Source organism: Chiloscyllium punctatum, chromosome 13 (assembly GCF_047496795.1).
Source record: "Chiloscyllium punctatum isolate Juve2018m chromosome 13, sChiPun1.3, whole genome shotgun sequence".
In the NCBI taxonomy this organism is placed as follows: domain Eukaryota; kingdom Metazoa; phylum Chordata; class Chondrichthyes; order Orectolobiformes; family Hemiscylliidae; genus Chiloscyllium; species Chiloscyllium punctatum.
In genome coordinates this window covers 102,916,468-103,489,313 of record NC_092751.1, presented here as the reverse complement: position 1 = coordinate 103,489,313, position 572,846 = coordinate 102,916,468, and the positions used below count along the sequence as shown (strand labels likewise).

Genomic DNA, 572,846 nt, shown 5'->3' with positions numbered 1-572,846 from the left:
CTGCTGTCTTTGTCCTTCTAGATGGTAGTGATCATTTGTGTGGAACCCATGTTTGGAAGGTGTTTTCCATAATGACTTGGTGGATTTCTGCAGAGCATCTTGTAGGTGGTACATACTGCTGTTACTAAAATTGGCCATGCAGACAGGGCATGTTTATGGATGTGGTGCCAATCAAGTAGGATGTATTCCATCACACTCATGACTTGTGCCTTGTAGATGTTGGGATTCAGGAAGTGAGTTACTTTCTGCAGGATTCCTTACCTCTGACCTGTTCTAGCAGTCCGAGTATTTATAGATATTTTCCGAATCAGTCGGTCAACAGATGTTATTACACACCTCTAGAGGAGGTGGGACTTGAACCCAGACCTCAGAGGTGGGGACAGTACCACTGTACTGCGTGAGCCCTGCCACAATATTTATCTGGTTGATCTAGCCTGGTCAGTGGGAATGCCCAAGATGTTGGTAGTTTGGGGGGATTCAGTGATGATCATGCAATTGAAATAGTTAGACTCTCTGAAACAAAAGCAGAAAGTGCTGTTGAAACTCAGCAGATCTGGCAACATCTGTGGAGAGAGAAACAAAGTTAACGTTTCGAGTCCTGTGACTTTTCACCAGATGAAAGGCTAACTCTGACCTGCTGAGTTACTGCAGCAATTTCTGGTTTTGTTTCAGATTTCCAGCATCTACAGTTCTTTAATTTTAGTGTGTTTATTTTAGTTAGATACTCCCTTGTTGGAGGTGTTCATTCCTGGTTGAAATGTTGGAGACTCTGTGTCTCAGGTGAAACCGATGCCTTGTATGATCCTCTCGTGGTCACAGAAGAGCCCATAACCAAAGAATAAGAAGTTCCCCACTGCACTGACCAACATTAAATCTCTCAATCATCATCACTAAAAATAATGATTTGATAATGTACTTGAATGTTGACTCTGCTTTCCACTCCACAGATGCTGCCAGACCTGCTGAGTTTCGCCAGCAATTTCTGTTTGTTTCAGATTTCCAGCATCCATAATTCTTTGCTTTTATGATCCAATTATTATTATATTGCTGTTTGCTGGTATTTACTGTGTGCAAATTGACTGTTGCATTTCCCTCACGAGTGCTTACATTTCAAAACTATGTAACTGCTTGTAAAGGGCTTGGGATGTCTTGTGATTGTGAAAGAAGTGATAGAAATGTGAGCCTTTCATTTTATATAGTCTTCCAGAGATATCCACACTATGAAGTGAAACAGACTGCCACAGATTTCGGCTGTAAGCTTATTTTGCAAGAACGCATAAGTAGAAATAGACAAAGGACACATTGACATGCTGCTACAGCTCCTTTGTAAAGCACTAAGCCATTCCATTAACTATTTCACAATGATTACCTCCACCACTCCACATGCAATCTTCTCATCATGTTATTCATTCCATTCACCTGGGCTCGCTGAAATCTTAAGACCATAAGATACAGGAGCAGAATTAGGCTACTCAGCCCATCAATTCTTCTCTGCCATTCTATCATGGCTGATAAGTTTCTCAAAGGGTGACGTTGGAAAAACACAGCCAGTCAGGCAGCGTCCAAGGAATGGAGAATCGACATTTCAAGTATAAGCTCTTCATCAGGAACTTCTCGACCCTATTCTCTTGCCTTCTCCCCATAACCCTTGATTCCCTTACTAATCAAGAACCCATCTCTGTCTTAAAGGCACTCAATGACTTGGCTTCCACATCCCTCTGTGGCAATAGGTTTCACAGACCCACCACCTTCTGGCTGAAGAAATTCATCCTCATCTCAGTTCTGAAAGTAGTCCCTGAATTCTGAGGCTGTGTCCTTCGGTCCTAGTCTCTCCTATTAGTGGAAACATCTCTATGCCCACTCTCTGCAGGCCTCCTGGTCATCTATAAGTTTCATTGATCACCCCCTCATCCTTCCGAACTCCATCGAGTATAGACCCAGAGTCCTCACCTGCTTCTCATAAGACAAACCCTTCATCCCTGGCTTCATTCTTGTAAATACCCTCCGGACACCCTCCATTGTTCCTCAGATACAGGTCTAAAACTGCTCACAATATTCCAAATGCGATCTGCCCAGGGAGTTACACAGCAGTACATCCCTGCTTTTGTATTCTAGCCCTCTTGAAATGAATGCTAACATTCCATTTGCCTTCCTAACTGTAAACTGAACCTGTATGTCAACTTGAAGAGAATCCTATAGATCTGTCTGATAGTTGTGTTTTGAAACCAAAGTCATTCATTCTAGAATCGAAACCATGGACTGGTCCTCTGCGACTGTAACACATTATCGCCCTTTTGACTTTTCTGTCACATTAAGGACAGCTGATGAAGTCATTCTGCTCCAGTGCCTCTTGGTTGTTATCCAGCCTTATTGGACTGCCCTTGTGTGGTTGCATTCCAACCTTTTTCAATGAATCAGTACATCTCCACCTGGGAAGTCTTCCAAGAGCTATTATTTGTCTGTTCTTTTCTTGATATATATATAGTTCCTTGGCAAAACCATCCATCTGTAGACATAGTGATGGATTCAATCTGAATGCCAGTGACAAATAGTTCAACCTCTCCATCACTTTTCTTGACTTGCCAACTGCCTCTACACTCGTCTGTCTGACACTTCGCCTTGGATAAGTCATAATTTTCTCCAACTCAGTCCATAATCCTCAAAATGAACACCATTTCCTTCACCAGGAATTCTCTCTCAAACTATAGCACACTGTTTACATTGCTGGGATCCTCTTTAACTGTTAATATCCATCACTTGGATCACTTAAGTTTCACTTTCATTGTCTTGCCTGTCCCCACCCTTACCTTGGCTCCTTCATTGCTTACACCCTCATACACTAGTTACTTGCTCCTTCCTGACTTAACATCTTTTTCTTTCTGTAAGCTGCAATATGTTCAAAACACCACTGCTTCAAGTTGAACAAACTCTGGTTTTCCTGATCATTTGCTGACCTTCACCCAATGCATTAAAGTTCTGTCCTTCTTTAAATGTACTCCATGGCCTCCCGATCTATGCGGTCTCCTTCAGTCTGATAATTGCCTTCAGATGTTCCTCTGACTCCAGACTTGAACATTCCTCTTTCTTTTCCCATCAGCCAGTTGTGGAAAGGTTTTGAGCTGCCTCAGTTCTGTTGTGTCTGTATTCCTTCTTTAAAAAGTTCCATCTCAAAATTTGCCTCTTCCAATCTGCAGTCATAGAGGCATAGAGTAATACAGCACCCTTCAGCCCAACTCCTCCATGCCGACCAGGTTTCCTTAACTCAAATAGTCTGATTTTCCTGCATTTGGCCCATATCCCTCTATACCATTCCTATCCATGTCCTATCCAAATTTCTTTTAAATGTTTGCCCTGCCTAATTTCTCCACATTTGCCTTAGCATCTATCCCTTACTCCTCATGCTGTTCCACAATGTTGGAAACACAATACGAATTCAGTTGTCATCATGATTTAATCTGAAGGATTGCTTTGAATTTTGTCTTTCTGCAGGGCTGAGTGTCACATATGCATCTAGGATTCTTGGTCAGCACCTTCCTCCAAGACAGACAAGAGCAACAGATGCATGTGAGATCCCCTCCAAGCCACTTGCCCAACCACGATTAGGACTCTATTGGCCATTCCTTCACTGTTGTGGGGAGAAAACGCTGGAACTCACTCCCAGCACCACTGTGTACCAGATAGACTGCAGTGGTTTAAGAAGTTAGCTTGCTACGACCTTCTCAAGAGCAATTAGAAATGGGGAACAAATGCCAGCCCAGCCATTCATTTATGTATCTCACAACTTTCATATTTGATAAAAGTATAACATGTAGAGCCAGAAATGCTTGCATTTCTTGAATGCAACAACAAATTGCCAAATTTCCCGGGTGAACGCCCAAGTTCCTCCTCATCTTTGAGTCTTGCAAGCATCAGTCTTGTGTGTCAGTCCCAGGATTTGAATACTTCTCGCATGTATCAACGACCAAAACCAGGTGCAACATTCAAGGTCATAAAAAGTTCTGGAGAAACTCAGCATGTCTGGCATAACTGAAGAGTCATACTGGTTTTGAAATGTTTACCTTTGTTTCTCCCTTCACAGATGCTGCCAGGTCTGCTGAGTTTCTCCAGTGTGTTGCTTTTATTTACAATATTGAAGGATCTGCTCAATCTTTGCCCCTGTGTAATTTTAACTTGGCACCCTCTGAGAAAGCTGGAATAAATCAGCAGCAAGCTGTCTTTGTGCCACTTCTGATCATAATGGCAAGAAATTACTCAAGTAAAGCAAAAGTAAAGGCAATTTCTGATTAAAACAAGATTCGGAAGTTAAGTAAAAAGACAAACATCTTTCTTAAAGAGTGGCAAAACCAAGGATGAGATTTGATCATTACACAAATTAATATTGTGCTGTTGAATCCTGGTGATCACACAAGCCATTTGCCAAGAAGTGCAATGTGCTCTTGGCACTGAAAGACTGTTGGATCTGAATTTCTATAAACTTCAGCTAAAATTGGTCAATTAGCAAATCTTTGCACCACAATTCATTTAGCATCCATTTAGAAATCCATTCTGTACGTAAACAACAGATAGCATTGAACAGAAACATATAGTTTGCACAGAAGGGATTAGAATACTAATGTGCAATTGTTTCTGAGAGAAATTTGGCAGCAGAATTGGCTGCGTTAAGAATATTAAAGGAGAATGGTTCCAAAGGATGTAAAGGGCTGACATATTCTTCTATGTATCCTACAACTTCCACATTTGACAAAACCATGCCATGGGAGAATAATCTTTATCTGAAACTCTCCTCTGCAAAAACTAGGAGACAAACACTGTGTATCCCACATTAGGCAGAGGCATTCCATCAATGTCAGTGACATGCTGTGAGATTCATGTAGAGCAAAACTATTACAGTTGGCTGCCATAAAGTCAACCCTTTAACAGAATGGAGGTTGCAATTAGTCCTCCGACAAAGAGCAGTTGAAAATCGTAAATGGAAAAGCCCACTAGGTTCATCAGCAATGCAGTGTATGCAATTGCAATTGTCAAAATCTAGTAACCATTTGAACTAGTTGTTTACTGCAGTGCCCAGAAATCCAAAGGCAGAAATCGATCATGGACCAGTATGAGACCCACACAAAACCAGTACAAAACCAGATCAAGATTCGCTGGTGTATACTGGTTTTTATCTGGATTGGTACTGGGACAACATCTAAAATCTGGTTCCCTGTAGTTTTCATGAGTTCTCTTTATGGACACCATACTGTATCCCTGCATCATCCATATGAGCACCATGTTCATCATCTCATTTGTTTTTGTTAGTTTTTATAAAGCTCATGACCACTCTGATTCCCCACTCCACAATAATCTTCCCATTCTCCACCCTCACAGCTCCTGCCCACCTTGACACCCCACCCAATTCCTGTCTCCACCACTCTCCACCCTCACAGCTCCCAATCGTCACTTCCCACTCACACATTCCCTGTCCCCACCACTCTCCACCTTCACAGCTCCCAATTGCCATTCTCCACCCACACATTCCCTGTCGCCACCACTCTCCCAGTTCCCAATCGCCACTCCCCACCCACACATTCCTTGTCCCCACCATTCTCCACCCTCACAGCTCCCAATTGCCATTCCCCACCCACACATTCCCTGTCCCTACCACTCTACACCCCCACAGCCACTGGCACTTCCTTGAATCCCCACTCTCAAAGGCCAACCGCTCCAAATGTCAAGCTCACAATCCCTGTGCTCCCCAAATCCCTCACTGCTCCCAACCCTAACTTTCACAGATTCCACCCACAATCAGACTGTGTTATTGTCTTCATTAAGCATGAACGAGCTGTGGTTCAGGAAGTAGCACTCTTGCCTCTGAGTCACAGGTTAATGAGTTCAGATTCCCTGATCAGAGTCTCGTGTTTATCATCAGGCCTAATGAGTGCAGTGCTCAGGGTGTACTTCACTGCTGTGGGTGCCATTTCTCAGGTAAGACAATAACCAAGAATCTCTTTACTCCATCAGATGGATGTGGTTGTCCTTTGATGTCCTAGCTAATATTTATCCATAAAAGAACCGTAGATAACCTGGTGATTATCTCATTGTTGTCAGTGGGAGCTTGCTGGGTACAACGTTCTTGCAGCAAGTCTATTATTACAACTCATATTACACTTCAAGAAATGTGTCATTGATTGTAGGTCACTTTGGATTACACTGTCTGTGCAAGATGCTTTATAAATGCAAAGGATTCATGATATATATTAGCAATACTAATGGGGTTCTCCAAGAATGTCCAAATGTAGCTCCCTGCCAATCCAATCCTCAAAGCCTCAATTTGAACATTCAAGTCACAACAGGTCCCTTAAATTTGCTCATTGGATGGGTCAGCATTTATTGCCCATCTTTAATTGCCCTGGAAAAGGTGGTGATCAGCTACCACCTTGACCATGGCAGTCCTTGGAGTATAGTTACATGCACTGTTGTTAGGGAGGGAGTGTCAAGATTTTGACTCTGAAGGAGCTGTGATATATTTCCAAGTCAGGACGGTGAGTGGCTCAGAGGGGAACCTGTAGGTAGTGCTGTTCTTTTATATCTGCTGCTCTTGTCCTTCGAGGTGGAAGCGGTCAATGCAGGTGCTAAGGAGCCTTGGTGAATGCTGCAGTGCATCTGGAAGAGTGTACACACTGCTCTTACTAAGCATCAGTGGTGGAGTGAATGTTGTCAGGTTATCAAATTGGCTGCTTTGCCTTGGGTTATGTGAAACTTCTTCAGTGCTGCTGGAGGTGTATTTATCTGGCTAAGAGGAGAGTCTTCCATCACACTCCTGACCTGTGCGTCTAGATGTGGAAAGGCTTTGAGAGACAAAAAGTGAGTTAATCACCATGGAATTCCTAGCCTGTGACCTGCTCTTTTAACTACAGTTCTATTTCTGGTCAATACCAACTCCCATGATTAGTGAGTTTTGAGAAGATTTGTAGCTGGATGTAGGTTTGCTTGCTGAGCTGAAAGGTTCGTTTCCAGATGTTTCGTCACCATACTCTTCAATGAGACTCCAGCCAAAGCGTTGCTGATAATTCCTGCTTTCTATTTATACGTTTGGGTTTCTTTGGGCTGATGTCATTTCCTGTGATTATGAAATTTCCAGTTCTTTTTCTCATGGGGTGATAGATGGGGTCCAAATCGACGTAAACACATTGAGTTAGACCCCCCTGAGAAAAAAAAACTGGAAATGACCTCACCAACCCAAAGAAATCCAAACATATAAAAAGAATGCAGGAATTATCAGCAGTGCTTTGCCTGGAGGCCCACTGAAGATGTTACCTAATATGGTGACAAAAAGTCAGCGAGCAAACCTATATCCACTCCCGGGATGTTGATAATAGGGGGTTCAGTGATGGCACTGCTATTGAGTCTCAGGGGCTGATGTTTAGATCTTCTCTTATTGGAGTTGGTCATGGTCCGTCACTGTGTGGCACTAATGTTACCTGCCACTTATCAGGCCAAGATTTGATCTTGTCCAGACCTCGCTGTAAAAGGAAATAGACTGCTTCAGTATCTGGAGTCATGAATGGCACTGAACATTGTACAATGAGTATCTTTACTTCTGACTTTATGATGCAGGGAAGTGACGGTCATTGATGAAGCAGCTGAAGATGATCGAGACCCAGCTCTATATGAACCAGCATTTCAATGACCAGCTTAGCTGTAAGGTAACAGTAGTTACAAACAGAAATTGCTGGAAAAACTCACAGGTCTGGCAGCATCTGTGGAGAGAAAACAGAGTTAATGTTTCAGGCCCAATGACCCTTCCTCAGATCTGACAGTGGTTATGTTGCTTGACTAATAAGTGAGACACCTGGACTAATAATCCAGAGACCAGGAATTCAAATCCCACGATAGCATCTAGTATCAGTAAATTCAGCTAATGATTATATCTGGGATGGTGATTTGTTTAACCACTGGATTATCATAAAGACCCACCCTGTTCTCTGAAGTCCTTCAGGGAAGGAATTCAGTTGGCATTACACTCTTGCATCTCTGTCTGGATCTAAGTTGGTTTGTGAGAGGTGTTGGCTTGGAAAGAGAACTCCCTTGCTTTTCTTCAAGTAGTGCCATGAGATCTTTAAATTGAACGGGGATGAGAAATCTGGAGCTTTTTCCTGCAGCAATTTCTCAATTTTACTCCAAAATTACAGCGCCTTTGGTTCTCGTTGATCTTATCTCTGGAATTTCTTCCAGTAACTCCTTCAAGATGCCCCTAACATTATCTATTTGGTTAAGCCCTAATATCTCATAGGGCTTGGTGTCAAAGTTAGCCTGACAATATTTCTGCAAACTGTTCTGGGTAGCTTTACTGCATTAAAGGCTCTATATAAATGCAAGTTATTGTTAACATTGGGCAAACATGATTTCAAGACTGTGACCAATAAGATTTCTATTAGGTAAGGGTATGAAGACAGGGTTATGCAGTTCAGCCGTTGTTCAATGATGTGAGTGGGGGAGAGCAGACATTGTGAGGGGATATCCTCTTAATGCGTGACCCTAAAGGATAGTCTGTACAGTAACACCACACTCCATTAGTGATGCACTGGAGTTTTCTTTCAGATTTATTCATGGAATATAGGCAGCACTGGCTAGGCCAACTTTTGTCACACATTACTGACTGCCCTGAAAAAGGTGGTGGAGAGTCACCTCCTTGACCCACTACAGTTTTTGGGATGTTGGGACACCCATGGTGCTGTGAGGAAGAAAGTTCTAGGATTTTAACTCAGCAACACTGAGGGAATGTTGATCTCAAGTATGGGCTGAAAAGGAACTCTTTCTTGATCTGGTGACAGAGGTGCCGTCAGTTGAGGTAAACAGACACAATATTATCTCGACAGAAAGATATCCACATTTCAGTATGTGTAGATGTATTTTCTGTGCAGCGAAAAGAATATTTCAGATATCTTCAGGCAGAACATCTTAACGTTTCTTCCTTCCTGCCAATTTTCTCTGGCAATTTAAATATCTTAATAATTGATTCCAGTAAACATCAATCTGCAAACACTAATGGAGCTCCAGGAATTACATTGGCTCAAGAATTACTGTGGATCTGAAGACAGCTGAAGGCAGAGTCAGACAGATATGTTAGACAGAGCTTATTGCATTGAAATGGTGGAAATTGCTCAGAATTAATTAATGTTGACACCAAAATGTAAGGAAGACAGTGATTTTTGCAGATGCTGCGGGAATACCCTAGGGCTTTTGGACTTTGGAGACAGACTATGACCTTCATTCACTGAATAAGCACGACAGACACACAGTAATATAAATTTAATATTATGATCCTTATCTCAGAGTATGGTAGAGCAGTCGTTATAATACTGGGCTAGCAATTCAAACTGGGAGCTCAGAGGGCATTGTCGCAAGTTATAATTCAATATATGTGAAAACCGACTCCAGCTAATATTGAAAACTGCTAGGCTGCGATAAAACCCAAACTGCTTTATCAGACTCACTTCAGAGAGCAGAACTTGCACCCCAGTCCAACCTGGCGTAAGCACGACTTCAGTCCCGAGTGGCACGCTTGACTGAATGCTCCATGAGATGGACTAGCAAGGTAATCAATCGCCCTTTGGCCCATGAGCGTGGAACAAATAAATCAAACAGTAACATCCATCATCCGGCAAACAGACAACACTTACAATTTGATCAAGGTGCATTCAAAAGTTGGAAGTCCACAGCAATATGTTTCTAAAAAGAAAAATGTTCAGGAGGCTGTTGTTACTGACCACTTACCATCCATTCTTAGTACTAGCCCTTCAGAAGTTGCTGAGTTTTCCTGAATCGCTACAGTGTGTGTGGTAAAATCACTCTCGCAAAAGGTTGACCAACTATGCGAGTGCCCATGTTTTGCAATTCTCTTTGGAGGATGGGATTTTGAGATTCATTCTCATCAGAGTCTTAATCTCTCATTCCTCAGTGCTGGGATTAAAAAGATAAAAGTCACCATTATCCTACTGGACCCCTGGATTGCTCTCTCACTGGAGAATGACAACTGGTGGTGGTTTAACGCTAGAGTCAGCATGCCTCAGATGAGGGAAGAAGTTGAGAAGGAGAATCCTTCACAGCAACCTCAGCGTGTGTGGGAATTGTACTCTCACTCACCCCCCTCCATCACAAACCAGTAATTAGATTAGATTAGGTTAGATTCCCTACAGTGTGGAAACAGGCCCTTCGGCCCAACCAGTCTGCACCGACCCTCCGAAGAGTAACCCACCCAGACCCATTTCCCCCTGACCAATGTACCTAACACTATGGACAATTTAGCATGGCCAATTCACCTGACCTGCACATCTTTGGACTGTGGGAGGAAACCGGAGCACCCGGAGGAAACCCACGCAGACACAGGGAGAATATGCAAACTCCACACAGTCACCCGAGGCTGGAATTGAACCCAAGTCCCTGGTGCTGTGAGGCAGCAGTGCTAACCACTGAGCCACCGTGCAGCCAACTAAGCTAACTGACTCCTTGCTGGGATTAGGAGTGAGTGAAGGTCCATAATGGCAGGAGCAGAGTCGTTCAAAAAGGGGCGGCACTATTGTTTTCCAAAACGTCAAGAAATTGGACCTCTTCTTTCTTACTAGGCATTGTACAGTCAACCAACAATAACATTGGAGGTAAACCTTGTTTCAACCTTAACCGTTGCTCCCACTCTTTCTCAGACAGTGGTTCACCAGCTCCACTGGAATTGAGGTGGGTGCCACTCAGTCTGGGAAGCCCCTTCCATTCGTACAATTGCTGCAACAGCTAGACTTCTGGGTTCCTCCCCAACTTTCTGCCACCACATACCCTTCTCTGAAGACAATTTTTAACATTTTCTCCACCCTCTACTATTCTCCTACAACTGTTCATACCTTCTCTCCTTCCTTCTTTAATTTGCCTTGTATTACTTTTCCTTTCTGTTATTTAAACCCCCTTTAGCCTGTCCCTGCACTTGTTCAAATGCTCTTCCGGTTCTGATGAAAAGTCATTAGCCTGAAATGTCAACACTCTTTTACTCTCAACGGCTGCTGCCGAACACGCTGAGTGCTTTCCAGTGTTTTGTTTTTCATTTCCTGCCTCCGCGTTATTTTGCTTTCGATTCCACCACTTTTCCCCTGGCTGCTGACAGAGCGACAGTGATGACAATAATTATCTTCAATTCATATGAACTTATCGAACTGCTGAGGGAGGCAATGTGGCAGCTAGGAACAGCAGCAGCGGCAGAAAGCTCATTTGTTTTAAATGCTGCAGCAGATGGTGGTTTGGCTGCAGATTGGATCTAATGATGCAATGAAAATGTAGAATTGCATCGAGAGTTGGTTCTGCAATGGTGCCTTGGGTCCCCGACGTGGTGGAAATCATCCCTGTTGATATCTCAAGGTGGGTTTGATGACAGCTCAAATGACAGATACACTTGTGATTCAGAATATGGCCGCTCACCACCTCCAGCACTCCGAGAGAGGCAGAGGGGTTTAAGGAGAGTTTGCCAGAGGTTAGGTCCCAGGCAGCTGGAGAACAGAGCAACCAAAGGTGGTGTAGTTAAAACAGTGCATGTACAAATGGCCCCACAATGGATATACTGCACACAGAGATCTCACTTTGTTACAGGGCTGCAGGATGGAGGAATGGTCAGAGAGAGAAACTTAAAAACAGTGATGAGAAAGTGAAGCATTGCTGGAATAGGAGCAAAGGCTACATTTCAAAGATATGTAAGGAACAACAAGCCACTTTGTGGCATCCATGACCATCTGCCCCAGTGGTGCTGCATCGCTCTCTCTATCTTTACAGGCACATTTGGAATAAATTTGCAATAAATTGGAAGAAAAAAACCAAGCTGATTTCAGTCCAGTCCCCCTTTGATGTTCACACATCTGACCATTAGGAAGGCAGTGAGAGGACCTTGCCCCAAAAGGGTGATGTTCAAACTGCAGCCAGTGCCCCAAAGGAAGAGTCTTTCTATTCTACATTATAAAGGTCAGGCACGGGCATTCCAACAGTATCAAATTTCATACTTGTTTTGTCCAGTTTAAATTTGTCAGCTTGTATTTTCAGGAAAGGGATTGTTTTTTGGCACATCCATTTATTGGTGAATAAATCCTCAATCAACGCACTAGGATCAGCTAGTGCCTGCAGTGAGAATTTGGAATTTTTAATGCGATACTTAACATGTGACACACAAAACTGCAGTGTACATCTACGTGTCCACACAGTTGTTTATAATTCCAGATTTTATTGCAGGAATTAGACAAAGGGAACCCTTTAAAGGCTTTAGTCACAGGGTGTGAATGTGTGAGAGTGTGAGAGAGTGAGAGAATGAGTGTGTGTGAGTGAGTGAGAGAATGTGCGCGAGAGAGAGTAGTACATATGTATAGCTAGTTGCAGTGATCTGCACATGGTCAATAATATGCACCATTTAATTCTTTCCTTTTCCCTCCAGGGAACGTACAGTGTACGGTTCAGTTCATATTTCCAAATGGTTACCTTGCACCTCGCCCTGGATTTTCACAATTATGCCTGCTGTAGGACAAGAAAAGACAAAATCCCAAAAGAGACTAAATTCTGCAGGGAATTAGGTTAGGCTTTGCTTGTCTGCAATGATTTATTTGCTACACGATATCCACATCTGCCAGGCTCCACTATTACCTTATCACAACACAATGCGACAAAGTACCTGCTACAACTATTCCACAGATAGAGAGACAGACGCTTATAGCAATCAGGGGATCCGGTTAAACAGGAACACCACTCTGGTCTCTGCATTTTGGTTCTGAGCGCAGTGTGGATGGACAATGACCTTAAAAACAGCTTCCCTGGGCTGCTGGCCCCAAAGGGGCATCCACAAAATACATGCGGCCAATCTCAATTCAGTCCAAATTGAAAATTAAAAGGCAATCTGACTCAGGGAGCATAGAATGACTAAGGCAGGGTATGGAAAATAAAATGTCAAATTGATGCAGCACGAAGGTATTCTCTTGAGGTGCAGTACTCTAAATGGGCCTTTACTTTTGACCACATTATACTTGAACTACAAGTTGATTTGAGCAAACTGGAAAATGGACCATTTTTAACATGGACACATCACCCCGAACCAATAAGCATTCAGCAGGAACTTATCCTGCAAATATTTTACTGTAAAAGTCTGGGATGACTTTTTAAAAAATGCAAGGGGCTTATGATGTGAAAACAGGTCTTCACCTCCAGGCACAAATATGTCATCACCAGGGTTCCAGTAGCATGCTCTTGCGAGGACACACCTTAACTCCAGAAAAAGTAACCCTGATGAGAACGAGATGGGCCAACAGTGACTGAGCCAGTGAGTTTGTCTGTTCAAGTTGTGTAGCAAGACTCATCTGGCGGGGGGACATTATGCTGGAGACCTGTCATCCAACACTTCCAATTCCTTAGGAGAAGTCAATGGCACCAGAAGAAGCATAGAATCCTGAACTCTCAGTGGAGAACCTCTGGGAGACGTGCACAGCATTCAACTCCACTTCACCAAAATGGTAATTTTCAAACTTCTGCAACAGAAAATAAATAATTACTATCTGGTACTACAAAACGGAGTAATTTGCCTCTGTAAAAATAATCTGTTTGGTGTAATACAGTGTGGAAAAAGAAAAATTGTCCCACTCCAAACAAGAATCATGTACAACTTACCCAAGTTACATGATCAACATTCAACGGGTTAGCTTGACATTCAAATGCAATACTGAGGGAGTGCTGCAATACCAAGGGAGTGCTGCAATACCGAGGGAGTGCTGCAATACCAGAGATGCCGTTCTTTCTAATGAGACATTAAACTAAGGCCCTGTCTGCAATCTTAGTTAGACATAAAACTTTCCATTGAAAAGAACAATAGGAGTTATTCAGAGTTTGCCTTGCCACTTTTTATTCCTCAATTAACATCACTAAAAACAGATTGACAGGTCATTAGGGATGGCTAATAAATTCTGGCTTGACCAGTGGTATTCTATGAACTAATAAAAAAAATTAAATAAAACTCTGATATTTTGGAAAGACTTTGCATGCAAATTGGCTGCTGCATTACAATAGCAACTGATTTGAGGAGAATTGGCTGCAAACTATTTTGGGTTATTGATGTAGTGAAAGATACTATGTATTCTTATTTTCTATAAATCCTTACAATGCTGAACAAATAGAAAGTCATCGAGGTTAGATACTGGGAATATAGCTTTCACCCACAGACTTTCAAACAGACCTCCACAGGATAATCCTTAGAGGGTCATTTCCTGCTCCGATTTCTATGTCTGATGCCTGACAAACAGCAGTGTCCGCAGAATTTAGTATTTTGCTTGTATCTGTTGAATTGTTCCTCTTGCGCTTTACTAATAACATCGATTTTCACAAAGACAGCAGTTTTCTCTTGGGCTGCTGCTTCTTTTGGAAGAGAGGTCAGAGGGTCTCCAAGAATACATCAATATACTCAGAAGATCCTTTACCATACAATAAAAGCCATGACTTTAACTATTACACTGTGCAACACCCAAAATCCTCATTCAGTTATACTTGAACTCCTGCAATTCAAAAGTTTGATCCTTCTCCTACTAAACTGAAACCGCTTTACATGACAGACTGGCTGAATGGCTTGTCATTATGCATTGCTCATGCTATTTTAAGTTGGTGCATTAGTCTTCACTCTAAAGAAATTGGAACTTAACACAACACATGGAACAAGAAATCCTGTGTGCACGGTGCGGTTCTGGTTTCCTTAAATAAAAGCGGGTTGGGTAAGTTGGACCCTTTTCCATTAGAGTTTGGCAAAATAAGAGGTGATTTTGTTGAAACCAACAATATTCTGTGGTGAATTGGCAAGATGGATGTTGACAGAATGTCTCCCCTGGGAGAGGCTAGTTCTAGTTGAAAGAGCGAGGGCTTCCATTTAAGATAGAGATGGAGTGGAATTTCATCTTTCAGAGGTTGAGGATCTTTGGAACTGCTTTCCATAGAGTGGTGGAGATGGAGTTCTTGAATATTTTAGGATAAAGATAGAGAGAGTTTTGACTAACAAGGAAGGCAGTGGGTGGTAATGTGAAGTTGAGGTCCCAATCAGATTGGACTAGTCTTCCTGAATAGCAGAGCGTTAGCTAGGTGCTAGTCGGTGATGCAGCATGATGCCAATATGGTTTCATCTCTCACACTGGCTGAGGTTACCATAAAGGATTCTCCTTCTCATCCTCTCCCCCTGCCTGAAGTGCAGTAACACTCAGGTAAAACCACCATCAGCTGTCTTTCTCCAGAATCACAGAATCCCTACAGTGCGGAAGCAGGCCCTTCGGCCCATTAAGTCCACACCAACCCTCCAAACCACATCCCATCTCGCCCAACATATCCCTGCAACTCCCATGGCTAACCCATTTGGCCTGCTGTTCCCTGGACGCTATAGACAATTTCAGCATAGCCAATGCACCTAAACCGCACATCTTTGGGCTGTGGGAGGAAACCAGAGCACCCACAGGAAACCCATGGGGAGAATACGTAAACTCCACACAGTCAGCTGCCCAAGTTGGAATCGAACCTGGGTCTCTGGTGCTGTGAGGCAACAGTGCTAATAACTGAACCACTGTGCTAAATGAGAGAGCAGCGCTATGTGCTGCTAGGAGTATGGAGACTTTACCATTACTGAGTGCAAGAACAGGCTACAGGTGCAAGTGGTTTACTTCTGCTTCTAATACATGTGTTCATATGTGCAATGAGCTTGGTTTAAAAAAAATTACTCAATTATATTTTAACAAATTATTTTAGTTTTGCTCCATCAACTTAAAAAATTAAAGTTACTCCATTGGAAATAACATGTGAAACAAATTTCTTTTAGATACAACTTCCTTCTTATTTTGGGCACAATGTTTTGGTAAAACCATTTTAGGGCCCTGAGATTAACAAATTGGGACTAAATCAGATTAGCTGGTTCATTTTCAGCAGAACACAAATTCTTTCGGGCAGAGTCTCTCACATTACACCAACTTGCCTAAAATGTTATAACAAGCATTTCGATAGTCAGAAATCATGGCTTGGTAGTGGTATCATAGAAAATCTGAACATCTTACAATGTGGGGGAGTTGTGACAGCCTCTAGTACAAAAGCTGCTAATTATACTGAAAGCAGTTAGACAAGATTTGCAATGAATTCTCAGAAATCAAAAGAGGTTGACATTAGAGGTTTATAAAATCATGAGGGGCACAGACAGGGTGAATAGCCAAGGTTATTTTCCCTGGGGTGGGGGGGCAAAACTAGAGGGCATAGGTTTAAGGTGAGGGGGGAAAGATTTAAAAGGGGCAACGTTTTCATATGGAGGATGGTGTGTTTGGAATGAGCTGCCAGAGGAAGTGGTGGAGGCTAGTACAATTGCAACATGTAAAAGGCATCTGGATGAGTTCACGAATAGGAAGGGTTTAGGTAGATATGGGCCAAATGGGACTAGGTTTTTTTATAGGATGTCTGGTTGGCATGGATGGGTTTGACTGAAGGCTCTGTTTCCATGCTGTACATCTCTAAGACTCTACTGGGCAGCTGCTTCTAACTAAACTGGCCGGCCATCGAAACTTTTTTTTAAATCCCTGAGATCATTCAACATTTAATACTCATCTTTACTTTCAGGTTGGTCATCCAAGTTCAGTCAAGGTTGGACTTTTGTAACAAAATAATACTATTCTGTCACTAGGGCAAGGCAGGGAGAAATCGGGGACTGCAGATGCTGGAGATCAGAATCGAGAATGTGGTGCTGGAGAAGCACAGCAGGTCAGGCAGCATCCAAGGAGGAGGAGAATCGATGTTTTGGGCAAAGACCTTTCATCAGGATTTTCCTGCTCCCGATGTTGCCTGACCCGCTGTGCTTTTCCAGCACCACACTATCGACCAGGTCAAGACACCTCACTAAATTAATTACGTTACTGAGTACAGAACCTATTGTCCTGGCTAACGTGGCAAGTCTTTCTAGTCCAAATAATTGATGGTATCTCCAGAAAAGGGAAAATACAATCAAGACTAATTTGCTCATGGTGCTGAGGAACTCAAACTCCAAAGCACACAAGTTAAAATTAGAGTTTAGGGTTTTGTTCTTGAGTCATAGTTGACATGAAACATTTACTTAGTTTTTCTCTCACCACAGGCATAGACAGATGTGCTGAGTCTTTCCAACATTTGCACTTTTTAAGACAGGACTACTAATGGGCGTTGGAACTTGTTCACCTCAAGGGCTTCAGTATTAATTATTAAAGGAAGGATATGGAATCTCATGAGATAAATGAATGAGATTTTGGAGACTTAGGGACATAGCGGCCAAAGGGAAGAACTCACTGGATTCAATGAGCTTCTGCTGTTCTGAAATCTCACTCTATATTTACACTGCCCACTTCTGATGACACTTGTCTGCACAAGGAATACAAACGGCTCAATTTAATTCAGTACTTTCCTTCCCCACTGGTTTAATGAGATTGACAGAGGATATATTTTTAAAATAGAAAATGCAGGTTAATAAGATTCACCCACGGCAGCAGCTGAAAGAAATGAACTCCTTGACTCAGCTGCTATTTCAACACAGAATTGTTTAAACTCAATGGCACTTCCTGCCAAGGGCTGAGACGCCTGAGAAAATTCAAAGCTGATCGTTCCAGGTCTGTTGTCGTCAATGTTGGGCCACCCATAGGGGACAGCAAATATCACACCAGAGGGAGCCTCATCACCAGGCCTTCCTCACAGAGCTCAAATAGGTACACTTGTTTTTTTTTACTGCCTGCAATTGCTTTGATGGAATACGCACTTTCCTCATTGAATGCAAAAGAATTGCTCTCCTGCTGTTCTAATGCCACGGTAGTGAATACATGTCATACAAAATAAAATCTGTTTATCGATTTATAGAATCTGGCGCCTTATGGGCATTTGTCACATTTCAAAGTGCCATGCTTGCAAACTGGCTGCCTCAAATCTCAATCATACAGCCATAACCAAACAAGTATGGAGCAAAATAAAACAGACAAGTAGCATCTTAAATCACATCAGTAAGATGCAAATTGCTCCCCACATATGCTTACAGGAAATTCAACTTGATGGCTTTATAGATCAGACTGATCATATTATGATACACTGTACATTATATGGTATATAATTTTGGTCCCTTCTAGCACAGTCTCACATGGATGAGAGGGAGCAGTTTTTAAAAATAAAAAAGCTTTCATAGGACACGGGGACTGTGTGCAGGACCTGTATTTGTTACCAATCCCTCACCACTGTTGATAAGATGGTGGTAAGCTGATGTTTTGAACTGCTGTGGTCCATCTGGTGTAGGTAACCCACTGTGCTGTTGGGGAAAGGGATCCAGCATGGTGAACCAGGGACAGTGAAGGAACAGCAATGTATTTGCAAGTTAAGATGAAGTGTGACTTTGAGGAGATTTTGCAGATAGTGGTGTTTCCATTCATCCCCGGTCTAGGTGGTACAGTCTGTGGTTTGGAAGGTGATGTTGAAGGCATCTTGGTGAGTTCCTGTAGTGTGTCTTGTAAATTGACACACATTGCAGTCAGAGTGTTGAACGGTGAAGTAAATGGATACGATGTCAGTTAAGTATGCTGCTTTGTTTTAGATGGTGTCAATCTTGCGGCTTGTTGAAAACAGGTTATCAGGAGGGGACTTACTGCAGAGTCTTAGAACACCAGAGATGCAAAATTTAAACAATATTGTACTCACTGAATCATCACTATAGAGAGAGAAAAAAATTACTAAATCAACAAAGTAAGAAAGATAAATTCAACAATGCACAATACAGTGGTGGGGTGAGAAAGATTCAGAATGACTGAATGCAAGAAATGACTTTTGTGGTTGCACATTGATTCTATAACTTGGAAAACTTTTCTGGTGACAAGTCAAAAGCTGCGAGTGTAGGGTACAGATAGGGAAAGTATATTTAGCACAGGAGCTGTGTAAAGCCATTGCTGTTCCACTGGATTCAGTGAGCAAACCAAATCAGGTTATCTGTTAGCAACAAGCTCCAAAAATGTCACGCTGCATTCTGATGCATGGTAAATCTCTCACAGATGGTGAACTTATCAAGAGTGTTACGCAGAATAGTGCTGAAACATTGTTCGGTGACTTTCCCCGACAAGGACAAAATTGTGCAGTGCAGTGGGGAGCAGCAATGCCTTTTGGTCAAAATACTATGAAGGACAAGGTCCAGTGCAAATCTAAAAATACCAGTGAACAATTCAAGATTAGTTCGCAAAAGGTTGCTGTTTGCTCACTGTGCTTTGATGGAACTAACGACGTGACTAACCAAGACAGAGACTGGAAGTGAATGTCAATTTGCAGCTGGTACAAAAACACTTGCAGAATAAATAAAGCAGTTCAGCCCACTGGGAAAAAAATACTAGGATCACAAATTGTTTCTGGGATATATTTATCAGTGAAAGGATCAGCTTCCTGATTTTGACAAGTTAGGAAGTGAGGTGTTCTGTTGACCCTCGCCAGTGCTTGCAATTGTCAGACAATGGTGAAGAATCTGAAGACAGTAATTAACAATCACAAATCATGGTGTGATTCTTGCTCTGAATTACTGTCACAGCACAAAAATTTGGTGATTCTCATATCGCCTCAGTTGGGTTGATCGGGGCAAATGGTTTGTGGTATCAACTTGCTTGGCACAGTGGATTTGGAGAGCAAGAGATGCAAATCATCACAGTTGACTTTCCACAGATTAGCAAATGTCATAAGATACTGCAGTAAACTGAAAAAAAAATGCAAGACTGGGAAAGCAACTAAGAATGAAGACAGATTTTGCAGAAAAATATGGACATAAAATCTGTGAAAACATGATTAGAAATCAGGTTGTGCAAACAAAAGTGCACACAGATGAAAAATAATTAACATTATAGATAGTAATAAACTGAAGATAAATTTTATTCAATTTAGCGATAAACAGGTCATCATCAAGTAACCTTGAACACTGTGAAAACATCTGAAGCCTTACATTCACAGATAACTCACTCTCAAAACCTCTTCTATGTGGAAAATGCCTCATTTACTTAAGTATTAAGGCAAAAGTGTAACAGCTTTCCTGCAAATCCAATAGATATACGCAAGGGGTAGATAACATGGATATCCCCCAGGAGAGTTTGTCATATTTCAGTGCTCATTGCCTGATCTTGCAGCTGCTCTCCGCATTATTCCTTAGAGTAATTTCTACATCTCTTACACTCACCAAGACTCTCAAATAGAATTGCACAGCCGAGTGCACAGAATAGTCGATTACACATCGGTGTTAAGGTCAGGCTTTTAAAGGTAACTTTTAACTCCACTGCTCTCTCAAAACGAAATCTCCCGAAGATGCTCGCCCCCTCATCAAGCAGAGGTCACTACACTGGCTCAGATACATTTGCAGATGGATGATGTACACACACACACACAATGATTTTTTACATGATGAGGTAGCCAAAGACAAATGATCAGGTGAACACTCAAAGCTCTGCTTGCCAGCATGACATGAAAGTCCTACACAACCATTTTCACAGATATGAATTATTAGCCAATAATGGGCAACACGGTGGCTCAGTGGTTGGCACTGCTGCTTCAGCGCCAGGGACACAGGTCCAATTGCAGCTTCGGGTGACTGTCTGTGTGGAGTTTACACATTCTCCCCGTGTCTGCGTGGGTTTCCTGCAGGTGCTCAGGTTTCCTCCACACAATCCAGAGATGTGCAAGTTAGGTGGACTGGCCACACCAAACTGCCCATAGTGTAGGCTAGGTGGGATAGCCATGGGAAACGTAGGTTTCCGGAGATTGGGCTGGGACTGCGTGGGATGCTCTCGGAGGGTTGGTGCGGACTTGATGAGCCGAAAAGCTTGCTTCCGCTCTGTAGGGATTCTGTGATTACTAAAGGGAAATGGGCAGTGTGTCTGGTTCAGTATGCATCATCATCATCATCATCATCATCGTGATGATTACAGCAGTTTGTCAACAGGCACCAATGCCAAAAACAACCCACCACATGTGGTAACCACTTCACAGGCAGCATCTGAGACCAATCTGCCTGGTTTCTTCAGCAATCAGTAAAAATGCACCATCTGAAGCTGCCCCACCCACGGGCTTTAGTTTGCTGTATGCCCATCACGGAGATCATCATTTCTGAAGGGCAAGGGAACAGCCAGCAATCGTTGGACACATCAGTACCAGCAACTTGGGTGAAAGAAACTAAATGAGGTACCACAGCAGGAATTTAGAGAATTAGGTAGTAGATTAAAGAGGAAGACTACTAAAGATGTAATCTCCAGATTACTTCCAGTGTCACTGAGAATAAGGAACAAAAGGTTGGTCAGATGACTGTGTTGCCAACGGGTTGCTGTAGGAGGGGAGAGAGGGCTTTAGATTATTTGAATCGTTGGCACAGCTTTGGAGGCAGGTGGGATCTGCACAAACTGGACGGGTTGTGCCTACACTGGAATGGGTCCAATATATTGATAAGGAGGTGTGCTCATGCAGTTGGGGAGGATTTTAAACTGATTTGGTTGGGGGTGGGGTGGGGTGGGGTGGGGTGGGGGCACGGCATTGATATAAAGTCAGGAGCAAGGACTAAGCAGATATAGAATAAATGCTAAGACAGTACAGAAGGCAGAGAAGACATGGGCAGGATTAGGGACATGGGAGGTCTAGAAAGCTAAACTATATCTATTTTAGAAGTTTCAGGAACAATGGAGGTGGTGAGAGGGAAAGATGTAAGAGAGGTGGGGCCTCACATTATTAACAAAGGAAACCATCAGTGCAGTAATGAGGAAGTGAGTCCTAGAAGAGTCTTCAGATGAGGCATTTAGGTAGAGTTTAGATACTAAAAAAAAGGGTGAGATTACCCATACGGTAGGCCTCCCAACAGTCAGAGGGAGATAGAGGAGTAGGTGTGTAGACAAATCATGGAAAGGTGCGAGAGAAGCAGGGTTATTGCTGGAGGGGAACATTGTAATATTAATTGGGATGACCTTAGTGTGAGAGGGTTAAAGGGGTTGGAAGTTTTAAAGCACATTCAGTAGAACTTTTAGTGCCAGTATGTAGACAGTCCTACTAGAGATGGGGCAGTGAGAAACCTAATCCGAGGGAATGAAGCTGGTCAAGTGGTTCAGGTTTCAGTGGGCAAGCATTTTGGGAATAGTAATCTAAGTTTCAACATGTTCTGGAAAGGGACAAGGATAGTGCAGAAGTGGCTAAATTTGGGGAAGGCTGCTTTCAATATCATTGGACAGTCTCAGTTATGATGAGAGACCGAGGCATTTTATCTGGGACCTATCTGTTTAGAGCTCACCACAATGTCAGAGCATCAAGTCACCTGGCCAACTAGTAGCTGCTCAGAATATTTTTCAAGTTGCAGTTAATGGTGTACAGTTATATTTATTTTCCTAATCGATGTTTGCTTCTAAGTAACCAACCTTCAACATGTTTCTTGCATCAAAGGACTCCCTTTCACGCATATTCTGCTTCCCCAGAGCACCACTGGTTCGACCTTCCACTGAAAAGAGACAAAAATGTTTATCATTCGGGGATCAGGCTAGTCATTAGACTGCAACCACAAATACAAAGTTTATGGATGCACCTCTGAAACATCCCTGACTCGCATGTATTGGTACTCTGTCTGCAAAACTCCGATGGCTTGGAATCAGTTTTAGAAGAGTTGTTTGGGAGATGAAGGCCTAATGGTATTATCACTGGACAGTTAGTCCAGATACCCTGGTAATGTTCTGAGGACCCAGGCTCGAATCCCACCATGGTAAGTAGTGGAATTCAAATTCAATAAAAAACAATCAGGAATTAAGTAACCATTAAACCATTGTTAATTGTCAGAAAAATCCAATGTCCTTTAGGGAAGGAAGCTATCATTCTAACGTGGTCTGGCCTACATGTGACTCCAGTCCCACAGCAATGTAGTCTATTCTTAACTGCCCTCTGGACAATTAGCAATGGGCAATAAATGCTGGCCTAGTCAGGATAGCTATCGTTTTCCACACCAAAACTATGCTTTATACATTTCCATCTATAAAGATAGATCTCAATTCAAATCTCAGATTACAACAAGTGCAACGCAGTTCAAATTCCTTCAAACTGAACAGACCCGATGGGCTAAATGACCTACTTCTGCGCTTATGTCTCATGGATCACAGTATATGGCATCCTGTCATGGTAGTGAGGCACTGCAATGATAGCTTCAATTCAATTCACAATGTACAGTTTATTTCAATAATTCATTCAAGGGAATTTGGGTGTTTGGCCACAGGCCAGCTTTCATTGCCCGTTCCTAATTTTCCTGGAGAAGGTGTTGGCAAGCTGCCAAATATCCAGGCCGAAGGGTTTGTGATTCTAGTTCTGGGCTCTCAGTAAACAATGACAAGAGGGCATCAGATTGTGGCTTTTTCCCATTGAGTCTCTGCAGCAGATGCTCCAAACACGAAGTCCTGAGTGTTGGATAGTTCTTTGCACTGGAGCACACTGGCATTGATATCCCTCTCCTCCACCACCTCCTATCGACATGGTTAGCCCTTGAGAGATGTGTGGGCATGAGCGCGTCTGTCCCTGAAGGGGCTGTTCAGCGTCCAGCTGCTTCACCATAATGACTATTTTTCACCTGTGAGTTACATCAATGTAGGCTTATCATGACTCTGAAACCATCCCAAGCACCCTCAGGGAGAGTGCATTAATCTTATCAAAAGCCTAGCTAAAAACAAGTGTCAAACCAGATTAAAAAAGGATAACATTGCATCAGTTTCTTGGAGGTTGAAAACAAATAGGTAGTTCAATACTGAAAACAGTATCCTGCAGAACTCTAAACACCCCCAGCCCAGACTTCCTCTCTCCAGCAAACCAGAGTAAGATTACGCATCTTATTTACATCACACTGGAGGAGCCACTGATGAGACACACTTTGAGGTGAACCACATCAAACCATAAATATACTTCTTCATTACACATACTACTTGAACTAATCTATGCGTCTGACCAAGGGCTGAGGTGAATCCAGAAATAAACAGTGGAACTTCAGCCAATCTCAGCATCAGCTATGTGCACAAAGACAACAGAGGAGTTGCATGAGCTTGTGCAACAATCCGTAGCAATAATGAGATGGTTCTCTTTGTCTAATACTTCTAATGAAATCCTAAACACTCCTCAAAGTCTTTCTACACCTGTCAAGACATTGCTACACAAGGCATTATGGAGGTGAAACAACATTTCAGAACTAACCGGTGATTAGCATATGATAGGAAAATGAGAAAAAAAATGTTAAGGTTAGGAGAACGAGTTGGAGTGGGATTAATTGATACTAATTTTGAAAGACTTGGCACAAACCTGATGAGCTGAATGGGTTACTTGAAGTGAGTGGGCAAAGGTCTGGCAGATGTTAAAGGTGAAGTCATCCATTTTGGTAGGAGTAACAGTAAAAAGGACTATTACATGAGTGGTAAGAAGTTGTAGCGTGCTGCTATGAGGGATCTGGGTGTCCTTGTGCATGAATTACAAAAGGTTGGTTTGCAGGTACAACAGGAAATTAGGAAGGCAAATGAAATTGTGTCCTTCATTCCCAAAGGGATTCCGTTTAAAAGCAGGGAGGTTGTGCTGCAGCTGTATAGGGTGTTGGTGAGGCCACATCTAGAGTACTGCATGCAGTTTTGGTCTCCTTACTTGAAAAAGGATGTCCTGGCACTGGAGGGGGGAGCAGAGGAGGTTCACTAGGTTGATTCCAGAGTTGAGGGGGTTGGCTTATGAGGAGAGGCTGAGTAGACTGGGATTATATTCATTGGAATTTAAAAGAATGCGGGGGATCTTATTGTTATGACACGGGGCAAACCCTCCTGCTTAATTTAAAACCAGCAACAAAGATTTATCCTGCACAGTAATCTGTAAAAATTCGAGTGGCCAAAAACTATTGAGTAAAAATTAACAACTTTATTTATGAAAGTATAACAGAGAATAATTAACTAACAACTATTTATAATTCCTTACTCTAACCTATCTGTTACCTTGCCTTCTATAATACTAGTCCAATAAAACTCCCAATTAAGATTAACAAAACAAGACTTCTTAGCACAAACCAGGCAGCTTTCGGTTCTTCTATTTGGATCTTCCTGTGCCTTCTTTTCTTCTTCTGAGGGATTCTGCTTCACAGGTTACTGATTGAATAAGGTACTTTTAAGTGAGCTATTTTTCAGGCAGTCTTTTACATGCTGGAGCTTGGCTGTTCTCCCCTCAACCATTCAATTTTCCCCAGTCTTATACCCTAGAGCATCGATTGAGTCATTGGTTTTTAAGATTTTCAATATACTAAATTCAAACTTGATTGAAAATTGTTTTTTTTTTCAGGGAATAATTTAAAAACCGTTTGGCCTAATTCGAATCTATTGTTTATCGTTTTCGGGCAACGAGCTATTCCAGTAGCTGGAGCACATTACATTGCGTCTTCCTGAGAACACTTGGTTTGGCAACCGCTACCTTTCAACTGTCTTAAAAAGGTACAGTTCACCCATATCTTCATAACATTATAGAAACATAAAATTATTAAGAGAATAAATAAGATAAATGCAGAGATGATGTTTTCACTGGAAGGTGAAACCAGGACAAGAGGGCAACATTAGAGGGAGCAGATCTAGGACTGAGTTGAGAAGGAACTTCTTCACCCAGGGGTTGTGAATCTGTGGAATTCTCTGCCCAGTGAAGTAGTCATAGGGTCATAGAGATGTACAGCATGGAAACATACCTTTTGGTCCAACTCGTCCATGCCAGCCAGATATCCCAACCTAATCTAGTCCCACTTGCAAGCACTGGGCCCTTATCCCTCCGAATCCTTTCTATTCATATACCCATCCAGGTGCCTTTTAAATGTTGCAATTGTACCAGCCCCCAACACTTCCTCTGGCAGCTCATTCCATACACATACCACCCTCTGTGTGAAAAGATTGTCCCTTCAGGTCCCTTTTATATCTTTCCCCTCTCACCCTAAACTTTTGCCCTCTAGTTCTGGACCTCCACCCCCCCCACCTCAGGGAAAAGACTTGTCTATTTAACCTATCCATGCCCCTCATGATTTTATAAACCTCCATAAGGTCACCCCTCAGCCTTCGACACTCCAGGGAAAACAGCCCCAACCTATTCAGTCTCTCCCTATAGTTCAAATCTTTGTAAATCATTTCTGAACCCTTTTAAGTTTCACTACATCCTACCGATAAGGAGGAGACCAGAATTGCACACAATATTTCAAAAGTGGCCTAACCAATGTCCTGTACAGCCGCAACATGACCTCCTAACTCCTATACTCAATGCTCTGACCAAGAAAGGAAAGCATACTAAACGTCTTCGTCACTATCCTATCTACCTGCAAATCTACTTTCAAGGAGCTATGAACCTGGACTCTAAGGTCTCTTTCTTCAGCAACACTCCCTAGGACCTTACCATTAAGTCCTGCTAAGCTTCACTTTCACAAAATGCAGCATCTCGGATTTATCTAAATTAAACTCCATCTGCCACTCCTCAGCCCATTAGCCCATCTGATCAACATCCTGTTGTAATCTGAGGTGACCTCCAATTTTGGTGTCATCTGCAAACTTACTAACTATACCTCCTATGTTCATATCCAAATCATTTATATAAATGACAAAAGGTAGTGGATCCTGCATCAATTTTTGTGGCACTCTACTGGTCACAGGCCTCCAATCTGAAAAACCTTCCACCACCATCCTCTGCTTTCTACCTTTGAGGCTAGTTCAGTATCCAAATAGCTAGTTCTCCCTGTATTCCACGAGATATAACCTTGATAACCAGTCACCCATGCGGAACCTTGGCGAACACCTTACAGAAGTCCATATAGACCACATCCACTGCTCTGCCTTCATCAATCCTCTTTGCTCCTTTTACAAAAACTCAATCAAGTTTGTGAGACATGATTTTCCACACACAAAGCCATGTTGACTATCCCTAATCAGTCCTCGCTTTTCCAAATACATGCAAGTCCTGTCCCTCAGGATTCCCTCCAACAACTTACGTCAGGCTCACCGGTCAATAGTTCCCTGCCTTGTCCTTACTATCTTTCTTAAAATAATGGTACCACATTAGCCAACCTCCAGTCTTCTGACGCCTCACCTGTGACTATTGATGATACAAATATCTCAGCAAGAGGCCCCGCAATCACTTCCCTAGCTTCTCACAGAGTTCTAGGGTACACCTGATCAGGCCCTGAGGATTTATCCACCTTTATGCATTTCAAGGCATCCAGCACTTCCTCCTCTGTAATATGGACATTTTTCAATATGTCACCATCTTTTCCCCACATTCTACCATATCCTTCTCCACAGTAAACACTGATGCTAAATACTCCCCCATCTCCTGTGGCTCCACATAAAGGCTGCCTTGATGATCTTTGAGGGGCCCTATTTGCTCCCTAGTTACACTTTTGTCCTTAATTTATTTGTAAAAACCCTTTGGGTTCTCCTTAACCCTATTTGCCAAAGCTATCTCATGTCCCCTTTTTTGCCCTCCTGATTTCCCTCTAAGTATACTCCTCCTGCCTTCATATTCTTCTCAGGATTCACTCAATCTCTCCTGTCTATACCTGAGATATGCTTCCTTCGTTTTCTTAATCAAGTCCTCAATTTCTCTAGTCAACCAGCATTCCCTATACCTATCAGCCTTTCCTTTCACCCTAACAGGAATATACTGTCGCTGAACTCTCGTTATCTCTTTTCTGAAGGCATCCCATTTTCCAGCCGTCCCTTTACCTGTGAACATCTGCACCCAATCAGCTTTTGAAAGTTCGTGCTTACTACCGTCAAAATTAGCCTTCCTCCAATTTAGAACTTTAACTTTTAGATCTAGTCTATCCTTTTCTATCACTATTTTAAAACTAATAAAATGATGGCCGCTGGCCCCAAAGTGCTCCCCCACTGACACCTCAGTCACCTGCCCTGCCTTATTCCCAAAGTGTAGGTCAAGTTTTGCACCTTCTCTAGGAGGTACATCCACATACTGACTCAGAAAATCCTGGTATACACACTGAACAAATTCCTCTCCACCTAAATCCTTAACACTATGGCAGTCCCAGTCTATGTTTGGACAGTTAAAATCCCCTACCATAACCACGCTATTATCCTTACAGATAACTGAGATCTCCTTACAAATTTGTTTCTCATTTTCCTGCTGACCAATAGGGGGGGGGGGGGATCTACAATTATCATGGTCTACCAAGCACGTTGGTCACTGCATGTTAAGATACATCGGGTGAATAGACAGGTAGTCGGTTAGCTCAGTTGGCTGGACAGCTGGGTTATGATGCAGAGTGACGCCAACAACATGGGTTTAGCTCCCACACTGTCTAAGGTTGCCATGAAGGACACTCCTTCTCAATCTCTCTCCTCACCCTCAGTTTAAACCACCACCAGTTGTGTGTCTGTCTGTCTGCCTCTCTCTATTAAGAGAGTAGCCCTATGATCCACGAGGACGATGGCGAATCTACCTTAATGGGCCACACATAGCACAGGTCACACACAGTGATGCTGCATAGCGTAAGGCTAGTGAAATGGGTTGAGCATTTAACACTTACCTGTTGGGTCCCTTCTGAAAAGAGTGTTCATCAAAGTAGCATGAAGCTTGACCCTGTCCCATTCCTTCTCCATCAGTCCAGACGAAACGAATCGCTCCATCAGTCCATCTGCAATCAGCTGCAATCTATTCACAAAGGAATAACTGGTCACAGAAACACGAGGAGCGGGCACCAAAACCAGATTTTTACTGAAAATGAGAAATGCTGGAGATCCCAGTGGGTCAGACAGCATCCATCGAGAGAAAGCAAGCTAACATTGAGTCTAGACGACTCTTCATCAGAGTTGAAGTGAAGTGTGGAGGGGTAGCATTTATGCTATAGTTGGAGGTGGGGGAATGGGTGGAGTAGAGGGCCGGGGGAAGAAGGATTTTGATAGTTCTGATTAAGTGATCGGAATGTCAGAATAATAAAACAATGTCTAACCGTCAGGCTGGAAAGAACAGACAGTTCACAGGGTGGGGGTGGGGCGAGAGGGGACATGGTGACAGAGAATGTAACAGGTAAAGCTAAAAGAAAGGGAAGACACAGGAGGTGGTTCACAATTTGTTTAACTCAATATTAAGTCCAGTAGGCTGTAAAGTTTGCACTGTGATTCACTGGAGCAAGTGTAATTCACAGACATGTGGACATGTGAGCAGGGTGCTACGTTAAAACGACCGCTTTTGGGAAGGTCAGGTCTTGCTTGTGCACAGTTTGAAGGTGTTTTGCAAAGTGGTCACCCAGTCTGCGTTTGGTTTCTCCAATGTACAGTAGGCCACATTGGGTGCAGCGAATACAATATAAAAGATCGGAAAGAGAAAACCAGACTTGTTTGTCAGCTTGTGTCTCAAAGTGGGTTTACCTTCCTGCTCCAGAGGGGTCTGGGAAGAGAATAGGAACATAAGGAACTAACCGGTGTCCCTCTCATCCCAGGTCTGAGAGCTTTCCATCATTAGCAAGCACAGAAAACTCTCTAATTAACCACCATTTGTTGAGTCAGAGGAATGGGAATTGTCTGTTGAGCCACAATTCCTTGTAATTGTGATGAATGTAATATGGCTAACTATTTGATCCACAACATGTCACTCTTTTCTCCGTGATCCCCAAACATCATCAGTTCCCCAGGTATCTTTCTTTCAAATACTTTAATCTGATGTATCTAAAATCCCCTCAATTTGTTTGTAGCCAGTTCAGTTTGCATTCTAAGATAGTGACCATCTCCTTCTAGTTTTCCCTGTTTATTTCGTTTTCAAAAACCATCAGTAACCCATCAATGAATCCCGAGTGCTTTTTCTCCAATGGGTTTAAAATGGCTCAGGCCAACCTCTCTCAGCGAAAATCCATCTGCAATAAGAGCGATTGAAGAAGGGACTTATTACAGCTTGGATCAGCTACTGCAGAGGTTCAATGGGAAAAGGCCACTATGTAATGCACTCTTGCCCATCTTCACCGATTTTATTCATTCATAACCCTGAGCACTCAGGTCCCTAAACACCACCCACAAATGTGGCAACAGTGAGACTGCAGATGTTGGAAATCAGAGTCTAGATTACAGTGGTGCTGGAAAAGCACAGCAGGTCAGCCAGCATCCGAGGAGCAGGAAAATCGACGTTTCGGGCAAAACGCCTTTCATCAGGAATGAAGGCAGGGAGCCTCCGGGTGGAGAGATAAATGGTGGGGGGTGGGGGAGGTGGGGGGGGCGCGGGCTGGGGAGAAGGTAGCAAAGAGTACAACAGGTGGATGGGGGGTGGGGATGAAGGTGATAGATCAGAGAGACCCACAAATGTGACAGCTCTGGAGCTGCAGAGAGTGATGATGGAGATGCAATGTTTCTTTCCATATGCAGCTGACCAGGAATCTCTCCGACTCTTATCACTCGTTAATGGAGTGTGCTGGAATAATTTACAAGTTGATTCTCAAGCTGTTGGCTGCACTATGTCCTTAGGATCAAGTCTTGACTTTTCTATCTCCGTCAATACCAGCTCGAAACATCATCCTGTATTATTTGCTTAGGAGTGGGACATGAACCCATGATCTTTTGACACAAGGGAAAATAGAGAACTTCACTTTAATAACAGAAAATGCTGGAGAAACTCATCTGGCTACATTTGGGGAGAAAGAAACAGAGTTAAATGTTTCGAGTCCAACATGACTCTCCTTTGGAATGCTTCTTCACTGTTATGGCAAAATGTCCTGAAACTCCCATCTTGATAACTCCCAGCTTGTGGATAGACACACACCATAAAGCCCGCAGCAGTTGAAGAAGTCAGCTCAGATCACTATTACCTTCAAGGACAATTAGGAATGGGAAACACATGTGAGTGATGCATGCATTCCACAAATGAATAAAACAAAACTCAAACACAAACTGGACTTGACAAATACAAATTATTCCAAACAATTCCAACCTCAGGGGGCATTCAAAAGGACATGACTAAAACAGTTTATAAAACCACTTGTGGACTGCAAGAACTTTCCTTTGCCACACTAGGAATACACAGCATACAAGTGATGTCAGTCACTTGACCCTTTGGGTGGTTGAAAGAAAGTACAAAGTATTGTTACATTGTCCCAGGTAGGGGCCTTGCCCTAAACTACTACATCTCCCAAACCCTAATCCAACAATCTCTTCTGGTTTAAAAATTAAATATTTGGAGAAACTCAGCACGTCTGGCCAAGCCTGTGGAGAAAAAAAAAGGTTCTTCTTCAACAGTTATACTAAAAGCAAAATATTTACTCTGTTTCTCATTGAATCCGTACAGCGTGGAAACAGATCCTTCGGCCCAACAAGTCCACAACGACCCTCCAAAGCATAACTCACCCAGATCCATTCCCCTACCCCATTACTGCACATTTATCCTGACTAATACACCTAACCCACACATCCCTGAACACTATGGGCAATTTAGTGTGGCCAATTCACCTGACCTGCACATGTTTGAGAGAGGAAACCGGTGGAAACCCATACAGACATGGGGAGAATGTGCAAACTCCGCACAGACAGTTGCTCGAGAATGGAATCGAACCTGGGTCCCTGGTACCGTGAGGCAGCAGTGCTAACCACTGAGCCACCGTGCCACCCTTCTTTTTTTTGAGGTCAGAGAGCATCCGTTAACAGATGCTGCCAGATCTGTTGGGTTTCTCCAGCATTCACAGTATTTTATCTTGCTTTATCTATTCTATCATTCAACTTGTAAGGATGGGCTAGTAGTGATACTAACAAGTACTGGGTTACAGTGCCACCTGGGTTAGTGTCACAATGTGAAATCCCTAGAGTAGAGAGAGAGATTCCAATCAGTAAACCTGTCGAGTAGGTCCCCTGCGCAGGTGAGAATGACTTCCATTTTCCATGTAAATAAGCAACTATAAACAGGATGCCTTTAATATCACCTGACCCAGCATCCTGACACTGGAGGGCACCTGCTGAAACAGATTTATGCACTGGTCAGTGCTACAGTGTCAGAGCACTGAACGGTTGTAAGAGATTGAATGCCCTTTGAGTCTGAGGTCTGAGAGTACCACAAGAAACTGAAGGTCCGTGAACACAGCCCAGTCCATCACACGAACCAGCCCTTCATCTATTGACTAAATCTATATTTCCTGCTTTCTCAGGAAAGCAACTAACACAAAGACCCTTCCCATCCCCAGTTATTCTGGCTTCCACTCTCTTCTGTCTGGCAGGAGATTTCAAAGTTTGAATCCACTTACAAATAGATTCAAGAACAGCTTCTTCCCCGCTGTTGTTAGACTTCTGAACGGATCTCTCAAGTTTTAAATTTAATGTTGACTCTCTTTTTGTGCATGTTCCCTGCAGCCGTAACATTGGATTCCTCTCTCTGTTCTCCTACCCTGATGCATTTTGTATGGTATGATCTTCCTGTATTGCACACAAAACAAAACGTTTCACGGTACCCAAGTACATGCGGCAATAATAAATCAAATCAAATTGAATCATCTAGACCCCAACCATCAGTAAGTCACAGGTGTAAAGTAGTCCTCAGCTCTGGTCATCACATTTTGACCAGTGGAAACTGGAGGAAATCTGGTGGCACCCAACAATCGCACCAAACCTCAAGAGCTCCTCCCACCCTTTCTGTCAGCACAGTCCAGGTTGTATGTATTTGGTGTATAGCCAAATGACAAAGTTTCCCAAATAGCTACAAATATGCTTAGCCAGTTAACCTGGTTTTTTGAGACACTGATCCCTGCAGAGATGGTTGGGTAGGAATTTTTAAAAGAAATTCATTCATAGGATGACAGTGTCACTGGTTTGGCCAGCATTTATTGTCCATCCCTATTTCCCCGGACCCATTGCAGAGTCTGGAGTCACATGCAGGCCAGAGCAGGTAAGACCAGACAGTTTCCTTCCCTGAAGGACATTAGTGAAAGTGAACAACAGTCAAAAATGGATTTGTGGTCATCATTAGATTCCTAATTCCAGATTTTTAAAATTGAATTCAAATTCCATCATCTGCTATGGTGGGATTTGAACCCGGGTCCCCTGAACATTATTGACGTCTCTGGGCCCATTAAGAGCCACGTGATTGTTAAAAAGAAGAGGGGAGGGTATATTTATTTTCGCATTCATGATCTGGTAGAACTGGTCTTCTCCAGAAACCACACAGGGTGTGACTGATTTGTCAAGTTCTTCCTCACTTACACGTCTGTTCCATTCTTCATTTGAATCTTTCCATAAAGTACATCTACCATACTTGGGTCATCATTCATGTATTCGATCCCTTCCATTCTCACCAGGAGTGGCTTTCCACCAGTAAGGTTGCTGGAACAGAAGCATAGCGCAAGTCAGTCACAGGATGAGCAAGCACTCAACACAAGTACAACCACAGCAACTATTCAAAGACTGGGGTCTACAATTTAAATGAGTGGGTTGTAACGCATCAGAAATAGAAGATAAAACTACAAAGGTGAGCCATGAACTGTTTAATTCCTCTCATAACAGTTACATATTCTTACAGATCACACACTTCGCCCAATTTTCTCAGTTAGTTACTGTGTACAAATATTAGACAAAAATCACCAAGATGGCTCCCCACTGCGGCTTTTGCCCGAAATGTTTATTTTCCTGCTCCTCGGATGCTGCCTGAACTGCTGTGCTCTTCCAGCACCACTAATCCAGAATCCCCACTGCAACAGTTTGAGGATTAGATTTCAACAAGAACCTAAGGGATCCCTCCTGCCCTCATTCAATGTTAAAATAGCTCCACTTCCCCTTTATGTAACTATAATCTTTGATCCTGATAGAGTGAAATGCTGCATAAAATCACGACAGCAAATACAGCCACTGAAACTCATAATAAAAAGATCCAAAATGACTTCGCCAGTGGATCAATCAAATTACTACACACAAGTGGAGAATCATGCATGACACAGAGTGAAAGCAGATTGTTTACAAAGCTTCTCTTTTATGTATATAGATGTAATATGTACATAGAATATAAACCACCTCAATGTGATGTGCCACTGAAGATCTTGCGGACTCACTTTTCAAAGTTACTTTATGCAGTTCACATTATTGAATGTCAGATTCAAGTCAGGTTCTTTGTATCACCTCACTGTATAAACATAACTCTGCAAACTACTCTGCAAAGAGTTTAACACTCAGACATAGCAAAACACACAAAGCCATAACCCAATAACATCGCGACTGTCAAAAGGAGCTCAAATTACCCAATTTTCTTCCATCACAGTCCACTTTCACAACATCCTATCTGCTGCCAACACAGATCAAGTTTACCTCTGGTCGACTTCAAAACCAAATTGCAAGGAAGGTCTTGTGATAGACTGAAATCTGCATTATAAACAATGTGGAGGATTACAACTGTGGCTACCCTTCAAAAAATAAGTCGTTTGCATAAGGTACTTCAAGAATCCTGAAGTTAAGAAAGGTGCTATTGAAATGCAGTTCGTCTCTTGTTTAAAGATGCTGCTTCCACATTCCTTGCATGAAGAACTCAATCACAGATTATTCTCCATTCTCATTCGTGTTCCTACCTCCTGAATTTCTAGATCTCTTCCTCACTTGAAACAAACAGCAGCTGGCATGAGCTGTGTGCTCCAGCCAGGGGTGTACAATGACTTCATCAAGCCCAGCCAGATCTAGGATGCGATCGGGACAGCCTGCCCACATGGGTTTATCATTCCATTGCCAGCCATCTGTTACTTTCTCTCTGAAGCTCCCCTGTGCAGCAATGTTTCCTTCTCCTCCACCAGCATGATAATGCTGGGAACTACAGACTAGTCAGTCTTACATCTGTGGTGGGCAAATTATTGGAGGAGATTTTGCGAGATAGGATTTATGATTACTTGGAAAACCATAGCTTGATTAGAGACAGTCAGAGTGGCTTTGAGAGGGGCAGGAGATGCCTACAAATCTTACTGAACTCTTTGAGGATGTGACAGAACACACTGATGAAGGTAGATTTAGCAAGCCGTTTGATAAGGTTCTCCATAGTAGGCTCATTCATAAATTAAGGAGGCATGGGATAGAGGAAAACCTGTCTGTCTTGATACAGAATTGGCTGGGCCATAGAAGACAGAGGGTGGTGTTAGATGGAAAGTATTCAGCGTGGAGCTAATGACCAATGGTATTCCGTTGGGATCTGTTCTGGGACCGCTACTCTTGATGAAATGGAATGACTTGGATGAGGAAGTGCAAGGGTGGGTTAGTAAGTTTGCCAATGGCACAAAAGTTGGTTGGTGGAGTGATGCATAGTGTGGAGGGCTGTTGTAGGTTGCAATGGGGTGTTGGTAGGATGCAGAACTGGGCTGATAAGTGGCAGACGGAAAAGTGGGAGGTGATTCATTTTGGAAGGCTGAATTTGAATGTAGATTACAGGGTTAAAGGCAGGATACTTGGCAGTGTGGAGGAACAGAGGGATCTTGGGGTTGATGTCCATAGATCCCTCAATGTAGATAGAGTTGTCAAAAAGGTGTATGGTGTTTTGGCTTTCATTTGAGTTTAAGAGTCGCGAGGTTATGCTGCAGCTCTATAGAGCCCTGGTTAGACCATACCTGGAATATTATGTTTAGTTCTGGTTGCACCATTATAGGAAGGCTGTGGAAGCTTTTCAGATGATGCAAACGAGATTTACCAGGATGCTGCCTGGACTGGAGGGCATGCCTTGTGAAACAAGGTTGAGGGAGCTAGGCCTTTTCTCATTGGAGCGACCGAAGGTAAGACATGACATGATAGAGGTGTACAAGATGATAAGAGGCATAGATAGAGTGGAGAGACAGAGACTTTTTACCAGGGTGGAAATGGCTATCACAAGGGGTCATAATTTTAAGGTGATTGGAGGAAGGTTTAGGAAAGGTGTTAGAGGTAGGTTCTTTACACAGAGGGTGGTGGTGCGTGGAAAGTGCTACCAGTGGTGGTAGTAGAGTCAGATACGTTAAGGACATTTAAGTGACTCTTGCACAGGCACATGGAAGATAGTTCAATCAAGGGTTTGCAGGTTAGTTTGATCCTGGAGTAGGATAAAAGGTCAGCACAACATGAGGGCCAAAGAACCTGTATTGTTCTATGTTCTAAAACATTTCCATTATTCTGACTGCAAACAAAATCGCAGGACAAAACTAAGGATAGAGTTCACTCACAAAGGGTCAGATGAATGCCTGTTCAGTGGCAGAAGCCACAAGTAACTTAGGAAAAACATTGTGATCCCAGCTGATGTTATTCCTGGACAAGTCAGATTCCAGGTGGAAACCTGGCTTGATGGAACTTTTTTTTTTGTTTCAGTTTTAATGAGATGGTCTTTCACAGACACAAAATATACAAATAAAAGATAACAATCGCTACACAGAAGAAATGAAAATAAAATAGAATAAATCTTACAACTTACATATAACACCAATTTAAAGATTTGGAAACACTTTGTAAAATACATCCTAATAATCTCAACAGCATGTCTTTAATGTACTCACACCAGAGAGAATCTCCTTCTCTTTTACATGGTTTACTGGGCTTAATTTGACTATACGTTCAATTTTCTGTCTTAAGAATCTGACAGCCTCTTCCTCAACTCTTCCCACGACTGACCCTCTACTTCTCAGCTTCAAACAACCCCATCACAGTTTCAGCCAAACACGTCTGGTCTGGGAACTTCAAACAAAACTCCTTACAATAAGGCAAGCTATTTCTGAACAGTTCTGAACCATCTCCTTTTGTCAGGAGCAATTGTTTGACGTATCCAGTTTCAGAGTTGAGTGCATGATGCTGGAAAAGCACAGCAGGTCAGGTAGCATCCGATGAGCAGGAGAATTGATGTTTCGAATGATGACGGGCTTATGCTCGAAACGTTGATTCTCCTGCTCCTTGGATGCTGCCTGAAATGCTGTGCTTTTCCAGCGCCACACTCTTGACTATGATTTCCAGCATCTGCAGTCCTCTCTTTCTGCATATCCAACATAAGCCAAGATTTCTGCAAACTGTTAAGCTCAATCATAAAAGACTTTTTTTTAAAGCAGTGGGTGTGTTCCCTAATCAAAAAGAAAAAATTTCTGATCTTCTAAACTGAAAACCTAAAGCACCAACTGTTACTTTGTATGCTCATATACTCTTGCAATGGAAATCCTGCTACACACGAGGAACTCCCTCTTATAACAAAAAATCACCATGGCTACAAAAAAAACGAACAAGTCACTAAACCATTTCAGGCATATAGACACCTATATGCCATACTGAAAATTCAGAGTAAAGTATCCAGAATAAAGGAGATTAAAGTATATATAAATCCCACAATCTACATCCCGTATCATTATTCAGAGTATTTAACTGAGTCTTACACATGGTAAAGAGGTAGAAATATAAGCAGATTCTTTCGAGTTTCTCTTGCAATATTGCTGTATTTTTGGGAAAACAAACTGTGCAAATTACCAAGATAGAGCAGAAGCAGCTCCAATTAAATTGAGTCCAAATGCCCAGGATTCAGTTACTTTGGCTTTTAAAAAAAAAATTACAAGGTGTGGAAATCACTGAGAAGGCTTGCATTTATTGCCTACACCCCATCGCTTCAGTGGCTGTCTAGATCATTTCAGGGGGCAGTTAAGAGTCAGCTGTGGGTTTGGAGTCACATATAGGCCAGACCAGGAAGGGACAGTGGAATTGTTTCCCTGAAGGAGTTAGCAAACCAGACGGGATTATTACAATAATTGGCCATTTTGCAGTTATCTTAACTGAGATTCTTGTTTGATTAATTTAAACTCCATTTGCTGCCATGGTGGGATTTGCACTTGAGTCCCCTTATAGTGTTAATCCAGGCCTCTTAGATTATTAGAGCAGTGATTTTACCACCGTCTATGCAACAGTCTCCCCGTAGGTGCTGTATAAATACCAGTCTTTATTTTTGTCTTGAATAAATCTGCAGTAGAACTTCAGCTTACAATTAATAGTTGCTCATTCAATGCCACTAACTGGGACAGCAACAGCACAGCAGGAGAAACAGGATTTGAAGGCTTTTGCAGCACTTTCCGGTAGACATTTTGATGCAGAAAATGGTGGGAAATGCCTGCAATTGCTGCAGGTCAGAGAATGGGCTGCATTACTCAGCTACATTACCATTTACAAAAACAAGCAAAAGTCATGCAAAACTAAAAGTTGCCGCAAAGGAACGTAAAAGTTGTAACCCTGAGATGGATGAAATTCATAAATAGCTGTACGGTACAGTTTGGATTGCAAACATTACAGAGTTTGAAAGGAACTTGTTCTAAACCTGCTGCCTTAAACATTACTGGGGATAAGCTAATGGTCCTACTTAGCATATCTGAATCCTCTGCTTGCCAATACACAGGTAAAATATTTTTGCTTTAATACAGATTTTCTCAGTTGGAGAGAAGATCCTTCGAAAATTCTGGGCCAGATCATTACTTCCAACTTCACCCTTGCTTGAAACCCTCCAATTATCAAGGACATCTTGTGTTACTGCAGTCACTGTGCACCCCTCCATTACTCTTCTGCTGCCTTCACAGTCCATTAATGAGGCATTGTTGGAGACTACTTTGCTTCAGTAGATTCTTTTCCTACTGAGCATGTTTTAAACTGCATCTGAAACACTGCACTCAAGTGTTAGCCTGGATTAGGTACTCCAATTCGGGAGTAGGGTTGAAGCCATAACCTTCAGTTCTACAAGCGAAAGTGCTGCTGATTAAACAGAAGCATCAGTTAGAACTAATAACAGCAGCACGAAGCAAAAAAGTTATAATATAGGGTGGTACGTGTATGGAATGAGCTGTCAGAGGAAGTGGTGGAGGCTGGTACAATTGCAACATTTAAAAGGCATCTGGATGGGTATATGAATAGGAAGGGTTTGGAGGGATATAGGCCAGGTGCTGGCAGGTGGGACTAGATTGGGTTGGGATATCTGGTTGGCATGGACCGAAGGGTCTGTTTCAGTGCTGTACATCTCTATGACTCTATATGAAAATATTAAAGGAACAATAGAAAAAGTTTGCAGAAACAAAAAAAAGTAGTTACTGGAAAAGCTCAACAGGTCTAGCAGCATCTGTGAAAAGAAATCCGATTTAATGTTTTAGGTTCGGTGATCATCCTGAAATGCTGACTCTGATTTCTCTTCACACACGTTACCAAGCCTCCTGAGCTTTTCCAGCAACTTGTTTTTGTTTCTGTTTTAGAGCATTTGCAGTTCTTTTGGTTTTGAAGAGATTTGCAGGTTAGGTTTAAATCAGATTTTTTTTAAATTTGCCCTAAATATTGTGAAGCATTTCCTTAATTCCATTGTGGCAAACAGATAAGAAGCAGTTGAATTGTACTTAACCTACTGCACAATTAACATTAATTACTTCACTTCTCGTTAGTACTCATCATGTAAACCACATGATGCATGCCTAACAAACATCAATCTATGAATGCGTCATAATCTCCTGAGGGATACTGTTCCAATCTTTCACTGGCCTTGGAAAGAGACTATTTAAAACTGTTTACTCAAGCAGGAGGTTGAACACATCGGCATTCATTTATATTCACGCCCTCTAATGACTCTCAGCAGGCTTTGTTGTTTCGTTACTGTTCGCACAACAGAGAGTAGTGAATATGCAACAGCAACACCAGGATGGATGCAAGACATGCTCCACCATGACACTTCAACAACTAAATAAACTAAGATTTGGAAATGTTTACACGTCTTCATCTGGATGTGCTAGAGCTTGATTCTTTCTACCCCCCTCAAGCAAAATACAAAAGGACCCAACCATTGCCATCCTGAATAAAGAAGGATTTACCAATGATCTGCCAACACCACAACTGGATGTAGAACTCAAACCTCAACACCTCACTGCTCCCTCTACCACTGCTTCTATTCACATCGTCCTCAGCAAGACCGATTTTTCTCCAGCCTCACGAGGAGCTTTCTGCACATGAAACTATCACTTTGCTGCCAACAGCAAAACAAGAGGTCTGGTTCTTCCACTACCCTCTGCCTGCAAGCTACAAGGACAGATTTTAATCACTGTCTCATCGTAAGTCACAGAACTTTCAGTAGTGCAAGTCCCTTCACGTCCTCTCACCTTGAAGCATCAGGACTGGCTGTAGGGTCTGCTTCCTGTACTGCCTCCACCCACTGTCTCAACATGTCCTATACAGCACCATCAGAGAGTTGGACAGGTTTACAGTTGGCCTTAATATAGCAAAACACAGAAAAATTGAGGCACAAAAATCAGAAACCAGGTCACAAAGGGAGATACTAGCAACTTGGTCAAAGAGGTAGCTGTTAAGGATTGTTCTGGATGTAGGCTTGCTCACTGAGTTGGAAGGTTCATTTTCAGACGTTTCATCACCATACTAGGTAACATAATCAGTGAGCCTCCGAAAGCACTGGTGGCATGACCCTGCTTTCTATTTGTGTTTAGGTTTCCTTGGGTTGGCGATGTCATTTCCTGTTCTTGTTCTCAGGGAGTGGTAAATGGGATCCTAGTCAACGTACTTGTTGATAACGTTCCATTTGGAATGCCATGCTCCTAGGAATTCTCATGCATGTCTCTGACTGGATTGTCCTAGGATGGATGTGTTGTCCCAGTCGAAGTGGTGTCCTTCCTCATCTGTATGCGAGGATACTAATTAAGAATGGATCATGTCTTTTTGTGGCTAGTTGATGTTCATGTATCCTAGTGTGTAGTAACTGCTAAGGAGTGTCTAAAGGAGGAGAAAGACAGGTGGAGAGGTTGAGGGGGGGGATGGGGGGGGGGGGGGAATTCCAGAGTTTAGGATTGAAGCAGCCGAAGATGCAGCTGCCAAAGGTGAACATGGGGATGTGCAGGGTCAGAAATGAAGGAATAGAGGCCTCGGAGACTTGTAGGGTTGACAGAGGTTAAAGGGGACAGGACAGTAATTGGTTCAAAAGCCTCGTTTAATGCAGGGTTGTCAAGGAGAAGGAGATGGTGGAGGAGCAGAGGATCTTAGCGGTAGAATTCAGACCATGCGTGTTAATGGTGGAGGATTTGACCACTGAGACTGGGATGAAAGCAGCAGAGGGTTTTGCACATAAGGTCAGAATCAGAGTCAATGGGTTGGTGATGGCTTAGTGGCATTATCACCGGACCATTAATCGAGACACCCAGGTAATGTTCTGGGGACCCTGGTTCAAATCCTGCCATGACAGATGGTGGAATTTAAATTCAACTTAAAAAAAATCTGGAGTTGTGTGTCTAATGATGACCATGTATCCAGTTGTCAGGAAAAGCCTATCGGGTTCACTAACATCCTTTAGGGAAGGAAACTGCCTTCCTTACCAGGTCTGACTTATTGGCAACTGGCAATTTGGGAAAGGAATTAAATACTGGCCTCGCTCATCCCATGAACAAATAATAAGAAAAATACACAAAGTTTGGAATACAGTAGTGGTTAGAGGTTACAGAGGGAGGAGAGGCCTTCAAACAGGCATTTAAATTTTGATTTTAAGTTGAAAGATGCTTGGGGTAGGACACTTTTAAAGCAATCAGTGAAGTTCTAAATTGAAAATATAAACAAATATGCTCAGACCCATTAGCAGTGCAGAGAAAAGACAGATTAAAGTTTTCGGTTTTCAGATGCTGTCTGACCTCCCTATTTCTATTACATCCCATTATGTCAGCAATTAACTAAAACAGAGCTTAAAAATGTGTTGCTGGAAAAGCGCAGCAGGCCAGGCAGCATCAAAGGAGCAGGAGGATCGACATTTCAGCCATAAGCCCTTCTTCAGGCTTATGCCCAAAACATCGATTCACCTGTTCCTTTGATGCTGCCTGGCCTGCTGCGCTTTTCCAGCCACACATTTTTAAGCTCTGATCTCCAGCATCTACAGTCCTCACTTTCTCCTAATTAACTAAAACAGTCAAAATATGTATTTTTTACAGAAACCATTTCCCCTAAGTTACACTAATATTTTCTTCTGTGTTACCTTCGTGTCAAGGCATCTGGAAGTTCTCCAGCATGGAGGATAATGGAGGTATGTTGACCGAGATTCTTGAAAACATTGCTGTAAGATGTATCACGAGTGTGACCAGCTAGCAGCTCATCATACTGTACGAACAAATCGTCTTTGTTGAATAATCAGCCTTTCTTTCTAAAACAAAGCCCCAAATTGTTCTTGGCTTAAATCAGGCCTGATGTAACCATTCTACTTTAAAGGGGAATCAATCTGAGAGAGTGCAGTTGTTCTAAGCATTGCACCAGTGTGTGCCAATACACTGATGTGCCAAGGTCCCTACGAATATCTTGATACTTATATAAGGACATTAGAAACAAGAGTAGGCTGTTCGGCCCTTTAGACCTGGTCCACCACTCAACAAGATCTTGCCTGATCTGTCTCGGGTCTCTACTCCTCTTTCATGCTAACTCAACACAGCCCTCGACTCCCTGGTATTTCAAAACTCTAACTCACTCCTCTTTAGACACTTTTAATAATGTAAACTCCACAACTCTCTTGGGTAGAAACTTCCAGACACACACTACTTTCTGGAAGATGAAACTCTATCACATCTCGATTTTAATTGTGGATCCTCGCATTCTGTGACCATGTCCCATTAATGGAAACATCTCCTCACTTTATTTTTTGATGTTATTTATTGAATGCAAATCGCAAAGTCATGCAATAACCTGCACACTTGCTGAAATCGAGGTGATCAACCAGGAGAGGGGAAACTCCTCAGTAATGTGCTGCATTGTTTGTGTCTTGCCAGAAGTACATGAGGAATTTGTACTGAGGTCCCAGAAGTGGAGGTTGGTTGGGCAGAGGCCCTGGCTCGTCCTGAACCTGTTTAGCAGTGGGCCAGATAGGGCTCCTCACAAGAAACGTATTACTGATATCCAGTGTTGCCCATTCCTTGATCCAAAGGATGTTTATATTGAGTACCTGAGATATTTTCAGGTAGTTCCACAAATAGAAGAGTCAGAGAACAGTTGATACAAGGCAACTATTCTCATGCTGCCTGCTATATGTCTATGATGGCAGCCAGAACTTCCCAATGGTATTAATGGTGGATTACACAGAATTTTTTAATATTATTGTCATTTTCAAGGGAAATTGCACATTTACGCCTTACTGGACGTCTTAGTCACCACAGTCAGAAAGAGAAAGGGAATCTCTGAAGTTTCAGTACAGTTGTGCAGAGCAACATCAAGTGTGTAATGACATCTAGTGGTGACTAGATCAGATCAATTGTGACAGGCAGACATCAAAGGGACCCTGGTTTTAAATATCAGTGACTCCAGAATACCATTGTGAAATATAGCCATTCCGTGCAAAGGGATTTTGAGTTGATGTATGTCAAAACTAGACTGGCAATGGTGAAGATCCTTTAATTAATTTGTTGAAGGGGTGAGATGCAGTGAAGCAAAGTTCAGAAACTTGCACTTCTGCTTTGGATTATTTGCTTAAACCTTCATTGTTTTGGCATTTGGAGCAGAGGAGGAGAGAGAACAGTTAAAAGGCTGTGTAAGGCTTTTCAAGCAGACCAAGTGAATGAGTTCTCAGTCTCTACACACAGGTGGCAGCATGGTGGCTCAGTGGTTAGCACTGCTGCCTCACAATACCAGGGACCCGGGTTCAAATACAGCCTCGGGTGACTGTCTGTGTGGAATTTACACATTCTCCACGTGTCTGTGTGGATTTCCTCCTAAATTTCCCATAAGGTTAGTGTGCATTAGTCAGGGGTAAATATAGGGTAGGGTAGTTACTGTACAGAGGGGCGGTGGGGACTTGTTGGGCTGAAGGACCTGTTTCCACACTGTAGGGGATCGAATCTCCAGGTTCCACACTGTCGGGGATCGAATCTCCAGGTTCCATACTGTCGGGGATCGAATCTCCAGGTGCAAACTGGAGTGTTTGAAGAAGCGGAGTATGTTTTGCTCTCAAACCATTCTCACTGTATACTGTGTCGCTGCAATCCACACACAGTCTTGTGGAGTCACAAATATTTAAAACCAGGACCCTTTCAATGCCCACCTATCACAAGTATTTTGATCTATAGTCACTACTGGATGACACTAGTCTCTGCAGGACAGCCCAGTGACTTCAGAGATTTGGATTAGGTTAACTTGGAACTCCAGTCGCAATCATATTCTGATCACTAGGACTAAGCCACATGATAACAAGTGTACAACTTCCCTTGAAAATGACAGATTATGATGAAACAATTCACGGTAATGGTGATCCACAGGTAATACCTTTGTGGAATTCTGGCTGCGATCATAAAGCTTTTGAAAAGGGCATGCAAATAGTTGGCTTTGTATCAACAACAGAAGTCAAATACATCTATTTGAAAAACCATCGGTAAACACTGACTTGGTCCGAGGTACCATATATTGCTCTTACAAACCAATCCTAGTGGCATGTCTCTGCTGGAACATGACAGCAAGCCGAGGAGTGGAACAGCCGATTGCTGAAAACTGACCAGGGCTTTACTCACTTGATGAAGTCTTCCTTGCATTTCTGCAGCAATTCAGCAGCTTTGGTGACCTCGTGCTCATTAAGTAGGATGAGTGTTCCGATCGTCAGGTGGAGCTTTGCTGGGTTCTGGAAAATACTGCTGTCAATCCCACGACCCTAGAAGAGAAGGGGAACAACTGAATCTTCATATTGTTCTATCCATCCAGGTAAACTAGCAAGGAGAAAGAGCTCAGGATCACAGCTTGGAGAACAGTAAGTATCAAAGACCCAACACCAGAGATTGCCAGAAAAACTCAGCAGGTCTTGCAGCATCTGTGGAGAGAAGTCAGAGTTGATGTTTCATGTCGAATTACCCCTCCTCAGAACTTCTGATGTATAGTACCCGCAGTTCTTTCAGTTTTTATTAACTATCAAAGAATGACTGCAAAGCACAAAGCTACTCAAGGTTTCACATGATTCTACAAAGATTAAGAGTCAAGCTAGTCTGTATTTATGTCTGAAATGTCTGCTACAATGACTCACCTCTCCCACGTACAACAATGACTACTCTTCACAAGTAATTCAGTGGCTGTAAAACACTTTTTTGGAGTGTGGGAGAATGTACAAACTCCACAATGTCCAGATTAGGTGGATTGGCCATGTTAAATTACCCCACAGTGTCCAGGAATGTGTAGGTTAGGTGGGTTAGCTGTGGTAAATGTAGGGTTACGGGGATGGGGTGTGTCTGGGTTGGGATGCTCTTCAGAAAGTTGGTGCGACTCAATGGGCCAAATGCTTCTGCACTCTAGGGATTCTATTATCTGCCTGCACTACAGCAGTATTCACACTGGTAGTAAATTGGTTTTGTGGTGGTGAATTGCTGAAACGAATTACCTATGAAAAGTTATAATCAATTATCTGGAGATGATTGCATCACAAAATTTCAGAAACATTTTAATCATTCTACATACCCACCCAGTGTTCCATAAAAGCAATGAAAGACCTGGAGCATGGGCTGGAAGGCTTCTGTGGCAACAACACCAATTGAACAGAACATACTGAAGCAACTCTCCTAGTGGAGATTTTGCCACTGTTGTTTTCCCATGAACGGCACGGTGGCTCAGTGGTTAGCACTGCTGCCTCATAGCACCAGGGTCCCAAGTTCAATTCTAGTCTTGTGTGGAGTTTGCACATTCTCCCCATGTCTGCGTGGGTTTCCTCCGGGTGCTCCGGTTTCTTCCCACAGTCTAAAGATGTGCAGGTCAGGTGAACTGGCCATCCTGAATTGCCCATAGTGTTAGCTGCATTAGCCAGAGGGAAATGGGTCTATGTGGGTTGCTCTTCGGAGGGTCGGTGAGGACTTGTTGGGCCGAAGGGCCTGTTTCCACACTGTAGGGAATCTAATCTAATCAGTAACAGGGAATATTTATTTGGTCTTCAAGCCCACAGTCATTTGCCTTTTTTCCGGGTCTAGCTGTCCAAGGCCACAATGTGATATTGTTTCCTGCTTTGATTGCACTTAATATGTTACTACTTATTGTAAAGACAAAAAGAGGGGCGAAAGTGAGAGAGGTGGGGGAGGTGCAGGAGGAACAGATGATCAGGAGCCATTAACAGAAAGAAAAAACTGCAAGTGTAAGTCTGTTTGACCATGCATAAGGGGTGCAAAATTAAAAAAAGAGAGCTCATTCCCAAAGCAGTGATATTTCTGAAGCTACATCTCCTGTGAATTTTTTACAATTATTTTGTCACCTGATCCCAATGACCTGTTTCGATCAATGATTCTCAATGTTTCTACAAAAGGGCGTCTTTGAAACACTGATGCATCACTGTCATGATTTCTGAAAGATGTTTTGAGCTGACCAGATTAAAAGCTACGTTCGTACTGCAGAAGTGTATTAATTGAACAGAAACTATGTCAAATAACTCAAAGGGTGCAAATCTAGCACTCCAGACCTTTCAGGGATCCTCATACACACCTGCCAGCTTGCCTTAGAGGCTGCTCATATCCCCAAAGTACCCCGAATTTTCTTCATATGCCTAATTACAACACAGACATAGGAAACACTAATAGGAAATGGTACCTCGAGGTACCTAATTGGGATCAGTTCAGTCTGCACAACATCAGCTCCAGGCCTCCTGTCATTTTGGCTTGCATGACATTAATGGAATGGCCTCAGGGAAGATTTGGATCAATTTTACATGCTGTAGCTGAGTTTGAAGTGCCTATTTCATAAAAGGTTACATTCCTTCAAAGGAATCAAAGGATCGAATTGGTTCAGTGCCTTGGCATAATTAACAACATTGCTCTTTTGATCAAATAAAACCTTTGATCAGTTTAATTTCCATATTCGATGAACACTTTACACATCTGCATATCTTTCTCAATATTTTTTTAACATAATTATGCAATAGCCTATTGTTAATTGGCATTAGTTGTAGATCACAACTGGTCTGGAAAATAGCTTTGACATATAATTATCCATCTTCGTCATCCCTAAAGGCCAATACTCGAGTACACTCTGTGTATGAATTTAATAATGCAAGTTTACAAACTACTTGGGTGAGAGGGCAATTGATACCAAGTTGTATGTTTCACGCTCTGGGTGAATGGCTGACTATCCATCGAATCACAAGAATTATTTAAAACTGAAAGCAAGTTTTCAGAGAGGACCAAATTAGATTGATCTCTCAAATCAACACTGCTGTTTTGGGGAGCATCCTGTGTGTAAGTTGCAATGAAGGAAATATAGCAGCCCAACAACAACTACACTTCAAAACTAAAGTGCACACAATGGAACGTTCTGATGAAAGGTCCGTGCACAGTAACCCTGAGTTTGACAAAGGGTCAGTTAGACTCAAAACGTCATCTCTTTTCTCTCCTTACAGACGCTGCCAGACCTGCTGAGATTTTCCAGCATTTTCTCTTTTGGTAACCCTGAGTTTGTTGGGTTAACCAAAATGAGAGAGAAAAAGAATACAAAGACTGTTCTATTGAAAGGTCAACTGCTCAGATGGTGATCGACTCATTAAGAAATGACCCTGTGAGTTTCTAATGTTTTGTGAAGAAATGTGGGTGTTTGAATTATATGTTGTAACTCAGCAGGGTGATAGTGTGTCTGGCTGATATTCTGATTTATGACAAATGCAGTGCAGGAGATATGATGTACCATTTGTCAGTAAGACAAGGTGTGGTTGACCATAGGGTCATGCTGTGTGAGTATCAAATGCTTGATTAGACATCAAAAACTGCAGCAGCCATGAGAAAGCTAGCCAAAGGACAAGGTTTGTTAAAATGGAGAAACAAGCCTCTTTCCAAAGAAAACAAGCAAATAGCCAAATTGAATCAAAGAATCTCTACAATGCAGATAAACACCCTTCAGCCAAGCATGCCTGTGCTGACCCTTCAAACAGCATCCCGCTGTGCTGACCCTTCAAACAGCATCCCGTCTGATCTCCATAACCTCACATTTACCATGATGAATCTGGACTGCGGATCCCTGGTCACAAAGCACAATTTAGCATGGCCAATTCACCTAACCTCCACATCTTGGACTGTCGGAGGAAGCCAAAGCACCTGGATGAAACTCCTGCAGACACAGGGAGAATGTGCAAACTCACATAAGGGTGGAACTGAACCCAGGACCCTGGTGCAGTGGAGCAGCAGTGCTAACCACTGAGCCACCGTGCCACCATGAGAAGGCCATCCAATTATAGAAGAGAGCACCATTTGTGACGTTTGCCAGTTGTCAAACTGATTGACCGCTAAAGATTGGACCAAAATTTGATTATACATACTGCTTATATGGAAAGGAAAAAAGATACACTACAAAGATATAGCAAAAATAGTCATACATCACAAGCTTATCTGTACAATACATAACAGCTGCAAGAGACCCCAATTTAAAAAAAATAATTCAAGGGATGTGGGTATCACCATCCAGGCCAGTTTGTATGGAATAAGGAAGGGTGCCCCAGAATGATAGTTAGCTCAGAGTCAAGGGATTAGCAACTGGAGGCCAGACTGGAGCAGACTAATCCACTCACTTTGGTCTGATCCTTGGACAAGACTATGTAAACTGATGGCCTAGTGGTATTATTGCCTGACTATTAATTCAGAGATCCAGGTAATAATTTGGAGACTCTATCAAGGTTCAAGTCCACCATGGCAGATGGTGAAATTTGAATTCAGTAACAATCTAGAATTAAGAATCTAATGATGATTGTTGATTATTTGAAAAACTCCAAACTGGTACACTAATGCCCTTTAGGGAATGAAACTGCTGTCCTTACCTGGTCCAGCTTCCCCGAGACTCCAAATCCCACAGCAACGTGGCTGATTCTTAACTGGCCTGTGGGCAATTAGGGATGAGCAATAAATACTGATTCAGGCAGGAATGAATAAAAGAAAACTAGGCCACTTATGGTTGAAGTAATGTACAGATAAGCTTGTGATGTGTAACTATTTTTCAGTGTACCTTGCATAAATAAAGAGCAATTATGTATACTGATAGACTAGGGAAGGGAATATTAACTCCTACAGGTCCCAAGCCTGAAACATAAACTCTGTTTTTCTCTCTCCATAGATGGTGCCTGATCTAAGTATTTGCAGCATTTTCTATCCATCTTTATTTCAGATTTTATTAGATTTTATTTTTGCTTCAAAAGTAACTATTGGCTGCAAGTCCCTGAAATCACGAAATCGATATCAATGTAAATTCTTTTTAAAGTACTTTCACCCTTCAAAAATATCAGTCATGGAACCTGCCAGGATCACCCTTTCTCTTGAAGATATCCTTTAGCTTCAAGCCCACATCCTTTCCTATCCCCACTTGCCTACGTATCCTGTATCGGAGCTAATGCTTGTTGTCAGCTGTGGTAACGTACCTGGGAGCACTCATCCAACACACGCTCTCTAAATTTCAAAAACTGTTCCTGAATGTTGGGTTGATTAATGGCAAAAGACAGGAAATGAGTGAAGGGTTGCTTTCTGCGGAAGCTCTCCAACATCACTTCAATTCGGGTCTGTGCTGATGCAACACCCGCTCGCTGCTGTCCGGTGATGACTAGAAACAAGACGACATCAGACTTGAAATAAAACAAAGAACTGTAGAAGGTGGAGATCTGAAACAACGAAACAAATTGCTGGGCAAACTCAGCGGGCCTGGCATCATCTGTGGGCAGTAAGCAGAGTTAACGTTTCTAGTTTGGTGACTCGTCATCATTGTAAACTAATGCAGATTCAGAACAGACACTGGACTTGAAACATTAACGTTTCCCCGCAGATGATGCCAGACTTGTCTGAGTTTCTCCAGCAATTTCTGTTTCTGTTTCATACGTTAGATTTAAGTTTATTTTTCTCATACCACAGAGTATTCTCTGCTCGGCTGTGGCGCAGAGTTCACTGCTTTACGGCATGTATCACAATCATAACCTCAAGTGCAGTGGCTGCATAAGTGAGGGCTGCCCATTTTCCTGCACAATGCTAAACTTTGCCCAAAGTGAGATTTTCCTTACAGGTTTTTAATGTGAATGCTACTGGGGCAACGTAACAAATGACCAGGTGGATTTTATTTGGTACTGTTTGAGTGACAAACAGAGATTAGCACCAAAAGTAATTAAATAATGCCGCAGGATCTTCACCATGGCCTCAAATCGTCAGACCAAGTCAACAAGGCCTTGATTTACCATCCCAACTGAAGGATAAAGTTTTCATTGGCTATGGATTAACACTATGGTGGTGAACCAGTTTTAGACATCGAGTTACTTGCACAATAATACTAACACACATACCTCACAATAGATATTAAGTTACGAGATAGATCAAAATGGAAGCAGTAGCAAATATTTAAGGGGATATTTCAGGATAAATACAACACTATCATTAAAGAAAAATTCCAAGAGGAGAACCCAAAATTCATGATTAACTAAAGAACTTAAGAGAAGTATCAAATTTAAGGAAACAGGGAGGTAGTGGTAATGTCACTGGACGAGCAATCCAGAATCTTAAACTAATATTCAAAGATTGTGAAATGTGAATTCAATTAAAATCTGGATTTTAAAAAAGCTTGTCTAATGGAGATCATATAATCACTGTCGACTGTTAGAATAAAACATCTGGTTCATTAATGTTTTTTAGGGAAGAAAATTTGCCATCTGGAATACATGCGACTCCAGATCCACAGAAATGTGGATGGCTCAATTGCCATCTGGGAAATTACAGATGGGTGCTCAAGGCTTGATTAGCCAGTGACACCCACATCCCATGAACAAATTGGGGAGAAAATGCTAGATTTTATTACAGTAAGAATATAAAAGTAAGAATGCTATGTTTCAACTTTACATTGGTGAGACATGGTCTTCAATTCAGTATAAAGTTTTGGTTGCTAATTAAAGAAGAATGTAAATACATTGGAAGTGACTCAGAGAAAGTTTATTGGATTCATATATGGAAGGAGTAGTTTGTCTTACAAGACTAGATAGGCTCAGCTTGGTTGCGCACAAGTGCGGAACAGCAAGAGATGGTTCGAATGAAGTTTAAAATATCCTGAACGGTCTTGTCATAGTGGATGTGGAAAAGATTCTTGTGGGTGAATGCAGAAAAGATACCCTTTTAGGAAGGGGAGGGGAGGAGAACTTTCTTCCAGTGGGTTGTGCCACTTTGGAACACTCCACCACAAAGGCAGCCCATGGTGCTGGAGTTGGTGGAGGGATCATTTAATATTTTTGAGGTGAGGTTAGATAGATCCTTAGGAGGTAACAAAGTAAGATGTTATCAGGAACAGATGGGAATGAGAAATATATGACACAAACAGGTCAGCCATGTTCTTACTGAATGGCAGAGCAGATTTGAAGAGCTGAATGGCTTACATCTGCTATTATTACATATTTTCAGTGTTAAGTAGGAAGTTCTTCACTTGCTGTAGAACTCGCAGCCTCTGATCTCCTCTGTATCCCCAATATGTATGGAGTTGGCTCAAATAATTTCTGGTCGCTGGTGACAAACCCACCCAGGATGTCAATGGTAAGGAATTTGTGAATAGCAATGAAGGGAAAGTGATCATTTCCTGAAATGGTGAGTTTTGAGAAGATTTGTAGCTTGGGTTGAGGTTCTGGATGTAGGTTTGTTTGCTGAGCTGGAAGGTTCATTTTCAGATGTTTCGTCACCATATTAGGTAACATCATCAGTGAACCTCTGGATGAAGCACTGGTGGCATGGCCTGCTTTCTACTTGTGTTTAGGTTTCCTTGGTTGGTGATGTCGTTTCCTGTGATGTAATTTCCTGTTCTTTTTCTCAGGGGGGTGGTAAATGGGATCCAAATCAATGTGTTTGTTGATAGAGTCCCAGTTGGAATGCCATGCTTCTAGGAATTCTCACGTGTCTCTGTTCGGCTCATCCTAGGATGGATGTACTGTACCAGTCGAAGTGGTGTCCTTCCTCATCCGTATGGGAGGATACTAGTGAGAGAGAGTAATGTCTTTTTATGGATAGTTGATGTTCATGTATGCTGATGGCTAGTTTTCTGCCGAGGAAAATTATATCACCACAGGAAATGACATCAACCACCTAAGGAAACCTAAACACATAAATAGAAAGCGGGCCATGCCACCAGTGCTTCATCAGGAGCCTGACTGATGATGTTACCTAGTATGGTGACGAAATGTACGTAAACGAACCTTCCAGCTCAGCTAGCAAACTCACATCCATTTCCTGAGGTGTTTGTGACATGAACAGTATTTGTCACTTATCAGTCCAGGCCTGAATGTTGTCCATATCTTGTTGCATGCTGGATCAGAATTCTTGATAAACAGTGCTTAAAAAGATGTGTGCTTCCCTTTTACAGCTTAATTTCATATGTTAATAAAACTTTGCCTTTGAATTCCTACTGAATCTCACCAATCTCTCCCTCTATTCCAGGTTTAGGAATAGTTATGGAAGTTCGTGTTTCATTCTCCAATCTTCGCTTGGTATCCCCTTTCTTCCCAATTATGTATCTGTGGAAAAAGTAAAATGATGATTTTAAAATCACAAAAAAATGACTGCTCTGACTTCTGGCAAGAATGAATTTTCCATAACGTTTTGCCAGATCTAATATTGAAGCATCAATCCCCAGAAAGGTCAAATATCTATATTTCACTATTCAGGGAGTGACATGTGTTGTCATATCTCACTGGGGTATCAAGTCCTGTTATTCGTGGAGCCATCACAAAAGTTAAAGATTTTATAAAGGTATGCAAAATTCCACAATTTACTTGTCCATTTAGATCCAGGTTGACAGAAAATGCAGTCCAGATATTTGTAACTAGATTGCTGCTTGTTACAAATAAATAGATTCTAGCTACAAGTTAATATTTATGAACTGTCAACATATAACTCCACTTGTCAAAACCCTTATAAACTTTCTGTTGCACACATACAGACAGACTAAAAAAGTCATGCATGCTACAACTGAGAGAAAAACTGGGTAGGCAGTTCAATGGTCCCTGTCCACAAGATTTCTTGAAAGATAATCCTTTTGCTGATCAGAATGCTATTTCTTGATATTCCTTCTCCAGGTCCTTTCACTTGTTTGCAGTAGCACAGGTAACCAGTTCTCACTTATGAAGGCCTCAAACCTATTAAAGCCACAGCTTATAGTAAGTGATATGGGGAATTAAGCCAGCTATCTTCAGGCTTGAGATAATATTCAAATTATTTCCAGAGATCTGATAGCTTCTTCCTTAAACTTTCACACCAACAGCTGCCTGGGAGCCAATCACATGATGGTCTTTGTCATCGATAACTAGTTATGAGTCCACAGCCTAATCAGCTACTTGCCGCTGGCCATAGCTCCATTTGTACACAGTCCTTGTCTTGCCTGTAACCAGACTTCACTACTGCTTACAACACGTCAGGTAAACTGCTTTTAAAAAGTGCAGTTGAGAGTGTGGTGCTGATGAAGGGTTTATGCCCAAAACATTGATCCCCCTGCTCCTCGGATGCTGCCTGACTTGCTGTGCTTTTCCAGCACCACACCCTCAACTCTGATCTCCAGGATCTGCAGTCCTCACTTTCTCCTAGTCTTTCCCTTTTGAAAACTGCAGTCAGACTTCAACCCCCTCTAATTCTAATTCTTGGGTTTTTGAAGATGTTTTCCCTTTTTAATCCACAATCAAACTGACAGAAAAATAAAAAGATACCATCTTTACAATGTGAACCATTTACAATGGATTTTTATCAGGCAAAAATACCTCACTTTAAAACCTTACAAGAATTATAAGTTCAGTGAAGGGGAAATTGTCCCCATCAATAAAACTTCATCAGTTCTATTGAAGGGAAGTGACACAAACTTGCCCCTGGTTACCTACTGATGAAATGCAAACACAACCCTGGTCATTTCATTATTTATTTTGCAAGATGTGGGCATCACTGACTAGACCAGAATTTATTGTCCGATTCCTAACTGTCCTCAAATGTGCGGTGAATCTCCTTCTTGAACTGATACAGTGCATGCAAAGTGAGGCATCTACACATAACTTCTCCAATCCAAGCTGCATTTTTTTAAATTAAAAACAATTCAACATTAAGTATAAACTGAGAAAGAATCAAGGTCCAGTATCTGGTACACACCTATAGATCACTCAGCGTGTGTAAGGGCTTGTTGGACTAAATGGTCTTTAAAAAATGCTTTTTGTCTTTATGTCTGTTTATTGACAAGATCCCCTCGAACCAGACATGAGTCCCCATTTTCTATCTCTTGTCATTAATTGCCAAATAGGGCCCAACAATCCCCCACCCAAATCCTGACAGGACTATTGTTAATCATTAATTCCTCGTACTGCTGGAATTTTCTCCCTGTACCCTGCTGCCTTGCTATGATACATGCTGTCCCCTCCTAGGAGTCACAGAAACTTGCAGTACAAAAGAAAGCCATTTGGTCTGTCATTAAAGAGGCACAGGGTGATTGGTTCACTCAGAAAATCTCCATGTCTTATCAGTTAAAAGTCACAGCTTACAGTAACTGTTCAAGGAACTGTGAGCTCTTAGAAGGAGCAGATGTGCTTAGACCAGTTTTTTTTAAATGGGGTAACATTGAAAACTTCCTCACGCTCAGGTAACTGCCCAATCCTTTCTTTTAAACAAAATTATTGAAGCAATAAGCTCCTATTACCTTTTCTGGGGAAAGTGATCCAACTCCCAACAACTCAGGGTGGAAAAACAAATTCTCAAACTCCTCCAGATTTTTGCACTAAATTATTTTGCATTTACATATTTTGGTTATTGCCCGACATAAGACCATAAGACATAGGAGTGGAAGTAACGCCATTCGGCCCATCGAGTCCACTCTGCCATTTAATCATGGCTGATGGGCATTTCACCTCCATTGACCCGCACTCTTCCCATGACCCTTAATTCCTTGCGAGATCAAGAATTTATCAATTTCTGTTTTGAAGACATTTAACATCCCAGCCTCCACTGCACTCCGTGGCAATGAATTCCACAGGCCCACCACTCTTTGGCTGAAGAAATGTCTCCTCATTTCCGTTCTAAATTGACCCCCTCTAATTCTAAGGCTGTGCCCATGGGTCCTAGTCTCACCGCCTAACGGAAACAACTTCCAAGCGTCCACTCTTTCAAAGCTATACATTATCTTGTAAGTTTCTATTAGATCTCCACTCAACATTCTAAACTCTAATGAATATAATACCAGGATCCTCTGCCGTTCATCGTATGTTAGGCCTACCATTCCAGGGATCATCCATGTGAATCTCCGCTGGACACGGTCCAGTGTCAGTACGTCCTTCCTGAGGTGTGGGGTCCAAAATTGGACACAGTATCCTAAATGGGGCCTAACTAGAGCTTTATAAAGTCTCAGAAGCACGTTGCTGCTTTTACTTTCCAACCCTCTTGAGGTAAATGACAATATTATATTTGCCTTCTCATCACGGACTCAACCTGCAAGTTAACCTTTAGAGAATCCTGGACTAGCACTCCCAGATCCCTTTGTACTTTGGCTTTATGAATTTTCTCACTGTTTAGAAAATAGTTCATGCCTGTATTCTTTTTCTAAAGTTCAAGTCCTCACATTTGCTCACGTTGAATTTCATCAGTCATTTCCTGGATAATTCTCCAAAACTATCTAAACCTTTCTGCAGCCTCCCCACCTCCTCAGTACTACCTGCTTGTCCACCTAACTTTGTATCATTGGCAAACTTCACCAGAATGACCCCAGCCCCTTCATCCTGATCATTAATATATAAAGTGAACAGCTGAACCCTACGGGACACCACTTGTTACCGGCTACCATTCTAAAAAAGAACCTTTTATCCCAACTCTCGGCCTTCTCTCGGACAGCCAATCCTCAATCCATGCCAGTAGCTCACCTCGAACACCATGGGCCCTCACCTTACTCAGCAGCCTCCTGTGAGGCACCTTATCAAAGACTTTTGGAAGTCTAGATAGATAACATCTACTGGGTTTCCTGGTCTAACCTACTTGTTATCTCTTCAAAGAATTCTAACAGGTTTGTCAGGCATGACCTCTCATACTAAATCCATGCTGACTTGTTCTGATTTGACCCTGCAGTTTCAAGAATTTAGAAATCTCATCCTTAACGACGGATTCTAGAATTTTACCAACAGCTGAGGTTAGGCCAATCGGCCTATAATTTTCCATCTTTTGTCTTGATTCTTTCTTGAACCAGAAGGTTACAACAGTGATTTTCCAATCATCTGGGACTTTCCCTGACTCCAGTGATTTTTTTGAAAGATCACAGTCAGTGCCTCCGCTATTTCCTCAGCCACCTCCCTCAGAACTCTAGGATGTAGCCCATTAGGGCCAGGAGGTTTATCGATTTTTAGACCTTTTAGCTTTTCTAGCACTTTCTCTTTTGTAATGGCTAACATACTCAACTCTGCCCCCTGATTATCCTTAATTGTTGGGATATTACTCCTGTCTTCCACTCTGAAGACTGATACAAAGTACTTACTAAATTCTTCAGCTATTTACTTATCTCCTTCCTAGCCTTCCCGCATCAATTTGGAGCGGCCCAATGTCTACTTTTGCCTCTTGTTTGTTTCTTATGTATTGAAAGGAACTTTTACTATCATTTCTAAATTTATGGGTTAGCCTACTTTCATATTTGATCCTCTCCTTCCTTATTTCTCTCTTTGTTATCCTCTGTTTGTTTTTGTAGTCTTCCCAATCTTCTGATATCCCAGTGCGCTTGGCCACTTTATAGGCTCTCTCTTTATCTTTGATACATTTCCTGACTTCCTTTGTCAGCCATGACTGTCTAATCCATCTCCCGGATAACATTTCTTTTCCTTGGGATGAACCTCTGTACTGTGTCCTCAATTACACCCAGTAACTCCTGCCATTGTTGCTCTACTGTCTTCCCCTCTATGCCCTGCTTCCAGTCAATTTTTGTCAGTTCCTCTCTCATGCCCCTGTAATTACCTTTATTTAACTGTAAGACCATTACATCCGAATTTGCTTTCTCTCTTTCAAACTACAGATTGAACTCTACCATATTATGATCACTTAAGTGTTCCCTTACTTTAAGATCTTTTATAAAGTCTGGCTCATTACACAGCACTAAGTCCAGAATAGCCTGCTCCCTTGTGGGCTCCATCACAAGCTGTTCCAAAATGCTATCCTGTAAATATTCCATGAATTCCCTTTCAATGGATTCACCTACAACATTATTCACCTTAGTCCAAATGCATATTGAAGTCCCCCATGATCACCGTGACCGTGCCCTCTTGACATGTCCTATCTACTTCCTGGTACACCTTGGTACCCTGGTCCTGACCACTGCTGGGAGGTCTGTACATAACTCCTTTTTTTTTTGCCTTTGTGGTTCCGCAACTCCATCCACACAGACTCCACATCATCTGACCCAATGTCATTCAGTGCCATAGATTTAGTTTCATTCTTAACTAACAAGACAACCCTGTCCCCCCGTGCCCACCTCCTTGTCTTTTTGATGAGTTGTAAAGCCTTGGATGTTTAACTGTCAGTCCTGAAGCCCCAGTAACCATGTCTCTGTGATGCCTACCATATCATAATCAGCACATTTGTGCTGTTGATTCATCTATTTTATTACAAATATCACAAGCATTCAGTCAAGCACCTTAATGCTAATTTTCTTATCATGATTTCCAGCATCTCAAGTAATAGATCCTAAGTTACCTTCCTTTTTGCTTCATTCCTCATCTGCCTTGAACTTAAACCTTGCACACATGCTAACCTGCTGCTTATCTTTCTACATGATTCCATACTCCCTGTCGTTTTCCCTTCCCTCCAACTCCCAAGTTTAAAGTCCTAGTGACCGCCCTATTTATCGTTTTTGCTAGAACACTGGTTCCAGATTGGTTCAGGTGGAGACCGTCCCATTGGTACAGATCCCCCGGTTACAAAACTGATGTCAGTGCCCTATGACATGAAGCCGCTCAACTCAAAAACCTTGAACAAGTCACCTCGCCAACTCTCTCTATTCAAAAGGATGCAGTGCTAATATCCAGCTAGATTTCCTCTGTTCCCTTTCCAAAGATCTTTACACCTTGCCTGATGGGTGGTGCCCAGAATTGTACACAATATTTCACCAGTGGCTGAACCAGTGAAACATATGATTTCTAGCACAATAGCTTTATAATCAATAACTTCATCCTTCTTCTTAACTCCTCTTCTGTTCCAATGCTATCACCACCACCCACCCCGCCAAGTTCCATTCAGCCCATGAAAACTCTTGGGGGATTTGATACATTGAAAAGGGTTTATAAAGTGAAGGTAGGAGCTGTATGTTGCATTATACACAGCCACCTAGTGGCAACACAGAAAAACAAAACCAAACTGACTACTCCTTGCTGCCAAGGATAGTTTCACTGCTCATACACAGGATTAGCGCCAGCATCTTTTCCAGTTCAGTTAAAAGTTAATTACCAACATTCACAAATTTAGAATAGAATCCAGTATTGGCCAATCAGGTTCCTGAGAAGAGTAAACAATATTTGGCTTATACTTGGGCATGGGCTTGCAGTATTACATTATCCCCAGGTGAGATAGAGAACAAGGAAAATTTTGCAATCGCATAGCGCCTTCTCACACCATGAGTATCAAAGTGTCATTGTCAGCTGTCCCTCAGTTTTGAGGAGGATAAGATCCTGACTCCCTGAGTCTTCGTGTGACTGAAGAGGCCAGTCCTTGACCGACAGCTCTTTGGGGGCATAGGGTAAGACTTCTTACAGGCTGGTGGAATCCACAGTGCGGGACTCGCTTCCTCTTATTTACTTCTCTGCCTCGTCATTATAGATTTTGGACTCAAAGCATGATGCAGCTTGATGGCCAGCTTGAAGTATTGGTCATGAACTCCTCCCGTTGCTTAATGGCAATGCTCCTGCATCTAAGCTACAGGGAGAGGCTGAACAGGCTGGGGCTGTTTTCCCTGGAGCGTCGGAGGTTGAGGGGTGACCTTATAGAGGTTTACAAAACTATGAGGGGCATGGATAGGATAAATAGACAAAGTCTTTTCCCTGGGGTCAGGGAGTCCAGAACTAGAGGGCATAGGTTTAGGGTGAGAGGGGAAAGATATAAAAGAGACCTAAGGGGCAACTTTTTCACGCAGAAGGTGGTACGTGTATGGAATGAGCTGCCAGAGGAAGTGGTGGAGGCTGGTACAATTGCAACATTTAAGAGGCATTTGGATGGGTAAATGAATAGGAAGGGTTTGGAGGGATATGGGCCAGGTGCTGGCAGGTGGGACTAGATTGGGTTGGGATATCTGGTCTACATGGATGGGTTGGACCGAAGGGTCTGTTTTCATGCTGTACATCTCTATGACTCTATTTCATGGAGAGCTTCTGTGCCTCTCTGAAAACACTACAAATAGAAAATTGAGAAAACAGGTCCTGACCAGTGAACTGTTTTCCAACATCCCCACTAAAGCAACATGGCTGATTTTGCAGGAGGTTTGTTTCAAAGATAATATCAAAACAGACTACATAAAAATGAATTTCTTGGAAGGTTATTGGCACATTGCGCAGCTAAATACACCAGTTATTTTGCATGGAACATGAACAACTAATTAACCTGCTTTTGGTGCTGTTTGACTCAGGAATGTTGGTGGGGATACTGGATCTTTCCGGTCCCTCTGTGATCAGGTCAAACGGAAAAGGGCCAGTGTTCAGTTTCAAACAAACAAACGCACCTGCAAATCTCAAATAGTGTCAACTCACTTGTATAGAGCACTAGGCACAGCCATGGAGCATCGATAGCCCCGATCTGTCTGCTCTATAAGTACAGAATCACAAGGCTCATCCATACAGTCTATAACTCCTGCAAAACAAAAACCAGGAAAATCACTTACAACATTTCAGAGCTCCAATCTATGTTGAAGCACTGACATAAATATTATGTAAGAAATGGTGAGACATTGATATTCCATCTCTGCTACAACAGGAAATTCTAGCGCTTACTTCAGTCTGAGAGAACATGAGCAGTCTAAAAACTATAGGGTCTCTTCAAGCAAAATTTACCAGTAAGCAGGAATGTGAGCAACTATATCAGCTTGATCTTGTTGAACTGCAGAGTGGGCTAAAGGGGCTTCTATTTCATATGTTCCTCAGAGGTCACTGGAGGAACGTTTGTTAAATACTTTTAAAGCAGTAGCAGATAGATTCTTGACTAATAAGGGAGTCAATGATCAGCAGGAGTAAAGGTAAAAACAATGACTGCAGATGGTGAAAACCAAATACTGGATTAGTGGTGCTGGAAGAGCACAGCAGTTCAGGCTGCATCCAACGAGCAGCGAAATCGACGTTTCGGGCAAAAGCCCTTCATCATTCCTGATGAAGGGCTTTTGCCCGAAATGTCGATTTCGCTCCTTGGTCAGCAGGAGTAGTTGGGAAGTGGATTTGAGGCTACAATCTTACTGTTTGGCAGGAGGAATTGAATGACCTACTCCCACTCCAAATTCTTGTATTTGTATTCAGCAGTCAGGCAAGAATTGAAAAGTGGTACAGAACACTGCAGGTAAAATGCATAAAAATGGAATTGATTTTACCTCATCAAACTGTTGTTCCATTTAAGAGCTTGATTGTGAAATGTAATGAGAGATGAAAATAATTTTCCTATTACTGTCACAGCCAGGTCTGTATTTTCCTGGCGAGGAATTACTGGAAATTTTTTTGTTTTGCTTGGCTCCACTAGTTTTCAGCTTGTTGAAGTCACTGGCAAAGAAGAAACTTTAATTTTTTTTTCGTCTTAGGTTTTAATTACTGCAGTTGAGTTTCTAACATGGTGCAAACCTTTGCATTGAAGCGCCTTAGGTAACATTGTGCAATGAACTAATTTTGAATGTCATTCTGGGGACTACTGAACGCCTACGCAGGAGGCAGCATTTTCACAGCAGGCTGAGAGTCTGTGCTCAGCTGCCATCTCTAGGCTGGCCGGCCAAATTAGTGAGATTGCAGTTTTATGGATGTGATGCAGGAGATGACAGAACAGTCCAAACAGCTCTGTGGAAGTGTAAAACATCACACATGCAGCTCCTGACACTGCATAAAAAAGGTTTCAATCTGGGCTCTGCAAGAGGATCACAGCCACCAGGAGGTCATCAGAATTCTATTTGACTGTAGGAAGGCATAATGTCATTGGAATTGGCTCAAGAATTCGCTAGTGTTTTTTGTACTTGCAGGTTTTCCAGCATATTAAATCAAGACAGTGCTGAATTGGTCATGACACTGGACTATATATCCAGAACTCAAGGTTAATGTTCTGAGGACATAGCAGACAATAGAAGATGAATTTAGTTAAATCTGGAATTAAAAGCCAGTCAAATGGTGACCACGTAACCACTATTCATTGTTGTTACATCCCATTTGGTTCACTCATGTCCTTAGGGAAGGAAACCGGTCATCTAAAGATGTGCAGGTCAGGTAAATTGTCCACAGTGTTAGGTGCATTAGTCAGAGGGAAATGGGTCTGGGTGGGTTACTCTTTGGAGGGTCAGTGTGGACTGGTTGGACCAAAAGGGCCTGTTTCCACACTGTAGGGAATCTAATCTAATCCTCATCAGGTCTACATGTGACTCCAGATGATGACTTTCTAGAATTCCCTGCCTAAGAGCATTGTGGATCTACCTACTGCACATGGACTGCAGCGGGTCAAGAAGGCAACTCACCCCCACCTTCTCAAGGGGCAACAAATGCTGGCCAGTCAGCGATGCCCGTGTACTATGAATGAATTTATTAAAGGTCTGACTGACTCTTAACTGTCAACTGGACAATTAGGAATGGGTAATAATTGCTGGCCTAGCCAGCAATGCTCATGTACCATGAATATCATTTGAAAATTAATTGCCTTTCAAAGGTTAGGACACTGGGTCCTCAGGAGTGCACCATTTGAAAGCATCCCTGGAGTACGCCAGCATTTACAGGGAGTCCAAGGGACATGTCAGTATTTGTTAGGTGTTTGCAGGAAAATGCAGCTATTTACAGGGAGTCCCCAGGAGTGCACCAGTACAATATTTGCAATTGGCACTCAACACCGAAATATGCAAACTCCTAATGTAAATAAGGGAACAGGTAGCGGTGAATCACAGAAACGGAAATCATCATATTAATACTGAGTCTCAGCCTTTCAATGGTGGAGAAGCTTCCTGAAACAATTATTCAGGATAAAATAAATATTCACATGAAAAAATTCAGGAGCTTCAGAGAAAAGTTTGAAAGGAAAATCAGGTCTGACTGATTGGCTGAAGGTTTTCAAGACACAGCAGAGAGACAAGGCTGTTGTCATGGGGTACATGGACTTCCAAAAGACTTCTAACACAGTACCACATAAAGACTTGTACACAAAACAATAGGGAATGGATTAAATAGCCATGTGGACACACAACTAGCTGAGTGATAGCAAACAGAGAGCAATGGTTAACAGATCTTTTTGCAGGCTGAAAGGAGGTTTAATATGGAGTTCACCCAGGGTTGGAAGTGGGACTCTTGCTTTTCTCAGTGCACATAAATGATCTGGATTTGGATATAGTAGGAAGTTTGCATATGACACAAAAACAATGGGAAGGTAATATACTGGCAGGGAAATTTGCTGGAGCTGCTCAGGAAGATTTAAACTAGTGGGGGGGGGAGGGCAGGGAGATAGTGAGGGAAGAGATCAATCTGAGACTGGTACAGTTGAGAACAAAAAAGTCAGGGCAGGCAGGGACAAGGTAGGACTAATAAACAGCATTAAATTTCGATGCAAGGGGCCTAACGGGGAAGGCAGATGAATTTAAGGCATGGTTAGGAACATGGGACTGGGACATCATAGCTATTACAGAAACATGGCTCAGGGATGGGCAGGACTGGCAGCTTAATGTTCCAGGATACAAATGCTACAGGAAGGATAGAAAGGGAGGCAAGAGAGGAGGGGGAGTAGCATTTTTGATAAGGGATAGCATTACAGCTGTGCTGAGAGAGGATATTCCTGGAAATACATCCAGGGAAGTTATTTGGGTGGAACTGAGAAATAAGAAAGGGATGATCACCTTATTGGTATTGTATTATAGACCCCCCAATAGTCAGAGGGAAATTGAGAAACAAACTTGTAAGGAGATCTCAGCTATCTGTAAGAATAATAGGGTAGTTATGGTAGGGGATTTTAACTTTCCAAACATCGACTGGGACTGCCATAGCGTTAAGAGTTTAGGTGGAGAGGAATTGCTTAAGTTTGTACAAGACAATTTTCTGATTCAGTATGTCGATGTACCTACTAGAGAAGGTGCAAAACTTGATCTACTCTTGGGAAATAAGGCAGGGCAGGTGACTGAGGTGTCAGTGGGGGAGCACTTTGGGGCCAGCGACCATAATTCTATTCGTTTTAAAATAGTGATGGAAAAGGATAGACCAGATCTAAAAGTTGAAGTTCTAAATTGGAAGACGACGAAGCATGACACTTATAGAGTCATAGAGATGTACAGCACGGAACTAGACCCTTCGGCCCTCTCGTCCATGCCGACCAGGTATCCCAACCCAATCTAGTCCCATCTGCCAGCATCTGGCCTATATCCCTCCAAACACTTCCTATTCATATACCCATCCAAATGCCTCTTAAATGTTGCAATTGTACCAGCCTCCACCACATCCTCTGGCAGCTCATTCCATACACGTACCACCCTCTGTGTGTAAAAACTGCCCCTTAGGTCTTTTTTATATCTTTCCCCTCTCACCCTAAGCCTATGCCCTCCAGTTCTGGACTCCCTGACCACAGGGAAAAGATTTTGTCTCTTTATCCTATCCATGCCCCTCATAATTTTGTAAACCTCTATAAGGTATTAGGGAAGAACTTTCAAAAGCTGATTGGAGGCAGATGTTCGCAGGTAAAGGGACGGCTGGAAAATGGGAAGCCTTCAGAAATGAGATAGCAAGAGTCCAGAGACAGTATATTCTGTTAGGGTGAACGGAAAGGCTGGAAGATGTAGGGAATGCTGGATGACTAGACAAATTGAGGGTTTGGTTAAGAGAAAGAAGGAAGCATATGTCAAGTATAGACAGGATAGATCGAGTGAATCCTTAGAAGAGTATAAAGAAAGTAGGAGTATACTTGAGGAGGAGATCAGGAGGGCAAAACGGGGATATGAGATAGCTTTGGAAATAGGGCTAAGGAGAATCCAAAGAGTTTTTACAAATACATTAAGAACAAAAGGGTAACTAGGGAGCGAATAGGGCTCCTCAAAGATCAGCAAAGTGGCCTTTGTGTAGAACCGCAGGAGATGGGGAGATACTAAAGGAGTATTTTGCATCAGTATTTACTATGGAGAGGGACATGGAAGATATAGAATGTAGGGAAATGGATGGTGACATCTTGAAAAATGTCCATATTACAGAGGAGGAAATGCTGAATGTCTTGAAATGCATAAAGGTGGATAAATCCCCAAGACCTGATCAGATATACCCTAGAACTCTGTGGGAAGCTAGGGAAGTGATTGCTGAGCACCTTGCTGAGCTACTTGCATCATCGATAGTCACAAGTGAGGTGCCAGAAGACTGGAGGTTGGCTAACGTGGTACCATTATTTAAGAAAGATAGTAAGGACCAGCCATAGATTGGTGAGTCTGACGCAAGTTGTTGGAGGGAATCCTGAGGGACAGGATGTACATGTGTTTGGAAAGGCAAGGACTGATTAGGGATAGTCAACATGGCTTTGTGCATGGGAAATCATGTCTCACAAACTTGATTGAGTTTTTTGAAGAAGTAACAAAGAGGATGGTAGAGGATAGAGCAGTAGATGTGATCTATATGGACTTCAGTAAGGTGTTCGACAAGGTTCCCCATGGGAGACTGATTAGCAAGGTTAGATCTCATAGAATACAGGGAGAACTAGCCATTTGGATACAGAACTGGCTCAAAGGTAGAAGACAGAGGGTGGTGGTGGAGGGATGTTTTTCAAACTGGAGGCCTATGACCAGTGGAGTGCCACAAGGATCAGTGCTGGATTCTCTACTTTTTGTCATTTACATAAATGATTTGGATGCGAGCAAAGAGGCACAGTTAGTAAGTTTGCAGATGACACCAAAATTGGAGGTGAAGTGGACAGCGAAGAGGGTTACCTCAGATTACAACAGGATCTGGACCACATGGGCCAATGGGCTGAGAAGTGGCAGATGGAGTTTAATTCAGATAAATGTGAGGTGCTGCATTTTGGGAAAGCAAATCTTAGCTGGACTTATACACTTAATAGTAAGGTCCTAGGGAGTGTTGCTGAACAAAGAGACCTTGGAGTGCAGGTTCATAGCTCCTTGAAAGTGGAGTCGCAGGTAGATAGGATAGTGAAGGCGGCATCTGGTCAGAGTATTGAGTACAGGAATTGGGAGGTCATGTTGCGGCTGTACAGGACATTGGTTAGGCCACTGTTGGAATACTGCGTGCAATTCCGGTCTCCTTCCTATCGGAAAGATGTTGTGAAACTTGAAAGGGTTCAGAAAAGATTTACAAGGATGTTGCCAGGGTTGGAGGATTTGAGCTATAGGGAGAGGCTGAACAGGCTGGGGCTGTTTTCCCTGGACCGTCAGAGGCTGAGGGGTGACCTTATAGAGATTTACAAAATTATGAGGGGCATGGACAGGGTAAATAGGCAAAGTCTTTTCTCTGGGGTCAGGGCAGGTCAGGCAACATCCAAGGAGCAGGAGAATCAACGTTTCGGGCATGAGCCCTTCTGCCCATAAACTCTGCCAATATAACAAATTCCCATACTTTCCAAAACTACCTTTTTAAAACTATTTTTAAAAGAAATCAAAATGAGAACTGAAAGACCTATGGATGCTGTAAATCAGAAACAAAAACAGAAATTGCTGGAAAACCTCAGCAGGTCTGGCAGCATCGGAATCAGAGTTAACGTTTCAGGTCGAGTGAGGAACTCTGAGGGAAGGTCACTCAACCTGAAATGTTAACTGTTTTTTTTCCCCACACACAGATAATGCCAGATGTGCTGAGCTTTTCTGGCAATTTCTAGCAATCCCTTAAAACACAATTTTATGTGCTATAATTCAAATTTTAAAATCTAAACTTGAAATAAACTGTATTAAAATACAAATAAGTCACACACCCTATGTTACAGTATAAACTAACATATCATGGCACTTTTCCATTGAAGTTGCTCAATGTAAGGCAATAGAAAATAAAACAACAAAGTAGCAGTGCCAGATTATTTGCCAATCAAGATCAAACTAAATCTTCAGATCACACTGCCTCACAAGCTCTGAAACACTCAGATAAGGTTGGATTCTTGACCCTGGAAGAAGCTGTCTCAAAAAGGACAAGACACATTCAATATACTGAGAGGGACTGGATTTGTCTCAGACTGCGACAAAGCTATTAAGTGCAACAACAAAATGATGAGGTAAAATCAACTGAAGTTTTACACGTATGGAGTGATCTAAGTCTTTGTTCCCTTCTCACTAGATTATCGCAACATGAGTCATCACTCAAAAGATTCAAAGTCTGCTCGTCTTTTCTCCCATTTTGTTTCCTAGAATTGGGCCATAGACTTCTGGATGGTCCAAGCTTATGGTGCAACGTATTGCAGTGTATGCCATTGTCTTCTGCAGGATGAACAACCAGACGACCATCAATGTTCTTACTGAATGCCATCGAGCATACTGGAAGGATTTACGTGTTGATAATCAGCCTGGTTGACCATGTTACAAACCTTTGTTGGTCAATATGTCCTGGCAAGGGCTTTGAACTACAGCTCATAGCCAGACGTAGGGACTTTATCACTGCACCACAAACCTCCTCAGATTCGGAGTATGGGTCAGGTAGGGTTAAGGTTTAATAGAAACCTGAGGAATTATTTCTTTTCACAGCTGGCAATCAAGAGCAGAAACAGTTGGCCAAGCAAAGTAGCTAAGTTCACAATATTAGTCTCACGTAAAATAACAAATATTATTTTAAAAAACAAACAAACATTGCAATTGAAGGTAGGAAATGAACTTTAACAAAAATATAAAGTGATTTCCAGGCATCATTTGTCTCAATCAATATATAAACAAGACTATAGCAGGGCTTGATATTAGTTTAACTTTTTAGAAGTAAAAATACTAGTTCGGTTTTCAGATAGTGCTTACAGATGGAGCTGTTACACATACCGGAATAAGTAAAGTCATCCTCTTCCTCATTCTGGTACACCTGCTCTTTGACATGGTTTTTGCGGTAAATTCGTCCGTCAATATTGATCAGTGTTGGCCGAAGAACTTCCATTTCATCCAGTCTTCACCATAAAGGTCACCCAACAATGGATAAAACACAAGATGAGCTTTGCTGATCAATAAAATGAAGCTCAATGCATTGTAGATTCATGAAAAGCTATGAAACCCTCAAATGTGCTGCCAACCATCAGTAATAAGCAACATAATCAATTGATAAGAATTTTACAGAATTGATGAAAGCTGTTTAACCCATTACTCTTGTGCTAGCTCTCTGAAAGAGATGGCCAATTAGATATTTTCTTGTCTTTCCTTGATACACTAATTTGATTTTTGTAGTAAGCCACAAAAGTTGTTGTGGATTCTGATTCCAACATGGTTGTTGGTAGGGAACTTAAAGTCCTGATGCAAAATGCAAAAATATCTTCTAACCTCCTCATTTGATATTCGAGTTCTCACTAATTGTTTTCTCATCATTCGGAGAAGATTAGATTAGATTCCCTAGTGTGGAAACTGGCCCTTTGGCTCAACAAGTGAACACCGAACCTCCGAAGACCTATTTTCCTCTGACTAATGCACCTAACCCTGAGGGTAATTTCGCATGGCCTGCACATCTTTGGACTGTGGAAGGAAACTGGAGCACCCAGAGGAAATCCATGCAGACACGGGGATAATGTGCAAACTCCACACACACAGTCACCAAAGGCTAGAATTGAACCTGGTGCTATGAGCCAGCAGTGCTAACCACTGAGCCACCGTGCCGCCCTGAAAAAGTGAGGACTTTTTAGAGGATGCAGAGAAAGTGAGGACTCTGACTGGTGACCAGAATCAAAAAGTGAGGCACTGGAAAAAGCACAGCAGGTCAGGCAGCATCCAAGGAGCAGGAGAGTCTATAATTCAGGCATATGAAGGGTTTACACCCACATTTTTCGACTCTCATCATTCAGAGTAAAAACTGTCAAATACATGCATCAGAACATTTTGCAAAGGTCACCCATGATTTAATTAACTCTAGACTTGACTATCCCAAAACATTTCTGGCTCACCTCCAAAAAACACAAGGCCACTTAAAACTCTACTGCACTCCCTAACTTGAACCCAAGATCCAGTCACCACAATCGCTGAAACTGTTTTGGTACAAGGTCTTGCAAGTTCATGCGCCTTTATAACATCCCTCAGTAGAATCACTCCACCACAGCTTCATGCTGCTTTGGCCCTGAACCCCCCAAACTTGAGTCAAAGCCGAATTTTGGTTAAATACGTCCCACGGCGGCTCGCTCGGTATCTAACTTTGCTGGATGGGATTCCAGCCAAGAGCTTTGGGGGAAACATCTCAACTCGACAGAGGCGTTATACAAAAGGACTGCAGATGCTGGTGACCGCTGTCAAAACGTGTGGAAAAGCAGAGCAGGCAGCATCCGAGGAGCAGGAGAAGGGACTTTTGGGGCAAAAGCCCTTCGTCTGGGCTGATTTGTATAACAGAGGCGTTATACAAACCCCAGTTGTTGTTGTTGTTGTTGTTAAAGGTTACCACATCAAATAAAATTGTTTTTTTTTTATTTCCCCCTCCCCTGGCGGAGGAAGTGAAGAAAGTTGGTTAATGCTTTAACTAAAAGGTATTACACACACCGAGAGCACTCAGAGTGAAGTGAGAAACTGATCGACCCGGTCCGACACGTTAATCCGTCGTTTCCGGTGACTCAGCCAATCACTTCCGGTGTCCGTCTCCAATTGTTCCCCCTTCACGATGGGAAGGGAGGGACAAACCACTCCGATTTTTAATTTAAATTACACATGGAGTAGATTTGATTCGCCTTTTCAAGGCCCAAAGTGTTAAATACCATAGATAATGGGGGTGCTCTGCTTCTGTTATCAAATACACACATATACAAATAAAAATTGGCGCTGCGCTCCTTGTTTTTACAACTGGCACTAATCATTTTTATTGTATTATTTGGGGACATGTTTAATTTAAAAAAATGGGTATCCTGACAAAAATAATGAAAAAATACATGACACCCCCCCCCTCCAATAATAATGAGTTCACCCAACACGTAACCAGGAAACGAATATCGTGAAGTGCGGTAAAATGTGACCTCCTGCCGTAAACTGTGCCGGGGGGGGGAATCGAGGCCGTATCGGTTTACGGCAGTGTGTCTGTCATGGCCACCTCAGCGGCATCGTCTTCCTCGTCCTCAGCGGCGGGGGGTTTTGGGGGAGTCTCTGAGCTGACTCCTCCGCGGAAAGTGCTTTTCACTTCGCCCAAAGGGGCCGGAGAGCTGCTGGAAGGTGAGGGGCCCCGGCGGCGGGCGGGGCTCGGGGCTCCCCCGGACACATTCCCGGGAAGGTGAATCTGGAAAAGGCTAAGGCTGAGGGGGAGGAGAAGGAGAAGGAGGGCCGGACTTGCTCCCCCCCTCTCTCCCCCCCCCCTCGCCTTCCCCCCCCCCCTCGCCTTCCCCCCCCCCTCGCCTTCACCCCCCCCTCGCCTTCCCCCCCCCTCGCCTTCCCCCCCCTTGTTCTTCCCCCCCGCCTCGTTCTTCCCCCCCCGCCTCGTTCTTCCCCCCCCGCCTCGGTCTTCCCCCCCCGCCTCGGTCTTCCCCCCCCGCCTCGTTCTTCCCCCCCGCCTCGTTCTTCCCCCCCCGCCTCGTTCTTCCCCCCCCGCCTCGTTCTTCCCCCCCCCCTCGCCTTCCCCCCCCCCTCGCCTTCCCCCCCCCCTCGCCTTCCCCCCCCCCTCGCCTTCCCCCCCCCTCGCCTTCCCCCCCCCCCCCTCGCCTTCCCCCCCCCCCCTCGCCTTCCCCCCCCCCCTCGCCTTCCCCCCCCCCCTCGCCTTCCCCCCCCCCTCGCCTTCCCCCCCCCCTCGCCTTCCCCCCCCCCCTCGCCTTCCCCCCCCCCCTCGCCTTCCCCCCCCCCCTTGTTCTTCCCCCCCCCCCTTGTTCTTCCCCCCCCCCCCTTGTTCTTCCCCCCCCCCCTTGTTCTTCCCCCCCCCCCTCGCCTTCCCCCCCCCCCTTGTTCTTCCCCCCCCCCTTGTTCTTCCCCCCCCGCCTCGTTCTTCCCCCCCCGCCTCGTTCTTCCCCCCCCGCCTCGTTCTTCCCCCCCCGCCTCGTTCTTCCCCCCCCGCCTCGTTCTTCCCCCCCCTCCTCGTCCTTCCCCCCCCCCCCTCCTCGTCCTTCCCCCCCCCCCCTCCTCGTCCTTCCCCCCCCCCCCTCCTCGTCCTTCCCCCCCCCCCCCCTCCTCGTCCTTCCCCCCCCCCCCCTCCTCGTCCTTCCCCCCCCCCCCTCCTCGTCCTTCCCCCCCCCCCTCCTCGTCCTTCCCCCCCCCCCTCCTCGTCCTTCCCCCCCCCCCCTCCTCGTCCTTCCCCCCCCCCCCCTCCTCGTCCTTCCCCCCCCCCCCTCCTCGTCCTTCCCCCCCCCCTCCTCGTCCTTCCCCCCCCCCCTCCTCGTCCTTCCCCCCCCCCCCCTCCTCGTCCTTCCCCCCCCCTCCTCGTCCTTCCCCCCCCCCCTCCTCGTCCTTCCCCCCCCCCCCCTCCTCGTCCTTCCCCCCCCCCCTCCTCGTCCTTCCCCCCCCCCCCCTCGTCCTTCCCCCCCCCCCTCCTCGTCCTTCCCCCCCCCCTCCTCGTCCTTCCCCCCCCCCCTCCTCGTCCTTCCCCCCCCCCCTCCTCGTCCTTCCCCCCCCCCCTCCTCGTCCTTCCCCCTCCCCCTCCTCGTCCTTCCCCCCCCCCCCCCCCCCCTCCCCCTCCTCGTCCTTCCCCCCCCTCCCCCTCCCCCCCCTCCCCCTCCCCCCCCTCCCCCTCCTCGTCCTTCCCCCCCCTCCCCCCCTCCCCCCTCCTCGTCCTTCCCCCCCCCCTCCCCGTCCTTCCCCCACCCTCCTCGTCCTTCCCCCCCACTCCCCCTCCTCGTCCTTCCCCCCCCTCCCCCTCCTCGTCCTCCCCCCCCCCCCCTCCCCCTCCTCGTCCTTCCCCACCCCCCCTCGTCCTTCTCTCTCCCCCCCCCCTTCCTCGTCCTTCCCTTCTCTTCCCCCCCCCTCATCCTTCTCTTCCCCCCCCCCTCATCCTTCTCTTCCCCCCCCCCCTCATCCTTCTCTTCCCCCCCCCCCTCATCCTTCTCTTCCCCCCCCCTCATCCTTCTCTTCCCCCCCCCTCATCCTTCTCTTCCCCCCCCCTCATCCTTCTCTTCCCCCCCCTCATCCTTCTCTTCCCCCCCCCTCATCCTTCTCTTCCCCCCCCCTCATCCTTCTCGTCCTTCAGACAGAGGGTGGTGGTGGAGGGTTGTTTTTCAGACTGGAGGCCTGTGACCTGTGAATTGCCACAAGGATTGATGCTGGGCCCTCTACTTTTCATCATTTATATAAATGATTTGGATATGAACATAGGAAGTATAGTTAGTAAGTTTGCAGATGACACCAAAATTGGAGATGTCGTGGACAGTGAAGAAGATTACCTCAGATTACAATGGGATCTTGAACAGATGGGCCAATGGGCTGAGGAGTGGCAGATGGAGTTTAATTCAGATAAATGTGAGGTGCTGCATTTTGGGAAAGCAAATCAGAGCAGGACTTATACACTTAATGGAAAGGTCCTAGGGAGTGTGGCTGAACAAGGAGACCTTGGAGTGCAGGTTTATTGCTCCTTGAAAGTGGAGTCGCAGGTAGATAGGATAGTGAAGAAAGAGTTTGGTATGCGTTCCTTTGTTGGTCAGAATATTGAGTACAGGAGTTGGAAGGTCATGTTCTATTGCATGGATGTAGTGAAACTTGAAAGAGTTCAGAAAAGAATCACAAGGATGTTGCCAGGGTTGCAGGATTTCAGCTTTGGGAGAGGCTGAATAGGCTGGGGCTGTTTTCCCTGGAGCATTGAAGGCTGAGGGGTGACCTCAGAGTTTTACTAAAACATGAGGGGCATGGATAGGATAAATAGACAAGGTCTTTACTTTTGGTTGGCAAAGTCCAAAATTAGAGGGCATAGGTTTAGGGTGAGAGGGGAAAGATATAAAAGGGACTAAGGGGCAACCATTCTACTCAGAGGGTGGTGAGTGTATGGAATAAGCTGCCAGAAGAAGTGGTGGAGGCTGGTACAATTGCAACATTTAAAAGGCATCTGGATGGGTATATGAATGTGGAGGGTTTAGAGGGATATGGGCCAAGTGCTGACAAATGGGACTAGATTAGGCTCAGATATCTGGGCCAGCCTAGACTATTTGGACCGAAGTGTCTTATTCCGTGCTGTACATCTCTATGACTCTATATCATCCTGGATATCCCAGACCACAGCAGAATTCTGTGACCCCAAGATCCTCAAGTTGAAGGACTTGACAAAGTGTGTTCGCCCCTCTGCTGTCTGGAATACTCAAACAGAATACAAACCCAATTTACTTGGCCTCTTACTGTAGTACAGTTTCTTCATGTCATCAATCTATTGTATACTCACACAGCTACCTCCAGTGCATGTGTACTTTTCTGCAAACTCCACCCCTTCAGGAAACATAAGCTCATCCACAACTCTGCAGCTCATAGCTCAAAATAACCAGAAATGATGGAGGTCGGTACAATTACAACATTTTAAAGGGCATCTGGATGGGTACATGTAATGACGAAAGATTCAGAGGGATATGGGCCAAATGCTGGCAAATGGAACTGGATTAATTTAGGACATTGGTCAGCATGGACAAGTTGGTCATGCTGTATGTCTCTATGATTGTGAATTCCTGTTGATCCATCACCTTTGTTCCTAGATGACTGTAATGCATTGTCTTCCAGATACCTCTATCAAACATCTTGCGTCCCTGTGTATAATGTCCTCCAGCTCCTTCTACCCTTTTAAGATTTGTGTTCAGTTGATTTTAACGACATGAGCATGTCTGAGTTTTGATCCACCATTAGAAGCTATGCCTCCCGTTTCTACAAGCATAATCTCCCGAACCCCGCTACTGGTCATCTGTGAACTCGTTCTTTAAAATCTCATCCTTTGTCCAAACTTTTGCTGACACATGCTAACGGTTTGCACACATTGCATTATCCATAAAGCTTCACTGTTGTAAACTGCATTTATTAAAGGACAGGGGAAAGAAAAATGTATCTGTACAGATTAAATATTTTGTGGGAGAATTTGCTAGCACGCACTTGTCAATAATGAAGTGGACTGTATTTCAAAGCTTCTTTCTCGTTTACAGATGCAACGGAAAGATTCTTGTGTGAAGCAGTTTTCAGCTATCAGGTGGCTCACACATTGAGACAGGTCAAACGAGGTAAAATCATGTCCCATGATGAGGTGGTGACGACTTGGTTGTAAAGTCAATAGGTTCATAATATAGAACCTCAGGCTAATGTTCTGGGAATGGAGGTTCATATCCCGTTAAGGGATGGTGAAATTTGTTGCAATAACCATCTGGCTCACCAATGAGGGAAGGAAATCTTTCCTTACCCAGTGCCCTGGCCTAGGTGTAACTTGAGACCCATAGCAATGTGGTTGACTGTTGGAATTCGGGATGGGAAATAAATCCTGCCCCAGACAGTCAAGCCCACATTCCATTAACTTTTTGTAAAAACTGAAGTGATACTTACAGTCATTCCTCTGTATCCAAGAATGTTCCATTCCTGAGAACCTCCACAAGTAACAGCATTCACAAGTGTGGAGTTAGTTTAAAAGTAGGATAAAAACAGGTTAAAATTGCAGAAACCTGTGTATTGCCTGTAGGTGTTGAATTTTATTTTTTTGGCGCGGATGTGAATTTATGATTTCACAAATACAGAGGATTTACTATAATCTCAATTCAGAATGGTCTCACCAGCAGTTGAAAGAATGAAAGAAAATACAAATTTATCCAGCAAAAACTATCTGGTATGCCTTTGTCTTTCTTTGAGAACATCTGGACAAGGAGCAGGAGTAGGCCATTTGGCCCTTTGAGCCTGCTATGCCATTTAATATAATTTTGTATCTTTTTTTTAAATAGCTGGTCATTTATTTTTAAACAGTGACTGTCTTGTTTATTGAATTTTATTCCTGATGGAAATGCAAACTTTCAGTATTACTTTACCCATTCTGTCAAATGCCACCAAGTGATTCGTGTGATTGATTAATTTGACACCAGTAAGTCATTTTCAAATGCAGCGTGTGCTTTGCCTTAACCAGTATTGAGACAAATGAGTAAGTAACCAGTTTCTCATTGAATAGTAACATTGGACATAATTGTTTGATTTCAAAGAAATTGATGTACTGCAATCATATAGTTCATATTCCATTGAAAAGCATAACTTGTGTGCAAAGTTTTTTTCAGAGCCATAGATGGCTATAGCATGGAAACAGGCCCGACTTTTCCATGCCATCCTGTTTTCACCATTTAAGCTAGACCCATTCGCCTGCGTTTAACCCATATTCCTCCATACCTGTCCCATCCCACGTACCTATCTAAATGTCTCTTCAATGATAAAATTGTACTCGCTTCCACGACTAGCACTGAAAGTCTGTTCCAGACACTGACCACCCTCTGTATGAAAAATTATCATTCTGGACCCTTTTGTATTTCTCTCCTCTTCCCTTAAACTATGCCCTCGAGACTCCCCTACCACTGGAAAAAGCTGTTGGCTTATCCATACCTCACATGATTTTCTAGACCTCTGTATGGTTACCCCATAGTCTCCTACACTTTATATAACACTCACCCTCCAGCCCAGGTAGAATCCTAATAAACCTATTCTGCAATCTTTATAGCTTATTAATATCCTTTCTATAGCAGGATGAAATTGGAAATTTTAAAGTTATAAGTATTCAAAGTCTCCAAGCACCAAACTGTCACTTGAGACAAACTAGGCAGAGGAGCACATCTGGTCTCCTGAAACTAAAGTTAAGCTGAGCCGACCTTTCAGATGATATCTATTTGGGAACCTAAACAAAATAAAGTGAACTAGCAATCAAAGTATTTCTGCCGATCAGAATTACATTCATTCACTCTCTCCACTTAGAGCAACAGTGTTCCCGAATGGAAAAACTAGCCAGTTTGGTCGAGGAGTTAGAGGCGGACGAATGGCGCTACAAACCAATCGAACAGCTACTAGGTTTCACTCCTTCCTCTGGATGAGATGAGAGAGATTGGATTTATTCCACTAACTTGCCAGATTGTAACTGGGAGATTAAATACAATTATTTTTCTGTGTAAAAATGTGCATGTTTAAATACTGTTTTAAATGTACATAACAGACAAGGGGGTTGTGTGTTCAGGGTACTGCTTTGTTATTAAGGCTTTTTAAAATGATGTTTGGATCTATGAGCTGAACTGTTAATAAATCAACTTTTATAAATTTTTTGGGTTGGCTGCTAAATTCAAACATTAAGCGTTTAGATTGCAAGATGATCTGGTGGTTTAAAGAGCTGGAAAACCGATAGCTCGACTAAATTATTAATGTGTGTTTGGGAGGCTACATGCAGCAGGTAATTCTCTAGCAATGTACTGATCAATGATTTTTGAGAAGATTTGCAGCTCAGGTTGATCAGTATGTATGTTAGCTCACTGACTGGAAGATTTGTTTTCAGATTTTTCATCATCATGACTAGGTAACATCATAGGTGACAGTCTCTGGTGAAGTCCTGGTGGTATGACCAGCCTCTCTCTCTTTATAGGTCTTGGTTTCTTAACGTGGGTGATGTCATTTTTGGTTCTTTTTTTTAAGGGAAGATAGATGGGATCTAAATCAATGTGTTTATTGGAGTTCTGGTTAGCATGCCATGCCTAAGAATTCCCGGGTGTGTCTTTGTTTCGCCTGTCCTAGGCTGTGTGTGTTGTCCTTCTTTGTTTCTATAGAAACTAGTGAGAGTGGGTCACGTATCCTGGTGACAAGTTTCCTGCTTGTTTGTCTGATGTAGTATTTTTGCATGGCATCTTATAAATTATTAGTTTTGCTGGTGGTATCTAGTGGATCCTGGTTAAGTTGCTGGTTAAGTGTGTTGCCAGGTTTGTGGGCTACCATGATGCCAAGGGGTCTGAGTTGTCTGGAAGTCCTTTCTGATACGTCTTTGATGTAAGGTAATGTGGCTATAGTTCTTGGTTGCGTTGTCTGCTTTTTTGGGTTTGTTTGAGGAATCGGCAGATTGTGTTTATTGGGTACCTGTTTTTCTTGAACCTTTTGTATAGATTTTTTTGCTTTTTGTAGTTCTTTGGTGCTGCAGGGTGATGTAGCTAATTGCTTCTGAAGTCAAGATATTTCAATCATCCCAACACCCATGAACGTAGCCGCATTAAGTATTTGGTCCGTTTTTCTGTAGATGCTGGTTTGAAGCTCTCCGTTAACTGTATGTTCAACTGTCACATCTAGGAATGGGAGTCTGTGAAGTTCACCTGTTTTTGTGAATTTTATGCCTGGGGCCCACAAACCTACCAACACACTTAAACAGTGACCAATGAAACTAAAGGATCCATTAGATTCTACCAGCAAATCTAATCTTATTTACAAGATAACATGCAAGAACTGTTTTTTAAAAAAAAACATTACATTGGACAAACAAGCAGGAAACTTGCCACCAGGATACATGAACACCAGCTAGCCTCCAAAAGACAAGGTAAAAACAAGGGCTGCAGATGCTGGAAACCAGATTCTACATTAGAATGGTGCTGGAAAAATACAGCAGTTCAGGCAGCATCTGGGGAGCAGGCAAATCAACGTTTCGGGCAAAAGCTCTTCATCTCTATTCCTGATGAAGGGCTTTTGCTTGAAACGTTGTTTTTCCTGCTCCTCGGACGCTGTCTGAACTGCTGTGCTTTTCCAGCACCATTATAATCTAGACTCCAAAAGATACAACCCACTATCACTAGTTTCCATATATAAAGACAAAGAAGGACACCACTTTGACTGGGACAACATACACATCCTAGGACAGGTGAAACAAAGCCACGCATGACAATTCTTAGAGGCATGGCATTCTAACCAGAACTCCATCAATAAACACCATAGATTTAGATCCTACCTATCTATCTTTCCTTGGAAAAAAGGGAACCGGAAATGACATCACCCACCTTAAGAAACCAAGACCTATAAATAGAGAGGTGGGACATACCACCAGCACTTCACCGGTGTCTCTCACTGATATTACCTAGTCATGGTGACAAAATGTCTGAAAACAAACCTTCCAGCTCAGTGAGCTAACTTACATCCTGATCGAATGGAGATCTCAAATTGAGACTGAGGGGAAAATGTGTTTGGGCAGTGGGGAGATGGATTAATGACATAAGCTGTAGGGATACTTTAGTTGCTGGAGTGAGATTTTACAGTTGAAAGTGTTTCTCTTTCAGAGATCTAGGGTTTACTAGCAGTGCAGAAGCATATCATTAAATAATCCTTTCATTGTCAAATGCCCTCCAGCTTCAACAGTCTGCAGCAAGTTTAATTTGTTGTGAATGCAGCATTTTGAAACTTGCATGGAGTTGTTGCTGAGCTCTGGTTTGACTGGGTTTTTGCAGAGCATCACATCATTCAGCAACTAGTGGAGATTCATAATATTGTCTCTTCCAAAGTACAAATTGTTGGAATCATTTTACATAGATAAGCTTGTGAATTTGATGGTAATTAACAATCAGCCATTTCAATTCCATTCCAGTTGGCTTGGTGGATAGTACTCTTGCCTCTAAGTAAGAAGTTATGAGTTCAAATCTCACTCTGGTCCTGTCTTTTTTTGAAGTGCATACTAAAAGATCACATGGCACTATCCCACAAAACAGAAGCCCCTCTGTCTAAGCCAATTGCTAAATCAGGGCATGGTCACTTGCGGTTTGTGGGAACCTATGTACACCTATTATCTATTAGACTTTGAGCAAAAGACTTAGCCTGGAATGGTCCACAGCTCTTCCTTTGTAAATTATACCTAGCCAGAAAACATAATGCTCCAAGAAATTATTTCTAAATGGATAAGTGATATGGACAATTAAACAGAGACATTGGTATTTTCACAATACAGATTTATTTCTATTGAAGAGCAAAATAAGTTACAACTGATTTCAGCCCCTGGATAAAGTACAATGTATATACAACTATAAATAATTTCCAAATCATTAATTCAACATATGTTGATTTGCTCCATTAGAAGTGACTAGTGCACATGTACAAACTTGGTTCATGTGTAGTCATGTCTCTCCTGTTTTGCACTATGTCGGTCTCCTCCCCAATTGAGTGTTCACAGTCTACACGGCAGGGTGCTGCTCGGGAGACGTTGGCTCTCTTTGCTTCAGTTCATCAAAAAAGTCCAGTGGTGGGGGTTTGCTCATAGGCTAGTGAGTATTTTCAGAAATGCTGCTGGCTAATCAAAATCCAGTCTTAAGACAATTTCAAGGGTCTTGTTTTATTTTGAAGTAGTCATTGTCTCCCATCGCTATACCATGTGTGAAGAAACAAATAATTTCAAAGAGTAACAAGTTGACAAAAACAGGCCACATATCTATCTATTGAATTAAACAAGGAACATTTCATCCCCCAAAATCTCTCTGTTGAAGGCAGTTCTCTATTAAATCTTCCCATATCCTACTCCAGAACCTGAGTATAGAAATCAAGGTGGACATTTCAATGCAATAATGTGTTGAGGGAGGTCTGCAACGTCAGAGGTGAAAACTTTCAGATGTCTGCTGTCTCAGGTATGAAAGATCTCCTGGCACTGCTTGAAGAGGAGCAGGAAAACTATCCCTGGTGTCTTGGTTAATATTTAAAATGTAATCTGCTATCGGTGTAGATTACCTGATCATTATCCCATTGTTTGGACTTTGATGTGTAAATTGGCTATCACATTTCCTAAAATACAACATCAACTCCACTTTAGCCTCCTTAGTCCTCTTCAAACCATACCTAAATTCTCTTGATTTAGCTATGTGGCATATTTCTCCAAAGAAACAGAAAGAGCTTGATTCATGGTGCTCATGAATTACTGTATCAAAAGGCAAATGAAGGTTGCTATCTATAGGATGTACCTGGTTTCTGGTTATTGGTGTGGCAGACTCCATTCTAACCATGCAGGGAAGCCTGCACTTCTGATAACCTGGTACAGCTTGGTGTGCTCATTTTCTGGGCCCTCTGGTAGAGATCTACATCTCCAAAATAGCGGGCACGATATAACAAACCCTCTTCTGTAGAGACAAAATAAAAATGTTAATGAGATTGGCTAGATTTATATCAGAATTCACATTGATTTTGCATTATTGGCAGTACAGAATCATCTCAACATCACTTTTGCAGAACAGAAAAATACTTTTTTTTAAGCCACTAGGCTTCTCAACATCTGAAGGTGTGATGCTAAAACATTTTAATGTACAGTGACTTAAGACAGGAAAAACAGCCACTTTAGACGCAGTTACAACCAACAAATATTAAAGAAATAAACGATAATTTATCTGTTTCTGGTGATGTTGAGGAGGATTGAAGATTGGTCAAATAGTTCTGTGCTCTTCAAATAAAACGATCCCTTGGAATCACACGACAGCAAGATATAATCTCCACTTACATTCACTGACGTATGGAACACACTGCAATTCTGCAGTCCTCAGCAATGGGAGTGTGCTTGACATGACTGGAACATCATCAATGACCAAGTTCCTGTCCAAATCACAAGCTACAGTTCCTTCATCACTTTTGAGTGAAAGTCTGGAACTCCCCACTTCTCAATAAGTGGCAGTTCCTCTATTACATAATTAGCAACAGCTGAAGCAGTTGGGTCGCTGCCATCCTTTCAAGGGAAAACAGGGAGGGGAAGTAAATGCTGGTTGCCACATCTCAAGAGTGAATGAAGAAAGCATGTAATATTAAAATAGAGTTACAAGGGAACACAATGCTTTCATTTTGTTGATGCAGGCCTGCATTTTATAGACCACATATTGCTTTAACTCTGCCTTGGCCAGTTTATTCCACGTAAATTACTATTTCCACTCCCCATGCATCACTCACTCTGTTGTTTCTCCTTCCAGCAGTTATTCCGCAAGTTTGCGATGAAATCTTCTTCCACATTCTGTTCCACCAACTTCAGGTTATGTCCTGTATACTCTGCCGCAAATTTATCTGCCACAAAATAATGCACCTTCAGTACCTCGGTCGTCCGTCTGTGAATGTGACCGGTAGACCTGCAAACAAATGGCAGCTCAGATTAGGAAACACTCACTATTGGTATTGTTTCTACCAAAACACAATAGCTTGAAAACCTGCTATAAAATGATGGAAACTCAGCTGGTCAGGGAGCATCTGTGGAGAGAGAAATGGTTAATATTTCGGGCGGAGGACTGCATATCAGTGTTATATAAAACACACATGTATTCTATTTTACACTGCAAATTAAGTCAATACATCTTTTCCTCACCTCTTCCAGTTTGTTGTTTAAAAATAACCTTTAGATACTTGAGGTGATGACTCTCCTGAGATAAAGGCTGGTACATAAAAACACTACCCAATTAATGGTCCCTTCTCACTGCTGAAAAATAACATCTGTGCGGTCAATTGCAAGCACAAACTCACATATTACACATGAGTTTTTAGAACAATATCCTGCCGATACTTTAAAAATTCATAATGAAATTAGATATTTAAATTAATATTTGATGGCTGAAAGTTGCAAGGAGGCAGGAAATGTCTTATTGCCAGTGACTGTGATGGGTGTTATTGCCACTCACATCTGCCGTTCTCCAATCTTCTGCTTCCTCCCTTCTTAAAAAGCGGGGTTATATTTGCTACCTTCTGGTCAATAGGTACCTTTCCAGAATCTACAGATTTACCAAAGATAACTCCCAATGTACCCACTATCTCTGTTGCTACTTCCTTCCAGAGAGATTTACAAAACTCTCAGTCCAGCTAATGGGTCAAATATGACCGAGTAATGAATACAAATTGCTTTTAGTCACATATAAGTGGAGGGACAGGGAGAATTGCAGAAGGACCTGGACAGGCTAAAAGAATGAGCAAAGAACTAACACATTACTGTATGCACATTGGCTGCAATGTTTCCTGCATTACAGCAAGACAGTCATAGAATCCTACAGCATGGAAACAGACCCTTCGGTTCAACCAGTCCATACTGACCATGTTTCCAAACTAAACCAGTCCACCTGCCTGAACTTGGCCCAGACCCTCCAAACATATTTTATCCATGTACTTATCTAAATGTCTGTTAAATGTTGTAACTGCACTCGCATCCACCACTTCCTCTGGAAGTTCATTCCATTCACTAACCATTGTGTTAAAAAAAAATTGCCCCCATGCCTTTTTAAAATATTTTCCTCTCTCACCCTAAAAATAAGCCCCTTCGTCTTGAAATCCCACAATTTGTGGGAAAAGACACCTGCCACTCACCTTATCTATACCCTTCATTATTTTATAATGCCGTTTAAGGTCACCTCTCAACCACCCACTCTCCAGTGAAAAAGTCTCAGCTTATCAAGCCTCGCCTTACAACTCAAACCCTCCATTCCCAGCAATATCCTGGTAAACCTCTTCCTTACCCTCTCAAGCTTAATGATATCCTTCCTAAAACAGGGAGACCAAAATCGGACATGAACTTTTGACGCTTCTACCCTGTTTGGTCCTGCCATCCACAAATACTGCACTTGTAGTCTTAAGCCACACTTGCAAAGCTCTCCAGAGTCTCTAACTTAAACTGGCAGCTACCTTAGCTTGTTCCCAAAATATCTCCACAGCTCTGTCACTCCACCTGTCAAAACATCCCTCAAAATCACATCTTTTCACTTTAAGTGATGGTTTCTCCCTTCCTGGATCAGTAAGTATTTTGTTGGCCTATAAAGCACCTTAAGACTTTGTTTATGTTAATGGTGCCATATGAATGCAGATTATTTACTAAACTCATTGAAGACACTTTGCAGGAGGAGAAATAACTTTAGGGTAAGGGATGCCCCTAAATGTTCTTCACTTCACACAACTAACTGGAATCAATGCTCATTAAAACCCTCAGTGCCTGCAAGGACTGTACAATAAAGGGTCCATGAAGACACTGCCACCTGTTTAACGTTTAGTGATTAAACCATCCTGAAAAAATTTCTGTCAAACCAAATTACTTCAATCTTCTTTCCAGTTTAACCAACATTCATGTTTGTTAGGTTGTTTAAGCTAAAGAACGGACTTGAGGTCCTCATGAAGCGGAACAAATGATCAGATTTTATCTAGCAGTGAAGGCTTTACTTACGGCCTGTAGCTCAGACTGTATGGAGGGCTCGACACCATCATTTGACTGATCACAGAGACGAGAATCAGAATCAAAATTGGCATCAGCTGTACAAAGAGTGCCAATCCACCCTGCTAAAGAAACAAGAAGCTAATTTAGATAACACAGAGACCAGTAATATTTAATTGGTACAAATGTCGTAAATACACAAACATAAGCATAGCAACATTTTCTGACTTAGTCTTGTCCATAAACACAAAAATATTCCCTAATTTCTAATAATCCTGAACCAGTCGTTGGCAACATATTTTTATAAAATTTATTCACAGGATCTGGATGTTGCTGGCTAGGCCAGCATTTATTGCTCATTCTTTTGAGAGGTAGTGATGAGCTGCCTTTGTGAATCACTGCATTGAAAGGGGGGTACACTGCTGTTAGGGAGGACATTTCAGGAATTTGTCTCAGCATCAGTGAAGGAGCAGCAATACCTTTCCAAGTCAGGATGGCATGGGGACTGTAGGTATGATGCTCCTATACACTTCGTTATATGTCATAGAGGTCACTGGTTTGAGATTTTGACAACCTGTCCAGTTCCTTCAAGAAACCCAGTGTCTTGCTTTTATCAAATTGTTTCATGAAAATCCTTTCAGAGTTAAGAAATGATTTCACCCAGAGGATAGTGGAAGTTTCGAATTCACTTCCTGAAAAGATGGTAGAGACAGAACACAACATTGCATGTAAACAAATACATGGATATCTGAAGCATCATAATCCACAGGGCTATGAATCAAGAGATGGAAAGTGAATTAAAGCTGGATAGCTTTTTTTTCATCTGGTGCAGATATGATCAGGTAAACAGCTTTATTTCATGTCATAAACTTTCTATGATTCTGTGGAACTCTGTGATGTAGTCTTCACAAGCAATACAGATATTTATCACACACTCCTGGTTGCCATGGATAGATTTGACAAGATGGAGTGGCTTGCTCAGTTGATTTAACCACATTGGTGTGGCACTGGAGTCACATTTAGATCAGGTAAGGATGACAGATTTTATTTTTCACATGGACGTGGATGAACAGTTAGATTTTTGTGAGAACTTTAAAGCATAACAGTGACTTTTACTCAGGTCTTTTAAAATTGAATTCCAATTCTCAAATTATTAGGGTGACCTGTGAACTCAAGTTCTCTGGATTTACAGAGTCTTGGTCAGTTCCCAACTGCAGCATGTGCGTTTGGTTTTGGGAACCACATCCAGGAAGAATACATTCGCCTGTAGGAAAGGAGAGGGGCGGGGGGGGGGGGGGGGGGGGGGGGGGGGGAGGGGCGGGGGGTGGGGGTAGAATCAGCACAGATTCACAAGAATGATACAGAGTTTAAATGTTACTTCCTGAGGAAGATACAGGAAAACATAGGTTTGATATTCAGGAATCCATTGATTTATATAAAGATCACAGTTAAAACTGCAAATAAAGTAACACTTGGAAAACAATTGGGAATGAAAGAGGGAAACCGCCCTCTTTAACTGTCCTTCCCGCCTATCCACTCCATCCTCCTCTCCGAGGGTAGCACTGTCACCCGCAACTTCATCTACCTATCGCATACCCAGCTACCTTCCCTCCACCCCCACACCTCTCCCCCATTTATCTCTCAGCCCCAGTGGCCACCCCTCATTCCTGATAAAGAGCTTATTCACGAAACGTCAATTCTTCTGCTCCTCGGATACTGCCTGACCAGCTGTGCTTTTCTAGCACCACACTCTTTGACTTCGAAATAATTCTAAAACCAACGTGTAAGCGAGTAGAAGTTGAAAAAAAAATGATAAATGCATTTCTACTCCTGTAAGAGATGCTCAGCTTCCTATATACTTCAGTGCTGATTTGAAAGGTTGCACAGCCTACATAGAGACACTAAGAACTCTGCAAAGAGCTCAAGTAATTAACTTTATTTCAGAAAAAAAAAGTAACTGAAGCCACCTTATGGAATCTTAAACCCTGGATGCTTGGTACAGCAATCAGAGCACAGCAAAGCTTAAAACATGCATGATTTCCCTTAAACAAAATGGCCCATAGCTTCCCAAATTAAAGGATGCTTGCATTTATGTAGAAACCGCCTAGAAAACTCCACACTTTTTCTTTGCAACATTTAATTATATCTTAAATGATTCCAACCATTTCATTCCACTATTATTAGAGTTTAAATTATTACATTAATATAGACTGGATAAACTTTATATCTATAAAAAGGAGCTTTCTTCAAAGTTGAGGGGCGATTTAACTGAAGTATTTGAAATTTTAGAAAGATTTGTAGGGTAGATGAATACAAAGATGCCGTTCACTCTAATGGGAGAGATCCAGAACAATTCTCCATGACCTGAAGCAGTCCAAATCCATGACAGCTTTTAGACAGAGATGGGATTAAAAATGTGATTTAAGCATCAAGTTTGAATGTTGTGAGAGGAAATGGGGAATGGGGGTTGAGCGTACAGTTCCTTCAAATAGTTGGCATAGCCAAGATGCATGTCTTTCTTCAGTGCTGCAAGATTTGTGTACTTACATCACCCTGCTGATCCCGTCGCTCAGGTCTATGGTAAGTGTAACGCATTCTCCCATTACTATATACATGGACATTGCCTGAGGAGGAGAGACGGTGCGTGGAAGAGAAGAAATAATAGGATGAAGAGGACATTCAACACGCTGATGAATTAGGTTAGAGTTGCTACGTCATTATCTTTATAAATGAAACTTAGAAAGCAATATTACATAGATTTGACAGTACAGAAACAGGCTATTCAGCTCAGCACATAGATGTGAGTGTTTCTGCTGAGCCTCATATAAACACTGAGCATCTAACCTCGTCAACATTGCCTTCTGTTGCCTTCCCCTTCAAACGCTTATCTGGCTTCTTAAATATATAATTTCTAGTCATCTGTGCTAGTAAGCTACATGATTGCACTGCTCCTGTATTTCTTTTACAATTTATTTGTGAGCATTTTATAATAACGTCCCTAGTTCTAGAGGCAGCAGTGCATAGCTATTGAACTTATACATACTGAAATGTAGCTGTTGTGCATCTTTAACATAAATCTGGATACTAAACGTGGGAACATTTCTGCATTGGCCCTATTTTAATGGAGTTTGGCACTTAATTGAATAACCATCTTTCTCAAATAATTTTCAACAATGTATTATCAAATCTTCACGTGTCCAGGAAAGAACCCATAAGTAAAATGACCAATATACATCTTTCATTTTTCCACCCACTATATGGATCTTTTATCCTTTGAAGCAAATGATTTAAACCTGTTTTCCTGATTTGAACTGATATTTCCAGCATCAATTTGAATTTGACTCAGAAATTTCCATTAACCAATGACAGCCAGATATTGGCAAGTTCAGCACAACATTTGCAAAGGTAATTGATTGACTAAAATATTAAAGATAAGTTAGGCAAGGGAACATTGTTCCCACTAGCTGAGGAGACACCCCATTTAAGATCTTTGGACGAGAAATACAGGAAGGATGTGAGACAAATGTTTTTAGCCAGCAAACAGTAACAGAAGGGCATTGATGATTTCAAAAGGAAATTGGATTGATTCTTGAAGGAAATAGAGGTTATTGGGGATAAAACAGAGAAATGGGATTAACTCAATGGGCAAAATAGCCTCCTTCTGCACAGTAAATACTCTAAATGGTACAGGAGAAGAGCAGGATGACAGGCTTTATAGAGCTTCAGCATGGAGTCAGTACTAATATAAACACAATAGATCAAATGCTGCCTCCTGGTTTCAAAAAAGGTTTAATATCAATTTCTATGTGGAGACAATAAGGTTTATCAGCTGGTTAAAGTTTATACCTAGCTTAAAGACCAATCTCTGTGAATAACTTTAACAGGAAAATAACTAATCAATAATGGTAATTCCTCAATGAATGTGACTATCAAACTTGTCTAACAGATAGTGACTCACTTCTATTTCTAGATAACACATTTGATGCACAGATTGACCTCAGGGATATTGTAACTAACTAAAACCAAAATTCCAACAATATTAGCAATAGCTTTTACCTCTAAGTTAACAGGTACTTTTGTAGTTAACAGGTATATATTGCAGTTAACAGATACTTCCTCAATTGCAACCAAAACGTACCAGAGGGAAATCCGCCACCGAAGAACATGTTGAAGAGGTCTTCAGGTGAGATGTCTGCCTCGAAACCTCGATGGTAGTCAGAGGCACCATGACTGTGTCTGTTAGCAGCCTGTTTCTCATCACCGTATAAGTCATACTGCTTCCGTTTCTCTGGGTTGCTTAGCACAGCGTATGCATTCCCAATAGCTAAAGGAAAGGAGCATTGGATCAGAGTTGTAAAGAGTCAGAGGAAACAAAGGATCTCTAAACCAAAGACCCCTCCCTCTAGGTGCCTGAAATAGCTATTCAGCATTCAAACCCAAACTATTAAATGATAATGTAACCCAAATTTCCAAGCACAGTGGTTCAATCGGGCAGCAAAAACATCTTTTTCAGAATTTTATTAGTTTTTTTTGCCTTACGGGGGGGCAGTAGATGTTCAGTCATTGAGTACAGTCAAGTCCCAATGATGGCCTAACATTTACAAATTTGCTTTTCCATGCAAAATGTACAGTACACCTTTTTGTGCACTCTATGTCCAATCTTAGTTTATATGCAGTTTTAAAGAAAAGAATTTTTAAAAAATTACTTCCTAGAATGGAATGCAACTCATATAGTTCATGTACAGTCTGCCACGTTTGGGCTTTACTTCAATCAAGTAAACGGTGATTTGCACAATGTAAGTCCACAAATGGTGGGGTTTGTGTACTAAAGGAATCAAGGTCTAGATTGGGAAGATGGGACTTAATGGAGGAATCAGCAGTGATCTTGCTTCCTGGTGAAGCAAGCTAAAGAAGCCAAACGGTCTTCTCCTGCTCTTATTTCTGATGAGGTCAAAAAGATTTACTTTGACCAACAGAAGAAATATGGAACAAAGTCCCAAATCCCTCCCTTCTTGTAACCTCCTCCTCCAACAATTTTACATGATCTGAGAATTTCAAAACCTTTTTCACACCATGTTTGAAACAGCACAAAACAGATATGACTGTTAAAGGAGTTTTCAGCCCATCTGGGCTCACTCAAGCAGAAAGAAGCCGCAAACTCTGGCACAGCATCCAGCTTTAATAGGCACCTTCTTGACTTTGCTCCATAGGAGTCTTCTAGAAAGGATGCAGGTCCCAAGTCCACCTCAGCCTGACTGAACTCCATGCTATTGGCTCTAGTCTCTTCTACACTGGCCACCCAACCAATGGAGTTAACCAGCATCCTCCCCCACAAAGTGTCCAAGTTAGTGTGCCAACATGTATTTTAACATGCACGTTGTGGACCAGAGCTATGAATAGTGACGGTGGAGACTCCAACTTTCAATCCATTACAAGGCTGACCCAGGAAACTTCCTTGCTCTTACCACCTGAGATTAGCACAAGTTTACAGGTTGAATACTCAACCTGTTTTGGCTGTTTTACAGATAGATTTGTTCTTGGCTGGCAATGAAATTTGGAGCTTCTGGCACAGAGGTAGGAGCCACAGCAGTTACTGGACAGGGAACTTCAGCTGTTTCCTCTGCCACAGATGCTGCCTACAGTTGGAAGTTTTCAAAGACCTCCTTTTTTATTTTAGTCACGAGCATCTTCAATATCTTGCTTTAGTTTTAGGTCAGAAGGAGAGTTTATTTTGGGGATGAATAAGAATACTTGTGTGAATTTGAGGTGTAGAACCCGACTGTCTGTCCTGTATTCTCAGGCTCTGTGTCTCCTGGCTTCTTTTCCTTGGACTTTGACTGAGCCTGTAATAACTGGAAGTACGTGGAAAGGCCACTGCTCAGTCAATCTAATTTTCAACACTTTGAGCAACTTCTGGAATTGATGTCCAAAATCACAATCATAGGTTTTTGTTTTTTTTGGCTTATCTTTCAGGCTTTTAACTGGCCTGTAAGACTAGTTCTATGGATTCGTTTGTTTGATAACATGCACATATCTGAATCAGAAGGTAGTTGTTTTGAGTCTCACTCCAGGAAACATTAAGCAAAGGATCTGCCTGTTTTTCCTGATGAAGATCTGGATTCAACAACATGACGAGGAGCAGATCCTGTCTTGATCAGGAACCTTCCTTCCAGCAAACATCAAAAAATATATTATTTAAAGTGTTCAATTATCTTATTGGTGTTTGTGGGATCTTTGGAATTATTGCCAAGGTTGGTTCCCTTTCATCAATAAGTTCTTCCTTTCAGTGATGACATCCAATGGAATTATAAACATTCTTTTGCTAAAGTGATTTACACTGGAAGTCTGACACCAGCTGGATGTCCACTCACCTTTGAATGCCTCTGTAGCTCCTGGTGCCTGGTTCTTGTCAGGGTGAAACTTTAGAGCCAGTTTTCTGTAGGCTTTCTTCAGGTCCTCTTCTGTTGCATCTTTACTTAACCCTAGGATTTCGTAGTAATCCTTACACTTTTTTATTCTGTACAGCAAGCAGGAAACACAGCAATATTTCAGTATCCCATGAATAAACATAGTCAGATCAACATGAGGAATTAAACTATTCTGATGGAGATAGTGCACTTCTGGCACAAAGAATGAGGAGATGCAAAATAAACAAAGTGGTACAAATGTAAAGGGAGAGCAAGCATCGAGAGGCCTAGGGATAAACATACAGAGGTTCCTATAAGTGACAGGACAAGTTGGGAAGGCCATTTAAACTAAACATAAAATGGTTCTTCACTAAACAGGAGAAAAAGGAAAGTAAGTTATGTTTAACTGTGTCTGATCTAGGCAAACCATTCTAGGAAGGACATCAAAACAATAACAAGAGTGCAGAGGGTATTTATTAGAATGTTCTCGTGGATGATTAAAAGGATTGCTTTTCTTGGAGTAGATAAGGTCAAGGAGACATTCTGTGGAGGTGTTCAACACCTGGAAAGAATTTAAAAGAGTAAACAGAAAGAAAATGTTTCCTGTGGCTGAAGGATTTATGGACAGAAAACAGAGATTGGGAGTGAGTTATGATGATCTGGAGTACTTTGCCTAAAAGGGCAATGGAAACTCCCAGGAGGACCAGTTCCACCACAGAACACACCAGATGGCCTCCTTCTTTAGAGACCGCAATTTCCCTTCCCACCAGGTTAAAGATGCCCTCCAACCCATCTCATCCACATCCCGCACCTCTGCTCTCAGACCCCACCCCTCCAACCGTAACAAGAACAGAACGGCCCTGGTGCTCACCTTCCACCCTACCAACCTTCGCATAAACCAAATCATTCGCCGACATTTCCGTCACCTCCAAACGGACCCCACCACAGGGATATATTTCCCTCCCCACCCCATTCCGCCTTCCACAAAGACCGTTCCCTCCGTGACTACCTGGTCAGGTCCATGCCCCCCTACAGCCCATCCTCCCACCTGGCACCTTCCCCTGCCACCGCTGGAACTGCAAAACCTGCGCCCACACCTCGTCCCTCACCTCCATCCAAGGCCCTAAAGGAGCCTTCCACATCCATCAGAGTTTTACTTGCACATCCACTAATAAAATCCAATGGAATATTGTAGCCGTTGCTCCCAATGCGGTCTCCTCTACATTAGGGAGACTGGACGCCTCCTAGCAGAGTGCTTAATGGAACATCTCCGGGACACCCGCACCAATCGACCACACCGCCCTGTGGCCCAACATTTCAACTCCCCCTCCCACTGTGCCGAGGACATGGAGGTCCTGGGCCTCCTTCACCGCCGCTCCCTCACCACCAGACACCTAGAGGAAGAACGCCTCATCTTCCTCCTCAGAACACTTCAACCCCAGGGCATCAATGTGGACTTCAACAGTTTCCTCATTTCCCCTTCCCCCACCTCACCCTAGTTCCAAACTTCCAGCTCAGCACTGTCCCCATGACTTATCCTACCTGCCTATCTTCTTTTCCACCTATCCACTCCACCTTCATCCCCTCCCCGACCTATCACCTTCATCCGCTCCCCCGCTCACCTATTGTACTCCATGCTACTTTCTCCCCACCCCCACCCTCCTCTAGCTTATCTCTCCACGCTTCAGGCCTTTATTCCTGATGAAGGGCTTTTGCCCGAAACGTCAATTTTGCTGCTCCTCGGATGCTGCCTGAACTGCTGTGCTCTTCCAGCACCACTAATCCAAAAAAAAAAGAAACCAAGTCAACAGTAACTTGCAAAAGAAAATTTTGTACTTGAGGGAGGGGAGGGGTTTGCAGAGTTAAAGGGCAAGTGCAAGGCAATGGGATGAATTAGTTAGTGCTTTAAAAAAATGTCGGCAGAGACACATTGCGTCAAATGGTGAGCTGATTTCACACTACAGCTTTTACATGAGTATTCTGAATGGTTTAGATCAATCATCAGAATGCAGCTGAATTGACAGCGTTGCCTTGGAATCACTTGCATTTATCATCGTCCAACTTGTCTGTCGTCTCTATGGGAATTGTGTCTACCTGTGTTTCCCATCAGTCTTGCCACTGGCATTGTAATAGAGGCGGCAAAGTTCTGAAATGCCTCAAAATTTGGTCAAATAATTATGTTTAACAAATGGACTTTATCCCATTGTTGATGACTGGTGGCAACAGAACCCCACATGTGTACACTTTAGATATAAGCGTCAAGTTCTTCCGCATGGGTGAAACGTTCAGGAGAAGTAGCTGATCATTTTAAGTCAGGGAGAGGGATCCCAACAATCCTGTGATGTGAAGGTGGCAGTGTTGGATTGGGGTGGACAAGTCACATGACACCAGATTATAGTCCAAAATAACAAGATTTCGGAGGGCTGCTCCTTCACCTGGCAAAGGAGTAGGGCTCTGAAAGCTTGTGATTTCAAATAAACCTGTTGGACTATAATCTGGCGTTGTGTGACTTCTGACCTTGCCCAACAATCCTAAGGAGAAAGTGAGGACTGCAGATGCTGGAGATCAGAGCTGTAAATGTGTTGCTGGATTTCTGAAGAAGGGCTCATGCCCGAAACGTCAATTCTCCTGTTCCTTGGATGCTGCCTGACCTGCTGCGCTTTTCCAGCAACACATTTTCAGCAACAATCCTAATCAAAGCTTTTGAAAGTACAGCATGAATTGCAGAGAGCTAGCCAGTAGGTTCTGATGAAGCATCCCAGGCTCATCTCCCCTCAACCTTACGAGAAAAGAACATATGGCACAGTGATCTTTTCCTGCTCCCTGGTCACTCTTGCATCTCTACCTCTTCACGGCCTCAAACTGATCTGGAGTGTAATTTTTTGCCGTCTCTCCTGTTGCCTCCCCGGATCCAGAGCTGGAACATGTGGTTCTTTTCCTTTGGTGACACTCCGATGAATCTGTGGTGTCTGACGGGGTGAAGTTACCAGACGGATGGCCGTTTTGCGTCATGGATTCTATCAAGTCTGGAAAGAAGAGAAAGAAAAAGGTGTTACTCTGAAGGCAAGGTCCAGAAGCATTACACCTGCAGAGAGACTTGTGACAGACTTTTGGATGAGCGTTTCACTAAATCTGAATATAATAATTTACTTACATTAACTCAAAACAGAAATAGAAAAAGATTCTCCCAACTATTTTTTCCCATTTATTTATGCAACTCCACTATACATCAGTATTAAAAAAAAGGTTCTCTTATGGATCAAACAGAACAGCTGTTTGACCCTTGTTTGAGCGCCTTTAAGAGCTACATTCATGTAAAAGAAAAACTGTGATGTTCCTTCACCAACTTAATTTATTTTACTCCTCTCCATTGTTTCCTGCCCTTTTTGTTTTGATGTCTGCTACTGCTACATTGTCCCTGACGGAAATGATCGCAGTTTGGGTGATTGGTAATTGCTGAATTGGTGTTTAGATTAGATTAGATTACATTACATTACATTACAGCGTGGAAACAGGCCCCTCAGCCCAACAAGTCCACACTGACCCGCTGAAGCGCAACCCACCCATACCCCTACATTTACCCCTTACCTAACACTACAGGCAATTTAGCATGGCCAATTCACCTGACCTGCACATCTTTAGACTGTGGGAGGAAACCGGAGCACCCGGAGGAAACCCACGCAGACACGGGGAGAACGTGCAAACTCCACACAGTCAGTCACCTGAGGCGGGAAATGAACCCGGGTCTCAGGCACTGTGAGGCAGCAGTGCTAACCACTGTGCCACCGTGCTGCCCATAAAATAAGACTTAAAAAAGAGCTGTGTTGTTCCCCCAGTGAGGAACTGGCTTCCGGACAGAGAAAGGTGCTAATCTGTACGTTTACAATAAGACACTTGTAAATATCAAAGCCTTTTGCTGTCTAATACAATATATTTCGAACTGAGATGAGGAGGAATTTCTTCAGAGGATGGTGAAACTGTGAAACTCACTGCCACAGAAGGCTACGGAAGCCAAGTCATTGAGTATATTTAAGGCAGAGATAAATGGGTTTTTGATGAGTAAGGGGATTAAAGATTATGAGGAGAAGGGGCTTGAGAAACTTATCAGCCATTATTGAACGGCTGAGCATAAATTAATGGGCTGAATGGCCTAATTCTGCTCCTATTTGTTTTGGCCTACTGTTTAAAAAAAATCTTGGTTTGTTAAACACTCATTCTCATTCCTGAACACAAAAGCTGGTATCCCTGAACACAACATTCAGAATTTGTTTCCATATTTCTGGTGAGGATGTTTTGGAATGCATGAAAATCAACTTGATGTTCAGATCATTATTCTGCAATTTGAGAGACTCTCTTGTATGTAAGCAGTGGGAGCCTGAGATGTTTCATTTGTGACCGTACAGATTGAAAATAAAAGGTTAAGTCACCAAAGCTGATTGGTGGGGAGGTTAACCTGAGGGAACCATGCCTCACACAAGGTGTGAGGTTGAGAAACTGGGACCTTCATGGTAACCTCAGCACATGCAAGAATTGAACCCATGCTGTTGACATCACACTGCATCATAAACCAGCTGTCCAGCCAACTGAGCTAACAAACAGAAGATATAATACATCTACTCAGTGAGCCTCTGATGTCTCTTCAGGCACAGTATCCTTGTGCAGGGAGCTCTCAGCTCCTGCCAAATTCAAATCAATTATATATCAGAAATTTGGGTCACTGTGATATCTGTAAAATTGATTCCAAAAGAAATTAAGAAAGCTGCAATACGCACTCACTCTCAACCTTTCTAGTTAAGTGTTGCTCCAGTTCAGTTAGAATCGAAGAAAATTATTTTCAGTTTTCCTCTGAGAGAAATGCTATAATACTACAGAATGCATGTCACAGCAGATCATTATTTGCGTATTAACTGAATGATAGAAATAAATTCCTCTTAATATGATCTAATGCAGGTTGCTTTTGTGAATATTTTATCCAGGAACAGTATGTGCTCATGAAGTCATACATTGAAGCAACAAGTCTCTGGTTTATTGATAGCATTCCTACATCCAGCACTGAAGGCAATAGGATCAGCCCCACTTCAGATGGTCTGGAAAGTAGAGATTAAAATATGTATTCTAAATATTGGATTGACATCAAACAGGAGACTCACACCTGGATAGAAGATTGACTGGCTTAGGAGAAATGTTTTTCATCAAGCAATTCAGGAAAGTTGGAGGTGAGTCCCATTTCAGACACTTCAGCTAAGCATAAAGCGAGACCCTCAGTTCTGAATATTGGGTTGATGTCCATTATTTTGATGGCTGCAGATAAGCCTCCCCATCTATCATCAAGTACAAGTGAGGTTTTTTAGACTTGGTTGAAGCTCACTTAAGAGAAGACACTCTGAAAATAGAAATTGCAAAGGTGGAAACAAACTGAGCTATCTGCCCCTTGAAAGACTTGTATCATAACATCCCTACAGTGCAGAGAGGACATTCGGCCCATCAAGTCTACACCAACCCTCCAAAGCCCCTCCTCCGTCCTATCCCTGCATTTACCATGGGTAATCCATTTAGCCTGCACACCCCTGAACACTATGGACAATTTAGCATGGCTAATCCACTGTGCCACATCTTTGTTGACCCTGGGAGGAAACTGGAGCACCTGGAGGAAACGCTGGAGACATAGGGAGAATGTGCAAACTCCACACAAACAAAGTCACCTAAGGCTGGAATCAAATCCGGATTCTGGGTGTTGTGAGGCAGTAGTGCCAATCACTGAGCCACCACGCTGCTGGACTTGCTTTCAGAAAGAATATAACCAATGCACAAACACAGAAGTGATGCTCAGGGGTGCATACACACAATTAAAATCAAAAGTGAAGGAACAACTGTCAACAATTCTAAAAGCAGCCTTTATGCAAATAAACATTGAATTAAATATATTTATGCCTACTCCCTGCACCTCCAAAAGATGTCCGGCCGCTTGTATGCCTCAGTGCTGATTCCGTAAATTGCACAGCCTACATAACAGCACAGCCTTACAATGAGCTCATGTAAATGCCATTATTTCAGATTACTTCTAAGTAATTTCAAATCCTGTTATTAGTCTAGAACTTTGGTTAAGCAAACAGAACCAAATATATTTTAATGTCTCTACAACAAAACAACCTGAAACTTACCAAAAATGAAAGGATGGTTGTGTTTATGCAGAATCCATCTGGTAAGACATCAGCACTGAAGGTATGCTGAGCCAAAAAGATGTGTGTTCAACTCCCACTCAACAGACATTCTGGTGCAGTACTAAGGGAATGGTAAACTGTCAGAGGCGCCTATTTTTTGGAAGAGTTGTTTAACTGACGTCATGTCTAGCCTTTCAGGTGTATGCGAAAGATTCCATGCCACTGATTGAAGAAGTGCAGGAGAAATTTCTCCAGTGCGCTGGGCAATATTTATCCCTTAATCAGCATCACAAAGACAGATGATCTGGTCATTATTACATTGCTGTTTGTGAGAGCTTGCTGTCTGCAAATTGACTGTCATTTTTCCTACAATATAACATGACATGGTGCATTGTCGGCTTTGATTCACTTGGGAAGGACGGAGGAGATAAAAGGTGCCAAATAAATACAGATCATTAAATATGCCAAAGCTTTTTGTCCTGCTACAGTCAAGGTCTAAAGAGTAGAATTGAAGTAAGTTGTACAAACTATACTTGTATTCACCTGAATTTCAAAACAATGATCTAATCAAGGTATTTAAAATAATGAAGGGGTTTCGGTTGAGTACATACAGAGCTAACCATGTCCTCTGATAGAGTAACCAAAATAAAAAGGGAAGCTATCTTAAAATTAGAGCTAGATTGTTTGGGCCTGAAGTCAGAAAGCCCTTTCTCACACAAGGGTAGTGAAAATCTAGGTTCGGGAATGAAAGAGAGGGGTAGGGTGAAAAGTGAAGTTGAACTGCAGACCTAACCAAATGGTGGAACTGGCTCAAGGGGCTGAATGGCCTCCTGCTGTTCCATTGTTTTCACCATTACTACAGACAGAGAAACACAGAAAAAGATTTCAGCCTGCTTCCCCATTCAATGTGATTACGACTGATCATATAATTCTGTACCCACTTTAGCCCTAAAAACGTTATCTATCTCCTTGGTGAAAACATTCAATGTTTTGGTGTCAACCACTTTTTGTGGCAGAGAATTTCAGAGACTCAGCACTCTCTGGGTGAAGAAATTTCTCCTCATCTCAGTCCTCATGGCCTACCCCATATCCTTCGACTGTGACCCCTTGTTCTGGAATCCCTGGTCATCGTGAACATTCTTCCTGCATTCACGCTGTCTAGTCCTGTTAGAACTTTATAGTAAACAGGCCAAAGTGTTGATTATGTTTTGTATGAACGGTTTTCTGAAATTAGTGCTAAATTTATCTTAGTTTGAGCATGTGCCCACTTGACTCCCTCATTACTGTATTTACTTGGAAGCAATATGCTGCACTAGCTTTTCCAAACCTTTAATTATTCTGTAAACTCAGTCATCTTTAAAATACCTCTTTACACTTTTGAAAAGACCAAATTCTTCTGGGCTTTCTCAATTTCTCAGATCTGTCATATCAGTTGGCTATGTACTCAACCGAATCCCTTCATTATTTTAAATAACTTGATTAGATCATCGTTTTGAAATTCAGATGAATACAAGCATAGTTTGTACAACTTACTTCAATTCTACTCTTTAGACCTTGACTGTAGCAGGACAAAAAGCTTTGGCATATTTAATGATCTGTATTTATTTGGCACCTTTTATCTCCTCCGTCCTTCCCAAGTATATCAAAGCCAACAATGCACCATGTCATGTTATATAAACCGCTTATCCCGTTGGCTGAAGGAGAGTTGGCCAGGACAAAGAGAGAGATGTCCACTCTGTTCAACTACTGCCAAGGAACCAGGGACTTAGGTTTCAACAAGCAAGTGGAGGACTCAACAATACGTGGAACTAGACTCAAGTTGGTCAGGCCAGTGTAGGTATTAATTTCCCTTTCCAGACAACAGTGAATTAGTTTGGGTTTCCATACCTTTCTCATTACTTTCTCACACTAGCCAAAGATTTTGAAAAATCTGCTTCACAACTTGCAACAGTGAGATTGAAACTCAAGACCTGAGATACCAGATCAGTACCATCATCATGAGGCTGCTGGACCCATGCTCAAATGGACTTGGCCCTTGCCCGTTAAGCACTGGAGAAGGCTCTCACTGGGCTAGTAATCCAGAACCTCAGCCTAATGTCCTCGGGACTTTGTTTGAATTCCATTATGGCAAGATGACAAAATTTGAATTCAATAAAAATCTGTAAGTTAGCCTGTTGACAACCAAGCAACCACAGTCAACTGCTGTGGAAAACAGTCTGGTTTACTAATGCCCCTCAGGAAAGGAAATCTGGCATTCGTACAGAGTCTGGCCTCAACATGATTCCAGACTCACAGCAAGGACAGCGATTCTTAATAGTCTCCTTTTGTTAGAAATGGGGTAAAGTGTTGTTTTTGCAGATATAGAAAAAGCATACAGAAAAGGGGTACAGCAAGAGAACTATTAACTCTGCAGGTATTTAGGGAAGAGTATCTCTACTTTTCAATGTATAATTGTGGTTAATTAAATACTAACTTTGGTGTGTAATTATTATCGCAAATAAGTTATTTTCGAAAATTCTTTTCAGCAAAAAGCTGAGATAACCGAAATGCTTGGGCTATACAAAATGATACAAGTTAATGAAATGTCCGAGGATGGAATGTACCAGCAGAATTGATACAAAATGTTAAAACAGATCTTGATGTACTGTCGACAAAATAATGTGTGTGTCAGCACTTACAGAGAGGAAGGTTGCCAACCTGGGGAAGGGAGCAATGGACGTGGAGCATAGATGGGCAGAGGCAAAATACTAAGAGAGATTGGGTAATGCAAGAGTCGGGAGAGGTGACCTCAACCAGCTCAAAAGTATAACTGTATAGTAGTTTGAATAATCATGACTTCAATTGCTTTCTGTAATTGGGGTCCTTTCTTGCAAGATCGTAGAATAAATTGTCTTGTTTCCAGCTTTGGTGGTCTCGTATAATTTTATTAAGTTTGTTTCTTACAGATTTGGGGGCTCGTCCGTGATCCCAAGCTCTGGTCACTCGGCAATTTCGGAAAAAATTGGAGAATGTGCACCCCGCTGATTTCGGCGGTCTCTACTTTCCCCTATTGCCGCGGTGGCTCAGGCAAGTGAGATCTGGACTGAGAGACCCTGGAAACAAGACATGTAGATGTGACGCGGCGGGTTCGGTCGGGTAACTCTTGTGCACAAGACCCGGGTAAGAAAAAGGTCTTAAATAAGTATTATCCGGGCGACCAGGGTAGGCAGCGGGTTTTGTTTTGTTGTCAGTCTTTGCCACGAGCGAGGCGCACTAAGACATGGTGGGTTGGTCAGGTAACTCTTATGGACTTAAGACCCGCATTCGGGGGCAGCCAGGATTTGCAGCAGCACTTGCTGTTTTGCTGTGGTTCTAGTTGCGCTGAGACGTGGTATTTTGTCAGGTAACTCTTATGTACACAAGACCGATCTAGATTTGCAGCGACATTTGTTGTTGGTCTTTGCCATGGACAAGGTGAACTAAGATGTGGCGGGTTGCCATGGGCGAGGCGCATGGAGACACGGGGGTTTGGTCGGGTAACTCTTATGAACTTAAGACCTGCATTCGGGCAGCCGGGATTTGCAGCATTACTTGCTGTTTCGCCGCGGTGCAAAGGACACCAAGACGTGGTGGTTCGGTCGGGTTACTCTTATGTACATAAGACCCAGGTAAAGGTAAATTTCGGGCGACCTAGATTGACAACAGTTTTTGCTGTCTGGAATTGCCATGGGGCAGGGCGTGCTGATGTGACCAGGTAACTCTTGTGCACAGACCAAGGTATGAAAATTGACCTCTAAGTATTACCTTGGTGGTCGGTTCCGTACGAGAAGTATGGGGGAATTGGCAACTTAAAAAAATAGAGAATAATTGGCTAGATTAATCTAATGAGTAAGGTGTCTACCTGATTCGATCACCCAGCCTTAGACTGGTTGTTAAGAGGGGAAATCCCCCACGTGAAGGTCAGGACCCTGAAGTGGATGCTGAAGAAGGTGACACCGAACCTCAGTAAGGTTAATTAAATTACATAAAGAAACGGCCGAGTATTGAAATAGGAAATAATATTAGTGATTTGAGTGTATAAGGAGAAACTAAAGGGATGTCTGAGGACCGCATTCCAACGGACAGCCCTTTAGGAAAAATGTTACGAGATTGGAAATATAATCCTCGGACGCGAGGAAAGGATAAAAAACAAATTATAAAATGCCAATAGAAAACAGCCTTACAGTCAGGAGGAATCAGATTATGCTTCGTGTCAGGAGGGCTAGTAGCTGAAGGGCTATTGAGGGTACACTTCGTAACTAACTTGTAGCCAGACATCCAGAAAAATATTCAAAACCAAGAGGAGTCATTGCAGGAAGCTCAAAGTGTCTGTGAATTACAGTGGCTCTGTGTGTGTGTGTGTGTGTGTGTGTGTGTGTGTGTGTGTGTGTGTGTGTGTGTGTGTGAGAGAGTGAGAGAAAAGAGCTGTACAGCTAGTAGAAAGTTTAACCCTTGGTGATTCAGTCTGAATGCACATTTGTTTGTTGGTGATTGAATGTTCCCTGGAGCTTGAGATCCGGGATTGTTTTGAATCTGATTTCTATTATGGAAATTTTAACATGATTTCTTTTAAGGTTAAGGATTTTGCAAGCTTATGAAATAAAATGTTAACTCCTGCCTGCTCTTTTTACAGGTCATGGCTACCTTACTATTAGTTTCTAACTAATCTCTTTTATCCTTACATAAAAGCGATTTGCGGAGGACAGTTGAAGTCTCAGCTCAACATTAGATTGAAATAAATCAAAAAAAAGAAAATCCTATGGTTAAAATCGGTGACCTTGGATTCGGCCATTATTCATGCATTAGAAGTTTTTTTTTAAACGACCTATAGCATTGTAATTGAGCAATGACTGGTCAGGACTACTTAAGAAAACTAATTTTGGATCAAGGGACTAAATTATAGTAATTATAGTGGATTTCAAAGTTGGGAACTGTATGCATTTTACATTTTAAATATTAAACACTGAATAATTGAATTTATAATACATACACAAGTAAGATTCCTAAATGTATATTTAGGAACAGGCTTTGAAGTTAGACAAGCATAAATTGATATTTGAGATTACAGGGAGCAAGAAATATTGCAATATTTCTTTTTTAAAAAATCAAGGTCTAAACAAAACATTGGGTGATAAGGAATGACCATGAGGTTGCCCTAAAGCTGTTCAATTGGTTAAATCAGCTCAGCAATTGATCTGGCAACGTAACATGAGAAGCAGAAAGAAAAGGACAAAAACTAAAACGAGAAGGAAACCGGAATGGTGGCGGGCAGCATGTTGAAAATAAAGGGAAGAGAAGAGATTGGGGAGGAGATGTTAAGGGGTCTGGTAGACAGGAACAAGGATCAAAGTGGAAATCCCCACAGGTGGGATGTTATTACTGTGGAAAGACAGGTCACTTTATGAGAGAGTGTCCAGATCTGAAAAAGGAAGTAAAGGCAGTGTCGTTTATGAACCTTGATGAAAATTAGGGGTGTCAGGAGGTCCTGCCTCCGGGGACCCACCAGGAACTCTTGATAAATTTAAAAGTGGGACCTTACAAAGAGGACGTAGTTTTCCGAGTCGATACGGGGCAGCAAGGTCATCCTTAAAATTTAAGCCCAAGGGAGTGGGAATGAAAATGTTAATTGGATTATGGCGACAGTTTTGTGATGAGAGGCATGAAGAGTCAGTTTTGCGCTCATGATGAGATATTGCCACCAAATTGGGGATTGAATTAACCACAAATGGTGCGATGGAATCTGTTGAGGTTCTTAAAAATGAATGTGCTCGAGCAAAAAACAATTACAGGAACAGAATGAGAAGTTGCTAGTGACTGGTAAACAAACAGAACTGCGCGATTACAGTTGTTAAAATGTCTTAGTCACTTGTTGCATTTCCACCCTGAATTATATAGTATATATAATTAATATTTATAATAAATCGATTGTGATAGCCTGAATCAATATTAATTGGCAGGATTCCTTCATACATTCTCAGTGACCTGTCATATTGATTCATGGTTAATTTAAAACATGAACTGCATTAATTCATTGTTAATTAAAGAATGGAAAGCTACATTACTGGCCAGAGTGTGTGCAGGCAGTGGCAGCAACAGCCTTATTGGTAGAGGAGAGTCGGAAACTTACTTTTAGGGGAGCCTTAGCAGTCAGCAGCCCACATCAGGTACGGTCAGGAGAAGAAAGGAGCATGATTAGAAGAGCTGCTCTGAGGGAATGGAAAAGAGAGACATCCGGTGGGTGAGGGAGTGATACCAGCCAAAAACAAATTCCCCAATGCGGACCCACGTTGGAAGGGTACGGATGAACACGATAGAGGAAATGAGGGACTTTCGAGAAATGGTCATTTTGGGTATTAAAGAGGCAGCACCTAGATCTCAGAATTTTGTGAAAGCCTTTGAAATGAGACAGGCAGTTTTGTTGATGACTTTTGATGAAGGATAGGGGAATCAGGGGTTCCTTCTTCCTGAGACCCACCGGGAACCCTTGATAAATCTAAAAATGGGATCTGAAGGAGAGGAAACAGTGTTTTTAGTGGATACAGGAGCAGCACGATCATCCCTTAGCTTTAGACCTAGCGGTGTTAAATTAACTAACAAAGGTCTCAAGGTTTCTGGAGTCAAAGGCAAAGAATTCTTAAATCAGAATGCAGGACAATGGCTCACAGATTCTTGGATCTTGAAATATGAGACAATCTTAATAGAACAGGATGATCTTGTGTTAGTCACAGACAGTTGCTTGAATCCAGCAGTATTTAGATATACAGATTTTAAAATGTCACAAAGAAGCACTTCCGACTCAGCCTAAATTCATTATTTAACTTCTGGAGTACAGCTTAAAGACCATAATATCCTATCTGATTGCTTTCAACTGATTGACACTGATACAAGGAAAGGCTGCTCCTATTTTCAAAATGATATTAAATGAAAGACAATGCTCAAACATCAATATGAGCAAAGAATTGTAAATGTGAACATCCCTGCTCAGTCACATGATACATTACCAACTTCCTCAATGACAGATCAACATATCAAATGAGAAGCCCCATGCAGTAAAAGACTATCTTAGTATTGCTTTTCCATGAAGACCGAAGCTCTCAATGGAACTTCCTTCAATGAGATCAGACCAAATTAAAAAGGCATTTGATTACCATCTTATGACATCCTCCAGAATGGAAGATAACTTCTGATGCCTATTCTGCTAATACCTTAGATGATAACTAAACTTGCCTCAACTCCATTTATCTACCTTTCCTCCAAATTCCTTCATTATTTCAGCTAACACAAATCTATCACACTCAGTCCCAAAAATTTCAAAATTTCAGTCCCAAACCATCCTTAGGATTTTGCAAAGGCACTTTCAGATTTCCACACATCTTTAGGTGAAAAAGTCCCTGTAGATTTCAATCTTAACAAGTTAGCTCTAGTTTTACTATCATACCCCCACATTTTGGATTCTCCCAACAAAAGGGTGGTTTCTTGATATTAATCCTATTGAATCTCTACTCACAGCTCTTGATTTTCCTGGCAACTCATTATCACAGCTAATTGCACTACAAATAAGGAAATTCCTTGTGGCCTTTTGCTAAATATGTCCTTCACAACTTGAGCTCTAGAAGGAACTGCAATAACCTTTCAGAGTTTTGTGCTTTAAAAGTTTAGTTTGGACTGTAAATAGTAACAATATATGGATGATGACTAATCTAGCTGCTTCTCAAAGCTAGCTTGAGTGACATGAGTCAGGAAGCTGAATGACGCTGCATAGATAAATGATGGTCCATCTGCTGCTAACAATCCCATTAAATGCAAGGAGATTTTTTTTTACCCAATTGCGTGAACTGTCTCCTCACCAGCAAGGAAATCACTTCTATCAAATCTTTCATCGTTATTATTTCAAGACTTCATAACACTGGCAAATGTTTACATCCCTTTTCCCCAGGAGGATTTTGTTTTCATAGAATTAAACTCCTTACAGTGCAGACAGAGGCCATTCAGTCCATTGAGTCTGTACTAACCTTCTTCAGAGCACTCCACTCCAATCCTGTAATTATGCATTTACCACAGCTAACCCCCACACCTCGCCTGCACATGCACGGACACAACGGGGCAATTTTTAGCATGGCCAATCCAACTAACCTGCACATCTTTGGACTATGGGAGGAAACCGGAGCACCTGGAATAAACACACGCAGACACAGGGAGAACATGCAAATTCAACACAGTCGCCTGATGTTGGAATCGAACCCGGGTCCCTGGCGATGTGAGGCAGTAGTGCTAACTGCTGAGCCACCTGCCACACTATTTTTCCAATTCGCAAAGGTTTTCTTTGTAGGGGATTATTTTTCACTAGCATGGAATCTCACATCACACAAATATAGTTTCTGGATCTGTGTTGTTAGTTGTCAAACATAAGTTTGATAACACCCTGAATCGGGCATCTCTGGGATAATTAGTCAATTACATTGGCGGGCTTGCTAAGGTAGATGTACAGAACTTGTTCCCCTTAGGAGACAGTCTATGAGCAGTGGGCAAATTCACTACTGTCTAAGAAATTCTTTTCCCTCTCAGTCTTAAATGGACAACTCCTTACTTTGAGATTAAACTCTCTGGTCCTAGTCTCTCCTAAGAGTGGGAACAATCTCTCTTCATTAATCCTGTCAAGCCCACTAATAACCTTCTTTTTTTCAATAAGGTTGCCTCTCATTCTTCTGAACTCCAATGAGTACTGGGCCAACATACCCAACCTCTCATCATAAGGAAATCTGCCAATGACTGGATCAACCCTATGCAGCCTTAAATAATATTCAGTTCCTGTAATCTTCTTTCCAAAGTGCATAACTTTGCACTTTTCCCACATTATTCCCAAACTGACAAGTTTTGTTCACTCACTTCACCCATTTACATCCCTCTGCAGCACCTGCCTTCCCACCTATTTTTGTGTCATCCGTAAACCTGCCATTAGTACATTCACTTCCCTTATCTAAGTCATTAATATGTATTGTAAATATTTATGACCACAGCACTCATCCTTGTGGCACTCTACTTGTTACAGGCTGCTATTCTGAAAATGCCCCCTTTATCCCAACTCTCCATCTTCTATTAGTTAGTCAGTCCTTTATTCATGCGAACACTGCCTCCAAAACCATAGGCTCTTGTCTCATTAAATCAAAAGCCATGCAGGAGTTCACGATGTGAAGGGACTGGGGTGGACAAAGTCAAAACTATACAACACCAAGTTATAGTCCAGAAGGTTTATTTGGAAGCACTAGCTAAAGGAGCAGGATCCTGTCCCACAACCACCTGATGAAGGAGCAGCGCTCCAAAAGCTAGTGCTACCAAATAAACCTGTTGGACTACAACCTGGTGTTGTGTGATTTTTAACTTAGACGGAGTTCAACACCATCCAGAACAAAGCATCTCGCTTCATCGCCAAACCATCCACCTCCTTAAATGTTCTCTCCTTCTACCAGATAGACACAATGGAAACAATGTATGCCATCTATAAGATACACTACAGCAACTAAAGCCCCTTTGGCAGCACCTTCCAAACGTGTTACATTCATCATCTGGAAAGGAGGAGGCAACTGATGCATGGGAACACCATGACCTAGGAGTTCCCCTCCAAGGTACTAACTTACCATTCTGATTTAGAAATACATAAATGTCCCTTCAATGTTGTTCGGTCAAAATCCTGGAACTCCAGGACTGTATGTACCTACATCCTAAGCATTGCTATGGCTCCAAAGGGAGCTCGCCACCACCTTCTCAAGCATGATTACTACTGTCCTTGCCAGCATCCTCACATCCTATGACCAAATAACAAAAAAAACTATGTTCTCGCAGTATTGTTTTTATTCTCTTAATGTTTAAAAATCTGTTAAACTCTTGTCTTGAATATCTGCAAGACTGAACAGCTATAGTTCTCGGAGGTACAGAATTTCAAAGATTCACAAATTGTTGAGTGAAGAAATTTTTCCTTCTGCATCATTAATGCCTGACCCTTCATTCCGAGACTGTGACCTGAGTTTTGGACTCTCAGCCAGGAGTAAAGTGCTCCTATAATCTACCTCGGTCAAGTCCTGTAAAAAAAAGTCTTTACATTTCAATTACCTCACCGCTCTATTCTATGATTTAAGCTTCCACTATTCAACCTGGCAGCATGGGGGCTCAGTAGTTAGCACTGCTGCCTCACAGCGCCAGGGACTCAGGTTCAATTTCTGCCTCGGGCGACTTTCTGTGTGGAGTTTGCACATTCTGCCTGTGTCTGCATGGCTTTCCTCCCACAATCCAAAGATAAATTGGCCGTGCTAAATTGCCCATGCTAAATTGCCCATAGTATTAAGGTACATTAGTCGGGGGTAGGGGAATGGGTCTGGGTGGGTTACTCTTTGGAAGGTTTGTGTGGACTTGTTGGGCCCAGGGACCATTCTAATTAATCCTTGCTGCAAGAACCCACCTTAGACCATAAGGCATAGGAACAGAAATCAGGCCATTCAGCCCATCAAATCTGCTGTCATTCAATCATGGCTGATAAGTTTCCCAATGCCATTCTCCCCGTAACCCTTGATACTCAAGAACCTATCTATCTTAGTCTTAAATATACTCAATGGCCTGGCCTCCATAGCCTTCTCTAGCAATGAATTTCATAGATTCACCAATCTGGCTGAAGTTTCTCCTTATCTCTGTTCTAAGGCAGTGCCCTCAGGTCCTGGTCTCTCCTACCAATGGAAACATCTTCCCTACATTGGGCAAGAGGTAATCCAGACGAGTCGAAAAGGGCAGTGCTGGAAAAGCACAGCCGGTCAGGAGCATCCGAGGAGTAGGAGAGTTGACGTCTTGAGCATTAGCTCTTCATCAGGAATGGTCAGCTCATGCTCGAAACGACCAGCTGTGCTTTTCCAGCGCCACACGTTTCGACTCTGATCTCCAGCTTCTGCAGTCCTCGCTTTCTCCTAGTAATACAGACAAGAGAAACTTTGGAATTTCATTCTGTTATTTGGACATTACGCCACAATGATGAAGAGGTAATGTCACATCATCAGTAATCCAGAACCTCATGCAAATATCCTTAGAGCAGAGAAAGCAGATCTGAGAGTGGAACCTGATAAGGGTGTCCAAACATATCACATCCAGAGACATAGATGGGGAGAAACCTTTCCCTTAAATAAAGGCATCAATAATCAGTTTTAATGTAAGAATCAGGAAGTTTACAAGAGATTTGAAATAAAATGTTTCACCACTCAGCACTGGGTATTTGGAATTCACTGCCTAAAATAATAGAGGCAGGAATCATCAAGATATTTAAGAAGTATGAGGTGAATATGTGAAACAGCACAGCATACAAGGACACGGGTCAAGTGCTGAAAAATGGAATTAGTATAATTGATTAATGATAAAACACACACTAATAACAGAGTGCTGTAAAAATCCCATGAAATTATTACTGGTGAGGAGTCTCTGAAAGGCCCATGTGTATTCTCTGTACCCCCATGTCGATGTTAAAACCTAACGTGTTAATCTTAAGAGATCTGAGAAGATTGACCATTATTAGGCCAGACCAACAAAACAGGGGAAATTTTAGGCTTGTTTTTGAATGTGACAGGTAGGCTTTCAATCTGAAATTGATGATCGACTCAGTGACACTTGTCAAAGCTGGAGTTTGTCAGGGGCTCCTTTGTTTCTACGTCTTTACAAAGTACATTCATTCCTCTGCCTCTTCGGCCTAAATTTATCACAAGCCTTTCCCAGTGACTACACTGAGGAGATGGCCTTGTGCTGGGGAGAAGGGCGGGGGGGGGGGGTAAGCTTAGGGGAGCCGAGCCGATTGGCACCACGGGGGTTGTAGTTCCAACAGGTGGCCTCAGAAAGGTGCTCTACGGTTCAGTGAACTACAACTCCCAGTGCCCCTTTCGAAGACTCGCACATGCGTAGTACGTCACCCCATCCTTCAGCCAGGCCGCAGTTTAACCCGAACTCAACACAGCGGCAACGCCGCCGTACTCACTTTTCACTGTCTCCGACGGGTACAACTTCTGAGCCTTCCGTAAGAACTTGAGCGCCTCTTCCCTGTTGCCATGTTTGAGCGCGTTCAAACCGATTTCCGTACAGCGTTCCGCCTCGTCTCTGTTTCCTTCCATTTCGGGGCTTTGGGGTTGAACGGCCACTGCCGGTGTTCTCTTGGTGTCGTCACATTGGGGGTCGGAAACAGCCGAGGGCGATCGGGTGAGCCGCGGTACGTCATAATCTGTGACGGAAACACCCGAGTGCCGTGGGCGGTCCGGTTTCGGGAACGTCATCATCTGTGACGAAAGCAGCCGAACGCGTTGCGAAACGATTCGGCGGTTGTATAGGCGACGCATACTCAGTTGTGATTGTGACGCTTTGCGACGCCATTTTACCGTAGGTTGACGCATGTCTACTTGCGACAGAAGATTCGCCACAACTTACCACGAGATAGCGCAAACTCACTTCCCAGACCCATTAGTGTCGCCATCTTACTGTAGGGTAAAGAAGCATGCTCATTTGTAACAGTGAAGGCTTTCCGAGGCCATTTTTCTATAGGAAGGAATAGCAACTTCCAAGAAATGTTGCATTCAATTCTGGCATCCCCACTGGGGTGGAATCATCTGAGCTATAGGCAGAAGCTGAATAGACTAGGGCTGTTTCCACTGGAGTATCAGAGGCTGAGGGTGACCTTATAGAGGTTTATAAAATCATGAGGGACACAGATAGGATAAATAGGTCTTTTTCTCAAGGTTGGGAAGTTCACAACTCGAGGGCATTGGTTTAAGGTGAGAGGGAAAAATGGGACTTAAGGCGCAACTTTCTCACAGCGGGTGGTGCGTGTATGGAATGAGCTGCTAGAGATTGGAGGCTCATACAATTACAACATTTAAAAGGCATCTGGATGGGTATATAAATAGGAAAGCTTTAAGGATTATGAGCTAAATGGTGCCAAATGGGACTAGATTAATTTAGGATATCTGGTGCGGCATAGTGGCTCAGTGTTGAGCACTGTTGCCTCACAGTGCCAGGGACCGGTGTTCGATTGTACTGTTGTGTGACTGTGTGAAGTTTGCACTTTCTCCCTGTGTCTGCGTGGGTTTCTGCTGGATGGTCCAGTTTCCTCCCACAGTCCAAATGTGTGCATGTTAGGTAGATTGGCCATACTAAATTGCCTATAGTGTTACAGGGAAGTGTAGGTGTGTTAGCCAAGGGATATGGGAATATGGTATGGGGATGAGCCTGAATGGGATGTCTGTTGGACTCGTTGGGCTAAATGGCCGCCTTCTACACTGTAGGGATTCTCTATTATAAAGATGATTTGGACTGAAGGATCTGTTTCTGTGCTGTACATCTCTCTGACTCTAAAGTAAAGTCATACATATTTGTAATACTTGTCATGATATCTATGTGTTCCAAAGCCCCTCACAACCAATATTTTCAAAGTATAGTATTGGAGGAAACCCAATTCATGCACATCAAAGTCCCATCAAGACTCAATGATGAAATTTTGTTTGTGTTGTTGACTGAGGGATAACTGCAATTTGGTACACCAGGGATGTCTCTTCAACAAACATACAAAATAGAAACTTAAGTAGATTATTCCGTCCCTTGAGCTTGCTCTGCCATTCAATAAAATCACGGCTGATCTGATTGTGTTTTGATTTCCACATTCTCTTCCCAATAGCTCTTGATTCTCCTGAATAACTTGAATCTGCACCTCTGCTTTAAAAACATTCAATGTCACAGCCTCAACCTCCTTCTGAGGCAGAGACTTCAACGTGCACAGCCCTCTGAGGGGAAAATTCATCTCTGTCTTCTCCAGAAAAGACAACCACACAATCTCAGCTTAATAGCAAGGGCTGCTCCCTCCAAAACAGAAGACCTCCGTCATTAACAAGCTGAAGTATTAGCTTTGATTTTTTTCATACCAAAGTCCCAGTGAATTGCTTGAACCTGCAAATTTCTGTCTTAGAACATTGCTATTCACTGAGCTATTGCTGATACAAGGAATTTATTGTTATTTGTGGGACCTTGCTGTTGGCAGATTAATTATCACATGATACAGAAACAGAACACACCTCTAGAAATATATCCTTGGCTATGATGTGGTTAGTGTTATTGTGAAGATGTAAAAGGTAACATCTTAGTACAGTTGCTTTGTTTGCACTTTGGTAAGATGTGATTTGATTGAATAAGTGTTGCACACCTGTTGCTAATTAAATAATAGCCATGGGAATCATAAATTTGCTGACATCCTGATTTCCCATATTATCCTGTGTAATTTCAAACCCAGTGTCTTATTAACTCTTTAAATCCAATCTCATTAATGTGTAAATCTACCAAAGGCAGCAGGAATAAATATGAGTCATATACTTGAAACTTTATAGCTGTTTGCACCAAAGGGGAAAAACATTTGCGTAGCTTTAGGGATAGGAGAGAATTGCAACTGATTTCAAAGAATCAGCATTGGGACAAATAGCCATTTTTTTCAGCCGTATCAATTATTCAATTCTAAGATTCTGTCATATAATTACCATTTGATGATCATATTTGGTTACAAGGTAGCAGAATGGCAGTCTAATTATTATACAGAACTAATTGAGGCTGCGTTAATGGCATAATTTGCAATCATAGCTCCTCATTTTTTTCATAGAACTTAATTAATTACACCGCTAATATGCTCCTTATTTTGTTTTAATGTTTTGCTGACATTCAATGCAATACTTTCCATTAAATGCATGGGAAAGCATAGAGCAAAATATGAAGCAAAAATGTAAAATTTTAATTATGGAGCAACTTTTAAAGCTGCTCACTTACACTGGATTAGTATGAAGTGTGCCGATTCATTACACCTCACTGGGGACCTATTAGTGGAAATCAAGCTTCTGTAGTTCCCAAAGTTATCACAAATGTTCGAGCTTTTAAATAGTATGCAGAATTCTCCAAGATTTTCAGCAGCTGTAGTGTTTTGCCTTTACGTCCACACAGACAGGAGTTGTGTAACACATGGTTTGTGGAGCAGTATCTCTGACAGTTCAACACTCACTCCCTCAACACTGCGCCAGTCTAGGACTCAAATCCCACAATTCATTTTTCTCGGGAGCATCCAGCACAAACCAACGAACAACAGAATAAAAGCCCAACAAGGAAATAAAACCACAAAAATTTAAAATTGCAGAGACAAATACAGAGTGAGGAAGATGCAACAGGTATTGTGGGCAGTTTTGGGCCCTGTACCTATGTAAGGCTTTGGAGGGGATCCGTAGGACATTTACAAGAATGATCCTGGGAATGGGGGGGGGCTTGTCATATGAGGAGTGATTGAGGACTCTGGGTCTGACCTCAATGGTGTTTAGAAGGATGAGGGGAGGATCTGATTGAAACTTACAGAATACTGAGAGGCCTGGATAGGGTGGACGTGGAGAAGATGTTTCCACTAATAGGAGAGACTAGGACCTGAGGACACGGCCTTAGAGTGAAGGGAAGAGCCTTTTAGAGCTGAGATGAGGAGAAATTTCTTCAGCCGGAGGGTGATGCATCTGCGGAATTAATTCCACAGAAGACTGTGGAGCCCAAGTCATTGTGAGTCTTTAAGACAGAGATAGATTCTTGACTGGTAAGAGGATCGAGGTTTATGAGAAGAAGGCAGGAAAATGGGGCTGAGAAACATATCAGCCACAATCAAAAGTAGAGCAGACTCGATAGGCCGACTGGCCTAATTCCACTCTTGTATTTTATGGTCTTATAGATTGAAGGAGAACTTGAGCCTGTTAAAAGATGGACCCCATCAGAATCGGCAAATGTTCTGGATCGAGAATGTGGCTAGTGGAGATGAGAATAGTTGGAATGCAAAAGGAAAGATATCATAAACTTTGTAAGTGAGACAGGCAAATGCTCAGGGATGTTAAAGAATGTAATGAGAGAGCGCAAATTAAAGATGTTTCTATTTGATGTTACAGTGTTACCGCAGTTTTGTTCATCTTGCCCTTGGGCACTGTAGATATTTTGCTGTGCAGGGAAGTGGGTCACTTCCAAGTCTGTAAGTCAAATCCAAATGTACTTACACCATTCAGGTGTTATCACATTCTCTGAGTGACAGGATTTAACAGGCATGCCACAGGCGGCATGGTGGCACAGTGGTTAGCATTGCTGTCTCACAGCACCAGAGACCCGGGTTCAATTCCCGCCTCAGGTGACTGACCGTGTGGAGTTTGTACATTCTCCCCGTGTCTGCGTGGGTTTCCTCCGGGTGCTCCGGTTTCCTCCCACAGTCCAAAAAAAAATGGGCAGGTCAGGTGAATTGGCCACGCTAAATTGCCTGTAGTGTTAGGTGAAGGGGTAAATGTAGGGGAATGGGTCTGGGTGGGTTGTGCTTCGGCAGGTCGGTGTGGACTTGTTGGGCCGAAGGGCCTGTTTCCACACTGTAAGTAATCTAATCTAAAGCAAAATTAATGAGAGTGGACACACTGAGACATAGAAAATAGGGCAGAAATAAGCCATTCAGTCTATCAAGTCTGGTCCACCATTCAATATGCTCATGGCCAATCCTGTGTAGAACATTACAGTGCAGTACAGGCCCTTCGGCCCTCGATGTTGAGCCAATCTGTGGAACCAATCTGAAGCTCATCTAACCTACACGATTCCATTATCATCCATGTGTTTATCCAATTACCTTTTAAATGCCCATAAAGTTGGCGAGTTTACTACTGTTGCAGGCAGTGTTCCACTCCCCTATTACTCACTGACTAAAGAAATTACCTTTGACATCTGTCCTATTTCTATCATCTCTCAATTTAAAGCTCGTGCTAGCCATCACCATCCGAGGAAAAAGGCTCTCACTGTCCACCCTATCTAACCCTTAATTAAGGCACCTCTCAATCTTCTCTCTAACAAAAACATCCTCATGTCCCTCAGCCTATCCTCATAATACCTTCCCTCCATACCAGGTAGCATCCTGGTAAACCTCCTCTCAATCCTGTCTAAAGCTTTCACATCCTTCCTATAATGCAGTGACCAGACCTATATGCAATACGCTATGTGCCGCTGCACCAGAGTTTTGTGCAGCTGCAGCATGACCTAGTGGCTCCGAAACCCAATCCCTCTACCAGTAAAAGCTAACACACCATATGCCTTCTTAAAAGCCCTATCAACCTGGGTGGCAACTTTCAGGGATCTATATACATGGACACCGAGATCTCTCTGCTCATCTACACTGCCTTAGCATTAGCCCAATACTCTGCATTCCTGTTACTCCTTTCAAAGTGAATCACCTCACATTTTTCAACATTAAATTCCATTTGCCTCCTCTCAGCCCGCTCTGGTATCCCTCATCAAATTATTCTTTTTTAGATAATTATAAATCTTATCTCTTATAACCTTTTCCAACACATTACCCACAACCGAAGTAAGGCTCACTGGTCGATAATTATCAGGGTTGTCTCTCCTCCCCTTCTTGAAAAAGGGGACAACATTTGCTATCCTCTAGTCATCTGGCACTATTCCTGTAGACAATGATGACATAAAGGTCAAAGCCAAAGGCTCGGCAATCTCCTCCCTGGCTTCCCAGAGAATCCTAGGATAAATCCCATCAGACCCAGGGGATTTACCTATTTTCTCACTTCCAGAATTGCTAACACCTCCTCCTTGTGGACTTCAATCCCATTTAGTCTAGCAGCCTGTATCTCACTATTCTCCTCAATAACATTGTCTTTTTCCAGTGTGAATGTTGACGAAAAATATTCATTTAGTGCTTCCCCTATCTCCTCGGACTCCACGCACGACTTCCCACTACTGTCCTTGATTGGCTCTACTCTTACTCTAGTCATTTTTTAATTCCTGGTATACTAATAGTAAGCTGGAGGGTTTTCCTTGATCCGATCTGCCAATGACTTCCCATGTACCCTCCTGGCTCTTCTTAACTCTCTCTCTTAAGGTCTTTCCTGGCTAACTTGTAACTCTCAATCGCCTTCACGTCTCATCCTAATATAAGCCTTCTTTTTTCTCTTGACAAGAGATCCAATTTCTTTAGTAAACCACAGTCCCCTTGCTCGACAACTTTCTCCTTTGTCTGATAGTAATACTAATCAAGTACGCGCAGTAGCTGTTCCTTGAATAAGCTCCATATTTCAATTGTGCCCATCCCCTGCAGTTTCTTTCCCCATCCTATGCAACCTAAATCTTGCTTAATCACATCATAATTGCCTTTCGTCCAGCAATAACTCTTGCCCTGCAGTATACACCTATCCCTTTCCATCGCTAAAGTAAACATAACCCAATTGTGGTCTCTATCACCAAAGTGCTCGCCAACCCCCAAATCTAACACCTGGCCTGGTTCATTACCCAGTACCAAATCTGATATGTCCTCGTCCCTTGTTGGCTTGTCTCCATACTATGTCAGGAAACCCTCCTGCACACATTGGACAAAAAATTGACCCAACTAAAGTATCCGAAATATAGCATTTCCAGTCAATATTTGGAAAGTTCAAGTCCCCCAAAACAACTACCCTGTCACTCTCGCTCCTATCCAGACTTATCTTTGCTATCATTTTCTCTCCATCTCTGGAACTGTTCGGAGGCCTATAGAAGGAGCTTAAAAATGTGTTGCTGGAAAAGCGCAGCAGGTCAGGCAGCATCCAAGGAGAAGGAGAATCGACGTTTTGGGCATAAGCCCTTCTTCAGGAATGAGGAGCGTGTGCCAAGCAGGCTAAGATAAAAGGTGGGGAGGGGCGTTGGGAATGCGATAGGTGAAAGGAGGTCAAGGTGAGGGTGATAGGCCGGAGAGGGGGTGGGGGCGGAGAGGTCGGGAAGAAGATTGCAGGTCAAGAAGGCGGTGCTGAGTCTGAGGGTTGGGACTGAGACAAGGTGGGGGGAGGGGAAATGAGGAAGCTGGAGAAATCTGCATTCATCCCCTGTGCCTGGAGGGTTCCTAGGCGGAAGGTGAGGCACTCTTCCTCCATGGCATCGTGCTGCCGTGGTCTGGCGATGGAGGAGGCCAAGGACCTGCATGTCCTTGGTGGAGTGGGAGGGGGAGTTAAAGTGTTCAGCGGTTAGGTTGGTTGGTGCGGGTGTCCCAGAGGTGTTCTCTGAAACGTTCCGCAAGGAGTCGGCCTGTCTCCCCAATGAAAAGGAGGCCACATCGGGTGCAGCAGATGTAGTAAATGATGTGTGTGGAGGTGGCCTATAGAAGACTCCCAACAGGGTGACCTCTCCTTTTCTGTTTCTAACCTCAGCCCATACTACCTCAGTAGACGAGTCCTCAAACGTCCTTTCTGCCACCATAATACTGTGCTTGACTAACAATGCCACATCTCCCCCTTGTTTACCATCTTTTCTGTTCTTACTGAAACATCTAAATCCCGGAACCTGCAACAGCCATTCCTGTCCCTGCTCTATCCATGTCTCTGAAATGGCTACAACATTGAAATCCCAGGTACCAACCCGTGCTGCAAGTTGCAACCTTTATGCAAAAAAATGGTTAGGACAAAAATTGGGCCCTTGAAGACAGAAGCAGGGGAATATATTACTGGGAACGAAGAAATGGCAGAGGAATTAAATGGGTACTTCAGATCTGTGTTCACTGGGGAAGACACAAGCAATCTCCCTGAGGTAACAGTGGCTGAAGGACCTGAACTTAAGGGAATTTCTATTTGCCAGGATTTGGTGTTGGAGAGACTGTTAGGTCTGAAGGTTGATAAGTCTCCGGGACCTGATGGCCTGCATCCCAGGGTACTGAAGGAGGTGGCTCGGGAAATCGTGGATGCGCTGGTGATTATTTTCCAGAGTTCAATAGAATCGGGGTCGGTTCCTGAGGATTGGAGGGCGGCTAATGTTGTGCCACTTTTTAAGAAGGGTGGGCGGGAGAAAGCAGGAAATTATAGACCAGTTAGTCTGACCTCAGTGGTGGGAAAGATGCTGGAGTCTATTATAAAGGATGAAATTACGGCACATCTGGATAATAGTAACAGGATAGGACAGAGTCAGCATGGATTTATGAAGGGGAAATCATGCTTGACTAATCTTCTTGAATTTTTTGAGGATGTAACTCGGAAGATGGACGAGGGAGATCCAGTGGATGTAGTGTACCTGGACTTTCAGAAAGCTTTTGATAAAGTCCCACACAAGAGGTTAGTGAGTAAAATTAGGGCGCACGGGATTGGGGGCAAAGTACTAGATTGGATAGAGAATTGGTTGGCTAATAGGAAACAAAGGGTAGTGATTAACGGCTCCATTTCGGAATGGCAGGCAATGACCAGTGGGGTACCGCAGGGATCCGTGCTGGGACCGCAGCTTTTTACAATATATGTAAATGATATAGAAGATGATATCAGCAATAACATTAGCAAATTTGCTGATGACACAAAGCTAGGTGGTAGGGTGAAATGTGATGAGGATGTTAGGGGATTACAGGGTGACCTGGACAAGTTAGGTGAGTAGGCAGATGCATGGCAGATGCAGTTTAATGTGGATAAATGTCTGGTTATCCACTTTGGTGGCAAGAACAGGAAGGCAGATTACTACCTCAATGGTATCAAATTAGGTAAAGGGGCTGTTCAGAGAGATCTGGGTGTTCTTGTCCACCAGTCAATGAAGGCAAGCATGCAGGTACAGCAGGTCGTGAAGAAGGCTAATAGCATGCTGGCCTTCATAACAAGAGGGATTGAGTATAGAAGCAAAGAGGTGCTTCTGCAGCTGTACAGGGCCCTGGTGAGACCACACCTGGAGTACTGTGTACAGTTCTGGTCTCCAAATTTGAGGAAAGACATTCTGGCTATTGAGGGAGTGCAGCGTAGGTTCACGAGGTCAATTCCTGGAATGGCAGGATTGCCTTACACAGAAAGACTGAAGCGACTGGGCTTGTATACCCTTGAGTTTAGAAGACTGAGAGGGGATCTGATTGAAACGTATAGGATTATGAAAGGACTGGACACTCTGGCAGGAGGGAACATATTTCCGTTGATGGGGGAATGCCGAACCAGAGGACACAACTTAAAAATATGGGGTAGACCATTTAGGACAGAGATGAGGAGAAACTACTTCACCCAGAGAGTGGTGACTATGTGGAATGCTCTGCCCCAGAGGGCAGTGGAGGCCCAGTCTCTGGATTCATTTAAGAAAGAATTGGATAGAGCTCTTAAAGATAGTGGAGTCAAGGGGTATGGAGATAAGGCTGGAACAGGATACTGATTAGGAATGATCAGCCATGATCATATTGAATGGCGGTGCAGGCTCGAAGGGCAGAATGGCCTACTCCTGCATCTATTGTCTATTGTCTATTGTCTATTCACCCACCATATTCCGGATGCTCCTGGTGTTAAAGTAGACACACTTCAAACCACCTTCCTGCTTGCCGGTGCACTCTTGCGACCTTGAAACCTCATTTCTGAGCTCACTATTCTCAACCTTCTGGACACTGGAGCTACAATTTAGATTCCCATCCCCCTGCTGAATTAGTTTGAACCCTTCCAAAGAGCATTAGCAAATTTCCTCCCCAGAATATTGGTACCCCTCTGGTTCAGGTGTAGACCATCCTGTTTATAGAGATCCCACCTAACCCAGAATGAGCCCCAATTATCCAGGTATCTGAAACCCTTCCTCCTGCACTGTTCCTGTAGCCACATATTCAACTCCCCTCTCTCCCTATTCCTCGCCTTGCTAGCACATGGCACGGGCAACAAACCAGAGATAACAACTCTGTTTGTTCTAGCTCAAAGCTTTCACCCTAGCTCCATGAATTTCTGCCTTTAATCCCCATCCCTTTTCCTACTGATGTCTTTAGTACTTACGTGGACCATGATGTGGGGCTGCTCCCCTTCCCCCTCAAGGATCCCGAAAACACGATTCGAGACACGATCTCAATGTCATTTCTCCCCATACCCTTGGAGCCTTTAGTGTCCAGAAGTCTATTTCTTTCTCAAATGTATTCAGTGACTTTGCCGCCACAGCCTTTGTGGAAGAGAATTCCACAGGTTCACCAGCCTCTGAGTGAGGAAATGTCTCCTCATCCCAGTCTGACATAGCTTACCGCATATCCCGAATCCATGACCCCTTCTTCTAAACCTCATCAGCCAGGAAAAGCATCCAGCCCTGTCAGAATTTTATTTGTTTCAATAAAATCCCTTCTCACTCTTCAACACTTTCAGTGAAAACTGACCCAATATCTCCTCGAACGTCAAACCCAGTGTTTTGGTGAACCCTTCACTGCACTCCCTCTAGGACCGGTATAACCTCATTTGGATAAGGAGGGCAAAACTGCACTGTCACCAAGGAAGAAAATAACAAACTGAGCTTGGGTCTCCAGGTTGGAAGGGGTTACAACGTCAGACTAAGGAAAGACTTGCATTTCCTCAGCAGCTTCCTCAACGTGAAGAGGTCTTTGCAGCCAACATTGTCCTTATTAAGTGCAGAGTCACTCTGGTGATATCAGGTCCCACAGGGCAGTCAATTTATGCAAAGCAAGATCCCACAGACAGCAAAGCAATACCTGACCAGACAATCTGTTTTTAATTTTTGTGGTTTAAGTCTTTTTAATATAAATATTTATTCTCTCGTGGGACATGGGTATTGCTGGCTGGACCAGCCTGTCCCTAGTTGCTCTTGGGAAGGTGGGGTGAGTTTCCTTAAACCACTGCTATAGGCTGACCCACAATGCCGTTAGGGAGGGAGTTCCAGGATTTTGATCCGGTGACCCTGAAGGAACGGTGATATATTTCCAAGTCAGGTGAGTGGCTTGGAGAGGAACTTGCAAGGGATGGTGATCCCACGTATCTGCTGCCCTTGTCCTTCTGCATGGAAGCGGTTGTGGTTTGGAAGGTGCAGTCTGAGGATCTTTGGGAAATTTCTGCAGAGCATCCTGTGGATGGTATGCACTGCTCCTACTGAGCTGGCCGGAGTGGGTGTTTCTGGATGTGGTGCCAATCAAGCAGGCTGCTTTATCCTGAGTGGTGCTAACTATTGGCCGGGAAATCTGAAAGAACGGCAGGATCATATCCTTATGGCTGTTGTTCACAACAAGCAAGGGCACCGTGGTATTGCCACTGGATTAATAATTCAGAGACCCAGGTAATACTCTGGGGACCTGGTTTGAATCTTACCATGGTGGAATTTGAATTCAATTTTAAAAATTTTGGAATTAAAAGTCTAATAATGACTGTGAGCCCATTTTCAAATGTAAAAACTCATGCTCTTAAGGAAAGGGAATTGAAATGAATTGAATTTATTGTCACGTGTACCGAGGCAGAGTGAAAAGCTTTGTCTTGTGAGCAATACAGGCAGATCACAGAGTTAAATAGCATAGATCAGTAAATAATAGGTAAACAGCAGCAAAAACAAAAACACAGGTACAGGCGAATGTTAAGTTTGTGAGTCCATTCAGTATTCTAACAACAGCAGGGTAGAAACTGTCTCAAAACCAGCTGATGTATGTGTTCAGGCTTCTGTACCTTCTCCCCGATGGTAGAGGTTGTAGAAAAACATTGTCAGGATGGGATGGATCTTTGAGAATGCTGGCGGCCTTTCCTGGACAGCGGGCCTGGTAGATGGATTCTATAGATGGGAGGTTGGCCTTTGTGATCATCCGAGCCGAGTTCACCACTCTCTGTAACCATCTCCAATCTTGAATGGTACAGTTGCCGTAGTGATGCAAACAGACAGAATGCTCTCGATGGCGCACCTATAAAAGTTGGCAAGGGTATTCACCGTCATGCCAAATTTCCTCAGCTGCCTGAGGAAGAAGAGACGTTGTTGGGCCTTTGTAACCAGTGCATCCACATGAAGAGTCCAAGAAAGCTTCTTGTGGATGACCACTCTCAGGAGCTTGACACTCTCCACTCGTTCCACCTCTGTACTGTTAATGTGTGGGGGGGGCATGAATAACATCCTGCCAAAAGTCAATAATGAGTTCATTGGTTTTGCCAGCATTGAGAGCTAGGTTGTTCTCAGTACACCATTTTTCCAAGTCTTCCACCTCCTGTCTGTAGTCTGTCGCCATCTGAGATTCGACCGACTATGGTGGTGTCATCAGTGAACTTGGAAGTGGCATTAGCCTGGTATATGGTGACACAGTCATGGGTATACGCTGAGTACAGTAGGGGGCTGAGTACGCATCCCTGGGGGGGGGGCTCCAGTGTTGAGTGTTAGTGAGAATGAAATATTGTCCCCAATCTTCACTGAATGTGGCCTGTGGGTCAGGAAACTGAGGATCTAGTTGCAGAGAGTGGGGCTTAGTCCGAGATCACTAAGTTTAGTAATCAGTCTTGAGGGGATAATAGTGTTGAAGGCTGAACTGTAGTTAATGAATAAGATTCTTATGTAGCTGTTCTTGGTGTCAAGATGTTCTAGGGAGGAGTGAAGGGCAAGTGATATGGTATCTGACGTAGGTCTGTTTGTCCAATAAGCAAATTGGAGTGGGTCAAGAGTAATGGGGAAGCTGGAGTTGATTAATACCATGACCAGCCTTTCAAAGCACTTCATGACCACCAAAGTTAGGGCCACTGGATGGTAGTCATTGAGACATGATGCATGAACCTTCTTAGGCACAGGGATGATGTTGGCCCCTTGAAACAGGCAGGGACAGCAGCCTGCTGCAGGGAGAGGTTGACGATGTCTGAGAAGACCTCTGCCAGTTGATCTGCGCGTGCTCTGAGTGCACAGCCTGGTACTCCGTCTGGTCCCATCGCTTTCCTTGGATTCACACAAAAGAAAACTGATCTGACCTCTGATGCAGTGACTGTTGGTATAGGCTCCTCAGGACTTATTGGAATAGGTGTTATCTCACCTGGTTTTGCCTACATATGACTCCAGACACAAAGCAATGCAGTTGACTCCTAACTGCTCGCTGAAATGGAAGAGAGAAGCAGCTCACAAAACAGGAATCAAACTGGATGGATCACCCAGTATCAACTTGGGCACCGCAATGGCAATGATAACCTCAGGCCGATTGAACCCACAAAGTCCTTCTTTTTAACAGTGGGCAGTTGGTGTGAAACGTCAGAGCCCGCGAAGTCTCATGGCATCAGGTCAAACAAGAGCGAGGAAGGCTCCTGCCAACCACTCAGCTGATGAATCAGGGCTGTCATGTTGAACACCACTGGGAGGAAGCACTGAGGGTGGCAACATGAAGGAAAGATGTACTTGTGTTGGAACTGCCTCCCTAACAGCATCATGTGGCAATCTACAGCGAATGAACTGAAACAGTTTAAGCTATCAGCATTGTACATAAATAACACAGTCTGGGTGGAGATAGAGCATTCTGGAAGACACAAAAACATGAGGAAAATTCTTTGGAGCTTAGTGATGTAACTAAAAGATCATAGCCTGGTAAATCTATGGTGTAGCAGTATTTAGTATTAATGTACAATAATGGTATTACTTTGAGATCTCAGATTGAAGATAATCCTTGAGTTTGCCTTCTCTTCAATCAGTGTGTCTTAAACCTAAATTCAAACTGTATGAGTAAAGTGCACACTACTCCTATCTTCAAATAAACGATACTCGGTCGACAAAAAAGGCGTTCAGACAAATGAAGTTACAGATTGCTGAGCAGTAATAGTACCAGGGACCCCAGTTCGATTCCAGCCTTGGACGCCAGTTTGTGTGGAGTTTGCACATTCTCCTCAGTCTACACGGGTTTCCACTGGATGCTCTGGTTACCTCCCACAGTACCAAGATGTTCAGGTTAGTTGGATTGGCTGTGCTAAATTGCAAGGTAAAAACAATGATTGCAGATGCTGAAAACCAAATACTGGATTAGTGGTGCTCCTTGAAGAAGTTTTCCTCCTCTCTCTACAAGAATCTCAGGGAGTCCCTCTCCCACTGCAACTCCCAGGTCATTTCCTCATCTCCTCCCCCACTCACCCATTGTACTCTATGCTACTCTCTCCCCACCCCCACCCTCCTCTAGCTTATCTCTCCATGCTTCAGGCTCACTGCCTTTATTCCTGATGAAGGGCTTTTGCCCGAAACGTTGATTTCGCTGCTCGTTGGATGCTGCCTGAACTGCTGTGCTCTTCCAGCACCACTAATCCAGTAAGTGCTAAATTGCTAATATAGTGTCCAGAGATGTGTGGGTTAGCCATGGGAATGCAGGGTTACAGGGATAAGGTGGGGGGGGAGGTGAGGGGGGGGTGGGTCAGGGTATGATTTTTTTGGGGGGTATGGTGTGAATTCAATGGGCTGAATGACCTGCTCCCACACTGTAGGGATTCAATGAAAACCTGTATCACATTTGTGAAGGGTTTAAAAATACCTGGATGTGGATGAATTGAAGTTAACTGGGTGCACTGCTCAATTATTGCGTAAGTTCACTATTGGTTGGTGTAAGTGATTACAACTACAAACCCTGCAGGTGCTGGCACCAATTGAGCTGGCTTTCCAATAAAACATCCCAAAACCGGGAAAGGGAAGTGGATTTGAGTGAACACAAACCCAGTGGGAAGATCTACATTTTTACTCCTGTGGTAATGAACACAGTGGTACCTTACAATCTCACTCTTGCTGCGGAATGCGTAGGCTCTCACTCTGCAGTAGTTAATGAAGCAGGACGTTATTGGGACTGAGCAAAGGGAGAATTCTAATTCAGAAAGATATTTGCCACAAGTTTGTAATTCATGAAACATCACACCAGAGGGAGCACTGACATAAAGTACGAAGAAGGAACCTGTTATCACAGGATCCCTACAGCCTGGAAACAGGTCATATTGCCCAACCAGTCCACACCGACCCTGTGAAGAGTAACCCACCCAGACCCATTCCCCTGACTAATGCACCTAGCCCATGAATCCTGGAACACTATGGGGCAACTTAGCATGGCCAAATCTCCGAACCTGCACATCTTTGGAAACCGGAGCACCCAGAGGAAACCCACGAAGACACTGGCAGAATATGCAAACTCCACACAGACATTTGCCTGAGGCTAGAATTGAACCCGGGTTCCTGGCGCTGTGAGGGAGCAGTGCTAACCACTGATCCACTGTGCTGCCCCGATATCAAAATGATTAATAAAAAGCCTGCATTTATATAGTACCTTTCATGACCATCTAGCATTGCAAGACATTTTACAACTGATGAAGTGCTTTTGCAGGCATTGTTGTAATCCAGGAGATGCAAGCAGACAATTTGTGCACAGCAAGATCCCATAAACAGCAACATGATTATGGGCAGGTAAACTTTCATATGTACTGTTGGTTGAGAGATAAATACTGACTCAAGTTGGATCTTGAAAGAAGGATCAGGGTTCCTGGGTAAGGATCTAGAAGCATTGCTGAATCCGGATTGTTGGAACTCTTGTTGCTTTGCAGAAAATATTCCAAATCTGGCATAAACCCAGTTTGATTTTTTATTCAATCTGTTGAGACAAACATGGGGTATGTTCACAATGCGACAATGCTATCAAAACAAACCAGCATTTTCTTCACCCCTACATGAGTTACGGTTTGAATACACATTTAATCATATGAGCAACTAATATATACACACAGGCAAACATGTTGAGTACCAACATGTGTTCACCATACACCAGTAACAGACAGTGAAACTGGGAGAGATACCTCGTTGGCCAAGGATGAAAGTTGGTACTTCTATCAGCACATTCCAGAGCTCTGGGCTGCATCATGTTTGTAAAATTATATGTTACCACAATCACATGGGCTGCTGGTTTTCTCTATTGGTTAGACAGCTGGTCAGCCTTGCCTGGAGGACCATCACCTCGGCGAAAGACGCTCTTTGGTCTGCCCAAAACTTGTTGGTCTTCCAGGGCAAGGGGTTGACACTGACCAAGTGTCACAGACTGGCACATTCCAAGGTCCAGGACTACGTGGTGAGGGATGCACTAAAGCTTGGAGCAGCTGCTGCCAAGGCACAGGGGGGAAAGACCATTACTTGAGGGCTTCCTGCTGAAGTTAGATAGGGGTCTGTTTAGTTATTGGACCCTTCTAGTGCCTCAAATACATGTAAATATAGTCTGGTTCAAGTAAAAGGTGGAGTCAAACTCCAATGTTTGTTTGTTTCCTTGATATGCTACTGTACTGAGTTTGTGAGTACGTGTACATATAAATATATTTTTTATGAATAAAGTATATTTTGAAATAAAAAAACTCTCAGCACCAATAGCACACAGTTTGGTCCCCGTTCAACCTGTGCTGCATTCAGGATCTATCTTGTTTGTCCACCCTCTAGTGGAGGTCACAGCACTGTGGGTCAGACCTGCCTTCAAACCCAGAACAGATTACTTATCCTCACACAAAATATGATCCCACAAATCTCCATCTCCACTAAATTAACACAAATATCAGTCAGAGTTGTGCTTTGAAGGGCAGAGGAGCAACACAGTTACAATTTCTTACCAGTTCCTGTCCTTTTGTCTTTTCCGTGTCTTTATGGGCAATGTGGTGTGATGTTTATCTACATTAGAGGTTTTGTATAAATATGAGTTAATGATGAAAAGGAGGTAAGCAATGGTAATACCATGGTAAGTGTAAAAGGGTTTTATTCTGCAGAATGATTGATGGAAGGAATAGATTTGTATCACAAACAAAACACTGCTGAAAATTTGATACATATTATTTAAAATCAGAGTTTGTTATTTAAAATCAGAGTTCTTCAAGAAGGTGCATAAGGGTTGTCTAAATATACTATCTTGGTTCCAATGTCTCACTGTTATTCTCCAAACGTCACCTATCATCAATAACAGAAAGAAGCTAGTGATCTCTCACTAGCTTTAGCACTTTACAGGAATATTTCTTCTCCAGTCTCTCTATCCTCTTTCTCTGGCTGTCACTTTGCTAACCTTCCCTTCATCGCATGATTGGCTGTCAGCTTGACCTCCATTTACGGCACAGTTATGGGATTGTGTTTATATTTTGCTTTATCAGCTTCCTGCAGGATGTAGGGAAAAGGCAGGAAAGCTGTGATCACATTGGATGGTGGTGCAGACGTTATGGTCCACTTCACCTCCAATGTTTTATACGCTCCGTGTTAAGAAAATAAAAAATCAAACATTTTACTTCCATCATCCTTTAAGGAAGAGAATGCCAAAGACTCAATCATTTGAAAGAACAGATTTCTCCTTATCTCGTTCTTAAATGGGCAACACCGTATTTTTAGCAGCTGTAATGTGAACTTACTCTTAAGTTGAGTCTGATCTTTCTTGAGAGACTGTTGTGTATCCCAGATGTAATGTCAAAGCTGTTAAGTAAAACCTAACAAACCTGTGTCTTGTTGATCAAGATTGAGTCTCTTTTTTGCTTAAGATCTGGTGTAGGCATCTATCTATTATGGGTGGCACGGTGGCTCAGTGGTTAGCACTGCTGCCTCACAGCGCCAGAGACCTGGGTTCAATTCCCGCCTCAGGCGACTGACTGTGTGGAGTTTGCACATTCTCCCCGTGTCTGCGTGGGTTTCCTCCGGGTGCTCCGGTTTCCTCCCACAATCCAAAAATGTGCAGGTCAGGTGAATTGGCCATGCTAAATTGCCCGTAGTGTTAGGTAAGGGGTAAATGTAGGGGTATGGGTGGGTTGCACTTCGGTGGGGCGGTGTGGACTTGTTGGGCTGAAGGGCCTGTTTCCACACTGTAAGTAATCTAATCTCTACATTGGTAATCAGCAACCTAGACCAATGCCAGCAAGGATTGGTGGCAGGAGATCTTCCCAACAGGAATAATGTGGAAGGTGTTGTGTAGGTTTCTCTCTTGTGTCCTGTTTGATGTTTGAATTCAAATTCCATGTGGGCCTGGATTCTGGTCATTGATTCAAGGTACGATGAAGTCAGCCGTTTCTTCCCCAGTAATTCTCTTTCAGAGCTGATCTTTTAAAGTCGATGCCTCAGCAGTTCTTCTCCAAGCCAATATATTCAATCTGAGTCAGGAAGCAAACCTCTACGTGTTTAGCAGCAACTCCCACTTGAAAGACGTCTTCTCTCATATAATTGAATCTCAGCTGCAGTTATTCTCTGAGTCACAACACTCCTTTTCTTACAGTAATATATTCAGGCACAACCAAGCAAGTTAGAGATTTGATTAAAAACAATGAATTGTTTCAATCACTTGTTGAGTAGGGGCAGACAGGTTCGACAGGGTGTTTTAATCTGTGGTGAAGGAAGAAGCTGAACACGCAGAAGATACACTGTACATTGTCAGGCAGTCAGGGTAAAGAGAGAGTGGTATCAGGACTAGATACCCCATAAACCAATTCTGGTTTTCAGCTTCTTACAGACGCTCTGTCAAGGAGCCCCTACTGACATGCTCTGGGACCCCTGCAAAGCATTAAACATTTCAGGATGTAGGTTTGCTCACTGAGCTGGAAGGTTAATTTCCAGACGTTTCGTCACCCTGGAAACGTCTGGAAATGAACCTTCCAGCTCACCGAGCAAACCTACATCCAGAACCTCAACCTGAGCTACAAATCTTCTCAAAACTTTTTATTCTGCACTCTGCCACCTTTGGTTACAAAGAGGCCATTCAGCCCATCATGCCTGCATCTGTTGCATGCAAGACATTGGGAGAGAAACAGGCAGAGCTTTTTGTTTCCTCAGTTTACTGTCTGGTATTTGCACATCACTGGCCAGGCTAGCAAGAGGGCAGTTAAGAGTCAATCATGTTGCTGTGCGTCTAGTATCGAGTTAGAGTAGACACAGCAGATTTCCTTCCCTAACGGGCATTGTAGAGTCAAAGAGTGTGGTGCTGGTAAAGCGCAGCTGGTCAGACAGCATCCAAGGAGCGGGAGAATCAACATTTCGAGCATAAGCTCTTCCTCAGAAATGAACGGGTGGCCCAAGGAGGCTGAGAGATAAATGGGGGTGGGGCAGGGGCAGGGAGGCTGAGCTGGGGAAGGTAGCTGAGAGTGCAATAGGTAGATGAAGGTCAAAGGTCAGAGGGGAGGGTGGAGTGGATAGGTGGGAAGGAAGATGGACAGATAGGACAGGTCAAGAGGGTGGTGCCAAGTTGGAAAGTTGGATCAGGGATAAGGTGGGAGGAGGGGAAATGAGGAAACTGGTGAAATCCACATAGATCCGTGTGGTTGCAGGGTCCCAAGGTGGAAGATGAGGCATTCTTCCTCTAGGCATCGGGTGATTAGGGTTTAGTAGTGGAGGAGGCCCAGCACTTGCATGTCTTTGGTGGAGTGGGAGGGGAATTAGAGTGTTCAGCCACTGGGCGATGGGGTTGTTTAGTGTGTGTCCCAGAGATGTTCTCTGAAACGTCCCACAAAGTGTATGTGGATTTCACCAGTTTCCTCATCTCCCCACTTATCACAGATCCAACTCTCCAACTCAACACTACCCTCTTGAACATACCTACCTGTCCCTGGTCTTTCCAGTCTATCCACTCCAACCTTCACCTCCACTTTCATCTACCTATCACATTCCCAGCTACCTTCCCCCCCCCCCCCCCCTCCAGCCCCACCCCCTCCCACTTATCTCTCAGCCCCCTTGGGCCACCCCCTCATTCCTGATGAAGAACTTACACTTGAAACGTTGACTCTCCAGCTCCTCGGATGCTGCCTGACCTGCTGTGCTTTTCAAGCCCCACGCTCTTCGACTGATCTCCAGTGTCTGCAGTCCTCACTTTCTCCCAATTATCAAGTTAGGAGTCATAGAACCATAGCACAGAAACAAACCCTTCAGTCCAATTCATCCATACAGACCAGGTTTCACAAACTAAACCAGTCCCATTTGCCTGCATTTGGCCCATAGCCCTCTAAACCTTTCCAATCCATGTACCTGTCCAGGTGTCTTTTAACTGTGCCTGCATCTATTGCTTCCTTTGGCAGTTCATTCCATGATACACACCACCCTCTGTCTGCAAAAGCTGGCCCTCAGGTCCCTTTTTAATCTTCTGAGGAAGGATCACCGAAAGGTTAACTCTGATTTTTCTCCACAGATGCGGCCAGATCTGTTGAGCTTTTCCATCAATTTCTGTTTTTGTTTACAGTTTCCACAGTTCTTTTGGGTTTTTTTTCCTTTTAAATCTTTCTCTAGCTTTGAGCTCCCCCACTCTAGGGAAAAGATCTTTGCTGTTCACCTTATCTATGCCCCTGATGATTTTATGAACCTCAGTAAGGTTACTCCTCGACTTTCTGTGCTTCAGACGAAAAAAGGTGCCAGGCTATCCAGCCTCTTGTAACTCAAACTGTCCAGTCCTGGTAACATCCTTTTAAATCATTTCTGTACCCTTTCCAGTTTAATAATATCCTTCCTATAGCAGGGTCACCAGAACTGTACACAGTATTCCAAAAGAGGCCTCACCAACATCCTGTACAGCAGCAACATGACATCCCAATTCCTGTGCCCAATAGTCTAACCAATGAAGGCAAATGTGCCTTTTTCACCACTCTGTCTCCATGACACCACTTTCATGGAGTGATGCTCCTAAACCCCTCGATCTTTCTATTTGACAAAATTCCCCAGGGCTCTACCTTTAACTGTTTAAGTCAAGCCCTTGTTAGTTTTACCGAAATGCAGCACCTCACATTTATCTTAAATTACTTTATCTGCCAGTCCTCAGCCGCTGGCCTGGCTGATCAAGAGCCCCTTGTATCCTAAGATAATCTTTCTCACTGGCGGTGGGATTTGATCTTCAGCCCAGGTCAGCTGGACCCGGCTGTGGAGTCACACTCACCCGTCTCCTGCCAGGCACAAGAGCCAACCCAACAGAGGTTCTCACATCAGGCCCACACTCCCACGCCACCCTCACCCCCTCCACACCAACCCATCAATCTTCAGAGGCTGTTTACTTTTGCCATTTTGACGTGTTGGATTTCCAGTGTTGGTTGCAAAATGTAGAATTCTCAGCATCTCCAAAGAGAATGAAAGAGAAGGGACAATCGGACTTCCTTCACGACTGTATGAGGGGATCTAGTTCAGGCACATGGCAGTTTTGAACATACGCCATTGAATGCTGCTGGTGCTAAGGGAATGTGTAACCACAGATATCATGAATATTCTGTGATCATCAGCTTGCATGAAGGCTCTCATTAAAAAATGTAAATGCTATTTATCCCTTGATGAGTTCAAAAATATCAGGGATCTGTTCTCTCTAGGAGAAATTAGCATCTGGTTCTTAATTAGTAAGCAGCTGCCAGTACCACCAAATTCTGACTGAAAGGAGAATTTCTGCACATTATCAAGAACATCTCATTAAAACATCAAATACACTTGTATTTGTGCATTGTCAAGATGTACTCACTGAGATAACTGACTGAGCAGCTTTTAAACCTGGAGTCTGTAACACTTTGAAGGACATGGGCAGCAGATACATGGGAATACCACCCCCTGCAAGTTCCCTTCCAAGCTTCCCACCATCCTGACTTGGAAATATATCACTGTTCCTTCACTGTCATTAGGTCAAAATCCTGGAATTTCCTCCCTAAGGGCATTGTGCATGTAGATTGCAGCGGTTCAAGAAGGCAGCTCACCACCCCCTCAAAGGATGACAATAAATACTAGCCATCTGCATCCATGATAGAATTTTTAAAAATGTTCCATCTCCAATTCCTCTGCTGAGTTTTGGGCATCAATTTGTCCCTGTCTCTTAAAGTCACTTTCCATTCTGTGCAGCTCATTGTTCTGCTGATGGGCAGCCTCTCCTCTTAATCCAATAGGTTAACGTAGTGTGTAAGGGTGAGAATACTGTGGCACAGTGAGGAGCACCTGTACCCCTGGGCCAGAGCTCCAGGTCTAAATCACCCTCAGTGAACATAGTCACGTTTAATGAAGCCAAACAGGTTGATAACCTGCACATCATTCCAGGCTGTAGAAGTGGGAAAGTATCCTTGCTTAGCATCATGTGACAGAACTACACTCCTGAAGCCACAGTATCTGGTAACAGGATAAAGACCTGCCTCGGGAAATCACTTTCCGTTCTGGTCTGGATGATGCTGAGGTTTTGGGTGGTACTAGCCTTCTTTAATACTGCTCCTTTGTATCCCTGCACTGGGTGTGTACTCAAACTGCTCCCTGAGTTTACTATTGACCACTCTTCTTGGTCTATATATCCTCGAGTAAGGTTGCTTATTGAGACCCTGAACTAGTGTAGACGTAGAGATCACTGATAATCTGATCCGGCAGAAATAGGTGTTTGAGGAATAGTGTGTGTTGCATAGACAAGATATTACAACTAAATTGGTTTAGAGCTCATAATCGATGTTTATATTGTTGATTGGGAAGCAAATGGAAGGGAGAACAGTGGCCATCTTATACAGGGATCCTTGTCTTTATGAGTATATATGGTACCTACTAGAGGCCGCTTTTGACAAAATGGTAGTGTCTCTATCTCGGGGTCAGAAGGCTCGGGTTCAAGTCCCATTTGCTCCAGAGGTGTGTTACAATATCTCTGAATAGGTTGATTAAAAATATCAATATGGAATGTACTTAGAAATGGGTTAAAGTAACTTATTGACTGCAAAAGCGTATTCTGTGAGATAATTTACTTCAGGCAGTGCTGTCAGAACATTTATCAAAATTAATATGTTTTGCCAAGATTTGTACTTGTATGATTTGGAGCAGGGCACACGAAAATGCAAAGGGTCTGAATCAGTTAAAATGAAGATGGCATTCGAAACTCTTTATGCATTACCACTCTTGGCCATCATTCTACAAACATCCTTTTCAAATTAGCACTGGCTGGATCCCAGACGATCCTACCTAGTCACTAGCTGTCACTGCCTTGAATCTGTGACAAGCTAATCAGTCAATGACTGGCAATTTTCCCCTTGCTCTTCTGTGTTTTATCTTCTACAGCCTCCAAATTAGCCTGGGCCTCACTGTCACATTTACCTCCGGGAATGTGAATGCCAAATCAAGGCTGATGCTGCAAATTGAGGGGTGGGTTTGCTGCACAGTCAGCAAATTTGTGGACTTAGAGTCAGAGAGATGCACAGCCTGAAAACAGACCCATCAGTCCAACTCATCCATGTCAACCAGATATCCTAAATTCATCTAGTCCTATTTGCCAGCATTTGGCCCACATCCCTCTAAACCCTTTTATTCATATACCATTCCAGATGGCTTTTAAATGTTGTAATTGTACTAGCCTCCGCCACTTCCTCTGGCAGCTTATTCCATACACGCACCACTCTCTGCTCGAAAAAGTTGCCCCTTACGTCCCTTGTAAGTCTTTACCCTCTCATCTTAAACCTGTGCCCTATAGTTCTGGACTCCCCCCATCCTGGGGAAAGGACTTTGCCTATTTACCCTATCCATGCCCCTCATGATTTTATAAACCTCTATAAGGTCACTCCTCAGCCTCTGATGCTCCAAGAAAACAGCCCCAGCCTGTTCAGCCTCTCCCTATAGCTCAAACCCTCCAACTCTGGCAACATCCTTGTAAGTCTTTTCTGAATCCTTTAAAGTTTAATTACATCTTTCCTGTAGGAGGGAGACCAATACTGGATCCAGTATTCCAAATGAGGCCTAACTAATGTCCTGTTCAGCCACAACATGACCTCCCAGTTCACTCAACTCACTGACCAGTAAAGTCAAGTGTACCAAACAGCTTCTTCACTATCCTAGTAGAAAGTGAGGACTGCAGATGCTGGAGATAAGAGATAAAAAATGTGGCACTGGAAAAGCACAGCTGGTCAGGCAGCATCCGAGGAACAGGAGAATCGATATTTCGGGCAAAAGCTCTTCATCAGGAATCTGTCACATTCCTGATAAAGGGCTTATGCTCATAATGTCGATTCTCCTGTTCCTTGGATGCTGCCTGACCTGTTGCGCTTTTCCAGCAACACATTTTCAGCCCTTTTGAATAGTGTCTTGATGCAACTTCTTTTGTGTGTGTTGGGGTGGTTGCTTTTGTATTCAACCACAGATTCAATAAATAAGCACATCGACCTGGACCCAATATATCGACCACTGCAACGGACAGCTGGAACTGATAACCGGAAGCGGCAGAGACAGGCCACTATAAATGCCAGAGGAAACAGCACAGAAGCGCTTCACAGGAGGCTCCCAAGCACTGAGGATGTCACCTAGACAGGGGACGAAACGTTTGCAACACAAACTCCCAGCTCGGCGAACAGAACCACAACAACGAGCATTCAAGCTACAAATCTTCTCACAAACTTTGAATTCACAGAATGTGTCTGTCGCTGGGAAGGTTGCCGTGTATTTCCAAGCCCTCATTACCCTTCAGAAGGGTAATGATTCCTGAAGAAGGGCTTATGCCCGAAACGTCGATTCTCCTGCTCCTTGGATACTGCCTGACCTGCTGCGCTTTTCCAGCAACACATTTTCAGCTCTGATCTCCAGCATCTGCAGTCCTCACTTTCTCCTCGACTATTCAAAAGGGCCACAACTCACTGCAGTACACCAGAACTGCAAAAAGAGGAAGAAGAACACCTCTACAATGTATTCGACAAAAACGGATACCCCCACAATTTCATCAACAGATGCCTAAGGGAAAGACAACGGAACGAGGGCATGCCGCAACCCAAAGGACTAGCCACACTATCATACATCAAGAGCATTTCCGAACTGACAGCCAAACTACTGCGACCACTAGGACTCATAACAGCACACAAACCAACAGCCACTCTCAGACAACAACTCACCAGGACGAAGGACCCAATACCCAGCATGAGCAAAACCAATGTAGTGTACAAAATCCCATGCAAGGACTGCACAAAACACTACATAGGACAAACAGGAAGACAGCTAACGATCCGCATCCATGAACACCAACTAGCCACGAAACGACACGACCAGCTATCCTTAGTAGCCACACACGCAGATGACAAGCAATGTGAGTTCGACTGGGACAACACTACTATTATAGGACAAGCCAAACAGAGAACAGCCAGGGAATTCCTAGAGGCATGGCACTCATCCACAGATTCAATCAATAAGCACATCGACCTGGACCCAATATACCGGCCACTGCAGCGGACAGCTGGAACTGACAACTAGAAGCAGCAGATTCAAACCACTATAAATGCCGGAGGAAAGATCACAGAAGCGCTTCACAGGAGGCTCCCAAGCACTGAGGATGTCACCTAGACAGGGGACGAAACATCTGCAACACAAATTCCCAGCTCGGCGACTTTCTATGAATGAATAAAGGAAAAGAGATTGGGTCACCATGGGATCTTGTTGTTCTAAAGTTGACGGCTCTAACCATCAGCTTACAATCACGACAACTGGCTTTATAGAACCTGGGGATGCCTTGCAATTGTTTTATTTTACAGTCAATTGTTTTAGTGTGGCACCATTCATTTACTCTCCTTGTCTCTTTTTTTGCTTTATTCTTATATTTGCAACCAATGATGTTTTGACCTTATTGTCAGCTCTCTAAGGATTGCCGCAGGGCAGAAGGATAGCTATGCAGGCTTGCATTTCGACCGTTTCCCTGTTGCCTTCCTGGAGGTGGGGGTTTGAATTTGGCAATCTCATAGCCAGCTCCTCATTTGGGAAATTACAACTTGTCAAGCCATCTTTAATGTGAGAGATTTTTGTGTAACTCATGAGGTGAGGGGTGAGGGGTGAGGGGTGAGGGGACAACTTTCTGAAGATTTTATGTAGTCTGTTAGAAAATATTGATCAGAAAATAGATTGGATAGAATTCCTCTGGCAAAGTTTGAACACCAGTTAGGCTTCACTTCAAAGTTGAACAACACCACAAATAACCACTGCATAAACTCTCTGATGATTGCTCCTTGCTCAAATTCTGTTGTGTGTCTAACATGGAACTGACAAGATTCCTCGCAGATAGAAGTCACAAGAAGCAAAGTCAGTCTATTCTCACCCGCTCCTAATTCTGGAAGGAAACAGTGACGAGATACTGGTGGGATGGACGGAAAATGCTATAAATACACAACAGATCAAGTAGTGTTTACAGAGAGAAAAGACAAGCTAAGTACAAGTTATTATCCAAACTTAGCTTCATTTTGTTCTGCACACCATCTTTCTCTTGTTCTCCTCCTCCTCCCATTGCAGGGAGCTGAATTTGCAGTATCTCTGCAGACAAGCACAATGAAATGCTAACCTCAGCAATGACAAATCATTCTGAGAGTTTCATTGCTGCTGAGACAGTAGGTGGCAGATTCCTACTGCAGAAAACGCAGTGCCTGGGGTTCATGTCCATCAGCAGGTATCTAATACTATCATTTAATTCCCTCTCGCTGTTTAGTTAAGCTCTCCTAGGGAGATGAAAAAGAGCTAATTTCAAAACCCTTTGGACAATGATGACTGATATTCCACAAAGCACACAAAGCACAGGCAGTTCACATCTGCACTGAATTGTCTCCCTCTGGATTTTCTGTCACCTATTTTTATTTCTTCCTCCTTGTACCTGGTAGGTAACAGAACTGAGAGCTGCTGCCCTGCTAACCCCAGCATACCATCATTCATAAACCAGCAATGGAACGTCAGAGATGTGTTGTACAAGGCTGCGAGGGTCTGAAAGGGTTAATACTGATCACATCACATCATTATGATGCTGTGACTTCGATTTGGTGATAGAACAGCCGAGAATCTCAAAGGTGTGAGACCCAACAGGAGGTAATGGCCTGGTGATATCATCGCTAGACTATTAACCCAGTGAGAAAGTGAGGACCGCAGATGCTGGAGATCAGAGTCGAAGAGTGTGGTGCTGGAAAAGCACAGCAGGTCAGGCAGCATCCGAGAAGCAGGAGAGTTGACATTTCTGGCATAAGCCCTTCATCAGGAATGAGGTCTAATTCCTGATGAAGGGCTTCTGCCTGAAAAGTCAATTCTCCTGCTCCTCAGATGCTGCCTGACTGGCTGTGCTTTTCCAGCACCACACTCTTCGACTATTAATCCAGAGACCCAGGTAATGTTCTCGGGTTCTGGATTCAAGTCCCACCATGGCAGATAGTGGAATTTGGATTCAATAAAAGAAAATGTCTAATGTTGACCATGAAACTGCTGTTGAATGTCAGGAAAGACCCATCTGATTTGCTAACATTCTTGAGGGAAGGAAATGACCATCCTTACCCGGTCTGGCCTACGTATCTCCCCAGAGCCAGAGGCACAGCGCAATGTGGCTGCAATTGCCCTCTGGGCAATTAGGGATGGGTAATAAAATAATGGCCCGTGACACCCATATCCCATGAATAAACAAAAAAAGGCAAATCATATTCCCCTTATAGTTTCTGTAACAATGTCCATAATATCAATGTTATTTGTTAACAGTTGCTAAAATGCAATAAACTGCATCTGTTCTCATTAAATAAGCAAGTGGTTTACCTTTATCAGAGCAGGCCAAGTGGCTCTGTAGATTCCCGACCCTGGGAGAGAATGGTGTCAGCAAACCCATCCCATGGTGGGCAGTAATGTAGATGACCTTGTACATGTTGGTCAGTGATGAGGGGTGCTCAAACTGCAGTCTGGGGAAGGCCACTTAGATGGGTATGACAGAGTGTGAGCACTCTGTGTAAAGCCAAATCCTTATCCCCATCAATACCCACATAGCTCAAGCTGCTGAATGCAATAGATCTCAGTGCTCAAGGCTAATGTTCAGACACCAACACAACAGCCCTCCAAGCTCACATAATCCCACCAGGGTCCATGCAGCGAATGACAAACAGGATGGGAAATGTAGGGGTCAACAATACACAGAAAGGGGAGTGGGGCAAATGGGGGATTGAGGTAAATCAGATTCATAGGATATGAGTGTCACTGGTCGGGTCAGCATCTATTACCCATCCCTTTCAGAGATGGTTGGAGTTGCTGTCTTGAATGGTCGTTGTTCACCTGGTGTGGGCACACTAACAGTGCCGTTAGGGAGGCAGTTCCAGGATTTTTGAATCCACGACACTGTGAAGGATGTGGCTTCAGGTCAGGATAGTGTGCGGCTTGGAGGGGAACTTGCAGGGAGTGGCGTTCCCATGCACCTCGGTTGGGTTACCCTCCTTTTCTCAGCCTTGTGTTCCTTCCCAGTGAGGTGCACTAAAATGAGGACTTACCACCCAGAGAAATGGTAGAGCTTGTCGAATAACAATTAAAAAAGGGAGCTGAACTCCATGCTGTATGAACAGGGTCTCTAGAAACTAGAATTGTCATCAGCTGCAGAATATTGAGATTACAGTTTGGTTACATTAGAAATAGGTGCGAGAGTGGGCCATTGAGCTCTTGGAATTGGCTTCATTATTCAATGAGAACATGGCTGGTAATGCACATTATCCCAAAGTTATCCTCATATCCTTTGATATTTTTCACATCTAGAGATCTGGCAATCTCTGGCCTGAATATACTCATATCTGAGCCTCCACAGCCCTCTGCAGTAGAGAATGTCCAATATTCAGCATGCTCAGAGTGAAGCTGTTTCATCCTCATCTCAGTCCTAAATATCCTCCCCTTATTCAGAGACAGTAATTAGATAACGAAAGAAATGACCTCCAAATCAGATATCTTTCCAATTGGCTGACGTGAAAAACTCGTATTTTCTGCCAATCTACTTATCTTTTAGCTTCTGGGTCCTTGTAACTAATACCTCCCCCCATACACTGTACACTTCATTTCTCCATTAAAATATTTTTTAATACAGTTTTGATCTCTGATTTCTAACCATGGACATTTACAAGGGAACTTGTAAAGTTATTACAACACTGTAAATAATTTGTCCAGCTATCACTGGTCTTTACCCTCCTAAAAGTCAGCTATTTTACGCTGACAGTCAGATGTGATTAACACGTCAGTACCAATGGGAACAGGGAAGTTAGTCAAATAGCTTTAACACAAAATTCTGGCTTGAAAGGGTTCCCTTGCTAGTCTTTGCAAACACTCAGGAATGTTCAGGAGCAGAATACTGAAATTAAGGAAACAATGCAGATAGTTGCTTGTGGTTAATTTACACCAACAATATCTGACTCCCAACAATTTCCTCAATAACTTACTCAGATTAAGATGTGAATCATGATCACGTTTGGGAAGGGTCTGTCACATTCCTGGGCGAGATATAAATAAAGCCAGTCATCCCTGTACATCCTGTCAGCCCCTCCATCATAAGCTTTTCCGCATAATTTAATATCCACAACAGTCAATGCTGCTCCAAACTTCCCTCTCATTCTCCTGAGCTCATTTTATTTACAGTTCATTAATTACTCCCACTCCACACATCTTCAGTGCTTTGAAATAAAGCACTTATGTAATCTACCTCAATTCATTATTTTCTAGCAGTGATCTCCTCACCTCCCATTTCTCACAGACGTTTAAACTCTGAGTTTAATTCCTTCCCATCAGTACATGATGGGCTTCATTCAGCAAATTACTTAGATAATCACGAGCCAGAATATCATTAGCTATGAAGGACTCTGTTTAACACCGATAATTACAGAATGACATCTGTAGCTGCAATTCATGTCAGCAATAAATGTTCCACTGGGTCGTGTTTTGTGACAGAGTCACCAGAAACCAAACATGTTCATGGGCATTCGCACCTTCTCTGCTTATAGAACATAGAACAATACAGAGCAGAACAGGCCCTTTAGCCCGACATGTAAACTAATCTAAGCTCATCCCCTTACACTATCCCATCATCATCCATGTGCTTATCCAAGGACTGTTTAAATTGCCCTAATGTGGCTGAGTTAACTACACTGGCAGGCAGGGCATTCTATGCCCTTACCACTCTCTGAGTAAAGAACCTGCCTCTGACGTCTGTCTTAAATCTATCACCCCTCAATTTGTAGTTATGCCCCCTTGTACAAGCCGACGTTATCATCCTAAGAAAAAGACTTCCATGGTCTACCCTATCTAATCCTCTGATCATCTTGTATGTCTTTCTCAAATCCCCCCTTAGCCTTCTTCTTTCCAGTGAGAACAGAGCCAAGTCCCTGAGCCTTTCCTCATAAGACCTTCCCTCCAGACCAGGCAACATCCTGGTAAATCTCCTCTGCACCTTTTCCAATGCTTCCACATCCTTCCTGTAACGGGGCGACCAGAACTGTACACAATATTCCAAGTGAGGCTGCATTAGAGTTCTGTACAGTTACAGCATGACATTATGGCTCCAGAATTCAATCCCTCTACCAATAAAATCTAACACACCGTATGCCTTCATAACAGCACTATTGACCTGGGTGACAACTTTCAGGGATCTGTGTACATGGACTCCAAGATCCCTCTGCACATCCATGCTACCAAGAATCTTTCTATTGACCCAGTACTCTGCCTTCCTGCCTTCCCAAAGTGAATCACCTCACATTTAGCTGCATTGAATTCCATTTGCCACCTCTCAGTCCAATTCTGCAGTTTATCCAAGTCCCCCTGCAACCTGCAACATTCTTCCACACTGTCCACTACTCCACCGACTTTAGTGTCATCTACAAACTTTCTAAACCATCCACCTATGCCTGCATCTAAGTCATTTATAAAAATGACAGACAGCAGTGGTCCCAAAACAGATCCTTGTGGCACACCATTAGAACCGGACTCCAGGCTGAATATTTTCCATCAACCACCACTCGCTGCCTTCATTCAGAAAGCCAGTTTCTAATCCAAACTGTTAAATCACCCTCAATTCCATGCCTCTGCATTTTCTCCAACAGCCTACCATGTGGAACTTTACCAAAGGCTTTACTGAAGTCCATGTATACCACGTCACCTGCCCTACCCTCATCTACATGCTTGGTCATCTCAAAAAACTCAATGAGGTTTGAGAGACATGACCTGCCCTTGACGAAACCATGTTGACTATTTGAAATCAAATTGTTGCTTGCTAGATGATTATAAATCCGATCTCTTATAATCCTTTCCAAAACCTTTCTTACAACAGAAGTAAGGCTCACAGGTCTATAATTACCTGGGTCATCTCTACTGCTTTTCTTGAACAAGGCCACAACACTTACAATCCTCCAGTCCTCTGGTACTAAATCTGTAGACAATGATGACTCAAAGATCAAAGCCAAAGACTCTGCCATCTCCTCCCTAGCTTCCCAGAGAATCCTCGGATAAATCCCATTCGGCCCAGGGGACTTGTCTACTTTCACTCCTTCTAGAATTGATAACACCTGTTCCTGACTAACCTCGATCCTTTCTAGTCTAATATCTCGTATCTCATTCTTCTCCTCTACAATATTCTCCTTTTCCTGAGTGAAACCAATGACAAATATACATTTAGCACCTCTCTGATCTCCACAGGGTCCCACTTCCCACTTCTGTCTTTGACTGGCCCTATTCCTACCCTAGTCATCCTTTTATTCCTCACATACCTATAGAAAGCTTTAGGTTTCTCCTTTATTCTACCAGCTAAACACTGCTTGTGCCCTCTCTTTGCTCTTTGTAACTCTTTCTTTAAATCCTTCCTAGCTAATCTGTAACTCTCTATCGCTTCAACTGAACCATCTCATCTCATCAAGAAGCCTCCTTCTTCCGCTTGTGATTTTTAGAAGAATATTTATCATTTCTACAGCTTTGGTTGACAAGTCTCACAAATGTCTTTCTGCCCCCCACTTGAATGCTACCCTGAAAGTCAGATGTACAATGAACTTCATGAAAGAAGTACAGAAAATTAACAGTTTAAAGTTCAGGCTGAAACCCTAACAAGATTGGGGGTAAAAGTGGTTTTCAATACCTAGTCAGGACTGTTTGTGACAACACTGACATTTCTAATTAGAGGCTCAACTATCAGTTTCAGCAAGGAGATAAAGGGCTGAGTGCTCTCCATTATGAGTCTATGACTCTGGCTAATGTGGAATGTGGTATTGCAATTCTCCTATCAACCAGAACACAGAGGCAGTCCACAATGGAGGGACAAAATCTCTCCTGGACAGGGAATAAGAGAGACAGCGATGCAATAATGAGCACATAACCTTCAACTTTGGCACTTCGAGGGGAGAAAGTGTTTTCCATATATGACTTAGAGTAGCTATATATACACATACATATATACACACACACACACACACACACACACACACACACACACACACACGCTGTTTGAGCTGACAGCAAGAGAGCTCAGCAGAGAGACAGCTCATGCAAGGACTGCTACAGTGCTTCTAATAATTAACTGTTAGGTAGCACTAGGAAAATAGTACAGATATTAGAACAGTTGCAAGGCAAGTACTAGAAATATCGTCCTATGATATATAAATATCCTCCTTTATCAACTGTCACTGCTCTTTTAACTCCCGCTGACTGAACAATTGCAGTGGAATGGATAGAATAGAGAAGCTGGGGTTATAGTAGAACAAAGGCAACTAACAGGAGACTTGCCTGGTGCTTAAAACCATCAAGAGTTTAGGTAGAGTCAATAAAAAGAAACTTTTATCCAATCACGATGGAGAACCATGGGGACAACATTTACGGTTGGCAAAAGAATGAGTGGTGACATGAGGAAACATTTTATTAATATGAATGGTCAGAATCTGCACTTAATTAGATGAGAGAAATCACTTCAAAATTATAGATTCCAAACACAAAGTAGAGAGGTACTTGGGAAAATTTTCAAGGATGAGGGGGAAACAGCTGGATTGTCTTTGATAGAGTTGATGTAGACTCAATGAGTTGGTTGGGCTATGTCTGTGCTGTACCATTCCATGGGTTTTGCAGTGGAGCAGAAATTACTGTAATGGATATATACACCTATAGTAGTGCCTTGTTAAAAAAAAATTGTCTAAATGATTTTTTAAATTACCGCATCCACTTATACAAGAAGTAGCTTTACAGTATAAGCTGCAACGCAGGTTGCAATCATTGCTTTGTGGGCTTCCTACACAGATCTCCTGATTGGATCTGAGTAACACATCGCGGAGAAGGTAACAAACACAGAGAATGTCAGAAAACCTTAGCAGGTTTGGTAGCACCTGTGAAGGGACATACAGAATTAATGTTGAGTCCTATATGGCTCTTCAGTTCTGAAGAAAAGTCACAGAGAGCTTGAAACTTTAACCCTGCTTGTTTCACCATAGATGCTGCCAAATGTGCTGAATTTCTCCAGCATTCTCTGCCTTTGTTTCTGATCTCCAGCATCCACAGTATTTTGCCTTCATAACTTGAAGATAAATGTGTGGCTGCGTGGCTTTCCCTATTAATCACTGGTCTTTACATGTAACACACCTGTTTAAGAAAGGAAGGAGACAGATGACAGGAAATTATAGAGCAGTTAACCTGACCTGACCTCAGTTATTGGTAAGATTTTTGAGTCATTTATTCAGGATGAGATTGCAGACTACTTGGAAGTGCATGATAAAATGGAACTAAATCAGCACAGCTTCATCAAGGGGAGGTCTGTTAGAGATCAATCCAAAGATTGGATTAGATTCCCTACATTATGGAAACAGGCCCTTCGGCCCAACAAGTCCACACAGTAGAAACAGGCCCTTCGGCCCAACAAGTCCACACCAACCCTCTGAAGAGTAACCCATGCAGACCTATTCCTCTACCCTATATTTACCCCTGACTAATGCACCTAACACTGTGGGAAATTTAGCATTGCCAATTCCACCTAGAATGCACATCTTTGGATCGTGGGAGGAAACCAGAGCACCTGGAGGAAATCCACACAGACACAGGGAAGGACATGCAAACTCCACACAGTTGCCAAGGCGGAAATTGAACCTGGGCCCCTAGTGCTGGGAGGCAGCAGTGCTGACCACTGAGCCACCATACAGCCCAAGATGTGCAGATTAAATGAATTGGCCGTGCTAAACTGCCCACAATGTAAGTTAGGCGCATTAATCAGGGGTACATGTAGAGTAATAGGGTAGGGGAATGGGTCTAGGTGGGTGACTCTTTGAAGGTCGGTTTGGACTTGTTGGGCTGAGGGCCTGTTTCTACACTGTATGGATTTTAAAATTCTTCTAGAACCAGTGGAGGTGATCTACGTGGATTTCTAGAAGGCCTCGGAGGTGCCACACAGGGGGCTGCTGAATAGAACAAAGCTTTAGGGGCAAGCTGTGGCTTAGATAGGGGATTGGCTGACTGGCAGAAGACAGAGTGGGGATAAAGAGACCTTTTCTCAGGATGACAGTCAGGAACTAGTTGAGGTTCAGCAGAGGTCAGCGTTGGGATCGCAACAATTCACATTATACATTAATGATCTGGATGAAGGATCTGATGTGCATTGTTACTCAGTTGCAGATGACATACAGATAGGGACAGGTAATGTTGGGAAACGTGAATGCTGCAGAAGGACTTGGTCAGGCTGGAAGAGTAGGCAAACAAGTGGCAGGTGGAATATAATGTGGGAAACTTTAGTAGGAAAGTAGAGGTATAGATGATTTTCTAAATGGGTAAAGGCTTTGGAAATCTGAAGCACAAAGGGACTTGGGATTCTCTTGAGAATCATTCAGGATTCTCAAGGTTAACATGCAGGTTCAATTGGCAATTAGGAAGACAAATGCAATATAAGCATTCATTTCATGAAGGCTAGAATACAAGAGTAGGGATGTGCTGCTGAGGCTAAATAAGGCTCTGGTCAGACTTCAACTGAAATATTGTATGCAGTTTTGAGCCCCGTAACTAAGAATGTGCTGGCATGGAGGGCATCCAGAGGAGGTTTACATGATCCTGGAGATGAAGGGCTTGTCATAAGAAGAGTGATTGATGACTCTGGACCTTAGAAGGAGTGGGGGCGCGTGGGGTGGGGCGGATTTCATTGAAACTAAGAATACTGAGAGGCATGGATAGAGTGGAGATGGAGAAGATTGTTTCACCAATTGAAGAGATTAGGACCAGATGGCACGGCTGCAAGGTTTGTAGTTCAGGTTGAGGTTTAGGGTGTAGGTTTGCTCGCTGAGCTGTAGGTTTGATATCCAGATGTTTCATTACCTGGCTAGGTAACATCATCAGTGGCGACCTCCAAGTGAAGCAAAGCTATTGTCTCCTGCTTTCTATTTATATGTTTGTCCTGGATGGTGTTCCTGGGGTTGGTGGTGATGTCATTTTCTGTTCGTTTTCTGAGGGGTTGATAGATGGTATCCAGATCTATGTGTTTGTTTGTGGCATTGTGGTTGAAGTGCCAGGCCTCTAGGAATTCTCTGGCATGTCTTTGCTAAGCCTGTCCCAGGATAGATGTGTTGTCCCAGTCGAATTGGTGGTTTTTTCCTTCCGTGTGTAGGGCTACAGGGGAGAGAGGGTACGGTTTCAGAGTGAAGGGATGACCTTTAAATGACGAAGAGGAATTTCTTAAGCTAGAGGGTGGGGAATCTGTGGAACTCATTATTGTAGAGGGCTGTGGAGACCAGGACATTGGGAGTCTTTTATAAAGACAGTGATAGATAGGTTCGTGATTAGTAAGGGGATCAAGTGTTACAGGGAGAAGGCAGGAGAATGATGTTGAGAAACATACCAGCCATGATCAAATGGCAGGGCAGATTCACTGGGCCAAATGGCCTAATTCTGGGTCAAACTGATGAAAGACATTTCCATTGGTGGTACACAGACCTCCTCAGTGTGACGTAAGATTGCTCAGGTTGAACTCAAATTCTGATAGATGTGAACTCACTGCACAAGACTGAACCTTATTCACTGTCACGTGGTAACCTCAGTCAAGGGGGTAACACTGGAGGGCAAGTGTGGAAGACAGTAGTTCTTATTTATTCCTTATTTAATCCACAGCACATACAACTGTGTCTATCTCAAGTGTTTGATTGATCAGAATGGAGAGAATCTACCAGACCAAGCATACCAAAAGAACATTTATTTCCCCCGAAATGGGATGGACATTACTTGCTAAATGACTTGCCTACACCAGTTTCTGAGGATGATAACTTGACTGGTCTCAAACCGGGTCTAGAAACTGGACATAATTGGGAGATTATGAGGAGGAAGATTAATTTGTCATGACTTATGCTCAGTGACCTGGTTAAGGAATCGGACTAAAACTGTTCCAGCTTGAAGCATAGCAAGTATGGCCAATGGCAGGAAATAATTCCAAAAGCAAAAAGACCTCCATTTCTCAGAGGCTGACTGAAGCTTGGGTTGTGTGAATGAGGGATTTGTGTTGACAGCACTACAATAATCGGGAGCACCTCGAGATGCATAAGCAACCGAATATTTATTAGGGGTTTTGCACTGTTGACTTGAATGAGATTTCACTTGAAATTTCACATTTTGCAACTAGTACTGTAAAAGCTTCTACAAGGTACAATACATCAATACAGAATCTTCTGAGTACAGGTTTATAAATATACCACAACATTGCTTGGAGGTGGTAAAAGTTATCAAGTCTGTAAATTATCAATTCTCTTAAATGCACAAAATTAAACACACCTTAAAACAAAGAGATGCATCATCTCTAGAGAAATATTTATTTCAGATTTTTTACATTCATTTTTACTAAATAACCATTCTGAAAAGAACTCACGCCTAGCGCAAGAGCAAATCTAAACTATACCGAATATTGGTGCTGAACACTTTCTTTGCTCACTCAGTGAAACAGCAGAGGAGAACCATGAAATTGCATTAAAGGTTTGCCCACTGATATGTGATGTATGCACATTTAAATAAGAGGAGCAGTGGGAAGTTTAAAGACAGTGCTTGAACAGTAATGGGAAATACTCAAATCCATAACAAGCATCAAATCAGAATTAGAATTTGAATTTCCAGCCTGTTTTCCAGGATCTGAAGGAAGAGATGATGATTATGGCCTTAAACAATACCAAATACAAATCAACACAAATGGAAAAGGTCATTTCCAATCTTATCTGTACAATAACATACTTGAAACATTAGTATCTCAAAGGGGAGGCTGTCCCAGAAGAGAGCAAGTCTTATTGAAATGCAGGCCACTTGGTGGGGGGGGGGGGGGGGGAAGAATAGGGGAAAATGGTTTAGAGAGGAAGCTGTTGTAATCGCAAGAGCAAGTTTGTCTATTCTAACATGATATTTGACACCACAAACTATACTCAACAGGATTCAAGTGACTGGATGTGATGTACAATTAGCAGAATTTTAGTGAGCACTGGTTTGGGTGAAACCCTGTCACACTGTACATGACATTCCAGTATCGACACACAAAATGATATGCAATAAAAGGCCCACAGCTTCTCACAGTTGTCAGTTTGCTTCAGGTTGAGAACTGATTTCAAGCCACTGACAATTCAATGCTGTGACCCAGTGTTGCTCTATTACTGGAGGTGTTGTCCTAATGCATTGCAACTAGCTGCACTGCAGAAACTCACTCTTTTGATCGCAAATCCTTCCTTTCTGTTTTGTGGTCAATTGTGTTGGATGTGTTTTAATACATTAAATTACAGCTGATATCAGAAGCTGGGGAGGGAGATTGATGAACACCCTCCCCTCCTTATAAATACCCCCAGTTAGGGACCAAAGCATCACAGGGTCACCAAGTCAGATTAGTAGAGCTCCTTCAGGAGAATTCACTATCAGTTTCTTCCCCACGTTGTGAAAGTGAAGCAACCTGGACTGTGTTCAGCAACACCTTGAACCTGACCAGTACTGTTGCTCAGGGTAGTTGTTGGGAACACAGAGTGCAAATTAGGCTCACACTGAAACATAACTTACAAGAGTCACTGTGGCCACTGTACAGGTAGTCAGTGGGTCTGTATCTGAGTCCACTCAGTAACTCCAAAGCATCGGAGAAATCCTTCCAAGACACTTGCAATTTCTATGGTGTTCAAGCATAAATGAACAATGGCGTTAACTGTTTCCAGTACTGGTCTCTCTCAGATAGAAACAAGCTGACCAGATTAATAAGAAGCCTCTTCAATCTACTGATGCGTCAGAACAGATTTCTCCATTGAAACCTGCCATTGGATCTGACATGCAAACTGTCTCATATTTAAAAATAAATCATAACATAACTGGAAATAAAATCTGTATCTTTATATCCCATGAGTTAAGGCATTCTAGTTCAGTCCTCTTGACAATTCTTCGAGCAATCTGTGCTACAGCTGCTTCTGAGTAGCTGAGCTATTCCTGTTTCTCACTACTTGGATAGATAAGGCAAGTCCCAGGCAGTTTCCTGTGCACACTTCCACATTGCACGCATAAGCCGTGTGAAGCCGGTATCCTTTGGTTTCTCCAGTCCACGCATCAGTCGCTGTTTCATAATGGAAATGAACTCCCTGTTGCTCAGCTCCCCGTTTCCTGCAAGACATTTGAAGATCTTGATCAGTAACCTACTTGGCTCTGCTATAGGAAATCATAGTGGTGGCACAGTTGCATTGGATTGAATTCACTCAGTTATACTTTGAGCAGTTCTGGAATGTCATTAAGCTGATTCCAAGGGACCTAGTGATCAAAAAGATTCAAGCAATTGGACAATCTGAGACGTAAGCCAAGATTTACTAAGCAGTAAAGACTGTTGCAGTTTACACAACTTACCAGTATCAGAAAACAAGCAGGAAGTATGCATTACAAGGTATTTGGTTCCTGTCAAGAGTCATTCACTTCAGTTTGAAGTGCTGCCAATTCTGATTTCACCAAGTCTTCTCCTTACTTTGAGGCTCTATGCAATGTGGCCAGTAGAGCTGTAGGATGCTGTCATGATCACAAGATTACAGCTGTGAGGGTGTTGGGAAGAGTTAGGGATGATGGGCAAATCCCACACTACCCTTCTCTGTTGAAACCTACCATTGGATCTGACATGCAAGAAGTCCCACACTTAAAAAAACCATAACATGTGGCATTCAGAGAACTGATGGCACATGCATCATTAGTCTCTCAGGGTAAAGTAAAAATGATTAAACTAGTCCTTTGCTCCCAAACCCAAGAGATTCCAACACCATATTCAACTAGGGGAATACCGCCAGCTGCAAGTTTCCCTCCAAGTCACACACTATCCTGACTCAGAAATATTCTTTCAGTGTCACTGGTTAAAATTTTGGATCTCCCTCCCTAGTGACATTTTAAGTGTACCTACACCAAATAGATTGCAGCAGTTCGAAAAGCAGCTCATCACCACTTTCTCAAGGGCAACTAGGTACGGTGAAACATGTTGGCCCAGCCAGCAAAGGCCACAGCTACTGAATTAATAAAAAGTATCCTGGAATTTATTTACATGGTCTGCTTCAGTTAAATCTATACCTCGAATTAAACATACTTTGAAGTAATTGCAGCCAACTTCCTCAGTTGTAACTTACTGCCTTTGGTCTCTATCCTTGTTAAGGTGAATAAAGGTTGCCATTGTATATTTTGTCATTCTCTAAGCAGACTGTCCAAAGAATGTAAACTAGATAACAAATAAACAGCAGTATTGTTGTATTGGTCCCATTGACCCAGGCCACTGTAACTCAAGAGTAATGCGGGTTTAAGGGCAGAGCCAGTGAACATAAGGGGCACACATTACTACTATACACCTTGATTTTCCAGGTTTAAGAATTAAAAATTCTCATGGCAGAAGGAGATATTTTTCCATTGCTAAACAAAAGTACTTTAGGCTCTCCTAACATTCAGTTTGCTCAGCTGCTTTCTGAGTTGATTTCTGCAGAGAATTTCTCCCTGTTCATTAATCTTTTCAGTCGTGAGATGTACTGCTCAGATCCTGTTTTGCAGCTAAAGGAACTGGGACTTCTCTTTCTAGACCTGCAAACATTTCATTTGTTAAAATAGGTCATTGTGACAACTAGTGGTTCTGATGGGAGGCAATGTACCTAAATCAGGATTTCACAGTCAACGTATCTTTTCTGCCGAGTTGTAAATTACGTGACATCAGGGATCGTTATTCACTTGTTCCTGTGAAGAAACAAACTGACTTGGCCAAACAGACGACTTTATTAATGGGGCAATGGAAAGAATGGAATGGGGTGAAATCATCCTAAAGACCTGTGCTCGGTGGTCAAGAATTTCACAGAATCAGATGTCAGGAAAATAAGCAGGGGTTTACTGGCCCCAAAACGCTATAGCAAATTCTCTACAGAGGGCAAATTCACAAATATGGATGGTTAACTAGCTCATGGAGGAATGAGATTATTGTAAAAGCAACACCCAATGATCTATCTTGGGATGCTCTGCTTCTGGTGTAGAGGGAGAGACAGCCAGACAATGATTGCCTGACCCTATTTTAAAAAACTCTATAGATGGAGGTGGGACAACCAAAGATGATGCTGAAGTTTTTTTGGGAATTTCTGAAACAAGTAGTTCTGAATGGTACAAACAAGGGACCAATCAGGACTAAAACACTGCAGCTGGAGCATTAGGAACAGACTGACCAGCCAAGCTCTTCAGCTTCCAAACGACATGCCAGATATGCTGGCAGTTTAGATAAAGTAAGCCTCGAGCAATAATCTCAGATATGTCTGGCAGACAGGACGGTCAGGGCAGCAGGATGAGAGGGTACTGCATTAATACTAAATTTGAAACAGATTTGAGAAATGTTTCTGTCAACACAGAAGGTGGTTAACAGTTGCAAATATCAGACAGGAAGCCTGGGTGAAGGAACTGGAGTCAAATGGAGTCCTAAGATAAATTCCAGAATTGCAGCAGCAACTGGACCATTTTGTTTTAATATAACAAATGCTTCGTATATCATCAGCGCTTGTACAACTCTGTCGTATGTCTAGGCCAAATGCTGTAGCAAGTCTGTTCTCTAAACAGGAATGTGCGCTAAATGTTCTGAAAACAGTCTCTCCATAGAATTAAATATTTAAAAATATTGCATGAAAGTGATAAATTTCTTGTTTTGTTGAAAAATAAATTGTTCACAACCATAGCTGCTGCATAGCCCTTGTTGACTCAATTCAGTGAATTATGCCAAGTAGGCAAACTGTGTGAACTTACCTTATGAAGGAACGAGGTTCAAAATATGTGCAAATAATACAAGAAAATTCAATTAAAACTTACTTCTCAGCAACACTTACAGCATATGAACCTCATTCATGACAATTCCTCATTGGGGATGTGGGCTCAAATCCCACTATTGCAGCTGATGAAATTTAAATTCAATTTAATAAATCTGGAATTGAAAGGTGGTCTCAGTAATAACAACCATAACTGACTGTTGTAAAACTATCTGGTTCACAAATGCCCTTTCAGGAAGAAAAATTGTCATCTTTACCTGGTCTGGCCTCCATGTGACTCCGCACCCACAGCAATGGGCTCTTAACTGCCCTCTGTTCAAGGACAACTTGGAACAACAAACACTGACCTAGCCAGTAATGCCCTCATCCTATAAAATAATGACCTCCAGGAACATTTGTACTACATTGGCACTATTTTATTCAGCCTTACTTCTGCTACCTATCTAATTAACATCAAGAACAGCCCATTTGATCAGAGAAGAGGTAAATTTCTAGGCTGTGAATTACAGGAAAGCAAGGTGACTAACTCAACCACTGCAATCTATCCTAAAGCCTTAGAGTTTATAGCTCAGTTTCAGGCTTTAACATTTTGCAAGGTCCTTCACGCAAAACTTTGCAGAGCTGTTCGCACCTCTGTCTGCTAGGGTGGGTGGAGTTGCAAAAAAGGCAGGTTTTTTTCCTCCAGACAACTACCTCATACTGCAGTAAGTATGCTGGGAAGTGTAAACACATAATGGACCTTGAACAATGAAACTCAAATGTCCCCCTTAGTAAGCAATGTTGAGAGTGTGTTGCTGGAAAAGCACAGCAGGTCAGGCAGCATCAGATGAGCGGGAAAATTGACATTTCAGGCAAGAGCCCTTCCTGATGAAGGGCTTTTGCCCGAAATGTCGATTTTCCTGCTCCTCAGATGCTGCCTGACCTGCTGTGCTTTTCCAGCAACACACTGTCAACTCTGATCTCCAGCATCTGCAGTCCTCAGTGGTGCCTTAGTAACCACACTGCTTCATTAAAAGTATCTGTTGCTGTACTCTGCAATGACAAAAGAATATATGGTCTTTGTCTGATTTCACATTTACAATTTCAATAATGTTGGGAGGGGACTTTCAAAGAAAATGAGAGAGTTTGAATATGGTGGCTTTACTGAAACAAGGGATACTTCAAGGGACTCACCCTGTTATCATCTATATGGAGATCCCCGACTCAAGATGGTTATTCAAATGGCTTCAGATGAGAACAAAGCCAAGCAAATTTAACATGATAAATAGGCATTATTTTTAAATGATTCAACGCTAACCTTTAAAATCCCCAGATATGGACTTTGACTATCTCTATCTTCCTGTCCTGAAAGACAATGAAATAAGAGGAGGGAATTAAACAAATTGCCTCTTAGACCATCGGGTTAGTTGCTGTGATGGGTCTTCAAGATTAACTTTAAAAAAGGGTTATCCCAACAATCCTCACTTGAGATGGGGACAGAGGCAAGGAACCTTTCAAGATTTCTATTCTTTTATTCCAGAAAAATTGCTATACATATCCAGTGTTCAGAAATAACACAACTTGATGCAATATGTCAAATATGCGTTAAAACAGGCAGTTCCAGTGAAACCTTAATTAATTCATACAGATAGTGACAATTCTGATAGGGCTCATAACCAGGATCTACTATATTGGAAACAGTCAGTGTTTACAGATTGCAAGGGCAAACCTGTTAAATGCAAGTCTTACTGGGAATCATTTCTTAGCTCGTGGATACAAAGCCAAAACCGTCAGATTACTAATATGAAGAACCACATCACCGGGGAAGTACACTAAGAAAGCGACAGTCATACTTGGACCTCTGAGGTGTATGTGTGGTAGTGACTTCCAAAGCCGAAAGTCAATGCACTGGCATGCTGAGATCATAACTGATGTGCATGGAACCTCAGAGGGTTCACACTGGTGATAATGTCATTGGACAAATGCCCGGCTAATGTTTTGGGAAAAGGAGTTCAAATCCCGCCTTGGTGGGTGATGAAATTTGAAGTCTGGGGGGAGGAAAATGAGTGCCATATAATCACTGTCAATTGTTGTAAAAACATATCTGGTAAATAATAAGGAGCAATGATAGGTCATTCAGCCCAACACATCTACTCCGACATTCAATGAAATCATGGCTGATCTGATAATCCTCAGCTTTCCACTTTCATGCCTTTCCCCCATAATATTCAATCCCCTTACTGTTTACAAATCTATTGCAGTGCTGTATATGACCCAGCCTTGACAGCTGTCTGCAGTAAAAATTCTACAGATGGACTACCCTCAGAGAAGAAATCCTGCTAGGAAATCCTTTCCTGGTCTCACCTACCTGTGTCTTTAGAACTAATGTAATATGGTTGACTCTTAATTGTCCTCTGGGAATAAATAATGGTCCAGCCAACGAGGCCCATATCACACAAATGAATATTAAAAACATCTCTGATTTTGAAAAGTGATTAATAAAAACTAACCCTTACAACAGCAAGAATCGGCTGAGTAAAATGATAAGCTCACACCAATTATATCTATCATTATATCACAGCATGAATTAATACCTGGTGGGCCATAGTTAATGGTGCATATATCCAAACCCATGAGAGCAATGCACTCTTTAGTGTCAATATGACAATCTTGAGAAAGCAATACTCTGACAGATCAGAATGAAATATCTATTCTAACCGAGTTTCCAATTATTTTTGGCATAATTCCATCTCTGCAACCTCAACCATTTATGTTCTTGTATGGTTTGGTTCATCAACCAACGCAAGTTAAGCTGACTATCCCAATATTGGCTAAAACTCTTGAAAACTAAATCAGTTCAAAAGGAAAATGAATCAGTTCAGGACTCGATTCAATGTCTTCGAAACCTTAACAAAGAGAACCTAGCTTTTCAGATATCAGCAAGTGATCCTGAGGAGAAAACAAGATGTAAACAATGCTTTGAACAGGTATAAGATTGTTACTGCATTACCTGGGTATATGCAGAAAAGCTACCCTCATGCTGATATGAGTGGCAAAGATTGCTGACTAAATTACAAAACCCTGCTCACCCTAAATCTACAGCATTTTTTTTGAACTCAGACACATTCTCATAAGATCATGATGGTGAACCATCAAAAAAATAAAGTGTTTTCAGATCCAACTTGCCTGTTAGACAATATGTCTCTCTAGTTCAAACTGATTGTTTTGATTCTGACAGAGGAACAAACTAGTCCTTTTACTCTCTGTTAATGAAGGATTTTCTTAAAATTCAATAATAATTTGTTCTTCAAAATTCTGCGCTGATCTCTTTAGAAACACAAAGTTATGACAGGATGCAGGAGATAGATCAGAGGTTCCTGAATTACTGTAAGACACACAATTCTGAATCATCGCATGATATAGATCACCTAGATGGACCTTGCCAAATCAGACACTGGAATTGAAAAAGGTCCTTGTTAAGAATTTTCCAGATGCAGACCTTACTTGTGATATGCCAGAAATGTCTTATTTTACTCAGATACCTCATACCATGCAAATTAATGCTGAAGTGCTGTTCTAGCTTTAAAATGATTGAAATCTCAGTGGGAGGTAACAAGTGTGATCGATCTATTCACTACAACCTAGGATAGTTAAGATGGCACAAAGGTAAACGTGCTTAGAGACAAAAAAGCTGCAGTGCTGGAATCCAAGGTGGTCAAGCAGGAGGCTGGAATAACAACAAGAAGCCAAGCGGCATGAGGAGGTGGAGAAGTCAATGTTTTGGATGGAACCCTTCTTCAGGTCTAGGGGTGGGTGTAAAAGGAGCTACAGATAAATGGGGGGGGGGTGGAGGGAGGGTGATGTGGATTTAGGTGAGCACAGGTAGAGGGAATGACCTGGTTGGTCGGTAGGAGGAATGAATGGGAAGGAAGGATTGATCAGAGGAATGGAAGGGAGGGGGAGGCGCTGGGAAGGGAGGTTATTTGAAACTGTAGAACTCAAAGGTCCATTGTTGTGTTCTCCCAGCCTCCTGCTTGTCTACCTAAAGGTAAACGTGGAGCACCCTTCTTTGTATTGCACAAGTCTCTTCTGCTATTGTAAGGATAATCAAGTTGCCAATGAAAATTTCACCCAGGCTACTTTGAATTCTCTAGCATCAGAGTTCATCCATTTTACTCCTCATGTAAGGGTGTCAGCTGGGGCACACTTTAAAAATTTGTTTATACCAACAGAACCATACCATCTTAGGATTGAGCAGAAATTGTCAGATCTTATGTCTCTAACTAATCATCATTGTATGGTGGAACAGTTAACAACACTTCTCTCCTGATATATTAATCCAATTTTGAGAAAGCAAAGATATTTCAAAATCAGTTCTTTAAAGATCATGTCAATTTTAATAATTTCACTAAAGATCTCCCTTAAAGAATATTTGCTCACTCCAGCAACCTTCTATGCTGCTGGCAGTATCTGTCCTTACAGTGAATCAGTGGAGCAATGATCATGAGTACTGCCACATAAAACTTACTGATTTCATTAAATTCCAGAAGAATTTACAGTCACTGGTCTTCAAACTATCCACCAAGAACTCCCCTCCACCAGGGGAAGACTATTCCAAATGTCCCCTTATAAAACTCCAGTCCAATCTCCTGGAGTGATACAGTGCAGAAGGTAGCCTTTGTGTCTGCATTGACTCCCTGAGCATGTTGACCTATTGCCAATCTCCTGCCTTTTTCCCCTCCCCATAAGACTGCACATTTTTTCCATTGGAATAATCATTGTGTGCCCTTTTGAATGCTTCTAGTTAAGCCCCTTGGATAAAGAAGAGTGATTATTTTCTAGGTGATGTTTGGCATACGACAAGAGAAAAAGCCATTGACAAAAACACACCTCAAGCTAGGCATCACATTGGAGCCTGGATCTCGTGCTTACAGTCTCACTGACAAGGTGAACAGAAATCTATTACAAGCAGTGGAAAATTCTCAAGCTTGACCTCATTTAGACCTGAGGGTTCTTATAATGTTTAGATTAGATTAGATTACTTACAGTGTGGAAACAGGCCCTTCGGCCCAACAAGTCCACAGTGCCCTGCCGAAGCGCAACCCACCCATACCCCTACATCTACCCCTTACCGAACACTAGGGGGCAATTTAGCATGGCCAATTCACCTGACCTGCACATCTTTGGACTGTGGGAGGAAACCCACGCAGACACAGGGAGAACGTGCAAACTCCACACAGTTAGTCGCCTGAGGCGGGAATTGAACCCGGATCTCTGGCGCTGTGAGGCAGCAGTGCTAACCACTGTGCCACCGTGCCGCCTGAATATCCTCATGATCGGATGGTCCATCCACGCTTGGAGCCTAATTCCACTTTTACCTCTGGATTATACGATTTCCTTTGCGAACACCAGTGCTTTAGATGGTAAGCTTTTAAGAAATATTCTTTCATGAAATGAGTGTGTGGCTGGTAAGGCCAGCATTTGTTTCCCATTGCTAAGTGCCCTTGAACGGAGTAGTTTTATAGCTCAGAGGTAAGACTTAACCACATGTTGGTCAGACCATGTTAAGACAGCAGACTTTCTGCCCTAAACATCGGTTCTTATTAGCATCACCTTCTGAATTATTAGTTCTCCCCTCACTTCCCTCCTTGCATGGAGAGGTGTGCCATAGAGTCAAAATCCAAAATCAGACAGCAACAGATTTATATTCCTTATACAGACTAAACTGGCCTCGGATTTGCAACAAAGCTGTGATAGCCGTGCTTGGATTGCTGGAATTTGGACAGATCATACTGGTTAAACACAAGGCTTAAAAACAACAAATTAATGGGCACTAGTGCCACCTCATGTGATTGAGCTCAGACCACAAGCTGCCACATTGCACCAACATGGATTGACTCCGATACAATCAGAAGAGGGTATTGACTGAGGGAAGAGATGACCCTGTAATTGAATGTACAATTGCTTAGTTCAAAAGGGAGAGAAAAAAAAAAAATCGAAGCAGGGTAACAACGTGACAGGCCTGAAGGACAAGTAGCGGCAGACTTGAAGTTTTGAAGTGGCTTTTGAAAGTGAAGAAAAGAGGCAGAGAAGAGGAAAGGCTTTTGCACCAGAATTTCTAAATGAGGGGCTGGAGGTTTTGCACCTGAACCAGTATTGGAAGATTGGAGACTGAAAGGGGGATGGATAGGGTGGAGTTCTTTGGTTTCACTCACCGTCACTATCAAACAAAGCAAAAACAACATCACAAACGTGATCGGAAAGTTCCACGTGTGCCACCGTCCTGGCAACCTGCTTCATGGTTGCTGTGAAGAGAGAGACATTCAGTAACTATTTTCAACAAAGGATTCTGCGCTTACAACTGTAGGCCTAGTAGCCACATTTCCCACATCATTCAGACAGTGTAAATATACATTGTCGAACAGAAACTGTTCCGAACCTAATTAAAGTTGCTCAAGCAAAACGATGTACAGACTTGAAGATGCTGCATGAGTTCAGTTACTTTAGGAGCTGAATCACAATTGGCAAAGTCAGAACCAATCTAGACTTTTTAATTATAAAATGGACCTGCAAAGTTTCAATTCAAACTCTGGTGAACTTTAATTCATACCCTGCTCAACTCAAAAAATTATTTGGCTGTCCAATGCATGTAGTGATCATTTCCCAACACCAATCTTGCTGGTTTGAATTCACTGGCCACCACAATTTAAAATGTTTTTCTGAATTTAGTTTTCCATGCTGGTTACCATCTTACACATGGCTGCTCTGAGTTGCACTTTCTAAACCTTAGAATCTCAAGTTCTTTCTCACAACTCAAACCTCTGACATGAGGAATCAGACTTATGGATTCCTTCCCCACCATGTCTAGCCAAGAAGAACTATGTTTCAGCGATTTGCACCATAGAATCTGACTGTTACTCAGGCCTTTTATTTGGGCGGTTGTGTGGTGATGGGAGTCAAAAACCAGGAGACAGAGTCTTAGGATAAGGAACGACCATTTAAGACTGAAATGCAGAGGGATTTCTTTACTCAGAGGATGGCGAAATTTTGGAATTCCCTGGTGTTCAGGACAGCAGAGGTTCAGCTCAAACATTGAGCATGTTTGTGGATGAGATTTCTACAAACATACTAAAAATATCCAGCAAAACTTCGATAGTGCAGGAAAAAAAAAAGTGTTGAGGTAGATCAGCTATGATTTCACTGAATGTCACAGCAGGCTCAAAGGGCTGAATGGTCCACTTCTGGTACTATATCTTGAGACCTTATTTCAAAATTCTGCTGGCTTATTAATGCTCTCCATTGCTGAGATTCAGAGCTTTTACTATGATCTTTACAAACTAATGAATGGAGGTGGTGGTAATATGACAGCCAGAGCTATACTGCATTCAGTGACTCCATGGTAAAAAGAAGACAAGGGAGAAATTTAGACAAGGCTGGCATCAATAAGGGCATGGCCTTGAAGATATGCTTTGCAAAACCTATGATGTGGAGGTGCCAATGTTGAACTGGGTTCGACAAAGTTAAAAATCACACAACACCAGGTTATAGTCCAACAGGTTCATTTGGAAGTACTTGTTCCTTCACGAAGGAGCGGCGCTCCAAAAGCTAGTGCTTCCAAATAAACCTATTGGACCATAACCTGGTGTTGTGTGATTTTTAACTTTGTAAAACTTGGTAAATGAGTTTGACAAAATAGCGACATAATATGATGATGTTAAGCACATGTATGTTAACTTCAAAGAAAGAGAGAAAATGGCTGCAAGTATACCAAGGACCCTGGTTTGATTCCAGTCTCGGGGGATGGTCTGTGTGGAGTTTTCACATTCTCCCCACGTCTGCGTGCATTTCTGTCGGGTGCTCCAGTTTCCTCCCATGGTCCAAAGATGGGCAGATTGATTGGCCATGCTAAATTGCCCTGTAGCATCCAGGAATGTGCAGATCAGGTAGATTAGCCATGGGAAATGTTGGGTAACAGGGATGGAGGTGTGAGGTGTCTGCATGGTGCAGACTCAATAGGCTGAAAGGCCTCTATGATTCTATCTGATAGAATATATTCTAAGTGATGGTTTCCACTTTTCCACAAACTGGACTAGGAGAGCTCAAATGTGTTAAAAAATGTACTATTAGCTGATTATACCTTTATCAATCGAGGCCCCAGCCATGTGGTAGAAGCTCAGTGCAGTGTCCACATCATTAATATTCTTCAGAAAAGTGAAGAAGTTTTCTACCTCCTCAAAGGTGATGCCCTGCAAAAGGAAACAAATGACATGAAATGAGATCCTATGTGGGAAAACACCATTTAAGCAAACACAACACCCAGAGTCCACTTTGTGATATGCGGGGACAATGACCTTTAGGCATCTGGCAACTGTGTGCAGATACACCCCTGGCCCCATTCTCCAATACTACAGCCCTTGGCAAATGGACTCTGATAGGAGTCGGTGCATGACTTTGCTTAACTTGGGGATTTTGGAGTTTTGTAATTGTCTAATCACGATTGGTGAGGTGGTCAGGTTTTGGCGATGTCTTGAGCCATGAGAACTGAGACCATCCCAAATGCAATTCAATAAAACAGGTGGAAATAAGCAGCACTAAAGTGTCTCTTCATAACTTGACTATAGCATAGAACAGACAGTAAAATGCCTCAACTTGTATTTAAGTAGTGCCTTTAATTGTAAAGCTTTTCAAGGTCTTTCACAGGACTGTTTACAAAACCATGGTGAAAGCGATGATTCCCTTTGCTATTACATGAAAACTCTAAACACTGGTTTAATACTCTTACAGATCAAAATGACACACAGACACAAAATTCCGCACATAAAAGCAAACTAGCATGGGCTGCCATTATTTACAAAGTTAACATTTCACAAAGTGTCAGGAACCATGCTGGCCAGTTTCTTACACTGTTAAAATTGGAAGCGAACTAAACGTTTGCTATAAAAAGGGTGCAAATAAGTCCACAATGATTTCTAGTTTGCCATAGTCCATTCCTGCAGAAACAAATGGGGACAGAATTGATCTTAAATCATGTTTGGACGATGTGCATCATGCACGTTTGCATATGGAGCCAAATGCAATGTGAACTTAATCAAAGAAGGACTACATAGACATTGTTGTACTTTCCAGTCATAATGCAATTCAAACTTTGTTATGTTCTTAACGTCCGAAGTATGTTAACTTGTGGTTCAGCCCTACATGTATACTATTGTTGCTAAATGGGAACCAATAACAGTGTGACATGGGACTCATACCTCAGCTATTTCTTTGCTCAATCCAGGAGTGCAGTGAGAAGGGCTCATTCTTCAGGCAACCCAAAATTCCTCTTCCCATACACTCAGATGGGAATGTTCAACTTAAAAATCAAAACGTTTGCAGCTTGCGTGTATTTCATTCCAAAGATAAATAAACAGAAAACAGCTTTCACCTGCGTTGACTGATTTGCTGTGATAAATTTTTCATCTTTCTTTATTTACTGTGTAAAGACTGCTGCCAGATTACAATAAAAAAACCCAGTGGCACTGAAAATGTTATTCACGAGTGACAGATCACTTCCCTTACTTCGGAATACTGGTTATCACCTGATAAATGCTTCAGTGATGACAAATTAATAAGGTGAAGTTCCATTTTTATGTTTATCCTGCAATTATACTGACTTCTGGAGATCTTGTCGATTGTTAGGTAAAACTGTCAAAAACGATAGATTAAGAAGCCTTTTGAAAAACATTTGCTGCATGAATAGGGAACAGCAATTCATATTGAATAATAAAAATTTAAATGGAATAGAAGATTAGGCAAGGTCTGATGTGGAGATGAGACATTCATAAGAACTGTACTTCTGTTGAATATAAGCTGCGTGATTTATACAAATTTTAATATCATTTATTTTACAGTTTAAATTTTGAACTAGTGGATTTGGTGTGGCTTATGAAAGGCTTTAATGATTAAATCGTAAGTATTTCTGTAAGTATGGAAATATTTTAATACAGTATGAGGAAACATCCTGGAGAATAATGGATTTTGTTTTCACTGGGACAGTTTTGCAAACAGAATTAACAGTGATGTGCATTAGCGTTCAGTTAGAAGATTCTGGAATCTTGAGAAGAAAAACCCAGAGCCTGAAGAAAGCCCTTTTGATTTCTGTTTGTATAGGTCTTGGCTGAAGCTGGATGTCTAAAGTCAGTTGCTCCTGATAACAAAGGAAATTATTTAGAACTGTTAAAGAATATAATGTAAGGAATGATATTGTGGCTACGAGACCAGAAGTGGTTGGTTAAAACCCTGAAGAGGTTACTTGAAGTCAACGGAGTCTATGTTCAGTTGTATGAAGACTCAAGGAAGAGGCCATCAAAATTCTCAAGACTAGGAATTGAAGCAATTGATAAATTAAACTCTCTAGATATGAAATGGAAGGAAATTCTTTCCGGTGTGAGTAATGCAAAGGGGTGCCATTGAGACTAACGGGAATGTATTTTACAAAGTCTTTCTAAACTTTTAAACTTGCGTTATTTTGCTTAATAAAATGTTCTGTGTTACTGTTAAATCTAAATCTGCAGTAATGCTGCTCATGTTTTAATGAAAGACCACCTCTTTAAAATGAGAAGAAAAAGTAAAGCATGATTTATCATGTCAGATTTAAGGGGCGTCCTGTGAAACAGTGGTAGTACCTGGACATCTGAGCTCAGAGCCCTGAGTTTAAGTATCACATACTCCAGAGGTTTGTAAAAATGTCTGACCACACTAATTAGATAATTTAAGTGTCAGTTAAGCCTCATCCACTAATCAAATGAAATACTAGCAATTACTGTAGTCTGTTCTGCACAATAATTGATCACAATGTTCAGCAATCTTTCAAGTTTAAACCTGCATTATAACTCAACTGCTGTTATGTGAACACTGAACCTTTATTGTGGCACAAAGAATGATTTACCAAGAGTGCTCAAGACTTCCTGAGAAGCCTTGTTTTTGCAGCTATTATCCATACTGACAGTATCTATTATCGCATTAATTGAAACAGAGAAGATTGAAACAGAAGCAGACTCTTTAATCTTTCGAGCCTGCTCTGCCATTCAATATGATCATGGCCGATCATTCGACTCAGTACCCTGATCGCCATATCCTTTGATCCCTTTAGTCCTAAAAAAAAAGTGTAAACAAACATTCTTAAGTCTTCAATTTTGGCTTCAACTATTTCCAAGAAAACTGCACAGGCTCACCACGTTCTGGCGAAGAAATTTCTCTCAATTTCTGACCTAAAAGGCATAGGAGAACTGGAGATCAGAGTCAGAGTGTGTGGAGCTGGAAAAGCACAGCAGGTCAGGCAGTATTCGAGGAGCAGGAGAATCAACGTTTCGGGCATAAGCCCTTCATCAGGTTTCCTGAAGGGCTTATGCCTGAAATGTTGATTCTCCTGCTCCTTGGATGATGCCTGACTTGGTGTGCTTGACCTAGGAAGGCCTACCACATATCCTTAGACTATGAGCCCTGGTTTTGGACTCCCCAGTCATTGAGAGCATCCTTCCCTGTATCTATAAAACAAAGAACTGCGGACGCTGGAGATATGAAACAAAAACAGAAATTGCTTGAGAAACTCAGCAGGTTGCGCAGCATTGCTGGGAAGAAAGCAGAGTTAACATTTTGAGTCCAGTGACTCTTCATTGGAACTGCATATGAATCTACTTGCATGTATCCTATCTAAACCTGTTAAGAATTTATAAGTTTCTACGGATTCAATGCTGACTCTCTCCGATTCTGTCACTAATCTTCCAAGGCTGTACTACTGCACTTTTATAATGGATGAATATCCACATTTCTCTCGGGCTGTACATCAATTAATAGAACTGCACTTAAGTGTTATTTAAGTGGGAAGCAATCTAAAGTTTAAGAATTAAATGGTACAATTATAGCAGTGCCACCATCTTGAGCAGAAATCTCGAAAACAAAAGAACATTTGTTTTGATAAAACAATCTTCTGTACTGTACTGAAATTAGCTGACCCAGAGAATAGCGAAAACCACCATGCTCTGGTTCTGAAATAGAACATAATCCCAGAATATTCTGACCCAGAAGGTAGACTGCCAACAACTGGGACATGGTGACTTATGTAAAAGTCTCAACAAAGCCCACAGCAGCTTGTGATCCTTTACCTTTTCGGAATGGTGAGTGTACTGAGACACCTAGAGTATTAAGAATAAAGGCAAACGGTATGCTCTGTTGCATCGCATACAGACTTTACCTGCCACGTTCTTACCTCTGCATTTTTGAATTGCTTTTTGATACTTTTCAACATTGCTGTGAGTTTCTTAGACTGAACGCCACTGTATGCCAACAACATGCTGCCAAACTGACGCTCTGAGATTCGTCCATTTATGGGGTCATGTCTATCAAACTGGGGGCAAAAAGAAAAGACACGAGATGAGAGAACAACTTCTGACATCTTAGTAAAGCAGCTCATTTACCTGATGTGGGACAAACATGTCTTCTGGCATAATTTTCAAGCTTTGCTTTTAATTAGCATGCCCTGGGAAGCTGGAAACAGCACAGGAGGAAGAAATGCTTCTTTTTCTCACCATTTAAAATTAAACTGAAATTACTTAATTTCATCACATTATCGTTCCTTATTTCTAAACCACTAAACTAATATAAAAAGTCTCAAACGTTATTTCCTTGTAAATTTGATTTACTACTGGATGTCTCAGTAGATTTGCTTCTGGATAGTCTGGAATCTTGAGCTCAGTTGTCAAAATGGAGTTGGCCCCTTTAAAGCCACAAGGTGAGAGAGTGTGTGTTGTAAATAAGACAGGTGTCTGTTTCTTGAGAATTCACGGTTTTTCCCTTGGCCATGCAGGGTATAGGAGTAGATCGAAAGAAGCCAAATTATCATGCTCATCAAAAAAGAAGAGCAAAAGATTATGGGTTTTCTTATTAACTTTAATTTGTTCTTATGTGAATGAGATATGAGAGTCAATAAGTTTCATGGATTCTTCCAATAAGCACTGACGGATGCATTACGTTCAAGACCTTTTATATATCACAAGGTAGCTTCAGAGCCAAAAATACTCCCTTTCAGTTCATCCTTCCAGAAGGACCCTCCAAGTCTCTTGATCTCGAGATCAAACTATTTCTTCAATGGTTTTCAACTTTCAATGCCAAACCTAATCCAAGTTTGATCAATTTTATAGAGAACTATTTTATGACAAAGACACCTATTTTGTCTCTTCCTAAATTGAAGCCATATTTATGCAATGCTTTTAAGCTCCTTTTTCTCTCTTCCAACTGCAACAAAAAGAAAGACGAAGGACATAGGATTTTTAAAGGCATTGAATAACGTGTAGAACTAGAAAGGACAACTGCACTCAAACTGACAGGTTTTAGGAAAGGTACATAAGGCTAAATGATGCAGAATTCATTTGTTTTCACTGCAGATTTAGAACATGCAGTATAACGTCTGGCTTCAGGGATGTGACCCTAAGTCACAATAAATTAAACATCAAATCAATGGAGCTGAAGTCATATTAGAAAAACCATGCACCTTCTCAAAATGCTTTGGAAAGCATTCAGGGAGAATTACTAACAGTGCTTTTGTGAGTTAAACCTTGAACTTATGAAAAATCTTTCGAGTCTCAATGCTGGAAATTTAACAATTAAATAAAGCCTTGAACAGCTCAAAGAATGATGTAGATGCAAGTCAACATTATTTGACTCAGACTGAACAGGACAAAAACACAAAATTCAAAAGCCTCATGCAAGATAATACACTAAAAAGAAATTCTTTCATTTCATATTGGACATATGGAAGCATCCTAGTAAAATATGTGCTGATTGACATAAGGATAATTAGTTAATCAATTTGCCTGAAAATACAAGATCAATTAAATATAAGCTCAAGCATTAAACTGAACATTCTGACAGCAACATATCGTGAAAAACAGATTCATTATGTTTCAGCATAAACACATGAGAATATTGATATATTTTCCACATTCCTCACTTCTAGTTTTATTGTAAAAATGAAGCCAGGCAGCACAAAAGGACAGGTTACACTAAGACACATTGTCGGTTTTTCTCAGAATTTCAACTTCACTCATAAGCATATCACACAAGGATAAGCTTAGGCTATGAAACGAGTGATCTTCTTTGAAATGAATTTAGAACCAAAGCAACTGTATAAACCAGATGACAAGAGTACAACAGGAGTGCCAGGGGCAGAAGGAGTCACCTTTGGTTTAAAGCTGCTACTGAAGTACTTCAAATGCTTATCATCACGAAACTCTCACAAAACAGGGAAATCTCTTAAGAAAGATGTCTTCTACTTAAAATCACACACACAACTGAAGTGCTCCAAGGATAAGGAACTTTAGACAGTAATACGGAAGCACAAACTGTTGATACCGGGATTATTTCCCCTGAGACATCAAAGAATCCCTAGTGTGGAAACAGGCCATTTGGCCCAACAGGTCCATACTGACCCTCCGAACAGTAAATCACCCAAACCCACACCCCTACTATTTTACATTTACCCTGCCTAATGCACCTAACCTACACATCCCTGAAAACTATGGGCAATTCACCTAACCTGCACATCTCTGGACTGTGGGAGGAAACCCACACAGACACAGGGAAAACGTGCAAACTCCACACAGACAGTCATCCAAGGCTGGAATCGAAATCAGGTCCCTGGTGCGGTGAGGCAGCGATGCTAACCACTGGGTCACGGTGCTGCCTTTAGAACTAGTTTGACTGAAGTATTTTTTCCTTAAAATCTGTGGAAATTACATTAAAAAAAAATTGAATTTTTTGCTACTTCCCCATCAATGGAATTAGTTAATCAGAGGTAAGCACGTAAATGCAATTTTTCTATCTCTGATTAACTACAGTGACGGCACAGTGGCTCAGTGGTTAGTACTGCTACCTCACAGCGCTAAGGAACTGGGTTCGATTCCTGCCTCGGGCAACTGTGTGGTGTTTGCACATTCTCTATGTCTGTTTGGGTTCTTTCTGGGTGCTCCAGTTTCCTCTCTCAGTTCAAAGCCAATGCAAAAAAAGTGTCTTATTAACCTTGTAAAGCCTTCTTGAGAAGCTAAGAGGATTGTCCAAGATTGCATCAATAACAAAAGCTCAAATTACATGCAAAGTGAGCATGCAGGGAGTGCCAATAAGCAATATTCTGAATTCCTCTTACCTCCAATCTGAGAACATCCTGTTGCAGTTTACGCTGGAACTCCAAGAAATGTTTAATTGTTAGTTTTCCCTTTAAATCTGCACCAAAGAAGTAAGTGGTGAGTGCTGAGCTAACTCCCGATTTCAGCGTATTCCCTGTTGTTGAGCGATCTCGATGACGCATGCCTATACTAGTCTGTGATCGAATAATACTTTGAACCTGCAAAGTGTGAGCAGAAATAAGTGAAGTTTTAAAGATTTCTCATGTAGTGAAAAGACAAAGCGTGCGTTCTGACCATGAATTATTGGCCATAGGCAAAACACAATAGTCAATGCTACACAAGAGCATTTCAGTGAAGGAGGCTCATTAACCTGTTTCATCTCAGTCTTCCAGAATAGGATATTACAGCATTTAATTATTTGCAAAATAAAAATGATCTTGATTTTAGCCATCTAAAAATGAAAATACTGCAGATGCTGGAAATCTAAAATAAAAACAGAAGATGTTGAAGAAACTCAGCAGGTCTGGCAGCACATGTGGAGAGAGAAACAGAGTTACCATTTCAAATCTGATACATAATAGTCACATATTGAATTTGCCTCAGATTGTTAACTTGTTTCTTTCTCCACAGATGATGATAAACCTGTTGAATTTGCCCAGCTTTTTCTGATTTGACTTCAGCATTTTTCATTCTGCTTCAATCACTTTAAGATGGCCACATTGGCACATATGACTGGTATTCAAATTGATTTTTTATAATACCAAACTTAAGTGTTAATAGTTGATCAACATTAATTCTCCAAGGTAAGGCCTATATTACAATTCATTTCTCAACCAATCAGCACTCTTCTCTCATGAGATGGAAATATTGGCTTTCTCCTTTCATTGGTATTCTTGAAACTTGCCCTGATGAGTGCAAGACAAAAATCTTGAATAAAATGTGACGGACAGAGACTAATGCTAATACATTGAACATTAGACATGTATCATGAAGGAAGGTTGAAGAATTTAGGATCCTTATTCTGGAGAAGATTAGGGTTAAAGATACAATTCAAATATTCAAGTTCATTCAGGAACAAACTAAACCTTGATCAGATAAAGGGATGGCTGGAAAATGGCAAACCTTCAGGAATGCGATAACAAGAATCCAGAGAAAGTATATTTCTGTTAGGGTGAAAGGGAAGGCTGGATGACTAAAGAAATTGAGGGTTTGGTTAAGAAAAAGAAAGCATATGTAAGGTATAGACAGGATAGATCGAGTGAATCCTTAGAAGAGTATAAAGGAAGTAGGAATATACTTAAGAGGGAAATCAGGAGGGCAAAAAGGGGACATGAGATAGCTTTGGCAAATAGAATTAAGGAGAATCCAAAGGGTTTTTACAAATATATTAAGGACAAAAGGGTAACTAGAGACAGAATAGGGTGCCTCAAAGACCAGCAAGGCGGCCTTTGTGTGGAGTCGCAGAAAATGGGGGAGATACTAAACGATTATTTTGCATCTGTATTTACTGTGGAAAAGGATATGGAAGTTACAGGGAAATAGATGGTGACATCTTGCAAAATGTCCATATTCCAAGGAGGAAGTGCTGGATGTGTGGAAAAGCATAAAGGTGGATAAATCCCCAGGAACTGATCAGGTGTACCCGAGAACTCTGTGAGAAGCTAGAGAAGTGATTGCTGGGCCTCTTGCTGAGCTATTCGCATCATTGATAGTCACAGGTGAGGTGCCAGAAGACTGGAGGTTGGCAAACGTGGTGCCACTGTTTAAGAAATGTGGTAAGGACAAGCCAGGGAATTATAGACCGGTGAGCCTGATGTCGGTGGTGGGCAGGTTGTTGGAGGGAATCCTGAGGGACAGGATGTACACGTATTTGGAAAGGCAAAGACTGATTAGGGATACTCAACATGGCTTTGTGCGTGGGAAATCATGTCTCACAAACACAACTGAGTTTTTTGAAGAAGTAGCAAAGGGGATTGATGAGCACAGAGCGGTAGATGTGATCTATATGGACTTCAGTAAGGCATTCAACAAGGTTCCCCATGGGAGACTGGTTAGCAAGGTTAGATCTCATGGAATACAGGGAGAACTAGCCATTTGGATACAGAACTGGCTCAAAAGGTAGAAGACAGAGGGTGGTGGTGGAGGGCTGTTTTTCAGACTGGAGGCCTGTGACCAGTGGAGTGCCACAAGGATCGGTGCTGGGTCCTCTACTTTTTGTCATTTACATAAATGATTTGGATGCGAGCATAAGAAATACAGTTACTAATTTTGCAGATGACACCAAAATTGGTGGTGTACTGGACAGAGAAGAGGGTTACCTCAGATTACAACAGGATCTTGACCAGATGGGCCAATGGGCTGAGAAGTGGCAGATGGAGTTTAATTCAGATAAATGCAAGATGCTACATTTTGGGAAAGCAAATCTTAGCAGGACTTATACACTTAATGGTAAGGTCCTAGGGAGTGTTGCTGAACAAAGAGACCTTGGAGTGCAGCTTCATAGCTCCTTGAAAGTGGAGTCGCAGGTAGATAGGATAGTGAAGGCAGCATTTGGTATGCTTTCTTTTATTGGTCAGAGTATGGAGTACAGGGGTTGGGAGGTCAGGACATTGGTTAGCCCACTGTTGGAATTTTGTATGCAATTCTGATCTCCTTCCTAACGGAAAGATATTGTGAAACTTGAAAGGGTTCAGAAAAGATTTACAAGGATGTTGACAGGGTTGGAGGATTTGAGCTGTAGGGAGAGGCTGAATAGGCTAGGGCTGTTTTCCCTGCAGTGTCGGAGGCAGAGGGGTGACCTTATAGAGGTTTACAAAATTATGAAGGGCATGGATAGGATAAATAGACAAAGTCTTTTCCCTGGGGTCAGGGAGTCAAGAACCAAACCAAAGGTTTAGAGTGAGAAGGGAAAGATATAAAAGGCAACTTTTTCACACAGAGGGTGGTACGTGTATGGAATGAGCTGCTAGAGGAAGTGGTGGAGGCTGGTACAATTGCAACATTTAAGCAGCATTTGGATGGGTATATGAATAGGAAGGGTTTGGACGGACGTGGGCTGGGTGCTGGCAGGTGAGAGTAGATTGGGTTGGGATATCTGGTCGGCATGGACAGGTTGGACTGAAGGGTCTGTTTCTATGCAGTACATCTCTATGACTCTCGGACTCTATCAGGGAAAAGATGTATATATCCATGTATCTTGAGGTGTGAGGTTGCTTTTGATGTTTGTTACTGTCGTAAGATGGAAAACACTGCAGCCAATTTGTACACAGCAAGCTCTTTAAAAAGAAAGCACCGTGATAATGATTAGGTGATCTGACTTACTGTTGTTGAACGAAGGATAAATATCTAGAATATTGGGAATAGCTCCATGTTCCTTGAAATATGGGATGGTTGGAATCTATCCCAGAGTGCAAATGAAGTCTTACTTGAATGTCTTATCTGAAAGACAGCAGTGTCCAAATGTGCAGCACTCCCTCAGTACTGCATTGTTTTCAAGACTTATGTGGTCAGTCTTTTTGGAGTGACACTTGAACTGACTAAGTTTCAATTCGGAGACAAAAATATTATCCTACTGCAGATGACAGACATAATAAGATTGTCACAAATTCAATACAGATGACACATCTGAAGCTGAGGGTGCAAGTACACCAAAAACACATTTAATATTTTATGCAGAGGACAGTGACCAAGTCGAACAGACTGCCCTCAAGGGTGTAAAACTCAAGCCATATAGTTTAGGGAATGAGGTATTCAAAGTTACTACTTCCCTCATGACCAAATGGACTGCATTGTTGTTTTTAGGAGAAAGTGAGGATCGCAGATGCTGGAGATCAGAGTCCAAAGTGTGGTGCTGGAAAAGCACAGCAAGTCAGGCAGCATCTGAGGCGCAGTAGAATCGCGTTTTGGGCATCCTGTTTAAGGGCTTATGCCTGAAACATTGATTCCTCTGCTCTTCGGATGCTGCCTAACCTGCTGTGCTTTTCCAGCACCACACTCTGGACTCTGCATTGTTTTTCTCATTACTCTATATTCCTAATTTCTTTTTGCAATAAACTGTAATCTTAGCTGATATTACCACATTGCTTCAGAGTCCACATCTGGTGTCTAATTAAACCATTACATTGATCATGCAGTAATTCTAAAGGGACAGAACTTCCACAAGGCTTTTCTCATGTATTCTGATGTTAGTCAGATGGAAGTCCAGACAGATAGCCATCTATACGGTTTCTTCCAGATTTCCACCATTTTTGTCTCAATTTACCATGTTAACTCCTACAGCACTTCTACCTCTAATTCTATCACTGCAGCTGGCAAAGCCATTCAATGTATGAATACTTCATTAATCATTACCTGTTCAAACTCCTCCAGATCAACCTCACCATCACCATTCAGGTCAAACATTTTAAAGGCAATTTCAAAATTCCTGTGTGGAGCTAATTAGGAAAGAAATTATTACTTCCATAATCCCCCATGCAAATGCACAGAACATTTCAACATTGCAGTTTTGGGTACACTACAGTATAAATTGTTTATAGCTTCTATACCAACTGAAAAACAATGTACATTTATGAAATAAAAAACAAAACATAATGTATTTTTATAGCTCCCACTGATGATAAAAATGTTTTTAAACTCATGAACATTAAGAAAATCTTCATTTCTCCCAAATGGCAAAGGCTATTTATCTCAGAGTGCTTAATTTAAATCACAATTATATTTTCAGAAATTTCATTCCAACAGTGAAAGCAAAGACTTGGCAATTCAGTTGATTGCAGAAACATTCCAATGCTCTTTAACATACACTGAATAATTTAAGCTTTGGTGGGGTGTTATGTAAGCAAATACATTATTTCATCAGATAATCCACAAACAAGCAATCTGATTTTGGCGAAACTGGCTAGAAAACGGAAAGTGCTGTATCATCATAAACAACCATCTGAACTGATAGATGGACAGCAATTAAAACACCACAATTGAAGGACAGTACTTCCCGCAACGTAGCACACTCTCAACAATATTAGAATACCACTAATAATCTTCAGACTCAGGTCCAACAGTAATAATTGCAGGAAGCACCGTCTTTCAGCTGTCATACATTAAGCCACCAAAGAACTGCACTTGTATCCAAAGTTTGCTACTGACTACATACCAGAAGAGGATTCTAGAATACTTTCTGGAATAATTGAACAGACACAGTTTTGGCAAGATTACTCCAAACAAAGTTATTAATTGGCCAAAAATCAATGTTTCAATTATGTTGCTGCACAATTAAATGCAAGAATTTATAAGGAGGGGTTCATGTGGTGCAGTGGTAGTGCCCCTACTCCCCAAGTCCCATCTGCTCCAGGGGCATGTAGAACATCATTGAACAGCTTGCTTTGAAAACATGTACTAGTATACAAGCAATGTCCCAGAGGGAGCAGTAAGTGGAAGGGGGTGGAACTCAAGAAAATTATTCGGGAAGTGGTACTGAGCAAACTGTTGGAGCTGAGTGGACAATTCCCTGGGACCTTAAAAGATGTAGCTGATGTCTTGGTTGACCTGTTGGTAATAATTTTCTCAATTTCCTAGATTCTGGGAAGACTTCTTTCCAGGCAGTTGGTTTAATATCAGCTATAGGGAAGCCAAGACCCAGAGCAAGGTACTTCGGGAAAAAAAAAATCAAGATACAGTAATCAGGCAGATGGTTTTGTGAAAGGGAATCCTGTTTAACCCACTTAAAGTAGTAACATGGGGCCCTCTTGTCACACAGTTGTAGTGTCACTACCCCGGATCAGGTGGCCTGGGTTCAAGTCACATTTGCTCCAAAGGTGTGTAATAACATTTCTGAACAAGTTGATTAGAGGAATAGATTTAAATTTCTTTTTCAAAAGAAGTAATGTGCTGTAAATTTAATGGAACAATTGGATGCACTGTATTAAAATTTCCAGAAAGTATTTGATAACATTTACTGGGGAAAACAAAAACTTTACGATAGAGTGTGATGTACTGAATGAATAGAAAATTAGCAAGCTAACAGGAAACAGAGAGTAAGCATAAGACCATAAGACATAGGAGCAGAAATTTGGCCATTCAGCCCATTGAGTCTGCTCCACCATTCAATCATGGCTGATAAATTTCTCAACCCCATTCTCCTGCTTTCTCCAGTAACCCTTGATTCTCAAGAATCTATCTACCTCAGTCTTAAATATACTCAATGACCTGGCCTCCACAGCCTTCTGTGGCAATGAATTCCACAGATTCACCACTTGGTGGCTGAAGAGGTTTCTTATCTGAGTTCTAAAAGGTCTTCCTTTCACTCTAAAGGCTGTGCCCTTGGGTTCTAGACTCTCCGATCAATGGAAACATCTTCCCAGCATCCACTTTGTCCAGGCCATTCAATATTCTGGTTTCAATGATTCAATTAGATGCCTCCTCATCCTTCTAAACTCCATCGAGTATAGACCTAGAGTCCTCAAATATTCCTCATATGTGAAACTTTTAATTTCCAGGATCATTCTCGTGAACCTCCTCTGAACTCGTCTCAGGGCCCGTACATCCTTCTTGACATGTGGGGCCCAAAATTGTGCATAATGCTCCAAATATGGTCTGACCAGAGCCTTTTTAAGAGCCTCAGAATTACATCCCTGATTTTATATCCAAGTCCTCTCAAAATAAATGCCAACATTGCATTTGCCTTCCTAACTACTATCTCAAACTGCAAGTTTACCTTGACAGAATACTGGATTAGAACTCCCAAGTCTCTTTGCACTTCAGACTTTAGAATTTTCTCCCCATTTCAAAAATAGTCCATTCCTCTATTCTTCCTACCAAAATTGCATGACCTCACACTTTCCCACAGTGTAATTATCTGCCACTTCTTTGCCCATTCTCCTAACCTGCCCAAATCCTTCTGCAGCCCTCCCTGCCTCCTCAATACTACCTGTCCCTCTACCCATCTTTGTACCATCTGCAAACTTAGCCAGAATGCCCTCAGTTCCTTAAATTGTTAAATGCACAGTGAAAAGTTGTGGTCTCAACACTGTCTTGTGGAACACCACTTGTCACCAACTGCCATCCCGAGAAGGACCGTTTTATCCCCACTCTGTTTCCTGCCAGACAGCCAAGCTTCTATCCATGCACCTTGCCTCTGACACCTTATCTTACTCCTCCTGTGCAGCACATGGTCAAAGATCTTCTTGAAGTCCAGGGAGATAACATCCCTTGGCTCTCCTTGGTCTAATCTGCTCATTACTTCCTCAAAGAATTCTAGCAGATTTGTCAGGCATGACCTTCCCTTGATGAAACCATGGTGACTTTGTCCTATTTACCATACGCTTCCAAGTACAGTATTCAGAAATCTCATCTTTCACAATGGATTCCAGATCTTACCCATAAATCAGTCATTTTCTGGCTGACAATATTTAATGAGTGGAGTGCTATATGGATCAGTGTTCGAGTCTGAACTCTTTATATAATTTATATAAATAACTTGGATGAAAGGACGAAAGATATTATTGCTAAATTTACTGATGAGGCAAACATAGGCATGAAGTTATGAACAGGACATAAAGGCACTTCAAAAGAATACAGATAGGTTAAGTGAGGGGCAGAAATCTAGCAAATGCAGTATTATGTGTCATTTTCCATTTTGACAAGACGACTAAAAAGGGAGCAGATTATCTCAATCTTGAGCAATTGCGAAGATGATCACTCCCACCCTGGTTATACACTTTCTTCTACCCTCTTCTGGTGGAAAGAGAGTCTTTGAATATCTTTAAGGAAGAAGTGGATAGATTCTTGATAGGCAAATATGTCAGAGTAGGTGGGAATGTGGAGTAAACAGGCCAGTCACAATTTTATTGAATGGTGGAGTGGGCTCAAAGGAGTCCTACGTACGCACGCACGCAGTTTCAGCTCCTGATGGAATACAGGACACAAGTTACCTTATATAATGAAGAGTTAAAGCACTTGCACCATCTTACATCTCTAAGGAAGATTATTTGTCACAGGGCAGAAGTTCAGTTCTTCTCCTAACAACACTATGCGTTCAAGGCGGCAGCTCACCACTACCTTCTAAAGGGCAAATAGGGATGGATAAAACAATGCTAGCCATGAAAGAATAAGTAAAGTGACAGAGATTATGCAGGATGGAAATGGCAAAAATGTCTCCATAGTGATAACTGTTCTTTTCAGTGCTATGCTCCAACTGGTTTGACTAATATGTGAGTGATTCAGACTCATTGAATCGCCCATTAACCCACCAATTGTACTGTTCATTTTTATTATGAATATACAGCTCATAAAAAAGTATCAACAATTGCTTTCAGCAGAGCTGAATGCATTTGAATTCAATCTTGTAAAGTTGACAATGTTACTTAATTGCATGCAAACAAAATTCCATACAACATGGAATGTTTTGTTCTTCTGAGAGTAAGGTGTATTTTTCTTGGGCTCTATGCACATATCCACCAGCAGAGTACAGTGAAGTAATTTGTCATTGATATCTACGAACCAATCAGCTCACCATACCTTCTCAAGGGCAATAAACGCCGACCCTGCCAGCAATGCCACATCCCATGAATGAATTAAAAAGCTCATGCCTGGGAAATGGCTGGCGTGAAGCTCCTCGCACTTTCTCCTCCCTCTTTGCTTGAAGATACTGAGTACCTCACAGCCCAGAGCACAGCTAAGATTGGGAACTCATTTTACAAGTGATTGTGGGTGTAAACCAATATTCCGCTGTTGAAGTGAAAAATCTTTTGTGTTGCACAGTTTAGAAGTGCATTTTCCCTGCACCACAATGTGGGAAATATCATAAAAGCCAGATAGTGTTATGACAAAAAAAAATTACTAACATAGCTGTTGAATGATGAGTACATCTTTCAGCATCGACAACGTTATCAAGTCCTACATCCACTTCACAGACAAGTCATTTCCAGTCTGCTATCTTGAACATATCTGGCTACAAGTTTCTGTTAAATCTTCAAAAGTGAGTTTTTTGCAACAATGTAACATGGAAGCTTGACCACAAATGACTGAGAAAGTGAAATTAGGACTGAGCTTCTATGAGTCAATGTGTTTGCGTCCAATCATAAACTGACCACTCTGCAGTGCAAGAATACATTTGTACAAATTTCAAATGCCAACCCAAGCAGATGGAATCCTTCCAGCTGTTGGAATAGAACTGGCAGAGTTAGACTGTGAGGCACCCTCACAGGACTGATGACCCATAGTTCCTCAAATTACAGCAATTTACGCTGGCAAGGAAACTGAAGCATGGACATCAATTTGGCTTACAAGGTGTTGAAACAAGGCGCTGAAACAAGGCGCTGGGAAAATCTAGGCAAGCAGGATTTCACACGCTCCTTTCTGAGGTACATACCTGATTCACCTAAGTCCAGAGAGCATGGACCAGTTGGCAGAGTCAATTTGTATGCTGCCATAAGTACAAAATTATACAAACATACCAACTGGGGCAGACCATTCAGCTTCTCAAGCATGCTTCCACAATCTAGATCATGGCCAAGAATCTATCTCAATGCCATTTTTCCATGCTTTCCCACAAGCCTTGATGTCATTACTTTGTAGAAATCAGTCAATCTCTATCTTGAGCATGCTCATTGACTGTATATAGTTACTGCTGCAGTGAAGACAGTTTAAAATGTCCATATTTTCAGCACTAGTAATACTTGACATGACAACCCAAAAGGCCAAATTAAAAGCTATTGACAGTTTGAGGAACCTTACTGATACTTGAACTCACTAGAATTTCATACTTTTGTGAAAGCACAGAGCAGTAGGATTAAATCCTAGGAAACAATCTGGCTCCAGTAAATCATAGGTCACCCAAGTAGGTATCTCTAAACTTCTGCAGGTGTCAGGTTTAACAATTCTCTTAACCTGAGAAATATCTTATGAATTAGATGTTTCTTCCACTGCTTTCCTTTGGATAACTGACATTATTTGTTGGAAGTTAAAACAGGGAATCTTCAGGGAGAGAATGTATGACCACACAAATCACTTCCATTAATTGCAGAACCTAGGAAGGGGTTGCATAACCCTAGTCATATTGGTAATGAGCCAATATTTGAAAAGATGTGACAACCAAAATAAATTTATAAGTGGAGACCTAATTAGACTTTCTTTAAAAGGGGTAAAAATAACAAAAAATTATGGTAATACCAGTAATATATTTGGAATATGACTGTCTTATTGATTTTTTTCTCGTACTCTGAGTGCCATAAATACTATATGGTGAATCAGCCTATAAATTAGTTTCAATAAATAATTACCAAAATTCTAGTAATCAGTTAATGGAAAATAAGATTTTCTTTTACAGTTCAGGAACTCAGTATTCCACTTCTAACTATTAATTTCTAATTTAGTAATTTAGCAACTTGCTGTGAAACTAGCTGGAAATAATGTGCTGAATATATATGCTGAATGAATAAGTTGAGTGTTTAGTAATATTGTGTAAATTAGGAACAGACTCTAAACACAACATTACATAAAATTAAGCACTGTTTTTGTACTCAATACTCCAGGTTACATTTAATATTGTAGCATAATCATTAAAAAATGACGCATCCTTAACATCCAACCCCAAACTCAGCTTCGTGTATCTGAAGTAGTTCAAAAGCAGCTAACCATTGCAGGGAATGATTGAGACCACCCTGCAGTAACACAGTTTGCAGATTAGTGAGGGAAAGAATGTAAGTAAAGCATATGTATCTAACAGAAAAAAAATTGAAAAAATAGAATCTCTGGAGCTGAGTTATGACATGTTCTAATGGACATTACCATGCCTTGATGATAAGTGTTAAATGGAAGATGCAAAGACAGTGATGGGGCGCTAGTCAGCTCATCCTTCCACAGCAGCATAAATACTTGCAAGATAGTACCTATCTACGCCTTGAAAAATTCTACAATTTTCGCTTTGACTACCTTACAGAGGCAACATCATCATCGCTTTGTGACATATGTTCTGAGTTTGCCTTGCTTTACAATTGTGTCTTAACCTAACATTAGTCAGTATTAGGATTAATGTTTTTGATTCCACTTGGTGCCTCCACAAGATTCAGTCTGGAAGACATTGTGGTCCTTTACACAGTATGTGATAGCTATGACTTGCAATGCCAAAGCCAATTTTCACCCACAGCTCCTCTTCTTTTGCATTCCCAAATAAACAGAAGTAAAATTAAACATTACAGACTGATAATTCACAAGTTAAGCAAAGTATTTCAGCTTGTGTATGGAAATCTTAGAAAAAAAACTAATCAGGTTAATTGAATATTTCATTAAGAGAAAGACAGCCTTAAGAGTTATGTTCTATTTTGATTCTTTGGATGTGAAATACATTTTATTGATCCATTTCTTTAGTTTATAGATTCTTCCTGAGAGAGTTGTGTGTCACAATTCATCAATAAATACTCACTGGACAGAACAGTGGTGAGAAAAATGTAATCGGAGAAGGAAATCAGTCCGCACTCGCCCAGTGTGTAAAATATGCTGTCCTCATCAGCAAACTTCTCTCGTCCATGGGCAAGTTTCTACAAAGTAAAATAGAACAATAGTCAGAATGGTGACATGAACTGCAAAATTGTTGGGATGTCAAATACAGGCCTGGTATCAAACTGCAGGAGATGCAGAGCATAAGCAAAGGTAAGAAGAAATGGCAATTGAGTAGTTTGCAAAATTGACCATGTTTCAATATACAATAATGCACAAGCTGAGGCTGAAGGATTGGGTTGAGGGAACATACATGCAACAGCCACTCTATTTGACACACAATAAATACTGCAATGTTGAAAACAGGAAAGACTGATGCAGACAGATTCACATACCATATGCTGCAAAATATGACACCAGAGTCCAATGATCACTGCTTTGGTGACATCAGTTACCGCTGCCTATCAAAGAATCTCAACACTGATGAGGGAGGAAGAAAGGGGAAATTCCATTGTAAATTGAGAATTAAAACACTGCATTTATTGTAAAGAGAGCAGGCCATTCAACTCCTTGAGATTTTGTGCCATTCTATCAGATTATGGCTAATTCTGCATCAAAAGTCTATGTAATCACCTTTGTTAGAGATTCCTTGATATGTTCAACTAAAAAAAAATCAAATTTCAACTGATCCATCATCCAAACTAGGTAGAAAAACCTAATTTCAACTGTGCATAGGAAAAAGGTACTCTGATTTTGCTTCCAAAATGACCTGATGCTAAATTTTGAGATTATGCTTCCTCAATTGTGCCGGATCACCCCCTCGGACAAAAGTTTATAGTTCCGAAGAGCCGTCATACTGGACTTGAAACATGAACTCTGTTTGTCCCTACACAGATGCTGCCAGGCCTTCTAAGTTTCTCCAGCACTTACTTTAGAGTCACATAGTATGGAAACAGACCCTTCGGTCCAACTCATCTGCGCCACCCAGACATGCTAATCTGACCTAGTCCCAATTTGCCAGCTTTTTCTTTTAAGATTTCTATCATCCATAGTATTTTGCTTTAAACGGTTTCTTAATCTAACCTATTGAAATTATTTTAAACTTCTCAAATAAATTATCCCTTGACGTCCCAAACTCGAGGGAATACAAGCCAGGTTGATGTAGCTTGTCCCAAATCAGACGATAAAATGACCATAGGAAATAGGAATGTGAGGCATTTCTCCCTCTCTCACCTGCTCCACCATTCAATAAGGTCATCGCTGACCCACTTTCACCCACCTTCCTACATGTCCCTATAATCTTAATTCCCCTACTGATCAAGAATCTACCTCAGCTTTAAAACATACACAACTCTTCACCTATGGCTCTCTGTGGAAAGGAGTTCCAAAAACTCTCAACTCTCAGAGAAGAGGTTCCTCCTCAGCTCAGTCTCCAACTGGCCCTTTTTATTCGGAGACTCTCCCATGAGGGGAAACATCCTCTCAGTATTTACACTGTCAAGCCCCCTATGAATCTTGTATGTTTCAATGAGATGACCTCATCTTTCTAAGCTCAAGAGTAGAATCCCAAACTATTAAGTGTTTGCTCATAAGACAGTCCCTCTATACCAGGGATCATCCTAGGGAACATTTTCTGAACTGTCTCCAATGAACCAATATCTTTCCTTAAATGATGGGACCAAACCGGTTCACAGTACTTCAAATGTGTTCTCACCAGCACCTTGTACAGTTGCAGCAAGATTTCTCCACTCTTCTACTCCAAAACCCTTGAAATAAGGATCAATACTCCATTACTCTCTCTGATTATCTGCTGTTCCTATGTGTTAGCTTTCTGTGCTTCATGCACAAGTCCACCAAGTCCCTTTGCATTGCAGCTTTCTGCAATTTTTTTCAATTTAAATAATACTGATCCTTTGTCCTCCCTTCCAAAATGAACAGGTTCACATTTTCCCACAATATACTCCAGTTGCCAACTTCTTGCCCACTTACTTATCAATATCTCTCTGTAAACTGTTTGTATTTCTCTCACAACTTGCCTCATTATCTGATCCTTTTGACTGGGATATAATTCTGATGACTTTGCGCTTCACCTTCTGCAAGATAAATATATTCGTCCTGAGATTCAGTGCTCAACAATGAACGCAGTAGTCCACTGATCAAGGCTCTGTACAACTGCAGCAAAAGAGCATCTTCTTCATATTGCAACCTTCTTTAAAAACAAAACATTCCATTAGCCTTTCTGAGGATCTTTTGTGTTAAAAAGCTTGATCACAGCTTCGGTAAGTGAACTCACATTTCTTTAAACTTGCAAACCTGCATCTTTTATTTTCTGTCTTTTCAAAGATATAATTGAAGTTTACCAGATATTCTTTGAAATCAAGTGCTCAAACTTTTGTCAGAATAAAACAACAAATGCTGAACAAATACCAGATTTGTCCAAGTGTAAACCAGTGTATTCAAACTTAAACAGAACACACATTAGCAAAAAAATACTTAACTATATTACCAACTTAAAGCAATATTTCAAAATACATAGACTACAAGGTATCTATGATGACAAGTTGCTCTCAAGTCCTTTTAATAATTTCTTGACATGACTCAGTATCTTGAAACACCACCCTATTATGCAGTAAAAATTATATCCATATCAGAATCATAGAACATATGAACATAGTACAGGCCCTTAGGCCTTTGATGTTGTGCAGGCCTTTTATCTTACTCTAAGATCAGACTTACCTACATACTTTCATTGTACCATCTTCCATATGCCCATTCAAGAGTCGCTTAAATATCCCTAATGTATCTGATTCTACCACCACTGCTGGCAGTGCATTCCATGCACCCATCACTCTCTGTGTAAAGAACCTAACTCTGCCATCTCCCCTAAACCTTTCTCTAATTACCTTAAAATTATACTCACTTGTGATTGACATTCCCAGAATGGGAAAAAGTCTCTAGCTATCCACTCTATCTATGCCACTCATCATCTTGTACACCTCAATCAAGTCACTTCTCAGCCTTCTTCACTCCAATGAAGAGAGCTCTAGCCCCCTCAACCTTTCTTCATAAGACATGCACTCCAGTCCAGGCAGCATCCACTCTCCTCTACACCCTCTCTAAAGCTTCTGCATCTTTCCTATAATGAACGGAGCATAATATTCCAAGTGCAGTTTAACAAAGGCTGTATAGGGCTGAAGCACAACCTTTCAGCTCTTGAACTCAGTCGACCTGCTAATGAAAACCAAACACACCATACACCTTAACAACTCCACCAACTTAGGTGGCAACTTTGAAGGATCTATGGACAAAGACCCCAAAGTTGCCTCTGTTCCTCCACACAACTAAAGAATCTTACCTTTAATTCTGTATTCTGCATTCAAGTTCGATCTTCCAAAGTGAATCGTTCCAGGTTGAACTCCATCTGCCACTTATCAGCCCATTTCTACATCCTGTCAGTGTCCCATTGCAACCTCCAACATTATCCACAACTCTACAACTGTCGAATCATTGGCAAACTTACTAATCCACATTTCCACTTCCCCATCCACGTCATTTATAAAAATCACAAAGATCAGAGGTCCCAGAACAGATCCCTGCAGAATACCACTGGCCACTGAGCTCCAGGCCAAATGCTTTCTATCTATCACCACCGTCCGTCTATGGGTCAGCCAATTCTGTATCCAGACGGTCAGATTTCCCTGTATCCCATGCCTTCTTACTTTCTGAATGAACCTACCATGGGCAATCTTCCTAAAATCCATGTACACCACATCCATTGCTCTTCTTTCAACAATATGTTTTGTCACATCCTCAAAAGAATTCAATAAGGTTTGTGAGGCATGACCTACCCCTCACAAAGCCATGCTGACTATTTCTAATCAAACTATGATTTTCCAAGCAATCATAAATTCTGTCTTTCAGAATCCTCTCCAGTACTTTGCCTACCACTGATGCAAGACTGACTGGTCTGTAATTCCCAGGATTATTCCTATTCCCTTTCTTGAACAAGGGAATAACATTTGCCACCCTCCAATCATCTGGCACTACTCCAGTGGATAGTGAGGATGCAAAGATTGCCAAAGGTGCAGTAATCTCTTCCCTCGCTTCCTGTAGTAACCTTCTGACCTAGGGGATTTATCTATCCTTATATTTTTCAGAACTTTCAAAACATCCTCCTTTCTAGCATCAGCCTACTCTCCTGTTCCTTGGATGCTGCCTGACCTGCTGCGCTTTTCCAGCAACACATTTTCTGCTCTAGCATATCAGTCTGTTTCATGGTGTCCTCAGAAACATCAAGTTGCCTCTCAGTATGAATACTGAAGCAAAGCATTCATTAAGGACCTCCCCTACTTCCTCTGACTCCAGGCTCAAGTTCCTTCCACTATCCCTGATCAGCCCTACCCTCACTCTGGCCGTCCTCTTGCGTCCACATAGGTGTAGAACACCCTAGGGTTTGCCTTAAAGCTAAAGATTTTTCATGTCTCCTTCTAGCTCTAAGACCATCCTTCAGTTCCTTCCTGGCTAAGTTGTAATCCTCTAAAGCCATGTCCGCTCCTTGCTTCCTCAGCCTTAAGTACGCTTCCTTCTTCCTCTTGACTAGATGTTCCACATTCCTTGTCACCCAATGTTCCTTCAACCTGCCATCCCTTCCTAGCCTCAGTGGGACAAACCCATCTAGCACTATCAGCAAGTGCTTCCTAAACCACCTCCACATTTCTGTCATGCATTTCCCTGAGAGCATCTGTTCCCAATTTAGATGCCGCAGTTCCTGCCTAATAGCATTGTAATTCCCCCTCCCCCAATTAAATACTTTCCCATACCATCTGCTCCTATCCCTCTCCATGAGTATAGTAAACATTAGGAGTTGTGATCAGTCACCAAAATGTTCTCCCGCCAAGCACCAAATCCAAAATGGCCTCCTCTCTAGTTGGCCTGGATATACCTGACAAAAACTGCTCTATCCAAACTATTTGAACTAAGGAGGTTCCAATCAATATTAAGAAAGTTAAATTCACCCATGACAAGAACCCTGTTACTTCTACACCTTTCCAACATCTGCCACCCAATCTGCTCCTCTGTATCTCTGCTACTGCTGGGAGGTCTGTAGGAAACACCAAATAAAGTGACTGCTCCTTTTCTGTTTCTGACTTCCAACCGTACGGACGCTGTAGACAAACTCTCCTTGACAATCTCTCTTTCGGCAGCTGTGATATTATCCCTGATTAGCAATGCCACTTCTCGTCCTCTTTACCTCCACACCTTGCCCCACCCCCCACTCCTTTTAAAACATCTAAACCCTGTAACATTTCACAACTATTCCTGTCTCTGTGATATCCAAGTCTCTGTAATGGTTACAACATTATAGTTCCAAGTACTGATCCATGCTCCTAGTTTATCACCCTTACGCTGGACACTTCTTGCATTAAAATAGACACACTTTAACCCATCACACTGATTGCACTTTTGTCCTATCGAGTGCCTATCCCTCCTTTCAGACTCTCTGCACACTATATCTGGCTGTTCATACTCCAGGTTCCCACCCCCTGCCAATCTACTTTAAATCCTCCAGAAGAGCTCTAGCAAATTTCCTGCTCAGGATATTGGTGCCCCTCCAGTTCAGGTACAACCTGTCCTTCTTGTACAGGTCCTACCTTCCCTAGAAAGTATCCCAATGATCCACATATCTGAAGCCTTCCCTCCTACACCAGCCCTGCACCAATTGTTCATCTGCACTCTCTCTCTATTCCAAGCCTCACTAGCCCATGGCACTGGTGGCAATCCGGAGACTACTGTTTTGCCTTCTAGCTTCCAACATAACTCCCTATATTCTATTTTCAGGTCCTCCTCTCTTTCCCTACCTGTGTCATCAGTACCGATGCGTTCTCAAATAAGTAAAACACATGAAACACATAAATCAAATAAATAAAACCATCTTCGGAAATACAGTAACATGAGGAGGAAACTCCAAACTATGAACAACATTATCTACTTTCAGGTGAAATCACACTAATCCTACAGCAATAATACCCAGGAATAAAATAAACAAAGGTATTTTTCTGTGATAGTAGACTACGCTTTCATATGCAACTGCCTACCATATTAACATATAGTATGTGATATTGGATATCACATCCTCCCCTGATATCAAGCCATAAATAAACTTAATGACAAACAATAACCAGGAATCAAATTACTGCAGATGCTGACTTGAAACGCTAGCTTGCTCTCTATCTCTCTCTCCATGGATACTACCTGACACGCTGTGATCTCCAGCAATTTTCGAGTGCAAACAATAAGCAATTGATGGCTTAATGTTACAAGCAAGAGCTTCACACCTTACACTGAATCCGATCGTTGACTGGAAATAGACAACCTCATGAATCAACATTTCATTTACCATTTAACTATGCTTTAAGGGATACTCTCAAAAAACAAGCAAAGTGATACAACTCTCCTAAAAAGAAAAGTAAATCCATTCAATCTCTTCGAAGAAAACAATGCTATTCTATCCATTTCCTAAATGGATCATGTAAAATAACTCAATTCCTGAGACTAAGAAATCATTAATGGATAACTGGTGGTTCTGTTGAAAGGTTACTGATCCAAATGGTTAACTTGGTTTTTCTCTCTCCACAGATGCTTCCAGAACTGTCGACTAATTTTCTGCTTCAAATATTCACAAGTATTTTATGAACAGAGAGACTCAATATGTGTAAAGCTGTGAAAACATAATTTCTATTTTACAACAATGTACAATAAAGCTGGGTGGTTCTGTTGCACAGTGAATTGCATCCATGCCTCTGAACCAGAAAGCGCAGGTTAGAGACTTAGTCTCTAATTAAGGTGCATATTGATATTAATTTGCAAATCCTTCCAACACACACCACTTACAGGTGGTGACAGTGGTAAAGATTCCTCATCAGGTATGTGATAGAAAGAACAGACTTTACTATTACTGTCCGTAGTTCCAGACTTGAACATGCAGATGTCTATGTTGTCACAGCAACTCTGATGCTATAATCCTACCACAGTCGAGAAGACTTAGCCCAACAAAGAGAAATTTAGACTGTTAGTACTGGAACACAAGATGCTGAAACACGAAGATTGACAGGGTATGCATTCACAGTAATGAACTCTGCTCTTGGTCATGAAATTGCAAAGAAACGGCAAGCACTGAGAAAATAAATCTCAGTCACTCGGCAGGCTTCTGGAAAGAAAGTTCTTGTAGATGGATAAGGCGAAGGAAATTGAACTGAAGGAGATAAAACAGAATGGAAGGAGGAGAGGGAAAAAAAAAAAAGAGGTAAAGGAAGAAAACTGTGGTGTAGCAGAAAATGTTCCTACTCATGCAGATGGTAAAATGTTTGCAGTGTTGATAGATGGCTATCGCAGATGGATAACAGGAATCAGAAGGAATGACAGAGTTAAGTGGTACCTGTAGGTGAACCATCAAGAAACCGTTCTGACTTCATGACAAGAAATATCGCTTCAGAATCTATTGGATCTGCTGTTCATTAAAAGGCACTTTTCTCTTCGTCTATAGTTAAAAAGATTCCTTTTACTGCAAATTGCTTGGAGTACAAGCTGATAGTTACTGCCGTATCAGGGACTTAGGTGTACAATTTCTTAGTTATATAAAATGAGCTTTCTCATTAACAAACAACATCTAAAGGATTGAAAAAGAAATAGAAGACCAATGGAGAAGGAAATAGGATGAATAAGAATTAAATCAGTTAAGAAGGAAAGAGGGAAAAAATGGCACTTAAAGATACAGAATGGAAAAGCAATCTTCTGTAACGATTTATGACCTGCAGGAAAGAGCATCAATTGTCCCCTTTTGGGGCCAAAAAATTGCATCACATTTCAGGATTATAAATCTTGTCTTTAAAAAGGCTCTTGTGTTATCAATTTCAATGGTGGATATAATTGGCAAGCAATGTGCAAATGGAGAATTAATTGATTTTCACAGAATTTTCTCAAAGTTATTTTGCACAAACCAAACGCGATACCGTAGAACAAACAAAATGCTGTAAGATGATTTGGTATCTTTGTAGCAAATGATGCGAATGTTTTAGAATTCATTCATAGTATGAGAGAGTCATTAGATGGGCCAGCAGTTGTTGCCCATCCATAAACGTTCAGAGGTTAGTTCAGAGCCAACCACATAACTCCAGACCTGTGGTTGGAGCAAACTGTTGGCCGACTAGAAAGGTTGGCAGATTTCTTTTACCTTACCAGATGAGATTTTACAATAATCAGCAGTGATGACATGGTTGCCATTAAGCTAGACTTTGATTCCAGATGTTTATTTTTATTGAAATCAAATTTCAACATCTGTCATTTGGGATTAAAACCTATATCTTCAGAACAATGGGGCAGCATGGTGACTCAGTGGTTAGCACTGCCGCCTCAGCGCTAGGGACCCGAATTCAATTCCAGCCTTGGGTGACTGTCTGTGTGGAGTTTGCACATTCTCCCAGTGTCTGCTTGGGCTTCCTCCGGGTGCTCCAGTTTCCTCCCAGAGTCCAAAAATGTGCAGATCAGGTGAATTGGCCATGCTAAATTGCTCATAGTGTTAGGTGCATTAGTCAGAGGAAATGGGTGGGTTACTCTTCAGAGGGTCGGTGTGGACTTGTTGGGCCGAAGGGTCTGTTTCCACAATGTAGGAAATCTAAATCTAAATCTAAAATTGCCTGGGTCTCTGGATAGTTAGCCTAGTGACATTATCATTACAGCATCACCTCCCTCAAGAAGCACCTTTATACCACATACAGATTTATTCTGAGCTGTTAACCTATATTTTCTAATGATAATTTAACCAAGTAAATCATTAAAATGTATTTTTTTTCCTAAACTCATTATCAATGCTTTGAATGCTCTGATTTCCAAAACCACAAAAATGTCTTCCAGTTTCCTAAACAAAAGCTCAAAAATAATTGCAGCTCTCAAGCATTTTGCAAGAAAACTTAAAGTACGAGTTCGGTGAACTCCATCCTACTAAACCTACTATTCAAACCTTGAATTCATGGTAGGCATACAAAACACCAGGTCAAAAGTTAACAATTCGACATATCTTCAAAATCAACGTAACATTGAAATTCAAAGAACTGTGGATGCTGTAAATTAGAAACAAAAAGCAAAAATGCTGGAAAAGCTCAGCAGGTCTGGCAATATCTGTGAAAATAAATCACAGTGAACTTTTCGGGTCTGGTGACCCTTCCTCAGTACGGAGGAACTCTGATTTCTCTTCACAAGTGCTGCAGAGCTTTTCCAGCAACTCCTGCTTTTGTTTGTAATGTTGAAAGTGTTCACTTACAAATGCTCATAAGGGATGCAATGGAGCAATATTTTATGGTGATTAACTTTCTTGGTACTGCAGCCAAAGAAGGTGTTTGCATCACATTCGAGTTTAAAACTGGGTCATGAATTGTGGACACAATGGAATGTTACGGTTGTGGGTCTGATGGTTTGAAAGTGACAAGCAGGGGTTCGTCTCCAATGGACTGCAAGTTGAAATGGTTTTGATTCATTCAAACTGTGATATAGGTAAGTGTGCAACTTAGAGCTAACCATGGACATCTTTAATACAGATATAAACATATACATAGTTGACATTACTCAAACAGAAACTCAACAGTGCTCATTATTGTATGAAAAGGAACAAAGTGAAATTACTGCACAACTTTCCATCCTGTGCTATTAATTGTTCCCACTTGATTAAAAATATCCTGTCTTGCCACTCCTGCTGATTCCTTCAAAGAACTTTCAAATTTTAAATTGCCACCCTTGCAGTTATCCAGGGCATCTTTATTCTATTTTATGAGCTCTTATCTTTCAGAGTTTTCTATTGCTAAATTGCAGATGCCACATACATAAAAGTTTCCTTCAGTTACTAAAGATTTATTTACTGCTGGTAATTGTAACATTGCAAATAATAGAGGATCAGAACAGCTTTAATTAAATCTTGAGGTCTCCTGAAAAAGTGCTTGAGTTTTACACCTGCAGTGCATGTTTTTATAGCAACCTTTCACTGATTCAAGGGATGCTGGCAGGGAATTTATAGGTTAACCTTTATTTCAAAGACCTCACTGACATCCTTGTGCAGCTTGTCTGTTAAATCTTGGATCTGTCATAAAACATCGATTATGAGAAGGAAATAAAGACTTGGAAGAAAAGCCATTTCTGCCCCTCTGGGGCAAGATCTATTAACACAGCAGATTTGTACTACTTGAGTTTGCTCAAGCCCAGAATGCATAAACCTTTCACTGTTCATGTCCAATGTACCCTAATTTACTTCTATTAATGTATTTAAAACCAAAGGAAAATCTGTATATACTAAAATGTACATCAGGTCAATTATTTCCACAAGCAGATCTCTCCTCTTCCTCAGTTACAATTTCAAGGACACAAGAACAAGGAACAGAAGTAAGCCTTTGGTGTCCTTGAGCATGCTCCACCATTCAATAAGATAACAGCTGTTCTGTTTGTGTGGGGATTGCACAAAGCGACCCCAACCTTATCAAGATCATTAGCAATCTGAAATATTTCAATTATGTCACCTCTTGTTTTTCTAAACTCCAGTGGCAACAAGCACACCCAACCTTTCAGTGCAAGTATATCTAGGAAACATTTGGCAATCTTAATCCATGCTAACATTGTTATAAACTCTTAATCTGATTTTTTGAAGTGTTGGTTGATCTTTCTGCATAAAACATAAATCCAGAGCAACTTTCATCCTGTCTAGATCTGTTTGTGAAATTCTTCAATAAATCTAAAAGGATTGAGCAGAAGAGGTGAATGGGGACAGCTCAAAAAATTCAAAACAGACACAGCTACTCACATGAACCAATGTAGCAATAATATCTAATACTGGAAAAATGGTTTTGCCACAGTACTATTTTCTTTCACAAGAGCAACTATCGAAAAACTGATATCTTGTTTTTAGATTAGATTAGATTACTTACAGTGTGGAAACAGGTCCTTCACCCCAACAAGTCCACACCGACCTGCAACCCACCCAGACCCATTCCCCTACATTTACCCCTTCACCTAACACTACGGGCAATTCAGCATGGTCAATTTACCTAACCTGCACATTTTTGGACTGTGGGAGGAAACTGGAGCACCCGGAGGAAACCCACGCAGACACGGGGAGAATGACAGTGGAGTTTGCACAGACGCCTGAGGCGGGAATTGAACCCGGGTCTCTGGCACTGTGAGGCAGCAGTGCTAACCACTATGCCATTGTTCTCAAGATGCATTTACTGCAACTGCTTCAAATAAATTACATCCACAAAACCACTAAATCACAAGAAGTGGTTTTTGCCCTCCCTGCTTTGGCTCTACCTACATGAGACCTAAAGTAGCAGAAAGTTCACTCAGTTACCCAGTGAACAATTCTCTCTCAATCAGCCAAATAGATGAACTGATAATGCAATTTTAATTCAGTGTCTCACCCTCAATGTGTCCCCAAACTCCTCCACTATTCCAATGAGACAATCTCTTGATTGGGCCGACAGCACCACTGCAATTCTGCTGTCATTTACAGCTCCTCTGGATCCATCTTCAGTTCTGTTACTTGTCCCATTATCTTCTACTTCTGAAATGCTTCATCATCCTTTTTCGACTCAAAAAGTTACTCTATTCTTCTCTCCACAGATGCTGCCAGACCCAATGAGTTTCTCCAGCAATTTCTGTTTTTATTTCTGGTTTTTCAGGCTGTTCCTTCTTCCTTTCCTTAATTTTTTCCAATTCTTGCTGCTTCTGTAACACTTTCCAATTCTGATGAAGGTTCACAGCCCTGAAATGCAAACTCTGTTTCTATATCCACATATGCTGTCTCATTTGAGTATTTCCAGCATTTCCTGGTATATTTCTCAATGAATTACCATACTGCTGTCTGTGTAGGGCTTAGAGCATATAAATGACTGTGATTACATGCACATCAAAGGGAATGACATAAACTAAGTTACTCCTTGGGAGGTTTCCAAGCAATGTGATGAACCGCTATGTGATTTCAAGTTATTGCTCATTTTCATAACATATGCCATATGCAATATGCATTCTATCCTATCTCAAATTTTTCATTAAAAAGATTTGCCAGAGTGCAGTTAACCTTTAGAAACATCAAACTATGGTGCTGAGCACAGTGATAATTAGAATTCCCGCAATATACATTCATAATGAAAATTAGTATAAAAGTCAAATTAATTTCAATTCAAACGATCAGTCTTTCCTGGTATCTCAGGCACTTGCAACACAGCATGCTGGGATACTCCTGTCAGGGATATGGGGAAGCGGAGGTCCTGCAGAGGAGAGCATGGTAAACACTGAAGTGCATACTGAGTTATGCACATGCTCACACACCTCATACCTGCCAGAAATCCTGACGAGTGGGAGTGTGGTTCAGAATGTGGTGAGAAGGGAAGAAAATGGCGGTCTGATTACATCACAAAATACAGTATGCTACATCAAATGATTATAAGCAACACAGCAGACAGACAAGAAGAAAAAGTTAATGGCTACATCAACATTTAAAGGCAACAACAGCTTGGTTGGGATAATTAGGCTTCTGTTCTGGTAAGCTGACAATGTTAAAACTTTGGCAGACCAAACGCACAGAGACTCACAGAATGTTAAAAAAAAATCACAATAGAGTCAAAACATGTTAGTATTGGAGTGCAGACAATAGGCAAGGTGCTGTTTGGTTAAAATGCATGACCCACAACTTCTCTATCCAGAAAACATTTCAGAATTAGAATTTTACACCTGCAGAAATGACCCAAGGACATGCACAAGTGTGCTTTATTGCAGATCTATTGTTATTTTACAGTTCTCTATCAAGTGTTATACAGTCTAATAGACTGCATTACACCCATAGAAAAACAGCAACAAGACTGCAGTATACCTTTAGAGAAACAACAGCCATACGAAGACTGCAACACATCTGTAGAAGAAACAAAACAGCCATAGTGAAACTACAATACACCTGTAGGGTTAAAGTTAAACTGCAATTAAATTGCAATCCACCTGTAGGTGAAAAAAAAAGACTGCTAGATTATAGCCCAAAGAATAAGTAAAAAGGTTGAGATTGCAATACAAGTGTACTGAGAGGAAACAGTTATCAGACTATACCACAACAAAGAATGTTTGCAATACTCAAATTATAACTGCAAACATTTGCAAAATTACAGCACCCCATATTCATATTTTTTTAAACAACCCAAAGAGCTAGGGAAAATAGTAAAATGAAGATGAGATAGACCAGGAAACAGGACTGTGGGAGTGTGGCTAGGACAAGGGTGAACACATTTCTTCAGCAATGATAGCAGTATTCAAGTCTGAATTTGACTTGGGTTTTCCAGGTGATTGAACTTAAAGGAGGTAGAACAGAGAAAAATTCTGAAAGATTTGTTTGAAGTCAGACTGGATAGTGATACAAAAAGAACCTAGAGATGAACTCAAGGTGCAGACAAAACTGTTGAGAGTCACTTTTAGACCAGGGCTAGGTCGTAGTGGCAGTATATTGCTTTTCCTAAAGAACATTCCTGAATCTAATGGGCTGTTGGGGCAATCAAACATGTTTTTATGAGTTGTGTCCTTCATGAATGCAGCTAGTGAGGGCAAATCAAAATGAAAGTTATTATCTATTCATGTTTATCCTTAGTTGAAATGCTGGCTTCACAATAAAACTGGTTTCCCATTTTATACTTGCACTTTTTATCTTGTTTAACATTATTTTGTCATCATATTGTAGCTTTAATCCTTTACTATGGTGTCCTTCAATAGTTAGCTCACCAAGAAATGCAATAAGTTTTATTTCTACAAAGGTTAAAAAAAAAGCCCTGCACAATGAGAGACATTAAATTTTGCTAATTCTCCAATAGATCAATCATTCAGCATAGAACTCTTGGAGGAAATTGCAAAGTCAGCACTTATCAAAATAAATTTTGAAAACTTAGGAAGAGCATAAACGTGCTGAGTTACTGGGATTTTCCTGCACAAAGAATAAACACAGCATTATGTCAATACAGAAGTTCCTGTGACATTGTACATTGATAAGGCAAAGAACAAAAAAAGTCTTCAATGCTACGAAAAAAAAGAGCAGTCCAACTGCTTCCTAGGGAAAAAAAAATAGGCAGATAGAATACATCCATCAAGTTGTGCGATTACGACAATGCTGGGCATAACAAATACATGAAAGCACTGGTGGGGAAAATTAATTTGTGATGTACACATTAACAATATACATAGATAAAGTATTCTACCCACAGGAAAAAACCCCAAGGGGGATCTATATCTTTACTGCTGTTGTACCTGTAAAAACATCAACTTAAAACAAATGTGTTAAATATTTAAGAAAGGAATTCAGTGCCAGCATAAGCAAATAGTGCCAGTCAGAAAATAAAAATCAATTTGTCAAGTCTGCATATTGCAATGAAAGTCAACTTGTTTTTTAAAAAAAAGTGTTAATAAGGTCCGGTGGCTGCATATTACTGTTGCATAACAGAGGTGCAAATAATTATTTTAAAAATAAATTCTCCATTTTCAATTGGTTGTCACAGATTAACTATTACATGGGAAGGAAAGGTAATTCATAGGTACTTTGATGGCTCAGTATTTATAGTTGACTGTAGAGACCAGGAATGTTCTAAGTTGCATCCTCAGTCTGTTTTGAGTTGGCCGATTTCATCTGCATAGATAATTTGGATGTCAGGGCTGGACTTGGTTCACAGGGGTTACAGAATGCAAAGTTCCTGCTGCACAGTGACCTTTGGAAGTGTGAACGTTGATGTGAGGACAATGATTGTTTCTCGACTTTATTTTGCATGGTTAAACTGTTTAGCCACATGTAAAAGTTGTTGGGGGTGACATATATTTAAAAGTCAGAAACAGGGACTATTACTGTACAAGTTTCTATTCCCTAATATTGACTATTTAATGGGCACCCAGTAAACAGAAAATTCAAGTTCAGATTGAGCTCTCCAAACATCAAGAAATGAGGCAGATGTTTTCAGTGCGACTGACTGCCTGCCCCCATCAATTAGAAAAAGTTCACCGGATCAAGATTCAATCAGGTAAAAGCTGACCTGTCAGCTTCTTAGCAAATCACGGGACTCGATGTTGAAGTCCCCCTTGTCAGAAGCAGCATCTAAGACGTAGAGATCATTGTTGGAGGGGTTCCAACAGCGAGAAGGCAGGGCATTTATTCATGGAGAAGGGGTTTTAGGCAAGTGCAGAGGATGCCTTTCAGCAGTTAATTCTTTGTCTCAATCCCTGCCCCTGGCTGGCCCCAGGCTGGGTCAAATTGAGGACATCAATCCCCTCAACTTAGCAGGTGGGTCACTGTGGTTTCCCAATTGTGGAACCAGCCACTTTTCTTGCCTGCTGTGAAGTCAGGTATTTGGGCCAAAAGCAAGTTGAAACCCTTTTGTGGTAGTTAATTGACCATTTAATTAGTGGCAAGTGAAAGTGATCACCAAGGGTTTCTTCTTGCCCAGCACTTAATTTCTAAGACAGGATAGGGTTAATTTCGCTCAAGAGTCTTTCACCCAATTAATTGCTCTTCTCACCACTTTCAGGAAAGGGATAAGTGCTCTCTTACTTCCAAGAGAAAGGATGTGGAAAATTAAAAGTATTTTCTATCAACTTATCCAAATTCTAAAATTAAAATGCCTTGGAGTCAATGTTTGAGACTGAAGAAAGTCTGCAATCTCAAGGATTTCAGGTAGGTGAGGATATTTCAATAATTTGCTGACTTTGTTTCAGCATTGAAAATGGCTCCATCAATTCATCTCCTGTCCTTATCCAACTTCTGCAGTGTTTTAGTTGTTTGTTTAAAGACCTTATTGAATCTTGCATCATCAGGAAATGAAAAAAAAAGTACAATTTTTGAGAACATCTACTTGATATTTATTGGAGAAACAAAATGGTTATGTTGTAATTCAATGCAACACATTATCAATCCTAAATTTCACTTCTCAATACTCTCAGTCATGCCCTTGAATTTAACATGGTAACATAGGGTGGACAACTTGCATTCAGGTTGCTCCTAGTGTATGCTCAGATATGTTTTAGTGCATAACAGCTGAGATCATGTTTGCAAAAGAAGGGAACTTAAATTGTTACTGTGCTGCTTGACCCAGAATTTGAAAGGTGATATAGTCTGCACTAGTTGATAGGAATTTCGCCTATTGGAGAAACAATGTTAGTTATATCAAATAAAAAGGTTAGAAGCACAACTGGTTTATCCAGAAATGAATATTTAGTTGATCACTGTGAGCCTTCATTTACTATGTATTGCACAGAGATCTTGCACAAGATACTGTAAGAAAATCTCAAGATAATTCACCATCAATCATGTGCTCCTACACAAAATAAAATGCACATCAGGTCAGTGTCACGTCCTGGCTTTTCTTTAATCTAAGAAGTTAGAGTCAACCATGCGTGCAACTATATAACATTCAAGATGTGGTGCTACTAACCTTTCCATCATATCGTTTCACTATAAATTGGTCCAAACCCTGATCTGAATTAAAAAAAAGAAACAGAAACATTGGGTTATGATTGAACATCACTGCACAATTCTCAAACAGCTTGGTGTTGATTTATTAATTCAGATGCTTAGTTAATCAGTGTCATGGAGACATAATTCAGATTTAAAACTCATTTCAAAACATTTAATTTTCCAACGAATAATTTTGAAAAGTACAAATGCAACTGTAGGTCTAACTTGACACACTATAATACTTTGATCTAGTAACATGTGTTACTAGAAGATCTCACGAGAAGCGTTGCTTAGAGTATATTAAATGATGCACTGTTTTGAAGATAGCAAGGTGATGTCATGCAATGCACAATGCTTTCTGGCAATGAAGTGGGTCTGTGTCTTAAAATTACAATGCCTAAATGTTGTTAAGCAAATAAAGGCTGAGTTTCAGCTTTCAGCAATGACGAACAACGACCCAGAATACTAAGAGGGCATGTGTAAAGTGAGAGACAAGGTTGCAATTGCCTGCAGATATAAAGTGAAGCAAACTTTCAATAAGACTGCCAAGCGCAGTAATGTCAGTGGGGTCAGAAACCAGGTACGGGACAGGATGTGCGCAGTTAAGTCCTGAATGAGTTGCAGAAAAAAAACCCAACCACAAAAACGACTGGTGTAAACAAAGCTCCACCTTAGCACAATCAAAATGGTGTTCCAGGCCCTGAGCAAGCCATTGACAATACAGTAGGACATTTAGTGAATTAACTACAACTGCTTACCTGATATCTAACAATGACAGCAAGCCAAATTTACACGAAAAGATGGCAATAAGCCAGGATTTCTCAACATTCCTCAGTAAATAACGGAAAAGCTGGCAAAGTTCCAAGATTTGTTGATGAACAGAACCCTTCTGATTATTACTCTTACAAATAAAATTTATTTCACCTCAATATTCATTAGTCTGAAGGCATATGAATTTATTTGAATATTTTGTATTCTTCTGCCAGAATAAAAAGCAGTTCTGCAGAAAGTATAAAATAACATTTACCTGCTACTAACTCCCTAGGCTATAGCAGGAGAGTAACTGAGCACATCTCCATACTAAATTGGATTTTGATTGCTAGGCAAAAGTATTAAGATGCAATTTTCCATTTCAGTATACTTGACTGAAGAATTTGAATCTTATTCTCTCGTGACCAAAGACAGAGGTTTAAAGGCATTTACTTGTTGTTGCAAAGATAGGACGTTGTTGCAATTTAAAGCAACTCATTACTCTGTAGATGGGAGGTACCTATATGCCACTTGCACAGTCTTTGATGTCCAAGAGTATAGAGATCACGCAGCCTAACTTGCTATATGATAACTGAATGACAGACGAAGACTTATGTTTAAATGGCGAGTAAGAATAAATGGATTATTTCAGATCGGCGAGATGTAACTAGTGGGAATGCTAGAGGGATCACTGCTAGGGGCTCAATGAGATGGCAGCAAAATGGGATGCTTCTGTCAGAGCTCGTCTGCTCCATCTGTTCGTATTTTTTTTCTTTTTTTAATCCTTTTGTCCTTTTCCTCCTCCCCTTGCCCTCGGAACACCCAGCCTCTGACCTTGTGACCTCAGAACTCTCAGCCTTGGAATTCCTTGCTTCAGGACAAATACGATGAGTGGCATCCTCTCAGCACAGCGTGGCAATCACCCTGTGGCCAAGTATGGTGTTCTTCAGGCAGTACATGGAGGTCTCTCAGCCTCACATGGTCTTGGTGTGGATTTCCTGACTTGAGAGGCTGGATGTCAACATGGGCTGAGTCGGAAGACTACTTCTCTGCACTTTTCTCTTCATTGTATAATTTATTCCTAAATCTGCAATGTGGACATTTCTTGTACTTCTCTAATTTTTCATGAACTGTAACTGAAAAAGCTGCACCGAGGGACTTTTGTACCAAAGATGGCACCATAAACAGTGACTTGCACACTTGTCACTGTATTCATTTGAATATAGAGTCATAGAGATTTACAGCATGGAAACAGACCCTTCAGTTCAACTCGTCCATGCCAACCATATATCCCAACCCAATCTAGTCCCACCTGCCAGCACCCAACCCATATCCCTCCAAACCCTTCCTATTCATATACACATCCAGATGCCTTTTAAATGTAATTGTACCAGCCTCCACCACTTCCTCTGGTAGTTCATTCCATACACGCACCACTGCATGAAAAAGTTGCCCCATAGGTCTCTTTTATATCTTTCCCCTCTCACCCTAAACCTATGCCCTCTAGTTCTGGACTCCCCCACCCCAGGGAAAAGACTTTGTCTATTTATCCTATCCATGCCCCTCGTGATTTTATAAACCTCTATAAGGTCACCCCTGAGCCTCCAATGCTCCAAGGAAAACAGTCCTAGCCTATTTAACCTCTCCCTACAGCTCAAGTTTATAATCCTGGCAACATCCTTGTAAATCTTTTCTAAACCTTTCAAGCTTCACAACATTTTTCCAATAGGAAGGAGACCAGAATTGTACGCAATAGTCCAACAGTGGCCTAACCAATGCCCTGTACACTTGCAACATGACCTCCCAACTCCGATACTCAATACTCTGACCAATAAAGGAAAGCACACCAAATGCCGTCTTCACTATCCTATCTACCTGCAACTCCACTTATCAAGGAGCTACAAACCTGCACTCCAAGGTCTCTTTGCTCAGCAACACTCCCTAGGACCTTACCATTAAGTCCTGCTAAGATTTGCTTTCCCAAAATACAGCACCTCACATTTATCTAAATTAAACTCCATCTGCCACTTCTCAGCCCATTGGCCCATTTGATCAAGATCCCGTTCATGGCTCCTTGAAAGTGGAGTCGCAGGTAGAAAGTGGTATGCTTTCTTTTATTGGTCAGAGTATTGAGTACAGGAGTTGGGAGGTCATGTTGCGGCTGTAGAGGACATTGGTTAGGCCACTGTTGGAATATTGCATGCAATTCTGGTCTCCTTCCTCTCGGAAAGATATTGTGAAACTTGAAAGGGTTCAGAAAAGGTTTACAAGGATGTTGCCAGGGTTGGAGGATTTGAGCTATGGGGGAGCCCTGGAGTGTCGGAGGCTGAGGGGTGACTTTATAGAGGTTTACAAAATTATGAGGGGCATGGATAGGGTAAATAGTCAAAGTCTTTTCCCTGGGGTCAGGGAGTCCAGAACTAGAGGGCATAGGTTTAGGGTGAGAGGGGGAAGATATAAAAGAGATCTACAGGGCAATGTTTTCACACAGAGGGTGGTACGTATTGAATGAGCTGCCAGAGGAAGTGGTGGAGGCTGGTGCACTTGCAACATTTAAAAGGTATTTGGATGGGTATATGAATAGGAAGGGTTTGGAGGGATATGGGCTGGGTGCTGGCAGGTGGGACTAGATTGGGTTGGGATATCTGGTCAGCATGGACAGGTTGGACCAAAGGGTCTGTTTCCATGCTGTACATCTCTAGGACTCTATGACCTCCAATTTTGGTATCATCAGCAAACTTAATAACTATAGCTCTTATGCTCACATCCAAGTCATTTATATAAAATGATGAAAAGTAGTGGACCCAGCACCGATCCTTACGGCACTCCACTGGTCACAGGCCTCCAGTCTGAAATACAACCCTCCACCAGAATCTCAACCTTTTCCCTTGCTAGGTCGTTGGTTCCAATGTGTACAATAACCTCCTGCTGGTCCCTCTCCCCCTTGAGAACATTCTGCTCCCTCTCTGAGAAATTCTTGATCCTGGCACCAGGGAAGCAACAAACCATTGTAATTTTTTGCTGCTGGCCACAGAAACATCTGTCTTACCTCAGACTAGAGAGAGTTCCCTAACACAATCGATCGCTTGGAACCCGACATACCACTCATTATATTAGAGCGAGTCCCAATATCAGAAACTTGGCTATTCGTGCTACGTATCCTTGAGTGTCCATCACCCCTACATTTCCCAAAACAGCATACTTGTTTGAAATGGGGATAGCCACAGAAGATTCCTGCACTACCTGCCTACGTCTCTTACCTTTCCTGGAGTTAACCCATCTATGTGACTGTATCTGAGACTTTCCCCCTTCCTATAACTGCCATCCATCACATCCCCTTGCTCTTGTAAATTCCTTATTGCCTCTAACTGGCTCGCCACATGTGACAATAATGCTAATTCTAATTCACCAGCTCTATCAATGACTTAGATGGAAGCACCAAATGTATGATTGCTAAATTTGCTGATGAGACAAAGATAGGTAGGAGAGAAAGTTGTAAAGAGAAAATAAGGAGTCTGTGAAGGGGTATAAATAATTTTTGCCCGCAGGCTTAACCTAACAGATAAAGATGGAGAAATGTAAACTTGTTCAATTTGGCAAAAAAAACCATATGATTTATTTGGACACAAACTGCAGAACTCCATGCTACTGAGGGATCTGGGTGTCCTTGTACATGATTACAAAAAGCCAGCATGCAGGTACAACAACTGAATGGGCAAGTGGTACAACGGTAATGCACCAGCCTACGGAACAGGAGGTTGCAAGTTCAAATCACGTTACGTTATCGGGGTCTTACTGCAGCTCATTGCCCCATATATGTTTGATGGTCACGTGAATCTCAGTTGGCTGGACCGTCTGTTTCTGATGCAGACTGAGCCAGTTCAATTACTTGATCGGCGGAGGTCACAAAGAATACCCTTCCTTAAACTCAGCCCTCACTTGAGGGATGTTGGTGACCAGTAGCTGTGTCTGTCCAGTGGTCCTCTGGAACTATAATGACTTCTGCATTTCACTTCACTCAGAAGGCAAATGGAAGAGTGGGATTCATTACAAATGAATATGGGAAATAGGGGCAGGAGAAGCCACTCGGTCCCTCGAGTCTGCTCTGCCATCCAACAAGATTGTGGCTGATCTTTTATCTCAACATCATTTTTCTTAGGAAACCCCACATTCCTTAATGTTTTTAATACTGAAAAATCTATTGCTTTCTGTTTTGAGTAAACTCAAGAACTGAGCCTTGACGGTTTTTTTTTGGGTAGAGAATTTCAAAGACTCACCACCATCTCCTCTTCATCTCGGTCATAAGTGGCCGGTCTCTTACGGAGTCATGCAGTCACACAGTATGGAAACAGAACCTTTGGCCTAACTAGTCCACGCCAACCTGTTCCCAAACTAACTTAGTCCCATCTGTCTGCATTGAGCCGATTTCCCTCCAAACCTTTTCATTCATTAACTTATCCAAATGTTTTTTTTAAAATGCTGTAACTGTACCTGCATCCACCACTTTCTCTGGTGGTTCAATCCACAGACTAACCACTCTGTGTAAAAAAAGTTGTTCCTCAAATCCTTTTCAAATCTTTCTCCTCTAGTATGCCTTCTAGTTTTGAACTCCCCACGTCAGAAAAGGAACGTTTGCTATTCACCTTATCTATGCCCCTCATGATTTTACATACATCCAGAGACAGTATATTCCAATTAAGCTGAAAGGAAAGGCTGGTAGGTGGAGGGAAGGCTGGATGACTAGAGAAATTGAGGTTTTGGTTAAGAAGAAGGAGGAAGCATGTGTCAGATATAGACAGGAGAGATCGAGTGAATCCTGAGAAGAGTATAAAAGCAGTGCGAGTTTACTTAAGAGGGAAATCAGGAGGGCAAAAAGGGGACATGAGATAGCTTTGGCAAAGAGGGTTAAGGAAAATCCAAACGGTTTTATGAATACATTAAGGACAAATGGGTAACTAGGGAGAGAATAGGGCCCCTCAAAGATCAATAAGGAAGTCTATGTATGGAGCCACAGGAGACGGGGGAGATACTTAACGAGTACTTTGCATCAGTGTTTACTGTGGAGAAGGTTATGGAAGATGTAGAATGTAGGGAAACAGATGGTGAAATGTTGAAAAATATCCAATTACAGAGGAGGAAGTGCTGGATGTCTTGAAATGCATAAAAATGGATAAATCCCTAGGCCCTAATCAGGCATGCCTAGCTTCCCACAGAGTTCAAGGGTAAGTGATTACAGAGATATTTGTATCATCAATAGTCACAGGTGAGGTGCCAGAAGACTGGAGGTTGGCTATTTAAGAAAGGTGGTAAGGGAAAGCCAGGGAACTATAGACTGGTGAGCCTGACATTAGTGGTGGGCAAGTTGGTAGAGGGAATCCTGAGAGACAGGATTTACATGTATTTGGAAAGTCAAGGACTGAATAGGGATAGTCAACATTGCTTTGTGCATGGGAAATCATGTCTCATGAATTTGATTGTTACTTTTTCAAAAAAAACTCAAAGAGGATTCATGAGGGCAGAGTGGTGGACACGATCTACATGGACTTCAGTAAGGTGATCGACAAAGTTCCTTTGGTTAGCAATATTAGATCTCATGGAATACGGGATGAACTAGCCATTTGGATACAGAACTGGCTCAAAGGTAGAAGACAGAGGGTGGTGGTGGAGGGTTGGTTTTCAGACTGGAAGCCGCTGAGACCACTACTTTTCATCATTTACATCAATAATTTGGATGTGAATAGAGGAGGTACAGTTAGTAAGCTTACAGATGACACCAAAATTGGAGGTGTAGTGGACAGCGAAAAAGGTTACCGCAGAGTTCAACGGGATCTTGATCAGATGGGCTAATGGGCTGAGGAGTGGCAGATAGGAATTTAATTTAGATAAATGGGAGGTGCTGCATTTTGGAAAAGCAAATCTTAACAGAACTTGTATACTTAGTGGTAAGGTCCTAGAGTGTGTTGCTGAACAAAGACCTTGGAGTGCAGATTCATAGCTCCTTGAAAGTAGAATCGCAGGTAGATAGGATAGTGAAGGTGGCATTTAGTATGCTTTGCTTTATTGGTCAGAGTATTGAGTATAGGAGTCGGGAGGTCATGTTGTGGAGAGGGCATTGGTTAGACCACTTTTGGAATAGTGTGTGCAATTCTGGTCTCCTTTCTATCAGAAGGATGCTGTGAAACTTGAAAGGGTTCAAAAAAGATTTACAAGGGTGTTGCCAGGATTGGAGGATTTGAGCTATAGGGAGAGGCCGAATAGGCTAGGGCTGTTTTTCCTGGAGCATCGGAGGCTGAGGGGGTGACCTTATAGAGGTTTATAAAGTCAAAGGGGCATGGATAGGATAAATAGTCAAGGTCTGTTCCCTGGGGTGGGGGAGTCCAGACCTAGACAGCATAGGTTTAGGGTGAGAGAGAAAAGATATAAAAGGAACCTAAGGGGTAACTTTTTCACGCAGAGGGTGGTATGTGTATGGAATGAACTGCCAGAGGAAGTGGTGGAGACTGGTACAATTACAACATTTAAAAGACATCTGGATGGGTATATCAATAGGAAGGGTTTGAAGGGAAATGGGCCAGGTGCTGGCAAGTGGGACTAGATTAGGTTGGGATATCTGGTTGGCGTGGATGAGTTGGACCAAAGTGTCTGTTTCCGTGCTGTACATCTCTATGATTCTATTTCCACTCTATTTTCTGTCCTGCAACCAATTGTTAATCTGTATTGGTGTATTATCTTCAATCTTATGTGATCCTATTTGTTTACTAACTTATGTTAGATCTTATCAAAACCCTTCTGAAATGCACCCCATCCATTAGTTTTCCTTATCTATTTTATTACTTTCATCTTCAACAGGAATGAATATAAGAATAGGGAAGTTTCAGTAGAGGTATACAAGGCATTGGTGAAGCCACGTGTCCTTATTTCTCTCCTTATTTAAGAAAGGGCAGCATGGTAGCTCACTGGTTAGCACTGCTGCCTCACAGCACTAGGGACCCGGGTTCTATTCCAGCCTCGAGGGACTCTGTGTGGAGTTTGCACATTCTCCCCATGTCTACGTGAGTTTCCTCTGGGTGCTCCAGTTTCCTCCCACAGTCCAAGTATGTGCAGGTCAGCTCAATTGGCCATGCTAAATTGCCCATAGTGTTAGGTACATTAGTCTGAGGTAAATATAGGATAGGGAAATGGGTCTGGGTGGATTACTCTTTGGAGGGTCAGTGTGGACTAGTTGGGCCAAAGGGCCTGTTTCCATACTGTAGGGAATCTAACCTAATCTAAAAACAGGATAGGATTGCATTTGAATCACTTCACAGAAGGTTTACTCAACTGATTTATGGAGAGTAAAACATTAACTTTTCAGGAAACAACGGGCCTCTACTGGATTTAGAAGAGTCACTGGCGATGTTGTTCTATTTAATTTAGATAAATATGAGGTGCTGCATTTTGGAAAAACAAATCAGGACAGGATTATACAATTATTGGTCAGGTTATGGGGAGTTGCTGAACAAATAGACCTTGGCGTGCAGGTTCACATTTCCTTTAAGTGGAGTCACACATAAATCAGATAGTGAAGGAGGTATTTGGTACGCTTTCCTTTATTGAGTAAAAGTATGTAGGTGGCAGACAGGAAGGAGAGTTGATACACAGGGAGAACATTTACATACAAAGCTAATTGACTAACTTAAATACTAATTGCATAGCAATTTTTCACTCACTCTCTGGTTGCTTTTCATTTGGCGTGATTGATCGCACAAAATCTTGGGGTGTCATGAATACTTCGGAATCTCCATTCTCATTGATGATCTTCAATGTGGCAAAATATCGGAAGATTTTGTCTGGAGTGGAGTAAGCACGAATTCGGTTCTCATATTCCATGACCTGAAAATAAAGACAAGAAAAATTATTCTTGAGAGTCCCTCTCATCTGGGAGAACAGTAGGGTGCTGTGGTAGATATCTAAGTGAGGTCTGCAGATACTGGAGATCAGAGTCCGAATGCGTGGTGCTGGAAAAGCACAGCCAGTCAGGCAGTAGGAGAGCTCTTCATCAGGAATCCTTTTACAAGGATCTCAACAACTGGATCCTCCCTGACGGAGAATTTAGCCCAATTAATTAGAGATCACAAATACACAGATCGGAGTGAGAACTGACAAGGATTTATTTAACAAACAGCGATGTCGAGGAAGAGACTTGACGGAAGAAATAGTCACTGACAGGCTGTTCAGAAGGAACCACAGCTTCTTCCCCGAAGAGAGGATACAGTGAAGTTTTATAACCTTACAACAACGAAATGTGAGTTATGAGACAATGGTGTGAGTTGTACGACAAAGAGAAATAAAGTTCATTCATTGAAAAGATTCAAGTGTTCAGTGTCTGACAATGAGTTTCTTAACTGACTCAGGAGATTCCAATCCTTGGCTGGTTGTAGGTGTTAGTGGGTTTCATCTGGGTATCAATGTGTTCGTGTTGTTGAGGAGGCAAGTGAAGTACCTTTGGTACCTCCTTGTCTGGGTACCCTTTGTGAAGGCTTGACACCTAGTTGGAGCAGCTGTGCCCTAAGGACATTAGAGGTGTTGGGCTATTGTAGAGTGGGAGCTTTATTATCAGTTAATCTGAAGAAGTATATTCTCTTGGTCTGGGGCTGGAAGACTCATGTCCTGAGGTACATACAATGTCTGGGGCGGCTGGTTTGGCCAATTTGAAGCATTGTGGGTAGACTTAGTGGCTGAGTGCAGACATTTTGCATTGCCTGTTTTGTGGCGATGTCATGGGGAGGCCAGGACCCATACTTTCTCCCACACCCAATGCAAGCTCCTGATCAGCTCAAAGAAGGGTTACAGGAGATTTGAAATGAGCAAGCTAGATAGGTAGGGAGAGGCTATTCCTGCTCAAAAATGAAAAAAGAATGAAAGGGCATAGATTTCACGTTTAATGCAAGAAAAGCAAGACTGATGTGAGAAAAACATTTTCACACAATTAGGGTTTGTGAAGCAATGCCTTGATATGTGGTGGAGGCAGGTTCAATTGAGGCACTCAAGAGGAACACTGGATGGTTACTTGGATAAAAATGGTCTAAGGGATATCGAGATAAGGTAAAAGATCAGAACTAGGTAACAGAACCAGTGTAGGCACAATAGGCTGAATCGCCTCCTTCTACACTGAAACTATTCTGTGACTCTGTGTCCTGAATAGTATCACTACGGAGGCAACACAACCCCCGAACTCTCACTCTTTGCTGCAGAAAAATTTGTCAATCCCCCTCACCACACCATCATCTACTATTACATCCTTTGTTACTCTTCTTGCCACTTGTATCATGGCTCCATGGTCCGTCTATTCATTCAACTCCACCTCCTCTCTCCTGTCATCCAAACAGGCTGAGAGAACTCAAACCTACAGGAAAACTGCAGGTTTGCCCGTTGGGTCTGGGTCCACCTACCTGCTTCACCCACAGTCACCCCCTCCTGTCCCCAACCACTGACCATATCGGTGGACCCTGGCCTAAGTAGTGTGACTGTCTCCTAGCACAATGAGTCCAATTAACTGTCCTCTTCCCTGATATGTCACAATGTCGTAGTTCAGCCTTGAGCTCAAACTTGAAGCCAAAGCTGCATAAACTTCAAACATATGAACTTTAGTAAAGCGTTCGACAAGGTTCCCATGGGAGACTGGTTAGCAACGTTAGATCTCACAGAATACAGGGAGAAATAGCCATTTGGATACAGAACTGGCTCAAAGGTCGAAGACAGAGGCTGGTGGTGGAGGGTTGTTTTTCAGACTGGAGACCTGTGACCAGTGGAGTGTCAGAAGAATCAGTGCTGGGGCCTCTACTTTTCATCATTTACAGAAATGATTTGGATGCGAGCATAAGAAGTACAGTTAGTAAGTTTGCAGATGAAACCAAAATTGGAGGTATAGTGGACAGCAAAGAAGGTTACCTCAGATTACAACAGGATCTTGATCAGATGGGCCAATGGGCTGAGAAGTGGCAGATGGAGTTTAATTTAGATAAATGCGAGGTGCTGCATTTTGGGAAGGCAAATCTTAGAAGGACTTATACGCTTGATGGTAAGGTCCTAGGGAGTGTTGCTGAACAAAGAGACCTTGGAGTGCAGGTTCATAGCTCCTTGAAAGTGGAGTCACAGGTCGATAGGATAGTGAAGGCGGCATTTGGTATGCTTCCGTTTATTGGTTAGCGTATTGAGTACAGGAGTTGGGAGATCATGTTGTGGCTGTACAGGTCATTGGTTAGCCCACTGTTGGAATATTGCGTGCAATACTGGTCTCCTTCCTATTGGAAAAGGTATTGTAAAACTTGAAAGGGTTCAGAAAAGATTTACAAGGATGTTGCAAGGATTGGAGGATTTGAGCTATAAGGATAGGCTGAACAGGCTGGGGTTGTCTTCCCTGGTGCATCGGAGGCTGAGAGGTGACCTTACAGAGGTTTCGAAAATTATGAAGAGCATGGATAGGGTAAATAGACAAAGTCTTTTCCCTGGGTCGGGGCGTCCAGAACTAGAGGGCATAGGTTTAGGGTGAGAGGGGGAAGATATAAAAGAGACCTACGGGGCAACTTTTTCACGCAGAGGGTGGTACGTGTATGGAATGAGCTGCCAGAGGAAATGGTGGAGGCTGGTACAATTGCAACATTTAAGCAGCATTTGGATGGGTATATGAATAAAGGAGGGTTTGGAGGGATATGGGTTGGGTGCTGGCAGGTGGGACTAGATTGGGTTGGGATATCTGGTCAGCATGGACCAGTTGGACCGAAGGGTCTGTTTCTGTGCTGTACAGCTCTATGATTTGCTGCAAACAGCCCTGGATCACAATGTTATGCACGAGCTCCCACATACTGCAACCTTGATACATCAATTAAATGGTCATCCTGAATGAATTATAATTTCTTATATTATTCACTGCTTACATCGCCTTTTATATGTTTCATTAATTTTACCATAAATTTGAATTCTGTGTTAAGAGTTTAAGAGTAGAAAACAATTGGAAAAACATCAATCAGTGACTCATTAAACAGCAACAGCCTTTCTCTGTAGCTCAGCAAATACTAGTTCCAAATCAGCTCCAATGAACTGAGCTCTGTCTCTGATTGCCTGTCATCAGGTCCTTCTGTTCACTGCCCATCTAGGTCCTCAGCTCACTTTCTCCTCCTGTCAGTGATGCCTTCTGCCTGTCTCTTGCTCCTCATTTCACCTGTTGCTCCACGTAACTCCCTGTCTAAGCTCCTCCGGTCACCCACTGCTCCAGGTCCTGCTGACTCCCTGTCTCACCTCCTCCGGCCACCCACTGTTCCAGGTCCTGCTGGCTCCCTGTCTCAGGGTCATCAGCTTGCCTGCTCTTTTAGCTGATACTGACTCTCTGCCTCAGGGCTCATTTCATGCCCACTCTTCTCACCTTATTGAATGGAACAGGCTCAAGTGGCAGAAGACTTACACCATTCCTAATTCATATGCTGGTCCATGCAGAAACAAATATTCTTCATCAATATGACAGAAAACCTCACTGCGATTTTATGCTGATAGTGTAACTTTCTGAGTTAGTACTGTACAAATACTTGTAATCTAATAAACTAACCAACAACAACACAAATATCAAATCAATAGAGTGAATACCTTCACTAACTTAGTATATTTGTTGCAGTAAATTTAATATATATATGCTTAAGGATTCATACAGAATGGTACTAATTTTAACATCTTACACCTATGGATTCATCACACTTCAAAATGTCAAGTTGTAAAATAAAACTCTGAACATTTTATACAGCTTTCATGCTGCCTGGAGCCACCAATTTACCAACACCCATCAATGCACAAAGTTTGATCAGCAACAGCAATTAATCTGTCAGCGCCCTTGAATCATTAAAAACAAATAGTCTTTGTGATCGAGTCTGCTTACATTGAACATAGCACCACATGAGCAGCAGAATAAAACATTGCACACTGCACAGTATTGGACTCCTGTCACTGCAAAGCAACACACACTCTGACTTATCAGCAGTTTGCTATTATAATGTGATCCTGTCGTGAGGCAATTCTTGAAGCATTCTGCAGATTACACTGGAGTTTCAATGATGTTTCTCATTACAGAGATGTGGACTGAATGCAGATTTTTAAAATACATATTTAAAATACATATTTTACCTCTTCATACTTAAATCCAAGATAATATCCTATATGCACATACCCTCGTGGTTGGCAGTCCTTTTTCTTTGTCACTGCAATAGATGTTGGGACGATTAAATCATTGCTATTTGTGGTTTTATGAAATCTTGCTGTTTGGTTAATGATTGCTGTGTTCCCAATGTTAAAATAGTGACACCACTTTGAAGATAGGTTCTTCGTTTTACATAAGGTATTTTGAGACATCCTAAGTTTGTGAAAGGTATAATGGATTTTGAACTTTCGTCTGTCTATCCTATTAACTTTGTAGATATCAACGATGCAAGAGGCACTGCAGAAATAAATCAAGGCTCCTTAGACAGCACCATCCAAATACACTACTACTTTCATCTCAAAAGCAGAACACCACCAACTGTAAATTCCCTTTCATGCCACTCACCATCCTGACTTGGAAATTCATCGCTGTTCCCTTCATTATGTCAGAATTTTGCAACTTCCGCCCTAATAGCATTGTGGATCTATTTACAGCATGTGGACTATAACTGTTCAAAAAGGCATCTCATCACCACCATGTCAAATGCAACGAGGGATGGGTAATAAATGTTGGCCAGACAGTGATGCGCACCTCCCCTTAGAAAATGCAGAAATGTCCATCTTAAAACTATACAACAAAGAGCTAAGATAAAATGATCAGTTTTCTTCATGCAGTATATTAATGGAGCATGAGGAAGCATTGTTACGGGAATGGCTGAGTCAGAGACCATTTGTCTCTTAAGGAAAAAAAAGGATAAATATTCAATGCAAGTGATTCAAAGGTAGAGGCAGAAAGTAGGTCTGTGGGATTAGTTTTGAATGCAATGCAAAGAAAAAGCATGAACAGAGTGGAGCACATGGCTGAATTCTACAAACTATTCTCTATTTCTGCTGTAAGCTATGCTTTAAAGTGGATGCAAGTCAGCTTGTTTATATAGATGCAACAAACATCTGTACTCATTTAAGTTGTTATGGAAAACAGAAGGAAAATTGGGAAAAACCATTTTTGCTAAGTTGGGGAGTCTAAGATTAAGGACATTATCTGAAAAATAGGAGCAAAACCTTTCAGGAATGAAATTACCAAACCCTCTGTACACACAAAAACTTGGAACTCTTCCATAACTGACAATTGATACTTAATCAATTAATAATTTTAAAATAAATGTTGAGGTCTACAGAAATAGGGCTGGAGAATGGGACAAACTTGGTAGCTCTTGGTTGAATGGCCACCTTAGGTACTACAGAAATCTATGATTCTGTATAGAGACTTTATTCTCTATACTTTTTAGATGTATCTGTTAAAAAAAAAGGTACATGTGCAAGGAGAAAAAGGTAACTATACGATTTCTGTCATGACAGTTATATTATAACAACTCTGACATTGTTATAATGTTAGAAATAATTACATCACATTGTTTAAACACTTAATTGGTTTTAACAGAGGTAATGTGTTCAATTTTGGGCATTACGTTTCAGGAAGCATGTCAAGGCCATGGAGAGAGTGACAAAAGATTTTCTGAAATGGCATTGCTAATGTGGAGAGACTGGAGAAGTTGGGGCTGTTATCCTTTGAGAAGGTAAAAAGCCGATTTTATAAAATCACGAATGGTTTCAATGTAGTAAATAAGCACAAACTGTTTTCAGTCAGCAGGGGACACAATTTAACAGAATTCATAAAGGAACCAGAGGCAATGAGAGAAAAATGAGTTCTCGTGATGTGTAGGTTTGAAAGAGATTGCTATATTTGCAGCAATTTAAACTGCGTAATAGTGATACCACAATGCAATCTCGGATCACAATAAATTAACCAATACTATCATCATTGATGGCACTTGCTACAATTCACTTCCACAACAGAGCAACTGGTGTTTGAACACAAGCAGATTCATGGGTATGGCTTTCTTGGAGTGTTGCAACATTGTCATTCAAGTCATTAACAAACATAGATCCTCTTCCTTCTCAACTGTGTTTTCAGGTGTATGGGATGGCACGGTGGCTGATTGGCTAACACTGCTACCTCAGTGCCAGGGACCCGGGTTCGATTCTCGCCTCGGGAAACTGTCGGTATGGAGTTTGCATTTTCTCCCGGTGTCTGCGTGGGTTTCCTCCAGGTGCTCCGGTTTCCTCCCACAATCCAAAGATGTGTGGGTCAGGTGAATTGGCCATGTGTTAGGTGGCTTAGCCAGGGTTAAATGCATGGGACCGGGTTTGGGTGGGTTACTCTTCGGAGGGTCAGTGCGGACTTGTTGGGCCGAAGGGCCTGTTTCCATACTGCAGGGAATCTAATCTAATCTAATCTTTGATGGCATCATTGAGAAAACAATGAGACAGTTGAACCTGACTTTTAACTGAAGGTACATTTTTAGGAAAAAGACTGGATAGTGACAAAGATTTGAACAAGATGATAACATCAAACCCCTGATTTAAAAGGTAGGGGAAAATAAATTAACTAGTATTTATTTTCCTGATCACACCCAGAAACCTATACTGCAAAGTATGAGTTTTGATTTATTGGGAGACCAATATATCAGGCTTAGTTTTGATAATCAATAGCTAACTCATATTGACTGAAGATCCCTCTGTGTATCAGTGGTCCTAAGGGTCCTGCCATTTACTCTATACTTTCCTCTTGCATTCAACTTCCCAAATGCATCATCTCATACTTGTCTGGATTAAACTCTGCCATTCCTCTACCCAATTTTCCAACTTACCTATATCCCGTATTGTTTGATAACCTTCACCATTATCCATAACTCCACCACAATTTTCATGTATTCTGCAGATGCATGCATCAGGAACAGCTACATTCAAACAAATCATTGTACATTACAAACAATAGAGGTCCTAGCACTAACCCTTCTGGTTCATCACTAGAATTACACACAGATTAACTCAAAAGACATTAGTGGGTCCTACTCTTTCTATAGTTATGCTCTTGCACTGTATATGCATTGAATAACCCTTTGGGATTCCCTTTATTCTAGTGCTCTCCCATGAGGGACAGGATACAGATGTATTTGGAAAGGTAAAGGATGATTAGGGATAGTCAGCATGGCTTTGTGCATGGGAAATCATGCCTCACAAACCTGATTGAGTTATTTGAACAAGTAACAAAGAGGATTTATGAGGGCAGAGCAGTAGATGTGATCGATATGGACTTCAGTAAGCGTTCGACAAGGTATCACATTAGTTCGCAATTAGATCTCTTGGAATACAGGGAGTACAACCATTTGGATACAGAACTGGCTCAAAAAGTAGAAGACAGAGTGGGGTGGTGGAGGATTGCTTTTCAGATTGGAGGCTTCTGACCAGTGGAGTGCTACAAGGATCGGGGCTGGATCCACTACTTTTCGTCATTCACGTAAATACTTTGGATGTGAACATAGGAGGTACAGTTAGTAAGTTTGCAGATGACACCAAAATTGGAGGTGTAGTGGACAGCGAAGAAGGTTACCTCAGATTACAATGGGATCTTGATCAAATAGACCAGTAGGCTAAGGAGTAGTAGATGGTGTTTAATTTAGCTAATGTGAGGTGCTGCATTTTGGAAAAACAAATCAGACCAAGACTTATACCCTTAATGGTAAGGTCCTGGGGAATACTGCTGAAGAAAGAGACCTTGAAGTGCAAGTTCATAGTTCCTTGAAAATAGAGTTGCAGGTAGATAGAATAGCAAAGGCAGCATTTGATATGTTTTCCAATACTGGTCAGAGCACTGAGTATAGGAGTTGGGAGGTTATGTTGTGGCTGTACATGGTTAGGCCATGTTTGGAATATTGTGGGTAATTCTGAGCTCCTTGCTATCAGAAGGAGGTTGTGAAATATGAAAGGGTTCAGACAAGATTTACAAGGATGTTGCCAGGATTGGAGGGTTTGAGCTATCGGGAGAGGCTGAACAGGCTGGGGCTGTTTTCCCTGGAGCGTCAGAGGCTGAGGGGTAATCTTATAGAGGTTTCTAAAATCATGAGTGACATAGATAGGATAAGTAGATAAAATCTTTTCCCCGGGGTGGGGGAGGCAGAACTGGAGGGCATAGGTTTAGGGCAAGAGAGGAAGGATATGCAAGGGACCTATGGGACAACTTTTTCACGCAGAGTGTGATGCATGTATGGAATGAGCTGCCAGAGGAAGTAGCGGAGGCTGGTACAATTACAACATTTAAAAGGCATTTGGATTGGTGTATGAATAGGAAGGGTTTAGAGGGATATGGACCAAGTGCTGGAAAACGGGACTAGATTAGGTTAGGATATCTGGTTGGCATGGACAAGTTAGACTGAAGAGTCGGTTTCCGTGCCGTATATCTCTATGAATCTATCTCCTTGACTCTTAGCTTTCCAAATTTCTAAGATCCTCCTGCTCTTTCCATACTTTTCATTTTAGAGACTCTGCTGTATTGACCCAACATATCTGTCACAAGTTTCTCCTTCTCTCTTAATCCTATGCTTTACATCCCTTGATATCCAGAGTCCTCCAGTCTTGATTCCACCTTCATTCTTTGCAGGATCATATTTGCTCTGTTCTCTCAGTTTCTTTTTTTTGAATGTCTCCCATTATTCTGACACGGTTTTACAGCTGTATCTGTAAAAGCTACTCCCAGTCCACTTGGGCCAAATTATACCTTATTGTGCAAAATTAACCTTTCCCCAGTTTAGAGTTTTTATTCCTGGCTTATCCTTTAGTTTTTCCACAACTTTCCTAAATCTAACTCTGTTATGGTCACTGTCACCAAAATGCACATCTCACATGTACCTTCCACGCATCCAGGCTCATTTCCAAATATTAGGTCCAGATATGCCCTTTCCCTTGTTGGGCTTGCTGCATGTTGACTAAAAAAAAAGTATTCCTTGTGGTATTTTAACCCAGGTCCCCAGAACTTTAACCTCAGATTCTGGATTATAAGGCTAGTGCATGACCACTATTTGTCACTATCCAACATTCCCACTATGCTATGCGGCGTCTGCGTACCTACCAGGGCACTGACTTCTGGTTTTGGAAGTTGATACTGAACATGAGCTCCTGAAGGTATGCCTGAGCAAATACTATAGGGAACACTGATCACTGCCTTTGCCAGTCTGGTTTAAAATTGACCAGAGGAAACCAGGATTTTGATCTGGCTCCTGTTCAGGAGGTAACCTATGCAACTTATACAGGTCTCACCTTCTCTAGAAACGGTACCAATGTTTGTGGAATCTAAAAACTCCCTCCTCCACCATCTCCACAGCCAACCATTTATCTGATCTATCCTTCTACTCTTATATAACTAATGCGTGGCACCAGGAGTAATCCAGGGATTATCATCTTTGAAGTCTTGCTTTCTAATTTCCTAATTCCATCAAGTCAATTTGCAGGACCTCAATTCTCTTTCTTCCAATGTCATTTGTCTCAATGTGAACCATAAACTTCAGCTGATCACTCCTCCCCTTCCAAATGCCCTGCCATCCTGGAGTAAAGTCTGTGCCCGCAGATGTGCCTACCTACTTTCTTAATTAATTGATTCTGTAAAATTGTCATTCGACAATCTCTCTCTGAAACCAATGCCCCATGCAGCTGGACCAGAGTGCCATGCTGAGAGAGGAGGCCCCCTCCAGCCACAACAGCAGCAGCAACATTGGGATGAACCAGTTGGGTCTTCCCCAGCCTGGGCTAATTCCCCTGGCCCAGACTCTCAGACTAGGCTGATGTTCCTGGTTCACAGCTGGGCCTGTGCACCTGAAGGAGGAGTGGTGTTGGTCTTGGTACTGTGTGGTATTCTCCATGTGTGGCAGTTTTATTCCGTTAGGACTGTCTTGTCTCAGCATGGCTCTCTCTTACCCACGTGGAGATCTTCTTCATCTTCAGTTTTCCAGCAACCTGGCAGGATGTCTCATCCAAGAGTGGTGATTCCATCCTGGAATAGGAGTCTTGTTCCCACTACTTCATCAGGATATTCCATTGGCTTCCCCCAAGTCCAGGAGCTGTTAACTGAACTGTGATGAACATCTCTTAATTTTACTTTTTTCTTAATTATTATGCATGACTTCTGTCATTTATGTAGGTGCCTCGATGAGGTTACCTAGAAAACTTTTCGCTGCATTTGGCGTGTAAAAGTACACGTGACAATAAATTTCTATTCCGTGGGCCTGGTTCTAGCTGGTCTCCACAGAAGATTAGTTTTCCAAGGCTGAAAAATAGTTTGTGAGCAAGGTACATTTGGGGAATCCCTCAATACCTGCCTGGTCCCCTTCATCTGTCTAACAGTTAACATTCCCCTCTCTACCTGCACTCCTTAAGCTGTGGGGTGACCATGCCCTGAAACCTGCCATCCTTGAACTTCTCAATCTCATGAATGCACTGTTGCGCCCTCCAGTCCACTCAATCCCCAAAACCTACAGTTTAAGCTCCTCTTTTCAGAGGCACTTCTTGGAGGCACATAGTCATTGAGACTGTCACTAGCATCTAGATTTACCCTCATGGTGCAGAATGTCTTAATAACAGACCTGAACTCACCAGACAAAACTTAACTAAATAGAATATGGTCCCTTGCTTATATTTTACGCTTAAACTTACTTAAATGTAGACAAGAAAAATATTATTCTTGTATATTGCGAACAAACTAAAAATAACCTTCACTCTGTGAAGTGAAGAAATTTAGTTCAGAACCAGTATTTATATATCTGTACCACAAACTAAAACTTGCAGGGGATGGAATTTGCATTAATGTTAATTCATACATTCCAAAGTTACTGCGTTGTTCCATACCTTTCGATCTCTAAAGCCCCTCCGCTTCTTCTTCTTTTCAGCCTGTCCCTCCTCTTCCTGTGACTTCACAGCTTTCTCATCACCTTGATCCTCCTTAACTCCTAAACAGTCATCTCTGGGTGTGCGTTTCACTGAGTTAGCTCCCTCTGCATGTACTCTAACAAGGAAATGCAAAAAGTAAAAGGCTTAAGCATTTTTGTACAATCCACAGTTATAATTCCAACATCTTTTCAATAGACACTGGGGAAATACAGCAAACAAATGTTTCTTCACATTTAAACTTCCCTGCAGACACTTTCAGAGCTGAACCATTACAACAATCCCATCACCAACGTTGGGAATGTGCCCATCTGTTCATTCTCCTGATATATAAAAAACCTCTCTCATTCCCACAACACAACAACCCTGCAAGACCCTTTGAATACTTTACTGTTTTAACAGGTGTTCAGTTTTTCTTGTGGATGAGTGAGGTTTTTAAACTGGCATTGAGATCGGTTTTGGCAAAGTTGTTTAAATTCAAAGCCGTTCTCAGAGTCCAGCCTTCTTTCCACTACAACCTTTGCTTGGTCTTACACATCCTTCCATACCTTGACCCCTTGATTTTGTGATCAACCTGCTCTCCTTTGCTTCGCCAGCTCTGGCAAGTACAACTTCAGGTCCACTTTCACAAACCTGGTCATTTTTTTCCTCTGTCTCCAGCTAACTTTTTTTCAAGCACTTATTTCCAACCCAAGGAATAGTCATCCACCTTAACCATTCTTCATTAGATCATTAACTTTATTTTGTTGGTGCACAGAATTCTGAAAAACCACAAATTGAGTAACACAGTGCATTTTACATTGCATGTTGTGTCCATCATGACTAGCTTTACCTTCAAGCTGTGTTTCCTGCAAACAATAATGGAATTGGTGAATTTGCCTTCATGATTCATGTCCCCTGACAACCAATCATGCAGATTTCAATCAGATTTAACTGTCAAATCTATCTGTCCCTGATTGAATGATGATGAAATAATTATACTGTCCTGTACATTTTTTTCTTCATGGGATGTGGGTATGCCTGACAAGGCCAGCATTTAATCCCCATCTCTCATTCACCAGGGCGCAGTCAAGTGTCTGGAGTCACGTGTCAGCTAGACCCTAAAGGACATTAGTGAACCAGATAGGAGTCTCATGATGAACATGAAACCATTGTCGATTGTCAGGAAACCTAAATCCAGATATTTATATTGAATTCAAATTCTATCGTCTGTCGTAGCAGGAATCAAACATGGTCCCTACGACATCACCTGGGTATCTGGATTAATAAGCTTCACAATGGCTCAGTGGTTAGCACTACTGCCTCACAGTGTCAGGGGCTTGGGCTCGATTCCAGCCTTGGGCGACTATCTGTGTGAAGTTTGCATGTTCTCCCCGCATCTGCATGGGTTTCCTCCATACTGTAGGTATGTTAATTATATGAATAGTCTTGTGATAATACAAATACGTCATCACCTCCTCTTACGTTCACCTCATCTTCAAATAGGACAGCAAACAAAATGCTGAGGCCCTCACAATACACACAAAGCATTTACAGACACAAACTCTCTTAGCGAAAACTGGTCTCTGCAACAGAGGTCTTCTTAGCAGATTCAATAAAATCATTCAGAGCTTTGTTAAGATAAATAAAACAAAGGAAATTTCCTTTTACAACTAAGTTAGTAAATAAAAAGCATAGACTTTCCACAAGAAAAAAAGGCTGGATTAAGAGAATTTTATTTTAAACAGAAGGCTGTTAGAACATAAATAAAAGTATAGAGAAGCCAATAACAGCTTTGAGAAAATGAATGTATCTCTGCTCAGTATGGGGATGGGACAGAGAGATAGGACCAAGTAGACTGCCCTATCAGTGAGCCATGACAGGCTCAACTGGGGACACTCCTTCCTATGTGCTGGGAAATTTGATACCAAGTAATCAGACAAACCAAAGTGAAGGCAGGCAATGACGACAGTGGCTACAGCATGCTGCCTTTGTATTCTACTTGCAGCAGTTCAGCAATTGCTGAAGTCACCCAGAATGAAACGTTCACTGCTACTTGGAGAATGTGGCAAGTAGTGCCTCTATTGTGGAGTGTGCTTTGCTTTAAAACTGTGCATGCTCCTGAGAAATCTAGTTACTTGCTTCACATGTGGTTCAGCAATTGTACTGTAAGCGCAACCTCAAACCCAGTGTGCTGTATTAAGCAGCAAATACTAACTAACAGATCAAATAATGAGAATTAGCAGCATAAGAAAGGCGACAACAAAGAAAGCTGTTTCGAAACTCATTGCTTCTCAGCTTTCAGTGGCCTACACAGGGTAATAAAAATTACTGTATTCACAAATATTAAACATAAAACCTTTTCATGAGTCAAGCAACAAATTTCTTTTTAACAGCTGTGACTCAAAACAAAGTACATGTAGTTTTTTCCCCAACAACTCTACAAATTATTAGTTCCTTCAAAAGTGCATGGAATGAGCTGCCAGAGAAAGTAGTAGAAACTGGTACAAATACAACATTTAAAAGGAATCTGGATGGGTACATGAACAGGAAGGGTTTAAAAGGATATGGGCCAAGTCCATGGCAAATGAGATAGATTAATTTAGGATATCTGGTTGGCATGGGTGGGTTGTACCGAAGGATCTGTTTCAGTGCTGTACAACTCTATAAGGACATGAGCCAAAGGATTATCAGGCTTTATTGGTCAGAGTATTGAGTACAGGAGTTGGGAGGTCATGTTGCGGCTGTAGAGGACATTGGTTAGGCCACTGTTGGAATATTGCGTGCAATTCTGGTCTCCTTCCTATTGGAAAGATGTTGTGAAACTTGAAAGGGTTCAGAAAAGATTTACAAGGATGTTGCCAGGGTTGGCGGATTTGAGCTATAGAGAGAGGCTGAACAGGCTGGGGCTGTTTTCCCCTGGTGTGTCGGAGGCTGAGGGGTGACATTATAGAGGTTTATAAAATTATGAGGGGCATGGATAGGATAAATAGGCAAAGTCTTTTCCGTGGGGTGGGGCAAGTCCAGAACTAGAGGGCATAGGTTTAGGGAGAGAGGGGAAAGATATAAAAGAGATCTACAGGGCAACTTTTTTTACACAGAGGATGGTATGTGTATGGAATGAGCTGTCAGAGGATGTGATGGGAGGCTGGTACAATTGCAACATTTAAAAGGCATTTGGATGGGTATATGAATAGGAAGGGTTTGGAGGGATATGGGCCGGGTGCTGGCAGGTGGCACTAGATTGGATTGGGATATCTGGTCGGCATAGATGGGTTGGACTGAAGGGTCTGTTTCCATGCTGTATATCTCTATAACTCTACGACATCTATTTCACTCTAATTAAAATAGTCAAATCGTAATGCTATTTTTCATTTATTCAATGATTACTCTTTACAATTCTGTGTTTTGTTACAAAATCTGAGCATCTAAGGAATACAATGTTGCTTTTTTAACGATAATTGAACAAAAGTCCCTGAGGACTTAAGCATAAAATAAAGAGGCAACTTTACAATTGAAATGCAATAACACTATGAGAAATACATGGGTATTATTTATTAAATACTTATTTCAAAACTGCACAGGCCCTGAAGGAGACCACTGTGATCCATCTCAAGATGGCAGAGTACCTAAAACATAAAACCTACATCTGAACATAAGGAAGGATGAAGAGAAATTGGCTGAAATTAAGGAGAAAACATTGCAGAGTGATCAGATTCTCTGCATTTGGCAGCCAAAGTGATACTTGGGTACTTCTTGGTAATCAGGTTTCACAGATGTGGTTTGCTGTTGGAATACATAATCAGCATTAAGAAGCCATGTCGTCCTAGAGATTACTTTGGGCAGCTGATAGAAGGGGAAACAAAATGTTGCAAGATGCGGGATTAGGCCTACTGCTCATTTGGAGGATAATATCAACCATTTATCATTAGTGTTGATGCATCATTGTGAGAATTACATGTCATGAGCCAAAGGCATCAGCATGGTATTAGAGAGATACAAACACAGCCATAAAATCTAAGTTGAACAGAGCGGATTTATCAAAGCTGCTTGTAGAAACAACTCACATTTAGACTTGCTTCATATCCTGCAAATTGCATCAATGTGGTAATCGTTCCTGTCAAATTGACATTCAATGCTTTGTTGTGTAATTGTATTTTCTTTGCATGACATCTGCAACAAGAATTCCATGCTGTGCAAGGCAGGTGAAAGAATTTAAATCTTTTTTGTTATAGCACATAATGTCAGCTTGATTTCTATGTTCCCTCTGCACTACACTGGGCAAAAATCTCTCTTCCCCAAGGTGAACCAACACCATAATATTGTTCAAAGCTTGTGAGAAGATTTGTAGCTCGGGTGCTCGTTGTTGTGGTTCTGTTCGCCGAGCTGGGAATTTGTGTTGCAAACATTTCATCCCCTGTCTAGGTGACATCCTCAGTGCTTGGGAGCCTCCAGTGAAGCGCTTCTGTGATATTTCCTCCGGCATTTATAGTGGTTTGTCTCTGCCGCTTGCTCTGTCAGTTCCAGCTGTCCGCTGCGGTGGTCGGTATATTGGGTCCAGGTCGATGTGCTTATTGATTGAATCTGTGGATGAGTGCCATGCCTCTAGGAATTCCCTGGCTGTTCTCTGTTTGGCTTGCCCTATAATGGTAGTGTTATCCCAGTCGAATTCATGTTGCTTGTCATCTGCGTGTGTGGCTACTAACGATAGCTGGTCGCGTTGTTTCATGGCTAGTTGGTGTTCATGGATGTGGATCGTTAGCGGTCTTCCTGTTTGTCCGATGTAGTGTTTTGTGCAGTCCTTGCATGGGATTTTGTACACTACATTGGTTTTGCTCATGCTGGGTATCGGGTCCTTCATTCTGGTGAGTTGTTGTCTGAGAGTGGCTGTTGGTTTGTGTGCTGTTAGGAGTCCTAGTGGTTGCAGTACTCTGGCAGTCAGTTCAGAAATGCTCTTGATGTATGGTAGTGTGGCTAGTCCTTTGGGTTGCGGCATGTCCTCGTTCCGTTGTCTTTCAGGAAAGCCACACACACAGACCAAGTCCTGAACTACGAAAGCAACCACCCCAACACACACAAAAGTTGCATCAAGACACTGTTCAAAAGTACACCAGAACTGCAAAAAGAGGAAGAAGAACACTTATACAATGTATTTACCAAAAACGGATACCCCCGCAATTTCATCAACAGATGCCTAAGGGAAAGACAACGGAACGAGGACATGCCGCAACCCAAAAGGACTAGCCACACTACCATACATCAAGAGCATTTCCGAACTGACAGCCAGACTGCTGCGACCACTAGGACTCATAACAGCACACAAACCAACAGCTCACCAGGACGAAGGACCCGATACCCAGCATGAGCAAAACCAATGTAGTGTACAAAATCCCATGCAAGGACTGCACAAAACACTACATAGGACAAACAGGAAGACAGCTAACGATCCGCCTCAATGAACACCAACTAGCCACGAAACGACATGACCAGCTATCCTTAGTAGCCACACATGCAGATTACAAGCAACATGAGTTCGACTGGGACAACACTACTATTATAGGGCAAGCCAAACAGAGAACAGCCAGGGAATTCCTAGAGGCATGGCACTCATCCACAGATTCAATCAATAAGCACATCGACCTGGACCCAATATACCGACTACTGCAACGGACAGCTGGAACGAACAACCGGAAGCGGCAGAGACAAATCCATATAAATGCCGGAGGAAATATCACAGAAGCGCTTCACAGGAGGCTCCCAAGCACTGAGGATGTCACCTAGGCAGGGGACGAAACGATTGCAACACAAATTCCCAGCTCGGCGTACAGAACAACAACCATAATATTATAACATCTTTGTTCGGGGTTTGGGTTTTCACCAGAGACTCTTCACAATCCAATCTCAACCATACTTGGTACCATTCCTCACTTTTGAGCTACAGTCATTATTTTCTCTACTATAATTTGCTATAAAAATTACAAGATAGCAGTCAGAATAAACTCAATCATGCAAATTATACGGAGTCACAATTCCCAACAGTCCAGACTAATGTTTATCCTCCAAATGAGTCGTGTGCCTTATCCCGCATCTCATAACATTTGTTTACCTTTCTATTCACTACCCAAAGTAATCTGTAAGGTGACATATTCTTTTAGTTAATGCTAAGTTTCTACAGGCTCATAACCCTCTGTCCTAAATCTTATATTTATTTTACATTTAATTTTCAATCTTCTCATCGAAGACCACATGATCACTGGGAAGAGTCCATTCCTATCCACTATGTCGAACCTTTGCATTATTTTAGACATTACTGCCAAATTACTCCATAAAAAGCTGCAATCATGGGAATGGGAAATGTGGAATTCACTGCCATAAGCCATTGTTGGAACCCCAATCAATAAACTGAATTGAAAAGAAGTTCATTTGACAATTTCAAATAGTGGATTTGTAAATATTAGCTTTAGATGTCACTCTCTCGGTCCCAAAAGATGGCTTCACTGCCATTGAAACACAAAATTTTGGAAAACACTCCACAGGGTGGGCAACATTTGTGGAAAAAGAAACAGGACTCTATCAATAAACACATCGATTTAGACCCTATCTACCTTCCCTTGAAAAAAAAACGGAAATGACATCACCCACCTTAAGAAACCAAGACCTATAAATAGAGAGGCTGGACACGCTCACTGATGATGTTACCTAGTATGGTGACGAAATGTCTGAAAACAAACCTTCAAGCTCAGCAAGCTAAGTTACATACTTACATTTCCATTCTGACTATCCTCACTATTTCTTTAATATATAAACATGTATACAAAAATAGGTACATAAAAACACAGTTTTTTCCATCCCCCCCTATCTGGAGTACTCATTATATAATTCACATCATGGAGTTTTTTTTGATTTGGTAAGATCCAGTGAACCTTGTTATAATTGATTCCCCAAAAACAGATAACCGTACTAACACTTGGTCTCAAGAAACAACATGTTGAGCTTTAGCCTTTTTATCTGTTCTAATATTCATTACCTGTAGACACTTTTCAAAAGCTTTCTGGCCAAATCACATACTTTGATCAATTTCACCCTGAAACTTAATAGTTAAAGTTGGAAATATTTTGGTTTGTAAATTTCTCTACAATTTGCTGGTTCATTTCTCAGTCTACTATCTGACCAGAGTCAACCTCCCTGGTTTAAAGTTTAAACAAAGTTTGCCAGTTTACTGACAATCAACATTTGTTGGTGCATTTGCTATGGCAAAAGCATTACGAGAGTCCATTTGCCAACAAATCATTGACCATGAACTTGTTGGATTGTCGACAAAATCCAACAAGTCCTTCAGATTACGAATCTTAATTGATCTGGTCTATATGAGATTCCAGCCCACATATGGGCGGCACGGTGGCACAGTGGTTAGCACTGCTGCCTCACAGCGCCAGAGACCCGGGTTCAATTCCTGCCTCAGGCGACTGACTGTGTGGAGTTTGCACATTCTCCCCATGTCTGCGTGGGTTTGCTCTGGGTGCTCTGGTTTCCTCCCACAGTCTAAAGATGTGCATGTTAGGTGAATTGGCCATGCTAAATTGCCCGTAGTGTTAGGTAAGGGGTAGATGTAGGGGTATGGATGGGTTGCGCTTCGGCAGGGCAGTGTGGACTTGTTGGGCCGAAGGGCCTGTTTCCACACTGTAAGTAATCTAATCTAATCTAATCTAATCTAATCCACAACAATATAATGGATTCTGAATTGCCATGGAGGTCCCTGATCAAATATCCATTTGATATGGACAAGTAAAATTATATAAATTTATTTCAGGGTAACCAGGGACAGACTATAAATACAGTCTTACCAACAATATTCACATGCTGAGAATGAATAATTTAAAAATAGCTTATTTACACATACTTTATTTCAACTGTTCTATAAACACAATAGCACCTTCCAAGTCAATGACCTTTATCACTGAGAAGGACATAGGAAAATCGTGCTCTGTGTCTATATCCACATCATAACTTAACAAGTTCCAGCAAGAGACCTTGCGGTCTCTTTCTGGAACTTGCCATTCAACATCATCATAAAGGATCATGATTACAGGCTATTACAGTTTTCTTAAGGACAATAAATGGCACCTTTATCGATCATGACCACATACAAAGGATTAAAACAAAAAACACTGGTGCTTCCTTTTCAAACAGTGTGTTCATTTTCTGAAATTAGAACAGGGTCTTAAGAAATCACAGAGTCAAGATTAGAGTGGTGCTGGAAAAGCACAGCAGGTCAGGCAGCATCCAAGAAGCAGGAAAATCCTCTTGCAAGGATGTCTACCTTGAAGAAGTTCTCCTCCTCTCTCTACAAAGATCTCAGTGAGTCTCTCTCTCTCACACACACTGCAACCCCCAGGTCATCTCCTCTACCCTGAAGCTACTCTTAGCTACCTTCTCCCCAGCCCCACCCCCTTCCATTTATCTCTCCACTCCGGAGGCTCCCTGCCTCATTCCTGATGAAAGGTTTTTGCCTGAAATATTGATTTTCCTGCTCCTCGGATGCTGCCTGACCTGCTGTGCTTTTCCAGTACTCTAATCTTAACTCTGATCTCCAGCATCTGCAGTCCTCACTTGCGCCTCTTAAGAAGTCACAGTCAAGAGGCTAAAATCACTTACAAAAAGAACATTAAGAGTAGTTTTTCGAACATTATTTATACAGACAGTTTTCACACAGTGAAACTGCTCCCATCACAAAAACTGCTAACCTTCAACAAGGTTGATGAAACAGTTTTTGAAGAAATGAAGTGCTAATTCATTAAAACGTTTGAAAATATTTGTCAGCATTGACAATAACGTAATGTTCCAAACACCATCAAGTTGTAAAATACTGAAAGGACGTCATTGAAATTTAAGTATTTTGAACAGAATGATCAGTGAATGAATCGGAATTCTAATCGAGAGTGAGACAATCAATGTGCTTTCATTGCAATTGATTGTTAAGCATCAATTGGGTCTATAGTTATTATGAAAGATAATGACACTATATGATGTCACCAGGTCACTTCAAAAGTAACCAGCACATGCTTTAGACATACCATAGCAATCAAATCCTTCAGAGCTGAAATTGGTAATGAAATTCTGCTGAGCGACATCTGGGCAACATTTCAAATCCCAATTCCCTCATTATTATTAAAACCCATTGAAGGACACATCAGTATCCTAGTTGTTCATATGCATCATAAAGGACATTACATTGAGTTTCTCTTCAGCAGGACCTTTGCAGCTTTCGGTACTTGGATGTAGCTGCTATGATGCCTGGTGAGACTGCGGATTAGGAAATTGGCTTTTTGCCTCTGTTCACAACAAGACCAGATTAATGGCATGAGTTTCCTCTGTCTGCCTGCTCTGAAAGTCATGTTGGCCTATCTTGGTGCATTGATGAGAAACTTAGTACAAAACAGAACGTGAGAAAGTAAGGCAAACGTACACGTAAATAGAGACAGGCACATCCACACAAACCAAGTGCAAAATGTTTCTGTCAGCTAATCCTCAGCACTCTTTCCTGGAAAGGCAAGAGAGGTCAATTTTGCCTGATAAAACACATAACAGATGTGGAAAAAAGTTTTGAAAACTACTGAATTAAATGCTTTGGTTGCTCAAGTGCACAAGATTGAAACTGGGTTTAAAATAACAACAAATTTGCTCAAGAGGTTCAAAAATTGCTTCAGTGTGCTACTCTTTATATGTAGTTGTAGCTCAGTATGGTACAAAAACCAGAACTTCACTAATGGATATAGTATGAATGAATTGGAGAAAGTGACCATAATCATAATTCAAACTCCTGTGAAAACTGAAGTGGGAAATGCATGCATAAGCATAAGATTCTATAATTATGTGATTAGATACAATCTAGATAAAAGGCCAATGGACAGGTATAAAGGAACTTTATGTTTTCTCATTTCGGCTTCATTTTAGTCTCTTGTCCCATATCAATTCGGAATGAATGTCGGATGCATGCATTTCAGAGATATTGAAATCAGACATTTCTACAATTGATATTGCCGAACAGTCAAACCATTTTCAGCCCTCTCAATGTAGTAAGTGCCTTGAAATAGTAAACCAACAAGTTAAACTGCTGTGCCTCAAATAACTCAGCTGCTATTCCATGCGGTATACCAAAGAAACATCATATTTTTGATGAACAATTGCTTTTCTCACTTGTGGGTCCGTGATTTGATTGAAATATACAACTATAAATGGTATGTTGATCTCTGGCATCCATTGAAAACTTACTTCTATAAATTCTTAAATAATACCTTTCCTTTTCAACCAGATACTGGTTTAAGAATGGTTTAAAGCCAGTATTGGCCAAATATGAAAACTTTAACATTCATGCAGTTTTTCTAAATGATGTCACAAATCAATCCCTAATAGAAACAAAATCACATGATACAAACTACAAAACAAACAAAAATAAATCAAGGTAGAAGCAAACGTTACGCAAGTTTCTAAGCTGGAAATGCTACAAGTGAAGTCATACTAACATAGTTCAATTTACTAAAGAATCCTAAGGATGCTACAAGCTCACTAGATTTGTCTGTGTTATGGGCCAGAGGTATGATAGACCAAAGCAAAACAGTACTGAATGAAAGTCACAACTCAAGTGAAACACTAAAATATGGCCCTAAAAATCAATGTATAAGTTGCAATATAACAAACTTGAAAGTGATTGCAAGAAAAAACCTTATGTACCATGTGGTAATGACCTGGAGTCCTACTGCCAATGAGTGTGGTGGAATTGGAGATCAATAATTTCGAAAGGAAATTTGCTAGACTCTTGAAGAAAGTAAGCTTGCAGACTAAAATGGAAGAATGGCTGGGCTGAATGCAATTACAAGTATAATTCTAGGGAGATCTCTTTATGCCTCGCCAAAAGTCAATTCTCAAAAAATCAGCTAAGTAAAATGGACTGCTCGTTCAGCTCATTTACTACCTATGGGTTATGCTTAAATTAGATATTTCCGTACCTGTATAAACAGAGTGATTGCATTTGAACAATGTTATTTCGAACAGAAAGCACTTTGCACCGTATTTAAGAAAATTCTGAACAGTTAATGGATCTTAAGCTAAATGCATTATCACAAACAATAACCTATTGCCTTCACATTCCAAATACTACATATTTTCACAAATTATATCCACCTTTTACAGACAAGTGTGACCAACCATGCTTATGCAATTCCACAGGCCTGGCTAATATCTCCAACTACTTTGAAGCTGCTTTTCAAGCTGATTTAATAGAGGATGAAACAAAACCCTTCAAAAACATTTATTGATGAGAACCCATGAAACAGAAGTGCGATCCTATTGCGTGATGTCGCATTTATTGGTAACCGGAATGAATGTCAGACAGCAGGATAATCACAGACTCTGCTCCTTTCTTCCCCAGTACGTCTATAAACATGAACAATTACATAGTAAAATATATGAAGTTCACATATGTCATGAGTACAAATTGATGAAAAACAATGGTTTAAAAATAATAAATGAGTCTACGAAGACATGAGATTGAAACAAACATTATGACAAAATTACTAACTATGTTTGTTATACATCAGTGAATTAACATTTTGTAAACTTCCAGCAGTACAACATCTGCTTTCCTGACAAAGAAGTCACAAAAGAATCATTCCTCTTTGGGTCATTAACGGGAGAATGGAGGAGCAGGGCAGGGGAAGATCAGGCAGAGAACATTTTAAACAAAATCCCAGTTCAATTAATTGTATGGTGTTAACTAAAGTAATGTGCGTCGAGCCATCGACTGACACCACTCAATCTGGTCTTGCAAAGTGAAGACTGGTGCAAATTACATTGCACTTTCTCTTGATCATTCTAACAAGCACTTAGATTTGTTCTCATCTTAAATTTTCCAATAAGACAGGGAATTAATGTTGTTATGAAAGGTTACATTCCTTTTACTCTAATTCAGGACAGTATGATCATAAGAACAATAATACAAATGTCCTTTACCTTTTCCATAACAAACTTGCTGTCACCGAAACAGTTGAGACTCCGGTAAATGTTATCATCATCAGTTTGCGCCGATGCTTGTTTGGTGCCACTACCCTATAGTAATGTCTGGAGAAGTTGCCAAGAACTGCCATGGCAGGCAGTATTCTGAAGTGAAACATCCTGTAATTGGAACCAAAAGCATGGATTTAATGCCAAAAATTGTACAGTCGTCCTTTCCCAGTGCTGCTTATGTACATGTTTTCACTTGACAGTTTGGCTACCTTGCTTGCATTCTAGCCTCTGAATCAGGTTAGGGAGTTCAAACCCCATTACAGAATGCAACTGCACTTCAGTGGGGTTGTAACAGTGCTGTTGGAGGTACCATCTTTTAAATGAGACACTAACCAGAGACTGCATGTATCTATTCATACTGATGCAAGAAAGCCTAGCACACCAGTTGAGGAGGAGTGAGAAGTTTACCCATTGTCACGCTACATTCCCATGCTCATGAATACCAACAAAAATTGATTAACTGGTCATGCATTGTAGTTACTGCGTGCAGAACACCATTACATGCAGATTAGCTTCTACGTCTGCCTTCATAACAATAGTCGAGTGGATGAACTTCGAAAGAAACTAATTGATTACACAAAAATCCAAAGACTTCATTAAGAGAAGCAGATGTTCATTTTCTCAGCTGCCATAAACAAGCAGGTTCAAATATATTGGAAGGTAAAACGAAGTACATCTCACAACTAGCTTTCAGCAAGTGTAATTCTCAGATTTTCTAACAGGTTTTGCTAAAGTGCTGCTCATGCCTACCTCTTTTTTGAAAGCACAGGACAATTTCCTGTGCATAACCAATGTCTATTTCACATTTGACTGGCCAGTTGTAAACATTTCTCCAAATGAATAAAGCAAATCAAACCTTTGCACTTATGTGCGAGAAATTCATTAATTAAATCAATACTTCATCCCAAAATGGCTTAACAAATGTTTTTTAGAGGAAGTCTGCATACTCAAGTAAAATAAGGTCATTGTTTTTTCACACTTACTGTCAGGTAATCTCACTGGAGCACTTGAAATAGACAAAAGCGCTCTCTTTACTGAAGCAAGTCAAGATATTTGACAGTCAGAATAAATTTAAAACCCTGAAGATACAGTTAAATTGTAGTGATCAATTTACCCAGTGACACACAGCAGCTGTTCATGTTTCTCCACTTTCACGAACAAAATTAACTTGCCAAATATGTTTCGATAAATTACTAAGGAACACCATACATTTTCCACAATCTTCAGGCAAGTTCACGTTTCGCCAGAAACTGCATAGAAATCATCTGTTGGGTTGTAGCAGCATGATAACGGCTTTGCTGCCCTGCAAAAGTGGTTTTAAGAGGTGCTTTCAGACAGGATTGGTACATAATTATCTTTTTACCTAGACCTTGAATGAATCCCCACTCTCCTGCTATTCATAATTCGGCAATGAGGTATCCTCATGTATACAATAACATTTTTGTCCACTAACTTGCCTTTGCCACCACCACATGGTTCAGTTGGTAGAGTGCGCATCACCCTCAAATCTTCCCAGGCCCTCCCCCCTCCCTTCCTTCTCTGATCGACCCTTCCTTCCAGCTACCAACTGGATTCTTTCCTCCCATCTACTAACCAAGTCGTGCCCTCAACCTGCATTCACCTACCCCAACCTCACCACCCCCCTTTATCTATAGCTCCCCTTACATCCACCCCACTGTACTGAAGAAGAATTGCATCTGAAACGTTGACTTCTCCATCTCCTGATGCTGTCTGGCTGGCTGTGTTCTTCCAGCCTCCTGCTTGTCGATCCCTGAGACAAAAGGCTTTCAGTTCAATCCTATGATTAGGAGTTTGATAATAAAACCTTCACTGTTGGGAAGGTGCTTTATCCAAATGGAATTTTAACCTAAGTCTCTATGCTTTCAGCTAAGTATAAAGATGACAACTCACTGTCCTGACAGATGCACCTGGTCTGCAACTCACTGATCAGGAAACCATCTAACAGTTCACCCACACCTTCTCAAGAGCAGTTCGGAATGGCCATTCAATGCTAGTCGAGCCAGTAGTGCCCACATTGCTCGAATGAACTCTGGATCCGTTTCCATCACCTACTTTCTCCAACTTCAAAAACCTTCTTTCAACTTATCTCTGGTTTTGTCACCAATTAAATTGGTGGTGACAAAACAGCAATGTCATGTGTCACAAAACTGGTCCCTTTTTTCTAAAAGCTGTTCCTTTTCTCAAGGATACTGTATCCTTTATTTTTTTTCAGAGGGGTCAAAAAACCCTCTTGGCTCCGAGGTGACTAGTTTGGTACAGAAATGAAAAAGGCTGCTGAGAGGCCTTTTGTTTATATGTAAACAGATGAGACTTCAGGCTAAAAAGTGGTCATGTATAATGAAAGGGGAGTGGTCAGCTCTCTAGCCAAGCAGTTCAACCCAGAACTAGTTAGGAGTTCAGCTGGGTGGAAACAGGCTGCTAAACATTCTCTCTTTCTCCTTCTGCCCTTCTAACTTCAACCTGTAAGGATTTCTTCCATTTTTACTGTTTTTAAGGGGGTTTGCTTATTGGGACTGTTGTGTATATTCGGAACAGCATAATTAAGTCTAGTTTGGATAGACTGAGTTCTGTTGGGGTTCTTTATTCTGTTCTTTGTGTTTCAAAGTGTAATTTTGTGAATAAAAGTTTTGTCTGTTTTAAAAACTGGTAATCAACCTAGTTAGCTTACTCTGGGTAATTTTCACTGTACACTTACCAAAACAAATTGTAAAGTTATGGTCTGGGTTGCCTGCTTAAGAATGTTTTGAGTGGTCTGACCTAGAACCAGCAATCCAGAACCTCATGTTCTAAAGACTCAGGTTTGAATGTTACCATGATAGATGGTGCTTTTTGAATCCAATAAAAACACCTGGAATTTTAAAAGCAAGCCGAATGGAGTCTCTATAAACACCAATTGTTGTTAAAACGCATCTGGTTCACTCATGTTCTCATGGAGGGCATCGGTCATCGTTACTGAGCTGAAAAATGTGTTGCTGGAAAAGCACAGCAGGTCAGGCAGCATCCAAGGAACAGGAGAATCAACATTTAAGGTATAAGCCCTCCTGAAGAAGGGCTTATGCCCGAAATGTCGATTCTCCTGCTCCTTGGATGCTGCCTGACCTGCTGTGCTTTTCCAGCAACACATTTTTCAGATCTGATCTCCAGCATCTGCAGTCCTCACTTTCTCCTATCTGTCATTGTTAGCCAGACTAGCCATCACGTGATGGTAGAAGAACAGCGTTGTTGACTCTTAACTGCCCTCTGGGATTTAGAAATGGGTGACAAATGGTAGCCCTACCAGTGATGCCCACTTTCTGAGAAATAAATATAAAAATAATCTTGCTGAAGCGCTTCAAGAAAAAAGTCTTCAGTAGCATTTTCCAATTGTACAATCACAACCATCTAGAAAGAACAGAGCAATGGGAGCACCATCAGCTCTAAGTTCCCATCCCAAGCCACACAACATCTTGACTTGGAACAATGTCACCATTCCTTTATCATTGATCGATCAAAAACCTGGAACTCTCTTGCTAAAGACACTGTAGGACTATCCACTGTACATGTACTGGAGTGGTTGAAGAGGACTGCTTACGACACTTTCTCAGGGGCAATTAGGGATGAGCAATAATATTGGCCATATCAGTGATACTCACGTTAAGAATGAATAAAAATATCGGAAGCCCAAACACCTTAAATAAAAGCAAAATAGTGATGTTGGTAATGTGAAGAAAAATCAGAAAGCACTAGAAATACTCAGATGTGGCAGCCTCTGTATAAACAAATAGCGTTAATGTTCCAAATTAAATATGAATATTTATGTGGAACAAGATCAAGTTAAATAAAAAAGCGTTAAGTGGCACCTGATCATACTAACAAAATTGAGATCACAAAGCAAGCAGGCCCTAAATTGTTAACTAAATTTTGCATTTTATGAAGATTAACTAACCTCTATCTCGATCAGCTGATTATGATTGGATTTACAAAGGTTATTTAAGGATTATTTGTAGGTGCAGCTGGAGGATAAGCTTCATTTTAAAAAAAAATAAAGTCAGAGAGTTGTACAGCACGGAAACAGGCCCTTCAGTTCAACATGTCCATGCCAATCAGATATTCTAATTTAATCTAGGCCCATTTGCCAGTATTACGTGCACATCCCTCTAAATCCTTCCTATTTGTATACCCATCCAGATGCCTTTTAAATATTGTAATTATACCAGCCTCCACCACTTCATCTGGCAGCTCATTCCACACACGCACCACCCTCTGCATGGAAAAAGTTGTTGCTTAGGTCTCTATTGCATCTTTCCCCTCTCACCTTAAACCTATGTTCTCTGGTGTTGGACTCCCCTACCCTGGGGAAAACACCTTGACTATTCACGGTATCCATGGTTTTATAGACATCTGTAAGGTCACCCATCAGCTTTTGCCCCTCTAGGGAAAATAGCTCCAGCCTATTCAGCCTCTCCTTGTAGCTCAAAACCTCTAACCCTGGCAACATCCTTGTAAATCTTTTAGAACACAGAACATAGAACAGTACAACACAGAACAGTACAGCACAGAACAGGCCCTTCAGCCCACGATGTTGTGCCGACCATTGATCCTCAAGTATGCACCCTCAAATTTCTGTGACCATATGCATACACAGCAGTCTCTTAAATGTCCCCAATGACCTTCCTTCCACAACTGCTGCTGGCAAAGCATTCCATGCTCTCACAACTCTGTGTAAAGAACCCACCTCTGACATCCCCTCAAATCCTTTCAAGTTTCACAACATCTTTCTTATAGCAGAGAGACCAGAACTGAACACAGTATTCCAAAAGTGGTCTAACCAATGTCCTGTAGAGCAGCAACATGACCTCACAAATAGAAACGCTCACAATCTAAGCTAACTTTCTTTTAGAAGGAATGTACGATGTTTAAGTGTGCATGTACTCTGGGTGGATGACCATTCCAAAATTAATGCAAATTCAGAAATCCTCTCTGAATTTTGCTATTCTTGAAGTTTATTTAGTAAAAAGTTACATTAAAGGTTGCCACATTGTGTTGGCATTGTGGAGTGAGCAGAGACTGATGTAGTGTAATGTTTTGGCTATAACCCTCAAAAGACTGGAATGCCAAACTTCATTCAAGCTGCATTTGAAAGCTGTTATCATAGTTTGGTAGATTTCTATGGAGGAAGAAAGATAAACTTTACAAACAAATGAAGGAAACCTCAACCTCACAATGATCCTGTCAATGTGTAGTATCAATGAAGGAAGTTGCAAACAGAAAAATTGTAATCCAGAAAGTTTTCAAGAGAGATGGTGACAAACAATTATGTTTTGTGTGTGGTTGACCTGTCACATCTGCTCATTTGGCTGTAGCTGTCTGGAGTTCTTCACTCAGTGTTTTACACAGGTTTTCATAACACTTTCAAACATCCTATCAAAGATATGTGGTTGTGGTGCACTCCAATATCACTAATTTGTGGAAATTAATATTTGAGTGTTGATATAAAAAAAGTCAACTTATTTTTACCTTGTTGTTAACCTATCACAAATCTACTGCAGGTTGCCCGATTTACAAATAAAAACCAAAATAAGAGAAGAATACCATTCAGCCCCTCAGGCCTGCTCTTCCATTCAATAAGATTATGGGCAACCTGTTTGTGTTTCAACCCTCAATAACCATTACCTGCCTAACAAGAATCTATTCACATCTGTCTTAAAAATATTTAATGACCCTCACCACCACCATCTTTTGGGACATGAGTTACCAAATAACCCTCAGAGAAAAAAATATCGTCTACATTTCTGTCCTGAAAGAGTGAACAAAGCTACTAGATCAGCCATAGGAGGAAACATCTTTTCCATGACCACCTTGCCAAGACCTTTCAGAAGCCTATACATTTCAAATAAGTGACCCTTTATTCTTCTAAACTCCACTGTAAACAAGCCCAGCACATCCAACCTATCCTCATAATACAACATGTTCATTCCAGGTATCAGGAGGGATGAGGACTGCAGATGCTGGAGATCAGAGTCGAGAGTGTGGTGCTGGAAAAGCACAGCAGGTCAGGCAGCAGCCAAGGAGCAGGAGAATCAATGTTTCGGACAAGAGCCCTTCATCAGGCCTCGATTCTCCTGCTCCTCAGATGCTGCCTGACCTGTTGTGGGTTTCCAGCACCACACTCAACTCACTCCAGGTATCAACCGAGTAAACCACCTCTGAACATTCTTAAATAAGGAGACCAAAACTACACAGTGTTCAAGATATGGTCTCACCAATGACCCATGAGTATTACATCCTTACCTTTACGTTTAATTCATCTCATAATAAAAGATAGCTCCCTATTTGCCTTCTTTATTACATGTTGTACCTGTATATTAACTTCTGTAACATGTGGACCATGACATCTAAATCTCTTTCTACCTAGTAACTGTGTAGTTGTTCTCCATTTAAATTAAACTCTCCTTTTCCTATTCTTCCTGCTGGACTGAATAATTTCATATTTTCCCACTTTATACACCATCTGCCAGATTTCACCCTTTACACTATATCCATTTCCAACTTCCTTATGACTTCTTTACAACAATAATTCCCTACCCATCTTTAGCTCGCGTGTCTTTGCTCCCCTCACTGAAATCATTAATGTAAATTATGCACAGACCCTTGTGGAACTCCACTTATCACATCTAGCTAGTTAGATAAAGACCCATTTATGCAAATTCTGTTTTCTGCCAGTCAATCTTCTATTTGTGCTAATTATATTAAGACCTACATCATGAATTTTTATCTTCAGCACAAATCTTTGGTGCGGGACGTTTGCAAATGCCTTATAGAAATCCAAGTAGAGTGCACCTAAGGGCTTTCCCTTTATCCAAGGCATGGGTGTTCGTCCTTCAAAAGAATGCCAATAACTTGTTTAAATGTGATTTCCCTTTGACAAAATCAAACCTTTCCTGGTGACCTTCAGCAGCTTTACTGAATGCACAGTTTTAGTCTCTTTAAAGATCAATTCTAACAACCTTCTCATGACAGACGTCAAGCTAACTGGCCTATAGTTTCCTGCTTTCTGTCTCCCTCCCTTCTTGAATACAGAAGTTCTATTTATTGTTTTCCAGTCCAATGGAACCTTTTGGAGTCTAAGGACTTCAGAAAAATGTACCTACTACCTCATTAGCAACTTCTTTTAAGACCCTAGGCTGACGTTCATTAGGCCTAAAGACTTATTAGTCTGCAGCTCCATAAGTTTACTTAGTAAACACCCCTCATAATTGTGATTTTACCAAATTCTTCTCTTATCCACCTCCTAATTTGTACTCTCTATACTGTAGACAAAGCAAAATCTCTGTTCATTTAATTCATCATTTCCCTATTATCTACTATTAACTCCCCATCCTCACTCTCTCAAGGACCAACACTCCCTTTACTTACTCTTTTCCTTTTTAGCATCTTTAATAATTGCTTTTGCATTCCAATATAGCTTCCTGTTCAAGTAATTTCTTCCGCCCGATTTATCTTTTAGTCATTCTCTATCATTCTTCATATTCCACCCAATTGTCTGAGCTGCCATTCATTTTTGTACACTAAATTTTTCCCCTTAAGGTTGATGCCTTCCCCAAGTTCTTTTGTTAACCATGGATGATGTGCTGGTTCTTCCTACTTTAGAATTTTATTTATAGTAGGAATATTTTTTTTCTGAATATTCTGAAATAGCTATTTAAAGGCTGCCATTGTGTCTCTATTGACCTAGTCCCTAAACTATCATGTCAGGTCTCTTCACCTGGTCAGCTTTCATGCCCTCACAATTGCCCTTCCTTGGCTTTATAAAACTAGTCTCAGCTTTAGTTGTCCAACTTGCAAGCCATGTAAAATTCAATCACGTTCTGGTTGCTGCGATCAAGCAGTGCCTCAATTTTGAGTCATTATTAATTATTTCACACTATACAACACCACTTTCAATGTATCTGGTTCCAAAATGTGCTGTGCTAAGAAACTACCTCTAAAACATTCTATGAACGCTGTATCCAGGCTACTACTGCTAATCTGTTCTAATTTATTTGTAGAATAAAGTCACTTATCTTTTATCTCAAGCGCCAATATTACTACCTCTGTATCTTGTCCCACATTATGGATACTGTCAGGTGGTCTGTAGACCAAGCCCACTGATGACTTTGTTCTACTACTATTCCTCAACTCCACCCAAACCAGTTCTTTATTATGATCTCCTGAACAAAATGTCATATCTAATTTTTGGCATTTTTGATTAACAGTGCTTCCCCTTCAACTTTATATGGTTTTCTGTTTTTCTTGAATACCATATAGCCCTCAATTATTAGAACCAAATCCTTGTCAATCTGAAACCATTTCTCCCTAAAGTCTATCAGATCGTGTTCATTGATAGCACATATTTAAACAATGTGTTATGAATGCTACAGGCATTTAGACACAGAGCCTTTACTTTTGATTTTTTTGTAATCTTGGCAAACATCTAGTCTTGAATATTTTTTCCCGTCTGTCCCTTCCTGCTATTCTCAGACTCTCATTTTCCATAAAATACTACGTTCCTCTCTTACCTTGTGCCCACACTTTGTTTCACATTTGACAGTTTGCTTCCACTATTTAGCTTAAAACTCTCTAGACTTCCCTAATTATGTGGTTCTCAAGAATACTGGGCACAGCACAGTACAGATTTGAACATATAAATTGTCCCAACAATACAGTCTCCATTTTCCCAAGTACTGGTGGCTGTGGCCCACAAACTGGAACTTACTTCTCCCACATGAGGCTGAGTTAGATTATATATATTTGTAGATTAGGTTCCACAGTGTGGAAACAGGCCCTTCGGCCCAACAAGTCCACACCGACCCTCCGAAGAGTGACCCACCCAGACCCATTTCCCTCTGACTAATGCACCTAACTTATGGGCAATTTAGCGTGGCCAACTCACCTGACCTGTACATCTTTGGATTGTGGGAGAAAACTGGAGCACCTGGAGGAAAACCATGCAGACACGGGGAGAATGTGCAAACACCATACATACACCAGAGGTTGGAATCGAACCTGGGACTCTAGTGCAGTGAAGCAGCAGTGCTAACCACTGAGCCATTGTGCCACCCCATATTCATTATATGAGTTACATATTCATTTTTCAAATTAACATGCAGCTTGTGTCAGAGATTATAACCCTTGAAGTCTTACGTTTTACTTCCATGCTAGGTCCTCATACTCCCCATGCAGAACCTCTTTCCTAGTTCTATGTTGAGACTACAGAGACTAACTCTTCATCTCACTTACATAACAGTCTATTTCCTGACACAGCTAGGAACATCAATGAATTGAATAATGCTGAACACTGGAAGTTAAAAGCTGGTTAAACAATCTTTCACTCTCATGTCTATGTCATTTGAATCAAACAGAAAATACCATTAGATACACAACTGCAAATATTTTTATATCAACCTGTTCAGACTTGTGAAGACACAAGACACTCTTTGGAGGAGGAGGAACCTGGGTCTTCTGACCAAGTGGGAGGGACACTACTAGCACATCACAAGAACCACTCCAGTATAAAAATCTTGGCTCATCGTTGCTCTCTCCTAACTATCTTGTAACCAGTTTGATATCTATCCTGCCAATATCTTTGAATCCCATGGTTTTTAATTTTGCTAATTAGCAAATATATTCACACAAAGTTAAAAATGTTTTAGAAATCTGAAATAGAATTTATGAACCAAAGCACTGGTAATCAAGTGGAGAAGGATGATATACACATGGTAAAAGCATTTTTGATTGCTAACAGTGCACTGAACAACGAGGTCACGTCAGTGCTGCTATGTTGCAAAGCTATTTTGTAAAATTAAACAATTCTTTCTTTGGTGACAGCAATCAAAAGGAGATGAGTTTGGGAGACACTATTTCTTCAATGTCCATATTATCAAAATGTCTCAACACCACTCTCCCATTCATCCTAAATGATGTGATATGTTTTTCACAAACACAATGGAGGAACAAAGTAGGACGTGACAAGCACATGGAAATTTTAGAGCATTTAGATCACATTTAACAAAAGTAATTTGATAGCTTTATCCTATGATTACACAACATTTTAAAAATTGCGACATACCTAGAAACAATCTAAATTTTCAAACACATACTTTGCTTAGTTAAAAAAAATTCACACAATATCAGGTTTTTAAACTTTGTACATCCCAGTCCAACACTGGCACCTGCAAATCAGACTTTATGCGTTGATAAGTTGCATAAATTTTACACCTTGTAAGCAACTTTAATTGATCATCAAGTAGCATGCTTAAAGGTTCCTTGCGATGAACTATTTGTCTAATCATGTTTTATCAAGAGCATTCTGAATCATCATCTCAGTGTATTAATTTCACTATCTATCATGTAGTACTAGTAATAAGACTCATTGTAACACTGTATGAGTTCAATGCACAGTAGTAGTACATGGTGGATGTTCAATGCACTTCAACTCAGCAGGCTCCCAGGACAGACCTGTTGTGCAAAAATATCAGCATGAAATAAAATAGTCCAAAAGGATTGAACACTGCATATCTTTCACCACAGTTGACAAAGTCTGTAGAGCTTCCAATAATTTCAACTAAGATGAAGAGTAAAAGGCTCAGAGTCCTGATGAATGAGATTGGACAGACAAAAAAAGTATGTTGCAAATCAGGAAGTAATGGTAATTTGCCATAAAATGTACATTCTAAAATTGCTGGAAGAATATGGGAGATTGGAGTCTGTAGTTTTTAATGCCTTAGAAAGAATTAAGTCAGAGTAGTTGACTATGTCAAATTCATACCAATTTAGGTAAATGTATGAGAACCCAATGGAGCTTAGAAGGAACGGGATGAAAATTTACAGGATCACTGGCAACTGGAATATCAATAAAATAGTAAGAAATACATGAATTTTGCAATACAGTGACAAATGGCGACAAATTGAGAAAAAGGGAGATGCAGTGAAATCCGGGTGTCCTTGAACACTAGTTGCAAGTGCAGCAGGCAGTGATGAAAGGAAATGGTACGTTTGGCTTCACAGCAAGTGAATTCAAGTACAGGAGCAGGATATCTTGCTGCAATTGTATTGGGCCTTGATGAGACTACACCTGGAATACTTTGTTCAGCTTTGGTCTCATTATCTGATGAAGGATGTTCTTGCTATGAAGGGAACAAAGGGGTACCAGCTTGATCCCAGGGTTGGCAGAACTGTCACATGAAGATAGTCTTTATCGATTCACTCTATCTTCACTGGATTGTCTAATTGTTTTCCACAGAAAGCAGTTGAGGCAAAAACATTGAATGTTGTCAAGAAGATTAATAACAGAATGATTGCATCAAGAAAAGGAGTACATTTGTTACCAATTACTGGGAGGACAGAGTCCTGAATGAGTCAAGGTGCTCCCATCTAAGAATACTTACTGTATTCTGTTACAAACAGTAAGCAAGTGTCAAAGCATTAATATCCATATTCCTGGTTAGGTTAGAGCAAAGCTTGGTTTAGTGAATTTATATACGGTCCCTTTTAAGTTAATTAAATCAATTAACATGCCACTGGATATGTTCAACAATTATGAACAAAGAGACAGTTGGTTAATTTGGCCAATCCCAAAAATGAAAAATGGTTAAATTTTACTAAATATCGTATTCACTTCAACCACTCCTTTTTTACTAAAACTATTTACCATTTCATTTCTGAATTTCTGTTTGTTTTACAAGACCCACCTACATTGCATGGCATAATAGAAGTTCATGCTTGCATTGACACAAGTTGACTCAACACACCATAAAATGCATGCCACATACCTCACTTGACTTATGATTCCCAATGGAGTTCAAGCTTTTGGCAGTTGGCACCTTTCAGGTCACAAACTGTAAACAAAAAAAAAGTCTGAATTTTAACAATAAAAATACTAGTCTAGAAATATAAATGGGCCAGACAATGTATCTGGAGAGAAGTCAGCATTTTCAGCAAGGATTTTTTTCAAAATTTAATAATTGCTTTCATGGCAAAACAAGATGATTTTTTTAAAAAAAATGTTGGGGCTATTAGAAGGACTGACAGTGGAAAACCACACTAACTGCAAAAAAGGAGAATGAAACACTTTATTGGTCTTCCTAACTGTGCTTGGGGTTTCACTGCTGCCAGCTCCGATGCAGAGATGGTCTTTGAAAACCCTAAATTCTTTATGAACAACAGGTTTTTCCACTAACAATTATCTGATTTTATTGAAAAGCATGATGACTATTTTTGAGTTAAAGAAGTGTGGTAATCATTTATTGGAGCCAGTTTAGTTATTGTAAAGCAGATCAAAAATTGTTCAAACTGTTGAAAAGATGGTAACGAGTTAAAGTGAAAAATGTTAGATGTGTGACAGGCTCTTGTGGCACAGTGTATTATCTGAACCTCTGAGCCAGGAGACTTGGGTTCAAGTCTCACCTGCTTTGGAGGTAGGCAAGAACATCTATGAACAGGGTGATAAGAAAATATCAACACAAGACAATATCTCCTTTTTGGAAAGCATGCAATAACAGTTCTTCTTAACTCAAAGACTTAATCATCATGCTGCATGCTATCAAACTTTATTGATAAAGTTTAAAAACTAAGTTTGGTGCCAAAGAAATCCTTTCCTTGACTAAGAGGTCATCTTGGCAAATATAATACTCAAATTTATATTTGCGCTTTCATGCATATTGTTCTATTTTCTCAAATTTAGGAATACCAGATATTGTCTCCATTTTAAGACATGCAGAGATTTCCTCATCTTCATTCTCAATGGAACTGTGAAATTATACTACTCTAAAATGATGTGAAGAGCCCTGTTAAACCTGCCAGTGAATTAAAACAAAACAGAAAATTTCAAGTAAAACAGGAAGTACTGTTTTAGGGAATACATAGCAAATCCACCAGACTTTGAGTAGTTCTCAAAACAAACAAAACTCTAAGTGCCGGACAGTTAACATTCTGAAGAGGAGTCATAGGACTCAAAATGTTAACTCCGATTTCTCTCCACAGATGCTGCCAGATCTGCTGAGTTTCTCCAGCACGTTGTTTTTGTTTGTTTCAGACTTCTAGTATCTGCAGCTCTTTGTTTTATTTCCATAAAGAGTTCTGACAGGTTAATGTTTCAGGTGTGAATAATGAATGCGAACCAGTCCTTTCTTTTCATAGGTCCTAGCAGAATTATGACTTCCCCCTACCCCAGAATGCTGTTTCAATCCTCTGACCAGGAGACCTGCAAGAAGACTAGCTCATCAATAAGCCATCTCTCTCTCTCACTTTATGGCAACCAAATAAATCATAATTTCACTTCAGATTTTCTTTGGTCTCCAACATCATTTTATTCCCCAAAGTTTTGTTTTATTATTGTAATGGAACGACTTAACAGCCACACGCTTACTCCTCTCCTTTTAAAACTACAGGATCAGCAGTCATTGATGTGGAAATATGACTGTTTAACTGCAAAAACTCAGTCAACGGGTAAGACAAAGGGTGGAGGGGTTTGCTTTTTAATCAACAACTTGTGGTGCATGGACATTGCAACCCTGGACAGCCATTCCTCCCCAAACCTTGAATTCCTCACCATCAAATGCCATACCTTCTATCTATAATGGGAATTTACCACTGCTACACTAACTGTTGTGTACATACCGCCACAAGCAAAGGTTGAGGAAGCTCTGGATGTACTGTACTCCACCACTAGCACCCTGGAGACAGGACACCCTGAGGCCCTGTTTATTGTGACAGGCAACTTCAATCAAGCCAATCTAAGGAAGGTGCTGCCCAAGTACCACCAGAACATTACTTGCCCCACTAGTGGCCCAAACATTTTAGACCATTGCTCCATCCCCCACCCTCATTTCAGGAACTCTGATCACAATACTGTGTTTCTTCTCCCTGCTTACAGGCAAAAAGCTCAAGCAGGAGACCCCCTAGTGGATATAGATCCAGTGCTGGTCGGAGGCAGCAGAGGATCAACTCCGGTGCTGTCTGGAATCAGCTGATTGGGCCACGTTCAAACAGTCCGCAGGTATCTTGGACGAGTACGCCACCACTGTCACAGACTTTATCAGCAAGTGTGTGGAGGACTGCATACTGAGGAAGTCAATCCAGGTGTTCCCCAACAAGAAACGCTGGATGAATCAGGACATACAGAACCTGCTAAAAGCCAGGTGAGAGGCCTTCAGATCAGGAGACCCACACAAATATAAAGAATCCAAGTATGACCAAGTAAGAGTCATTAAAACAGCCAAGGACCAGTACCGATCCAAACTAGAGACCCAGACAGACACCCAGCAATTTTGGCAAGGGCTGAATGACATCATAGGTTCTAAAAATAGACTGTGCAAGATAGCAGATGATGACACATCCCTCCTAGATCATCACAATGCCTCTATGCTCGCTTTGAGCAGAATTTCAGCTGAGGGGTAACACCTATTCCAATAAGTCCTGAGGAGCCTATACCAACAGTCACTGCATCAGAGGTCAGATCAGTTTTCTTTTGTGTGGATCTAAGGAAAACGATGGGACCAGACGGAGTACCAGGCCGTGCACTCAGAGCATGCACAGATCAACTGGCAGAGGTCTTCTCAGACATCTTCAACCTCTCCCTGCCTGTTTCAAGGGGCCAACATCATCCCTGTGCCTAAGAAGGTTCGTGCATCATGTCTCAATGACTACCATCCAGTGGCCCTAACTTTGGTGGTCATGAAGTGCTTTGAAATGCTGGTCATGGGATTAATCAACTCCAGTCTCCCCACTACTCTTGACCCACTCCAATTTGCCTATCGGACGAACAGATCTATGTCAGATGCCATATCACTTGCCCTTCACTCCTCCCTAGAACACCGTGACACCAAGAACAGCTACGTAAGAATGCTACTCATTGACTATAATTCAGCCTTCAACACTATTATCCCCTCAAGACTGATTACTGAACTTAGTCATTTTGGACTAAGCCCCACTCTCTGCAACTAGATCCTCAGTTTCCTGACCCACAGGCCACATTCAGTGAAGATTGGGGACAATATTTCATTCTCACTAACACTCAACACTGGAGCCCCGCCCCCAGGGTGTTTACTCAGCCCCCTACTGTACTCAGTGTATACCCAAGACTGTGTCACCATATACCAGGCTAATGCCATTTACAAGTTCGCTGACGACACCACCATAGTTGGTCGAATCTCAGATGGCGATGAAACAGACAACAGACAGGAGGTGGAAGACTTGAAAAAACAGTGCACTGAGAACAACCTAACTCTCAACACTGTCAAAACCAAGGGACTCGTTATTGACTTTTGGCAGGATGCCACTCATGCCCCCCTGTGCATTAACAGCACAGAGGTGGAACGAGTGGAGAGTGTCAAGCTCCTGGGAGTGGTCATCAACAACAAGCTTTCTAGGAATCTTCATGCAGATGCAGTGGTTACAAAGGCCCAACAACATCCCTTTTTCCTCAGGCAGCTGAGAAGATTTGGCATGATAGCGAATGCCCTTCCCATCGAGAGCATTCTGTCTGGATGTATCACTACCTGGTACGGCAACTGTACCATTCAAGATTGGAGACGGTTACAGAGAGTGGTGAACTTGGCCCGGACAATCACAAAGACTAACCTCCCATCAAAGAATCCATCTACCAGGCCCGCTGTCAAGGAAAGGCTGCTATCATTCTCAAAGATCCATCCCACCCTGGCAATACTTTTCTACAACCTTTACCATCAGGGAGAAGGTTCAGAAGCCTGAACACACACACCAGCTAGTTTCAAAACAGTTTCAACCCTATTGTTGTTAGAGTACTGAATGGACTCACAAACTCTTAGCATTCGCCTGTAACTGTGTTTTTGTTTTACCACTGTTTATCTATATTTACTTACCTATGCTATTGAACTATGTGATCTGCCTGCATGGCTTGCAAGACAAAGGTTTTCACTGTGCCTCTGTACACGTAACAATAAATTCAATTCAATTTATCTCAAGCAGAATTCCACCAAAAGTCCCAAGAAATACATCTTGAAATGTCCAGTATTGTCTGGAAAACCATGACAAATCCATACCATCTCCTCTTTGTTCTTCTGCAAGTAATTTGATGATTGGCTAGGGTCAACATCATGTTAAAGAAATACCCACAAACATTTCAGATAAATAGCATGACAAACATGAAGCAGGTAGAATTGATCTGAGGAAAAGATGTGATAGATGACAGCATGCAAGTTTAAATTATATTTTATTATAGTATTCCAGTATTGTTTAAAATTGGGTTACAAATCTGCAGTGTTTAAAACTGCCATAGAGATTGTGAAATAGGGTTGCATGCTTTTGGCTTCCCTCATGTTGCCTCACTAATACTTGAATAAGATACTCAAACATCATAATCAGCTCTTCAAATCACTTTCATCTAATAAAATGTGTGCTCTTTGTTTGCTCTTTCATTTGTTTATGTATGACTTAATAAGAAACATGATTTATAGCTTTTAAAATGTGAAACATAACATTCGATCTACCTATTGGGAGTAATTGGGAATTAGTACGTGGTTTTATCAGCAGCATAAGGTATTTATTCCTCACCCAAGGCACAATATCTTGAATATTACTTTTTGTGTTTTGTTTCATTTGAACCAAAGGAGCTGTTTATTCTAAAATTAGAGAGAGTGTACATGGAGAGTGATCAAATCCTATCTAATTGCATTAGCTCATGCCAATTAGAAATTTGGAAAGGGATCTACAGATCACAAAACAATTCAAACAAAACTGATACAATGCAAGTTTCAGCAGCAACAGTTTAAAAAACTTTTGTTATAAAAGTAAATGATGAAATAGAATTGAAAGATTTACTTTTCACTTAAAACATTTTCCTCTTTGGATGTTCAGTAAAGTGAAAAATGTCCACATCTGTTTTCGGAGTATAAATTAACAACAGTCAACAGATTTGGATACACTTCAACACAAGGTAAATATGGACACGCCCAGATTTTTGATTGTTTGCAGCTAGCAATAGACATCTGAGAAAGCTTATTTTCTGGCCTCGAAAGGCGGCAACTTAAAGAGATACACTACTGAAAATATTAATAGGTCCATATTAAGTTCAGGAAATGATTTCACAATTCACATTCTCAGCAACCTTACAAGCCCTGCAGTGTTGCCTGGTATTAGTATAGAATTAGTATCACTAGTTTATACCAAACCTCCATTGACCTGGAATTACAGTTTAACAAAACAATTAAGTAGATTAGAAAGTGTAAATCTGAATACCTTGTGTATCTGTTACGTTCTGTCTTAAAGTCACTTCCTTGCAAAGGAATGAAGGACCATATATATCCGAGATTCAGCAATCAATCCATCAGATTTCTGTCATCCAATGAGTGAGAGTTAATCAGTGCAAAAACAATTTAGTCAAAACAATTGGGGCAGCATGGTGGCTCAGTGGTTAGCACTGCTGCCTCACAGCGCGAGGGACCCGGGTTCGATTCCTGTCTTGGGCGAGTGTCTGTGTGGAGTTTGCACATTCTCCCCATGTGTCTGAATGGGTTTCCTCCCACAATCCAAAGATGTGCAGGTTAGGTGAATTGGCCATGCTAAATTGCCCATAGTGTTAGGTTCATTAGTTAGGGGTAAATATAGGATAGTGGAATGGGTCTGGGTGTGTTACTCATCAGAGGGTCAGTGTGGACTTGTTGGGCTGAAGGGCCTGTTTCCATACTGTAGGGAATCTAACTCTTTCATGTCATAGACCATGCAATGGCATAAGATGTGGGCCATCTAGTTCCAGTGTGTCAAAATTGCAGGACTCTTTAGCGCTTTGCACAAATTGTCTGACTTTAAAAGCTTTCATCCTTTTTCATTAGTACCTATTAAAACACTAATTATCAAAAACTGACCTTTATTAAAAGATGAGACAACACTGATTCAAACTAGATTGAAGTACATAGTGAGGACATGCATAATCACTAAGTATTTTCATGATTCATCTTTCATTCGATTATCCAAAGTGATCAGCCGACTAGATAATCCATAGTCATAGAAATGTACAGCAAGGAAACAGATCCTTCGGTCCAACCTGTCCATTCCGACTGGATATCCCAACCTAATCTAATCTAGTCCCACTTGCCAGCAACTGGCCCATATCCCTCAAAACCCTACCTATTCATATACCCATCCAAATGCCTCTTAAATGTTACAATTGTACTCGCCACCACTGCTTCCTCTGACAGCTCATTCCATACACGCACCACTCAGTGTGAAAAATTTGCCCCTTGGGTCTCTTTTATATCTTTCACCTCTCACCCTAAACCTATGCCCTCTGGATCTGGACTCCCCCACCCCAGGGAAAAAACCTTGTCGATGTACCCTATACACGTCGCTAAGGTCACCCCTTAGCCTCTGACAGTCCAGGGAAAACAGCCCTACCCTATTCAGCCTCTCCCTACAGCTCAAATCCTCCAACCCTGACAACTTCCTTGTAAATCTTTTCTGAACCCTCTCACATTTCACAACATCCTCCCTATACGAAGGAGACTAGAATTGAATGCAATATTCCAAAAATGGCCTAGCCGATGTCCTGTACAGCCACAACATGTATTCCCAACTGCTATACTCAATGCTCTGACCAAGAAAGGAAAGCATACCAAATGCCTTTTTCACCATCCTATCTACCTGCAACTCTACTTTCAAGGAGCTATGCACCTGCACTTCAAGGTCTCTTTGTTCAGCAACACTCCCGAGGACCTTACCATTAAGCGTATAAGTCTCGCTAAGATTTGCTTTCCCAAAATACAGCACCTCACATTTATCTAAATTCAACTACATCTGCCACTTCTCAGCCCACTGGCCCATCTGATCAAGATTCCATTGTAATCTGAGGTAACCTTCTTCATTGCACACTCCAATTTTGGCGTCATCTGCAAACTTACTAACTACACCTTTTCTGCTCACATCCAAATCATTTATATAAATGACAAAAAGTAGTGGACTCAGCATCAATCCTTGTGGCACTCCACTGGTCACAGGCCTCCAGTCTGAAAAACAACCCTCCACCACCACCCTCTGTCTTCCACCTTTCAGCTAGTTCTGTATCCAAATGGCTAGTTCTCCCTGTATTCCATGAGATCTAATCTTGTTAACCAGCCTCCCATGGGGAACCTTGTCAAACGCCTTACTGAAGTCCATGTAGATCACACCTACTGCTCTGCCCTCATCAATCCTCTTTGTTACTTTCCACAAAACTCAATCAAATTTGTGTGATTATGATTTCCCACGCACAAAGTCATGTTGATTATCCCGAACCAGTCCTTGCCTGTCCAAATACATCTTACGTCTTATCCCTCCAACAACTTGCCCACCACTGACGTCAGGCTCACTGGTCTATGGTTCCCTGGCTTGTCCTTACCATCTTTCTTAATTAGTTGCAACACGTTATCCTACCTCCACTCTTCTGGCACCTCATCTATGTCTATTGATGATACAAATATCTCAGCAAGGAGCCAAGCAATCACTTCCCTAGATTACCAGAGAGTTCGAAGTACATCTGATCATGTCCTGGGGAATTATCCACTTTTATGCATTTTAATACATTCAGCACTTCCTCCTCTATAATATGAACATTTTTCAAGATGTCACCCTCGATTTCCCTACTTTCTATATCTTCCATATCTTTTTCCACAGTAAACACTGATGCAAAATACTCCTTTATTATCTCCTCCATCTCCTGCAACTCCACACAAATGCCACCTTGCTAATCTTTGAGGGACCCTATTCTCTCACTAAGTACCCTTTCGTCTTTAATATATTTGAAAAAACCCTTTGAATTCTCCTTAACCCTATTTGCCCAAGCTATCTCATATCCCTTTTTGCCATCCTGATTTCTCTCAAGTATACTCTTACTGCCTTTATTACTCTTCTAAGGATTCACTCGATCTATGCTCTCTACAACTGACATATGCTTCTTTCTTAAACAAACCTTCAATTTCTCTAGGAATCTTGCATTCTCTACAACTACCAGCCTTTCCTTTCACCCTAACAGGAATATACTAGAAACTCAAAATCCATACAAATAAAATGACCGTCCAGAACATACTCCACTTGATACTTATTGCATCCTCAACGTAACTGTAGAGGTTTGCTTGATTTGTTGCAGGAAGCAAGATCATGCAAAATTGTTTTCCCTAATTGTCATAAGAAATTATGGCGGCGTTTCGTACATCCAATCAGATTCTAACAATGTTCTTGCTTTGGTTCAATTCCCGCCTCAGGCAACTATCTGTGTGGAGTTTGCACATTCTCCCAGTGTCTGCGTGGGTTTCCTCCAGGTGCTCCGGTTTCCCCCCACAGTCCAAAAATGTGCAGGTCAGGTGAATTGGCCATGCTAAATTGCCTGTAGCGTTAGGTGAAGGGATAAATGTAGGTGAAGGGATAAATGTAAGGGAATGGGTCTGGGTAGGTTGCTCTTCGGAGAGTTGGTGTGGACTTGTTGGGCCGAAGGGCCTGTTTCCACACACTAAGTAATCTAGTCTAATCATCTAAAATTCTTTCATAGAATTTCTGTTTAACTGATTCCATATCACCTTCCTAAACTGCCTGCCTGGAAATTAATTTTAAATATTCATTACTCTTCTTGTGAAGGACAGTTCCTTCATATCTTTCTTAAAAATTGCCTTGAGTTTGATCTTAGATATACGAGTTTTACTCCCACAGTCAGATTGAAATTAATGGTCTATGAAAACATTTCAACCCCCGTCATCTTGCACACCGCAAATTGATCACCTCCCATGCAGCTCATTCCCTTGCTGAAGAGTTCAGGTTTTCCTGGGCACTTCTCATTGATCAAACCCTTAGCAATAGAGATTAGCCTGTGGGTGTTTTGTCCCCCTCACTTTATTGCCTCAAACATTTCAGTGCCTCTTGTTTCAGAGTGAGCATGTTGAATGGGACATTCATAATGCAATGCTGCTACAAAATGGTAAGATTTGATCTTTACTACTTCTAACTTGAACTTGCGCTCATTTGTAAACACGCTCACCATTCTATGGCTTTGTTTTTTGCTGCCACGCATTGATAGTTGCGGCTGTACAGGACATGGTTAAGCCACTGTTGGAATATTGCATGCAATTCTGGTCTCCTTCCTATTGGAAGGATGTTGTGAAACTTGAAAGGGTTCAGAAAAGATTTACAAGGATATTGCCAGGGTTGGAGGATTTGAGCTATAGGGAGAGGCTGAACAGGCTGGGGCTGTTTTCTCTGGAGCGTCGGAGGCTGAGGGGTGACCTTGCAGAGGTTTACAAAATTATGAGGAGCATGGATAGGATAAATACAGTCATTTCCCTGGGATTGGGGAGTCCTAGAGGGCATAGGTTTAGGGTGAGAATGGAAAGATATAAAAGAGACCTAAGGGGCAACTTTTTCACGCAGAGGATGGAATGTGTATGGAATGAGCTGCCAGAGGATGTGGTGGAGGCTGGTACAATTGCAACATTTAAGAGGCATTTAGATGAGTATATGAATAGGAAGGGTTCGAAGGATATGGGCCGGATGCTGGCAGGTGGAACTGGATTGTTTGGGATATCTGGCTGGCATGGACAGGTTGGACCGAGGGGTCTGTTTCTATGCTGAATATCTCTATGACTATGATAGTTGGACTAAAACTCATGGGTCACTTCTGGCTTCATCCTTGCCTACTTCAATACCACTCCATCAAGCATGAATGTCATCTACTTGCCTTGCCATGTGTAGCATTAAACACTCGTTTGCAAAAATCTTTGTTCTGCTATTTACATATCTTTGCCAAATCATCCTGCAGTATGAGCTACCATCTCCAATTGCAATCCCTCTTGTTGTTTGGTTTCATCTGCAAATTCAACCACCTTGTAGTGAGCTTCTCAACCTGTACTGTATTGAGTCCAAAAACATTCCACTCAGTTCCTCACCCCAATCTGACCCAATTCCTGTAAAGCACAATTCCTATTTTCAAATCATTTTCTCAATGAAGATAAAATATTCACATTTCTTCTCACTGACTAGTTTTCCCAATCATTAAACTTACACAAACAGGAATATTCCCTGGCACTCAACACTCCAATGTTTTACTAATATACAAGGAGATGCCAACCAACATTTAATACATTAAGGTGAGGTTATTCCAGTGACTTACAATATCTTAAGCTCCAATTAGTAGATCAAATCATTTTCTGTAAATTATCTTCAGCTTATGATTTATAAACACAGACACGTGATCTGGCTCTTGTGGCATAATGGATAATGTCCTTGACTCTGAGTCCAGAAGCTCTGGGTTCAAGATAAACTCCAGGACTTGATGGCCAAGGAAGATGCTTAGCTGACAATGCTACAAAATAGCAATAAGAGCTGCTTTAAATATATATGAACGAGAGGTCAGAGGACCCCGAGAAAATGAATCTGGGTAGACAGTAATGGGGAACAAGGAAATGGTTGCATGTTAAAAGATATGTTGCATCGGTATTTATGGTGGAAGGTACTTTAAACATCCTGTGACTACTAAAGAATATGGGAGGAGGAACTAAGCACCATCATGGTCAATAAAGAAGTGTTAGACAACATTTAAAAGGGCTAAAGGTAGATGGCTTACATCTTAAAATCCTAAAGGAGGTAGTTAAGAGGTATTTTTCCACAATTTATACACAAACAGCTGTCCTCTGCAGGCAAAAATAACATGCTATAATCGTACAGCATGGGATGCCCAGTCAATGTGCATTTTTGAACAGAACAAAGGCATGAAGGACAATAGATTCCTAGCCATCTGCCCCAGACAGACTATGGTCCACTTCCGCCATGAAAGACAGTGGCCACTCCATGACCACTCTACCAGAAGCATGCCCTCCTGAATCCTTCATATAGTGCCCCTCAAGCAGTTAGAGGGGCCCTCCCCTCCCCTCCCCTCCGGGACACCCTTCACCCTGGCAGTGCCGCTCCCCTCCCGGACACCTCTCCCCTCCCCGTCGCCCCTCACCCTGTCAGTGCCACTCCCCTCCCCATCGTGCCACTCCCAACCCAGACACCCTGCCCCTCCCCTCCCCATCGTGCCACTCCCAACCCAGACACCAGCCCTCCCTGTCGCCCCTCACCCTTTCAGTGCCCCGCCCAGTCACCCCGTCCCACATCACCCCTCGTCAGCCTGCCTTGTTGCCCCACCCTCTCCTGTCACTCCTCCCCAACACCACGACCCACCTGTTGCCCCGCCCTGTCACCCCGTTGCCCCGCCCAGTCACTCCACCTCGTCACTCTGCCACTCCCGTCGCCCCCTCCCATCACCTTGCCCCTCCATGTCGCCCCGTCAGTCCCCGTAGCCCCGCCCCCATCAGCACCCCTCCCCGTCGCCCCTCACCCCCCAGTCACCCCTCCCCGACGCCCCTCACCCTCGCAATCACCCCTCCCCGTCGCCCCTCACCTCCCCAGGCGCCCTGCACTCTCCCCAGCACTCCTCGCCCCGTCGGTGCCCCTCGCCCTCCCCAGCATCCCTCGCACCACCCCCCACCCCTTCCACCCCCCCCCCCCCCCCGGCGCCCCGCACCCTGTCAGTGCTCCTCTGCCTCCCCGGCAGCCCGCGCCCTCCCCGTTGCCATTGCCCCGCGCACCATACCCTCCCCGGCCCCTCTCTGCCGCCAATTGCCCCTCGCCACCGTCAGTGCCCCTCCCCGCCGCCCCTCGACCCGTCAGTACCCATCCCCGCCGTCCCTCGCCACGCCCCCGTCAGTGTCCATCCCCGCCGTCCCTCGTCCCGCCCCCGTCAGTGCCCCTCCCCGCCACCCCTCGTCCCGCCCCCGTCAGTGCCCCTCCCCGCCGCCCCTCGCCCCCCCATCAGTGCCCCTCCCCGCCGCCCCTCGACCCGTCAGTGCCCATCCCCGCCATCCCTCGCCACGCCCCCGTCAGTGCCCATCCCCGCCGTCCCTCGTCCCGCCCCCGTCAGTGCCCCTCCCCGCCGCCCCTCGCCCCCCCATCAGTGCCCATCCCCGCCGTCCCTCGTCCCGCCCCGCCGCCCCTCGCCCCATCAGTGCCCCTCCCCGCCGCCCCCACCGTCAGTGCCCCTCCCCGCCGCCCTGCCAGTGCCCCTCCGCCCTGCCAGAGCCCCTCCCCGCCGCCCCTCGTCCCCCCTGTCAGTGCCCCTCCCCTCCGCCCTGCCAGTGCCCCTCCCCTCCGCCCTGCCAGTGCCCTTCGCCGCCGCCCCTCACCCCCCCGTCAGTGCCCCTCCCCGCTGCCCCTCGTCTCCCCCCGTCAGTGCCCCTCGCCCCCCCGTCAGTGCCCCTCCCCGCCGCACCTCGCCCCCCCCGTCAGTGCCCCTCCCCGCCGCCCCTCGCCCCCCCCGTCAGTGCCCCTCCCCGCCGCCCCTCGCCCCCCCCGTCAGTGCCCCTCCCCGCCGCCCCTCGCCCCCCCCGTCAGTGCCCCTCCCCGCCGCCCCTCGCCCCCCCCCGTCAGTGCCCCTCCCCGCCGCCCCTCGCCCCCCCGTCAGTGCCCCTCCCCGCCGCCCCTCGCCCCCCCGTCAGTGACCCTCCCCGCCGCCCCTCGCCCCCCCCGTCAGTGAACCTCCCCGCCGCCCCTCGCCCCCCCCGTCAGTGACCCTCCCCGCCGCCCCTCGCCCCCCCCGTCAGTGCCCCTACCCACCGCCCCTCGCCCCCCCCGTCAGTGCCCCTACCCACCGCCCCTCGCCCCCCCGTCAGTGCCCCTCCCCGTCGCCCCTCGCCCCCCCGTCAGTGCCCCTCCCCATCACCCCTCGCCCCCCCGTCAGTGCCCCTACCCGTCGCCCTGCCAGTGCCCCTCCGCCCTGCCAGAGCCCCTCCCCGCCGCCCCTTGCCCCCCATCAGTGCCCCACCCTGCCACGCCACCCCTCGCCCACCCATCAGTGCCCCTCCCCGCCGCCCCACGCCCCCCCGTCATTGCCCCTCCCTACCGCCCCTCACCCCCCCGTCAGTGCCCCTTCCCGCCACCCCACGCCCCCCCGTCAGTGCCCATCCCCGCCGCCCCTCACCCCCATCAGTGCCCATCCCCTCCCTGTCACCCCGCCAGTGCCCTTCCCCTCCCAGTGCCTAGTCACCCCTCACCCTGTCAGTGCCCAGTCGCCCGTCACCCTCCCAGCCGCCCCTCGCCCCGTCAATGCCCCTCACCTCCCCGTCACCCATCACCCGTCAATACCCCTCCCCTCCCTGTCAGTGCCCCACACCCTCTCAGTCGCCCCTCACCCTCCCAGTGCCTCACCCCTCCCCATCGCCACTCACCCTGTCAGTGCCCATCACCCTCCCAGTCACCCCTCACCCTGTCAGTGCCCTCACCCTCCCCATCACCCCTCACCCTGTCAGTGCCCTCACCCTCCCCATCACCCCTCACCCTGACACTCGCCCCTCACCCGCCCAGTCACCCCTCACCCTGTCAGTGCCCTCACCCTCCCCATCGCCCCTCACCTTGACACTCGCCCCTCACCCTCCCCATCGCCCCTCACCCTGACACTCGCCCCTCACCCTCCCCATCGCCCCTCACCCTGACACTCGCCCCTCACCCTCCCTATCGCCCCTCACCCTGACACTCGCCCCTCACCCGCCCAGTCACCTCTCACCCTGTCAGTGCCCCTCCCCTCACCCTCACCCTCACCCTCACCCTCCCAGACTGCGCCCACACATCTGACTCCTCCCCTCTACCTAAACTACCCCATTGCCCTGACGACCGGCCCCGCCCATCAATCCCCTCCTCCCCCCCTCTCTCCTCCTCACACCCCCGTTCCCTCCGGGAGTTGAGTCGTACGGACTCCGTCCACAACCGACTGGCGGATCCGGACGGAGAGAGCAGCCCAACAACAGGTGACATAAAGCAAGCAGGCGGGCGGGCGGGCGGGCGGCCGCCCGGCCCTACCTTACCTCTCCTCTCCCACAGTTTCCGTGATGTGGGGAGGGCGGACGGACGGACGGCCTCCGTCTCTACTTTTCCCCCCCTCACCAACCGTCACCGCGTCGGCCACGCCCTCTCCGCGTCATTACGTAAGGACGTACTCAAACCCCGCCCACTGATACAAGGAAGCCAAAGTTGAATTGGCTTGCTCCAGTTGATGTATCCCTGCAGGGCTCCAAGCGAGCCTGAGTGCAAGCTCATGGGCAGACCAGCAACAGATGTGATCTCGCTCACTTTTATTATGCTAATGACAGATCATGGGTCTGAAAACTTAATTCTGTTTCTCTTCCCAAAGATTGTTTGAAAACATACTGACTATCTTCAGCATTTTCTGTTTTTATTTCAAATTTCTAGCACCCGTAGATTTCTGCTTTATAAAAACCTTAATTCTGTCCCTGTTCCCCCAGATGCCGTCCGACCTGCCAAGTACTTCAGACATTTGACTTCAGCATCTGCTTTATTTCAGCTGTGGGTTAAAATGCATTCAAATATTCAGTTTCTAAACGATTCAAGTGTTATAAAATATAGAATTGTTGTTCATTGTTCATTATTCTTCCTGGTTTCAATGAGACTGAGAAACGAACGTAACTTTAGGGCAAAATACTGCAATGCAAGAAAATCACAAAATGTTAGTTAATCTTTGAAAGTTAGCTATTATTTCTGGTGTAGACCCTTAACATTTTCTCTCTTCGTAAATATCTTGTCTAAAGTGCTTCATAGACAATAATTTATGAGGTGCAGTCACAATTATTTCTTGCCACCTTGCTACAAACATTCAATCAAGATCACGCTGTGTTTCGGGCTGGGATGGTTTTAAAGGAGCGCCACCAATATTTACGAAAGTGGCGAACTAGGTGATAATGACCAATCTATTTCCGTGATGTTGACTGAATAAGAGACATCTTCAAAACAAACAAGAAGGGTCTGACAATTAGAGGAAGTTAAAAATTGCACAACATCAAGTTATAGTCCATCAGGTTTATTTGGAAGTACAAGCTTTCGGAGCGCTGCTCCCTCGCCAGGTACTTTATTTGAGGAAGAGCCACCTCGAAAAAGGAATTGGGTGAATTTGTAAAAACTCATTAAAATTAGAAGAAAAAAGTAAGATTTAACACTAATAGAAGGATACTGAAAATTTTGAATAATAGGAAATGTATATAATGTTGAAATAAATGGGCCGATTTCCACCACAGCTGTCCCTGCCATGCCGGACGACATATACAAGCAGATGTGGTAAGAGAAAATGTTGGCAAACTCAGCAGATCTGATAACCTGCGCAGTCAAGAAGAACAGATCGGATATTATTTGCTATTTCGCCACCATTACTTCGAACTCATCGTATGGGTGAACGATCTGAAAGATGAAACACCCATGACCCTATCGCTAAAAAAAGTTCCTCACTGGAGAAACTCTGCAGGTCTTACAGCAACTGTAGAGAGAAAGCAGAGTTAATGTTTCGATTCTAGTATCCTTGTGCTTTCAAACTACAGATCTTGCCGGATCTGCTGAGTTTCTCCAGCAATTTTCATTTCAGATCTTCAGCGTCCACAGTTTGTTTTATTTCACTGACATTTGTTGTTGGTTACCAAGGTTTGTAAACGCTCGGCGTTTCTCTGCACATGGGAAGCAGTTTGTCTACTTGTAATTGAAGAGGTGGTTGACGGAGTTAAGTAGTTTGTATGGGAAGTAGACTATATGATTTTTGTTGTGCTTTTGAATTTTACAAAAGGAACAAACTCATTAAACACAGTAACAGAACGGAGAGATGGGGGGAAAAGTGAATCAACCTTCAGCAGTTCTAGACTGTCGCCACTTGGGGCTGGATCTGATTGGCGAATGGTTGGATACATTAAGCCAATCGGCACTGGGCACTAGATGATTGGCAGTAGCCACTGGCACCTTATCCCACTTCTGATTGGTGGGCTCGATTGAGTGACAGCTGGAATGCTCGCCCCCGCATTCTGATTGGCCGTTGCCCCTTGGTTCCCGCCCTCCAGGTCCTTCCACAGCCGCGTCCGTCGCTGCGGAACGAGAGGGACACGGAGTAATCCCCCACCTCCTGCCACCCCTTTCCCCTTTCAGTACCCCCCCCCCCCTCCCCATTCTTTTCCCCTCCCCTATTCCCCTTTCTCCCCGGGCGCTGGTTACGGCTCCACATTGTCGGCGATGGCGACTGCGGCAAGGGCGCTGCTCTCCGCCGCCCTGGGCAGCACCCGGACGGCGGCGGCGGCCGCTAGCAGCTTCAGCGGGCTGGGCGTCAGCAGGCAGCAGCAGCAGCGGACGGTGAGTGAGCTTCCTGGAGTGGGATCTGTCTCCCACCCACCGAGCATCCCGGGTCTCCCCGCCCCGCTTGGTTGAGGTGGAAGAGTACTCTCTTTACCCACTTTGGGAGGGTGGGGTGGTGTGATCCTCCTTCCAAGATGTCCCAGCACCTCTTGAAGGATTTCCCATCCTGTGCCCACCCCAAACTTCAGGGGGCTTGGTGTTCGTTTTCCTCCTCCACTACTGTTTGGGGGGGGGGGAGGCGGAGTTAGTTTTCCACCTGGAGCATTGCAGCATCTTTAGAGAGATTTCCTATTCCCTCCCTCGTCTTTCGGGTATTCTCCCACCTTGTGTCCTATTTCTCTTTCTCTCCCTACCCCCTCCCACAATGCACCCCAAAAGAGTGTCCCCATCTTTCCCCTTCCACTCCTGGGCTTCCCTTCTCCCGCCCTGGGGCTACCTGCTGTCAAAAAAGCTGCTGCAGTCATCCCTTGGGTCAGGAGGGGATGGGACTGCACTGGGACTTGTACTCTTCAAGAATATGATGAGGAAGAGATATGGTGGGTGACTGTCAATTTACACCCCTTCCCCCAAGGAGGCAGCTCCTCCCTGCGGCTCACTCTGGATGGAAACTCTCCAGAAAGCACCTGATCTTTGCTACAGTGCCCCAGGATGTGGCAAGTCCTGGGTGAATGGTGATGAAAAGTTTTGATGCTTATTTTTAAGAGCAATAAGGAGCCTTTGAATAAAGAGAGGGAGGAAGGGAGTGATTTCACTTTATTGGGCTGGGAGCTGGAGAGGGTGAAGCATGCGATAAGCAGAAAGGAGACAGGAGAACTGCTGCAGGGCTATCTAACAGTTCACTTGAAAGATGCATGGCTGTTACGCTGCAAGAAATATCAAAGGGAATAGCATTGAAATTACTTGACATCAGAGTTTGCAAGCTGGTTCCCTCTTGCTAATGATGTGCATTGCAAATACCTGCTGCACTGTCCAGATGATTCAAGGTGTCCCTGCTTGTGAAACTATACCCTTAAACAAAAGCAACATCTTGGGAGAAGGGAGAGCAATCTGTGTTTTTTTTCTCATGTAGGTAGTATCAAAATGTTGGATGCTGTTGCTGCAACTGGAACAGTTGGGAGTGTCTTTATGGTTGGCAGATTTTTTTGCCCAGTCCAAGGATTCCTGAACAAAGTTGTGAATGAGTTATACTTGGTCGCCTGTCATTGCTGCTTAGCCCGCATCTGTTCGTGTCACATGTTGGGATGATTAATTTAGACATTGCATGTGTTTAGATGTTAATTAAAAACTGACTGCTCCAATCATTCCCACTGTTCTCCAAACTGAGATTCCCATGGAATCCCTTGTTCCAATTACCTCATGGCAAAAGAGTCGTAAATATCATCCTTGGAGTCTTGTTTCCAGTATGGCTATTACCAGAGCATGGAAACTGTATTACCACAATGTTTTAACAATTTGTACGTGTTTTCTGCCGCCTCTGCTAAACATCTCAAGAGCCAATGCAGGGCTGTTTGGAGGCTGCTTTGCTTTTGGTTGAAATAAACATTGTGAGCATGTGAAAATAATGGTAGTATATTTGATCTTGGAAATTTGGTGAAGTAATAAGACCATTATGTTTATATTTGAGGCAGGCAGTGGCATAGTGGTATTATCATTGGATGAGTAATGTTTACACGAATGGTCCCAGGGATGACAAACTTCAGTCATGATGATTGCTGGTGAGGTTGGGACTGTTTCTCTTGGAGACTATACAGCAGAGAGGAGATCTGTTGGAAGGTTCCCAAAATCATGGGGGAACTAGGTAGAGTAGAAAGGGAGAAGCTATTCCCGCTTGTAAAAGGATCAAGAACCAGTGGGCAAAGATGGAAAGTAATTTGCAGAAGAAGCAAACGTGAGGTCTGACAAAAAAACTTTTCACACAAAAGGTGGTTCGGGCTTGGCCAGTCACTACCTGAGTGTGCTTTGGATACAGGTTCAATTGACGACATTGTTTCTACTGAAGTAATTTAGAAGTCATTGCACAGAGTTTAGGGGTGCAAGGGAAAAAAGGCAGGAGAATATTGGCACTGATTCCTGAAGAAGGGCTGATGCCCGAAACGTCGATTCTCCTGCTCCTTGGATGCTGCCTGACCTGCTGCGCTTTTCCAGCAACACATTTTCAGCTCTGATCTCCAGCATCTGCAGTCCTCACTTTCTCCTCGCTGGTTTCTAATGCTCAGTTGAGCATCTTTCTGCATTGTAACAAGTCTATGATTTACTCCTATTCAGTTGCAGCACCTACCATGCTTTAGGAATCATTCTAAATCAGAAAAATAGATAAGGTAGTCGTCATTTTGTAGTTTTCTTATAAGACGACTTGGGTGTACTGCCATGTTCTCATTGCCTTCCAGCAGGGCATCTTTCAAGCTATTTCTGTTATGTAGTGGAAAATAAGACAGTAACTGACAGCTTCAACTAATGCACATTCAGTTAAATATTAATAAAGCATTGTAAAATGAATGTGTAGGACAGGCAAACTGTCATGAGGCAACATTACAAACATGTAATGATATTGCTTAAAATATTTATAGGGATAATGAGCAAGATTTCACGTCCTGAGAGAAGATGGAGAGAGCAGCTGTTTAAAACGCTTTAGAAATTGTGCAAATTGGGAGCAGGAATAGTTCATTTGGCTTCTTGAGTCAGCTGTGCCATTCACTGAGAGCCTGACTCCATATTCCTGTAGATTCCTGATGTATAGTTGACTATAAATAATCCATTTACTGATTTTGGAAATGCCTCCTGCCTCTGATGGAATGCAAAGTTGAGTTCTGCTAACTTGTATTAAAAAGTATTGTCCATTGTGACTTATAGAAGGTCCCATTTGCATGCCACTTATTGTTAAGTGGATGTTGATTTACATAGGATATCTTGTACTGTGAAGGAACATGTTCTGCTTGTTAATATTAGGGAAATAGTTAAGAACTTATTAAAAGAATAGAATGCCAACCCTCCATCTCATTTTATCTTCCTTGGCTCCTGTTTGAGGATTTGTTTTGAAGAGGGTTGAGTCCTGAATAAAATTTCTAGAAAGTACTGAGCAAGTGGTTTATGTGGACAGAAAAACAAGAGTTAATGTTTCAGCTTGATATTTTGATGGGAGCTTATTGTCTCTTAATTTTTAAGATTGTCGTCCAATACTGTTTGCTTTCTAACTTGACCCTGATTGCTTCACCACTTGCCAATGACTGAGGGCATTGAGTGATTACAGTATTTAGATAGGAATGGTGTGTCGGGATATGGGGAAAAGGCACGAGGTTGACTTTAGATAAGAGTAAGGAACAATAGGCCGAATGGCCTCAATGTGCATTGAGACAATGCTGCTTAGATTGCAGCTTCCTTGAAGGATAGGATGATCCAAGAGCAAAGCAGGTTGTGTGCTGACTCCGACAAGCTGCTGCATTGAATGAGATGTTAACTGAGGGCTCCCCTAATGTTTGTCTGAATCAGGGCCACATCCTTCCAAACTTATCTGCACTTGAACACATTCCAAATGCTGAGGTGACCATCAGGGCTTTTCAAACCCATCAGTGTAACCAATCTCACACAGGTATTCATAGGTTCCTGGCAGGACCCTATTCCCCCAGGTCCTAAACCCCTCCTGAAGAATGACAGTCTAGTCATTAAAGAAGATATTTTTACATTTGCTGCCAAAGGACATAGAATCACTGGAGAAGATACAACAGGATAATTATACAGGACAGAACTGAGAGGTGACATACCTGTCCAAACAGATTGAACAGTCTAGGCTCTTTTCTCAATGTATCAGAGGTTTTGAAAATGCTTAGTAAGATTAATGTAAAGGAGATGTGAGAAATATTAGGATTTTTAGATTAGTTCATGGAAGGTGGGCATCACTGGCTAGGCCAGCATTTATTGCCTATTTCAAGAGTTAACCACATTGACCAAGTCAGGATAGCAGGTGTCCTTGCAAAATACTAATGATCCAAATGTCTGTATAACAATTGATAGTGTATACAGGGTCACCATTAGACCTTTTTTTCTATTTCAGAATTTTACTGTAAAAAAATGTTACATTTCATTTGCCTGTAAGTTTGACACACCACTGTATTCTCACACAAATCTCTGTCTCAGGCCTGCTGCAGTGCTCCAGTGAGGCTCAGTGAAACTTGATCAACAGCATCTCATTTTCTGCTTGGGGTCCCCGCAGCCTAGGACTCCGCATAGAGTTCAATAATGCAAGAATCTGATTATATCCTTCCATGGTTTTTTTTTACCCATACCCTGGTTATGTCATTGACATGGGTTGCTTTCAGCACAGACTATCCATTCTCTCCATGCTGTCATTATCACTTATTCATCTGTCTCTCTCACTCTGTCTCTCACACTCTGTCGTCTCCTCTCCTAACCACTGACTTTAGCATCAGTACCACTTTTTCTTACCTGCTATCAGCTCTGATGAAGTCACCAGACTCGAACCATTAACTCTGTTTTACTCTACACAGATGCTGCCAGACCTGCTGAGCAATTTGTGTTTTTGTTTCACATTTCACTGCACTTTCTGGGTGGGATTTGAACCCATATCCCCACAACCTTAGCCTGGGTCCCTAGATTTGAATTCAGTAAAAAATCTGGAATTAAAAGCCATTCTGACGGTGACCATGAAAGCACTACTGAATGTTGTAAAAACATCTGGTTCATTAATATCCTTTTATGGAAGAAAATTGGCTGTGCTTACCTGGTCTGGTCTGGCCTACACGTGACTCCAGAGCTGCTGTGATGTTACTCAGGAAACAGCAAGACATGTCGGTCGAGCCATCAATGTGACATCCCCATAAGCTAAGTAGAAAAATAGGTATTCAGCAGGTGGTTGGAGAAATAAAAAGATGCCAGGAGTTCACTGAGGCGAGAACAGGAGGAGACACTCAAACTGCATATTCCAGGCGCTATGCTGAATCTACTTGGAGCAATGTGAGAATGGAATATAGACAAGATTATTAAAAATGCAACTTTGCACTGACGATGATCGTTACCATTACTAAGAAAGTACAACAGAGGAACAGGCTGTTCAGTCTGTGCAAGTTTGTTGCCCATCCTACTTATTCAAACCCCATTAACAGATCCTTCCGTGTTCTTCTGTTCTATAAAACACTGCCCTTCAGGCAGCTGGAAGAAGGCTTCTGACCTTAAAGAAGATTCGCGAATTGTTGTGTTGGGGAATTCTTTGCAGACAATACACATCATGCACATTAATAATCTCCTTCCTATGAAACTGAGATCGCCCTTCAAGGTGAGTGGAATATACTTGGGGCATCAAATGTGCCACTGATTTGACTGAGTCTGTTAGTTTGTTTCTCAAATACTGCAGCTCAAGTTAAACACCAATATGTTGAAGGATCTGAAGGGCTATTCTTGTGCTTTTTCTTAAGTGGGAGGTTGGGCGAATAACTGGTTTAAAGAAACAAATTGGCTGGAGAAAGTTGCAGAGATGAGTAATGAGCACTAAACCCATGGGGTAATGATCCTAATAGCGCATCCATCATAATGTAGCCATACCGTGCTTGGCTGATCTTTAACTGTTAACATTTCTTTCAAATGTTTCATATCCAATAGTTTTGTGCCACAATTGCTGTTTGTGTATGTATTTCTGAAGAGTTGTACTTGAACTTTGAACATGTATAGTTGTTTTTGGAGAATAGGAAGAGAAGTAGGCTGTTCAGCCCTTCGATACTGACCTGCTGTTCAAGACCATGTTGGTAGTCTCCTCAAAACCATCTTACCATGCTTTCCCAGGTATTAGCCATTAGTCTGCAGAAATCTATTAATCTCTGTATTGCACCTATTTGATGACTGAGTTTCTGCAATCCTTTGAGATAGATAGAGAATTCCAAAGAGTTGGAGGGAAATAATTAAACTAAAAGGCAGTTTTGTTGTTTGAATCTTTCAAAAGGAAAGACTGCTGCGTGCAGTAGGTGGAATGCAAACTGATCATGAATTCCATGCGAGGTCATTCAGTCCCCTGAATCTGTCCCGTGATTCAATAAGATCAAGGTTGAACAGCGTGTGACCTTAACATCCCTTTCATGTCTGCATTCAGCCTCCCACCACCAGTTCTCAACCCCCTGCAAAAAACAAATCTTTGACTATCTTGCTGATCAAAACTCAGCCTTGAACATATTCACTAACTTGCCTCCGCTGCCTTCTGGGGAAGAGATTTCCAAAGTCTGTTGACCCTCAGAGAGGAAAAGAATGTGCCTTTATTTCCTTCATCTTCATAGAAGACTCTTTAGTTTAATAAAGTGGCACGGTGGCTCCGTGATTAGCACTGCAGCTTCACAGCACCAGGGACCCAGGTTCGATTCCAGCCTCGGGCGACTGTCTGTGTGAAGTTTGCACATTCTCCCCATGTCTGCGTGGGTTTCCTCTGGATGCTCCAGTTTCCTCCCACAATCCAAAGGTGTGCAGGTTAGATGGATTGGCCATACTAAATTGACCATAGTGTTAAGTACATTAGTTAGAGGGAGATGTGTCTGGGTGGGTTGCTGTTCGGAGGGTTGATGTGGACTTGTTGGGTCAAATGGCCTGTTTCCACACTGTAGGGAATCTTAAAAATCTTAAACTCTGCCACTTTGTTCTTGTCCGGGTGCTTTATACGATCCTCCCAATGATATTCTGAATAAAGAGGATAGGTCTGCAAGATCCTCCATTTTGAGAGGTGAGGTGTTCTATTTTAATCGCCCAATTATGAATTTTGAGCACAAATGTGCTGCTTCATGAACTGAGGGTGGAGGTCCCTGGTGATACCGATGTAAAACGGTGGATAATTGGTTCATGGAAAGTCACATGGCAACAGACGCTTTGTGATGATACAAATAAAACAAGTATTCATAATTAATAACACAGCTATAAATAATCATTTAAATAATTGTGCCAAACCGTTTATGATTTCATCCTTCATGAACATTTCAATATGCAAGCAATTATACTGTATTGCGAAATGCAGGACTGCTTAATTCGTGGAAATGAAAGGTCTATTGCGATCTGCACTTTGCTTTAAAGCTGATGGGTCATTGTCAGGTTGGGGTTAAGCTTTTAATTGCATATTATTTGAATTTAATAAATTTGGGCATTGGGCTGTCTGAGTCTTTCTTCGACATCTTATTTGTGGAATGGTGCTTTTTCCCTTTGATTCCATTCTGTCGCGCATTTACTTTTGGAGCAAGAGTTTGAGGTTGGAGAAATGGTATTTGAGATTTCTAGCAAAGTCTGTTATGAGAAACAGAATGGTTGGGTATATTTATGTAAACAATATACAACAGTGTACTTCTATGAGCTAAAGTGTCCTTACGCAATAACCTACAAATGTGTTGAGGTCAACAAAGAAAATTGCAACTGAAGGTTCATTTTTGGTGTAGTGATCTTAAGAATGCCTCTTAGTAGCATTTTACTTTTTGAAACTGGATAGTGAAGTGCTTTGTTACGTTTTGCATGAAACTGGTTTCCCGAAACTGACCTAAAATGCCCCTGGTATACCCTTTTGTTCCTCTCAGGAAAGGGGATTTGTCATGTCTATCAGCACCTCTGGTGTTTGGGCCATAAGGTGATCAGAACCATTGCCCCACTCTCATTGGAGTCAAGTAAGGACTGGGCAGCGATCTCTCCAATACAATAAGGGAGACTTGGTGAAGCAGCTTGATTGGAGGATTTTGTAAAGCTGGCATTGAGTACATTGAGGTGTCTTTTCAGGACTTGTTCAGATTTCAGTATTAATCCATTGACAGAAAAACTAAGCATGGTTTTAAGCATAAGGTTTTGTGACTTACTGGAGAAAAGTAGTAAAAGGAATGAAGACTTTTTTTTAATATTGCCATTTTCACAACCATGTGATCTTGCAAAGTTCCTTGCAGCCACTGAAGTATCTCTTGAAATCTATTCATTGTAATGTGATTTTGCAAATCGTTGCACTGCAGGGACCAGTATCCTTTAAACCAGGGTCACGTGTGGGAGGAATGGTTGTCATGGAGGTTTGATTCTGGTTGCCTGTGCCTCCAACCCCAGTCCAGCACTGACATCATGCTCTGTTTGCATTTCTTGGGAAGTGGCAATTTTCGAGCCTCAGAACGGGGTTACAGTGGGAGCAACTTTTGGAAGTGCTGTTGTATCCAGAGGATTGACGTTGTCCAGATACTTGCTGGGCTAGTTTGAATTGGCACTTGCCATTTGATGTCAACAATAAACCTGATCGCTAATACACATGAGGAGTAGCATTATAGCAGAAGGATGATGTATATTTTTAATATCCTATTTCAGACAGATTTTGTACTTTGAGCTGCCCATTACTCAACTTAGTTTGCTTTTAAAAGGAAGCTCAGTTTCAGGCCGTGGTGTATCCATTCCAGCCATTTCATCCACGGTTCCTCAGGTTACTAACTTCCCACTTGTGGATGGTACCCCAGGCCATCAAAGCAGTTGTACCTTCATGACGTAGTGAAAGTCCAAAGGAACTTGACAGAGGATTGGCAGCCAACAGGATTCGAGCCAGGAGTCATGACTCCAGGAGAGGCCTGATTAAAGGTTTTCACAGATAAGGAGAGCATTCTCATGCAATGTTGGCAGAGCCGAGGTATCTCCACGTATTGGAGGGCAGCTGGGATTGGGAAGAAGTGTAGACAAATGACTAGAATTGTAAAGTTGAAGAGCATGTGCTGAAGCTGAAGGGTGAAAATGAAGCATGACCAGAACATGAGATTGTTGTAAACCAACTTGCAAAGATCGAGAAATATGAATTTGGGGCATTGGATGAATGCCAGGTTTGCCTCCAAAAGATTGAGTTGAGGGATGGCGTTGGCCTAACGCATATGGGTGGCTTAGTGATTAGCACTGCTACCTGACAGCACCAGGATCCCAGGTTCGATTCCAGCCTCAGGTGACTGTCTGTGTGGAGTTTGCACATTCTCCCTGTGTCTGCGTGGGTTTCCTCCGGGTGCTCCTGTTTCCTCCCACATTCCAAAGATGTGCAGGTCAGGTGAATTGGCCACGCTAAATTGCCCCTAGTGTTAGGTGCATTAGCCAAATGGAAATGGGTCTGGGTGGGTTACTCTTCAGAGGGTCATTGTGGACTGGTTGGGCCGAAGGGCCTGTTTCCACACTGTAGGGAATCTCACCTAATCTAATATCCTCAAGGCATCTTTTCTGGTTAAGAAAATATGTGGGATAACTGCTTTTATTAGTCAAGAATAGGAAGGTTATGATGGAGCTGTATATACTGTTAGTGAGGCCACAGCTGATGTACTGTGTACAAATCTGGTCACCCCATTATAGATGGGATGTGATTGCTGCAGAGAGTGCACAGAGGAGATTCACCAAGATGGTGTTTGGGCTGGAGTGATTAAGCTATGAAGAGAGCCTCATTAGGGGTGCTCTCCTTGGAGCAGAGAAGGCTGGGGTGGGGGGCGGGGATGGGTACGGTGCTCCCTGTTGAGGCATACAAAGTTAGGAGTGGCATAGATCAAGAGAATCTTCTCCCCTTAGTAGAAATGTCCTTAACCAAGGGGCATAGTTTAAAGATAAGGAGCTGAAGGTTTTGACATGATTTGAGGCAAAGTTTCTTCACCCAGAATGTGGGTCTCCAGAACACACTAACTAAAAGAGTAGTGGAGGCAGAAACCATCAAGGTACTTAAGGTATGCACTGAGAACACTATAGCCACCGTCCAAGTGCTGGAAAATGGGATTTGAACAGGTAGATGCTTGATGACTGGCACAGATGCAAAGGGCCGAAGGGCCTTTTCCGTGCTATAAAAAACTTGATGACACACTGTTTTGAAGGTAACTGCTAATCATCTGTTTTGCCTGTTCTTCAGGAGCTGTATGTTCTAGACAATTTAATTCAATGTAATTTCCTTCCCTCTTCTGATTTCTCTGGTCTCTGGCTATCTCTGGTTGTCAAGGTCTGGCAACTTACTGTCAGACTCTGCTCTGAGCTAATCCGAACTGATTCTGATGACATGAGAGCGATGTGGGGCTCCATCAGTCCTTCCCATTGCACCACTCCCAACCATTGGTTGCTGTGATTTAATGCAGGACTAATGGTTTAGATTCTGTTTTGTCATTTGACACTGATTAAACTGCTGAAGCCCACATTGCCTTGCAAACCCTCCTTCTCAATGAATCTCAGTGATTTATTTCACCTCTCTGATCTGGGGGAGTGCCTTGGTGCTTATTCAAGTTGACCTTGATAGTTTTCACCTTGGTTGCCCAGTAAGATGTGTTTGAGATTGCTGGGGTGTGGTTTCATGAAGACTAGTCCTGGCAACACAAAAACAGGTTATTTCTCATTATTATGGTGGAGAATGTATTCCTTTTGAGTAACTGTCGGTTGTGAGTGTACTCCATTAAAGGAGATTAGAATTTTATGGGAATCATTTGTATAAATTGACTTTCTTTTGATATGTGTGCTTTGATATCCTGTTCAGTATAAAGCTTTAATTAAATGTGCATAAACATTCCAATTACATTGTCTAAACAACTGTTGAAATAAGTATTGAGCTTTCCTGCAGAGCAGTGACTTGAACGGGTTATTTTATCAACGCGCTTGGAGTGACAACAGGATTGTGTTGGAGGAATGGAGACCTGGTATTGTTGGCCATCTCACACATGGACTTGTGCTTGTCTTCTCAATCAAGGGGAAGAAGGCGGAGTAATTGCAACGTCTTGTAATCAAGAGGTTGTAGTACTTGCGGGGACCGAGGTTCAAATCCCACTGTTGAGTTTTAACTTCAATTCATAACATCTGGTATTGAAAGCCCATCCCAGTAATGGTGACCATGAAACTATATCAACAAATGGTAGTTTAAAATAAGATTGTCTTCCTTAAAAAAAATTTGTGAGCTGCAATCTGCCATGCTTACCCTATCTGGCCTACATGCAACTCCAAACTCAAAAGTTGACTTTTCCTTGACCTCAATCATCGAACAAACCCCTTAGTTCAGGGTAACTAGGGATTGCCAATCAATGCTGACATCCCATGTACAATCTTCAAGGAGAAAGTGAGGACTGCAGATGCTGGAGATCAGAGCTGAAAATGAAGAAGGGATGAAGAAGGGCTCATGCCCGAAACGTCGATTCTCCTGCTCCTTGGATTCTGCCTGACGTGCTGCGCTTTTCCAGCAACACATTTTCAGATCCCATGTACAATTGCAACATTAAAAAGGCATTTGGATGGGTATATGAATAGAAAGGGTTTGGAGGGATATGGGCCGGGTGCTGATAGGTGGGACTAGATTAGGTTGGGATATCTGGTCGGCATGGACGAGTCGGACCGTGGGTCTGCTTCTATGCTGTGCATCTCTATGACTCTAATACAGAAAAAACAATGGAACAAGAACAAAAGAGGCCAGCTCTAAGTGACTGGATGGACATCATCTCTGAACAAAGCACAGCAGATCGCAATAAAAATTTTCATTTTTATTAGAGTGGATTCCTTAGTGTGGAAACAGGCCCTTCGGCCCAACAAGTCCACACTGACCCTCCAAAGAGTAACCCACCCAGACCCATCTCCCTCTGACTAATGAACCTAACACTATTGGCAATTTAGCATGGCCAATTCACCTGACCTGCATATCTTTGTGACTGTGGGAGGAAACTGGAGCGCCCGGAGGAAACCCACGCAGACGCTGGGAGAATGTGCAAATTCCACACAGACAGTTACCCGAGGCTGGGATCGAACCTGGGACCCTGGTGCTGGGAGGTAGCAGTGCTAACCACTGAGCCACCATGGTGGTTGCAATTTGATTGAGAATTTGACTTTGTTTTTATATAATCAACTCCTCGCTCCAAATATTTCATCTGCAGAGTACAGGGAACAGGTGGGCCATCTATTTGAGGGCCACTCCCAAGGGTGTTGTCAGGTAAATATACTAATTCCTTTTACTCTGTGTTGACTCATCCAGCCAATCTTCAGAATGATATGAAGCAGCTTTCCCACTGGACAGGTTCCAATCAACATTCACACCTCGAGACTCTGCTATGTGGCACAGCCCACTGCTCAGTCATTGAGTGGTTCAATACACTGTGTGTCTCAGAAATTCATCTTACGTACTTACAACCTTCACTTTGACAGTACAATCTATCTTCAAACTCAGGACACCACACTGTCCATGACAAGCCTGTGATTATTGTCTCCTCTGATTTTCATCTCTTTACCATTGCCTCTGATCCCAAGCCCTAAACTCTGTAATTCCTTGCATAAGCCACTCCACATTTGAGATACTCCTTAAAACACGCCACTTGTGATGCAGAAGTGGTGTCCCTACCTCTGGGCCAGCAAGTCTGGGTTCAAATTCCATCTACTCCAGACATGTCATAACATGCTTAAACAGCTTTATTAAAACTATCTATAGAAAGCCAGGGATCCCCAATAAATCTTGCCACTTATAAGAACCCTAGTCTGAATATATCTCCTCATGTTACCCTGTCTGAATATATCTCGTTTGGCTGTGAGATTTTGTTTACTCACGTTCACATGTAACATTGTGGAACTTTTTGCTACATCAAAGAGAATCAAAGTTGTTGTTGACAGGCCACTAACCTCTTTTGAGGTGTTTCTACCTGTTCTCCCTCTGTGGCAATAAACTCAAGATTGGCAGTAAAGTATGGTCAAGGTCATGTTGATGTGATGCTGAAGTCAGAAAAGCAGTTTGTAGCTTGGGTACTGGGTTTGTTTTGGCTGTCCTGGTGAACTTTCACTGGACTCCATTGAGCTACGGTTAAACTGCACTGATGGACCCTTTAAACAGTCGTCAGTTGGCCAATTTCTCCATCCCCTCACTCAGTCTCCCTCATTCAGTCAAATGTCATAGAGTCATAGAGATGTACAGCACAGATGCAGACGCTTCGGTCCAACTTGTCCATGCCGACCAGATATCCCAACCCAGTCTAGTCCCTCCTGCCAGCACCCGGCCCATATCCCTCCAAACCCTTCTTATTCATATACCCATCCAAATGCCTTTTAAATGTTGCAATTGTACCAGCAGCCTCCACCACTTCTTCTGGCAGCTCATTCCATACCCGTACTACCCTCTGTATGGAAACGTTGCCCCTTAGGTCTCTTTTATATCTTTCCCTTCTCACCCTAAACCTGTGCCCTCCCCCACCCCAGAGAAAAGACATTGCCTATTTACCCTATCCATGTCCCTCATGATTTTATAAACCTCTATAAGGTCACCCCTCAGCCTCAGACACTCCAAGGAAAACAGCCCCAGTCTATTCAACCTCTTCCTAGAGCTCCAACCCTGGCAACATCCTTGTAATTCTTTTCTGAACCCTTTCAAGTTTCACAGCATCTTTCCGATAGGAAGGAAACCAGAATTGCACGCAATATTACAACAGTGGCCTAACCGATGCCCTGTACAGCCACAACATGACCTCTCAACTCCTGTACTCGATACTCTGACCAATAAAAGAAAACATACCAAATGCCGCTATCCTATTTAGCTGCGACTCTACTTTCAAGGAGCTATGAATCTGCACTCCAAGGTCTCTTTGTTCAGCAACATAGGAAGTGTATAAGCGTTTGTAATAGTAACTCTGGACAGGTTGATGAAAATACTTTTCTATTTTCATTGCATCAGAGAAGTAATTTGAGAATACTATATTATTGGGCGTGCTATCTTTCCAATCAGATAGTTTTGATTATTTTCTCATCACCCTGTTCAGGGATGATTTGGAGATGCCAGTGTTGGACTGGGGTGGACAAAGTTAAAAATCGCACACCACCAGGTTATAGTCCAACAGGTTTATTTGGAAGCACTAGCTTTTGGAGCACTGTTCCTTCATCAGGTGGTGGTTCATCATCTGATGAAGGACCAGCACTCTGAAAGCTTTGGGCGGCATGGTGGCTCAGTGGTTAGCACTGCTGCCTCACAGCACTAGGGTCCCAGGTTCGATTCCAGCCTCGGGCGATTGTCTGTGTGGAGTTTGCACATTCTCCCGTGTCTGTGTGGGTTTCCTCCGGGTGCTCCTGTTTCCTCCCAAAGTCCAAAGATGTGCAGATCAGGTGAATTGGCCACGCTAAATTGCCCATAGTGTTAGGTGCATTAGTTTTCCTTGGGTCTGGGTGGGTTACTCTTCGGAGTGTCGGTGTGGACTGATTGGGCCGAAGGGCCTGTTTCCACATTGTAGGGAATCTAATCTAATCTAGTCCTTCCAAATAAATCTGTTGCACTATAACCTGATGTGATTTTTAACTCTGTTCAGGGATGTTATTTCACCTTCTGGAGGGTTCACCTTCTTGAACCCTCGACTCCTAGGTCAGAGGTGGGACCTCTGTCACTGCACTACAAGAGACCCCAGTCAAACCTTTTGATTTAGTCAATGCCCAGTGCTGACCTGCACATCTGTTGAAATTGGTCAATAATATAACGCTGGCAAATGTTACCAAAGACACCATGAGAACTGGGTTCCATTCAACAGAAGCTGCTTCTCCGTGAGTTATAGAGTCATATAATGTTGACTGGTTTTGGAAGTCTCGACAAAATTGAGGAGCGGCCAGTTGTGATAAAACTGAAGGCAAAGACCGACTTAAAGCCAAGTCCTGTTCCTCCCAAGCTAGTTTCCAGTTGTCCACATCCACCACCTGCTGTGTCATGGTCATTAATGCCGAGTGGGTTGGGCTGCGGCTCCTATTTACTGACCGCATTCTCAATACCTAACCACTGAGACCCTCCAGGGACAGCAAGTGGATCAGGCCCCTTTGGCCCATCACATCGGAGGCTGGGGTACCTTTTATAGATGTTTATAAAATCGTGAGGAGCGTGGATACAGTAAACAGACAAGGCCCTTTCCCTTGGATGGTAAAGTCCCGAACTAGAGATCATAGTTTTAGGGTGAATGGGGAAAGACTTGAAAGGGACCAAATGGGCAACTTTTTCACAGAGGTGCTGCACATATGGAATGAGCTGTCAGAGGAAGTGATGGAGGCTGGTACAACTACAACATTTAAAAGGTATCTGGATGGGTATATGAATAGGAAGGGTTTAGAGGGATATGGGCCAAGTGCTGGCAATTGGGACTAGATTTATTTAGGATATCTGGTCAGCATAAACGAGTTGGACCGACAGGTCTGTTTCGTGCTGTATCTCTCTATGAATCTGTCTATGCCGACCAACAAACACCAAATCGCGCTAGTCTCATTTCATTGTACTTGGTCCAATGGAGTCAAATGGAGTTCTCTTAATGCATGCTGCGCCCAGGCTGCAGAATAATCTGAGCAAATAAAACAACTGAGTATGCCAGTCACCAAATAAATATTTGATGCATTAGTGATTTTAAAAATAAGTTTGTTTCAAATTGTCTCATCAAAATTATTCAAAAATACCTTTGCCTTGTGTGATGTTTCAGTTGCAAGAGTTTGATCTGTAACTTGGAGCCTTTTTTATACACGTCTGACATTGTGTGTATTCAGGTTTATCCATAACTGTCATCCTTTCCCTCGATTCAAGTTATGTAGATGTCATAGACGGTTTTTTTGTTGACTTACATGAGGGGATAGTGAGCTGGTTGTTCTGCTCCTGCCACTCAAATTTGAACTTAACGTCCAATGAAGATGAAATGACAGGATGCAAGCTTCAAGATTGGAATTCAAGTTATGATTTGGGAGCTAAAGGAGCACTGGGAGATTGTCACTGACACTGGAAATTGAAACCATCACGTTAGAATTCTCTTTCAAGCCTGAGCTTATTAGTGTGCTGGCACTGTAAATTGTGATGGAAATGAAACCTCAGAGACATCAATTTCCTGCAAGGAAAAAAACCCAATGAAAGTTTAAAAACAAATTTTTTTTTATTGAAGATTATAATTTGAAAGCAAAAACACTAGATTAAAATTAAGACGAAACTGCTTGTAAAATTTGGAATAAAGCTACACTTCGCTTGAATCCTGGGTCTGAGAAGAAACTGAAGGTTATTTCTAGAATTAAAGGTCTGGTTTGTCTCAGCTGATTGTTTTTATGTCTTTTGTATGGATGTTGAAATGTGGATTTCAACCTTCAAAGTTATTCTCCTGTCAAAGACTGATAGTGGTTACATTGTATGCTTTGAGAGGCTGAAGTGTTTGTCTACAAATTTCAAACAATGTTACAAGCAATTAATTGATGCATATAAACACCATCTCTTTACATGTCACCACTTTGATCAGAGTACCATGTCTGAGAACAGTCAAGAGCTTTGTTTTTAGCAGTGCAGGCTGAGACTGAGGTGATTACAAGGGTGAGCTTGCAATAGGCGTGTCTTTGAGCTTTACTCGCGGGATTTCTTGGCATCTGCTGAATCCTCTTGCTTCCATTTGTCTGCCAGCCTCAGTTGCAATTTTATTTTTTAAAAAGTGCTTTACTGTATTTTCAAATGAGAAAAATGTCAAAGGTGCACAATTTTTAACAAACTTGCATATCTGGTGGCACGGTGGCTCAATGGTTAGCACTGCTACCTCAGTGCCAGGGACCTGGGTTTGTTTCCAGCCCTGGGTGACCATCTGTATGGAGTTTGCACATTCTCCCCGTGTCTGCATGGGTTTCCTTTGGGTGCTCCGATTTCCTCCCACAATCCAAAGATGTGCAGGTTAGGTGGATTGGCTATGCTAAATTGTGCATGGTGTTCAGGGATGTGTAGCTTAGGTGCATTAGTCAGGGGTAAATGTGTGGAGTAATAGAGGAATGGTTCTGGGTGAGTTACTCTTTTGAGGGTCGCTGTGGACTTGCTGGGCCGAAGGGCCTGTTTCCACACTGGGATTCTATAATTCAAAATAAAATTAAAATATCAACTTTGTACATTAAAATAAAAATATAACTTTCATGAGCCACTCCTCGTTCATTTGTGTGATAATAAGCACCTTTGAGATCGCCCAGAGAATTGAATTGCAGCAGGACAGGCTTGGTTGGGATGATAAGATTTTAATGTGAGTGACTGCAACAGTGGGTTTAAATTACACAAGCTTTTAGGGTAACTTGATATCTTCATGAGTTGAAATGCATCAAAGGAAAATTCATGGCTTAAATATCCAGCTTAAATGCTTTGTGGCTGTGGTTAAAATAATTGCTTCATCAGGCTGTGAAAGTGGACAGTTATTCTATGCTCCATAGACACTGATTAGACTGTTTGCACAGTGAAATGTTAATGATGGAATTCTTGTTAAATCCAAGATGGAGCAATGATTGTGTTCTTCCTTTTTTAAGACAACTTTGACCTGTCTGTTAACAAGGTGAAATATGCATACTTGATTAGTAATTCCAATGCAATCTTGCTTTGTGATTTCCAATCTCATTCATTTTAATGTCAATCTTTGCTAGAAGTAATCTTAATAGTTTCTCCAGTCTTTGGCTTTCGGATTTTTACTCATGGTGACTGCAGCTGACAAGGTGGTATTGTCCATCCCTATTTGCTCCTGAGATGGTGGTAAATTTACGCAGCAGAATCCCCAGGCAGACATTCGCAGCATCAATTCATTCAAAAGCATGTCTATTCCTTTCAGAAGTTAATATTTGGAGAATAATACAAGAGTGACTGGAGGCAATGTGAGACCTGCCCAAGTGTCATAGATATTTTTAGCGTAGATATTTTTGACCAACCCGTTTGGACATGTTATGACGTAGCTCTGGAACAGGTGGGATATGAACCCTGGCTTCCTGGGGCAGAGATAGAGACATTATCACTGCACCACAGTAGTCCCTCTCCAGTGTCATATGCAGACCAGAGACTAGTGACATGAACTTTTTTGTTCCCAAAACTTTCCCTACTGAGGAATTTCCTCCCGTTATGTGGGGTCTGTGCACTGTTGATGTCCCATTATTGTCATCCTGCACTGGTCAAGATATTAAAAGATATACTAGGCTGACCTTGCTCATCTTTCATCCAGCAGTCCTTATGCCTGGAGGCTTGAGCCAAACTTTGAAAAGCATCGTGACAGATGCATGCAAACCCTGCCAGAATTCTAGGAATTTGTTTTGAAAAGAAGATTCAAAACCTCAAGATGTTCTAAATGGTGGTGATTCTTGCTTGGATAAGGAATCATGAGGACCAGTTGTCTGGCGCTGTGTCGTGTGTGTGTTGCAAGAACGCTGCATTCAAGTGGAAACAAGACTGACAATGTGCTGCGTGCCAAGATGATTTGCCATCCTTTTTAATCAAGTTTAGTTGAAATGAGCCCATCTGTGTTTCTGTAAATCAATGGTGGATAATGTACTCACAAGTGGAAGAGATGAATGGCCTGCTGGAAGTCTGAAACAAGAAGTAGCTGCTGTGTCTTTCTTACACTGGCTATCTTATTTTCACACTGTCACAATGCTCTCTGAAGTCAGATATTGCCAATGTTCCACTGCAGCCATGAGATTAGATTAGAATCCCTACGGTAAAAACAAGGACTGCAAATGCTGTAAACCAGATTCTAGATTAGAGTGGTGCTGGAAAAGCACAGCAGTTCAGGCAGCATCCTCGGATTCCCTACGGTGTGGAAACAGGCCCAACAAGTCCAGACCGACCCTCTGAAGAGTAACCCATCCAGACCCATTTCCCTCTGACTAATGCACCTAACACTATGGGCAATTTAGCATGGCCAATTCACCTGACCTGCACATCTTTAGACTGTGGGAGGAAGCCCACACAGACACTGGGAGAATGTGCAAACTCCAAGCAGACAGCCGCCCGAGGCTGGAATTGAACCTGGGTCCCTGGCGCTCTGAGGCAACAGTGCTAACCACTGAGCCACTGTGCCGCCTGATTTTCCTCATTTATAATACAGGAAGGCATATGAAGCATCACAGATGAAAGAGCAACTTGGGGCTGGCGTAGACACAATTGTGAGACAGCAGAGCAGGTGGGGAAGAACCAATGAGTAAATGGTCTAGATGCTTTTCATGCTTCATGTACAGCAGCTAAATGGTCTGTCGAACACTGAGACAAGGACTTTGCATTGGGCAATTGGGTTTGCAAAAATAAAAACTAATAGGATGACAGGAACTGTAAAGGTCTTTTGGATAGAATGACTTTAATTCCTTGGCCTTGAATGGCATGTTCTTTAAGAACCAATTTTAAAAAAAAACATTTTTACAGGATTTGGGTGTGTCTGACTGGGCAGCATTTGAGGTCCATCCCTAATTGCCCTTAAGCTGCCTTTTTGAACCACATTTGTCCGTAGGAGGGTGAGGTGGGCTAAGTGCTCTTAGAGTGGTGATAGGAAGGCAGATCTAGGTTTTTATGATTATTATCAATGAGGTGGTAGAGATTATAGTTGCCACGGTCAGTGTCTGGGTTGTCCATCTGATGTCATTCTTATGACTTTCAACTCCCCTAGCTTTCTTAACCTGCTGCAGTGGTGTCTCAGAGGGCAGTAAAGCATCAGCCACATTCCTATATGTCTTTAGTGACATAAAAACATAGAAAATAGGAATGGGCCATGTGACCCTTCAAGCCTGCTTCTCCCATTCGTTATGATCACGGCTGAGACTTTGTTCCTGCTATCTCCCCATAACCTTCAATCCTTTTAGCTCTAATAACCATAACCTCTAACTCCTTGTAAATATTCATTGTCGTAAATTAGATTAGTATTCCTACAGTATGGAAACCTTCAGCCCAACAAGCCCACGCCGACCCTCAGAAGAGTAACCCACCCAGACCCATTTCCCTCTGACTAATGCGCCTAACACTATGGGCAATTCACCTGATCTGCACATCTTTGGACTGTGGGAGGAGACCGGAGCACCCGGAGGAAACCCACGCAGACATGAGGAGAATGTGCAAATTCCACACAGTCACCCAAGGCTGGGATCGAACCTGGGACCCTGGTGCTGTGAGGCTGCAGTGCTAACCACTGAGCCACTGTGCCGTCCTGGTTGTGAGTATGTTCGCTGAACTGAGAAGTTGATTTGCAGATGTTTTCTTCCCTGTCTAGGTGACATCTTCAGTGCTTTGGAGCCTCCTGTGAAGCGCTGCTGTACTGGGGTCTTCTGGAATTTATTTGGTCTCGTTCGTGCTGCTTCCAGTTGCTTGTTCTGTTTGGTTGTTGTAGCGGCCGGTATTTTGGGTTCAGATAAATGTGCTTGTTGATGGAGTCTGCAGCTGAGTGCCATGCTTCTAGAAATTCTCTGGCTATCCTATGTTTAGCTTGTTTTTCGATCGTTGTATTGTTCCAGCCGAACCCATGAACACCAACTAGCTGCTAAACACCATGACTAGCTGTCCCTAGTAGCCATACACACAGATGACAAGGACTGTAAATTCGACAGCCAGACAATTCTTAGAAGCATAGCACTCAGCCGTGGACTCCATCAACAAGCACGTTGACTGGACCCAGTATACCAGCCACTACTGTGAGCAACCGGAAGCAGCAGGAACAGAACTAAATAAATTCCAGAAGACCCCAGTATAGCAGCACTTCACGGTAGGCTCCAAAGCAAGAAAGATGTCACCTAGACAGGGAAATAAAATGTCTGCAAATCAACTTCCCAGATCAGCGACCATACCCACAACTACAACAACTGGCATCTGACCTACAAATCTTTACACAAACCCTGAGCATTCAGTATTTTTGGCCATAACTACTTTCTGTGCTAGAGAACTCCACAGGATCTCCAGTCTCTCGGTGAAAAGATTTCTTCTCATCTCAGTCATACATGACCTTCCCTGTATTCTTGAACTCTGACCCCTGCTTCTGGACTCCCATGTCATTGGGGACAGCCTTCCTGAGTTTGCGCTGTCTGACCCTCTTGGAATTTTGTCAATCAGTCAGACTGGGTGAGATTAGATTAATATATAACAAAGAACTGCGGAGATCTGAAACAAAATCACAAATTGCTGGAGAAACTCAGCAGGTCAGGTAGCATCTATGAGGAGAAAGCCGAGCCCACATTTCAGAGAATGTTTTGAAGAAGTCACCAGAGTTGAAATGTTGACTCTGCCTTCTTCCCGCGGTTGCTGCCAGTCGTGCTGAAGATCAGATTTTCTTCCCCAGTGGACGTTAACATACCAGATGGATTTTTATAGCCATTGATTGTGGTTCCGTGGTCTCAATTGGATTAGCTTTTCCAAAATATCCCAGATTTACTTTGGTGATTAGTGGTGAATTTGAATTCCACCAACTGTCATTGTTTTTTCACTATGATATTGCAGTTGAGTGGTTCCACAGTTGGTGTTGAAATCTATTAAGTGGGAATAGGGAGCAGTGGCATATTGTAACAAAAAAAAACAAGTGTACTTTTATTCATGTTCACCAATGGACTTTGTAACAGGAAAGAGTAGTTTCAGTTCTTTGGAGGTCCAGACAAAACCCTTACTGTACAAATTGAGGCCATTCAGCTCATTGAGTCTGTACCAACACTCCAAACAGCATCCCACCTAAACCCATCACCTCACATTTCCCACAGCTAATCCACTCAACCTGCACATCCTGATGCACTACAGGGTAAACTAGCATGGCCAATTCATCTAACTTGCACATCTTTGGGCTGTGGGACGAAACTCATGCAGATACTGAGAGAATGTACAAACTCAGCACAAAGTTACTCGAGGCTGGAATCGAGCCAGGGTCTCTGGTGCTGTGAGACAGCAATGCTGACCACAGTGCCACCATGTTGATTGAAATTGGCGATCCTGAGCGTTAGGAACAGTGTCAATTCCTTTGCACCTCATGGCTCACCTGTTCTTTTCTCCCCATGTTCTTGACTCGGGATGATAATCAATCTTTGGAGATGAAGCAATTATATTGTATAAAGTAGGGCAGTTGCTAAAACTGTTTTGTGTAAACGTACCGGTTGTTAGGTTACAAAGAAAATTTACCACTCTTCAACCTTCTCAGATCAATTGGAGTACTTTATCGAGTAACAATATCAATTACTTAATTTCAGAGCGTGAAACATTGTATCTTAAGCAGAAGGAGAGATTTCTTGATGCATGATAAATAAACATTGAGTCTACATTGTGACCTCCAGGATCCAGGCTTTATTTCACGATACTGGAGGTCCATATCATGCTTATTGTAGCTCAGTGTTCATTTACTTATGTTGATATGGTGTAGCCCTGAATTGGCTTGTCTTGAGATGTTTGTGATTACTCAGTGTAGTACTGAGCAGAGCTGTGTTGAGGAATGCTTCATTTGTGCAATATCCTAGTGTATGTACATGTCTTGTGCCCACATTCTTGCCTGATCTTGTACTCTCCCTGTGATGGCCAACTGATTTGAGCTGTGGCTTTAGTTGGTAGTATGGTAGCCTTTGAATTCAAAAAGCCTCCTTTAAAATGTATGAAAACCACAGCTGACACTTCAGTGCCATACTGAGGGGACACTGTATTGTTAATAGTGTTGTCCTTTGGGTGAGATGTTAATCTGAGGCCCCACCAGGCTGCTCAGATGGCAGTGAACGATTCCATTGCACTATAATTAGAGCAGGGGAGCTGTTCTCAGTGATCTGAGTTGGTTTAGCTCAGTTGGTTGGATGGTTGGTTTGCAAAGCAGTGTGATGACAACAGTGGGGTTCAGTTTCTACCACTGGCTGAGTTTACTATGAAGGGTTCTCCTTTTTTCAGTCTATCGGAAGGATGTTGAGAAACTTGAAAGGGTTCAGAAAAGGCTTGCAAGGATGTTTCTAAGGTTGGAGGGTTTGAGCTACAGGGAGAGGTTGAACAGGCTGGGCTGTTTTCCCTGGAGCGTTGGAGGCTGAGGGGTGACCTTATAGAGGTTTATAAAATCATGAGGTGCATGAATAGAATAAATGCACAAAATCTTTTCTCTGGGGTGAGGGAGCCCAGAACTAGAGGGCATAGATTTAGGGTGAGTGGGGAAAGATAAAAAAGAGACCTAAGGGGCAACATTTTCACGCAGAGGGCGATGGGTGTATGGAACGAGCTGCCAGAGGAAGTGGTGGAGGCTGGTACAATTACAACATTTAAAAAGCATCTGGATAGGTATATGAATAGGAAGGGTTGTGAGGGATGTGGGCCAAGTGCTAGCAGATGGGAGATTAACTTGATTTAGGATATCTGGTCGGAATGGGCAAGTTAAACTGAAGGGTCTGATTCCGCGCTGTACATCTCTATGACTCTTCCCCTCACCTGAGGCGTGGTAGCCATCCGGTTAAATCACCACCAGTTGTCTCTGTATTGACAGAGCAGCCCTATGGTCTGGCAAGACTACGGTGATTTGATCTATTCCTCAGTCAATATTGCACTAACGGATCATCTGGTAATTATCACATTGTTAACCACATTTTTCATACAGTGTATTGTTTCAGAAAGTTGGCAAAATACAACTGTTAGTCTATGATTTCCCTTCCAAAATACAACTTAGCCATTTTATTGCAAAATCGTTTCAACTTGAATCTTACAAATTTGCAATAATATTCAATTTGTCCTCATATGACATGTTCCATTTATTATACTTGCATTTCACAAATATTAACTCGATTGCATTCCTTGTCAGGTATGTAGTCTGAAGTTGAGAAAGGAAGTGAGGCTGTGATGCTGACATAAACAAACAGAAATACTGACCAAGGGCTCAAATTTTGCTTTTGATTGTCTGTCTGTTATCTGGACAAATTCACTGTCAGAGGGGGGGTCCTTGAACTGGAAGTGAATTTCTGTTGTGTTCTATGATTAATGTTGTATTGTGTATCTATTGTGTTTTCGCACCTTCCGGCTGCTGGTGTGACTTGAGGAACGCTGAGCTGAGCTAGACAACACAGTACAGCTGTAGTGAGTCTAGCTCATTGTACACCAGACCTGTTCTGGTCTCCAAATTGTTTTCAGCTTTCCAGCGTTCCATCAGAAAGTAACTTAAACTTTTGAAAGTGAAAACTCATATCGGTTTGCAAAGTTTGTGGTGAGGTTGCTCCTTTGTTGAACAGGAACTGAGTCAAAGCAACGTTAACTCGGAAAATCCTGAAGTATTACTTTGCAAAGTGTTTCTGATTTTTACAGCTCGACTTCCTCCCCTTGGTTGGGTGACCACATATGGCAGTTTATGGTGCTGCACATTAGTTTTACAAAGATGTACCATTTAAGAAAGAGGTACTTACCACAAAATCTCAAGTATTTAAATATTTCTCCCAGGATTGACAGCACTGAAAGGCCTGAGGAGGTCTTACAGCACAGGCAAAGTTGAATCATGAGATACAGGACGGAAATAGGCTATCTTTGCTTCACTGCATCTGTATTAGCCCTTGAATTAAATCCTCCACCCCTGCTCTTTCTCTCAAGCTGTGTGAGTATTTTTCCATGTATTTATCCAGTTCAATTTGAACATTACGATTAAATCTGCTTTCAGGCAGTGCATTCCAGACCACAATAGATCCATAAAGTACTCGTGGGCTGCAGATGCTGGAGATCTGAACTAAAAACGGATTGGCAGCATCTGTCAAGAGAGACAAAGTTAGCTCTGTTTTGGGATTCATCTTTTGGAACAGTGTTCCCGGTAAAGAGTCATACTGGACTTAACTCTTTGCAGCCAGATCTGCTGAGTTTCTCCAGCTCTTTCTGGTTCTATTTGGTAGCAACCTCCAGTTTATTATTTCTCTTCAAAACAGATGTTTCCTCCTGTTCCTCTGGTTGTATTGTCAATTGCCTTTGAGTCTGCTTCCTGTGGTGGGCCCTTGCTTTGATGGGAAATGGTTTCTCCTTGTTTGTTTTTTTTAAAAACAATGAGGCCCTTTCTGAAATATCTCCCTTGTGCAAATCCACTATAATGTCCCAGACTTGGCGTGACCCAGCATGAAAATGTAGATGGTATAACAATTGTTGAATGGGAGCAATGCTGGTCTGGTCTTTAGGTGTTTGTGTGGTTTGGTGGGCTGTAAGGATCAGTGTGCTGTGAAGTATTTCAGCAGCAGGGTTTTTAACATCCGTCTTGATCTTTTTTGCAGTAGCACTAGCAGCAACAGTCAGTCCTGAAAGGTCTGTCCTTTAGGCCATGCTCTCCATTAGAGAATCATAAAATGCCTACAGTGTGAAAGCAGGCCCTTCGGCCCAACATTCCACACCGACCCTCCAAAGAGTAACTCGCCCAGACCCATTCCCCAACCCTATTCCTCTACATTTACCCCTGACTAATGCACCTACCCTACACATCCCTGAATTCTATGGACAACCTAACATGATCAATTCACCCTATGCTGCACATCTTTGGACTGTGGGCGGAGCACACCGAGGAAACCCACACAGACACTGGGAGAATATGCAAACTCCACACAGACAGTCACCCAGGGTTTGAATCGAAGCTAGGTCCCTGGCGCTGTGAGGCAGCAGTGCTAACCACTGAGCCACTGTGCTGTCCTTAAGAGGAAAAGATGGTCCTCTGCTGTTTGTAATTTTTATTAATGACTTAGATGAGGGAGTCGAAGGGTGGGTCAGTAAATTTGCAGATGATACAAAGATAGGTGGAGTTGTGGACAGTGAGGAGGGCTGTTGTCGGCTGCAGAGGGGCTTAGATATGATGCAGAGCTGGGCTGAGGAGTGGCAGATGGAGTTCAACCCTGCCAAGTGTGAGGTTGTCCATTTTGGAAGAACAAATAAGAATGCGGAATACAGGGTTAATGGTAGGGTTCTTGGTCAGGTGGAGGAACAGAGGGATCTTGGGGTCTATGTACATAGATCTTTGAAGGTTGCCACTCAGGTGGATAGAGTTTGTAAGAAGGCCTATGGAGTATTATCGTTCATTAGCAGAGGGATTGAATTCAAGAGTCGTGAAGTGATGTTGCAGCTGTACAGGACTTTGGTTAGGCCACATTTGGAGTACTGTGTGCAGTTCTGGTCGCCTCACTTCAGGAAAGATGTGGAAGCTTTGGAGAGGGTGCAGAGAAGATTTACCAGGATGTTGCCTGGAATGGAGAGTAGGTCGTACGAGGATAGGTTGAGAGTTCTCGGCCTTTTCTCGTTGGAACGGCGAAGAATGAGGGGTGACTTGATAGAGGTTTATAAGATGATCAGAGGAATAGATAGAGTAGACAGTCAGAAACTTTTTCCCCGGGTACAACAGAGTGTTACAAGGGGACATAAATTTAAGGTGAAGGGTGGAAGGTATAAGGGAGATGTCAGGGGTGGGTTCTTTACCCAGAGAGTGGTGGGGGCATGGAATGCGCTGCCCGTGGGAGTGGTAGTGTCAGATTCATTGGCGACCTTTAAGCGGCATTTGGATAGGTACATGGATGGGTGCTTAATCTAGGATAGAAGTTCGGCACAACATCGTGGGCCGAAGGGCCTGTTCTGTGCTGTATTGTTCTATGTTCTATGTTCTATGTTTTAAAGGACCTTGTTACTGCTGCTGCCCCTCCATCTAAACTCTCCAAAGCAACGATTTCTTTCTTGAAGTGCGAGACTCCCAGATCTTTAAAACCCCTCTCCACCCTCAAATTGGAGAGGAACAGCTCACATTTTTGGGAAAGACCTGCATTAACTATGAGAAGTCACAGAGGAATCTACAAACCTCAGGAGACTGTGAAGGAACCATTAGAGTAGAGGCAGGGTATGTGCATTTACAGATGACCAAGCCAGAATGAATCTCTGGGCTTGGCTAGGTTTGCAAATTGTAACCAGCTTTTGTTGCACTGAGTGTAAAAATACATTTTGGTTGAGTGATATTGCATAATCTTGTCTTTGGTATGACCTGTTCTGGAAAAATTGGCATTCCAATTTAAAATAATTTGTCAGTGAATCTTACGTGGGCGGTGTGACTTCAACATTCTTTTTTAAAAGACTGAACAAAACCTAATGAAGAGAAGATTACATCGTCAAAGCATGTATTATCCTGTTTGGTGCTGCGTTGTCCTCTCGCACTGGGGCAAGTGCAGACTGTCTAAAGTCCGGGTTTTCTTTTTGATCGTGTTACTCTTTTTCTTGGCCCGTTGACATCACCATTTGCTGGTGGTTTGGTGAACACTTGTGTCACTTATGTATCTCTCTGTCTCCGGCAAAATATTTGCAATTGTAAATACATTTTGTGATGTAAGTTGGAGTCCTACTGCATACAGTCAAACCCGAAACTAATTTGTGGTTTGGATATGGAGGGAGTGAGGGAGATATCAAAGGTGAAAATGCAAAAGAGGAGGCTGAAGCATTTGCAACTATCTTCAGCCAGAAGATCTGTCCCCAGCGACAGATGCCAGTCCTCGGCCAATTTAATTCATGCCACATGGTATTCTGGAACAACTGAAGGCACTAGATACTGCAATAAGTACGGGCCCGGACAACATTCCGGCAATCGTACTGAAGCCTTGGTGCTCTGGAACTTGCAGCTCCTCTGATCAAGCTGTTTCAGCACAGTGTCAATGTGGAAATTGCCCAGGTACATCTTACACGCAAAAAGCAGGCAAAATCCAACCCAATGAGTTGTACCCCGTCAGTTGACCCTCCATCCGAAAAGTGATGGAATGGGTCATCACCTATTCTATCAAGCAGCACCTGCTCAGCAATAAGTTGCTCAGTGACACCCAGTTTGGGTTCCGCTCCTGACCTCATTACAGCCTTGGTTCAAATGTGAACAAAAGAGCTGAATTCTAGAGGGGTGGTGAGAGTGACTGCCCTTTGATATCAAGGATGCATTTTACTGAGTGGGGTATCAAGGAGCCCTACAAAACTGGGGTATTGGGGGCAAACTCTCCACTGGTTGGAGCCAGGTCTGGCACATAGGAAGGTGGTTGTGTTTGTTGGAAGTCAGTCAACTCCACTCCAGGTGTGATATTGGTGTGGCTTTCGATTCTCTCATATTGGAGATGGTCACTAACTATCATCCCTTGAAATTCAGTGCTGTTACCACCGCTGAGGCCCCTGAATTCCCCAAATTACAATTGACCAAAAACTGAGTTGGGCTCACCATATAAAGCAAGTCTGAGGTTAGGAATACCGCGGGGAGGAAGTCCCCTCCCATTCTCCAAAGCTAGCCCTTCATTCACAAGGCACAATTAGAAGTTTAATGGAATACTCCATTTACCTGTGTATAACTCCCAATAGCATTTGAAAGTAATTGGCACCATTCAGGAGAATGCAGCCCACTTGATTGGCATCACATCCATGAACACCCACTCTCTCCAGTAGCTCAGTAGCAGCAGTGTGTACCATCTACAAGATGCACTGCAGAATTCTTGTGGAAAGATTTGTAGCTTGGCTGTTGGTTGCAGTTCTACAGCAGGGTTTCCCAGGAGGCTCCACAGTGCTGAGGATGTCACCTAGAAAGAGGACAAAACATCTGCAAATCAACTTCCCAGCTTGACAAACATACCCACAACAACTGCACGACTGAATTTCATCGAGGCTCCTTTGACAACCCTTTCCAAACCCACAACCGCTACCATCCTGAAGGACAAGGGCAGCAGATACATGGGAACAGCACCCCCTGCAAGTTCCCCTTCAAGTCAATCACTGTCCTGACTTTTAAATACATCATTGTTCCTTCAGTGTCACTGGGTCACGATCCTGAAACACTCTTGCTAACCGCATAGTGGGTCTACGTATATCAAATCAACCAGGGCTTTAAGATACATGCTGGCTCAGCCAGTGAACCCTATATCCCATAAATAAATAAGTGAGACACACCAGGCTGATGATGATATTGTTTTTATTATAGTATGTTCTGATTATTTTGATTATTTTATGATTGATTATTAGATCTGCTTACAGCTCCAGAGAGTGTGTTGGTCAGGTTCCTCTCTAATCCATTCTGTTTTATCCAGTTCAGTTCCTTTCCACCTCAGGGATTTCTATCAGGGATTTCTGTCACTGCTGCCAAGAACTTCCTGGCTCAATGACGTGAATCCTTTTTCCAAGTGGTCCCCTGACCTTTCACCTGTGTTGTCAGCTCTCAGCATATATCACTCTCAGACTCTCCCCACCTCCAGTTAGCACCACCATTGCGTTGGCAACTGACCTTCCATCACCCCATGCTGGCAGTCTTGCAGCCCAATTGCCACCTCCATCCCTCATTCCAAAAGCTTCCCTAAAGCTCTGTGACTTCTGCCCTCTCTGTCTTCTGATTCTGCCCTATGTCTCTCCGCCCTCTTTTGCGTTCTCGCCCTCTCCACTTCCTGTCTCAGTCCCTGCTCAAAATGTTCTTTGTACCCAAGGTTTTGGTCAGCTCTGATTCCACCACCCCACCCAATCCCATCCATTGGCTTTGACACAAACTTTGCTCGACAGTGTGACTTTAAAAGTACCAAGGGATGTTCAACTATTTCTAGAGGCCCGAAACAAATGCAAGGTGGTTGTTATTGCAGTTCTTATTTTTTTCAAATGAAGGATTGCAGCACCCTTGTACCTTGAGTCACCAACCCTGCTGCTGCTGAGATGAGGATATTCATTTCTTCAGGGTTCAGTGCCAATAAAACCACCTGCTGTAAACCAGGCCAAACTGCTTGGCCACTGGGATGGAGTTGGTCTAAATGCCACGTCCTTAAACTCAGCTGTGCTCCCCACCTGATTGGGGAGGTGATATCTGATGCTAAAGGTTCTGAACAATTGCACCGAGTCCCTCCCAGCTTAGGAATGCAGCGACTGTTGGTCTTGTGAAACCAGTCTCTATAATAATAATTCTTGGTTCCTCCCTGGATTGCAGAAGTACAAAGGTACAATTGACATCCTCAGTGTTCTGGGAAAGGTGCAGTTCAAGGTACAACAATGGGTGTTGGACAGTAGTCCAGCAAGTAATCAACAGTGATTATATTTCTATTTGGAAAAATGTCCGTCAAAGTAGCATAGAGATCCAACAGAAATTTAACTTAATAATAAAAGTAAGTTGCAATCTTTGCCTGTTGACCATAGTAGGGCAATGTGAAGCAAATTCACTGTTGTGAAAGGTAAATTTTAGGGCAAAATGTACAAATTGTTACGTAATTTTTAGCACAAAGCAGGCCATTTGGCCCAACGTATCCAAACTGTTTTTTCTGTTGTAACAACAAGCCCTCAATAGATCCTGCTCCTCCTTTGTGGCTTGTGTTTCCTTGCTCCTCACCTCAAGTATTTTTCAGAACAGGACAGGAAATATGTCATTTAGAAAACCTGAAAAACGGAATTAAAAATCACAGAACACCAGGTTATAGTCCAAAAGGTTTAATTGGAAGCACTAGCTTTCAGAGCGCCGCACAACCACCTGATGAAGGAGCAGCTAGTGCTTCCAAATAAACCTGTTGGACTGTAACCTGGTGTTGTGTGATTTTTAACTTTGTACACCCCAGTTCAACACCGGCATCTCCAAATCTTGAAAAACAGGCACGTTTTTTCGCTTTCGAGAGCGATAAAGGCGAAGACAACAGTGTTTACCTCAGACTCAAGCGGCCAGTAATTTTAATGTTGCAAATTGTGAAATCTTTATTGGTTGATGGCTGCTCTTGAACATATGTGCAGACAAAATTCATGAGGGTAAATTCCATCCTTTCTGTTTTGCTGGGCTAGTTCCCAACTGGATTGTGGTCAGTAACGAGCGTTTTTATAAATTCATTCAAAGAGGCCTCCTTCGCTGGGCGGGCCAGCAATTATTAGCCATCTCTAATTGCCCTTTGTGAAACACTGCAGTCTGTTTATTCGAGGAGGATAAGTGGGATAGATACACAAGGGAGCAAAGAACAGAATTTTTCGACTGAGTCAGTGAGCCATTATATTGAATGCTGTCTTTCTGTGCTGTATGACATGTTACATGATGCAGAGGTGCCGGTGTTGGACTGGAATGGACAAGGTCAGAAGTCAGACGAGACCAGGTTATAGCCCAACAGGTTTATTTGAAATCACAAGTTTTCGGAGCATTGCTTCATTCTTGGTGATGAAGGGGCAGTGCTCCGGAAGCTTGTGATTTTAACAAACCTGTTGGACTATAACCTGGTGTTATCTGACTTCTGACCTCATCACGTTACAGTCAATGATATTCTTAAATTGTTATTGTCTGCTTCTCATCCTGCTTAATGTCCTTCAATATTCCCAAATTAGTTATCAAATGGACTGCAGCGGTTCAACAAATCCAGCTCACTGTCATATTCTCAAGGACAGACTTGGATGGGCAATAAATGCAGGCCCAGCCAGCGACACCCAACCTCCCAGGAAGGGTTAGGCCACATTTTAAAGGCATGTTTCTGGTGTGTGTGTGTGTGTATATAGATCATCAGTCTGGCTGCATTTCCATTGGCCTTTTCCGTGCCAACGATTTTGTCCTGTATTTGGTTTGTACAATTTTTTTTTACTGTCAGGCTGAATGAAATGTGGCTGGTTTTGTTGTCATGGTGTCTACGCTTTCTTCATCTGCGTCTATAACAAATTCCTGACCCGAACAATGTTTCTCCATCTGCTGTTACTTGCTTCATGCTGAGTGTTCAGTGTGAGCTAGGGCTGCTTGAGAGAGAACATAAACCACCCTGTTTATCAGCCTTGAAAGATTCATTGAGTTGTATAAATGGGCGACTGACTATGTTAACTGCTATTGACGCAGGTGGAGTAAGACTGGTAATTGGCAAATGGGCTGTACGTTTGAGGTTTAAAATATTGTTTGAAATGGAAGAAAAAGCCATTTAGAATTCATACTTTCATTGTGCAGTCCTTTTAGTACAGGAATTGGGGCATCCTGTTGAGGTTGTATAGGACGTTGATGAGACCATTTCTGGAGTATTGTGCCCAGTTCTGATTGATCCTGTTAGAGGAAGGATATTATTAAGCTGGGCAGGGTTCAGAAAAGATTAACTAGGATGTTGCTGGGGATGGAAGGTTTGAGTTATATGCAGAAGCTAAATAGGCTAGCATTTTTTTCACTGGAGCGTTGGAGATTGAGGGGTGACCTTATAGAGGTTTATAAAATCATGAGGTGTATAGATAAAGCAAATGGCAGGTGTCTTTTTCCCTTTTCAATACTTTTTTTTTAAGGTGAGAGGAAAAAATTTTTAAAAAGACATGGGTGCAGTTTTTTTACGCAGTGGTTTATGTGTGGAATGAATTTCCTGAGGAAGTGATGGGTGTGAGTACAATCACAACATTTAAAAGACATTTGGATTAAAAACATCAATAGAAAAGGGTTAGAGGGATATGGGCCAGGAGCAGGCAGGTGGAACTAGTTTAGTTGGGGATTATATTCAACGTGGACTGGTTGAACCGAATGGTCTGTTTTCATGCAGTCTGACTAACTAAATGAATTTAACTGCACTCTTGACTCTCGAACTCTACAAATTCGGAGGATTTAGGATTGATATAAATCAGTCAGTGTGGGAGAAATTGAATTGATAATTGAACAAATGCCTTGTTAATCTGTGCTAATGGCCTGATTCAGATATATAATAGAATTTTTTTTTTAAATTATCGCCCACATATTTGGTAATGGTGTGTGTGCTTTTCAAGAAAAGTAGGCTTTGGTTGCGCTCAATCTACTGCAGTTGAGAAAGTTGAAAATTACAGGATATAGTAATATCTGAAGACAAAAGATTGCAGTCCAGAAAAGTATAATTCAGATGTTGTCGTGAGTTGTCAGTATGTATTCAGTTAATGGGGAGACTTCAGGTGAGCATTTTGGAATCATTAGTTCTCTTATGCAATTTTTATATGTTACTTTGCAAATGGATGACTCTACCAGTGTTTCCTGCTCATGCCTATTTTTTGAAGTGATGTGGTCCTCGAACATTTTCCTTCAGAGTTTCCCGTGAGCCACTTGGGTCCTTATGGCAATACTGTGCATTTCAAGGTCATTTTCCTGCTGCATGTCTTTCTCGAAAGAAAAAAGTCAGATTGATTTGGCTCCGTTTCAAAGCTCAGATGTTGTTGTTCGTCCTATTCAGACTTGTTATGATACTTCTTGAATTTGGGCCTTTAGGCCCAGAGGTAGGGACAATACCTGCTCACCACAACTGCCCTTGATTACAGAGCTTGCCATGCTGGTAAATCAACTTGGGGTCCTATGCACATTTGGCAAGTATTAAAACCTCTGGGCTAGGACTGCCATTAGTGATTGTGTTGTCCAGTTAATCTTCCTGTCCTGGTCCAACTCCCCACACCACCTGGGACTGACATGATGAATGTTGAATTGCCAAACTATGCAAGGTTGTAACCAAGTGCTGGAAACTGGGATTGGATTTGCATCAAGGTTGCCATTGAGCTCCACAGTGACTCTGGTTAGGGAAGTGCTGGGTTCAAGTCCTCATTCCCAGGTTTTGAACCTTCCATTGATCTGTGAGTGGGTGGCCTCCTGGGTTAGGAATTTATGAATACCTTCAATAATATTCACCCACATTGAGGGTGTTAACTGATGTGAAAAATTTGGATCATGTGACTTAGTGGTGTTGTGCTCCCATTTCTGTGTTACAGGCCTCCTGTGCTTATTGATAAAACAGGATCAGAAATAGCTCCTCGATCTCGTGATCCTCCATTTCACTTAGGCTGTGACTTTGTGATTTTCTACACAAGTTCTACTTTCCTTGAGCCTTAATGGGTTACACCTAAAACAAAGACTTATCCACCTCCTGATAGTGTCTGGCTTGCTCTGTTCTTCCAGCCTCTTGCCTGTCCACCTTAATTCCCTTCATCTTAGACTCTCTGGGTTTACACACTCTCACTGGAGGAAAAGCATTTGATCGCCTTTGTTTTCTGTCACTTGTTTCTGCAACAAGATGGAGGTTACAACTAAAGGAGCTCCACTCCACATTAAACATAGCTGAGAGCTGCAGTCTGTCTGTCTCACTCTGACAAATTACCACAGGCATGCTGCAAGGATTAGCAGGTTGATAAGCAGCACCTTCTGACTGTGTATTATGAATGCACCTTCTATGTGGAACAAGTCCTGGGGCCACTGCATCATCTAGAGGCAGGAACATTACCCATTGTGCTATAAGATCACTTGATCCCTTTCATGTCCAAAAATCCATTGATCATAGGATTGAATATGATCATCAACTGAGCATGCATTGCTGCTGGTGTCAGGATTTCCAACGTTTGTCCACCTAAGTACAGAGTAACCTCGATTATCCAGCATTTGATTATTTGAATTCCGGATTATCCGGCAAGATCGCAAGGTCCCGATGCTTGGATAAACTATGTTATCCGGCATTCGATTAACCTAACAAAATGCACTTCCTAATGTTTCAAAGTCCTCAAAGTAAAGCAATTGCTCCTTTGCTTGTTCCTAAATAGCTGATTCTTTTTCCCCAAGCATATGCCTCCCTATTCCAGGCTCCTCTGTAGCCTGCAGTAGCCTCTGAGCATTCAGCCAGTCTGATCTTGGATCCAAAGGAAACCAAAAGAGTTGCAGTAAATCAGGAATAATAGCAGAAGTTGCTGGAAAAGCTCAGCAGGTCTGTCATCATCTGTGGAGAGAAATCAAAGTTAACACTTCAGGTCCAGTGACCTGTCCTCAAAGAATTGTAAGAATTCCTTGTGTTTCAGTCACTTCTCATTCGTCATTTGGATACAGAACTGGCTCAAATGTCGAAGACAGAGGAGGGTTGTTTTTCAGACTGGAGGCCTGGTGACCAGTGGAGTACCACAAAGATCAGTGCTGGGTCCAATACTTTTCAGCATTTACATAATTGATTTGGATGTAAGCTTAAGAGGTACAGTTAGTAAGTTTGCTGATGACACCAAAATTGGAGGTGTAGTGGACAGTGAAGAAGGTTACCTCAGATTACAAAGGGATCTTGATCCAATGGGCCAATGGGCTGAGAAGTGGCAGATGGAGTTTAATTCAGATAAATGCAAGATGCTGCATTTTGGGAAAGCAAATCTTAGCAGGACTTATACACTTAATGGAAAGGTCCTAGGGAGTGTGGCTGAACAAAGAGACCTTGGAGTGCAGGTTTATAGCTCCTTGAAAGTGGAGTCGCAGGTAGATAGGGTAGTGAAGAAGGTGTTTGGTATGCTTTCCTTTATTGGTCAGAGTATTAAGTACAGGAGTTGGGAGGCTGGTTAGGCTACTTGGAATATTGTGTGAAATTCTGGTCTCCTTCCTATCGAAAAGATGTTGTGAAACCTGAAAGGGTTCAGAAAAGATTTACAAGGATGTTGCCAGGGTTGGAGGATTTGAGCTATAGGTAGAGGCTGAACAGGCTGGGGCTGTTTTCCCTGGAGCATTGGAGGCTGAGGGGTGACCTTATAGAGGTTTATAATATCATGAGGGGCATGGATAGGATAAATAGGCAAGGTCTTTTTTCCCTGGGGTGGGATGAGTCCAGAACTAGAGGGTTTAGGGTGAGAGGGGAAGGATATAAAAGAGACCTACGGGGCAACTTTTTCACACAGAGGGTAGTACGTATATAGAGTGAGCTGCCAGAGGAAGTGGTGGAGGCTGGTACAGTTGTAACATTTAAGAGGCATTTAGATGGGTATATGAATAGGAAGAGTTTGGAGGGATATGGGCCAGGTGCTGGCAGGTGGGACTAGATTGGGTTGGGATATCTGGTCAGCATGGACGGGTTGGACTGAAGGGTTTGTTTCTGTGCTGTACATCTCTATGAATCTATGACTTGCTGCAGAGCGCATTGGCCCATTCTTCTAGTCACAGTCTTCCGATGGGCTTTAAAGTTTCTCTTTGTTATTTGAGGCAGAATAGGGAAGTCTTGTTGCCTCATGACTCTGTCTGTAGTGCTACTGTTAATGATGAGGTGCAGACACTGAACTAGGGTGGACAAAATTTAAAAATCACAACACCAGGTTATATCCCACAGGTTTATTTGGAAGTACTAGCTTTTGGAGAGCTGTTCCTTCGTCAGGTGCCTGTGGGAAAGGATCATGAGACACAGAATTGATAGCTCAAGATCTTGTCTTGTGATCCTGCCTGACTAGCTGCATGACAAAGGAGCAGTGCTCTGAAAGCTAGTACTTCCATATAAACCTGATGTCATGTGCTTTTTAACTCTGTTACTACTAACATAAATCTTCCAATCATCTCCATTCCACTCTTGTAATCTGTACCCACTACTCTTCCCTGAACTAACACAGTCCAAAGCAAATGAACCTGGACTTGGCAATGTGTAAACTAGTCATTATGGGATTTGTTGACCTGAACAGTTGAAAGGTTGTGAAGCTCTTTGACTCTTTTGAGAGACACAATAGGGATCTTGTATGAATGCAAAGTCCCTTGTAATTCCTGTACCATTTCCATGTACGAAGCTAGTGCCTGTCTGATTATCTTTTCTTCTCCGCAGACTGATCACAAGGGATTTCTGTAGCACCAGGCTGCATTTCCATGAACATTGGCAGTCTGCCTGTCCTGTAGTATGTTTATCTCAACTTCCAGTTTCTCCTACTCCCATTGCAGTATCTAGGTCTTTTTATTTTAAGAATGAACACCAGGATGAAATTGACTAGTCTTTTAAGTGAATGTTCTAACAGAATTGCCTGTCATATTTGCTCAGGGTGAGACATTAATTTAGTGCCGTACTATGTTTATTCAACATGCAGCACTTGGATTTGTCCTAAACCCATCTCTTCTCTCTGATTAACCGCTGGGCACAAGCATGCAAAATGCCATGTTGCACAGAATCTAATATTCTGCTAAAGTGACGCCAGTACATGGACTGGCCCTTGAAGGCAGAGAGATCCAGGAACTGAATATTGTCACATTGTGAAACTCATTAGCAAGATGTTGTGTATAGTGACAGCTGCCTATAAATCCCAGTTGCTTTTTTTCCTCACAGTCACTCTGAAATTTCTGGCTTTCTAAGTAGCCCACAATGACCAATGAAATGCGATGTGCCCTGAAGCACTCTTGTTTTAAAAAAAATTGGAAAGGCTGATAATTTCTGTTCTGAGATAGAATTGTGCATCACAAAATGCACTGTCTCATAGTGATGGCAAAACCTCCTAGTGCAGTTCCAAGTGTCAGCTGTGGCTCAGTTGGTGACCCTTTCACCCCTCAGTCAGACACAAGGCTGGCTTGGATCGAGGTAATACATTCAAAGATTCTGGGCACAGTTGAAGTGTTTCTGCTGCCAGTTTGGACACAACAAAGTCCCAAATGTGATAAATGTATTCTGTTGTGTCATAACCAACTGCATTGTATACTGAAAACAGCATATGTCTTGACTTTTGACTATCAACATCCCACGTTAAATCCCCCTTCATTGAAATCAAGACTAGTTTGTGGTTGGGATATCTGGTCGGCATGGACGGGTTGGACCGAAGGGTCTGTTTCCATGCTGTACTGTATGTTTGGCTGCCCTGTTTCCCACAATGTTCAGTAGCTGTGAAGTGCATTGGAACATCTTGAAAGCTGTTGGTGTCATCTGTGGCCAGGCTGGCATTTCTTGCCCATGGCTAATTGCTTTGGAGAAGGTGGTGCTGAGCTACTGTTCTGAGCCACTGCAGTCCGTGGGGTAGCAGGGCACAACAGTATTATTGGGAAGAGTATTCCAATATCTTGGCCCAGCAGCGGTGATGTCATTCCGAGTCAGGATGGTGTGTGACTTGGCAAGGAGCTCGCAGGATACTGCGGGTTTTGCACGTTTTGCGCGCTCCAAAGTTCTCCGGTAGAAAATGATCCCAGCCGCTGAGGGTTAACTTAAAATGAATTGTGGAGGTTAATAACAAAGGAGTTCCATGTTTGGAAAGGTTTAAAATATTTCCTGATGAAGGGCTTTTGTCCAAAACGTCAATTTTCCTGCTCCTCGGATGCTGCCTGACCTGCTGTGCTTTTCCAGCACCACTCTGATCTAAACTCTGGTTTCCAGCATCTGCAGTCCTCACTTTTGCCTAGTTGATTTTAACCTTACAGTGAATCCTCTTGCAAGGATGCCCACCTTGAAGAAGTTCTCCTCCTCTCTCCACAAGAGTCTCAGTGAGTCTCTCTCACTCACTGCAATCCCCAAGTCATCCCCTCTGCCCTGAAGCTCTTCAGCCAAATACTGAAACAGACTCGCTACCACAGCCACATTTGCTTCCTCAGTGCCTGCCTCCGTAACCAACTGATCCCATGTGGACTCCGAACTACATTCAACCTAGCACAGTTTGGAACCGAACAGGACAACCAGTACAGACTACAGATTCAAAACCACCCAAAACCGTTCACCTTCTGGATCCTCCACTCCACACTTGCAGCAATGCGCCAGCACCTAACCTCTCTACACTCAGCCCTGCTTCAGCTGAGGGCCACACACTCTCAGAACTGCAAAGGACCCACTCTATTCGAAATTCCTGATGAAGGGCTTTTGTCCAAAACGTCAATTTTCCTGCTCCTCAGATGCTGCCTGACCTGCTGTGATTTTCCAGCACCGCTCTGATTTAAAATATTCAGTAGTCTCGAGTCTGGAGTTTCAAATACCTCTGTGAAATTTTAGATTGTTGAGGTTTTATATTTAATGCCATTATTATTGTAAATCCTGGCTGAATGATTAGGATTACTAAAGAATTGCCTCACGGCAACTGAAGCATTCTTGAGGTTTCTAAGCAATCATTGTATGATTTTGTAGTTCCAGTCTAATTAAAATGGCATTTGTACTTTATTTACTCTACTTCAGCATTTCTATACAATTAATGTTCTTCCCCACTGGAAGGACGCTAATTGTACAGACCTGGCTTTTTACCCAGGTCCCTTTTGAGTTGTCTGTAATTATAAGAGAACTGTTTGGTGGAGGCTGAGTGCAGAAATTAAATGACAGGCAGCCAACCTGTTACAACATGCCTCAGTCAGAAAGCGAGTGGGTGTGTTTGTGGTGAAGCGTATCTGTGCGTGCATTTCCAGCCCTGATCCTGCAGTCAAGATGCAGTAAGACGCCTTGGGTTTGGAGACAGATTCGTCAATAACAGAGGCATTGCCCCTGCCTGTACTGCACGCTCCAATTCAAAGGGACTTGGCAGATGGTGTGTGCTCAGGTATGAGGAAACTCCAGGTAAAAACAATGACTGCAGATGCTGGAAATCAGATTTTGGATTAGTGGTGCTGGAAGAGCACAGCAGTTCAGGCAGCATCCGAGGAGCAGCAAAATCGACGTTTCGGGCAAGGCAACTCCAGTTTGTATGAATCTGTGGGTTGATAAGTCAGTGCATTGACATGCAATCTAGTCCCTTTCTCCCTCTCGCTGTCATTCTCTCTCTGTTCAAGCACCTCCCATCCATCAGTCTGACCATCTTTGGTTGGTTGTTTGATTTGTAATATGTTTAGAGGAAGGCAGCGGTAATGTCACTGGGTTAGCAATCCTGAACCCCAGGCCAGTGTTCGAGGGACATGGGTTTGAATCCCATCCTGGCTGATGGTGGCACTTTAGATTCCATAAAATCTGCAGTAGAGAACCACGTAGTCATTGTCAATTGTTGTGAAAAACCCATCTGGTTCACTAATGTCCTTTTTCAGGAAGGGAAATCTGCTGTTTTACCCAATCTGACCTACATGTGATTTCATTTCCCCAGCAATGTGGTTGACACTTGTCTGCTCTCTGGGCAATAAATAAGGGATGGGCAATAAATGCTGTGAACCAAAAAGCAAGCGCAGATGATCAATCTTGCTGAAAAGAGGGCCATCTTCCTGAAATTTTTCACCTTTCACTCCTCATGACAAAGGGCAAGAATGTCAAATTTCAAACAAGTTGCCAACAATCAGCACCCTTTCCACCCAGGGTATAAGTGTATAGTGTATATCCTGTGATTTCCCCCTCATAATAAGTTATAGAGTCCTAGAGATGTATAGCACAGAAACAGACCCTTTGATCCAACCCGTCCATGCTGACCAAATATCCCAACCCAATCTCGTCCCACCTGCCAGCAGCTGGCCCATATCCCTCCAAACCCTTCCTATTCATATACCCATCCAGATGCCTCTTACATGTTGCAATTGTACCAGCCTCCTCCACTTCCTCTGGCAGCTCATTCCATACAAGTACCACCCTCTGTGTGAAAAATTGGCCATTAGGTCTCTTCTATATGTTTCCCCTCTCGCCCTAAACCTATGCCCTCTAGTTCTGGACTCCATGACTCCAGGGAAAAGACTTTGTCTATTTATCCTATCCATGCCCTTCATGATTTTATAAACCTCTATAAGGTCACCCCTCAGCCTCCGACGCTCCAGGGAAAACAGCCCCCGCCTATTCGGCCTCTCCCTATAGCTCAAATCCTCCAACCCTGGCAACATCCTGGTAAATCTTTTCTGAACCCTTTCAAGTTTCACAACATCTTTCTGAAAGGAAGGAGACCAGAATTGCACACAATAGTCCAACAGTGGCCTAACAATGTCCTGTACAGCCACAACATTACCTCCCAACTCCTGTACTCAATACTCTGACCAATAAAGGAAAGCATACCAAACACCTTCACTATCCTATCTCTCTCCAATTCTACTTTCAAGGAGCTATGAAGCTGCACTCCAAGGTCTCTTTGTTCAGCAACACTCCCTAGGACCTTGCCATTAAGTGTATAAGTCCTGCTAAGATTTGCTTTCCCAAAATGCAGCATCTCACATTTATCTGAATTAAACTCCATCTGCCACTTCTCAGCCCATTGGCCCATCTGATCAAGATCCCTTTTTAATCTGAGGTAACCTTCTTTGCTGTCCACAACACTGCCAATTTTGGTGGCATCAGCAAACTTACTAACTGTACCTCTTTTGGTCACATCCAAATCATTTTTATATAAATGTTGTAACTGTCTGAAATTTGGCCTTCTTGTGTGTGTTATGATGAACATGACAACGCTAACATATCTCTTTTCAGCAATTATTAACAGCCTTCTAAAATTTCTGATGCTGTTTCTAAAAGAAAGATAGATAAGTTGTTTGCCATCAATAAGTGTCACCATTTTTGTTTGAAGTTAGAATGGTGAGTCCTTAGTGATTTACATCCCTACACAGTGTGGAGAGCCTTGAGATGGTCCTCCCACATGGTGTATAGCGAACCCTGACCTGATATTCACGTTGTAGTTCCGTGGCTCTGCACTGATACAATCCATGTACCCATCCACACCTCAAGTCCCTCTCCTCCATCTTGAATTGTGTGGTTTGACATCACTTAGTTTGGGTTCAGGACAGACTGGTTCAGGCTTGGACTTGGAAGCAGCAATATTTATTATACCTTTAATAGCAGTGATCCTCAGATGACCACTTGTGTCTCTCCAATGGTGGAAACAAAACCAAAACCTGAAGGAATCAAATCTGTCCAATAATCCACCTTTATCACAGATATTTGTTTTAGATTTATCCCCTTGACTGGTAGTGGGCTTTACTGCTCTGACTGCTTTGGTTTTGAGCTTATTTCCCCAGCTAATATCTGCATAAGGCTTTTTTGAGACTTGGATTTTTTGGTTGTTCTTCTGCCAAAGTTTTCTGTAGAGGTGACTCCTTCACAGCTTTGTTCAGCTCAATGGGTTTTGTAATTGCTAGCTGGTCTTAAAACCGACTCATCAGTTCCTTAAAAACATTATTTTTTAAATTACTCCAGGTGGTCTGATGTCTGTTTTGAAAAGAGTAATCTATCTTCTTTGTGTCTTGATGGCCAAGTGCTTTGAAGATTCACTCCCATTCTAATGGGTGTAGTCCAGTCTTGTGTATTCTAATGGAGTGCTGTAACTGACCGCACAGTAGTATTTCTACTCCGTGATGTGCTGTTTATGAAATCCTTGCTAGGCTGCTTCAGGGTCCTAAAGACTTGCACAACACTCCCAAGTAATTTGATCTCAAAAAGTTCCAAAAAGGCAACAACTCACAGATATCTTCGCACTCACTTTTTGAATTTCAGCCTTTACAAATATTTCAGCTGATGTCCTGTCTTTAATAGGGTCATTTGCAACCTCTTGTTGTGACTGCACAAGACCACAACCTCGTTTATGGCATTGGGACAAGTCTTGCTGCTGCTTCCCAAAGCTTGATATTTTCATGGTTAACAATAATCGAATCTCGTTGCATAGAATAACATGGAGGGTCTTCAGCTCAAATGGCCAGTGCTGGTATTTGTATATCACATAAGGAAGCGTTTTCATCTCTGTTGGAGACTGCAGCTCCACTGAACATGGCACTGTTAACACTGTCATAAAACCGGAACGGGTTCCGAAAGCAGAAATACTTGTTGCCTCAGAAGCTCATAATCGGTGTTGCTATGGGCTTATGACTCATCTTCTCAATGTTTTGTTTTGCCTGTGAAATATAACTTCCTAATGGAGAGAGCAATGTGCAAAAGTAGTTAGCGAACTAATTATTCTTATAATCAGTGTGACCCCTGGGTCTTTCTGCAGTGGATCAGTTTGAAGTGACAGAATTATCTTCCTCTTGTGTATGTTTTGAGAACCTGGGACAGCTAGTTCTGCTATGACATGGTAGTCCTGTTCTCATGCAGTCTTGTGTTATAAGAAAATCACTTAATAACAGCACCATTGAAACCAATAGGGCCAGAATCATATTATAACCAATACACGCTTTAAAAGTTTGCGCTTCAGAAACAGTGTCCACAATTTGTCATTTTGTTTTATAATGAATTTGTGCCAATGAAAGACATGTTATAACAGAATGACCTGTATTGCCTTCTGAGCAAGGGAGCTCATTATCCTCTTGGGGAGAAGCGTAAGGATTTTGAAGTGAAACATCTACAGTTGGCAAAAATGGTTGACTTATCAAAAATTGTATTGGGGCTGTCATTATCATTATGTGATGTAGAAATTTTAAAATTTGAAAGTGATTGGTGTTGCTGGACACTGCAGTAATTTTCATTCTGTTTCTTCCAATTAATGATGTAAGCACACTGCCTATCCTCCTCGTTTCAGTGAGCACTGTAATCCCCTTATTCTGAGATGATGTTCTGTGGCCCTAGACTCTCCCACAAGGGGAAGCAACCTCTCAGCTTTGACCCTGTCAAACTTCAGCAGCTTTGATGAGATGGCCTGTCATTCTTGTGGATTCCAGCGTGTACTTATTGAGAGTTGCAGGGTGGTAATGTCAACTTTGCACTTGGGAATGTTCCCTTCTACTTTATGTATCTGTCAACTCATGTCACCTGGTCTTAGCTTTGATGCTTTCAGTTAAAACATCACATTAGGTTAAATGAAGCTGTGCCAGTGTAAACCCTATATTGTTCACCCAGTAGAGTCAGGAGACATTTCAAAATTATTCATCGATCTGAACTTGCAGCTTCGATATGTCCAGATGAACCTGACCATTGAGCATTAAGGGATGGCCTCATGAGTGAGACTCAGTTATAGAGCATCTCTGTGCTCACATCAGGAATCTTTAGGTGATTATTAAATGCATCTTCACTGCAAGGCTCAGTCAGTCTGTACTGTTTGACCATGCAGTCATAACCTCCTCAACTTGACCATTCATAGTGAGGAAAGCAACAGATGGGCAACATGGTGGCTCAGTGGCTAGGACTGCTGGCTCACTGAGGCACCCCAGAGACTCAGGTTCAACTCCAGCCTAGGGTGGCTGTGACATGTGTGGAGTTTGCACATTCTCCCTGTGTCTGCGTGGGTTTCCTCTGGGTGTTTCGGTTTCCTCCCACAGTCCAAACGTGCAGGCTCGGGTGGATTGGCCATGGGAAATGTTGGGTTATAGGGATAAGGCACGGGTGTGGGTCTGGGTGGGATGCTCTTCGGAGAGTCACTGTGGACTCGATGAGCTGAATGGTCTGCTTCCTTATCTTGGTGTGATTCTATGAAGCTGTGATGGAGGCGAATATGATGCTGAGATTACACAGTGCCCACTTGGTTTATACTGATAATATTTACACACTAAACTGACCATTGCTCATAAAACTGGCCTCATGGCACTGGGGGAATGCAGAATCAGCCAGAAACTATGTGACCACAACATCAAGCAAGGAGATTCCTCCTTTATATTAAAAGGATATCTTCTCGATACAGGAAAGAAAAGCTGGTGTCCAAAACCAGTCCGAGTCACTTACAGCAATGCAACCACCAGACTGTATCATCAGAGGGATTTTCAGGATACAGCTCGGGATAATGGCTTCATCTACAATGTACTCCCTCCACTGGTGTCAGACAAGTTTTGTAAAGGAAGCATATGTTATGAGCATAGTGAAATTTGCCCTGCAGCTTAGCATCTTCCACAGGGAACCAGGCCCATTCAGGGATCACCGCCACCCTACCTTCCTGCAACCACTTCCTCCTTGAGCAGTGCTGGCTGCTTTATTGTTCTGAACTTCAGCGTTGTCATAGTCTCTGTATCAAAGGTGTTTGCAGTGAATTACTTTTGGTGATCCCTGACCTATTCTGCAGATGATGACAGCTTTGGCTATATGCTGTCAACAGCATTAAAAGAATTAGCTGCTGTGTCTATGCTACGGCTTCCATTACCTGGAAAACTCCCGATGTTCTGAAGTCATTTCCAAAATGTACTTGTTCATAAATGCGGGAAACGTGGCAGTCAGCTCCACAAATGGAATCTTGACGATGACCAACTCACCTGTTAGATTAGATCCTCTACAGTGTGGAAACAGGCCCTTCGGCCCAGCCACTCCACACTGACCCTCCAAAAAGTAACCCACCTAGACGCATTCCTCTAACTAATGCACCTAAGATTTATGAGCAATTTAGCATGGCCAATTCACCTGGCCTGCACATCTTTGGACTGTGGGAGGAAACCGGAGCACCCAGAGGAAACAAATGCAGACACAGGGAGAATGTGCAAACTCCACATACAGTCGCCTGAGGCTGGAATCGAACCTGGGACTCTGGTGCTGTGAGGCAGCAGTGCTAACCACTGAGCGGCCCTCAAATTGGGGGTGTTGACTCAGGGGTGAATATTGGCCCTGTTGTATAAAGATTTCAGGACGCTAGAGCTTCCATGCAATGATGTCTCAGAGCTGCACATCACTGAGTATACATAGAGCACATTGTGGCAGAGTTAGACTGCCATGGCACACTGTGGAAGCACATCACCCGGCTGGAAGATTCACATGAGCATGTGGGAATGAACATGGGGATAAGAGATGTTATTCCTCACCCAAAGGAACTACATGATCAGGTTCTGCTGCATCTTTTGATTACTGCATATAGCACTATTAGGTGTTACTTTGTGTTACTTTGAAGTTTGAGCTTGAGGAGAGTTCTTGACTTTGTCTCCTCTTTGACCTGAGTGTGTGTTTGGAACTCATAATCTGGCATCAAAGTACATTGAATCCCTATAGCATGGAACGAGGTCATTCGGCTCAACAAATCCACACCGACTCTCTGAAGAGTAATCCACCAGACCCATTCCTTATTACTCTACATTTACCCCTGACTAATGCATCTAACTTACACATCTCTGAATGCTATGGGCAATTTAGCATGGCCAATCCACCTAATCTGCATATCTTTGGACTGTGGGAGGAAATTTGAGCACCCGGAGGAATCTCACACAGACACTGGGAGAATATGCCCGGGGCTGGAATTGAACCTAGGTCCCTAGTGCTGAGAGGCAGCAGTACTAACACTGAGCCATCGTGCCACCCTAATGTTAAGAGGGCAGAACACACTCCGAAATGGAGGCATTGGGATATTTTAGACCACCTGAGAGACCAGGCAGTGCTTCAGTTTAACAAGTCCTCCAAATTGTTTGAATCCTATTGACTTTCAGGTGTTGGATAAGGGACAAATTGTGATCAAACGTTAGCTAAAGCCTCTTGGCCTTGGGGATTGTAACGTGACGTGTGGAAACAGAGGTTGACCTGGTTGGCTTTTGTGCTGCTACTTGAAGTTTCCCTTAGTTTTCCATGCCCTACAGCAAACGGGGGGTCTGAGAGGAAACAAATAAATTTGGAACCTTTTAATGGGGGAGCCTTTGTTTCGGCTAAGTGAAAATAGGTAAGAATTTTGGAAAACTGCGAGTATGACTGCGGGCAGCTCTTTCCCCAGCTCCAGAAGTGCACACTTACTTGCCAAGTTTTTAGTTAGAAAGAAATGGAATTTAAACTGCGCCCATTCTGCAAGGACTATGCAGTGGTGGAGATTTTCCCAAATATGGGTGTGGTTTTCACATAATCCCTTGGGCGTTGCCTTTTTCCTGGTGTTTGACATAGGATTTAGCTGAGTTGTAATGTGTGTGTGTGTGTGTGTGAGATTTATCAGATTGGGTGGAATGAGTGAGCTGTCTGCAAACTTTTTGTGTAGCCAAGTTTGTTTTGAAACTCTTGTAACAAAAGGGAGTTGGAAAACTGCTGGAATTAAACCACATTTGGAGCAGGGGGTGGAAAATTCTGGGTCATTTTATTTCTTCAAATATGGACTTGCTTCTCTTAACTTAAGGAAAGTTTTTTCGGGATGTGCAAAGCAAAAATAATGATCGTCAGTGTTTTTCATGGGAACTGTTGTGTCATGGCATAGATCAGCAAAGCAAGTAGGCGTCTTACCTCAGGGTAGTTAAACAACGTCACACACTGTTATAAAAGGTCTTTATTTTCAATCACTCGCTGTCCATTTCACTTGAGGTGGTTTGGTTTGTTCAGTGATGTAATGGTAAGGGTCAACAAGCACAGAACCCAACCTGTGTGTAACTCTGATGATGTTACAGCAGTATTGGTAGTTAGTGTCGATAAACTTAAAGACATTTGTCTCAGCCAGAACCCAGATCTTCATGGTATATGTGTTGCGTGAACTAACACCACATACTGACCCAAAATATTGTCAGGAACTATCATGAAAAACATAACTGTCCAGTCAAATGTCAGCATAACCAACAAAATCTCAAATTATGAATCCGCTTTCCAAACGATGGCACCATGGCTCAGTGGTACCAGGATCCTGAGTTCGATTCCAGCCTCGAGTGATTGTCTGTGTGAAGTTTGCTCATTCTTCCCGTGTCTGTGTGGGTTTCCTCTGGGTGCTCCGGTTTCCTCCCACTATCCAAAGATCTTCCGGTTATGTGCATTGGCCATGCTAAATTGCCCATAGTACAGGCTAGATGGGTTAGCCATAGGAGATGCAGGGTTAGAGGGATGGCCTGCTGCTACACCATAGAGATTCTATGATTTACTTTGCTAGGCTAACTCAGATGTTGGATTTGACCTCTCCAGTCACCTTAAACCAGCAAGTTAGCAGCAACCAGATATACATCTGTTTTGGATCTTACAAAGACACTCTGTAGTGCTTTGTTTTATAGGAAAGATGGAAGGAGTTGCAGATTGCATTTCCCCTAACCAACTGCATAACTAGGTTTATTCATTGAGTGAGTTTAATGAATGAGTCACCTGATGAATTTAATTCTGTGTTCAAGATTGAGCCCAAGATTCCCATCTGTTTGCATTTTTCACTCTTAAATCTGCCTTGAATTAATAATGGTAGATTGACTTTATTAAATTCGTGGGGTTTTGCACTTTAAGATTGCACTTGAGATAGTCTTGCCCGGAGTTGTTCAATTGTGTAGGTGTATGTTTATTTGCATCGTGCGTCTGTTGGCGGTTACCAAGGCAACTTGAGCTTTGTGGGCAGTGAGATCGCAAAGAATAGATCCGTGTGTTAAGCTCACCCAGTTATTGACTTCCCTTGTAAGTTGCATCAATCTGTGTGGACTGATGGGCTCTAGGTATGCTGCTGTCCAGCTGGGCTGTTTGCAAGGCTCAGGTTGGTTTGGAGTTTACTAGCAGCTTCGTCATATGAATAAACAAAATAGTTTCTAGACATCCATCAATTTTGGGCATACCGTGAACTTTGAACTCCTCTTCTGTTGCCATTTTAAAAAAAAACAATTCTTTCAGCCCCTATTCAGTTCCGAAGAAGAGTCCTATCAGATTCGGAATGTTAATTCATTTTCTCTCTGCACAGATGCTGCTAGACCTCCTGAGTCTATCCAGTAGAGTTGTACAGTTGTACAGCATGGAAACAAAACCTTTAGTCCAATTCATCCATGTTAACCAATCCTAAATTAATCTCATCCCATTTGACCCATACCACATATACCCATCCAAATTCTTTTTAAATGTAATTGTACCCACCTCCATCATTTCCTTTGGCAGTTTATTCCATACATGCACCATTCTCTGTGTGAAAAAGTTGCCCTTTATCTCCCTTTTAAATCGTTCCCTTCTTACCTTAAACCTATGCCCTCTAGTTGTGGACTCCCTTATCCCACTTCGGCTCTCCGTGCCCGTCATGATTTTATAAATCTCTATAAGGTCACTGATGCTCTAGGGAAAATAGCTCCAGCATGTTCGGTCTCTCCCAAAGCTCACTATCTGATTTTATGGTGGTATGGTTCTTCCCAGCATCCTGGCTAATACTTAAATCATGCCCAACGTTACAAAACATCGAATATCTGGTCATCTTCAGTATTTTTTTTGTGGAATCTTTTGTGTCCAAATTCCCACATTTTTTGTATGGGGAGAGTGGCTACGCTTCTTATGGCTGTAAAGCCATTAAGGATGCCCAGAGGTTATGCAAGGCACTATATAGATGCTGTCGTCAATTGTGGAGGCTGTGCAGTCGGTTAGAAGGGAGGACTTGGTGTTTCTTTGTTTTTCAGACTAATGGTCGGTGAGTGGCTCTGAGGCATTGACCAGAAATCCAATTGGATTCACCATAAAGAAACAGTGGCTACACGAGCAGGTCATAAGTTAGAAATTCCTCCAGCGGTTAGCCAACCTCCTGACTTCCTAAAGCTTGTCCATCAGCTATAAGGTACAAATCAGGAGTGTGATGGAATACTCCCCACTTGCCTGGATGGGTGCAGCTCCAACAACCCACTAAGTTTGACACCATCCAGGACAAAGCAGCCCACTTGACTGACACCACATCCTCAAGCATCCACTCCCTCCTCCACTGACGCTGAGTAGCTGCATACTAGCTACAAGATGCAATGCAGAAGTTCACCAAAGATCCTCAGACAGCACCTTCCAAACCCATGACCAGTTCCATCTGGAAGGACAAGGGTAGCAGGTACATGGGAACACCACCCCCTGCCAGTTCCCCTCCAGGCTACTCCCCACCTGCCTTGGAAATCTATCGCTGCTCCTTCACTGTCATTGGATTAAAGTCTTCCCTAATAACATTGTGGGTCAACCTGCAGAACATGGACTACAAGAAGGTAGCTCGCCATTATTTTAAGGATGTCTAAGGATGAGCAATAAATGCAGGCCAGGCAGCAATACACTCATTCTGCAAGTGAGTTTAAAAAAAAGTAACTTTTTTCTTTTGAAAAGTAACATAAGTGAAAATGCTGGAAGCAGGCAGACATCAGTGGAATCAACAGAGGAGTTATCATTTTGTGCTGTTGAAATAATAACTTGTTTGCATTCTCCCCAGATTGTATCTGTCTTGCTGGGTTCACTCGCATACAAGTTCAGCAGGTAGTGTGGAAGCAACTGGAATGTTGGCTCCTATTTACACCATACGCTGCATCCGTAAGGCTAAGAGCATTGTGGATGACCCCACACACCCCTCACTCAAGCTCTTCTCCCTCCTGCCATCTGGCAGAAGATACCGGAGCATTTGGTCTCTCGTGACCAGAGTTTGCAATAATTTCTACTCTCAAGCCATCAGGCTCCTTAACACAGTATGATTGGACTCATTTCCATCTGAAATTCTTTGCACGACATAGAATTGCTGCTAGAAAAATGTCTATTATTAATATCTATAACACTGTAACTTGCGTGTTTTGCACATATGCACCTCATGTCTTGTTCGATTGTGTAGTTTGTGTTGTCCATGTAGCACCCTCCTTCCTGGAGGAGCGCACTCTCATTTTTTACTTGATCTGTTGTGTACGGTAGAAATGACAAATAAAACGTTACTCTTCTCTACTCTGTATTTCAAAAGGGTACGGAGTATAAAAATAGGCAAATCATGGTAAATTATACACGGCACCAGTCAGATCACATCTAGAACATTGAAGAATTCTGGTTCCCTAATGAAGGTCGTCCAGGGAAGGTTGACATACTTGATCCTGGGTATGGAGGGACTTTGAGGAGAGGTTTAATAGATTGGGTGTGTACTCCTTGGAGTTTAGAAGAATGAGAACAGACTTTATTGCAACAACAGATTCTGAGGGAACTTGCCAGGGTGAATGTGGAGAGGGTGTCTCCCTTTGTGGCCAGAGTCCAGGACCAGAGGGTGCACCCTCAGAATAAGGGGTCACCCAGTCAGGATAGATGAGGAGTAATCTCTTGTGAGGACAGTGAATCTGTGGAATGCTTTATTGCAGGGAGCTGTTGAGGCTGGATCGCTGATGGTATTCAAGACAGATCTTTTGTTCCCTTAAAGATCAGAGGGTTATTGTTCAAGGCAGCAAGTTGGAAGTTGAGGATTATCAGATCAACTGTGACTTCATGAATGGTGGCACAGTCTCAATGGCCGACCTATGGTTTCTCTAGGTTTTCCAATTCCATGCTTTCCTTCCAGTGTATCGCTGAATTCTAATCAACGGTCCAACACCAACAACAAATACAGAAATTGCTGGAAAAGCGCAGCATGTCTGGCAGCATTTGTGGAGAGAAAACAGTTAACATTTCGGGTCTAGTGACCCTTCCTCAGAGCCATACAGCTCCCCCACCCCCACACACACCTTGGTATGCAAATGATAGTAATCGGTTTTTGCCTGTCTACACCACCCTCCGTTAATACATTCCTCAGATCATATCCCCTTTCATCAAGCTTTTGGTGACCTGCTTCACCGTCTCGGTGTTGGTTCAGGGTCAGATATTGTCTGAACACTCCTCAATAATGCTTTGAGCTGTTCACCTGTATTAAAGAAGTTGTGTAAATACCACTCTGAATCAAGCAGGATTTGTATCATCTGCTCTTGGAGATGACAAATCACAATGTGTCTGTATTAATTTACCAGCCAGTGTGAAGTGTTCAGCTGTTTATTTTTCCTGCATGCCAGCTGTCTGGGTTTTCAAACGTCATTTTTTTTTTGTTTCGTGATTGTTAGGATGGGGGATGGAGGGCAGATGGACAGACTGACATGAACAGGCTGCGTGGTTGTGAGCTCCACCAAGTCCTATGTTCATTTGAGGTGCAGGTCGTTCTGCTATATCACGACAGTTGTGTTTCTTTGCTATAGAAAATCGCTATACCTATTCAGGAGAAGGTTTGCGTTATCTGAGCAACGTCCATTAATCGTCAATCACATTATAGCCAATTTGTGCTGATGAAACGCGTGTTACAGCAGAGTGACCTGTATTTAGATTTAGATTACTTGCAGTGTGGAAACAGGCCCTTCGGCCCAACAAGTCCACACCGACCCGCTGAAGCGCAACCCACCCAGACCCATTCCCCTACACCTAACAACACTATGGCCAATTCACCTGACCTGCACATCTTTGGACTGTGGGAGGAAACTGGAGCACCCGGAGGAAACCCACACAGACACGGGGAGAATGTGCAAACTCCACACAGTCAGTCGCCTGAGGCAGGAATTGAACCCGGGTCCCTAGCGCTGTGAGGCAGCAGTGCTAACCACTGTGCCGCCCATAAAGGGTATTCAAGATGGCATTGATAGAAAATAGTGTACAAGGGTCTGGGGGGGGGGGAATAAAGCAGGAAGTTGGTACTTGCTAGTTGGTCAGATAGCTCAGTTGGCTGGACGGCTGGTTTGCGGAGTGATGTGGGTTCAATTCCCAACACCAGCTGAGGTTACCATGAAGGACTCTCTTTCTCAACCCCTCGCCTTATTTGAGGCGTGGTGACCCTCAGGTTAAACCACCGCCAGTTGTCTCTCTCGAATGAGAAAGCAGTCTGATGGTCCTTTGGGAGGATGGCGACTTGACCTGACACTGGGGAGTGTTCATTTGAAGAGTTGGTGCAGGCACGATGGGATAAATTACCTCTGGCATCTGTGATTCTGTTACGTGCCACATGCACTGCAACTGGAGAGAAACAGAACCAGAGTGCCTATGTTTTCCTCGGCTTCATGAGTTTTACTGATTGCTGTGCACAGGCCAGTATGAGGATCTCCCTCTCCTTTTTAAAAAAGGAGCAGACTTGGCTTCATTGGCTGTGAATTAACATTATTGAGACAAAGCCAAGGGCTCGGATTAGCTTTCGATAAACCAGGCAGGCCACTGCTTTACAGGTAATAGTACCCCTGTTAACGCATGGATTTATAAAAATCTACTCTGGATTTAAGTTGTTTTGTTTTTCTGCACCTGCCTTTGATCACTGGTAGGTTTGTCAAGATCTCCATACTCCAAGGAGTTTTCATATTGCTCATATTTTATTGTCATGTGTACTCAAGTCCAGGATACAGTAAAAAGTGTACAATGTCACCCCACACGGGTACCAAAGGTACCAAAGTAGCTGGGTACAAAGCAGTAAAAGCAACAAAGTTTAGAAAGTTAAGCAGTATTTCATAGAATTGTACAAAAATAAATAGGTAATAGTTTACATTAAAATCTTTTGTAGTTTTAGCTTTTGTTTTTATTTTCCTAGCTTAAAGTTCAAGAGTCTGAGTTCTCCAGCTATCTTGCTGTCTGGGAGATATCAGCTGTTGGTTCACTAAGCAGTCACTGCAGATATCATCGCTGTTGCTGGAATTGCCAACTCTCCAATCTCCCCTGGGTGCCTCGGGAACTATGTTTGGGTAGGATCCAATCTCACCCGCACCGAGACAGCACCATGAGAGCATCCTACTCTGCCACCGTCACCTTCCAAGAAGTGTCCAGGCCACACTGGCAAATAGGAGAGCCTTCCTTTCCGTCTGCAGCAAGATGGGGGTGGGGAGAGTGCAGTAGTGGTGATGTCACAGAGCTAATAATCCACAGCCCCTGCTTAGGGTCTGAAGATGTCGGTTTGATTCCCATAGGGGGAGGCAATGGCCGAGGGGTATTATCAATGGCCTATTAAACCAGAGATCCAGCTGGTGTTCTGGGCGCTTGGGTCCAAATCTTTCCACGGCAGATTGTGGAATTTGAATTCGACAAAAAAATCTGGAATTAAGAGCCAAATGATGACCTTGAATCCGTTGTTGATTGTAGTTGCAAACCCATCTGGTTCACTAATGTCCTTTTAGGGAGAGAAACTGTCGACATGTCTCCAAACCCACAGCATGAATGATTTTTTTTTAAATTAACATTTGAATTCAAAAAGAATCTGGAATTAAAATAATAGCCTAATCATGGAATCCCTAGGGTGTGGAAGCAGGACATTCAGCCCATCGAGTCCACATCAGCACTCTGAAGAGTGACCCACCCTAATCTTGTAACCTTGCATATCTCAGGGCCAATCCACCCTAACTTGCACATCTTTGGATTGTGGGAGGAAGCTGGAGCACCTGGAGGAAACCCACTCAGACTCTGGGAGAATGTCTATGTGGAGATTGCACGGTCACCCAAGGCTGGATTCGAAGCCAGGTCCTGGCGCTGTGCTAATCACTGAGCCACCATGTCACAGTGATCAATCACATGGCCACTCCAGAATAGTGGATTAATGTGTTTTAGGGAAGAAATCTGTCCTTACCTACATGTGACTCCAGACCCACGGCAATTTGCCCTCCTAATCAGTGTGACAGTCACATGCCATCTACGAATTTAACTAAGAAGTGTGATTTGTGGGAAAAAGTCTCCCCTCCATTTCTGTAACTCGTTGAGTTGAGTAATCTATTCCTCTGGGTAACCAGAGATGCCCACTGCACAATGTGAATGGATCCACTGTGTCAGCATCATGTGATGGCTTTCTTTGGACAAGAAGCATTCTTGTTGGTCAGGGAATTTTGAATTGGGGCCAGCATAAATGACACCTGTGGCATCTTGTCAAGCAGTGAATTTGAGATGACACGCGTGACACTGTGTTTGCCTTCCTGAAATTGCTGACCTGCCCTTGTTTGAGCCACTGATGAAAACCCCCTGTCCCCCACTCCTCACAGCCATGCCAAGCTGCTTTCATTTATTCACGTTGTTCACAAGCCTCGTCTTGGTAGAGTCTGGGTTGATGGCACTCTTTTTCTGGATTTGATTAGCTTTAAGTGGGCACGGGGTGGAGCTGACAACTTAGATTGGCTATCACCCTTGGCCTCCTGTATATAACAGCCCCTGCTGTTAGGTTCTTTTCCCAAGGTTTCACACACACGATGCAATTCACGCACACCAACTTCTGCAAACAGTTAAAGTTTATTAAAGCCTGTACAAGCTAGGTGACCCATTCAACCCTCTTCACAGACGTGCAAAGTTGAGTCAGAGGCCCCGAACAAAGGAAACACATCCTCTTTACACAGGTCAGTTGGTAATGTTTGCAGGTACTCCAGCCATTCCCCTCGTAACTGCATGTTACCCCAGGTACAATGGTAGGATGTGGTCATCCTCCGAGATAATGCAAATGTAAATGCCCTAATCCTGGGGAATCATTATGGAGACAATTTCCTGACTCCATGATTCCCCAAGACACTGTGGGTGTGATATGTTTCTAGCTTCGGGGTGGCTCTGTAAATGAGTTCTGGCTCTGTTACTTCTCTGGACAATATAGGTGTGATATACTTCAGTATCAGGGAATGGTCACGCAAATGAATTTGATTGGCTGGGGGATGGCTATGAAAGCATTTCTGAATGGAAGGGACTGAATGAGAGTTTAATTTGATAACGGCTGCCTGAATGAATTGTGGATTACAATGGATAGTCATCTAAATTCCTGCATGCTGTGTGAGAGAGACAGAATGTCACCCCCACCCGTTTGCAGAATGTTCAGCTTCTTGGAGAAAGACGGTATAGTTTAACCCTTTAACAGTACATTAATATCCAGAGAGAGAGTACAATTTAATCTTTTAACATTGAGCACATGGTAGTGGCAGTGTATTGTTGACACTGACTGGACTGTTAATCCAGAGACAAGAATAGAAGTTGCTGGAAAAGCTCAGCGGGTCTGGCAGCATCTGTGGAGAGAAATCAGAGTTAAATCCAGAGGATTATATCCACTCCTGATCCGAAACGTTAACTCTGATTTCTCTCCACAGATGCTGCCAGACCTGCTGAGCTTTTCCAGCAATTTCTGTTTTTGTTTCTGATTTGCAGGATCCGCAGCTCTTCTGGTGTTTTGTTAATCCAGAGACCCAGGTCGAGTCGTGCCACAGCAGGGGGTGGAGTTTAATTTCAATAAAAAACCTGGAAAGTAAAAGTCCAGTGGTGATGATTGTTGATTGTCAGGAACAACCCATGGGATTCACAACTGACTGACTTTAAGGAGAGTAATCTGCTGTCCTTACCTGGGTGTGGCCTTACATGTGACTCCATACCGAGAGCAATGTGGTTGGCCCTCTGGACAATTACAGATGAGGAGTGCTGGCCTTCACAGTCGAAATTCTCTGAATGAATGAGGAGAAAAAAGCAAATCAATTGATTTTTACTAGTGCATGACTAGAAACCAATTGGCCTTTTTATCCTATCTCCAATTTTCAATGAACCAATAAATGTTCGAGAAAATAGAGCAAGTGCACTTTTGTTTTGGTTAACATTGCTTTGACCGTTCTCCTTAACTCGCAGCGATGTCCTGGAGATTAAATGTCAATTAATAGGGAACAAGTGCCCTCGTGTTCCAAGGGAGCATTGCCTGGGTGTTTCCTCTTCTCTACAAGTGATGTCCTGGTACATTCTATCCCTTTCCCCCTCCCTTTCTCCCTCCCCTGTAGCATCAGCACAATGTGGGTTGTTGTCCGCTGTCACAGCAGTTTCTCCTCCACCAAGGCCAACGAGGAATAGTCAATAAATGCTGGCCACAGTGATGCCCACGTCCCATGAATCAATTTTTTTAAAAAAGTGCGGCAGAGATTTAGAGCTTGAGCGAGTTCGTCACTTCTATTGTAAACATTTTCATTCAAGATGTCCTAAATGAACCCCTCTCCCCTCCAATGAATTTCACTGTCTCAGGTTAGTTTATTTACCCCAACACAACACAGGAAGGTTCTGCAAGAGCTGTGTGTGTCATTCAGTCCCTTCTCTGGGTCAGTGTGGCTGTTTAAAGCAGCAACTTCCTGTGTTGCGTTTGTCTTTGGCAACAGTCAAGGTTTACACAGATACCAGTTGCTGCTGAGCTGACCGGTTCTGGCCTGGAACCCCACTGTAGAGACCTGAAAACACAATGCAGTGCACAATATTGAGGGAAAACTACATTGTTGGTGCTGCCCTCTCTTTCACTTAGAGTCATAGAGCTATACAGCATGGAAACAGACCCTTTGGTCCAATCTGTCCATGCCGACCAGATATCCCAACCCAATCTCATCCCACCTGCCAACACCCGGCCTATATCCCTCCCAACCCTTCGTATTCATATATCCATCCAGATGCCTCTGAAATGTTGCAATTGTACCAGCCTCCACCACATCCTCTGGCAGCTCATTCCATACCCGTACCACCCTCTGTGTGAAAGAGTTGCTCCTTGGGTCTCTTTTAACTTGATGTTGAACCTGAGGCCCTGTCTGTTCTCTCTGGTAGATGTTTAAAGCTCCTGCAACCATTTTGACAAGGAACAATGGAAGTCTCCTGTGTCTTGCTCAATATTGATTCCTTGACCCAACGCCATATTTGGAAGAATGGGAATTGTGGGTTCTGTGAGCCTGTGTCGCCTGTTATTTGCCATGTTTCCTACATTAGGAAAGTGGCAGCAAGTTTCAGCATATGAGATGCCATAGGATATCCTGAGGGCTCATCCTTCTGAAGACTGGTGCTCTGCTGGCTCTTGGCAGGATGCCTGGATCTCCTGACAGTGAGCACAGTGGAATCTGTGTTTCCTTCCCAGATGGCTGGAGCCTTGTTCTGCCCAGTGGATCCTCCTCCTAGCCAGCAGCTTTCCATCTGCTCTGCCCGCTGATGAGGGTTTCCTGTTTCAAAGCTGTGGACTTTCTCCCCCCCACCCCCCCTCTGCCCGAAGTTGCTCCCCTTCTGACTCGAGGTGGGGACTGCCAGCCTCCCAGAGGACTGGAGATTTGTCCCTTGTCCCATCCAAAATTCCCTCTCCAATCTTCCCAAATAAAAAATAGCAATGCGGCCACCAAAGCTCAAGGCAAACTGACTATCCCGTGTGTGTGTGTGTTTGTGTGTGTGTGTGTGTGCGCCATTGCAGTATCCAAACTATTTGCTGTATTATGGCAGTCAGTACACTTTATTCAGAGCATGGAGAGGCACACGGGGATTATGGGGAGGGTAATGCACATGTTAAGAATCCGGCTACAGACAGAGAGATTGTTGCAATGAAGCTTAGTGAGGCATCACCAGGACATCTCGCTGCCTGTTTTGGAAGTCAGAATGTTCACGAAGCTTGATTTCGACAAAGGGCTCGTGGTTAATTGCTGAGATTCTGTCACCGCCAACCTGAATTTTGGCTCGAGCTGTTTGTGTAAGACCCAAGTCAACATCATTGTGTCTGTATTCTGTATCCCCTTGAGTTACTGACATGTCAGCCACATGTGACCCGCTGATTGCAGAGAGTCTGTGGTTGCACGGACTTGGTTCTGCCCAAAGATGAGCTTGAAAGATTAACAGAATTCCAGGGAGAAAGGGGAAGGTGATCCTGCCCTGTAATGCTGTCGTGGGTCTGACTATCCAATTGACTACACTCTGTCCCATCCACAAGAGAGGCTGCCCTTGATCAGTGATTTGGTTTGATAAGTAACCCCCATGACTCTCTCCTCCTAAACTGACTATCCTCCAAACTGCACAGAGCACTGTCAAAATCATAAAGTAGTCCCGTAACATTGTTCACCACTAGAAATCTCATTCCTGAAACAGTGTTAACTGCAACTGCACTAACATCCTTTGTATGTTTCATTGAGTAACCCCTCCATTTAATCGATCCATGATTGAACAGGAAATGGGAAGATACAAGTCTCTTTTCAAACGAGCATTTGCAATATTGTGTAGTAGCAATAATGGCCAAGACTGTACGATGTAGTCATGGATTGTGAGGAGACAGTGGTAATATCTCTGATCTGGTGTTCCAGGGCCCTGGCTAACACTCATAGGGCGTGGATTCGAATCCACCCACAACAACTGGTGGGATTTGAATTAGTTCACAATCATAAATTTAGAATATAAATCTGGTCTCACTGGTGGTGGTCACCATTTTAAAAATAAAATGGTGTTCACAGATGACCTTTTAGGGAGTAAATCTGCTATCTGGTTTATGAATGATTCCGGACTCGCGGTGATGGGGTTCATTCTGAATTGGTCTGATTGACCGAGCAAGTCACTCAATTCGAGGCCAAGTTACCTTTTCATGTTTTGCAGAAATCAGAAGCAAGAATGTTTCTCGTACCATCCCATCAATTGGCTAGAGTAGAGCTCCAGCGAAGGGTTACTGGACCCGAAACGTTAACTCTGCTTTCTCCCTCCCCACCGATGCTGCCAGACCTGAGTTTTTCCAGCGATTTCTGTTTGTTTCTGATTCCCAGTTCTTTATTTTTCTTTTTACAGTAGAGCTGTACCTTTCCCTGGTCACTATGAATAACGGGTAAAATGTGAATTCTCTGAACATCAATGCTAAGCTGTTTTAGGCAATTCTTCCAGAAAATTGGTCCAAAAGCATGTGAAGCAATAAATCAGAAAATATGTAATTGTCCACGTCATGATCACTACAGGATAGACAGGGTGGCTAAGGTGGTATTTAGCACGCTTGCCTTCATCACTCTGACCTTTTGAGAATAGGAGTTGGGACGTCATGTTGAGGTTAAACAGGGCATTACTAAGGCCTCTTCTGAAGTACCATGTCACCCAGTTATAGGAAGGATGTTATTAAACAGAAGAGGGTTCAGAAGAGATCTGCAAGGATGTTGCTGGGAATGGAGGGTTTGAGATCTCGAAATATACTCAAAAGATTGGGACTTTTTTTTCACTAGAGTGCAGGAGGTTGACAGGTGATCTTATTGAGGTTTATAAAATCATGAGGATTTTCCCTAGGGTGGGGATGTTCAGAACTAGGGGGCATCTTTTTAAGATGAGAGGAGAAAGACTTAAGCACATGAGGACAAATTCTTTTACAGAGAGTGGTTCATGCATGGAATGAACTGCCAGAGAAAGTGGTGAATGTAAGCACCATAAGTCATTTGAATAAGTTCATGAATAGCAAACGTTTAGAGGAATATGGGCCAAGTGCTGGCAGGTGTGACTGGTATAGTTTGGGATTATGTTCAGCCTGGACTGGTTAGACTGAAGGGACTGTTTCTGTGCTGTACGACTCCATGACTCCACTCAGGAATATTAAATCTTGGGTTTTTTTTAAGTAGTTGAGGTTTTTTTACTCATGTTAACTAAAAACAAAAGGAATGTTTAAGTGTATTTCAGAATTGTGAAAGCTTAAGGGATCCCCCCCCAAATGGACACATGGTTTTGCAAAACTGACAGTGACTGCCAGGGACATGCTTTTGGAACGAAGTCCAAATAATAAATAACAATAAAAAAAAGTTAGCACTGCCATGAAGGAATTACTAAAAGCAAAATTCAAACATTTTGTTTGGGTCTTGCAACATAATCTGCCTTCACCTCCAACTTTAGAGTAGGTGCTTCGAATGTAATTGGTCTGAGGAATGTTCCTCATTGAGTAAAAGTCACATTGCTTCATTGTGTTCAGTGTTAAACACGTTAATTGTCGTGATCACCTTGTTTAGTATCTCTCTGTGCCTCATTGTTTGGTTCTTCTTTGATTACTCAATGGAACCTTCCATTTTTGGATTCAGTGGGCGATATGATGAGGGAGAAGAATGCAGCAGGTGGTTTTTCCATTGGCTTTCCTGAGGGAAAGCAAGGTAGTCTTCCTGAAGGATCCTCCGCCTGGAAGCAGCTGTTGTTCCTCAAGGATCTCCCCATTGTTCCCCCATCACTGTTGACCATTCATTCCACTGTCAGTCATCACTCAGTCCCAAATATGGGATCAATACCTGGACCAAAAGGGCAGGGAGATCTCAACTGATGCTCGCTTCCTGGCTATAATTATGAAGACTAGATTCAACAGGACTGTACAATGTGGAGCAAATTGATAGTTTCCCAAGCTAAAATAGAAGGTGTTCTATGTATCCTCCTGCCTCTCCAATCTGGTGTAACATTCAATCCAGGTTGGCATTTCATTCGTGTGGTGAAAGAATGAGATGTGAAATTGGTGAACTGTTGCAGTTGTGAAAAATGTGTAATACTCCACAGCACTGTTTCGAAGATAAGATAAGGATGGATTTGCATTTACGTAGCATCTCTCTCAACCACTAGCAATCCCAAGTGTTTAATGGTCAGTGAAGCCATTTGTTTTTGTGTACTCACTATGATTGGTGACTCACAGCTGCCAATTTACTCACAGCAAGTACCCTCCCAATGGCTAGGTATTTTGGGTGTGAGATATTGATTTGAGGGATACATATTGACCAGAACAGTAAGAAACCTCGCTCTATTCTTTTCCTTTCTGGAAAGTGCAAAGGGTTGTAAAGCAGGAGGAGGTTATCGTGATAGGGAAAGATAAAGCGCCGGGAAGGATTTGAACAATTTGGGTGGCAACGTGATTAACACTGCTGCCTCATAGTGCCAGAGACCCTGTTCAATTCCCACCTCAGGCGACTCTCTGTGTGGAGTTTGCACGTTCTCCCCGTGTCTGCGTGGGTTTCCTCCGGGTGCTCCAGTTTCCTCCCACAGTCCAAAAATGTACAAGTTAGGTGAATTGGCCAAGATAAATTGCCCATAGTGTTAGGTGAAAGGGTAAATGTAGGGGAATGGGTCTGGGTGGGTTGCTCTTCGGAGGGTCGGTGTGGACTTGTTGGTCCGAAAGGCCTGTTTCCACCCTAAGTAATCTAATCTAATCTAAAAGGATGAGGTTTGTAAAAAAATTGAGGTGCTGCCATTGCAGAGACCAATGCTGAGGGTCAGCTAGCACAGGTACCAGAAGGTTCTATAGCTGCAGATATAATGGAATGAGTTTTTATATAGTATTTATAACACAGGAATAGACTATTCAGCTAGAGTTTGATTTTTATTAAACTGCTTTATGAAGCTGCATGCAGCTGAGCTGAAATCATGGTGTGCATCCCATAGACTGAGATCCTGCTGGTTACTGGCATCCTGTGACCATATGGGGACACTGTCAGTGGTGAAGTATGGACTGTTCTACGTCACTGGGAATTGGACGAGTTTGTGATCTTTAGCTCGGCCAGCTATGGAAGATACTTCTTTTGGAGAGTTACACCAGCCCTTTACTGCTCCTGGCCAACTTCAAGCTGACTGGCCCAAGTGCTGCAGTCTGGGAAATGGACCAATTTGTCTGTCCACTTCAGAACTGGCAACAAGGCGAAGGTAATGACTAAACGTGGGAGGGGGAGAGAAGCTGCAGCCTAGAGGGAAAGATCAAACTAATTGAAATTGTCCCCCCCCCCCTTAAAACTTTCTGCTGTTGGCCATCCTTGATGGTACAAATCAATGAGAAAACTTTACACAATGTTTGAAGTGGCTTACACCATTTCCCATTATAGTATTCGGCCAACACCTGCGGCTGCACTCCACTACTGATCTGGTCTCAGTAGGTTATATCAAAGATGGAGACATGAAATCATAGAGTCATAGAGATGTACAGCATGGAAATAGACCCTTGGGTTCATGCCGACCAGGTATCCCAACCCAATCTAGTCCCACCTGCCAGCACCCGGCCCATATCCCTCCAAACCCTTTCTATTCATATACCCATCCAAATGCCTCTTAAATGTTGCAATTGTACCAGCCTCCACCACTTCCTCTGGCAGCTCATTCCATACATGTACCACCCTCTGTGTGAAACGTTACCCCTTAGGTCTCTTTTATATCTTCCCCCTCTCACCCTAAACCTATGCCCTCTAGTTCTGGACTCCCTGACCCCAGGGAAAAGACTTTGCCTATTTATCCTATCCATGCCCCTCATAATTTTGTAAATCTCTATAAAGTCACCCCCTCAGCCTCCGACGCTCCAGGGAAAACAGCCCCAGCCTATTCAGCCTCTCCCTATAGCTCAAATCCTCCAACCCTGGCAACATCCTTGTAAATCATTTCTGAACCCTTTCAAGTTTCACAACATCTTTTCGATAGGAAGGAGACCAGAATTGCGCACAATATTCCAACAGTGGGCTAACCAATGTCCTGTACAGCCACAACATGACCTCCCAACTCCTGTACTCAGTACTCTGACCAATAAAGGAAAGCATACCAGATGCCGCCTTCACTATCCTATCTACCTGTGACTCCACTTTCAAGGAGCTATGAACCTGCACTCCAAGGTCTCTTTGTTCAGCAACACTCCCTAGGACCTTGGCATTAAGTATAAAGTCCTGCTAACATTTGCTTTCCCAAAATGCAGCACCTCACATTTATCTAAATTAAACTCCATCTGCCACTTCTCAGCCCATTGGCCCATCTGATCAAGATCCTGTTATAATCTGAGGTAACCCTCTTCGCTGTCCACTTCACCTCCAATTTTGTTGTCATCTGCAAACTTACTAACTGTACCTTTTATGATTAGATTACTTACAGTGTGCAAACAGGCCCTTCGGCCCAACAAGTCCACACCGACCCTCTGAAGAGCAACCCACCCAGACCCATTCCCCTATATTTACCCTTTCACCTAACACTGCGGGCAATTTAGCATGGCCAATTCACCCAACCTGCACATTTTTGGACTGTGGGAGGAAACTGGAGCACCCGGAGGAAACCCACGCAGACACTGGGAGAATGTGCAAACTCCACACAGACAGTTGCCTGAGGTGGGAATTGAACCCGGGTCTCTGGCGCTGTGAGGCAGCAGTGCTAACCATTGTGTCTCCGTGATGCCCTTAACGCTCGAATCTGAACCATTTATATAAATGACGAAAGTAGTGGACCCAGCACCGATCCTTGTGGCATTCCACTGCTCACAAGCCTCCAGTCTGAAAAACAACCCTCCACCGCCACCCTCTGTCTTTTACCTTTGAGCCAGTTCTGTATCCAAATGGCTAGTTCCCCCTGTAATTCCATGAGATCTAACCTTGCTAACCAGCCTCCCATGGGGAACCTTGTCGAACGCCTTACTGAAGTCCATATAGATCACATCTACTGCTCTGCCCTCATCAATCTTCTTTGTTTCTTCTTCAAAAAACTCAATCAAGTTTGTGAGACATGATTTCCCACACACAAAGCCATGTTGACTATCCCGAATCAGTCCTTGCCTTTCCAAATACATGTACATCCTGTCCCTCAGGAGTCCCTCCAAGAACCTGCCCACCACCGACGTGAGGCTCCCCAGTCTATAGTTCCCTGGCTTGTCTTTACCGCCCTTCTTAAACAGTGGCACCACGTTTGCCAACCTCCAGTCTTCCGGCACCTCACCTGTGACTATCGATGATACAAATATCTCAGCAAGAGGCCCAGCAATCACTTCTCTAGCTTCCCACAGAGTTCTCGGGTACACCTGATCAGGTCCTGGGGATTTATTCACCTTTATGGGTTTCAAGGCATCCAGCACTTCCTCCTCTGTAATATGGACATTTTGCAAGGTGTCACCATCTATTTTCCGACATTCTATAACTTCCATATCCTTTTCCACAGTAAATACTGATGCAAAATACTCCTTTAGTATCTTCCCCATTTTCTGCGGTTTCACACAAAGGCCGACTTGCTGATCTTTGAGGGGCCCTATTCTGTCCCTAGTTACCCTTTTGTCCTTAATGTATTTGTAAAAATCCTTTGGATTCTCCTTAATTCTATTTGCCAAAGCTATCTCATGTCCCCGTTTTGCCCTCCTGATTTCCCTCTTGAGTATCATGTTGAGAAAGGTCAGATGTTTTAATGTACTTTTGCTGCGTGTATAGCACACCGCTCTCTGCAATTCCTGTACCTGACTCCATCTCCTATCCTGATGCCAGGCCAATATTGCAAACAGTTGGTACGGCAGTGTTCAGTTAGGTTGGCATCGGTGTTCATGATGATAAAGACACTCATCAAGAATTTTCAGCAAATCAGTTTGGGCGATATTAATTTAGTCACTTTTAATGAGGGCTGTCTTCATCGATATTGGCCACTTTGTTATAAGGAGCCCTCTGTTAGTCATGTTGTTCCCAAGTCCGTGTTGTGCTCAATTCAATTGCAGAACAAACTGCAGAAAATTGGTGTGAGTTTTTGTTATTCCAGGGACTGTGGGCTTTGACAAGGCCAACATTTCTCACCCAGCTGAGGGGCTTGTACAGACTGTTTCAGAGGCCAGTTAAGAGTCCACCACATTGCTGTGGGTCTGGAGTCACGTAGTCCAGGCCAGGTAAGGACAGTAGATTCCTTCCCTCAAGATCAGGAATGAACCAGATGAGTTTTCACAAAGTTTCATTGTCACCAAGACTTCAGCTTTAGATTTATTCAAATTGGTCTATTCAGAAATGTTATTACACCCCTTTTGAACTCCAGGCTCTTGAATCAGAGGTAGGGACATTATCACAAGACATTTCTCAATCATCAATATAAGTTCCATCATGGGCTCTTGTGGAACAGCAGTAGTGTTCCTACCTCTGAACTCGGAGGCCCCAGATTTCAAGTCCCACCTGTTTCAAAGGTTTGTAATAATATCTCTGAACAGGTTGATTAGAATATAATTTCCTTAGAAATTCCATTAGCTGTCACAGTGGCATTTGTTGCCATGACCCCCAGAGTAATAACCTGATCCTTTGGATTATTGGTCGAGTGATATTATCACTGTCTCCCCCTGGGGTGTACTGGTATTGGCACAGAGCTAATAATCTGAAGGCCCGGGCTTGTGTTTGGAGAACATGGTTTCGAATCCCACAGTGGGACAAACCTAGAAAAGAAAGCCAGACTAATGGGGACGACTATCAATTGTCGCAAAAACCCATCTGGTTCACTAAAGTCCCTTTTTCGAGAATGAAATCTGCTATCTTTGCCTAATCTGACCTATATGTGTCTCCAGATCCATAGCAATGTAGGTGACTTGTAAATGTCCTCTGAGCAATCCATGAATGAGTAACTAGACCCATCAGACAGCTTTGTACAACCCTCCTCCCTACATTAGGGCACTGAGAGAATTGCAGCTCCCAACTACAGCTGGGATTGTTCAAAGAATTGTTTCGTGGCCCAGAGTAGCTAACAGACCGATACCCAGGCCACCAATGTAGTTGATGCTTTACAAGCACTTTTTTGCACCATTTTAATCTAAAATGCAAAGACTGAAGGAAAAAATAATCAACAGTTTCATAAAGAATTGATAGAAGCTGAATATTTATGAGCTCCTGCTGAGCATTCGAGTGGAAATCGTTATTTAATTCTGCATTAAAAATAGGACTTTTAAATTTGGTGACCTTGTCTTAGCAGCAAGACTCTGCGCATTTCGACAACCCATCGTGTCCCCATGTGCTCTGTGTGCTGGGGCGGAAAATCAAAGGATGTTTGGCCAGGATTAGTCAGGGGTGGGATGTGGGCGTCGACGTTCTTTGCCTGCAAAGGCTATTTAGTAGTCACTGGTGTGTATTACAGGATTGTCTTCAGCTGCAACCCTTGTTGAGGTTAAACTCGCAAGGTGTGGAGAGCGGTAAATGTAACGTGAAGTCTGTTCCTCGAGATGGACAAGCCCCTGCTTGCCAGTAAAAGCTGAAAAGCATAAGGCACATGTCTGTCGGTGTAAACCACAAGAGTGCAGGAGGTTAGGTGAGTCATTGGAGTTGCATTTCAAGATAAATACCTTCACTCACTATGCAGCCTCTTGGCTTGACATCAGTAAGTAAGACATCCACAGAAATGATGAGCACAGTTTGTTATTGAGCAACTTTTTTGTTTGAAGCACAGCAGATATTTTGCTGTTGAATAGGTGTAGTGTATTTTTATATGCTGGGCAAGCCTGTGGAAACTCCTTTTTAATGTCTCAATGTTTGACCCCTCTGCCTTGCACATCATTGCTCAGTCGGAGAGAGGCAGGAATTCGGACATTTATTCCAGGTTTTGTAAATCTGCAGCAACATTCACCTCTAGTTAATGTTGAAATCGTGCATGCATCATGGATTACAATTTTTGCTGAAACTCTTACTGGTGAGTTTGGCAATTGTTTAGTTTTCTGTGTTCATCACAGCCCAGCTCCCTGTCCCATTGCTCCTCAAATCGTGAAATAACATTGTGCATCATTCATAATCGATAATTTTGAATTAGACGGACTTTATATTTATAGAGGTAAACACAACAGGAAGCAAGTTGATGTGGCGTATAAATCAGTTGGTAGGAAGAGTGTTACCAGGATATTGTAACACATTTGCTGGCCTTTGGAAACATGAAGGGGAAAAAGAAGACTTGTATTTATAGAAATATATATGCATTTATATGGACTTTCAACTGTGCAATATCTAACCTTTTTGAAGTATGATCACTGTTATAATGTAGGAACCTCAATTACCCTTGAGTGCACAGCAAGCTCCCACAAACATATGGCAATAAATTAAGTGACTAGATTGCCATTTTTTATTTTGCTTTGAGGCGTGTATTGGCCAAGGTACTGGGAAGAAGATGTCGTAATCCTCTCCAACATTGTACCATGGCATCCTCTATAGTCATCTCTGAGGGAAGGTTAGACATCCATATACGGTTTCAGCTGATGGACAGTGCTCCCCACTGGTGCAATACTCCATTTAGTGTACCGGTCTCTGGAGTGGGTATTGAACCCATGACACTGTGCCACAGCTGGCATTTTGGAGACTTTACTGTCCACCTGCAACTCCAGAGCCATTGGGATCACACTGAATCTTTTCCCTCATTCACATGCTCTCTTTACCAAGAAGTGCATAACTCAGATTGTGTGCATATGCTGTTTTTGTCTTTGCATACCTGTCCAGTTGCCAGGCCACTGGCTGGATTTCCTACCCTTCCAATTGAGTTACCCATAAGGAAGGCACTTAGTGTTGGCATATGAGTGGGGCTGAACCAAGCAACATTGAGTGGATCTCTGGCCCAGCTCAATGGACAAGTTGAGTTTCACCATGCCCAAGAGTTTTGCCCCTTCATATATAAACTGACCCAAATGCTGCTTAAGTAATTATTTTTATTTGTATCATGCTGCACCACATCCCTGTGCAATAAGGTACATTGAGTATGCAGAGAGGAGTTGGGTATAGGTGGCAGAAGCCTGCATACAATTCTATAAACAAAGGAATGATTGGACAGTCTCCCTGTTGTTCTGGTGATGGTGTGAGTGAGGGATGTGCTCCCTGAACAATTCCAGATGATCTTTAATATTCACTTCGACTCGCAACCCTGACGGAGAAGAGGCCCTGGTTGAGCATGTCATTGCTCACATAGGCATGTTGTAGCCTTCAGGACTCAACATTGCATTTAACAACTACAGAACATGAGCACTATTGTCCAATTTGTACGCAGCCACATGCGCGTGCACACACACACACACACTCCTTTTATCGGAATGGGTTTGCTCACCTACTGTCTCTGAAGGACAGAATGTAAACAGGAGCAGGAGTAGGCCATGCATTCCCTCAAGCCTGCCCAGCCATCCTATCATACCATGACTGTTCTGTCCCAGGCCTCCACTATTTTGTTTTGTTTGTTAATGTTGTTCTGACCATTCTCCTTTAACTTGCAGCAATATCCTGGAGATTAAATGTCAATTCCTGGAGGATCCAGGACAGTTCTGCAGAGTTGGCAAGCCTTGAACAAAAGGAGCAAGTGCTCGAGTGTTCCTCATTCTTCTCTACATGTGATGGCCCAGTACATTCTCTCCCTTTCCCTTTCCCCTTCCCATTCCCTCCCCCTGCAGCATCAGCTCAGTGTGGGATGTTGTCCACCCTCACAGCAGTTCACCTCCACCTTCTCAAGGCCGACTCGGGATAGTCAATAAATGCTTTTTATAGAATCCCTACAGTGGGGAAGCAGGCCATTCAGCCGATCAAATTCACACCGCTGAAGAGCATCCCATCCAGACCCACCCCCCTACCCTATCCCTGTTACTCTACATGTCCCATGATTAACCACCTAACCAGCACACAGGATTTGGGAGGTCATGTTGTAGCTGTACAGGACATTGGTTTGGCCACTATTAGAATACTGTGTGCACTTGTGTTCTGGCTGCTATAGGAAAGATGTTGTGAAACTTCAGAAAAGATTTGCAAGGATGTTGCCAGGGTTGGAGGATTTGAGTTATTGGGAGAGGCTGAATAGGCTGGGGCTGTTTTCCCTGGAACTGAGGGGAGTGACCTTATAGAGGTTTATAAAATCATGAGGGGCATGGATGGGATAAATAGACATGGTCGTCGTTTTCCTGGCGTGGGGGAGTCCAGAACTAGAGGACATAGGTTTAGAGTGAGAGGGGAAAGATTTAAAAGGGACCTGAGGGGCAACTTCCTCATTCAGAAGGTGGTGTCTGTATGGAATGAGCTGCTTGAGGAAATGGTGGAGGCTGGTACAATTACAACATTTTAAAAAGCACCTGGATGGGTATAAGATGGAAATGGGCCAAATGCTGGCAAATGGGACGATGTTAGTTTAGGATGTCTGGTTGGCATGGATGAGTTGGACTGAAAGGTCTGTTTTCATGCTGCATGACTATGACTCTATCCCTGGCCATTATCCTGCATCTACCTTATTTACCTATAAGACTGCTGCAGAATCATTAACGCTGCCTGCTTTACTCATGCCTCCGCCCTCTTTGTCAACAGCACAAAAATCTTAAGTTTCCAACTCCTTTCAATTCCAAATTAGTCATATTGGACCTAAAACCTTAACTTTGCTTCTTTCTGAAGAGCTGTTGGCAGACCTGCTGAGTTTCTCCAGCACTTTCTGCTTTTACTTGACATCTCCCGTATCCACAGTACTTTAGCTCGTGAGATCTGCTCTCCTGTTCAGTGGGCGTTGGGCAGTCCAGTTGTAGCAATCACTTGGGACATTCTGAACACATGGTCAGCTCAGTCTGGGTGAGCAGGGTTAATGTGGGGTCTTTGTGGTCACAAACACAGATTGTGTTTGAGACTGAATATGATAAAATGTCTCTTAAGAGATCGCAATCCCCAAGTCTGGTGTTTTTCAAATGGAAGTGTTTGACAATTTCTCTACTTAATGTGCTAACCTGACCTGAAGTTATTTGGGGTAATCTGTATTCTGAATGTTTCTCTTTTCTGTTTCGGGTTAATTGAGGCCCCTCTTATGTTTCTCGTAAATAAGCTGGTGTTTGTAGGAGTTCACAGCTTGCATGAGGGCTGGGACATTTGCCTATATATGGCCAGTTGCTGCAGCAAATTGTGTGGTAGTTTATAAAACTCTTCAGGTCATTGCTGAGCTGAGATCTGTTACCAGATATAGACTCTATCTTGCAATCTTTCAATACGTTAACCTTCTCTATAGCCAACCTCGTCAATACGATTTCTTTGGGTTGGCTAAGAGCTGTTTGAGTGAACTGGAGCATTATCTGTTGCATGCTTCGTTGCGTCCAATTTTATTTGATGCCCATGTGAAGCCCCTGGGAGCTCAAGCTGAATTAGAGGTGCTGTATAAATGCAAGTCACTGACAGAGGATTGAGGGGCATTGAGGCATTTGATTACTTTCCACGGAGGTTAGAAGAAGGAATGTTCAGTTTTTGTGTGAATAGAAGTGGAAGATTTATCTGTGGATGGTGAATGGAGAGCGCTTGATAGATGAGAAGGTTACAGCCTGTTCTGGTCTTTGTTCTGTTCTGTTGGAGCCAGTGGTTGGCATTAACCACAAAACAGCCACCAGATTTTGACAAGTGCTGCAGTTTCATCAGAGGCTACTATGAAAACAACGTCTTCCCCACAAACTCATGAAGCAGATGAATTAGGGTCTCTGAGTGCTGTAGCCCAAAAACCAGCCATTCAGACCGATTGTATTCCTGATGGGTCTTTGAAAGAGCCGTCCAATTTATCCCATGCCTCGCATTTTCCCCAGAGCCTTGCACATTAAACTCCGGTTTTACATTCATGTTCAGTCGCAAGTGTGTGGGGAGTCTGCTGACAACACACTTCTCAAGGAGTTCCGACCTAATCTTTAACACGTGCAGATAGTTTTCACCATCACCGCCTCCCAGCCCCCAGGGGTTTTTTGGCTGATTGTTTAACCTTTTATGATCAGACTGACCCAATAGCCTGAGTATAGAATAGTCTAGTCAGGCAATCAATAGATGACGTCCAAGAGATTTACTTGCAGTCAAATGTATGTGGAACCCGCCACTATGCTAATGAGTGGCACTGACAAGGAGGACAGCTCCTTCCTGTACTGGGTCTGGTTGATGAGGGTAAGGGATGAATCACAAGTGAACCTTAGCAAGAAGCTGTAGTTTATTCACAACAGCAATGGGTACAAGTTACATTGCTGGGCAGACATTATTACTGAGGTAATTCAGGAGCCAAGCTAACCTGTCTGACCCCATCAGGATTTCCAGCATTGTTGCTAAGTTTGCCTGCAGTAGGCAAGATCAGCATTAGCAAGCATGACTGGGGTGTACAAACTTAAAAATCACACAACACCAGGTTATAGTCCAACAGGTTTAATTGGAAGCACTAGCTTTCGGAGCGACGCTCCTTCATCAGGTGGTTGTGGAGTGGCACTCCGAAAGCTAGTGCTTCCAATTAACCTATAACCTGGTGTTGTGTGATTTTTTTTTTGACAGCGTTAGCAAGGTCAGCTTTAGAGGCTAGAGAGTCCATTCATCAGTCTAATAACAGCCAGGGAGAAGCTGTTCCTGAACCACCTTTGTCTGTGTGTGTGTGTGTGTGTGTGTGTGTGTGTGTGTGTGTTCGTTTGGGCTTCTGTATCTGCTGCCCGACAGACAAGGTTATGCATTTACTGGCTGCTGACAGGTTTCTGAAATGCAGTTTGATTAACTACTGCTGTGAAGATTGAGAAACAATCCTTGAAACCTCCACCTGGAAGGACAGAATGCTGGATTGATTCCGTTTTACACTGCTTTGGGTTGGACAGACTGCAGCAGAAGGGGATTGCATGAAAAAACAACTGGAACTGTTCAGGTCACATTGCAAGGTTTTGAGGAAAAGCCCAAAGAGTGCTTAGGTTAGAATCCCTACAGTGTGGAAACAGGCCATTTGGCCCAACAAGTCCATACCGATCCTCCGAAGAATAACTCACCTGGACCCATTCCCTACCCTCTATTAACCCCTGACTAATGCACCAAATACTACGGGCAATTTAGTATGGCCAATTCACCTAACCAGCACCTTTTTGGACCGTGGGAGGAAACCCACACAGACACTGGGAGAATGTGCAAAATTTCACACAGACAGTCGCTCGAGGCCGGAATTGAACCCAGGTCCCTGGCACTGTGAGGCAACAGTGCTAACCACTGAGTCACCACCCCCAGTTAATGGGAAAACTTAAGCAGCAGATTCTGAATGTGATGATGCACAATGGTTGACAAAATGGTTTCTAAGCTGCAAGGGCATGATGTTCCGCAGTATTGAGGGAATGCTGCACTGTCAGAGATGCCGTATCCGAAATGAGATGTCACACCTGGATCCTATCTGCTCCCTTCACATTAAACATCCAACAGCATTCAGGAGCAGAATATTCTTCTCCAGTGTCCAAGTCAGTGCTCATCCTTCCAAACATATGTACAAAAGAAAATCTACTCATGATCACCTCTCTGTTTGTGTGAACTTGTTGTGTGCAAATCTTTTCTGCATCACTAACAGTCACTGCTCTGAAAAAGTGCTTCATTGGCTGCAAGTTGTTTTGGGCTATCTGGAGATCAGGAAGGTCACTGGAGTAGTAATGCAGAGCTCCAAGCTGAGGCTCTGGGGTTATGGGTTCCGCACCCACCATGGCAGGCAGTGGAATTTGAGGAAAGTCTGTAATTAAAAAAGCTTGTTTAATGGTGATCATTGTTGATGGTCAAGACAATCCATCCACTTCACTGTTGCCCTCTTAGAGGGGGATATCTGTCACCCTGACCTGGGCTGACCCATAGCAATGTGGTTGGCTCTTCACCAACATCTGAAAATGGCCCAGAGAGCAACTCAACGAGGGCAGTTAGGGATGGGCTCAAAATGCTGGCCTTGCCAAGGACACCTGTAAGAATAAAAAGAGTAAATCTTTATCTCCTGCGCAAGGAATGGAGGAGAGGCACCTTTATAATGGAAGAATAGTTTCACCCAGTCTTTATTTTAAGCTTTTCTCTGCACACAGTCACGAATTTGCAGCAGTTGGGAACAAATGGGTAGTGGAAGTGGAATTTGAGGAGCAGAATGTAGCATGTGTCAGCAACAATACTGCACATCACAAATGAGTTTCTCACGATTAGATTTCTTAATGGTACTCCACACTACAGGGATTCTCTTACTCAATTACTGAGACAGAGATCGATGGCTCTCAAAATAGGGAGGTGTCAGCACAGCTGAGGGCTGCAGTGAATGATTCGGTGAGGTTGCTTTTCCATTACGCTGTGGGTTTCTGCTCAACTCAGCAGTAATGGACAACAACCCCCCAACCACCATTCAACATCTCATTACACTCTGATTGATCACAGTGCATAAAATCAGAGAGGAAATCCCACCCAGAACAAAGTACTAGAAATCAAACATGAAAATTGAAAATCTGCAATGACTCATTCGAATCATAGAATCCCTACAGTGTGGAGGCAGGCCATTCGGCCTATCCACTCTGAAGAGCATCCCAGCCCCCTCCTACCTGATATCTGCATTTCCCATGGCTAACCCACCTAGCCTGTGCATCACTGGATACTATGGGCAATTTAGCATGGCCAATCCACTTAACCTGCACGTCATTGGACTGTGGGAGGAAACACACTCGCACAATGTCTGTGTGGAGTTTGCACAGTCACCCAAGGCTGGAATCAAACTCTGGTCCCTGGCACTGTGAGGCAGCAATGTTAACCACAGTGCTGCCCCTCTTGCAGCTCATCTACACTAAGTGTAACAGTCCTAACATTCTAGGATGACTGTACAATCGTCATGACTGAGTTCTGCAGGACAAGGGTCAACCAGGGAATGTTTATCAGCGTTCTTTTTATTCTGCCATGGCGTGGGTGTCATTGGCAGTGCCAAAAGTTGGTGCCCATCCCCAGCTACCTTCATGTAGACTTGCTTCCTAGGCTACCTCAGAGGCAACTGCATGCCCGTGGGTCTGGAGTCACATGTTGACCAGGCTATGGGAGGACAGATTTCCTTCCCTGAAAGAACCAAAAGGGTCTTATTCGATTTAAAGCAAAAATCGATGATGGCGTCATGGTCATCATTAATGAGCATAGCTTTCAAATCCAGATTTTATTAATTGAATTTAAACTCCACCAGCTGCCATAATGAGATTTGAACACATGCCACTATTAGCTGAGGCCTCTGGCTAATTAGTCCAGTGACATTATCACAATGCCCCCATCTCCCCTTCACTATTATAATAGGTGAAGAGGTGTGGCTGAGCTGGACATCACTGCAACCTTGCCCACTCAGCTCCCAGTCCCATGGATCTGACATCACCGGTAATACCCTCTGCCTATTAATGTACAATTACAAATCCCTGTTGGTGTACGAGAGGAAACCACACACTTGGCATGAAGGAGTTTTGTTTCATCCAATCAGTTTCCCACTGAAACAGGATTACCAAAGGGATTCCAGACCTACAGGCTATAATCTCGAGGCAATCCCAGGTGTTTGTGTTCCCTCATCTTCGGGAAATCCTGCAGGTAATCCCAACTCCCTTGCACTTGCTCCAGACGAGAGACATGAGACATTTGACAAATTTTCTCTGCTTACATTGAAGGGGGAGGTAAAGAACTTGATACTCATCCAAGCGCTGAGCTGCTGTGATGCTGGGAAACACATAGCTTGAGAACGATGATGTGCATCTAGGAGTGTGCACACAAAACAAGATTGTGATTTATAGATGATGACATGATGTAGAATGTATTTGTGGATGTATGCAAATTGCACTGATGTACAAAACCACCATCACATATTTCTTTTAACAATAACTGAATCATGTCATTATACAAAAGGTCACATTTCTAATCTTGATTTCAGGCCATAAAGACTTAGAGGAGCTGAATTCAGCCCATCAAGTCCCCTCTTCATTTGATTGTGGCTGATGTTTTTCTCAACTCCATTCTTCTGCCTTCCCCCTGTAGCCCTTGATCTCCTTACTAATCAAAAACCTATCTCTCCCTTAAAACACTCAAGGTCCTAGCCTCCTCAGCCCTCTGTGGCAATGAGCTCCACAGATTCACCACCCTCTGGCTGAAGAAATTCCTCCTCATCTCTGTTCTAAAGAGTCGCCCCTTCACACCAAGGCTGTGCCCTCGGTTCCAGTCTCTCCTACTCGTGGAAACATCTCCTCCATGTCCACTCTATCCAGGCCTCTCAGTATTCTGTAGGTTTAAATCAGATTCCCCCCCCCCCCATGCTTCTAAACTCCATTGAGTACATATCCAGAATCCTGGATGACAAACCCTTCATCCCTGGGATCATTTTTGTAAACCTCTTCTACACCCCAGATGCCTGCACACCCTTCCTTAGATATGTGGCTCAACATGGCTCACAATATTCCAAATGAAGTCTGACCAGAGCCTTATGCAGTGTCAAGAGTGTGTGGTGCAGGAAAAGCACAGCAGGTCATGCAGCATCCGAGGAGCAGGAGAATCGACGTTTTGGGCAGGAGCCCTTCATCGGGAATGAGGCTAGGGAGCCTAGGGGGTGGAGCCTCAATGGGAGGATGGTGGGGCTGGGAGAAGGTAGCTGAGTGCGCAAAAAGTGGATGGAAGTGGGGTAAAGGTGATGGGTTGTGGAGGAGGGTGGAGCGGATAGATGGGAAGGAAGGTTGACAGGTGGGACAGGTCATGAGGGCGGTGCTGAGCTGGAAGGTTGGAACTGGGATAAGGTGGGGGAGAGGAAATAAGGAAACTGGTGAAGTCCACATTGATGCCCTGGGGTTGAAGTGTCAGCAGTGCATCCCTTCTTTTGAATTCTAGCTCTCTGAAAATAAATGCTAACATTGCAATTGCCTTCCTAATTGTGAACTGAACCTGCATGTTAACCTTAAGAGAACTAGGACTCCCGAGTCCTTTTGTAATGACAGTTTTCCAAATCCTTTCCCCATTTAGAAAATAGTCTATATCAGTCTATTCTTCCTACCAAAGTGCATAACCTCACACTTTGCCACACTGCATTCCAGCTGACACTTCTTTGCCGACTGTCCTAGCATTTCCAAGTCCCTCTGCGGCCTCCCTGCTTCTTCAACACTACCTGTCCCTCCAGCTTATACCTGAAACATCAGTTCTCCCGCTCCTTGGATGCTGCCTGACCTGCTGTGCTTTTCCAGCACCTGCAGTTCTCACTTTCTCCTGCAACTGGGGAATGGGCAACAAACTTAAAAGTGACACACACGTCTGTCAAAAGCATTTTGCAAACAAACCCCTCCAGCATTATTCCATATTCTCTGCGGTGTCCCATGTTAGCAATCTGTGCAGGGCAGAAAAGGAAATGTTGTAATTGTGTGTAACTGAGCTCTACTGTTTGAGAAAAGTTCTATCATGTGGTATCAACAGCTCTCGAGTGTGGATGATCTCACAGGCCTCAGGCTTCCAATTGCTGCCACCCCCTTTAATAATACAAACAATTAAAAAAACAAAAGAGACACCGAAGCTATCCCTTTCAGGCTTTCAATACCCATGGCTTGTTTTGGTAATCCAGTGCTAAATCTCTAGAGCTGAGCTACTCTCTTTGAATGGCTTTAGGAAGTTTAAACTGCTGTAGAGCTGAGCTTTTGTTATGCCTGGAATTGGAGTTTAAAAAGCATGGAGATGAAACCAGTTCAATGTTAAGGGTGTAGCTGACTGTGACTGCTAATGGCAATTTCTCTTTCATAGTCTCTGAGCTGAACCGTTTAATTTGTTCCTGAAGCCTGCATCACCTGTGACACCAGCACCAGTTGTAACTGTGTGCATTGCTGATGTTTTGAAGCAAGCCAGGCCAGTCTGCCAACTCTGATTTCAACATGTGCCCAGAGTGTAGCGCCCTGTCCCCTCTCCTGGTTCAGTCATGGCTCAGTTAGCAGCTGACCGAGGACGAGCTGTGTACGTTGATCCCATCAGCTTCCCACAGTCTCTGGGTGACAGCTGGCCTCAGCCTCCTGAATGTGCCACCCAGACTGAAGTCACTGGTTACCATTGTTCAGGTTGGAGCTGCAGAGAGCTGGAAGCGGAGTCTTTTCATCCATGACTGAAGCTCCAGTTGTAATGGTGGATGAACATGCACCTTGAGAGTAGAGGTTAATGAGTGGGTGATTGAAGACGAAGCGTTGAAGACTGTGAAAGGAAATGATTAGATTAGATTACTTACAGTGTGGAAACAGGCTCTTCGGCCCAACAAGTCCACACCGACCCGCCGAAGCGCAACCCACCCATACCCCTACATTTATCCCTTAGCTAACACTATGGGCAATTTAGCATGGCCAATTCACCTGACCTGCACATCTTTGGACTGTGGGAGGAAACCGGAGCACCCGGAGGAAACCCACACAGACACGGGGAGAATGTGCAAACTCCACACAGTCAGTCGCCTGAGGCAGGAATTGAACCCAGGTCTCTGGCGCTGTGAGGCAGCAGTGCTAACCACTGTGCCACTGTGCTGCCCACAAATGATGGGGTTGACTGAGAGATGCTGGTAGCGTAGACTGCCCTGCCCTGGGTGTTAAGTCACGAACTGTACCTCCAGCCACTGCACAGCAATGGGAGTTCTGCGGGTAACATCATCGCTGTGTAATAAAACAAAGTCTGGGTTCAGCGCTGGGGATGCATGGTGTCACTTCTCCTGAGGCATCCAATGTCTGTTGAGCACCCTCACCCCCTTCACCAGCTGTCTCGTGACCTTGGTCTGGCTGCTGCTGCTCCTCCCCCTCACCAGATCTCATTGCCCCCTTGCCAGCTCACTTTTATCCAAACCCTACCCCCTCCATGGTTGCTTTGCTCAAAGACCCCCTCCTCACTCCAGTGCCCCTCCCCTTGCTGTTCCCTGGCTGCTTTCCCACGCACTCACCTTCCATCGTCAGTGAAATCCTCGCTGCTTCAACCTCCAGGCGAAGAGCCATTTTTACCCGTTTTCTTTTCAATCCTTACACGCGCACAGTGCATTTTGAACTAAACAATAGTTGGAAATGGGTAATTTCTAATTGATCTGCTATCACATACCTCCTGGAACAGGTGGGACTTGAACCCTGAACCCCCTGGCTCAGAGGTAGGGGCACTGCCACTCTGCTACAAGAGCCCATTATTTGTTCCTTTGTTGCTCATATTAGATATAGGCCATTCAGCCCGTCAAATCTGTTGTACCATTCAATGAGATCGTAAAACCTACTGTGGCAGATGGTTGAGTAATAATTTTGATAAATGGCCTAATTAACAGAACAATCCTGCTCTGAGACAATTGTAGAATTCATCGACTTCAGAATCCCTTGCTGTTATGACTGTTCTCTCTCCTCGTGTTAATTCAGTTCCATTGTGCTGTTGCAGGAACTGCCTGCCCCCGTGCAGTGTTTGTGCCTCTGATTTTCATGGCGCCAGTGTATACCACCTGGAAATAGATTGAGGACATTGTCAGCGACAACGTTCCTTCACAAAGGGTTCACAAAAATCCGAAACACTCTCGCAAAGTGCTGTTAAGCCTGAGGGTCAGCTGAGCTAGACTCTTGTTTTTGGCCAGGGTGTTAAGAAAGATGCAGCCAATATGGAGTCAGTGAAAATCAGCCATGATCTCATTAACTGCTAATACAAGTTTGAGAAGCTGAATGGCCTCCGTCCTGTTCCTGTAGAGGAGGAGTCAGCTTTGTCAGGTCTCTCTTTATGGTCAGCCCCTTTAGTCTTTTCTTAGATCCTATTTGAGGTGATCAGGGGAGTCTCGCTCCTCACTGCTGGGTGACCTTCTACTACTGACAGTGCTTGGCAAGGGTCAGCTTGCTGAGATGTTAGCATGAAGTCAACCATTCCACTGGACCAGTAATCCACAATGGAGAAAGTGAGAACTGCAAATGCTGGAGGTCAGAATTGAGAATGTGGTGCTGGAAAAGCGCAGCAGGTCAGGCAGCGTCTGAGGAGCAGGAAAATCGACGTTTCGGGCATAAGCCTGATGAAGGGTTTATGCCTGAAATGTCGATTTTCCTGCTCCTCTGATGCTGCCCGACCTGCTGTGCTTTTCCAGCACCACATTCTCAACAGTAATCCAGAATGCCAAGCTTTGATGTTCTGAGAACATGGAATAAAATCCTAGAAGCACGTAGAAGTCCATTCAGCCCATCAAGTCTGTTGTACCATTCAATGAGATCGTGAAATCCTACTGTGACAGATGGTTGAGTAATGATTTTGACAAAAATCTGAAATTCAAAGCTAGCCTAATGGTGACCCAATACCAGATGTGTAATTACTGTCAATTATTACAGAACCTATCTTGGTTCACTGACGTCCTTTTTCAGGAAGGACTGTTGTCTTTAGCGCGCCTGGTCTGTGTGTGACTCCAGAACTACTACAGTGTGGTTGACTCTTATCTGTTGTCTCAAATGGCCCAGTGAGACCCTCCGCTCCAGTGCAGATAGGGACAGCAAATCCGCAGTGGCTCAGCCAGCAAAGGCTATTTTCTGTAAGTGAATTATTAAAAAGAAAAGTGTAATGGGACTGTCTTCTGAATTGGGATTCATATCAGTTCACTGCCGTTCAATAACCTCTTGAGAGAACACCATCTGTACTTCCCTGTACACACAGTCACAGAGTCATATCCAGTTCTTGGATATCAAAACTGGATTCGACATTTTGATGATTGAAAGCGCAATTGGAAACAGCAAATGGGACAGGAAATTGAGGCATAGAAAGATCCCAGAAGCAGTGATGGCTGAGCACTATATTGTGAATCAGGCTGTGCTGTACGGAGGGGAACGATTGAAGGATTCTAGGACATAAGGCAGATTTATGTTTCCTGTCGTAGTGGGCCATTTGCTGAGTGCAGTTGAACGAGAGGGCATCAGTGCCTAATCGGATAAAGCAGGCAAATGGGATTAGAAAGGTTGTTTTTTTGAATAGTGAAATGGATAATTGAGAAGATGGAGCAGATCTGTTGAGTCTGCCAGCTGCTAGTGCTGTTGAGATTTATTGAAGTGAAAATGCCAAGAGAAAAGAGAGAGACAGAGAGAGATTGTCCAGAATTAGCAGAAGCAAATTCAGGTCAGTTAGGACATGTGTGCGTGTGGCCTTGCACACTAGTGTTCATTTACCTGGTTGGACTTCTGATCTGCTGGAAGCTATGATTTGTCAATCATGAACCCAACCTCCTGACTCTGTCTGAAGGAGTTTGTTTACAGTATCTATGAAATGCTGGGACAGTTCAGCAATCAAACCTGCCCCCCATTTTACACTCGACATCCTATAGCAGCAACATTAAGGCTTCCTACTCCAGTCAGGTGTCAATCTGGAGGCTCCAGGATTGCTGTGAGATGATGAGTTATTCTGACAGGTGTTCATTGTGAGAGGTCAACGTAAGGGTCAGGGGGACATTTCCCCCCACCCTCCCACACATAAGTAACTCACTGTTTGGATTAGATTAGATTAGATTAGAATGCCTACAGTATGGAAACAGGCCACTTGGCCCAACAAGTCCACACCGACCCTCCAAAGAGTAACCCACCCAGACCCATTCCCCTACATTTACCCCTGACTAATGCACCTAACACTATGGGCAATTTAGCATGGCCAATCCATGCTAACTTGCGCATCTTTGGACTGTGGGAGGAAACCAGAGCACACCTACGAAGACACGGGGAGAATGTGCAAACTCCACACAGATAGTCGCCTGAGGTGGGAATTGAACCCGGGTCCCTGGTGCTGTGAGGCAGCAGTGCTAACCACTGAGCCATTCATCAATCAAATATCTGTCAAACTGTGCCTTAAATATACTTAAAACCTTGAACACTTCTGCTGACTGTGGTAGGGAATACCAAGGTCTATAATCCTCAGCAAATAAAAATTCTTCACATTCAATTTTGAAGTGGGATACCTCTCTAATTTTTAAACCGTCTTCCCTAGTCCTTGACTCCTCAACCAGGGAAAACAACTCCTCAGCATTCAGTCCCCTTCCCAAACTAAACTCGTTCCACCTGCCTGCTCTTGGCCCATATCCCTCCAAACCTTTCCCATTCATGTACTTATCCAAATGTCTTTTATACATTGTAATACCTGCATCTACCACTTGGTCGAGATATTCATTCCACATATCAACCACAGTGTTTCTTTAAAAAAAAATTGCCCCTCCTACCTCTTTTATACCTTGCTCCTCTCACCTTAACAATATGCCCCGTAGTCTAGAAATCCCCCACCCTAGGGAAAAAACACCTGCCATTCACCTTATCTCATTATTTTGTAAACCTCTGTAAGGTCACCCCTCAAACACCATGTATGTTCCATGGGAAAAATCCCAGCCTCTTGTTATGAGTCAAACCCTCCACAAGGTAAGATATAAAATCACTTCTCAATCTTCAACATCCCAATGGATTTGGGCCCCACCCTGTTCACTGTTTCATCGCAAAACAATCCCCTTCATCCTGGGAATCAGCCGAGTGAACCTTGTTTGAAATTACCTTTTAAATTGTTATAAATTTTTTGTTAAATAAGGAAACCAAAAACTCCACAGACCTTCAGTTACATTCTGTCATCAAACATCATAATTTGATTCAAAGATCAGTCTTTAGTGCTGCTCTTTGAATAGAGATCTTTTGACATTTATCTGGAATAGAAGAGGAAATTTTCAGTTTAAAGAAGGGAGCTGGAGTTTGCCTCAACACTGCGTTGGGATATTGGTTAATTCAAAGTTCAAATGCTGGTCTTCAGTTTGGTACATTGACCTCAGTCCAAGATGATGTAAGACCAACTGAGTCAAGTAAAGTAGTATCAAATTGTAAAAAGAAGTTAGGATTATCCCTCAACCTTTAATTGATTTACCAAATAAAGTGGTGAGCAAGCTACTAACCTCTTGAGAGAATACCGTTTGCACTTCCAAGTACACACCGTCGAAGAGTCATATCCAAATCTGTCAGCAATGTAGGCAAAATGCACGGAGCACCTGCCACAGGGATGAGCCAGCTATCTGTGCAAGCACAGTGGGCTGTGGAAAATGCTCAAACAGTGAGCTCATGTGAAAGGGTCGTTGAAAAGGCACCTTCCATCTGAGCATGAAGTTTAATTTCCTCGAAGGACTGATTAGTGAGTTGCTGATGAATGGATTGGGGACTTTAACGTGGAACTTTAATGATCAGAAATACAACACGGAAGATTTATATAGTGCCTTTCACAACCTCAGGAAGTCCCAAAGCTCTCTGAAACCGATGCAAGAGCTATCAAATATATTCACTGTTGCAATAATCACAGAGAAACGATTAACTGGAATGTGTAAACCTTACATCACCGTCCTCTCATTGAGGAAGGTTGTGTTCGATGTCATCAATTTATTATCATTGCAGCTTTTCTTTTTCACGACAGTTGGGAAGGAAGGGAAAGGAATTGAGACTGTTTAATTCAGTTAAACACAAATAGCTATCTGGCAAGCATGTTGCTGAAATAGAGAGTACAACTCTATTTGGGGGTGGCACGGTGGCTCAGTGGTTAGCACTGCTGCCTCACGGCGCCAGGGGCCCAGGTTCGATTCCAGCCTTGGGCGAATGTCTATGTGGAGTTTGCACATTCTCCCTGTGTCTGCATGGGTTTCCTCCCACAGTCCAAAGATGTGCAGGTCAGATGAATTGGCCTTGCTAAATTGCCCACAGTGTTAGGTGCACTAGTCAGTGGGAAATGGGTCTGGGTTGGTTACTCTTCAGAGGGTCGGTATGAACATGTTGGGCCGAAGGGCCTGTTTCCACACAGTGGCGAATCTAATCTAAAACTTAGTGAATTCAAACCTTATGTTCAGCTGATAGTAACCAAACACCTCTCAACCAAGTTGTTATAGGTAACGTTTTAACTTTGCAAATAAATTTTGAAGATTGTGCTATTCAACTAAGAAGCAAAGGCAGTGTTATTTTGTCAAAAATGAATGTATTCCATGTTTATAATTAGTGCTAGTAAGGATGAACTGTTTCTTGGGAAGTGGATATCACTGGCTGAGCTAGTATTTATTGCCCATGCCTAGTTGCCCTGGAGATCGTGGTGTTGAACTGTCTTGAACAACTGCAGTCCATTTGGTGTAGGTAGACTTCCAATGCTGTTAAGGACTCAGTTCCAGCCCTAACTCACTGAAGATATGGCGATATATTTCCAAATCAGGATGGTGAGTGGTACGGAGGGGAACCTGCAGGGGGTGGTGTTCCCATGTAGCTGCTACTGTTGCCCTTACCGAGTGGAGTTCTGTCACAGGAGACTTGGTGCATTTCTGTTAAGTTATAATATTTCCACCCATCCTCTCACCCATGGTGGCTACTCCTTAAGATCTTGAATCTCTAATTAGAAGAGCAGCTGGGGGGAGGCGGGGGGAACCCTGTCATTAGAGGGCCTGTTCTTGCTAAACTAGCTGCAGAAAGGAATATTTAACGGAGCAGGCCCTGACAATATTGATCCCTTTAAGAATAAATCAGGATATGCTTAAGACTTATTTGAGAGCTGCTTTTTGGTGGAGATGAATGGAAAAGGTACTTTGTGGACTGGAACAGGAAGGAATGTTGTATGCAGGAGCACTTCTGATGCAAAAGAAAGTATAGGCTGGTTATTAGGGCTGTATGGCACAGTGGTAGGCCTAGGTGGGAGGTTTGCGTTCAAATCCCATCTGCTGGAGAGGCGTGTACCAACATCCCTGAGCACATTGATTCGAAAATATCTATAAATTTCTGATTGTTGGTTTACACATTTGGACAATTATCCAAGAGTGTTACCAGGTTTCCTTTCACTGCACGGTGAAAAGCAGATAAAGGCCAGTTTCAGGGTCTCTTTTGGTGCAGTGGTAGTATCCCTACCTCTGAGCCAAGAGGCCTGAGTTCAAACCCCACCTGCGCCAGAGAGTGTGTAATAACATTTTTGAACAGGTTGATTAGAAAATATCTAGAGCTAGTTTTCAGTGTGTGTGTGTGTGTGTGAAAGAGAGAGAGGTGGGCACTGCAGGGGCTGGAGGACATTATCTCACATTCTGGCATTCTTTAAAATTTAGTTCTCTGCCTTGTTTTCCCAATATTTTCATTTTTTTTGCTATGCAGTGTTGATATTTTCAAGTCAAAAAGTGTGGCACTGGAAAAGCACAGCAGGTCGGGCAGCATCTGAGGAGCAGGAGAGCCGATGTTTTGGGCATAAGCTCTTCAGCAGAAGTGTTAGGAATATGCTTATAATTTATTTATTTAATTGCACTTGGAGATGCTTATGGCATAGGTTTAAGGGGAGAGGGGAAGGATTTAAGAAGGACCTGAGGGAATAACATTTTCATGTAGATGATGGTGCATGTATGGAGTGAACTGCCAGAGGAAGTAGTAGAGGCAGATACAATTACATTCAGAATACATTAGGACAGGTACAGAGATAGGAAAGATTTTGAGAAATATGGGCCAAATGCAGGCAAATGGGACCAGTTTGGTTCAGAAAACCTGGTCATACAGTACGAACTTGTCCATGCCAACCTGGTACCTCTAGCCAACACATTGAGGAACACTCAATGCAAACAGTATCTACGGATGACAGACTGACCAGCAGTTTAACAGACTGCCTGGGGGAGGTGCTCTTGAGTCTGTACCCTATTTTCAGCTGGGAATGAGAGGTCTGTGGGAGAGCACCCAGGAGTGTTGAAGAAATATTGTTGGAAGGGTCAACTTTCAAAGGGTTTTTGTTTGTCATTGCTGCTGATGGAAGCTGGAGATTTCAATGTTGGGGTACTCTGGCAGTCTGCAGTAAAAAAAGTGTTTTCATCTTCCTGCCTCTCTATATTGCTACAGCCAGCTTCCTGTGATATTCTGTTCCAAAACTTTAAGTTAATTAACATTAATGCAACAAGATGGAAATTTTAGTTCTAGTAAATTGAGCAGATGGTTAAACTGCAAATGCAGCTCAGTATCTGATCAATGACATACTGCATGTTAAATGGTGAAGGTAAGTGTACCTTTGGGAACGTGAAAGAGTGCACAAGATGTCTTCCATTTTGCAAATATTGGGCAGTAAACTAGTTTATGGTAATTAACTTTGAAACAGCTGACACCCAATCAACACGTTGGGTTCATTCCATTTTAGTGAACGAAATTACTAAGGTCTATAAAGAGAGGATGACTGAGCACCAGAGGAGTTGTCAGCTGATGTGAGGTGATACTTAAGTGATAGATCATACCTGGCAAACTGCAATTCACTTTTTTTGAAGGGGTGACTGAGGTGACAAGGTAGTGGCCAGGGTAATGTCTGTATATGGACTTCCAAAAGTTATCTGATAAAGTTCCTCTTGAGGGACTGATAGCTAAATTAGAGGCTTATGGATTTGTAGGAAAATGATTGATGCAGTGGGGAAATTGGCTGTGGCAAGAGACAGAGTAGGAATAATGGGCAGATTGTTAAGACGGATGTGCTCAGAAGTCACATGACACCAGGTTATACTCGGACAGGTTTATTTGAAATCATGAGCTTCCATAGCGCTGCGCCTCCTTGTTGGGCTATAACCTGGTGTCATGTGACTTATGACCTTGTCTACCCCAGTCCAACACTGGCACCTCCACAAGATGGATGTGAGTATTGGTGTTCCTCAAGGGTTTCCAAACAGGTCTGAGTATGTGAAATCTTTGGTAATTGTGCAAATATAATCCATCTAAGATGCTCTTGTGGTGCAGCGGTAGTGTCCTACCTCTGAACTATGCGACCCATGTTCAAGTCCCACCTGCCCCAGAGGTGTGGAAGATCATCTCTCTGAACAAATTGAGAAAATATCTATTGAAGGAATACCTCTGTATTGGTGCTGTAACATGCCTGCATCATCTAACGAAAGTGTGAATGAAAAGGCAATTCCTTAAACCCATAAACTACCCTCAAGAAAAGCTTAAAAGGGAGCCTTGAAGTGTGCGCAGAGGGGGAAGATCTTTTTAGAACTGTAGAAGTTTAACAAGTGGGAAGTTAGCTATCTCAACCCACCATGCTTAGGGTATCTCCAAGCAATGAGCGATTAATCCCATGAGGCAAAAGTGGGTACTGCAGATGCTAGAGATAAGAGTCAAGATTAGAATGGTGCTGGAAAAGCTCAGCAGGTCAGGCAACATCCGAGGAGCAGGAAAATCTGCCCTGTCCCATCTGTCAATCTTCCTTCCCACCTATCTGCTCCACCCTCCTCTCCGACCTATCACCTTTAACCCCACCTCCATCCACCTATTGCACACTCAGCTACCTTCTCCCCAGCCCCACCTCCCTCCCATTTATCTCCCTGCCTCCTTCCTGATGAAGGACTTTTGCCCGAAACGTCAATTTTCCTACTCCTCGGATGCTGCCTGACCTGCTGTGCTTTTCCAGCACCGTTCCAATCTTGATTAATCCCCTGATTCAGCCTTTTCACAATACCCTGTGAAATGTTTCTGCTTTAAACATTTATGCATTCCCCTTTCACTGTGTAGTCTTTGCTACAGATGGAATGGGGTGTTAACCGATGCCGCATTGTCACTGCAGGGCTTGATTGATTGAAGAGCTGTCACGCTGTGTTTGATTGCAATATTGATTGAAGTCATTATCTGGGTAGCTTGCTGATCCATGCAGTACGACTGGTTCAGAATGAGCTCTGGCACAATCGTTCAGCTTTAAATGTATTGAAGCAATTGATTAGACTTCAGGAAATTTCAGTAACTGATGCAATTTAGATTTTATACGGTGCGTTTTAGGCAAAAGCTATTGAAGGCGGTCAGTCAGAAATTCCTACATTAACACCTAGGGCATTGTTTTTGAAATATATTGAGGTGTATGAAATTGTGACCATTTTTAAAAGATTCTCATCCTTATTTCAGGGCCACGCCTACCCCCATGTATCCTCCAGGGTCGTCTTTGTAATTCTGATCCATGGCATATCATTGATCATCTTCACTCCAGCGATGGTTGCCATGTCTGCAGCTGCCTCCGCCCTGGCTCCTGAAACCTTTCCGCCTCTTTAGCTTTCTCCTGTTTTTCTTAAACTCTCTTTTTTTAAAAAGCCTATCCCTTCACTGCCATGCGTTTTCTTCAGCTGTTCTTGTTGAGTCTGATTTGGTAACACTCTCTTGTAAAAGGACCTTGGGACCTACTGCTGTGTAAAAGGTGCGATAAAGATCCCAAATTATTGTTTTTCAGCTTGATGTGAAAATAATAGTCACGTACCAGTATTAATGCAGCAGCATTTGTCGAGTGTTTGTGAATTTGTATTTAAACATTGCCAAACCACCCAAGCGTTGCACACTTAGTCTTGCACTAAGTCCAGTCTTTCACGAAGATGCTTGTGCTTTTTCTTTCTTTCTTTCTTTCTTTCTTTCTTTCTCTCCTTTTTCTTTCTTTCTCTCTTTCTTTCTCTCTTTCTTTCTCTCTTTCTTTCTCTCTTTCTTTCTCTCTTTCTTTCTCTCTTTCTTTCTCTCTTTCTTTCTTTCTTTCTCTCTTTCTTTCTTTCTTTCTCTCTCTCTCTCTCTCTCTCTCTCTCTCTCTCTCTCTCTCTCTCTCTCTCTCTTTCTCTCTCTCTCTTTCTCTCTCTCTCTTTCTCTCTTTCTTTCTCTCTTTCTCTCTTTCTTTCTCTCTCTCTCTCTCTCTCTACCTCTCTCTCTCTCTACCTCTCTCTCTCTCTCTACCTCTCTCTCTCTCTACCTCTCTCTCTCTCTCTACCTCTCTCTCTCTCTCTCTCTACCTCTCTACCTCTTACCCCCCCTCTGTCCTCCATACAAATTCCTGCTCCCAGCCTGCACTTGTATGCTTCTGTCCACTGCCTCTGGCTTTCCTCCCTCTCCTCTCTAACAGTCACCAACCATGTTGCAACTGCTAGAATCAGAGTCAGACAGGCCCTTCAGCCCATTGAGTCTGTGCTACCAAAAATACACCACTACCTACATCTTCCCACGCTAGCTCCATAGCCTTGAACGTTATGACATTTCATGTTCTCATCCAAGTACTTCTTAAAGGTTAAAGAATAAAAAACAAAGAACATTTATAGACCTGGGCAGGTTAGGTGAGTGGTCAGATGCAGTTAAATGTGGATAAATGTATGGTTATCCACTTTGGCAAGAACAAGAAGGCAGATTACTCCCTAAATGGAATCAATTTAGGTAAAGGGGCAGTACAAAGATTAGATTACATTACGTTACATTACATTACAGTGTGGAAACAGGCCCTTTGGCCCAACAAGTCCACACTGACCCGCCGAAGCGCAACCCACCCATACCCCTACATTTACCCCTTACCTAACACTATGGACAATTTAGCATGGCCAATTCACCTGACCTGCACATCTTTGGACTGTGGGTGGAAACCGGAGGAAACCCACGCAGACACGGGGAGAACATGCAAACTCCACACAGACAGTCACCTGAGGCGGGAGATTTGGGTGTTCTTGTACACCAGTCAATGAAGGTAAGCATGCAGGTACAGCAGGTAATGAAGAAGGCTAATAGCATGCTGGCCTTCATAACAAGAGGGATTGAGTATAGAAGCAAAGAGGTTCTTCTGCAGCTGTACAGGGCCCTGGTGAGACCAAACCTGGAGTACTGTGTGCAGTTCTGGTCTCCAAATTTGAGGAAAGACATTCTGGCTATTGAGGGAGTGCAGCGTAGGTTCACGAGGTCAATTCCTGGAATGGCGGGACTACCTTACACTGAAAGACTGAAGTGACTGGGCTTGTATACCCTTGAGTTTAGAAGACTGAGGAGGGGATCTGATTGAGACATATAAGATTATTAAAGGATTGGACAGGAAACATGTTTCCGCTAATGGGTGAGTGCCGAACTGGAGGACATAGTTTAAAAATATGGGGTCGACCATTTAGGACAGAGATGAGGAGAAACTTCTTCACCCAGAGAGTGGTGGCTGTGTGGAATGCTCTGCCCCAGAGGGCAGGGTGGAGGCCCAGTCTCTGGATTCATTTAAGAAAGAGTTGGATAGAGCTCTCAAGGTTAGTGGAATCAAGGGTTATGGAGATAAGGCAGGAACAGGATTCTGATTAAGGATGATCGGCCACGATCATATTGAATGGTGGTGCAGGCTCGAAGGGCAGAATGGCCTACTCCTGCACCTATTGTCTATTGTCTAAGAGCAGGCCCTTAGGTCCTCCAAGCCTGAGCCGATCCACCATCTGTTGGAGCCTGTCTTGCTCGAGAAAAATGACCCGAGCTTCTCCAGTCTCTTTTTGTCACAAATGTTCCATCCCAGACAACGTTCTGGTGAATTTCCTCTGCACTCCCTCCAGTGCAAACACATCCTTTCTGTTGTGTGGTGACTAGAACTGCTCTGTAACTCTGACCCTCAATACTGTGTAAGTCCATCTCTCTGTAAGTACTTATCCAAAGAATATTTCATGGATCTTTTGTTTTCTCTATGCTGCTTCTTCTGTTGCTTCACCCTTTCAGGATCTTTACTGTAATGAATCTTGATGTTGGAATGGCCGAATCGGAAGAAAAGGTATTTCACCAAAGCTAAAATATGACTAAAAGTTGGAAACAAAGAGCAGTATTAAAGCCGATTTTTTTTTTTTGTCGGTTCACCAAGATTTCCATAACAAAATTGTTACTAGTTTACTAGAAACTCTACATCTGCCAACAGGAAACATTGAAGAAGGAAATAGCCTGGTTTCACTGAACTGTGTCTGGGTCATGTTCAGCAAATTCCCGCCGAGACTCACTGTGAATGGATACACAAGCACAGTTTCCATCTGAAGTTGATGGAACAAAAGGCATTCAAGCATGTGTTAATCAGAAATCAATTCTATCGTGTTGCTGTATTAATGGTATGCATTTTCCCAAAGTGTATTGCCTTGATGTCAGAAGTGACTTATTAAAAAGATAGTCGTAGAGTCACACAACACTGATACAGGCCCTTGGGCCCAACCAGTCCATGCTGACCCTAATACTAAACTGTTTCATTTCTTGGATCAAAAGGTCAGTGCTGGTAGTTCAGTAGATTTCAAAGTTACGCTGATATAGGCAGAGCTTGTCTGTTTTCACACCCTTTCCAACATTTCCAAGATGGTACTTTTAAAGGTAACAGATAGTGGCACAGTGGCTCAGTGGTTAGCACTGCTGCCTCACAGCATCAGGGACACGGGTTCAATTCCACCCTCTGGTGACTGTCTGTGTGGAGTTTGCACATTCTCCCAGTGTCTGTGCGGGTTTCCTTCCACACTCCAGAGATGTGCAGGTTGGGTGGATTGGCCTGGGGCAATTGTCCATCGTATTCAGGGGTGTGTGAGTCAGCCATGGTAAATGCAGGAATAGAGTAAAGGGGTGTGGGTCTGGGTGGGATGCTCATTAGAGGGTCAGTGTGGAATCAATGGTCTGGCTGGCCTGCTTCCACACTGTAGAGATTCTATGATCGAGATGAGTGCCACTAAGCATTGGACTTGGCTATGATGGGGCTCCCAATTCTCCTGAATTGCTGACCTTCAGTTATGATGACACCATAGGTAGAGGACTAAGAGATGAGGTAAATCAAAGCTGAAACCTCCTTGTACATCGCTTAGCAACAGGTCGGCAACTCCAGAAGAGTCCTCCCCAGTGGGCTGATCGAAGAGAAGTTAATAAAACACCTTGCAAAAATAACCCGACCTTTTACAGAACCAGAGCACAAAAGATGTTGAAATATTTATAACAAGTGTATAGCGAATATAGGTGTTTTGTTTGGACACTGGTGGAGCTTTGTATGATTTCTTGCATGGATTGAGAGAGAGAATATTGTAGCCATGGTGCAACATGTAGCCTCATTGGCAAGATGCCAGGATTAAGAGTTATAATGAAGACTTTAAACTAGGTCTCTATTCATGAGGGCAGCAAAGGTGAAGGAGCATTACCTAGAAATTTTTCAAAATTCCAAAAGCATTTTGCAAGGTTAAGTGGAGAAGCACAGTAATGGGTAATGAGGGGCATAAATCTGCAGTTCTATTGAAAGGAACAGTAGCAGTTAACGAAGTATTCTTTTGGCATTATCAGCATTTTCAATGTACAAACACAAGTGGCAATAGAAAATACGTTGAGCTGCAGCATTTTGAGAGAGGATTAAGAAATAAACATTTTGAAGAGGGGCAAATAGCAAGGCTTCAGAGAAAAAGCCATAGAGCCAGCTTTGGAACAGAATGTTTGAATAAATGGTTTGTGAAGTAGTAGTGGTTTGGAATCTTCTGTAACATTGTCTTTTGAGCAGTCTTGGATTATTTACTGCAGTTTTGTTGTCTACCATGTATAAAATTTGGTGGCTTTAGGCATCTGTAAATTAAAGGGCAAGGACTAGTTTATGTTTTGGTAATTGAGTTTTTAATTGGAAAGCTGGCTCAATGTAATTGTATACTGCTGTTATCATGGATTATTGTTCATGTACCTTTCTGATTTGGTTTCATTTTCAAAGGCCTTTTGATTCTTTTTCATGACAAAGGATTCCTTTGTCCAGTACTCAACAATTCCATTCCATTTAGTTCAATGCTTCACATTAATATCTAAGCAGGGTATCATGTCCTCTATCCACCCACCCAAGCACCCAACCTATTGTGTACAAATACACATCGCTCTATCAGAGGAGGAGGTTTTACATATTGGAAGGACAGTCTGAATTCATGCTTCATGATTGATTTTCTTTTTAGGAAAGCTCTCCCTGATTGTAGCCATTCATCTGCGACCTTTAATGTGGTCCCTGATGTTACAGAAAGGATGAATTAATTTGCTTTTTTATTACACCGCTCTTGAACTTTGGGACATTACAAAGACCTTAGTCCCTGAAGTACTTTCAAAGGTACAGTTGTGACGCAGGAAACCTGCTCAGTTTGGCACAGGACCTGCCACTAATTCTGGAATAACCAGGGTCAATGTTCTAGAACTCCCTTCCTAATAGTACTTTGACCACATGGACTTTAACAGATCAAGGAGACAGGTCAACATACCTTGAGGCACTTCGGAGTGGCCAATACATGCTGACTGAGCCAGTGATGCCCACATCCTGTGGATGAATAATTATGTTGATATATGAATTTTGGCCATTGTGATGAACTCTTTTATTCTTCAGTTTGTGTTATGGAGTTAACATTCTTAATTGGAGTAAGGCAAGTTTTGATGGTGTGAGATAGGAACTTTCAAGAGTTGGTTGGAGTAGACAGTTCACTGGTAAAGGGACAGCTGGCAAATAGGAGGCTTTCAAAAGTGAGAAGAGTTCAGAAGCATTATGTTTCTGTTAGAGTGAAGTGGAAGGCTGGGAAGAGTAGGGAACAAAGGATAATAAAGATACTGAAGTTATGGTCAGGAATAAGCAATAGGAAGGCAAAGAGGGAATATGAGATAGCATTGGCAGAGAAGGTTAGGATAATACAGAGATTCTACAAATACACTAAGAGCAAGAGGGTAACTAGAGAGAGGGTAAGGCCTCTTAAAGGTCAAGGAGGTCATCTTTGTGTTGAACTTCAGGAGATGGGAGAGATACTAAATAAATATTTTGCTTCAGTTTTTACTGTGGAGAAAACTGGAGTTGAGAGAATGCAGAGAAATGAACTTTGATGTTTTATAAATGGCTCATATTATTGAAGAAGAAATTCAGGAGTTCTTAGAGAATATAAAGGTGGATAAATCCCCAGGACCCGATCTAATTTATCCCAGAACGTTGTGGGAAATAAGGGAGGAAATTGTGAGACCCCTTGCACAAATATTTACTTCATCTATGACTACAGGTGAGGTGCCTGGTGACTGGAGGGTGGCTAATGTTGTATTTTGTTTAAGAAAGGTTGTAAGGAAAAACTGGGCAACTGTAGGCCTGAGAGTCTGATTTCGGTTGTAGGTAAATTGTTGGAGGCGATTATAAAAGATAGGATTTATGGACATTTAAAGAGGTAAAAATTGATGCGGGATAGTCAGTATGGTTTTGAGTGAGGAAACTTTGTGTCTGACAAACTTGATTGAGTTTTTTGAGGAAGTTTCCAAAAAGAATGATGAGAGCAGAGCAGTAGACATTGTTTATTTGGATTTTAGTAAAGCCTTTGGCAATGTTTGGCATGATAGACTTATTAGTAAAGTTAGGGCACATGGGATTCAAGGTGAGCTTGCCAATTGAATACAAAATTGGGCTTAACAGCAGGAGACAGAGTGGTGGTTGAGGGTTGCTTTTTGGACTGGGGGCCTGCGACCAGTGGTGTTCCACAGGGATCATTTATATAAATGATTTGGATGAGAATACAGAAGGCATGATTAGTAAGTTTGTGGACGACACCAAATTTGGTGGCGTAGTAGACAGGTGAGGCAGGTTTTCTAAGATTCCAAAGGGATTTTGATGAAATGGATCAATGGGCTGAAAAATGGTGGATGGAGTTCAATCTGGATAAATGTGAGGTATTGCATTTTTGGTTCAACTAACATGTGGCAGGATGTTTAAAATAATGCTAGGACCTTGGGAAGTGTTGTAGAACCGAGGGATCAAGAGGTCCAGGTCCATAATTCCTTGAAGTTTGCATCGCATACAGACAGGGTCTTGTCTTCATTGTTCAGTCCTTTGAGTTTGGGGGTTGAAAAATGATGTTGAGGTTGTACAGGACATTGGTGAGGCCTCTTCTGGAATACTGTGTCCAGTTCTGGTTGCCCAATTATAGGAAGGTTATTACTAAGCTGGAGAGGGTTCAGAAGAGATTTACCACGATGTTGCCAGGTATGGAAGGTTTGAGTTATAAAGAATAGTTGGATAGGCTGATACATTTTTCACTGGAGCGTTGGAGGTTGAGACTGATAGAAGTTTATAAAATCATGAGGGGTATAGATAGAGTTAATAGTAGTTGTCTTTCCCTACGATAGGGAATTTCAAAGGTAGGGAGCACATTTTTTTTAAGGTGAAAGGACAGAGATTTAAAAATGCCATGAGGGGTAAGCGTTTTACATAGAAGGTGATTCATGTGTGGAATGAACTTCTTGAGGAAGTGGTAGATGTAGTGTTTAGCAAAACCAATGTCGTGTACAAAATCCCATGCAAGGACTGCACAAAACACTACATAGGACAAACAGGAAGACAGCTAACGATCCGCATCCATGAACACCAACTAGCCACGAAACGACGCGACCAGCTATCCTTAGTAGCCACACACGCACATGACAAGCAACATGAATTCGACTGGGACAACACTACTATTATAGGACAAGCCAAACAGAGAACAGCCAGGGAATTCTTAGAGGCATGGCACTCATCCGCAGATTTTATCAACAAATACATCGACCAGGACCCAATATACCGGCCACTGCAGCGGACAGCTGGAACTGACAACCGGAAGCGGCAGAGACAAACCACTACAAATGCCGGAGGAAATATCACAGAAGCGCTTCACAGGAGGCTCCCAAGCACTGAGGATGTCACCTAGACAGGGGACGAAACGTTTGCAACACACATTCCCAGCTCGGCGAACAGAACCACAACAACGAGCACCCGAGCTACAAATCTTCTCTTAAACTTTGGGATTATGGTCGTTATGGGCTGGTTGGGCCAAAGGGTCAATTTTGTTGCTGTATGACCCTATGACTCCAATAAGGAGGATTCATACACCAGGTATAGACAACTGGGGTCAAGTGAATCTCTTGAAGAGTATAAGGAGTGTAGGGGCATTTTTATGAGAGAAATAAGGAGGGCAAAAAGAGAATATAAAATAGCCTTGGCAGATAAGGTTATGGATAATCCAAAGACATTATGAGCAAGAAAGCAACTAGGGAGAGGATCAGACTGATTAAAAGTCAGCAAGGTCGTCTATGTGTGAAACCACAGGAGATTGGAGAAATACTAAATGAATATTCTGCATCAGGTTTTACTGTTGAGAAAGAAATGGGGTCGAGGGAACTTGGCGAAATAAATATTGATGTATTAAAAATGTCCACATTACAGATGAGAAAGTGCTGGAGGTCTTAAAAAAAATGAAGGTGAATAAAACTCTGGGACCTGATCAAGTGTATCCCAGGATGTTGTGGGAAGTTAGCGAAGAAATTGCAGGGCCTCTAGCGAAGATATTTGTATCATCAACGGCCATGGGTGAGATAAGAAGACAGAAGAGTGGCCAACATTATGCCTTTATTTAAGAAAGGCTGCAGGGAGAAGCCTGGGAATTATAACCATGAGTCTGACATCAGTAACGTGTTGGAGGGGTTTCTGATAGGACTTGCATGCATTTGGAGAGGCAGGACTGATTAGAGATAGTCAGCATGTCTTTATGCTTGGGAAATCATGTCTCTTATATTTGATTGAGTTTTTTGAGGATGTAACCAAAAGGATTGAGGGCAGAGTGGTAGATGTTGTCTGCATAGACTTTAGTAAAGTCTTTGACAAGGTTCTTCATGGTAGGCTGATTAGTAAAGTTAGGTCACTTGGGATTCAGGGAGAGCTTGTCAAGTGGATACAAAATTGACTTGATGATTGAAGACAGTGTTGGAGGGTTGTTTTTTAGACTGGAGGTCTGTGACTAGTGGCATTCTGTAGGGATCTGTGCTCAGTCCATTGTGGTTTGTCTTTAATATACATGGTTTAGATGAGAATGTAGAAGGCATGGTTAATAAGTTTATGGATGACACCAGAATTGGTGGTATAGAGTTATAGTGATGTACAGTCACCAGTGAAAAAGATTATCTAAGATTACAAAGGGATCTTGATCAAATAAGTGAGTGGGCTGAGGAGTGGCAGGTGGAGTTTAATTTGGATAAATGTGAGGTATTGCATTTTGGTAAAACCAACAAAGGCAGGACTTGCACAATTAATATAGGACCCTGGGTAGAGTGACCTGGGGGTTTGGGTATGTAGTTCTTTGTTTGTGTCACATGTAGACAGGGTGGTTAAGAAGCCATTTAACACATTTGCCCCATTGCTCAGACCACAGAGAATAGGTATTGGGACAGCATGTGGACGGTGTACAGGACATTGGTAAGGCTTCTTCTGGAATACTCTGTCCTGTTCTGGTCGCTTCGCTGTCGAAAGAATATTATTAAATTGGAGAGGGTTGAGAAAAAATTCACTAGGATGTTGCCAGGACTGGAAGGCTTAAGTTATAAGGAGACGCTGGGGCTCTTTTTACTGCAGTGAGGGAGGTTGAGGAGTGACCTTTATAGAGGTTATAAAATCATGAGGGGCATAGATAAGATGAAGAGCAGATATCTTTTACCTTGGTTGGGCAAGTTCAAAACTAGGGGCCATATTTTTAAGGTGAGAGGAGTGAGACTTAAAAGGGAACTGAGGGGTGGTTAGTATGTGGACTGAACTGTCAGCGGAAGTATCAGAGGCAGGTATTGCTATAACATTTAAAAGGCATTTGGATAGGCACATGAACAGGAAAGGTTTAGAGGGATATAGGCCAAGCGTGGACAACTGGGACTAGTTTAGTTTGGGAAACCTGGTTGACATGGATGAATTGGACCCAATGGTCTGTTTCCATGCTGTCTGATTCTGACTGAATCTTTTACATCCACCTGAGGGGAATGTTTCATGTCAATGTTCAACATCTCACTGAGGGACAGGGGTGGGGGTGGTGCTGGTGGGGAAGGGTGATGGCAGGCAGGGGGGTTAAACAACACCTCCTCCAGCAGTGGCACATTCCTTTGCTGCTGCATTGAACTGTCAGTTTGTAATGCACCCAAGACCCCACAGTGGATTGTAATCCCACAAACCTGTAACTCGGGCATGAGGGTATTCGCCAGTGAACAGCGGCGAATATGAGAGGTGGAGCGTGACTGAATGAAAATCAAACTGTACCGCTTAGGCCAGAGGGCAGTGAGGATCTAACGTTGAGTTGATACGGAATGAAATTGGAAGAGTGATTCAGACCGAGCAGTATGTGTTGGGCTGTTTGATTTTGTGTGTGTATCCTTAACCAAGGACTTGCCACCAAGTCCTCAATAGAGCTAAACAAAACACACTTGACTATGTGTCATTTCTAGTTGTCCATTGAAAGTTATGATAGAAGTTTGTTCCATTATCTCGTGATCTCTTAAGTGTGGATGTGCGCTGCAATTTGTTAAGATTTGTGAAATGAATGCTCTGTAAGTGAGAGAGGGATGTCTTTTGTGACATAATGAAAGCAAAATACTGTGGCTGCTGGAAATCTAAGAAGGTTAGAGAAACTTAGCAGGTCTGGCAGCATCTGTGGAGAGAGAAACACAGTTAATAAATTGAGTCTGGGATGACTATAAGAGTTTTGGAAACAGTAACTCTTCTTATATATCACCGTTCCTTCAGTATCGCTGGGTCAAAATCCTGGAATTTTCTCCCTAACAAGCATTGTGGGTCTACCTGCAGTACATTAAAAAACATTTGTCTCGGAATTCTATGTTCATCATGCATTTCTGGATGTCTTTGTTCAGGCAGGTGTCAATACACTATAATAATTAAGATTCATTTACTCATAAAGCAGCAATTAGTTTGAACACTCTACAACTTATCAAAGTCAGTGTGAAAATAACCAAATTAGCAACTAAGCATTTTACCTCCCTACCTACAGTGGTTCAAGAAGGCAGCTCACTGTCATCTTCTCGAGGGGCAACTAGGATTGGGTGAGGAATGCTGGCCTAGCCAGCGACGCCCACATCCCTCGAATGAGTAAATAAATTACCTCGTTGATGAGTCCCCTTCCTCCCAGTAAATCAAAGATTGTGGCCTTTCATGAGGTGATGACTCCCTTGTTGATGCATCAGTCTATTACACTGAAGGCAGAACTGTATTTAAGCTTACTGTGATGTGTCTTTAGTGCACAAAATCTAATTGCTGTAATTATATGTGATTGTGGGGCGAATTAATTGCTATTGCTGAGGAAAATTTGAAAGTTGTCTGTTTATAAATGAGCTCTCACTGGTGTCTTAATCACTCCTCATGGTAAACTTTACACATTGGTAACTATTGATTTTGCTTATGTATAAAATGCTTAGTTACTAATTTGGTTATTTTCAAACTGACTTTGATAAGTTGTAGAGTGTTCAAACTAATTTCTGTTTTTATGAGCAAATGAATCTTAATTATTACAGTGTATTGACCCCTGTCTGAAAGAAGACATTTAGAAATACACAATGAACATAGAATTCCAAGGCAAATGCTTTTTGATGTGCACTCCTGTTTAATTGCTGATGTTGAGAGCATGTAGGGAGTTGAGAGTTCGCGGTTTCAGAGATTGGGACTTACTGTACCATGATGAACTGGTGTGATTCAGTCCCCACTTTAATCCTGCGTTCTGTGCTCAGGACTGATCAATCAGGCTTTGGAGTATTAGCTGTGGTTTGAGCCCAGACTTTGTGTTAATATCTGTTTGGGGAATGAGGTAACATGCTCAAATAGTTTTTAATTAGTGAATTTTGTGATTTTTTTTAAATCATTTATGCATTCTGCTGTGTTGACACGCTCTACTTTCTTTGACTAATGAGCTGTCGTCACTTTTTTTTCCAAAGAAAAGAATTATAAAAGCCTCTTCGAGGACTGTCTGCAGTTAGTCAGTGATTTGGATGCAGTGGGAGTGAGGGCATGTTGGCTTTGCCTCTCTCTCTGCTGGTCCATTGGCGGATGAAATAATACTTTAAAAGTGGCTGCACTGAGTGACTGCAGTGAAAGCCAGTGAACTGGTGCACTGTTCGACAGGGCGGCACAGTGGTTAGCAGTGCTGCCTCACAGCACCAGAGACCCGGGTTCAATTCCCGCCTCAGGCGACTGACTGTGTGGAGTTTGCATATTCTCCCCGTGTCTGCATGGGTTTCCTCCGGGTGCTCCGGTTTCCTCCCACAGTCCAAAGATGTGCAGGCCAGGTGAATTGGCCATGCTAAATTGCCTGTAGTGTTAGGTAAGGGGTAGATGTAGGGGTATGGGTGGGTTGCGCTTCGGCGGGGCGGTGTGGACATGTTGGGCCGAAGGGCCTGTTTCCACACTGTAAGTAATCTAATCTAATCTCTGTGCTGACAGGGAAACGGTCCAGCTGGGAATACAGGGCATCCTCGACAGCAAAGCATTGCTGCAAGACTGCCCTGTCCCATGAGCTCACTGCATCACTGCAATGGGCACCGCCGCACCGGCACAAAGCATTGTTGAAACGTGGCAGGCAGACACTGGCATCTTTCAAAAGATAAATATTTGAAAAGAAGGAATATAAAGAATAAGGAAGGTGACCTTGTACAGGTTTATAAAATCATGAGGGTTATAGATGAGGTGAACAGCAGGTGCCTTTTCCTGAGAGTGGAGGGTTTCAAGACTAAGGGACATATTTTTAAGGAGGAAAAGATTTTAAAAAGGCATGAGGGGCAATTTTATTTTCTCACGGAATGGTTTGTATGTGGAATGAACATCTGGAGGAAATGGTGGATGGGGGTATAGTTACAATGTTTAAAACACATTTGGATGATTACATGAATGGGAAAGGCTTGGAGAGATATAGGCCAGGTGCAAATGGGACTAATTTAGTTTGGGATTATGGTCAGCATGGACTGGTTGGACCGAAGGGTCTGTTTCTGTGCTATATGACTCCTTAACCATGACTTCATAAGATCTGAAACCAGGATAGGGAAGTGGGGCTTTATTTGATTCAGATGCACAAGTACAGACATGAGGAGCTGAGTGGCCTCCTTCCATATAGTCTACATGTTGAAATAGCGAATTCAACTGAACAAGACAAGTAGTAGGATGATAATAAGAAACAAAAATAGTCTTAAAAATTGTTCCTGAAGCTGAGGTCTGAAACACAGGCCATTCAGCCCATTGACTGTGTTCAATGCAAAAGCCCATGGGTTGTGACTACATCATGGGGCACTTTATAATTCAGCCTAACTCTCAACCCTTTCAAAATACAACTATTACCTCACTTGAAATTGTTACTTCATTTATTTTTCTTTAAAATTAATGCTCAAAGCATGGGGATTGTTGACATTTGTTAAAATTCTATTACTCTGAATAGCAGGTACCCGTCCATTTCCCTTTTGCAGGAGCTCCTTCACCCAACTGAGCATTATCTCTCTGTGTCTATCCAACTCTTCCATTTGAAACTCCAACACGACAGGAGGGTTGTGTGTTCCATCATTACTTCCTAAGTTAGCTCAAAGGCTATGCTACAGAATTACGTCATCAGTGTAGAGCGTATGAGTTGTCCTGGGGTCATGAAAGATGCTTTACAAACATGAGCCCTTCTGGCTTGCTTTCTTCACTTCTCTGCTCGTTGGCTAAGCTTTAAAAATGGCTTGCCTCAGCTGTATTCATAACCATCCCGATCTTTAAAGAATATCATGAATAGAGACCCTTATACTACCTTTAAGATGCCCCAATGCATTCCTAACATCAAATTGTTTTGAAGTCTGTGACTGCCATTTATGTCGGGAAAAGCCGCAGGCAACCCTGTACTGGTAAGGTATTGGACTTGTAATCTAGAACTGAAGGCTGACATACAGGTTGTAATCCCACTGGGGCAGATGGTGAAATTTGATAGAGGTTTGCATTGATAAAGCTAGCCTCATGCTGACCGTGTAACCATGTCGAGTGTCAGGAGAATCCATCTGGATCGCTAATGTCGTCTGGGGAAGGAAATCTGCTGTCCTGACCTGGTCTGGCCGACACGTGACTCCAGACCCACAGCAATGTTGCCGCTGTCTAAGCAGTTGGAGATGGCCAATAAATGCTGACCTCTAGGCAGCAATGTCTACATCCAGCGAACAAACGAAAATAAAATCTGTGGGCCAGAAGATGCAAAGAGCTCCCTGACACCTCAGCAAGTCGTGTCTTACACCACAGTCATCAATTTTATTAATAATAATACCCTTGAGCTTTCTGAGCGCTAGGGTTTGAGTGTGCCATCCCTGTTCAGTTTTATGCCTATTTCTTCTGAAATTTGGTCAGGGGGAGGCATTTAAAGACGATACAATGATAGAGGGATGTGGGTATATGCATGTACAGGTGATTAAAGGTGGACAGAGCAGTTAATATAATATATAGGCTTTATTAATGAGGACACAGACTACAAGAGCATGAAAGTGATGCTGCATTTGTACAGTGAAATAGAAGTGCTGGTGTTGGACTGGGGTGGACAAAGTTAAAAATCCCACGACACCAGGTTATAGTCCAACAGGTTTATTTGAAATCGCAAACTTTCAGAGTGCTGCCCCTTTAACAGATGAAGTGGGCTGCACCTGACGAAGGGCAGCGCTCCAAAAGCTTGTGATTTCAAATAAACCTGTTGGACTATAACCTGGTGTCATATGACTTCTGACTTTAAAACCATTCAACAAGGTAGCCTCACCTGCTTCACAGGACATTGGAAATGTGGTGGAGGCAGGTTTAGTTGAAGCATTCAAGGAGACATTGAAGAGTTATTGGGATATAAATAATTTGCAAGAGCATGGGGTAAAAGCAGGAGATTGATGCTGTTCCCCCCCCCCCCCCCCACCCCCAGTACAAAAAGGATATTTACTTGCATTTGTATTGTGCAAGCTCCATTGGTCACAAAACCAATTTACACACAGCTAAAATCTAATGTGTGTTGTCCAATTATAATCACTGATTTAGTGACGGAGGTTGCTATGGAAATATTGTTACAGGTGCCATCACTTTTGGGACAAGAGTTGGCCATTCAGCCCCTCAAGTCTGTTCTGCCATTCATGGCTGATCTACGGCCTAACTCTATACCTTGGTCCCTATCCCTTGATATGTTTGCTTGACAAAAAAATTTACCTCTGTCAGATTTACACTTTGAATAAAAGTTGCCAGGCACAAACAATAAATGAATTACGTGTGTGTATTTACTGAACAAACTCTATATGTTCCTCAAAAACCCACTAAGTAAAACTTGTTTGATTAAAAGTCAATTACAAAGCATTTGAACTTGAATATTCCTGAATGTGCAATAACATTCAACTTTTCCCATCCATACATTTGAAATGTTCCACTCCATACATTTGAAATGTTCTTAATATCTACAAAATGTCAGGGAGAAGGATTTCAAGTTGAAAATTAGAGAAAGAGTAAAATTCTCTTACACACTCTGTTTGACTCCGTTATGTTTCCAATACTTATGTTCTTTACAAAGTGTATCATCATCTGTGAGGTGCACAGCACAGGTTGTAGCCCCCTTAGCATACTATGGCTCAAAGACATTAGACAGTGACATTTCACCCTTGCACCTCTGCAGTGGTCACCTCAAGCTTTAACTAACATTTACCACCATTTAGTAACCAAGGGAATCCCTATGATCAATTCATTCACTCGCTGGCCATTTTAGGGATGCATGTGGATAGGCCATTGCAAATATAAGTATTGAATTTGCAGACTTCCACACGGTGGCTATCACTCTCTCTTTTTTCAAAGTATATCAGTCAAAAATGTTGTCTTATTGAATTACAAATCAATAACCTGTGAAAAGCGGCATATTATTGAAATGGAGAAAGATTGCAGAATTTCGAGGTGCTAACAGATTTGGGTGTCTTAGTCTATGAATCAGAAAGTTAGTCTGTGGGAACAGAAAATGATGAGGACGTCAACTTGAAATATTGTTACTTATGGAAAAGAGGAATGGATATTTAAAAACCAGGGTGTTTTGCTGCAGGTTCCCAAGGCTGTGCGGAAAGCCATACTCAGATTAACGTGTAGAATCTCAGTCTCTTTGTTTAGGGAAGGATATAGCTGTGCTAGAAACAGTTCAGGGAATGCTCATTCAGCTGAATCCTGGGATTGTCGGAGGAGGAAATGTTGCGCAGATTGTGTTTTCTATAGTTGAACTTTGGTAAAAATAAGTGGTGAGCTTAGAGAGGTGGGTATTCCAAGATCCTGGGATGGATATTGTGTATGAGTGTGTCTGTCTGTCTGTCTGTCTGTGTGTTCTGAATCCTGTGCCCCCAGCCAGTGGTGGAAATGGGGTCAGCTGATAATTTCTAGGCGGAGGTAGGGTAACTCGTACTATTCTGACTGTTTTTGCAAACCACCCTCTGTTCCCTCCTCCACTCCTTGCTTTTCCTGCCTCTCCACCAACCTAAAACCTGGTGCAATGTCGTCAGCCTGGAATACTGACTCTGTTATTTCACTGCACGCTCTACCTGACCCTGCTCAGTACATTTCAGCGTTTTCTCCTACACCCTACGGATAAGCATGCCAAATATGGTCCAAGTGGCCTCTTCCTATGCTCTGATGACTCGAAGTCGGTTCTCCGAGCAGTCTGGACTGATTGTTGTGTGTGGTGGTTGTGTCTCCCTAATTATAACTGAACTGCCCCTTCTTTGCCCTCTCAAATCTGGCTTCTCTTCAGTGGAGAGGCTGCTGTAGGTTATAAACAGATACTTTTCCCTTTGTTTTTTTTAAAGAAAATTGTCTTGTGATCTGTTGGTGTATTTTTTTTGCAATGTGTGGAAGATGTTCTCAAAGTTAGTAGAAACATTGACAAAAGAGGAACATCAAAAATGATGAATAGAAATCGTTGAGGATTATGTAGCAGCTCCACTAGACACTGAAGGGGCAGCATTGGGGGTAATTTGAAGGTGGGAGGGGGGCGCCCTTGGCAGGGGAATTTTAACTTGAGCCAAGCTGTTGGGAAACTGACAGGATCAGATCCAAAGCTGGCTGTCGCACCTCTCCCAATCTTACAGTCCACTGTCATCTGAAGTGGTCACTCCGAGTTGAAAGTGCCTCCTTTCCACTCCAGTTCCATGGGTTTGGAAATGGCTGCTGAGCCCAGTGCGTGGCCTACAGACTCTATCACATGTGGGGTCACTTGGTGTCTGAAGTGGGGGGCCGCTGGGTTGGTAGGAGGTTTGTGTGTGACCTCCAGTGTCTCAGCTTGGGCCCTGTGTGTTCCCAATGAAGTTTCTTGACTGCTGTCCTAGATGAACCACCTCCATTTTGTCCAGTGCCAATCCAGAGTCTCCCAACAACTCCCAGGAAGGCAGTGGAGAGTGACCCCTCCTCCTTTCTCCCTGACCTATTCTAACCTGTCCATCTTCCTACTCACCTATCTGCTCCACCCTTCTCACTGACCAATCACAATAAGCCCCTACCTGCATCCGCCTATCACCCAGGGAGGAAATGAGGACTGCAGGTGCTGGAGATCAGAGTCGAAGGGTGTGGTGCTGGAAAAGCACAGCAGGTCAGGCAGCATAAGCTCTTCATCAGGAATGGCAGGGTGGCCCAAGGGGCTGAGAGAGAAATGGGATGGGGTTATGGCTGGGGAGCAAGGTAGCTAGGAATGTAGGTGATAGGTCGGAGCAGATAGGTGATAAGGAAGATGGACAGGTAGGACAGCCCAGGAGAGTGATGCCGAGTTGGAAGGTTGGTTCTGGGATAAGGTGGGAAAGGGGAAATGGGGAAACTGGTGAAATCGACATTGATCCTGTGTGGTTGAGGGTCCCAAGGTGGAAGGTGAGGGGTTTTTCCTCAAGGCATCAGGTGGCTAGAGTTTGGTGGTGGAGCAGGCCCAGGACTTGCATATCCTTGTTGGAGTGGGAGGGGAAGTTAAATGTTCATTTACAGGGTGGTGGGTTTGTTTAGTGCATGTGTCTCAGGGATGTTGTCTGAAACATTCCAGAAGTTGGTGTCCTGTCTCCCCAATGTTGAGGAGACCACATTGAGAGTAAAGGGCGCAGTAGATGATGTGTATGGAAATGTAAGTAACTCTCTGGATGTGGAAAGGTCCCTTGGGGCCTTGGGCGGAGGTGAGGGGAGAAGTGTGACTGCAGGTTTTGCAATTCCTGTGGTGGTGGGCGGAGGCCATGGATCTAACAAGGGAGTCGTGGAGGGAATGGTCGCTACAGAACGTAGATAGGGGAGGGGAGGGAAATATATCTCTGCAGGAAGAGTCCGTTTGTAGGTGACGGAAATGGCGGAGGATGGTGCAATGTATATCGAGGTTGATGGGGTGGACCTGGGGGGGGGGGGGGGGGGGGGGGGTTCTGTCTTTGTTGTGATTGGATGTGGGGATCAAGGGCAGAGGTACGGGAAATGGAGGAGAGGCTCTGGAGGGCATTGTTTACCATGTAGGAGGGGAAATTGAAGAAGGAGGCCATCTGGGATGTTCTGTGGTGGAATTGGTCCTCCTGAGAGCAGATGCAGCAGAGGTGGAGGAATTGGGAATAAGGGATAGCATTTTTACAGGAGGCAGGATGGGAGGAGGTGTCGCCCAGGTAGCTGTCGGAGTCGATGGGTTTGAAGTAGATGTCTGTGTTGAGTCAGTCGCTGGAAATGGAGATGGAGAGGTCCAAGAAGGGGAGGGAGGTGTTTGAGATGGTCCAGGTGAACTTGAGGTCAGGGTGGAAGGTGTTTGTGAAGTTGATGGACTGTTCATCCTCCTCGTGGGAGCACGAGGTAGCGCCGATACAGTCAGCGATATAGTGGAGGAAAAGGTGGGGAATGGTGCCAGTGTAGCTGCTGAAGATGGACAAGTCCATGAATACGACAAAGATGCAGGCATAGCTGGATCCCATGCAGGTGCCCATGGCTACCCCTTTGTCTGGAGTAAGTGGGAGGATTCAAAGGAGAAATTGTTGAGTGTGAGGACCAGTTCAACAAATCGAATGAGGGTGTCAGCGGAAGGGTACTGGTTGGGCCGGCGGGAGAGGAAGAAACTGAGGGCTTGGAGGCCTCTGTCATGGCAGATGGCCGTGTTCAGGGACTGGATGTCAATGGTGACGATGAGGCATTGGGGGCCGGGAAAATGAAAGTCACTGAGGAGGTGGAGGGCTTGGTTGATGTCCTGAATGTATGTGGGGAGATCCTGGGCCAAGGGGGACAGGATGGTGTCAAGGTATGCAGAGATAGGTTTGGTGGGGCAGGAGCAGGCTGAGATGATGGATCAGCCGGGGCAGTCAGGTTTGTGAATTTTGGGCACCCTTCTATTTACTTCTGGGCTTCCCTCCCCCTCCCCATTCCTGACGAAGGGTTTGGCCTGAAACGTTGATTCTCTTGCTCATCGGATGCTGTCTGACCTGCTGTGCTCTACCAGCTTCTCATCTACTGACTCTGACTTCCAGCATCTGCAGCCCCTACTATCTCCCAGTGGAGAGTCTTGTTCAGAACAAAAAAAATCACAGCGGGTCAGGCAGCATCTGTGGAGAGAGAGAGCGAGAGCAAGCTAATGTTTTGAGTCTAGATGACTCTTCGTCAGAGCTGATATGAAATGAAGTGGAGGTGGTAAAACTGATCCCATGGAAATGGTTAAATTCACTCCAAATGCCTCCTGTTCAACTGCAAACGTTTGCCTCTACTTTGTTCTTGCTGGTTTATTTTTGCCTGGCTGAATGCCCCAGCAGTGGGTTCTCTCTGGCCTCCCCGTTCAGTACTGACAGGGTTAGCTCAGTTTTATTTCCCGTGTCTGACTGCTGCTGAGTCTTTGCGAGCACTTCAGACAAAGTGGTGCAGTCAGCAAACCGCAGCAGGAGAGAGGTGTCACGGAGCCCTGCACATTCTAGGCACATCGATCGGTGCTCTCCGGGGAGCTGGGATTCCGAGCTAGTGCTTTTCCTCCTCCTTAACATTCTGCACCAGCTCACGGAGCAGGGGAAATAACTCTCATCGGAGAGCACTCAGCCACGACCCACGCAACTCTGACAGTGTTCTCAAGGCTACCTTCATCATGAAGGCTGCTCCAAAAGCAGCTGCTGTCCTTACTCTGCAGAAATGTATATCAAAAGAAATGTGCAGTTTAATTTTGTCTAAGATCCTTTGTGAATTGTTGGATACTGAATGGGGAGCTCTCCACCTTTTTCTCTTTTTTGAATTTAACCTAAGGAGCTCTGAAGCAGCACTGCATAAAAACCTATTTCCAAAGTACATGATAAATGCTCTCCTACTGGTGCAGCCTAGTGCACTGATGCCAGATCTGGTCCCTGTATCATGTGGAACACAGTCCCTGAAATGATTAAGTTGGAATGGGTGCAGAAAAATTTACTCTGATGTTATGGAGACTGGAGGGTTTGGGTTGTAAGGAGAGGCTGGAACTTTTGTCCCTGGAGGCTGAGGGGTGACCTTGTAGAGGTTTGTAAAATCATGGGGATCATAGGATGAATAGCCAAGGTCTTTTCCCCAGGGTACAATAATTTAAAAGTGGAGGGCATAGGTTTAGGGTGAGAGGAGAAAGATTTAAAAGCGATCTGATGGAGAACTTTTTCTCTCAGGCTGGTGCATGTATGAAATGAGCTGCAGATGTAGGTAGGTACAATTGAACTAGGTACTAGTTCAGTTAAAGAAACCTGGTCATCGTGGGTGGGTTGGACTGAAGGGCCTGTTTCCGTGCTGTATGACTCGACGACCCTTCCCTTCAATAGCCATGGCTGCAAATTTGTTCACCTCCTTGCGCTGGGGATCCATCCCTGTTCACACCTCCCTCAAAACCTGTGTTTTGAGATGACGGGCTGTTCTGTGTAAGCACGTGTTGCTGATGGTGAGTGTGGAGATTCTGAGCACGTATCCAACAGTGGTTTGACTACTACCTGTGTGCAGCGACAAAATGCTTTTGTGTAAAGCCCCTAATGTGAGTAGGCTGGCATGTTTTCCCTTTCTCGGAGTGATTAAAATCAAGCAGCAATGAATCATGAGAGGCGAAGCCATTTTTCATTCATGGCAGCTTTACAAAAGATGTAAGGAATGGCGAAGATTGATTTTTTTTAACAAAACTAGCTGTTTTAATAGAATGGTGAGTTTCACCCTCAGCATTCTGATGTTATAGTGAGTATGGTTAACCCATTGGATAGACACTGAAGGGCAATGCTGATAGAGTCAGTTCTGCAATAGCCTGTGTTGCTTCAATGTGAACTGGCTTTAATGCGATTGAAGAATTTAGGCCGTTATTTGTAGAACAGGAACTTTTCTTACCTATATTGGCTATAACATGGTTCCGGCCCCATTAGTTTAAATGGCGTGGCTGTTGCATGATTTTCTTTTAACACAAGATCACACAAAAACAGAACTATCTTGTTGTATCAGAACTGACTGTACTGCTGGATGGTAACTCCTCGAGTCTCTATCAAGGAAAAGCTAGCTCCAAAGGGAATGGGTGGAAATACCATTTGAATAAACAACCAACACTTATAATTGAGTCATAAGAGATTTTATAAAAGGATTTTCCTGACGTTCCCTCCAAACGTCTGCCTTCCGCCTTAAAATGATACCCTTTGTTCAGTATTTTGAGTTATGCCCCTTGCTATTGACCCGGTGTATGAATTGGACCTCTTTATTTGAAAAAGTCTTGAATTGTGTTATAAGCAGTTTGGTGAAGATTCACTCAACTCATTGCTGGGGATGAAGGGCTTTAATTTTGAAGAAGGGTGAGCAGGTTGGGCCTATTGAGGGGCGATCCTACTGAAACCTGTCCGATCCTGAGTGATCTCGATTGGGCAGACACTGGGTGGATGCCCCCTCTTGTATGGGAGAGGCTGGAACCAGGGGACACAGCTTAGGAATCAGAGTAGATGAAGAGAATTTTTAGTCTCTGAGGATTGCTTGTCTGTAGGATTTTCTTCTGCAGCCTAGATCATTGTGTTTATTTAAGACAGAGTAAGCTAGCTTTTTTGTTAGACAAAGGGGTTGAGGGCTTGGGGCGTGGTGGAACCATGTCCGACATTCTTTGTGTGAGTCTGTTTGGTGAGAGGCAAGAGGGAGAATCATGTATTATTCTGTTTGTGTGTGTGTGTGTGTGTGTGTGTGTGTGTGTGTGAGAGAGAGAGAGAGATATGGAGAGATAGTGTGGTCTAACTGTCCTGCACTCATCACTTCTATGAGGTCTGCATTGCAGTACAGCAAAGCTTAATTACTGTAAGTATGCGGAATGCTACAACACAACCCTATGTTACAGTCTTATTGCAACGCTTGCATTCACATCAGTGGGATCCTGGTGATGCTTGACTGACATCATTAAATTCATTTTAATGCAGATCAAAAGCATCACTCCCTGTATTTTAAAGGAGTGTATCATTTGAGAGCCTTCTGTGGTTGGATATCTCTCCTTCCAATTGAAATCTCTCTTGGAAACCTTAACCTTTGTTGAAGAGTGTCATGCTTCCAAGGAGTGTATGTGTGGTTCGAGTGTTTTCCCGGGATTTCCCCGGAGCATTGTGTGTATGTTTGACCGTGTACATTTCCATCCCCCCCCCCCCCCCCCCCCCCCCCCCCCCACACACCCCAGTTACAACATCCAAGGGCCTGACCAGATAATGTGCTATAGTCTTGGAACTAGATCAGAAAGCCACAAACTTCAGCACCATGGGGGGATGCACTGCTAACTGAGACAGGCTTGGTGGTCATCCCAAGACGAAGCTGTGCAATTGGCTAGGAAGCAGTTTGTATTCCGGTTCATCAATCAGATACTTCCATCCACATAGTGTCTGTTCAAAACAAAACATTCCTCAGCATTTGACAGCATATGGGTGAGGAAATTAGCAAGAAATATTACTGAACAGATGCTCTCCCTCAGATGTTCGAAAACACAGCATATCTGCTGGAAGTTTGAAGTAAAAACTGAAAGTATTGGAAAGTAAAGTTGCCATAGTCCTTACTGGGCTGTCTGAGCTGAGGTTCGGTAATTTGCTGAGTAGCATACATTTGTTTCCTAGCTAGTGCCTCAGTCTCTGGAAAGATAGAGTAAGCACAGTAAATGGTTCAGAAGGATTACGAAGGGTATGTGTGCAGTACACAAAAGATTCAGAAGAATGTGTTCAGTAATGGGAAAAGGTTGGTTTCTCAGATCTGGAGACGCTGGAGGACTTCTTTTTGGATATATGGAGACTGAGATTAGATTGAGATGTTCAAAATCCTGAACACTCTGGGTGTAGTACGTGGGAAGACATTGTTCCTGTTGCTGGATGGTTCAAGAACCAGAAAGCACAGAATGAAAGTGATTGTCCAAAGAAGAAATGGCTGACTAAATCCCTTTTCACTCAGTCAGTAGTTCGGTTCTGGAATGAGCTGCCAAAAAAGCTGTTGGATCTTTGTAGGAAAGGGAAAAGTTTGCCGGGGTGTAGAGAGAAGGCAGAAAGTGTGGTTTTCTCTTTAACAGAGCTTGCAGACACTTGATGGGCTAAATGGCCTCGATCTGTGCTTACTGATTCTGTGTGCAAACAGGTCGTTCATCCAATCTGGTCCATCTGGGTCTTTACCCCCCACTCCTACAACAGGCTCCTCCCACTGCTCTCCATCCCACCTGAATTGCTCTTTCTGTTCATTTCTCCCTAATGGGCTGTCTTAAAGTAAAGTTGCCATAGTCCTTCCTGGGCTGTCTGAGCTGAGGTTCAGTAATTTGCTGAGTGGCATACATCTGTTTCCTGGCGGAGACAGTCCCTGTATCGTCAGGAATAGCATTGTCATCTGCACAGGCTCTCTCTTCGTATAGTATACTGTCAGGTACAGTTCAAAAGTGGGCATCTGCTCCCCCTCATCCCATTCGCTGGTATTAAAGTTGCCCTGAGCTGTGATGTCTGTGAAGTGCCTACAAAATGAAGGGGGCTTCTCAAGTCTTGTGTCTTGCTGACCTGAACCAGTCCCTGTGAAGTAGGCAGTTTAGTGGAAGTTCCTATTCCGCTCCAGCTCTGTATACATGCCTTAGACCAGTATGTTGCTAGGATACACCAGTCAGATATTAAACATTGACTGTCACCAGGGAACCCCCGTGATTCATTGTAGAAAAATGCTGTGATTGAAAAGGTAGCATTATCCAGACTGTTAGCAGCAGAGCTCAGCGGAAAACTCCTGCCAGGAGCAAACCCTCTGAAAGTTAAACCGCAAAGGAAATGTACAGAAAAACTCTTGTTTTAATTTCATCAACACTTTTGCTGTGAATGGTTCTATTCAGTACAGTAAATGCTGCTGATATTGCTGTGGCTGTTCCATTGGCTGCCACACCTCATCCTTAACATACATTCCAGCAAACGCCACACTCCTACACGTCAGTACCTGCATTTATGTAGCAGCCTGACTGTAGGCAATCATCCCAAGCCATTTCACAGGGCATACCCAGACAAAAGAATTCTGTTCCCAGAAATAGGAGCTATGAGGAAGGGGTTAAATGGATGCTTGGTCAGAGGTAGGTTTAGAAGGGACATAGTTAGAAATTGCGCCAGTTTATAGTTCAACGGGTTTGAGAAGTGCAAGCTTTTGGAGCACTGGCTCCTTCATGTCCCAGTTGACTCCACTAGCTACTTGATGAAAGAGCAGCGCTCCGAAAGTTTGCACTTCCAAATAATCCTGTTGAACTATAACCTAAGGACAGAGTTGTGTGATTTTTAACTTTGTCCACCCCAGTTCAACACCGGCACCTCCACATTGTAGAAGGAACATGATGAAGGAGGAAGGAGTGTGTTTTAGGACCGAGATCCCAGAGCTTGGGCCCTCAGCAGGTGAAGGTGTGGTCACCAATGTTTGGTTGAGGGGAATGTACAAGCAGCCAGAATTGGAGAAGTCGGCATTTTCCAGAGGTTCTAGAGGTAGCTCCAGAAGAGCCTTTTTTTTTCTTAAAAGAAAAATCCACTTTTGTAAACTTCGGCTATCCTAGTCCAAGGGTCCTTCAGACCATCTAGGCACCAAGAAGGAACATTACCCACTGTTATCAAACTGTGCCCCAGCAACAAGCCTGCACAAACATGCCTCATCACAGGTTGTATAGAGACCTTGCACATCACTGACAATACTGTGCATGTTTCCATTAAGCATGGGGGCTACTGAAGTTCAGCTGATAGGCTCCAATTACAAACTCCTGCCTGAAAATCCCTGTAACTTGCCCTGTCCTCCATGGCTCCAATTGTCTGTAGTACCCAGCAGTTAAATAATCTCTTCGATTAACCATAGGCTACAGCAAATAACTAACAAGGTGCTTTGAGATGAATACCTGCAGCTGAATCATGACACCATAACCTGAGCCTGTTGTATTTGATGAAACTGAAAGGGCATTGTTGGATCTAAACTCTTTTGAATGTTTGTTTATGCCAACAAACCCGGTTGCTGCCAACCCTGTTGGTTTTAGTTTCTCTTGTATTAATTTGACTCAGGCATGTTGTACTGATGGGCAGATTGGCATAATGACACTCTTCTCTCGGTGACAAGATTCAGGGTTGAAGACGCACACTCCAATGTTTGAGGGCAGAGCTGAAAACTGACACTTCATTCGAGTATTAATGCTGCACTCCAAGGTGTCGTCATTTAGATCAGATGAAACACTGCGTTCTCGACGCCCTGCCCAGGTGGATGTAAGATATCCCGTGCCACTGTTTTGAAGAAATGCACAGGAGTTCTCTGGTGTCCAGGATGATATTTATCTTTCATTAAACATCACAAACAAAAACCCATCTGGTAGGCTTGTGAGAGCCTACTGTGTGTAAATTGGTTGCCATGCTTCCTACATAACATTACAAAAGTACTTCATTGGCTATAAAGCACTCGCTTGTGGGAAGTACTTTAATAAGTCTTTTTACAGTTGTTGATAGTACTGGGCTTCTTACTGTTAGGGAGATCAGAAGCCTATAAAATATAGAAGAAATAGGTCAGACAGCCCATTGAGTCTGCTCTATCATTCAATGAGATCATGAGCTGATATGATAATCCTCAACTCTATTTTCTTGCCTTGACTCCATAATCCTTGATGCCCTTACTAATTAAAAATCTATCTTCCTCAGCCTTGGAATATACTTAATAACCCAGCCTTCAACAGTCCTTTGGAAAAAAATTCCACAGATCCGTTACCCTCTGAGAGAAGAAATTCCTCCTCCTTTCTGTCTTAAGTTGGCAACTTTTAATCAAAGATGCCCTCTGGTCTGAAACTCTCCCACAAAGGGAAGCAACTTTTTCCTATTGACAGTTCTCTAGCACTCTGGTATGTGTCAATAAAGTTGCCTCTCATTCTTATTAACTCCAATAAATACAAGCCCGATCTGCTCAACCTTTCCTCATGTAAAAGTCCCTGTCTATCTGGGATGAACCTTCTCTGGAGTACTTCCAAACGCCAGGATATCTTTCCTTAGATAAAGGGCACAGAATTGTCCACAGTGTTTCTAGGTGTGCTCTAGTTAGTGCCTTGAATAGTTTTCAGATGCCTTCCCTGTTTTCTTTATACCCTGTTGCCTTGGAAATAAAGGCCAAAAATCCAAATACCTTCTAATTTCTGCTGAACTTGGATGCTAGATTTTTGTGATTAGTACATGGGGACCTCCAAACCCCTCAGTGCTGCAGCCTTCTGAAGTCTTTCTCCATTTAAATAGTATTCAGTTCCTTGATTGATCCTGATAAAGTGCATAACTTCACATCTTCTCTCATCGTATTCCATCTGCCAAGAATTTGCCCACTAACTTAACCTGACCAGTTCCCTCCTTGTATCATTCTCACTGTTTGTCTTCCTGTCTATTTTTGTGTGGTCTGCAAATCTGGCTAAAGTATATTTACTTCCCTTTACCAAACCATTAATACGTTGTAAATAATCGTGATCCTGACACTGATCCCTGAAGCACTCCATTGGTAAACAGGTTGCCATTCTGAAAATGCTCCCTTTTATCCCAACTCTTTATCATTCAGCCAATCCTCTATCCATGCTAATTTGCCATCTCCGATACCACGGACTGTTTTTAATAGTTTTGATGCAAAACCTTCCTGAACACTTTTTGGCAATGCCAAAGTAATGCATTTACTGGTTCTCCTTTATCTATCCTGGTGATACCGCCTCCAACAATTCTAATAAATGTGTCATAGAGATGTACAGCCTAACTTGTCCATGCTGCACAGTTTTCACAATTAGACTAGGCCCATTTGCCTGTGGTTAGTCCATAACCCTGCATACCTATCTCATCATGTACCTGTTCAAATGTTACTTAAATGACAAAATTGTACTTGCTGCCTCCAGCCCATTCCAGACACTTACCAACCCCTCTGAAAAACAAATTGTCCCTCTGGACCCTTTTGTATCTCTCTCCTCTCACCTTAAACCTATGCCCTCTAGTTTTAGACTCCCCTACTGTGGGAAAAAGCTGTTGACATCTACCTTTATCTAAGCCTCTCGTGATTTTATAGACTTCTATGAGGTTCAAGCTCCTACACTCCAGGCAAAACCATCCCAACATCTCCTTACAAATAAACCTCCCAGTCTTTTCCTCTTCATGAATCTTGCTGACTTTTCTTAATTATGTTATGTATTTTGAAATGCTCTGCTATTACATCCGTTACAGAGTGAAACACTGTCTCGATGTTATATTCTGTCGTTTTCCATATCAATTTGCCTAAAGGTGAGAAATGGTTAATGATGACGTAAATGTATGACCAATGATGGATGGGATTGTTGTCTAATCCATCTATCCTGGCCCCCATATTCATGAAACAAAAACAGAAATTGCTGGAGGAACTCAGGAGGTCTGGCAGTATCTGTGGAGAGTGAAACAGAATTAACGTTATGGGCCCAGTGACCCTGGGAGATCAAAAATTGATCTCCCAGGAGGAATACAAAATAAAATAAAACCCTGGGCCAAGTTGTAGACAAACAGTCTGGAAATTCCTTCTCTTGACCCGGGGTTCTTAATCTGTAGCTAGTTTGGAATCAAGTTCAATGTAATGTGCCACTTCTCACCCTTTCAATGTACATGAGGAATGTAGGCAATTTTATTTTCACTTCCAACTTTCAGTCACATTCTGTTGGTCTGCCTGAAACAAAATCTTTGTGGAAACTTTGTTGGATGTACAGGTTAATATAGAATCATGATAGAATCCCTACAGTGTGGAAACAGGCCATTCGGCCCAACAAGTCCACACCGACCTTCTGACGAGTCATCCACCCAGACCCATGTCCCTACCTTATTACTCTACATTTCCCCTGACTAATGCACCTAGCCTACACATCCCTGAACACACTGGGCAATTTTAGCATGGCCAATTCACCATGACATGCACATCTTTGGATAGTGGGAGGAAACTGGAGTACCCGGAGAAAACCCATGCAGACTCTGAAGGAATGCATAAATTCCACACGCAATTGCCCGAGGCTGGAATCAAATCAGTCCCCGGGGTTGTGAGGCAGCAGTGCTCACCAATGAGTGCGGTTGGGTTGGGTTGGAGATTCTGAACAATGTGCAGGAACGGATTTGCAGGGCCTTGTCTCTTGTCACTGCTTTGTGATCTTTTATTCTTGGCTGATGATTGGAAGAGGATGGTGAAAGATGCCACCACTTGCATGTGCCATCCATCATTGCCAGCTAGCCAGGTGAATTATTTCAGCAAGCCTAAGTCTCACTCTTTTTGTGTAAGGAACAAAGGCTGAAAAGCAGGATGATGAATGGTCCAATTTACAAAATGGCAGGAATGAAACAGCGCACATTTATATAGCACCTCTCATGGCCACCATGTCTCAAAGTGCTCCACAGACAATTAATTACTTTTGAAGTGTCGTCCCGATTATGTTAGCAAATAGATTGGCTGATTTTGTTCTGCACAGCAAGGCCACCCATGAAATGATAGGCTCATGTGTTTTAACAGTATAGATCGAGAGCTAAATGCAGTAAATTGGAAAATGGCTTCAGCTTCAACTGCATTGGTAAAGGTTGGAGGAGTTCAGAAATAATGTCAAACTCTCACAATGAGCCATGTTAAAGGACATAGACTTGGGAAAACAAATACCCTGGGAACATTGAAAATGCAGCTGGAGGTTGGTCTCTAAGGACTTCAGGATCCTGGAACAGCCTTGTGATGATGTCCAGGAATTGCACATCACAGAGTATAAATAGCACAGTGTGGATGGAGCTAGACTGGACTACACCACTTTACACATCAGATTACACTGCAGAATCAGGATGGTCTTGATAGAATATAGACATAATGGTACATTATTAGACCAAGAAAACCGCTCTCCTCTGCCCCTAACCACTACTTGCCCTTTCAAATAGTAATGTTGAATCAATGACCTGTACAGGTAGATGGGGTTTTAACCGTACCTGGGCAGGAAGGAGCTATTGCCATGAACAGAGAGGTCAGCATCCAGGGAACATCGATATAAAGTAATCAATGGAAGGATAAGTTTTTTTTGTTTCACCCAGTAGGTACTGAGGGTCTGGAACAGGGCAGCAAAGGCAGAAACTCTCCTCTTGATCTAAATTCACCAGATATGGGCTTGGTACCGGAACAGAAACAGTATGACTCAAAGAACTGGAAGCTGGGGTTAGACTGAATCTGTAGATCCTGCCTGCTCTCTCTGTCCTGTCAACTTTTCTCTGTTAAATTTCTTTTGAAAGACAATATCTCTGACAATACAGGACTCCCTCACTGTCGCACTGAAATGCCAGACCAAAGTGACGTATCTGTGCAGACCCTTGGAGGACCGACTGGTTACTCAATTCAGTGACGTATTGTTGTTGACTGTTTGTATGCAGGAACAAAGGTCTTTTGTTGACTTTGTTGTTGCCCTGGTGATTAAACCGCAGAACGTAGCTTCAAAGACATAAGTACAAAGAAAGAGCTGACAACCGAATCATCCTCTACTAATGGCTATCACATTACTTAGTGTAATGTGATTAGGCCATCAAGCTGTGATCCCAAGTGGAAGGTGTGTAACAAGAGCAGTGCGTTTGTCTTGATGATGGTGAGGTGAGGCCTTGGGGAGGACAGCTACTGGTTGCACTGTAGAATGAGGAGAGTATAGAGATAAATGCTTGTCTTTCTACTTTGAAGGATCTGAGAGGATTTTCTAGAGAAAAGCATAAATCGGAAATGGCTTCCGCTTCAACTGCGTTTGTTTATTTTTCCCTCCCAAAGTTCTAAAGCAATGCAACAGCTTAAAAAAGAGTAATTACTGCTCCTAGAATTTGAGGAAATCGGCTCCAGCACTGAAATGTCTCAAATTCAGAAATAATGTTAGAAACACTCTCACATTGACCCATGTTAGTGATCATAGACTTGGGGAAGCAAGTACCCAGGAACATTGAAAAGGCAGCTGAAGATTGTTGTCTAAGGACTTCAGGACCCTGGACCAGTCTTCTGATGATGCCCATAAGCCGGTCATCACCGAGTATAAATAGCACGGCATAGATGGAGCTGGAGTGGACTTCACCCCTTCACACTATAGAATGAGAGTGTGTCTTGACAGAACATGGGCAAAAAGCTACAAAGATAGCTAAGTCCTTAATATTGTAACTATAATCTAGACTCTGATATATCTATGGTTACCATGTATAGCAGTATTTTAGTATTAATGGATAATAGTGTCAGTTGGAAACCTAAACTTAAAACAGTTCTTAACATTGTCGCCCCCTCAACCAGTTTATCTGGGGTCCACCCTCAGTGATGCATCAAAGCATTCAACCAAAGAGAGATGTTGAGGGAACATTCAGGTTATCCTTGCACTGTTTCAGCTGTTCAAACCCCAAATTCTGTAATTCACAACCTGACCCTCCGCCCTCAAAATCCCTCTAACTTGTCTCCTTAAAGGTATCCCTCAAAAGCTTTGGTCACCGAATCTAATGTCTTAATAAAAAAACCCCAAAGGATTCTGGGTAATTCAGGATGGAGGATGGGAAAAAATTATGGTTGGAAGAGCTGCTCCTATTTTTTTTTGAGATTTTCAGTGTTGAAGCTGATTTTCTCGAATTCTAGGAGCAGTAATTATTGGTTTTTAAGCTGTTGCATTACTTTGAAACTTGGGGGGGAAAATCAAAACAATGGCACTTTAAAAAGGAAGGAAGATAGACAAAGGCAGCGACCACATGGGCAGTAAATCAAACGGAGAAATAAACCTGCACTGCTGTCAGACCTAGCAGCGAATCTGCACAGCCGAGTGTTCTGTTTGATTTCAAGTGTCCCTGGACTTAAGTTTTTCTTAGACAAAATCCAAATAAACAACGAAATTCACAGCTGACCTTGGAGAAACCCGTGTGGGAGAGCTCACAGCAAGGGAACAGACATTTTAAAAGGCATCTGGATGGGTATATGAATAGGAATGGTTTGGAGGGATTATGGGCCAAGTCCTGGTACATGGGAGAAAATTAATTTAGGATATCTGGTTGACGTAGACAAGTTGGATGGAAGGGTCTGTTTCTGTGCTGTGTATCTCTATAACTCTAAGTGCTGCAAAATTGCAACAGGACTGACGGTATTTGTGGAGAGAGAAAAAAAGCAGAGTTTATGTTACAAGTTGAAACGCTTGTTAACTTTGCTTCTGTCTTCACAGCTGCTGCTGAGTTTCTCCAGCACTTTGGTTTTCATTCTGACCTCCAGCATCTGCAGTGTTTCACTACTGTTCAACTGCCTCCGTATGTGGCCCTGTGTCAAATAGTGTTTTCTCCCACTCCAGTGAAGCACTTAGTGTTTCAAAGATATTGTCTAAGTGAAGCCTTTATTTGTGGCGTCATGTAAGTGTTGTGATAAAATTATACAACAGTTCACAACATATAATAAATTGTATCTACAGAAGTAAGATGGAATTTAATAATGCAGAGAAACTTCTCAATTCATCAGGTCATTCAGAAAGGCTTCTTTAAATAGATCACTTAGCTCAGAGTTGTTCTATATAGATATATTCTCCATGCTGCAAAATTATAGGGAGGTGACTATTCTCTCTGGTAATGTAATTTGTAACATGACTGCTGGTATTGGAAGTTTTGAAGTGCATGCTTATTTTTTTCTGAAAGTATTTTGATATTGCCTTCAATTTTGATGCTAGTGTAATTTCATTTGAATTACAATTTGATGTATATTATTTTATACCAATAATTATCAATAGACCTGATAATTTTTTTATTTTTTGTATTTCAATAACTATTAAGGTCTGTGTTCCTTATCATATAAAAAGACAATATACTAGCTTCTTGAAAGTGGAGTCGCAGGTAGATAGGATAGTGAAGAAGGCGTTTGGTATGCTTTCCTTTATTGGTCAGAGTATTGAGTACAGGAGTTGGGAGGTCATGTTGCGGCTGTACAGGACATTGGTTAGGCCACTTTTGGAGTATTGTGTGCAATTCTGGTCTCCTTCCTCATTGTGAAACTTGAAAGGGTTCAGAGAAGATTTACAAGGATGTTGCCAGGGTTGGAGGGTTTGAGCTATAGGGGGAGGTTGATCAGGCTGGGACTGTTTTCCCTGGAGTGTCGGAGGCTGAGGGGTGACGTTATTGAGGTTTATAAAATCATGGGGGGACATGGATAGGGTAAATAAACCAAGTCTTTTCCCTGGGGTGGGGAAGTCCAGAACGAGAGGGCATAGCTTTAGGGAAAGGTATAAAAGAGATCTAAGGGGGATCTTTTTCATGCAGAGGGTGGTACGTGTATGGAATGAGCTGCCAGAGGAAGTGGTGGAGGCTGGTACAATTGCAACATTTAAGAGGCATTTGGATGGATATATAAATAGGAAGGGTCTGGAGGGATATGGGCTGGGTGCTGGCAGATGGGACTAGATTAATTTAGGATATCTGGTCGGCATGGTTGAGTTGGACCGAAGGTTCTGTTTCCGTGCTGTACATCTCTGAATCTAGATGAAGAGAGAGGACCTTGAATTTCATTTGGAATCTCAGGATACCCTGATCAGCTTTTCAGCCAATGGTAGGTTTGCTTTGATTTATTGTTGTTCCATGTATCTAAATACAGTGAAAAGCTTTGTTTTAGACAATAGTCAATAGACATTTTGTGCACAGCAAGCTCCCCCAAACAGCAGCGTGACAACGTGCAGCCAATTTCTCCTCCTCACTTAAGTGATGGTAACTGAGGGCTACGTATTGACCAGAACATTTCTCCTGACCTCAGTCTAACCTCTCAAAACACTCAGGTATTCCTTCCACCATTGTAATCTGAAAACACTGTGAAACCTGAGCCTGTTTTTCTTTTAAATTGGCACTTGCCTGATTCATACACTACCTCAGTGAATTTGGCTGCTTTCAGTTGGTTATTGATGAGCTATCCCAGTGTTGATTTAACTTGGCAGTACGGTCTCGGACAAGTGCCAAGAGTAAACAGCAGGGGGAAGGCTGCCAGATTGAGAATCAAAATAAATTTCAGGATTTTCTGCTTTCTGCCATATTTGCATAATTCCACTTGGAACATTCTGGAAGCTTTGGCATGTAGTTATTCTGGGGTGCAAATCCAGTGCCTTAACCCTTCGAAGGCCCAAAGACTGATTCATTTTGGCTTGTTAGCATTTGTCCTTCAGTGGGGTCTGATTCCAGGTCTATTGACTGCTGTGTTTAAGCCTCTGAGTCCTCGTTTGCTGTTCCTCTGTGGATTACTGCAAACTGCAGTGCAGATCATGACTCATTTCAGAGAGAGATCACGGACCTTGTTACTCAGGGTCAGGCACCTGAGCTCCATGTGATTAAAGACACCAGGAATGTTTGTACTGGAGAAGCAGAAGGTGTAGGGAGAGACTGCTTTGAAATTTTTAACGATGTAAGGGCTATAACAAGTTGCATTGTTGTAGCATCCTTCAATGCAGTAAAGAGGAGGCTGGTGTAATGCTAATCTCATTGGTCTAAGTAATCTAAAACCTCAGGCATCGAGCATGGTGAAATTTGAATTCAGCAAAACTCTGGAATTGAAAAGCTAGTTAATGGCAACCCTGAGGAATAGGAATGGGAGTAGGCCCCAATGGCTCCTCAAGCCTACTCCTTCGTTCAATAGGATCATGGCTGATCTGGCACTATTTTGATCTAAATGTCCATCTGGTTCACTAATGGTCTTTAGGGGAGGAAATCCGTTATCCTCATCAGGTCTAGGGAGAGAGACAGAACTTACAAGCCTGTTACCTTAACGTCTATTATTGGAAAAATGCTAAGAGTTAATTGTAAAGGACGTAAAAACAGAGCATTTAAAAATACATAATCTGATCAAGCAGAGTCAGCATGGCTTCACAAAGGGAAATCCTGCCTGACAACAGCCTCGGGTGCCCTCATACCCATGGTAACCGCTGTCTAAAGGGTGAACCCCCGGAAGCTGATCGGTTCAGATGGAGACCCCGGCCGTGCACTCAGACCCTGTGCGGACCAGCTGGTGGGAATATTCACTGACATCTTTAATGTCTCCTTACCACAATCTGAAGTCCCTATCTGCTTCAAGAAGACCTTGGACCAAAGTAAAATCATGCAGCCTGCCTCAATGACTCCTGTCTGGTGGCTCTGACCTCCATAATTCTGAAGTGTTCAGAGAGACTGGTCATGCTGACATCAGCTCCAGCCTCCCAGCTTGCCTCGATCCTTTGCAATTTGCCTACCAGCCCAACAGACGCCATCTTCCTGGGGTCAAGATTAGTGTGTTCGGGCAGCATCTGAGAAGCAGGAAAATTGACATTTCAGGCAAAAGCCCTTCATCAGGAATGAGGCTCACACTCATCCTTGCAGCATCTGGATAACAAGGATACCTACGTCAGGTCCCCACCTATTGACTACAGCTCCACCATCAACACCATAATTCCAAACAACCTCATCTCCAAACTCTGAGACCTAGGTCTCTGCTTTCCGCCGCCACCACCACCCCCCCCCCCACCTCTCTGCCACTGGATTCTCAATTTCTTCACAATAGACTGCAGTCAGTAAGGATAGGTGACAACACCACCGCTAGCATAATCCTCAACACCAATGCCCCGCAAGGCTATGTACTCAGCCCAATAAACTATACTACCCACCCACACACGCAAGCACACACACTCACACCGTTTACACGTCTTCTGATGCCACCACCATTGCCGGTCGGATCTTAAACAGCCATGAGACAGAACACAGGAAAGAGATTGAGTACTTAGTGTCATGGTGTAAAGACAAGAATCTCTCTAACATCTGCAAAACGATGTGTCAATGGGGCTGAGGTGGAAGTGGTCAAGAGCATCAAGTTCCTGGGGGTGATGATCACCAACAATCTGTCCTGGTCCACCCACATTGACACTACGGTCAAGAAAATACAGCAACACCTCTACTTCCTCAGGAGGCTAAGGAAATTCAGCATGTCCATAAAGACTCTTACACATCTGGGTGCATCACAGTGTGGTACGGCTACTGCTCATCCCAAGACCGCAAGAAAGTACAGAGAGAGTGAACACAGCCCAGTCTATCTCACAACCCAACCTTCCATCTGTTGGTTCCATCTGCACTTCCTGCTGCCTTGGGAAACCAACCGACATCATCAAAGACCCCTCCCACCCAGTTATACTCTCTTCCACCCTCTTCTGTCCGGCTGAAGATAAATAAGTTGCATCCGTGTACGAACAGCTTTTTCCCCGCTGTAATCAGACTTTTGAATGGACCTTTTTCTTTGTTAATGTTAATCTCTCTCAGCACCTTCTTGGCAGCTGTAACACTGTAAGCTGCACTCTGTTACAGTGATACACTTGTATAGTGTGATTTGCTGTAAAGCACGTAATGCAACACTTTATTCATTGTACCTTGTACATGTGACAATAGTAAATCAAATCATATCAAATCAAATTCTTTGAGGAGGTGACAAGTAGGATGGATAAAGGGGAAGCAGTGGATGTAATATATTTGGATCTTGAGAAGGTGTTCGATGAGGTACCAGACATTTGGCTATTTAAGATAGAGCCCACAGTATTGGAGGAAGTATATTAACATGGATAGAGCATTGGCTAACTAGTGGAAAATGGGTTTGGGTTAAGGGGTAACTTACCAAGATGGCAATGTGTAACTAGTAGAATGCCAGAGTCATCAGTGAAGCCACAATTATTTACAATATCTTTTATTAATGTCTTGGCAGGGAAAAGTGAATACACTACAGTCAAGTTTGTGGATGACACAAAGATAGATGGGAAGGCAAGTGGTGTGGATGACCCAAAGAGCCTGCAGAGGGATATAGACAGGGTAGAGGGTTGGTTAGCTCAGTTGGCTAGACTGTTGGTTTGTGATGCAGAGTGATGCCAACAGCATCAGCTTAAGTTACGATGAAGGACTGTCCTTCTCGGGCTTTCCCCTTACCTGAGGCATGGTGACCCTCCGGTTAAACCACCACCAGTTGTGTGTCTCTCCTAATGAGAGAGCAGCCCTGTGGTCCTCTAGGACAATGGTGACTTTACCTTTTTACCCTTATCAACAGGTTAAGTGAAGTGTTCAGGAGGTGATGTCAAAGGGTGTTATTAACATGACCAAGAGGGTGTGTTTAGAGGTAAAAGCTGTAAGTTTAAAAACTAGAGAGAATCTATCCTCTTCATCCTGCTATTCAGTGTCATTACCATTGCTGAATGCCCATGATCAGGATTAACCATGTAACTATAAGTAAAAGAGCAGGGCAGAGGCTGCCTCCCGACTCCTCGAGCCTACCCACTAAGGACAAGTCAGGAGTGTGATGGAATACTCTCCCACAACACGCGAGAAACAGTGCACCATGCAGGACAAAGCAGCCTGCTTGATTGGCAGCAGATTCACAAATATTCACTCCCTGCAGCATCCAGTGCACGTCGGCAGCTGTCCATACCATCTCCAGGATGCACTGCAGCAATTCCCCAATGCTTCTTTGATAGCACCTTTCAAACCCGTGAGCTCTCGCCCCGAGGAGGAAAGTGGCAGCATGTACTTCACCTCCAAGCCACTCCCCAACTTGATCTGGAAACTTATCGCTGTTCATTCACTGGTACTGTGTCAAAATCCTGGAGCTTCCTCCCTCTCTGTGTGCCCACACCCCGTGGATTGCAGCGGTTCTAGAAGGCAGCTCACCCCCACCTTCTCATGGGCAGTTAGGAGTGGGCAATAAATGCGGGCCCAGTCGGCTGTCCTTTCACATGTTTTCTGATTCTGACATACCCATGTAACACAGGCTGGGGCCTTTCAAAAGTAAGGCACGACTCACTTGCTGGATGTGAGAGATAAAGGGAGATCTGTCTGTGTTACTTTGTCAACCCTGATTATATGCCCTGTGGGGACATATCTCCCTGTGGCTATGGCGTGAACAGTGAGGAAAGAGCTTCCGGAATGATTTGATAAGATGCTGGGTACTTTCATATTTGGAAATAAGAGTAACAAATCCGTTTGATTTGTTTTGGTACAGTTTGGGAGTTTTTCAGGAAAACTGGCTGCTCGATGAATAGGAATTGAGTTTGAAAATAAACCATCGTCCTCCAGTTCTGAGAATGGAATGCTTTGAGGTCAAGTTTCCTTCACTGTTAAATTTGTAATTGTTGTCTTGGTGACGATGGGAAAACAGTCTGAGGGCATTCTATTTTTTCTTCAGTCTTGGCGCAGGAGGTTTTGTTTTTAATGGGAGTGTGGTAACTCTCTCAACATTAAAAACAAAAAATGGAACCATAATTTGCCATTCAGCCCATCGAATCTGCTCTACCATTTAATATGATCGTGGCTCACACTCTCTCTATCTCCACACTGATCTTCCTCTCCCTGTGTCTCTTGACACCTTTAGCTTCTAGAAATCTCTTTCTTTCTTAATTATATTCAGTGATAAATATATTCACAACCCCCCTCCCCTCTTCAAGCCAGGAGGAAACATCATCCCTGCATCCAGTCCGTTCAGCCCTGTCAGAATTATATATCTGTCAAGCCAATCCCCTCTCACTTGTCTTAAACCCTCATGAACATGGACCCAGTCAACCCAATCTCACCTCCTAACACTCATCAAGATAACAGCAGCATAGAACTGACCTATCTCCTCAAACTGTATTGTTTCATGTAGACGTGGCTATCTGTGTTCTGCTCTATTTATCGTGGTAATTGAGGTCAGATTAACATGTTGTACAAGGTGATTCAGCTCATACTTGTTAGCAGTTAATACTAACAGCCATACCTCCATCTGGATCTGTTTCTTCAGGATTCTATCCATCAAGGATTGTGCCCACAGCTGGCTTCCATTGGTTGTGGAGAGAATTCCCACCCCGTCCCCTCCCTTTGCTGTGCCACTTGTTTTGATTGGGGTCATTGCCCAAGTAAGCAGCTTAATGATGTGTGGTAGCAACTGAAACACAACAAGCTACCGTTTTACAGCCTCCCCAAGCTCTAGGTGCATGGGGTGTATTGGAGCTGGTGAGAACCTGTGTGGCGTCCAGTATTCACGTTCCACACGCCTCCCTTCCCATCATCTGACCCTGGCAACATATCCTTCCACTCCCGACTCCCCCCTTGGGCTTGTTCCTATTAAATGCACAAAGGTTATTCATCTCAGCTATTCCCATGGTAGCCAGTTCCACCCTTGCTGAGTGAAGACGTTGTCCATGAGTTGCCTATTGAATTTATTATTTACCACCTGTAGTTTGAGTCAATCAATCACATTGCTGTGGGTCTGAAGGCATGTATAAGCCAGACGAGGTAAGCCTGGCAGATTTCCTTCCTTAAAGGTTGTTAGGCAACCTCTGTGGTAAACCTTTTTGCATTAGTCTGGCATTTTACTCCAGATTATTGAATTCAAATGTCACCATGGCTTAGTTGGATTTGAACCGGTCTCCTGGGTTCTGGATTATGAGTCCAGGGTGGCACGGTGACTCAGTGGTTGGAACTGCTGCTTCACAGTGCTGGGGACCTGGGTTTGACCCCACGCTCGGGCAACTGTGTGGAGTTTGCACATTCTCCCTGTGTCTGCATAGATTTCTTCCAGGCTCTCTAGCTTCCTCCCACAGTTCAAAGATGTGCAATTTAGGTGGATGGGCCATGCTAAACTGGCCCATAGTGTCCAGGGATTTCCAGGCTAGATGGATTAACCATGAGAAACGTGGGGTTACAAGGATAGGCTTAGGCGATGGGTCTGGGTGGGTTGGTCTTCAGAGGTTCGGTGTGGACTCAATGGGCTGAATGGCCTGCCTCCACACTGTGGGGATTCTATGATTCCAGTGACATTGCCTCTACACCAGGGAGGTAATGTTGAACTTGTCTGACCTTAGCTGGGATTACTGTGTACAGATGTGGGTGCCACAGTGTAGGAAAGATGTGAACACATTGGAGAGAAGAGTGTGCAGAAACAATTTACTGGGTGGGTCCAGGAACGTGAGCATAGATGAAAGAAGTTGGGGATGTTCTCTTTGCAGAGAAGAGGGCTGAGAGAGGATCTGATAGAGGTTTGCAAAATCATGATTGGGCTGGAAAGAGCAGGTAGGGAGAAGCTGTTCCTAACCATCATGGTAAAAAGAACATGAGGGCAGAGATTAGAAGTGTTTTGAAAAAGAAGCAAATGCGAGGTGTGAATATAACAAGTAGTTCGGGTCTGGAATGCCCTACCTGGAAATGTAGTGGATGCAGGTTCAATTGAGCCATTGAAGAGGGCATTGAACAATTACCTGGATAGCAATAGTGTGCAGGGATATAGGGAAAAAGGCAGGAGATTTGCACAAGAACCGGTGCAGGTACACTGGGTCGAATGGCCGCCTCCTGCACTGTAACGATTCTGTGACCTTTTGTATCATAATGTCATGTCCTGGATATGAGCGTGTCTCCTCAAGACATACTAACCATGTAACATCAACCAACCAGCTAGAAATGGAGAGAAAACAAATTAGTTTGGTACATGGTGTGCTTGAGATTTATCTTTTTGATTCCCATTCTCATTAAATGCTGTCAGGTATACACAGTCATTTGGTAGGGCAGAACATGAGTATTACTGACAAAGGACACATTTTATTGAAGGTTTTCATCCTGCACTCATCAGGACAGTTTGCAAGAATATCAACTCCAGGGGAAAACCATGATTTATACTGCGTGCGAAGAGAGTGCTGATTGGTTAGCAGGTGGACTGATTTGTAGAGGGGTTGCCGTGGAGGATACACCCAGACAGAGAGACCATACATTGTGCCAATTTCAACTCCACAAAATAGCTGGCAGACTTCACTGGTTAATGTCCCAGGCAGTACTCTGACAATTAGAGGGAAAGTGAGGACTGCAGATGCTGGTGAGTCAGAGTCGTAAAATGTGGCGCTGGAAAAGCGCTTCAGGTCTGGGCATTAGGAAGGCTTGTGCCTGAAACGTTGATTCTCCTGCTTCTCGGATGCTGCCTGACCTCCTGTGCTTTTCCAGCACCACACTTTTTGACTCTTGACAATTAGAGTCAGCCTGCCTGATTTAAAATTTAAACCAAGTCTCTTTTGTTGATTGTGGGTCAGCACTTACGGGGACACAGAGTGAATTTGTCCCGAGTTGTTTCAAAGCCAAGCTGCCCGTTCTCTGCCATCATCAGTGGAGCAGATTGGGTGAGACTGCCCTACCTTTACATGACAAACCAGACCCAGGTGAAAGGCTGACTGTTGCCATGCAGTAGATTCACATCCTTCACTTCTGAGACTGAGAGCAGTGAGTTCCAACGTCAACCATCAAGAAAGCTGGTGGCTCTGTGTTTGGCACTGCTGTCTCACAGCGCCAGGAAACCGGGTTCGATTCCAGCCTCAGCCGACTGTGTGGAGTTTGCACATTCTGCCCGTGTCTGTGTGGGTTTCCTTCCACATTCCAAAGATTTGCAGGTCAGGGTGGATTGGCCATGCTAAATTGCCTATAGTGTTGAGGGATGTGTAGGTTAGGTGCATTAGTTAGGAGTAAATGTAGAGTAATTGGATATGGGGAATGGCTCTGGGTGGGTTACTCTACAGCGTCAACTTGTTGGGTTGAATGGCCTGTTTCCACACTGTAGGGATGCTATGATTCTGTAAGAAATGTTGGCGATTGAAGCCCCCTCGGGAAGAATCACTGCAATGGTAGATGTAACATTGAGCCATGATCTTTAATCCATGACATTTGTGACTCTGAAACAGAACATTTGGCTCAATTGATCTTTTGGCATTCATACTTCATGAGAACCTGCTCCCATCTGTCAGCTTCATGTCCTGCTATTCCATTCTCCCTTGTACCTGGCAACTGCCTCATCATTGTTGGGGTCCAAAGATCCATTGATCCTTTGCAGGTGTTTGTCACTCCTGCTCAAACCCATGCAAATTACTTTCCCTCTCTCAGGAGACAGTGTGACAAACCCTGGTCTCATTAGTTTTCAGGAGTGTAAGTTCCATTCCCTGTAGAATGCACACTCTCAGCACCAAATGTCAGAAAATTGAGAATTAGTTTGTTTCCGCACAATATTGATGTTCGATTCATTGAATATTTCAAAATAACGCTTCAGAGAATAAAGCAACCTTAAAATATTAGTGCATCATTCAATATCTATCTGTTTTTTTCTAAATTTCTGTTTTAATTCCTCTCCTCCACCCCCATCTCTTTAAAGTTTGTGAGAAGATTTGTAGCTCGGGTGCTTGTTGTTTTGGTTCTGTTCACCGAGCTGGGAATTTGTGTTGCAGACGTTTCGTTCCCTGACTCAGTGCTTGGGAGTCTCCTGTGCTGTTTCCTCCGGCATTTATAGTTGCTTATCTCTGCCGCTTCCGGTTGTCAGTTCCAGCTGTCTGCTGCAGTGGACTCATCTCTTACGATGTCTCTCTCTCTCTGTCTCTCTCTCTCTCTGTCTCTCTCTCTCTGTCTCTCTCTCTCTCTCTCTCTCTGTCTCTCTCTCTCTGTCTCTCTCTCTCTCTGTCTCTCTCTCTCTGTCTCTCTCTCTCGTTCTCTGTCTGTCTGTCTCTCTCCCCCTCCCTCCCCCTTGCTCACACGCGCACACGCTCTTGTTCTCGCTCTCTTTCTCTCTCTCGCTCTCTTTCTCTCTCCCCTTTGTCTCTCGCTCTCTCTCTCTCTCTCCCCCCCAGTCTCTCTTTCTCTCCCTCGCGCTCTCCCTTGCTCTCTCTCTCTCTCTCTCTCTCTCTCTGTCTCACTCTCTCATTCTCTCTTTCTCACTCCTCCTTATCCTTTAATCTCCGTTTAAAGGATTCAGCTTCCCTTGAAGCCTTTGCACCTGCTGAGCTGACTTGCTCGCATTTTAAGTCACCTTCAAGCCAAATGGTTTCGTTGGCAAGAAAATTATTTAAATACCATGATTATTTTAATGCTTTTGTATCCTTCCCAGGGCGAGGAGAAAGAAAATCTATGCTTCCTACCATTAATTCCCAGTCATGGAGTCATCAACATTGTAACAAGCCCTTTGATCCAACTCCCAAACAATGCTAGTCCTATTTTCCTATGTTTGGCCCATTTCCCTCTAAACCGTTCATATCCATGTACTGTCCAAATACCTTTTAAGTGAGGAAGGCGTTTGGTATGCTTTCCTTTATTGGTCAGAGTATCGAGTACAGGAGTTGGGAGGTCATGTTGCAGCTGGACAGCACATAGGTTAGGCCACTGTTGGAATATTGCATGCAATTCTGGTCTCCTTCCTATCGGAAGGATGTTGTGAAACTTGAAAGGGTTCAGAAAAGATTTACAAGGATGTTGCCAGGGTTGGAGGGTTTGAGCTACAGGGAGAGGCTGAACAGGCTGGGGCTGTTTTCCCTGGAGCGTCGGAGGCTGAGGGGTGACCTTATAGAGGTTTACAAAATTATGAGGGGCACAGATAGGATAAATAGACAATAGGCTCAGCACTGACTCTCTGACGGTGTGACACTCCCTCAGCACTGACCCTCTGACAGTGTGACACTCTCTCAGCACTGACCCTCTGACGGTGTGGTGCTCCCTCAGCACTGACTCTGTGGCACACTGATGCCTTTGCACTGATCTGGGTTGTCAGCTTTTTGTGTGTTCTTAGTCCTGGAAGTGGGAATTAAATCACTCACCTTCTGATCAACAGATGAGAATGTCGGCAGTGGAGTGACTCTGTAATGTTATTCTGCAGTAATAGGCCAGGGCCCAAGTGGATGTTACTTTCTTACCAGACTAGTAGTGGGTGACTGGTCTTTTTTAAGTGTTGATGCAAAAGGTGAACTTTGGGACATTGCATCTTACACTCATCAGAACGATTTGCAGGAAATACCAAAGTAAAGGGAAAACAGCATTTATATTCATAGAGGAGTGTGTTGATTGGTGAGCAAGTGAACTCTGGTGGGGGTGTTGCCAGAGACAGTGTCCACTGCGGATGATTGACAGTTAACTGCCAGACTTTGTTAAAAATTTATACCAAGAAGGTTGATCAAGGCTTTGCTGAGAAACAAGCAAGTTTATTCCATTGAGTTTAAAAAGATGCAGTATGTTCTTACTGTCTGTAAAAATCAGGATCCTGTGTATCAATAAACGTTAAGTGGCAATACACTCGACTGCACCATGCTGTGAATCATCCGACATTGACTGTACACACTCCGGATTATTCAGTGATTGGGAAACATTTGGTGTATCTTCTGAATTGTCCTGCTAAACGCAAAACAAAAATCTTTTGTCAGCACTTCTCAAGATCTGTACGACCAAATGGCTGATTCTCGTTAACGTCGGGAAGTTTTGTCATTGTCACGCTTCGGATTTCCAAATTGTGCAGTGCCTTCTGTATTCGCAGCCATTATGTGAATCTCTTGATGTATATTTTACAGTGGGCTCATTAACCCCACACACTTACTCAGCCGCTTGCTACAGTGTGCTGCTGATCAATGTGCAGGTTCAGCAATGTTCCAGGCAGCTTAACGATGTTTGAAGGGATAATGGCTGAGGATGATTTGAGCTGGGCCTTTCCTCACTGCAGCCAAGAAAGTTTTAACTGCTCAAGTTCCTTCTCCTGGTGCAGAACAACTTGTGGCGTGACTTTGTATCTTTTCAAACTGCTTCGTCCTGAGCGTCCCGTCACCTTCTCACTTGTGATCTTGTCGAGACATTTAACAATGGGTGAATACAATAGGGTGACTACTGAGACCGTGTATCTCCAGGCGAACGGGTCTAAATCCAGGGAAACAAAGGCTCGTCCATTTAAGACAGCACGGGCTTGATGGGTAGAATGGCTGTAATGATTCAGTAGTTCTTTTCTGAGCACTTTATTCTCTCAAAGAGTCATTGGTCTTTGCAATTCTCCAACCCCGAGAGCATTTGCGGCTGGATTGTTGAACATAGTTGAGGCTCAGTTAAAATTTTGATTGACAGTTGAGTCAAGGGGCTTCGGGGAATAGAGAGCCAAGTGCAGCTAAGGCCGCAAGCAGTTCAGCCACAGTCTTACCAAAGTTGAGGGACCTAATCCTATTTCCTATGTTCCTGAACCTCATGCTTTGTCTGAGCAATCATAGAATCCCTGCAGTGTGGAAAGAGGCCATTCACTCCATCAAGTCCACACCAACCCTCAGAAGAGCATCCCCACCCAGACCCATATACCATTACTCCATATCTTTCCTGGCTAATGCACCTAACCTCCACAACCCTGGATACTACGGACAATTTCCCACGGCCAATCCATCTAACCGGCACATCTTTGGACTGTGGCAGGAAACTGGCGCACCCAGAGCAAACCCACACAGACACAAGGAGAACGTGCAAACTCCACACAGACAGTCACCTGAGGGTGGAATCGAACCTGGGTCCTTGGTGCTGTGAGGCAGCAGTGCTAACCATGGTGCCAGCCAGTAAAGATCATGGGTTTAAGTTTCAGGCGATTTTGGACTTGGCATTCTGCGACTAGAGTCCAGAATCGGAGAGTTGGGAGCCCTGTCATGTATCTCGATGTTTAAACTGCTCACAGTGTGAGAGCGCTGCCTACTCATGTAGCAGCTCCATCTCGCACTTCCCTCGGGTTCTGTCTGTGTCACCAGGACTGAAAGTTGCAAGAGTCGATTGTTACTTCACTGAGGGGGTCTCGTGATGCTCAGAGCTGTGCCTGTTGAGAGTCGTGCTGTTGTACAGTATTTTGTGTATCATCCTAATCTCACTAAAATCGCCCACTGCTCTTGCTTTTCAGGTATGCCAGAGATTCCCAGTATGGTGCAATCAGCGAGTATTTTTCTGCTCCAGTAGCTTAGTGACCTCTAATGGTGAGTAACACAAAACCCAATCGGGGGCTCAACTATGTTTTTGTTTCTCAAAAATCCTCTTTGATTGCTACGACAATTCGGTCAAGGGCTCGACTGAACAGTTGATGCTTTAGCAAAGAGCAGTTCCAAAAATAGAGAAAAACCTGCACTTCATTTAAAATAGAAGTATAATGTATACTATTCAAGACTGCCAGATGTCTCGAGCCACTTTATGGCCATTGAAAGACAACCAACTTGTACACAGCAACATCCCAGAGATGATAATGTGACAAAAACAAGATCGTCATTTTGTCTGATAGTGGTTGAGGGATAAATATTGGTCCAATTCTCCTTTTTGAGAGATTACTGTCATATAAACTGTGGGGTTTATGTGTTCATTTTTAGTGTTGTTTGTTATGAATTGGGTTTTCTGTGTGTTTGAAGTTAATAAGTAACTTGTAAGTATTTCTGTCGTCATGGTAATTTCTGTTTAAAAATAGGTTTTAGAGGCCTGAGTGAATGGGTTTTGTGCAATATTGATGGACTTCTTTGTTTATTTAGATGGTTTTGTGACCAACATGTGAAATACTGTTGGACACTTTGGGGAGTCAGTACGACGAGGGGAAAGTGAGGACTGCACATGCTGGAGATCAGAGTTAACAAGTGTGGTGCTGGAAAAGCCCCACAGCTGGTCAGTCAGCATCCGAGGAACAGGAGAGCCGATGTTTCAGGCATTGACCCTTGATAAAGCACTTATGCCTTAAACTTCAACTCTCCTGCTCCTCGGATGCTGCCTGACCTGCTGTGCTTTTCCAGCACCACATTTCTTGATTTTGAGGAGTTGTTTGCTTTTAATCATAAGGAAATGCCCATCGCTGAGAGAGACTTTTAGTTTCACTTTTGACTTTAAGTAGGCCAGACCTCCTAAAGATCTTGGCATAGGATGGCAGAATAGAGCAGAGCTTCTGAGAAGGGAAGGATTATATAGTGAGCCAGGCTATCTTAGAGTAAAAAAACTGGTGTTAGTCATGGACCAGATGTGTTGGAATAAAGCTGAGTACATTTAAGCCAGTGTGTGATATATCCTGGAAAAAATTGGAATTCTAATCCACACGTTGAAGTCACAAGTGACTTAAACCTACTTAAAAGCGTAACATACAGGGACTCTGGAGTAAGTGTGATGTAAGTATAAAATTGTGCATTGAGTAATATACCGAGTGTTTTGGGTCCCATGCTAATGCTGTTTCATTTATTTTCAATTTATAACAGTGTGTTTTGGGAACGATGGGATTATAATTGGGATTATAATTATGATGTAATTATACTTGGGGATTAATCGATTGCAGTGGTTCAAAAAGACAGCTCATTACCAATTTCTCGAGGGCAACTAAGGGTGCACAATAAATGTTGGCCCAATCAGCAACACTCCCCTCTCATGAATAAATTTTTAACATACTTTTACCATATGTTTTAAAAATCTTTGTGAATTATAAATCAATAGTTTGTTTTATTCTATTTTATCATCATTTCCTATGTAATAAACTTGTTTTATTGTTAAAGCATTGCGTGCTTGAGTTTCAAGGAGAGATTGCTGCGTTAAAACCAAAACAAATCATAGATTCATAGAGATGTACAGCATTGGTCCAACCCGTCCATGCCGACCAGATATCCCAACCCAATCTAGTCCCACCTGCCAGCACCCGGCCCATATCCCTCCAAACACTTCCTATTCATATACCCGTCCAAATGCCTCTTAAATGTTGCAATTGTACCAGCCTCCACCACTTCCTCTGGCAACTCATTCCATACACGTACCACCCTCTGTGTGAAAATGTTGCCCCGTAGGTCTCTTTTATATCTTTCCCCTCTCACCCTAAACCTATGCCCTGCAGTTCTGGACTTCGCCCACCCCAGGGAAAAGACTTTGCCTATTTACCCTATCCATGCCCCTCATAATTTTGTAAACCTCTATAAGGTCAACCCTCAGCCTCCGATGCTCCAGGGAAAACAGCCCCAGCCTGTTCAGCCTCTCTCTTCAAAATAGCTGACTTATCAATGAATAACATCATCTGGCACGTAATATCGCTGAGATCTTTTAGTTCCACCTGATGATGTGGAAAGGGTTTGATTTTAATTTCTCATGTGCGTCTGACAGTGTGGGACTTCCTGCAGTACTGCACCGGAGTATCAGCATAGATTTTTGCCCTCAAGTTCTAGCATGAGACTTGAACCTGGAACCCTGTGATTCAGAGGCTAGAGTGCTGCCCACTGAGCCACAACTGAATGGTCATCTGGTAGCAACCACTTGTATTTATGCTGCAGCTTTAATACTGCCAAACACCTCAAAGTGTTTTAGTGGAGTGTAATCAAACTCAAAACTCGGATGAAGGTACATACAAAGATACATTTCACACAGTCTTAGTGGGGGAGTGTGAAGTAGAAAGGGTTTCTGAGCAAGTCCTGAGTTTGGGACATTTATGGCTGAAGGCTTGGCCATTGGTTGTTGAAAGTACAGGAGTAAGGGATGCGGAAGCTAGAGAAAGAGGGATACATGTTTCTCAGAGAGTCCTAGGGCTGGTGGATGTTGGAGGGGTGTGGAGGCCCAGGGCCTACAACAGGTTGATTGTGATCCCTGTCCTGTTCGGCTGCTTTTGTTCCCTCCCAAGTTATTTAATCCCACGCTGTTCCCATCAGATACTGACGCTCCTGAGTGAATTCTGGCTTGGGTTGTATCCATGGGGACAAGATGAGGCCATTCAGCCCCTCCAGTCTGACTCTTTATCATTCTTCCACCAAGCTCTGTTCTTTTGAGTCCTTCCCATAATCTCTCCTGGGAACTTGGGGAAACTCAGTGAGTCCTTTGATCATCATTTGACAGCTTTCCTCCTTATACCTTTAACCACTGAAGGCACTGTTCAGACTGTTACTTGGGGAAGTCGCTCCGTTGCAGCCTAAAGAAATTTCCTGCCTGCCCAAGGTCTTGACTGAATTATTCCAATATTTCACTTGCTGTTGCTGTCACGGATCTGTCTGAACTGAGAGCTCAGTGGAACAATGATTAATGTACTTCAGCACCAGCCTTTGTGACTCTTCTGATTTGTACCTGGTCCGAGAGTCAGGCAATTGATGACTTCCTTAATTTATCGCAGACTATTTTCCTGGTAGCTTCCCATCACTCATCTCCTCTTCTGCAGCGTTCTCACAGGGACCCATGTATTGTAGAATCACAGGCCTATACTCTCTTTCTGTTTATATAGAAACCTGAAAGGAGCATACTCCTCTGAGTGAGAAGCATCGACAGTACAGAAGGATGCCATTTGTCCCACTGTGTCTGTACCAGTTCCTGAAAGAGTTACTCAACTACTCCCATTCTCCAGCCCTACCTCTGTAGCTCCCTCAATCCATTACATTTATGGAAGATTATGGAATCAAGGTCTAGGCCGAGTACTGAAGGAGCGCTGCTCTGTCACTGTTTTGGATGAGATGCTAAATAATGCCATCTTTCCCCACAGATCGGCCAAAAAGACCCCTGGGCTCAATTTTTGGAAACAGCAGGGGACGTTCTCTCGGGCCTCCTGTCAGATGTTTCTCCAACAACCACTCTGCATGAATCAGTTGTTGCTAGCGAGTTTTGAGAAGATTTGTAGCTCAGGTTGAGGTTCTGGATGTAGGTTTGCACGCTGAGCTGGACGATATTTTTTCAGACATTTTATCACCATACTGGATGAAGCACTGGTGGTGTAGCCCGTTTGTGGTTTGTGTTTGGGTTTCCTTGGGTTGGTGATGTAATTTCCAGTGGTGACGTCATTTCCCATTCTTTTTCTCGGGGGTGGTAAATGGGATCCAAGTCAATATTTTTGTTGATATAGTTCGGTTGGAATGCCATGCTTCTAGGAATTCTCGTGCGTGTCTCTGTTTGGCTTGTCCTTGGATGGATGTGTTGTCCATGTCGAAGTGGTGTCCTTCCTCATCTGTATGTAAGGATACTAGTGAGAGAAGGTAGTGTCTTTTTGTGGCTAGTTGATGTTCATGTATCCTAGTGGCTAGTTTTCTGCCTGTTTGTTACAGTTCTTGCAAGGTATTTTGTAAATCATTAGTTTTGCTTGTTGCCTGTGTAGGGTCTTTCAAGTTCATTAGCTGCTGTTTTAGTGTGTTGGTGGGTTTGTGATCTACCATGATGCCAAAAGGTCTGAGAAGTCTGGCAGTCATTTCCAAGATGTCTTTGATGTAGGGGAAAATGGCTAGGGTTTCTGGACATGTTTTGTCTGCTTGTTTGGGTTTGTTGCTGAGAAATCGGCGGACTGCGTTCATTGGGTACCCATTCTTTTTGAATACACGGTATAGGTGATTCTCCTCTGCTCTGCGTAGATTAGATTAGATTACTTACAGTGTGGAAGCAGGCCCTTCGGCCTAACAAGTCCACACCGACCCGCCGAAGTGCAACCCACCCATTCCCCTACATTTCCCCCCTACCTAACACTACGGGCAATTTAGCATGGCCAATTCACCTGACCTGCACATCTTTGGTCTGTGGGAGGAAACCGGAGCACCCGGAGGAAACCCACGCAGACACGGGGAGAATGTGCAAACTCCACATAGTCAGTCGCGTGAGTCGGGAATTGAACCCGGGTCTCTTGCGCTGTGAAGCAGGAGTGCTAACCACTGTGCCACCGTGCTGCCCAGAAAGTTCCTCTATGCCTCAGTGTGTGTTGGCTCATTGAAGTAATGTTCTGATGCAACTTCTTTTGTGGATGTTGGGATGATTTGTTTCTGTAGTTCAGTATTTGGTCTGTATTTGTTGTTTTCCTCTAGACACTGGTTTGAAGTTCCCCATTGGCTTTTTGCTCTACTGTGACATCTAGGAATGGCAGTTTGTTGTTGTTTTCCTCCTCGTTAGTGAATTTTATGCCAGTAAGGGGATTATTCATGGTCTTGATGGTTTCCTGTAATTTGTTTTGTTTAGTGATGGCAAAGTTGTCATCCACATAACAGACCCAAAGTTTAGGTTGAATGGTTAGCAGAGCTATTTGTTCAAGTCTCTGCATTACTGCCTTTGATAAGAATCCTGATATCGGAGATCCCATGGGTGTTCCATTGGTTTGTCTGTAGGTTTTGTTGTTGAGGGTGAAGTGGGTAGTAAGGTATAGGTCCACTAGCTTGATGACATTGTCCTTGCTGATGAAGTTAGTGGTGTTTGGTGTATGTGCCTTTGGTTCTTTTAATAGTGTAGTCAGTGTTTCCTTGGCCAGGATGATGATGATTGATAGGAACAGGGCTGTTATGTCAAAGGAGACCAACTAGCCACAGAAAGACGTGACCCTCTCTCACTAGTATCCTTACATATGGATGAGGAAGTTGAAAATGTGTTGCTGGAAAAGCATTGCAGGTCAGGCTACATATGGATGAGGAAGGACACCACTTCAGCTGGGACAACACATCCATCCTAGGACAATCCAAACAGAGACACACACAAGAATTCCTCGAATCATTGCACTCCAACCAGGACTCTCACTGACTTCAACAAACACACTGACTTGGATCCCATTTACAACCCCCTGAGAAAAAGAAAAGGAAATGACATCACCAACTCAAGGAAACCCAAACAAACAAATATAAAGTGGGCTACACCACCAGTGCTTCATCCAGAGGCTCACTGAAGATGTTACCTAGTATGGTGACGAAACGTCTGATAATGAACCTTCCAGCTCAGTGAGCAAAGCTACATCCAGAATCAGCTATTGCTTTTCACGTTACTGTCTGTGAGATCTTGCTGTGCGTAAGATGGCTGCTGCATGTCCAACATTGGAACAGGGGCCAAATCAAATGCCCATAAAGTGGCTGCAATCGACTTTGTGGGTGTCTCTGCGGTCATAAAAGGTTGTTTATAAGGGCAGGTCATACACTCCTTTTCCTGCCTCTAACCCACCTCTCATGGCGTTGCACTCATTGTGAGAGAGTGCATAACTTCTTTACTCAGAGAGTAGTTGAGTAGTAAGGGTATGGAATGCTTTGCCTGCAACAGTAGTAGATTCGGCAAGTTTAAGTGCACTTAAGTCGTCATTGGACAGGCAAATGGACGTACGTAGAATAGTACAGGTGGGATGGGCTTCAGATTAGTATGACAGGGTGGCGCAAAATCGAGGGCTGGAGAGCCTTTACTGCGCTGTAATGTTCTATGTTCTATAACCTTCAGCAATGGAGTTCACATGAAGGGTAAAGTGCTCAATAGAGTTTGTAGATAATTGGACCAAGGTGAGCAGATATGTTTCAGGCAGCATGGTGGTTCAGTGGTTAGCAATGCTGCCTCACAGACAGTCACCCGAAGTCGTAATCAAATCCGGATCCCTGGCGCTATGTGGAGTTTGCACATTCTCCTCGTGTCTGCGCGGGTTTCCTCCAGGTGCTCCGGTTTCCTCCCACAGTCCAAAGATGTGCAGGTTGGATGGATTGACCATGGGAAATTGTCCATTGCATCCAGGGACATGCAGGCTAGGTGGGTTAGCTATAGGAAATGCAAGGTTATAGGGATACGGTTGGGTCTGGGTCAGGGTGGGGTGCTCTTCAGGAGAGTCAGGGTGGACTTGATGGGCTGAATAGCCTCTTTCTGCACTGAAGGGATTCTATATTTGGTCCCCACTTGAACAGCATCCATTCTGTCCTTTCCTTTGATAAATGCACGATGAATTTGTGTGCACCAAAATAATGGAAACTGGAGCAACAACTTCTCTTGTCACTGTCCTGCCAATGGTAGTTTCAGCTCCTCTACTGGTGGGAGGGTTCAATTACAGGCAGGTATTTTACAGATGCACTTGCTATTCAAAATATAGTCTCTCAGCCAGGTGAGATATTAATGTCCAGTTGCTTCTAAAATCTGAATCTCAGGCTGATATTGATGCTTGAAATTGGGACTGTCCTTTGGTCCAAATTCAAAACCAAATGATTCTGCCAATCTTTCCAAATCTGAAAATGTCAATGCACTGTGGGGATTGAGGATATATTGTCAGCTTCAGCAAAATAATAGATTTCAACTTGAGTTTGTTCAAATTTACTGTTCAGGAATTTGACCAGCATTGTTTCAATTTCTCCTGGTTGTTGCTACTGACCTGTTTTTGCTCTGTTTTGGGTTTTAGTGAACCCAGGATTTTGGAAACAGTCTTTTCTCTCCTCCAGTCACTCAATGAAGCAAAGGTTCCATCCCTGAGCACCACATCGCATGCTATACTCACCTTAATGCAATGGCTGCTGGTAGGTAACACGTCTACACTCTCCTCCAGCTCCCACAGCCCTCTGAGACCGTTGCTGTCCTGCAGTCTGAGGTTTGCAAATCCCTTGCTTCCATCACATTGCTGTCAGTGGCTGTGCCTTCAGATCCCTGAGCCCCAGCTCAAGGTCTCCCTTGGTTAAACCTCACCACTTCACCCTCCTGCTTTAACCTACCTCTTTGGCCAAGCAGTTGGCCAATCAGGTGTCTCCTCCTTGACTCGCTTGTCCCATGGTGCTCCTGTGAGGCACCCTGAATGGTTTGAACCATGTTGAAGGTGCTATATAAATGCACATAATTGTGAGGAGGAATGAGGTGTGCTGTCAATCCCAGGGTTCTCTCCCATCTGTTGACCAAGTCTACACTGAGGAGTAGACAGACGTTAGTCATTTTACTGCTTCAGCTGATGAGATTCACTGCCAAGTTCAGGGACCCAGAAATCTATCAATCTCGCTTGACCAGACAGCATGAAGTGCTCCTTAAGTTTACACAGTTTATGGCCCTGCTCATATCTCAACTTATTTAAACACAGTATCTGGCATTTATTACAAACATTGTTGTAATATTTATGTCAAACTAGACCTCGTTTCTGTCAACAGCTGGAGAAGTGTTTCTCTGGTAGAAAGCTACTGTGGAACCTGAACCAAGTCTGAGCCCTTTTGTTTGAATCACTTGTGGGCTGTGTACATCGTTGGTTGGGCCAGCCTTTCTTACCTGTCCCTAATTTCCTTGGAGAAGGTGGGGGTGAGCTGCCTTCTTGAACCACTGCAGTCCATGTGCTGTACGTATACTCTTAGGGAGGGAGATCCAGACTTCAAGAAGGGAATGGCGATATATTTCCAAGTCCGGATGGTGAATGGCTCAGAGGAGTACGGTTGGTGGTGTTCCCATATACCTGCTGACCTTGTCTTTCTAGATGGTAGAGCTTGAGTTTAGAAGGTGCTATTGGACAAGCTTGAGTGAATTTCAGCAGTGCATCTTGTAGATGGTACACACTGTTGCTACTGAGCGTTGGTGGTTGAGGGAGTGATTTTTTGTGGATGTGGTGCCATTCAAGTGAGGGCTGCTTTGTCCTGGATGGTGTCAAGCTTCTTGAGTGTTTTGGAGCTGCCCCCCATCCAGGCAAGTGAGGGGTGTTTCATCACACTTGGGCTGGCCTTGGGGAGTCGGGAGGTGAGTTACTCGTTGGAGAATTCCCATCCTCTGACCTGCTTCTGTAACAATGAACATTGTACCAAACTGAACCATTTTAACAGAAAATGATCAAAAAAGCTTTTGGGGTGTCAGCTTTTATGTCAGTAAGTGTGGGATACAAGACTCGGGGGGTCTGAATGGCCAGCAGCTGTTAAAATGATGCTGTTCTTCCCCTGTTGCTTTCAAGTCGGACTCCAGCCTTTCAATAGAACCTGCGATAGTCTGAAATAAATCATTGCAGCAGGTTTGTGATGGGCGTTTGAGGTCAAAAACATACGGTCAGATCCCACAAGCATCAAAGAGATAGTTGGGATCGAGGAGCTGAATGGCCTGCTCCAATTGCTTCTGCTCTTTTGAGGTCTCAACAACAAAATCTTGCATTGATATAGCACACCTGATGTCCTGTAGTTGAGGGGTGAGCAAAAGCTTGGCCCAGGACCTGGATTTTCAGGAGATGTTGAGGGAGATGAAAGGGTTTAATGAGGGAATTGTTGAGCACATCTGCCAATTGCTGAAGCTTTTAAAATCTGGGATGTACAAAGGGCCAGGATTTAGGGAACACAAAGAGATTTTTAAAATCCATTACATGGGATTTGGGCATCACTGGCTAGGTCAGCATTTATTACCAACTAGGCTACAGTGAGGACTGCAGATGCTGGAGATCAGAGTCGAGAGTGTGGTGCTGGAAAAGCACAGCAGGTCAGATAGCATCCGAGGAGCAGGAGATTCGAGGTTTCGGGCAAGAGCCCTTCCTGATGAATGCCGATATTCCTGCTCCTCGAATGCTGCCTGACCTGCTGTGCTTTTTCAGCACCACACACACTCGATTTATTACCAACTGTAAAAAATTAACTCCCCAGAGGACAGTTAATAGTCAACCACATTGCTGTGGGCTTGGAGTCAAATGTAGGCCAGTCAAGGTAAGGATATTAGTGATGGCTTTTCCCTGACGATTGACACATAGTCCAAGTTTAGAATTCTAGATTGTTATTTGAATTCAAACTCCACCATCTGCCATGGCAGGATTTGAACCCAGATCCCCAGATCAATAACAAGATTTCTGGATTAATAGTCTAGCTGTAATACCACTAGGCCATTATCTGCCCGTATTAAGAGGAGCTCTGGTAATGAACAGCATGGTGTCTCAGTGGTTAGCACTGCTGCCCCACGATACCAGGGACCCAGGTTCGATTCCACTCTCAGGTGACTCTGTGTGGAGTTTGTACCTTCTCCCCGTGCCTGCATGTCCTCTGGGTGCTCTGGTTTCCTCCCACAGCCCAAAAATGTACAGATTAGAGTGGATTGGCCATGCTAAATTGTCACATAGTCCCCAGGAATGTGCAGATTAGGATGGATTGGCCATGGGAAATGCATAGGGTAGGGGGTTGATCCTAGGTGGGATACACTTTTGGAAGGTCGGTGCAGACACAGTGAGCCGAATGGCCTGCTTCCACACTGTAGGGATTCTATGAAGGAGATTATACAGACATCAAGGAGGGATCAGTGAGATCATTGAAGTTAAATTGTGTCTTTGTACAACTGACTAACTGAATTCTCACCTATGATCTTCTCACTTATCTTATCTCTGTGCACAGATGTAAGTGTTGTTTACCAGAATGGTTTACCCGTCCTCTCTGTGACCCTGCCATCTCGGCGAGAGCGTTGCCAGTTCACACTTCGGCCCATCTCCGACTCCGTGGGCGTTTTCCTAAAGCAACTGCAAGCAGAGGATAAGGGCATTGACCGAGTGGCTATCTACACTCCAGGTATTCCATCCGGATTTGCACTCTGCTTTAATACAGTGATGGAGACTGTTGTGGGGTAACGTGTTCTTGCACCTTTGCTCATGTCGGGTTTGAACTCGAAACTTCCTTCACACTGTTTTCAAAGTCTAATCCTTAAAAACATAGAAAGCAGGAGTAGGCCATTCGTCCCTTCAAATCTGCTCAGCCATTCAATATGATCATGGCTGATCATCGAACTCCGTACCTGTTCCCACTTTCTCCCCATACCCATTGATCCCTTAAGCCCGGAGAACTCTGTCTAACACCTTCTCCTTGAAAAAATGCAACATTTTGGCCTCAACTGCCTGTTGTGGCAGAGATTTCCACAGGTAAAAACAATGACTGCAGATGCTGGAAACCAGATTCTGGACTAGAGTGGTGCTGGAAAAGCACAGCAGTTCAGGCAGACTTCGATTTCCCTGCTCCTCGGATGCTGCCTGAACTGCTGTGCTTTTCCAGCACCACTCTAATCCAGAAAGTGATTTCCACAGGCTCACCACTCTACAGGTGAAGAAATCTCTCCAAATCTCAGTCCGAAACAGCAAATGGCCTACCCCTGTCTCCTTAAGCTGTTGCCCCGGTTTTGGGATTCCCCCAGTCATCGGGAACACCTTTACCCAAGGTTGAATCTAAATTTCGAGATTAAGCATTAAAGGTTGCAAGGATAAATTAGTTCTATAGTGAAGGCAACATCTAGTTGATAGTTTGCAGTTTTCCGGAATAGGCGTCGTGGTTAAACTCCAACGTTCTCAAAGATTTAGGTTCCTTTTGTTACTACTTAGCATTTCCTGTGGCCCTAAAGGTCACAAGACCATGGGTCAGCACGGTGGCTCAGTGGTTAGCACTGCTGCCTCACAGTGCCAGAGACCTGGGTTCAATTCCCACCTCAGGTGACTGTCTGTGTGGAGTTTGCACATTCTCCCTGTGTCTGCGTGGGTTTCCTCTGGTTGCTCCGGTTTCCTCCCACAGTCCAAAGATGTGCAGGTCAGGTGAATTGGCCATGCTAAATTGTCCATGGTATTAGGTATATTAGTCAGAGGGAAATATAGGGTAGGGGAATGGGTCTGGGTGGGATACTCTTTGGATGGTTGGGCTGAAGGCCCTGTTCTACACTGTAGGAATTCTAATTCTAATAGGTCATTTCCTTCTCTCAAGCACATTAGTGAGCCAAATAGGTTTCCTCAACAATCGACCATGGTCACCATTAGGCCAGAATTTAATTCCCCTTCGTTTTTATTGAATTGAGATTTCGCCACCTGCCCCAAGGTGGGATTTGAATCCATGTCTCCAGCTCGTTAATTATTCTGGGACTCTGGTTTATTAATCCAATGACTTTACCACCACACTACCACCTCCCCGCCCATGGTGTTTCCGTGTGACTGCTGCCCTCAGTTTTGTTTGTGAAGGAGGTAACATTGAATGGGAAAATGGGACTAAATGCTAGAAAAACAATTCCTAAAAGAAAATTAACATGGCAGACAAGGCCACAAAACAGTTAGGATGTTTTGTTTTGGAGCAAGCGGCGTGCGGTCAACTCCCTTGTTCTGGCTTCAATGCGTAGTAAGGTCACTGATGTTGATTTTTCCATTTGATACATAACCACAACAATGTCATCCCCTGAGGATTCTGCTGAAAACCAGCCAGATTCTCAGTGTCAGCCTTCCGAAAGGTGAGATCTGTAGCTTCTCCTCATGAAGTTACTATTGGGTAGCACAGCCAAATACTGCAAGTTTCTGTCATTGAACATAGCAGGAAGAGACTGAGTGTTGCCCCATGAGCCAGCTCCACCATTCACTCACTCAGCATCCCCCCTCCCCCCCTGTTATCCCTCACTTCCCTCTCTGTCTCAGCCTGGAATATACTGGGAGAGAGTGAGGATTGCAGAGGCTGGAGAGCTGAGTTGAGTGTGTGTGGTGCTGTAAAAGCACAGCAGGTCAGGTGGCATCCGAGGAGCAGGAGAGTTGATGTTTCAGCCATAAGCCCTTCATCAGGATCAAGCTGTTCCTCGGATGCTGCCTGACCTGCTGTGCTTTTCCAGCGCCACACTCTCGACCCCCATGGGTCACAATCCTGCATCTCTGTCACTGAGCACAGTGAGGATTTGTAGTCAACAAGACTGCCTCACCCCCACCTTCTCGAGGGCACAGTCAGTAAATGTACGCCGAACAGGTGAAACCCACATCCTACCAGGGAATCAAAGAAAAACCATTTACAACCCTCTTAGGGGAGAGAATCCCAGCAATATCATCACTGAGTGAGAGGACTTTCTCCTCGTCTCAGTCCTAAACGATTAAGCGTTTAATCCCGAGACACTGTCCTCATGTTCCCAACGCAGTGAAAGCAATCTGAGTTTTCCCTGTCATGTCTGTTCAGAGTTTTGTACATTTCAATCAGACCGCCTTTCACTCTTTGAGACTCCAAGGATGATAAAGCCCAAATTATTGAGCGGGGTTAACTCTCACATCTCTACGCTGCTGTAGCTGCACGGGCAGTGGGTGGTTAGGCACCTGTGGGTAGACTATATTTTTTTTTGTAGTAGTTTAACTATTTATTGTCAATTTATATACAGCTGTGCTTTAGATCCTTCATGTGTACATGAATTCTGTGCCCGATAGCATTAGCAGGCTGGTCACTGCTGAACTTGGCACGCACCATGCCACTGTGTCCACAATCGCAGGTCACTTTACCCTAGTAACATCAGTCCTGTTATAACACAGGATGTTGGTGAGGCCTCTCCTGGGATACTGATCAGGTTGCCCCACTTTGGAAGGTTATTATATAATTGGAGAGGGCTTGGAAAAGATTCATCAGGATGTTGCAGGGGATGGAAAGTCTGAGTCATAGGGAGAGGTTGGATAGGCTGGGAGTTATTTCACTAGAGTGTAGGAGGTTGATGTTTATAAAACTTCGAGGTTTGTAAGATCATCAGGGGCATAGATAAGGTGAATAGCAACGGTCTTTTCCGTAGAGTGGAGGTGTTCAAAACCAGGGTCTACTCCTGTTCTTGTGTCTCATGGAGAGGTGGGTGTTGCAGATAGAAGGAATGATGCTGCTGGGTCCTCCTGTCTGTTCTTGTTGTGTTGCCGTGATACTTGACTGGTCCTGACTCTGTCGGTCCTCCCTCCTAGATGGAGTTCGAATAGCTGCGTCCACAGGAATTGACATCCTGCTTCTTTCTGACTTTAACTTGGTGATAAATGATGTGACACACCATGTACAGCCACCAAAGCAAGGTAAGGTCTTTGATTCCAATACACCCAGCAGCTGAATGTCCAATCCCCCTCCAGCTCTTCCTGCAGGGTTCCTTCTTCCTGCTCTTCCTGCTCCATGGAATTCATATCCTCAGATGCAGTCTCTCTCTCTCTCTCTTTCCTCCCCCACATCTGATCACCCTGCTGCTCTGAACCCACTCCCTGTGATTTCCCCCCCCCATTCCACCCCCCTCTGATAACCCTCCCAATCGCGCCCAGCTCTGATCCCACCCCCCTCTGACGCCCCTTACCGATTTTTTCACCCCACTTTCTGACTCCCCACTCTCTGATTCCCCACTCTCTGATTCCTTCCCCGACTCCCACCCCCCCCAATCGCCCCGTTCCCCCCGATTCCCTCCCTCTCTAATTTCCCAAACTCTTCCCCCCCAATCTCTCTCTCTCTCCCCCCCAATCTCTCTCTCTCTCTCTCTCTCTCTCTCTCTCTCCCCCCAATCTCTCTCTCTCTTCCCCCCCAATCTCTCTCTCTCTTCCCCCCCAATCTCTCTCTCTCTTCCCCCCCAATCTCTCTCTCTCTTCCCCCCCCCAATCTCTCTCTCTCTTCCCCCCCCCCATCTCTCTTCCCCCCCCCCATCTCTCTCTCTCTTCCCCCCCCAATCTCTCTCTCTCTTCCCCCCCCCAATCTCTCTCTCTCTTCCCCCCCCAATCTCTCTCTCTCTTCCCCCCCCAATCTCTCTCTCTCTCTTCCCCCCCCCAATCTCTCTCTCTCTTCCCCCCCCCCCCCATCTCTCTCTCTCTTCCCCCCCATCTCTCTCTCTTCCCCCCCAATCTCTCTCTCTTCCCCCCCCCCAAATATCTCTCTCTGTCTACCCCCAATCTCTCTCTCTCTCCCCCAATCTCTCTCTCCCCCCACTCTCTCTCTCTCTCTCTCTCTCTCCCCCCAATCTCTCTCTCTCTCTCCCCCCAATCTCTCTCTCTCTCTCCCCCAATCTCTCTCTCCCTCGCGCCTCCAGTCTCTCTCTCATCCCCTCCCCAGTCTCTCTCTCGCCCCCCCGCCCCAGTCTCTCTCTCTCGCCCCCCCCACCCCCCACTCTCTCTTGCCCTCTCCACAGTCTCTCTCTCTCTCCCCCCCCCCCCGTCTGTCACTTTTTTCTCTCTCTCTCTCTCTCTCTCTCTCTCTCTCTCTCTCTTTCTTCCCCCCCCCTCTTCCTCCCCCCCCCAGCATCTGTCTCTCTCTCTCTCTCTCATGCTCACTCTCTCCCTGCCTCGCCTTTTTCTCTTCCTGCTTTCGCTCCCTCTCAGTCTGACGGAATGTTTGCTGAGCAGTCTGAGGGTACACAATCTGGCGTGATGCCCCTGTGCCTGAACTGTGATGCTCCAAATCAGACATCTCAGGGTGAGCTGATTGTAAATGGACCTAATGATGTGGGAACTGGATGTCAGTGACTGTCTGGCATGCTACAACTTAGATTCTGTTGCTGGCTAATGGAAACTTGTTCTAATTAATGATGATAGATGCTTGTTACGTGACACCATTCTACTGCTGCTTTCTTTTCCACAAAGGCAAAATAAACAAATTAGACCCTTATCGAAAACAGAAGTAACATTTGCAGAAATGATTGAATCAAACAGAAAACACTTGTATTTATATAGTGTGACATTGTGTCTGTCAAAGCAATTTAAATCGCCTTGAATCTCATTACTGGGAATTGCAGTGACCACCCCACAGACAGACAGGTGACTAGCTACATCAAGCGACATCACAATTCGTACACACTGCGCATAATCCTTCCGTTAGTGTTTAGCTGGAGGTATGTACGCAAAACGTATCAGGCCATTCGGCCCTTGCAGCTGTTCATGCTCCACACAGATGTCCTCGCATCTCCTGTGTGTTTACATAGCTTCTCTCGGTGAGCTCAGTTTGCTGGAAGGCTGGTTTGCGATACAATATGATGCCACCAGCAGGTCAATTCTTGCACCAACTGAGGTTACCATGGCGATCCCACCTCCTCAATCTGTCCCCTCGCCTGAGGAGTAACAACCCTTAGGTTACACCACCATCAGACATCTCTCTCTCTCTCTCTCTCTCTCTCTCTCTCTAATGAGAGCGTAGCCCTCTGATCCTCTGGGATTATGGCAATCTCCCCTGGTTTTGTTTTTAAACCTATTGTTCAGTATTAAACAATGTGTCTCAGGTTCCTGCTGCACCTTCCCAAAATAAGGTCTCTTAAAGTTGCATGATGATGCTGTGAGTATATTTAATTTTCAACTTTTTCAAGAATCCTCACCATAACTTGGGAACAAATCCCAGATGTCCAGCTCAAGGAAGTACCAGACCTTGTGGTTATGAATGAGAATTAATGTTTAACAAATTCATGCAGTGTTTAAAAATAATCTCTTGAATACTTTTGTTTCTTTGATTTTTTTTTAAAAAGTGGCTAAGTGTGGAGATAAGGCTGAGAGTTGAGAATCATTTATGTTTGAGAAGCACAGCAGGTTAGGCAGCATCCGAGGAGCAGGAGAATTGAAGTTTCGGGCAAAAGCCCTTCATCAAGAATGAGGCTAGGGAGATGAATGGGAGGGGGTGGGGATGGGGGGGAAGGTAGCTCAGAGTGTGCATTCCCAGCTACCTTAGCTCCGTACCCACCCCCCCTCCCATTTATCTCTCCACCCCCGAGGCTCCCAGCCTGATTCCTGATGAAGGGCTCTTGGCCGAAACGTTGATTCTCCTGCTCCTCAGATGCTGCCTGACCTGCTGTGCTTTTCCAGCACCCCACTCTCGACTCTGATCTCCAGCATTTGCAGTTCTCACTTTCTCCCAGTCATTTAGGTTTGCTGCGTTCGCTTTCTGATTGGCTGACCAAAGGAAATATGGCCACCTAAGACAGACATTGGTGCTAGGACATTCTGGCTAACGTCCAATCGGAGTTGACCACCCTAGCTTGTTGCTGTGCCCCTGTCCCACTGATGCCTATTTAAAAAAAGTAAAATCCTGCAGATGCTGGAAATCCAAAATGAAAGGTTATTTTGGAAAAAGCTTATTATATCACAGAATGTTTGCAGCGAGAGAAACCGAGCTAACCTTTTGAGTTGATGACCTTCCAAACTGATGCTGGGAGCTTGACTGATCAGAGCTTCACTGGTTTGTGTCAAAGATGTGCATTGACTTGTAATTTTGTTTATCGTCTCCGGAGAGCAGCTTTGGATGAACGAGATTGCATGTGAACCAGTTCAGCGGTTAACTCGACAATTGTGTTGGGTCTGAAACTTTAAAATGTTGCTCTACTGTCCTCTAGTGGTGGGCAAAATGAGGGGGTTATCTGAAAATACACTCTGTGCCTCCTTTGACTACCGTCCCTTAAACCTTGTGCCCTTTCCTCATCATCGTGTGGGTGAATACTGGACACCAAGGCACCATTCATTCATGTTGTTGTTCTCTCTGGGATCTTGCTGTCCAGAAAAATGTGTACATACATGTAATCATTAACTCATCTCTCAATGCATGCAAACAAGGGCATCGAGTGCAGTGTATAGTTGTCTTGTTACAAATCCTCTCCCTTTATTTTGGCTGTCTCTCGGAATGCATATATCTCTTCCCAGTTGACTGTGATCAGCCTGAGAGTTGATCCTCGCAACCAGAAAACTACTGGAGGGATTGCAAGTTGGGGGGAGCATACAGAGGAAGGTATAAGAGAGTCAGGGGCACAGTCCACACAGTTTCCTGAAAACTCCCTCCTGGAGCCGAGTGCCAACTGCGTAAACGTTCGTTTTACCTTTGATTTTTGGCAGAGAGCCTGAGTCACGAAGACGCGGCAACAATGAATGACGTTAAGATCCTTGTCCAGCAACTCTTCACCACCTTGAACATCGAGCAGCACCAACTGCACAAGGAGCGGGAACTCCAGAAACGAGTGGAGGAACTGCACGCTCAGATTGAACCTCTTGAGAAAGTAGGTGGCACTCTTTGTGTTAACTTCATGGGATGTGGGTGTCACTGGCTGGGCCAATGTTTATTGCCCATCCCTAACTGTCCTGAGGGAGGCTGAGAGTCAGCCACATTGCTGTGGGTCTGGAGTCGCATGTAGGCCAGACCAGGTAAGGATGGCAGATTTCCTTCCCTAAAGGACGTGAGTGAAACCGATGGTTTATTCGAACAGTCCACAGTGGTTACATGGTCACCATTAGTAATTATTCTTTTGACTTTTATTGAACTCACATTTCACTACTCATCACAACGGGATTTGAACCTGCATGCCCAGAACTTTAGCCTGAGGTTCTGTATTTCCAGTCCAATGATATTGCCAGCAGGCTACTGCCTCGGCCGATCCTGAGGTAGAATTCTCGGTTGGGAAGCTGGGTATTGGGATCCTGGTTGGTAGGGATGTAGCCTAACCATAACATTTATTTGATTGGTTAAAAAAAATCTCACCATCTTCGTTTTTGTGCAGATTAAACTTCTACATGCACATTCTGTCTTGAAAAGCTAATTCACCCCTGTGTAAGAAATAGGAGCAGGCCATAGCAGTTGCTTCAGCCTGCCCCAGTATTCAGCAAGGTAATCTCCCTTAATTCCACCTTCCTGTACAATCCCTATATCCCTGAATTCCCTTTTATATTAAAAAGAATATCCACCTCAATCCTGAATGTACTCAATGACTTAGCATCCAGGTAGAGAATTCTAGAGAAAAAAAATCAAAAGAATTGCAGATGCTGTGAGTCAGAAACAAAAACAGAAATTGCTGGAAAATCTCAGCCGGTCTGGCAGCATCTGTGGAGAGAAATCAGAGTTAACGTTTCGGGTCTGGTGATCCTTCCTCCTAACTGCCAGTTCTGAAGAAGGATCACCGGATCTGAAACGTTAACTCTGATTTCTCTTCACAGATGCTGCCAGAACCTCTGTGTTTGTTTGACGATTCTAGAGATTTGATTGTAAAAGCTCTCCCCCTGACTCTTATATGCCCCTTATTTAAGATGATAACACCATGGCGTAGATTCCCCTCACAAAGGCTATCACCCTTCCACCTTCTGTCCTGTTCAGCTTCTTAAGAAATAGATGCTTTTCAATTAAATCCTTTCTTGCTTTTTGAAAAGGCTGAGGTTTCTCAGTCTCTCCTTCCAGTCAATCCCCTTCTTCCAATCTGGTTGGCCTTTCTTACACTCTCTTTCGAAACTAAGTATGACTTTCCTGGTTTAAGGAGACCAACCCTGTATTCCAAGCTCAGGTGTAGTCGTACCTGTGTAATTTTGTGTAAAATTAATTCATTGGTTGTGGGCTTTGCTGGCTAAGCCAGCATTTTTGCCCATCTCTAATTGCCCAGAGGGTAGTTAAGAGTCATAAGACACAGGAGTGGAAGTAAGGCCATTTGGCCCATCGAGTCCACTCCACCATTTATTCATGGCTGATGGGCATTTCAACTCCACTTACCCACACTCTCCCCATATCCCTTAATTCCTTGTGAGATCAAGAATTTATCAGTCTCTGTCTTGAAGACATTTAACGACCCGGCCTGCACTGTGCTGTAGGCAATGAATTCCACAGGCTCACCACACTGGGGCTGAAGAAATATCTCCTCATTTCCGTTCTAAGTTGACCCCCTCTAATTCTAAGGCTGTGCCCATGGGCCCTATTCTCCCTGCCTAATGGAAACCAATTCCCAGCGCCACCCTTTCTACGCATTATTTTATTATCAACCAGATTACTGTGGGTCTGGAGTCACATGTAGGCCAGACCATGTGAAGACAGCAGATTTCCTTCCTTAAGGATGGGTTTTTCCAATAATTGACAATGTTTTCAGGCTAATCATTAGACTCTTAATTCCAGGCTTGAATTGAATTCAGATTCCATTATCTGCCACAGCAGGATTTAACCCCAGATCCCCAGAACATTACCTGGGTCTCTGGATTAATAGTCTAGTGATGGTACCATTACACTGATTGTAGTAAGACTTCATTTACTCTTGTATTCCAATCCCTTTGTGCTAAAAGTAATCAGGTCTTTTACCTTTCTGACCTCTTGTTAACCAGAATATTCTGGGTTTTTGTTTTTTTTCTTTACATTTCCTTCTGGAGGTCATGGTTTGACACTGAAGGCGGTCTGTTTGTATTTCCTGCAGATCAAGTCGGAATTAGCCAGGAAAGCAGAGAAGAGGTCGAGCTGGGTACTGTGGGGGGGTATGGCTTTCATGGCGACACAGTTCGGAATCCTCGCCCGGCTCACTTGGTGGGAGTACTCCTGGGATATAATGGAGCCGGTCACCTATTTCATCACGTACGGCAGTGCAATGGCTATGTATGCCTATTTTGTAATCACACGACAGGTAGGTATGTGGACCTTGAGGTCCGTCTCCCATACTCAGCATGGTTTTAAGATGCCTTTGTCCTGTTGAAGGTCATGGTATGGTAATTTTGCTTTCCAGGGATTGATGAACTCTGTGGGTTAATTTATTTAAATCAGTGAAACATCTTTCAGGATGGGAAGCAAGCAACAAAAAAGTGGCTGATCCTTGCAAAGCCAGAGCCAGTAAATTGTCAGGCAGAATCACAACATTGTGTGTACACAGCACATTGTTCCCTTCAAGGGGCACTCCCTTAAAGATGAGGTACTCCCACGATACCTTTTTGATTTTACATTTGAAAGCAAATGAATAAATCATTAAATCCCGAAAGTGTGGGAGTAGGCCGTTCGGCCCATTGAGTCCACACTGACCCTCCGAAGAGCTATCCAGACCCAGACCCATCCCCTACCCTGAACCTATACCTCTGCATTTCTCATGGCTAACCCACCTAGCCTGCACATCCCTGAACACTATGGGCAATTTAGCCTGGCTAGTCCACCCTAATGTGGACATCTTTGGATTGTGGGAGGAAACCCACGTAGACACAGGGAGAATGTGCAAACTCCACACAGACAGTCTCCCGATGCGGGAATCGAACCCGGGTCCCTGGCACTTTGAGGCAGCAGTGCTAACCACTGAGCCACTGTCTTGCCCTTCCCTCCATTTCCTTCTGAAACATAGCATGGAATTTTGCAGCAGTCACAGGCCATTCAGCCCAACTGATTGGTGTTTGTGTGGAATATGAGCCTCAGCCCACCCTACTTCATCTCCCACTATAAGAGGGACTTCTGTTGGAAGCACTTGGAGACGTTAATTTTTGAGTGGACATGGAAGCCACCTTTCCTTGCACTTATTTGTGCAGCTGTGACTATCGTGTCCAATCCTTTCTTTCTGAGTGAGATCAGAACAAAAAGGAGATGGTTCTTTCCTGCATTTCAGTTTTGAACTGAATAGTGTCTTTCTTGCCGCATCACAGCAAAGCAGTGTGTACTGCTTCAGTTGGTGGCCACTCTGTCCCTCTGACAGCAGTTCTAGCCCCGCTCCAGTGTTACGGCTCAGTTAAGCCAACATTGAGCACCTACTGTCAGGGCAGGGCTGAGGGAGTGCTGCACTGCCGCAGGAGCTGCCCTACAAATGGACCATTAAACTCTTAAGTAGCCATTTCTTCCCCAGTTGCTGACTGTTGCCATGGTGACGATGTTGTCTGTGCTCTGCCTGACACTCTGTCTGTTCCATCCCCAGGAATACATTTACCCTGATGCCAAAGACAGGCAATACCTGCACTTCTTTCACAGAGGAGCCCAGAAGACGCAATTTGATGTCGAAAAATACAACCAGCTCAAGGATGCAATCGCTCAGGTAAACTAGCGCAGCTGGATTGCTGTGAAAACTCAGGGTAGCTGGTCATCTCCAGGGCTGGGAGTAGCTTCCTGTTTGACTGCAGGACCCCAGGGATAAGTCAGACTGACGCAAACATAGGAATGTGGAGCTGACACAGAGAACCTGTCGCTGTGAGCTACAGTGACCGTACTTCTTTGGGCTGCCTGGAGGTTGCGAAAGGCACTATGTAAATGCAAGCCTCGCCTCTCCCTTGTCAGGTGCGTGTCAAAACCTTCGGCAAGGAAAACGGACCTGGGAAACGGGGACTCCGACACCACCCCAAATAAAAGTGGGCTTTGATTTCATTTCCACAAGCTGCTGGCGTTGACCACCATTACCAACAACAACTTGCATTTCTGTGGCAACCTTTTCACAGTGATGCTTTCCGAGCCAGCAGATGATCAAAAAGAATTTGACCTTGGGCCTCGTCAGCATGGAGTAAAGTCTTGGGGTCAGCAGTGTGGTTTTAAGCAGTGAATTAATTCCAGACCTGACGGCCTTTGTGTCCAAAGGTACAGCCATGCAATGTGAAGAGACTTCAAACTGACCGTGAACAGGACATTGGTGAGACCTCTTCTGGAGCACTGTGTCCAGTTCTGGTTGCCCAGTTATAGGAAGGATATTATTAAGCTGGAGAGAGTTCAGAAGAGATTTACCAGGATGCTGCTGAGTACAGAAAATTTGAGTTATCAAGAAAGGCTGGGACTTTTTTCACTGGAGCTTGGGAAGTTGAGAGGTGACCTTACAGAGGTTTATAAAATCATGAGAGGTATAGATAGTTATTGCTGATTGTCTTTTCAAGACTAGGGGATATTTTTAAAGTGAGAGGAGAAAGATTTAAAAAAGACATGAGAAGATGGTTTGAGTGTAGGAAGAACTTCCTGAGGGAGTGGTGAATGTGGGCACAGTTACAACATTTAAAAGACACTTGGATAAGTACATGAATAGGAAAGGTTTGGAGGGATATGGGCCAGGAGCAGGCAGGTGGGCCTAGTTTAGTTTGGGATTATATTCAGCATGGACTGGTTGGACCGAAAGGTCTGTTTCTGTGCTGTATAACTCTATATAATAAGAGACCAGGATTCAAGGACCCCGATGTTATGGAGTTGGAGAGTAGAGATGTGAGGGGATTTGCAGCAGACAATGAATTTCCAATTGAGGCACTGTCACAGCAGGAGTCCACGAAGGTCAGAAAGCGCAGGAGGGATGGGGCCTTGTGTGGATTAGGGTGTGGGTGGTTTCTGGTGAATTCACGATGGAAGAAGCCTGCCTGGGATGGGGAGTTGTTGGAGTAGTCCAGTTCAGAGACAAAATTGGGTTGAGATTCTCAGCAGCAAATAAGCTGACGCCAGGGCGGGTGGAGGATAGAGCCATGGTGATGTTGCAGGGTTGTAATAGGGGGTTGTTGAAGGTCAAAAGCTCCTGTCTCGGTCAGCTGTCAAAACAAGGCAGCAAAAACAGAAATGGCTGGAGAAACTCTCAGCAGGTCTGGCGGCATCCAGGGTACAGACAGGAGACTGTGTGGTAGTGAGCGTGAAGTCAGGGTGGTTTGTTCTCTCCCTGGTGCTATGGTTAGGGACATCTCAAAAAATTGCAGCGTCTTGTCAAAGGAGAGAGTGAGAAGTTGGAAATTGTTGTACGCGTTGGTAAGAATGACATAATTAGGGAAAGGGTTGATGCTTTACAGAGGGAAGCAGAGTTAATGTTTCAAGCCCGGCATGACACTTCTTCAGAACTGAAAGTAGCTCGGAAAGTATGTTTGGTGCAGACAGGAGTGGGAAAGAGAGTGGATTTTTGTTTTCATTCATGGGCTGAGGGAATCACTGACTAGGCGTGGCACTTATTGTCAAGATTGGAGTGGTGCTGGAAAAATACAGCAGGTCAGGCAGCATCCGAAGAGCAGGGAAATCGACATTTCGGGCAAAAGCCCTTCATCATTTTCTTGCTCCTCGGATGCTGCCTGACCTGCTGTGCTTTTCCAGCACCACTCTAATCTAGACTCTAATCTCCAGTACCCACTTTCGCCTATGGCATTTCTTGCCCATCCCTAATTGCCCAGAGGGCAGTTCAGAATCAACCAAATTGCTGTGGGTCTGGAATCATATGTAGGCCAGATATGTTTCCTTCCTTAAAGGACATTAGTGAATCAGATGAGTTTTTCCAAACCATTGACAATGGATTCAAGGTCATCACTAGACCCTTAAATCCAGATTTTGGATTCAAGGTCATCACTAGACCCTTAAATCCAGATTTTGTTTCTTTTTATTGAATTCAAATTCCATCATCTGCCATGATGGGATTCAAACCCAGGTCTCTGGATTAAAAGGTCCAGCGATAATACCACTAGGTCATCACCTCCCTCCAGGATAGGTGGAGATGGAGCAACCAGGACAGAAATGGTCAGGCTCAGTCCGAGGATGGTCACCCTAGGGTCGGGTGGTCAATGGGTAGGGAATGGAGGAGAAAGTGAGGACTGCAGATGCTGGAGATCAGGAGCTGAAAATGTGTTGCTGGAAAAGTACAGCAGGTCAGGCAGCATCCAAGGAGCAGGAGAATTGATGTTTCGGGCATGAGCCCTTCTTCAGGATAGGGAATGGAGTTTGTGACATGGACTGATTAATGCCTCCGATCTGTCCAATGGTTAACTAAGGAGATTCTGCCCGAGCAATAGTGTGGAGGAGGCAGGTACAATCGGAGACATTCAAAAGGGCATTGGATGGTTCTTTGAGTAGAACCAATGTGCAAGAGTAAGGGGGAGAAGGCGGGACATTGGCACTACGTTAGGATGCTCAGTGTTAGTGCAGAAGTGATGGGCTGAGTGGCCTCCTCCTGGACTTTCGTGCCTCTGTGATTCTGCTCCTCTGGGGTTTGACACTGGATGTCAGGTGAACATTCGCACACCAGTGAAGGGGGAGAGAGCCAGAGCCTGGATGCTTACCGTTGCAGTTTTGGGACATCCTGGGATTGTAAACGGTGTCACTTTCCATAGGATTCTGTAGGATTCCCTTCAATGATGAGGCGGCCTTGGTCTTGCGGGAATGCCTTAGTCCTGGGAAACTTGGGACCTCCGCACTAACGCTGGATCGTTTCTGCGTTTCAGGCCGAGTTGGACTTGAAACGTCTTCGGGATCCACTCCAGCTCCATCTTCCCATCCAGCCTGTCAGCAGCCAGGAGTGAGGAATCGGTGCAGAGCGACTCCCTGTCCAACACCCCTCCCAAGCCCCTCTCCTACCTTCCCTGTGCTCCCTCGCCCCCAACCAATTCCCCAACACTTCCACTCCCAGCCACCTGAGCAGCGGAAAACCTGGTGAAGCTGAGGCCAGGAGCACCCTTACTCATTTAAACCAAACGCCCGTACGTTCCGAAGATCGAGCGAGAGGGTTTTGAATCCACGGTGAGGTCTCAGGTGCCCTGCAGACGTCGATAACACGGACAATGTGGGCGCCGACTTCCTTTGTGACCACACGTGGACAGATGGGGGATGCACGTTTCCTCTGTGGGATTTTTTTAAAAAGAAAAGATCATTTCCGTGCATTATTTTACAGTTTTATCTTGTTTTGTGTGCAGATTTTACAAACTATGGATTCATCCAACATTGCTGCAGTCCTTTAGAAATCTATAAATTATATTAAAAGAGAAAAATTGCATACAATTAAGTAAAAGGGCATCATTTGTGAAATAAATTGTACAAAAAAGCACTGTAATTCTGACAATAAATGACTTCCACGACTGTTTTGGAGCTAGACTGGCTGTTGCACTTGGTTGCTGATGTTGGATGCTTGCTCCTGGTCTCCATGGCCTGGGTTCTCAGTTGGTACAGGAGGCTGAGGATATCTGGGTGTTAGAGTGGGTTTCCTGCCAGGTCTCCTCAGAGGAGGAGGAGGAGGAGGGTACTGTGACATTGCTGCTATGTCCCCTTGAGATCTTCTGACACACAGGGCAGGGCACCCAACCGTCCATCTATTCACTAACCATTCCCAGCAAGGTGAAGGGTCTGATAGTCCTGGTCCGGGCCACTAGAACTATCACCTGGGGTTTGATTATCACGTTTAACTTTACAACTTCCAATCATTCTCTTCTCATCAGTGCCCTCAACAAATTGTGTCTCAGTCTGTGGGTGTTTAGTGTTGACATGACCTCTCGAAGCTCGCCACCCATCTTTGGAGTTACCTACACAACTGCTAACTCATCACGGCTTGAGATGCTAACTTGTCCTCCCTCTCTGCCTGTGGCCTGGAACAATCCAAGGGAAATGCCCCTTTGCAGTTCAACCAACATTCCAGACTATCCTGGTTAATGGAGAGCACATTAGCCACAACTCTCTCCAAACCAATCAATTTACATAAAATGCCTTTTAATTCTAAGAAAAAAACCTGTTAAAGGGATGACAGGCCCCTTTAAGAGGCACTTAGTTTCAGCCAATTTATTTTAACACATTAACCTTTCTCCCCCCTTAGATGGTAAATGGAACTAGATTAATTTAGGATATCTGGTCGGCATGGATGGATTGGACAAAGTACAGCACTATGACTCTAGAAGCTCAAAGATTGCTCCAAATACAAATTAGTCATAGAGGTGTACAGCATGGAAACAGACCCTTATATCCAACCTGTCCATGCCGACCGGGTATCCCAACCCAATCTAGTCCCACCTGCCAGCACCCAGCCCATATCCTCCAAACCCTTCCTATTCATATACCCATCCAAATGCCTCTTAACTGTTGCAATTGTACCAGCTTCCACCACTTCCTCTGGCAGCTCATTCCATACACTTACCACCATCTGCACGAAAAGAGTGCCCCTCAGATCCCTTTTAAATTTTTTCCCTCTCATCTGGTTGGGGACGTTGCCTGGACTCTCCCCGCAGTAAGTGAGGAGTGAACTACCTTTCCTGCATGTGGTATCACTGCGTGGTTGGCATTATAGAGTAAGGGGATTATGTGTGGTAGCAGAGACTCTACTGAAAACTGTATTGTTACATCTCGACTACATGTACCCTTTGTATTGTACCTGAAGACGACAACAACCTGTTACCCATCCACTGTGAACCTTTAGGATTGCTAACCAAAAATGACAGCCATAAAATATTACAAAGACCTTGCAGCCTGTTAGGCTGTGTCTCAGGGGTATGATTGTCCAGAGGTGGGATGATTCTAGAGAGATTGGTCTCACTGCTGCAACCTGGCATGATTCTTTGACGGATGTGTAATTTTATCAAGTCTGCAAAAAACATTTACCATCTTAAAATTGGTTTTGTACAATGAACATCCAGCATAGTCTTGTCTCTGTTTTCCCAGGTAACTATTAGCACTAATGTTGACCAGAGACTGTAACATCCATAACACTGAAGCAGCTGTCTTAGCGACAAGAGAGAGAGTGAACCACAGCGAGTTTTCATCACCTCTCACTCCACTCCCTGGCCTGGACGCTGTATCCATCTGGGTCTCCAGGAGTGAAGGGTGTTGACAGAGACTCGTGCCTTAGTTTCACCACCTGGCCTGAGGAATCCTGACCAAATGCATGAGCCAGATCCTGGGAAAGTGCCCAAAATCCTATTGAGGGCTTAATTACTGTACCAAAACAGAAAGGAATCCCAGAGTACTGCTGTGTCTTTCTATAATGATGTGGAGATGCTAGTGTTGGACTGGGTGGACCAAGTCATTACTCACACGACGTCAGGTTGTAGTCCAACAGGTTTATTTAAAATCACAAAACCTGGTGTCGTGTGACTTTTGCCTTTCAATAATGAATACAGTCAAAGAGTAAGTGGAATGTATTGCAGCTGTAAATGTAAAGTGGCTGTTTTTTTAAGTATGTTTAATATGTACACATGAGGGGAATAATAACCACTGTACTGTCACAGTGGCCTGTTCTATTTGTACGTGTCCTTTGATGTGTGTTACTACAGAAGGCTGTGTGGTAGGCTATGAAGCAGTTTGATCTCTCTCTTTCCCTGGTCTTGAAGAGCTGTAACTGTCCTCACGCCTGACATGAGATTGCCTTTGTTCTCCAGCCCAGGGTGGGGAGCAACTGCAGAGAACTCATGTCCTTCATGTCAGTTCCTTAGCCTGGTTCAACTGAGTTAACCCCTCGAGTGCCGGGGACTTGTTTGCAGATTCTAGAGCGCGCGTGTGTGTGTGTGTGTCTTCCATAAAGCATTCACAGAAGTACTCGTATGTCACTTTCTAATGCTGAATATTATCAGAGGAATGTGTCAAGCCACAGATAACTCAATTGAAGTTATTTACTGAATAAATTGCAAAGAAAAATAATGTTGCTGCACTTTCTTTGGGAAGGTTTATTAACGACAGCTAGAAGTTAACATAGGCCATTCAGCCCTTCATGTCTGCTCCATCACGTGATGCTGATGTCGGTGGCTCAGTGGTTAGCATTGCTGCCTCACAGCACCAGGGACCCGAGTTCAATTCCAGCCTCTGGGGACTGTCTGTGTGGAGTTTGCACATTCTCCCTGTGTCTGTGTGGGTTTCCTCTGGATGCTCCAGTTTCCTCCCACACTCCAAAGATGTGCCGGTTAGGTGGGGATTGACCATACTAAATTACCCAGGATGTGCAGGCTAGGTGGGTTAGCAATGGGAAATGCACGGTTACAGGGGCAGGATAGGTGGGTGAATCTGGCTGGCAGGCTGTTCAGAGGGGCAGTGTGGACTTAATGGGCTGAATAGCCTGCTTCCACACTACAGGGATTCTATTATCATGATTGATCTTCCAACTCTGAACCCTGTTCCCTTTTTCTCTCTTTTGATCCCTGTAGCCCTAAAAACTTTATCTGCATCTGTCTTGCAAGTTTAGAATATTTTGGCCTGTTTCTATAGCAGGGAATACACCACCTTGTCATTCTCTTGCTGGAGCAATTCCTTCTCACTTCTGTCTGAAAAAGCCTCCCCCAAATTGCATCCTATAGTTTCTGTGGCTGAGCTAAGATTGACTCTTCAGGATTACCCCAGAGTCTCCAAGGATCGTAGACGAGTCTCCTTCACATTGCTGTGAGCAATCTTAGAACAGGATTGTTGGGGCATTAATGTGGCAAAAAAATCAAAAGAATTGCAGGTGTTGGAAATCAGAAACAAAAAGCAGAAATTGCTGGAAAATCTCAGCAGGTCTGATAGTATCTCTGGAGAGAAATCATTGTTAATGAGTTAGGGCAGCCCAATGGCTCAGTGGTTAGCACTGCAGCCTCACGAGACCTGGGTTCAAGTCCAGCCTCACACAACTGTCTGTGTGAAGTTTGCACATTCTCCCTGTGTCTATGTGAATTTGCTCCAGTTTCCTCCCACAGTCCAAAGGTGTGCAGGTCAGGTGAATTGGCCGTGGTGTTAGGTGCATTTGTCAGAGGGAGATGAGTCTGGGTGGGTTGCTCATCGGAGGGCCAGTGTGACTTGGGCTGAATGGCTTGTTTCCACACTGTAGGGAATCTTAATGTTTTGGGTCTGGAAACCTTTCCTCAGAACTGTGTAGCTTAGAAAAGGTTGGTTTGTATACAGAAGATAGGGGTACACACTCTCCCCATTCTATCATTTATCTGTCATTTGCCCCTTCCCCACACCCCTTCAACCTGTCCTCTGCATAAAAGCCATAATGTGGAGGTGCTAGTTTTGGGCTAGGATGGACGAGGTCAGAATTCACACAAAACCAGGTTATAGTCTAAGATTATGGTGCTGGAAAATCACAGCCGATCAGGCAGCATCCAAGGAGCAGGAGAGTCAACGTTCCGAGCATCAGCTCTTTATCAGGAATAAATGGGTGACCCAAGGAGACTGAAAGATAAGTGAGAGGTGGTGTGGTAGGGCTAGGGGGAAGTTAGCTTAGAATGCGATAGGTAAATGAAGGTGTGGGAGCAGGTGATAGGTTGGAGGAGAGAGTTGAGTGGAGAAGTGGTAAGGAAGATGGACAGGTCAAGATGGTGGAGCCAAGTTGGGAGGGTGGATCTGGGATAAGGTGGAGGGGGATTATAGTCAGGTTTATTTGAAATCACAAGCGTCCAGTGATGAAGGAGTTTCCAAAGCTTGTGATTTCAAATAAATCTGTCAGACTATAACCTGGCGTCGTGTGACTTCTGACCTTCTGCATAAAAATACAATCCTTTCCTAGCTACCATCAGTGCTGAGGAAGTGTCACCAAACCTGATATTAATGTGAAATAGTTTTAAAATAATTTTATTTAAACACTTTGGGTGGGTGGATCTTTTGGCGATCAAACAATGGAACCTTCAGGAATATTCCAACCACAATTAGCAATCTTAAAATCTAGAACTTCATCTGATGCTGCGTATTTGCCTAACCCTTCGTTTGTTTCTGCAAGGCCTTACGGAGGGTTTTATCTGATAATGAGTTCTGCCCTGTGACACAGACTCTCCATCCAATCCAATTTCCATAAAACCCTAGTTTCCAAGCCTTGCAGAATTACCAGATGGTGGAGAGGGGGGGCATCCTCTGAGATTATTTTAGAAAAATTCTGGGTAGACTTTCTTGAAACCCTCGGGTAATCTTTCAATGTTTCAGTCAGCCACACGTGAACCCTACTCTCTCAAAGAGAAAACCCCCAGCTCCATTATAAGGGCCTGTGGGGAGAAAATTCAAGTTTACTGCAGTAATCATTGCAGTTTCTCTGAAAAGAAATGGTTCCCTAATCTCAGCAATAACTCTTTATCAGCAGACATTATTATCATGCTTCTCAGTTCTATAAACCCAATCTATCTCCAATAGACAAATTCCCATTAGGTAAACTATGATCTATTACTTTTAAAATCCTTGGTCATCTCCTCCCTAAGGCTGTCTTTAATGAGAATACACTGAGCTCCCTGAGCTAACTTGATAACTAATTGAGTGCCAGTTCTGGATAGATTTTTAATAGCCCTCTCTACTCAGTGACATTAGTTTCACTTCTTGCTGTTTCACCTGTCCATTTTAAAAAGCATTTTAAAAAAAAGTTTTAAAGTTGGCAATCGCCTGTTTTTAATGTTTCCTTTTGTGCATTATGAAGTTTTCATTTACTAATTGTTCCTGTGGAAAGCCATGGAATATTTCAGACTGTTAAAGATGATTTCTGGCCTGTATTTCAAAAGGGAATGGAGTATAGCAATTCTGGAGGTTTTAATAAAACTATAAAAGGCACTTGTTAGATCACACAACAAATATTGTGCACCATTGTGGTCCCTTGTCCAAGTAAAGATATACTGGCCTTGGAGGCAGTCCAGAGGAGGTTCACGAGATCAATCCCTGGTATGGAGGGGTTCTGTTATGAGGAGGGGTTGAATGGTTTGGGCCTGTACTCATTGGGATTTAGAAAAATGCGACCTAACTTTATTGAAACATACCAGGTTCTGAGCGGGCATGAGAGAGTGGATGTGGAGAGATTGTTCCCCTTTGTATGGAGGGTCTTTGGCCAGTGGGTGTAATCTCCGAATAAAGGATTGCTAGTTCAGGACAGAGCTGAGGAGGAATGTCTTCTCTCGGAAAGTAGTAAGTCTGTGGAATTCTTTGCCTTGGAGGGTATCAGGGCTGGATTGATAAGTATATTCAAAGCTACAATGGACAGATTTTTAAGCAGTAAGGGGAACAAGGGTTATAGGAAACTGGAATTGATTGGGGGTTTTCAGATAAGCCACAATCTTGTTTTCTTAGAGTCAAGGTTCTAAAGGAATAGAGATTGTGTGGGGACAAAAATGGAAGGCACTGTTCTAAGTGGAGCTGCAAAGATTAGTAAAGGACCAGCAGTGGGTTAAAACCCAATATCTTATTTCCATTCTCCATGACCTTGGATTATTCACCCAAACTGTAGGAATACAGCCACAAACACAAACTGTAATCCTGGAGCTCTTGTTCATCAATGGACCTCTGGTTGATTGTTTATTTTAAGTGACTCAGTGACCTGTTAGTATCCTGTTCAGCCCCTCCCAATGAACGCAGAGGTGCCGTTCCTTAAGAGCTCATGTTATTGTTCTGATCCCTCTTACCAGAGGATGTGGTGGAGGCTGGTACAATTGCAACATTTAAAAGGCACCTGGATGGGTATATGAATAGGAAGGGTTTGGAGGGATATGGGCCGGGTGCTGGCAGGTGGGACTAGATTGGGTTGGGATATCAGGTCAGCATAGGCAAGTTGGACTGAAGAGTCTGTTTCCATACTGTACATCTCTATGACTCTAGCACTCTAAATATGAATTTCAGTATTGCAAAGAGCCCCCAATTTCTGATCCCAGCTGATGGTCATACTGAACAAATCAGATCCCAAGCTGAAGCCTGGCTTGATAGACTGCACATTTTTTAAAAACTTCATTTACCGTCATGGTCAGCCACTGAACATATTCATAAGAGTCTGCCAATGTACTTTTAACAATAGAACATCAAAGTATATTACACACAAAAGGAGGAAGCATGCAATATATCTTATAGCACACAAGGCCTTGTTAAAAGTAGGGAGGTTGATCAGAAAATGTCTTCAGCCTTGCTTTCCTGTTTTCTGTTCTTTAAAGGGGTGAGGATGCCACTGGCTGGGCAGCATTTATTGCCCATCCCTAATTGCCTAGAGGGCAGTTGAGAGTCAACCACATTGCTGTGGGTCTGGAGTCACATGTAGGCCAGACCAGGTAAGGATGACCATTTCCTTCCCTAAAGAACATTAGTGGCCACATGGATTTTTCTGATAGTTGACAATGGATTCTTAATTCCAGATATTTATTGAATTCAAATTCCACCTTTTGCCATTGTGGGATTCGAACCCTAGGTCCCCAGAACATTTCCTGGGTCTCTGGCTGAACAGTCCTGTAATAATACCACTTGGCCTCTTGTGACCCATCAGTCAGGTTCTTGTTAAATGGTGGAGCTCAAGAGGAAGATATGGCTTTCTGGTGCCTCTGTTTCTTATGTTCTAATTGGTCTAAGCCATCATAGATTGGCAGCACGGGGCTGGTTGAGTAGCTAAATGTATATCAGCTTGTACCAACTGCCATTAGTGTGGTGAAGCCATGGACAATAAGGTACGGTATTAACCTAAAATTAGATTGGCTGTCCTAGTAGGGACAGGCAATAAATGCTGACCAGCCAGTGACATCCACGCTCTACAAAAAAAGATACATTTTAAAAGTAGATGTTAGAGCAAAATATTTTAAGCAAAGAGAGTGGAACCAAGAATTTCACTCCCACAGAAGGTATTAACTCCAAAGTGTGTATGCTCCCACACTATAGGGATTCTATGATATGAGACTTGGGGGCATGTCATTTAACTCCAATGACTGAAGGAGGCTCCCAGGGAATGCACATGGAGTGCTAGAGTAAGAGAGGATATGGCCATTGGCAATGTCTGTTGGCAAATGTGAAGTGACATGTTTTGGTAAAAATTGAAATGAAAGTGATATCGAGGCCACAGTCAGACCAGCCAAGTTCCTGTAAGACAGAGCAGCAGGCTTGAGGGCCACAGTCCACTCTTCCTAACTGGAATGTTTGCGCGAGGAAGTACAGCAAGGTTCTGGAGACCAGGTTCACAACCAATTAATGGCTGATTCTCAAGTGGAGTTAGCCACCAAATAACACGTGGCCTGCTGGGTTTCATGGCAAGATTATGAAAGTGTAACTGCGAATCAAAATATTACATCAGCATGTTGGGGGTGGCATGGTGGCTCAAGTGGTTAGCACTGCTGCCTCACTGCACCAGGGACCTGGGTTCAATTCCAGCCTCAGGCGACGGTCTGTGTGGAGTTTGCACATTCTCCCTGTGTCTGCGTGGGTTTCCTCCGGGTGCTCCGGTTTCCTCCCACAGGCCAAAGATGTGCAGGTCCAGTGAATTAGCCATGCTAGATTGCCCACAGTGTTAGGTGCATGAGTCAGGGATAAATATAGGGTAGGGGAATGGATCTGGATGGGTTACTCTTCGGAGGGTCAGTGTGGACTTGTTGGGCCGAAGGGCCTGTTTCCATACTGTAGGGGATCTAATCTAGACCACGGTTGGAGAATTGTGCACATTTTTAGGCTAACTGTAGGGTGTTGAGGCATTAAGGAGGGCATATCAAATGATTATTGGAAAATTACTGGGTTAGAGGGAATACAAACATCATGAAAGATGGAAAATATCAGGAGTGTTTTAGTTAGAACATACAAGAGGAAAAGCTGATTTTATAGGAGCATTTAACATGAGGAAAGGCTGCAAGGAGGTATGTAGAAATGTTTCTAGTGCTCAATACTATCTAGAAGGACAAGGGCAGCAGATACATGGGAACACCACCACCTGCAGGTTCCCCTCCAAGCCACTCATCATCCTGACTTGGAAATATATCGCTGTTCCTTCACTGTCACTGAGTCAAAGTCCTGATTTTCCCTCACTAACTGCATTGAGAGTCTACCTATAGCACCTGATTTAGTGATTCAAGAAGGCAGCTCACCATCACCTTCCCAAGGGCAATTAGAGATGGACCATAAATACTGGCCCAGCCAATGATGCCCATAGCCCATGAATGAGCTAAAACAAAATAAGTGGATCAAATGGAAGTGATTTACAAGTGAAAGTCGAAGAAATCTTTCTCCTATGTAGGAGAACGGAGTACCACTGTAGTCAATGACACTCCAGCTGAGGCTGTTTGAGTGCTGGTATCACGAATGTGAGAAAGGATATCGAAACTGTTCTGTCAGGTTGGAATGTAATTTGTTTCCAAGCAATGTCTACATTTCAATTGTGAAACAAATTGGTGGTACAGTGCTTTGAGGCATCTTGGGGTTGTGAAAAGGATTGATATGAAAACCTTCTTCCTTTTAACTGGAAGAAAAACCACAAGCTACAACTGTGGCCAGTTGCATTGAAGTTTCAGACATCTCAGAAAAGGATTTGGTTGCTGTCTATGTGCTGTAGATAGACCTACAATGTTGTTAGGGAAGGAGTTCCAGGATTTTTACCAAACCTTACTGAAAGGATGGTGATGGGTGTGTAGGTTGGCGGGGAACATGGTGTTCCAATGTATTTGCTGCCCTTGTCCTTCTAGATGATAATATCAATTACCAGACACAGTGTTTTGATCTGCTTTCATGCAATTTCCCCTGAAGCCCTCCCACTGTCTCACACACACATGTCTGATGAGCACTTGTATCTGAGTCTTTTGTAATAATGAAACAACAGAACCCAATATCCAAAAACGACTCTTAAAAAGAGAATTCCAGAAACTGTCAGGACAAACATTCCTGTTAGTCGTGGTTGACCTTATCCTTGTTTACAAAAGTCACAACCTGTGCTAAAAGGGAACCAACTGCCCGGCATATCATCGTTGCCACATGATGCTTTCTGTAGAGATTATCCGGTCATAGAGAGAGGACAGGAAATATAATGGCCAGAACCGAGTCGATGGACAGGAACGTGGAAATGGTCATGGCCTCCTATCTTGTTCTCTGTGGGATGAGATAACCGGGAACTTGCAAGCAAAAAAATAAATAAAATTGAAGACAATAGGAGGATGGGTGAAAATAGCATCCCTATCAGAAGGGGCTTCTCAGCAAATCATCCTTGAAAACAACCCAGGCCAAGGCTGAAGCTACACATCCAACCCCTCCTTCCTGTGGCCGGATAAAGAAACTATCCAAGAGATAAAACCCCTCCGACAGATTTTAGAAGGAGCAGTCTTTTCTTGAAACTTCAGGGAGGATCAGAGTCACAAACACCAGAGCTGAAGAAAATGTTATCCTTGATCCTGCTGAGCTTGGCTCTCTCTGCTGGGGTTCGAACCTCAGTTTCCTTTGGTAAGTCACAGTGGAGATATTCTCACTGATGCCTGTTTCAAAAGCTGAGCTATATCAACCTTTTGAGTGACCAGGAAGAGCCAAGTGGTAATGAGTGCTACTTGAGAGGACACTGCATTTGGATTAAGAGCAGAAGCTGAAAACTTACTGATGTTGTTTGAGCTGTAGTGTTTTTGACACCAGTAGAGAAGGTATTCTTTCAATTGCAAAGTACAGACAGCCTTGAATTGCTCTAACACTTGAGGACTATGAGGCCAAGAAATCTGTATTTGTCTGATCATCTATCCATTCCTTCAGATCCATTTACCGTAGCTGAACAGCAGAGAATGCAAAGTCTGTACTTTCAGTGAGTGTCTTACAACTGATTTGATGGTTCAGTTGGTATCACCCTCACCTTCAAGTGCTACTCCCCCCCCCCCCCCCCACCGATGCTTGCTTTTGAAACCTAGTTGACCCTTTGTTGCAATAACTATGGCAGTGGGAAGGGTGGGTGTTACACTGTCAGCCTGCTGCTAGTTGGGTGTGAAATTCCACCATGGGTTAATGTCATAGTCGCCAGCAGACTCCTGACCAAGGTTTACTCCTGAACCAACATTGTCAGAGAGAGGAACTGCATCTCATTGTGGTTGCTGGGATCTTGCTCTGCACAATTGATTATGAAGCTATTTAGAACATGCTGAAAGGTGTTATTTTAAAATAAGTCCCATGCTCTTGCCCCAATTACGTTTATCCTCTTCCAGAAGTTTCCTGTCCTTTGAGTTTGAGACATTCTCCCTGAATTAACGAGTTGTTTTTGACATTTATCGAATGTATGATTGACCTCCATTAGAGTTATATATTGTCATTTACCCTGTGTGTATTATTTAATCATCTGGCAATTTCACCATCCTTTCTGGGAACTTTCAATTTCCTTCATCTTTGTTTACAGCTTGACTAACCTCTGGGATTTGGCTTGTTTAATTTTTCACTCCCCCCTTTAATCAATTCTGCTTTATTACTGAAAGAGTCACTGGACCTGAAATATTAACTCTGATTTCTCTCTACCGATGCTGCCAGACCTGTTGAGCTTTTCCAGCAAGCTCTGTTTTATTACTGTCCTCGTGAACATGTTCAGTTAAAAATGTCATTACATTAAGCTCTCTCAAGTTTGTTAACAGCTGTCTGGCAATCCTTTGTCATATAACAGTATGGCACAATGAGATGCTCCATTTTCTAAATAAAAACAAAAGAGGTGCTGGAAATGCTGAATGGGTCAGACAGTATCTATGAAGAGAAACAGTGTTAGTGTTTCAGGTCGGTGAATGTTCATCAGAACAGCCTCCCGATGAAAGGATCTCAATCTGAAATGTGAACCTGGTTTCTCTGCACATATGCTGCCTGACATTGTGAGATTATCCAGCATTTTTTGTTTAACATAGGAACAGGAGTAAGCCAATCACCTGCTCCGTCATTTCATATGATTAGAGACAAAAGAGAAACTGCAGATGCTGGAATCCAGAGTAGACAGGCAGGAGGCTGGAAGAACACAGCTGAAACGTCGACTTCTGTACCTCCTGATGCTACCTGGTCGGCTGTGTTCCTCCAGCCTCCTGCCTGTCTGTTTCATATGATTACGGCTGATGAAACACTTCAACACCTTTTACCCAAGCTTTCCTCATTACACTTTAACCAATGGTCATCAGAAATCTATCAATCTTTCCATTGAATATACTCCACAGCCGCCTGTCTTAGAGAATTTCAAAGGGCCACGGTCCTCCGAGTAAGCAATTTCTCACTTATATCAGGCCTATGTCTTAGGCCTTTCTTTTTAAATTGTGCCTCTGGTTCCCTACTCACTTCAAATGTTTTATAGATTTCAATCAGATCACCTAACCCTCTTCACAAATCTAGAGAATGACAGGGCCAATCTCTCATCATAGGGCAGTCCCAGCATCCTGAGATTTTTTTATTCCGGATTCCCAGCATTTTGCTTTTGAGCCTTCAATTGTGAATAATTGCCGAAAATGGGTGTCGGGCATGAGATGGTAAATGATTAGATTACTTATAGTGTGGAAACAGGCCCTTCGGCCCAACAAGTCCACCCCAACCAGACCCATTCCCCTACATTTACCCCTGCACCTAACACTACTGGCAATTTAGCATGGCCAATTCAACTAACCTGCATGTTTTTGGACTGTGGGAGGAAACCGGAGCACACGCAGACACGGGGAGAATGTGCAAACTCCACACAGTCAGTAACCTGAGGCGGGAATTGAACCCAGGTCTCTGGCACTGTGAGGCAGCAGTGCTAACCACTGAGCCACCGTGCCGCCCACATATGATCCCACTTTAAGTAAATGTTCAAGGTGCTCAAGTCAATCTTGCATACTAGATATCAGCTTGGCTTTACAGCAGCAATCTTTCATCTCTGAGTTGAGCTTCAGGTAAAATAGTGAAGTTGCCTTAGTCTAACCGGACCATGGGACTGCTCTCTCATGAGAGATAATTAAAAATCACACAACACCAAGTTACAGTCCAACAGGTTTACAGCATTTGGAAGCACTAGCTTTTGAAGCGCTGCTCCTTCATCAGGTGGTTGTGGAGGCTAAGATCATGCTCACAGAATTTATAGCCAAAGGTGTCCAACGTCATGGAGATGTGATACAGTAAACAATCTCAGATTAAAACTTTCATCTTTTATAATGGGATATGCTGGTTTCTGTTCTTTGATATATAAATCTCAGAACTTCTTTTAACTTACATTCCCAAGATAGCTTGGCTTTTAAGATTAGATTAGATTAGATTAGATTAGATTAGATTACTTACAGTGTGGAAACAGGCCCTTCGGCCCAACAAGTCCACACCGCCCCGCTGAAGCGCAACCCACCCATACCCCTATGGGCGGCACGGTGGTTAGCACTGCTGCCTCACAGCGCCGGAGACCCGGGTTCAGTTCCCGCCTCAGGCGACTAACTGTGTGGAGTTTGCACATTCTCCCCGTGTCTGCGTGGGTTTCCTCCGGGTGCTCCGGTTTCCTCCCACAGTCCAAAGATGTGCAGGTCAGGTGAATTGGCCATGCTAAATTGCCAGTAGTGTTAGGTAAGGGGTAGATGTAGATGTAGGTGTAGGTGTAGGTGTAGGGGTATGGGTGGGTTACGCTTCGGCGGGGCGGTGTGGACTTGTTGGGCCGAAGGGCCTGTTTCCACACTGTAAGTAATCTAATCTAATCTACATCTAGATCTACATCTACCCCTTACCTAACACTATGGGCAATTTAGCATGGCCAATTCACCTGGCCTGCACATCTTTGGACCATTTTTAAACAATTGGTGTGAAGTCTGTCTGTGTCCAAATGCTCTGTCAGACTGACAAACCCTCTGTATGGTTTTACAGAGTCTTACATAGGTTCATGTAGTTTTTGAGCAAAATAAAACATAATTCTGCAAAAACAAATTCACCCCATAAGCTTATATGTGTGCACATGTAGGAGTGACAGATTGAGTGTGCATGTGAATGTGTGCGTGTGGGTGTGAGTTCACGTGATAGAGTGTGTGTGTGTGTATATATGTGTGCATATAAGCTTGGTTAAAGTGTGCGTGTGTCTAAGTGTGATGGGGTATGTGTGAGAGGGTGCATGGATTGGTGTGAGTGCAAGGGGTGTATGTGTGCGTATGAGAAAGAGAGCTTGTGTGTGAGGGAGGGTGTGTGAGTATGTAGGAGAGTGTGTGTCTCTCTCTCTGGCTACGTGGAATGCATTTTGAAACCCATTGTACAGGGGACCCCCAGCTTCTGTCACGACACTACATATTTCTTACATTCGACACCTCCATCTCATTAGAGAGAGAGAGATGACTGGGGCGGTGGTTTAATCTGAGAGTTACCATGCCTTAGGCTCAGGGAGGGGTTGAGAAGGAGAGTCCTGTTGGTGTCACTCTGCATTCCAAACCAGCCATATAGTCAATTGAGCTTACTTAGCCCCTGCTCAGTGCTGTAGGTAATGACAATTCAGTGTAAATCTCAGGGAATGTCAAACTGGCAAAAGTGCTGCTAATTTGCATTGTATATGAAACTAATTTGAACAAAAAGACATAAATGATCTATAGCTTGAAGATCAAGTTCTCTCTTGACGAACACTTACCCTCAACCTATAGAAAGCAAAATAGTTTAACTGCTTGATCATCTTGTTATTGTTTGTCAAATTGACACAATGGCTCAGTGTTTAGTGCAGCTGCCTCACAGCTCCAGGGACCTGGGATCCATTTGATCCTTGGGCAGCTAACTGTGCAGAGTTTGCACATTCTCCCTCTGTCCGTGTGGGTTTCTTTTGAGTACTCTGGTTTCCTCACACAGTCCAGAGATGTACAGGTTAGTTGGATTGGCCCAGGGAAATGGTGTGTCTGGGTGGGACACTGTTTGGAGGGTTTGTGTGGACCTGTTGGGCTGAATGGCCTATTCCCACACTGTAGGGATTTTATCAATCAGTTGCTTAACTTGCCTGTTTGAAAATATTAAATATTGAAGGGTCACTGAATTCAAAACATGAACTTTATTGTTCTCTCTGCTGCTAGACCTGCTGAGTTTCTCCAGCACTTTCAATTTGTGTTCAAGGTATTACTTTGTCTCTGAGACACACAGGAGCGATTAGAAGCAATGAAAAGTGCTGTATAAAATGCATGTTTTTCTTTCATAAATGTCAGTGTTGTACCTTCCATCTGAATCTAATCTGGTGGCACACATAGAGCAGAGTGAGTCCTGTTAGATCTCGGTGTAGATGTGTTCAGGAATAAATCAAAGACAATTCTATTTGCATGATTCAAACAGTGTTCGCATGTTCCGCAAAACCATCTTCTTTGCTTAAGGGAGCTGTTCCACCAGTGGTATTGTTTGTGATGGTACTGGAGCTTCCTGTTCCTGTCTAATCCTTTGCACTCTCCCTGGGCATTCGGTGTCGTTCTCTTCTTGGTCAGTATTCCAGGGTTTCACTCATCTCTCTCTCTCCGCCTCCCACTTCACTTTCTCAAACTGCTGGACTCAAACCTTCCTTTGCCCTGCTTTTTGCTTTTAGATTTCTAATCCTCCCCTGTTCTTTTCTCCATCTCTTGTCTCCTACGGTCGTGGGCAGAAGATTTTACTGACGTTCGGCTGGTGAGTAACTGACTATTTAGAATTCTCAGTACAAATGGATGACACATTGCCATGTGAATGGTAATGGTCTAAAAATCAATCGCTTGTTGGGAATTGATTAACTCTGTGGGTTAATTTAGTTAAAGCAGCAAAGCACATGATAAGATATGAAGCAAACTTTATAGTGAATCAAACGATTTCTATATGAGTGGCTTGGACCCTCATTGCAACCATCAGGCAGAGTTGCCATCTTGTGTACACACAGCATATGGAGTCCCGAAAGATGAAGGGTGCTCCAGTTTCCCCCCACAGTCCAAAGATGTGCAGGTTAGGTGAATTGGCCATGCTAAATTGCCCCATTGTGTTTAGGGATGTATGGGCTAGGTGCATTAGTCAGGGGAAATCTAGAGTAATAGGATAGGGGAATGAGTCATGGTGGGTTACTCTTCGAAGGGTCCATGTGGACTTGTTGGACCAAATGGCCTGTTCCCACACTGTAGGGATTCTATGATTCTAAAGACAAGGCACGCGTACAAAAGCCCATTTTGGTAAGTCAAATTCTTAAGTGCAGTTGGAAAGGGGTAGACTCTACAATGGCAATGAAATTATGTGTCAATGGAGTGCTGTGGAATGATGTTAGTCTTTCCCATTGGCAGTGGTGGATCCTTGCTCTGCCTACATCAGCTTGAATGAGCCTTGGCGCAACACAGAGCACCACATTAACACCTCGCATGGGACGCCCATGTGCGACAATAACATGGATGGAGAGTGGTACCGCTTCATTGGGATGGCAGGCGATGCCATGCCTACCTTCTGCATCCAGGAGAACCTGTGTGGTACTCACGCGCCCATCTGGCTGAATGGCAGTCATCCCATGCCATCCGACGGCATCGTCTCGATACAGGCATGTGCCAGTTTCAATGACAACTGTTGCCTGTGGAGCACCATGGTGGATGTGAAGGCTTGCCTGAAGGGTTACTACGTCTATCGGCTGCCCAAGCCTAGCGTCTGTTTCCATGTCTACTGCGGACGTAAGTACTCAATGCTTCTGGGTCTTTTACTTTCTCTTCTGCTTGCCAAGGTAATGCCAATCCTGCCAATCAAACCCCTGCCTGAATTTTGCCACCAGCAGGTACATCAAACAGCTCCGACTGCAACAATCCCCACACTGGGGCACTTTCCTCAGTTAATTGGCAGCTTTAGTGCCAATTAATACCAAATTTGAACAATGACAGATGCATTCCAAATCCATTTTAAATTTTTTACTCTTTTGTGACATTGGTGGAGTGCCCGCATTCATTGCTTGACCCGAAATGTCCTTGGACTGAGAGACTTGTGAGGGTCCCTGCAGCAGGAGGTTAACAGTCAATCACATCACCATGGGTCTGGAGTCACATGTAGCCCAGACAGGGTAAGGATAGCAGATTTCCTTCCATAAAGGACATTAGTGAACAGATAGCTTTTTTACAGCAATTGATCGAAGTTTCATGGTTAACATAATTGAAACTAGGTTTATATTCCAGATTGATAAATTAAATTTAAATTTCTCTGGTTACTATCTTGAGGATTTGAACCCAAGAGCATTGGTCTGGGTCTTGAGATTACTGGACCAATGACATTACCAAAACACCGCTGTCTTTTATTGGAAACTTGTTCATTCGGTCAGTGTGAGTTATATCTCAGCTTTAATGCTGGTCTCTGTCAATGCGCCAGTCCCTCCTTCAATAGACCAATAATTCCGGTATATTCCTAATTAATCTTTTCAGAGATGTTATTACACACCTCTAGATGTGACGGGATTTCATCCTGGGTTTTCCTGGTCCAGAGTTGGGACAATATTACTGAATGTCCATTAAATCACTGGCCAAATTTAAAGTAAGAAATAGAATTCACCTGTGCCTCACCTCTCCAGGGCATTTGGTCTGGATGTTTAGTAGCTATCTTTTCTAGCATGTTCCCATGCTGTTCATAACACAATTTCATAACATCCCTTGTGCTTTTTTTTTTAATTTGTAGCCGACTCAGTCCTTTATTCTCAGCTCCCTCTCTGTTCCATGCATTTATCTTCCCTGTTCCAAATGTTAGAACACAAAACAGTACAGGAACAGGCCATTCGGCCCACCATGTCTATGCTGACCATGATGCCATTCTAAACTAATCCCATCTCCATATGGTCCATATCCCTCTATTCCCTGCCTGTTCAATGGCTGTCTAAGTGCCACTTAAACATTGCAACTGTATCTGCTTCTATCACCTTCCCTGGCAACATGTTCCAGGCGCCTACCATCTTCTGAGTAAAAAACATACCTCACACATCTCCCTTAAACTTTCTCCCTCTCACCTTAAACCTTTAGTATTTGGCATTTCCACCCTGGGAACAAGATTCTGACTACCCACTCTATACATGTTTCTCATAATTTTATACACTTCTATCAGGTCGCCCCTCAGCCTCCCTCACTAAGAAGACAATCTAAATTCATCCAACCTCTCCTCATAGCTAATACACTCCAATCCAGGCCACATCCTGGTCAACCTCTTCTGCACCCTCTCCACTGCCCCCACATCCTTCCTATAATGTGGTGACCAGAACTGCACATAATATTCCAAATGTGGCCTAACTAATGTTTTATACAGCTACAACATGACTTGCCAACTCTCATACTCAGTGCCAAGATCAATGAAGGCGAGCATGCCGTACACCTTCTTTACCACCTTCTCCACTTGTGTTGCTGTTTTCAGGGAGCTATGGACTTGCACCTCAAGATTCCTCTGTATATCAATGCTCCGAGCAAGCGTGCTTTTTCTGCTTACTTTGCTCTTGCATTTGACCTCCTAAAATGCATCAGCTCACTTTTGTTCAGATTAAACTACATGTCATTTCTCAGCCCAACTTTCCATCTGAATGATATCCTGCTGTATCCACTAACAATCTTCCTCACTACCTTCGACTCCACCAATTTTCATGTCATCTGAAAACTTACTAAGCAGATCAGCTACATTTTTATCTAAATTATTTGTATTTATTGCAAACAAAGGTCCCAGTACTGATCCTTGAGGAGCACCACTGGTCACTGACCCCAGGCAGGAAAACACCCCTCCCGAACTACCTCCTGTCTTTTATGACCAAGCCAATGTTGTATCCAACTTAGCAATTCACCATGGATCTCATGTTACTTAATCTTCTGGACCAACCTACCATGAGGGACCTTGTCAAATATTTTGGTAAGGTCTATATATAGACACATCAACTATCCTGCCCTCATCTATCATCTTCATCACTTCCTCAAAAAACCCAATCAAGTTTGTGAGACCAGACCTCTCAAAGCCATGATGACTAACTCTAGTAAAGGTTAGTCAACACCTTCCAGATGCGAGTGAATCCTATCCCTAAGAATAATCTCCAGTGATTTTCCAATCAGTGATGTAAGGGTCACTGTTTTATAATTTCCTGAATTATCTGATTGGCTATTGTCTAGTCCTCTGGAACCTCACCTGTGGTGAAAGAGGACGCAAAGGTCTCTGTCAGGGTCCCAGCAATCTCCCCTGTTGCCTTGTTCAGTATCCTGGGATAGATCCCATCAGGACCTGAGGATTTAGCTGCCTTAATGTTTTTCAAGACGTCCATAACCTCCTCCTTCTTAATATCAACATGTCCCTAGAATATCAATATACCCCTCCTTAATCTTACCATCATCCATGTTCTTTTCCTTGGTGAATAGCAATGTGAATTTTTTTATCTATTACAAGCCTCACTGCAACTTAACCTTTGAACTGCGAAAGTGTTTCTTGAATTTAATTCTGCTATCATTATCACTTTCCTCCCGGATATCTCTCCTTTTGTACAATTAATACTGCACAGAATTTATGGCATGGATACAGAGGCTGGTAGTTGTGAGGTGATAATGCACTGGATCAATAATCCCCAACCAGCAGGATAATGGTTTGGGGGCATGAAATACCGTCAAATGGTGAACTTCAGTAATAATCTGGAATAAAGAGCTGGCATAATAGCAACTGCCAGAGCCCATCTGGTTGACTGATTTCCATTAGTCGTGCACCCTTCCACGGTCTGGCCTATGTGTATCCAGAGCAATGTGGTTAACTCTTAACTATCCTCCAGGCAATTAGGGATCGGCAACAAATCCAAGCAACCCATGTCTCTTGAAAGAGTTTAAGAAAAGGTCACATGTTCCACACAAGACCCCTCATCCTACTTCACGTCCTATTTTAATTAGATTTATGCTTCAGATATATTTATCTTTCCTTCCAGTGAATTCATTCATCATTCTGACACACCCCAAAGGAAATGTACCATATCATTATTTTTACAAATGTTCATTGTATCTATTTCCCGGAAGTGTCACACTTATTTCCTGTACTTACCCTGTCAGGTTTTGTTGACAATAGCCCAAAGTTGTGCTCTAGCAGTAACACCAGGAGGTCTGCTGCTTATTGATTAGAATTTACTGGAAATCTTGCCTGGAGTGAACACCAGCTGCAAGAGTCACACTTGCTTCATGTAACACACTCCCATCACATTTTATTAGTAGGTATTCTGTATTGAGAGTAGCACATCACCTGACAGTCAACATCAGGTCAGATTAGAAAACAATATAATTGCAGAGCACAGAAGGAGGCCATTTGTTCCACTGAGCCTGTGCCAGATCCAGTGCAAGAATTATCCAATTAATCTTATTCCCCTGCTCTTTCTCTGGAGCTCTGCAAATATTTCTTTTTCAAATACATGTACAAATTCGGAGAAAAAAAACATGTTGATGGAGTTTTTTGTCATGCGCTCATCAGGACAGATGCAAGATCATGTTTCCTGAGGAAGGGCTTATGCCCGAAACGTCGATTCTCCTGCTCCTCGGATGCTGCCTGGCCTGCTGTGTTTTTCCAGCACCACATTTTTCAACAATTGCAACATGTAAAAGGCACTGGGTGGGGACATATGTAGGAAGGGTTTAGAGGGATATGGACTAAATGATAGTAATTGGATCTAGATCAGATTGGGATGTCTGGTCGGCACAGATGAGTTGGACCAAAGGGTCTGTTTCCGTGCTACATGACTCTTTGACGCTAATTTTATACTGCATGAGGAAAAGGTGCTGATTGGTTGGCAAGTTGGGTCTGCTTGGTCTTGCCAACCAATTAACTCCCTTTCCTTACAAAATTCTGCTCCCTTTGAAATTTGGCATCATTAAAAATTCATTTGTGGGACTTGGGTGTCACTGGCTGGCCAGCATTGATAGCCCATCCCTATTTGCCCATGAGAAGGTGGTGGTAGGCTGTCTTCTTGAATCGCTGCAGTCCACTTGCTGTGGGTTGACCCACAATGCCATTAGGTAGGGAATTCCAGGATTTTGATCCAACGACCAAGTCAGGATGGTGAATGGCTTGGAGGGGAACTTGCAGGAGGTGGTGTTAGAGTGTCTCTTGCATCTGTCCTGATATTTATCGACCATAACTCTTATTCAGCATGTCTATTTTTTCACCAATGTTCAGTTTCTGTGTTACCAGGTGTCTGCATCCAATCCTCTTTTGAAAGCGCCCCTTGAATCTGTTCCAAGCAGTACATTCCAGATTATAATAGCTACCTACCGCAGGGGGGCTGCTGTGCTTCAGCAGGGTAGCTCACCGTCTCTTACTCAAGGGTAGTTAGGGATGGACAAGAAATGGGATAAAATCCTACAAAAGAGTTTTAAAGATCCAAACTGGTTATGCCAAGTCAACTCTCTTCATTTCCCCCAATCCTTTTGGGAATTATCTTAAAGTTGGATCCTCTGGTTTCCGGCTCACCAACTAGTGGAAACGATCATTTGGTAATAAAGGGAATCGTTTGCATGTAGCAAGAGGCATTTAGATAAGTACATGAATATGAACAGAACATGCTGATTAAGCTTTTTTGTCATGCACTCATCAGGACAGATGCAAGGTCATGTTTCCTGAAGAAGGGCTTATGCATATGGAGGGTTATGGATCAAGGGCAGGCAAAAGGGATCAGTTTCATTTGGCATAATGTTCAGCACAATATTGTGGGCCGAGAACTGTTCTATGTTCTAAGCACTCGGTGGACATGCCACTTGCTGTGTCCCTTGACTGTTTGATTTGATGCCATAAATTTTTAGTTTGTGCACTCGCCAAGCCATGTTCCCACCCTCACTCAATTTAACTGATAGAAGAGCAGCACTTTGCTGGGAATTTCACTGAGCCCAGCCCAGACCCATAGCCGTTCAGCTGATTAATCACTGCCGGCATTGCAAAGTGGGGACATCAGATTGTAAGCCATTGGGTAGCATGGTGGCCGAGTGGTTGGCACTGCTGCCTCACAGTGCCAGGGACCCAGGTTAGATTCCACCTTCAGGTGTGGAGTTTGTGTGGAGTCTGTGTGGAGTTTGCACATTCTTCCCGTGGCTGTATGGGTTACCTCTGAGTGCCTTGGTATCCTCCCACAGTCCAACAATGTGCAGGTTAGGGTGGATAGGCCATGCTAAATTACCCATAGTGTCCCAGGATGTGCAGGCTGGGTGGATCAGCCGTGGGAAACGCAAGGTTATAGGGATTGAGTGGGATGCTCTTGAGAAGGTCAGTGTGACTCGATGGGCTGAATGGCCTGCTTCCACACTGTAGGGATTCTATGAAAACGAAAGGCATGTGCACAGCCCCAATTCCAACATCACTTCATAAACCGTCAGTTCTGCTGTTATTCTTTAGATTTCCGTGCCTCTGTTCACAATAGGATGGTCTGTTGGTCATATTGGAACTCTCTCGTGCTGTGAGGTTGCCACCTCCCACTAACCAGGAATTTTGTCATTCACAGATTTCTATGACATTTGTGATATCGCGGATTGTGAGGGGCACTGTGTTGGTGAAGGCGAATGCCAATGTCCTGCTGGTACCGTCCTGGGCCCAGATGCCCAGACATGCCTGGGTAAGGAATTCCAAAGGACTGTTCTCAGGGGAGGCAAATGGGAGAGTGTGGATCCATTGGTGTAAGCTGAAAAACAGCGAGAATTAAATGTTCTTCCATCCAGGTTGAATTTATTGAAGGGTGGGTTAATAATTCTTTTGTTGTGATGTGTTTGAAACCATCAGCCTGGGAGCTGCTATTCAGGGAGAGAGAGAGAGAGATGTGAATTTCTAGATGTGACAATGTTGAGTTTACAACACCACGTGAAACTCACAGCACTGAACCAGGCCATTCAGCCCGACCTCCTATGCAGAATGCTCCTTCCAAACTATCTCCCATTGAGCTTCATCTACAAGTGCATCTCTCTTCTCATGCTACTCTGGCTCCCCCTTAACTAGAACCTGCACTGGCCAATAGCGCAATGCTGTTTGTGGGATCCTACTGTGCACAGACTGCTCAATTTCTTACATTGCAAAAATGCTTCAGCAACTGCACCGTCCTGAGGGGCATTAGGAACTTGGGAATAAAGTCTAATTAAATGCAAATCTTGCTTTCATAATATGCATCAAATGTGCAGATATCATCGTCATTTAAAATAATTTTAATTCATTTCTTTGGAAGGATGAGCTAGATGCACCAAATGGACTGCCTCAGCACCACCAAACCAACTTTGGAAATTGTAATTCCAGACAATAGGAATTTATAAGCTAAGTGTATATGTGGATTTATCAATGCCGAGGAACGGCTTAAATTTCATTTAAGAGCATTAAACATGGTAACATCTGTACATTAATATGTATGGTGAGAAATGAACCTACTTTTGTATAGTGCCTGTCACAACCACAGGGCACCCCAAAGCACTCTGCAATGAAATACTTTTGAAGGGTAGTCATAGTTGTAGGAAACATGGCAGCCAAAGTGTGCACAGGAAGCTCCCACAAAGTGCAATGCCACAGTGGCCCAATAATCTGCCATCAGCCATGCTGGTTAAGGGATAACTACTGCCCAGGGACGCTACGCAAGTCCTCCTGTACTTTTTTGAACAATTACCCAAAAGGACAGATGGCACCTCAGGTTAGTGTCTCATCTAAAAAGTTCCACTTCTCACAGTGCAGCACTCCCTCAGTAAGCCACTGGGGGCCATCAGCTTTGATGTTTGTTCCTTAAGCCTCTGGGGTGGGAGTTTAACTCAGAACCTCATGACTTACAGCTAAGTCATGAGCCATAAGCTTGTGTCATTAATTAATATGGGCAGGCATTATTCAGTTTTGGCATTATTCTTTTGAGTATGTGAAGTTGATTTTATTTAATTATTATAAAGAATCGAATACTGTACAGACAAACTGACGGAGTGAACTGATTGCACCTGGAGGAAGTGATGGAGGCTGGTACAGTTACAACATTGAAAAAGCATCTGGATTGGTATATGACGAGGAAGGTTTAGAGGGATATAGGCCAAGTGCTGGCAAATGGGACTAGACTGGGTTGGGATATCTGGTTAGCACGGATGGGTTGGACCAAAGGGTCAGTTTCTGTGCTGTACCTCTCTTTGACTCTATGAGTATCTAGGGAAATTTGAGATGGGCAAGTTCAGATACTCAATATTCTAATCGAAGTCAATCAACTGCAATGTGCGAACATCTTTGACTTCATCTCCAACTTTTCAAAGGGTGCAGCTTAGAGCTCAGCAACCTTACAGAAACTGTGAGGATGTTTCTTCTTTTGGGGAACACAGAACTAGATGGCACAGTTTCAAAAAAAAGGGATCATCCATTTAAGACAGAGATGAGGAGGAATTTCTTCTCCCAGAGCAGTCTTTAGTGATTTAAATTCTCTGCCCCATTGGGGAGTGGAAGCTAGGTCATTGGCTATATTCAAGGCAGGACTGGATAGACTTCTGATTGGAATGGGTCAAGGGTTACGGGTGACAGGGAGGAAAATGGCATGCATGGAATAATCAGATTGGCCGTGGGGTAGTGTGAAGGTCAGTGGTGCTTACCGTGCCACTCCTTACCTCAATGCCAAATTCTCCCCACACCCTTAAAGTCTATAAAGTCTAGCAATTTATCTTTCTCTTTTTTAAAAAATATGTTCAGTTACTTGGCCTCCACATCCTGTTGTGGGAGAGAGTTGCACAGCTTCACTACCCTTTCAGTGAAGAAAGTTTTCCTCATCTCAGTCCAAAATGGACCACCCTGTATCGTTTCAGCATTTTTTAGAAGACAGACCTGAGGTTCATTAGATTTTTTTTTAGATTACTTACAGTGTGGAAACAGGCCCTTCGGCCCATCTTTGACTTCATCTCCAACTCCACACCGACCCGCAACCCACCCATTCCTGTACATTTACCCCTTTTACCTAACACTACGGGCAATTTAGCATGGCCAATTCACCTGACATGCACATCTTTGGACTATGGGAGGAAACCGGAGCACCCGGAGGAAACCCATGCAGACACGGGGAGAATGTGCAAACTCTACACAGTCAGTCGCCTGAGTCGGGAATTGAACCCAGATCTCTAGTGCTGTGAGGCAGCAGTGCTAACCACTGTGCCACTGTGCCGCCCACTAAGTGCTCCTATCTCCATAGTAATACGCGTGATACTCCTACCAACTGTAAATAGTTCCAGTTAATACACATTTGGAGTGCAGGTTCATAGTTCCTTGCAAGTAGAGCCACAGGTAAATAGAATAGGGAAGAAGGTGTTTGGTATGCTAGTCGTTATTAGTCAGAGCTGAGCCAGAGCATTGAGTATAGGAGTTGGGAAGTCAAGTTGCGTCTGTACAGGACATTGGTTAGGTCACTTTGGAATATTGCGTGCAATTCTGGTCTTCCTCCTATGGGAAGAATGCTGTGAAACAATGTTGCCAGGATTGGAGAGTTTGAGCTATAGGGAGAGGCTGAATAGGCTGGGGCTGTTTTCCCTGGAGCGTCAGAGGCTCAGGGGTGACCTTACACATGTTTATAAAATCATGAAGGACACGGATTGAGTAAATAAACAAGGTCTTTTCCCTGGATAGGGGAGTCCAGAACTAGAGAGCATAGGTTTAAGGTGAGAATGGAAAGATTTAAAAGGAACCTAAGGGGCAACTTTTATCTCACAGTGCATGTATGGAATGAGCTGCCAGAGGAAGTAGTGGAGGCTGGTACAATTGCAACATTTAAAAGGCATCTGGATGGGTATATGAATAGGAAGGGCTTAGAGGGATATGGGCCAAGTGTTGGCAAATGGGACTAGGTTATGGTAGGACATCTGGTCGGTATGGATGAGTTGGACGGAGGTGTCTGTTTCCATGCTGTACATCTCAATGACTCTATGACTTTAGTTTCACATCAGTGCAACAAGGCTCTTCTTGTTCGACTAGAAACGTGTCTCTCCTCATCCATCCCAGACCACTTTGACCTTGATGGTACCCACACACAAAGATATTTAGTACAAATTATACTGCAAAGGTTTTTGACTGAGATGAGGAAAACTTTCTTCACTGAAAGGGTAGTGAAGCTGTGCAACTCTCTCCCACAACAGGATGTGGAGGCCAAGTAACTGAACATATTTTAAAAAAAGAGATAGATAAATTGCTAGACTTTATAGAGTTTAAGGGTGTGGGGAGAATTTGGCATTGAGGTAAGGAGTGGCACAGTGGCTCAGTGGTTAGCACCGCTACCTCACAGCGCCAGGGACCTGAGTTTGATTCCAGCCTCGGGTGACTGTCTGTGTGGAGTTTGCACATTCGCCCCGTGTCTGCGTGGGTTTCCTCTGGGTGCTCTGATTTCCTCCCACAATCCAAAAATGTGCAGGTCAGGTGAGTCGGCCGTGCCCTAAGTGTTCAGAGGATTGCAGGGATAGTGTGGGGGTGTCTCCGGATGGGATGTGCTTGAGAGGGTTGGTGTGGACTTGATGGGCTAAATGGCCTGCTTCCACACTGTAGGGGTTCTATGAAATAGAGAATCAGCTATGATTATATTGAACAGCAGAGCAGGCTTGAAGGGCTGAAGGGCCTACTCCTGGTCCTCGTGCCTACATTGCTTTACTCTGGAGGGGCAATTCTCACTCTGCACACTCAACCAAGTATTAAGCCTCTCAGTCCTTATGCAACAAATTTGCTTGGATGTTCAATGATTGATCGAAACATTATGAAGTTGTGTATCTGTAGTGTGTAACCATTATTTCCCCTCTGGCTTCTCACCTTCACAGATGTCAATGAATGTGAGGTCAATAATGGTGGCTGCAGTGAGACCTGCATCAATCTGCAGGGCTCCTTCCGTTGTGAGTGTGGGATCGGAAGGTCTCTGGGCACCAATGCTGCCACCTGCGAAGGTGAGTGAGAACTTCCAGCTTGGAAAACATCTCTGGCGGCAGGAAGCTAGGTTTAACCTGTTCATGTGGAAACTGGGTCTCTGTAGAAATATGAGTCAAGAAGTGTGACGCTGGAAAAGCACAGCCAGTCAGGCAGCACCCAAGGAGCAGGAGAGTCAACGTTTCGAGCATAAGCTCTTCATCAGGAATTGCCTGAAGAGCTTCAGGGCAGAGGAATGCAGTGAGAGAGAGAGACTCACTGAGACCCTTGTGGAGGAAGGAGGAGAACCTCTTCAAGGTGGGCATCCTTGGAAGAGGCTTTGCAGTAAGATTAGGCCAGAAACGTCGACTCTCCCGCTCCTCGGATGCTGCCTGACCTGCTGTGCTTTTCCAGCGCCACACTTTTTGACTCTGATCTCCAGCATCTGCAGTCCTCACTTTTTCCCCTCTGTAGAAATATGTCAGCCTGGAGCAACAATGGGTTCTGCGGCTCTCAGAGGTAGGACTGCTCTTGGTACCATCCATGGTACTTACGCCATGTGGATAGAATTGGACTCTGATTTGTGCCACTTTGCTGTTTGATGTCCTGCCAGAACCTTTCCCATTTATTAATGTCTCAGTGACCCACTGCAAGATTGCATGAGCTTCCAGTCAGTGACTGACTCCTTCATGGACTGTTGTAGATATGAAATGCAACATTGACTGTTTCACAAAATATTTACAGCACATGTGTAGACCATTCAGCCTGTCATATCTATGCTAGCTCTCTGTGAGCTCAGTTAGTCCAGCCTTTCTCCACCCCCCCCAACCCATAGCCTTGCAAACATTTACTCTTCAGATAATGGCCCAATGAAAGCCATAATTGAACCTGCCTCCATTGTCTCCTCAGGTAGCATGCGCTTGATCCTAAGCAATCCCTTGTTAAAAATACAAATTATCATGTGACCTCTGATTTATTTGTCAATCACTTTAAGTCTATTTGCTCCATGGAGAACCTTTTTCCGGAAAAAAGTCTGCCTTCCTTATCTAGATTGGGCCTACATGTGACTCCAGACTCATAGCACTGCATTTAGCTTTTAACTGCCCTCAACCACAATTAGGGATGGGTAATAAATATTGGACTTGTTAGGGGTGGCCACATCCCATAAGCAAATATAATAAAGATCTGTTTCTCAGTCTTTCTGCCAATGGGAATAGTTTTTCCCAATGTACAGAGACCCAGTTTCCACATGGACAGGTTAAACCTAATGTAGGTCTACTCACAACCCTGGCTAAAGAGAACACCCATAACTTGCCTCGTCATCAAACACTCTCATTTGGGGAAACATTCTTGTAAATCATTGCTACCAATTTTCAATGCCAGGGGTTCCACTAATTCCATGCTACAGCGCAATTGTGCTTCAGATGCCACAACTTCTGAGTATTATCATTGAAGATTCACAAATCCTTTAATATGCAGCGCAGTTTAGATGGATATCAGTGTGCTGTGGTCAGTCTGCTTTTTATTGAGACAGAAAGACAGACAAGATGTTGCCATTTCTTTCAGGATGAGGTTCTGGCAAAATGTGAATGCTGTGATACCTGTAGCTCCACGTGTGAGGGAGACCAATTGTGAGAAACAGAGGCAGATTGCTTCCATCCCGTGAAGCTGTATCCTCTCTGTTCTCCTCGACTCACCGGTGTGTTATGTTTGATCTCACAGATATTGAAGGCTGTCACAACAGTAATGGAGGCTGCAGCCACAACTGTGTGCAGGTGGACGGAAGCTATCAGTGCGAGTGCCCACGTGGATTAATGCTGTCAGAGGACAATCACACCTGTCAAGGTAAATCCAGACACTTCCCTTACATCACAGGGCATGTATAACAAGCCATTAGTGAGGTTACATACAATATGGGAATTTATTGAGCATTGCAGGGAAAAGCTATGATAATTCGCTTTGTCTCAGTCCTTTGATTTGATTTTATTATTGTCGCATGTGCCAAGATACAATGAGAAATAGTATATTGTATACTATCCAGGAAAATCATACCTTACATTGCTATATCAGAGTAATAGAATAGAATGCAGAATATTGTGTTACAGCTACTGACAAGGTGCAGAGAAAGATCAATTCTCATGCATGAGAGGTCTATTCATTAAACTGATAACAGTGGGAAACAAGCTGTTCTTGAATCTGAATCAAAAGTTTGTGTTTCCAACCTTTTATATCTTCTGCCCAATGGAAGAGCGTGGAAGAGGGGTCTTTGATGATATTGGCTGCTTTCCCAAGGCAGCAGGAAGTGGAGATGGAGCAAACGGATGGAAGGCTGGGTTTCTTGATGGACTGAGCTGTGTTCACTACTCTTTGTAACTTCTTGAGGTCTTAGGCAGAGCATCTAGATAGGATGCTTTCTATGGTGCATCTAGAAAAGTTGGCAATGAGTCATTGTGGACATGCCATATTTCCTTAGCCTCCTGAGAAAGTAGAGACATTGGTGTGCTTTCTTGACCGTACTGTCAACGTGGATGGACCTGGACAGAATGTTGGTATTACTAACTTCTAAGAACTGGATGCTCTCAACCATCTCCACCTCAGCTCCCTCGACACAGACATTTCTTCACATCCTTTAAGATAACCCCATGATTCTACCCTTTGTTTCTCTCTTGTCATCTCTTTCTGTTGCCAGTGCCAGTGCAGTGCAAGTCTGATTTGATTGAAGTGGCTGTACCCAAGGACTTAGTCGGGGGTTTGGACCTCTACCTCCTGAATGCATCATGTAAAGCACTTTCCAATGGGACTCATGCTAACATCAACTTTAATCTGAAGAGCTGTGGCACAGCCATTGAGGTAACAACACAAACTAAATCCTTTTCAATAGAATGTTCTGGAGTGTTGTTAAGTGTTTTTGAACAGAGAGACCTGGGGATGCAGGTACATAGTTCCTTCACAGGTAGACAGGGTGGTGAAGAAGGTGTCTGGCATGTTTGCCTTCATTGGTTAGATCATTGAGTACAGGAGTTGGAATGTCATGTTACAGCTGTGTGAGACATTAGTAAGGTCACATTTGGAACACTGTGTACAATTCTGGTCACCCTGCTATAGGAAGGTTGCTATTAAACCAGAAAGGGTGCAGAAAAGATCTACAAGGATGTTACTGAGCCTGGAAGGTTTGGGTTATAAAGAGGGGCTGTGTAAGCTGGGACATTTTTTTCTCTAGAGCATAGGAAGCTGTGGGGTGACCTTATAGAGCTTTATAAAATCATGAGGGGCATGGATAGGGTGAATAACCAAGATCTTTTCCCCAGAATAGGGGAGGTCAAAACTAGAGGGCATAGGTTTAAGGTGAGAGGGGAAAGATTTAAAAGGGACCTGAGGGGCAACTTTTTCACACAGAGGGTGGTGCGTATATGGAACAAGCTGGGTACAATTACAACATTTAAAAGACATTCGGACAGATACGTGGATAGGAAACATTTAGAGGGATGTGAGCCAAGCACAGGCAAATGGGACTAGTTCAGTTTAGGAAATCTGGTCAGCATGGACGAATTGGGCTGAAGGGCCTGTTTTCATGCTGTCTGATTCCATGGCCTTCTGCATCTATGTTGAGGTTGAGCCTTTCCTGGGGTTATAAATATTTCTCATCAATCTGTGCAGATATGTTATTGCACACATCTGGAGCAGGTGGAACCTGAACCTGTGCCTCCTGGCTCAAAGGTAGGGACACTATAATTACACTGCAAGAGCCCTTGTCTGCTGGAGTTATACACTTACCTGTTCATTCAGCTCAATATTTGAATTGGAATCCATAAATAAACAACATAATCTGTGCTTCCTATCCCAGACTTCAGATGAGCAATGCCACAGGATATCCACTAATTCCATAGCTAAAGAGTGCAACCTGTGTTTGAGATCCCAGGCACCCCATGGGCAATGCCAGAGGAGAACCATTAATTCTATCGTTAAACATTACAACCTGTACTCCACATCCCATACTACCAATATGCAGTGCCAGGGAAGATACACTAATTCCAAGCTCCAACACGATCTGTGCTCTGGACCCAATAGCTATGAGCAATACCTTGGGGGAGCCACAAATCCCTTAATAAGCAGCACAATCTAGGCTCCAGATCATTGACTACCCATAGCAATGCCATAGCAATCCATTAATTTCATTGTCAGGATTCCAATCCATGAGCAATGCCATCGATGATGCAATCTTCTTTAGGGAAATTGTTCGCACTAGAATGGTTGTAAGGTAGGAAAATATTTGGCTGACAAAAGCAGAAATTGCAAACTGACAACATCCGTGGAGACAAAAGCAGAACTAACATTTTGAGTCCAGTGACCCTCTTGCTGCTGAGTTTATCCAACAATTTCTGTTATTGTTTCAAAATTCCAGTCTCGACATTTCTTCCATGTTTGTGAAGTATTTAGCTAATGTTACAGTTTTGAACCTTTTCCTCCAGGTTGTGGGTGACAAGATAATTGCAAGGAACACACTGACTGGTATTCCTAAGCAGACTCCCGGCAGTAATGGGGACTTTATCATCCGAACCAGTAAACTGGTGATCCCCATCACCTGCGAGTTCCCTTGCCAGTACACTGTGTCTGAGGGTTATGTGCCAAACCCTGCAAATTCCCTACTAGAGATCATGGGCAGAAACCATGGGCTCTTCCCTTTTGCTCTGGAGATCTTCAAATCAAAAGCTTTTGACGAGATTTACAAGGAGACGCCTCCAGTTCTGAAACTCCGAGACTCGCTGTACTTTGGGATTGAGCCTGTCATGCATGTGGATGGGCTTGAAACTCTTGTAGAGAATTGCTTTGCTACTCCCTCAGTCAACGCTGATGATATCATGAAGCACTACCTCATCAAGGATGGGTAAGTTGCAGATGGACCCAGAATCGTTTTCAAGAGGATTGATTTCATACGGATACTATACAAAAGCCCAGAAAAAATGGCACACTTTGACAATCAGACATTTTCATCTTGCAGTTATCAGGATTAGGGAATAGGTGAATGTTAGAAAGCATGGACTGAGCAAGAGAGGGGGAGCTTCACTTAAGAGTTTGAGTAGGGTGGAAGTCAATCCTGAGAACATTGGAGATAAGATGAAAGGAGGAAATGAACTCCTGATTTGGAGATTAGATGGGCCCATTACAGGGTAGATTTTAAATGGGATCTTTATGTGGCTCATACATACATTTTATCAGATCTGTGGGGAAATGGTGCATTCCCTTTAGTCAAAACCAAGGGATTCCTTTCCGCAGTGTGACTTGTTACTTTGACAAATCTAAATTGGACAAAATGTGCACCTATTTATTCTGATTCGCTGCATGACTGTGACATATTAATGCAAGCACTGGGCAATCAAAGGAATGCTCTTCTGTTTCTGGATAAAGTGTAGCTCCCACAATCACATTCTCCAACACAAACTCTACAAGCAATTCTATCACCTCTTGGGATGTCGAGTGACCAACTAACCCAGAAACTCTCTGAATTAACCCAACTCCACATTCCCCAAGGGCAGATTCTTCACACCCAGCTAATATCAAATACACTAGTCAGTAAACTATGAATAAAGTGAATGAGACTTTATGAGCCTTTTACCTGAATATAGCAACTCAAACCAACTAGATAGTTTCTTTTGAAAATGTAATGGAGTTTAAATAAGTGCTTTGTTTCTGCTTTCACAGCTGCATCAATGATGATACAGTCAAACAGGAGACATCCATGGATCATCTAGTGAAACATTTCTATGTCCCCGTCTTCAAGTTTGTGGGAAAGGACAATAAGGTGAGAATTTCTTTCACAGGAAGAGTGAACACTTAAGCTGCACCCTGAAAGTTTAAACTGATGGTTGAGAATGAACATCCTTTTTCAACCAGAAAGGTGCAGAACCTCTCGCCTTCACATGGTCACAGGAGAAGACTGTGGAATCTGCTATCGTCTTGTCCTGTTAGCCTTTCGTTACAGGAAGCTACAGGGTTGATCAGTGAGTGCAATCAAGGTATGATTCCAATTAGAACAATTTTGACAGTGACAGAGTTCAGATTGACCATGAGGCTTCTTATGATGGGGATTATGAACTAGATCGTGTCTGTAGGACCTTGTACTCCTAATGCTGAGCCTTGCTTCATGTGAGACTACATGAAACACACAGCCAGAGAAAACAATATAGCCAACTTGGATCAATCCCAAGTATTGATGCAGAATGAGAACACTGATGGTAACAGCATTGTGGCTAATTCTGAGCACTGAAGGTATGCTCTCAAGGCTTTATAGAGAGGTACAGATGAGATTTACTGAGTGGTAACAGGGATAAGGGACCTCAGTCATGTGGAGTGATGGAAGAATTTAACATAATTTTCTTCAGAGCAAAGATGGTGAAGAGAAAACTTGATTGAGGTATTAAAATTCATGAGGAATTATGACAAAATAAAGAAGGAGAATTTGTTCGCAGTGACACAGGGGTTAATAGCCAGTGAAAACAGATTTAAGGTAAAACAAAACCAGAGAAGAATATGAAAGGAAAAAAAAACTTACACTCTGAGTTGTTCTATAGAGAAGGTACTATCTGAAAGGATGATAGATACTGATCTGGTAATTCTAAAAAATAATAGTGTTAATGTTACTGTCAAGAACAATATCAGAAATTGCTGGAAAAACTCAGCGGGTCAGGCAGCATCTGTGGAGAGAAAGCAGAGTTAATCCCTTCAGTTTAGTGATCCTTCCTCAGAATCTGTTGTCTTTACCTAGTCTGGCCAGAATCTGTTGTCCTTACCTGGTGTGGTTCCAGACCCACAGTAATGTGGTTTACCCTTTGTAAATGGACAAGCAAGCCACTCAGTTCAAGGGCAATTAGGGATGGGAACAAATATTGACCTTACCAGCAATGCCCACATCCCAGAGAAGAGTTTACAGTAAAACAATTAAACAGCAAAGGCATGGAAGTGGGAGTTTATTCAGTTACAGGATGAGGGAGTCTCTGGCTAGGTCAGCACTTATTGCCCATCCCAGAGGACAATTAAGAGTCAACCACATTGCTGTGGGTCTGGAGTCATGTGTAGGCCAGAACAGGTAAGGATGGCAGTTTCCTTCCCTAAAGGACATCACTGAATCAGATGGACTTTTCCAACAATTGACAATGATGGATTCATGGTCATCATTAGTCCCTTAATTCCAGATTTTTTTAAAAATTCAAATTCCACCATCTGCCAAGGTGGGATTCAAACACAGATCCCCAGAACATTAACTGGATCTTGGGATCAATGGTCCAGCAATCGTCCCACTAGGTCATGGGCTCCCCTCTCATCTATTCATCAAGTTTGAACACAGATACAATGAGCTTGCATGTCCTCTTTCTGTCCTGTATAACTGATTCTACAATCACCCAGTCTCACTGATCAACCCTGCCACTGACTGAGCCTTTGTGCGAGGGGGAGTCCTCATGTGTAAAATCTGCTCTGAGGATTGGGTTTAGAATGGAGGCTGCAACTGGCCACTGATGTTTGGTCTCCTCACTCTGTAGAAAGTGTACCTGCACTGCCGAGTCCTGGTGTGTGGGGCCCAGGACACCAAGTCACGCTGCTCCCAGGGATGCCGAAGGAGGATGCGCAGATCCACCGAGCCAGAGGAAAGAGACCACCTCAGGGACCATCTCCTCACTGGAGGTCCAATCGTGATTGACACAGAATAATGGATCTTAGAGCGGCCGCAACATTCTATCTATGCTTTGAAGAGCTTTTTGATTTGTGTATACTTCATAAAAAGCAAAAACGAATCATTGCTTATTTTTTGTAGTGAAACATAGCCAGTTAGTTTTGTAGTATTAATGAAAATTGACTACTTTGTCGTGCATGTAAGACACTGAATGACCAAATACAATAATGTTTAGTATTCTGTTTTGAAAATAATCCCTTAATTTTTGTCACTGTAATTATACCACTTCAATAAAGATGCCCCAATATACTTCAAGTCTTATTTGGATTCAAATCCTTTGAATGAATATGTCCTTCATGCGTCTTTTCTCTCAGACTTGCTGCCTCTTCCACCTAAAACCTTACGACGTAAGAGTAGAAGTTAGAGAGAAGGAGGTTGAGCAGTGACTTAACTGAGACATATAAGATAATCAGAGAGTTAGATTGGGTGGACAGCGAGGGCCTTTTTCCAAGGATGGTGATAGCTAGCACGAGGGGGTATAGCTTTAAATGGAGGGTGATAGATGTAGGGCAGACGTCAGAGGTAGCTTCTTTACTCATCGACTAGTAGGGGCATGGAACACACTGCCTGCAATAGTTGTAGACCCACCAACTTTACGGGCATTTAAATGGTCATTGGATCAACATATGGACGAGAATAGAATAGTATAGGTTAGATGGGCTTCAGATTGGTTTCACAGGGCGGCACAACATCGAGGGCTGAAGGGCCTGTACTATGCTGTAATGTTCTATATTCTATGTTCTAAGTTGATTTTTCAGCTCATCAAGTCTGCTATATCACCCAATGAGATTGTAGGCATTCTGATAATCCTTAACTTCACTTCTTTGCCTTTTCCCCTATTACCCTTGACCCCACAGTCTTTAAATAATATTCAGCTCCTCTATTCTTCCTGCCAAAGTGCATAACCTAATATTTTCCCACATTATATTCCATTTGCTGACTCACTTAACCTGTCTATTTCCTTATATAACATAATTTTCACTTGCCTTAAATCTATTTTTGTGTCATCTGTAAACTTTTTGACAGTACATTCACTTCCCTCACCCAAGTTATCAATACATTTGTGAGTAATCGTGGCCCTAGCAGTGATCCTTATGGCACACCCCGATTTGCCATAATATATCCCCTTTATCCCAACCCTCAGTCTGCTATTAGTTAACTAATGCTCTATTCATGCTAATATACTGCCCAAGCACATTGGATCTTATTAGGTAACCTTATTATCGGATTCCTCTTTCCATTCTGCTTGTTACCTCTTTAAAGAATTCTAATAAATCTGTCCGGCAGGATTTTCCCTTTTCTGAAGCTACACTGACTCTGCTTGATTATATTATGTATTCCTAAATGCTCTGATCTTAGATCTCTTATTTTCATTTTCACTTCATTTAACTCTTTCCCAATAACAAGATATTCAGGTAATTGGCCTATAGCTGCCTGGTATTTTTGGTTTCTCCCTCCGTTTTTGAACAAGAATGTTATATTGGTGGTTTTCCAATCTTCTGGGATGTTTCCAGAATCTAAAGATTCTTGGAGGATCGTGACCAATGCATCCACGATCTCTGCAGCTACTTCCTATAAAAAAAACCTCACGATGCATCCCTTCAGGTATCCTTTCCCCCGGACCCCCTTGTTTCCTTAGAACTTTTTCTCAAGTTACTAGTAAACATCCAAGGTTCCTTGCTACCTCAGAGTCAGAGCCAGAGAATCTCCCATGAAGGCCTTTCATCCTGTTCCTACTCCACTAACTCTGGAGTTCCCCTGAGTCTTTGTCCCTTCCCATGTCTATCTGCATCCTGCTACACAATGATGGCATTTCAAGACATGATTATCTACATAGATGTGAATGACACCAAGCTCTTTATCAAGGCAGGTGCAATTACAACATTTAAAAGGCATCTGGATGGGTATATGAATAGGAAGCATTTAGAAGGATGTGGGCCAAGTGCTGGCAAATGGGACTAGATTAGTTTAGGATATCTAAGCAGCATGGATGAGTTGGACGAAAGGGTCTGTTTCTGTGCTGTACATCTCAATGACTCTATGACTTTACCTCATCACATTCTGTCTCAAGCTTGATCCCCTCAAACCCTCTTCTCTGCTACTTTTCCAACATTCAGTCTTGAATGAGCTGAAACTTCTTCCAATTAAACGCTAGGAAGACCAATTTGTCAATGGCACAAACTCCATTTCCTGCCTATTGATCCCAAATCCCTCCTGCCTCAGGCTAGATTACAGTATTTGATGACAGTATTATTTAGTCTTGGGTTGAGCTTCTGATTTTATATTTTCTCCATCATCAAGACTTGCCTTCTTTCATCTCAGTAACTATAGTACTTTTTTTGATTGTGGTTGCAAACTGCCATCAATTCTGACCTTGTTGAAATATTTAACTTAGATGAGTACACCTTCTACACAATGTGTATCGATTACTTTTACAACATGAATTACTGCTGCTGATAATTGCTAATATTTGATGAGCAAAATATTCCCAGGTAATGGTCAAAATTTACATGGAAGCAGGAGGAAATCCTTGTAGCTTAGATCTTGTGATGTATCCACAACATGTATTGTGTCGCAACTTCATGACCATGTTCTGTTATGTGCACACGTGTGTTCACAAGTGCACACCTGCTCAAACACACATGCAATGCTCATGCACATACACATCCGCTCGCCTGTAAAGATTCACACGTGTACTCATTGCCAACATCAGTGCTGGGTTTGTATATGCTGAGCCATCAGAAATACACCACACAAACTGATCTCTGTTATCTGCACTCCCATAGTTCCCTTTTGAAGTGTATTCCTGTCAACATCATATTGAGCCACGTTTGTAAAGATTTATTTAAATAACAGAACATTTGGCTTGGCATAACTTTGTTCATTCTCAATATGAATTATTCCCCACCTCCCTCGCTCCACAAAATATCGATACTTTTGAGCACCAAGCCCCAAAAGAAATGGTATGGACTTGACAGACCGAATGGCTTTGTTCTGTGCAGTCATGTTTTGGGAATGACTCAATGGAATCACTTCACATACAGCTGGAGAAGGTTCTAGAAGATGGACCATGATGAAAAGTAGTAATTGCTTCTCATGAATTGACATAAAATTATGATAAACTTGGCACAAAGATGAAGGACCAAGTAGCCTCCTTCTGTGCTGCCTGATTCTGTGAAAAGAGCCTGAAATAAATAAGTTACAGTGCCAGCAGGTAGCTCCAGTGTTGCATGTACACGTGTCAGTGAAGACAGTTACAACATATTTACATGGAAAGGCAGGTAATATGTATACATCATCATGGAGCAGGAGAGGTCTTCTGGTCTTATGGAGAGTCGCATTGTATGTGCAGACACACGCACAAACACACACACGCACACACACTCGCACACATACACACATACACTCACACACAGACATAGATTATGCGACCTTTATCTTTAGAGCTCGTCTCTTTCCTCCTCATTGCATACACAGGCTGATCTCTGACTGTTCATGAAAGGTTTACAGCCCAATGTCCAGACGGCATTGAACATGGTATCTGCCACTGATTCACAGGCTGAAAGAAAGAACAATCATTTAATTGATGCTTTTCCCTCTTATATCCTAAAGCACTTTATGTAGTCTCATGAGGTTGTCACCATTGTAATGCATTGGGGCAATGAACTGGTGCACACTATTATTATTATGAATCAGCCATTACAAATTCTCGGAGCTAAGAGTTTTCCTCCTCATATACTGAGTTCGAAGTGTTGAGTCTGTCACTTAGAGGGGAACACTAAGTTAATGTTCATACTGTGTGTCCTAACAGTGCCCAGATACTCCTGGGGATCTTGTGGAACTCACTTGTGGAATCGTAGTCCCCTCTGAACAACCAGTCTCAACACTGACCAACCCTCTGCCTTTATGGCAATAGGACATGGCTGCCCTACTCTGACGACTCAACACTGGAGCTCTATAAGTCACTGAGTGAAGTCTCAACGCCTGTTTTGCCACTCCAGTAACAGCATTTGTTGACAAGAGTCCCGCACTGAAATAAACTGGTGATGGCCCAGCCATGTGAGTTTTAATCGTATTGATCCAAGGATAAATGTTGACCAAGGAGATCTTATCCTTGAAACGTCGATTCTCCTGCTCCTCAGATGGTGTCTGACTGGTTGTGTTTTTCCTGCACCACACTCTTTGAACAGGCAGATGTCCCCAGCCCTTCTTCGAATAGTGCTGCGGAATCTTTCATACCCAGTCACAAGGGCAGATGGGATCTCAGTTTACTGTCTGATCCAGAAAGATGGCACCTCCAACAGTGCGGCACTCTATCAGCACTACCCTGGAGAGTCAGTCTGGATTATGCGTTAATTCTTTGGAGGGTGTCTTAATAACAATGACCTACTGACTTGGGTCAGTGCTACTCACTAAGCCACGATGCCCAATAGAACAAGGGATACAGAAATAAAAATAAAACACAAATCTGCAAACAACTGCTGGGATTCTAAAATACAAACAAAAACATTCTAGTGAAAGCTTTAGGTCAAAAATGTTGTCTCTCTAGACACTGAGAAACCTATTGTGTTTTTCCAAACTTTTCTGTTTTTGTTCCAAATATCATCCATTTTCTATCCATCTCGGTCTTTAATGCCACGTCCAATATGTCCCCTAAACATCTTTTTGTGTCAAACCCAAATTTTTTGGGTCTTAATGATGTTGGAATCTTTCTGATATAAATACTGACCTTCAACCTTTGATACAAAGCCCAGACTTTTCTTGAGATCTGAGCAGATGCCATAGAGGCACCAGCGGAACTTGGCGTCACATCGGTACTTGTTGGCTCCACAAGTGTCGTAGCAAAGGTCGAGTTGGTTACAACACTTTGTCATGGCCGGGATTCCCAAGTCGAGCTGAAACACAGATGGAAAATAATTGCAGGGGCAGCTTTCTAAGTCTGGAACCACATTCTGCCCAGACTCCCCAGAGCCCACAGAACTCAACATTTTGTGGATGTGTTTGACATTTAGCAATGATGTGTTGTTGACCATCACTGGTCACTGTACTTATCCCCCCCAGCCGCTTTGATTTTCTCTCCTTCCTTATTGCCCCCATCTTCTTGATTTCTTTTTTATTGCCACATTTGGTGGTCAGAGTTTGTAGTCTTTTGTGAATTGGTTGGATGTTTCTGAAACAAAAAGCTGGGTTATTTGATGACATTTGTGCTGGAGTAAAGGAGTAATAGAGTCGTACAGCACGGAAACAGCCCCTTCGATCCAAACAGTCCATGCCGACCATAATCCCAAACTAAACTAGTCCCACCTGCCTGCTCTTCTCCCATGTCCCTACAAACTTTTCCCATTCATTAACATATCCAAATGTCTTTTAAATGTTGTAACTGTACCCGCATCCAGCACTTCATTTGGCAGTTCACCACACACACACTACCTCTCTGTGTAAAAACATTGCCTCCATGTCCTTTTTAAATCTTTGCCCTCTCTACTTTAAAAAATGTCCCCTAGTTTTGAATACCCCAACTGTAGGGAAAAGATCCTTGTTGATCATATCCATCTGATCCATATCCTCATGATTATATAAACCTATATAAGGGGTTGTGGTACATGATTACCTCTGAAAACTCAGTTTTAGTAAAGCACCCCACTCCTTTTTTGTTGATTCCTGTTATTGTCACACTGCTCCAAGTGACCATGGTTTGTAATATGTTAATTGGGCGTTTTGGCTAATTTTAATTTTGCCTTTATTTACTGGAAGAAGAGCTGGATTCTCCCCCTTCCACAATCCCTGCATCTCCCCTTTGGTAATGGTTTTTAGTTAACATTACTTGGTGGACAGTTTTTGTCAGCTGTAATTGGTTTATTTTGTTTAAAGAAAAAGGAGCTCAGTTCTTTCCCAGTGGCAAGTTGGGTCTTGGAAAGGGAGGAGGTCCAGAAGGGAACTGTGAACATTGGCGTCTGTACTAAACTATAGATTTATAATAAAACCCCTGTAAATCTGTGAAAGCCTTTTGCTGCCAAATTCAAGGTATGGATATCAGTCTATTAAACACACAGCTCCCCTTGTGTATTACTGGATTAGTGGTGCTGGAAGAGCACAGCAGTTCAGGCAGCATCCAACGAGCAGCGAAATCGACGTTTCGGGCAAAAGCCTTTCACCCCTTGTGTATTAGTTGGCTCGTCTGACCACAAGGTTACAAAATTGACAGGTTATTATTAAAACCAGGTGGTCTATCACGCCTTCTGCACCCTCATTACCATTAAACCATCATGACTAAACACAACTTTCGAGTCCAAAACCTCCTGAATGGTGTTGACGAGGTGAAAATGTGAGTGAGTTCAGAATTAGGGGACACCCTTTTAGGATGGAGATGAGGAGATTCTTTTTTTTCCTCAGATTTGTGCGACTCTGCCTCAGAATGTGGTAGAGTCAGGGTCATTGATCATGGGGTGGAGAGATTCTTATCAGCCAGAGGGGAAACAAAGGGGTAATCAGGCTAACTAGGAATGTGGAAGCAGAAACACAAAGAGACTAGCCTTAATCTAATGGTGGAGCAAGCTGAAGAGGCTGACTGGCTTTATCTCTGCTCCTAACCATCCTCACTTGCACCCAATACCATGGAATCTCTAGTCAGACTAGCAGAGATGCAGGGTTGATCAAGTCACATAGATATAAACAATACACATCTATTTATTGTTGATGAAATGTTTTATCAATTCTTAACTGTTTCCCTTGGCCACCTATGCTGCCTGACCTCCTCAGAATCTCCAATATGTCCTGTTTCTAATTACACACTTATTTTACACTGCAGAAAAAAGACATATTTTGTCAACACTTTTATCTTGCGTGAATCAGGACAATTTGCAAGAAAACCAAAACAAAGGGAAAAAAGTCATTTTATGTTGTATGAGGAGAGGGCTGACTGTAAAATGGACTTTGATTGGTAGAGGTGTTGCCATGGAGCTTGCACTAGTTAGGTGATAACTGACAGTTAACTACCAAGCTATGTGTAATTTAAACCAGGCTGCTTAACTTTGATTGGTCATGGCATTTATATTCATATTTCCCAGGAATTCTCCTCGCAAGTGCAAGATGGAAACTTTCAACAGGATATGTCTTTTTCAATAATACTCCACTCCTTTTTGACTAAACAACTATTTATTTTGCAGTGTTGTTCCATGATAAACATAAAATGAAAATATCTACTTGAGGGCAGGCTGGTACCATGGACAGAGTCAGGCATCTAACACTGAAGATAATGCCTCCACTATGACTCTATCATCAGGAGTTCATATTCTCTACGTCCCAGTGCTTTATAAGATACAACATAAAGTAATCCTCTACATAGACCAGCAACATTCAGGTCACCATTCAAACCAAAGAGATAAAAAAGCACAGTTGTTGGTATCATTACATTTAGCTCACATCTAGTGTCTTCATGTTGATAGTAACCTTAATTTCTGATGGGCCCAATTCTACTCAACCTAATGGAACCTAGCAGAGTTGGCCTTACCCACCTCCTTCCTCTACTGCAATGGAACAAAACAGCACCCCTTCAAAGTTAGAAATAATCTTTTCAGGAGAGAAATCCGGAAGCATGCTTTCACACAAAGGACATTTGGAAGAGTCCTCCAGATGCAAATAGGAACGTTGGTCTTTTGAAACTTTCAACACTGAGGTAAGGACATGCGTGATTCATGGATGCAGATCAATCATGATCAAACAGGCTTGAGTGGCTGAATTGTCTCTCCTTGTTCCCATGTAACCACCAAAACAATATTTAACTGAGGAAATCAATACTGGGTAGTGGTATCACAGTAATATCCTAGCTACTATCAGAAAATCTGAATAGTATCATCATACCTTATTATTATTTGTAAAATGGTACTCTAAACTGGATAAAGGTTTCAAGTTTGATTTTTACTTCTATTTTATAAGTGAAGAGGAATGAACATGGCTTTATTTTCATGTTAGTGCGTGGTGTCTGGAGGTCTGAAGTTTGTGGATATCTGCACTTTTAATGAGCATTTACAGCTTTGGAGTAAAGCTTGAGGTGAACAGTTCAGTGCATTAGAAATAAGGGAGCAAGACATAACCAGACCGAACGTCAAGCAGTGTGTGCAGGTTTATTCAGAGAAAACAGGGCTACGACAGCAAAAGTGCTGTTAGCTTAGCAATCTTCAATGCAATTTGGACTGTAAAGAGATCCTGTGTGACTTAAACATCAGTGAGAGAAAAACAAATGAAACAAAAGTCTGTGAAAGAGGAGTTTAGGAAACCTATGTTAAGAAATGAATGAGCTTTGTTAGCAGTTTGTTAAGGGTCTCAGAAAGAGACATTAACCAAAGAAACAGCATCAAGTGAATGCAGAAATTTGCCAAAAAGAAACCTCTGAATAAGGACCTTTAAATTAGAGATAGGGTGCCCCTTCAGTGAGATTTGAGTAATGTTCCTTCAGTTTTTTCTTCCTCCTGCATGGAGTTCCGAGTGGTTAGCACTGCTGCCTCACAGCGCCAGAGACCCGGGTTCAATTCCCGCCTCAGGCGACTCTCTGTGTGGAGTTTGCACATTCTCCCCGTGTCTGCGTGGGTTTCCTCCGGGTGCTCCGGTTTCCTCCCACATTCCAAAGATGTGCAGGTCAGGTGAATTGGCCAGGCTAAATTGCCCGTAGTGTTAGGTAAGGGGTAAATGTAGGGGTATGGGTGGGTTGCGCTTCGGCGGGGCGGTGTGGACTTGTTGGGCCGAAGGGCCTGTTTCCACACTGTAAGTAATCTAATCTAATCTAATCTGTGCCTTCCAGGAGGGAGAGTCATGGAATGGCAATGAGGATCGACCTGCACAAGGCTTTCCAGAGGCCCTTGCAGCTGTGTAGTTTAAAGGGAATATTGGGTTCTGTAAGGTCCTTTCTGAGGTTTAAAGGATTGTATTTTTATTTCTGATATTTGGGTCAAGCCTGTTATAAATAGATCTTGGGCCATATCAAATAGTTAATGAGATTTTTTTTCCTTTTTGTCTGTAATAAACTTTAATGTTCTTTTGATAAAAGTATGTTGGCAGCCTCTTGTGAATACATTCAATAACTGACCCCAACAGCAAACAAATCGCATAAATAAAACTTCTCATCTATCAAGCCAGGTTTCATTCTGGGACCTGATTGTCCAGTGTTAACATCAGCTGGGATCCTAACAAGTTAATAATTACAGAGAACAGCCTGATTATAAAAATGAAAATTCATTCAGCTCTGATACCATTTACCCAGAAATACATATTGGGAATCAAAATGTACAATAGCAACATTACCATCAGTTTGGATTGGATATATAGGTCATGTCCATTGTTGAGACCATTGGGTGTAAAGGACATATCCATTGATGGGACTTTTGGTTGTAAAGGACATATCCATTGATGGGACTTTTGGTTGTAAAGGACATATCCATTGATGGGACTTTTGGTTGTATAGGACATATCCATTGATGGACAATAGACCATTGATGCTCTATACAATGACCACACAAGCTTGGGCTGCATACCCTAATTCCTGTCTGGCATTAGTGCATGCCCGAAAGAAGAAGCAATCTATGTACATATAGAGTCAATGACACTCCAATATGCTTCACAAAGATGTATTTTTGCCATGTAGCCATTGTTGCAATTCGAAAACATGGTAGTTAATTTGCAGACAGCAATCCCCTGCCTAAAGCACAAAATATCCAGAAAGTCTGACTTAGTCAGTTACAAAGATCTAGAAACAGGGGATTAAGGTCCCTGCTCTCCCTTGAATAGCACCATGGATTCCATGCAGTTTGCACCTGAGAGGTTTGATAGACTACCTCATTCAGTGTGAAGTGCAGCACTCCCTCAGTTCTGGCACTACTGTTCCAGTCTAGAATGTGTGCCAGTGTGAAGCTATTATTGAAAAGCGGCGAGTATAAAATAGAATCTGGGTTTGTCGTACATACAGTGTCTGGTACCTTGAGTCCAAGGAAAGAGGAGCTACAGCCATTGGGCTCTGGAGGTTTATAGTCAGGTCTCGGAAGAGGCGCCTTCCCTAGACAGAGAGGGAACAGAGTGAATGGTACAGTTTATACAACAGGAAAATCTTTGCACCTTTATAGCTCAGTCTAAGATCCATTTTACTTTCCTCCTAAGTCAACATCCTGCACTTATATAGCACCTTTAAATCAGTGAACTGCTCCAAATTGTGCCGGCAAACAGAATTGATAAGCAAGGCCTAGGGTAGGGCCCAATAACCAGAGGCAGGGCTCTCTGTGCTTGAACTAGAGGCTGGAGTCCAGGTGCAGAGATAATAGCAGGGTCCCCTGATTTCTCTGACTGTCCCTGGTAACACCAAGCCACTTAAAGAAATTTTCAGACAGAAGACCAAAATCTGGTCAAAGAGTTAGATATTATGCAACATCTTAAAGGAAGACACAGAGAGAGAGAGAGAGAGAGATGGGGGGGTGGGGGGGGGGCGGTGTATTGGACAAAGACCTTCAGGTGTTAGGCCCAGGTAACCAAAGGCATGGCTGCCATTTGGGGACCAATTATAATAGGGTGTAGGTTTGCTCACTGAGCTGTAGGTTTGATATCCAGACGTTTCATTACCTGGCTAGGTAACATCATCAGTGGTGACCTCCAAGTGAAGCGAAGCTGTTGTCTCCTGCTTTCTATTTATATGTTTGTAGCAGTACCTGTTTTCTCAAACATTCATGCAGGAAGTAAGTTGTTCGCAGGTGGAACTCCTCTCGGATGGCATTCCTTTCCCGTCTTCGGGCAAGTTGTAGCATGTTGTGCCCATAGGTTTTTGCAAGGTTTGTGAAGGTTTGTAACCCGCGAACAACTGTACTTCTTGCATGAATGTTTGAGAAAACAGGTACTGCCACAAACAAATAAATAGAAAGCAGGAGACAACAGCTTTGCTTCACTTGGAGGTCGCCACTGATGATGTTACCTAGCCAGGTAATGAAACGTCTGGATATCAGACCTACAGCTCAGTGAGCAAGCCTACACCCTAAACCTCAACCTGAGCTACAAACCTTCACAAACCTTGCAAAAACCAATCATAAAAATGGGGTATACACAAGACTCCGTAATGGGAGAAATCCCAGAGGTTTGCACAGTTGGAGATGGCCACAGAGATAGTGGGGGAGGAGAGGCAACTGAACAATTTGAAAATTAGGGAAAGATTTAAAAATGTAAGTATTGCCAATGGGAGGTGATGTATATCAGTAAGCATGGGGCTTTTTCACAATTAATTCCCAAGCTGTGGCAGTCACTGGCCAGGCCAATGTTTATTACTCACCTCTGGTTGCTCTAGAGATAGTCATCTTCTTTAAAGTGCCATGGGGTCTTTAACATTCACCTGAATCACTGGAGGAGGCAGACAAAGCCCTGACTTGACTTTATGTCTGAGGAGCAGTGCCTCTGAAAACAAAGACTCCCTCCGTACTACAGGCCCACACTGACATGAATCAAATACAACTTCTATTTGTTTGTATGTGGAATGAGGTGCAGCATTGTTCCAGGGAGTTCCCTGCCCAACGACACTGAAGGAACAACAATACATTTCCAAATGAGGATGGTGAGGGTGGTGTTCTCATGTATCTGCTGCCCCAGTCCTTCTAGCTGGTAGAAGTCACAGATTTGGGAAGTTCTTTATTCACATGTAGGATGTTGGCATCACTGGCAAGGCTGTTATAAAATTGTCCATCTCTAAAATGCCCCTGAACTGATGAGCTCTGCAGGCCATTTCAGAGGGCCAATTAAGAGTTAACCATGTTGCTATTGGTCAGGAGTCACAGATAGGCCAGATTTCCTTCCCTAAAACGCATTAATAAATGGGTTGATACAACAGCGTGGTTGTCATTGGATCAGTTTTTAGTCATTTGTCCAGACATTTCCTTGTTTAGCTTGGTTTATTTGGCCAGATTCCATCACATTCAAATTTCACCATCTGCCATGATGGGATTTAAACCCAAGTCCCGAGAGCATTAACTTGTGGCTTACTGGATTACTAACCCAGTGATATAACCACTACATCACCAACTCCCTAGGTACTGTCAGAGGATTCTTGCTGAATTACTGAAGCACATATCAGTAACTAAATATATATCTAGTTCACTAACAGATACATATAGGACCATAGTTGTAAACATAAGTATTGAATTTATCCAAAATGCAAACACTAGTCACCCTCACAAACATTAATTTTACTCCTTGGTTACTCCTTTGAAGAATATTACCCACTTCCCAAGTGATTTTTTTGCTTTAATCAGATTCTACCAGACATTTGTAATATCCAACTTCTGTTTGTTTTTTCTCACCCTTGCGTTCTTTAACCCTCAAACACAAATGAAATTCTTTTTAGGTGGGTTAATGATCAATCAAATGCATATCACAACTTTTCAGGAGAAAGAAAGGGAGTAATCCCAAACTGGAAAATGACTGAAGAGATCACAGAGTTGCATTTGTTTGGGTCTCTGCTTTTTCTGTTCAACTATATTTCTCAAAAATCAACCTCGCAGCAGTACAGACTGTTTGTCCCTCTTGCGGCTTGCTACCTTTCAGCAATGTCTGTGCCTTGTCTTTGTTTTATTTGGGCAGGTCCCTCTTCAACATTTCTGCTTCTGGCTTTCTATCAGGGTGTCATAGCGGCGTAGAAATCTACACCATAAAAATACATCCTCCAGCCCATCGCTTTTGTACTAGTGAATAATGACAATCTAACGATTTTAATCCCATTTTCCTGCACTTGGCCTATAAGCTTATTTGCAATGCTTCTTTAACATTTCTGTCTCTCCTCCCCCTTGCAGGGAGTGAGTTCCAGACTCCCCACCACCCTCTGGGTGAAAAAGTTTTCCTCACATCCCCTCAAAACCTCCTGCACCTTACCTTCAATCTCTATCCCCCCCACCCAACTCCTAGTCATTGACCCCTCCATCAAAAAGGGAAAGGTTTCTTCTTGTCCATGCCTCTCATGATTTTGTACATTCCAATCACCTCCCATCTCAATTTTCACTGCTCTAAGGGAAAAAAACCCAGCCTGTCCCAATCTCTCTTCATCACTGAAACTCTCCATTCCAGGCAACACCCCGGTGAATCTCCTCTGCACCCTCTCAGTGCTATCACATCCCTCCTATAATGTGGATTCCAGAACAGCACACAATACCTCAGCTGTTGCCTAAACAACACTTTTTACTGTGTTGATAGATGTGGAGCTGGTAAAGCACACTCTCCTGCTCCTCTGATGCCATCTGATCCATTGTGCTTTCCCAGCTCCACATCTATTGACTCTGACTTCCAGCATCTATAGTCCTTATTATCTCCAACATTTTATACTGTTGCAGTATTACTTCTTCACTGCTCTTGAATGCTATGCCTCAACTAGTAAAGGCAAGTACACTACATGCCTTTTTTAACCACTTCACCACCTTGCAAAGACTGGCCAAATCCTCTCTCATCCACCTCTCGCTCAAACTACCCAACATTATCCAGGCGAGTGGTTACCCAGCCAACGACACTCACCATAGCGGCACTTGTACTGACAGACTCCATTCCTGCCACCGAGCAGCTCCAGGAAAGAGTCGAAGTATCCATTTATGGCTTCGAAGCTGTCTCGGATGGAGCCAATGCCCCAGTCTGCATCGGTGCTCGAGTCACCCTGGTCTGTGGCCGTGGTGTTGATGATTTCTTCAGAGAGTGCCGCGGTTACGGTCAGGCACAGCACAATCACAGCTCCACCCCTCATGGCGCAGCAAAGCTGGTTCGACAAAGAGGATTAAGGTGAAGCACATTCAGAGCTTCGTTCCCCACCACTGTCCCGGCTCTTTCGAGTCACTCTTCCACCTGGACTTTTAACCTTCACCTTTTTATCTGGGATGAGCTCACTGCTATAATAGTCTAAAGGTCACTCTGAGTGGAGCTTTGCCTGGAATTCAGTCTCAACTCAGACACCTTGGCTAATTGCTCATTGTGGCCTGTGTACTTTAAACACTGACTGGCAGTTCCCTGTCTCGTGTCTAAATTCTTAAATAAATTGCCTGCCAAGCAACGTGTTTCAATACGGGGCAAAGTTACTTCAAGTTTTTCAAGCAGTGAACCTTTTCCCCATTCACTAAGGGAATACAAGAGCTCGCGAGGAAGACCAGCGTTTCTTGCCCATCCTTAATTGTCTCTTGAGGGGGTGACATTGAACCAGTTTCTGGAAACACTTGCAGCCAATTTTTTTTTAAAAGGTTCATTCACAGGTTGAGGGCGTTGCTGGCCAGACCAGCATTTATTGCACAGAGGGCAGTTAAGAGTCAATCACATTGCTGTGGGTCTGGAGTCACATGGAGGCCCTGACCAGTTTCCTTCCCTGTCAAAAAGTGGGGTGCTGGAAAAGCACAGCAGGTCAGGCAGCATCTGAGGAGCAGGAGAGTCGACATTTCCAGCATAAGCCCTTCATCAGCCAATTTGATTGAGTTCAAACTATACCATCTGCCAGGGCAGGATTTGAACCCAGCTCCCCAGAACATTATACTGGGTTTCTGGATTAAAAGCCTCAGTGGTAATACCATTAGGCTATTGCCTCCCCCTTAATCAAGATCCACCGACTGTAGTGGTTTCAACTTCAGTGCAGTGGGCCTGGAGTCACTCATTGGCAAGACCCAATATAGACAGTCGATTTCTGTCCCTGAAGGATATTGGTGAACAAAGTGGATTTTTACAACAATCCGGAAGTTTCACGGACAAGCTTCTTTTGCCTCTGTTTACGAATTAAATTAATTTAAATTTACCAGCTGCTGTGGTGGAGTTTGAACTCTTAATGGTTCATATTTTCAATCCCCAGAGGATACACTGAGAACTTTTGACTACCTGGATGCAGCAAAACAGTACTGAACTGGTGTCTTCAAAAACTGAGAGAGTTTAAAGTTCTTGTTTGCAAAGAGAGTTCTGGAGATGTTAGACAGAAGTTTTCAAGCAGCCCTAGGTGACTTGATAAAGTCATGGGAAGCTCAGTGAGTGGAATTCACTCAATTATCCATCCACAAATAGGAAATGTTCAGCACAACTGACTATTCTTGGCTCCTGGACCTGAACCCATCCTGGGTGGATACCAATTTCTGGGTATCCTTAGAAACATGCATAAACTTGTAGAAAGTGAGGACTGCAAATGTTGGAGATCAGAGTCAAAAAAGCACAGCCGGTCAGACAGCATCTGAGGAGCATGAGAGTCGACATTTCGTGCATAAGCTCTTCATCAGGAATGTATAAACTAATGTTAATAAGTCACCTTCCCTGGGGGTAGAGGTCTGTATTGGATTGGAAACCAACACAAAATGTGAACAATCAAATATTGAATCACTGCAGCAGTGTGAACATTACTGAGACAGTCTGTATTTGTAAATTAAGCTTTTCTTAAGTCTGAGAGAGGAAAACTGTCAAGTACATAATATGTCCAATAAAAACATTGCTAGATATAGCAACATCCCATGTGATTGCTGATTGATTCCAACATTGCACTCAGTCTATAATTAAGAGGACGTGACAAGCAAAGTGCAAAGGTGTGCTGAAGTGCTGAGATTACAGTTTGTAAGGAAAACAAATGAATCAACACCTGTTGGCTCAGAAAGCCTTGAATGAACAGGGTCTAAAAATGCAATCATTTCCATTGCAGGCAACTTGAACTTCTTGACTTGGACCCACTTCACTCTTTGAGGAGAAAGTGAGGACTGCAGATGCTGGAGATCAGAGCTGAAAACGTGTTGCTGGAAAAGCGCAGCAGGTCAGGCAGCATCCAAGGAGCAGGAGAATCGACGTTTCGGGCATGAGCCCTTCTTCAGGAATCAGGATTCCTGAGGAAGGGCTTATGCCCGAAACGTCGATTCTCCTGTTCCTTGGATGCTGCCTGACCTGCTGCGCTTTTCCAGCAACACATTTTCAGCCCACTTCACTCTCCCTGTGTACCATTCTAAATGAAACAGTAAGGTATGGACCTTGCTTTTTACCTGCCTCCCCTGTAAGCACAGAGTTGATTCTAACAGTTTGGATGTTTCGAACTTAAAAGCTGCTGAAAAGAGACATGAAGTCAAAGTTCCCCCCCAAAAAACCTTTACATTTCAGATGCGTGCAAGATGAAAATCTTCGACTTCTTTTTATCCATCTGTGGGTGTTACTGACTGAGTCAGTGTTTATCGCCTCTCCTGAGTTGCCCTGGAGAAGGTGGTGATGAGCTGCCTTCTCAAACTACTGCAGTCCATTTGATGTAGGTAATGAAGGAGGCACTTCCAGGATGTTGTCCCAGCGACAGTGAAGGAATAGCATTAAATTCCGAGTCAGGATGGTGAGTGTCTTGGAGGGGGTAACTGCAGGGGATGGTGTTTCCATGTGTCTGTTGCCGTTGTCTTTCTTGACGGAAGTGACCCTGAGCTTGGAAGGTGCTGTCTAAGGATCTGCAGCACATTTCTGCAGTACATCTTGCAGATAGTACACACTGCTGTGACTGAGCATCAGTAGTAGAGGGTGTGCTTGCTTGTGGATGCAGTACCAAACAGAGGACTGATTTGTCCTGCTTAGTGCCGAGGTTCTTGAGTTTTGTTGGGGCTGTATCCATCCATCACACTCCTAACTTGTGCCTTGTAGTTGGTGGACAGGCTTTAGTGAGTCAGGAAGTGAGTTACTCACTGCAGGAGTTTAGTTTCTGACTTGCTCTGGTACATATGGCATTTATATGGCTAGTTCAGTTCAATTTCTGGTCAATGATAACAGCTAGGATGTGGATAGTGAAAGTAATGCCATCGAATGTCAGAGGGTTAGATTCTGTTAGAGGTGATCATTACCTGGTACTAGAGTGGTGTAAAGGATACTTGCTCTTTTCAGTCCAAGTCTGGATATTGGCCACGTCATGTTGCACATAGAGTCATAGAGTCATAGAGATGTACAGCACAGAAACAGACCCTTCGGTCCAACCTGTCCATGCCGACCAGATATCCCAACCCAATCTAGTCCCACCTGCCAGCACCCGGCCCATATCCCTCCAAACCCTTCCTATTCATATACCCATCCAAATGCCTTTTAAATGTTGCAATTGTACCAGCCTCCACCACATCCTCTGGCAGCTCACTCCATAAACGTACCACCCTCTGCATGAAAAAGTTGCCCCTTAGGTCTCTTTTATATCTTCCCCCCCTCATCCTAAACTTATGCCCTCTAGTTCTGGACTCCCCCATCCCAGGGAAGAGACTTTGTCTATTTACCCTATCCATGCCCCTCATAATTTTGTAAACCTCTATAAGGTCACCCCTCAGCCTCCAATGCTCCAGGGAAAACAGCCCCAGCCTGTTCAGCCTCTCCCTGTTGCTCAAATCCTCCAACCCCGGCAACAACCTTGTAAATCTTTTCTGAACTCTTAAAGGTTTCACAACATCTTTCTGATTGGAAGGAGACCAGAATTGCATGCAATATTCCAACAGTGGCCTAACCAATGTCCTGTACAGCCGCAACATGATCTCCCAACTCCTGTCCTCAATACTCTGACCAATAAAGGAAAGCATACCAAACACCTTCTTCACTATCCTATCTACCTGCAACTCCACTTTCAAGGAGCTATGAATCTGCATTCCAAGGTCTCTTTGTTTAGCAACACTCCCTAGGACCTTACCATTAAGTGTATAAGTCCTGCTAAGATTTGCTTTCCCAAAATGCAGCACCTCGCATTTATCTAAATTAAACTCCATCTGCCACTTCTCAGCCCATTGGCCTGTCTGATCAAGATCCTGTTGTAATGTGAGGTAACCCTCTTTGCTGTCTACTACACCTCCAATTTTGGTATCATCTGCAAACTTACTAACTATACCTCTTACGCTGACATCCAAATCATTTATATAAATAATGAAAAGTAGAGGACCCAGCACCAATTCTTATGACACTCCACTGGTCACTAGCCTCCAATCTGAAAAACAACCCTCCACCTGAGCCAGTTCTGTATCCAAATGGCTAGTTCTCTCTATTCCATGAGATCAAACCTTGCTAACCAGTCTCCCATGGGGAACCTTTTTGAACACCTTACTGAAGTCCATATAGATCACATCCACCGCTCTGCCCTCATCAATCCTCCTTGTTACTTCTTCAAAAATCTCAATCAAGTTTGTGAGACAAGATTTCCCACGCACAAAACCATGTTGACTATCCCTAATCAGTCCTTGCCTGTCCAAATACATGTACATCCTGTTCCTTAGGATTCCCTCCAACAACTTGCCCATCACTGACGTCAGACTCACTGGTCTGTAGTTTCCTGGCTTGTCCTTACCACCCTTCTTAAACATTGGCACCCCGTTAGCCTCCAGTCTTCCCGCACCTCACCTGTGACTATAGATGATACAAATATCTCAGTAAGAGGCCAACAATCACTTCCCTAGCTTCCCACAGAGTTCTAGGGTACACCTGATCAAGTCCTGGGGATTTATCCACCTTTATGTATTTCAAGACATCCAGCACTTCCTCCTCTGTAATATGAACATTTTTCAAGATGTCACCATTTATTTCCGTACATTCTATATCTTCCATGTCCTCTCCACAACAAACACCAATGCAAAATACTCATTTAGTATCTCCCCTATTTTCTGTGGCTCCACACCAAGGCTGCCTTGCTGATTATTGATGGGCCCTATTCTCTCCCTAGTTACCCTTTTGTCCCTAATATATTTGTAAAAACCCTTTGGATTCTCCTTAACTCCATTTGGCAAAGCTATCTCATGTCCCCTTTTTGCCCTCCTGATTTCTCTCTTAAGAATACTCCTACTGCCTTAATAGTCTTCTAAGGATTCATTCGATCTATCTTGTCTATACCTGACATATGCTTCCTTCTTTTTCTTAACCAAACTCTCAATTTCTTTAGTTAACCAGCATTCCTTATTCCTACCAGCCTTTCCTTTCACCCTAACAGGAATATACTTTCTCTGGACTCTCGTTATCTCATTTCTGAAGGTTTCTCATTTTCCAGCCATTCCTTTACCTGCGAACATCTTTCAGCTTTTGAAAGTTCTTGCCTAATACCATCAAAATTGGCCTCTCTCCAATTTAGAACTTCAAATTTCAGATCTGGTCTATCCTTTTCCATCATTATTTTAAAACTAATAAAATTATGGTTGCTGGCCCCAAAGTGTTTCTCCACTGACACCTCAGTCACCTGCCCTGCCTTATTTCCCAAAAGTAGGCCAAGTTTTGCACCTTCTCTAGTCGGTACATCCACATACTGAATCAGAAAATTTTCTTGTACACACTTAACAAATTCCTCTCCATCTAAACTCTTAACACTATGGCAGTCCCAGTCTATGTTTGGAAAGTTAAAACCCCTGCCATAACCACCCTATTATTCTTACAGATAACTGAGATCTCCTTACAAATTTGTTTCTCAATTTTCCTCTGACTGTTAGGGGTCTATAATACAATCCCAATAAGGTGATCATTCATTTCTTATTTCTCAGTTCCACCCAAATACCTTCCCTGGATGTATTTCCAGGAATATCCTCCCTCAGTACAGCTGTAATGCTATCCCTTATCAAAAATACCACTCCCCCATCTCTCTTGCCTCCCTTTCTATCTTTCCTGTAGCATTTGTATCCTGGAACATTAAGCTGCCAGTCCTGCCCATCCCTGAGCCACGTTTCTGTAATTGCTATGATATCCCAGTCCCATGTTCCTAACCATGCCCTGACTTCATCTGCCTTCCCTGTTAGGTCTCTTGCATTGAAATAAACGCAGTTTAATTTATCAGTCCTATCTTGTTCTCTGCTTTGTCCCTGCCAGACCTGACGGTTTGACTCACTTCTGTTCTCAACTGTACCAGTCCCAGATTGATCTCTTTCCTCACTATCTCCCTGGGCCCCACCTCCTCCTCCCCCCCACCACCCCCCCCCCCCTCCCCCCAACCTTACTAGTTTAAATCCTCCCGAGCATTTCTAGCAAATTTCCCTGCCAGTATATTAGTCCTCTTCTAATTCCTTCTTGTACAGGTCACTTCTACCCCAGAAGAGATTCCAATGATCCAAAAATGTGAATCCTTCTCCCATACACCAGCTCCTCAGTCATGCATTAATCTGCTCTATCCTCCTATTACTATCCTCACTAGCTCGTAGCACCAGGAGTAATCCAGATATTAATACTCTCGAGGATCTCCTTTTTAAATTCCTGTCTGTCTATATTCTCCCATCAGAACCTCATTCTTTTCCCTTCCTATGTCGTTGGTTCCAATGTGCACAATGTCCTCCTGCTGGTCCCTCTCCTCCTTGAGAACATTCTGCACCCTGTCTGAGACATTCTTGATTTGAGCACGGAGGAGGAGAAAGTGAGGACTGAAGCTGCTGGTGATCAGAGTAAAGAGTGTGGTGCTGGTAAAGCACAGCAGGTCAGGCAGCATCTGAGGAGCAGGAGAGTCAATGATTCGGGCATAAGCCCTTCATCAGGAAACAAGCTGATTAAGGGCTTATGCCCGAAACCTCAATTCTCCTGTTCCTCAGATGCTAACTGACCGTCTCTGCATTTGAGTATGGGCTGCCTCAGTTTCTGAGGAGTTGCAAATAATGCTGAACATTGTGTAATCATCAGCAAACACACCCACTTCTGACGTTATGTTTGAGGGAAGATAATTGATGAAGTAACTAAAGACAGTTGGGTTTAAGATACTGCCCTGAGGAAATGAATGATGTCCTGGTGATAGGATAACTGACCTCCAACAATTACAACCATCTTCTGTTGTGCCAGGTATGTCTCCCACTGACACAGAGGTTTTCCCTGATTCCTATAGACTCCAATTTTGCTCGGGCTCCTTCATGCCACATTCGGTCAAATATGACATTGAAGTGAAGGGCAGTTACTGTCACCTTACCTCTGCATTCAGCTCTTTCGTCCATGTTTCAACCAAGGCTGTAATCAGGTCAGGAGCTGACTGGCCTTGGCACTACTGAAACTGAACATTAGTGAAATGTAGTGAAGATACAGAAGCAGCCCCATAGGCCATTATGATCGTGGCTGAACATCAAAGTCATAGCCTGTTCCTGCTTCTCCTCCATTTTGGGATTACAATCTGCAACTGGTGGAATGTCACAGGGATTGGTGTTGGGGTCACAATTATTTATAATATGCATTAATGAACTGCACAAGGCAACTGAATGCACTATTGTTAATTTTGTGGATAATACAAAACTAGTGGTACAGTAGACAGTGAAGGTTTTTGTCAAAGGTTACAAAGGGATCGTGATTAAATGGGTCAATGGGCTGAACAATGGCAGATGGAGTTCGATCTGGATAAATGCCAAGTATTGCATTATGGTACAACTAACAAAGGTAATTAAAGAAAGGGCCTTAGGTAGTGTTGTACAACAGAGGGACCTAGGGGTGCAGGTACAAAATTCTTTTAAGTTTGCGTCGCATATAGACAGGGTAGTTAAAAAGGCATTTAGCACACTTGCCTTCATTGCTAGTCCTTTGAGTATTAGAGTTGGGAAGTCATGTTGCAACTATATAGGATTTTCTTTTTGATTAGATTTCCTACAGTGTGGAAACAGGCCCTTTAGCCCAACCAGTCCACACCGACCCTCCGAAGAATAACCCACCCAGACCCACTACCCTCCGACTAATGTACCTATCGCTATGGGCAATTTAGCATGGCCAATTCACCTGCCCTTTTTGAGAATACTGTGTCCAATTCTGGTTGCCCTGTTATAGGAAGGATATTATCAAGGTTCAGAAGAGATTTACCGAGATGGAAAATTTGAATTATAAAGAAAGGCTGGATAGACTGGGACTTGTTTCACTGGAGCGTAAGAGGTTGAGAGGCGACCTGATCAAAGTTTATAAAACAATGAGGGGTATAGAGTTAATGGCAGTTGTCTTTTCCCTCGGATAGGGGATTTCAAAACTAGGGGGCATATTTTTAAGGTGAGAGGAGAGAGATTTAAAAAGGACATGAGGGGCAAATGTTTTACACAGAGGGTGGTTCGTGTGTGGAAGTAACTTCCTGAGGAAGTGGTGTATGCCGGTACAATTACAATGATTAAAAGACAATTTGATTAGTACATGAATAGGAAAGGTTTGGAGGGATATGGACCAGGAGCAGGTAGCTGGGACTAATTTAGTTTAGGATTATGTTCGGCGTGGACTGGTTGGACCAAAGGGTCTGTTTCTGTACCTTTTATCTTTCCAAACTCCAGCAGGTGAAAGCCTGGTCTGCCCAACATTTACTCAGAGAATAATTCTCTCATTAATAGGTGAGTAAGCACTCTCTGAACTGCTTCCAATGCACTTACTGTCTTCCTTAGACCCAATATGGTACACCGTACTTCAGATGTTGTCTCACCAGTGCCCCACAAAACTGATCTCTTCCTGTTTTTGAGTTCAATCCTTTTGTGATAAATGAATAGATCGTATTAATTTCTTAAAAACTTCCTGAATCAACAATTCTTACACTAGAACATCCAGATCCCTCTGTGTCTTCGAGCTCTGAGATCTCTCACCAGTTGGATCACATGCTTCATTTAAATTTTCCAGCCAAAATGGTCAATCTTACATTTTCCACCTTCAGGCTCCATTAGTCAGATTTTTTCCCACTCTCTTAACCCATCTCTATCTCCCTCTGAAGTATCTGTGCCCTGAGCTGCTCTCATTCCAACCATCCATCAGAGTCTTTCTCACATGACCCCTGAGGTCACAGTTATGTCACAGTATACCTCAGAGGCTCATCCACATATCCCATGCCCGCACCATGAGTTTCATTCTCAGTAAGGTCATTTCTGCAAGAACAGCCATTGCGATGCTGTTGCCCATAGGGTGCAGTAATGTTTTCCACAGGCACAGGTGCATTCTGGCTTAGGGACACCTGTTGCAAGTAACTGACATCACTGGGCCCTTCTGCTCATGTGTGGGTGGCCATTTTGACAGCCATCTTTGTGTTTGTGCTAATCACTCTGTCCTCATTTACCTCATTCTGATTCAATTCTCTTATCCTTTGTGTTTACCCGAGGTGTACAGCTTTGATATCCTTTCTAAACTGGATTGCGCCAAAACTGACAAACAGAGTTCAAGCTGTAGCCTCGTAATTTGACAAAGTGATGCGGAAAATGTACCTCTGCCACCCTAGGACTTGTTTAAATTTGAGAAGAGGTGCTGGCAGGTGGGACTAGACTGGGTTGGGATATCTGGTCGGCATGGATGGGTTGGACCGAAGGGTCTGTTTCCATGCTGTACATATCTATGAATCTATGACTCAAAGTTCAACTTTTTCTTCTTTACCGCCACATGCTCTGTGCTTACCAGCAATTCCAATCTGCAAGGAGAAAGTGAAGTCTGCAGATGCTGGAGATCAGAGTCGAGAGTGTGGTGCTGGAAAAGCACAGCAGGTCAGGCAGCATCCAAGAAGCAGGAGAATTAAGTTTCAGGCTGGAGCCCTTCATCAGAAATCCTGGACTCTTAAGCCCTGGATCCAGGTCATGTTCCAGGAACTTGTGTTTGAATCCCACTACGGCAGATGGTGGGAATTTGAATTAAATAAAAATTTGGAATTAAGAATTAATCCATTCTTGATTGTCAGGAAAACCCATCTGGCTCCCTAATGTCCTTTAGGGGAGTAAACTGTCATCCTTACCTGGTCTGGCCCACGTATGATTGACTTTTAATTGCTCTCTGGGATGGACAATAAAAGCCGACCTAGCCATTGATGCCCTCATCCTGTGAATGAATACAAATAAAACAAAGTCTGGATGTAGGTTTGCTCACTAAGCTGCAAGGTTCAGGAGCTCTCTCTTCAGTCTGTGGGCCTCCGGGCAAAGCACTATTTGTATGTTTGTGTTTCTTTGAGGTGGTGATGTCATTTCCGGTTCTTTTTCTAAGGAGGTGGTAGATGGGGTCTTACTCGATATAAATAGAAAGCAGTGCTTCATCCAGAGGCTCACGGAAGATGCTACCTACTTTGGTAATGAAGCATCTGGAAGTGAACCTTCCAGCTCAGCGAGTAAACCTACATGCAGAACCTTAACCTGAGCTACAAAATCTTCCCAAAACTCACTAAAACAGAAAGTCCAGATTCCAATTTGTGTATTTCTGGCACATTGTCCACTGCTGGTTATGTAGCAGCTCGACCCATTATGGGGAGAAAGTGAGGACTGCGGATGCAAAATATCAGAGTCAAAAAGTGTGGTGCTGGAAAAGCACAGCCAGTCAGGCAGTATCCGAGTAGCAGGACAGTTGACGTTTCGAGCATAAACTCTTCCTGATGAAGAGCTTATACTCGAAACATCGACTCTCCTGCTCCTCAAATGCTGCCTGACCGGCTGTGCTTTTCCAGCACCACAATCTTTGACTCTGCTAGACTCCTTGTGCCCAGTAATCAGCACTAAATCTCTGCTGAGTTCTAAGGTTGCTGTTGATATTAGCTGTGTTCACTCTGATAGTACGCTTCTGTTAAACAGAAAACAGCAGGGTACAAATTCCATCAATCTCTTGTTTAGATTAGATCTAGATTCCCAACAAGCAAAGTTTTGTCTGTATAAATGTCCTTTCCATTGTTTGCCACGACAGCTTACTTTTCCAAGAGATGATTTGGAGGAGCCAGTGTTGGACAGGGGTGGACAAATGTAAAATATCACACAACACCAGGCTATAGTCCAACAGGTTTATTTGGAAGCACTAGTGTTCAGAGCACTGCTCCTTTATTAGATTCACCGCCTGATGAAGGAGCAGCGCTTCAAAAGCTAGTACTTCCAAATAAACCTGTTGGACTAGAACCTGGTGTTCTGAGATTTTTAATATTTTCCACATTAGGTTACCTTGCAAAATATTATCCAGTGAAGAGAGATCTCAAGGCAGCAATCAGAATTTGAGGTTTTGGTGACCATTGCTGATAACTAGCTATCTCTGCTATTCTACAACTTCTGTTTTGATATCACCTTCAGAGAATATGCAAATGATCAAAAAATCTTGACTGTAAAGCAGCCAATTAATAATGGAAGAGTTTGTAATGGCTACTGGTGAGTAACATTTACTGAATTTGTGAGTAATTCTGTCTGCTGAGTCATAGAGATGTACAGCACGGAAACAGACCCTTCAGTCCAACCCGCCCACGCCGACCAGATATCCCAACCCAATCTAGTCCCACCTGCCAGCACCCAGCCCATATCCCCCCCAAACCCTTCCTGTTCATATACCCATCCAAATGCCTCTTAAATGTTGCAATTGTATAAATGTTTAAGCTGGAGACTCCAAATTTATCAAATCCACTTGGAGTTTACCGATCCTATGTGAGAGATTGGTGAGTTTGCAGAAAGGAACTAGACAGTCAGCTCCCTCTAAGATCTCTGCCCTCTCATAAATCTACAATATTCATGACTGCACCATTAGCACCAATGCCTTAAGCTGCATTGTCTTGAAGCTGTGGTCTTCATCTAATTCATTTTGATTCTCTCTCTTCTCCATCAAAATTCTGTTTTAAACTTGCCTTTTTGACAAGATTTTGGTTGCTGGTCATACTCTCCTATGTGGCTCCTTGACTAATTTTGAGGTATACTGCGCGGAACAAATGTTTTTTGCCAGGCTAGGTTTCCATTATTGCTCAGGAATCAGTTCCTGTACCATCACTGAACAATGAGTAGAGATGCAAGACAGATCAGATCTCTTCGAAGGAAAAGATCTAAATCTCCCACTGAGCTCACTACCTGGCAGTCTTGGGTCTCCATTACTCAGTTCGTCGATGGCACACAGGTTTTTCACCTTAGGGATTTGTACTGAAACCCAGCTCCGAATGACGAAGGTTAGAATGTGTAGAGTTGAGAGTGTGGTGCTGGAAAAGCAGAACAGGTCAGGCAGCATCCAAGGAGCAGAAGAATTGATGTTTCAGGCATAAGCCTTTCATCAGGAATGGTTAGGTGCAGGGTCAAGCCCAAGTTGGGTTCACTGAAGACAATTTCTGATAAAATTCAGCCCTTGGACTAAAACAGATCAGCTGTGATGAGCAAAATCAAATGATGCTACTTATGTGGAAACAGTAATATGGAATTGAATACTCAACCCACAATAGTTTAATCTTGGACTCCGACCAGAGAAGAGGAGGGTAGGAGGTAGTTAAGGAACTGAATCTGAAGATGGTCTTAAAAGTGAGGGCTTCAGTCTTCCTAATATTTAAATGAGAGACATTTTCAGCTCATTCACTTCAACAATTGTCAGACTGCATGACTGATGGCTGGATATTGGATAAGCAGTTTGATAGTTTGGTAACAATAGAGGGTGAAGAAAGGAGATGGTGAGGTAGTGCTGGGAATCGTAGACAAAAAATAATCTCTTCCATCAGGCAGAAGGTACAAAAGCTTAATCACATGCCAACAGTTTCAAGAACAGCTTCTCCCTCCACTATTAGACTTCTCAATTGACCTCTCAAATGTAGATCGTGTTCTTTGTGCACCTTCTTTATAGTTGTAACGTTGTATTCCTCACTGTTCTTATCACCCTGTGATCTTCGTATCATAGAAATCATAGAATCCCTACAGTGTGGACACAGGCCATTCAGCCCAACAAGTCCACACTGACCCTCTGAAGAGCATCCCACACATGTCTATTCCCCCTACCCGATTACCCTACATTTAGCCCTGACTAATGCACCTAACCTACACATCCCTGGACACTATGGGGCAGTTTAGCATCGCTGATTTACCTAACCTGCACATCTTTGGACTGTGGGAGGAAACCAGAGCACTGGGGGAAACCCATACAGACATGGGGAGAGCATGCAAACTCCACACAGACAGTTGCCTGAGGCCGGAATCAAACCTGGGTCCCTAGCGCTGTGAGGCAGCAATGCTAACCACTGAGCCACTGAGTCATGGTATGATTTTCCTGTTCTGCACACAAAACAGAACTTTTTACTGTATCTGGGTACATGTGACAGCAATAAATGAAATCAAAAACCTGTGAAAGCTAATGCCAAGTTTTTAGATGAAGAGGCCAAGGGGATAATGCAGGCAGGATATGGGAGGGGAACAAGGATAGATAAGGGGAAAGGCTAAGATATCAGAGGTGACAGTGTGGGGGCAGAATGGATCAGAGGTGACAGTGCAGGGGTGGGTTTGGAAAGCCGTTACAATTATTATTTAGCTGTGATGAGAGGTAAGAATGGAGTCAGATGAGAATAATTCAATCCAGTTTGATGACAGTGGGAAGGCATTGGAGAACAGTAGCACAGTTAGTGGTGTTAAAAGTTGCAGAGAGAGGAGAGCAAATTTGTCACTGTCACGCAGTGCTGTCAGTTACTTTGAGAGCTATTTTGGTATGGTAGGAATCTAAACTGGAGGGATTTAGACATGGCTTTGATTAGATTACATTCCCTACAGTATGGAAAAAGGCCCTTCGGCCCAACCAGTCCACACTGACCCTCCGAAGAATAACCCACCCAGACCCAATGGTGTTCTGGGAAAAGTAGGAATGGGGTTTGAGAGAACAACATATTCACCAACTTCCAAGAGGAATGGTGGTTGGAAATGCAACTGTAGTTTGCAGGGACAGGAGGTCAGTAGGGGAATCAAGAATTATGGGGAAAGGGACAGGAAGGTGGATGTGAGGAATGTCGGATCAGCAATGAGCCTACTGAATGGCAGCGCAGGCTTGAGGGGCTGAATGGTCTATGCCTGTAACTACTACTTATGGTCTTATAGGAGGCTAAGAAACAAAAACAGTGCACCCTTCCCAATCAAATGGAACAAGAGTTCCTTAAAGGACTTTGTACTGGACTTGTAAATTTAAATCGTTGTAATCAGGTTACTCAGTGCAGGGATGAAAGAGAAGATAAAATGTGGCTACAGTGCTCTAAGTTTAATAGGTGTTTGAACTATATGTTAAACCATTCAAATTGACCTTTGACAGTTTTGCCTAAATTAGCAAAACTCTGTTGGTAGTGGCAGCAATTAAGACAAAGTGGACTCTCAAATTCTCATTAATCTCCCCGTCTCCAGTAAATACAGCTGGTCTCCAGCTGATGGCAGAGTTGAGATCAGAACGTTCCCTGTATTGAATGCAAGCAATACTTTCAATATAACCACAGTGACGACACGTCAATAAGTCAGTCATTGGCAACTCTACTCAAAGTGTTTCCCAACCAATTTTCCAGGATTGCCCTGGTGTCCTCAGGAATTAAAGATTAATCTCTAGGACTCTGATTGGAAGCAGAGATTCTGGGGTAGATAGATAGGCAAAATAAATCAAGAGTCCTTTAACAATTGTGTTTTTCTGTGAGCTTCTTAGTTTTAGAAGCATTTGCTGCAGGAGTAAAAAGACGATTTTGACTTGGTTCGGTGACAGGGGTTGGTCCAAGGAATTCTCCAGGAATACGCAGAACTAAAGTTGGTAGTGCAAACTGAGATATCTCCTAGGGTTGTGAGAGGCTGTACTGGTGTGAGGTTAGCTCAGTTGGCTGGATGGCCCATTTGTGATGTTGTATTATGCCAACAGCGTGAGTTCAACAGGTTTACGAGAAATCACTTTACGGGGAAGCAGCGCTCCAAAAGCTTGTGATTTGAAATAAACCTGTTGGATTATAACCCAGTGTTGTGTGATTTCGCACTCCATTTCAGGACAGGCATTAAACTCCTGACACGAACCTCCTCAAAAGCCTAACTGAACATTACTGGATCCAACAGTTTGGACTGGCATACTAAAAATTCTGGACGACTGAAAAAATAATTTAATAGACTAACTGTGCTCCCTCAAAGGCAGTTGGAAAAAAAAAGCACACATTGAAAGTGAAGGCAAGCATTCTTGTGCTGGGGAGGTATGGTTCAAAAGCCAAAACCTGCTGCTTTAGTTTATTTCCTAGTAATTCATTCCAGATCAAGGTTAAATGAACATTCAGCCAGAGGAGCCAATCGCTTCCTGTGCGCGCAGTACCTCCAGGTGTACGCCCCCCAGGGAGGAAGGTCATGGATACCTCTATAAGTGGAATCCATGAGCTAAGGCATTCCTCCTAATAGAGCTGATTAGCATAAATCTGGAGAAAATGCTTACATACGTTTTTAAAAATCAAATCAAGACTTGTTCTGGTTGAGTGGGCCATATTCCATTTCACACAAGGCATACTGGACAAATAAAACGAGCAGACCTTAATCATTTAGTCCTTAGCTCACAGACCTATCTACACGCTATGTCCTAATGATCAATTCCAAATTCCCAGGATTCAAGGCTCTTGACTGTTTTACAACTCATTGCATTTTTTGCAACCTCTGTATTTTAAAAATGTTTAGAGGTTCCTCTGGAATTTTTAAAATCGCGAACTGAAATGTGTCAAAAGCAGCAGCTCAATGTTACTCAAGGGTCAATGAAAAGATAACCACAAGACTAAAACATCCCCGTGACGGTGAGACTATATTCAGACTCTTGTTCAAGTGCAAAACTTGCACTGTAAACGGAGAGAAGGAAAATTACTCCCAAGTGAGACAGTGAATTCAAACTTGGACATGCAGCACTTGGCAAAGTGCTTCAGAATCTATGGGAAACCAAAACACCCTTCCATCTTTCAACACAAGAAAATATCTTTTATGAACCAAAAAAACCTTTCAATGATAATTCAAGGGAAACTTAAAAGAATCAAAATTCAAATAGCGCCTCTTCAGTTGGAAAAGAGATATATTGCAACTGTACTGCACTCAACTGAACTGAATGGATGGGGATGGCGCCATCTGAGTGGAGACAGGTGCTGGTACTTGCTTCACTGGCAGCCATTTGATAGACCCTTGAACTGCCATTGTATTAGAAACAACTTGGGAATTTTATCACATGGGGAGGAGAAAAAAGGAACAAAAAAAAAACAAAACCTTGTTCCAAAAGGAGCCATGTGCAAGGAATTAAACCTGCAACCGTCTCCTTCTGCTTCTGTAACAATTCTTGGTTCTCTCAACTGGATGAACCAGGAATTCTGGCAACCCTCAACCTGCAGATAAACACTTCTTAAAATGCTGGGTTTGTGGGAAATGTGAGAGAGGAGAGTGATCTGACTATGAGCCTCCCATAATAGTTCCCTTCTCGGTGCGCTGGATTCTCAATCCAGGAGTAAAATTGAATGTTCTTGCTCTTCCAAATTGAAAAGTTTAGAAAGTTGCCTGATTTCAAACAGGTTGTTTCTGACTTTAAAGAGTTAACTGAGAGATATCATGTTGTGCGGCGAGACCAGTAGCTTTCCCCTCATGTCCTGTTGGCCTGGCACCATCTGGCTTGGACCAATCAGCTCTGGATTGAGGCAGTAGTTTTGTGTTGGGCTGAGTTGGAATCTACCCACATCTCCAAGTACAAAATGAGACAAATAAGAAAATGGTATTTTAACAAAACAGAGAAAAGGGCTGGTTTTATTTTAAAATAAAAGATATATAAATACACATTTCTCCCATTGACAGCACAGAAAAAAAGCCCATTTCCTTTGAAAAAGATTCACCTGGGCACCTGGTTAATCCACTTATGCTATTCAAATCAAAACATTCCTTTTGCATCCCCTACACCAACCAATTCTTCTTAAATCATTGACGGTTTCTAATTTCCACATTTTTTCATACTCCTTTATTTAAACAGTTTACCTTTTATATAATGATTAACTGGGTAAACTCTGAGGAAGAGGTACAGTAATGCTTATGAAGTACATATTTTTAAAAAAAACACAGGAATAAAAGATACAAATCCAAGTATCAATTCAGTCTTTCTACTAAGTATACAGTAAACACATCTTTGCTGAATAATTTCAAAGGTGCTTAAACCATAGGCACAGTCTAATTGTTGCTTGATGCTGGGATAACAAATCAATGTTGCCACATGATCTGTATCACGTGTTTCAATGCAGAGTTGATGGTCAACAGTTAGAAAGAGCAGCAAATGGTGGCAATACAAGGAGACAACAAAAGGTCAGGAGTGATATAGTAGCGTTTTTTGCAAAACTGCATCAAGTCTTGTTGTCGGATTATACCACACAAAAACAGTGCATCACATTGGGAGAGTTATTACTGGTATACTCCATACATATGTTAGAATGCAGTAGAAAAACAGCCACCTTATTTAAATAAGTAATTTCTCATCTCTCTCTCTCTCTCTCTCTTTACAATTGCAAAACTAAATACCTCTGACATAATTCACTAGTTACGAAGGGGGGAATAAATGCCCTGATCAATGAATCTTTGTGGTGCTCAACTGTCTTTTGAAAAGTTTCAAAATGCAGACTATTTTCTTACATTTAATATAAGGAATTAAAAGACTAATAAAGTCAACATATATCGTTCAGTGAACGTATGCGGCTTCAAAATCGACATCATTAACAGTACACTAACCTAACAAACATAGCTACAAGAACTCCAGTTCTGAAAGAAAACACTTCATTAATCAGGAAGCCTTGAAAAGCAAACTCCCTGCTCTTTCAGGGAAGCATTTCGTAAGACCAGACCAAATGTTGAGAACCAATTTCCAACAGAACAATCCCTGAAAGGCACATGATGTAACAGGTACCCAAGTAAAACATACTTCAGAGGGAATGACTCCATAATCCTTGCTCCAAGGATGTATCTCATGCTTTTAGTTTCATGTCAGCATCTCAGCGTTGCAAAATCACCCTTTATAAATCAATTTGCTGAACGGAGCCTTTAGCAAACATTTTTCTTAAAAAATAAAATTAAGGAGAAATGCAATTTTAGTAGAAAATTTATGATTTTAAGGAACATTTCCAGTTCTCTAACCAGCCCAACTCTGCTTCAATAAAACCTGTCAACAGATAGGATTATAAAACAAGAACCGTCTTCAAGTCTTCATATAGCAGGTAACAACGCAATCTTCACATCAGACGGATTCTAGATGGGTGGGTGGAGTCGGCAGCAGGCAGGAGGGTTGCGAAGACAGCGAGTGATGTTAAGAGTTCGAACAGGAACCGTGTTGTAGTGGAGATGGTGTGGCTAAAGGGGGCAATTCACATACGGCATAGGGAACATCAATCCCACTCGGACAAGTTACATCTTCTTCGGAATTCCTGCCCACGTTCATGGATCCATTTATTAGACACTGGAAAATAGCCAATTGGACATACGTTTTGGTTAATGCCATTTCCCACTGCCTGGGAACCTAGACCAACCTAGCAAACTACCCGTGTCCTCTGCACCATCATGCTGTGTACTAAACATTTACAAACAAATAGCAACAATATGAGTATGTAACTCAAAGCATTCCATGTAAATAAAGATCCAGTGGGTGTTCTAATGATTCATATAATGAGGCTATAATTCATTTTTTGCTCCAAGCTGAAAGTTCAAAACCCAAAATGCAGTCTTATTAATTTCATTCAATGAGATGGTCTCCTTCCTATCGCAAAGATGTTGCGAAACTTGAAAGGGTTCAGAAAAGATTTATAAGGATGTTGCCAGGGCTGGAGAATTTGAGCTATAGGGAGAAGTCGAACAGGCTGGGGCTGTTTTCCCTGCAGCGTTGGAGGCTGAAGGGTGACCCTATAGAGGTTTATAAAATCATAAGGGGCATGGATAGGATAAATAGGCAAAGTTTTTTTCCTGGGGTGGGGGAGTCCAGAATTAGAGGGCATAGGTTTAGGGTGAGAGAGGAAAGATATAAAAGAGACCTAAGGGACAACTTTTTCACGCAAAGGTTGGTACGTGTATGGAATGAGCTGCCGGAGGAAGTGTTGGGGGGCGGGTATAATTAAAGCATTTAAAAGGCATCTGGATGTGTATATGAATAGGAAGGGTTGGGAAGGATATGGGCCAGTCCTGGCAGGTGGGATTAGATTGGGTTGGGATATCTGGTTGGCATGGGCGAGTTGGACCGAAGGGTCTGTCTCCATGCTGTACATCCCCATGACTCTGAGATCTTACCTGTCCTTTTTGTTTTCCAAAAGCTCTTTCATCCACAACATGTAGGCAAGGCTAGCTCAGCCCCTGCCCACTTAGTGGCTTGCCATAGAATCATACAGTAAAGAAGAGACTCTTTGGCCTATCAAATCTGTACCACCCAAAATGACACTAGACCCATTTTCCTGTATGTTATGGCACTTCAAGCGTACATCCAAGCACTTTTTAAAAAGGTTGTGAGGTTTCCCACCTCAGGACATGGAGGTCCTGGGCCTCCTTCACCGCCGCTCCCTCACCACCAAACGCCTGGAGGAAGAATGCCTCATCTTCCGCCTCAGAACACTTCAACTCCAGGGCATCAATGTGGACTTCAACAGCTTCCTCATTTCCCCTTCCCCCACCTCATCCTAGTTTCAAACTTCCAGCTCAGTAACTGTCTCCTTGACTTGTCCGGACTTGCCCGACCTGCCTATCTTCTTTTCCACCTATCCACTCCACCCTCTCCTCCTTGACCTATCACCTTCATCCCCTCCCCCACTCACCCATTGTACTCTATGCTACTCTCTCCCCACCTCCACCCTCCTCTAGCTTATCTCTCCACGCTTCAGGCTCACTGCCTTTATTCCTGATGAAGGGCTTTTGCCCGAAACGTCAATTTCGCTGCTCGTTGGATGCTGCCTGAACTGCTGTGCTCTTCCAGCACCACTAATCCAGTATTTGGTTTTCAGCATCTGCAGTCATTGTTTTTACCTTTCCAGGCAGTTCATTCCAGACACACTGTGGATGGAAAATGCTTTTCTTCAAATCCCCCCTAAATGTCCTGACTTTCACCTTAAAATTGCGCCTCCCTTATTATTGACCTGATCTATGCCATGTAGATGCACAATACTTCTGTTGCCAGATGGTTCATTCACAAATGATTAAATCACAGAAATTATAATTCCAAATGGTCTTTGATATGAAAACTCAGTGGGGTAATATAGAAATCAGAAATTGACCTCGAGAGAAATTGTTTTATAATTATGTTATGAACAAATGTGAATTGTTCTCATCCTTGGAGACTGCAAACTATGCAAGGAATGTACAGAGACTGACAGATGATTAACAAACTGGGGTGAATTATTTGCCTTATGCTAATATTAGAAACTACAAAAGTAAAAGCAAAAATGTGCATTTTCTTTCATTCATTTGAGGAATTTTAACTTAATAGTAATTTATTCTTTCCTTACTCATTCATTTGGATACAGACACTATTGGCAAGCTCAGCAACATTTGTTGCCTATTCAGTGAACGAGGTGCACTTGTACAGAAATTAATAATGGTTTCATAGTTACCACCACTGAGAGTCGCTTTTGAATTCCAGACTTGTCAAACTGTCCAGCTGCTGGGATAGGATTCGAACCATGCCCCCCCTAGCCCTTGACTTACTAATTTATTGATATTACCAGCACACCATCGTCTCTTGAAATTGGAATACATTTTCATACTATGCAGTATATTAAAAGATTGCAGCATATATTAAAGGCACCCATGAGCTCTCGACTCACTTATTACTATGTTTGTCTACGATCCATAATCTGTTAGGAAAAAGGGAGGACTGCAGATGCGGAAGATCAGAGTTGAAGAGTGTGGTGCTGGAAAAGCACAGCCGGTCAGACAGCATCCAAGGAGCAGGAGAATCGATGATTTGGATTCCTGATGAAGGACCTTTGCCCGAAATGTCAACTTTCCTGCTCCTCGGATGCTGCCTGACTAGCTGTGCTTTTCCAGCGCCACACTTTTCGATTCATAATCAGTTTAGCTATGGGTTAGATTGTACTCCTGTCTTCAAATATATTATGGTTACTGCTGTACATTAATGATGAGTGAGTTGGCAGGGGAGAATGGGTGTGTGCAAACAACAAACAATTGCCAACAAAACATAAACACAGGCATGTAGCTAACTGGGAAGATATACAAGCATCTCCAGGATGACACATACAGATTGAATTTCAGCCACCATCTGCCCGATGTACAGAAATACAAGGTGCTGTACGCTGGAAGGAAAACAAAAAAAGTGTGTAACCATAAAACAAAATGGGAGAACAGGGAAAAAGGGCAGGTTTGGTATATGCTCAGACACACAATACTTACAAGAGGGAAGACAAATTGCCAAAAATGTCTTTTTAAGTCAGAAGTCATATGACCCCCAGGTTATAGTCCAACAGGTTTATTTGAAGTCACCTAACAAAGGAGCAAAGAATGTGATTTCAAATAAACCTGTTGGGACTATAACCTGGTGTTGCGTGATTTGTGACTTTGTTGACCCAAGTCCAACACTGGCTGTTCCATATCATGTCTTTTTACGCAAAGCTTCTGTTACGTGTGTTTATTTTATCGATTGACGTAGAGAATACAAGTTGCTTAAATTTCTATAATTATTAATTAGGCCACAGTTTGAATAGCTTTGAAGGATATTTTATTAAATATGTAATAGAGAATAGTTGTAGCACAGAAGGTCACGTTTGAATTGGCTCTCTGAGAAAACAACACAGTTCGACTCAGTCCTGCACTTTCCCCCCATAGTTCTGCAGAGATAATCTCACTGGAAAGGGTTTACACCTGACTGACTACAGGGAGAGGCTTTATTATCAGGAGAAACTGTAGCATCTTCTCATGAGAAAAGGCTTAGGGAGGCTGTGTTTCAAATTTAGGGCAGACTATGAAATTTTAATTAGGGAATTTAAAACAAGCATTTTACAGGTCACAGAGTGTGTAAATGAGTGAGTTAAAAATGGTGAAAATGAAAAAAAGCGATGGTTAGGAAATCATTAGATAGATATCTGTGAGAATGTAGAACATCCTACTTGAAATTGTGATGAAGCCGAAATCTATTATAGATTTTTAAAGGATAGTGGGTAAATATAAAAGTGCACAGTAAAAAAAAAGAGTTGGGTAATTGGACTAAATGGAGAGTTCTTCCAGAGTGCCACACAGGGGCAATGAGCCAAGTCACATCTTGGGATAAATGGTGGTTTACTGGTAATGTCACTGGACTATTAATCCGTTCAAATCCCACCATGGTAACCTGCGAGTTCAAGTTCAGTGAGGAAAACTGGAATATGAAGCTAGACTTGAAACTCTCATTGATTGTTGTGAAAATCTATTTGGTTTATTAATTTATGAAAGAAATCTGCCATCCTTACCCAGTCTGATCTACAAGTGACTCTAGACCTGCAATGAGGTTGTTTTTTTTTAAAAACAGTCCCTTCAAATGGCTGTAGCAAGTCACTCAGTTTAAAGCAATGGGCATTGGGAATAAATGTTGGCCTCGCCAGTGATACCTGTATCCAATGAAAGAATAAAAACCTCCTCACTGTAAAATTCAATAAAGAGCCACTCTAAAAATATTATTATTAGGTACACGGGGGCTGGAAGAATGAAACTCGGGAGAATCAGTTAACACCATCTAACAATTTTTGTTTTCAGTTTCCAGTGTATTTTAGGTGACTGTGCGGCCTACATGCTTCAGTCCCAATGGCTGCATTGAACACTGTGACCCAGGAAATATCAGGTCCCAAGGTGCTGTGGAAGGCATAGGGTTCACTTTCTTTTTCAACAGTCTCTTCTTTAACTTTCATTATTCATGGGAGGGCAGCATTTACTGTCCATCCCTAATTGTCACTGAGAAAGTCATGGGAGTTGCCTTCTTGAATTGCTGCAATCCACGTACTGTAGATACAGCTGCAGTGCAGTGAGGGAGGAAGTTCCAGGATCATAATCCAGTCCTGTGTACCAGTGTCACACCACCAATAAAAAAAACTACCAGTCGTTCTGTATTTTCCTCCCATCCAACATGCCTGGGATGTACTTGGAAACTGGACAGGAGGTGATGATTGAAACTAGAAGCTCTGGGGAAACTGCAGGCAGTAATCTTTAAGATGACAATCCGTAATTTAACATTCAGTGAGTTGCTGCTTCAGCTTCAAGTCCATTACGTCACCTTCTCTTTTAGTTTCACTTGATCCGGTTTCCTTCCCAGTTCACCAAACAGGTGGCTCATACAGAACACTTCAGTTCGGAAGTCACATTGGTCTTGAAGTTACCTCGGTTTCTTTTTCTACAAATGCTGCCAGACCTGAGTTTCTCCAGTACTTTAGTTTTATTTCATACAAAACTCTTGCTACATACATGATGATCCACTTTATCAGCCTTAGATCTAGATGAATCTATGTTGAGGCATTGGGGACACCAGAAGCCAAACTGTTTGAATTTCTTTTTAGCCTCACCGCTCGCTGGTCTGGTATCAGTCCCACCTTCAAGTTTCCCAAGCCACTCACCAGCTTGACTTGGAAACGTATCGCCAATCCTTCAGTGTCACTGGGTCAATATCCTGGAATTCCTTTCCCAACAGCAGTTGTTCAAAAAGACAGCTTCCCACCATCTTCTCAGGGGCAACTAGGGATGGGTAATAAATGCCCACATCCCACAAATGAATTTTAAATAAACTGCCTCCAGCCCTACAAAACCACGGTCTTCTAACTTTGATCTCTTGAGCTGCATCTCCCTAAGAACCAGGAATTTCTTTCCTAAACCCAACTCTTCTACCTCCTCCTTTGCCCCAATGAACTGTTTTTTTTACATAAATGCAATATCTTGCATGGCTCTGCAGGAAAAGACTGGCTAACATTATGTTACATAGTCAGTAACAGTGCTAGGTCATGTGTACTAAAGGAAATGCCTGTGTTGTACAGTGCGTGCTGTGTTTCATAGTTGTTGGCTCTCCATTATTATTTGTAAGAATATGGTAAATCTGTGAATTCATCAGGAGGGCGAGATTACCCCTGATAATTACGCTGTATAATTTATGAGACTGACACATACCCACTACTCTCCGATGTCCAGCATTTCTGTACTTACCCCATTTGTTTCCCACTAATACTGGACAAGCTGCATGTCGGGTGCTGTAATCACCTTCTCCACTGGGAAACAGATTGTACCAAAATACTGCTGTGCCCTGCAATATAAGCATTCAATATGTTCTCAACACATTAAGCAAATGAACTGATTAAATCTCACAGTGATTTAATGATCTAAATCAACAATGATCTAAAGCATTCCCGCAGCGTTTGCCAAATGTCCATGAAGGATAACTGAAGAATTATATAAACGACCTTGAAATCAAAATGGAAGCAGCCCAAACTGGAACCCACACTCCTACATTTGTTAAAATTACACCCAACTTTCATACTGAATAATCAAATTAAGGAGATTGGTCCAAATTTGGATCTTTTTACATCAAGGGACTATCAGTAGTGTCAGGTTTACAACAAAGCATCAATAGTTTCTGAACAAAATGTGCGGTCACAATTTTACAGCTTAATAAACCATGAACATCGCCATGTTCTTGTAGATAGCAAGGCAGGGAGGGATGACTAACTTCTCTACCAAAAACACAGTCAGTATCAATTATATCTAGGCTTGCACTTGCGATGCATTTCTGAAGGGTGTGTTTCATTGGTGGGGCTTTGAATGAGATGCCAAACCAAATCTCTGTCTGTTGGATCAGATGAATGTTAAAGATTTTGCTGTGCCATTTGAAGAACAGGGAGTTTCCTGGTATTATTCTCAACAAACTTCACCAACAAGCTTGAACTGGCTGGTCCTTCCACTGTTGCCATCAAACTGCCTCCATCTCTCGCTACCTCATTGACCACTGCCTGCCAGGTTGGCTCTTTCTAAATGAATTCTTTTGTAAAGTTTGAGATGGTTAAAACCTCTAAACAAATTGCAATCCTACTTTTCTATTTATATTTAATTATCCAACATACATACAAACCAGAGAAGTCTAAATTGGTAGTAGAGAGTTTAATTTAGCATTATAACAGCAGTTTTGACTGATTTTGAATATGCTAATTACAAGTCAGCTAAGTACTGCACTGCAAGAAAGATTACATATTTAAAGCTCCCTTGAAATGTTTCTCAATTCATTGTTGCCTTGCGATAGGGTTAGGATTCCTCTGATGTTGCTTGTTACTAAGGATAAAATAAATTTTCATTTATATAGTACTCTTTACATCTTCAGGATATGTCAAAGCCAATAAATCACTTTCCAAAAGTTTGCCACTAGTACAATTTAGATAAATGCAACAAGTAATGTATGCAAGGCATGACTGTTGGTGCTCCCCCAAACCGGTTTGTGAAGAACACACACACTAGAATGCTGTGCTGGAGACTCTTACTGCTCATCATAGACATTACATGGTCACTCTAAATAGACCCACCCAAGGTTGGCAGGCTTTTCTTTATATACACATACCTATGTACTTTACTTTCATAATCAAGAAACAAAGTTAACCAAATCAAACAAAAATATAAGGGCACTCTAATTGAAAACTATGGGGTATGGATTTCCAAGCCATCTTTTAAAAAACAAGTCACCTAAATTTTTAAATTCAACCTATTTGGACATGTTATGACATACCCCTGACCTTCTGGTCCAGAGGTAAGGACTCCACCATTGCATTACAAGAGCCCTTGTACATATCCAAGTGATTATTTTTAATCAAACTGTTCAGGCAACAGCTCTGGAGCAGGTTGGACTTGAACACAGAACTCTGTTCCACAGGTAGGGACATCACAAAAACCCTCTCTCACAGCCAAGTACAATTCATCAATCAATACTTAATACCTGCTTAAGTTGTTACCTTGAACTAATAGGTATTTAACATCCATCCACAGAACCCATTAGAAACCAACAAACACTCCACAAAGAGTTACGAGATTAGTGACCAGATTGCGTGTTTTGGGGAATCCATTTGTTGACCAGGATTCCTGGAGAACTCCAATGCCCTTTATCTTCAAGTAGGCTTTGGAACCCTTTACTTTCTCCAGACCAAGCAAATGGGTATCAGTTAAATATCTCAGCTGAAATACAAGACCTCTATTACGTGCCCATGCTCTGATGTGGAATTTGAACTCTGAATCTGCTAAAATAAAGGACAAGAGCTTTCCCTTAAGTCTCTCAAACTCTACGCAGGACCATCTTGTAAAACACATGAGTATCCTGGCGTAGTTTACATAATGTAAGAAATTGTACCTTTAAAAAAATTATTCCTTTCTGAATAAAGTATGCAATTCTTTGGAATTAATGGGTGTAATATAATGCTACCCTGGCAGTGAAACTATTTTCATGCTCTCTCTGGAAAACAAACAATCAGTCCTTAGAAAAATAGATATTTGAATGTTAAATTCCTAATTCAACAGAATATTATCTTAGTGAGTGCCTGTCAGGGCTAGCAAATTACCCTTAGCATGAAGTAAATGCTGTGAAGTTAAATACAATGGATGCCCAAAGAGACTTGGTGTTTCAGGTACATAGATCTTTGAAATATCACAAACTGGTGCAGAAAATAGTCACGAAAGGTAATGGAATGCTGAACTGGATTATAAGAATACAAAGGTATTCTTATTATAAGAACACAAAGGTATCCAAAACCCTGGTTAGACCCAACTTGGAGTACTGTAAAGAAATCTGGGCACTGAACCTTAGGAAGGATGTGTTAGCTTTGCTGGTAGTGCAGTTTGGCTTACAAGAATGATACCTCGGCTTCAGGGGTGAAATTATGAGGAGACATTATACAAATCAGGCCGGTTTCTCTAGAGTTTAGGAAGTTAAGGGGTGATCTGATCAAAGACTTCAAGATATTAACAGGAAGACAGTGTAGATAAAGAGAAACTATTTCGACTGGTTGAGGATTCTAGAACCTGGGGCATAGTCTGAGAATTAGAGCCAAACGAGATATTAGGAAGCACCTCTACACACAAAGACTGGTAGATTATCATAGATTAGATTCCCTACAGTATTGAAATAGGCCCTTTGACCCAACAAGTCCACACTGACCCTCTGAAGAGTAACCCACTCAGACCCATTTCCCTCTGACTAATGCACCTCACACTATGGGCAATTTAGCATGGCCAATTCACCTGACCTGCACATCTTTGGATTGTGGGAGGAAACTGGAGCACCCGGAGGAAACCCACGCAGACACAGGGAGAATATGCAAACTCTACATAGACAGTCACCCGAGGCTGGAATCAAACCCAAGGCCCTGGTGCTGTGAGGCACAGTGCTAACCATTGAGCCATTGTGCTACCCCCGCATGTTTGGAACTTTCTTCCACAAATGAGAATGCCTGTTCAATTGTTAGTTTTAAATCTTTGTTAAGCAAAAGGCATTTAGGGATACAGGCCAAAATTATGTACGGACACCCAACCTGCATCACAAAACCTCTCTCCCACAGATGTGCTTCGGCCACAGATCAGTCGCAATCTCCTTGAAGGATGAACAGGTTCCAGGGGATAAATGGTGGTCTCATCAGTTAGTTAAATCCCAAATATTACTCATCTCATTTGGATAACATGGAGTTAAACAGACAAGAATAGTGAAGACAGAGCAGAACCAGAGATCAGGAAATTACGACAGCATGAAGTGCAAGGAAAAGGCTGCACGCATGAGCAAAGTGAGAGTACGTGTGGGAAATGAGCACTGGATTGTAGAAGGAGAGATAGAAATCAATTCAAATACCTTTTGTGGCCACACTGCTGCTCCTACTTCAGGAAAAACTGTGGCTCCACCGGCTGCTACATCACTCATCTAGCAAAATAAAGTCAAAACTGAAGACTAAAGAACAGCAACAAATACGCAAGAAAGGCTCTTTAACAGATCGTACAATTAATGTCAAGCTACAAATAAAATCTAACAAACAGCCATAACGTCATCCTTTATTACAAATATCTGCTATTCCTGAAAGCATCAGGGTGATTTGAAGTATGACGTTGATTCGATTAAATAGCAAAATAATTATAGTCTAGGGACTGAAATATATCTGCCTGCTCTGGTCCCCTTACCTCACATTCCACAGCCTCTAATCAAACTTCATTTAGAAACCATACTCCTCAGACTCAACACCATATATTGTATAAATGCCACTGTGCCTGTTTTCCTTGGTCCCCCACATCTTATTCAAAAGTTAAACATGTAAGATGCAACACTTTCTTGAGAATTCTGCCTGATGGTTCGAGTTTGAAAGCCCTCTTTCAGCAGTGGCTTTCATGCTGTTGTTTTGAACAAACAGTGAAACGACCTGGCTCTGTACTGCTGTCACAGGGGGTGGTGGGGGTTGTAATGGAAGTGCAAGCTGAAGAAATGTTGAGAATGTAATGTGAGTCCTCATAATGAAGTAATAATCTCTTTACATAAGACGACCAAGCATTTCAGAGTTTTGTCCTATGATTTTAAATGCATTTTTGTATGTAACTGGCAGCATTCATGTCCCTTAAAACCAAAGCAAGTTCAGTAGGATTCAACGGAGCTTCTGTTCTCAGCCATGCCTGTGTGTTGAAGTTAAAACCAGATCTAGACGTTCTGGGAGGGGAGGGAGATAAAAAGAGGAGAGATTAAAATGGTCTATCCTCTTAGAAGTGGCTAAGGTGCCTCAATCTTTTTTCCCCAAATACGTAATAGAACACACAGTTGTTTTACAGGCTAACAACGTTGCTTGAAACAGAGCTTAGTTACTCCAACAGGTCACAAACTAGATGGCTGAATTAATAGTTCAGATTCAATTAGCCAAATGAAAGAACAGATCTTACTTACGTAAAATAACCAGGTAGCAATTCTGTTTCCAGTCCCCAATTCTTTGAATGCGTCGGGCTCATCTTTCTATTTAGAGGAAAGAAAGTTGCTATTGATGCAATGTCAGTAATGTAGAACATGAAACTCTAAGGTGCCAGCATTAATGATGACAATGCATTTTACGTACAATTCCTTTCTCTGCCATTTCAACAGAAGCACTAACCCATAAATGCGGAGACAATGGATTTACCATTCCTACATTACAGCAGACAAAAGCAATTCCACAAACATGTGTGCACATTAATTGTTTTGCAGATCTCAATTTGAACATAATTGAGATTCTGCTAAGTGGTACATCACAGAGAAAGCCAAACAAGCCATGCATTAGATCTGGCATGTTTTCTAAGTAACATTTGAGACTAAATTAAAATCAGACTTTATTTCTGGCCATACACCCAGAGTGCATCTCAGACCCGTTCTGACTCCACGTTGTGTACTTTCCCAATCTCTGTTCTCATGACATGTGCGCACTGTATCTTAAACTTAAGTAATTCTCCATGAACACTTCTGTTTCAGGTCTTGGGTCTAAACGCTGGCTGAAGGAGCTCTGTTTCAATTCAAGAGTGAAAAATAGTCACAATGGCTCACCAGCCTTTGCTAGGGTCACCACCTTGGAGACATGACAGGAAAATATCACCTGGCTGGAATCCATAAGATAGCCAGCAGGAGTCTCAAGCCCACAATACAGATAGACAGAACACAGAAGGGAGGGTGATAAAGTGCATGCAACTTGCTACAGCTGCAAAATACAAGCACTTGCATGCAAATTATCTCTTTCTACGAAATATAACATACTGTTAAGGTCCAGTCCAAACCCCCATCGAAGAGATAGCCTAAACTCTAACTTTTTCTTATTTAGAGGCAAGTATAAGGTGCTGTGTTCCAGACATAATTTAATTGGTTATACTACTCGGCTTTAAGCAAAACACTTTATTCTTACTCTACTGTTAAATTACAAAGGAAAGAAGTATTGATCTAATTAACTATTGGGAAAGAATAATACATTATTTAATGATTAAACAGCAACTTTTCCAATATGGAAACATCTCATAAATGCACCCTGGGCAAAGGCAAATTTAGTAAAATGGACTGGCCTGATGTGCAGTTCTGGCATCAGAGAAAACTCCAACTTTTAGCTGTAACAGATGGAAAGGCAGGTTCCACAGCCAGCTTCAAAACCTTAGCAACTGCTAAAAACTAAACAAAACCTCAAGTTCTGTGGAAGCCTGACTCCACCCATTCAGGCTGTTTCTGTTGTTCTAACTTAAAAAAAAACCAATGCCTCACAAGCTGTTTACTTTATTGGCTTGGAACAGACTTCTCTGCAGCCCTACCTCAACCTCTCTTCATAAAAATAACCAGAACAAAATACACCCCTTAAAGCCATAATATTATCTCACCTCCCCACTTAAAAAAAAGACCACCAATATCCAAAGAAGGTAAAACCCTATTAATACACTATAATGCACACTACATTGACTCTAAGCATGCAAACATTCTACATTACAGTCCATTTCAATCAGTTTCTTCTGCCACTGAATGCCTTAAATCTTCCTTCATCACAGTTGTGACAGCGTGTCAGCAATTACATTCTCTCGTCCTGCCACGTGTATAATTTTCAAATTAGATGGTTGTAACAATAAACTCCATTTAAGCAGTGTGCTATTTTTATCTTTAAATTTTTTCAAAAATGGTAAAAGACTATGATCAGTATATAGAATTAGATTTATTGTCACATGAGTACAGTGAAAAGTTTACAAAGTCACCACTTATGGCACCATCTTAGGTACAAGGGTACCTAGGGTACAGATTCTTAAGTACAAATTCTTAGGAACGAATTAGAAAAAATAAAGAAAAAAGAAAAGTTCAGAACAAACAGTCCAACCCAGTCCCGTGCAGGCACCTTGCCTCCAGACTGTGCTGGGCTTCACCTCTCAAGGCCAAGAGTCTCCTCTGGATTCACCTTGAGGCCAGAGTCCACGCTGACTTCACTCGAGGCTCAGAACAGTAGGTAAGAAAGAAAAGAAATCACAAGAAGAAAAAAAGACATGGATGGAGAAAATGAGCACTGACTGAGGAGTCCTACTCCATGGCAATCTTTGCAGTGACTTACAATTGTCTCAGACAAATTACTGGCAACATAAATGTTGAAATGTTATAATGCCAACACCAAACTGAAGGTCACCTTCTCAGTCATGGAATATTTCTGTTGATGAATATTCAATTTTCTAGAAAAAATACCCAACAGCTCTTTTTATCTTCTTGTCAGCTTCTTGCAATAGTAGAGCACCAACACTCCAATCAATAGCCACTTTATGTAATTAGGTGTGGCGAACACTGTGTGTGCGCGTGTGTGTGTGGAGGTTGGTGGTGGTGGTGGCAGTTCACATAGCTTTAAGGCAGTTAATTTCCTTCTGACAGACCTCCATTCACTGAAATTTTCTGCACTTCTCCAACAAGTCAGTCAGTGGAGCAACGATGCTGCTAAAATCTAGTACAAATTTTTGATAAAATCCACTCAGTCCCAAGAATCGTAGTACTTCCCTCTTCACTGATTGTATGGGAAATTTCTCAATAACTTTTGTTTTCACGTCCATTGGGCTATCTTTCAATGTTCAATGACATGGCCCAGGAACATGACTTGGGTTTTTGCAAACTCACGCTTCGCCAGGTTTATCACCATACCCGCCTCCAGACGTTTGTCGAGCAATTCCAATAGATGCTCCAAATGTTCTTTCATACATGACTAAAACTTAGCAAATCGTCGATATACACCACCTAATTGGGTAATCCTGAAACTACTTTATTGGTTAGTCTTTGAAATGTGACTGGTGCATTTTTCATACAAATGGCATGACTTTAAACTGGTACAGCCCTTTTGGTGTCACAAAACCCAAACTTTCCTTCACTTTTTTGGATAAAAGTATCTGCCAGTTTTTATATTTTGGCTCGAGTCTTCCTTACTCCCACATGACCTCCTACTGGTAATTCATGCACTACTCACAATATCTCCTTTCTATAACCCATGGTAATACAACTTGATGAACAACTGCCCATTTCTCATTGCCTGAAAACGAGATAGTCTCCATTTCCTCATCAAGATGTTATTTTTAAGATAGTAACATTCTGGGATACACTCCATCTTTTTTTGTGTATAATATCTGATACAACAGCTTTAGCTTTTCATCTTTCCATTGTAATTCAGTTAACGTCTCTCAACTAAAAATATTCACGTTGTCCTCCACCTGTTCTTGGTTTTTCTTAATCATCTGATCAAACATGCTCTCCGGTAATTGAACTTCAACTTCCTTATCTCTATTTTTGATTTCTCCTCCTGCTTCAAGCTGTGGCCTCCTTACTTTATTAACAGATAGTTCATTTTAACGCTCTGCCCTTCCACGGGAGTTCTCATTACCTCAGGAAGCGTATTTTTGAACTCTTCCAAAATAAACAGTCTGATCTATTTTCAATGCCTTTATTCAGCTATCAAAGGTACTTTGCTTGATCCTTTCAACTTCTATGCACGTTTGACCAAGTTCCCTCCTTAGGTTCCTGAAATGTTGTCAGTAGACTTCTGGCACCAGGTTTATATGTACTTAACATTGCTTTTTTCACTTCATTGTACTCCCTGGATACTTCCTCTGATATTGATGCAAATACCTCACTAGCTGTACCTACCAATTTTGTTCAACTTCTAAAACACATGGTCACTGGTCATTTCATTTGTTTAGCCACTTTCTCAAATGAAAAAGTTCGATAGTCTTCTCATCAAACTTTGGCAATGCTCGAATATATTTAAAACAGATCCCCACCAGGCCTTTGGCTAGAATGGACTTTCATCATTGTCCCTATCACTACTCCTATTTTTTACCTTCACCATTTTAAATCAACTTTCCTCTTTCATTGTCAACTTCTGAAATTCAAAAGCTAGCTCCTTCTTTTCTACTCGGACGTTCCATTCTTTTCCTTCTGCTTTTAATCATAATTCAAACGGTTTCATTTCTTTTTCATTTTCAGACTGCTCAGAGACTTCGTTTCAACCTCTCTTCATTTTAAAAAAAAGGACGATAATATACCTCTGAAAGCCATAATATGATTATAATTTGCACTTTGACTACAAAACACAAATCCACTTAATTTCCTGGCTACAAACTACTGTTTCATATGCATCCCATTTTAAACAAATAAAACCAATTGCTCCATAAAAATTCTTACTGAAATCTTTCTTCAAATATATTATATAATTTATAAAATATAAAAGTGATCAACCTAAACCTTTCTTTTGCATTACACATGACACATAAGATCAACTAAATTTTTAAAAGCTTTGTGCCCTAGTTCAAAAACTGAAGAAAGGAACCAAAGAACAGCTTCCTCAATCCAATACAAATACTGATCTCCATCGTAACAATTTCACATCTATTCAGTAGAATAATGTAATATCAAAACAATATTTTCTTTTTCTAGGCCAGAAGGTTGAATTGTTGCAGCCCATTTGGTGCAGGTAGACCCATAGGTCTATAAGGGGGGGGTAGTTTCAGAATTTTGACCCTGAAGGAACAGGGATACAGTCAAAAGGCAGGTTACTCATTGTAGGTTTTCCAGTCTCTGACAAGCTCTTGCAACCAGTATTGATGTGGCTAGTTTAGTTCAGTATCTGGTCAACGGTAATCCTCTGGATGTTGATTGTGGATGACTCAATGATGGTAATGTTGTTGAATGTCAAGAGACAATGGTTAAAATTCTCTTTCGTTGGAGATTGTCATTGCTGGTATATGTGTACTGTGGATTACTTACAAACTTTCAGCCCAAGTGCGGAGTTTGCCCTGATCCTGCTGTATTTGGACATGGGCTTTAGTATCTGAAGAGTTGCGAATGGTGCTGAACACGGTCCAACCACCAGCAAACATTCCACATCTGGTCTTGAGATGGAGGGAAGGTCATTGATGAAACAGCTGAAGTTAGTTGAGTCTAGGACACTATCCTGAGGGAATGCTGCAGGGAGCACCTGGAACCGAAGCATGTGACCTTGAACAACCATCTTCCTTTCTGCCAGAAATGAGTCCAGCAGCAAACAGCTTTCCCTGAATTTGCATTGATTTTAATTTTAATAGGGCCTTTTAATGCCACACTCGGTTTAATACAGCCTTGATATTTGTTACTCTCATCTCCTCTCGAATTCAGCTCTTTTGTCCATGTTTGAAGCAAGGTTACAAAGAGGTCAGGAGTGAGTGGCCCTAGAGGAAAGCAAACAGCATCAGATAATATGTTATTGCTAAGAATGTGCTGCTCGATAGCACTGTTGTCTACCCCTCTCCATCACTGACGGGGGTGGTAACTGGCTAGGTTGGATTTGCCCTGCATTTTTGCAGAGGGCATACCTGGCAATTTTTCACAGGGCTGGACGGGGTCAGTGTAGCATGTGCTGCCCTGGAATAGCCTGATGCCAATAATTCTGGAACACAAGTCTTCAGTTCTATTCCTGGAGTATTGTCGGGGCCCATAGTCTCTGCGGTATCCAGTTGCTCTTCACATCACATGGAATTAACTGAATTGGCTGAAGATTGGTAATTGGAATGTTGGGGACCTCCAGATGATACTTGAAAGTAATGAACTCAAAATATTCATGATCACAGGAAAACAATTAGAAAAGGCTGTTGTCATGATCCTCTGTCTTGAAGGCATTCATCCTAGGATCCTAACAGAGGTGGCTGCAGGGACAATTGATACAATGGACACGGCGTACCAAAATTTTCTAGACTCTGGAAAAGTCCAAGTGGATTGAAGAATTGCTAATGTAACACCTCTATTCCAGGAAAGAGGGTGTAAGAATGTACTAGCCAGAGATCTGATTTGCAGGCCTGATCTACAATACAAATTGGAATACACACATAAATCAAGAATTACATCAACTTCATGGATAACATATGTAAACTTCCGTACTGCCAGTAATCTCTTCGAAAAAATAAAGGAGAAGCTGTATTCCTAGCTATCCAAAAACGTTGATGTTAAATCTGGATTTATACTGGTTCCTGAATTTTGAGAGATGAATCCATCACTCAGCAAGCAACGACTGAAAAGAATCAACTATATTGCAATTATCTATTGATTAACCAACATGATTTTCCCAAATGAGATGCTGCTTTTATCATGCAATGCTAGGGCTAGTTTACCCATGCAAGCCCATTATAGAAAGCAGAAGGATTTAGAATTTGGAATGGATTTGCAACTTCTAAGTCACTACTTGCCCGAGCAAAGTCATGGTGGGGCTCATACTGCCCTCCCACGCCATAATTAGCCACCTGAAACAAGAAACAAATTGTGGGGAAACAAAAAAGGCTGAAAAAATAAAACAGTGACACACTTACCCGTCCAAAGTCAAAGTGAGGCTCGTATTGGCCTCCTACCCCATAATTGGCCACCTATGGCGGAATGAGAAGTCAGACAGAACCAGTCAAATGCTCAACATTTCACAAGCACCAAATGTTATTGCGAATGTTACTGTACAGTGAAAAAGTTGAAGATTCTCAAGCTTATGGTTCTAATGTCATTATCATCCTAAGGAAAAGATTATTAATCTGCAAAAACCCAACTCATTACTTGACTATTTTGCTTTGAGCTGCTGAGTTCAGATCGTCTGATACAGAAGCAATTTTTTATAGCCCTGAATCCATCTGAAGTTCTTCTTCACCTCCAGCTTACTCCCAACAAAACGCCTACAATAAATACGATGTCTTCATACTCTTTATCCGGTTCCTTTTCATTCCCAAGGTTTCCACAAATCCTCACATCAATAGGAGCGATTGTTAAGGGATGAATTGGACACCCCGATCAGCCAATGTAAATATAGTGTTATGGCAAACAAAAATAATTTTACTCAATCAAAAGGTGTGGTGCTGGAAAAGCACAGCCAGTCAGGCAGCATCCAAGGAGCAGAAGAGTCAACATTTCAAGCATAAGCTTTTCATCAGCTGTGCTTTTCCAGCACCACACATTTTGACTCTGATCTCCAGCATCTGCAGTCCTCACTTTATCCTCAAAATCATTTTACGCTTATCTAAAAGATAAATGACTTTCTATCAGGATTACATGGAGTTTAAGGCTCATTTAAGGAGAACTTTCCTTAAAATGAAAAGTTCAACCATGCATTTCTTTGAAAGCTTTCTGCTGTCTGAAGTGTATGTTCTTCACAAATTGATTCAGCTAACAAAATGACATTCACAGTTTATATAAAATCAAATATCTTGCAATTTTATGGCAGCAACATACAGCAGAATAAAATTAGGTCTGAATAAATGTATCCCTCTCAATTCCCATCTTCCTCCTGAATCATATTGTTTTGGCATTTCCTTTTAAAGAAAACACAATTAACATGGTTGCTGCATCAATCAATTTTCCCAACTGACATTGAAAGTCATGTATCCCCTTGAACGGCTGTACCATTGTAAAAAACACTGCAGAAGTTTTATGTTTAACTTCTGGAGCCTGCATCACAAACTTTTGTATCCAGTTTCTGCTAACTACTGAAGCTACACTGTTGGCTAAGTACTGAATAAAATGGAGGGGAAAAACTCATCTACAGATAATATAAAACCCATTGGAGTAAAGCTGTACGTAGTAGAGGAGCCCAAAAGGTCATAAGTTGCAGAAGCAGGCCATTTGGCTCATTGGGTTTGTTTCACTTTACACTGAGGTCATAGCTGGTCTGATAATCCTCAATTCCACTTTTTTTTTTAAAAAATGTTTTCCTCATAACTCTTTATTCTCTTACTGATTAAAGATCTATCACAAGCAGAAGGGAAATACATATTGCTTTAGCCAGAAAACCTAATGGTACAGAACTGAACATTTGGACTGCACCACATAGCCTGAAAGGACATATTAGAATCCTAACTTACCACATAGCATCCTGGCTACCGCAGTTCAGAAGGAAATGATCATACCTGGAATTGTAGATTCTACAGTTCATCTTGATTTTTCAAAATTAAAAATGGTGTGAAAATGTTACCGAAAACTGCTGTGCGTGAGAAAGGCAAAAACACTATTTGAACTCCATAGCAGGTGAAGTTTATAACACTGGCCAAGATGTTGGCTACTGAACTATATATGAGAGGCGTGGTGGAAATACGCCAGGCAGTGACGGGGAGAAAGAGAGTTGCAAACAGAGTTAATACTTCCAAGTAAGGACCTTTTATTAGTGCAGGTCTGATGAAGGGGCATCTGCCTGAAACTCTCTTTCTCATCTGTCAGATGTGGTTCTCCTCTATGGAGAACTTGAGCCATGTTCCTTCGATTTTAGTTTTCTAGCCTCTATACTATTTTGCTTTGCCTTAGCTACCAAAGTTTGACATGTTCCAATCCTTGTTTTAATTTCACGGATTGTTTTAACAGATCGTTTCCAAAGGCTCTGCCACATTCTTTTCAAACCAGATGCGGCCCTAATTATTGAAACCTTTACATTCTAATACTATATCTCATGGTCTTTAGAACCATATGGTAGGAATCGCAGTTGCAAATGGAATAAACAACTATCTCTCTATTCATTTGAAACAAAAACAAAGTGCGGGAAAAGCTCATCACGCCTGGCAACATCTGTGGAGAGAAATCTGGATTAACATTTCGGGTTGAGTGACCTTTCCTCCGAACTGAACCAAAACGTTAACGTTGGCTTCTCTCCACAGATGCTGCCAGACCTGCCAAGCTTTTCCAGCATTTTTTTGCTTTTGTTGCTGTGTTTTTTTTCTTTGGCTTTTCTCTACTCATTAGAATAGAATTCAATTTACCCTAAAACCTTTTTGCACACACCTACCTGCAGCTCCTCTGCTGTGGAAACATCAAGCCCTGTCAGGTCTTGTATCCTCTGGTTAATCCGACTAATCACAGGGTCTTCATATCCTGACAACCATGCACTGAACAGAAGAAAGAATATGGTTTGTTAAAGCTAGTGCATTATGAAGATTCAGCAGACAGCCCTTCATACAACTATGACAACATGCTTACCACCTGCATTCTATTACCCTGTTCAAGACAACAGCTTGAAGTCATATACTCATGAATGTTTGTACTTCTTAGGCTAATATACAACTGTTCTAAACATGTAACAGAACAAAAGGAATCAAACAACAGTACTTATATGAATAATACTAGCAAATGTAGATTCAATAACTCGTTTCTCTTTGTCCCCCACCTAGAGGGCGGGGACTGTTGACAGAAACGACACATGGGTGGGTGGAACTGCCAAACGCTTCTTACTCCAGACAGACAAATTATTCCATGTGGCCATCAAGGACATGGATTCCCAAGCAAAACAAAAAAGAAGTCAGTTTCAAGTACATATCTTTCAGAGTAATGACAAAGTTTCGTTCTTAGCTTGCCAGCCATCTCATATAAGATTCAGGGAATAATCTGGTTAACGCTGCCACGTTAGCCAGGGTCAAATACAGATTTCAGCTCTTACAGTGATTAGCTCTCAAGAGCAGCATGGCACCCACTTAAGGAATCCTACAAAATATTACAATTTCTTATCAATGAAGCATGAACTGCTCTTTACAGTTAAGTTGCTGCATCTCTGTTCTTGGTCAATTTTCCAGAATAGATCGAATTTCAAGCAATTAATTTTCTGGCCGTGTACAATAATAATGAAACCTTCTCAAAACAAGTGCTCAACCACGCTCTGAAAGTGAAAATTCCATGAGAGACACTCACCAATAACTACAATCCAAATGTCATTAAGTTACACTCTACCTCTGAACAAAAGACTTCCTTTAAGTAGTTCAATTACAGGATTATAGCTAGGCGTTAACCTTGGTTTATAAACAGCATTCCTGCCCAAGTCATAAATTTGTGGTCTTAGGTCGATAACAGAGATTTAAATAATAACTGGGAACAGCAATGAGGATGAAAGAGATATTGATGGGGATGTGTTTTGAATGAAATATCAAATCAATGTTCTCTCGACATAAAATCTTAAAGAACAAGGACATTTTCACATTGTCTTATTTATTTACAGTATTTGACAATATTTACTCATCGACCAACATACAAAAAAATGTTGATTTGTTTATTCATTTCACTGCTGTTTGATAGACCCTGTTGTGAGCAATTTGGTTACTGCAATTCCCATATTACAACTAAATCTGGGAATCAATTGGCTTGGATGGTTACAGCAGTGTGATGCCAATAGCGTAGGTCCAATTCCCATCACTGGTTTGAGGTTACCATGAAGGACTCTCCTTCTCAATCTCTTCCCTCGTCTAAGGTCTGGTGGCCCTCAGGCTAAATCACCACCAGTTGCTTCTCTCTAATGAGAGAGCAGCCCCTATGGTCTGGTAAGACTACGGCAACACAACAACTAAGTGTACGCTTTAAATGTCGTACTGTTTCAGTGAGACAACACAAAGATGAGGAAGACACAAGGTTGCTCCTTCAGATACCAACAGAAAGTAATGTCTCAATGAATAAAGTGCACAATCTTTATCTGCACAATGACTAAATCCTTTAGACATTGTGGATCGGTTTTAATCCTGCCGTGACAGAAGCTGTTGCAAAGAGAGGTCCCCCACTGGAGATCTCAGAGGGAGTGAAACCTCCCCCAGTTAAGTTGGAGTGCATCAGGGGCTGACCTGTGGTTCACAGTTGCCACACTAGATGTTAATTAGATTCATCGACACCCATTATCCCATTCTCTCCTTGCCTTATTAAGATTAAACAGGTCTTTCCACACCCCAGTAAAGACCACTGGGCTTGCTCGTAACCAGCTGGCAGTCAGATTGAGGGATCCAGCATTGGGAAACGAGTGTTGCTGAATACCAACTCCTTCCCTCGCCACTAAATCCCCTGGCCTTATCACTGACCCCTCTGATAGCTCCTCTTCTGTGACTACCATCCTGCTTTCATCTATGGTTTGGGCTTCCTTACTGATCTTTGACCTTTTGGTTACATTGAACCCAGCAGCCTCTGCTCCCACTGGCAGTATGGGGAACTGCTGGGCCTCTGAATGAGCAGCAGCTCTAGGCATGCAGGACTGGCACCAGGGACTTCATTCATGCAGAGACCAATGTCTGAAAAGGCACTCCATTGCAATGTGGCCTTTCCAAAAACTAATGATGGTTCTCCAGTTCCCCATCTGTTTTTCGAGCAGGGTGCAACAGCACCCCCCTTCTCCCAGCCATCATCTTTTTAAAAAAAATTATTAATTTGTGGGATGTGGGCATCGCTGACATCCTGGTAAACCCATTTCTGTACCCTCTCCAAAGCCTTGTAGTAGTGTGGTGATCAGCACTCTACTCAAAACATTAACGGCCTTCTCTCCACAGATGATTCCAGACCTCCTGTGTTTTTGCTTGTTTCAGACTTCCAACATCTGCGCTTCTTTGATTTTAGCTCTTAAAAAGAAATTTGCAAGAGGAGTTTCAGAGGTACTACGAGTCTGTTTAAGCATATCCAAATACTTGGAACCACTAAAGATAAAACATTCATGGCCAACCAACAAAAATGTTTGAATTCTGTACTCTACAACATTTGCCAACATAAATAACTATCTATTTCACTCCCATTCTGACCTGACCTTGGAACTTGATGTGAGGGGCTTGCTAGAAGCAGTAGGAAATAGGAATTCTTTCCACTAAATATACTGGCAAGAAAAAATTTCAATGCAATATTTCTTCAAATACATTTTTGAAACTTTATTTCATACATGTGGCCTGGAAGAGCACAAATGAAATAAAGATTTACTAAAATAATTGAGTAAAAGATAGGCATGCAATTGCACTATTAATTTCCCAAAACTAATTATGTTAACATAAAATGAATTCGCTACTTTTAATTAAAAGTAGTAATTCATGAAGCATCTAAAATGTCTCCATTATAGGAACTGTACCAGTGTGTCCATGTTGTGTTCCTGAGGCAAGTCAGTCTGATAGCCCAGGCTGCAAAGACTAGACTATATGCCAACTTCAATCTAATTTTATTTTTCACTCTCATTGCAAAGATCTAACGTCTTATTGACAGATGGAACATAGGAAAATGGTTGTGGTTGCTGGAGGTCAGTCATCTCAGTCCCAGGAGATCTCTGCAGGAGTTCCTCAGGTTAGTGAAGTAAGCCCAACCATTTTCAGGTGCTTCATCAATGACCTTCCCTACAACATAAGGTAAGAAGTGAGGATGTTCACCGATGATTGCACAATGTTCAGCACCAATCGTGACTCCTCAGACACTGAAGCACTCCATGTTCAAATGCAACAAAATCTGGACAAGATCCAGGCTTGGAATCATAGAATCCTTACAGTGTGGAAACAGGCCCTTCTGCCCAACAAGTCCACACCAACCATCTGAAGAGTAACCCACCGAGACCCATTCGCCTACCTTACTATCCTATATTTACCCCTGACTAATGCTCCTAACCTACACATCCCTGAACATTATGGGCAATATCGCATAGCCAATTCACATAACCTACACTTCTTTGGATTATGGGAGGAGACTGGAACACCTGGAGGAAACCCACGCAGACACAAATGAAATAAAGATTTACTAAAATAATCTAATAAAAAGTTAGCCACGCAATTGCACTATTAGAATGTGTAAATTCCACACAGAGTGTCACCTGAGGCTGGAATCAAACCTGGCGTGGTGAGGCAGCAATGCTAATCACCGAGCCACCATGCCGCCCCTTGGGCTGACAAGTGGCAAGTAACATTTGCGCCACACAAATGCCAGTCTATGACCATCCTCACTACGACACATTATAACCACCATCCTTTGGCATTGTGGTGTTACCATCAATGAATCCCCCACTATCAACATCCTGGGGATTATCAGTGACCACAACCTCAAGTGGAATCAACACATAAATGCAGAGGCTACACAAGAGCAGGTCAGAGGCTAAGAAATACTGCGACAAGTAACTCACCTCCTGACTCCTATGAAGATGCTGCTCCTTTAACAAGGTTATGCTGGCCTTGGCTTTTTTTTAAACCAGAGAGATTGTAAAAGACACAAACTCCAAAATGTCTGGGGTTGAAGGATTTCAGGGCCAATTTGTTTATACCTAATAGACACTGCCTCAGACAGATGGCTTTCAAGTTTAAAAAAAAACATTTGTACAGTGAAAAGGGAGTGGCCAGTTCTCTCAGCTCAGGAGACAGTGAGGTCTGTCGATGCTGGAGATCAGAGTTGCGAGTGTGTTGCTGGAAAGGACAGCAGGTCAGGCAGCATTCAAGGAGCAGAAAAATCGACATTTTGGGCCGGAGCCCTTCATCAGGTTGGGTTTGGTTTTCGGCACTAGCGTTAAAAAAGCTGTTGGACCTGAAGAAGCAGGCCCAGGTACTCACTCTCTCTCGGACTTCTCATCTGAAAGACATTGCGCTTGATTTTACCTGTTGTGCCCAAGGGGTGTAAGTATTTAGAACAGCATAATTAAGTTGGGATGATCTGTTGGGTTTTCGGATAGGTTAAGTTATTCAGTATTCTGTTCTCTTTTGCTTGTATTTCATTCATTTATCTTGTAAATAAATTGTTTGTTTAAAACTAAGTGGTTTTACCAGCAGCACCCCTCCTGGAATACACCTGCTTAAAACAACCAGCAAAGTTAGGGTCTGGGCTACCTTCTTGAAATGTTTTGAGGGGTCTGGCCTGGTCCATAATACACTCCAAAGCCTGTCCCCCATCTACAAGGTGTAGGTCTGGGGTCTGATGGAATACTCCCCACTTGCCCGAATGAGTACAGCTCAAACAACACTCAAAGAGCTTGACACTATCTAGGACAAAGCAGCTTGTTTGACTGGCACTAAAATCCAAAAGCATTCACTTCCCCTGCCACTGACGATGCACTGCAGGAATTCACTAAAGATCCTTAGGCAGCACTTTCCAAACTCATGACTGCTTCCATCTCGAAGGACAAGGGCTGCAGAAACATGGGAATACCACCACCTTCAAGTTCCTCTCCAAGCCACTCACCAACCCGACTTGGAAATACATGGCCATTCGTTCACTGTTGCTGGGTCAAAATCCTGGAATTTCTTCCTTAATGGCATTATGGGCCAACCAACAGCAGGTGGACTGCAGTGGTTCAAGAAGGAATCCACCATTGCCTTCTCAAAGGCAACTAAGGATGGGTAATAAACATTGGCCAATCAGCGAAACCACAGCCCACAAATGAATAGAGAAAAAAATTAATTGACGATACTAGGATCTCCTTGTAAACTGATGTATTGCATGATTTCAAGCATTGTATGTAGCCCTGATATTGTAAGGCAAAGGTAGCTGGGGTGCAAAAATGAGTTTAAAGTTGTGTGGTGTGCTAGGAAGATAAAAGAAACAAGCAAAATGTAAAGGAGAGTCAGAGGGAAGGGCGAAAGAAAAAATATGCATATAGCATGTTCTTACAATAGATGTCTACAGGTAAAGCTACCTTTGAGCATATGAATTCAAATTCTGAAAGAAACAGATGAAGCAGAATGGAAGTGTAGGGAAATCAATATCCATTCAAATACCCAGAGAACTGAGAAACTGATTGTTTTAGTTTATATTTGCAAGAAAGCAGAAACTAAAATCTGTGACTCTGTCACTGGTTCACGTTCGTCAGGTCTGTCTGCCTGGCCAGCCTAAGACTGTAGTCTAGGGATTATTTTCTGGCTCAGTGCACAATAAAATCCATAGCATTGATTCAATTACAGGAGCGGTTGAGGTAGTTCTTGGGTCCTTCTGCCTCACCGTGCTCCATGCTGATAATGATGACTTAAGCAATAATTAGCATCCTTGAACAATGAGGATGCTACATGGAGGGATATATATATATAGAGACAAAGAGAAAGAGAGAGACAGACAGACAGAGAAAGGGAAAAAGAGACTCAGACAGAGAAGGAGGGTGATGCAGGTTGCCTCTGCTGTTTACTCGAGAACTTGTGTAGGATTTACTCCACGAGACGTACAGGGCTTTAAGGACTCCAAATGAAAAATAAAAATGGATACGTCTTTACTCGAAAACGGTAATGAAATGACATAGAATCTGGTATTTTTAAATTTAGAATGCAGAGGTACACTGGACAATACCAAGTTATTTTTAGACTTCTCTTACCTGTTTTAGGATAGCCTTTTAGGAAGGAGGTTGTGCATTTCAACTCCAGCCAAAGTTAACAGCTGTTTGAAATATTATACCAGCACTGAGCCTGAGCTACTTGTATGTAGCAGACTACAAAAATGTCCAATGGACTTCTGTTGAAATTCGTCTGTACTAATTAAACAATGGAATGCTGTATTGCAAACTAAATCAATCCCTGTCTCTGACAGAGCTGTGAACAGGTCACAACGCGTACACACCAACTCCTTTCATAGCGTTAAGCTGTTTATCATCCTTAAACTACAGTCAGATAATCCTTGGGCGGGAAGTGAACAGCAGATTGTAACTCACCCACAAACAGATTCAACTGCACGCAAGCACACAAGTGGAGGTATAGGCTGCGACACATCAAGCAATTTGTATTTAAACTAGCAGTAAACAAAAATCAAAAGGCTCCAATCATCTGTTAAATTGGTAACTCATTAAAAAAAAGGCAAGATTGAGCTGCAGCAGCTCTTTGCTGTTACAGCCAGTTAGTGGCCGGCATTGTAAGGAGGTAGAACTGAAAAGACTATAAGACACAGGAACAGAAACAGACCATTCAGCCCATCAAATCTGCTCTGCAATTCAATGAGATCATACCTGATCTGATAATCCTCAGCTCCACTCTCCTGACGTTTTCCTTATAATCCTTGATACCCTTACTGATTAAAAATCTTAGGTTTGATTATGCTTAATGACACAGCCTCACCAGCCTTCTACATTAAAGAATTACACAGATTCACTCCCCTCTAAGAGAAGAAATTCCTTCACACCTCTGTCTTAGATATAACAACATGCATGTCCGAGTTTGGAGTTCTGAATAACGATGGTAGAGGCTCATCAAATTTCATTTCATCATGATGTGAGAAAGCAACATATCACTGACCAGGGATCTCCCTCATTGTTGCCTTGCGGCAGTGACATGTACTGGAAGGGTTTGCAGGAATTTGAAAGATTCAGCCTGTTTGACTAGGTTAATATCCGTTCCTTGGCTATCAGACCCCCAGAGCTTCAGGTTCAAAGGCAGGAACATTACCCGCTGCATCACAACAATTCCCTGGATGATAGATAGCTGAATTTAATCACAAGGCAGTAATCTAATCAAAAGGGAGTTTGGTAACCTCAAACAGCCTGCAAAATGAGCAATTTATAATCCTCCTCAGAATGCTGAATTGAGATGCTCTTCTTAGAATCACAGATGTACAGCACGGAGAAAGACCCGTTAGTCCAACTCGTCCATGCCAATCAGATATCCCAAATTAATCTAGTCCTATTTGCCATCACTTAGTCCATATCACTCTAAACCCTTCCTATTCATATACCCATCCAGATGCCTTTTAAGTGTTGTAATTGTACCAGCCTCCACCACTTCCTCTGGCAGCTACACAGACCACCCTTCGCTTAAAAAAAAAAGTTGCCCCTTATGTCCCTTTTGAATTTTTCCCCACTGACCATTTTGTTTTTTTAATCAGGTGGAATTATGTGCATTTGATTGGAAATATCTGGGCATTGTATTTTCTGACATGTATCCTTTTCATGTAAAGCATAAATCAATGATCTTGAGGACCATCCCCATGTGCTTTTCCTCCTCTCTGTAGTGGTGGTGGCCAGGTTAAACTAATCTCCCCTTCCACTCATCATTTGAACAAAGATTTAATTTCAAAATTTAACTTGAATGGATAACCTTGGAAAATACTATGGGGGAAAACGTTTTATCAAGTTCCTTTAAAGATGATGCTAATTTACATGGACTAAAAATTGCCTGGACATTCAACAGGCAGACGATTCTGCCAAGTACTACCTTTTGACAGTATGTCCCATTTAAAATAGTTGTGTGCGTGGAAGAGACATATTTGGCAACATGTGCATAAAACAACATCTGGGTGTGTTATAAGTGCGTTTCTTTAAACTAGCCAGAAGCTCTTAATTTGTTCCTCAATGCTAATTTTGAGAGAGCTTTATCATTTGACAATTTTAACAATGGTATCATTAACTTCTCTTCAAAGTAATAAAAAGCAAAGTTGAAGGGCACAAAAAGCTGTTTAACACAAATCAGGTATTCAAGTTTGTTTACCATTAGCACTCAGCCAAATAACACTTCTAATGTTCACCCATAACTTGCATTTACATAATTCTCCTGTTCGCGTATTATACTAAAGGTGTTATCAAACAAAATTAAACTCCGAGGCAAAGAAGCCAATATGAAGTCAGGTAACAAAGTGTGTTAGAGAGATAGATGATAAACAAATCCTTACAAAAGGATTTGTACACACCTGATGAAGGAGTGGCGCTCCGAAAGCTAGTGCTTCCAATTAAACCTGTTGGACTATAACCTGGTGTTGTGTGATTTTTTTTACTTTGTACACCCCAGTCCAACACCGGCATCTCCAATTCATTACAAAAGGAAAGAGAGCTCAAAGAAGAGAGATAAAGACAGTTAATTTAAAAATTTTGAACGTAGGCAGTCCATAGTGTGATTACAAGTGGGCATGTCTGAGAAGCTAGCATTAAAATAGAGATATCGGGGATAGGGAGGTAGGAATCACACAGAAATCTAGACCAAGGACAAGAATTTTAAAATCCACGTGCTGAAAGGCAAGTTTACAAGGCAGCCACCTGAGCACAGGGTGGAGGGTTTGAAAGAATTCTATTAACCCAAATGCATTCATGGATATGGTGTAAAGGTGGCTTATGGATTTATGCCACAGATCATCCACAATCTCACTGAATGGTGAATAGGTCAGAGAAGCAAAGTGGCCTATTCTTGTTCTGTGTTACTACTGTGTTATTAAAATTGGCTTAGTGCAATTTAAGACACAAAAAACAGAGCTTCAGTTTAGTGCCTATCATTTCTTGTTTGCTGCATTGTCAATGTTACAGTAACGGATATACATCAAGAGTAACACATTGTGGTGTGTCAAAGTACTTCACATCCAATGTTACAAAAGGTGCCACCAAAAGGCAAACTTGTTCTTTCTTCAGCATATGCAGCTGATATATTTGAAGAAGGATCTAGGCTTGAAAAGAGACTAAGAGGAAACATTGTGTGAAATGAATGATTGATATTACAGAAGATGGAACCGCTGTGGTTATGCACAGAACTCCTAGCCCATTCAAAAGTACCAGGGAAGAGACAGAATGCCAAACAAACAAAATTGCTGACATAGTTGATAGCAACATGGCCCTATGATAAATGTAAACCTTGATAAAGTTATTTTGTTTTTCTGGTTATAAATGTTATTTTTAGACCTGACCCTTCCTGAGCAGACTCCGCACCCTTTAATTACAGCTGATGCTATTCCCTCTGGCTTGTAATAAAAATAAACTCATGGAGCTTTTCCACATTTTTGAACTATAAAGTGACAAGCCATAGTTTAACATGTCTGACCCAGATTTTGTAGTATTGCGCTGCGCAGAAACCTGATGCAAACTTTAAGAGAGAAAAGAAATGGGTCATTTAATTCTGATACATCACAATTTCCACTGAACCACTGCCAAAGCAGATCCAGTTTTTGATTAGCTGCAACAGGAGGCAGCTAATTTCAGCTGGTGAAGTCAAAGACTGGTTAGATTTCCTCAGTCCTCTTGCCTAGGCAGAATTTGTTGTGGGATGATGCACGGTCTCTATTTCTTTCTCACTTTGAGTACATGTGTGGTAAACTTCGCACCTTAAACAGTAGTTTTAAACTAGCTTGTGTGTGTGGCAACTACCTGCAAAGACTGACACACTGCGAGGGATCCACTGTACTCACCCCTGAAAGACCATCAGTCAAACAACTGAAAACTATACTATCACAACAGAAAACATTACTGAATGGAAACAGAGAGAGTTGGAGATGCAGCGCTTGTGGAATGCGGCCTTCCCGATCCCCGACTGAAATCTGTTCTGAAGAAGAGTTATATGATTTGAAATGTTAAGTCTGCTTCTCGGTCTGCAGATGCTGCCAGATCTGTTGAGTTTCTCCATTACTTTCTATTTTTATATTAGAAAGAAATCTGACCACTTTTAGAATCTCTGTTCTGGATTCTCAAAAAGTCATCATGTGCTTCTGAAGAGCTCTGCAAGTCTCTTTTTAATCTTATCTTTCCAAGAGAAAAGAGAATCATAGCCTTCAATCTCTCCTGATTAGTTTGATCCACTCAATATTGGCAAAATATGTGTAAATGTCCCTGCACTGACATCAGTTCTTTAACATGCTTTTGGTAGATAAAGACTCAAAGTCATGTGACCCAAACAAGTTTCAGCTAAATTTAAATATTACTTTCCTTTTGTAATCTATACCTGGGATGAGAAGGCGGTCACGAGGAAAAATAAAGTTGAATGCGCACTCATTCTCTGGCATTTAAAAGAATAAGCATTCATGAAAATATACAAAACTATCTGAGGGAATAGCAGCATGGATGCTTATTCCCCTGGGCAGACTGTAGAGAACAATGAATTAGGGTGGCGCTGGAAAAGCACAGCAGGTCAGGCAGCTGCTCGTTGGATGCTGCCTGAACTGCTGTGCTCTTCCAGCACCACTAATCCAGCATTGGCAGCTGTTGACTCTAATCTTGACTCTAATCTCCAGCATCTGCAGTCCTCGCTTTCACCTTGTAGAAATCAATGGGTCATTGGCCTAAGTCTTTGCCCAAAGAAAATAAAACTGCTTCAAAGTACTATGAATCTTTTGAAACTCTCTAGTGTGGATGTGGATGTTCAGTCACTTAGTGCCTAAAAATCTTTATTGATGTGTCCCAATTAAACTAAGGGAATCAAGGGGTTATAGAGATGGATGTGAATCAATACAAAAGTTTTGCCATGATCTTACTGAATGGGAACTCGAAGAACTGTACAGTATCCTCCTGCGACTATTTCTTATATTCTGCTCCCTCTAAAGGAAAACCCCCCTGGCATCTTCTTCTAAAGAAATTTCATTTAAATATATGTTTAGCTGATCTTAGCAGGAATGTTTAGAAATAAAGAAACTCAATTTGGACTGAATGCCACTCAAGCTCCAATCTTTTAAAACACCACACTAATAACTCGTAAGTTGGATTACATTTATTCTTGTAGCATTCGTTTTGCAGAGACTGTTAAAAAGCTATAATAGACTCCAGTGAGCAAAACAAAAACTCAATTGAGTAATAAAAAGGCTGAGGAGTTAAAATATGGTGCAGATGTTGTGTGCGATATGCATATTATAGGGCATAACGGATCCTAACATTAAAAAAATACAAAATATAGCTGAAGAAACACATTGATAGCAATTCTCTAATAAATATATTTGCATAAATGGCTGTTATAAATCCATAAACATGTCTGAAGACACATTTGCAGATTTGTTACCATATTGCAAAGGATCAGATATTAAAAGGAGAGAGCAAATCATAGTAAGGTAAGTGAATAACATAATGAGGGGTCAGGAATGCATGATTTATAACAATATTGCTTATACATAACACACAAACATTATATTTTTCACTATTGATCTGTTATAAAGAAGAAAACAGAACCCATTTAGAACACGGTTTCACAATTTACTTAAATTTCAACACACTGACTAGCAGTGGTTTCTGTTTTCCAATTGCTGAAATAAGGACACATTTTGTCAAAGATTTTTGACTTGCACCCATCAGGACATTTCTCAAGAATACAAATTCAAGGGAGAAAACCAACATTTATACTGGAGGGAGAGTGCTCATTAGTTAGCAAATGATTGGTAGAAGAATTGCACTCATTAATACTGATAACAACCAGGATTTGTTTAAATCTGCTCTCAAACAGATTGATTTGTCAGAGTTTGCCATAAGAACTGAACTAGTGGAATGGCTGTCACTTTCTTTGTTGAACTGAATCAGCCATACACAGATGTACATGTCCTTGCTATCCATAAAGTTCAGGATCCTATTAATATATGTGGCTTGTATTTAGCTTTTTGAAACCACATCAAACAAATAATCAGTTTCTTGCACGCTACCCTAATACTCTTATTTGGTTTCAAAAACCATTATTCTTGACATGGATACAGTTAACAAATTGTAAGGACTTTGAGTAGCTGGACAAGAAATCCTCACCATAAACCAGAGAGGGTTCAAAGGTGCTCACACTGTCAATGTGTGTGATGGGAAGCCTATCCCAGGTCTAAAGAGTACCTCATAATTCCCCCTTACCTTTTTGACACTCTGTAAGTTGCAACAGTCAACTGGCCAGTCACAGGGTCATGCACTGTGGCACGCTTCAGCTACAGGGAGAGAAAGGACAAATTTAATCCTGGAACAGCCAGATCACCACTCCTTAGTGGAATTCTGGAGGCTTCTGATTGGTCAGGATATAGGCAGGATGAAGGAGCAAGGATTATATTTGGGGACAAGTTCCAATTTAATGTCCTTTCATTTTTAAAGTCTGGCTTCCTTTGAGCACATGGTGAAGATGGAGGATGGTGGAAAATGAATTGTTGCATCTGTTTAAGCTGCCTGCATAGATTAGAACCATTGGTTCTAACTGCATGTTTTGCACTTCATCGACATGTTGACAAGTCAGTCCTCCTCTTGGCGGTGACTCTTTCCCCAGCTTCACGTCGGTGGATGCCAGTTTCCAAACATGCACAGTTTGAACAAGATGCAGCAGCTTCTGTGAAGAGGAGCCAGCACAGCTCACACTTACCTTTTGCTTATTCTGTAATGAGCTGTCTCCAACACTCCAGTTATTGGGTTAGAAATGGTGGCTCGTCTCAGCTGTGAAGCCAACCAATCAGAAAAAACAAAGATTATTACCAACTTGACTGGACGCAGAGCGGGACCAATCAGAATTCTTCCAGTGATAAAGAACACCCATTAGACTGGAAGGATCATCCTTAGGTCATTCCTTCACAACCTTGGAGTACAACGAGACCTTGGTCAGATGGCCTGATGGGCCAGGGAGTGGCAGATGGAGTTTAATTTAGATGAATGTGAGGTGTTGCATTTTGGTAAGGCAAATCAGGACAAGATGAGTTCACTTAATGTAAGGGCCCTGGAAAGTGTTGCCGAACAGAGAGATCTTGGGGTGGAATTACATAGTTCCTTGAAAGTGGAGTTGCAGGTAGACAGGATAGTGAAGGCAGCATTTGGTACACCTGCCTTCACTGGTCAGTGCATAGAGTATAGGAGTTGAAGATGTCATGTTGCGGCTAAACAGGCCATTGGTTGGCCATGTTTGGAATATTGCATTCAATTCTTGTCTCCCTGCTATGGAAAAGATGCTGCTAAACTTGAAGTAGTTTAGAAAAGATTTACAAGGATATTTCTGGGATTGAAGGATTTGAGCTATGGGGAGACACTGAATAGGCTGGGCTTATTTTTCCCTGGAGCTTGAGGCTGAGGAGTGACTTTATACAGGTTTATAAAATCATGAGGGGCATGGATAGGATAAATAGCCAAGGTGTTTTTCTAAGAGTAAGGGAGTTCAAAACTAGAGGGCATAGGTTTAAGGTGGGCGGGGGGGAGATTTAAATGGGACCCAAGGGGCAATTTTTTCACACAGAGGGTGGTGCGTATATGGAATGAGCTGCCAAAGGAAGTGGGTACAATTACAGTATTTAAAAGGCATTTGGTTGTGTACAATAATAGGAAGTGGTTAGAGGGATTTGGGCCAAATGCTGGCCAATGGGACTAGATTAATTTAGGATAGCCGGTTGGCATGGACGAGTGGACCAAAGGGTCTGTTTCCATTCTGTACAGCTCTATGATTCTGGGTTATGTGCACACAGTGAATGCCAACTGTAACAATTGTCATTTGTAAAACTGAAGTTCTTGGAAAGCCCATTTGGAGCCTCACTAATGGTTACAGCACTTGTATTCCTCAGATGATAGGAGCAGGAATGAGTTATGATTCAGTCAATTCAAATACGCACGTGCCAATTGATTTTATTTTTGATTGAGCTCATGGAGTTTTTGTCCAAGCCTAATTGCTCTTGAAAAGATGGTGATGAGCTGCCTCCTCAAAATTGCTAGAGTTCACAGGGTGTCATTTATTATGGTAATTAATTAATGGGGCAAGTTTGATTTTTTTAGTTGGTCAGAAAATAATTAATGCTAATATAGATCAAATGTGTTTAGTTAACATATTTCAATATCTTTTGACAATTAAAACAACTGCAAGCACTGTGTTTTCAAGAAATTTCCCTGCCTCTTGGCTCAAACATTCAAGTAGACAGTCTAAATTCAATGACTGATTCTCATCGATTGACAGGAAATAAAACCCTGTTTTAAAATTTTCACGGGCAGGGGGGCGGGCTCTGACTATGCCGTCTTGAGGCCAAATGAGTGGCTTATTAGGCAATTTCAGAGGGCAATTAAGAACCACTTCGGCCTGGAGTTACATATAGTTTTGGACAGCAAACTTCATCCCCTGAAGGACATGAGCAAATCAGATGGGTTTTTCTAAATAATTCACTTGGTTTCAGAGCTATCATTACTATACCAGCCTTTTATGCAATATTTAATTAGCTGAATTTAAAATACCCAGCTGCCACAATTGGATTGGAATTCATGTATTTAAATCGTTAATCCAGTCATGGATTACTGGAGCAGTCATATAACTACCACACCCCACACAACTCCAATTAATTCTGCATTAATTACCATAAAATCAAAAATCTCATTAAAGAACAAAGGACGAAGAATTTCAAGTACGGTTTGAATACAACAAAGGTTGTACGATGTTGTTATAAGTATATTTTCCTTTGTATAGGACAGGGTGCTGACCGAAAGTGGTGGACAGATACTGACAGAGTTCAGAAACATGCACTCCACTACCGACTTGCACAGATCCTGCAGTCAAGAGTGGGGTTGCTGAGCCACACTAGGTGATGCTTAAACAGAGTTGACCCCAAGGCACAAACTATCGGCTTGCTCCCCATCTTGGGTTTTCCTGAACAACATCAATGTCCACGGCATGCAGGTCAATGGTCTGCATCATGTTTTGAACCAATGATATTCTTAGACTGTGCACCCACGTGGTTAGTTCACAACAGCTTTAACATTATCTTTCCGAAGTGGAAAGGCTCAATTTGATCTGCTTATGGCAAGCATGCAAAAAGATAGAGGACATTCCAAAAAGGTATAAAAATACCATGCGGTAGGTTGCATTGAACAGTAGCTTTTACAGGTACGTAATCCTTTATCCAAAATCTGAAAAGCTCCAAAACTTTTCTCATGGACTGTGAAGCGTCATTTTGGTGTGCAAACAGGTGGCCCAACTCCACACTTACTTGAACCATGTCACTCAGATGTGATGTGGTGGTGTAACCCAGCACTGGCAGGTGTCAATTGTGTCTCAGCACTCACACCACTTACATGTGCGCCTACCGTTAGGTAACTTTTTAAATTTCACTGCAAAAATGTAATTTATTCTGAAATCCGAAAAATTCTTGATTCCGAAAGAAACTGGTCCCAAGGATTTCCGATAAAGGATTGTGTACCTGTAATTGTCACTCTGCAACACATAGATAATTAAGCAAACACACAAAAGATATCTCAAATGATGTGACATCCTACCCTTGGCTTTGCCAACTCCTTCACTCGCTCAATTTCCTCGTCAGAAATTATATCAATGAAACGGATAATCCGAGGTTTGTCCCATTCATCTTGCTGCTTCACAGGTTTCAGAATGTACGAAGGATTTCTGTCTGCATCTGAATAACGGCAAAAGAGCCTTTTCTGTCTTCGAGGTGTCTGCACAGAAACAGAAATGAAGACAGGCACTTACATAATGCCATGTAACATTGATTGAAAGATTTCGAAGTGCTTGATACCTTGATTTAAATTTGCAGTACAAAAGTCATGATGTCGAGAAATGCAGAAGCATTCTGTTGCCATAGCCAGTTGCAATAAATAGACACCAGATGACAAACCAGTTAATGCAAATTTTACACCAAATTCAAAACTTTCTGGATGCCAATTCATTCTTTCATTGTCCAGAGGAGAACCAATGCCAAACACGCTGTTGACACAATTAAACAAACTCTCCAGATAAATAAAACAGCAAAGCCAATAATATCACACAGTTAGTGTTACTCTAGTGGAAACCAGTTGCCACTGACTCAGTCCAAACACTGCATGGCTGAAGCTTGACATTTTTCATCTATTTTGTTTCCCCAATTTGCTCTTCTATCCTTCCATCCTAAATGAGGTCAACTTTGCCCAACAATCTGCAGATATTTTGGCCAAACAACCATTCGTCAACTGTATAATCCACAAGCCAAGAGCCTGTTCAACCGTAGGCAGTAACACAGCTGAGCCCAACCTGGCTATCAATCAATACACACCCAAAAATACACATGCCTCATTGAACATCAATGAGATGCACAATCAATTCTCTTGGCTTATAGCTTGCCAAGTGACAAATGTTGGAAATTTTTCAATATGATACCTTCGCCTCAGCACAGCTTTTCATATTTCTGCCTCTCTGGTAGGTAATCTTTGACGCGCTCTCGCTTAGTCTTTGTAACATCTTCAATATGCATGTTTTGCATCTAGTGTTTCATCTTTATGACTCATGTGGCACAGCGTTAATGTCCCTACCTCTGGGCCATTAGGCCTGGGCTTAAATCTCACCTGCTCCAGGTGGTGTGTAATAATATACCTGAACAGGTAGATTAGAAAAATAATGTATGTAGCATCTTGTAAAGTCTCTGTGGCACAATGGTAGTGTCCATACATCTGAGACAGAAGGCCTGGTTCAAGTTTCATCTGCTCCAAGGGTTTGTCATAACGCATCTGAATAGGCTGATGAAAAATATCTATATAGAGTCTTACACTGCTTCAGGATGCCTCACAAATTTAAGTGCTTTACAGCCAATGATGTATTTGTGAAGTGCATTCATTGTTTTAACTCAGGAAACATCGCAATTTGTACAAAACAAAGTCTTATAAAGAGCTTGGAAATAAATAACCACATGGCTTAGTAGTGCTGGTTGAGGGATAAAAATTAGCCAAGTCATCAGTGCTGTGAGAGCATTCACTCTCAACTTGGAGTGTGTTGATTTGACTTCAGTTTTAACATTTCATCTGAAATTACGTGCTCACATCTGTGGAATTGAGCTTAAATACACAACCCTTTGGACTCAGATGGGAGGGCCATTGCTAAATCACAGATTAAAAAGGTGTCTTCACTCCTTTATCCATTTGATTTCCTAAGTGGTGGAAATCAAAGAAGAACCTGCCACGTTTAATCATCTTGTGCACATCACATACTGTACAAATATAGAAGCAAAACACAGCTACATATGTAGACCATCCTCATCATTCAGGAATCGTCTTCATTCAAATAATTCACCTACCAGTTTGATACCTTCGCCTCGGCACAGCTTTTCATATTTCTGCCTCTCTGGTAGGTAATCTTTGACGCGCTCTCGCTTAGTCTTTGTAACATCTCCTGATTTGTTTCCTTCTGTCTTCTGAGCTATGTTTGATTTTTCATTTTTCTGATCAGTCATCATATATTCAAAATACTTCAGATTTCCATTTGCTCGCTGATGCTCAGGATCTACAACAGAAGTCAATGTAAGGTCTTTCACAAAAGTCTTACCTTCAAACTAAACGCAACTTGGAACAAATGAATTATCCAGTCTCCAAGTTCCACTGTCTTAGTTGAAATCACGTCATATTCTTTTTTTAAATATTTCCTTATGGGTGCTCATTCCTGCCCTAGCAGTAATAGCACTGAAATTCAAAAACGAAAACCCAAAAACATTCTGAGGAAGGGTAACTGGACCCAAAATGTTAACTCTGATTTCTCTTCGCAGGTGCTGCCAGACCTGCTGAGCTTTTCCAGCAACTTCTGTTTTTGTGTTTGAAATTTAAAAACTGTTGGACACAGCCTGCTCTTTGGGTCAACAAAATACACATCAGTTGTATCCTGCAGTCGCCATTTTGAAAAATAAATGAGTCATCTAGGCAGACTGCTTAGTATGGGCTAGATGCAAAGTTTACTTGAATGTTCTAATCAGTTAACAAAGAGTACATTATGCAAGTTGCAAAGCAGATTATAGTTAAGTGCTTTGGCTGCAGATCCAACAAGGAATGAGAGAGTTTATTCTGCAGGCATTTCAGTGTCCAACTACTCTCGATATCATCATTTATCTAAAAGAGATGCTCTCTTGTAGCTGTACAATGGTGCTTAGGGGAGGTGTTGGCCTAGAGATATTATCCTTGGACTGATAATCCAGAGACCCAGGTAATGTTCCAAGGATCCAGGTTTAAATCCTGCCTCATGAGGCGGTGCAATTTGAATTCAATAATAATCTGGATGACCACAAAACTGGTCAGAAAAACCTATCTAATTCACTAATATCCTTCAAGGAAGGAAGCTGCCAACTTTACTTTGTCTAGCCTGCATATGATTCCAGACCCACAGCAATGTGACTGACAACTAACTGTCCTCTGGGCAATTACGATGGGCAATAAACGCTGGCCCAACTTGCGAACCCAAGACTTGTGAATTTAAAAAAAAGATATAGACCGCTCCATTAATTTGTAAGAAGAAAATGATCCATCAAGAAAACAATGTGGTAAAAGATACTGCAGAAAGTTACATAAGTTAGTGGACTTCTACTATTTTCAAACAGGTTTTCTAAGCTAACATTTAGGTATCCAATATGGCTCTTATTTCAACTATTTTAATTCTTAATGAATGGGACATGAGGATTTTTTGTTTGAAATATACTGGCTGCAACAGCATTATTTACTTGTTAGTTTGAAGAGACAGTGTAGAGAGTGATAACCTTGATCTTTTTAACATACTGAATACTCTGGTGTACTGGTTTGTTAAATTTTTGAATTAGAATTTAAAATTATGACTCATACGTCAGATATCTGTTGAACATGTAAAAGATACAGTTCAGAAGTTGATACTTTTCTCATAAGATATTTTATGCTTATAAATTGCTAAGGGCATGAATACAGCTTTACCCACATTATGATTTTTAACGAGTGGTGATTCTTAATTGGGATTTATTTTAACTTCCCCTTTTGATCCTTTGTATCTTTACCGACCTGTATCTTTAGAATCCCCTGCACAAGGAACCTTTCATATTACATCCTTACCCAATGTCAGCAGCCTCTTTGTGAGCTCCATTGCCTTGTCCAGATCTCCTTGCTGATACACTGCATAGCTCAGGTAGTCCAGGATGGTGATTTTGTTTACGTTAGAATCCTCGCCTGCATCTAGCTGTTTCAGCGCCTGCTCCATCCACAGCTCTGTGTGGTAGTAATCTGTATCCGAGTAGGCTACTTTGCCCAACTCATAGCAGTCCTCTGCGGTGAGTGATGTTTTATGCTTCACACCTGAGAGAAAAAAGGCAAACAGAATTATGCCTTTGCTGCGCTGGGTCAGGCATAGAATCATGGAATCAAATCACAGAATCCCTACAGTGTGGAAACAGGCCATTCAGCCCAACAAGTCCACACTAACCCTCTGAAGTATATCCCACCCAGACCCATATCTCTACCCTATTACTCTACATTCCCCCTGACTAATGACCCTAACTGACATATCCCTGAACACTATAGGCAATGTACCATGGCCAATCCACCTAACCTGCACATCTTTGGACTATGGGAGAAAACCGGAGCACCTGGAGGAAACCCACGCAGACACAGGGAAAATGTGCAAACTCCAGACAGATAGTCGCCTGAGGCTGGAATCGAACCTGAGTCCGTGGCACTGTGAACAGCATTTGCAATCCAGTTCCTCAACTTCATGTGCAAAATGAAGTTTAAACCTTTTTTTAAACCTATAATTGGCCTCAAACCTGATGAGTCATCTGTTGCAAGCTTAAACTCATTCCATTCCAAACACTGTTACTCTGAAGCTAGATTTATTACAGTCTCTTTTCCTTTCTCCATCAGAGATAAGCATGCCTTCTAGCTAAACTCTCAAATTTCACCCCAAATTCCTCTCAAGATGACCTTTAAAATCCAACTCTTAACAAAACATTTTGCTGTACCTTCTGACATTGCCCCATCCACTTGCAACCAGTGATTACTTTCAGTTCTTTGTTACTAATGCAGAGAGTTATGAACCTTAGGAATTGTCAAGTGTAGAGAGCAGTGCAAAGTCCAGTTTTGATTAATTTAAGGATGAGATGAACAAATTTTTTTGTCTCTCAGAAATCAAGACAAATGCAAAGGGAGTCGAAAGAGGAATTAAGGCAGAATCTCAACCATCATTGTACTGGTTGAGATACTGGTTGAGAATCACAGAGCAGGGTCCAGGAATCAAACTTTTATTTCTGCTCCTATTTAGAATTAGGTTTCATTGTCACGTGTACTCAAATACAGGGATACAGGAATACAGTGAGAAGTGTACAAAGTCACCATTCCTAGCGCCATCTTAGGTACAATTGTACCGAGGTACAAAATCTTAGGTATAAAGTAGAAAAATAAAGAAATAAAGTCAGCATTCCAATCCTTCTTTAGTATCTGGAGATATACTCATGCTAGACTGGAACATCTCATTGAGACAGTCCTTTTCATCATATCCTTCACTAAAACACACCTTACTCAGTTTCATGACAGCTTTAAAATGATCAAAAAACCTGCCACACATTCTTACAGGACAGCACTGGAGTGGCATCCTAAAAAGGCACTCAAATCCTGTGGTGGATCTTCAAGTCTGGCTTAGAGATAAGAGACTCTGAACATCCCCTAGTTTTAGAATCAGAAAAAATGAAAAGCTTTTTCTTCTAAATGCATCTCTCACACGATCGCTCAAAGAAGATCCTTGAAATCAGACTGCACTATTAACAGGAGATGAAGCGTCAATTGGAAGAAAACAGGGGAGGTAGGAAACAATGTCAAAGGAGCCACAACCTTGTTCTCCAGTTCATCCTCTTTTTCTGAGAGTTTATGTTGCTATTAGCACCTTTTAAATCGGTGGATTATGGGCAAACCCATCTCACTGACTAATGATTCAGAATCTCTGGGGACAAGAGTTTGAATGCCATCTTGGCAGATTGTCAACTCTGAATAAAATAAAACTGCCTAATGGTGACTTTTCAACCACTGTTGAGGTTTTTAACAAATATATCTAGTTCGCTGATGTCCTTTAGATAAAGAAATCTGTCATCCTAACCTGGTCTGGTCTACATGTGACTCCAAATCCAGAAAAATGTGGTTGACTCTTCAGTGCCCTTTGAGTAATTGGGAATGGGCAATAAATGCTGGCCTAGCCAACAGGCTCCACATCCCATGAGCAAATAAAATACGGCATTTAAAATAGCGATTCTGTGAAAAATGAATTGGTCAGATGGAAAATTTATAACTTGATCCAACTAATAGAGTCAGAATTTAACACCGAATCTTTTGTTCAACTCAGACATTTTTGTAATGGTAAAGATTCATGGTGACAAAAAATAAATACCTCAAAGTAATATTATAACTATTATTTTATTTCAAAGATATCCTTTATTCATAAAAATCATACAAATATTATAAGTCAGTTCTGTACAGTCTTGCAAAGAAAAAGAAAACAAATAAAACATTGGAATTTTGACATTTATCAGAGCTTCTCTAGAGTTGCAAACAGAAAAGCATTTTCTACCTATTATAATTAACAATGCACAAATGTTAATTTGTCTGTATTTTAATCTGACCTTATTCAGCCATTTCTTTCACCAGAAGGTAAAACCATTTTTATACTGACTGACATGTTGGAGCTACTAACACAGAACTAACAAATCCTCGGATGTTTTCTGCCACAAGTTTTAACAAACCCAGCAAAGACACTGCATTCTTGCTACCATCTGTACAAAATCTGCCAACGTTGACAGCCAGCGACATTACTAAAATGTAAGATCGCCTTTTTTGCATACCTGGCAAGTTGCCCAGAGAGATGGTCTCTGCGTCTAAATTGTACGTGTCCTGGAGACGTATCAGAGCCTTGGCAGCTCCAGTCTGGTCTTCATCATTTGGCAAGTGCTGTCTCTGAATGGTGAGGTTGGAAATGAATCCTGGGGGGGACACAGGGTAGCAATGCATCAACGCTCATAAACTAAAGATCAAATTCAATATGCACACCAGACCAACTGCTTGCAACATATATTCTGTCCTGATTCGGCGACACACTTGCAAGGAATGAGATGACATGGAAAATTAGTTTATTTGCATTGCTACCTCGTCTGCTCCAATTTATAAGATACTTTTCTCCTATTAGAACCTTTCTTTACTTAACTGATTTTTGCATGCAAAAACACAGAAAATTCACTCATTATCTGTTTCACTTTTGGTTCCATCAATCCCCCATCTAAGGCAAGATTTCACCTTTCCTTAACACTTCAGTCAAATAGTGGACCCCCACAGTATTTTTGTCTGACAGTGCCTTTATAAGACACTGCCCTCCAAGTCTGATATGCACATTTGTAATCAGGCAAATGTTCCTGGCTAGAGAAACTTCCATAAGTATCATCAATAATCTGCCTGGTTTAACTTCACTGAAAGGTGCTGTGGCAGAGAATAGATTCTCTCTCCCAACATCTGGCTCAAGACCAGATGAGTCAAGACAGACCAGATGAATATAGTCAGGTGAGAACTGCAGAAGTGTTAACAAATTGCTAGAGAATGGGAATTTGGTTAACATCACCTCAACAATCATCAGCCTCATCATTAAACTATAGTTTTAAAACTAGGGTCCGAGAAATGATCAGATTTCTGACTGTTTGTGTTAAACATATCATTTACAGTGATCACTCAGACTCAGGAGCTCAAATGTTTTTACATTCCTGTGGTTATTTGCTTATCAGCATAATATTTGTTGCTCTATGCCACAGACACGTGAAGAAAGATTCCTGCAACCATACACGAATTTCAATGCATTGTTGTCTTTATTTGTCGTTAAAACCCAGCTGTTTTAACATGTCAATATTTGTTAATTATCTCAACCACAAGTTTGGGAAGCCCTGTCCTAAAGTTTTATTTGCTGTTTTGTTCTATGGGGCCCAGAATGCAGAAATTCATTCTGATAGGGAGAATGAGGCCTATCACTGAAGTGAACCTACAGTTCACTAATCTATTAGAATCTAATGTTGGGTTACCAATGCAATGTATTAACCTCAGATCAAATTGTTCTTAAATTATATACTCTCTTGTTCCTTCACCATCTCCTTTTAACAATGTTGAATTGGCATTTTTTTGGCTCAACAGTTCTCATTAATTTAAAATGTATTAAGCACACTCTGATAGCGATGGGGTTTTCAGTCAACCTTTGAGGTGGAGCATTTGCTCGTGCTCACTGTTCAGTCAACGTCACTCAAAGACTCAAAGCCATTAAGGAGTTATATGTGATAGCTCACACATCAAAATGTGGAAAACCAAGACATAACGGTGTTGAAGGTGCTACAGGAGTAGATATGTTCATTTTGATCCAACTGTGTCTGCATTTGCAGAAGTTAGACAGCTTTTGAGAAGGAAAGGTTTGAATGTTATCTCAATTTTGCTCAGTGCCAAAGCAGCTCAACACCTGCCTAACCTAATCACATGTTTTTTAATAACATCCCCATGAAAACGCTTCATCACTAATTGTTTGAAAATTGTTTTACCACTGCCGAGAAATCAGAGTTGAATGCTGAGACATGTCTTGTTATTTGCTCATGCCAGGTATGCAACCAATTTACAATGTAGCTCGGTCCACTGCCCTTTGCTTTATAACCTTCATCTGCCAAATGAAGTTTATTTAAAAGTATAGTGCAGTAAAACTGTTGGTTACTGCATAGGTTGAGTTCAAATTGCCCCCACTACATTTAGAAACTCCTAGCTTTTCCAGTCTAAAGTATTTTAATATGAAACCCAGCTGTTTTAACTGGAATTTATTTACTGAATAAAGTGCAGATGTGAGCTTGGCGTATGGAATAGTGACACAAAACAAAGTTGCAGATTCCCTAAATTTAAATCTTATTAGTTTCTAGAATGTGCTCTCCTCCGGGTCCAGACAAAGAACAATTCCGTTTTGGACGAGAATTCTTTAAATACAATCATTATCGAATCAGTAAATACTGAACACACCTAGCAAAAATAACCTTTTATCACCACTTTTGTTTTCTATGAGACATACACACACACACACACACACACACACACACACACACATTCTAAAAGTCATAAGCTAAGAGTCAAGAATAGTGAGATCGTGGACACAGATATCTAAGGTCTTCTCAAACCATGATGTGGAGGTGCCGGTATTGGACTGGGGTGGACAAACTCAGAAGTTAGACAACACCAGGTTGTAGTCCACTAGGTTTATTTGAAATCACAAGCTTTTGGAGTGCTGCCCCTTCAACAGGTGAAGTAAGTTACTTCACCTGACGAAGGAGCAGCGTTACAAAAGCTTATGATTTCAAATAAACCTGTTGGACTAGAACCTGGTGTCACCTGACTTCTGAGTTTGTCCACCCCAGTCCAACATCGACATCACCACATCAAGCAGAGAGAGAAAGAGATACTAAGCGAAGGGCAGGTTTGCGGATATTGGGCAGGGAGCATTCATCACCATGCTGAAGAGAGTGCATCACTGGTGGTAGGTCAGCCATGAGGATCTCTTTCCTGCAGGAACATTGGCAGGCAAAAGGAAGTCCCAAAGTACTAACCAACACATGTGCACACACCTGAAACAATATGCTACTTATTTTTAAATCAAAACAAGATGTGTGGATCAAACATGGAAAACAAGCTTCCAACAGCACACGGTATTGGATGGAGCAATGCTGCAGTCACACTGTGAAACTGGAGGTCAGAACTGCCTGTGATGTTCCAAGCTGCTGATTCCAGCTGTGGCATCATGACGTAATGCCAAATAAATTTTTTAAAAAAGTACGTGGAGCATTTAAAACAAAACCCTATGGCTACTTTGCCAGCTGCTTCAATATTTACCAGTATTAGCGGGCACGAGAACATACTTGTTTTAAAAAAAAGTGAACATTTTATTTACAAGGAGAACAAAAATTGCTTTTGACAATATTTATAGCCCCCCAGGCTTATAGTTTACATGAAATCAACTCTTTTAGCAGATTTCATAGAATCCCTACCATGTGACAGCAGGTCATTTGGCCCATATTGACCCTCTAAAAGGCACCCCACCCAGACCCACTCTCCTTACCCTATCCCCACCTTTCCCACGGCTAACCCACCAACCAGCAAACATCCTTGAATACTCTAAGCAATTTAGCATGGCCAACCACTTAATGTGCACATCTCTGGACAGCGGGAGGAAATCCACACAGACATGAGGAGAATGTGCAAACTCCACACAGACAGTCGCCTGAGAGTGGAGTTGGACCAGTGGACCCTGATGCTGTGAGGCAGCAGTGCTGACCACTGAGCCATGGTGCTGCAATTTGTAAGATAAACACAAGTATTTAAAAAGCAATTGATTTTCATACTTTAGATTTTGTCAATGAGTGTTTCTGTTCCTACTGCGCACAGGTTATCTGAAGAAGAAAGCGCTAAGGAATTTTTTCTAAGGTGCAGTGTTTGTTAAGTGATTCATGAGTTGGCTTGCCCTGCCCTTCCAGATACTGGGAATGGCGAATAGTTGAGGAAAGTGCCAGGGCAAATGAATGATGCAGTATAGAGCAAGAGGAAGTGGGGAAATTGGATGCTGTTAATCTATCTACTCAGAAAAATGTTGATTCACCACTGACCATCTGACATGTCTTTGAGGACCAAGTTCTCCAGCTCCATCCATTCTGTGTTCAGTCGTTTCATTAATTTAAAAGCATTCACGGGGTGCCCTAGGAAACCCTCTGGATCTTTCGTCGCTGTCTCGGTAAGTTGATCCAATTTTTCTGCCCATCTAGTTTGATTGAGAAGAAATTCATGTTCAGAACTAATTAATCCTTTACTGTTATCATTATACATTAATGCAGATCACAATTATTTACTGCACAAACCAGATCAGGCACATGAAGGGTCAGAGAAAAGAACAGAAAAAAGTAACGCAACAAAAAAAAAGTGAAAGTTAACTGCTATTAATTCCAAGAAACTTGGTTACCGTTTGATTTCACCCAGTTTGCTCTCTTCCGCTTTGATGTAATCTTTCAATGAAGTCACCAGATCTTTTTCGGTGTACAACAAATCAGTCATCTGGCCTGCCCAACAACAAGCAAAACAGATTTATTCAAGATGCTTTTCATAAAAGAGGAATTCATGAACAAAGAAAGTTAACACAATTTTCTAAGAAATTTAAAAATATCCTTTAATTTTTAAAAAAATCTATGTGCTAAAACATTTGTATCAAATCACTTTGGAAACTGGTTACATTAATGTATTTTTGAAAGATGCAAAAAAGTACACATTCTTAAACTAAAACAGTAGGAGAAGTGAAAAGGAATTGATTGCATGCACGTTCAGAGTCAAGATTAGTGCTGTGCTGGAAAAGCACAGCAGGTCAGGCAGCATCTGAGGAGCAGGAAAATCGATGTTTCTGACAAAAGCCCTTTCGCCTCTGCATATATGTTCAACCTACCACTCTCCGGGTTGCTTGCCAAAGCACTGCTGCTCCCATTTACAAACCGAAGAATTCAAAGATTTGTTTTTGATTTTCACATGGCTTCTCACGCTGCCAAACCTAAAATTATTTCTCATTTGGAACAAACATGGAATAATACCACTGTGTCCCTGTTCACAATCAAATAATACTTTGGAAGTTTTGGTACACCTCTGCTTTGAAGTTAACAGGAACACACAAAGACCTACAGGATTCACTGTCTACCACCCTAATCATTGCATTAGATAATAGTAAATAGATTAATTGTGCAATCATTGAGCTTACTACCCACAGGAGATGAGGAAAACTTCTAAAAGAATATAGCTTCAAAGCCATCGTCATAATGGACTGGGTGCATTATTGTTATATTTATAATTCTCACCCAGTAAAGCCTAGAAATCAATACTTGGCCTTTAAATCAACAGCATTTCAAAAAATGGCAATGAAACAATAGTGGGGTAGATGTAATTTGCTCTGTAATTAATTTCCAGAATTTGACAAATCCACAAACACAGATTTTGCTTTGCCCAAGACTAACAGAATAATTACGGCATCACGAGAGTGGGATAAGGTGGGGACCCAGTAATGTTGTTTCCATCACATGCCACGCTGGTGTCAACGCTTTGAAGCTTGTGCCATCCCAAGTCATGTAATTACAAACATACAACTTGCCCCCTGGCTGCTTCCAATACCATGTTGCAACAGAAAGTGTGCAAGGTTCAATTCAGGGAATCGCCTACCATTTGACAAATCAATCCAGATGATATAGAGGGTTACAAAATAACATTTATTTTTTACAATGGTGAATTTATTTTGTCTTATTGCTAGGATAGAAAGTGCTTTAAATTCAGAGGTCTAGCCTTTCTCAGATCACACAGGCAATTGTTTTGCTTTTGGATCAAGGATTCTCTCATCTTGTGCATAGCTTATAAAAACATTGGGACGGTTACATTAAAATGCAGGTTCTTCAGATAAAGTATAAAGGAAAGATCAACACACACAAGTTTTCAGCACTTTCCTGTAACCCATGACTGGAGCACAGGTATTATTAGTCAAGTAATAATTCCTTTTAAAAAACACTATTCAATCCAAACAGGAAAATGGCACTTACCAATAGATGTGAAGAAATCAGTATGAGCCCGAGTGAGAGAAACCAGGACTCCTAGTCCCAATATGCACCAAATCTTTACATATGCCATGGCTTGGCAACTGGGCACTTTACTGGTGCTCTACAATAAATAAAATAAGCAAACAAAAATAGGAGGGGTAAATGCTTAATCATTTCCAAAAACGGAACAAATCAGAATAATGGTTAATATGAATAAGTTGCAAGTAAGGATGCTATTTTTGTACACAAAAGAATGAAAGTTTACAAAAGCAATTCTCTCCATCTTTTTGAGCGTACAACAATAAACAGCATCAGTGATATTGCTTATTTTAACACAACTAGAAATCACAGAATGGTACAAGATGAGGAGGTCATTCTGCTCAATTGGCTATCTAATTGGTCCCACTTCCACAGTCTTTTGTCACAGCTTTGCAAATATTCCCAGCTAAGTATTTATTGAATTTCCTTCAAAAAAAAGGAATTAATTAAGCTGCTTTACCATTGTTTTAGGCAGGTCATTTCAGATCATTCTATTTGTTATCTTTGACACTGTTTGCAATCACGACTCTCCAACTTTCACGGTCCCTGACAGCAACCAAGATTTTGGTTTTGTTCCCAAATCTAATACCCGTGCTGGTTTCTTAGTGTCAGAGTAATCTTCCTTCCTCTTTGCTTGCTACCCTCAACATTATCAGTTACTACCAGATGTTCTGGGTTCTCTCTCAGAAGTATGTGTTCAAATGATTGTAGCAGTATTTTGATGATCATGTGCAAAACTTCTTCATGTGTGCCTGTCTTCTTCATTAGTTTTGTGTGTTGTCCAACTCATCCTCATTGTAGACTTCAGAGGCTACATCTCTGCTGCTTTTAGTTAATAATTACATAAATGCTTTATTTCACATGTTGCCCCTTCATTCCTTTATTAATTACCTTAAAGTTATACAAATGTTTCTCAAAATGAGAGTCAGGATACTGATTTAATTTAATTTATGACATTTTTTCCTTGGACCCAGTAAACATGTTAGCAGAGTCTGTATTAAAATGAGGAAACATCCTGGTTAACAGGCAAAGGAAAAAGATTATTAATTGTATTTTGGGATTAACAGACTTTACTACAGTCTGGTTAATCTGTTTCCCATAAAATTCCACAGAAGAACCTCAGTTAACAATTTAAGATCACAACTTGTAACATTTGCACAAACTTAGTGCACAAATGTTAAATGGAGGCCATCTCTGGTCATTTTGAGTGGATATTAAACAGCCCTTTCAAAAAACAAATACTAGTGAAAGGAAAATAAAAACAGGGAGCCCTATTAATCTATTTAGGAGTGGAAACTGATGCAGTTTGGTATTGCCAATACAAAACAAAGGGTGCTATTCTAGAGGGAGTGCAGGAGCAGACAGACCTGGGTGTGTATGTACATAAATCATTAAAAAGAGAACATTAATAAAGATATAGTATCCTTGGCTTCATAAATAAGGCCACAGAGTACAGAAGTAGGGAGGTACTCTGCTCCCACCCCACCCCGGACAATTAAGAAAGGGCAATAAGTGCCAACTTAGCCAGAAACGCCCTCATGCCATGAATTATAAAATAAAACTGTTCCCACTTGTAAACAGATTGAGTACCAAAGGTGACAGTTTTAAATTGTTTTGCAAAAGCAGCAAAGATGAAGTGAGAAAGAATTTTCCTCACACACAAAAAAGTGTGGTGGGGGCATATTCAATTGAGCCACTCAGGAAGGCACTGGATGATTACTGAAATGGAAGCAATATGCAAAATTACCATCTTCTGCACCGCTACAATCCTGTGATTCTGTGAAATTAGTCTTGCAATTTGTTAGATCATGCTGTGTACAAGAAGTTGACTTCTCATAGTTCCTTTGATTTCCTTCAATGAAGTCAAATTGCTGATATTCCACCATTTTGTGATTATCATCAGACCAGATTTCACATTCAGATGGAAAGCAATTGGGAACCCTGGTATTTAAACTTTATCGGATTTCATTAATACTTCACTAGCATCTTTCAGCTGACCCTACTTTGTCACTTGCTGACTGGAGAGCAAGTCCTGCTTTTCCCCCATAAGCTTCTCCAACAATTGCCCACATCTATGAAAACAAATAGCAACTTCAATCCAGAGACTCTTGCGATGCAACAAACAGCACAGTTCCTAGGGATTTTCCAAGTTTGTGGGCCCTAATTAATCAAGAGCCTTAACACCCACTTCTTTTCTCTCTTTAAAGCTTATTAATGTACACAAAGCTTATTAAATGTTTTCCCAATAAACAATTCACAATTCTCTTTGATCATTTGACTTTTTGATTTCAATTAATCACATGATAAGCCCTCAAACCAGAAATGTCCAAAATAGCTCCTTATCCCAGTTTCTCTCAGTCCCTAAATGTATTTGTACTACAATACAAAGTTTCAATCCTTTTATAGATACTCATTTCCAGAGAAATATCAGTTTCATTTCAGCTTTTAAATCTTTACTTAACTGACTCCTCCAAGTTCCTTTTAACTGTATAGCTCAGATATGTTTATACAATTCCTTCATGAATCAAACTCCCTCCGACTTCCTGAGCCTGATGCCATAAATCTTTTTCAATTCTGGTCTAAGCTTGCTCAGATCTAACAATTTTAGGACTTCTACGCATGTTCTCGTGACATAATAGGCCCAAAGACTAGTAAACACTTCTGTTGAGGTAAAAACAATAACTGCAGATGCTGGAAACCAAATACTGGATGAGTGGTGCTGGAAGAGCACAGCAGTTCAGGCAGCATCCAATGATCAGCAACACTTCTGTTGGGTTGACTGGTCCCCGAGATGACTTGATTCTTCCGCTCCCAGATCAAAACAAAACCAAATATCCTGACCTGTTTACTGTGCCTGTCATAATCCAGTAATATTTAAAATGACTGGATTGCTGCATTACTCATTTATGCCCTGAATTCTGAGTGCAGAACGTGAAGTTACTTGTTAACACATTTAGTGAGGAAGAATTACATGGATAGTTTAACTATCTGAATACATGATGACTAAATACAGCGTGTACAAAAGCTGTGGTCCACTGCAGCTGCTTCTCTCTTTACAGCCTAATCAGATCTGTGATTCAGAAAGTGCAGTCATGCAACAAGTGTTGTATCATGTGCTGTTCTGTGCATATGAACGCCTGTTGTAACACACCCCTCCTGCTTGTGGTTTCTTGCTTGTAAATCTGCCTGCTAGCATGCAGCAACTGTGATAGAAAGATTGCAGTCATATTTATTTAATGCTTCGTTACATCTCTCTCAAATCTGCAGGCCTGCATTTGCTTTAGGTAAATATTTCCATGCAACTGGTTGGGGCTGGTCATCTTGTGCAGAGCATGATCCCACAGACAGCAATAAGTTGCAAGACCAGCTTCACAGAACTGTAATGGTGCAGAAGACGATTGCTTCTTATTAGATAACCATGTCATCTTGAATGACTCAATTGAAGCGGCCTCCACTACACTATTCAGGCAGTGTATTCCATACACTAAATCTTGCTATGTGTGAAGAAAATTTGTATTATCTCATCTTTGCTCCTTTTGCCAAAGGATTTAAATCTGTCCCAATCTGTTTACAAGCAGGAACAGTTTTGTTTTATCATTGCAAACACTCAGCAGAAGTCTAAGGCTGTCAGAATCAGGCTAACTACTGTATGCCGACATGGATATTTTTAAGTACAGAACTTCAATGAATGCTGTGTCACATATACGTTTCGACATGTGCAGACCCTTTAACATGTCAAAATCTTACTAATGAAGTCGTCATTGGCTTGGAAAGAAAAGAGGAGTGAATTATGAATTAGAAACAAAAACTGAACCATCACAGACAATCAAACTGGTCTCAAAATTCAAACACATTCTACATCACCCCGTAGTTTAGCCTTCTTCTTTCGCTAAATATCTACCGTTTTCCTTTTTGACTGCTAAAATGGCCCAAATTCCATTCTTTCTTGGGACCATGTGTTCCTCATATTCCTCAACCTTTGCAACTAAACTCTGCATTATCTTCTCTCTTCTGCAACTGAAATGATCAGTAATTTCACCAAAATATTTGGCAAGCTTTACTTGTCTAGATCAGATACAATGCCTTCAGCACCATTACTCCTTAAGGCCCATTCATCCATTTGGAATTTTGTAAGTCATACCTTGGAAGGGAGCAATAGTGAGGTACCAGTACAATATATCAAAAACGAAAATCTCAAACTGTCATTTTCTGTGCAATGAGAATACTGATGTAGAGGATGTGCAGTACACAAGTCTATTAAAGAAATTTGCCACCATTAAGGTGTTCATCTGATGTTCTTTGTTATTATTTTAATTCAGGAGTTAAGGCATTCATTTTAAATGATCCATTACCATTGACAGCAGCAGTTACCAGACTATCAGTCTATTTGAGTCATGAATGATTGGACTTATATCAGCAATTACATGGCCCATTAAGTCATTGAGAATTAGAAAAGCCACGATCGATCTTAGCACCTAAAGAAACTGCGGTTTTGCAGTTAACAAATTGCATTTGTATTACGCCTTTAAATGTTGGAAATGTCCGAGGTCACTTGCCATGTGAGGAAGCAGAAATAAAGCAGCAATGGGGGAGTGAGCTAGTCAGCCATTTGAAAAAGCTAAGACGTGTACATTTGGGAGGAAAACTGCAGAATGCAAGACAATAATGACAAGGGAGACCGCTATCAATATGTACGTGGCCGAGTGTGTGCTGGGGCGGGGGGGGGGGAAGAGGAGGATGGAGGAAGGAAAGAAACACAAATGCAGCTGGACGATCAGAAGTTGCAAGATGGGGAATACGGCTCTGGAGTTAGGGGTAGGTTATAGAAGTGGTGAAAGTATTTTGATGAAAAGGAAAGCAAAACAGCCCATTGCCAGTCTGTTAATGTTTCTCTCTGCAGGGATTGCTCAATTGCTGAGTGCTTCCAGCAATTCTGTCAGTTATGGTTCAACCTAAGCCTCAGTGTCATGTCCAAGCTCAGGACTTGAGCACAAAAATTAATGTTGACCCTCCAACACAGCTCAAAAGGGTACCTAAGCACTGTTGGAGGTACCAACTTTCAGATGAGACTTTAAATCATGGCTACACCTGGCCTCTCAAATTAATGTAAAAGATTCCACAGCACTAGCCCAAAGTGCAGCTGTGGAGTTCACCCTGATGCCCTGGCCAATATCTTTCACTCAACCAAGTGAACTAAAAGAGAAATAAATATCCAGTCATTGTCACATTTCTGCTTTTGGGAGCTTCTGTGAGCAAGCCTACTGCCATGTTTCTTAGGTTACAACAGACACTGCACTTCAACAACATTTAGTTGGTTAGAAAAGTGTTCTGTGTCATCAGCAGTTGGGAACAGTACTATATTAATGCTAGTCTCTTTCTTTTCCCATTTTTGTTTCTAATTTCCAGCATTTGCAGTATTTTGCTTTCATAAATTATTAACATCGTGAAGCAAACTACTCTCAAATCTAATCAGCCAGATGTCCTGAGCGTTTATTTCAGATCTCCAGCTTCGTAACACTTTATTCTTGTCATATAACACAGTGTGCTCTCTTTCAGACACTCCACTAATACGGTGTTGAACAGCCCTTAATCTCAGTGGAATGCAGGACAGAACTAATTCCAATGCGAGCATACCAGTACAACAGAAATGATATCAAAGCAGCAATGGGCTACATGCAAAGAAATAATGCTCTTCTCTCTCTCGAATCAACCAATTGCTACAAATTAAAGGTCTAAATAGTTTGGCTCTGTTCATACAACAGTGCAGTGGTGACACATTCTCAGTTAGTACTCTTATGTCTTCACCTATTGAATAGTTCTGCACTGTACAACGGAAGAAAATTGATACAGAAATCATGGCTCTCATCCCTTGGGATCCCTTCAGCACAAGGCCACTCTTCCATATCTGCAATGCTCATTTGTTTAGTCTCCAATTAGCAATGAACACGTGGGTAAGGAGGTGGGGTTAACTGTGAAGAAAAGAATTCTGCTTGTTTTCTGCCAAAACTGCACACTTGGGACCAGGGTTGAGGGAAATGAGAACGCAGTTTTGTAACACTAGAATTTCACAAACCTTCCAAGGGATTTCTCTCATTCTCAGTTTAGTACAGCATGCTTCACAGAACTCTGGAACGTTACAGAATACAGCTTTGATTAATCGCAATATCCCAACTGAGCCTAGGTGATAACATGACCTTTTGTAATCCAACACTCAGAGCTTCAATTACGTGAAATTTCCTGTCCCTCCTTTTAAAAGGAATTTAGATAAGAATTTGAAGCACAGCAAGATAGAAGGTATGGAGAAAGAGAATGTTAGCTTTCGTAACTGTTCTTGCATGAATATGGCAAGGGCACATTGAACACAAGATCTCCCTCTCAACGGATGTTATAGTTTCCCTTGTTTTTTGCAGTGTTTCTATGCATTGTTCAAAGAGGGCACAGTTGACAAAAGATCCCACAAGCAAACTTGAAAAAGCTAGATTTTATTAATCCATCCAATACTGATAGTTTATGGAGAAAAAAAACTTTTATTGCTAGATTCTTAGCAGAAATACGATACATAATTTCATGGGGTGGCCATATGGCACAAGGATTTGCACAGTAAAGTTAAACTGACGTTTCCACAAAAGAACAGAGAATTCACAAAGCCCTGCATTTGATGGAGGGATTTTTTAAAAAATCATTATTTAAATGGCTAGTCCAGTTATTAATAATATCATCCACGACATTGATAGTTGGGTATTCAATGATGGTAATGCCGTCGAATGTCAAGGGGCAATTGTTAGAGATGGACATTGTCTGGCACTTGTGTGATGAGAACGTTACTTAATAAACTGGTAACAACATTCATTCAAGTGGAAATTAATTTAATTGAATCTGTGAAATACAAATGTTGCTGAGCAGAAACAACCCAAATTCTCTTTCGCCAGGAAATAGCCACTGCAAATTAAACATTCTGGTCTCCCTGCTATAGGAAAGATGCTGTTAAACTTGAACTGGTTCAGAAAAGATTTATAAAAGATGCTGCCAGCATTGGTGGGTCTGAGCAATAGAGAGGGGCTGAAACAGCCGAGATTTTTGTACCCTGGAGTACTGGATGCTGAGGGGTGACCTTATAGAGGTTGATAAAGTTATGAGGAGCGTAGTTAGGGTGAATAGCCAAGGTCTTTTACCCAGGGTAGGGAAGTCCAAAGCTAGAGGACATAGGTTTAAAGGTAAAAGGAGAAAGATTTGAATGCGAGATGAGGGCTATGTTTTCATGCAGAGGGTGATGTGTATATGGAATGAGCTGCCAGAGGTGGTGGTGGAGGAAGGTACAATTACATTTAAAAGGCATCTGGATAGGTACATGAATAGGAAGGGTTTAGAGGGACATGGGCCAAATGCTGGCAAATGGGATTACATCAGTTTAGGATATCTAGTCGACGCAGGCAAGTTGGACAGAAGGGTCTATTTCTGTGTTGTATAACTCTATGACACTAAATGTATTTCTGCTCAGTGAAGCCCAGTCTAGGTTCTGCCAGGGCCACTCAGCTCCTGACCTCATTACAGCCTTGGTTCAAACATGGAGGTGAGGTGAGAGTGACAGCCATTGAGATAAAGGCCATATTCAACAGATTGTGGAGCCCTAGCAAAACTGGAATCAACAGGTATCAGAGAACAAACTCTCTGGTTGGAGTAATTCCTGGCAAAAAGAAAGATGGCTGTGGTTATTGGAGGTCAGCCATTTCCAGGATATCTCTGCAGGAGTTCCTCAGGGTAGTGTCCAAGGCCCAATCATCTTCAGCTGCTTCATCAATTACCTTCTTTCCATCATTAGTTCAGAAGTGGAGACATTTGCTGATTATTGTATAATGTTCAGCACCATTTGCGACTCCTCAGATACTGAAGCAGTCGATGTTCAAATGCAACAAGATGTGGACAATATCCAGACTTGGGCTGTCAAGTACTAAGTAACATTCATGCTCCACAAATGCCAGACATTGTTATTTTGTTGGAGATGGTCAATCTAATCACCACCCTTTACCATCACTGAATCCCTCATTATCAACATCCAAGGGGTTATCATTGACCAGATACTCAACTGGACTCACTACGTAAACACAGTGGCTGCAAGAGCAGGTCAGAGGCTAGGAATACTGTGGCAGGTAACTCATCTCCTGACTCCCCAATCCTGTCTATCATCTACAAGTCAGAAGTCAGAACTGTGGTGGGATAAACCCCACTTGCCTGGATGGTGTGCAGCTCCAACAACACTCAAGAAGTTTAACACCATCCAGGACAAAGCAGCACACTGGATTGGCACTACATCCACAAACATCTAGTGTCTTCATCACCAAAGCGCAGTGGCAACAATGTGTACTATTGACAAGGTGTCATTCAAAAATTCATCAAAGATCCTCAGACAGCACCTTCCAAATCCACAGCCACTTCCATCTAGAATAACAAAGACAACAAATACATGGGAACACCACCACCTACAAAATTCTAGCCAAGCCACTCACTATCCTGACTTGGAAATATATTGCTGTTGTTTCACCATCACTAGGTCAAACTGCTGGATTCTCCTCGCTAACAGCATTGTGGGTCAACCCTTAGTGGGTGCACTCAGTGGTTCAAGATGGCAGCTCACCATCACCTTCTCATGGGCAACTAAGAATGGGCAATGAAAATGCTAACCAGTCAGCAACACCCAAATCCCACGAATGAATTTTTAAAAGTTGCAAGGTATTTCTGAATTACCTTTTTAATGAGTGATCTAGAAGCAATGCACCTTATTTTAAAATGCATAGTGTACCAATCTTAGTACAGAGGTTATTTATAACAGATTTTTATAATCAAAAATCAATATTAAAGAATGGGGCTTGTGAAAATGTTGCAGAATTCCATCAGCATTTTATATACATCTGTTGGTCTGATAGTAAGCTCCTAATAGCAAAGAGATCAAAATAAGGTTAAACTTCTGACAAATAAATCAAAGTTACACAAATAAGTGTCAACTGTGCAGAGCAACAGCTGTGAAATCAATTCTGCAGTTTGGTATCACAATAAAACAAAGTCACGTTGGCCTGCAGGTCATATTGTATGACACTCATACATTTAACGCTTATTGTGAAAGGGAGACCACTCTGCATCAGTGTTACTTCATTCAGTCACACAAAGTTGTTTTTTTAGAACCAACTTTGATAAAGATGAGGAAAAAAAAACTTGATTCAAATCCAGCAAATTATTCTGAAGTGCTGACAGTACTGGCTACAGACTGATAAAGTAGTAGCCATATTGCACACAGCAACAGCCTACCAATTACCTTGAGATGACTGATCAGTTAAGTATGTTCCTGGTGTGGTTTGGATGGAGGGGAATGTTTGCTCTTTGGGTAGCACCACTGGATCATTTACCAGCTAAATCTCTGGTTTCATCTCTGACCTGAAGAAGATTACTGCTGTACAGTACAGCTATTAGTTAAGAAAAAAAACTGGAGAGTGCTCAGCTCATGTTTTGAGGGGGCACTGAGCAAATCATGAGTCAACTAAGTTAAACTTAGTTTGGATGGGCACTATATAACAGAAAACAAGCTTCACTATGATTTTGAGAGGATGTAGATCAGTACTGGGTGGGAATTTGAGCAGGAAGACTAGGTGCTGTAAGATATTCTCTTGAATCTGCTGGAGCTCTGACCCAAGTGAGAAACACGAGGACAAGAAAGGACTAGAGGAAAAGTTGTTAATGGGGTTATGGATCTGGATACTAAAGACATTAAGAGGTATGGGGATAATGCAGAAAATTGGCTTGGGGGTGGAAGATAAATCTAGTTGAATGATAGTGTAGGGCTGGGCGAACCAAATGGCCTACTATTATTCCCATTTTCTACACTCTATAGTTAAGTGAAGAAAAAAAAAGTATAGGAGGGGAATCATCTGGAGTGTAAACATCAGCACTGACCAATTAGGCTGAATAGCCACCTTCTGTGTGATTCTTTGACGTACAGGCCTCCCTTATCAGCTCAGTCCCCTACTACATACCTGTGCAATACTATCTGCAGCTAGGTAGGAGACAGGTAATCTGATAATGATCAAGTTGTTCAACATGACGGATACTGAAAAATGATTCATCTGTTGGGCTAGACTAGGAAAATGGGACAAAATCTCAGGGTTAGAGCTTGGCCACTCAGCAGTGAAATCAGGATGCAACTTTATACACAATGGGCAACGAAGAGATGAAGTACCTTCTCCCCTTCTGAAGGCAATAGGTGATGTACAAAGTAAAATTTTCAAAAGAGACTGTCGTACTAGAAAAGGACATCAGGATAGAAAGCAAAGGACAATCAATAGAATTGAGGTACAGACTAGCAATGATTTAACTGAACTTGTCTACCTTTAAGGATTTAGGTGATGTACTCCTGTCCATAAAAGACCCTCAAACATAAAGCCTTCATAAACCCTTGCAGAGCAGCCCAAGATCAACAAGTAAAATATATCTTCCCTATCAGAAATCATAACGTTTCAGGAACATTTCTAATTCCTAAACCTCAAAATACATCCAATCTCCAGCGATACAAATCTTCTGGCCTTCAGGTTCCATTCTCTGAGACTCAAACACACAAATCAAGTTACTGAAGGAATGCTGACTCAGGGCTGCTGCCTTTCAAATCAAATACTGACCCCAAGCCCCCATTTGTTCTCTAAGCAGTATGAAGGATTGCATGGCATGATTTCAGCAAGAGTGGGGCCAGTATAAATCCCATCTTCCAAATTAGAAAAATTAATTACCTGGTCTTTGTCACACTGTTGTTTGTGGGAACTTGCTATGTGCAGAATGGCTGCCAACATTCCCACACTGCAATGGTGTTGAAGCTCCAACGGTATTTTATTGTTATAATTACTTTGAGATGCTGGAGGTCATGAAAAGCATTATTGAATTGCAAGACTTTTTATTAAAAATGAGTAGGAAAAGAATGTCCTAAAATAGTGCACTAAGCTACACCTTTGTATAAATATATACATATATATACACACACACACACACACACACACACACAGGAAACTTAATTCAGACTGAATTACGCAGATTTAATCCAATCATAGCAGCTCAGGTATAATAATTGGAGGAAACCTTGAATTTTGAACTTATGAAATTTTTTTAATCCTCATCTGCTCAAACACTTTGTTATTAATCCCTTTACCAGCAAGGACCAAATTTCAATTTTGTATTCCTCTGCAGGAGCCTGGCTCCAGTTTGGATAAAGCCTAGACTCCAGAAATTGACTGGATAACAGAAAAATAGCTTGGCATATAAAATCAAAGATGAAATTTTAATCCAGTGTTTATTTCACATTTTTGAGACTGCTGTGTTTCTCATTAATACCTGAAAACTGGAGCTTTTTATTTGTTGAGCTCATCAACAGTCACAATCAAAATGCAAAAAAAAACAATGAGCAGAATTTGCAAAATGAATTGAATAATTATTATTTTGCTTTCTCCTTGAATTGCCCCAAGATAATTTTGCTGTCTGGAAGCTTTATATTCAAGCTTTCCATGTCAAAATGACTAACCAACTACAGACAGCAATGCAAAGCAACATGCAAAAACTAATTTGAAAAGGCAATATGTCTAATGAGACCGACAGAATCACAACATAATGCTTAACTCAAGAAATCCATCTTCCATACACAATGTATAGCACTGTTGGGCTATTTTTATAGTTAAGAGGAATGCAAAATAAAAAATTTTCTTTAAATAAAAAATTTTGGGCTCCAACAACTAAGAATTGGGAATCCTAAGAATTAAAATGCAGAAAATGCTAGGGGAAACTCAACAGTTATGGAAGCATCTGTGGAGAGGTAAAAACAGAGTTTGTGTTGAGTCAAAACTCTTCAGACTCTTCATTTAGTGTCAAATGTGACATATTCTAAAAAAGTGAAATATCATCCTGCTTCAGATTCTAATAAATTAGACTTCCTATCCATGTACGATACAATTTTTTAAATCTCCAAGTCCTTATGTTTACCCTTTCTCTGTCCTCCCTCCCATTAATTTTCAACTTCCTCTCAGTTTTAGCACTGAACCTGTCTCCAAGTCTCTGAATATTTGCCGGCATGTTGAATACCCAAGAGTGGGTCTATGTAAAACTACAGTTCCTCTTTTCATACAGCTCATGACCATATCAAAACTTTCCCAAAAAGGGACTTGTGTAAAATTATTCCAAGATTATAAACAGATGTGCGAGTGAGAACTAAAGCAGCTCTAATTACATTGATTCAAGAGAAGATGTGTATTTATATGCTACATAAATCGATACTTCTGAATAAAACAGTATAATTCAGGTTAATTATAAAGTTACTATTTAGAAAATACTGTGTCTGGGGCACAGTACCTTCCTGAAGTTAGGCTTCTACCTTCCTGAAGTTATGCTTTATGTTTCTGTCACTATATTATGTAATTTGACTTCATCACCCACCAGTGTGACCAGACCACCTGCTCAAATGGCTTAGTACCATCAACTGGGAATAGACGCGAGTTCACTCAACCTATCATTTTCTTTTGGCAGTATTCTTGTTCAAAGGACGTGCAACCAAGTTAAAGGAAACTTTAACCAGATTAAAAAGTTTTCCACTTCATTACTGTTTGTGGGACTTAGCTGGTGCAGAATATCTCCAGTCTTCACTATATAAAGGGTATACTACAATGGTATTCAATTGTAACAAAAGATCTTGAGGTTTATCACTGGCATAATAATGTGGTACATAAATACAAGTATTCAAAATTTTGACACTTCTTTCTGGTGATTTCACCAATAAGCATTTGTAGTTTAATTAAATAAATAACAAAGACTTGCAAATAAATAGCTCCTTTCATGACTCCAGGACATCCCTAAACCCCATGCAGCCGATAAAATACTTTGAAGTACAGTCATTGTGGATTGATGGACTGTTTCCACATCAGTTCCAGTCTGAGACTAGGCACCATAACTAGCCTAAAGCTAAGTTGTTCTCTGATACTTTCCCCTTCACACTGACACATCCCAGATCTACACATCATTTTAAAAAATTTAAATAAAACATTTCTATCCTTACACTTTTAGTCATCACTTAAGTCTCTTACTACATCCTTGCAAGAGCAAGTCCAGCTGAGTTAAATCGTATTCACATGAAGTACACATATAAAAAGCTAAGATTCTGTCTTTAAAATAACCAATTAAGTAATAATTAATACAGTCTGGGCTAACGGCCCCTTGCCAAACAGGTTATGAATGAATTCAAGGAACTCTGATACATGATACTTTGGCTGGCTTTAGGTCTTACAAGTTTCCTATCTTTCCCCAGATGCAGCTCCTCAAACAATACTGTAGCCAGCTATACAAACTGAGTTGCACAAGTGGAAATATTAAGATGAACATTAATTAATTTAGTTTGATAGAACTGCATTTATACAATTAGGAAAAAGTGAGGACTGCAGATGCTGAAGATTAGAGTCGAGAGTGTGGTGCTCGAAAAGCACAGCAGTTCAGGTAGCATCTGAGGAGCAGGAGAGTTGATGCTTCGGGCAAAAGCCCTTCATCAGGAAACTTCAATGAACAGGAAACTAGAAGGGCTTTTGCACGAAACATCGATTCTCCTGCTCCTCGGATGCTGCCTGACCTGCCGTGCTGTGCCAGCACCACACTCTCAACTGCATTTATACAATGCCTTATGACATTATCAATGTTTCTGAACAATGTGTTTCTGAATTTATTTGAAGTGAAGTCACCTATGGCTACAGTACAAAATCCTCAGTGAAAGGCCATACTGGATTTTGGATATCTCTGGATTTTAGATCAGGTGGCTCAGACTGTGAATACTTCAGGTTAAGCTAGGTTGGGTGGGGTCCAGTGTGGGCTGAAGCAGTACACAGAGCCACTAACTAGTCTGGAGTCACACATGCAATGCAAGACCCAGCCAAGTGTCCAGTTGTCTTTTTTAAAAAAAGTTTTACTCTATTAAAATTGACGTGAAAAGTGTCAGGTTTTTCGACAATTAGATTTGAGGTACTCTATATGTATTCTGGTTTTGGTAGTGTTCGTTGAAGGCAGAATGTTAGCAGGACAGAGAAAATACCCTGTAATCCTTCAAAAACATCACAATATAATCTTTACCATTGACCTGATCAAGTCAGGGCCTTGGGTTTCATGGAAGGATAGCACATCCAATGTCATAGCAATTCCTTCAGAGCTCGACTAAAATGTTAGGGTTTGACCTCAACCATGTGACACAGCACAAGAATTCTCACAGCAGTCAAGTTGAATAATTTGCTTGATCAAAAGACTTATTTAGAAGCAATAACACTAACCATAGCCACTTCTTTCTATGGATTAAGATTTATATCTAAATTAATCCTCATTCTTGAGATATTGTTGAGAATTCAGGCACATTATTAATATCTAAACTAGAAAGTCATTTGAGACAATAATATCCAACCAGGCTCTGGAACATACAACGTGCTATGGTATAAACTCTGGAACATACAACGTGCTATGGTATAAACTCAATGGGATTACAGTCTTGAAAGGGAAAATAATGTGAAAGCTAAAGAGGAAAAAGACACCGCAAAATCAATTTTACAGTAAATAGGGCGGGATTTAGTGAAAAGAAACTGTAGAATTATTTTGTACCATCTATCTATTCAGAAAGAAAGTAATCATTAATACTGCAACCAGCTGGACGCTTTGCACATTTCGCGTATTTGCTGTTCAGTTGTGGGTTCCCTAGACCAGTGTGTCAGCTCCCCACCATTGCAGGAACTCACTTATTTACTCCAACAGCAAATCTGTTGACCCTTGAAATGTGGATCTCTGCTGTGTCTGGGTTTTTTTTTAAAAACCTTCAAAATGCACTCACAAAGCATTTACAAATTAGCAGAAAGTTGGAGGGCAGACTCTCTGCATCGTTCTGTATTTTTTTCAAGAATCAGGCAGTTCTTTGCCTGTTCAAAAGAAGCAAATTGTTTTCCAAAGCAAAATGGACAATGTTCAACATCAAGTTGGTCATTCAAGAATGGCAATAATAATACAATTTCAGCACACAATATTACCTCAATTGCTTTGGAGACAAAATCATTAAGTGCATAACAAATCCTTTTCTTGGGATGAGAAATATGGGGAAATCAGAAATACATATCAATCCTACATTAGTCTAGACAAGATGGGGGTAAAGGGATGTTGGGTTGCTAATTTAGATCCAGCTCTTGATTAAATTAGGTATGGTTGCCGGAAAAGCTAAATTAAGATCGAGGGGAGGGGGGAAAAAAGCAATGATGCAACGTGGCTCGCCTCCATTTGGATTAAGTAGCCCTTGCAGCAGTTATGAAGATCACAAATGGCAGCTTTTCCTCGTGCTGCAGATGTGGAAGTATGACCACACGGTGTAGGGAAACGTGCAGATTCCAACATCGCCCTGGGTCAGAAAGACGTGAACAGCACTGGGGAGGGGAGGCAGTGAGGCTGCCACGTACTCCAGTTCCCTATCCTCTCCCCCCCCCCTCCAATCTCCATCCCCCTCATTACCACAACCCAGAATAGATCCTTAGAAAAACTCTTCCGAATCAAAACCAGTGGCCCACCGTTACACAGCATGCCATTGTGGGCATAAGTTTGCAAGATAAAATGTTAAAGTTACATTTAATTCCTATCTAAAAGGCAAGAGCAAAATGCAATTCAACAGCCTCGCGGTTGAATACCTTTCCTCTACCGTAATGAAATGCTGGAAATGTTTGCAAAGTATCCCTACCCCACAACCCACGCTTTTTTTAAAAAAGAAAGTTGGCTGAAAAATGCAGATTAAACAAGCTTCTTTTTGCTTGGAGTTATTCTCGTCTCTTTTTTTTGGTTTGATATTTGGGGCTATCTTGGGACGTCACGCGATGTTCGGGACTGGGTGTTGAAGCGCAACTCCCGAGCCTGTCCTCAAACTAGACAAGAACTTTCTTTCCTTTTTTTGGTGGAAACAAAATCACTGACGTCGCGCTGGGAGAGGCCAAACTCAAAGACGCTGAAAGGCGAACCTCAGTCAGAGCCCGAGTCAGGGGTTATTTAATGGGAAGCAAACAGAGAAGGGGGTGGGGAAAAGAGACAGAGAGAGATGGGGCTGCAGAGAAAATGTTGAGAATTTTACCTGTTCAAGCGGCAGATGCTGTGAAGAGGGTGCTGTGGGGTAACACACCAGCTCGCTGAACACTCACTCACTAACAGCTTTTACACTGAACCTCTGCATGAGACTGTGGGAGGGAGCTCCTCACTCTGTCCAAATAATTAACCCATTCCCATACTTCCCAGAGAGAGAGAGAGAGAAAGAGAAACAATCTTTCCTCTGGCTTGACTGATGTGTTGCCCACAAGAATAAAAGCAGAGAATGCTAGGCAGGTCTGGCAACATCTATGTGGAGAGGGACAGCACAGTCAAGGATTCAGGGCTCTGGGTCTTGGTCAGAGCTCTGGATTTTAAGTTTCCAGGCCGTTCAAACTGGGTAACAGGAACTGCACAGTTTCTCCTCAGATTGTTTTCGAATCAAGTTCATTGGAAGTTAGAAGAATGACAGAAGACCTTATTAGAGTGATAGAGTTATACAGCAAGGAAATAGACCTTATGGCCCAACTCATCCATGCTGACCAGATATCCCAAATTGATCTAGTCTCACTTGCTAACATTTGGCCCAGATCCTGCTAAACCCTTCTTTTTCATATACCCAACCAGATGCATTTTAAAATGTTGCAATTGTACCAACTTCAACCACTTTCTCTGGCATAGAGTGGTGCTGGAAAAGTACAGCAGGTCAGGCAGCAACTGAGGAGCAGGAAAATCGATGTTTCCGGCAAAAAGCCTGATGAAGGGCTTTTGCATGAAACGTTGATTTTCCTGCTCCTCGGTTGCTGCCTGACCTGCTGTGCTTTTCCAGCACCACTCTAATCTAGACTCTGATCTCAGCATCTATAGTCCTCACTTTTGCCCACTTCCTCTGGCAACTCATTCCATACATGCACCACCATCTGTGTGAAAACATTGCCCCTTTAAGTCATTTTTATATCTTTCCCCTCACCTTAAAACCTATGCCCTCTAGTTTTGATCTCTCCAATCCTGGGAAAATGACCTTGTCTATTCACCCTACCCATTCTCCTCATGATTTTATAAACTTCCACAAGGTCACTCCTCAGCCTCCGATCCGGGGAAAATAGCCCCAGCCTATTCAGCCCCTCCCTTTAGCTCCAACCCCGGCAACATCCTTGTAAATCTTCTCTGAAGCCTTTAAGGTTGAACAACATATTTTCTATAGCAGTGAGACCAGAACTGAATGCAGTATTCCAAAAGTGGCCCACCCAAAGTTCTATATTGAAACAGACAAGATTCTTACATGAGGTTAAGAATGTCGCTAATGAGAGGTTCTTTCCCCCATAAGCCAGAGATGAGGAGGAATTTCTTCTCTCGGAAGTTAATGAATTGTATGAATTCCTCACCCAGAGACAATAGAAGCTGGGTTATTACGTATATTTAAGACTGAGTAGACAGATTTCTAATCATGAAGGGGTAGCAACAGTGGGGGGAAGAAAGGCAGGGACACGGAGTTGAGGATGATCAGATCAGCCATGATCTCAGTGAATGGTAGTAGACTCGATGGGCTGAATGGCCCATTTCTACTCTTACATTTCATGATCCAGCATTGACTACTTACGGTCATAGAGCTGGACAGCATGGAAATAGACCCTCCTGTTCATTTCATCTACACCGACCAGACATTCAAATTAATCTAGTCCCATTTGCAAGCATTTGACCCATATCCCCCTTAACCTTTCCTATTCAGATACCCATCAAGAAGCCTTTTGAATATTGTAATTGTACCCACCTACATGGGCAGCACGGTGGCACAGTGGTTAGCACTGCTGCCTCACAGCGCCAGAGACCCGGGATCAATTCCCGCCTCAGGCGACTGACTGCGTGGAGTTTGCACATTCTCCCCGTATCTGCGTAGGTTTCCTCCAGGTGCTCTGGTTTCCTCCCACAGTCCAAAAACGTGCAGGTCAGGTGAATTGGCAGTGATAAATTGCCCCTAGTGTTAGGTGAAGGGGCGATTGTAGGGGAGTGGGTCTGGGTGCGTTGCACTTCGGCGGGTTGGCATGGACTTGTTGGGCTGGGGGGCCTGTTTCCACACTGTAGGTAATCTAATCTAGACATGACTTCCTCTGGCAACTCATTCCATACATGCATCACCCTCTGGATGAAAAGGTTACCCCTCAGGTCCTTTTAAATCTTTCCCCTCTCACCTTAAACCTATGCCCTCTAGTTTCGGATTCGCCTGTCCTGGGGAAAAGACCTTGGCTATTCCCCCTATTGTGCCCCTCAGATTTTACAAACTTCTATAAGGTCATCCCTCAGCCTCCAACACTCCAGGGAATATAGCCCCAATCTATACAGCCTCTCGCTATAGCTCTCCAACTCTGGCAACATCCTAATAAATCTTTTCCAGATCCTTTCAAGTTTCACATCTTTCTATAGCAGGGAGATCAGAATTGAATATAGTATTTCAAAAGTGGCCTAACCAATGTCCTGTACAGCGGCAGCATGACCTCCTAACTCGTATACTCAATGCACTGACCAATAAAGGCAAGCGTACCAAACGCCTTCTTCACTATCCAAACTACCTGCGACTCCACTTTCAAGGAGATATGAACCTCCATTCCAAGGTCTCTTTGTTCAGCAACACTCCCTAGGACCTTACCATTAAGTCCTGCCCTGGATTTGCCTTTCCAAAATGTAGTATCTCACATTTATCTAAATTAAACCCCATCTGCCACTCCTCAGCCCATTGGCCCATATGATCAAGATCCCGTTGTACTCTGAGGTAACCTTCTTCGCTGTCCACTACACCTCCAATTTTGGTGTCACCTGCAAACTTACTAGCTATACCTCCTATATTCACATGCAAATCATTTATATAAAGGATGAAAAGTGGTGGACCCAGCGCCGATCCTTGTGGCACACCACTGGTCACAGGTCTCCAGTCTGAAACCCTCCACCACCACCCTCTGTCTTCTACTTTCAAACCAGTTCTGTATCCAAATGGCTAGTTCTCCCTGTACTCCATGAGATCTAACCTTGCTAACCAGTCTACCATGAGGAACCTTATCAACTGCATTACTGAAGTCCATATAAAATCACGTCCACTGCTCTGCTCTCATTAATCCTCTTCATTAATTCTTCAAAAAAAAAACTCAATCAATAAAGTTGGTCAATGAAAATTTTACAGTTGATTGTTTTTTTGACAGCTTCAGCAGCTTATTAATTTTTTTGGAAGTCCTGTTGGAATTCCTTCGTATACACCCTTCTGGGCTGAGGGAGATAGCTGGATGATATTGGATTTCCAACTTAACATTATCATGTTATATCTACATAAATGGGGTCACTTGGAATTATGTCACAAACAGGTTGCCCATCACACGAATCTTCTGTTTTTAAGAGTTCCTTCGAGACGTCAATGGGCAATAACAGTTTGATTTGGTCAGGCAAGTCAGTTATATTTCATTACTGAATTATTGCATATTTGGATTCCTCAGCTCAGCCTTCTTGCCTCTGAGCCACACAACAACTGGGGTATCCTGAGACTTTGAATGCATGCAATGAGAAACATTTTCTTTTTATAAAAGGGCCTACCAAGGGATATGTAGAAATACATATTAAGAATCAAGAAATAGCAGCATTATTAATTATTCAGCTTTCAAAAATTAGCCTGAACATAAACTCAAGTATTTCAGCCCAGAAATCTGCAGCATATGTAAATATCAGTACTGTACGTGTAATGAAAACATTAACACACAGTACAAGATACAAGAGGCATATTCTAGAATCCTTCAGGAAGCCAGAAATGGAGCAGACAAAGTCTACTGGTTGAGGTCTGATAAATATTTTGAAGACGTACTCGAAGAAAACAGGAAGACCATGAACATGAGACCAATATTCTTTGAAAGAAAATGAAGCACAAACTGAAGAATTCTAGCCCAACAGTCAGGAAAATGTTCATAAATTAAATCTCAGAAAACAGTCAAAGCTGATGGAGCAACAGGAGGTTATGTATTACACAATTGTTACTTCTTTCCAAAGGTAATTTAAGTTGATAAATCTGGTAAATATTATTTGAAATTGTTTTAGATTAGATTTCCTACAGTGTGGAAACAGGCCCTTTGGCCCAACAAGTCCACACCGACCCTCCGAAGAGTAACCCACCCAGACCCATTCCCCTAACCTATATTTACCCCTGACTAACGCACCTAACACTATGAGCAGTTTAACGTGGCCAACTCACCTAAACTGCACAACTTTGGATTGTGGGAGGAAACCCACACAGACAGTTGCCCGAGGTGGGACTCGAACCTAGGTCCCTGGCGCTGTGAGGCAGCAGTACTAACCACTGAGCCACCGTGCTGCCAGATTTCCACGAGGTATTCAGTGAGATGCTTCAAATGAGGTTGTAAACCTATCAGAGCTACGTGGAACCAACCACAGATTAGGTTATGCTGCAGAAAATTGGCTTTGGAGCAGGAAGCACAAAGCAATAAACAGAAAGCAAAACTGTTTGAGGACTGGGCCAGTTACACAGGGTACTGTGCAACTCACAGGGCATTCATTGTTCAGGGCACTGAACTATTCACATCTATACTAATACATTAAAAACACATGACACACAGCCATACTGCAGTCGCTCTCCATTATCGATGTAAAACTATTAAAATAGTGGATGAATCTCACCCAAAACCTAAAATTGAGAAGCACGTTCCCCCCATTGATAATTTCTCCAAGCTAACTGCCACATAAGTTGGCCTGTACCAGCCAATACTAATAATTCAATTATGTAAACAGTGTATCACTTGACTTACAGTGAGCAATACCAAAGGTGATCTGATAGTTAGAGAAAGCAAGAGAGGGATAGGACCTTCTTGGAGGATTGTAGGGTTATGTGCTTAATTAATCAAGTATCCAAGAGATTGACACAGGTCAAAGACTAACCAAATCTACTTCACTTGCAATGATAGGAAGATTGGATGAGCAGTTTGTGCAAAATAGCAACTTAACCTTGAATTACCATTAGTAAATCAGGTGTAACTAACATTCTGTATTCTGGAGTATGCATTAGACATTGAAGTTTGCAGCTTATATTGTTTAAAATTAAATTCACATAGGAGTTTCTGACAAAGCCAATATTTATAGTTCATTCCAAATTATCTTTGAGATGGTGGACGCGATACTGATCAACGATAAGTGAAGTTGGGCCAAGCATTTTAGGGCAAAGGGCGTGTTGACCTCAAATTAAAATGGTTCTGAAGTTAAAAATAAAGCATGACATAACCTGCAATTCCCATTTGTCATGGCTAGCTTCTAGTTAACTAGTCAGAATCACGTACTAGTACTCATTTACCTGGACGTGCACCAGAGATCAAAACCAATAATAAGTAACAACTTGTACTTATGTAGCAACTTTAAGATAGTAAAACCTTTCAAATCATTTCACATGAATGCAATTAGCCACAAAGAATTGAACGAAAGGAGATGTCAGGACATGTGACCAAATCATGGGTCAATGAGATAGGTTTTACATCACACTTGATCTCACATCACAATGAGAAGAGAGCTTGCAAGGTTAAGGGAGGAATTTCCTGATTTAGGACTTAGACAGCAAATGGACTGACCAAGGAAGGGAGCATCACCTCAGAACTATATCAATGCACAGCTCGCAGTGTGTTGTAGAACAGAAGGAGGTAACCGAGATAGGAGGTAATGAAGCATGGAAGGACTTAACTAAGAAAAATAAATCCTGGCCAGTTCACTGGGGAGACTCCCACCTAGTCCAATATGGAAACATCCTCCTGGCTTATATGCTCAAGTCTTTGGAATGGTTTAAACTCAAAGATCTGTGTCTCAGTGGAAGGGGAGTTTATTAAGAGTTCTAAAGTATTTCACATTACTGCCATATATGCAGAATTAAGGCAGAGTAGGTACAATCTTTACAAATAAGGGAGTGAAAGTTAGCATCCATGATCTTACTGAATAATGAAACAGGTTTGAGGGGCCAAATAGCTGACTTCTCTGAATTCGTATGTTAATTTACCTAAGTAACAGATAATCAGTCAAACAGACACATAAAAGTTGACTACTGACTTTAGGCCGAATATCTATTCATTTTTCACATACCTCATGCATTAGTCCCTCTCCGCTCTTCAGACAAATAAAACCAAACTCTTGGTGACTCACCCAACCACCCACCGGTGACATCACATAACAGTGAGAGTGTGTTTGAGTATGAGAAACATGGGCTGGAAACAGTTGTACTAAACTTAAATAAGAGTCATTACAAAGAAATGATGGCAAAGTTGCTGGTGGGGACTGGAAAGGAGTACATCAGAAAAGACAGTTGACCAACAACGGCAGATGCTTAAAAATATAGTTCCTGACTCACATTAAAATTTATCCTAGTGAGGAGAAGCACTCTAAGAATGGATACATTAACCATGAATAACCAAAGGAGTAAATGATAGTACTGCATCATATTATAAGACAAGGTTAGTGATAAGCTAAAAAGTCATAAGAGTTGTTTAATGTGGAAACAGCCTTCTCGGTTAACTCAACCATACTGACCAGATATTCTAAAATAATCGAGTCCCATTTGCCAGAATTTGGCCCATACCCCTCTAAACCCTTCCAATTCACGTACCCATCAAGATGCCTTTTAAATGTTGTCTTTGTACCCACCCCTACCATTTCCTTTGCCAGCTCATTCCATACATGCACCACCCTGTGCAGGAACATGTTGCTCCTTTTTAAATCTCTCTCTTCTCATCTTAAACCAATGTCCTCTAGCTTTGGACTCCCCTGCCCTGGGAAAAAGACCTTGGCTATTCATCCTATCCATGATTTTGTAAAGTTCTATAAGGCCTCCAATGCTTCAGGGGAAAAAAAGCCACAAACTATTCTGCTTCTCCCTCTAGCTCAAATCCTCCACTCCTGGCAACATTGTTATAAGTCTTTTCTGAACCCTTTCAAATTTAACCACATCTTTCCTATATACAGCAGGGAGATTGGAAGTGTTTCAAAAACCAACAAAAGATGACTAACAAAGAAAAGGGAGAAAATAAACTTTGATGGCAAACTGGCAAGAAATACAAAGCAAGATAATAAGAGCTTCCTAGAGAATGAGGCAGGGGAAATAATATTGGAGAACCAGAAAATGGCAGGGGAAGTAAATAAATGTTTTCACAGAAGACACTAATACCATTCCCAAACACGAAATAATTAGGGGGTACAAAGAGTGGAAGGAAATAAAGACAATAATTATCACTATAGCAAAATGTATTAGAGAAACTAATGGGGCTAAAGGCTGATAAAGTTCCCTGGATGTGAAGGGTTGCATCCTAAGATATTAAAGGAAGTAGCTACTAGTGAATACACTGGTAACAAGCTTCCCAGAATCCTCAGATTCTGGGAAAATCCCAAATCATTGGAAAACTGCCAATGTGACATCCTTATTACAAATAGAAGACAAATGAAAAGACAGGTTACTGTAGACCAGGGCAGTTAACATTTGTAATTGGGAAAATCTTAATTTTATTTGAAGCCATTATAAAAGATGTACAGAGCAGTACATTTAGAAATGTATAAAGTCATGGATGTAGGTTTGCTCCCTCAGCAGCAAGGTTCATTTCCAGATGTTTCGTCACCTACTAGATAACATCTTCAGTGGGTCTCGGGTGAAGCTTCACTTGAGGCCCACTGAAGATGTTACCTAGTAGGGTAACGAAGCATCTGGAAATGAACCTTGCTGCTCAGCGAGCAAACCTACGTCCAAAACCTCAACCCAGTCGACAAACATTCTCAAAACTCACTATACATAAAGTCAAGGGAAAAAGTGAGGACTGCAGATGCTGGAGATCAGAGCTGTTCATTCCTGAAGAAGGGCTCATGCCCGAAACGTCGATCCTCCTGCTCCTTGGATGCTGCCTGACCTGCTGCGCTTTTCCAGCAACACATTTTCAGCATACATAAAGTCAAACAGAATCAACATGGCTTTCATGAAGGAAAAATCATGCCTGACTAATTTATTAAAATTATTTGAGAAGATAACAAATAAGATAGATAAAGGGGGAGCAGTCGATACAATATACTTCCAAACATTATTCGATAAGGTACCACACACAAGGCTACTTAAGAACACTTTGTATCGGGGTAATACATTAACATGGAAAGAGAATTGACAGACTGAAGATAGAGTGTTGGGTTAAGGAGGCGTCATCAGAATGGAACTTATAAATACTGATGTGCCAATGATTAATTACTTAATTATTATTAATGATCTGGGTGACAAAAGTGAATGCACCATCTCCAAGTTTGCAGGTGACAAAAAAGTGGGTGGGAAAGCAAAGTGTGAGAATGACAAAGAGTCTACAGAGGAAAATAAACAGGTTAAGTGACTAAAAACCTGATCGATGCTTTAATGTGATAGGAAGGATAGAGGAGCTGAATATTATTTAAATGGAGAGTGTGCACAGAAAGCTGCAGCGTAGAGGAATTTGGGAGTGCTAATGCAAAAATCACAGAAACATAGCATGAAGGTTCAGCAGGTAACATGGAAGGGAAATGGAATGTTGGCCTTCATTTCAGAGGAAATGGAACATAAAAATAGGGAAGTCTTGCTGAGACTATACAAGGCACTGGACAAATCACAGCTAGATTACTGTCAATAGTTTTGGTCCCCTTATCTAAGGTAGGATATACTGGCATTGGAGGCAGATCAGAGATGGCTCTCAGTAGATCTAGGCTGATCACAGATATGGAGAGTTCTTTTATGGGGAGAGGTTGAGTAGGTTGCGCCTAAACTCATTGGAGTTTGGAGGAAGGAAAGGGGACCTCATAAAATAACATTAAAGATTATTAGGGGGCTCAAAAGAATAGATGTATAGACATTATTTGCACTTATTAGAGAATCTAGAGCCAGTGGGCATAATCTCAGAGTTAGCAATTAACCACTTAGGACAGAGGTAGGGAGGAATTCCTTCTCCCAGACAGTAGTGAACTTGTGGAGTCCTTTACCACACAGGGCTGTTGAAGCTGGGTTATTAAGATAGCCAAAGGTTTAATCAAGGAATGTAGGGAAAAAGCAGAAAAGTGGAGATGAGGATTATAAAATCAGCCCTGATTTCATTGGATGATGGAATAGACTTGATGGATCGAATCGCCTACTTCTGCTCCTACATTTTTTAGTTTTATAGTGAAACTTGCCCTGAAATTGGTGCATATTTACTTGTTAGAATCATACAACAGCACACCAATGAAAGCAGTTGTTCAGTCCCTGCTGTCCCATATGTTCTTTTGGCACCTTTTGTGCTACATTTGGGGTTGGAATTGGCAGGTTCAGTCTCTGACATGGCAGCTCTACGAGAGCAAGGCGATAGGAAGGGATGGCTTTTAACCGATCCAAAATGCTACTTGTGTAAATGGCGATTCCATACTCTTTGAATAAAAACATAGTCTTAAAACCTTTATGTAAGTATGTACAGTAATTACTTTGATGATACACCAGTGCTATTTTGGCACAGGACTAGTACCTTGATACAGGTATCCTCCACTTTTCAAAAGTTCACTTTATGCCACTTCACTGTTACGAAAGACCTACATTAGTACCTGTTTTTGCAAACTGAAAGAAATCCGAAAAGGATTTTTGCTCTTATGGGAAAAGGCAAAATCTTTCCTATATAAATTAATGCTTCTTCGCTTTACGCCATTCCAGCTTACGAAAGGTTTCATAGGAATACTCTGCTTTCGGATAGCAGATAATGCTACTGATAATGTACAACTGATAATGCAGACATGGGAAAGGAATTATGGAAGTCCAGTAATCTTGATCCTATCCATGCTGCAGTCCCAACCTAAATCATTAGGACTAATGAATGGAGAGGTAAAGAAACAAACACATGTACAGAAAATCTCTGGAAAATACCTCAACCTCCTAAGGTAACTGGGCAACCATCAGGTTGGCCTTTCCATAGAAGCAACTAACTCTCTATCCTCACGTGGCCAACACTCTCCTTTGATAAACTCATTATTCCATTGACCAGTACAAAAGCAAAATACAATGGATGCTGGAAATCTAAACTAAAGATAGAAAAACGATGGAAATAATCAGTAGGCTTAGCAGCATCTAGGGATATAGAGAGAGAGAGGGGTAACATTTCAGATTAGTGTCAGAAAAGTTCTGACTAAAGGCCCTTGACCTACAACATTAACTCTGTTTCTTACTCTGCAATGCCGCTTGCGTTCTCGAATATTTGCACTATTTCTCATTTTTCTATCCTTTTCTCATTTCAGTTACCTCAACGATGGTTCTGTTCCTGTCATTATCTCACTGCCACCTGTACAACCATTCTGCCAAGTCACAAGACAATGTTTTTGGCAAAGTCCATTACAACTTTTAAGAATATTTCAGGATAGGATTCATTTTGCAGCATAACCATGCCAATGAAAGAAGTGAATCTGAAAGTCAGCCAAACCTTTTGAAAAGTGAAAGAAATTTTGATCATATTTCAGAATATATAGGAATGCAAGACCACTAAACTGCAACTAAAATGTTTGACATTAATGTGTAGAATATGTGATTACGATGGATTACTCCTCAGTTTGCCTGAATGAATGTTGCTCCAACAACAATCAAGAAGCTTGACACCATCTAGGCCAATTTAGCCTGCTTGATTAACACCACATCCACACACATCCACTCTCTCCACCATGACACTCAGTAGCAGCAGTGTGTACTGTTTACAAGATGCACTGCAGAAATTCACCAGGGCTCCTTTGACTGCACCTTCGAATCCTTCTAGAAGGACAAAGGCAATGGATACATGGAAATACCACCACCTACAAGTTCCTCTCCAATCCTGAAAGTGCTAGTGGGTTGAAATCCCTCTCAAACTGTGTTGTCTTTACGACAAATGGACTGGATAGGGGGTTAGTTGCATCAATGGAGGGGCCAACCTGATGATTGCCCCAGTTACCTTAGGAGGTTGAGGTATTTTCCAGAGATTTTCTGTTCATGTATTGTGTTTGTTTCTTTTCCTCTCCATTCAAAAAGGCAACTGACCATCTTCTCAAGGGAAACTCGAATGGGCCATAAAGGTGATGCTCACGTTCAATGGATATGAACAAAATTAATTGTAAGGGCAATTATAAAGGCAAAAATTGATACCTTTAGAATACACTTACCAAAGAAAGACTGGGGTATTGATGCACTAGTGAAGAGCAGGAATAATTGGACAAGGCATGGACAGAAATCTTATTGTGAAGGATGCACTTCTAACACAATCAGTCCTTCAGAACTGAAGCATCTGAAATAACTGACATAATCCACCAATGACCGTGCTAAATGCCCATAGTGTTCAGGAATATGTGGGTTAGGGGCATTAGTTGGGATAAATATAGGATATTAGGGTAGGGGAATGGGTCTGGGTGGGTTACTCTTCAGAGGGTCGGTGTGGACTTGTTGGGCCGAAAGGCCTGTTTCACTCTGTCAGGATTCTATGATTCCCTCTATGAATTCACTGCAGATCTGCCTGCCTTTTTGTGTCTCCTGATACAGAACAAGTTTATTAGAGTTCTCCCAACACGATCATACCCCGTTCACGTTTGCTCCAGGTTGTTATTGAATCTCCAGTGCAGGGTAGAACTGTGCACTTGTACAAGCTTTTATTTACAGAGATACACATTACAGCACTGCGTCTCTAAACCCAACAGCTACAGTCCAGTCTACTTCTTTAGAATTAGTTTTAATCAACCTGTCCAGATAAGTCATGATACACTTCCAGGGCTGGTAGGATTTGAACCTGGACCTCCTGGTTCAGAGATTATCTGTATATAATCCATCTAGATATAATCTTTCCTCTGAGGAAGTACCTTCAGAACCAGAGTGCCTTGATTCAATAGATTCTGTGGAGGTCAGTGCTATTGGTCCATCTTTCTTGACACTGGATTTGGAGGATCTTACAAAGAAGCTATTGCTGGTATGTTTCCAGTGCTCTGGACTGGCAGCTGTAGGTTATGCTGCCTAGGAAACCATGATGTTAGCCTTGGGTTTGAGATCCTTGTTGGGGAAAGTGAGGCCTGCAGATGCTGGAGATCAGAGTCAAGAGTGTGGTGCTAGAAAAGGACAGCAGGTCAGGCAGCATCCGAGGAGCAGGAGAATCGATGTTTCAGGCGTAAGCCCTTCATCAGGAATGGTTTGAGATCCTTGTCCTCAAACGCTGTTTTCCCAAGTCAGCCAAAGATATAACTGGCACTTTGGACACAAAGATGAACTTTGTTGCTTGTGTCCTTTGTTGAGAGGAGCCTCCCATGATATTGTAAAAGGTCCACATTTTCCAGGACCTTATCACTGATGTTAATTAAGATGGGGAGGTGATTTATCATGGAAGCTGGTTGGAAAAGGCCATTAGTTTTCTGGGTGTTTAGTGAAAAGCCAATTTCTCTCACAAATCGGAGGAGAAGCCAACAAAGACTGGAGCTTGGCTTCTGAGTGAGTACATATACAAGTATCAACTGTCTAATGAAGCTCTCTGGCTATGGTTGGAATGGTTTTGGATTGAAGGTGGCGTAGGTTAAACAGTTTCCCATCTGTTCTGTAGATTGTCTCCACGTCAATGAGTAATTTGCCAGAGTGGAGATGCAATATTACGATGAGGAAACTAAAGAGAATTGGTGCAACGTAACAGCCTTAGTTGACCCCAGTTTTCACTGAGATAGTGTTTGTATACAATGAAACATAACTCATACCCAATCAACATCTTCAGCTCGTGACAAGCAAAATTTTAGATCTGGCCATAGTTCACAAGGTTTTAGATTTAGATTAGATTACTTACAGTGTGGAAACAGGCCCTTCCGCTCAACAAGTCCACACCGACCCGCTGAAGCGCAACCCACGCATACCCCTACACTTACCCCTTTACCTAACACTACGGGCAATTTAGCATGGCCAATTCACCTGACCTGCACATCTTTGGACTGTGGGAGGAAACCGGAGCACCCGGAGGAAACCCACGCAGACACGGGGAGAATGTGCAAACTGTGAGAATGTTGTTAGCACCAATGGAGATGTGACATTTTGCATTTAATATATGTTACTCAGAAAAGTGTTCTCAGATGTTTCGCAGAGACAGAAGGAATAGCAAACACAACGCCCAGACATGTAAAGAATAAGGCAAACTTGCCTTTTTATATTTAGCTGAGAACAGCAGATTCTCACTTGAAACCTTTGACAATATTTTTCTTTTGGGGCAGCGTTAAATGATGGTGGTCTCAGGACACAGTGGATAGTATCACTGCTCTGAGCTACAAGCTCCAGGTTGGAGTCGCATCTCAGGATTTGGTGGTCAAAGAAAGAAGGTCCATTAATAACAGAATCAAAGCTGAGGATCAACCTGCAAACCCTTCCAACAAATGGGAATCGCAGGTGGTCAGAGCAGGAGATTTTCCTGGTCAGACACGTGAATGGGAAGAAAGTTGGAGTCTCTACCATCATTATTCATTGCTCTGGACTACAACGTGCGTGTGAAAATGCTTGTTATCACAGCAACTTGGACTCTGAGTGAACTATAACACATAATGATGAACTGCAAGGAACATCAAACGAGGAAGACCAGAATGAGTAACTGAGAAATAAAGAAGTGTTGTTGCAAAGAAAAAATGTGCTGCACATTCATTCCGACCTCCCACTGCATCAGGAATCTGGATCTCTTACCCTCTGACTTCACATTCTGATTAGTGATTAGGCCCATGATCCTTATTTCTACCATACCATACTCTTACTCTTTCTCTCCCTGCTGCTGACTGACTAGAATGCCCTTGGGTTTAGAAGAACAAGAGATGAACCCACAGAAAATTCTTCAGAGCATTTGACAGGCTGGACAGGCCAGTACAACATGTCATATTCCCAGACTGAGGGATCAGAAACTGAGGTGAGGAAACATTTCTTCCTGGGATTGTAAATCTTCTCGAATGCTCTATCCCATTGAGCTCAGTTCAGAACATACTCCCACCCTAATAACATTGTGGGTCAACCCACAGCAGGTGGACTGCAGCAGTTCGAGAAGGCAGCTCAATACCACCTTCTCCAGGGCAATAGATACTAGCCCAGCCAGCAACACCAAGATCCCAAGAATTAATTTTTTCAAAAGATTCACGGCTGAGATTAATGGATTTTTGGGCATTAAAAGAATTCAGGGTCATGAGGAAAGTGTGGACAAATAGTTTCAAAACAAGTCTTTCACCATGAAGGCTTGAGAGACCAATTAGAATTGGAAAGTGTGGCGCTGGAAAAGCACAGCAGGTGAGGCAGATCCGAGGAGCAGAACAGTCAACATTTTGGGCATAAGCCCTCAGATCTGCCTGACCTGCTGTGCTTTTTCGGAACCATACTTTTCAACTCTGACTCTCCAGTATCTGCAGTCCTCACTTTCTATTCCGTGAGGGACCAAATAGCCTATTCCTGCTCTTATTTCTTACTCTCCTACTCCATCTCCTGACTTTGCCATTGGAGCTATCACTTGATACATCCCCTCTTCATTCTAGATTCACATAGAATCAAAGAGAGGTACAGCATGGAAACAGACCCTTCAGTCCAATTTGTCTATGCTGACCAGATATTAGGTTAGTCCCATTTACCAGCACTTGGCCCATATCCCTCTAAACCCTTCTAATCACATACTCATCCAGATGCATGTTAAATGCTACAATTGTACTAGCCTCCACCACTTCTTCTGGTAGCTCATTCCATACACACACCACCCTCTGCGTGAAAAGATTGCCCCTTAGGTCTCTTTTAAATTTATCCCCTCTCACCCTAAACAATATCACAACTGAAGATCTTTTGTAACACTCCACGATTGTTTCACAAATATTCACGAATTCCAACTGCCTGCACAAACTGAAGAATTTAGCCCAGTGTTCAGAAACAAGATATAGGTTTCTTTTTGTAAGGTAGCTTGCACGTCAGAGTGGTGACAAAAATACGTGTACAGGGTATACATTTATTCCATCTCGTAATGGTATTTTTTTGGCAGTTTTGTCATTGATGTTGAGTGGAGGTGGTGGGTGCGAGTGCAGCCAAATTACTACCCGTGGGATATGGGAATCTTGTCAATGGGACAGAGAAGTCATCCACAGGCCAGAAGATAAATTCTTCAGTGGCAGCATAACTCTACATGGCACAAAGGGTATTCTATTTTGGTTGGCACATTGGCTTAGCTGCTTCATAGTGCCAGGGACCTGGGTTTGATTGGTGACTGTGTGGAGTTTGCACATTCTCCCCACATCTGTGTGGATTTCTCCTGAGTGTTCTGGTTTTCTCCCACAGTATAAAAGTTTATAAAATCATGAGGGGCAAGGATAATGCGAATAATCAAGACCTTTTCCTTAGGATAGGGGGGAGTCCAAAATGAGACAGCGTAGGTTTAAGGTGAGAGGGGAAAGATTTAAAAAGGTCCTAAGGGACAACTTTTTCATGCACAGGGTGGTGCTTGTTTGAAATGAACTGCCAAAGGAAGTGGTGGAGACTGGTACAGTTACAATACTTAAAAGGCATCTGGATCAAATAGGAAGGGTTGAGAGGGATATGGGCCAACTGCTGGTAAATGGGACTAGATTAGGTTCAGATATCCAGTTGATATGGAAGAGTTGAACTGGGGGGGTCTGTTTCCATGCTGTATATCTCTATGACTAGGCTAAGGCTGTTTTCCTTGGAGTGTCAGAGGCTGAGGGGTGACTTTATAGAGGTCTATAAAGTCATGAGGGGCATGGATAGGATAAATAGACAAAGTCTTTTCCCTGGGATCGAGGGGTCCAGAACTAGAGGGCATAGGTTTAGGGTGAGAGGGGAAAGATATAAAAGAGACCTAAGGGGCAATGTTTTCACTCAGAGGGTGGTACGTGTATGGAATGAGCTGTCAGAGGAAGTGGTGGAGGTTGGTACAATTGCAACATTCAAAAGGCATCTGGATGGGTATATGAATAGGAAGGGTTTAGAGGGATATGGGCCAGGTGCTGGCAGGTGGGACTAGATTGGGTTGGGATATCTGGTCGGCATGGACGGGTTGGACCAAAGGGCGGCACGGTGGCTCAGTCGTTAGCACTGCTGCCTCACAGCGCCAGAGACCCAGGTTCAGTTCACTGTCCGTGTGGAGTTTGCACATTCTCCCCGTGTCTGCGTGGGTTTCCTCCCACAGTCCAAAAATGTGCAGGTTAGGTGAATTGGCCAGGCTAAATTGCCCGTAGTGTTAGGTGAAGGGGTAAACGTAGGGGAATGGGTCTGGGTTGCGCTTCGGCGGGTCGGTGTGGACTTGTCGGGCCGAAGAGCCTGTTTCCACACTGTAATGTAATGTAATCTAGTCTGTTTCCGTGCTGTGCGTCTCTATGATTTGTATGTGCAGGCTAGGTCGATTAGCCATGGGAAAGGCGGGATGACAGGGGATAGGGGCAGGGGGAGGTGTGTCTGGGTGGGACGCACCTCGGAGGGGTCAGAGTGGACTCAATGGGCCGAATAGCCTGCACTGTGGGGGATTCTGTGAATTTGCTGCAGGGGGCCTCTCAATCTGAAATTGCATGTGTGTTCAGGATTAGAAGTGCACACACTGAGGGATTCAGAACCTGCTTTGAGATTTGGACAAAAAAAAGTCTGGTAAAAAAAAGGACAAAAAAACTGAGTGAGAAACAACTAAATCAAAATGTAAATTGACAGATAATCTCTCAACTTTCCATGATTACTGTAAAAATATGTATATACTTATTCCATCTCCTAATGGTATTTTCTGACAGTTTTGTAATTGATGTCGTCTGGGGGGAGGGGGGTGAAGCCAAATTCCTACCTCGGCCTTTCCTCTGCGCCTCAATCGGCCTCCTCTAGCTTCAAGCCCCGTGGCCTCCTTCCCAAAGCCCGCCTTGTCCCTCCTTTCCCCCCCCATCCCCCCCCATCCCCCCCACCTCCTGGACGTGCAGTCTCTCACATTCTCCGCGGGTCCTCGGCCAACACAACCTCCGAGCATCGGGGGGCGCTCAAGGACAACGCCGCCCCGCCAGCTGACCTCCGAGGCTCGCGGGGGCGCTCACGCCCGCGCTCCACCGCTAGACCCGACCTCCGACCCGTCGGGAGGCGCTGCGAGGCCGCAACGGTCAATTCGACCTCTGGCCAATAGGGGCCGCCGCGAGGCCACAACGGTTAATATGACCTCGAGCCATCGGGGGCGCTGCGAGGCGACAGCGGTCAATGTGACCTCCGGCCATCGGGGGCGCTGCAAAGCGACGGTGGTCAAAGTGACCTCGGCCATCGGGGGCGCTGTGAGGCGACCGCTGTCAATGTGACCTCCGGCCATCGGGGGCGCTGCGAAGCGACAGTGGTCAAAGTGACCTCCGGCCATCGAGAGGCGCTGTGAACGTGTATATCGCCACAACTTGACAGTATGAGCAAAGCTAACGACGTACGTGTTTGTTAAAAGATGAAGCCGCCAATTTTTAAACCCAACATCGTTAGGTTGGTTAAACTGACGGGTTTAGGGGAACCCATCTTGTCGCGCTCTCCCCGTCTTCGACAGCGAGCGGGAAACAAGGGCGCTCCGTTGTCCCGGGTAACGGCTGTAGTTTTATCGTTGGACCCGAGGCTTAAAACGGGACGTTTCGGTAAAAACAATCCGAAAGGGACCGCGGCGGCCGTGAGGTTTGTTTGTTAGAAGCGGCTCCGGCTCCTGCACTCCGAGGCCTTGGCACGTATTTCCCACCCCCCTCCCCCCCCCCCCCCCCCACACCCTTCACCCCCTTCACCCCCCCCACACCCTTCACCCCCTTCCCCCCCCCCCCACACCCTTCACCCCCTCTCCTCTCCTCCCCCCCCCAACTGCCCCCCCCTCCCCCCCCTACCCTCCCCCCCCGCCCCTCCTCCCCTCGCACCCCCCCCTCCCTCGCACCCCCCCCCTCCCTCGCACCCCCCCCCTCCCCTCGCACCCCCCCCCCCCTCCCTCGCACCCCCCCCCCTCCCTCGCACCCCCCCCCTCCCTCGCACCCCCCCCCCTCCCTCGCACCCCCCCCCTCCCTCGCACCCCCCCCCTCCCTCGCACCCCCCCCCTCCCTCGCACCCCCCCCCTCCCTCGCACCCCCCCCCCTCCCTCGCACCCCCCCCCTCCCTCGCACCCCCCCCCTCCCTCGCACCCCCCCCCTCCCTCGCACCCCCCCCCCTCCCTCGCACCCCCCCCTCCCTCGCACCCCCCCCTCCCTCGCACCCCCCCCTCCCTCGCACCCCCCCCTCCCTCGCACCCCCCCCCTCCCTCGCACCCCCCCCCTCCCTCGCACCCCCCCCCTCCCTCGCACCCCCCCCTCCCTCGCACCCCCCCCTCCCTCGCACCCCCCCCTCCCTCGCACCCCCCCCTCCCTCGCACCCCCCCCTCCCTCGCACCCCCCCCCTCCCTCGCACCCCCCCCCTCCCTCGCACCCCCCCCCCCTCCCTCGCACCCCCCCCCCCTCCCTCGCACCCCCCCCTCCCTCGCACCCCCCCCTCCCTCGCACCCCCCCCCCTCCCTCGCACCCCCCCCCCCTCCCTCGCACCCCCCCCCCCTCCCTCGCACCCCCCCACCCCCTCCCTCGCCACCCTTCCCCCCCCCACCCCTCCCCCCCCCACCCTTCCCCCCCCCACCCTTCCACCCCCCTCCCCCCCCTCCCCCCCCTCCCCCCCCTCCCCCCCCTCCCCCCCTCCCCCCCCTCCCCCCCCTCCCCCCCTCCCCCCCCTCCCCCCCCTCCCCCCCTCCCCTCCTCCACCCCCCCTCCCCCCCTCTCTCCCCCCCCCCACCCCCCCCTTTGCCCCCCCTCATCCCCCTTCCCCCCCCAAACCCAGTCTGATATATCTTCCTCATTCCGCCCCCCCCCCCCCCCCCCCCCCCATCTTCCCCTGATCATCCTTTCACCCCTTTCTTTAATAGTTATGGAGGGCTGTTTGTGTATGGCATTTAATGCCAATCTATTTCCTGACAGATTATGCTGCTGATTTGGTGAGAAGAGATGGGTCGACCTTAGTCACAAACTTGAAGCTGGAGCTGTGAACTGAAAGTTATGCCCATCTTTCTGAGGCATTTCACTACACCGGCCATGCAAATATCCTGCAGATTGGTTTCAAGTTATGTCAGTCGGATGCGGTGAGTGTTGCCGTTCTTGTTTAAATGTCCAGAAGTGCTGTTACAAAAAAGTTTTTTTTGCCCGTCACCCAATCACCTGTGGGTTTTTTTTTTCATCTATTGACCGCCACCAGTAAATCGCCCATGGTCTCCTGGAGCTTCAAAGACTGAGGGGTGACCTTATAGAGGTTTATAGTATCGTGAGGGGCGATGAGAGGGTAAATAGGAAAGGTCTTTTCCCTGGAGCAGGGGAGTTCAGAACTAGAGGGCATAGGTTTGGGGTGAGATGGGAAAGATATACAAGGGACCTAAGGGGCAACTTTTTCATGCAGAGGGTGGTGCGAATGAGCTGCCAGAGGGTGTTCAGGGCTATAAAATTACAACATTTAAAAGGCATCTGGATGGGTATATGAATAGGAAGGATTTAGAAGGATATGGGCCAAGTGCTGGCAAATGGGACAAGATTAGGTTAGGATATATGGTCAACATGGACGAGTTGGACTGAGGCATCTGTTTCAGTGCTGTATATCTCTATGAATCTATAAATCATTAACTTTACATGCAAAACCCATTAAGAGGAATACCGACTATGAAATGTTCCCTCTTTGCCCTTCTGTTTACTTATTTCAAGTATGTGTATTTTTATTTTCCAGTGAAGATAATTCAATAGGAAAAAAGAGTGCTGTTCAATGTTTAGTTTCAGTATCAACATTGGGCTCTCCCAGACAAAAAGTGTACAGCACACGCAAAACAAAATGCTGTCACTATCAACCAAAAAGTATCGGTCAATTCCAAATTGTACTCGTACAAACTTTTTTCTATTGCAGTTACACTCAGGTCCTGAATCTCCAGTCAAATTTTAAATTGCATTTAGAATGCGTTCAAGCTCATAAATAATGACTTATGTCCATGATGATCACACGTACAGATGGTTTTCTGGGTTTTAGATTTAGATTAGACTCCCTACAGTGTGGAAACAGGCCCTTCAGCCCAACAAGTCACACCGACCGAAGAGCAACATTCCCCTACATTACCCCTGCACCTAACGCTACGGGCAATTTAGCACTGCCAGTTCACCTAACCTGCACATCTTTGGATGGTGGGAGGAAACCGGAGCACCCATAGGAAACCCACGCAGACACTAGGAGAATGTGCAAACTCCACACAGACAGTTGCCTGAGGCGGGAATTGAACCCGGATCCCTGGCACTGAGGCAGCAGTGCTAACCACTGAGCCATTGTGCAGCCCAATTTTGTCCAATTTTGTTTCTATTTTCTTCCCCGCAGAAGGTTATCCTTCATTTTATAAAATAAAAACCAAAAATGCAGAAGAAACTCAACAGATCTGACAGCATCTGTGGAGGGAGAAAGGGTTAATGTTTTGACTCTGACTAGCTCCTTGAAAGTGGAGTCGCAGGTAACTAGGATAGTGAAGAAGGTGTTTGGTATGCTTTCCTTTATTGGTCAGAGTATTGAGTACAGGAGTTGGGAAGTCATGTTGCGGCTGTACAGGACATTGGTTAGGCCACTGTTGGAATATTGCGTGCATTTCTGGTCTCCTTCCTATCGGAAAGATGTTGTGAAACTTGAAAGGGTTCAGAAAAGATTTACAAGGATGTTGCCAGGGTTGGAGGATTTGAGCTATAGGGTGAGGCTGAACGGGCTGGGGCTATTTTCCCTGGAACGTCGGAGACTGAGGGGTGACCTTATAGAGGTTTACAAAATTGAGGAGCATGGATAGGGTAAATAGACAGTCTTTTCTCTGGGGTCAGGGAGTCCAGAACTAGAGGGCATAGGTTTAGGGTGAGAGGGGAAAGATATGAGAGACCTAAGGGGCAACTTTTTCATGCAGAGGGTGGTACGTGTATGGAATGAGCTGCCAGAGGAAGTGGTGGAGGCTGGTATAATTGCGACATTTAAGAGGCATTTAGATGGGTATATGAATAGGAAGGGTTTGGAGGGATATGGGCCAGGTGCTGGCAGGTGGGACTAGATTGGGTTGGGATGTCTGGTCGGCATAGACGGATTGGACCGAAGGGTCTGTTTCCATGCTGTACATCTGTGACTCTATAACTCTCCTTTTGAAGAATTATATCGGAGTTAATGTTAACTCAGTTTCCCTCTGCACAGATGCTGCCAGATTTATTGAATTTCTCCACTTTGTTTTGATTACTGATCTCCAACATCCACAATACTTTTGCTTTTGTTTATCCTTCATGTCGCATTCATTTCCAACCAAGAGCAGAGCTGGTAAACACTGTTTTCCACCCCCATCACTGCTCCTGTATTACTAACCAAGATCTTACTGTTTTCCCCTGTGTATTCTGTCTGGAAATTTTATGGATTATCTAGAGAATACACCTGATATCTTTAGAGGTGATGAAGTTAAAAATCTCTCAACACCATTATAGTCTACAGGTTTATTTGGAAGTACAAGCTTTTGGAGCGCTGCTGATTTAAAGCCGACGGCAATGCAGTCTGCTCAAAATGCACACTTTTTTGAAAGTTTGGCAAAAATGCCATGTTACATCAGCAGCTATAGCATATGTCAAGTCATTAATAGCTCTTACGTGTGCAGATTTTTCAATGCACCTCTGAAAACATGGATTAACTATCATGGAAATATTGTTTTGGAAAACAGCTACTTGCTTGAACTGAAGGAGGATGATGAAGCCTGCCGGAAAGCGCTAAGCTCTGGAGTATTTCTTCTCTTTCACAGTTTCTCACCCCTGTTGCAAAGGAGTGAGAGCAAGTATATGGCACCGTTTGTGATGGCCTCAGGTATGAATGCCGTAGAACAGAAGGCACAAGGAGTTTATGTCAATCCTTTGTTTATTTTTTTTAAGTTGAAAATGAATGTTAGAGTGTGATTTTTTAAGAGACTATAAACCAATTATAACAAAGGTGATCTCTTCTTGTATAAATAACTTGCTCAGAAGTTGTTTGTTACAGTGTCCTAGATAGGAGAGTTTTAGTGTTGTGGAGTTATATAGCATAGAAGCAGACCCTTCATCGTTTTGGACACCCCCCCCCCTCCCCCAAAAAGACAGGGAAAAAGACTGGTTATTTACCCTATCCATGCCCTCACGATTTTATAAAGCTCTGTAAGGTCACCCCTCAGCCTCTGACGTTCCAGGGAAAAAAAAGCCCCAGCATTTCAGCCTTTCCCTATAGCTCAAATTATTTCTTATCGCTTTCCCCTCCCTGCAAAATAATGGTATTCAATTAGTGGTGTTAATAAAACAATGTAGGAGGTGTCCAAATGTCATACAAAAATTATTGTATACTTGTTAAAAAATCTGAGTAAGCATAAGCAGAATCTTTCAAATCCTTCTTTGTATTAATTTGGTTTCTGATATAATTCTTAATGTCCTTTCTTAAATAAAAGGAAGTTTAGAATGTTCACCCAACTGATTGCTGACCTGTGGGGTTATCTTATTAAGAATGAGAGGCGACCTCATTGAAAACGGCACGGTGGTACAGTGGCTAGCACTGATGCCTCACAGCGCCAGAGACCCAGGTTCATTTCCCACCTCAGGTGACTGTGTGGAGTTTGCACGTTCTCCCTGTGTCTGCGTGGGTTTCCTCCGGGTGCACTGGTTTCCTCCCACAGTCCAAAAAAATGTGCAGGTTAGGTGAATTGGCCATGCTACATTGCCCGTAGTGTTAGGAGCAGGGGTAAATGCAGGGGAATGGGTCTGGGCGGGTATGCGCTTCGGCGGGTCGGTGTGGACTTGTTGGGCCGAAGGGCCTGTTTCCACACTGTAAGTAATCTAATCTAATCAAACATACAAAATACTTACAGGAAGATTCCGGGTGGAGGCAGGTAAGGTGTTTCATCTGGCTAGTGAGTTTAGAATCAGGAGCACAATTTTAAATATAAGAGAAATGCTCTTCAGGACCGAGATGATTTTGTTTTACTCAGAGGGTGGTTAATCTTTGAAATTCTGTCCCCCAGAGATTCTGTGAAGGCTCAGTCTTTGTGTATATTTAGTGGAGAAGTTTATAGATTTCCCATAATAAAGATTGATGGGGATAGAGTGGATAAATTGAAGTGTAGAATCAATCACGGCCATATTAAATGGTGGAGCATGCTCAGCAACTTATTCCTGATCCTACATTCCTAGAAACTGTGCTATTTTAAATAAGGTCCTCTTCTTTTCCAGAACTGAATGGCATTCTCCACATACTGGATCAGGAGGAGAAGTATAAGGAACAGTCAGTGCTGATTGGCTGTACAGAGAGTCGTGTGCCACAATTTGCCCTAGATCTAGGTAAGACTATCATGCAAGTATCTGTATTCAAAATGAATGTAACTATCTTACAAAAGGCAACACTGACAGCAACATAAAGTGTACACCTTTATTGCAGTACAGTGAGCAATACATTTGGAGTTAAACACATATCTACTTTACATTGACTCACATTGTAAGGATGATTTTCTTAAATAACTGCAGGTTTGCAGTATACATTGTTTGAATCAGAATAGGGCAAATTCATTTACTTCTCATTTTCTTGCAACTCTGTTCCTTCTCCACATACAAAGAGACCTTACTTGAAAAGGTGATGAAAGCAGATGCGAAAGCAACTTCCAAAGTGTGTAGGATAAATACTAAATGAAGAGAATGGCAGAAGTCTAGAGAAAGAGCAAGGGGTGGGTGTAATTGAACAGCTCTTTCAAAGAGCTAGCAAAGGCTGGATGTACTGAACGTAGTCTCATTTTATGATGTGCAACTGCAGTTTGTTCTTCTGTGTTGGAATTGACCCTCTTGCCCAGGTCTCCTCCATCAAAATGCATGTTTTCTTCCTATTCCTTGTCAAATTACTGTGGCTTCCCCACTGGTATTTTGTTCATCAAAGCCTATGAATGCATGGAATCTCTATTTGGTTGTACATTTGTTTCAAAGCCCCTCTCAACTGTCCTTGAGTTTTGAGCTTCTAATGAATTAGGAGCAGAAATAAGCCATTCTGCTCTTGCTGACCCGACAGCCTGAAATACTAGTGTTTTTAAGACATAATTACTTAGAAAAGATTAGGAAAAAAACGTGGAACTCTTAAAATGCTATTTCCATTAACACAGTTGATGACGGATAATGTTCTAACTTACGCTTTTAACTTCAGGTAAAATTGAAAAAGCCAGAACCGAATCGGTTCTGAAGGGAACATTTGTTGATTTACGGAAAGCCTTCTTCCTCTTGGATGGAAAGGATGCACCTTTACTGTCAAAGGTAGAACACACACTTTGGCAAATTTTGAAAATAAGAAGTTCCCTAGTGCATTTTCCATGACAGTGCCTTGACCAATTGGATTTCATTTACCAACCAATCAGCACCCTTCTCTCGTGCAGTATAAAGTGTTGTACCCATTGAAGTCTGGAATTCTTGAAGTTGTCCTGATAGGTGCAATTTGAAAATCTTTGACAGCATTTTTTTTGAGAAAGTAAAAACGTTTCCACTCGTTATTTCCATTCAAGATTGCATATCAGACTTAGATATTTTGCTGACTTACAAACACATCCATGTGAGAGAATGACAAACCACACACCATCCTGACTTGGCACTATATTGCCATTTCTTCACTGCCAAAATCTTGGAGCTTCTGAACCTATGTGGAGGTATCTGCACCAAATGGTCTGCATCAATTCAAGAAGACAACACATGATCACCTTCTCAGGGCAATTGGGGATGGTCAATAAATGCCTATATCCTGTGGAAAATCTGGAAGAAAACAAAAATATCAATGGTGTTCTCACTTTCTGCAGCTGTAAAATGGGCTCCCACAACTCATTTGATGTGGGGTCTCCCACGTGCACATCCTAAAATTCTGAGACCAAAACCCAGGTTTGATGATGAGTGAAAACCATTTTTTTAAACTTTCCAGATATGCACATCACTGGAAAGGCTTACATTTATTCCTGAAACCTGCTTGTCCAAGAGGGTGATAGTGAGCTAACTGAGTGGTATGCTCAGCCAGTTCGGAGGACAGTTAACAGTCAACCACATTGCTGTGGATTTGGAGTCATATGTAGACCAGACTGGGTAAGAGTGACAGATTTCCTTTCTAAAGGACATGAGAGAATTAGATGGGTCTTTATGACAATCCAGTAGTTTCATGGTTACTGTTATTTTTAATAACTTTCTACTCCAGATTTATTTCATTAACTGGATTTAATTCACACAGTGCTCTGGTGGGATATGAACTCGTCTCTTGGTTATTAGTCCGGCTTCTGGATTACTAGTCCAGTAATACCCACTATGCACCCCCATCCCACACATTCTGGTTCAGTTCACCCTTAGCCAGTGACTCACACCATATTAGCACAGTGATAAGGCATGTTCCTTTTATACACTTCAGGAATTTTTAACTTTTGGTGATTTCATTCTGTTTTATTTTCGCTGTATAAATACAAATTAGTAACATTAAACATTGCTACAGAGGTGGTAAATCGACAATAGTCCGATGAATCGCTCTTTATTATAGCATGTTGATTTTATTTGTATAATGAAATGTTCATAATTATGCAATACTTTTATAATCTTGTACTATATTTTCATTTTAATTAATAATTATGTTATCGATAATGATTACTTGTTTTATTTGTATCATCACAATTTAGCATTTTTTTAATTAAAGCAATTATCAGTGTATCTATTGATGGGAAAATTATAATATAAGACTCTTTCCCTTCCTAATGGCCAGTTTTCAGTATTGGTCTCTGTTATAAAATATTAGCAAATGTTTTTTGCCTGCTTTTTTCAGCGTTGCTGTACATTTTAGGAATGACTTCTTTGGATTTTGCATTGCATGTTCTGTGGTTTCGGACTGTGCTTGTACATCAGATCAGACTGTCTGGAAATGTCAAAACAATAATGAATATGTTTTAGGCACAGGGTCTTCTCCGCTGGCACAGCACACATCTCTATTGCAGTAGAACTGGACGTCGGACACACAAGAATATGTCAGGCAGTAAACGTATCTGTAGCTCAGAAGAAATAACCTACTACCCGCAGGTAAGCATTATAGCAAGAATCTAATTAACACTTAACTAACTTTCTCTGGCATAGACGGTACCTCACAAAAACTTAAGTCATAAGTTAAGAATCTGTGGTGTTGATGGTATCGATGGAGAATTGGCTAATGGGTAGGAAACAGTGAGTGGGGATAAGGGGTTCTTGTTCAGGTTGGCGATCTGTGACCAGTGCAAATCCACAGGGATCAGTGCTGGGACTGAACTGCTTACAATATATATTAATGACTTGGAGAAAGGAAGCAAATGTATTGTAACCAAATTTGCGATGACACAAAAATAGGTTGAGAGGAAGGTTGTGAGAGGGATACAAGTCCCTTACAGAAAGATTATTGATTGATTTTAATTGGGGAAAAAATTGGTAAATGGAGTATAAAAGTGGGAATATTCAATGTTGTTTGCTTTGGAAGGAAGAACAAAAGGACAGAATTATTTAATTGTGAAAAAAAAATGCAGAAAGCTGCAACACCCAAACAGACTTTGGTATCTTGCATGAAACGCAAGAAAGCAAGCATTTGTATAGTCTGGAAGACTAATGGAATGTTGACCTTTATTTCAAGGAGAAAGTGAGGACTGCAGATGCTGGAGATCAGAGCTGAAAATGTGTTGCTGGAAAAGCGCAGCAGGTCAGGCAGCATCCAAGGAACAGGAGAATCGACGTTTTGGGCATGAGCCCTTCAATCCCTGAAGAAGGGTTCATGCCCGAAACGTCAATTCTCCTGCTCATTGGATGTTGCCTGACCTGCTGCACTTTTCCAGCTTTATTTCAAGGAGTGTCTTACTGCAACCATACAAAGTACTGGTGAGACCTCACCTGGAGTACTATGAGCAGTTTTGGTCCCTCTGTTTAAGAAAATACATTATTTCATTGGAGGCAGTTCAGAGACGGTTCACTCTGATGAATCCTGGTATGGAGGGATTAGTTTATGAGCAAAACTTAAACCAGTTGAGACTCTACTCATTGGAGTTTAGAAGAACGAGCGGTGACCTCATTGAGGCATACAGGTCTCTTAAGGGGTTTCTCAGCATAACTGTTGAGAAGATACTTTCCCTCATGGAGAGTCTTAAGTCCAGAGGGCATAATCTCAGAATTAAGGAGTGCTATAGACTGGGATAAGGAGGGTTAGATTCTTTGAATCTCCTTGCCACAGAGAGCTGTAGGAGCTGTGTGTTTTTAAGGCTGAGATGGATTCTTGATCAGTAATGGAATCAAGGGTTATGGGGAAGTGAGGACCTTATGGACCAGTCATGATCCTATAGAATGGTGAAGCAGTCTCAAGGGGCTGAATGGCCTACTCCTGTTCCTTTTTTTTTAATGGTCTTAATAATTCTTCCTTCATCTTCCTATTTTGGATAAAATATTCCATTTTCTCACTGTGTCCCATTTATCTTTTTGTGCCTGGGCTCTCTATAATTGTATACTAATTTCATTGCTTAACCTAAGTTAATGGTTTTCAAAGTACAGCACAGTCTGTTGCAACTTCGTTCCTTCTTGCCTTATGTTAGTGACTCTCACCCTGCCTATTTCTACTAATTGCAGTCGCTCAGATTATCAGAAGAGTAGCTGTTATTTTGAGTGGTTATTACTAATTAAACAAAAAAGTGAAGTCAACAATTGCTGCGACATCTGCCGCCTTCCTGCTGCCCAATCACACTCTATTTCTTTATTACCAGGTGTCTCCTGTAATTATTGTGCTGGTGTCTGATGGCGCACACTGCCTGCTGGCACGTCAGAAGTTATTTCCCCCTGGAATGTACAGTGCCCTGGCTGGATTCTGTGATATCGGTAATTAGCCTTTCTTGTACATTACTCGAAGTATCACTGTAATGTTGTGAAATGTAACCACATGGATGGGCTTTTGTTACTATTACACCTGAAAATGTCCAATAGCCTTTTGTAAGGAGACTCAATAAGGTGATCCATGAAGACAGTCTCCTTGTGTGCGGATTGCCTGGTTTCTCACTTCTCTCTTTGTCTGGCAGTATACTTGAGATGGAAAAATTGTGGCTGATGGGGAGAAGGCAAGCACAGAATCATAATACGGATGTAGGACGTTGACCCAACAGGTCCATAAACTGGAATTTTCTGATGTTTGTGTTCAGAGCCAACTCCTTCAGCTACTACCCACTGTATTGCACCCTATTGCCACATTGTTCTGTCCATTTCCCCCATCAAGGTGTTTATCTAGCTTCTCCTTGAGTAGTCCATTAATGCCATTCAAAGCAATTACTCCTTGTAGTAGTTCATTATTCAAATAGTTGGTATAGAGGTTTCTGCAGAATTCTGTATTAAATTTAATGTTCACTATCATATTTAGCACTCATGTATTTGGTATTACTATAAGTTAGAACATGTTCTCTTAAATGAATGAAAATATTTCTGCTTTCCCAAACCTCTTTATAATCCATGTGGTCATCCTCTGACTTCTCGTTCCTAGAAAAGAAAACATCTTCAGTCTTTCTAGATAAGTATGTTCCCTTATTTCAGGTGTCATTCTAGTGATTTTTAAAATTGCTATTTCTATAATGTCTCTATTACCCTTTCCACATCACAGATACTACACCTGTTCACATTATTCCAGCTGTAGTCTAGTCAAGGTTCAGTACAAGTTTAACATTGCTTTACTGCTTTTTAATTCTGTCCCTATGTGTATATATATATAAACAAATTCTTGGGTATTTATGACCTTAATTAACCCACAATGCTTTTTTTTTTGTAATTCATCTGCACCCCAAAATCCCTCTTCACCTACCTAATTTGAACTCATCATCTAAGCGTTGGTGTGTCCTTTTGTTACCAAAATGTAACAGTTCACACTTGACTGTATTGAAATTCATTCTCAAAAACACATACACTTTTAAAAGTGCATTAATACCTCAAGTTTATTAATGCCTTCTTGCACTTCCATCACAGCTTTTCTTGATATTCCCTACAGTTCTAATTTGATGTCATCCATAAATTTTGGAATTATACTTCCTATTCCAAACTCATTTTTTAAAGCTGCAACCCCATAGTTTTTTTTGCCATAGTGAGAAAAGGAAATCTCAATGGAGAGGTTGAGAAGAGAGGTTGGCCTTCAAAAGAGGGAGACAGAATGAAAAGATAAACAAAGTGCAGAGATCAAGAAGAGAAAGTGAAAACCAAAAAAGCATAGGTAAATGTTCAACGATTCACTATATTGGTACACAGTTCCAGAGATAGAACATAGAACGTAGAACAGTACAGCACAGAACAGGCCCTTCAGCCCACGATGTTGTGCTGACCATTTTTCCTTATGTAAGGTAAACTTAATGTACGAACCCTCAAATTTCTGTGACCATATGCATGTCCAGCAGTCTGTTAAATATCCCCAACGACCTCACTTCCACAACGGCTGCTGGCAATGCATTTCATGTTCCCACAACTCTCTGCGTAAAGAACCCGTCTCTGACATCCCCTCTATACTTTCCTCCAAACAGCTTAAAACTATGACCCCTTGTGTTAACAATTTCTGCCCTGGGAAAAAGTCTCTGGCTATCAATTCTATCTATGCCTTTCATTATCTTGTTCACTCAATTAGGTCCCCTCTCTTCCTTTTTTCCAGTGAAAACATTCCGAGCTCAGTCAACCTCTCTTCGTAAGATAAGCCCTCCATTCCAGGCAGCATCCTGGTAAACCTCCTCTGAACCCTCTCCAAAGCATCCACATCTTTCCTATAATAGGGCGACCAGAACTGGACACGGTATTCCAAGTGCGGTCTAACCAAAGTTTTATAGAGCTGCAACAAGATCTCACGGCTCTTAAACTCAATCCCCCTGTTAATGAAAGCTAAAACACCATATGCTTTCTTAACAACCCTGTCCAATTGGGTGGCCATTTTAAGGAATCTATGTATCTGCACACCAAGATCCTGCTGTTCCTCCACACTGCCAAGAATCCTATCTTTAATCCTGTTCTCAAGTTTAACCTTCCAAAATGCACCACTTCACATTTATCCAGGTTGAACTCCATCTGCCACCTCTTAACCCATCGCTGCATCCTGTCAATGTCACACTGCAGCCTACAACAGTCCTCTATACTGTCCATGACACCTCCAAAGTTTGTCACCTGCGAACATGCTAACCCATCCTTCAATTTCCTCATCCAAGTCATTAATAAAAATTACAAAGAGTAGAGGCCCAAGAACAGAGCCCTGTGGAACACCACTCGCCACTGACTTCCAGGCAGAATACTTTCCTTCCACTATCACTCACTGTCTTCTGACGACCAGCCAACTCTGTATCCAGACAGCTAAATTCCCCTGTATCCCATTCCTCCTGACCTTCTGAACGAGCCTACCATGGGGATCCTTATCAAATGCCTTGCTGAAGTCCATATACACCACATCCACCACAAAAATGTGGCACACTTTGATTCAGATTCTGACATAGGCACGAAAGTGTAACAGATATGAAGAGAGTTTCATACTTCCCCTGGTTGCCTCATTGTCCCTAATCCCAGCCATCATAAATCATTGCACAGGTAGGCCACCAAACCAAGGACCTGTACAATTGCTGACACACAGTAAAGGTACTAGAGAGTGGCAAAGGTGTATTTTCCCCCTTTTTTTGTAGGGAAATGGCACTTGTACACAATACCATGCCTGTCAAATTGGCAATCATACATTCAGACTGATTCACAACAAATTTGTTTTCCTCGCAAAGTGTGGATTCTTAAATATTTTCTCCTCTTTTCCCAGGGGAGACTGTGGAGGACTCAGTGCAACGGGAGGTTGCCGAAGAAGTTGGTTTGAATGTATCCTCCCTAGAGTATTCTGCATCTCAGCACTGGCCCTTTCCCAACAGCTCACTGATGATTGCTTGCCGTGCAATGGTGCAACCAGGGCAGAACAAGGTAAGTTGTGTCAGACTTGTGGAGAGCAGAGAAAACAGGCCGATTGGTAGATAAGATTCTGCAAATTAGTGTCCTGATCAAAGATATGAGGAAAATGAAAATAATTACAGGAAATATCTAGTTGGTTATTTTGTATTCTTTCATCTTGCCCTGTCTCTGCTGCTGGACTGGGCACCACATCCAGTGACTTTGCCATTCTTGTCCTGTAAAACAAAAAAAAGGTAGCAGATAACAGAAGTGGTTAATGTTGACTCTATTTGACTTGTTCTGTCCCCACTTAGTGCCTCGCTCTAAAAGCTGCAAAGAGCATTTTACAACAGAAAGGTGTGTGGGTTCAGTATAGCATAACTTTGCCAGTTTCTTTCTTTTAAAAGAAAGACTTGTTTCTTTTTATCCTCACAACCTCAAGAAATTAATTTCTACTGGACTATAGCCACTTGTAGGAAATGCAGTGAGCAATTTGTGCACAGCAAGCTCTCTAAAAACAGCAATGCTATACTTATTGGATAAGCTTGATTTGATTTATTATTGTCACACGTACCGCAGGAGAGTGAAATGTTTGTTTTGCATGCAGTACAGGCAGGTCATACAATAAAAAGTGCATCCGGGTAATAGAACAGGGGAAGGAATATTATGTTCTAGCTGCACAAAGTGTGAAGTCAGCATTCAGTTTTGAAATTTGAGAGGTCTATTCAGAAGTCTAGTAACAAAGGAAGAAGCTGTTCTGTAATCTGTTGGTTTTGATGGAAGAAGTTAGAGATTTTAACCAGGATGGGAGGGGACTTTGACCGTGTTGGCTGCCTTCCTAAGGCAGCAAGAACTGTAGATGGAGTCAATGGATGGAAAGTTGGCTTGTATGATGGACTGTGCTATGCCCACAGCTCTCTGTAGTTTCTGGGCAGAGCAGTTGCCATACCAAGCCATGATGCATCCGGTTAGAATGCTTCCTATGGTGCATCTAGAAAATTTGGTAAGTCTGTTAATCTGTTTGAACGTTGTTGGTTGAAAGATAAATATTGGCCAGGACACCAGCGTGATCTTGCATTTTTTTCAAAACAGGTCTGTGGGATCTTTAAGGATCATTTCCTGATGAAGGGCTTTTGCCTGAAATGTCAATTTTCCTGCTCCTCAGATGCTGCCTCAACTTTTCCAGCACCACTCTAATCTAGACTCTGGTTTTTGCAAGGTTTGTGAAGGTTTGTAGCTCAGGTTGAGGTTTAGGGTGTAGGTTTGCTCGCTGAGCTGTAGGTTTGATATCCAGACGTTTCATTACTTCGCTAGGTAACATCATCAGTGGCGACCTCCAAGTGAGGCGAAGATGTTGTCTCCTGCTTTCTATTTTTATCTACACCCGGCTGAAAAAAAACCACCATTTCGACTGGGACAACACATCTATCCTGGGACAGACTAAGCAAAGACATGCCAGAGAATTCCTAGAGGCCTTGCACTCCAACCACAACACCATAAACAAACACACAAATCTAGATGCCATCTATCAACCCCTCAGAAAACAAACAGGAAATGACATCACCACAAACCCCCGGAACCCCATCCAGGAGAAAGATATAAATCGAAAGCAGGAGACAACAGCTTCGCTTCACTTGGAGGTCGCCATTGATGATGTTACCTAGCCAGGTAATGAAAGGTCTGGATATCAAACCTACAGCTCAGTGAGCAAACCTACACCCTAGACTCTGGCTTCCAGCATCTGCAGTCCTTTTTTTTTAACCTGTGGGATCTTTAACTCTACCCAAGTGTATACAGCCCTTCTAACAATGAAGCATTCCCTTAGGATCCATATTATTCAGCTAAAATCTGGTGCTCACGTTTGTGGAACCTGTACTAGAAGTTTCTGACTGAGAAGTGAAAGTTGTTAGTCACTGAACAAATGCTAACACCATGTCCAATGAAAATATCTATATCAATACTCATTGCACACTTTTTTAAAGATACTCTAATCCTCTTTTCTTAGGAACAAAAACCAAGTACTGCAGATCCAACCTCTTTATTTTTATTCAATAATCTTCTAAAGCGTGTTAACGATAGTATGAGGAATTGAGTATTTTCCATTTTTGTTACCCAAAGTATATAGAGAGTACTTCAAGGTCAGAAGTAACAGGAACTGGATGTCGAGCAAAGCTGTTTCTACGATCCCCTATTGTGCTTTATCCAAATTAAAAGGAGCAGCCCTTGCTGCAGAATTTGCTGGTGCCAGACCTTGGTTCTAAAAGCCATATCTAAACTAATCCAAACAAACCTCGGATTGATGTCAGAATGTTATTCTCCACATAAAATGTGATAATGCCTTGGAATTGGTCAACACATCCTGATTTAGGAAGGCAAGGGAAAATTGTCTTTTATTTCTAAGTGAATCAGCTAAAATGTACTAAATCAATTTTGTTCATTCTCAGGATTTGTGCATTGTCAACAAGACCAGAAATTTCTTGCTCATCCTTATTCTTACCTATCTTGCCTATCATTTAATCTTTACACCGGATATAAAAAAAGGATTTACAGTTGAACTCTTTAACCAAGTGGATGTTTTGAACAGAGCATTTTTCTTTGGCTGCTTGTTAACGCTGAATTCCCAAACTCTTTGGAACTCCCGTTGTTCACTGTGGAGAAGTTGGTCTTTGCACAGAATATCTTTCCCTTGTCAGGCAATCATCACAATCTCTTTGTGTAAAACAGCCATTAGTTGTTAACGCAGACAAATTGCTAACACATAAGTGACGAGCTAGTTTTCAGTTGTTTCTAACCTTTTAACCAGTTGCAGAATTGCGATAGAGCCTTGATTTCCTTACCTTAAGAGGTTCCAGTATTACTGTTATATCTGACGAGTGTTGTTTCACTACCAGTGCTGTAATTTCCAAATTGTTGACTTTCATTTGATTATGACTAGATTGACCTGAACCACTCGGAGCTTGAGGATGCTCGCTGGTTTGATGCTAAGGAGCTAACGGAAGCTTTAAAACGTAAGCGGATGCCCACCAAGAAAGAAATGGGCGATGTTCCATTTTGGATCCCACCACCGTGGGCTGTAGCGCATCAACTAATCAAGGAATGGACCGAAAGTCAGCAGCCATCCTGAAATTTTTCAATTGGTGTATTTGTCAGATTGTTTGCTGCATAGAAACTATTTCTTTCTCATTTGATTTATGTGCTTGGTCAGGTATTAATGAAGCAGCTGTAAAACCCAACAAATGTTCATTGTATCAGACCTTTCTTCTATAACATTTATAAATTGGAATAGGTGTCTCCTATGTATAACAGGGGATATAGGAGATTATCACAAAGTCATCACTGCATTAAGGCATTATTGATATGGATCCTATTGAAATAATTGGCATCATCAGAGCATTATGTAAACGTGCTTATTTTAAAAGATACATCCTGAGATTTGTGTTTAAAAAGTGTTTTATGCCTGGTATTTTCCCAGAATAGATTTCCTTTTTAAAAACAAAACTGAATAAGTCCCTGTTGTCTTCAAATCAAATCAGACTGCGGGATATGGGAGCTCTATCAGAATATAGAAAATCTGAAATGAGGTAAGGGAATGTTGCTAAAATCTACATAAATTTCTAATTTATAACTTTAATTTCTTGAAGTTTGAGGCTGGTTGTTTCAAAAGAATGCTGGCTATATTCAGGTAAATAATGTTAATGTTAAATAATGTTAAAATCATTTCCCAAAGTCCACCCACTAAGGAATTAAGTTAATTACAGGCAGCAAGGTGGCTCTGCTGCCTCAGTGCCAGAAACCTGGGTTCAATTCTAGCCTTGGGCAACTCTGCTCATTCCACACAGGCATTCTCCCTGTGTCTGCATGTGTTTCCTCCCACAGTCCAAACATGTACAGGTTAGGTGGATTGGTCTTGCTAAACTGCCCCTAGTTTCCAAGGAGGTGTAGCCATGAGGAATGGAAGCATTATAGGGAGGGGCTAGGTCTGGGTGCGATCCTCTTTGGAGGGTCGCTGTGGTCTCTGGGCCAAATGGCCTGCTTCCACGCTGGGGATTCTATGATTAGAAACCTGAATCATTGAAAAATATACAATTGGAGTTGTTCATCTTTTGTATTATATAGACTGAATAGCAATGCACACAACAATAGCAATTAAATCCAGTTACATTGAATTTCATTGAAATATTTAAGCAACTATTAGTTGTTACAATTTTTGATAATATATTTAACAATTATACTCTTGACAATGTTTGCACATTTCAGTACCTCAGTGTTGGACTTGAATCACTTCTATCCATTAAATGCATTCTGTGCATTTTAAGGCTTTGTGTGGGAAATTGTCTCGCTAACATGATTGGTTTTTTTTTTGAAGAAGTAATAAAGAGGATTGATGAGAACAGAACGGTGGACGTGATCTATGTGGACTTAAGTAAGGTGTTTGACAAGGTTCTTCATAATAGACTGGTTAGGAAGGTTAGATCGCATGGAATAAGGGACAACTAGCCGTTTGGATACAGAACTGGTTCATAGGTAGAAGTCAGAGGGAAGTGGTGAGGGATTGCTTTTCAGACTGGAGGCCTGTGCCCTTTGGGGGTGTGCTGCAAGGATCAATGTTTTTCGTCACTTCTATGTTCACATCCAAGTTATTTATGAGTTATGGTTAGTAAGTTTGCAGATGACACCAAAATTGGACAGCGAAGAAGGTTACCTTTGATTACAATGGGATCTTAATCAGATGGGCCAATGGGCTGAGGAATGGCAGATGGAATTTAATTTAGATAAATGTGAGATGCTGCATTTTGGAAAGGCAAATCAGGGCAGGACTTGTAAGGTCCTGGGGAGTGCTGCTGAACAAGGAGACCTTGGAATGGAGGTTCATAGTTCCTTGAAAGTGGAGTTGCAGGTAGTTAGGATAGTGAAGAAGGCGTTTGGTATGCTTGCTTTTATTGGTTAGTGCATTGAGTAAAGGAGTTGGGATGTCATGTTGTGGCTATACAGGACATTGGTCAAGTCAAGAAGGGTTCAGAAAAGATTTACAAGGACGTTGCCAGGCTTGGAGGGTTTGAGCTATAGAAAGAGGCTGAATAGGCTGGTGCTATTTTCTCTGGAGGGTCAGAGGCTGAGGGGTGACCTTATAGAGGTTTATAAAGTCATTATAGGCATGGATAGAGTAAATAGATAATGTCTGTTCGTTGGGGTGGGGGAGTCAAAAACTAGAGGGCATAAGTTTAAGTGAGAAGGTAAAGATTTAAAAGGGACTGAAGGGGCAACTTTTTCACACAGGATGGTGCATGTATAGAATGAACTGCCAAAGGAAGTGGTGGAGGCTGGTACAATTGCAATATTTAAAAGGCACCTGAATGGGTACATAAGTAGAAAGAGTTTAGAAGGATATGGACCATATGCTTGCAAATGGGACTAGATTAGGTTAGGATATTTGATTGGCATGGATGAGATGGACCGAAGGACCTCTTTCTGTGCTATACATCTCCATGACTTTAAAAGCTGCAGCCAAGATCTGATTACTGCTGCGCTGTTCAAAGGGAGCTGAAAATACAACTACTTCAGGCAGTACTGGCTTTCTTCTCTTATTGTAGAATCTAATGAAGGGTTAATACATGTAGACCATTCTTTATGGGTGAATTAAAACAGGGATCATTTTCGCACACGCGTGCACACACACACGCAATTAAAAAAACACTTTGATTTGCAAAGAAACATTTAGTTTGTGTTGAGCGTTTCTGAAATAGTTCAAGAAGGTTGCTAAAGTCCCAGAGGGCCATGGACCCCACACTCTACAGAGAGAGGGAAAGAGAACAATGGGTAAGTTTAATCTGACATTGAGAAATGGGCCCTTCATGACAATCCCAGCCACTATTGGAAGGGAACTGAGGTGTTGGCAGCGTTCGGCATCTTAAATCAGCTAACTGATTTAAGGTCACCTCTTGACCAGAATTAACAAGGGCACTTGCAATTTATCACAATCAGTCTATTTAAAGAGTTGAATAACTAAACGCACTTCAAAAGCAAGCCTAGATTCCTCGATCCATGGCAAAATGCAATCCTTGAAGGATAATATTTGGTCAATAACGTACTCTTATTATATAATATAAGACCATAAGACATAGGAGTGGAAGTAAGGCCATTCGGCCCATCGAGTCCACTCCGCCATTCAATCATGGCTGATGCGCATTTCAGCTCCACTTGCCAGCGTTCTCCCCGTAGCCCTTAATTCCTCTAGACAACAAGAACCTATCAATATGCCACAAGCACATTTTCAAGGTATTATTTGTTTAGGCTTGTGAACAGGCCTGCCTCAATTTAGTCTGTTTCCCTGGTCTTTCTAGACAAATTATAACCATGAACAAAAACGCATGTACAGCAGTAGTGCTTATTTTTCCCCACAGACCTGTTGTGTGTGTGTGTGTGTGAGTGCAGGGACTCGGTTTAAAAAAAAACCATGTGCAAAGTAATTTTAATCAACAGATCCACCGCCAGGAAAAATACCCACATGGCCAGGAAAGCAGTGTCGGACAGAGCCTGTAGGGAGATTGCCTATGTGAAAGAAGTGGAGGGGAGTACAAAATCAAAATAGAACTGAAGGGCAAATAAAGCACTCCACCTCCTGCAGTGCCCATTTCTCACT

General features: G+C 42.7%; 9 protein-coding genes across 24 annotated transcripts; 4 read left to right on the top strand and 5 right to left on the bottom strand.

Moving 5' to 3' along the window:
* Positions 1–12,571: 12,571 nt before the first annotated feature.
* On the bottom strand, positions 12,572–68,860 carry ascc1 (activating signal cointegrator 1 complex subunit 1). Of its 2 annotated transcripts, none has more exons than XM_072583527.1 (10): positions 68,733–68,860; positions 67,047–67,168; positions 59,644–59,743; positions 52,325–52,422; positions 49,315–49,493; positions 44,468–44,604; positions 33,210–33,329; positions 28,571–28,695; positions 22,422–22,501; positions 12,572–13,520 (listed from the first exon to the last, which is right to left on the bottom strand). In XM_072583527.1, the coding sequence occupies exons 2-10, from the start codon at positions 67,156–67,158 to the stop codon at positions 13,404–13,406; spliced, it is 1,068 nt and encodes a 355-aa protein (XP_072439628.1). In that variant the 5' UTR covers positions 67,159–67,168; positions 68,733–68,860; the 3' UTR covers positions 12,572–13,403. The 2 variants fall into 2 exon arrangements, with proteins under 2 accessions (XP_072439628.1, XP_072439629.1); XM_072583528.1 differs by lacking the exon at positions 68,733–68,860 and adding an exon at positions 68,150–68,696.
* A 366-nt stretch (positions 68,861–69,226) lies between these two features.
* On the top strand, positions 69,227–75,392 carry anapc16 (anaphase promoting complex subunit 16). Its single transcript, XM_072583526.1, has 3 exons — positions 69,227–69,392; positions 73,268–73,342; positions 75,057–75,392. The coding sequence occupies exons 1-3, from the start codon at positions 69,266–69,268 to the stop codon at positions 75,170–75,172; spliced, it is 318 nt and encodes a 105-aa protein (XP_072439627.1). The 5' UTR covers positions 69,227–69,265; the 3' UTR covers positions 75,173–75,392.
* Positions 75,393–78,023: 2,631 nt separating this feature from the next.
* On the bottom strand, positions 78,024–107,035 carry dnajb12a (DnaJ heat shock protein family (Hsp40) member B12a). 2 transcript variants are annotated; one of them, XM_072583524.1, is made up of 9 exons: positions 106,824–107,035; positions 91,489–91,669; positions 88,608–88,753; positions 86,375–86,560; positions 84,784–84,860; positions 82,249–82,361; positions 80,010–80,182; positions 79,040–79,195; positions 78,024–78,450 (listed from the first exon to the last, which is right to left on the bottom strand). In XM_072583524.1, the coding sequence occupies exons 1-8, from the start codon at positions 106,954–106,956 to the stop codon at positions 79,074–79,076; spliced, it is 1,131 nt and encodes a 376-aa protein (XP_072439625.1). In that variant the 5' UTR covers positions 106,957–107,035; the 3' UTR covers positions 78,024–78,450; positions 79,040–79,073. The 2 variants fall into 2 exon arrangements, with proteins under 2 accessions (XP_072439625.1, XP_072439626.1); XM_072583525.1 differs by having other exon boundaries at positions 82,249–82,358.
* A 35,718-nt stretch (positions 107,036–142,753) lies between these two features.
* micu1 (mitochondrial calcium uptake 1) lies at positions 142,754–248,281 on the bottom strand. Of its 3 annotated transcripts, XM_072583518.1 has the most exons (15): positions 248,154–248,281; positions 239,536–239,631; positions 234,093–234,158; positions 222,229–222,390; positions 210,202–210,358; positions 199,011–199,173; positions 190,529–190,572; positions 186,952–186,990; positions 174,031–174,145; positions 166,965–167,047; positions 162,635–162,832; positions 159,704–159,841; positions 155,594–155,702; positions 153,672–153,761; positions 142,754–144,826 (listed from the first exon to the last, which is right to left on the bottom strand). In XM_072583518.1, the coding sequence occupies exons 4-15, from the start codon at positions 222,387–222,389 to the stop codon at positions 144,666–144,668; spliced, it is 1,458 nt and encodes a 485-aa protein (XP_072439619.1). In that variant the 5' UTR covers position 222,390; positions 234,093–234,158; positions 239,536–239,631; positions 248,154–248,281; the 3' UTR covers positions 142,754–144,665. The 3 variants fall into 3 exon arrangements, with proteins under 3 accessions (XP_072439619.1, XP_072439621.1, XP_072439620.1); XM_072583520.1 differs by lacking the exon at positions 186,952–186,990; XM_072583519.1 differs by lacking the exon at positions 239,536–239,631 and having other exon boundaries at positions 248,154–248,271.
* Positions 248,282–250,214: 1,933 nt separating this feature from the next.
* Positions 250,215–405,879, top strand: mcu (mitochondrial calcium uniporter). 2 transcript variants are annotated; one of them, XM_072583521.1, is made up of 8 exons: positions 250,215–250,467; positions 380,919–380,991; positions 391,021–391,191; positions 394,338–394,442; positions 398,208–398,368; positions 400,532–400,735; positions 401,996–402,112; positions 405,234–405,879. In XM_072583521.1, the coding sequence occupies exons 1-8, from the start codon at positions 250,351–250,353 to the stop codon at positions 405,309–405,311; spliced, it is 1,026 nt and encodes a 341-aa protein (XP_072439622.1). In that variant the 5' UTR covers positions 250,215–250,350; the 3' UTR covers positions 405,312–405,879. The 2 variants fall into 2 exon arrangements, with proteins under 2 accessions (XP_072439622.1, XP_072439624.1); XM_072583523.1 differs by lacking the exon at positions 250,215–250,467 and adding an exon at positions 289,226–289,255.
* Positions 405,880–415,732: 9,853 nt separating this feature from the next.
* oit3 (oncoprotein induced transcript 3) lies at positions 415,733–440,135 on the top strand. Its single transcript, XM_072583517.1, has 9 exons — positions 415,733–415,869; positions 421,629–422,003; positions 427,793–427,903; positions 432,078–432,200; positions 433,882–434,004; positions 434,849–435,009; positions 436,629–437,044; positions 437,860–437,959; positions 439,695–440,135. The coding sequence occupies exons 1-9, from the start codon at positions 415,806–415,808 to the stop codon at positions 439,860–439,862; spliced, it is 1,641 nt and encodes a 546-aa protein (XP_072439618.1). The 5' UTR covers positions 415,733–415,805; the 3' UTR covers positions 439,863–440,135.
* Positions 440,136–442,691: 2,556 nt separating this feature from the next.
* On the bottom strand, positions 442,692–453,791 carry pla2g12b (phospholipase A2, group XIIB). Of its 2 annotated transcripts, none has more exons than XM_072583516.1 (4): positions 453,407–453,791; positions 449,854–449,930; positions 444,615–444,780; positions 442,692–443,444 (listed from the first exon to the last, which is right to left on the bottom strand). In XM_072583516.1, exons 1-4 carry the CDS (start codon positions 453,627–453,629, stop codon positions 443,326–443,328), a joined length of 585 nt encoding a protein of 194 aa, XP_072439617.1. In that variant the 5' UTR covers positions 453,630–453,791; the 3' UTR covers positions 442,692–443,325. The 2 variants fall into 2 exon arrangements, with proteins under 2 accessions (XP_072439617.1, XP_072439616.1); XM_072583515.1 differs by having other exon boundaries at positions 449,842–449,930; positions 453,407–453,788.
* Positions 453,792–470,206: 16,415 nt separating this feature from the next.
* On the bottom strand, positions 470,207–552,243 carry LOC140484726 (prolyl 4-hydroxylase subunit alpha-1-like). Of its 5 annotated transcripts, none has more exons than XM_072583500.1 (15): positions 552,190–552,243; positions 519,107–519,224; positions 517,501–517,597; positions 517,151–517,302; positions 513,332–513,469; positions 510,564–510,803; positions 508,799–509,004; positions 507,015–507,191; positions 504,142–504,212; positions 491,205–491,304; positions 488,764–488,817; positions 482,357–482,422; positions 481,286–481,354; positions 477,619–477,715; positions 470,207–471,922 (listed from the first exon to the last, which is right to left on the bottom strand). In XM_072583500.1, exons 1-15 carry the CDS (start codon positions 552,226–552,228, stop codon positions 471,852–471,854), a joined length of 1,695 nt encoding a protein of 564 aa, XP_072439601.1. In that variant the 5' UTR covers positions 552,229–552,243; the 3' UTR covers positions 470,207–471,851. The 5 variants fall into 5 exon arrangements, with proteins under 5 accessions (XP_072439601.1, XP_072439602.1, XP_072439605.1 ...); XM_072583501.1 differs by lacking the exon at positions 504,142–504,212 and adding an exon at positions 503,649–503,719; XM_072583504.1 differs by lacking the exon at positions 552,190–552,243 and adding an exon at positions 552,052–552,131.
* Positions 552,244–552,584: 341 nt separating this feature from the next.
* Positions 552,585–570,597, top strand: nudt13 (nudix (nucleoside diphosphate linked moiety X)-type motif 13). Of its 6 annotated transcripts, none has more exons than XM_072583508.1 (9): positions 552,585–552,660; positions 554,201–554,361; positions 556,981–557,120; positions 558,506–558,613; positions 559,461–559,567; positions 561,224–561,349; positions 563,041–563,152; positions 566,085–566,239; positions 569,142–570,597. In XM_072583508.1, exons 2-9 carry the CDS (start codon positions 554,279–554,281, stop codon positions 569,328–569,330), a joined length of 1,020 nt encoding a protein of 339 aa, XP_072439609.1. In that variant the 5' UTR covers positions 552,585–552,660; positions 554,201–554,278; the 3' UTR covers positions 569,331–570,597. The 6 variants fall into 6 exon arrangements, with proteins under 6 accessions (XP_072439609.1, XP_072439607.1, XP_072439610.1 ...); XM_072583506.1 differs by having other exon boundaries at positions 552,590–552,713; XM_072583507.1 differs by lacking the exon at positions 552,585–552,660 and adding an exon at positions 552,728–552,896.
* The last annotated feature ends 2,249 nt before the right edge of the window (positions 570,598–572,846 follow it).

Excerpts from the sequence above, each read along its gene's own strand:
- ascc1 (XM_072583527.1), bottom strand. The coding sequence starts at position 67,158 with ATGGAAGTTCTTCGGCCAACACTGATCAATATTGACGGACGAATTTAC. Across the intron at positions 33,330-44,467 it reads TGCAAGGAAGACTTCATCAA|CAACCTTACTGGTGGAAAGC; the intron begins GTGAGTAAAGCC and ends CTTCTGTTCCAG. Across the intron at positions 13,521-22,421 it reads ATGCAAGAAACATGTTGAAG|AAGTTTGAAAATTACCATTT; the intron begins GTTGGTTACTTA and ends TTTCTGTTGCAG.
- anapc16 (XM_072583526.1), top strand. The coding sequence starts at position 69,266 with ATGGCCACCTCAGCGGCATCGTCTTCCTCGTCCTCAGCGGCGGGGGGT. Across the intron at positions 69,393-73,267 it reads GGCCGGAGAGCTGCTGGAAG|ATGCAACGGAAAGATTCTTG; the intron begins GTGAGGGGCCCC and ends TCTCGTTTACAG. Across the intron at positions 73,343-75,056 it reads ATTGAGACAGGTCAAACGAG|AGCAACAGTGTTCCCGAATG; the intron begins GTAAAATCATGT and ends CTCTCCACTTAG.
- dnajb12a (XM_072583524.1), bottom strand. The coding sequence starts at position 106,956 with ATGGAAGGAAACAGAGACGAGGCGGAACGCTGTACGGAAATCGGTTTG. Across the intron at positions 86,561-88,607 it reads AGCTACAGAGGCATTCAAAG|CTATTGGGAATGCATACGCT; the intron begins GTGAGTGGACAT and ends CCTTTCCTTTAG. Across the intron at positions 79,196-80,009 it reads CTGGAAGGAGAAACAACAGA|AAGAGGGTTTGTTATATCGT; the intron begins GTGAGTGATGCA and ends TTGTCTCTACAG.
- micu1 (XM_072583518.1), bottom strand. The coding sequence starts at position 222,389 with ATGTTTCACTTCAGAATACTGCCTGCCATGGCAGTTCTTGGCAACTTC. Across the intron at positions 155,703-159,703 it reads AGCAATTCAAAAATGCAGAG|GGCATCACCTTTGAGGAGGT; the intron begins GTAAGAACGTGG and ends TTCCTTTTGCAG. Across the intron at positions 144,827-153,671 it reads TGCTTTGTTTGATAGTGACG|GAAACGGGGAGCTGAGCAAC; the intron begins GTGAGTGAAACC and ends AATGTCTTGCAG.
- mcu (XM_072583521.1), top strand. The coding sequence starts at position 250,351 with ATGGCGACTGCGGCAAGGGCGCTGCTCTCCGCCGCCCTGGGCAGCACC. Across the intron at positions 250,468-380,918 it reads GGCAGCAGCAGCAGCGGACG|GTATGCCAGAGATTCCCAGT; the intron begins GTGAGTGAGCTT and ends CTTGCTTTTCAG. Across the intron at positions 394,443-398,207 it reads TGTACAGCCACCAAAGCAAG|AGAGCCTGAGTCACGAAGAC; the intron begins GTAAGGTCTTTG and ends GATTTTTGGCAG.
- oit3 (XM_072583517.1), top strand. The coding sequence starts at position 415,806 with ATGTTATCCTTGATCCTGCTGAGCTTGGCTCTCTCTGCTGGGGTTCGA. Across the intron at positions 427,904-432,077 it reads AGATGCCCAGACATGCCTGG|ATGTCAATGAATGTGAGGTC; the intron begins GTAAGGAATTCC and ends TCACCTTCACAG. Across the intron at positions 435,010-436,628 it reads GCTGTGGCACAGCCATTGAG|GTTGTGGGTGACAAGATAAT; the intron begins GTAACAACACAA and ends CTTTTCCTCCAG.
- pla2g12b (XM_072583515.1), bottom strand. The coding sequence starts at position 453,629 with ATGAGGGGTGGAGCTGTGATTGTGCTGTGCCTGACCGTAACCGCGGCA. Across the intron at positions 449,931-453,406 it reads TCAGTACAAGTGCCGCTATG|GGAAGGCGCCTCTTCCGAGA; the intron begins GTGAGTGTCGTT and ends CTCTCTGTCTAG. Across the intron at positions 443,445-444,614 it reads CTTTGTATCAAAGGTTGAAG|CCTGTGAATCAGTGGCAGAT; the intron begins GTCAGTATTTAT and ends TCTTTCTTTCAG.
- LOC140484726 (XM_072583500.1), bottom strand. The coding sequence starts at position 552,228 with ATGCTCGGAGGTTGTGTTGGCCGAGGACCCGCGGAGAAT. Across the intron at positions 510,804-513,331 it reads CTCTCTGGGCAACTTGCCAG|GTGTGAAGCATAAAACATCA; the intron begins GTATGCAAAAAA and ends TTTTTCTCTCAG. Across the intron at positions 481,355-482,356 it reads TTGCTACCTGGTTATTTTAC|ATGAGTGATGTAGCAGCCGG; the intron begins GTAAGTAAGATC and ends TTATTTTGCTAG.
- nudt13 (XM_072583508.1), top strand. The coding sequence starts at position 554,279 with ATGCCCATCTTTCTGAGGCATTTCACTACACCGGCCATGCAAATATCC. Across the intron at positions 559,568-561,223 it reads ATGCACCTTTACTGTCAAAG|GCACAGGGTCTTCTCCGCTG; the intron begins GTAGAACACACA and ends AATATGTTTTAG. Across the intron at positions 561,350-563,040 it reads AAATAACCTACTACCCGCAG|GTGTCTCCTGTAATTATTGT; the intron begins GTAAGCATTATA and ends CTTTATTACCAG.